Raw genomic sequence first — 576,716 nt, forward strand, 5'->3', positions numbered from 1 at the left:
TGTTGTTCAGGTTTCAAGGTTCCTTTTGAAATTATTGTAGAGAACAGTTACATGGGTTCTGCTTTATCAAAATTTTTCTGTTTAGCAATCCTCATCAGTGTTTTAAAACATGCTGACATAAAAGGTCGGGAATTTTTCATATAGGTTACAATAAGTATTTAGGTCAAAGACTAATTAATCATTCAGCATAGGTCTGCTTTTTTTTACCACACTGATTATGAAGACACACCAAAAGGTTAAAGACCTTTTGTACTGTTACAGTCCAGATAAGTGATCTTCCACACAGGTTTGGAGCAGCTGAACTATAAAAAGGAAGAAACACACAACAACCCAAGTTATTTCAGTCTTGCTTCGTCATTCTAAAATTCTGTTCTTGCTCTCCTAATCTGGAAGACCTTGTGAAGGACCTCGTATTGTTTGGTGTTGCAATGGTTTTTATCTCATTTTTTCAGCTAAAAATCCTACTAAACATCAAGAGTTTGACTAAAGGAACTTTGTCAAGTTTGATATGGTACAAAATGTTAAGATCTGGCAGGACGAGTAGCCTGCAATTTTAAAATGTCAGAAACCCAGCTATTTATTAGTTTTCATGGTAGGAAATACTGAGCAGTTCAAGGTAAGTGTTTTCAATGGAAAGATTTAGTTTAATAGTCTCAGTATTTTACAGCCACAGTCTGTAGTCCATGAGAGCTACAGAATAACTAAAAATTAGGTTCTGCTTCTACCTTGTAAATGCCAGTGAATCCTCTTACAGCCTTCTTCAAGTGAAAGCTAAGTCTGATTACAGTATCTGACTTTGCCATGGCTTTGTAGAAGCAGGTAAGTACAGCACAATAAGGGAGGGAACAGAAATTGGAGCTAGAACTTGGTCTAAAGATCTCATTGAGTTTTACCAAATTCAGTTCCAAACCACAGCCCAAACACAACCTAATTTTCATTTCATCATTGCTATTGGAGACATGATCTCACTGCCCCCCAGCATTCTCTTCAGGCCCTGTCTGTGTTACAGAGCACCATCTAATAACCCTGTTAGATGCTGCTGCAGGAGATGTGCCTATGCCCCATTAAAAGTTAATGCTATCCCATATATTGACTGGGGACTTTCTAAATGCAAACCACAGTTTAAAGAGGTAGCTTTACACCGTTACACTTGTGTTTATAGGACTCTGAAAACAGCCTGGAGATACTGGACATCTAAAAGTTTGCTGAATCACAAGTTGAACATCATGTAAGAAAATCATACTGTTGCAAAAACAAAAAGACTGACACCATTCTGAACTGTAAAGCAGGTAAAGCAATTTACTAATTAGTCTTGACATTGGCAAGGTATCACATGGAGCAAGGGAGTGAGGTAGCAGGGGTTTCTTAGCTGAAAGAAAACTGGGAGCAGAGGCATAACTCTTTAAAAACATAAAACAGTTTACTCCCTTATGTTTTGCAACTGTCTTCCATGTCCATTGCCAGCAGGAAAAGAAGTGATAGGTTTGTACCAGGGAATAGCTAAGTCAAGTTAGTGTAGGGAACACCTTTGAATTAAAGAACAGTGAGGCACTGAACAAGAGCATTAGAAGAAATGTTAGGAATGTGTCACTGAATATCTTTGAGAGCAGGTTAGACAAACATCTGTCAGGAATAACGTCGATACAGCAGACATGACTGACACTAAAGGAATTAGCCCATCCCTTGAACTCCATTCCTACTCTGTGTTTATTGGAACCTCTGAAAAAACAATCTGCTAAGACTTCTTGAAAGTTTTTTAAATTAGATGTGAGGACCATCTGTGTTTTGAATCAATCCAAGGGAATCACTGTTTGTTGGAATGTTACAAAAGGCAGCAGTGATGGCATTGGCTGCAATCTCTGTACCTATGGTCTCAAAAGGAATCCCATTTACAGTAGTGTATCTGCAAATCTCTTAAAAAATAAGTTTCATATTACCTCTGTGCTATGGGAACTACTTATGCATTGGAATTCTAAGGAAAAAAAAAAGTAAAACTACTCCATCAAGACAAATAGGACAATGGGGAATGGATGCCCTTCCAGTTCCAATAAAAAAGAAAAATCTTGTGTGGCATATTGTGATATGAAAGAATTTGTTTTATTTACCAGATGAATAGACAACATGAATAATGATCTGTTCATCAGTAAAACAGGAAAAAACAGCAAAAGAAAACCTTCTTTCAAAGTGTTTACTGACTTAGCAGTGTAACAGCCTTATCTCCCTTCCTCAGCCGTGCTTGTGAATCAGCAGCAGTGACATTTTCCAGCAATCCCACATGAAAGCCAGTGGAAAGGGTGATGAGGGATTTCCGCTCCGTGACCTCGCCCTGCAGTGGGACAGCCACCACGCTGCCTCTGCCATTCCTTCTATGAAGCACTGCAGTGACAGCTGGAGTTGCTTTCCAGAAGTCATCTCATCATCTGACAGCATCCAATACCTTAACTTTCCTTAGCACAGGAGACAAACTACCTTGAATTTCCTACTTTTCTGAGTTTTCCAAGCTGGTGGCAATGGCAAATTATCTTGGCGTTACCTCAGCAGTGTCTTTCATCTGGGTTATGACATTCCTGGCTCAAAATTACTTTGTAACAGGTAAGTAAAGTTCCACTTTTTAAAGTCTTGAAAAAAGTAGCTGGATTTACAAACAAAAATGTGGGGAAGGAGTGTGTGTAAATGTGTTTCTGGCAGAGGAAGCCACAGGGTTTTGAGAATACAGTGCAACAAAAACTGGGATATAGGGAAACTTTCATTGTTGATCTAATTCAATTGTTGAAAATGCTGAAGCCCCTTTGAATCTAAATGCCACAAAACTGCTTATTTTAAAGATCTGGTATGGTATTTAGGATTAAGCTCAGATCTATTGAAATGTAACTTTACTTTGTATCATTTTAAATACCAGAGAAAAACATGACACCAGTTCTCTTTCAAATTCCATTATTAACTTGACAGAATCCACCCTTACTGCAGTAGCTGCTGGGATATCTGCAGAAGCTCAATGCACACCAGAAGCCTCCAGATGCTTTGCTGTTTTTTTCAAGAATTTAATGCTTGTTCTATTTATGTTAAAAAACATATTCAGTAATTGCAGACAATTGATTTTCTCACCTACTGAAAGACTTCTGGTCTGAATGAATTAGATGCTCAACTCCTGTTGAAATTCCACAGGACTGGAGTACCTAACAACAGTGGTGTCCTCCAGCAAAACCAACACTGTACAATGGGGAAAATGAGAGCTTGAAGAAGTACCCTTCCTTGGGACACCTTCTCATGCACCCTCATGGCTCCAAGAGCTCCAGTTGAGCTCAGGGCTGATCTCCAGTTGTGCCTTGGAGCTGTTTTGTGGCATGTCCTATACCCTCCTGTTTTGTGGTATGTCCTATACCCTCCTCTAGTGATTTGCTGTCTGGGCTTCATATATGGGCTCTGGATTTAGGCTGTAGGTAACCTTGTCTCCAGGACAGACTTCAGGCATGTGTAGAACCATCTCTTGCTGTTCCCAAAGGGACTTTCTGGATGTCTGACTCGTTGTCTTGCTCTCTGGGTGGCAATGAAACCTGCCACCATCCCCACTGTGGTGCTGCTGTGGGGCTGTGCCTGTCACCCTCTGCTCCTGGCCCCCTTCCTTGTGGAGCAGCCTCATGCTTGCTGCTCCCTGACACCAGCAGCCAAAGGGAACTCTAATAAATCAGGCTGAAGGTTAGAGACAAGGCAAAGAGGAAAAACAACAGCTCCCCCCCCAAAAAAAAAAAAAGGGAACTAATGCACATCAAGGCCAACATCCACAGCTTAGAAAAATTGAACAATTTTCTTCCTGTTCTATGGCAGCTTTGTCTTGCTGTGGCATTCTTCTGTCTAGGTCTTCTCGCTTATTTCAGTAAACTAAATTTTTATCCCAAGACCAAAATACTGAGCAGAATGTGCCAGTACTAGGTTACCTAAATAGAGCAGAGCTTAAAGTACAGCTATGTTCAGCTCATGGACCAAAAAGGATAATGTACTTCTAAAGGATTAGTCTGCCTTCTGTACAAACTGTCATCTTTAGAACAGAGTACAGAGGTTATTTAATGAGCTATGAAGAGACTTGAGGAGGCTACTGTTCTCTTTTTGGATTCCTTCTTCACAGTGTGAAATTCATAACTTTTACAAAATGTATCAATAAATCACTGTTTTCTTTTAAAAGGCCTAGCGAATTTTAAGACACAACTTTGGTCCATAACCTAGAGTCACTTTTCTTATAATTTGCAACCTAAGTTTCTGGCAAGGAATTTCTGTATTATGCTGTGTATCTATCCCACAATACACATGTGACAATATTTGTACTGTAATTGAATGACTAATGAGTGTAGCAGGTCACAAGTATCTATGTAATTTTCTAAGATTTCATTAAATTCCTTTCAGTTAACTGCTCAGCTTTATTTGAAATTTGTGAAGTTGGTCATTTAGAAGCTTCCTTTCTCAACATTACATTTTTAAAAGTTGTGTTGGCTCAAATCTGAAGTAGTAGAAAAATAATAGACTGAAGAAGGTAGACTTGAAGTCCTTGCTAACAGCACAGACACCTTCATTGAGCACCAGGGCTTCTCTGCATCCCCCTGCAATGTGTCTGGGCTTGACTTATGTTCGGCTCAGGGCTGGATGCAGCCACAGTTTGTCTGAGGGGACTCCTCAAGGCTTCAGTGGCTTTCCTTCTCTGCTGAGATAAAGCCACCTGATTCAAAGATTGCTCTTCTAAGTATTTAAACTAAATGTAAGGACAGCAGAGAGGCATCATTTTCCAAAAGCCATTTCCAGCCCCACCACATCCAGAGGGAACAGGAGCTAAAAGACTGTCTGGTTTCTTAGCACTCCACACAAGCTTAGTGACCTTTATCCCCTTCTCATCACAAGAGTAGCTTAGCTGCCAGTTCTATGTTTTCATTCATAAAATTCAGTTTAATTTGTCTTGTTAAGAAGTCGTGGGGTGGATTTGCAAGCATCACTTCATCCTGCCTTGAGAGTTCATGGACTGCCTGTACTCAGAAGCACAGATTTTATGAAACACACAGTGTACACACCTAGTGAGTACAGTCTGACAAACATTGAGCAAGGAAGTAACACCTGTGGCCGGTGGTTATCTGGCATGTCTGTAATGAAATGCTGAAATGTTTCATTTGACAGGGCAATTGCTGCATGTGACTCCAAAAGAATCTTTTTTTTTCCCAGTAAATGCTCCCACTAAAATAAGAAAGCAAAATAGCAATACCCTTTATCCTTATTTGTGCCAAATCCTGAACTTTGTCCTATGCCCTTAACACAGATGAGAAAGAAGAGCAGGTGTAACCTGAGCTTGGCACTTGCTGGTGCAGGTGTCACAAAAAGTGTGCCAGCTGTGGCTAATTAAAAAGCTGGATGAACTGCCTGGAAAAGTGTTAAATTCACCTGGCCTGTCTCCTCTTTTCCTGCTCCCTGCCAAACACAGTAAATAGAACACTTGGCAGTGGCTGAGGGATGGAAGCATCATGCAAAGCTAGGAAAAAAAGAAAAAAGAGTTTAAGAGGAATAAGGAATATCAGAAATGATAAAATATTTTTTATTTTCTTATTGGTATATTAATTCCATGAGAAATTATGTGTATCTCCTTTTCTGTTATATACCTTACTATCTCAATAACAAGGGTGTAATAACAGTATGAATGCCTTGGTGTAACAGCTAGCTTTAATTTATTTTTAAAAAGAAAAGAAAGAAAAAGGGCTATATCTAGTCTAATGACTGTCAAACCACTTGAAATCTCAGACTACTGTGTTTAAAAAATATATTCTATTTTTAAAATGTCTTTTATGCTAGAGATTAGTTTTCTGCTATCCTCAAGCTAGAAACTTTAAAAAATGTTCAATTCAGTTGATCTTAAATTCTTTATGAGGAATAAATGTTAATATTCAAATACTAACCTTGACTATTTTATGGCTTAATTACAGGTTCCATTAATTCACCTTGCAGGATCAAGGGTATAGGACTTTATCTTGATCAGAAAGTGAATTTCTCAGAAGCAAGTCATGGATGTAATCAATTCAACCTAGAGTTGGCAAGTAAAATACAAGTGGAAGAGGCTTTGAAACATGGCTTTGAAACATGCAAGTATGTGCCATCAGTTAGTGGCCCACTACCTTTAGTGAGCACCTTCACACACAGCTGAGGCTGGTGACAAATCTCATACTAAAAGCACTGATCCTTTTTGTTGTAGCTTTGGATGGGTGAAAGAAGGATTTGCTGTTATTCCTCGGATAACATCCAACCAGAAATGTGGTCAGGGAAAAACTGGAATAGCACAATGGAATGCTGGCAAGGATCAAAAATTTCATCTCTACTGCTTCAATTCCTCAGGTATATAAGTATAACAACTGCATTGTCTGTGTTTTGGATTATATTAGATTTTTTAAATCTGCATAAAAAAAATCATAAAAGTGAGTAATTTCCTATAATTTGTTGACCCTTTCCCCCAGCCTTAAACATTGTCAAGCTCTCCTTAGCTCAGAAACTTCCAAGAAATGCAAAAGGTGAATTCAGTTAATCCCAATTAATAATGTGGTGCTGCCATTAAAGCTCTTGAGGAAGAGTTGTTTTTACCATTACTTAATGTTGACACAATGCTTTTAATATGTTTTGATTATTTGGGCATGATAATTTAAAAGAGAGTGATTGAATCTTTAACCAGGGTATCCGTGTGTGGTCTGTCTACTCTTGTAAAAATGCTGAGTGGGGTACTTCAGGAAAATTGGAAATTTTTTTTATAAAGGGAGGTCTGTCCATAAAGTCAAATTAAATTATAAGCCAGAGCTGCCAAGAGACCATAAAATTAATTAGATTCCTAATCAATAAAATCCAACATCTCTTTTTAATTTGCATCACCCTAGGTGTGAAAAGACCTGCCCTTCCCCTCACTGGCTATTTACAGACTGAAGTCCAACAGTAGAACTTGATCTAAGTTAGATCTCAGCACAAAAGATCAATATTGTTTCCTAATGGCTTCTGTGGTATTAACTAAAAATAAGTAACTAAAGATGTTGTGTTCCTACTTGTGTCTCATATCTGTGGTTATTACATAACAAATATCCCAAAGTGCCCAAATAAAGGATCATTTCATTACTTATAATCCGTTCCTAGACTTTGCCAGTGAGTTTTAGATAACAAGAGCAAGAGGATGTGTAAAAATCCTGAAAGCTTTCAGGAATACTGTGTGAACAAGGGTTGGAAAGCAGGAGAAAGATGGGAATGCAAAGATGTAAGGACCTGAGATCCTGTGAAAAGTGGAGGCTCCAAAGAGACTGAGGATAAAGGTGTAGAGAGAAGGCCTAAGGCACATGGTGATTCACTGCATGAAATGTGTTATCCTGCATTGAAAGTGTTGGGTAGGTTGGGTAATGTTACAGAGGCAGCAAGTAACTCCAAATTATTTGCTTTGTTTTGCTTTATTTAAAAGAAAATAAATACATATATACTGTAAGAGTGTGTGAAGAAAGTTAAGCTTGCTCAATGGTTAGAAAACCATTTAATGTATCTTTCACATTGGGATAATGCTGCAGTCCTTTATCTTAATTTCCAAACTTTTGCCTGTTCTAGGCATTTCTTTCTATTCCAAAATATTTGTCAGAAGTTCATTTTGTCAATTTTCTTGGGCCAAAAAAACTTGCCAAAAGCTCTTGAAAAACCATAGTGGAAAAAGTGTCAAGCCCCTGCCCTTTGGCATTTCATTCTGTAAAGGTGACTGCGTCATCAGGCTCCCCATGGGGATCCACTTGGCAAACAGCACATACCTCTTTTCCCTGTTATTTATGTTAATCTGGTTATTACTTTAGTGAAATTTTTATAGCTTTACATAATATAGAATTTCACTAGCAAAGTAGAATTTTCACATTTGGACAGGAGCCTGATTCAGAGCTCAGCTCTTCCAATTCCATATAAAACTTCACTTGCACCTACATTTTTATATAGACAACATCCACTTCTATTAATTTATTTAATTTCTAGAAATTACTTATTTTTCTTCAAACTTGAAGTTTTTTACTTCCCATCTTCTCCTCCCCACTTACAATCAAGTCTTTTTATTATCTCACATTGGTGCCTGATTTATTTGGAACTTTTCTGGGCTACATTTTTTTACAGGAAATCAAATAATTTTTCCAAGTATCAACAGTACATGCATATATTTTGAACATATATATAATATAATTGAAATATTTTTGCATATTGGATCTGCAGTTAAGCTGCTCCCTGCTCTGTGGGAAGTTATACCGTTGGGTTTTAAGTGCAGTATTACTCTGAGTAGTTTTCATGAGGGATAGAGTCACTGGTTTGGAATCATAAAATGAGTACCATGGTTGCTCAAAGGAGTGTGTAACTATGTGAGTAATGATAAAAGCTGTAAAATCTAGGTTGTAACCACATATTTGAAATAGGATATATTTGCCTGGTTTGGGTAAAGCTTTTATGAACAAAAAAATAAAAATTTCCAGAAGGGAAAGACTGATGAAAAATTTCAATAAATGTGTGTGCAGTTAGTACAAAATTGGCATCCAACACAACTTTTATGTATTTCTTTTCCCTGCTGCAGATGTCCAGATTAATTCCTGTCAACCAGACCCAACTACACCTCCTTTATCAACTGCATCAAGAGATTTAACTGCATATTCAGCCTCTGATTTGACTGAGAACATCACAGCAGTGTCTGCTGAGACAGTGACTGAGGCAGGACAATTCCTGAGAAAGAGATTTCGTGTGGTGTGCGTAACTGAAACGCTCTCACCAACAGAGGGGCCCACCACCACAGCAGTGCCCGAGGGGCACTCCCTCACCTACTCTCCCAAGCTCACTCCCCACCTGGCCTTTAAGAATGATGCTGTTGTTTTTGGAGGTAAAGGCCTTATGTGGTAGTTATTTGATGAAAAGAGCTATTTATGTAGAAGTCAGTAGTCAAACTGTTCACTGCTATTTTTGTTTGCTGCTCCACCATCCATTTTGATATAGCTGAACCTGGAGGCAGAATAGGAGTGTTTTGGTTTTGCAGAGCAAGGCTTATACAGCAGAGGATTTTAAAATAGTTTTTAAGAACAACTAATATCTGATTTTATACTTTATGATAAATTTAATGTGAAATTGTGTAAGTTCTTTCTGGTTAATATGATTTGAGGTAAAAAAAATTCAGAAAAAATCTTGGCAAACACTCTCAGTGTAATGGAAAACTCACCAGGCTCTTAAAAACAAAAGAAGCCAAGAAAGTTTGACGGAGAATTGCTCTTGAGATACGAGGTGTGAGTAAGCAATCCTAATACACAGCAGTGGAGAAACAGACCAAACCTGAGGAAAGGCATGCTAACTGTAAGGATAGTTAATAACAAGAATGTCTTCTCCAAGCAGGTTGTAAAAACCCTTCAATGAGCAGATTAGACAAATATCTGTCAGGGGTGGCCTAAACACCAGTTTTAGGCTATCCTGAAAGAAATGAGCAGGAGTAACTCACCTTTTGATGTTCCTAATATTCTATTATTCAGTTCATGTGTATGTACTCTTATAAGAGGCTGGGTTTAGAAGAATCCAGATTTTTGCTCTTAAGCCTTCAGGACATCAGCTTTAAGTACATAAATAAAAACCCTGTGCTTGTATCACTTTTATCTCCAGGTATCCCCACTGCACTTCTTGTACTGGCAATCATCTTCTTCATTATTTCTGTTGTTCTAGCAGTCTGTTATATCAAAAAGTAAGTTGCTTTTTTTTTTTTCTCTTGGAGTGAATTAACTCCTAGAGTGCAATCACTGAATATTTAAAATACATACTAAGGAACAGAGAAGTTGTGATGATGACATAATAGTGTTGCACAAATTTAAAAAATCTTAAACCCTGTTTTTATGCAGATAAGTTTGTTGTTGCCACTCCCTGCTTTAGAAAAGGAACACAAAAAAATATTGCCTGCTTTTAATTGGTCAATCATGCCTAGTGTGAAACATTTCCAAGTGTGTCAAAATAAAAACACTGAAATGTGCATCAGTTCATACATAAACCAGTTTTATAATTCTTTTTTTTCTGTGTCACACTCAAGGTCAAAGTTTTTATTATCGCACTATGATTTTGCTCAGAAAAAAAAATGTTGAACTCATTTGTCAAACTTAAAGACCTTCAACACAGTGTATTATTAAATGCTACTAAAAAGTGTGCAGTTCTCACACCCTGGCCCAGATAGCTTTATCATTGTGTACCACAAATCCTGGATATGCCCTGTGTTTTAAAAAAATAGCAAAATATTTCTTTAGAAAGCACACTGCTGGAAAAAGTACGATGATCTAGCATGCCACTATCCTCTGAGAGACTTCTGCTTGAGTATGGTAATTTAATTCTAGCTGTTTGAGTGATACTACCAAACTATGCCAGTATTTCTGCTTTACTATCTTTTTTTCTCTTTAAAGGTACAAGAAAACCTTACCATTTTTAAACAAGAAGCAGCAAAAAGAAACAGTTGTAACTACTGCTCTCAAAGAGACGAAATCAAATGACCAAACACCTGAGAAGGAAACACAGAATAATGGAAATAAGGTAGAAGAGTGTAAAACTAAGCCTGAGGCCACAGTAAAATGTCTAGAAGCAGAAGTTTAAAGGAAAGAATGTACAGTTCTTGATGGAAGTATAAAATAAAGCACACAGAACTTAGGAGTGCTTTTAGACATAAGTGATTGTAAATACTCCTATTTTCTCCATCTTTAACATATGAAACCTTGTTTTTTAATGATTACATCTTTGGCAACAAATATTCTTGCAGAAGAACATGGTATCCTATTTACTTGAAATAAATTCTACAAATTCATATTACAGTTCATTTTTCATCTTTAATAAAGAGGCAATTAGGAATATGCTAATTAACAACATGCACTACATTAACTATTTGCATGGAATTTAGATCAATATATAACAAAAAGGTTTTTATGTCTGGCTGGAGGATGTCTGCTAGCTTAATGCCTAAAATAAAAACTGGCACTGTAGTTCTTCCTCCTGTAGATTAGCTTATTTCCATTCAGTAGTTGCATGCTGCTTTAAAAAAATGTCTGTTTACAAGCAGAAGAAACAGTTCTGTTTACAAGGGAGTAAAAACTCAAAGGATTAACCTACTGTCATTCAAATGCCCAAAGAAGGGTACAAAGATGCTGATGTATGTATGTGTATATACACACAGCAATGAATAACTTGGATACCTTCATTGTATTATAAGTTACTGTTTATTTATTGAAACCATTATCATTCTTCTACATGAGACATTTGACAGAGGGAGACAAAAAAATCCTTGAACAAGACTTATACTGGAGATCTTTTTTGTGTATTTATGTGTGGCTTTCATAATAAAGGTCTCAGGTGATATGGGATGTCTACAGCACTCCCTAAAAAATAAACTATGGTGGACATGTTTGTCTGGACAATCTATTCTCATGAAAACTGTCTCATGGTAAAAAGGATTTATATAACCATAATGTTACAGAAGTAATTAGTTGTTATAACAATGCTAGCAGTTTATCAAATATTCTCCTGGATAAAGAATTTAGATAACTTATCTTTATGTTTGAAGGAAGTTGTTATGCCAAAGGAAGTTTTTTTCCTTCATCAGGCAGCTTGAGAAACATAGTCTTAGATAATAATAGTAATAATTTTTAAAATAGCAAACTAGCAATAGAACTGGTCACATATATTGTGTTTTCAACAGTGTAGGATACTGGGTTATGAACTTGGATATTTTTCATTTACATAAATTTTAAAATTTCCAGTTGTTTACATTCCACTAGTAATGACTTATAGTGTATTTCTAGCTTTATACTTAAGAGATTCCCTGGGTTGTTTTTTGTTTTCTCTTTTTGCCTTTTTTTTTTGATAGTTCAGAAATATTTTATGGCTCCAAGTGATTCAGTGCAGCTCTAAAAACTGCTCATTTCAGATGTCCATCAGCAGAATTTTAGCAGAAAAATGTGCAACAGAGGACAGCACTTAGACACAGCTTTCCCAGCCAGTTCAGTAATTCAGAGGAATTACTTGCCAAACATCACAGTAACACCTTGTGTCCTGAATGGATGTGTTCTGTGAGGAGTAGCCAGCACAAGTAAGGCCATCAGGAGGAGCCACGGCCACCAGTCATGAAGGTGCCAGAGTAGCAAATGGGCCTGAGGACATAGGCAAACGTAGTGGATTCCAGGTAGTTTGGGAAATTTTTAAAATCTTCCTTCTGCCTCTCTTTTCCATGTTTTAGAGATTAGAAATTACCTGTTTCTCTATTTTTTCCCCTACAGCCAAGAGATAATTACAATGTTGCTTCTGTTTTAGAGCTAAATAAGGACACTTTTTTTCCCTGAAGTGTTTACTTGCTAAAAAAACGTATCCTGTTTTAATAAGATATTGTCTTAATCTTTAAGTGTCTTATTTTATCATGTACCTTAAAAACTCAGCATTCATCCTGACCTTGCTACTGCTACCTGACCAATGCACATGGTTTGATCTGCCTTTCCATTTCACTACACAATTTATGCCAACACCATGAGGGCTAAAGGAGCTATTACACTGCTCTGTATGGAATTAAGGCAGCTCTAAGTACTAATCAACAAGTTCTCTATTTGATGTTGTCTCTGTGTAGTTAGCACAACTCAGACACATTGCCATTGGAAAGTACAAAACATTCCTGCTCATTGTTCAATGGAATTGCAAGGGATGCACCTACCACAAGGCAAACAGGAAACATTTATTCAAGTATATAGACCAAGAGTGTCAAACACCAAACCCTTAACTAGAGGTAGCAGAAACTTAAGAGAAATTCTTTGTTATGTTTCTGATTTTTCTCAAGTGTTGTGCTTTTTTTTTTTTGAATGAGACCTTCTCAACAGTTCTGAAGCTCCTTGATGTGCCAGAGCTGCTCAAGCACCTTGGACTAAGAACTCATCCCACTGAGCAGGAGAGCACAGTCTGTTCTTGTCACTTGATGGTAACACTACTCAGATTCCCACACTGAGGCTACAGATGTTTGCTGACCTTAGGCAGAAGGGGTGCTTGGCCTGCAGGAAACACAGCAAGGTTTCCAGTCCAGCCCAATCCCTGCCTGGAATATAGGGATGCCTTTGGCGTGGGAAGTACATATGTCCATGTGTGAACAGAAGCAGGCAGGAAAGGGAAGTACTACTCCTTTTCTCCTCTTAAAATTAAGAAAAAAAAAAAGTAGAATTAAATATTACAGCATCAGGATGTGCATGACCCATAGGATGTTCTAGGATGTCTGTTTCTCAATGGCTTGTTGTCGTTTATGGGTGTTGGGTTTTTTTGTGAAAAGGTCCGCGAGCATTGACCTTTGCCACTCACATCCACCGCCCACATCCTCCCTGCAGCCCGGGATTTGCACCAGCAGCTGTGGCCTGGGATGATCCCACTGAGCCAGGCACTCAGACTCCATTAAGCATCATTAAAATCACTATTTAATAGAGCTCACAGTTAAGAGTGAAGGCACTGTGAATCCAGGACAGTGCAGCACTGAGTGTGCATCTGCTGAGGGTGCAGCAAGGTGAAAAGTGATCCTGTTTTTGTCAGCCCAGCTATTACAGAGTTTTTCTTCCACAAACCAGCTCTATACAGCACTTCTGCTGTGTGTCAGAATGGATAATAGTGTTGCCAGCAGGGCAGGGATTGTTCCCCTTCACTGGGCACTGGTGAGGCCACACATTGAGTGCTTTGACCTGTTCTGGACCCATTAGGAAGGACAGTGAGAGACTGGAACGAGCCCAGAGAAGGGCAATGGAGCTGGAGAAGGGTCGGGAGCACAATTATTATGAGGGAGCTGGGTGTGTTTAACTTGGGGAACGGGAGGCTCAGGGCTGCCCTTATCACTCCCTACAACTGCCTGAAAGGAGGCTGTGACCAGGAGAGGGTTGATCTCTTCTCCCAGGAAAGAAGCGACAGGATGAGAGGACGTAGGCTGTGCCAGGGGAGGTTCAGGTTCGACAGTAGCAGGAATTTCTTCACAGAAGTGTTGATTAGACATTGAAACGGGCTGCCCAGGGCCGTGATGGAGTCACCGTCCCTGGAGGTGTTTAAGGAACGTGGCACTCAGTGCCATGGTCTAAGTGGCAGGGTCCTGGTCGGTGGGACTCGAAGATCCAACCTAATCGACCCTATCTATGGATGTTCTGGCGGGGCCCGCTCCCCTAGGCGACAACGCCACCGCCGGCTGCCCTGCGTGCAGTGGCCTTACAGCCGGGACCGGGACAGAGGGAAGGAGGCCGAGGGCTGTGAGCGGCGCAGGGGCCGCCGTGAGAGCGGCGGCGAGGGCAGAGCCGCCCGGGCCCCGCCGTGAGAGGGGCGGTGAGGGCAGAGCCGACCGGGCCCCGCCGTGAGAGGGGCGGTGAGGGCAGAGCCGCCCGGGCCCCGCTCCCGCCCTCGCGTCCACCGTGTCCCGGCAACAGCGGCGCGAGCCGCGCGCTTGCGTCACCCCCGCGCGCCGCCGCCGAGCGCGCGCCTGCGCGGCGCGGGGGAGCGGCCGCGGCGCTGCGGTGCCCGTGGGGCGGTGGCGGCTCCTCCGCGGGATGTGCCGGGGATGCGGTGAGCGGGGACCCGCCCCCCGCCGCCCCTCGGCGCCGAGCGCAAGGCCCGGCCCGGGGGAAGCCGGCGGGTGCGGTCAGGGCCGGGCGGGGGGAGCGGGCGGGGCGGCCGTGACGCAGCCGGGCTGAGCGCGGCCCGTCCCGCGCCCGGCGCTGAGGGCCGGCACCGGGGGAGGGCGGGCGGGGCGCGCCTGAGCCGTGAGGGGCCGTGCCCAGGCCCGTCCGCGCCGCTGGGGGCGCCTCGTGGGTCTGCGGGTGACGCGGAGTGTGTGAGGTCTTGGAAGGGTGACAATAGGGAACATTTCATGGAGTGCTTTGTTGGAAGGGACTCACGGGGGTCAAAGTCCAGCTCCTGGCCCTGCACAGGACACCCCAAGAGTCACTCCCATGTGCCTGAGAGTGTTCTTCAAACGCTTCTTGAACTCTCTCAGAGTCGCTGCTGTGACCACTTCCCTGGAGAGCCTGTTCAGTGCTCGACCACTCTCGGGGTGAAACTTTTCCCGATATCCAGATGTGCAAACGCCCTCGCAGGTGTTTCTCCCCAAACTTTTCGGTGCTGGGGTTTAGATGCTGAGCTCGGCAGGCCGCAGGAGGCACGGTGCTCCCTGAGAAGCTCGGGGGAGCGCAAGGGCGGCAGGTCCGGCAGGAGGTGTCCGCAGGGTGACCGGCTGTGCTGCTGACGTGTGGGCCTGGGCGTGTGCTCACCAAACACTCCCCGGAGAGCGGGGCAGGAGGCGGCTGGAGCCTTACCGGGAAGGAGAAAAGTGGCTGGAGGGAGAGCATGTGTGGGAACAGAATTTAGTCACAATTCCGGCCATAAATTGGGAGTTTACTGTGGTGAAATTGCATGGTACTTCAGTATGCTCGCTTGGTGTGCTGTGTTTTCTCGTACCGTGGTGAGATCTCAACAGCTGTAAATTTTGTTCTGGGCGGGGTTAAGCGCAAGTGCTGCTGCAGCTGCCCGCAGGACAAAGTGCTGCTTTCTCTGTGGTGTCTCCCTTCAGGAGTTTGTAACGCAGCTCATGTCAGACTGCTCCGTGTGTGAGTTTAGGTGGATGTTCTGCAGTTCCCTTGCCCTCACACACCTCCATCTGTAGAAGTCTTAAAAGGGCCTGACACAACTGGTTTGCTTGATGAACAATGAACTCTGCAAAGAGGCATTTTGGGGGAAGTCAAATGCAGGGGGATCAAGGGGAGTAAGTAGATAAATACTCAGAGGGCATGGCATTAATCCTTCGGCAGACTTTTGGGGAAAAAGATTTGGGTGTGAAGGAAAGATGAAGTAAATTGGAGTTGAAGACATTTGAGCAAGTCAGTTCTGTAATACAGCCTAAAGTTGGGTGTTTTGTGTGGATAAGGAGGTCTCTAAATTGGTTTATACTGGCATAGATTCCCTGGCTTACCAGTTTCAGAATGCTGTGGGAGTTCTTTTGATCTGCCAATGTAAGTTTGATGTAAGAAAGCTGATTCCTAATGTGATGTCTATGTATAAAGAGACATTGATGTGCTTACTTGCAAGCATTCTGATATTCACACGCACAAATATTTAGAATAAACAAAGATTGTCATAAATTACCATTGTCATCTTAAGATTTTTTTCCCATTCCATTGAATGTATTTATATATGTGTGTGTTGGAGCTGAATCAGTGTGGAAAGTTATCTCAATTTAATATAAGTATTGCTGTAAGCAAAATAGTACATTCTTAGTAAGATTATAATGCCACATTCCAGACTCTTTGAAGTGTTCTGCGCTGTTTCTGATCTAACTATTCAGTTACTTGAGTTACTTGTGGAATAATTACTGTAGGCTAAAAGAAAGTGAGGGAGTAGCCATTCACAAACACACAAATGTAACTCTCAAATATTTTTGGCAGAGACTCTACAAGTGAATGAGAACTTCTCTCTGCAAAACTGAGGTGAAGAGCTTCACCATGGGTCAACAGATTTCAAACCACACACAAACTGTAATTAACAAGTTGCCAGAAAAAGTAGCAAAGCATGCCTCTTTGGTTCAAGAAAGTGGTTTCCTAACCTATGAAGAGTTTCTGGGAAGAGTAGCTGAACTCAATGATATGTAAGCCTTACTTTGCTTCTTTTTCTTTTTTTTTTTTTTTTTGTGTTTTACAAAGACCTTGTGTGCAATATATTATTGTGTGCTGGTAAGCCAGAACTGGCCCAATGGTTTTCTCAAATTATCTTTCATTTCTTTCTGTTTTTATAATGGTTGTAATTACACTTCGAAACCAAAGCCTTTTCTCCTCCCTAAATTCACTTCTCTGCAGTACTCTTCTTCCAGCGAGTGTTGCTCTCTCTTAAAAGTTCACAAAAGGTGGTTTAGGGTCATCTTTTTGTTAGTGTCACCTGTGTCCCTTATTGTTCTCCCTTCTAGCTGAAGAGGCAATGCTGCTTCCTCTCTGCTTGTCAGTTTGGGTAGGAAGGAGAAGCAGGAGCCTGCTAGGGACAGCAGATCTACATGAGGAGGGTGGCACCTGAGACAGACTGTTGGTGGCCATCCCTGCCACCTCTGCAGACGTGCCAGGCTGCTCCTCATTAAGGATGAGATGTATCTTACTGTCCCAAACCAGTGACCTAGATAATCCCAAACAAAAGGCTGCTTTTTTGTCTGATTTTTCATTGCCTGCCTTTTGCTAGACCAGTACAATGACAGTAAAAGGAAATGAGCAAAAAAGCAGTGTTGTCATTTTTAGCCTGTATTTATGGTATACTGTGAGAGTGATAAAATGAAGTGGAAACACACACACACTGAATAAGGGCTTTGAAATGCTGGCTGTTTGACTAAAATGTGAATTTGTATTCAGTTTAGAAATTATCTGGGAGAGGGTCATACTTTCCTGAATGAGCTTGAAAAACACACAGCTGTCTTCTGGGTAGACACATAAATAGATTTTGAAGAACATAACCTGATGTTTTGCCTGAGACTCCAGGCATATATTAGTATAATTCACTCTAAATTACTGTTATTCAAGTAGTTTCTTTCTTTCCAGTGTTTACTTAAGCCTGAATATACTCTGATTCTTGTGGAATAGAATGTTGTGTCTGTGCTCCATTAAAGAAACAAGTCTTAGGTCACCTGACACGTTCACTGACTACCTCATTATTAATGTATACTAACAAAAAGTCACCTCATCAGCATATGCTGGTACTCACAGGCTTTTTTTTTTACATACCTGTTGAGGAAATAACTTTTCAGATTGGAGAAGAGATGGTGTGATTAGTGTAATAAACAGTGAGAGTATATGTGAATTTAAATGTCTGTAAAGTACACCTGCTTGCTGGTGTTGGATCAGAAGACTTGCACAACATTTTCTGAAGTTTGCTGTGCAGTTTAAAGCGAAATGGATTGTGTATTCAATGACATCCTAAGAAAGTCATATTCTATAATTTGCTGTCCCTGGGCAGTATTGCTGAAATCTCTTTTAGGGATAGAGAGGAGACAGGTGAACCATAAATAATTGCACTTGGCTGAGGCTGCTGATCTTTGCAGGTCCAGCGCATGGCTTTAAACTGATGTTGCTTTGTTTCAGTACTGCAAAATTGGCTTCTGGACAAGACAAACATCTGTTATTTGAAGTGCAGCCTGGGTCTGATTCTTCTGCTTTCTGGAAGGTGATCGTTAGGATAATATGTACCAAAGTAAGTGTGAACATTTTAATTTGATGGGCAGGTTGTATGCACAGATTTGAGGACTGTCAGTTTTACTTGTAAAATCCAACACCTGCTACATGTTTTTTGATACAGATGACGCATTCAAAGATGCTGTTGGAGATAAAGTAAGTCTAAATGCTAAGTTTCTGCAAAAAGCATGGCAACAAAAACATAACTAAGTTTAAAGGAGTGATGCCTTGCAGTGGAGCATTTACAGCCCTTTAGTTACAAATGCAGGTGATTTGTGAGGTCAAGTAATCGAATGGTACAACAAACTGCCAACTGTAGATTTTGAAATTAGTAGTAGAAATTAATCAGGTTTTCAGGCATTATCAGTTGAGCTAGTGTGCCTGTACATAGTCTGATCCCTTAGAAAACCAATCTAAAGATTAAATGTTTTAATTTATGACAAAAACTTATGAAATTTGCTCTGTCTAATGAGGAGATTTTCCCCTCTCTATCCTATCCTTAAAGGTAAAGTCCTTTAATGATCCTGAGTCCCCTGAGCAATCTTAATATGTGGTTAAACAAGGCAACCCTCAAACTCTGTTTGAAACCAACAGTTGTTACTTTTCTGTTTACTCCTAGTTTTTGTTAAGGCAGCCATCACTGTAGGCAATTTTAAGTTCAGATATTAAATGACTGATTTTCCTGTGCTTGGTTCTAAGTTCAGCCCATTTCTTTGGATGTTAGGTCCCTACTCACGCTTGAATCCATTTGAGTAGTGATGGCAATTGCCTCGCCCTAAAATTGTGGTGCTGCCTGTGGTGTTCCTCACGCTGCAGCTGTGGGCAGTCCTGACTCTTGCTGAGGCAGATTGCAGCTTGTTAATGTGGTGAAGGACACTTAGGAAGGAGATTGCTGCCTTACATGAGAACTGCAGTGCTGTACAAACATTCTGAGCAATGCCAAGTTAAAACCTGATAAGTAATTGTAAACAATTCTCATATCTTAAGATAAATAAAACAAGTGGCATCGTGGAAGCTTCCAGAATATTGAACTTATATCAGTTCACTCAACTTTATAAAGACATCACCAATCAAGCAGCAGGAGTTCTTGCACAGAGTGATACTTCTGAAGAAGCTGCTGAGAGTTGGAGGTCTCTGTCTTCGTGTCAGGCCAGCTTGTGGATGGGAAGGTATTTTGATACACAGTTACAGCATGAGCATTTTGGGAGTTGTGCTTCAAACCTGAACTGCAAACACCTGCTTGTTCTTAATAGCTGCAGAGCTTTCTACCATCACAAACAGGAACAGACACCTTCCCTTGCACCAAGGGAGCTGCAGTGCACTTGAGTTAAATCCTGAAATATGGTGCTACCATACCTTAGCTTCAGTTTAGAGATCAGGTCCAGCAGAAACATAGTATATGCTGAATGTCCTGAATAAGGGAACAGGAGGAAACGGAATCAGCTGCAGCTACAAATCCAGGGGGTTTGACAGTGTTTGTTTAAACAGATTTTGTTATTGTTCCACTTAAACTTTCTCTTCCTCTTACATTTGGCATGTGGAAGTTCCCATCTGTTGCCACTAGAAACCCATCCATTATGGTAATAATTTAACTTGCAAGACTGAAAAAATGTGAATTGTCTCACTCATGCTGACCTTCTGCTTTGTTAACCAGAGGAAAAACAAAAGACTGAGGTCAACACCTGCAATAACTTGAGTTCAAACTGAATGTAAAAGCAAGAAGCTTGTCACCCTTTCCCTGTGTGGAAGTGTTGCTGCTACCAGTAATTCCTTACTTTTCCTGAATAAGTTCATGGTCCTAAGTCAGTTTAAAGTGAGGTAGAGCTAGGTTTTACAGGAAAAGGTAGTAAATGGTAGAGTTCTCTGTGTTCACCAGTGAAGAGCTGGCAGCCAGGTATTTTCATGAAACAGCTTGAGTGTCACTCTTCAGCTGTTGAAAGGAAAAAGGGGTCACCTGTGTTGTCACTCCACAGAGCCCTCTGGTTTTTCTGTCATTGGATTGCAGAAGGTATTATTTTAATTTCATTTAATTTCCTGTAAATTGTGAACATGTTTGAGAAAGAACAGGAAAATTGCTTTCTCAAGGTTATACCAGAACACACATTTTTCTGGAGATGGTCTTTTGCTTCAAACAGACAAACAACATAGACCCCAGATACTTTGGCAAAACAACTTTATATATTGCTAAAGTCAATGAGGAAAATAAAAAATTTCCTATGTGAGTTTTTTTCAGTTTTTCAGACTTGGAGACAGAGGAGATGAGCATCCTTCTTGTTTGTAAATTTCATTACTGGAGGCAGTATCAGTCACAAATAAAAACAGAGTATACTTTGCTAATATGATGAAGTTTGGTGAGCTTGTGTCTCAGCCAAGTTTTTCAAGTTACTAAGGAAAATATAAGCTGAAGCACCTTCAAGTATTCTACACCAATGAAATCTTCTGTATATTTTTCTGTGATAACCACCCATTTGCCTAAGTTCTTCTCATCTTCAGATATTTTTCAGCTCTGCAAAGTTAGCCCTCACTATCTAAAAATAGCAAGTGTTATCTGTTCAATTCTTCTTAACTTTTTCCCCTAGAATAATGCCCCATATCTCTACAACATCCACTTCCTATTCAGAGCATTCAAAATATGCCTAAGTGGTTTATACATTCTGATAACAAAGAGATAAGCATTTCCTTTGTCTGTCACTCCTTTATTTTACTGTTTCTTCAGGAACTTAGTACTGTGACTAAAGCTGACTTTGCAGAAGCTTTATAAATAGGCCTTGTATAATTGCTTGTATAGACACCAGCAAATCTCAAAAATTCAAGTGCTATTAAAGGTTAGTACTGAGAATTGTATGGGGGAGAAAAATGAGAAGGGAACAGGTCTAAAGAACAGAGTTAAGCAGGCTTCGTGGAAATTGTTGTACTCACTGTATGCAAACTGCCATCCGTAAAAAAAAATCTGTCATTTTGAAGTATTTCTCCAAAAGCAAATTGAAAAGGAAGCCCCAAGGACTTACTGAAAGAGAAAACAAAGGCATGCTGACTGCTGTTTAGTAGCTGGCTATTCTGTACAGGTCAAAAATGAGTCTGTATTTGACAAGCTCCCTTAGATACCTAAGCAAAAATTGTCTGGTCAATAGTCATTAAGGCAGACTAACTCCTGAAATGACATTTTTTTCTAGAATGCTATCTCTGTCCCTCAGGTCAGAACAGGGATTCCCAAATTAGGTTTTTTGGAAAACCCAGGCATTTTAGAACACTTCCTTGGTTGTTTTGGAAGTGAGCTGTGACTATAAAATTGCAAACTTTACATGTCTGGTTAGGCCAGTGAAAGCTGAGGATGCTCTGCACCTTTTTGCCCTTGATGGTGCCAGTATTTGAGATACTCCTGATAAGAACATTAGATAAAGATATCTCATATTTGGGAAAAAGATATAAAATGTCAACATCTATCTTGGGTAGTGAGATAATTTTTAAGCTTCCCCACCAACAGAAACACCTGGGAGTTTAACTGGAAAAGCTGTGGTAACAGTCATCTTGAGAGTCCTAATTTGAGGAGCACTCATATGGAGCATATTGCAAGCTAAAATCAGCCTTTTCAATCTAGTGAGTAGTTCAGCTCCTGGCATTTTGATGCCATCTGAAATGAGTGAAGCTGCATTCTGGTAGTCATCCTCTTGACATGCATGTTTTTGTCTAGGATATAAACCAGCACACAGAAATTTGGCAAAGTTCGTTATGAATTAGTTCAGCCTAAGGTGCAGTGACGGGAAGGCAGGTTCTTCTCCTGCCTTTAATGTAAACAGTGTTTCTGTTCTTCTGGCCAGTCATGTGATATGAAACAGTTACAACTCTCACACTTCCTTGTTGATATGAAAAGGAATTTACAGAACCCTTGACAACACCAAAAGCACCTGACACAAATGCTAACATGAAAACCTGACACAAAAAATAAATGCACATTCTGGCTTAGTTTAGTTCACTGCTGACATAGGCTGGGATGACATAAGTAGCCCATTCACAAAAGCACGGGTGTTTCTTTCTGGCCATCACTAATTATTATGAAAAATGTAATAACTGGTGTAGTTACTGGGGCATAAATATCAAACATCTGGAAGAAAACAGTGTCTTCTCTTCTGCAGGGTTAAACAGCTGACAGATGAAGAGGAATGTTGCATCTGCATGGATGGGCGTGCTGATCTAATCCTGCCGTGTGCTCACAGTTTCTGCCAGAAATGCATTGATAAATGGTAATATAGATGAAAGGATATGAATTATTTTATAGTATGCATGTTTCAGTTTGATTTGACAGATTCTGTGGTTGCCAAATAATTTAAAATTGAGTAAAAGCAGACCGAAGCACAAAGAAGGCAGGAAATTTTGTAAAAAAGAGATGTGAAAATGCTGTTCAGCATTTGTTTTTGTAATTTCTTACATCTTTTTATTCTTCTAAAATTGAATTGTTACAGTCTTGCTCAGAAATTTGAGAAGATGGTATATGCAATGCTGGCATGTTATGCTTCACAAATCTCATTTAAGGCTTGTTAAGACTGTGCAAATATGAAGGCAAGTTGGACTGTCTGTCACTTACTTGGGAAATAACTATCAGGGAGGTTTTTTTCCATATGTTATGCTTTCACTTCAGATAAATGACATACAATTTACTCATTTAACTATATCAGACTCTTCCAGGAAGATATTTCTTCTCCATGGCAGCACCTTCAAATTTATAACAATGTATATCATGTGTAGCTTACAGTGTTCAGCTTCACAGTAAATTGAACACCTTTTCAGCTTCTGCATCTCTGATACACCAGTTCTTGGAAAAGTGGGAAAGAAGAATTTCTTTGTGGAGGAATACAGCTCTTGTCTGACCATACAGGCCTTCAGGGATTAGGGAAGTGTCCAGGCAGTCTGGCATTAGGGGACACAGACCTGCTCTGTTCAAAAAGGGTTTTTTTGGCTAGTTAATGCAAATGGGTTTACATGTAATTTGTGCATAAGAATTTGTTTTGTGGCTTTTTGAAAGACTTACCAGGGAAGTTACTCTTGTAACAAACACCAGGCTTCCACAAGGAAAAAAACATAGTAAAAATCACTGGATCTCAGAATACAGCAAGTCATTTCTCTCTTCTGGGAAAATGTCCTAACATCTATCAGCAGGACCGGGCTTAGTTTAGTGACTGTGCTGGAGAGTGGATTATACACTGCTTTGGCTGATGAATCAGCTGAACTCCTCACTAAGTTCCAGCTGCACCATGCTTTTTTTTTTGGTCTGCAATTGTTAAGGTTGATCTCCTCTTAATTAAGGCATAATGGAGGCTCCCAGCTCAAACATAAGTGTTGGAGACTCCTGAGATGGTGGAGGGAGTTGGGACTCCAAGGGACCAGTTCTAAACATCTGTGGGCTGCATGACCCTGGAAAAGGCTCCTTCTTCTCTTTATCTTGGAAGCCTATGGAGATTGGTTTCTAAGGACCTCAGCTGAATTCCTGAAGATAGGAAGAATTAATTTAGACAGTGAATTTCCTTTTAGGCTTTCTGGCCAGGTAGCCAGATGATCCTGTCTGACCTGAGCAAAGGATTAGGAGGAACATGATTCCAAATTTTCACTCAAAGAATGGAGCTGCATTCAGAAATCTTCCTCACAAAGAAAGAAGTTTTTAAACAAAAAAAGGTGGCTTAATAGGTGGCTTAATCCAGTTGATGTGATCATTCTTGAAGTTCTCACTGGGCTGGTTTTTGTTTGGGTTTTGTTTGTCCTTTTGGGGGCTCTTGTGGCTTTTTCTGGCCAGCAAAAGACCATCAGTGAAAAGCACTCATTTCTGTGCCTTCCTAACAGGAGTGACCGCCACAGAAACTGTCCCGTGTGCCGCCGGCAGGTGACTGGGGCAGGAGACTCCTGGGTGGTGTCAGAGGCCCCTACAGAAGATGACATTGCCACTTACATCCTTAACATGGTGGATGAGGCTGGGCAGCCCCACAGACCCTGACCCTGCCCACAGGCTGATCGTGGCAGAACCACTTGAAGCTTTTGTTTTCCCCAGCGTCTGGTTTCACCCCTCCTTGCCGTTCTTGCACAGTCTGTCCTTCCCTTCTCTTGGCTGCTGTGAGTCTTCGCTGCTCTCCTAAAGCACAGGGGATCTGAGCAAGTCTCTGTGTGTGCAGTCCTCGTTATTGAACTGTTCTTTCAGCAAACTCTTGTATCATTAACACAGTTTACTTTAACAACAACGTTTGATATTAATTAGCAGTTCAACTACTCAATGAAGCAACTTGTAACAGCACAACTACAACTGCAAACTGCTGTTTGAGCATCACAGTGTACTGCTACAGAGATGAACCGTGGCAGATGGCTTGACCTCACAGTTCCTACCCTTCAAAGCAGTCCCTTATTCACAACCAATGTGAATAAAGATGATGAGTTAGCACTAGTGGTTATTAATTTGAAATTTTACTGTTGAAACTTGAAGGAGTCCCACTGCCTGTTCTTCAGTAGGAAGTTATTGCTGCTCTTAGTGTTTACAGATACTTAATCTGATCTGTTATGACTTTTAGTATTAATTATTTTAAATCTGTTTTTGAGAGTGTAGGCAGGTCTGTAAATGTACTTGTGCACTTCCCCTTATTCTTCTAACAAGACTTATCTCAGAATATTTTTTTAAATACGATGTTTAGCATAGTCTTATTAGCTTGGAAACATTAAACAGTTTCGTACACAATCCTAAAAGCAGTAAATCAGCTTCAGTAGTTTTTGATAAAGAACAGCTAAAATTATTTCTAAACATTGGGCATATCTGAAGAGAATGCCTTTATTTGAATTAGCACTTAAGGTGTAGTTTAGTCTGATGCTGTGGCTTTATCTGCTCCTCTTGAGTTTTTGAAGTGATGAGATCAGAGTTAAAAGGTATATGAAGAGTTACAAGTGATAATCTAAGTAAGGGTGCTCTACTTAATATCTACAAGTGCAATATGCTTTTATGTAGCAGAGGGAAACTTCTTCAACAATAATGTGGCTTGGAGGAAGTTGCACATATGACAGCTTGGAAAAGGGGTATCTCAACTGGAGTGCATCAGTATTTTGTGTTTAGCAGAATAAAATCTTTAAGAGCTGAGTTTAGACAGTCTAAAATTATTCGTATTCAGGAAACCCATCTTAAGCCTCTTGTGCATAAATAGTATTATGGAAATAAATGGCTACTGTAGAGAATTAATTTTATATATATATATGTATATTAACAAATACTACTTTTTCTCACTCAGTAACCTCAAGTTAAAATATTCAAGTGTAGCATTTGAAGGAATAACAGCATAAATCTTGCTTACTGTGAGACTGCATTTTTCCTTACCATACCTGTTAAAATTCCATGATGCCATAAGGCTTAAGTCCTTTTGTCACAGGTTCTGAACTAAAAGGCATGTGCACATGTAGATATGCACATTTAGGTTATTTTTCTTAATTGGCTACAAAGTAACTTAATTACATCAATTTGTTAAAGAATGTGCACAGAGTATGGCACCTGTTTGAGCTTGGTTTGTGACACCATTGTCAGATTTATCATAGGTTTTAAGACAGAGAAGCAACGTACCCTTCATGTTTCTGTCACCTGAGATCCAGTATGGCTTAGTGTGTAAATCTGTATTTAGCTATGGAAAAATCCTTTTAGGAGTGTATATAGCTGAGAACTCTTTTTTTGGCCCCTTTCTTAAGCCATTGATAGCAATGAGATATTCTTCAGTAAATGTATGGAGTGTTTGGTTGCATAAAGGCGGTTGTTGTTTGGGCTGGAAATCGTTACTGGCCCAGGATTTCCCACTAAAACATGTGCAGATATTCCTAATAATGCACCAGTTTGGTTTCTTTTTGCTTTTTGAGGTTGCATTAGTCCATGTTCAGAACTTTCAGATAATCTTTGAATTTTTTAAACTTTTTATATCACTGGAACAGAAAGAGCATCTAAATGAAAGACTCAAGCTAACTTTATTTTTCAAGTACTTCAAGAATTATACTTCTGAACTGAGATTTTATAAGTTGACTTTCTGCTGAGAACTTACATGAACTTCTTAAAATGTAATTTTATAATGATGCAAACAAGTTGTTAATTGCAGCATAATGACAATTACAATATAAACTAATGCAAAAATAATTTAAATAGTGAAAAAGTAAACTTTGTATTCTGTACAGCTTTTTTAAATTAAGTTGCTGTAATTCACACTGCTGTGATGTAGATACTGTAATGTGTGCCTTGTAAAATATATGTACTGTATGTTATATGGAGAAATAGATACTTTAACACTGAAAACCTAATAATTTGGTACTGGTTGGCATTACTTAGTCTGAAGTGCAACATTTAGCAAACAGTTTTGGAAGAGGAATCAATCCATTGGTATGGACATGGCAATGAGTTCCAGAAGCTAGACCTTGAAAATGTGAATTACTACAAAGAGCTGTTGGTGGGGGGGCATTAGAATAAATTAACTTTCTTGTGTTAAGTGAACATTTCTTACAGGTTTAATGTGAAATTGTAACTTAAACATTAGAGATGGTATTAATAGCTAAGAACATTCCACTATATTAAACTTTGTGTATGAATTGTGCAATAAAGTTACTTTGGAAGAAATGTTAGAGTTCTTTTAAGCTTAAGGAATCTCTTGGCTTTAGTACCAGAGAATTGTGAAAAATGAGTTTTGATCCAAATACAATTGCATTGTACGGGTGGTGTGGTTAAAAGTGTGGCACTGTGAGTCAGAGCTCTCAAACTTTGAAGGGTTGTATCAACAAGGTGCCTCAATGCAGCTCTGCAAAAAAAGAAACTGGCTCTGATTTGACCTCTTCTAGGGACACAAATAAATTGGAACATTCTGAGATTATGGGAAAAATTAAACAACTCTAATTCTTACAGGACAATATTGAGGAGCATGTTTGTTTGGGGAAAGAACTTTTATTTTCAGAGAAGTGATACACTTTTACCCCAAGTAATTTCATGTTTCTGATGGTATTTTGAAGTTTAAGAATGCTAAGGTTTGGAGTAGTTTTTTCTTAATTTTTCCTTGTTTTATGTAAGAATTAAAATATGTAATTAATATAACTCTTTCCTCTGTCTAGTTACTTGGCTTATCTGTTTGGATCTTTCGAAGCCAAGGCAGAAATGGGAGCAGAATTCATTAACAGATCAGGAAATTAGAATGGATAAAATGACCAGTTGACAGGCACAGCAAGGAGGTAGGTGTACCAGAGCAATTAGCAAAGCTTTATATTTACTAGGTTTCAAGTTTAGGCACCATATCAGTGTGATGGGCATGGTTCTTTTTTTTCATGGGAAATGGTGTATTTACCTTCCTTATATTTCCTTTAAAGAAAATTCTATACATAATTAGAAAGGTTTTTAATCCATACTCTTTCCAGTTCTGGAAACCAGGCCAACCACTGAGATCTCTGTGTTACAGGTTTGAACTGAGCCATTCAGTCCCACCCCTGTAGAGCTGTATGTGCCAAATGCTTTATTTTTGGAAAGAACATACCGGCCATGGTTCTTTGTGCTTTGCATCCAGCTAGATCCTGGAAGAACAGCCCCCTCAGGGAGCCCTAAGGATGTTTGATGAAAGTAGGAGCTGTATGTTAACCTACCTGGCCTTAATCCTTACACTGCATATACACAATGCTTTGATTTTGTATTCACACACGCTCTGGAATGGAAGTAATATGACAGTAATTATTTTCTTTGGGCTTCTGTTGTTGAATCATCCCTGATGATAACTTGCCAGAGGTTTTATTCCCACCTGTTTTAAATGGGTGAACAGAATTTTGCTTTATGAGTATGTCTTAAACATCAGTCATTTCAATTTTTGTTCACTGTCATTTCTTCCAATGCTTGATTCCAAGGCATAGAATTTATCATATAGCAATATTCTTGAAGGACTGAAAACTTTTCCTGCTGGGATGTGTTACTGGAATTAGCCTGGATGGGGCTGTGTGCTTTCCAGTGACCGCAATGTGTGATCACCAGGTGATGTTTCGCTCTGTGCCAGCCAGTGTTACAGCCATGAGGGATAGGACAGCACATTCTGCTTTTGTGTCTGAGCTGCTAAGATGTTCATTAGCAGATCTGTACTTACCTCACTAACCCATCAAAATCCAAATAGTAAACACTGGGAATGGGATTTGTGGGTTTAATATTAGAAGGAATTACCAGTTTTGTGACCTGGGATAGAACCTTGTGCTGTGTGTCTGCTGGAATGAAGAATACAATCCAATAGGTGATTAAATGAGCACTCTTCTTTAGTTCAAAGTGCTACTTAAAAATGCTATGTGATTTCACAAAGTAAACCTAAAGTATTTGGAAACCTGCACCTCTGAAATTTGTATGTGTAAGAAGGTAGGAGTTTGATACAACAATCTCTGCTTCCATGCTGATGTGGTTCTGACCCATTTTAACAGACCTTCAAAAACGTTTTCTGTGAGACCTGTCAGTCATGGTGAATGACTAATGAAGCAGTGGTGTTGGTGTCTCAGTATTGTACAGACTGTGCTGTTTAACAGTGGTGGTCAGTGCTTTGAGAGGTGTGGGGGAGAAATGCACATGTTGTCATATAGTGCAAGAGTTCTATTGTCATTACATTGCAAGGGTTCCATATTGCTAGAGTTTCATACCTCCTTGATGTTTCTTGTAGACACCTCCTCTGGGCACTGACTCTTCCTTGTCCTTGCAGCAGCCAACTGACTCCAGTCCCCTCAACCAACCAATCCACTCTTTTATAACACTCTTCTGATTGGCTACAGGTGTGGCCTGTTAAAATCAGGCCTGCTCCTAATCCTTAATAATTGGTCAGCTGCAACACTTTAGGGGATAAGATTACTTTCTATACTACCTTTATTTACTTATGTTGTATCCCCCTACATGCACATTTCTCAGTTACAGATGAACCTGTACTCCTGTGCTTCACCAGTGCTGCTTGTGTAAAGAACTAAAGTTTATGTACAGAAAGGGATGATGTTCTAATCTTAATCTAAAAATTTTGACTCCCTTTCTTACTGAAGTGGTTTGTGTTATGCTTTTCCTCAAAAGTCACGGTGACTGTAGCAGGATATCTGTCTTGATACTATTTATTTAAATCTGTCACTTGTTGGCTTCTTAGTTGGGTTTTGTCAGATAAATCTGTTGTGTGCTCACAGAATCACAGAACCTTGAACTGCTCTGCCCTGAGGGTCAGGGCTGCTTTCCTGCTCCCAGGCTGGATGCCTTGACTCTCAGCTCAATATCCACATGAGGCTCGAGGATCAGCAAGAGCTGCCCTGCCCTGGGGCCCAGCTTGGATGGGCACGGAAGCAGGGGGGGCACCAATGCAATTTCACTTTCAGAACTTTATGCCAGGTCTCAGTGGTTGTTTTGCATTAATACTGAATTGTTTTAAGCCAGATAAACCTTTAGCCTCTTCTTCTAAATAGTGCTCGCTGTCTTCCCTATCTCCACTGTATGTTTTTTGGTTTTTTTTTCAGTTTTCATGCTTTATTTAGGTTTAGTCAATTTAATTGTGATGGTTTTAGTTCTCCTTAACTGCGGAGACTGGGAGGAGCTACATTTTTTTTGAGAGATATACATACAAAATCCATAACCATATTCTTTTACAATTCATTCATTAGTGTAATGTTTAATGCTTCCACAAGAGGCAAAAGACAAACATCATGTAACTCAGGCACAGAAAGAAAAAGCAGTTTTTACAGACACCTTTTCAGACTTGGATTTTAACTAGGCAAAGAGAACAGAAATGTTTAGCCACACATAAAGAACAATGATATGAGACAATAAGGTGGCTCTGGGCTGTGAAAAAAAAAGTATTCTCCAGTAGCAGAGCAAATGCTTTAAGTTTGCTAAAGTAACAGAACAGAAAGAATTGTTCAGGTTGTAAACATCAAATAACCACAATTAACCATTTCAGGTTGAAAGTATAAAATGCTTTTGAACCAACAGATTTAAGGAAGCCTTGAATAATGTTTGAGCCTCTCTCCTAATGAAGCAAGTAAGTAGGATGTTCTTCCATCCTGCAGCACTACTTACCCAGTTGCCACCTGCAGTGATGTTCTTCCAGCCCCTGAGTCAAACCAGCTGTGTTCTAACTGGGTTTGACCTCAGCACAGCTGGGGGGATCAGTCACTGCCCTGTCCTGCACTGGTGTCTGTGTGTACAGCAGTGACTTGTGCTACATCTGTCTTTTCATTGCAGCCACAGCCTGAGCCCTCAAGGTTACTCTGAACAGCCTCACATTAGTACAAAAGTGCAACCTTAAAAGAACAAACCAAGGCAAAGCTTACGAACTGAACTTGGCAATCAGTAATATTTGCCCAATTAAAGGATGACCAGGAGAAATGTAGTAGTGGAAGCTTGAAAGGATGTCTGTTTATATTTCCCAAATATAATGCTATAAGCCCAATTTCCCCTTAAAAGCAGCACACAAGAAAGCACAGAAAGCAAAATTTGTGGTCATGATCACTTATGTGTTACTGTGGTTATTGTCAGAATCACAGTTACTGTCCATTCACTGAATATGCAAATCCAGTTGTTTTTTTTTTTCAATAACAGCTACAGACCTATTAGAACCTGAGGTAAGGAAAGCTGAAAAAGTATTAAATATATACACAAATTTGGTGTAATTTTAAGGAAACTAAAAAAACATATAGTGACAACAAAAGCAGCACTAATAGGTGAAACTACCCAAGTAAAGCAATGTTTATCTGATGGAAATACATAAAATTGAAATTCTTCATACCAAGCATGTTGCTTATTTAGCCTGGATGCAGATATTTTTTCCAAATAATGTTATGTTGATAACAGTTTATTAGGAAGTTGTACTGTTTAAAAAACAAGACATTTGCATTTGATGCAGCTGAACAGCTTAAACCATTTTCTCAGACTTCATCCTAAACATATGACACCAATCCTGAGACTGCATTCTATGAGCTGCTAAAGTTCCCAACAGTGAGGCTGACAGGGGCTGCTGACTGAGAACTTGGGACAATTTTACTCTCATACAGCTGGACAGCATAGTGTGGTTTCACATGATTTTTAGGGGTACAAGGAATACAGAATGTGGCACATTGCAGACATGAGGCTGGGGCACTGAAGAGCAGAAGTCAAATTCCCACCACCTGTCTGCAGCCCTGGTTTTGGATGAAAAGCCTCTGCAATCACTGCAGCTCCCTCTGCATGACATTGGCTGTGATGGTAAGTGGGTGGCCAGAGGTCTCCCTCTTGTGCCTTGGACTCCCTCAGAGCAGCCTTAATTCCAGGCTGCTTCCTGACATCTTTAGGTTTATCTCTCTCTTGGGGCGTTCATGCAAGGCTGCACAGCTATAGGAGGTGATAAGGAATTCATCCTTCCCCTACTTTAGTGCCATTTCCTTGCACAGGAGAGGGGCCTGGCCTAGGAAATACAAGTGGCACAAGACATCTGGCTGAGCACAACATGCAGGGTTCAAAGGCAGGTGAACCTTGATGGGCCAGTATCAGTTACTGGATTTTATGCATTAATGCTGAATGCCTGTTTGAAGAAGCCCAGTGTCCCTGTGCAGGATATTAGACAGCCAGGGGTCTAACCCTGGGCTCAGATCCTGCCTCAGGGACTGCAGGCCTTTGAACTGAGTTGCTCCGCTGGACCCACAGGCATGCACACCCCCTGCTTCCCCAGCCTCGAGTCTTTTTTGGTGTGAAACTGTGTGCAGCTTCTACAATACATAGCTGCCATCATGTTATCACCTTTAATCCTTTCTGAAGTACTGTGTCATAAAGATGATGAAACCAAAAAAAGACTGAAAGTGATAAATACTCCAGTAGCTGTATTTTACTAACCACTTCCTCATAAACAGATAGTTTAACATAACATACCATGATTTGAAATGACAGATTTCAAGTGGGCTGGCTTCTGTATAAATAGACAGCTTGACTTCCCATTCAGCTGTAGTTGACTAAAATACAGACTAAAACAAATGTGTAAAAATATGTCAGAAGTAGGACCAGAACCAGGTCTGGCATTTCTACCACTGATTCATAAGAACACTTCCCTTTTTCAAGTAAAAAATTTCTCTTTACATGCAACCAGAATTATCTGCATAAATTTCTAAGTAATTTGAATGGGCATATCCACATATTCCCCTTACAAAGCAATAAAAAAGTGTTCTCAACTTTCAAGGCAAAATTTTCTTGATGTAATTGGATTCATTACAATCTATAATAGTGATTTGACACGATGTTTTCCATTTGCTAGATTAAAAAGCATTCATCTGCTGTTCTTCACTGACATCATACATAACAACAGCAATTAATTAGTCATTGAACAAGATTACCTGATGTTGCTTTTTCTTGTTTTCCAATGTAACTGCTGAAACATTGAATTAAAAACTGTATCAGAACACCTTCCTGAATGAAAGGGCAGCCTCAAAATTCTGCACCCCATAAAAACTGCTAATTAAAAAAAAGGTTAAACTTAAAAGTGTTAAAAGCCATGACTGGTATTGAGACTTGCAGAACCAACTCAGGTGGGTGCGTGCTGTCAGCACCTGTGGGATCCTCAGGTGCACAGCACAGCTGCTCTACAGATACTCTTTCTGGTTTCCCAGGCTACACAGCAGGGCACAGTTAAGACAGTATGAAACAAATAGTACATGATTCTGAGTTTGCATTTAATATTTACAGCAATCTTAAAAAGCCGAATGTTCGTAGAAACCGAAATCTTTGCAACAAGAATAACACGGTAACAGGTGGTGGCAAACGCTGTTTACCTTCCACGGATACTCCCTTTGTCTCTGTACTGTTCAGTTATGTCTCTGTAGCATCAAAGACAGGTGATTTGAGGTTAATTAGCATCTTATCCTGCTTAAGAGGAACATATTCTGCTTTCTCTGGGTTTGTAACTACTTGGACAGACTAGAGATATCTTCTGTTCTCATGGCATCAGCCAGGAAGCTGAGTTCATTGCACAGAGTCTCGTACCTGAAGGCCATCCGGATCTGGGCGACATTTGTCTTTCGAATGTCATTTCCCTCAGGCCCTTCCTTGCAATAATTCACCCCTAAGAATTTCTGCTTTTCCTGTGAACGGGATTAAAAGTCAAAAGGAAGAAGTCAGTTCAACTGCTTTGACTTATTGCAGAAATAAGTGTTAGCTGAATGAGTCCAGCACAAGTGAAAAGAGCAGTTTCAACCAGCTGGCCGTTGAACTCTTCCTCAGAGTCTTAACCAGTTTAGGAGATTTTAAGGCCAAAGTTTATCCATAAACTTAATCACTGAGAAGTACACTCAGTCTGGCTTGCTAAAACCCTCTGTGTTAGTGTTCAGCCTTCACTGCCACATCTTGCATGTGAGAGGTTGAAAAGAGGCTTAGGTCTCTTCTGTTGGTTAAATGTCACACAAGAGGAAAATGAGTAGTTGTCAGCAGGAAATATTGGAAGCAACAGAATATACTCATGAAGCCCCTTCAAATACCAGTTCCTTCAGAGAAATGTTCTAAAGTGACACAGAAGAAAGAATGCTCTAAAGTAAGTCCTAGAGAAAGCCTTGGCTGTATGGAATTTTAAAGCCAAAAGGGAATTTAATCTAATCTGACTGCCTATCTAAACCAGAATATTTTCTGTAGTACTCCCTTTTAAGTAAAAAACCATGTCTTACTTATGACAGGCAGTTTGTTTTTACTTAATGCTAAGACATTATGCAGAAAATCACTGGCAGAAGGATATCACCCAAATAATTAAAAGTTTGTAACTGGAAGGAGAACTGAGGATAAACAGACATCTGGTCTCTACGTATTTTAAGAATTCCAAAACAAAGCTAATGGGGAAAAGTAATATTAATACTTTACTTGTAATGTAAGACTGCATAGCAGATAGTTTGTGACTATTTATGGAAAAGAGGACAGAAATGAGCCCAAATACATCACTCAGCACCTGCTATTCAGTGCTCAGACTATTGACTTCTGGGTTCCTGCTTGCCTTAATATTCACAGGAGAGGTTTTCCAGCCATACTTACCTTATCTGACAATCCACTCTGTAGAACGCTGTTTCTTGCTATTTCACACAAGTCACACGTGCTTAGTTTCCACACCTGAGCTGCAATAGCATATTCTTCCATGAGAGCTTCCTGCAGCACCAAAATACATTTGAGATTAAATTATATGTAAATAAGATATAAATGGGGATACGTACTCATTACTAGTAGTAAGGATTTTATACATGCTCTTTAGACAGCTCTGAAAAGTTACAAGTTTGAAACTTTAAAATCACAACTACTATGAAAAGAATTGTTCATTTCAAATTTCCCAAGGACTACTGGTTAATAATTAATAGCCACTGGGTATCTAGGTTAGCTTAGTCTAAGAAATTGCAGCCTGCAGTCCAGATCCTTGGAGGCATTTCTTAGGCAATTCCAAAGGAGCCCCCAGGGTACACAAACCCCCTGGAGCACGCAGTTGTCAAGCCTGAGTGATTTTGCACATGGACAGGTAGCAGGGCAATTTCTCGCTCCGGCCCTGCCCCGCGGGGCGGGCGGGTGTGGCCCCGGCGGGCTGGCCCTGCCCAGGGCCGTGCAGGCTCCGTGTGACTGCAGCCGTGTCCCGGCCAGCAGCAGCTCCGTGTCCCGGGCCGGCAGCCAGCCCAGGCCAAGGCTAGCGGGGCGGGCTCGGCTTGTCCTGGGACACAGAGCTGAGCGACGGACACGGCCGGGCCCCTCTGGGCACAGCATGGCTCAAATCGGTGCCAGCCACAAACCAGGGCATCGCAGCCAGTGACCACGCACTCCTGTCCTGCCAGGCCACCCAAGGGCAGGAATCTGTTCCAGCTCACTGAGCAAGCAGCTCTTAGGTCATCTTGAGATTCCACATCGTGTTTTTGTAATGTACTTCCCCAGACTTATTAGAGTAAGGAAACTGGACTTTCCTGGCACTCTAGAGGATTGTTTATGAAGGCTCAAACCTCCCTTCAGCCTCATCCTTCATTTTATACTTCAACAGCCAACACTGGAGAGGCAAGAGTACAAAAGAAACATAATTAGGAAATCAGACATTTCCTTCTGAAGCCTAACAGTGAGTAGTAGACAGAGAATGAGGAGGGAGAATGAATGAAGTGACTGAAAGACATGACACTATGTCCTAAGCAATGAAATAAAACAGCTTTCAGGTCGTTCTGGACCCTTGTGGTGCTGTTGCCAAATTCAAAGCTGGTGCTTTTCACGATTCCTACCTTTGTGTAATGAAACTGCATAGGATCATCTGTGGAGAGGGAGACGTGCAGGCCCTTATGGAGAAATTCCCGTAGCGGATTTTTGGAGTACTCCAGGAATAGGCTGTTGTTACTAAGTGGGGACATAGCAATGGGTATTTGTGCAAGATAATACAGATACTGGAGGACAGGACTCTGAAAAACAAAACACAGTCAGCATTTAATGGTACTATGGGATAATGAAAAAGAGAAGGATTTCCCTTGGATAAAATGCAAACAGCAATACAGGGGGAAGACTAAGATCAAAAAAACTAGGTTGACCATGCTTTCTCCAGGAAATATTTAAAAGTCTGAATTTTATATCTTACTGATCTTTATAAAAATAATTTATGTTCTTAAATATAGTCTGTTTATAAATACAATGACTAATATTACTGTAGATTAGTAAGTATATATATGACCATTATGGACATTGCATTTGATATCAGTTGCATACATTCCCCCAAAACCTGAAAGTCACAGAAGATAAATGGGGAAGAACTGCTAAGCAATTTTTTACTTCCAAAGCTCCAGTCCAATAGATAAATTTTAGGAGCAAAAGAAGTTTTAAGTTACGAGAACTCATGTGTTGCTGTTGTACATAATATAAATAATCTGTGATCACGTCATCTTTATGACTGTTTTGCCTTAGCCAACCTATGAACCTCACAAGTGCCTTTATCAATGTTACTATTATTAGTACCTGCTATGCCATCTTATCACACCAGGATATGCAAGACAGAGGGAAGAGGAGAATGCTTTGGTCACACACTGCTTTAGTGCTATTCTGTCTGGGTCTAATTTTATGAATTATTATTCTTGAGCATAGTATCAGACATGATTTTAGGTATATTTTTTCTTTGTTCTTGGTTATGTTGAAGAATACAGAGAATTTTCCAGCGTTAACCAGAAAAAAACTCACTTACAAGGGAACTCCTGAAAAATTACAGTAAACTCAGTACAAGTCTGCCACCCACTGACCAATTATTTTAATTATGAAACAGTGCCCTGAGGATGGGTTGAGTGATGGTTTTCATTAACTAATGTGCCAGGAATTACAGCATTTGTTCTGTCAGAAAACATTTGTTCTATCTAGAATATTGTTGTGTCAAACAGCTATGATGAATTTCTTGATCAAAATAATCAAATCCTGAAAGAACTTCTGAAAGAACCCTGAAGTACAGAAATGCCAATCAGAGAAAATGACCTTTGTCGCCTTAGAGAAAAAAATGAGAGCTTTCCTTAACATCTTCTGGGACTAAACCAGGGAGCGGTAGCAAGTCTAAAGTTTTAAATTTTGTTCATTTAATTTTAACTCTGCTTGGAGTAACTAAAAATGGGTGCTGCCAAGTCTTTGACATATCTGAACAGTTGATCCTTCCCTGTGAAGACAAAGCTGTCTTTTTGTAGCTTAAGAACAGGAAGTTCAGTTGAGCTTATTTATTTCATTAAATCATGAAATAGTTTGGTTTGTAAGGAAGTCCAGATGAGCTTATTTATTTCACTGAATCTTGAAATTGTTTGGTTTGTAAAGGACCTTAGAGATCACCTGGTTCCAACCCTCAGCAATGGGAAGAGACACCTCCCACTAGACCAGGTGGCTCAAAGCCTCATCCAACCTGGCTTTGAACACTTCCAGGGATGGGGCATCCACAGCTTCTGGGCAACCTGTGCCAGGGCCTCATCATCCTCACAGTAAAGAATTTCTTCCTAATATCTCATCTAAACCTACTCTCTTTCAACTCCCCCTTGTCCTGTCACTACCTGCCCTTGCAAAAAATCCCTCTCCAGCTCTCTTGTAACCCCCATTTAGCTACTGGAAGGTCTCCCTGGAGCTTTCACTTTTCCAGGCTGCACAACCCCAATGCTCTCAGCCTTTCCTCACAGGAAAGGTGCTCCAGCCCTCTGAACATCTTCATGGCCTCCTCTGGACTCCCTCCAGCAGGTCCACGTGTTCTGGTGTTGGGGGGGGTCTGGGTGGAGTTTCTGACCAAACTGAAGAGTTACTTGTGCCTTGCTAAGAAAGTGAACTAATGAAAAATGTCCATTTGGTGCCCTCTGTTTGAACCAGTGATGGATGTCTGAGCACACAGTGATTAGTTTAGGAGCAATACCTTCTTCAGGAGCAATCCATGAGAGATGTTGTCTGCTGTCAGAAAGGCAGAAACAAGGTGTGTGATAGACCCAGCTTCTCCACAGTGAGGTCGAAACAGGAAGGTGCACATGCCTCTTTCCCTGAAGAGATTAAAAGCAAGTTTCCCTTAAAAGGAAGCACTGTTCTTTATCTATTTGGTATATAACTACCAGTAATATTGAGATTTAAAAAGAAGAAAATTAGGTTACATATTCTCGTACAGTTTGATGTGACATCTACCCAGGCCTACCTGTGGTGGGCTGCTCAAAAGGGCAGGTCCCTCTATCCAAGCTCCTTCTACTACCAGACATATTTGTGTCTTCTTGCCTTCCCCAGTTACATCTCATTTAGCAACTGTCTACCCACTGTACACAGTAGCTGAACAGCTACTGAATGGATTTCAGTGGAGTGAACTGACAGATGGAAAATTCAGTAAACCCATGCAACCTGTGGCTGCAGAATTCCTGGTTCAAAATGAGGGAAGAAGGGGAAGCACATTGCTAAGAGTTAGCTAACAGTATCTAGTGTGATCAGAGCCTGCCATCTCACCAGGTTTAGTGTAGCTTTCAGAAACAGAGGTAATCTAGGAATGTTAGTTATTACACCAGACATCCAATGTAATTTCTAGAATTACTGAATTATCACCTGCATTGAAAGTGATGCTGGGTTTGAGGTTATAATGGACCCTGTTACTCAGTGCAGACAAATGTCCCACAAGTATTTGGAGATGTTCAAAACACAATTTCAACAAGGAGTGTTAGAATATAAGGCAATTCTAGGGTGGAAGTTAGTAACATTGCTCCTGATGTGAGGATGTAATCCATCCTTGCTGATATTACCAAAGATATAGAACAGTCTTGTCAGGGCTGTGTTGACTCAAGCACTTAGATTAACAGGGTGAACAGTTAGTGACTCATTGGTGAGTTCTGTCAGTATCTCAGCTGTAAGGAATATTCAATGATTATCTGGGGGCATTTTAATTCAGTAAGTCAAAATGATCTTGAGGTAAAAAAGAAATGCATTAGTTCTGGCAGAATCTCTCTTTGGAACAGAAAAAGCATGTAGACTACAGAGAATGGAAAGGAAGTCAGGAGAAAGGGATGACTTTCCTGCAGCTACCTGCTGTGTGTCCTTTCCATTATAGAATTAAAACAGCTACACCTGATTGTTGCACATATGAGGTAGTTTGAGGTGGGTGTTTGCATTATGAGTTTTGATCAAATAGGATGATTAAAAAATGCTTGAAGTAGCAGTGGGAGAGAAGAAATAACATTTTGAATGCTAACTTGGATAAAACTGTAAAATGACATATCTGTGCACCTTCTATAAGAAAATCCAAAATGTTTTCTAAATAACTAAAATAATCTAAATAACGAAATGAAGTGAACCAAATCCTTTCAGGGTAAGTGATGACACTCTCACACTAGTGGATAACCTCACTGCCTTGGCTGGAGCTGTGCAGGTCAATCAGTCAGCTGCAAATATAGCAATATAACCTCACATTGAATTTCAGGCTTTCCTGAGCCTGATGCCAAAATCTGCTCTGACAGGCTGATGTCATGTAACTCCCTGCATTACTGTCCCAGACATTGGTCTCAAAAGTATTAAACTGAAGAAGCTCAAGAAGCCTGCTAAAGGAAGTTAGCTGGATGTGCAGTTTGTAATTGTGTCCTACTTGGTCTGTCTCTGAACGCAGCAGCCCCTAAGCCAGTGTGCCACAATATTACTTTGTGTCTCTTAAATTACCAGGAGATAGCCAGGCACCAAGAGGCAGGTGCATTGTATTTGGGACTCTGCTGCAAAGCCAAGAAAGGACAGTGAGTGGGTTTTGTGGGGTTTCTTTTGTTTCGTTTGGTATATGCAGCTTTAAGGAGTTAAAAACCCCAAAACACACAAAAATATCAAACCAAGATATTAATCTGATGCCTCTACACCTTCTGAATTCTTTGTTTGAATTAATTCTATCATTAGTATTTTCAAAATATCTCAAGTACTCAACTCTAAGTGATTCAAAATAACCCTTGCTTCAGAAGATCTGTAATCCAGACACTGAAAAATTCTGAGAGAAAGATACTGATTTTCTGGGAGCTTGTAAAATACAAAAATGTCTACTTACCTTCTAAGGTTGTTTAGCAACATGATGTTGACATACATATAATACAAATAATAGCTATATGGGGGATTCTTCTCACTGGTCCAGAGGTCAGGGTTAAGGCTCTTGTCAGAGAACATATGGCCACTGTGTTTGGATTCATCATCAACACTGTCAAAGCCAGTCACCTGGTGGGAGAAGGAATTCACAGAAATAGAGGGCTTCAAGAAGCAAACTTCAGTGCCACTTACTCTTGCTTCAGGACTTGTTTGAAAAAGCATCCGGTTCCTCCTCCTTCATTTCCATCCCTATCCTAGCAGTCCTGCTGCTCTGCATCCTACCATACCATGCAGACAGCAGGAATAACATGTTTTGTCAAAGTTTTACCCATTTTCTTTCTCCTGAAACAAACAGGAAGCCCGGGTGCACAAAAGCCTTCAGGCTTCTGTGGGGGTTTACAGAGCTGCAAAACTCCCTAAGATCCAGACTAGAATCCTTTGAACTCATCTGCTGTCTTTGATAAGCAGCTGAAAGCAAGAGGTTCCCAGCAAAGCTCAGAGCTGTGATCTGAAGCACACTCAGAAATGTCTGTGTTAACCTTGTCCCAGCAGCTACATCCCACTTCTCTCCTGAGATCCATTACAGTCTACACAAAGCTTCCTTCCAGCTGCCTCCTTCTTGGAGACCAGTTCAGAAACAGCTCAAAGTGCCCATCCTGGATGATGATGCATGTAAACATTTTTGGTCATTAATGAAAGGACAAATAAATAGCTGCTGAGCTCTTTCTGAGGAAATAAACAGGTTATCCGACAATAGGACCTCACACAGACTTGTACTAAATTACGTGTCAGGGCTTTGCATCAATAATAACACAAGCAATCTGTGGAGAAGGAAACTTTTTTAGTGTATGGGAACAGAAAAAGAGCAGTAGAGGATCCATTTCATATGAGAAAGAAAATCCAAACGTACTTACATATTTGAGGAATAGATGCAATTCTTTGTGATCTTTGGGATTGATTGTTGCTTCAAATAAAGGTACAAAGATGTTCTCCAACATCTTCCCAAAACTAGGCAGAATATTTTTGGACCTAAATATGTCACTGAAGGAGAAAAAATAGACACATTCTTTAATAAGCTTGTATTGTCCTTCACTTTCGTATTTTCTGTTATTTCTGTACATTCTAGAGCTTCAGTTCAACCAGGATTCAGAAATTCAAAGTTTATGTTAGGGCAGATTGTCTCTGTGCTCTGTTTCCTGCACTGCCTGGCACTCTGCTTCATCCAGGCTCTACTGAAGCTCTCAAGTGCTCCAAAAATAGAGACAGCATGCAGGGGCAGATGCTGCCTTAGAGCAGTGACCCTGTCCTTCACAGACATCCAGTTACTACCAGGGGAGGTAACGAGCTACCTCTCGTGGAGGATTCTGTTTCCTAAAGCTGTAACTACTCCAAGTGAAAGCAGAATGCTGTGCTCTAGTGAGCCTTTCAGATAAAAGGGATAGTACTTCCATGTGCCACTAGGTGCGTGGCTTATTCCAAGTGCCGACTGTGCCATGCATGTCAGAAATTGCTATGTAAGAAAAATTGAAGGAGAAAAACTTTCTCCCCAGTGAAAAGCACAGTCTGGGGGATATATGTGACTGTGACAGCTCCTTCTCTACTCATACCCCAACTGTGACATTTCAAAACAAGAAGCTCAGCTATTAAGTCTGACAAAATTATCAGGGGAGACTGTATTACAACACACATTATTGGAAACAAAGAAATAAAGTCCCAAAGGAAGCTTAAAAACTGAAAAGATCTGACAAGGATTTAAGTTTGGAAATCATCAGTCTGGGTTGTTTCCAAGTTCACTGTCATTTAGTCACTAAACTTGATGATAACAATTTGACAGGGCATTTTCTACTCCTTCATGGAATTCAAGAGTTGATTTATTCTTATAACTAAATTGTATTTTAATTGGCCTTTGAATGCAGCTTGATTTCACCCAGTTGTAATTTTTGGTTTCAATGTCTTCAGACCTACAAATAATTCACAGTAGTTTTGAATTGCTTCATAAAGAGTAGATTCAATCCCCATCTCCTGTCTTCCACCCCCAGACTGTCAGGAAAACTGCACCAATGGTCAAAAATAAATCTCCCAAGCTATTGCTTATAAATAGAACTACAGGACAGCTAATAAGCCATCTAAATATTATCAGAAATTAAGTCAGTGGTATGATTTCAAACTATTAAGATTACCAAGAGCTCCTGATTACTTACTAGATTCTGGGAACCTGAATTATCCAGCGCATATTAGGGGAATAAACTTTATGCTTAATGAACCATTTTGCCAAGTTCAGCCATTCATCTGGAGACCGTCCATAAATGGATAAGCGGGGTTCTGTGTACTGGTACTTACTTTCTTCTAGTTCACGGGCTACTTCCTAGTAAGTAATAAATATATTTGCTTTAATATGGACACTGAGATCATTTACAGCTAGAAATATATGTATCATTGCATTTTCCTCAGAGCAGACATAACTGTATTGGCATCCTTTAAAGATAAAGGGAATCTCTTGTCTTTCAATCTATTGTTTTATTTTAGGCATCTAAATACTCTACTGGCAAGCTAGCTCAAATATCATGTGAATATAACTTAACTGTACATATAACTGGGAATAACTCTAACACCTTTTTTTAAAGGACAATGTTCTTCTGCAGTCCTTACTAACACCTCTGTCAAACCTACTTTTAAGAGAGATAAATCAGAATTAGACTATTTAAACTAGAGCAATCATCTACATAAAATACACAGAACAATGGAGAATCTGACCCACAATCTATGGTAGCAAGCAGTTTTACAGCAATTAATTTTAGACAATACTTCTGTATATTCAAGAAGAGCTGACAACCTGCTACATCACAAAAATTACTAATTTTTTTTTCTAAGAAATTAATTTGAAGCCTCTTGCATGCATGTGCACATGCAGATTTATGCAGAGGCACTTTCCTACTCCTCCTTCCCTAGCAACTACCAGTAGCCAACTAAATCCTAAGAAAATACTAAACCAGTGAACTGACCCTCAGCTTCTCTCCATTAGTTTAAAACTACCCACAACTCAGCTTTGAACTCATACACAGCTTATGTGTACGTTTCTACCTCATAAAACTGTTCAGAAAGCAACAGGAGCTGGCTTAGCAGAGGTCTTCCTCTGAGGAATTGCTGGAGCAAGCCCAATACTTGGAATCACTTAACCATAGTGTTAGGTCTGTATGCAATTATGACAAATCTATTACAAACCTTCATTTCTCTACAGCTGGAAAAGCTTGAAACTTATTTACCTTGACCATACGAGCAAAATATTCACCACCAATATAGTTCTCAGTCTTCAGATACAAGTCCCTCAGCTCACTGGCACCAACTGGATTGTACTTGGAATTGAATTTGTCAAATCGATGGAATGTTTGACGTCCCTGGAGGAGGAAAAGAACCTAAATAACCATAGTTTTAAGAACACACAATAGTTCATAAATCAAATTGCCCGGCATTAGAAAAGGCACAGAAAAGAAAAATTCTGTGATAACTTCTTTCTAACATGCACTGTAATGCATGAAGTCAAATTCTGATTTAGTAAGTTATCATGCAAACATTGTAATAACTAGAATTTTACACTTGGAAAACTTAGCTTTTTCCCATTTGTTTTGTCATTTCACTAGACTTACTGCATGGACATCTAAAGAGTCTACAGTGAGGTCATAGGGGTCCATGTGAAGGCTTTCGAAGACTTGCTTTAAAGTCATCTTCTTGCCTTTTTTCTCTGCAACAATCCTGTCGGGCTCCGTTTGATAGGTGTGCTTAATAAACCTCAGTAAGTGCTTCTGGTTCATGCAGGCAGCAGCATGGATATGAGTGTCAACCTGAAATCAAAAGGTTATTTATGCTTATCATCCATCTACATAGACTTAATTAGCAAAGTATCTATGTCACTGACAACAGTAAAGCCTTCTAAAATATTACTTAAGCAACAAATGGTTTAGTGCCTAAGCAAATCAAAATGTTTCAGAGCCCTGAGATTTTGATTTTGGTTGAATTAGTCAGTAAGGAGAACTGTAAGTAAAGTAGCCCTCAATTAGTAGTTTCCTATTTAAATAGGAACATTTTCAACAAGATACATTCTAAGTGCTGATCACTGACCCTGGGTTCAGATTAAACTTGATAGTTCCTTAAAGGACACTCTGACCCCTTAGTATCCTTTTACTTCATTAATGAATCAATGACTGACTGAAGGTACTTGGAATTCTCAGCTGTTTCCAAAAGCAGAATTCATTTTTTCAATGATATTTCAACCATATGAAACATCTTAGGTCACTAGTACTGAAGAATATTCATCTGAGATTTTCATCACCATTTTTTCCAAGTTTAATTATAATAGAGCAACTCATAATGCTGACAGACTGTTCAGATCTTTTTTTCTTAGACATCTCTTCACACACTAAGGGAAGTGCAAATTCACAGAAGGGCTGAGAGTACTCCTTCAGGTTTTGTTGAAAAATAAGGTATTGACAAGAAACAAATGATTTCCACAGGTGGTCTTTGCTTTTGCTCAGAAGCTTGCACTGCTCCCTGAGCAGCCTCTATTGGAACACAAACCAAAGAAACAACTCACAAGATCTGGGGGTTGGTTGTCATGTAAGTTTTCCCTGTGTAAGTCCTTAGTAACACTAAAAGAACTTCTCAAATAAACCAAATACTCTGATAAGCCATCGATAAGGAGCCACTATACCTAAACGTCTGAAAGGACTCTCATGCAGGATTCCTCTGTCCAGGAAACTGCAAACATGGACAGTAAAAAAGTGAGCCCAACACATTCCCCTTTGTGCAGTGACTCTGCAGTTTCACATTCTGCCAACAGAACTAATCAACATCCTTATCTGCTTTTAAGGATCAGCAGGAAGCACATCACAGAGCACATGAATAAGCCACCCTCCCTGCAGTGTAAACCTGGGTTTATGCCACGACATCCAGGCCACAGGAATGCCACTGCTTCACTTGCCACCTGGAGTCATTTTATTTGCATGTTATATATACACAAGTTGTTGCAGCTTCATCCTGTCAATGTCAGCAGCATAAATAAAGACCAGGACATAAAACTGAATCCTAAACATTTAATTGTTAATCACTGTCTAATTCAAATATACCAGACACATTAAAGCTAAATGAAAAAGCAAGAAACATATTGCTGTCTCAAAGTACAGAACAAAAAGTACATTATTAATGCACAGGAAACAATGATGTGTATAAACAGTAAACACACCTCCACACAATGTATTCTCACTCTCCTCAGAGTACTTGTATAGATATTTGAGCCCAAGTGCATTTTATACATGTGCTTACTCAGGTTAATAAACCTTCTCTGGGATAGGCACTAATGTTGTTTACTGTAAACTCTACTCTTCCTGGAGCAGTGAAATACTACTAGGCTTGGTCAACTTCTACAGTGAACAGCAGTTACCAGCCTTTAAATGCTAATGAAAAGCAAATCATAAACAGAGAATACAGGTGCAGGGACCCTGAAAACTGTAGTTTACTGAATTTCAGAATGCAGTGGTTCCAGTAGTGGCTCAGCTACTGGAATTAATGAGTCTTGAAAAAAGTCAGAACAAACAAGACACAGCACTTCCTCCTTATGTAAATCAGCATGAATTCACTGCTGTTAGGAGGACAAAGATGGAAAGCAAGGAGGCTTTTTTTTTTCTTTTGTTTGCTTGTGTGCAAAGATCACATTGCTTTTAAAATCCTGCTTCCTGTTGAGAAATAATTCTCTGGAGTGTGCCTTTGCTGTTCAGTGAGCTCCTGTGACATCTTCTCCAGTCCCCACAAACACATCACACACAGCCCTAGAGCTGAGCTAACCACAGTAGGTTTATTCTGAGAACAAAGATCCGCCTTTATATATTTACTTTTTTTTTTTTACCTCTTCCTCCTCCTTCAACCTAAACATACATATCTGCCAAAAGTTAAGAGACCTTTCTGGAATCTCCTTCATGCTTTTTCCAGAGAATACTCACACTTTAGCTACCTTCTTTTACTACCCAGTATAATTTGACCTTTAAGAAAGCAGCAACTTCAGTAATAAAATGTCATAGAAGACTCAAGTCTAAAGTCATAAGCTTTTCTTCTCTATTGTATTTTTAGCATAAATGCAACTTTTTGGAAAGTTTTAAGGACTTGAGCTTTGAACTACCCTAGCACATAGTTAGTGTGTATGCTCTTGGACATTTTTACCATGCAGGGTGCAATCCTACCTAAGTGAAGTATCTGAATACAGAATCCTTAGGCAGAGCTTAAGTGGGCTGATTTGGTTAGGTAGGTTATTGTCATTATTGTTGTTATTATTATGTGAAATGTTATAATGCTAAAATATCGTTACTAATTTTATTGCTATTTATTATGAAAGGCTTCTACTAAAACAATTTGAACAGACTGAATTCATACAAGGCTGACAAATACCCCCTTTGCCTCCTTCCTCCCCCCCAAAAAAGACAAAGCCACTCCCAGTTTAAGACGTTACTACTTTGTTCCTCATACAATACATAAAATAAGCTGATGCTTTTCTGGACCACGAGTAACACAGCCCCACTACAAGGTTTATTTGTTTCTATTTGCAAACATTCTCCTTCCATTTTCAAATTCACTTTAGTGCCATTCCAGCCCAGTTTCTCCTTAGTGGAAAAAACCCCGGCTGCATTCCCTTAACCAGATTTCCTGTTGCACTGCTTATTGTCCCCTCCCCCAGCAGAAAACCTTTCTCTCAAGGTCACATTAATCTTCGATGGAAAGAAAAAGAGAATGACTGACAGAAGCCTGTCTTGGAACACAGTATTACACCTTCAGTGAATTCACCTTTGTAACAAATGGAAACAGTTGTTTACATAAAGGTTAAATTCTTGTAATTCCATCATTCAAGTGATGGTGGACATCAGCTTCCTTGCACTTAAAGGATGGTAGAATTCCCTTCACTCAGCAATCCTCCATGTAACAAAGCCAGGCTTTCTTTCTCTGCAGATTCCTACTGTGTACAACTTAGAGCTTGAGGGAGTTCTCCTTGCCCTCCACATCTAACCAGCACCTGCCTCCCTCAGCCACTCTGCCTCCTCCCTTTTCTCCTGCATTCCTTCTCTTTCCTTCCACTGTCACTCAGATCTCCACAAAACCTCCATCTCAGATCTGTTTTATGGATGCTTATCTGTGCATATCACAGACAGTGCTGCACTGAATTGGGCATATGAGCTAGATTCAGAGTGATAAGTGATAAATACAGCAAAAACAAATGCCAAGGCCAGCCCTTTCAATAACACTGAACTTCTCCAGGGCATGGATTAGTAGCATCCACAGCCTGTAAACTGCCACATTTTCTAAACACATACACTTTCATTTGTAAATATTTCTAACCCAACAGCTATGGGCTGCATGAACTGGACACTGAATCCTCTGCAGGCTTTACTTCAGTGGTGATTTGAAGGGAAATCATTCCTCATCCCACTGCTAAATTCCGTGCTCGTCAATACATTCATACTCCATCAGCTTTTCTGACAGGATGCAAAGCTTTATACAGTGGGATTGATTTTCTCCTTGCAGTTCTTTAACGGGCATGAGAGGCAGAGGCACAAAATACTCTGTCCTTGGGTAGTGCAGGAATGCTCCTGGCAGCAGAAATAGTCCCTAGAGCTGTGCAGAGCTCCTTGGGAGCTTGTCTAATTCATATTTATGCCATGCAGAGCAACCCAGAAACCAGGAGAGATGAGAAGAGGATCCCTGCATATCCAGCTTCTTGTCTGGCTGCAGAATCCAACCCAAGTGTTTGTATTCACATGAACACAGAAATACAGTGCTGTGAAGAGAAAATTTCTTGTTCTGTTCTTTTAATTACTAAAAGAAAGGAGAGAGGAAAAGCTTTCTCTATGGTCTCAACAGAATTTTTACATTGTAATCATTGATGCCTTTACACCTGATCATATTTTGTGCCCACTTGCAAGACTGAGGGTAGAGACAAGAATTTGCCTCAGCATCTCTGCAGGGCAGGAGGGGAGAAGCAGCACTCAGAGCTCTGAAAGCACAACAACCAGCTTTGCTGCCAGCTAACAGTGGCAAGGCACCATTCCATGTCATGCTGAAGGAACATTCCCTTTGGATCTGATGCTAACCCCTAAGTCTTCACATTCACTGTCATTTTGGTTTATATGATGAAACTATTTCATCACCTGATCAATTAAGTAGCTACTGGGGGAAACAAAAGAAATGAAAAAAAGCAAACTGAATGAATCAAAGCTCAGAGAAGTTGAGGTATAGGTTCATTGTTCACTCACAAGGCTTGTAATCAAATGGTTAAAAAGCAGACATCTGCTAATTTAATTCATTATTTTTTGAGCTCTATAGGATTCAGTAGCATTTAACCCCACTCTAACTTTCCTTCTTGCAAGTACAACTAGTGGTATTTCAACTCTGTGGTCATAAAAAGCAGCTAGAATTTACTTCCTCTTTGTCTAACCAATAATTAAAAAAATAAAAATTCAGTTGCAATGCCCTCATCCAATGGATGTCACAGGAGGTGTTGCAGTAGAGCATTCAGCAGGGCTGTGAATGCAGAAACTGCATTCTCCCATGCACAGCTCCCCACACAAGGTTGGGCACCTGCACTAGTGAGCCTGCAGGCAGGAATGTGATGTGTAAAAGTCACTGCTAGGACATATCCTCAGGTCTGGTTTGCTGACACACTGAAATAGTGGCTATAGAAAGAAAGAATATCCAAAGAGGCTTAGGCTGGGATTTTTTCATCTTTAGCAACTGTATCAAAGCTATTTGCAGTGAAGGACACCTGCCAATTCAGTACATGAATATCCATTACAAAGGCAGCAAATAATGTTAGGTAAAAAAATCTCTTGGCTTCACCAAAAAAAAAAAAAAAAAAAAAAAGTCTACTCTGAATTATCTGAGGCTGTTGGGCACAGAGGTATACAGGAAGCCCTTCTCAAACAAACCTCACATACAAAGACAGACCCAGTTCTGAGTTTGTACCATAGAGCTAAACTCTTGTTCCTTCATTTCATTCTTCATGCAGGCAGTGCTATGTGGGAAATGTGTGTTGCCTGCACTTTGCTGTGCATCAGCTGGAGGATGTGAGGAATCCTGCTGATGGCAGATTCAAGAGTCCCCTCTAAAGTTAGTGTTTTCCTCACAGACAGCTGTTCACCTCCTGTGGAGAGCCAAGGGCAGCCAGCCACACTGTCTCACCACCTGTGGGTTCTTGTCTGTCTACAGGAATACCTGTGTCCTTAGTAAAGGGCAATTTTCCAGGCCCAGCTTGCAAAACTATGCAAAACATATCTTGGGCTGCATTCCAGTTAATTTCAATATACAAGAAATAAACATGCATGTCCCTTATTTAAGATGAGCCTTATCTTGGGTTTTAAGAATAGATGATCTCACTGGAGGAAAACTCCTATTAAATCAGGAAAAAAGTGAGGAAGGGGGCAGGAGGCAGGGGAAAACCAGTAATGTTTGGTTGTCATGCTAGCAATTGATCCTGGCCAGCCTTCTACTGCACCTTTCTAAAGGCAGCAGTACATGTTCACTGACTGACCTTGCCACTCCATTCATATCTCTTCTAATTCTGGCATTTTCCATCCATTACTTTGGCTCTTTCATATAAGCAGATTGTACCAGGACCTCCACACTTGTGTCTGAGGGATGTGATACACAACTTCACCAACAGCCTTTGGGAAGGTGAGTCCTGTTCCTTTCTTTCCTTGTGAGCAGTAAGCACTTAGGATTGACTTAACAGAGAGACACCTTGAAAACATAAGCTGAGAAGTGTGGCTTTCAAATGTTTCACTGCTGATACTATTATTAACAAGGAAGCACTCCAAGGAAGTTACTGTTCCAAACATTACTGGGGTTAGCAAGACACAGGGAAAAAAGAAGGATCATCTGGGGGCTTACAAGAATTGTGTCTACAATGCAGTTTACTTTCCAGAAAAGTACTACTTGTGAGCTTGCTTCACAAAAATACTTTAGGCAAAATGAACTGTGTGCAGCAGGAATTTCTCAAGCAGTACCTGGCAGTAGGCATGGTCTCTGGCACAGCAGAGCAGGCTGGTTCCTGCTCTCTGGAATGTGCTCATTGCCAGAGGGAAAGCAACACACATTTTGGGCTTTTGAGCAATATGAATCCTTTTGTAGAGTGGCTTAGTCAACAGCAGGTAATTAAAAAATAATTAAGATATGCCCAGAGACATTGAACATTTGCTTCTAGATCAAAAGCTGAACTTAGCAAGTACAATCCTGTTAATTATAAGCTTCTCACTAATCAAACTGATTGTGGTAGTCACCTAATCCACACCTCAGCATGTCTCAGTCACCATGTATTTTATTATTAAAGTCTCTGTCAGCTACTGAAGTGTTTTCTCTCAATGTGGCACGTAGCAAATGTCTTTCCAGGGTTATGCAAGAAAACTGTCAGGCTGGGAGCTGAGTCTCTGCCACCTGAGTGTATTAGCTGACAGATCTCCCATCCATACATTTAACAGTCAGAAGGGTGAAATCCATTAGAACTTACCTGACAACTCATCTGCTTCCATACTTGTGATAGACTCTGGGAGAGTTTATTACCACAAACACATTGGGCATTTTAGGGAAAAGCCAAGAGGACTTTTTGATGAACTTTAGTGCCAACCAAAACATAACAAGAAGGATTAGTAAACCCTGAAGTTGCAAAATAGAGAATTAGCTCTTCCAGTTGTGTAGAGAAACAATGCAAAATGGACCCAAAGTGGTTAAAACCACCAGCAACAATTGTGAAGAAATCTCACCTATCAAAATGAAGCAGTAACTCCAGTTACTTCCTCCTCTCCACTTTAGGAAAGGGAAGCAGCCTAACACTGTTGCTTCCATGCTTTGAAGGGAATGCAGCTCCCTTGGGTGTCAGGAAATATGTCAGGAAATTAAATCAGCTCCTTGATTCCCCTACCTGTCTCCTAATTATAGCCCAGCATATCTCAGAGGGAGGCAAGACTACAACTCAGATAATCTTTTTACTTAATATATCAGAGACTTTTTTTACCAGATACTGATGGCAGCATGAACCCTCAGTTTAGTTTCTGTGGGAGGTCTTTTGACATGTATTTAAACATCTATTTTCAATATGAAATGAAATTATCATCTAAAATCTATACAGCTGTTCCTACTACAGTCTAGTAGGACGTACCTACATGAAAGCAGAAAAATGCACTTGAATGTTTTTGAGTTCATTAAAATTAATTAAACCTCCATAAGGATATTTTTATTCATAATCCAAGTGAGCTTCATTTGCTTAACTCTGTTTCACTCTTTTAAAGCAATCTACACATAATTAAGCCCCTTTGATTCTGAATAAGTAAACAAATTAGTTTAGCATAATCCAATTAACCCACGCACATTCAAGTTCATTTTCCTGGAGAGCTCCCATGTAGAGAAACATTAACATTCTTAAAATAACTTAATTCAGTTGAGTGGTATGCACACACTACTTCGTGCATGTCATCTACACCTCCCATAAGAAAAGCAAAACTGCTGGAACTCCTACTAAAACCAGTGTCATGCCTTTAATCCTTGTCACACTTACCTTTCTCACATTATAAAAGTCTCGATGGGGATTACTCTTCAGTTCTTTAAATTCCGACATCTCATTTAACATCTCGTGTAAGCTAAATTTAGATTCTAAAAAGTTAAGCCTCCGATGACAATATGTTTTTCTGTAAAAGAAAACACAAAAATGAACTGCAACTTAAAACTAGTTGTATTTCAAATTCAAAAAGAACAGCAGAGTTTCCACAGTAAAAACAAAGTTGGGGTGTTTTATGAGGTCCAAGACAGATCCATTCTTTTTATCCTACTGGTTAACAAAAATGTAAGCAAATTTCAGACCTAAGTTATTAGTGAAATCTCTAACAGAACTCTACATAACCATGTTATGTCCTTCAACTTGTCCAAGTACTCATCACTATACCTGTGCATACTCTGCAGTCCTTTTAGTAATAATGACCAAAACATGAAACCTATAATCAAATGGATGCCAATTGCAAATTCTCTAAAATGGTACCTCCAACAGAACAATCTTCTCATATATAACAGAAACAACTTGTCATCCAGCCTTACTCATTATGAATTTTTTTTAATCCTCCAAATTTATTTGCTTTTTCAATTTAATGTGAGAAGCCAAGATAAGATCCAATACGCTTTCATCTTTCATGCCTTGAGAACATATATGTTGTGTAGAAATACTTTTTTCCAAAATAATTTCTTGTGCCCTTTATAGAAAATATGCTTTTTTGTTCCTACTTGCCTACTCAGAGCTCCATCTCCACTTTCATCTTCTGTCATGTTTCTCCTTCTATTTTTAACCAATGACATGGGTTTTCTCGTTACCATCTGTCAATTCTTATTGACTCCACAATATTTTGGTAGCACTGTTAATGTAATAGCCTTCTTTTTCCTGCATTATTGTTGCCAATTTCTCTTCAATAGAACACAAATCCCATTATGGTTTTGTAAGCCTGTTTCAAACCCAGTCTCACAGAACCCAGTACTAATCAAAACCTGTTTGCCCATGCAGAAAGTCTGTTATGTCATACTGTTATCCAAAAGAGCACAAGCCTGAGGAGTAGGGGTGAGATTTCATCACTTTACCAGCAGCAAAGATTAAAGAACAGTGGTTCCTGATCTCTGAGCAGCCCCACATGTGATGGGCATAAATGACAGGAAAGGACTTGCTGCAAACAGCTAAACAATACCAAAAGAAGAGCTTCTGCAACAGGATTACGGGAAAGACCTTTTTCTTTTGGGGTGTGCACATTTATTAGAGAGCGTGGACAAGCCTGCAAAAGCTTACTCTGAATTAGTGAAAGGAGCAGGTGACTGACCTACATTCACCACAATGCTGAGTGTTCTAACTTGTCCTACTACAGCCCCTCTTACTTAGGGCTTGCTGTTAAAACTCTGAGGTCTAAGGCTTCAGTGCAAACTGTAGAAGGGCCTTCAGCATGACTCTTGTTTCTGGTTTTTCTCCTCATCCCTTTATCTTCATTGTCTGTCTGGGAATACAACACCCTGGAACTGGCATGTATTTGCCCATTGCTCTGTAACCAAAGCCTGGCATGGATTTGGAGCTGATAAGGCTGGCAGAAGCACAGGAGCTGGCTCCTGAGAAAAGGCTTAGGGAATGGGCCAGGCTTGTTCTGCCACTGTCACTGCACGAGGCAGACAGACTGACAGACAGGGGAAAGAATGCACCAGGCAGGGGCTAACTGGCCACAGTGTCAGTGATGATCTCTCCCAGGCAAAGGATCAGCAATGCAGTGCTGGCACACAGGGCAAATAGCTCAGAACAGTTCAGGTTCCTGCTTAGTTCCATCCTAGAGTGGATTCTTTTCCTTTCCTGGTGTTGAGGCCATGAGACATGGTGCCGTTTCCAATCCTCAGCTAGGAAGTAAACTTAAAACTGGATGCACATGCTTTCATCATACACTCATGACAAAGCAATGTCCTTGCCTAGTGCAACAACTATAGTACAGCTGTAGTCAGTGACATTTCTAGTTTTTAGAGACTTCACAGGAATTTGGCATTTCTGGGAAATTTTGGACATTTTGATTGTGCATACATAGGTCAGTTTTGCAGCATATGAGCAGTTAATTAACATCTGGAACAAATCAGACTGAATATTTATGTTGCTGATGTGTATGCTCTACATATGCAGGGTTTCTCTTCAAGCAGCCAGAGCAGAACAGACATGAAGGAATTTAGGACAACTGTTTAAAAACCTCAGGTTCAGCATAGGCCAAAACAAAATTAAATTTAAAAAAAAAATAATTCAAGTTTCAGTTCCCATGCTTCAAGAAGTTTGGGTCAGATTTGACTTGAATGGAAACACTTGACCAATTTCTTGATGTTTTTCTGTTAACCCCTTTTTTGCCACGGTTGATGCTAAGAAACCAAAGAAATGAAAGGTAGCCATAGGTGGCACTGTATTTTTTTTCGTTTTTAAGATTTTTCATTGTGCATTAATGCTTGAGAAAGGCAAAACAAAACATTACTATAGAATGGGTATGCTGAGGAATTAAATGTCACAGAAGTGAGAAGTACTAAGCCACAGGTAAGCAGCAGCCTGAAGGGGCAGAGTAACAAAAGAGGAACATACGTTGGGCCATCTGCAATTAGAGCAAGAACGTGGCTCAGGTCAAGGGTGTAGGTCTGCAGGTCAGGATATGGCAAACTCCGAGGCTCATTGAGCTCCATCATCTCTTTGCTGTCATAAACAAAGGGAATGCCACCTTTCAGCTTGATAACATAATCCAAATTGTCTGGAGCATCATCCAGATTATAAGGATCTTCATTTTCTTCTGGGGGTGAATGGAAATCTGAAAACAAATTTACATTCCAGTTAGAAGAAATAACTTAAACAAAAGGCAAAATAACTACAAAAAGAACTTCTGGGGGTGAATGGAAATCTGAAAACAAATTTACATTCCAGTTAGAAGAAATAACTTAAACAAAAGGCAAAATAACTACAAAAAGAACTTCTGCTTCTGTAAAGCTTAATTTCTAACAGATCTCAGTATTTTCATTAAAGTCACATTCAGTTACTATAAAAATCTGCTGTTACAAGAAAGCTTTTTTCTGATGGGCTTTAGTTGCAGCCCCTCTCTAAAGAGGCCTACATTAATTCAAATGTTATATGTTATTAGAGTTCTCTGAACCAACGCATACAGATTTAATACTATTCTTTATTAATGTGTGTTGGAATGAGTTTGAAAATGAGTTGGCAGAAGTATTTAAATTAGGATGGTTGAAGTACAGTTGAGATTTTTGAACAATAAAGTAGTTGTTGCCTTCAGACCACATTCCTTATTTTCTTTTCACATTCTGACTCACTGTAGCAATTTTGGAAGTTCGTATTTAAGCACAGAATCAGTTGGGTTTGTTGTGTTTTGATTGGAGTTTTTTAGTTTGTGGGGGTTGGTTTGCTTATATGTGGTTTTCTCGGGTGAGTGTTTTGTTTGAGGTTTTTTTAATAATTTTTTTAATAGAATCAAGAAGCATAGAAGCCAAAAATTGTACAATACAAACCCAGTTTATCTCTTGGCCTTCTGATCATAAATAAAATCACAAAGTACCAGAAGCACAGTTGGGATTTGTTCAGTACAGTTTTGTAAAGCCTTTAAAAAGTTCACACACACTTCTGGGAGATTTAGCTAGTGTGAACACTCAAACATTGTTCATAACAGGAGTGACAATCATCACTTCTTTTACAACATCTTATTAAAGCAACCAGCACAAAGTGTCCTGACTACATTTATATCAACTGAACTATATTCTTTGGCTCAGTCTTAAGGAGTTTCTACTTTTACCTGTTCAGTTAAGCCACTGCAGAAAAGTAATTACTGGTCCTTTTATTCATCTAGATCACCTGAATGTATGCTATAAACTGATACCATCCTTATCTCTAATATTCATAACTATCTAGCTCAAACTTCTGCTAATTAAGACATTGTGTAACAAGATTTCATTTTTTGTGTTGTAAGTTTAAAATCATAACTGTAAGAAAGTTATTAACCTAATAATAACTTGGAAATATCTCCCTGGCAGCTGTTCCAAAATATCTTCCCTGTCTTGAATATTCAGTATACTGTCCTCTTTACACTCTTTCTGGAAAACAAACACTTGAAAACATATTTAGTCACCCTCTTTCAACCACTAAGCCAGTAATTGATTTAAAATATCACTTCAACACTGAAAATAAGTTGTCAGCACCATGGACACATCTATAGTGGCCCATCTGTACAGACCAAAGGTTGCTCCTCACAGCCTAATGCAGAAATGAGCAGTGCAAACAGTTTAATGCACAAGCAAAGCTTTCAAGACACAACCCACCTAAGAGACAAAAATAATTTGTGACACACATAGTGGGGGAATATGTTCAACCTAATAAGCCTCGTTGAGAGATCAGTTTATTTACCCAGGCAGAATGCCAAACAAATATGACTCTACAGCTTCCAGTCTTCACCTGGCAAGTGTAGCCTGCCTGTGACATTCCTGACTCAGGGCTTGCTAACTGGCATGTCTGTATCATGCTTCAATTTATGATGTAGATGAGCTCATCAACCCTTTTAGTTCCATATGCCAAGATGAGGAGGAATGACTTCACTTTAAACCACAGCCACACAAGCTTTTTCCTGAGGGAGCATAAGTATGCTACTTAACATCCTATTTGCTTAGGAAATAAAGTAATCAATGAGAGTCTAGTCTTGGCTTTTAGGTTTGGACAGCTTCAAAGTTCCAAATTAGATACAGGATTTATAACTTAGGCCTGTTAGTGATTCTCTACTCAATAACACAATAAATTACAAAGACAGTCAGAAGAGATCATCACAAAAATACAACTTTCCTTTACTACAGTATTGCATGGGTTTAAATCTGTATTTTAAAATAATGTTTGAATTTTTTAGAATGTAATTAAATATTTTAAAAAGGGTATTCACCTGGGTACACCTCATCTTCAACCTTCCATTTTTGATCCCTCATGCTGCACAGGTACTGAGATGTTGTTCTCGGGAAGCGATGGTAGGCAAGGCGTGAGTACTTCTCTCGGATGAGCAGAGCTTTCACCAGGCTCTTGGCAGCTTGTTCATAGTCATCAACTGTAACCTGGAAGGAAAACCTGGATAAATACTGGAAAAAAATAGCACTTCTAGCATAGAAGTGTGGGGGGCTTGACCATAAGGATCTTGCCCAAGTAAGCCAGTGACAGGAGCAGAATCCAAACACAATATACAAAACACAGAAAAATGTTTTTATCCTACCATATATTACCTATTTATTGAACAGCTGATTATGTTTTGATCCAATTTATTATTAAAAAGAGTATCAAACAACCTGACCTTAACTTCTAACTGTCTAACAAATCCCTGTATTCATAAAGCAATTTAGATTTTATTGCAGAGAGCCATCATATTGGCATTTTACACTTGATGTACATATATGGGACCTTTTTTACACCCTCTAGATACAGAAAGTGGGAAAACAATAGTTTCTTACCCCTGCACAGTAGTCCCCACTAATTGAAACTCTCTGGAATTCTGGTACATCATATGGCACTTGGACTGGCACAAAAGCACTTGGAAGAACTGGCGTTGCAGGAGACAGGACAGGTTTGGCCGGTGGTGCTTTCCATTCCTGAGGTGGAATTTGTAATGACAAAGACTGGGATCTAATCATCTTGAAACTTTTCTTCCTAAGAATTCATGGTATAAAACATAAAATAAGCCATGGTATAAAACACTTAATACACTGGAAAACTAATTACAGCAAAGAAATCACCCCCTAGGAAATTTTACTAATGAAAAATACAACAGAAAAATGCTGTTTCTTTCATACCATAGAAAAAACACTGATCAGAAAGTACTTGTGCTTTTAGCTTCACTGTAATGACATTTCACATGATCGACATCACACACAAATGCACTTACCCTCTACGTGAGTCCCAATATGCCACCATTTATTTACAATCACTCTAAGATACCCTAAGGTTTTTGTTTCATTTCTCACAACTTCAGTTTCAGCAGAAGTCACTGTGCAGAAGGAAAAGGTGATCACTGTGCTCACTTTAATAAGGGTCAATTCTTTCAGACTGACAGCATCAGAATTCGTGAAGGATCAGACAGAACCAAGTAAATGTAACATATGGAAATCGTTGTAAGTTATCATGCTGTTACACACACTTCCCATTCTTCCCAAAACTTGCAAAACCTAAAAGTAGTTGTCAGACAAAACTAGGCAACAAAATTTCACACACAGTCATTCAGTTCAGGTTGTAAGGAAAAGGAGGAGCACCTAGTTATTCCTTTGATGAGATTTGAGAGAAGGCTGATGTGGTTATCAGAGTGATATCACAGCATGGCTTTGATACACAAGCCCATTCCTCCCTTCACATAAATTTAAAAATGCTGCCTTTTCTCATGAAAGCTGTGATAGATGTGCACTTCAGATAAACCAGCTAAAAACGAATGCTGTGTTTTCCAATGAAGTAATTGTAATACCTCAAGTGGAGCTTTGGAATACCTCTGAAGATGGAATTCATTTTCCTTACTCAGTTTAAATGTGCTCATATGTATTTTAAATAGTCATATAATATATAAATAGTATGTTATAAACTACCTGTGATAACAATTTCTTTTGCACTGAAATAGTCCCTACCTTTCCAAGTTAGATACCAAAACCTTAAAATGTTTGTAAGAATCAGTAACAAAGAAAAAGGAACACTGGAACATTCTCTGAAAGCTTCATATTACTTCTGTGGTATTCTTAAGAATAAGAACATGCAGTGCTAGTACAATTAACATCCAAATTTCATCCTCTAAAGTACTTGTAGCCACCTTGGAAATCAGCATCAGTTTTGAAAGGCAGTGTTTGATCAACTGAAACTGGAAACAGCACAAGCTGTACTTGTGTCACTGTCCCTTCAGTCCTGCAGGACAGGGATGAACACTTGTTCTGTTCCTACATGTAAACAAAATACCTATAATACCCCTTCCTACAGTTAAACCTGTACAAAACCTGAGTTTGTTCCTGTGAGACAAATTTTCCAAATTAAAAACTAAACACCCTACTTCAGGAGGAAATATATACCAAACATTTGTTTGACTGGAAACATCTGGTTTTCCCTTCTGTGCCTGTTTATGTCTATGAACATGCCAACTGGGAAATCCACTTGCACAATTCCAAACCCAAAGTCTCGGCTTGTATCATCAGTGAGTCATGCCTTAATTTAACTAAATTGACTCTTCTCCCTTCTGTTCCAGAAACATGATTCCAAGTGTTGCCCAACTGTCTTTCTGCAGCTAACCAGGTACATGTGTTTAGCTATCACTTTCAAATGCTTTCTTGCCTGCCTGCTTTTTGAAGAGTCTGTACACGTCCAGCCCATTTGGTGTCAGGCTGCTGCTGAGCTCATGTGACTCCAGAAACAGCCCAGCAGTCCTGTGAAGCAAGACACTGGAACAGGCTGACATCAGGGGAAGGCTGCCTCTCTTACAGAATAAAAAAAAAAAAAAAACCAAACTCACAAACTAAAGCAAGTTTGCCTTCATTACAGCCATGGGTAACTAAAGGTAGAATGCAATTTTTTTTTTGTTTAATGTGCACTTTTGTGGCTGACAGTGGTTAGATTTTATCTCTGTGAGTAAAACCTCAAATAACCTCATTATGCCAATACCACTTTTCACCTTACCCCTTGATCTTAAATATAAATTCTTTGCTTTCATCTATTTTTGCAGAGACTAAAGGAAGTATCATGATCGGTGTTAAAATTTGCTGTTTCTCTTAATGAAACTAGAAAAAGAGGAGGCAGTGTTTCTTTTTCTGACTCTTCTTACATTAAAGACTCTTAGGGTTTTGTTCATTTCTACCCAGCTATGCTGTTTATTAAATTTGCATGAGCAATATCTGTGCTATTGCTGGGAACAGAGCTGAGACAACCTGACCACTCCAAGCTCCCTGGGGCCCATCTGATACCTCCTTCACAGGACAGAAGGACACCCCAGGGGTGGTCCTGGTGCCTGCTGCTGACCTTTCTCCTGGAGTAGTAAGAGGCAGAATGCTGTTTGCCAGGTATTTCAATACTAACTCAAACTCATTTCAAAAACTATTTTCCACTAAGAAAGCAACTACAGAACAAACCTTTTAGCTGTTTCCACAGACTGCTGTTCTGCCAGCTCCTTCTGCAGCTCCCTCTCCTTGGCCTCCTTCTGCCCAATAGGGCAGTCTTCAGGCACGGTGAAGAGTGACAAGGCATCCTTGCTGTCCTCTTCTCGCAGGACTTTGGCAAACACCTTCTCTGCCAGGAGCCGCACCTGCTCGTCCACCTCGGAAATGTTCAGCTTGGGAAACTGCCGGGGCATCTCGCCTGAAGAGGAGCACAGGTGAGGAAGTTAGAGCTACAGCTTGAGTGATGAAGAAGATGTGCAAGAGATTGGGGGTTTTTCCATGGTATGCCTATCAAAATTCAGAGCTTGGAGCAAAATCAGAAGAAAGTAGAACAGCTCTGCAGAATTTAAACTAGCATGCAGTACACAAGAACCACAAAGCAGCTCTACTTTTGGAGCCATGCTAATTTGTGCATCAGGAACCTTGTGGTATACCCACAAAAATTCCTAAGCAGTTTATGTAGAGATTTACCAGGAGATTCCACTTACTTGCAGAGTCAGACAGACAATTTTTTGTGATACAATGGATACTCAGCTGTGTGTCTTTGCACCGAACCTGGAAATCACATTCACTCAGTTGCTTACCTTCTTCCTTGCTCAGTGACTTCAAGCCAACAGGCAAGGTAGAAAAGAAGGTTGTACATTTCCACCTCACCCCAGCCCTTGCACAAATCAGAAAGTCACAGAACTGCTGGGAAGTGGAATAGTTGCACAACAGGAACAAAGGTAGTATGGTTAACTCGGTGACTCCTTTTTCCATTTGTAGTAGGTCATATCACGTTTTTGAATGCATGTGGGAAGCAGATAGGTCATGGACCTCCATTTCTACTTGGCATTTAAATACTACTTTTCAAAAAGAATATGTTTTATGTTTTAAAATTTTAAGTAGCTAGGCTTCCATCATAAAATATTTCCGTTTTATACTAGCATCACTACTAAAATGCCATCTTTATTGTTTCTTCTGTAGTTTCCTGGCTTTACTTTTATTCCACTTTCATACAATCCAGAATGTGCATTTAGCACAAATGGAAGCATTCCAGAGAGGAAAAAACACAGTGCTACAGACCAGCATTATTTGTTGTGTACTATAAAGCTTTCTGAATGCCTTCAGTATGATGGAGTTTATAACAAATAAGATTAAATTCTTATTACATAAGTTAAAAATAGCTGCGAACATGTCACAGCAAATGGATCCAAGCACTGCCAGAATGTGAAGTCTGGGTCCAAAATTGGCATTTCAGAATTTCTAACCATTTTTTGGTTAGAAAAATGCAAATGTATTTTGTGAGATAGCATTCATTTAAATAATGACATACCCTGGAAGCATGGAGCGTGGCAGTTTTTTATCTCTCCAGGCACAACTTATCAGGGCCCCCATTGCAATTTTTCTGGAGGCATGCTGCAGGTTTCACATGTTGATATGTGATCCTTTTGATATGTGATCCTGTTGGTTTCAGCCTAAAAGACTCTAATTAATGTCCACCTGTTTTCACAGTTGCTTTGAGAACATTTTTGCTTTTATTCTAAAAGCAAATGTAGTATGAAAAGGTGGCAAGAATTAAATTGGACCACAACACAGCAATTTAGTGTTCCCCTACATTATTTTGCATTCTTATTTTATAAGAACCCATTCACATCCCCAAAGAAAAGCATCTCTGTTTTTAAAGAGCTGTGGATCTGACTGTGTTGTTTTCTGCACAGGAGAGTATTTGTTTTGCAATTAGTATTTGTCTTTGTAAAGTCTTTGTAAAATCAAGTATAACCACATAGGAAATTTAAAAATACATATATTTTTAGCTGAATAATTCAGTGACAATGCACTACCATATCTTAGTAGCATCCAAACTTAGGTTTGGTTTCTCAACATCAACCGCCAAGGAAGTCATGGGAGTTTGTCTCCTGACCTCACTGAACAGTTGTCAGCAGCAGAGCCTGCCACACATGCAGCTGCCAGCAGCAAGAGCCTTTTGGGCTGCTTCAGCCAGGGAAAAACTCCCTTTATGCTTACTCAACTACAGTAAGATAACAACACTAGCACAATGTGAAATAATTGTGCTAACAATACTAGTACAAGGTGAAATAATAATGTGTTTTCAACTGAGCAGAAAATGCTGAGCATTTTCCTAGTTTAAATGAACTTTTTCCTAGAGAATTGTGATCACAAACAGAAATGCAGTAAGAAACACGCTGCCTGAGAAACCACACTGTGTTTTAAGTCCTTACAATAAGGTAGTGAAGAGACAGAAAGTATAGATGTAAGTACAATGCTCTACTGACACAAAGTTTTTTTCTTTCTTACAGAACCCAAGCTCATGTTCACCACTCAAACATAAGATGCTAAGACACAGAATAGTTTGAAATGTACATTCACCCACATCACTGCTAGCTCATGGCACCGAAATGAGCCGAATAAACCTAAAATAGTCATGAGGCACCTCAAGCAATACTTGTGCGAGCTGTGCCATCCTGAACTGGAAGAAGCTTTTGTATTCAGTATCCTTCTATTGAACTGCTGTCCTTCGCCCAAGGTGAGCAACAACTAGACATTTTAATGGGATGGGGAATGGTATGAATGCCATGCAGTTAATGCTCTTTTCCTAAATATCTCGATCTAATAGAAAGGTTGGTTGCTCTTTAGGTCTGCACCTTTGCAGAAGAAAAGAAAGCTTGAAACATGCTGCAGTAAAAAAAAATATTAATAGATGGAATGATTACTTAAAAAGCAATTATCGATCAGGCATTTAACAGCCTTGAACCTATACCAAGCACATGCCAGAACCGCCTCCGAGCTCCGCGGATGCCCCGCGGGCAGCACCGCATCCCAGCGCCGCGAGCAGGTGGGGCCGGGCCCGCGGGCGCTGCCGCCGCAGGAGCCCCGCACGGCTCCGGCCCAAGGTCACCGCCAGCGCCCCGGGCCAGCCCGGCGCGGCACTTACCGAGCGCCCCGGGGAGAGCCATGCTGGGCAGGGCCGGGCCGGGCCGCCGCCGGCCGGAGAGACGCTGCCCGGAGCCACCGGCGGAGGAGGCGGCGGCGGGGGAGGAGCTGCTCCCGCCAGCTGCCGCCGCTCCCTGCTGCCGCATCCACCCGCGGGCCACCCGGTACCGCAGTGCCGCGCCGCCCGTGCCCGGCCCTTTATGGCCCGCGGGCGGAGGAGCCCGTTCGCCGCGCCCCCGGCCCCGCCGGGCCGCCCGGCTGCCCCCGGGGCGGCTGCATCGCGGCCGGGGCGGCTCCGCGGCGGGCGGGGGGCGCAGCCCAGGGGGCGGGGGGGCTGCGCCGGCCTGTCCTGCCCCGGGCCGGCCCCGCCCCGGCGCGGGGGGCGAGCGGCGGGCGGGGCGCCCTGTCCGTACCTCAGTGAGCGCCGGCGCTGTCGCTCCGGGTGCCGGCTGCACCTGTGGCGGGGCACGGGCGGTGCCTCTTCCGCGGGGCCGCGGCGGCCTCAGCGGCAGCCGGAGCAGCGGGAAAAGTGTGGCCCCTTCCCCTTCCCCTTCGGTGGCTTGAAGGCAGAAGTCGCGCTGTCACATGGCCCCCGGCCGGCGCGACAGGCAGGCAGGCAGGGAAGGAGGGGCAGGAGCTCAGCCCCACCTGGATTCGCCTCAGTGATGCCGCCTTCCCGAGCGCCTGTTTGAAAACTCCTCCAAAAGCGCTTTAATGTAGAAAACTTGGGTCCGAGACCAGAAAGTCGTGAGGCCAGTGCAGGATGACAGCCGGTGAGTGTGCTGGCGATGTATCCCAATCAGAAATGTTTTCAACAGCGTCTGCCCTTCAATGTCGCAACGCGGTGCAGGTGCTCGTCTATATTGAAAAATAAACAAACAAAACCCCAAGAAATTTTCCGGGTGCATAGGCCAAAGTAAATAACTGAAGCTCAAACCCAGCGTGACTCAGCAGGAATGAGGATATTAAAATGTAAAATAATTTGACCTTATTTTGAGAGATTCTGGGCCCTGAAGCTGAAAGTTCTAGGGACGTTTTTTGTGACTTTGGGTTACAATACTTGGAGACTAACCTGAAAACATTTAGATATAAAAGTATCTTTACGATGCAGGAAAGCACTGGGAATGCAGTGAGTGAAGTAGTTGGTGTAAAAAGACGAGCAGAGTTAAAGGTAGATGTCCCAAAACTGAGGATCAAGTAGTTCCGTGTCCCCCCAGCTTTATGGGCATAGAAATGCTCCATGCGTAAACCTCAGGGGATTTTGGCTTTGGAAATTCCTTTACTTCATGCAGCTAGTGAAGAAATGAAGTGAAAAGAAAGGAGTTTTCCATCCAAAAAATATGAGTTGCAAAGAAGAGCGGATATTTTGATTCTTAGACAAGTGGCAGCACCTTCACCCTGGTCTGGTCATAAAAAAGGCCAAGAATTATAGCCACAGCTGTTGTATGAGACATGTAGCAATCCAAAGCATTCAAAAATGAGTCAGCCATAGTAATAAAAGAAATATTTTAAAACAATATTAATACTACAAAAATAGGCATTGTTTCTCAGCATGGAAAAACGACTTATGCTGCGTGTATGTGCTTTTCCCACAGTAACTGTGGATGTCTTCATCAGCTGCTGCTGGCAACACCCTGACAAAATATCTGCCACCCAGGAAACCACATACTGTAAGTGTCTGTGACTCACGGCTGCCCTGCCCATTTGAGATGTGAGTAAAGCACACCTGTTGCTGCTGGCTATTCAATACACCCCTCAATTCCTGATCTGTTAGTTCTGCTTCCTTCCTTTCTCCCAGCCAGCTGTCTGAACTTGCTCAAACTTGCTCAAACTGCTATCAGGGCAGTTTGTCTGGAAGGTTAAGCTTGGTGTCCATCATATCATTATTGTGCCCTCCCTGCTGGATTCAAGTGTCCCACAGCCTTTTGGTTTTCTGTCCTCAGCTTGGCACATCAGTCTTGCCTCTGCACTTGATTTAATCTCTTCTGTGGGATGCAAGAGCTTGGCAGAGTTCCCTCTCGTGCTGACTTCGTGCCAACCGCAGTGAAAAAATAACGGTTTGGGAGATAACTGTTTCTCAGCTTTCTTACACACAAACGGGCAGCTCCACGTGCCCCCAGTGAAGAGAGAGAACGTTGCAGTGTGAGCTCACATGTTAGCAAAGCCAGAAAGGAGAACTTTAAATGCATTAGCAAAGAAAAGGCCTCTCTGAGCACTGAAGTACAAATCCCTAAGTTTATAGGACATGGGGTACTTTGTTGTAGGTGACCATGAGTGTTTAAATGAGCTTTCCTTTTCTAACAAATTGGAAAACTTCAAAAGCAAAACTGAGATCATAGCTGAGTAAATGCATCTACAATAATTGAGGCATTAAGAAAATACTATTGCAAAATCTGTAATAGGAGTAGGGTGGATTGTAAGGGTACGGTAATGGCAACAAATTAACAAGAAAGTACTTCAAGTCCTCTCACATTTTGCAGAAGCAATTACTATGGTCGGTTACCTAAGAGCATACATTTGACTGGTGGGTCCAGTTTCCTGTCGAGTCTCTGCTCTCCTAATGAACAGTTCACATGCATGCTTGGGGAATGGCAGTAACACTGAGCTGACAGTGAAATAGACACAGATGTTGCTGTTTGTACTCTTCCATTGGCACCTACAAAACCTCAACCACTAAACGCTAGAACACCTCGGTGATGCCACTCAGCACCTTGTCTGCCCCATGAGGAGCCTGTCTGCCAGCCCTGTTTGTAGGTAGGCTGTACTTTTACGCACCACATGCTGAAAGTAGTGCAAGTGTCTCCAGAGTTATTTTAAATGTTGGGATTCCCACTGTAAAATGTCAGTACTTTCTGAAGCCACCTGGGTGTTGTTTCACTTCTGTTGTGCAGCAAGCACTGGTTCTCTCAGGTAAATTTTGCACTTTGTAAAAATGTGTTTATTTTAGTCTTTTAAATCTTGCTATACAAGAAAAAGTTATCCACTTCTTTTTACCAAGTTACAGCTGATCACATTTATTTTTATTATTTTTTAAAATATGTATTTCTATTATGTCTTCAACTTACTTTTAGTCTTACTTTAGAAACTATTTTGGTGACAGTAATACACTCATGATTATTCCAGTGCTCATGGTATTTTCTCTTCTGCAGTCTGTCTATTTTAACAAGAGGAAATGCAGTAAAAGTTTTAAATGTCAACATTTACAGAGGAATGGAACAAAATAATAAACTTCCCCTAAATTTACATCTGTATTATTAACATTTATTTTTAGAAACAGACAAGTCTTGTCTGGGAGATGATTACTGCTGGAATGCATATTCATCAAAATGGTCTCTCATTTTCACTTGTAATTGTTTCAGCTGTTGTAAGAGACTGCTTTCATTTGAGCAGTGCCTTAAAAGCTAAAGGAGTTTGAATTCATTTTGTAAATAGATTCATACATGTGGTATTGATAACAACAAAACACTAATGGATCAAATGAAATATTTCACTCTATAAAGTACCCATTAGTGGCACCCAAGTGATATTAGATCTAGTACTTGCTTTTCTGATCTTCAATCAGTTCAGTTAATGATATGCTTGGCACACATGTATTTACTTACTGAAGACTTACTGATATTCCAACAGAAAAAAAACCCTCACAGTTAAATGAAGTTATCTCCAAAAGCTACAGGGGAGGTTTTTGCCAAATGTGAAATGCAGTTGAATCCTGCTGTCAAATACTCTTCACTGTAAAGGAAGAATGATTCCTTTTTTAAACCAAATAATATATAAAAATTGTAGTAATTCATAAGCTGAGAAAATTGCGCCACTGAATGATTGAATGATACAAAGCCAATCATATCTGTCAGTTTCATGAAGTCAATAAATAAAAAAACATCATATGTCTTATGCACTGCTTTTCAAAAAGCCTGCAGAAATGAATTGGGCATATGAGTATTCAGTCCTGTAATTGAATTAGAGCAGCTAAGAACACTTGGTACAGATGTTTTGGTCTTTCTCAGTATTGAGTTAAGGAAGAATTTGTAAATCTAGAAGTTTGTCTCCTACTCTAAATAAAAACAACAAATTTCTTGTGTTTTGGAGATTGTTCAAGGCCATCCCAGAAAGTGGGATGTGAGATGAGCACTAAGAGGAGAAATTTTGATTAGACCAAGCTTTTCCATAAACTCCATCTTCAGTAGTTGGAATATGTACATACAAGATACTACTAGGCTTATATAAAATGCAAAGTGTTTTTTAAATGATTTGTACTGACATTAGAACTGAGATTTCTAGGTGTGGAATCCACTTCCTGGGGGGTTTTCAGCCAAGTGACATTCTCCCTTCTGAAAGGATACCTGTGAGTATAATTGTCCTGTAGTATAATTATTATAAGGTAAAACACATGGAGTATGCAAACATAAACCAGTTTGTTTAAAACCAGAAATGGAAGTGAGAACCACAGAAATTGCAAAGGGATGTGACTGTTCAGCCATTGCTTTAAAAATAAACTGGGAAAGTACCTAAAAATTAGTACAGTCCTAATAATTAGAGTCTGAAGCAACATAAAAGAAGTTTTCTGTCAGTTTATAAATAGAATGCACTGTAATACTTTGTTGCACAAGAAAGGTTTACAAGCAAGATGGGACTCTGATATGTTTGGAATCGTAAGTCATCATGTGGATGTTTGGAAAGATTTCTTTCCAGCCACTTGGCAAATTCTTTGCTGGCATCTGCTAATTGCCTTTGGCACAACAAAATGCTGGTTTAAGACCAGTTTGTCTCAAACCTGCTTAGCTTGGACTTTGCAAGTAGTTACCCCAGATGGAAGTCTGCCTTTCTCTGACTTTATACATAATTTATTGAAATTCTGGAGCTGTTCAAAGAAGGAGAGATCTGAATGCAGCAGATAAAGCTGTACGTGTAGCTGAGTGACCTTAAATCTGATTTATAAAACAGAATTTTCTGAAAGTTGCATTTCAAATCTATCTCTACTACATTTCAATGTAGTAGAAATAGTTTTTAAGCACAACTCTGATGTACAATGCCCTTTTACTCAACTTTGTTTTAAGAGGAATTTTATTTGCTCGGAATGCACATAAAATAAAATATTCAGCAAGCAACACTCTAATAAATTAGACACTGCCAGTGCATGATAAATAATAAAACAATGTAATTACAGCTCACAGAGGAGAATGCTGTGGTCTATTTTGGGGACCCCTAAAATAAAAATATTCTGAATTGGGTGATTTCTGCAAAAATCAGTACAGAAATCTAACCTGTATGTTTAGAATTAGTTTACATATTATGTTTGTAGGGAAATGCAAATAGTTAAGTGCTACTCAGTTCTGCATTTGTATTATTGGCCATTAAGTTTTCTGTAATCATTTGTGATAAGGGTTTGCATCTGGGTTCTTTGGCCCTCACATTGGAAGTTTCCTTTCCAAAGAACAGGTATCTGTGGGATGCAGATGGAGCACATAACTGTCCAGGAACTGGGAAATGCAAGATAGGGTTTAAACATGACTTTACACAAAGGTCACATATCCTTAAATAAACTCTGGGTTAAGTGTTGTTGAACTTTTATCCTCACATAAACTCCAGGCAAGGTGCTGCTGAACTGTAGCTTTCCCTGTCCCCAAATTATTCCCCATCTTCTCTTTGTTTTACAGGTGTATTTTCCAAGTCTCTCCTCTCACAAGTGTCAGTGAAAGTCTGCAACCTCCAACCTGAGTTCATTTGTACATGGGGATTCCTAGTGGCCATTTACAGCCCAAATAAACTTTCCCTGTGTTCCTTGCCTAGTGCTAAGCAAGCAGAGTTGGCAAGAAGTCCAACAAAAAATTTTCTCATTCTCCTGTAGAAACTTAAACTTTCACTGGGAGTGGGAATTGTTTTATTATTTTTGTCCAATCTGCCTGTGTAAAATCGCTGTGGCCAGGCCTGTGTTGTATTTATGTTTTCACTGTTTGGATGGTCAGATGTTGGAATGGGTGGTCAGATGTTGGAATGGATGGTCAGATGTTAGAATGGGCTGCCCAGGGAGGTGGTGGACTCACCTGGAGGTGTTCAGCTGTGTCTGGGTCTGGGTGATGTGGCTGTGTGGCTTAGGGGTTACAGTGCTGGTGTCATGGGGGATTGGATGATCCTGAAGTCTCTTCCAAACTTGATGCTTCCATGATTCTATGTCAAAAACTACTTCAAAACCTCCTGTCCTCTTTCCATAAAGCCCACCTAAACTATCAGCTGTTGGAATCTGCAGTCTGTGGCATCTCCCATCTTTTTTATTTCTTTTCCTTTAGGCAGAAACAGCGCATGTCCTTTGCAGTGGGGCGGGTGGTGCCGGGCGCTCCGCTGCGCTCCGCGGGTGCCGCCGCCGCTCTCCCCGCTCGGGGGCCGGGGCCGGGGTTATGTAAAGAGCCGAGTTACGCAAGGAATGCAGATTTTCCCTTACGTAACCGCCCGCCCCTGTCGGAGCCTTCCCTGTTGGTGCCGGCGCTGCCTATACATTAAGGGAGGGGAAAGCGGTGCTGGCGGGCTTGGTGCATCTCTGGCTCCATCCGCACTGACTCTTCGCTGCGGTGGCTCTTTCCACTCGCGTTTCGTGGAAGTCCTGCCTCTTCTTTAACCTGCAGGACATTTCCTTCCATTAAAATAAACAGCACACATACCGAAGTCGTATTTGTCCCCTATTCTGAGTCTAGGAAAGACTTTGTTAATTCCCGGTTACTGCACGGACTGAAGTTAATCCAGTGTGGACAAAGAGAAGTTACAAAGTTCTGTGTACCTCCAGATCTATGTTTCAGCTGCAGCCACAATTGAAGGACCTGATTCCAATGCCTGTGTCCAAAGACAGATTTCCAAGTCACTTCAGTGCCAGCAGGGCTGGAAAAAAGAGCCCCAGAGCTCAGAACTCTGTCTTTAGCAGATATGAGGGAAGATTGCAGAGATGCTGGGACCTGTTGCTGTTTGCTTGTCCCCTCATGTGGAGGCAGAGCATCATCAGGTGGGATCATCACTTGGGATGCTTTCATGGAGCAGTAGATGCTATCAGGGCTTCTGTGCTTGATGCCTTACTCAACTCCCTCTATACTGATTTCTGATCCTGCAGCTTTGCACAACTTCCCTTTCAGATTTAGTCACCCTGATAAGTTGGGATAGGTGGTTTGCTCAGGGGTTTTTTGGTTGGTTGGGTTTATATTGGTTTCAGAGTTTTTCCCCCTTTTCCTTGCCCTTGTTTCTCCATGGAAAGGCCTTGAATTTCATGGACACCTTGAAGGATTGCTGTAAAGGAGTGCTCTGCTCAGGGCTTTGTTCTACTTGGACATTTTTGACACATTCATACCCCTTTCCTTTTTCGTGTGTTCCTAAAGCCCAGGATCTTTGGGGAGGGTCTCTGTAGGTAATAAACTCTTTGCTGAAATCATGTAGTGAAAAAGAAGGGATTTCCACAGGGAGCAGCTCCAGCATGGACAAATCTCTTGGAGTGTAGCAATAGAGGCTGGAGCAAATGGCAGAAGGTGTGGAATGGAAGGTGACCTGCAGGATTAGTCAGTGTTTGAGTGGCTTATTCCTATCATCCCCTGTACAATTAGCTGATGGTAGGCTTCTCAAATCTAGACTAAAGTGGAAGACAAGAAGAGGTGTTGAACTCCATGCCTTCCTTCCCTAATATTTAAATTCTGAGTTTTAACAACATTTTGTTTAAAAAACAGTAAGATCAGAGAAATTTAGAACTTAAATGAGTACATGATTAAAAAATAAACCATCATGTTGGCATTTCTTCAACTTTGCTTTTTTCAGATCAATTTAGGTTTTTTTGAAAACTCATATGAATGAAGTATAAATTTTAGTTATATGTGCTACCTCAAAACAATGGGAAAAGGTAAATTTGCTGCATGCAAACATTCATTTAGTAATCTGGTACTGAAACTGGATATTTGCTAAAAGAGCAAGAGTAAACTTTACCATCCCTCAAGATAACTTGTCAGCATTTTGCAGTGCAGCAGGAAGGAATGGGTGTTGCCATGACTTTTCCTAGTGCCAATGTGACACAGATAGGTGCAAAAGGTTGGAAGAGCATATCAACAGCTTAAAACCACTTTTGCCAACTTTCTCCGTGCAAGGGGCCAGAACCCTTTGTTTTCCATCCTTAGGCACCTGCAGGCATCCTGTGGACAAAATTAACTGTGAAAATTCAGTATAATACAGGGGAGAAACTGAAAGCCTTTTTGCCCCTTGTACTGGCTATCAGTTCCACATTGCTCAAAGGATGAAGACAAGTATTTTTTTCTTTTTTCTTTTTTTTTTTTTTTAGTGGTATCTGTGACTGTCAATGGAACAGACTCTGAATGGTATTTACTTTTCAAAACTCTGTGCAAGCTTGGGGAATGCTGCATTTAAAAAGCCAATGGAGCCATCTAGCGTTTGAAAATTACAACTCCATGGTGTTTAGACGTGTGTGGAAGACAACGGGTACAATCTTCATGGTCAGAGAGGGAAAATAACTCACAGTATTTCATATTAATCCCTGACAGCCCTTGATTCTTACAAAATGTACAGTTATGGGTTCCAGAATTGAGTGTTAAATTGCATGTGGTGTTTTCCATTACTTCACTAGAGACACCCAAGTCTAGACAAAAAGGTTTCCGTATATTTATGCTCAGCCACTTTCATATATCATCATTTTCAGTTACATGTTTTCATTTCTGCTTGGCATTTAGTACCTTCCAATACCTGTGCTGCTCCCTTGCCTGCTGTTTCAGGGCATGCACACAAGACACATTCACACAGCTCACAATTTACATAGATTTTTTTCCTCATAATTTCTCATGCTAAGCTCAGATATAATTGCTCAGCATTTGTCATCCACAGTCCTTTCCCCATTACATATCCACATGGTCATTTTCTGCATTTGTGGATAACTTCTAGAGACAAAGAACAATTTTTATAGTTACTGTTTAAATAATTGGGCTGGCTTTATTCTCCTAATGTATCGTAGGAAGGTGATTGCAGATCAACTACTCAACAAAAAGGCAAATGAGAATTTTGCTGCCCTGTGGAGAAAAAATTGGGGTCAAAGCAGAGACTGAGCCAACCTGTCAGCTTCTGCTGGCATGGCAGATGTAGGACAGAGGACAGGAGGTGTCACACCAGGGAGAGCCACCGACATTTCTGAGACAAACCACCTCTTCCTGGGTCCATGACAGAAGTCAGTGTCCCATAATATTTTTTCTTTTTTTCTTTCTTTTTCTTTTTTCCTTTTTATTCCTGTCTAAGTCTAGTCTAATCCTGCAGATTTGGTAGACATAATGCAGTGATTAATTTAAATCCTAATGTGCACTTAGCAATCTAAAATATGCATAATTCAAAGGTAGGGCAAACTTTGGGCATGGGAGCTGGTGTGACCTAGCTTTGGATGTTTGAAAGATAGTGGCTAAATTTAAGCTGATGTTCTAAGATTCTTTATAGTCCATAAGAGGAAACAACAAAAGGGTTTATTCAGACCTTCACATAGATGCCTAAGAATGCTGGAGCCAATCCCACATGGGCAGCAGTAACTACTGCAAATCAGCTGCTTACCAGGAATCTCAGAGTGAGTCAGAGTTATCGTACTTCGTTTGGAAGCTACTTCTGGATGGCCATCTTAGGCAGGAGAGCATGATTCTAAGAATCACTTAACAGATGGATTCCTTTCAGTGGTTTCCCAGTGTGGTCAGGGAAGGAAACTGAGTCTTGTGCTTTATAAACCTGTTTTGGTTATTAATGATGGTTCTTCTGCCCACTATACATTTTAAGTTTTTAAAAACAGAGTTTCTTCACTGATAATTTTGCCAAAAAGTCAAAATTGAGGCCCTGATAATACCACAGTACACTGCTGCTGTATTGTATTTACTGAATCCCTTCAAAGGGACTATCATATTATCACTGTGACCTCAAAAAAATGTTAGTCTTGTTTAATCATTAGAACAAAGAGCTGGAGGCCAGAAAGTTCATAATATCACAGTTAGGGACAGAGGAGAGCCAACAGTGTGGTTTAGAGAAAGGAGACCAGAAAAGACCTGTCTGAGTTAGTGGAGTGTTTCCATTTTCCCCAGCTGATGTGGTGCACAAACCCATGATATATCCAGTTTCTCCAGACTTTCAGTTTACATTAAAGCAGGTCCTGTGCCAAGCTGTCCTGTTTACAAAGCTTCTGTCTACACCGGGAAATCAACTGATAGAGCTCTCGTGGCATAAACTGAGCTTTTCTAAAATCTGTAACTAGTTATTTAAGAGCAACTATTGTGGAATAGCTTATGCTACAGTGGTTACACCCATCACCTTCCCTGGAGAGAAGAAAATCCATTTCAATATTCTAAACATTAACTCATTGTACACTTTTGCAGCATTTTCTTCAGAGCTCTACAAATAGGCAACTTAAAATAACATTCTGAATTACATTAGTTATCTTTGAACAGTTAACTCTAAAATCCAATTACATGACTTGGAATGCATAGCAAAACTTTGATTGGAGGCAATTAGAATTAAGAATGAAAAGAAAGAGGAGTTATCAAAGGGAGGAAAGCTCCAAAGGACAGGGAATGAATAGCAACAAAAGGAAAACTGTAAAGGAGAAAATCAAAGCCAGAATTAGCAGTCAAGATGGGAATGTTTCCTCAGCTGAGATAAGATGGTGGTTGTAAGCCTGAGTGAGCTACAGCAGCACAAAAGGATAGGATATCCTGTAGATCTTAATGCCTGTACCCCACTGATATCAGTGTGCACCTTGCTGGTTTAAGTGCATCACAGACTCCTCAATTCAGGCAAGCAGTCATTAACATGGAATCTGGCCTCTTCTGCAGAATGACTTTTCATATCCCCAGTGCCAAGGCAATATTTTTTCCCCAAATCATGCCCATGTTTGTTCTGCCGGCCTTTTCATTGCTTGCTTCACTAATTCCCACTCTGTCAGAGCCCAACTCTGACATTTCACTCTGAGGATCTTGTAAAAGAACTGGGTTTTGGATCTGGTTTGAACAGGACAGGACAACCTGCTGGTTGTTTTCCTCCCTGTGGCAGACACTTCTGTCCTCTAAGCAGACTTAAATACTGTGACAGATTAAAGGAAAAGTGAGTTATTTCCAGATGTGTGGCAGGAGCTGTGGAGCAGGGGAAATGGCAAGGACCCGAGCTGTGCAACAGGAGCCAAGAAGGACAGAACAGGGCAGCAGAGCCTCCTCTCTCAGACCTGCCCTGAGAGGCTGTCTGAGCTGGTGTGCACGAGTCTGTCAGTCTCCCACACAGTCCACAGGCAGGATTTTCAATCCTTGAAGGACCAGGAGCTAAAGTGATTTTACAGAAGTGTTGCTTCTTTTATTTTCTTAATTCAGGAGCAGATAAAAGGTTACCCTGATCAAAAAAATATAATTTTATTTGTGATATTTGAGGGAATGTTCTCTATGTAATGGAAATTTTTCTCCCTTTTTTTAATGTTCAGGTGTGTTTTTAATACCTGTGCATGAATGTGTATCCACATGTGCTAGGAAAGCCTTTCTGTCTGAGATTAGGAATGACAGGGAGTACTTTGTTTTAAATCTTAGTTTGACCAAGTTATACAAGGAAGTTAGATGAGTGTTTTACTCCAAATGTTTCTTCAGGGAAACAAAACTTCAAAAAAAATGGAAACATGGGACAGGAAGTCTGAATTAGCTGCAGAAAGTGAGACCAGAGCAAGTGGAGTGGACAGGAGAGACTCTGCCTGGAGCTTTTAGAGCCAGGTTCTAGGTAACTCCAGGCAATGTGAAATGTTAAATATATCTACTTGTAACAAGTGACTTAGGAGGTGTCAGGAAATTGCACAGTGAATTTCTTGGGTTATCCACATGAAGAGCAGTAAAGTGCTCCAAGTGACATGAAATCCAGCACAGCAGTTTGGGGGGCACACCTTGGTGCAGTTTGGACAGATCTGTGCACCAAGGGTGAGGAGATTGCTCCACAAAGAATTCCTTTGTGTGAAGTTATCACAACACAAGGACTCTTTAATGATGTGGAAAGAGGTAAAAATGAGAGCCAAGGGCAGTAGGGGGAAAGCAGCAAATTCAAAGTATGAGAAGCTGGTGTGCTATTTATCAGTGTGTGTGATTGATAGGTGTCAAGGAAGGTGCTGATTTTTCACCTCTTGATGTTGTCACTCCAAAGCAGCAGTGTGCCTTTCTGGAAGCAGGGCTTCAGCTGAACAGTGCTGTGGATCTCAGCATGGTAATGAATGGGTAAAACGGAATTGCCTTCACAAACAAGAGTCAAACTCAGAGAGCTGTCATTTCATCCTACCCTTAAATTCTCTCAGTCTGTGAAATTTCTTAGACAGTTTTGACTTCCTCACCCAAGATTTCATATTGCTTCTTTCTGCATGTAGTTTAATGTTCTAAATTTGTGCCTGAAGGCCAGAGGTGCCTTTTTTGTTCTTGTTCCTTAAACACTAACTTGAAGGCTGAAAACATTCCTGTTTTTCCAAATCTTGAAAAATGCAAAATGGTCATATTACCAAAGGGAGAGAGAGGAGGGGAAAAAAAAAGAAAAGGAATACTGTGTACCCAACAAAATAGAGGCAAGAATGCAAGAATGCAGGAATGTAAATGTGTTACAGGCTGTTATTAGGATTTTGGATGCAAAATAAAACTTAGAAAAGACCGAAGATTTGAAAAGGCATAATAGAATCCAATTTATGTAGACTAGGAATTGCCCTCCCTAGATTGCTAAGGTGACAGGAAAAATTATTAAAAGAAGATAATCATATTTGTTTAAAGTCTGGCAGTTTCCACTGAAATGCCTGTCTCTCTCTCTATAATAGTTTTTTTGAAGGAAGTGCCTTGGGGAATTACTAGAAAAATGATCTTTATTAAGTGTTCATGGCCATCTGAACTATCCACCCATCCAGTATAAATGTGTTCTGGCAAAACAAGTGTTTGTGTTGCCATGGCCTTTCCCATGATGTTATTTTCTTAAGCAAAAGCATTTTTCTAGCTGAGATCTTAACAAGGACACAGGCAGGGCGCCATGATTCAGTCCTTGAAGAGAAAAATAATGATTTGGAAGGAATGGTGAAGGAAAAAGATGGTCTCAGAGGGGGTAGAACACAAGACTTAGATATCTGGTGTCTCTTTTGCCCAACAGAAGCAGTGATTCCTTTCACTAATCACCCCAGTTGTGCAGAAGAGCAGTGCAGCCTCCACCAGCCCGGCAAAAATGCTGATGAGCCCAGTGCTGAGATTCTCCTGAGGCATCCTCAGGATAGGGAAAATCTTCCTTTAAAATAGCAGCTCAATTATTATTTGCTGAGCAAATCACATGCCTCAGATACAGGCTTCCAAAAATCAGGTCACAGGGGCCTGTGCTGTGCAAAGGTACAGAGATTCTGCACAAAAAATATTTTCCCAAGGTCTGTGTGGATCTGTGTGTTGTGTTTGCAAGGTTTTAACTGTTCTATGTGCTTGGGTTTGGGGTTTTTTCTGCCTTTGTTCTGCAAAATCTCTTTGGGAAGGTGCTGCCTAAAGGTTTCTAGGGTGCTGCCTAAGGATTTCATTTGCCAAGGTGCTGCCTTGGTTTCTGTTCTCTGATGAATATCTCTGCAAATGAAAGTGATTGAATTTTACTTTGTTTATGGATTTATGCTCTGGATTTAGATTAATATAAAAGTGTTTTAGCAAAAAAACAGGTGAACAGATCTCATAAGCATTGAACAATGTTATTATAAAGTCACAGTGATTAAAGCAAAACTAATGAGTGTTTACATAAAGTGAACAAGGAAAAGGCAGGTGTTGAGTCCCCTTTTCTCTGCATAGTTTCCCAAATTCCAGTAATCACCACTTTCTAAGGCAGAGGTCATCTCTGAATCCATCTGCTTCCCATTCCCCAAGGGGCCACAAATTCCTTTCGGAAGGAGTAAAATCCAAAAAATGAAGAACAGCAGGACCAAAGGCTGGGGCTTAGCTCTCATGGGGTTTTGATGAGATCTGGGCTTTTTCCTTCCTTCAGCTCCTGTGAGACACCTCTCTTAAACTGCTTTCATAGCCCTGTAGCTCCACAAATCACATCAGAATATTGATCTCAACAGAAAATATAAAGGGAATAAGGTCCATGAGTACTGAATATAGATACAAATCCAGTTATGTATCCATTTGTAGAAGAGAACAAATTACCAAAAAAACAAACCAAAACAAACAGAAAAAACCCCAACAAGTAACAAAAAATAGAGTTGGCCTGTAAAAATAGAATAAGCAGGGTCATCATGAGAGAGCGAGTTCACATCTCCCTAATACCTGAACACAGCACCATTTTAGAAAACAGATCAATTACAGAACTATGGCAAAACAAATAAAGCAACACAGATCATTTTATTTGCCATTAAATGAAATTTATTAGTGTGACACTAAGGCAGCAAATAGCATTTGATATAAAGAATAGAATATGTTAGAACTTTGCTCCAGTGTGTAATGTGTTTCCCTGACTACTGAGAGCCACTCACTCTCATGCTCCTGCACTGAAATTACTTTTAGAAATCCCAGGAGCAGAGCTCTGCTCCATCTTCCGGGAAGCAATTCCTCAGCCTACCACCTCACAATAAGTTCTTCCTGTTCAACTTAACACTTCCCTGCCATCTCACTGATATTGCTCAAGTACCTTCAATAATATGTGCTTGACATCTTTCATATTCATACTCACTGAAAAAAAATCACAAGATATCTAAAGCTAAACATCCACAGAAACAACATGAGGAGCATGAGCTAAATCCAGTTTGCTTTATGCAACTAATTCCAATGAAGTTAAAAGGCTATTATGGGGGGGAAATAAACTTACAGCATTACAAAACACCAGTCATATCTTTTTTTATACAACCTTTTGAAATTAGATTAGATAGAAAATTCCAAGTTAAAATTGATTCAATTAATTCTCCTGCTCTTGCAGTTCAAGAGGGACATGTCTGATGTATGAAGCAATAATGGAGCTGCGTGCTGTGGGATGGATCTGGCTCATGACTAAATCCTAACTGGATTTAGTTGTCACAGTGTGGTGCAGGGAGCTTGCAAGCTCCATTCAGCAAGAAAAGGGTTGACCTGGATAGTGATTCTGGAACAGAGGGAAATGACAAGGCTGCCAGGAGAGCAGCAAGGATCACCCAGAATGTATCACTTAAAGGGAGGCATTCCTAAGTTCATGCTGACAGGAATTCAGAGATGTGGGTGAATCAAAAAAAATGAACAGGCTTGAGATAGGGCTCTAAATTGAGTTTACTGGTGTTTGTCTGCTGCCACAAACATTGACAGTAATTTATAGGTGTGCCTATCATTTATAGTTATCAGGAAAAATGAGTTAAAATAACCTATGAAAAATGAAAGCTTGTGAAATAGTCCACCTTCAACAAAATGCTGGAGAACACAATTTAATTACAATTTACTTCCAAGTATGTACTTTATTTTAATGAAAATTAATAATACATTTATTTCATACAGAATCATTAGGAATGACATGTTTTACTGAGGAAATAATTATGAATTTCTAATATTAGATATAAGTTATGTGGTCCCTATGATAAAATATTTTAGCTGTTTATCTTATGGAAGTATTTAGAATTGTCCCAGTTTCTTTACTGGTAAATAATTTATTTCATCAAATACTTTAAAACTGTTCTTCCATAACTTGTGGAGAGCACACCAGTTCTCAACCCTCCTCCCTGTTCACTCATCCAATCCCCACTTCCTGAGTTTGCCTATGAGGATGTTGTGAGAGACAGTGTCCAAAGCCTTGCTGAAATGGGGGCAGACAAAATCCACTGCTCTCCCCTCACCTCTCCAGGCAGTTATTTTATCATAAAAGGCAATCAGGTTGGCCAAGCATGATTAACCCATAGTGAATCCATCTGATTCCACCTTCTTGTGTTCCCTGTGGACAGAGATGGCCTCCAGAATGAGGCTCTGTCTTCTTCCCAGGGATTGAGGTGAGGATGACTGGCTGGTAGTTCCCTGGGTTCTCCTTCTTGAAGACAGGGGTGACATTTCTTCCAGCCCTCAGACACTTGTCCTGATCAGTGGCACTTTTCAAAGATGATCACGGGCAGCCTCACTATGAGATCTGCCAGCTCTCAGCACTTGTGGATGCATCCCATCAGGGCCCATGGATTTGTGGATGTCAGGTTTGTGTAGATGTTCTCTAACCCAATCCTCTTGGAGAAAGGGAAGGTCTTCCTTCCAACATTCCTTTACCCTGGTCTCAATAGTCTATGAGCTTTGCAATTTAAACTAAAATTTAAAATTTAAATTATTCAAAATTCTCTTACTTTGCAATGTGTTAGCTTCTTCCCAGTATGCATGTGGCACTAATCAGACCCCCAGTTCTCTTCATATTTCCAAATAAGTTATGTGATTCAAAATTTAGAGTAAGATTTGACCCAGAACCTTGTTTATTATGTAAATGAACAGTAACATAACTCTTTTGCTTAGGACTTGAGGGTGGGCAGTGGGAGACGTGGATTCTAGTTTACAATCTGTTAATTATGAAAAAGCTGTTAAGAACCAACATTTATTTGATGTCTTGATGGTTTGTCTGTCAGTTAATTAGCTGTCCTTCATGATCTACTATCATGGCCCTTCTGATGCAAGCTGAATGGCAATAATCCAGTTGTATATCTCTTATGTTTTGGATAAGAATGATCTGGTAATGTATTTCACTTTTAATTAGCAATTGAACAGCACAAGTTCATTTTTCCACTGCTTTTTAAATGCCAGTGCCTGGTGTAAATAGCTTAAGAAGGCTGTCATCATTGGTCTGTTGCAGGGAGGTATTATTCATGTCCTGAGTCCTTGGAGGAATTAAATTCTCTGTTCAGATTCATGAACAATAAGTTGTTAATTTTTTCGTGGAAATTAAGACAGTTGTGAACACCTAATTGACACAGTGGGATTCAGCAGCAAGGAAAGGCCTTCCCAATGCCTATGGCTTGCTTCTTCCAAAGATTCTACACCTCTGTTGTAAGGACAGTTGAACTGCATGAAAAACTGGTCCCAAATCACCAAATTCTATAGCACAGAATATGTTTTTTTAGAGTTGAACAGCTTAGAAACCATAGAATCATAGAATGACTTAAGTTGAGAAGGTACCTTAAAGATCATCTGGTTCTAACACCTCACCATGGGCAGGGACACTTTTCACTAGACCAGGTCACTCAGAACTCCACCCAGTTGGCCTTGAACACTTGCAGGGATGGATGGATTATTCAATTTCCATTTCCCTGTTGTGGGATGGATTATTCCATTTCCCTGTTGTGTGAAAGGGCAAAGGACAATCACAGAGAGAGGCAGCTGAAGGCCACCATCAGTTAAATCTGCCAACTGCTACATGTACTGAATCCCTGCTTTCCAGAAGGTGGCTGGGCATGGCCTGCTGTTGGGAAGTAGAGAATTAATCTTTGGATTTTCCTTTGCACACAGCCTTTACTTTTGCTTTATTAAGTTGCCTTTACCTTGATCCACAAATTCTGTCCTGTCTTTACTTTCTCCTCCTCTGTCCTGATGAGGAGAGGAGTAATAGGGCAACTTGGTGGGCACCTGGGTGCCAGACAAGGTCAAACTGCTGCACTATCTGATAGATTTTTTGCAAATGATGGATTTTATTTTGGTTGGATGCATTTTTATACCTGTGGAGATTGTGATAAGACCAAGAAATCAAAATGCATTCTTGTCCAAATTCTGTGTTGGAAGGACTGAATGAGGTTTGCCCAGCTATTCAGTTGTTGGTCAAAAGTTGGAGGAGCTACCAGAACATGCTCCTCTAATAGTTATGAACAATATCATTTCAAGCATCTTGTTGCCAGGATTTGAAATAGTGCTAAGGTCTCGAAATCTCTGGTATAATCCAGAAATTAACTAATTGTGAATCTAATCAGTTCCAGAAGGAGATCAACTGCCTTAGAACACTGAGGCCCCTCATCGATGTTACTCAGAAAGATGTTTGTGGCAAGTGGTCTCTGATGTGAGACTCCTAGAAAGGATTTGAGAACAGGAGTCACAGATCTCTAGCACAGTGGTGAAATGTGTGAAGGGGGTGTTTCTTTGGGGGTTTCTTAAGTTATTTTTGCCCTAAGCCAAATTAGCTATCAAGGTGTTACCAGTTTTGTGAGACAATGAAACCTCTTGTTCTGGTCTCTGGGATTTCCTGTAATTGCATGAATGGAAAACAAAGAACGGGGGCTGTGTACATTGGAACCTTTAGAAAGGGGGACTGAGGCCAGTGGTGGTGTCTCCTCCTTTCAGGAGGTTGTGATGTGGTGATGAGACCTGGAGATTGGTTTGAGTTCCCCTACTATCTGAGAGACAGCCATTACAAAATTAAGCCAGGTTAGTGTTGGTAGGCGCTAGACAGCCAGGCTGCTTGGTGCTGGACCATTCTGCACAGCCTGCCCTGGGAGATATCCCAAGGATACCCACGGAGTATGAAAGGAGCAATCAGCCAAGAAAAGCAGGAAAAAGTGTTCTTCTGAAATGGGGGAAGGGATGCTGTTTGTTTTCTGACTTTAATCTGCAGAAGTCCAAGAAAGGGAACCAAAAAATTACAGAGTGGGAGGACTGAACTGGAGGGGAGGAGAGTAAAAGTATCTTTTTACATGAAGAATAGCCAGACCACTGTTTAAGCCTTGGAACTTCATTATTCTTCATCCAGCTGGCAGTGTCTTAGAAGAATCCTCCTGACTCCTGGGTATACAGATTTTTGAGAAATGCAGGTTTTCCCATTTCCACTGTTGCAAGAGTAACAATTTCCATGCCAGAAACACCAACATGGGGAAGGCTATGTATCTGGAACCCTAGAGTAAGGTCAGAGAGATCTCAGCTGCTGCTTCAGGAGCCCAGAGGGTACATCCAGGACAAAGCCAAAACCAGTCAGTGTTGGTGTTAAAGACAGGTAGCCAACAGCCCTGTGTCTCTGTGCACAGATTCCCTCAAAGTGCCATATTAGCCACTGCCTCTGCTGTGCTGTCCAAGACAGAATTCCAAAGGTTAACTGCTCTGTGACAGGAGAAGCTGGTTTCTGTCTCCTGGTTTCCTGCAGAGCTTTCAGAAGCAGAACATAAGCGTGTCACTGGAGCCGCAGGAAGCGTGTGGTTTGTCCTGCCTGGCAGCCCCTGCAAACCCACATCTTCCCTGATGCTTTTTGGCCTAAGTGGTTGAAAACATGTCACTGAAAGGTGCTTGCAGGCAATGGACATTTCTCTTTACTGCTTCACTAAAAATGTCCATCCTGGCAAAGTGCACTGAAACAAGCTGTGGTGCTGCCTGAAGAAGGAGCGCCTGCCATGGCTTTGTTCTGTGGTCAGTGACAAGGGGAGCAGAAATTACAGCTCTCAAGGTAAAGTGTCTGCATCTTGCTTGACAGCTGATCCAGGCTGAAGTGTGCCTTCATATTGCATCCTTTCTCTTTATTGTCTGTGTTCTTTCCAGTGCCTTGTAGTAACCAAAAAGACAGGCAAGAGATCCATCCAGTGACATATGATAGAGAGAAAGAGAAATGTGGGGCAGAAGAAGACACTTTTCTGGAGAAAAACTGGGGACTGGGGGAGATAAACTGAGCTTGATTTTGTTATTGTGTTGAGTTCAGCAACCTAAACCACAAGCCTGTAACTTTTAAATATAGTTCTCTCTATTGTAATATAAAATAATCTTTATGAACTCTCTTACCACTTTGTGTTTCAAGGCATTTTGAATTTTAAAGTCTTCAGCCCAAGCCAGAGCATGTCCACATGCACTATCTAACCTATTTAACCATGCATATATGCAACTTTTTAAAGAATTGTATATAGAGGGGAACTAACCAAAATAATGAAAACAGATAGTCCTGAAAACTTTACACAGTAGATTCAAAATTTATGCATTTCCCATTTTCTTACATTTCCAACCAGCTTTTTCCAAAGTAAAAGAGAAACATCTTGACACTGCCATGTGCATGTAGATTTCATTTGGAATTTTCAAAGGTCAATGCAGAGCAACAGTGTGCTTTGGAAATCCATTTGGGGGAACAGATTCTGTTCTTAGACAGTAAACAAATGAAGATGGACTTCTATGCCTCTAGCTGAACATTCCACAAACTTACAAAGAAGTCCATACCTAAATATATCTGATACTAAATATTGTGGTATTCTGGGATTCTATATATTTTATCACTTCTTAGATACATTTATTTAATTCTTGTTAGCAATAAAAGGTGTCCTTAGTCAGATATGTCATTTCCCAGCTACTCAGATCTTCTGGGTTAGACATTGTTGTCCATAGTGTGCCCTGTTACTTGCATGGGGTTTTTTTTTTGACAACTTTTATGGCACAAAGAACCTGAATTGTTGTTCTGTGAAGTGTACACAACACAGGAGTACAAGAAACAGGAAAGAATGTCACCAAGCCCAGTAAGGTTTTGGTAAAAAAAGTAACTTAATTCAGGGGCAGAGATGTCCCCACAAGCTCACAGACAGGAGGGCCCCCATACCAGCTCATCTTTCTGATTCTGTAGTTTGTGAAATTTTCATCAAATGTAGCTGTGTTGAAGATTGGTACCTCAATCCCAAGGTCATCGGTGTAGCCACATTCTTCATAGGTAGCAGTGAGGCAGGAAAGTTATTGTGATTTAGCATTTGGGAAGTTGGCACACACTTTTATGTCAGCTTTCCTTTTTAGCTAAATGCTGTTTCAAAACTCTACCAAGTTAGACATGGATAAAAATAAATCAAAGATTGGAGGAGCTTTTCAGACAGGAGTCAACAAAACAAAAAATCCTGCTCTATCTCTGCCCAGGACAAGCAATGTTTGAATATTCCAGGCATTTTCACAACAGTTGGAGTTGCAGAAAATCTGTACTGAACACAGACCATAATCCTTCTAATGGCACGTTAGATTTGTTGAGCACTCTGGCAGTGAGCCAATTGTCTGCTTATTTTAGGAAGGGGTTAGGTCAGAATGACCTAGACACATGCAGAGAAGCCATTACCTTCCCAAGGCATTCTGCTTGGGATAATCATTCTGAAACCTCCAGCAGGGAATGCCATAGCAGTGAGCTTAGGAAGGAACATCTGGGCTAATGAATGCTACAAAAGAGACAAAAGCCCTCTGCTCTGAGAGTTTCTGATATATTTACTTTTTTTCTCTTGTTTCTGTGGCACTAAATATTTGAGAGAAGTCCCAGGAAATCCAGAACAAAACACTAAATGTATCATGGCAAGCAAAAATATTTTTCTCCTCCTCTTGATTCCAAGGCTGTGAGCTAAATCAGGATATTTGCTTTCCTTTGCCATCCACTTCTAACACATAAATAAAGCAACCACTCTTCTGTTGCAATGTGGCTGAGGTAGCTGTAATCACCCTGTTGACTGACAGTAATTGGTATTTGCTCTGGTCATCTTTAAAGTCATGCTAATTAAAACGGATCATCCTACTCACATATTGAAAGAAACCAGTATCTGGAGGCAAGATCATGTGGGGGAAATGTTAATAAATCCTCAGGCACCAATGTGTGCCTCCCTCAGAGCTGGCAGCAGTGGTGTTCCTGTTCCCAAAGGATGCTTTGTCACGGTGCTGTGGTTTCACCCTAACCAGCCACCAAGCTCCAGGCAGCTGCTCGCTCACTGTCCCATGGGCTCAGGGAGAGAATCAGAAGGGGAAAGGCTGCAAAACTCGTGGGGTTGAAATAAAGACAGTTTAATGGAAAAGAAAAAGCCATGCAAAACACAAGCAAAGCGAACAAAGGAGTGAATCCCCTTCTTCCTGTGGACAGGCAGGTGTTCAGCCATCTCCAGGGGAGCAGTGTCCCCTCACGGTACCAGTGACTTGGGGAGGCAAAGGCCATCACTCCAAATGTCCTCCTGCTTCTTCTTATTCCCCTCTTTATATACTGAGCAGGATGCCTTACCAACATGGAACATCCTTTGGTCACTTGATGTCACACAGTCCTGGGCTCTGTCCCCTGCCAGTTTCTTGAGCACCTGCAGCTCCCTCACCAGAGAGGTGTACAGAAAGCAGAGAAGGCCTCAGCTCTGTGCAAGCCCTGCTCAACAATAACAAAAACATCTCTATATTATCAACTTTGTGTTGATAATCAGCACAAGTCCAAAGCACAGCTCCCTTCCAGCCACTGTGCAGACAATTCCCTCAGCCCCAAAGCAGCAACATCTTCTCTAGGCTCTTGTCTTCTCCATGTGCATCAGTGATTCTTCCACTAGGACCAGGAAAGCTGATTATGCTGTGTAGCAAACCAGCACATATTGATGGCCATGTGAAAGCCAAAGATGTTCACTTTTTTTCTGAAGTTTCCTTTCTCCAGTTCTTCACTGGAGCATTTCTTGACCATCCCCAGAGACCTGTAGAACAGGGAATAGAAAACACAGATAGAGGAGGAAGAGCTAGGGAATACAGTGTGCAATTCCTCAGGTGTGGGCCTTAGTCAGGACACTGGGATCAGTACCAAATGCCCAATAAACTCTTTAATTATGGCATGGTTTAGCACAGCCTTGAGGTACCTTCAGCAGTGTGTGGCAATCCTAGCTGAGCTGGTTTGTTATGGAGTCAGCAGGAAGCGCTCACCTTGGAGCCCAGCCCGTGGCCAGGTGTGCTGGTTCAGCTGGTGCTGGCCAGCTGGCCACTCACTGGCCACTCACACTGGTTCAGAGGAGACTGCACTCAGAGGTGCCCAGCAATAGCATGTCTTGTTCTCTAGCCTCTGTAAAGGCTTCAAGGTGGTTTGAAATCAAGCAACATAGTTTTCAGAGGATGCCTTGCAGTTTCATAAGATGTTATGTGCTTTCCCTTACAAAAACGTGAAATAGCTGCCAGGAAAACTGAAATAAAGAACTTGAAAACCAGATTAAATAGATACCAGTGAATTTTCCAGGACTCTTCTATCCTTTTTCTAACTTGTTAATACAAATGCATTGCAAGTAAGTCAGCACTAACAAGAAAATTGTAGTGTTTGCATTTTGTCCAGTTTTAGCTAATGCTATGTTATTTCATCAGTGTTTTTTTGTAAATCACTGATAAAACTAAAGATGTACTTGCTTTAACATCCTCCATAAGATGTTGCCAAACTCACATTAAGTATATACAAAGATTTTGTAACTAAAGATACATGTGCATCATTTTATGTATGTTATCATTTGACAGCATTGTCATAAAATGCTATTTTTAGTAACACTGTTGTCTCCTTTAGTAATTTTATTTTTTGTTATTCTGGCAAATGCAAAACTTGTCAGAAAATATACAAAGAACCACAAAAATTGTAGGTTCCAAATGACAATAAAAGCTACAAGTTGTCATGATTAATCCAGATTTACAGCATGAATGTTAGCTTTTCATTACTTTGTTGTAGAGGACCATACAAAGAAAATAAACTTATTATGTTAGTGTCAGACATTTTGACAGCTTAGTAGACATTGCATTCCTATTTTCTTTCCTGTCTCATGTGGCACTGCTGTCTTCCATACCATTTAGCAGTTGCATAATTGTTCCCTTTCAAGCATACAAACAATGAGGTCAACTTGAGTCATGTCAAATAACTGGAGCAAATACCACATATGAAACCATTTAAGATAACAAGTCATGTAATCACATATATTACCCCTTGCCTGGATTTTCTGGATCATGCTAGAAGTGTGCTAGAATGCACAAAAGCAACAGAGCTCACCAACTGGCTGTTTTGCCTAGGATAGGCAACTAAAGAGCAGTTTATTGCAAAGTATTTAATACAGACAAGCTAGAATTTAAAGTTACCTTCCTCTACATCACCATGCTGCTTCTTGCTCTGACCTTTTCAAGGCAAAACCTGTGTTTTCCTGCAGAAAAAAAATATGACCGGGATGAAGGTTTAATTTTATTTTAGTGGGTTTAATAACATTCAGCTATGTTACATTTTAAAGCTGCCTAATTATCAGATGTAACATCTGGGATACAGTATCTATCAGACTGTGTTTTATCCAGACTGGGCACAGATACAAGAAAGTGTTATTTGTGTTTATTAACTGGAACATGGAGAGAAAGGTCAACACTTTCCCTATTCATCCTTCATCAGCAGAGAGGCTGGTAAGAAAGCAGGGTAAAAGTAAAACCTTTAATCAACAAAAATTTGTGCCTTCAAAAATATGCAAGGCGCATGAAAGCAAAAAAGAAGCTTCTCTTCTCACCTGTGCATTTTTTTCTTTTATTGAATCATTCATTTAAGCTACAGAGCATGACACAGGTCTCTTCTGTTCTCAACTGAAGCCAAAAGAAGTGGTTTCTCTCTTGCTACAGTGGTTGACAAGAAGCACTGACACACTGTTCATAAACAAGCAGCAATTAAGAGATAGCAGAACATGGCTAGAATAGTTCCTATTCATATGTTTTATTCCACTCTGCAGCACTTTTGAAGTAGCTAAACAGTTGTTTCTATAATCCTCCCAAGTACTTGTGACAGTAGTAACAATTACTGACTCTTCAATGCCAGTTGTTCTGCTTCAGAGATTTTGAGTCTCCCTTTTTATCTGCACTGCAAGGCCTCACTGAGGGCAGGTAACTTTCTTCTAACCTTTCAGTCCTAGAGAGTTTCAGGCTGCTGCTGAAGGGTGTGTGGGCACACAGATTGAGCAGCCCTGTTGGTATCTGTTATGGTGTGTGTGTTTCTAACCCCACACACCCTGATTAGCCAGTTTCCAGTCATCTGCTGCAACCCAGCCAGCATTCACATTCTCAGTACAGCACTGCTGAGTGGCTTTTCCTGCATGGAGGGGATGCTCAACACAGAGGCTTTATTCACAACAGCACAGAAGTGTTGTTAGACACTTCTGACTGGGTTAGAACCCCAGCCTGGCTGGGCCAATGTGCTGGGCCAGTCTCCTGCAGTGGAAGGACGTACTGTTCAGGGACATCGTGTGAACCTGGCCACTTCCTGTGGTCTGTTCTCATACTCTCCCGGCATCACTGGATTAGGAGGCACTCCTCTGCCTATTGGCTGTAGCAGTTGCTTTGGTACTGTTACCTGTGATACCATTCCCCTGCTAGTTTCAGTGGCTGCCTTCCCCACCTGCCCAGCTCCATTGTAATATTGCAGGATTTGATGAGTGACACTTCACATTCATTCACCTCATCTACCACCTCAATAATTCTCAGTGCCTGTCCTGATGATGTCCAACATACTGACTTCTTGCTGCTGCTGGACACTGAGCTGGAAGGTCACTTTTCTCCCTCAGCATCTCTGTTGTGGCCTATCACACAACTCTGGTCCCTTTCTCCATTATAGATTTTTTTTTTCTCTCCACTCCCATTTACATTGAATACATGAGAGCTGTCAGAGTTAAAATCCAGTCTAGTTTAGCAACTGGTGGCTTCAAAGTGCTGTGGTTTTAGTCAGAAAATAAAATGGAATCTTAACTGGAAAACAAAACAAGACCTAGAACAGAATTTGAAATAGCATTTTGAAACCCTTTCTGGCCATACTTATATATAAAACTACTATTTCAAAATACTAATTTGACTGAAATTTGGAGTCCCCTAGCAACTAACTATCCTTGCAGTAGAAGGACTGCTTAGACTGGGCTTTGCACAGGCCTTTGTTTCAACACTGAAGGAAGGGTGCCCTGGCTGCTGAGTGCTGCTCTTTAGGTTCTCAGTGGGCCTTGGATTCTCACTTGGGGGCCTCCTCCAGTGACCTCCAGGCTTTGATGGAAGAGGGCTGACATATGTGTGGGTTGCATGGCTATTACTGATGCCATGCCCTGGAGGTGACAGCAGGCCTGTTTCTCAAGCCTGGCCAGGTGTGTTTACTTGTCTGTGTTTCTGTGTTTCCATGATCTATATGAAGTCCATGAAGTAATGTCCTGGCTGAAGGTCCATGGTGTGCCCTAACTAGTGACTCCCTGTGTGTCCAGGAGAGAGCAAAGGTAACCAGCATTGATTCCAAACCATTTCAGCTACTTATTGTAAACTCATTATGAATAAAGGGTTGAATCTTCTATATCAGCATCATACAGAATATAATTTTTGAAGAAACTCTACAGTCATAGAGATTAAAGGAATTATGTTGATGGAAAGTCCATTTTTCAATGCCTGGTTGAGTTACTTGGCAGGATTGAAAATAAAATCTAAAAATCCCTCATATCAGCCAAGAGATCTTTACAATCTTTTAAAAGCCATTTCTGCTGTCTCTAGCTCCCTCAGGTAGAATTCAAAGCAGCCTTTCTTACCAGATATGATACTTCCTTCTTGTGTGTTTTTGGATTATATGTTATAATGAAAACATTTTGCAACATGCCATTCATTAAAATAAGAGTACTTGTATTGTATAAAGTGTGTATAAGTTACATAATTAAGTAGAGTAAATACAACTGTGATTTCAATCCAGCATAATTTTTTTCTGAAATTAATCCCTTCTGTTTATAACAGTTAGATGTACAACTTGAGTTCTTTGTGGAAGCTGACAGCTCATACCTGACTACTGCTGAGATGGTGTTGTTTATGCCTGAGGCAGAGAAACAGGTCAGTCTGACTCAGCACACTGTCCTGACTCCTGCCTTTGAAAGAGCTCTGTGTGTAGAAAAGAAGAGCATGTGCACATCTCTCCGACCGTGAGTTCTCCTGAAAAGGCACTTCTGGTCTTTTCTAGCTTCAGCCTTCTTTACTCTTCAATAAATAGGTCTTTCTTGCAGCACAGGAGCCAGTGTTCTCCTTTTATCTCTTCATGTCACACCTTGAAAACAGTATTTTCTCAAAAAATGCTGCCACTGTTCTCTTGGTAGCCCAGGGTGGCAAAGGTGGTATCAGGACAGTTCCTTTTTCCGTCTCCTTGGAATATGTAAAGGTATTGTCCTGTTCCTGCTTTTTCTGAGTAAAGCTCAGGAGGAATGAAAAATCTGAGTCTCTGCCTTACTCAGCATATTGAGTAACCAGCCCAGGGCAGCTATAAAACACTTTTAAAGCCAGGCCTCCCTCCCCACTGGCAGCAGCTCCATGCCACTGGCATCCAGCTCTCATTTCAGAGTGATTTGTTTGTCTTCAGGAGGCAGCAGATGGCAGCAAAGTTGTACAGATGCACCAGGAGAAGGAAAATATCTTCGCGCACACACTCTATCAACATTCCATGGAAAAAACGTATCATTTGTTTCTGTCTGTCTTGCAGTGTGGTTAAGACAATAAATCAGGTTTATTGGCCCTCATGCACTTGTAACATAAGGGGTTGTTTTTCCCCCATTACCAGGAGTTAATTAAATCAGGTTGGGGTGAGAGGACATGAACTATTTCTCAGTAAATCATCTTCATCTCTGTAGGACTCACTTCTTTGTGCAAATCTCTTTATATCCTTCATTAAACTGATACTGATGGCCTTGTGCAAATATTATAACAAAGTGCTGATGTGTGCACTTTGATTGACTGCCAGTCTCTGCTGTGAGCTATGGAATTCCTCTCTCACTTGAGCAGTCCAGATACATCCTTTTCCAACACTTGAAAATAGGTAGGAAGATTTTTTTTTTCAAACATAAAGAGAAGAAAGAGGAGGAAGGAAATGCTACTGTATAAAGTCTTACTGTTTAAAACACTCCAAAGTCCTACTGCATTAAATAAATAATGAAGTCTGGGTTTTGGACAAGAGCACTGGCAGTTTCTGGGATTCCATCTCTGCTCACGAACACATTTAGTGACGCACTTGACACATGTATGTTTGCTGAAGTTGTCACTGCCAGCAGCACCACATCCACTCAGAGCAGCAGCAATAAGCATTCATTGCTGAACTCATTTCAGATTAAATGGAGAGTCTGGATTTGTTCCTTCTTTTTGACAGGGATCCCATTCCTTACTTGTATCTTTTAGTAGTTTCTTCAGTGTTCAAAACCAGAAATTGGGAATAAATGAAGTATAAAGCAAAATTTACAATACAGTTTTTTGGTATAAAAATAGACATGTTTTTGAAAGAAAGCTGGGGCTTAGATTTTCTTCCTGCTGAAGTCAGTAGAAGTTTTGTTTCAATTAGATGGGATCAGTCTCAGGCCTGGGATTTGTTGCTAAGATTCCTATCTGGCTCACCAGTTCATCACACCAGCATGTCTGATGTCTGTAGGCAGTAAGGGGACTAATGATACATGCCAGTTGCATATTTTTCATGTTGTTTATCAATAAAGGCCAGACTATGAATGTGTTCCTTATGCAGAATGAGATGCAAGGCTGCACAGCCTCAGGAAAAAAAATACTTAGGAAAAGGGACTTAAAATCCCTCAATTTTTCCTTGTCTCTAAAGAGAACAGACATATGTACAAGGTGCAGCTGTCCTCTTCCAGTGTGCAGCTCAGACCTGCTCCTGAGCCCTCATGGGCAGGCAGGGAAGTGTGGTGGCCTCTGAGAGTTTGGTGCTTTCCAGCAGAGAGACACCAGAGCTGGGTCACATCAGGGGAAAGGAGGAGCACACACACCCTCCTGTGCTGGGCTGGAACAGCAGGGGGATGAATTACACGGTGCCTTTCAGTCTTGGAGTGATTCAGCCTCATGGAACTCCTGTCACAGTGAGCACCTCTTAAAAGGACAATAAGCATGTTTGTTTGATGAACTGCTCAGTGTGCTCCTGAACTAACAGATAAGATCCGGTTTGTTTGTTCTCCCATTTCTGCCCATGCTGCTGGACATCAGAGATTAAGACCCAGACATCTGTTTGTTTGTTTTTTACACCCTGTTAGAAAAGTATGAAGAAAATAAAACCTTTTTATAACTGATGGAAAAGTTGCATGTAATTTTCAAAGACGTGTAAATTTACAGAAAGTATTGGAAGAATACTTATTTTGCAAACCTATTCTCAGAGTCATAATTTATTACAAAATATGTGCCTTCAGTGGGTAGAACAGATCTTTCTTGACTTTGGAAAACCCCAGGATTTTGTAAGTGGGTGAGAGACTCGAGGAGGTCTAGTTGAATGTTTTGTAAAAGTTATCACAGAATCAAAAAAAGTTTAAAAATTCATTTGGCATCCTCATTGCTGTTGTGTTTGCTGGGAATGTTGCATGCAAAACACTCCAGTCTTATCAAATCATTAACATTGATTCCAGTCTTAATGGGACCATTTGTTTTTCATTTGGAGACATTACCAAGCATTTTGACTAGTGTACATAGCTTGTAGTAAAAAGGCTTTTACATAGCAAAGTTTTTTACCTCATGAAGAAATTATGCTCCTTCTTCTCATGAAGGATACATGGCCTTGCTCCAAAGAATTAAGTATTTAAAGATTAAAACAATTTCAAAGCTGACACAAATTATTTAGTGAATAAAAGCCCTGTTCTTTAAAAAATATTTGGATGATAAAAGCAAACCCTTGTGAATGCAATAAATAGATTTTAATTAGGCATAATTGGATTTACTTATTGGTTGTAGTCAGTCATGCTGGAATTCTTTCTCCTGATGCCTGTGTGCTCCACACTACTTAAGTATGATGTGAGATAATATGAAACGGTGAATTGACGGCACAAGGAAACTATTTGGATGGCTGTCTGGAGTTGCCATTATTGGCTTTAATTATGACTTGCTGTCCTTTGGGTACTCAATGAGCCAGAAAAGGCTTCATATGTGCCAAAGTATTCATTAGTATTCCCCCTTCTGTCATTGTGCTTGCAGAAAGAGTTTCTCTCTGGCACCTGACTGCAGTTCTTCCTAGCACGGACCGAGATGCTTTGCAGATTTTGATAATCATCTGAAAGTACACCAGCGTCTCTACTTTTTGGATGCGGTAGAAATTGTTCCTAGGTAACAGTGGAAGAACTCTGACCACTTTCTGATGTAACTAGAGAACAAACAATTTTTGCGGTTGGTCATGTGATGTGGCTGCTTAAAGAAAATTTTGTGGTACCAGCTGGAGAAAGAAAAATAATTCCTTGTTTTCCTCGTCCAGGTTAGGGGACCTGCACTAGGGCTTCATGGGGAAGTCCTTGTATATATCAGCATTTTAGGCACTTTGCCATCATTCCATGTAGAACTAATAATGAAGCCCAAAAAAATTCCTGAAATAAAAATAGCCTTTGGAATCCATTTTGGTAATGAAAAATTGTCTATAGTGAAGAATTTTGGATAGAATAGAATGGATAAATTAAATAGAATAGAATTAAATAGAATAGATCTTTTGTCTGCCATAGGGTGTCCCTAGGGTAGGTACAAAGCATGGTAATCACTCCTAAAGAATACTCCATGAACTCTTCTGTGCTGAGAATAGTGACCACTCCTTTGGCATCTGCTCTTGAACAGACTGGTGGACAAGGATGAATTCCTGCTCCAATACATATTTACCATTGCAAAACTTAATTTTAATTTAGAACCTTGTTTGAACTTCGAGTCATGTTTTTAGCAGCCTTTGAAATCCTGTCCTGTGGGACAGCAGACTGTTCTTAGAAACGAATATTTTAACTAAGGTGGTGTGTAAACAGATACTCCTGATTTGGGAGGCATTTGATGACATCTTCCACTTCTCATCTGACACATTACAGCATAAGCTGGCTTTGAGTAAGTACAGAATTCTTCTTGAACCTCTACTATTATAGGAGGATGCTCCCTTTCATGTGCTGTTTCACAGTCTTGCTCCCCCTGAAACACCAAATCCTTACACTTGTCAGAGATTTTAATCTAGATCATGGATGAACTTCAGCCACTATTTAAGCATCCATGCCAAACATTTTGCTTTATGGGATGAAGTGAAAAGCTGCTGCACCAGGGTTTTTCAGTATCATCCCCTGCTTGGGCAGGAGGAAGAGCTTTCACCTGGGCAGGTTACACCTGGGACTGGTGCAGGAATGGATGAGAAGAAAGGATGTTGTCTTGATGTATTCTACCCTTTATAAACCCATTCCCTGAAACCTAGAACTGAGGCTGGGGTATGGGAAAGAGTCCCTGCCTGTCATTCTCCTGCTCTGCCCTTCTCCTCCAGCTTATCTAGCCTAGGTTAGCCAAAATCCACTGACATTGTGTTTCCAGGGTTTCCTTGTCTGCTCTTTCCACTCAAAGAGTGTGCCATCTTTGGGCTGCACATCCTTCTGGCATCTCTCCTTCAGCAGTGCTTTAAAACACATGGTTTCAAAGATTGGTGGGGAAATGGAAGGAACCAAAAAAAAAAAAAAAACAAACAAAAACCAAAACCAAAACCAATCTTTCTTTTCTTTGGTTGCTGTTTATTGCAGAGAGTTTTGCTTCTCCTTACAGGCGCAGCAGGTGGTGCTCTTGGTCCTTCCAAACACAAGCTGCACTTCCTAAACCCCTGCAGGTCAGAATTGTGCCATCCTGCACCAGCTGGCTGGTTTGAGCCCTGTCTGGTTCTGGGCAGGGTCTTTCAGCTTTGAGTGAAGTGTTTTCCACCAGTGAAGAGGAAAGGAGGGAAGAAAAGGTACTCTATGTGGGGTTTTGGCAGGAAATGAAGAAAAGATCAGTACAAACAAAAGGAACTAGTTGGCAAGTACATACTTAACCACACTGTAGCCCAATCCAGCCTTCTGTCCCAGATTTAGATGGTAAAAATATTACTTAACTGTGGAACATATAAGGAAAACATTGTAGCTATTAAATGGGATAGTTCTGCTGCCACTGTTTTCTTGTGCTCTGTACATTGAGGAGGATCACGCTTTCACTTACACATTGTAACTTCTCACTGCAAGCACCACAGAACTTGTAACAGCAACAATTCTAATTTCCGGGTTCCACTTGTTTGTTTCTCAGCTGGCAGCTATACCTTGTCCATGGATTTGTGTCATCCCTTACATCTTGCAAAATCTGGATCAGAAAGGCCAAGGGCAGGAGACATGTAAGTTCTCTTCCAGTTTTAACAAACAGGTAATTAAAACTGGCAAAGTGTCATTATCTTTGATTTTCTTTCTTTTTTAAATAATGTTTCAAGTGGAAAACCCACCTCTCAGGATTTCAAAAATCTTAGTTGAAAGTGCTTAGAAAGTAACTAAAAAATGGCAATTCTGAGCAAAACTTCAAAGTTTGGAACGAAAAATCATGAATACTAGCCAGCTATCTCATCAATAGATCTCTACCCAAGGTTTTTGCAGCAGTTTCCTAGAAAGGTGTCATTGCCAGTTCTTTTCAATTTTTCTTATAAACATATGTTCTTGAGGAATTCAATATTAGGTTAAAAAAAAAATAAATCCCCACTTCATTTATTCTAAAGGCATTGAGTTCTGCTGTTCCCTAGTCCTCTCCTGTATATGTTAACTATGTTCAGAGACATGGTAAAATGGAGGAAATGCTTCATTTCACTCGAGAAATTTTTCAAATACACTTGTTTAGGTTTTAGGTTTGTTTTCTTGGAGTGCAAGGAATAGGCACCAATAGATGGTGCTGGTGGTGCATTAATACGGTTCAGTTTCACATTTGTTTTCTGGTCTGTGCTTGGAATTTGTTAAAAAAAAAAAAAAAAGAGAGAGAGAGAACAAAACAAAACAACAAAAAAGAACAAGACAACAAAATCCCTCATGCTAAGCTTTTATCCAAAATGTTCTCCCTGCACTGAACCGGTCACCGTTTAACTTTAACCTGAACTGTGGCCCAGGAAATCCTTCAACATAAATAACCTTGGAAGCTGCCATGACCATTTTTGGAACGTGCTGCCTCAATAAATCTGTTACTTTGTTGTGCAATGTTGAAGTGTGCAGTTGTTTCTCTGATTAATTAGGGCAAAAAATAAACTTGCACGATCAATCCAAGCTGTGACACGTTTCAGCCCTGGCTTGAACGTGTGGGCAGAAAAAGAGCCTTAGAGCCTTCTCCACAGACCTGCCCTGGAATTTTAGGATGCATTGCTGGCTCGGAGTTTACTCCATTTGACGTGATAAGGTGGCTGCTAACAAAGTTTGCAAGGGAAGACTTTTGGTCTGTCCCAGGACTGCCATTCTAGCTTAGCATGAGTAGGACTGAACACAGTGAGAAATGATTCATCTTGACCACTGCCCCCACTAAAGACAACATAACTGAAGTGTTTTATGTAATTGTGTTTATTTTATTTCACATATTACCCATGGAGAACAGCTGATACATTCTCTATATCTTTCACCAGTCTGGAATGCAAGATAAAAAAAGGTATGGAAAAAGAGTTTAACATTTGACATTCACGATATGAAAAATAGACGGGATACAATGTTTTAAAATGCCCTTATGCAATATATATATATATATATATATATATAAACCGTATAAAAATAAAATATATTTTTTCAAAAAAAAAAAAAGACATGGCACAGAACAATCTTAAATACCGATGCATATCTCGTGATCCACACACACCGCACTTATAATTAACAAAAACCACGTACAATTGCACTTTTCCTCTCTGTGACGTTCAAGTATATCGCAGTCCCCGCAGGGACTAATGAGTGTCCGATTCCCTGCCGGGTGCACATAACGCAGAGGGTAGAGCAGATGTGGGCGGCTGTCCTTGCCCACGGCTGACGCGCACCCTCCAACCCTCGGGGGCGGAGGGCGAGGCCGGGGCCCGTCGCCCACCGGCGGGTCCCCCCCTGAGCATCCCCTCCTTGGGGCGGCGGGGCGCGGGAGGGCGGCCAGGGCCGCCCGGCCCCCCGGGAGCAGCGGCGGCGCCTTCGCGTCGCGGGCGGCGGCGGCTGCGGGAGCCGGCGGTGCCCGGCCCGGGCAGGGCCGGAGTCCGTGGCGGGCGGGGGGCGCAGCGTCCGCTGCCCTTCTCAGCTCCCCCCGGAGGGCGCGCCGGGGTCCCGCCCGGGCAGGCGCTCTCCGCGAATCCTGGCGGATCTCAGCCCGTGCCTCAGTCTCAGTCCATCCGTCGAGGCGGCCTCGGCCGGGTCCTGCGGCGCTTCAGACTCCGAGGAAGGCGGCGAGGGGCTGCGCCCGGCGCGTCCTTGGGCGCCGCCCGGAGCTGGGGGAGCGCGCTGGGCTGCGGGGCTCGGGCAGGGAACGCCGCCGGCGGCCGTAGCCCTGGGGGCTGATCTTGTTTGGGGGGGCGGCATCGTTCCTATCGTTGACGGCCGCCCTGTGGAGCTCGTCGACCAGCCAATGCACCGTGCACGTCCCGAAGCGGCACGCCTTTGTTTGGAAGTGGGGGAATCTGTTAATGCTCTGGCGGTAGCGCTTGACGCGGATGTGAGCATCCTCCCGGTTGCTGCAGGAAGAGAGAGAGCGGGCATGAGAAGAGCGCCGTGGGGGCCCGGAGGAGGGGACCCGGTGGGCGAGGGAAGGGGAGGGTCTGCAGGGCAGGGAGCCCCAGACTGGAGACGGGCTTGTCCCGACGGTGCCCGGCTGCCCCCCAGCAGTCCCGGCTGTGCCCTCCGCGGGAGCGCCGAGCAGAGCCGGCTGCCCATACGAGGAGAGGCCCCGCCGGTTTACGGCTGTTACTTTTTCCTAAGCATCCAGGGCTCAAGTTACTATTTATATCTGACTTTCGCAGCAAAGGCGCTACTATCTCCCGCCAGCTAAAGAGCGCGGGGAAAGGAAGGCGGGAGGCTGCTTTCAGCGCGATGGGCAGCCCGGGCAGGACCTGCCTCTGGGGCGGGGAGGATCGACAGCAAGAATAACCCTGAACACCCGGAAACCAGGGGACCCCGAAACTTTCCACTGCCTCGAGCAAGTGCCCGAGCCCAGGAAGGGCTGGAATTTACCTGGGAGGCGAGACTCGGGAATCCTCCTTCACGTCCTGGGTGCGTATGAGAGGCAGCACGTCGGCGGCTGCCCCCAGCCCTCGGAGCAAGCCCGCAGGCTTCACGTCCCGCTTGGCTCGGCTTAATGCCCATTTCGTCCATCTGAAAGAGCATAAGGGAAGAGGAGAGCCTGTTATCGCAAGTCTGCAGGGCGGGAGCCAAACCAAATAGATTCGAGGGGCGAAAATCTTTGCCAGCGCCGAGATTTTTTTTTCTTTTTTTTTTTCTTTTTTTTTTTTTTCTTCTCCTCCCCCCAGTGTTTTCTGAAAGGGCACGAGGCCTTTAAGGAGCTGAGCAATTCCTGCAGGGAATCCAGTGCCTCTGACCGCTGCCGGAGCCAGGCGCGGGGGCTCGGCAGCTCCACGCGCGGCGCGGGGCGCTGGCAGGAGGGCGCGCTCCGATACTCACTTTCTTTTGAACTCTGTCGCTACGTCCACCCTTGCAGCATCCACCCCGAAGAAGGTCACAGAGCCGAGATAGAGCAGGGCTACGTGAACTAGTTTCATTCTGGCTGGGCTCCTGCTGGAAGGAAAAGAGAAGAACTATAAGCACGCTTGCTAATAAAAGTCAAGTAAGGACTGTCCTTTATTCCTAGTGAATCCAGAGAGCTCCTTCCCTCGCAGAGCCCCCAGGCTACCGGGAACTTTGTGTCTGATATGAACCAGAAGCTAATATTTGCTCAACAACTTATCACAGAGTAAATAACAGAGCCTCCAAAGTTTACGTTTGTCGAGAGTTTAGTTGCAGAGGCGGCTGAAAACCAGCAGGATTTCCAGAATACCCCCAGCGGCTTGCACTAGGATTTAGCAAACCCATAAGATCAGAGACAGCTGGCTATCGGACGCATCGTTTTCAAACTCCAGCAAGTGTTTTGCTGCCGGGAAGTTTATTCCCTGATAGCTCCTCTTCCCACTTCACACGCAGAACCAGCTAGGTCTGGATCTTATGTTGTAAACTGCAGCTGATGCCAAGAGCCAGTGCAAGACTCCACAGCATAACTCCAAACTCTTCAAAACAGTCCAAATTTAGTAGAGTTTTACTTGCGTTCCACCTCCCCTGAATCTTTTGTTGTTGCCAAGGACGGAAAAAAAAAAATAGTTCTTACCTGACAGTGAGGATAATCCACTGAGACAAATGTTTTTGTAGTAGCGATCCGAGCTTGCAGGGTTTCCTGAGGAGCGAGAACTCCTCCTTTTTGTGTGTGTGTGTGTGTGTGTGTGAAGTAATCACTGCCGAGCTCTGCGCTCCTCTGCTCGCTTTTATAGAGAGCGCTGAGAAGTGGGTGGACCTTGGCGTGGCTGGGCGAGCTCTCTTTTGGCACCCCCCCACCCCCACATTTCAAGCACTCCTTGAGCATTCTGACCTGGATTGGGGGCAACATTGGGGGGGGAATAAGAGGATTATTGAAAATTATCTTAAACAACCCCCTTGGTATTTTGTTAATTATAACGGCAGCTTTTAGGATTCTGAGTCATGGCACAACTAGCAAAATCCGATGAGCCCCTCAGCCTGTTTTACTGGGGACAGAGGTTTTAACCGCCAAAATATAATTATATTTATGCTGTCTGTAGAATAATTTCTCATTCTAGATATCTTAACCTCAGGTGGGTGAAAGCAGGGGAGTGGAAACCAGATTCAATCCATTCCAAAATCCATGAAAATCCATCAAATATCAAAGTTCCAAAACTAAACCCATATTTGGACAACGTGAATTTATAATGAGTAACTGGAATGACAGCCTTCTTTACATAAGTAATGAGGTGGCAAATCGGGCATCATTAATATTTATGACTAAACTTTAGTGCATTTTTTATCTAACAAAATGAATTTGATTTACTGGATCGATTCAAGTAGATCACGATTCAAATGGTTTTGGCAGATGAAGGTCAGAGACCAGTTCTGTGCCTTGGAACAGAGCAAGTGGCATTGCTTTGGGGCAAACACGGGGTCACTGAAACGCCTGGGGTTACGGGGCTGGGAAGATCCGCCGTGCCTTGTGCCGTTCCCAATCCGCAAACCTCACGGATGTGAGTGCAGTTACTTCCCGGTCAGAAAGCTGAACCGGTGCAGGATCGGGATCTCTAACAGCATTCTCTCGGCTGGCCAGCAGCAAAACCTCAGTGTGACCACCTTGTTGTTGGGGTTTTTACAGTCTTTAACATCTTTGCTCCGTGACGCTTCAGAAATGCAGCGGTCCGGCTTCGCAGGGGGTGCTGGCAGCCAGCAGCGGATGGAGCGTGTCTCCGCTGACTTGTCGCAGTGCAAATTCGGCGGCACCGAGGGAAATGCCCCGGGAGATCTGCGCCCTGGGGCAACACGGTCCCCTGGCCAGCGAGGGACGCTCGGCAGGAAGGAATGAGTGGTGAGATGTTTCTCTCGCATCTTGCCCCAAGCAAAGTGTTTCAAAAGTCAGGTGAGTGAGTGTGTGCTCGTGACTCTGCCTTTCTAGATAACCGCGGCGTATAACAACACCCCGGAGAGGTATGTGCAGGGGGATGACAGAAACTTTCCTGTGCACGGCTCACTCGGTCTAAGGTGCTCTCTCCCTCCCTCCCCCGGCTCTCCAGCAGAGTCCAGATACCTGGAGCCTCCTGTCTCCGGCACCTACCTGTGCGGGACAGGCTGGCCGGGGAGCTGCCACCACCCGGCCGGCGGGGAGGGCCAGCGCTGCCTGTCGCTGCTCCCCATGGCATCAGCCGGCCGCCCCTCTGCCCCGAGCGCCCTGCGCGGCTCCGCGGGGCGAGGCCGTTCCCCCGGGCCGGAGCCGCTGCCCGCCGCACCTGCCCGGCCGAGCGCCGGCAGCCGGCGCGGCTGCCCCGGCTCATCCCGTCCCTGCCGCCCGCAGCTCTGCGGAGCCGCAGCCCCGCTGCCCGCGCCTCGGACCGTGCTCCGGAGCGCAGAGCGAGAGGCTTGGGGAGGAAACACAGGGAGGAAGAGATGGGAAAATAAAATGGTCTAGAACGGGACCGTATCATGCCCGGAGCTGCACGACTGGCTGGATTTTAGAGACCTCATGAGGCAGCTCAAGCTCGTGCGAGTTCAAGCATTTCCTTGATTAGCAGAAGTTGAAACTGAACCTAACTTTTTCCGAATGAGAAGGCAGGATTTTATGTGATAAGCATTGCTTTGACTCAAATTGAGTCTCCCATTCCAGTAAAAAAAAAAAAAAAAAAAATCTCACGTTTCCTCAAATGCTGGAAAATCCCTCATTAAAATCTTTGGCTTAAACGGGAAGTGTATTTTGTATACCCTGAGCCAAACAATGCAGAAAAAAAATCTATGTTGATTTAGGAATAATAATAACAGTAGTAACACAGCTCTCACGTTTCTTCCATACTGACTGTAACTATCCTCTCAGTGATACAAAATTACTTCATGCAAATTCATGAGGTGGCAAACTCTGACACATAAATGATCAGTTTGTTGATTATGTGATTTGTGAAAGGGTGTCAGCAGGTAAAGCTGTTTCAAGTCTACCACAAAACATCATGTTCTTTGTTCAGAGGCTCATTTTGTTCTTTCTATGAACTTGCATTCTCATGCAGTTTGGAAATGAGCAATAGTCACTGAATTGGTACTGTGCTATAACAATGACAAATTTTTAAAAAATTATGCCACAAACAGTTATTTCCTAAAAAAAAACCCAAAAAAAAAAAACAGTTCCACAGAATGTTCCATAGCAATATCATTCACAAGCTGTGAGTCAGGCAATGCCAAGCAGTTCAGCAAGAGCAGTGTGTGATGTGAAGTGCAGGGTCTCCTGGATGCTGCTCCATCCATGGTGGGAAGCTGGCCTGGAGGAGCAGCCAGCTCCTGTTTACTGCTTATCTGGGTGTACCATTCAACCTCTTGGTGTTCCCATACAGAAGACCTTACAACAAGTATCTGCTCTGGCAGGGATGTGGTGAAGATGAATTACTGTTTATAGAGCATTTTATTCAGGCTGAGATTTATTTGAAAAGAAAAGGTCTAAAATCTGTGGGTAGCAATGGGGAATCAGTGTGAGGCAAATATTCTGTGCTGGTTATGGAAGAAAACTGTTGTTTGAAGCCAGTGGAAGTGCCTTTGCATGTTTCACTTTGTTTAAACAAATTGTTCTGAATTCATATGCCATGAGCATGAATAGACTTAATTGTATTTCAGGCTCTGTGAAATCAGCAGAAAGATAATACTAATAGAAGAATGGCACCCCCTGAAGGATCTAAAACCTCAATCAAGCTCCACACAGAAAAACCTTACTGTTAGTGCCTGCACCCAGCCAGTTCTCTCTGTGCCAAGAGCACAGTGACATTTTGGTAGTCCTGCTGGAGGTGCTTTGGTGTACACCAAACAGAGTCTCCCAAGTGAGTGGGGGATGTCTATTAGTAGGGGAAATCTGGTCAGGGTCACGGCTACTGCCCTGTTCTGGCATGGGTTGGCAGAGTCTGAATTCCCTGTTTCCTGAAGGAGGTGTGAAGTGTAGGAGGTATTGTGAACGTTCACACCTTGTTGTTGGCAAGGGCACAAGGTGAGTGTGGCAACCTGGTCCCTTGAGCGCTTTCAGGCTCTTGGAGAGGCTGCAGCCTTGCAATTCTTCCCCTGGGGTAAGTACGTGACTAGGGGCTTGTGGAGACCCGTGCCTCGGTGTCCTCTATGAGCCCCTGCTTCTCCTGTGAGGAGCTTGGTTACCCTGCTGCAAGTGAGGGAATTCAGGTTGGGTGGTCTGGATGAGCATTCAGTTTCACTTTTCATTAGAATTTAGGTGAGCAAACACTGTGTCTGCTCCACTTCTTCATTTGTCCTATAAGAACATAAGATTGCTCTATACTTAAGGCAAGTTGCCCAGAGAAGCTGTGGATGCCACATCCCTGGAAGTGTTTGTGGTGTGGTTGGATGGGTCTGAGCGACCTGGTCTAGTGGCATGTGTCCCTGCCTGTAGCAAGGGGGTTGGAACAGGATGATCTTTAAGATCCCTCCTGACCCCAAACCTTCTGTGTTTCTGTGAAATAAATAAGCTCAACTACACTTCCTATTTCTTATTTAAGATGTGCCACTTCTTATAAACTTTTTAAACTTTGGCTGTACTGATCTAGAAGGCAAAAGGAGCAAGGCTGTAAAGTGAACACTAAATAAACATCTTGCTCTTGAACATTTATTTATTGCTCTTGAGCATTTATTAATGCTCTGGGAAAGGTGTGAGTGATTCTCTCCTACTAGAGGTGCTGTGATAAAAGAGCAGTGAGATTTTCCTATTGAGATTTGTTATTGCATATTGAATCTTTTTATGAGTGCAGATATGATAACTCTAAGGACCCATTTCAGCTCCAAATTAGGTAATTTCTTAGTGTCTTTCAACTTTCTCCCCAGATTTAGCTGTACAGAACATTATCCTTTGCTTCTGTGAACTGTTACTGTGTCCTGCAACCAAAATGCCTATGCATAACTTACCAAAGTCCTGCATGACTTAACCTAACTCCTACCTAGAAGTGACTGATCCCATAGAGTGCATCTCTTTCTCAAAAAGTATGGTCAATCTTTTTGATGTATATATGACACATTTTTCTTTACTCCTAAACAAGGAAATGTATTAGGATTGGATCCTTACACATGTCATTTGCTTCAAAACAGCTAAATCACGAAGCTGATGACTTCGAGGAGATGTCAACCTCTGCCCTCCACTGAGAAGGCACAACTGGGAACACTGCTTGAAGCTTCCTGACCAGTTTGCATCTGGCTTATCAGCAAGACACTGCATCACTATGTTCCAGCTAAGAGGTGTGAGAACGGCATGTTTGAAACAGAAATGTCTCTGAGACCACTTCTGACTGTCTGCTGGGTCCCTCGTCAAGGTGGATCGTCTGGAGCAAATCCAGTTTGCTGCACTTCCACACCCAGCCCGGCACCTACGACTGCTCCTCGCTGGAATGCCACCCACGTCCTCCGCGCTGGTTCTTCTCTCTGTGCTGTCAAACGGGACGTACATAGAAGCTTATCAGAGTGGTTTTTGCAGGCTCCGCCAGCTACCCAAGCGCTGTACTGTCTGCTCCTTTATCCTCAGCATCTCCGCGACTGCTGGCAAAGTCCACCGAGCTTTCGAGGGCCACGGTCCAGAAGGTGCCTACCTCATCTGCACGTTATAAACAGCACCACGGCAGCTCCCGGCGCGGCTCGCTGAGTGCCCCAGCGGCCACCGCCCGCGCCCGGGCCAGCACGTCCGGGGCCACGCGGGTCACGCCGAGGCACCGCCGGCCAGTGCCCTGCCAGGCTCGGCCCCGGCGCCGCCAGCCGCGGGGAGCAGCAGGGCCGGGCCGGGCCGGCAGCACAGCCCGCTCCGGGCCGTGGGTGCTGCTGTGAGGGGGCCGGGGCCGAGACCGCCGCGCCGACCCTCGGCACCGCCACAGAGCCCAGCGGGGCCGCGGCACGGCTCCCCCCGCGGCGGCACGTCCCGAAAACCCCGGACAAAACGTGACCGGGACACATTCGGGACGGGCAATCTCCGATTGCCCAGGCCGGGCTGGCGGGGCCGCCGTTATCTCGCCGCCGGCTTCCATTTCCGCGGAGCCTCGGTGAGGGCGATGCCCGGCCCCGGCAGCTCCAAGCGGGAGCGGCGAGGTGCAGCCCCGCTCAAACACTTGGGTCTCCCCGGGCACTCAGAACGCTCCGAGCCGCCGCGCGTGTCTTTTGTAAGGGGAACGGGCTCCGGACCCGCTGCCCCCCGGGCGGCCACCGCACTGGGGGAGGCTGCAGAGACAAAGCCCCGCTCGGGCGGGGCGCGGACCTCCCCCGCCGGACCCTCCCCGCCCGCGGGGGGCTGCGAAGGGAGGCCGCGGCGCTGGCAGCGGCGTCCCGGCACGGCGGCCGGCCCGGGGCAGCGGCACTGCGGGACAGCCGGGCCGCCCCAGCCCCAGCCCCCGCCCAGCCCCGGGGTCACGGCGAGCGGCCCGGGCGGCGCGCAGGCGCACGGCGTGCCCGCGCCTCCAACATGGCTGAGGTGGTGCCGTTCCTCCTGCGGCGGGCGCGGAGCGGAGGATGCTGAGCCTGCCCCGAGCCGCCGCCGCAGCCGCTGGGGTGGTGAGGCCGAGGCGCGCCCCGCGCAGCCATGGCCAGGCTGGCCGACTACTTCATCGTGGTGGGCTATGACCACGAGAAGACAGGTAGGTGTGGCTGCGCGCAGCGCTGCCCCGCCGTGCCTGGCCGCTCCCCGCGCTCCTGCCCGGCCCCGGCCCCGGCCCCCGCCCGCCTCCGGCCGGGCCGCGGGAGGAGGAGACTGCGGCGCACACGGGGCGCGCGTCCGGCCAGGGGAGGAGGGGGTGAGGGCAGCGGGGCGAGCCAAGGGTTAATCCCCCTTCCCCGAGGGGGGAAGCGGAGGGGCTCCCGCACCGCCCGGTCGGGTCAGCCCGGCCCGCCCCGCCCGCCGGGAGCGGCGGCGGCTCCTTCCCCGAAGCGCGGGCAGGTTCAAACGGGGCCCGCGGCCGTGCCGGGCCCGGCGGCCGGAGCCGCGGGGCAGGGCCGGAGCCGCCGGTCCCCACCTGTGTCCCGCCGGCTGGGGCGCGACAGCCGCGCCTCCCGGGAGAACAAAGGCTGCGTTCGGCCAGCGGCGGGGCTTGCCCGTCTCGCCGCTCATCCATCGCCTGTTGAGCGGCGCCGCGTGTCCCCCGGGCAGCGCCGTAGCGCCGAACGGGCATGGAATGGGTGCTCTTCCTAAAGCCTCGGGATACTGAGTGCTGTCTGCTGGGGGAAAGGGAAGTGGTGTTATCTGCTGTCGTTTTGTGGGCAGAGAGAGAGTGGTTTGTGTTACGTAACTCTCCGTTATGGTACCAGCTTTGTTGCTGCAGAGATCTCAAATCAGTGTTTGGGAAACGAAGTGATTGTCAACTGGAATGTGTTTGTGCTGCGTATTTCAGAGCGCTCCTTTGAATGTATGTTGTTAATAAACAATATTTTAAACAGTCGAATGTTCCCTAATTTATTTGGCTATGCATAAACCAAACAACACTCAAGTTTGTTACTCAGAGTAATTCTTTGAAGTAGCAATTGCGTGTAGTCTGTATCTGTTGATTCAAAAAATGCAGCTAATAAACTCGGATTATGGATTTTTTTAAAAAGAAATATAATTTTTAGAGAAACCGTTATATTTGCATGTTTAAAGATGCAGTGTCTTACAAAGTTCTGCTAGGGTCTCTTGGATTTTACTATTCTGCAATTGTTATTCCATTAATTACGTCCTGGTTACCCCTTCCATCCCATTTGATAGTAGGTTTGTCCTAATTGTACTGTCAAAATCAAGCCATGTGAAATGGGAAGTATTTTATTTTAAAAATAAAGACCTTTCCTTTTACCTCTCTCCTGTTTGGAACATTTTCCCTGACAAAGTAGAGAGAACCCAAATCAAAACAAAGAAGCAACCGAAAAACCCAGATGTGCTTTTAAAGAAGACAAATCAAATAGGCTGCTTACTTCATTGAAGTGAAGTTACAGATTGCATTGGAAAGCTTTATGTCTGTAAAATGTCCTCATCTGTAGCATTTAAGTATGTGTTTAACTTCCCATACATAAATTGTTTCATGAAGTTTGGTAGAATTGCTTGCCTGGTGAAATTGAGCAGATTCAGAAATAACTCCTGAATCTTAATTTAAAAAGGTCATGCCCAGAAAGTAATTGTTTAGACTTTATTATTTAAACTGCTTGTTGCTACTTTAATGCTTCATAAGAAAAATGCTTGAAGGAACAACATTCTGTTGAAGACTAGGCATGCATTGTTTTCCAAATTCCTTTACCCCCACATGCAATCCCATAATACATGGAGTACTGACCTTTATTTTTCTTATAAAACTGTAGTTTTTTGATGCATTTATTATGCTTCCTTCTATATGAAAAGCAGGGACAAGCATTTGTAGGATTATAGACTAGCTACCCTTGAAGCTTTTATATTTTTAAGTATGTTCTTTTTTTTTCCTTTCCTATTTGTTTTTTATCTGCAGGTACCTTCTGGCCTGGTTTTAATGTGCTTGATTTTAATGTTAAGTGTAATTATGTTTTGTAGAGTTTTTTTGGTTTTTTTTTTTTTTTCCCCAGGCATAATCTGTGGAATAGCTTTGTGTAAACAAGCAAAAAAAAAATGCTGTACCCTTCCCCCCCAACCTGTGTCAGAAGCATTTGGATGATAAACACTTGTGGTTTATAGGGAAAGGGTGTTTATAGGAGTGACTGCTCTCCCAGGAAAGCCCCACTGCGTCTGCTTGCTCTCCCCTCACTGCTTATATGGATTTATTTAGATGTGCCAATATCTTACCCCTGAAAATGTGATAAAGGTGCTGATTTTCTGGCTTTACTCAAAAAACGTTAGCTGTAAATATCTAAAATGCAGTGTTTATGCAGTTTAGGAGCAGATCTGTAGATTTTTGTTGTTTTGGAACAGCTTTGATGCTACAAGTTTTTGTCCAGCATAGTCTTCAGGGGGAGTGAAGGGTTTTATTGTCCTCAAATAAACCAGAGTGTGCCCTTTGGGAATCAACATGTGAAAGTCCATTCCTGTTCTGGTCTAGGCCTGTGTAAATTGATGTTACAGCAGTCCTGGTGCTGCCATTCCTATTGTGCTAAACCTTCCTTTGGATCCAGCTCACTTTAGGATGCTGACCCATCCAAAAGACCTTTCTTGCTGGGTGTGTAACCTGTGTTGCTGTATTGTCTTGGATTACTTGCCTGCTCATTTTTCAAACAGTGCTGGCTCATCAGGTTGTCAGATGAATGCCAGTACTGGCATAAAGGAGGATCAGGAGCATGCTGAAAGACAGATCAATGCACCCTGAGTTTCTATCAGCTGAAATGTTCCTAGAGCCTTGGGCAGAAAGATGTTAGTGAGGTGCCTTTGTGCCCTACATGCTCTAAGGAACCTGATGGGAGCCCTTGGATAATTTGCCTAACAGGCAGTTTATTCATGCTTGGCAAGTTGCACAGAGGCTCTGCCCGAGTGGAGAATGAGCTTTGCTGTTGACAGGTGTCAGAAGAGTTGCAGGCACTTAGGAGTTGAGAAGTCTTTGTGTTGCTGAAGATGACCTGATTCACCCAGCTTTTTCTGTCTTTCAGGTACACTGGTCTGTATTCCCACTTAGGTTGCTCGGTCTGTGTCTCACCATAAAACTAAGCTTCAGTGGATCATAGTTTTAATGGCTGCTGTGTATTTTAAGAACTCATTCTGAGCCACTGCTCAGAACTGCAGCAGCAGTAGCTGCTGTCAGAAGTGCGTGTTAAGTGTCCTGACAGAGTTATAGAAACCAGATTTATAAATCCCCCAGCTTTACTAAACCCTTTTCTTTTTTTTTTTTGTTCAAACAGTGATACTTTTTCAGAGTAAAGCAATCAGCCTTGGTGTATTTTGCCTTCAGCTGAACCTTGGCTGAGGTAGATAACCACTTTTTCCCCCAGCATATCAGCACAATATAAAGCTGTTACATAACTGGCTACAAAAGGCACTTACAGAAGTCTCTGAAAGGAGCAAAGGTGCTACCAGATTTAGGCATTCTAGGATAACAGCTAGGAGAAATCCCAGGAGCCCTTACTGTTCATGCATTTTATTGTTTCATGGATTTTGAAGTGTGTTTGATGTGCTTCACCAAAAAATTCTCATTTATTATGTCTAAATAATGGAATGTGGATGGGATTTAGGAAGAGCACAGATATTTGCAAAGATCACAGAAGGGCATGAGAAAATGCCTTTTTTGTTTTGTTTGTTTTTGGTTTTGCTGGTATAAGCCCTAATCATAAACCTATCCCTAGAATCTACATACAGTATTCCTTGGAAAAGGTAAAAGAGAGAACATTCTGTGTCTTCCTTAGCTCAGCAGCTGAAAGGTGACAGGATGAAGAAGAGAGGGTCTAAAGACTGAATTTGATTAATTTTCCCATACACCCGTGGCAGCTTTCCTGTAGGATGCTGTTTTGTACCCAGAAGTTAAAGGAGAAAACCTATGTGGTGGATCAGGATGTTTTCTGTGAGGTTTGGTTGCTCTAAGAGGACAGAGGAGTGATTTGTTCTTGAATCTGTGTGCAGTTGCAATGTGTAGGACAGAAGGCTTCCAACAGTATAGCAGTTTTATTTGGCTGTTGTCACAACTGATAAATGCTGGTATAACATGTGTAGGCTCTGTTGTGGTTGTTTCTGTTCTGATTTTTATCAACTCCTCTTCAGGGAAGCCTTTATTGTGTAACATAGCTTTGTATCTCAGAGGATTTTGAAACAAGACAAGTGATTGTTGATGGAGTGGGAGAAATTTCTAAATGGAGTTGTCTGATTCTTTTTTTTCCTGTGAGCAGATTTTCCCTGTGAAGAATATAGTATCATTAGGATTTTCTGGTGTATTTTCTGTATATTCACAGTTGGGCATTTCACTGAACTGGTGTGTGTATAAGGAGTGGATGATTGCTTGATACCATGGCATGCAATCTCTGTAAAAACAAAATGTAGAAAAATAAGGGAATAAAGCTGTTACTTCAGTGGCTTTCTTATCTGTGCTGCAGCTTAATTTGATTCAAATGCAATCCAGGGAAATCTCAAAGGGATTAAAAAAGCAACAAAAACCAAATCCTTCTTATTGTGGCAGGGGAATTCTTGCAGCTGCAGTGGAATGAAGCATCAAGTGCAGTGCTGGAAGTGGAGCAGAATGCAGGAGTGTGCCTGGGAGATGGTTCTAGGTGCCTGTGGCTGCTAGGGCATGGCACCCCAAATACTTGTATACAAATTAGTTGCTCCAGTCAATGAAATGATCTCTTCCTCCAAACCTTGTGCTTTACTTTTCAAATACAACAGGTTTCATAAAACTGTGCTGAAACAGAATGAGGAAAAAATATTTCCATTGCACGTGGTTTTGTTTGTTTCGATTGTGGTAGTGTTTATTTCTTTGTTTGTTTCTTTGTTTGTTTGGTGAGGTTTTTTGTTTTGTTTTTGTTGGTTTTTTTTTTTTTTTTGGGTGAGATAAAGCTCTGTTGAAAGCCTTCTTGGAAGACCCCCAGTATTTTTTGATAGCATGTATTCCTAAAAGATATCCAAGCAGTTTCTTCTAGTACATAATGTGGACTTAAAAAATTGATTTTGGTTTATGGATTTTTATCATTTTGGAGAAATCTTATAATCAACAGAGATCATAGATGTCTTCTTTCCCTCACATGTCTGTAATGAATATTTCTAAAGAACTTGGATTTCAGACTCTTTACTCACTCAGTCTTGCCATTATAATAACAACAACACTAAAAATACTTCTTTTTCAGCCTTTAATTGTAATCTAAAATATTCCTGGAGGCTTTTTTCTCTGCAAGCTATCTGCATTTGGTCTGAAATAGGACACAGATTATGTTGAGGGAAGTAGCATTTCCTATCTTTGTGACTTAACTGCAGTCAAGGAACTCTTTCTTCCCTGTTCTGTCCTGGATTAACTTTGTGGATTATCTGACAAAAAGACACTTTTCCTGCAGCCTGTTCATGGCAAACAGTTTGTTATGCAAGCCTGAATACTGTGTAAGCCCTGGCCTTCTATAACCACAATCATATTTTTCAGTGGAGGGACAATGAGACTGACATTTAACTTCTGCAATGTCCCAAACATAACAGTCCTGTCTTGTAACAGCAAGGAAGAGAATTACACTGCTGTGGTAGCTCTCTTACATCAATTTCAAGTACCAACTACCTCCCCAATTACTCGTGCTCACAAAGGAAAACCACAGTCACTGTGGAATCATTTGTAAAATGTGTAAAAGCAGATTCACAGTCCAGCCTTGATAACTGTCAGTGAAAGTTGTGGCCTGCAAATATCTACTGGTGAGTGGGAGGTTTTCCTTTGGTTCATCTCTCCTCTTACTCCTCTTTGCAGTAGCATGAGACTTTCATGCTCCTTGCTTCTATAGTGAAAAAAAAGATTTCTAACAATAGCATTATCAGTATTGATGAGATTCATTTTCTTCTGCTCGGCGTTTTGGGAATTGTGTTCCATTTCTATGTGTTTGTTGAAATAAATCACTCCGGTGGTGTCAGTGGTACGTTCTGAAGTCAAGGACAATCCAATTAGTGTTGATTGGGATTTGGCAGCTAAATCCCTGCTCATTGAGCCAAGAACATGCTGGTTATTGCTTATCTGCTAGTGACTAGATAGATCCTGATTTCACGTCTCTGATGTTTACAGTTCTCAGTTTTCAATCTTCTGCAGATTGAATACTATGAAAAAATGCAATCATTGAACAGAGCTTGAATTCTTTGTTTCCTTTCTGGGAGTGTTGTGTTCTAGGTGTCAAAGTAACCACAACATTTGCACTGAGCTGGATGTGGGTGATGGGCTGTCACTGCTGCAGCCAGGACCAGCACTTGGTGACAGGATGGTCTGGGGTTGTGTGAAGCTGTTGTGGAGGAAAGCTGAGAGGCAGAAAAAACAAACTCATCATAATTCTGGATACAAATTCAGGATAGTTGCATGCAAAACCCCATTGGACCATGGGAGACCTCAGTGGATACAAAGAGACAAAGGAATGTTACTGGGCATATAAAGTCAATCAATCAGAAAGAAATTCAAGAGGGGGAAAATAGAAGGTAGGAAAAATGTCCTTATCATGTCCTTTTACTGTGGTTCATGTGTCGTTTTCTAGGATTTAAAACCCCAGAAAATCCATTATCTGACACTTGGATTGATCTTCAGCGAGATAGAAAATGTCTTTTTTAAATGTTAGAGTGTTGGGTTGGGTTGCTGGAATAGCAGCTGGAAGGAAGATGAGACATTCTGGCAGAGGATTTCTCAGATGCTTCTGGGGGAAGAGGGATGACAGCTCTTCTTTCTGGAGCCTTGACTTCAGCTGTGGAAGGTTGTGGGTTTTGTTGGGCTCCTTTTGCCAGCTGCTGTGGACAGTGATGCCAGGAGTGTTGTCAGACTCTGTGGTGGGCTGCATGTCACTTCCTTGTGGCTCAGGCACCCTTCACAAGACATTGGCCACTCCTCCTGCTTACTCTATTTGACACATTCTGGTATTTTAGAATGCTTTCTGTCTTCTAGGTTTATTCCAGAAGAATCTCTGCCTTGTCATCTCTCCAACTTTCTCCTTCCTTCTCTTACTCTCAGTATCCATTTAACTCTCTTTATCTACTCTGTGATTTTCTGAGATGAAGTCTTCTTGGCCACTCAGTCTGATTTCTTATGGTTTTCATCTTTAAATAAACAAATTCCAATTCATCACACAAACACCAGGGCCAGGTTTTGTCCCTTCAGTAAATTTTGAGCCTAAAAGAGTGTTCGGTAGAATTTTAGTTTAGGCCAAAAAAAATCCTTTTCTCTCCAGTCTTATTTCTTGGAAGCAGAAAAAGTATTTGGTGTGAAATTTTACTGAAATAATTGGGCTGGAAACAGATGCCAACCATTGAGACTTTATATGGTGCATTAAGTTTAAGTAAAAAATAATTGAAAATAGTTAAAGAACAAGATCGAACACCATCAGAGATGCCTGTAGCTGTTAGTTATTTGTGTATGTAAAAAACATCACACTCTTGTTTCTTAGTTTGTTATAACTGCACTAGTTAAAGCCCAGTAAAGCTTTTAGCTTGACCACTGTGTTGTTGAAGTTTTCCACAGTTTAGATTTGTGCATTTAACATGTGTATTTTTGTTTTGGACGAAGAAATGCAGACGCTCGTCCTTTTTTGTGACTATTGTTCTCTGGGCTGTAAATCTAATTCCTAAATGGCAGTAAGAATAAGCTGTATGTGTGACTAACAAAATACTCAAGACTCAAAAGACAAAGTTGTGACCTTGTCATAAATTCAAATGTAATGGAATTTTAATTCTTGAAATATTGTTGAATTGGCATACTGTACTTCTTAAAAAATTAGAGAAGCTGTGTTTTTGAATTCTATTACACAGACTGCTTTTCATAAACATGCAAATTGCAATTGCATAAAAATAGAAGAAAGCCACATGCTTTGTTCCTGTGGAGCTGTTTCTTCATAATTAATCTATTTTCCCAGAAAAACACATAGTAGTTTTATGAAGCTCGTGTGATGACTGGGCTGTTACTGGTCTATATTGTTGGTGTGCTATTTTTAAACTAGGCTTAATACAAAACATTCCAGTAGAACTTACAAGAGGATTTCCATTTTCTTTCTTCTTGTTTTATAGTTTGTGAAGAGAGAATTAGTAGGTTTGATAATTTTTAAGAACATATAATTTTTTAAAGAAGGTTTCAAAGAAAAATTTATGATAAAACCAATTGTAAAAGCCTTCCTAAAACACGGATTTAAACCCACATTTCCCCCCATATTTTTGGGGGGTAATTTAATCTATTTAGAGTCTTCCTCTTTTGGGCTGCAAGTTCTTAGAATCTTCAGCCTGTGAGAGTTTTTGCCTTCAGTGTATTTTGTTCAGTGGGCTGCCAGGCAGAATTTGCTTTTTGTGAAGTGTCTTGGCCTGGGGCCTCTGCCTGAGCCATAGGTTGTGCCCAGCTGCAGCTGAGGAACAAGTTGGAATTTCCTGTAAAGGGAGGGAAGAGCTGCTGCCTTTGGGATTCACCCTACATTTCTTAGAAGTGCAATTATTGAATTATTCTTACTTTATGCCTTTCAGGAGCTGCTTGCTTTTGTAAAATAGGAAGCTAATTAGCATGTGTCTCTCATGATCAGTAAGTTTCAGCAGTGGTAGAAAGCCCAAGGTTTGGAATGGATGCTTTTAGTGGTATTTCCAAAACAAATAAGATAACGAGGCATGCACACAGAATAAAAGGATGTTTTCTGTCATAATAAATATTCAGTTTGTGTTCAGAAATCCACGCAAGTGTTCAAAATGTTGCAGAGGAATGTTTCTGCCCATGGTAATTTATAGTGACTAAAACTGAAATGCTAATTTTCAGTGATAAATTCTGGTCCACTTTGCTGAAGTGAGTTCAGAGAACACCTGTGAAGGTCTCAGGTTTGCCCTTTAGCTGGAGGCAGCGATTTTAGACCCTGGTGCCAGTTCTGTGCTACTCCCACTCACCAGCTGAAGTTTTGCCTCAAGCTCCCTGTAAGCATGCTTGAAGCCGAGGCACCTGGCTTTGGAGTAGTGACGCTGTGTTCCCTTCTCCAGCTCTGAGGGCTGGTTCTTTGCAGCAGGGAGGCAGCAGAGAGAGCTGGAGCATCCCCGAGCCCCTCACTCAGCAGGGTGTCCCCAGCCTGCAGCTGTGACTGCCCCGCGCTTCAGCAGCGCAGCCAAAGCAAGCGGCCCTGTTGTTTCAGCTACAGGCAACTGAAAAGAAAACAAAGCCATAGAGAGCCACATGTTTGTGATTTGGAATTCAAAACTCTTCTTTCAAAAGATTCTCTTTCCTGTTTGAGTAACGTGCATAAATAGTGATACCAGGTTTGCCCCTGAGTAAACGGCGTCCGCTCAAGTTGTGACACTCCTGTAAGGTTGTTGTTTCAGCACCCTGTTTTCCAAATATTTTGTTTATGCTGTTTATTATTAAAAGAGATGAGATCATACATGTTTAACAAAATAATCTCCTGGAGGCTATTTTTTATCATTTTGTTCTCTTTTGCCACATGGCATCGTTTTGGAAGAGGCAAGACTGTCACTCATTTTTTGTGAGAGAGAAAAGACCTCAGAAAACATGCTTTGTGCCTTTCTGACCTTGTAAGATGTTTTTGCATTCTTACAAAATTGTTTACGTGCTTGGTTATGGGTTTCTTTATGATTTTTGTTTTTAATTTACAAAGATGTGGCCAGATTTAGTAAATGGCCTTCTTTGGAAAACTGCAGTTCAAGAACATGGGGGTTCTCTGGTCAAGTCTCTAGACATAGTTATTGGTAACCAGAGCTGCTCTTCTTGCTGATAGCCTAGTAGAAGACAGAAGGTAGCAGTTTACATGCATACTTAATTCTGATTAAAAATGAGGATTGTTGCTCTTTCCAGAGAGGTAGGATTTGAGAGGCCTAACTCAGAAGACTGTTGTTTTCATAATCTGTTATTTTCTTGAGATTATGCTTACCATTATTTGAAGTTAGAAAACCTGGAGGTAAGCGTCAGATAAAAGTAATAATAACAATAATAATTTTTTTAAGAAAGGCCTTAACTGGTCTGCAACTCATTGTTTTTGTCTTGTGGAAAAGACCTTGGAGATGTTTCAATTCCCAAAGTTGTGATGGTTAAGGATAGGATGCTGAAAAGTAAAACCTATGGATCTCCTATCTTCCTTTGTAACTGAGATGTGTGTTCTGCTTATTCTCAGCCAGTGTTCTTAAAGTTATAATAAAGTCTGTGGGTTGAGTTGTTTCCTATCCCTAACTTCTTTTCTCCTTCTCCTCCCTGACTCCCCCAAAATCAGTAATTGTTTTAGGTTTTATATGAAAACAAGAAGAGTCATGGCTACTAATAAAATTCTGAAGCAGAAGACTTAGAATATAATTCTGTTTAAAAATCCCCATAAAAAGTCTAGAAATGAGCAGTAGAAAACCCTCATCACTTACTGTCTGTCTGGTATGTACTCCCTACCTAATCTTAACTGTTCTCTTAAAGCTTTGAAAATAGATTTGTAGAGACCAAAACATAAATTGTATGTTTTATTAGATTTGATTTATGGTCTTATGAAAACTCTGGATTTTTTTAATTCTTTTGCATTTGATGGTGAGCTGAGAGGAGCTTTGGACTTCAGTGATCTTCATGTAGTTGTATAAAGCACCATATGCTTTCTACAGTTTTCACAGCAGATGGACCAAGGTTTTGTCAACATGGTCTTGCCAAACTTAATTAGCAGCAAATTTTCATGTCTCAATCTAAGCTGTTCCTGATTTAATGGTAAGAGTCCCAAGAGTTATGTACAGATTAAAGGATCAGAGAATGGTTTTGGTTGGAAGGGACCTTAAAAATCCTCTGGTTCCATGGGCAGGGAACCTTCCACTGGATTGGGTTGTCCTTCCTCTGTTGGGGCCCCCAGAGGTGGTGGAGCACTCCAGGTGATTTCTCAGGAGAGCAGAGTAGGAGGAGAGAATCACCTCTCTTGACCTGCTGGTAAAGGATGGGTGCAGGTGGTCACTGTTCTTGGGCAAAATTGGTAGCATGGACGCCCAAAGTTAATTTTGCAGACCTTTTTTTTTTGTTCAACTTGTAAATATCAAGTAAAATAAAAGAAGTGGAATACTTAATGCTTGAGACTTTTAGATGATTAAAAGAAAGTAATAAAATAATTATTTTATTATAAATAAATATATTATAAATAAAATTATATAAATATAGATAAATATATTATAGTATAATTATATTAAATATATTATATTATAAATTATATAAATATATAAATAAATCAATTTATAATAAAATTATTTAAAGCTTGTGGTGAAGGGCTCCAGACAGAGCTCATGATATGAGTGACTAGAATGTCCAAATTTTGGATGAAATGCATTTTTATAAATACAAGCCAAAGTACATTTAGTGGTGAGAAAGAATTCATAGCATTGGTCTCTAATTTAGCTATTGTCACTTAGTTGAAAAGTTCTTGGAATTTGTTGGGACAGTTCTCTGTGAAACTTCAGCCTAAAGTCTGGTATGGCATCAGTAAACTCAGAAATAAACAGTGTGGAATTGTGAAAGAAACCCACCCAAAACCCCTGTGGTGTTGGGACTTGCAGCTTAGGGGCCAGGAATGGGTTAGGGGAACCCCAGAGGTCCTGCTCAGCCCTGGTCTCTGTGATCCAGACCCCTAAAGACTGGACAGGACCAGTGGGCATTGCCTGATCCCTTCTCCTCTCCCAAGGCACAAATGGCTGCAGCCTTTGCTGATCTGCCTGGGCAGATCCTGACTCATCCTCAGAGACCTCCACAACAGCCCTTCAAACCTCCTCCAGTGCTCCTCTGGCTGACTTTCAGGAGACTTTTCAGTGTTTGAGTCATGTGGCTTTGGGTACAGTTGTCAGCCTGTTACTGCTCTTCTCCTTGAAATGTGGGGACCAAACTGCATGTGGTCATTTACATGAAATCTTACCAAAATACAGAGTGAGACTGATACTTGCTGGTTTTGTGGGCAGGGCAGTTTTGTGACATCACTCTGAGCTTTTTATTTGGTTTGGTTGTTTTTTTGGTTTTTTTTTTAGCTCTCAGCATCACAACACTGAAGGTCACTTGAGGGTCACTTTGTGGTCTGCTTTAACTTCTACATCCTTTTTACTTAAACCACATTTGGGCCATCCCTTATATGTGCAGTCAGGTGTTCTGGCCTAACTCTGCAGCTTTGCAATTTTCCTTAGTCACACTCTTAACATTTTTTCATAACTTTTTTCCCAGTCTTTCAGGATCACTTTGAATTCTTAGCTTGTCCTCTACTCTGTTTATTGTCTTCATTTTCAGAAAATAAATAATCTATGTGTATATATATATATATATATATATATATATATATGTTTATATATTATAAGAACAGGTGCAGTTATGTTCTGTGTTTCAATCTGCAGCAACTTCAATCAAAACTAAACCAAAACCCACTTCAAATCAAAAACCAAGCCTTGGACTCCACAATGACTCACATATCATGTCTGAGAGATAGACTTAATGCTGCTGTAAATATGATTGAGTGTGTGTAGTGAATAAATTTGCAGAAAGCACATTCAGTTGATGCCCCTAGGCATACTAAATTTTGGGTTGTTTGGGGTGCATTAAGTAGGGTGATATTTTAAGAGTCAGGGACTTTAAGAAACAAGTTGGCCAATTATTTCCTAAACAGCAGAACTAGTGACGTATTTCTGCACATTTTTTGTCTTTTGTCTGGAATGGCCCTGGTAGTGCTGCTACAGACAAGGAACGGGGTGTCTTGAATACTAACTTTTCTTCAGATCAGGGTCACTGTGTGTTTATTTATTTGGGTTAAAGGCCATCGGTCACACAGACGTCGTTTCTGTAGGAAACCTCTCTGCAAGGAGCAGTTTTACTTGTGAGAACACCATTTACTGTCACTTAGGAGAATGTTTGCCTGCCTTTGTGGCAGACACATTATAATATGCTCCAGTTAAGATTCTGGGCCTGCCACAGCCTCAGAAGGGAGAGGTTATGTTCTATTAATTAATTACGGGCCCATAGTCAAGTGGCATTTAATTGTTTGCTAGGACATGGATGTGACTCTTTTCTTTCTTTGTGCTCTCGTTTCAGACAACCAGTTCCTTTGGTTTCTTGCAATTGCAAAATATGCACCGAGGAGTTAAAAAAATACTATTTTTACTGCTAATGGGGCATGCACTGGAAGTGCATTTGGATGTGCAAAATCTTGGCAGTGTAGCTTATTTATGGGGCAGGAGATGGCAGTAAGGAAACAGGTGATTTAGCACAAGCACAGAACCATACTTTATTCTTACATTATGGTTTTAAGAGAACTCTCAAAACCCCTGAAATACCCTAATAATTATTCAAATTTACACATTTATATTAATTTTGTGTCTTCCTGTTTGATTTTTTTGGGGTCTTTTTCCAATGAAGTATTTACCAGCATTTGCAGTGCTTGTTTAGAGATCAGGTGAAATATTATGTGCTACATGAGCCAAATACAATTCACATTATGCACAGTTCAGCTTTAGGGAAGACTGCTGGAGTTAGAAGTAATACAAATACACAGTAACACTTGTGATGTTTCAAAGCTTGTGTCTGTGCATTTCAAAGAAATTTGCATACAGCATTATTTTTAAGAATTCACATTCTTTGTGTCGGTCCCCACTTAATTTAAGGCACTCTGGCAGCTGGTTCTGTGGGCAAGGAGGGGATGAAATACTGTTAACCTCTGCGAGCCAGAACACAAACAAACAGTGTTTAACTTGGGGACAGCTGAGGGTGTTCCAGACAATGGTGTTAATTTTGATTGCCTGTTTGAAGTAGCCCTGTGCTTTTTGTTCTCATTTCGGAAGCCGAACATGTTGTTTGGACCTTGTCTGCAGCTGTGAAGAACAAAGTTTGTCATGCAGAGGCTGAGCAGGATGACATCAGGGGATGATGGTGGCTGCTGTGGCAGCGTGCTGCTCTTTGCCCCTGCTGTGGAAGCGTGATCACTGCCATGCATTCCTTTCATTTGGGGTCAGGCAGGCAGGCAGGGGTGAAATTGCATTCTCTGGGTATTTATGGGACCCCTTGTTAATGGGGGCTGCTGTTGTTTTGGGGCTCTGTTGCAGGGTGTTCCCCAGGTCAGTGCTCCTGCAGGGCTCTCAGTGGGCAGCTCAGGCTGTTTGCACGGTGACGCTCCAGCCCTTTGCAATTCAGCCATGACAGGAGGCCAGTAACTGTGGAGCCTTGCTCACATCCCCTGCACATCCCCAGCTTATGGAGTGCTGGAGAATGTGGAGCAAAATGTGCCTAAACCCTCAGGGCCCAATTCTCTTGAGGGAGAATGCTGCTGTGGAGTCCTGGCTTGCACAGGGCAGCGTGGGGTTAGCTGGCACCTGGGCTGAGCAGCCTGAATGTTGGCACTGGTGCCATTCAGGCAGGTGGGTAAGGAGCTGCTTTTTGCTAAATACATATGGGCCATAAGATATGCTCAGCTTACTGGAAGCTCTTTGTTTTTTTGCTCTGTTTTTAGTCTATAGTCAGTCCAGACAAAATATTTGGCCTACCAGGATATGTGAATCATTCTTTGTAAAGCATCATTTATCATCTGTGTTCTGAAAAGGTTTTGTATGAGGAAAACATTGAATACACTCAGAAATTTTTATTGTCAACGTGCGTTTTTACAGCTGTTGTATAAAAATCTTGCTTTGTTGAGATCAAAATATTATTTAATTGTTTTAGCCTATTGGAATCACAGGAAATATACAGGGTGGGAAACTCCCAAATGACTTGTCACTCTCCATCATCTGTAGGTGAGCAGTGGCACGCAGACTTAAATAAACAAATCTTAGCAGCTGGTTAGTTCTGGGAAAAAAGAGAAAACTTGCTTCCTCATCCTTTATGATTGCTTATATTTATGTGCTGAGTAGAAGAAAAGCTTTGAAACTTACTTAATCAATGCAAAAATATATGTACAGTACAAATCTGTTGTTAAGAATTGAGTGAACAGGTTGAAATCAACTTGTGTTGATTTTTTTTGTCCTTTTAGTCTTGTTTTAAATTAAACTAAGCCAGGTTTTGAAAGAAACTACTGCATGTGAGGAGGGTACTGTCTAAAATTCTGTGGGGACTTCCAGCGAGCATCTCAGTACCCAAAGATCTGTGGCAGCTGCTGTGAAGTTGAGGGCAAAATAATGTTGTAGTAGACAGTTGAGATGGCCTTCCAGTCACAGAATTCTGTTTGAACAGATTTTGTGGCAAGTATGATGCAAGGAAGTTTGCTGACATGTGATATAAATGAATGATACCTGCTGGGATACCTGCATGTACGGATCCATGTTCCAGTTCCTCTCATTAAAGGACTGTGGCTCTGCAAGTGCTTAGAGGCAGGAAGCATTATGGAAAAACAGTATTTTAAATAACTAAGGAATGGAAAAGGGCAGTGGAAGAGGAACTGTGAGATGACAAACATTGTCTATTAGAGATCAAGAGTGCAATGTACAGAGGAACAGTCCTGTGAAGGTGGTGGAGAGAGAACAGGGATTTGGAAGTTGAGGCAGATTCTTACTGCAGAGGATTGGAAAGTAGATCGGGAGGAAGTGAGTTGCAGAGCTAACATCTTGCATGTTGGGATCTGCTAAGTAATATTTACAGGTTGGGTTGAGATGTGGGTAGTTTGTGCAAGCTCCAGAACAGGAATTTGCAGTGATGTGAGGTATGGGACTACAAATAAAGACTGCATTTAAGGCTAAAGTGAGGGAGCTGGAGAAATGGGTTGCACGTTATCTCTGCAGCGCTGGCACTGCGTGGGATGTCAGAAGGGCTCTTATGAGGAGGATTCTTCTTTACACATTTCAGATTTGAGGAGGATTGTTTTGATCTGAGGCAGATGAAAGAGAGATGTGTGTGAATATACAGCTTTTGAAAGAAAGAAGTGAAGACAGAGGGGATTTATCTGTCTCTGCTGCCTGAATTGTGTTGTTCACAGGCCCCGAGTTGAAAATTTCAGATGAACTGGCTTAGTCATATATTGCAAGAATATCTTGACCTTATGGAGATGTTAACTTTTAACACAGTTGGCAAATAGTATCCAAAAGTAATTTTAAATTTTTGGAGGTCATGATAATTCCCTAGCTCTAGAGTGACTGTGTGTCCAGTGTAAAACAGCATTAAGTTACATTTATGTTGCAATTTAGCAGGAAACGTGCATCTCTCACGTAAGATCTTTCCTTTGATTCCAAGCAAGTGCTTTTTACTAAAAATGATGAGGTTTTTTTGATAATGTGGAAATATTATTTGTATTGATCAACTACCCAACCTTGAGATGCTTTCAGAAGTGATGATTGTTTTGCTTCAAAGTGTGTCAGACCAACTTTAACGAGTTACACTCAGCTGTTTATGTGGAGCGTCTTTCTGGTATTGAAAACATCAACCCACACCATGTCTAATCTCACAGTAGACTCAGAGCTTTGGAAACCTTCACCTTGAAAATTTCAGAAAGTTCATTGCCTTCTGTATAAAGAATGTTATTTACAAAGGATTTTTCCACATATTTCAGAGCAAGATGCGTGCTGTAATGCACGCTTACTTTGCTTTCTGGTTTCTTGGCTTCAAGGAGGAGCTGCTTTTTTGCTGCTGTATCTTTTACACAGATGTGTGTTTTGCTTAATTTTACTCTAATCCTTCATGTACACTTTGATCACAAAGAAGTAACAGATCCTCCTTTGCAAAGCATTTGGATACTTTACTGTGTACAAAAGCATCACTTTGAAATCTGAAAAAATTACTGTAATGAAAGAGCTGAGTTCCAAATGTGTCAGAGTTGAGCTTGAGAATAAATGTTCTGCATTTTTAGCTGCTCTGTGCAAAGACAGTCTTTTTGAACATGAAATATGTGATTACTATGTGTGAGAAGATGCAAAGCACTTTTTATTTGATGTAAACACTATCATAATGCTGCATGTTCTGCTTTACTCCAGTGTTTATGATTACACTTTGTATTATTTGGTAAGGAGGCATAAAGAGCTTCTAAAGAAACATCAAAAAATAGTCCAAATGATGTCAGGGATAAAATTGATTAAAAACCAGAAAAAAGCCTTTGCTTTTTCAGTCATTAAGCAGACATGAAGCCCAATTCCTCAAGCTGAGGGAAGAATATTGCTCTGGTGTAGGCACACAGTTTGTGGGAATTGGGAGTGGGGCTGTGGCCGAGCCCCATCCCCAATGGGCTGCAGCTGTGAGAAGCAGGTGAGCAGTGTTGGAGGTGATGAGCCATGGGGTGCTGAGGTGTTACTGACCAATCCCCAAAGGGAACAGAGGGCACACAGGTGCAGTGCATCAACACGAGGGGTATGAAAGGTTGGGCTAAAGAACAAGAAGGGCAGAGACTTGCAGCTTTCTGAGGTGATGTTACTCTGTATGGGTTGATGCTTGAAGCCTTCTGGTGTGGTAAGGTGTTAGTGTGTATGGGTTGCAGCTCTCTGAAATTGTTTGATGATTCTCTGTGTGTAGTGGCCCTCTCAAGTGTGACCTGTGTTGTGTCACTCTGTCACAACAGAACTTATCATTCTGGTATGGAGGGGTCTGTAGAGCTTGTGAGTGCAGTCCAGGGCAAATCCTGCCTGTCAGTGGGATGTTGCAGAGGGACAGCTGAAGGAATAGGTCCTGGAGGATATCCCTGCAGAAGGTCTCCACTGTGGGTGTTGCCATGGGGGGGATGCAGTTTGTATGTGGAAGGCTCTGCAGAAATACCTGGAAAATCTGGTGTAAAATTCTGATCTGTTCCTCTCTGCCTATAAAGATGTATGTGGCATTCCTGGGCAGTGCCCAAGAGAGGGTGTAGGAATCCCAGGTGTGTATTGCTGTAGGTGAGGATATTCTGCTACAGGGGAGGTTGTTGGGGCTGTTGAGAATTGCTCTGGTAGATTTGCTCTACATCTCATCTTATCCTGCAAGTAATGTGGGTTGAACTTGGGCATTCAGGCTGCTGAAATGCAGACTACATTCTAGGTCCTTTATTTTATTTCTGTAGGGCTGCCTTGTTAGGTCTTGTAGTCTTGCAGCACTGAACTGATGTTTTGTCCTTAGTGGGGAACATTAGAGGAGTGGCTTTGGCCTCTTCAGTCTAAACTGAAGGTCATAATTAAACTTTTTCAATAGTTGTTCTGTTTGGTTATGTTCTGGTTTGAGTCATGAAGGAGTTGCTGAGTTGCCTTTTTTTATTTATTCTGATGGACACAATAGAGTTGAGGTCCGGTAGGATTAGTAAGACAAGAAAAAATCTTGTTGGAGATATATCCAGAAATGGGAAGACTTTTCTTTTTTTTTCCCCTGGAGGTGAAAGATGCTCTTAAAAATAAATCAGGATCCAGACATTTAGCACAAGTTTTATTTTTTCTTCTTTTAAATTGAGGGTACTTTTCTTACTTCATGTACCCGCATCAGAAAAATTGGGATTTTGCCATTTTAGTTCCAAAGCAATGGCTAAGCAGTCTAAAGTTTCTCTTAGTGCAAACATTATGGAATTTTTTTTTCAGGTTTTGAAAGTCAGTTTTAAACTTTGAAAGTACTGAAATTTGAGTACTCAGTCTCCAGCAAGTTCTTTTCTCCTCTGCTTTTCCATTGACAATCAACTGAACAAGAAAGTCCATGAGACTGAGGCTAAATAAATAACCACAGGTACAAATCCAGGATAAGGGTAACAGGATGAAATGTGCAAACCTTGTAGCTCCTTTTTGGACATTTCTGTTAAAATAAGTTATTAAGTAATACAAGTCCTCAGAGGCCTCCTCTGTGTGAAATGTGTATTTAGCACTTGAAAGTCATGGTGATGCCAAAGAATATAGGAAGTTCTATTAAAAATTAACACCATTTACTGTATAATAGGGCACAAAATGTACTGTAAAGCCAGGGATACAGTTTCATGATTGCTGAGTTTTCAATGTATTATCATTTGTGATTTCTGAAAAGCAGCTTTTTACCAGCTGCTAATAAAATATTTCTGTATGACTGTGTTGCTAAAACAAAATGGCAACAAATTATGAATGTTAAGTAGTAGGTCTGTATCTTCTCTATCTTCAGGTGTTCTCAAGAATTGTCAAAATACTTTTATTCTTTAGAAAGCTTTAAGTAACTTTCCTATACTGCCAGTTGAATGAAAGTCAACCCCAAAAGCCAGCCCTGCTGAGCTGCATGAAACCAAGAGAGACCTTGAAGGCAAACAAGCACGCAAATACCACCTGAGAAAATCTATCAAGCTGCAAACAACCACCACCACCACAAAAAAACTGCTCAAAACAAACCAAGAAAACTCCCTAAACCGAAACCCCCAGGAAATAAGTTCTTTCATTTCCTGCATGTTTTCTATAGAAGTTTGGGGCTGTCAGACCCACAAGTGCGTTGTGTGTTTTCATTGCTGAAGTAATGGGTAGCAATAGGTTTGATAGTGTTTGTGTTCAGCCATTGGAGGGGGTAATGCATGGAAAGCACAAGGATGAAAAGGTATCACCTGCTTCTGCCACACAAGAGTGTTTTTACCTCTGGGCCAGGAAGAATTTTTAAATATTGTTCAGTGTTTGGGTAGTGACATGCATTGTCTCATGTTGAATTTCCCTTCTGCAAGCTGCATAAGAAAAGTTTGTGCCTCACTTGGTGGTCTGTACTCTGCATGTAAATTGAAATAGTTCATGAAATAAGTTCATTCAATAGTTCAATTGAAATTTTTATATATATATTTATATACAAATGTATAAATATATATATACACTAAATATAGTAAAAATAATTTTTTGTGTGTGTGTGCATATGAGCTGCCTTTTAGGGAGTGTTTCAGATATTTTCCTGTTTTATTTCATTGTACCTCTGAATTGAAATCTTTCTCACTTGTGTTAATTTCAAGTTAATGTGTTTTATGATTGTATTGTGCGTAAGTAAGGCACAGCCCAAAACCTGGCTGGAGTATGTGGAAATTTACTTCAGTTTAAAGACAAATGATTGCTTTCTAAGTTGCACCTTTGAATATTTGTGCTGCCATATTAATTGTGGTTTTGTCATAGTAATAGACTTGGTGTGGCCCAGTAAGTCTGTCAAGGGCCACCTTACCTGCTATCCACAGCACTTTCAGGGTTTAAAGAAAAAATTCTAAGTCATTGGTGGAGTTTTTTTTTCCTCTTTTACATTCTTTCACAGTGTATGAGAAAGTAACAAATGATGAAACTAATCTAGCAAGTTTTTTTTTCCTGATTAATTTATTAATTGGGAGTTAATAAAACTAATTAATTTTATTCAGTGCCATACCAGTTAGAGGATCAGAACTGAAAACCAGGTTTGAAATGGTAACTCAGACTTTGCTGTGGCAGGGTAATAATAGTTACTCTGTCATGGGGACTGCACAAAGGTAAGAGGATGAGTAATGAGATGGGTTGGGGAAGATTTCCTTGGGCAAAGTTGACACTGGGGTTAAGTGGGAAGCCAAGAGAAGTGGAAAATAGAGATGTGCAGGTAGTGTGTGCCTGGGGGAGCTGGGTGGGTAGGAGCTGTGCTGTTACCTTAATAACAACTGAAATTAAGTTGATTTTGTACTTTCAGGTAGCTCCTTCTGTTTTGTTAGTAATGATGCTCTTCAGACTCTTCTTTCGCTCTGACAGAGGTTCTGTTTTCCCCTCAAGTCTCCATGGAGACTTTTGGAGTTGAAGTTAGGAGAGGTTATGTACACACAGCGTTGTCTTGTCATCCATAACTTCTCAGTTCTCTAAACTAATCCCAGGCATTGAAGTGTGTGATGGCTCCACTGCAGCCCTGTACGTAAGACAAGACATGCTAGGGAGGAGAAGGCTGTTTGTCTTGGACACTGCTTTCCTGCCATGCTCTTTTTTTGGTGTCAGGCTTCTGACTGATGCCAAATGCCAGCTGGATCAGTAAAAAAGCTTGCAGTTTATAAATTCAGAGGGCAGCTCTCATACATATCTCAATTATTTGGCATTCTAAACCAGAAAATCAGATAAGGAAATTTCCAAGTGCTGGTACTTTGGCTAGTAACAGAGTGATAAAACTTTTTACTTGGGCAAACAGATTGTTTGCGAGATGGAGTTTTTGGTTTTGCTGACGATATTGATCACATACATGACCTGTTAATTCTTTGTTGTTGTGGCCAGGCTTACATGCTAAAATGTCTTTTATACAAAGGCCAGCAGAAACAATTTTCAGTGTATTATATGTTGTATTTCCTGAATTCTGAGTGGTAAGTTTAGTCATTTCTTATTTCAAAAATAAGATACTAAAATACATATTTCTATATGTAGTCTATATTTCTATATGCTGTGTATGGATGTATTTTTGGGTAACACCTGAAAATACTGTCATCCTGAACAAACTAATAGACTGTAGTAAGTTTTTTTTTTTCCTTTCATGGTGCCTGTATCAGGTATTACAGTAAAAGAGATGTAGTTTGAAAAATTTATCTGTGTTGCGAAGGGATTTTTTTTCTCCTCCCCCAATCCTCCCAGAGAGAAGGTTATGTAGAGAAGGAAAGGATCAACCTGAAAATGTAAGGCATTTTCCTTACATTGTAAAAAGAATTTCCTTAATGAATAAAGCAGTTAAACAAGATCTTGCAGGTCCAGTGAAGAGAAATTCAGGGTTGATGATGCTGACAGTATTACTATGGAATTATGAAGCCGGAAGCTTTCACATTACCTCAGAAATAAATGTGACATGAATACCCTGGTTGTCAGTGGATTCATGAACTTAAAAAGGAGAGATTTTACACTGGCTGCTCCTGCTGATGTGTTTGGTTGTAGTTCAGTGGTAGAAGAATTTTGTACTTAATTTGTCAGGTTAAGGAAGGCAGAGGGCTGGAATTGTGTTGATGCATGGTAATTTTATAGCTGATGGATCACTGCTGAAAGAAGCTCTTGTGCTGCAGTGCTGTCCTGGCAGTTCTCAGTGCTGTGAGAGCCTTTTGAAGGGCAAGCCTAGGAAAAGTCTAGGAACTGCCCTTGGGCTCTCTGAGCACAACGCTGAGGATTGGTCTTATTCCTACCAGGCTAAGGGTAAAGGAAGTGGGAAGGTGGCTCATAACCAACTTCCACTTGCCCTCTGGTCCTGTGCTGCTGCTCTGGGGCTCTTGGCCAAGCATACATAATGTGGAAGACGTGCTAGTAAACCACATCATTTGAAGATAGAGAATATATGCAATCTGCAATTTGCAACAATTTGTACAGATTGTGGAGGAGGTTGCGTTTAATATGTAGCTTAGAAACAAAGTTATGTTACAGACTTGTTTAACTGTGTCAGTATTTTGTAATAATGGGTACTTTGCACCTCAGTAGCCTTAAAAAAAAATAGTCCAAGTACTTCCAGACACGTTAGTCTCATGTGACAGACTCTTCATTCATCAGGAGCTGAAGTCTTGCCTGTCTTTCCCCCTTACTAGAAAGTAGTAGCTCCCTTGTACAATCCCAAAGGCATTGTGCTTTCTAAAGAATGTGGAAGGTATTTCTCAAAGTAAATTCTTTTGTGCTCAGAGAAAGTGTTTACCTCCTCTGCTGAAATGTTTAAGTTTGACTGAGGAACAAAATAATATTTTAGGATGATTTCTAGTTAACTTGGGTTGTATCATTTTGGTGGTTCTGTAACATCTGATGTGCAAGACTGAGTGGAGTATAATTTTCAGTGTATCAAGACCTAATTTTGCCATTATTCACTATATTAATTTGTGTCCTTTGAACCCAGTTTTTAAGTGTGTCCTGTCTTTGGCATGCTCAGCTACAGCATTAGCTGTTCTCCAGAATGTAATTAAATGATTGGAAGTTATTGCTACTAAGGGAAAGAAAACATCTACTGTTCAGCCAGAAATAAAACATTATAACAATTCAAGCCAAATAGGATAAATAGCCCCAGGCTATTCTTCTTAAAATGTCTAGGTCAAATGCCTAGGCTTTCATCATGAAACTTGTTGGTATGTATGGAGATATTTACAGATATTTCTGTGTTTTTTATCTTCAGACCTGATTTAGGTTTGAAGTTTTTTTGTACTGTTACTGAAAACAATAAAACTCTGTGTTGGTATGCATTGGTTTAAATGTATAGCATTTTTATGTAATAACCCAGCCTTTATGGGTTTGTTTTCTTGCTTTTGTGAAATGCAGTGTGATGTAAAGTATTCTGATGCTTTTACTCATGCGGAAGAACTCCAGAAGGGCTGCTGAAGTTGAATCTGTTGCAGTTACTGTGCAAATTGGAATTGAGCCAGTAGAGAAATCCTTGAGGTAGTCCATCAGAATCCTTGAAGTTGCTAAAAAAATTACTGTATTTAAGCTAATGAGTAATTGCATCACCTCTAAAACAAAGAGTAGTATGGTATAGGTGAGAATTAAAAAAAAAAAAATCAAAGCTTAAAATTTTTAGGAGTTAAGTCCATCTCTTTTTTTTTTGTGAACTGAAAAGAAATGGAAAGTTTCATTTCTTAAGGTAATGTTTACTTTTAAACCTATGGCAACCTTCCTCTAGAGTGTGCATTGTCTACTTCAAAGCAGCATTAGGTCATTCATTCTTTCATTAATGAATCACTAGAATTATTTGTTTGAAAATGAATCACAAAGCAGGTTTGAATGAAGCTTATTGAGGAGTGTATTATCAAATTTGCATCACAAATGCTGCAGCACGTATTTCATTTCTGCTCATTGACTTCCTGATCGTGTTTTTCCCTGCTGCTCCTTTCCCCCCACCCTGCCTCATTTTTATCTCATTCTCGGAAAGGACAGCTGAAATTCCAACTTACTGCCTTTGATAGCAGTTTCTTTTTCTTTTCTATTGCTTTTATGTGATAATTTTCCAGCTCATCATTTCTGTAGATAAGAATCTCTCTTGGCTATAAAATGCGTCATTTGCTAACAGTATTTCTTACAAGTCAGGTTAGAGGTAGGAATGATTAGACTGAAATTACCTGAGTGGATGTTCAGAAATTTATAAAATGCAGAATTTTACCGCATGAAATTAACCAAGAATGTAGATATTATTTATTTTCTGAGTCACATTAAAGAAAATATGAGGTGCTAGTGCCTGGAAGCAGTCTACACTCCAGTGTAGTTTGTCAAAGTGTATTATTCAAGTTCAATTATTGTTCAGGGTATTTTCTAATACTGCCTTTTTGGGGTTTTTTATATCATAAGTCAGTTTTCATGTGTGTCAGATTTGAGTTACAGATGTGTTTTGACTTTGAGTAAATTCTGTGTTATCTTCAGGAGCTTTATTCTGTTCTTCAGACTTGCAGTAGTGTCCCTGTTAAGCAATGTCTTGGGTGGCATTAACAGCACATCACATGTGTGAGAAATAACATTCTGAACATGTTGGGCCAGTCAGGAAACCCCCAAAATATATCTGTCCAGTCAGTTCAGCATCTCTGGCTGTTTCTGAATGCACTTGATTATTGAATGAAGAAAATTGGCTAAGTGGAGTAGTGATGGGGGGGTGACCTGGAAATTAATAATGTGTTGAGTTCCTCATTTGTCCTGCTTCATTTTGTATGGTTCATAGTGCTCTGGGTAGTTGGCTGGAGGATGTTCTTGGTGGAGTAATGGGGATTTAGTGCTAAGGACACATTAAGAAGAACTGCACAATCTTTATTTGGTTTGGTATTTGGTTGAGTTTGTTCTAGATTTTGTGTGGTTGTTTGGTGGCTTTTTTTCTTTCCAAGAGGAAAAGCTTTAAAAGTCAAAATAAAGAAAAGATTCAAAACAATATAGAATTTATGGGTGGACAAAAAACCAAGTGTATGTGTATTATATTGATAGCCATTCAGTTTTGATTTACTGTGTGGCAATATTTGAGTTTGTGTCTGAACAGGAGTTATTTTGCCTGAAAACCTGTGAGCTAAACAATGTGCAATCAGGCTGTGTTCCTTTTCCCCATGTTCATAGGCTCCCTTTTGTTTCTCCATGCACTTGTCAGGATGTAGAGGATGCAGCCCTGGAGATGTGGAGCTGTTTCTTAGCAGGTGTGAGGTTTGAGACTGAGCACAGCAGCAGCCTCTGCTGCCCTCTCCTGCTGTGCTTTCTGGCTTGTGTGCTTGTGGAACAGGCAGTGGCTCTCGGGGTGGAGCCAGGACAAAATGGGCTTTCAGCTCTGGAAACTGATAGGGTAGAGAGTTCCATGCATCCTGATGATCTTCTGTGAAACAGAAATATTTATAACTTCATAAAGGTTACCCAGTCTCCTCCTCAGTGTTAATTATGGGCTGGGGAGAAAGTCCCCAAACACATGACTTAAATTATCATGGAGGTGAATAAAATCAGTGTGAAATTCTCAGGGTAGTTGTCATGGTGATGTAGTTTCTGACACTTCAAGTAGACTAATCTTGCATGTTCAGGGACTTGTAATGTATTTTTTTGTACCTGTGGGTCACAGGTAGTAAAAAACACCTTTAATATATTAGTGGTACAGGAGAAAAACATACTGAGTATATAAGTTTGTAATTTGGGTGATCTAGGCAATGTTTGACCAGATGAAGGCTAGATTAACACTTTACTTTCTTTTAAAAAAAGCCATAATCTGTCATTTCATAAAATGTTTGCATAGCTGGGTATGCACTAATAAGGGAATAAAAATTTATTTATTGAAAGGTTTGAAAATGATAATTCTATGTAAAAGTATATAAGATATGAAAACCTCTCTGGTAATTCCTGTCTAGGAATTAATTTCTCTGTGGATAGTTGGTGGGAGCACTAAGGAAGGGATTACAAGTGTTGTGGAATAAGAGCCATGTGGGATTTTGTATGTATGCCATTAAATGGTTTGACAGTATTTTAAGGGCTCCTGTTTTGGATAACATAGAAACACAGTTTGGAGAGAGTGCTTGAAAACTCATTTAACTGAGCATTGTATATAATAATATATGGACTGAAAACGACTGGGACTTGGATGACATTGCACAGGACAAAGAGCACTTAAAGTGCAGAGCTCTGTGGTGAAGTAGTGTTTACTTCAAAAAGGATGGGCTGCTAGTTTGATAAATAAAGTTTAACTGGTGTAAATTGCTGGTATAGAAATCTCCTTATGTGAAGGTATTACTGGAGTCTAACTGTGTAGTGAAACCTTTCTGAGTATCTGAATCTGAGATGGTGAGTATCTGTTTGGTCCTTGTTATGCATTTATCCTAGCCAGCTAGATTACAAAATGTTTTATTTTTCCAGCATACTTTTGGCTTTCAAGTTCTGGTACGAGAGGCTGCCTCACACTGTGCTAATTCAGAAGGCATGTGTCCTATGTGGAAATTGGTCTGACAATCCTGAAAATAAAAATACCTTGTAAGTTGTTATCTCTCCTCTGGGGAACATTGGAGGTGCATTTATGATGTTATCAATGGCTGTTGGCAGGTGCTTGCCTGAGATCACAGGATCATGTTCTTCTCACAGCCAGACAAGTTTGTTTTCCTCTGTGCCACAGGCGATGAGGACTCCTCCAAAGGATTTGGGAAATCTGTACATTCTGCAGTAGGTGTTGAGTCATTAGCTGGGTGTCCAGTGCACACTGATTGACACTAATGTTCTGAGTCTAATTTGGGTCAAAACTCATTCTAGAAGAAAAGAGTTTCGCTGTTTGAAAAGTAAAGCTGGGCAAAGTCATGTTTAACCCAAGGTGCTTTGCTGAACAGTTTGGCTGTGCCTGTTGCTCGGTGTGCTGTGCCCAGTTGTGGGCTCCTCAGGACAAGAGGCACAGAGCTCCTGGAGCAGGAAAAGGGAAGGGTGACAGAGGTTATTAAAGGGCTGGAGCATCTCTGCAGTGAGGAAAGGCTGGGAGAGCTGGGCCTGTTCAGCCTGGAGGAGAGAGACTGAGAGGGCACCCATCAATGTCTGTCAGTGCCTGCAGGGAGGGCCAGAGCATGGACCAGGCTCTGCTCCGTGCTTCTGGGCAATGGGACCAGAGGCAAGGGCAGAAACTGATGCACAGGAAGTTCCATGTGAACACAAGGAAGAACTTCACTGTGGATTGGCCAAGCACTGGGACAGATTGCCCAAAGAGGTTTTGGAGTTTCCCCTCACTGGAGACCTTCCAGAACTGTCTGGACTCAATCTGCGCCATGTGCTCTGGGATTCCCCTGCTCATGCAGGGAGGTTGGACCAGGTGATCAGCTGTTCCCCATCCTGTGATTCTGTGACAGCATTTGGAAGGTTTAGGACAACCCTGAAACTGAAAAAAAATCCCCACTGAATTAAGGTTATAATGTGTGAGGAAGGATACCTTGGAACAGTTCAATGTGGCACTTGCAGCATGCACAGGAATTCTTGCCTCTTTATAGTTGTGTTGATCTGGAGGGATTCATTTAAGAGCAGTTGGAAATAATTTGGCAACTTGATGCTCAGACTGTACTAAATGTGCAAATCCCACAGGACTTCAAAGTTTGTAGGGCTTTTGCACTTGAATATCCTTTTGCATGTGATGGCAGGGCTGGATAATAGCACAGGTTGCATATTAAAACCAGTGGTGCCTGTAGCCCCTGGAGGTCTTCAGTGATAACCTTGTAGAGCAGCAATCTGTGAAACAATGCCATACTAGTTTGCTGATTTTGATTTTAGCCTTGTAAAAACAGAAGAGCAACTTCTGAGTGAGGATTTCTAGTGGAGTTTCAGTTTAGTGATAGAACTCTGAATAAAAGCAGTTGAATGCCCTCAAATGTATGTGGTTCTGGGTAATGATTTAACATTTCTATGGAGTGTTATGGTTGTTGTATGTGGTGAATCCAGTTAATTGCAATTATTGTTGACTTGTACATGTAGACACTCATGAATGGCCTAAAGATGAGCTAGAAGGTGTGCTAGAGCCACAGCCAGTAGTGGGATTGGATATGGTAGTTTGTCTGCAGACATGAATGCTATTTTTTTTATTTTTTTTCTTTTTTGTTTGTAGATAGCATAATTTTAATAGTAACAAATCTGGTGTGCCACAGCTCTTCACCATTTTGCAATATGTGCATATGGGTTAGATACAAAAGTGAAGCAATCCTTGCTTTTCCTAGTCATTAATCATTTATAGCACTTTTGTGGGGTTTTTTTCAGCGTGTTTGGATTAACAGCTTAGAGTTTAAGATTATTCTAGCCTAAGTCAATGCTCTTTATATAAAGGTGATTCCTGTTTCTGGAAGAGTTTTATCATAAGTTTTTCCACAGTTGAACTCCTGTCCAGTGATTTTTCCCTTGAAACAGTTGCAATTTTTATTTAGGGACATAAGAGTGGAGTCTTGGCTTTGGTTTCTTTCCTAGACTAGCTTTTTTTTCCCCTCAGTTTTCTTTTTTTTAAAATTTTTTTAAAGTGTTCTCTCTAGTGGCTGTGGCTTGTCACTGATAGATAGGCAGCTCTCCCAAATTAAATATTTAAACTTTAGTCATGTTTAGTCATGTAAAGCAGATACTGCTGGAGTGTGCCAGAAGGAAAGGACTTGCTCTGATACATCTGGTTCTGTTTCAGTATTGAAATTCTTGTAGGGTTCAAAAATAAGAACAAAAGGTAACAGAGAACACCAGTACAAGAACAGTTGTCCCTGGTTGTAACTCTTTGTCCTTTCTTCCAGAGGGGTAAAGATCCTTTTGGGCAGACTTGATAAAGTTTTTTTATAGAGTTAGTGTAGAAGTTAGTTCCTCAGACTTTCAATAATAATACATTTTTTTAATAATACATTTTTCATTTTAAGTTCCACAGAATTTGTAGTTCTGTATCTGAATGTGGCTCATATGAATTTGAACATGCCACTGACACTTGCAGACTTGAGACAGGGGAATGTTTTCCCTGTGCAGGCTCTGGAGATGGAACATTGATGCTCCATGTGTGGAGAATGAGAAAACACATGGACACGTTAGCTGGAATGCATCTGGCATGGCTCTTCCTTGGGGAGATGGAGTGTTCCATAGCTGTGAGTTGTTTTTGTTTCAGAGTGGCAGAAAATTGTTCCATATTTGTTCATTTTCCAAGATGTTCTGGCTTCCCAAATTCTTCTTTTGCGACTTGAGAACTGACTCCATCTTGTACTCCACATGTGTTGTATCCCTATTTCCACAGAGATGGGGATGTCAAGGTACTCCACCATTCATCTTTCATCAAAACAAAAGTGGGTAAGATCTTTACCTTGGAAGACTTTCTCCTTGAAAAGGCATTGAAGGGCCTATGGATGTGTCAAGTTGACATTGCCTGAAGCCAGAGCCTTTAGCAATGTCTTTAGAGGCAGGCAAGTTCTTGTCAGCCAGTCCTTGGGTGCTGCCATCCTAACAACTCCATTTTTGAGGATAGTCCCTCTCTGTCTACATGATAAATTTGACAACTGTTCAGCATTGGGGTATTCAGTAACACCCAAAAGACAAAGTTAATGTATGTTCAAAGTGCTCTGTTCTCGTGTCTTGGAGGGTATCTATGCTTGTGGCAGGGACATGGAACTAAGAAGCCAGAATTGTGGCAGTAGCAGTTGTCCTCATTCCCTGTGAGTTCTACATATGCCTCCACAAGACTGGTGTTCCTTTTCTGTGGGTACAGACCAGGCATTCAGCTAGGGCATGTTTGTAAAATACACTTTCACAAAGAAAAATAGTAAAAAATCTACTTTAAGCAGGTTTATCTTTACCTTTGCAATGAGAATTCCCCACCTTCATGGAATTAGTATCTCAGAGCCTTTCCAGTGGTCAGTGTCTGTCAGAACCATTATTTTATTCTTGGGAAAGGTGTACTGCAGTGATGAAACTTGCTTAAAAAACAGAGGATCCTACTGAGGAAGAGTCACTTGGTGTGGAAGTAGAAAACCATGCTTTGTGGTCAAGTTTTGTTGTCTGCCTGCAGCCTGGATGTCATTGTCTGCAAAGGAAATCTGACAAACCTCCTGAACCTTCTGTGGTGGGCTGACCCTGGCCAGTGGCTAAGCCCCCATCCAGGTGTTGGCTCACTCCTCTACAGCAATACCGGAGAGAGAATCAAAAGGGCAGAAGTGAGGAAAAGCTTTGTGAGAAACAAAGAAGGCCTTGATGCTGTGCAGGCACTGCTGAGTGAAGCTCAGAGTTAGTTTTGTTATCAGCACTGCTGCAGTCACGTGTCTGAAAGACAGCACCATTCAGGCTGCTTTGAAGGGAATTCACTTCACTGCAACTATACCCTGTACATTCTGTCCCTGAAAGTCTCCAAATTCTGTTACTTCACTGCTCACAGAGTAAGTGGGGAATACCTGTTTTTGAAGCAAGTGAGCACTTGCTTTAATCCTTCTTAGCTAAACCCCCCAGGTTCAGAAGCATTGCAGCACAAAGATGATTTCAGTAAAGGCATTTGTTCCTTTGCCTCAGTGCAGTTGGGCTGTCAGATTATTTCACACTGCTTTCCTGAAGTGACCAAGCTGTTCCTCTTTGACTTCCTGCCCACTGAAACCAAACAGAATTACTACTTCTTCCAAGTTGTCTCCAGGGCATTTCTTCAGGAGTTGTTAAGAGACCTAGATGATGCTGCTCTGTGGAGTTAGCTGTTGTGCAAAAGCTTAAACACTGTACCAGGGCAAGTTGTGGAGTAACTGGATGTATTCTTGATTCCTGAGTCAAGAGAGGTCTATTTCCTATAAAACTGATAGCAGTCTCTAAGTTTGGTTGTGTGATTGCATACTCAGCTAACCACTATGGTAAATCAGAATGTCCTCCTTCTAAAATAGATGACCCATTTATCCTTTGTGACTCATTGCACCAAATGTTACCTCAGATGACTTGAAGTATCTGGAATTGTTCTGAGTGTTTCTGGCAAGTATTCCTTTGGTGAATGGGTCAACATTGTTGAGATTTGTTGTAGTAATACTGTTCAGCACTTGAACTATCCTGAATCCTCTAAAAAAGTGACATCAGATTGTTTTGTGACGGTTGGGAAACTCATTTTCAGTGATGTTGTGCAAGGTCTGTGGTTGTGGTTGGAAGGGACATTTTGCATCAATGCTGTGGGGCTGTGCACTCTTGGAAATGGGTGGGCAGCCTCACTGCCTAATACCAGATTGACAGGTAACATAATGCAGTCATTTTATCTTTTAATAAGAAAATTGGGGTTTGAGATAGGTACCTGGAAATTGCCTTGCCAGCAATGCACCCAAGCGAAGCTTCAAACTCTCATATATGTAAATTTGAGATGTCTGGTTCCTCAGCCATGGAGGAATGGTCTTGCAGTAGTAATGGTCTAATTAAAATGTAGAAAGTGAGGTATCAATCTGTTTTTCTTCCTACAGCAGCTGGAGGCTCTTCTGCTCCTTGATGAGTTCCCAGCCAAATGTTCTTGGATATGCTCCCAATTACATCAGGGTGTCTGGCCATATTTATGTTCTGGTTCCCCTGTTGCAAATCTTTCTAGCCCAAGGAAAGACTGTGTATGGCACTGGTTATCCATTTCTTTTTATATAGGTGAGAAAATTTTGATGTTTAGACCCTCAGCTATTTTTGTTTTGTGTGAAAGGGTAGAGAAAACTCAAGGCCTTGCTTACCCTTGTGGTGTTTCACATGTATTTATGTGCGTTATTTTTTGAGACTGGTTGAATGCATTTCTTATTGTATGTTAGAATGTTCTCCAGACTCAGGTGACAAGGTATTCAGCACTGCATGAACACTGCTTAGGTTCTGGTTCTTGATCTGTAAACTTCCCGTAGAGTTATTCCATCTCTGTTGTTCCCTGATGTAATGTGTGCAGTGTAGAAGATTGCAACAGTCCCAGTAGTTTGCCTTATTCTGTGTCAAGTAACTGAATTATGAGGCTTTCTATGAGTTAGGATTCATATTAGGTTATTTAATTTATATCCTGGTAGGAATTCAGAGACATTTAAGAGTGTTCCTGGCTGATGTTTACTTTGCAACTACTGCATAACCAGGAGTGTTAGTGGAGAATCACCATGTAGTGCCTGTTGTAACACTGAAGTCCTCTGCATCTTCTATATGGGGCCTACATAAGAAAACCACAAAACTAAAGAGAATTATATGTTAAAGAAGCTCTGTTATTATGAGTAGCTTATGACAAGAATGGTTTTCTGTATAGTACTAATTAATAACAATGGTTTTTGTAAGAGTTTATCTGCGTGGGCACACGGAGACTTAAACCCTTAGTGGAAATATTGCATTTGGATGTAAGTAGCTGTAGTGCTGTCATTTTTGGTGTTCAGTAATTAATCTTTCACTGAGTATAAAATGGGGATGTCCCTGTTCTGACAGGTCATTTGTCTTTGGCTAGAAGTGTTGTGATACTATGATGGAAAGTATTTTATAAGTTTAAACATTAATTTTGTGTTCTGACATCTGGCACAAGAAAAAGTCATTTGAGAGCAGCTGTTAGGCTGAAGAAAAATTAGTAGTCAATAACTTGAAAATTAAAGTTTCTCTTTAAATATGATGGTCCAAGATAATGATGTATTTAGCAGGCCAAAAAAAAAGTGGGAGTGATGAGCTATTAGCTTCTGTCTGTGTGAGTCACCTGTGACAGAAGAGCCTCATGGACACTTTCTCTTACACCTTATGCTGTGGCCACTGCTGGATCACAGCCAGTTTTCTGCCCTGAGGTTCAGGGCTGCATCTGCAGTTAGTGTGGGGTAGGTATTTTACATCACACTAATGAAGCACCCCAGTCAACATGGCAGTCATTGTGAGATTTGGAAATAAAGCTTTGTTTTGTAGGAACTGTAGTAGATCATGCAGATGCTGCTCCTTTATATAAAGTTACCAGAAGTAAAATGTTTCAGACCTGAAGCTGATATGAATCTGTTCCTGTAATAAAAACCAAATTCAGTAACCACTGTTAGATCTGTGTGTGCATGTGCTGGTGCAGTTTAACTAAAGGGATCCCACCTACTAAAGTTTGTAAGGTCAAGCTCATCTGGGGAAAAGAGAGCTGAGGGATGTTATCTTATAGTTCCTTCCTACTTATGAGTACCTAAGCACTGGATATTAAATCTGAGCCTTAAATTTTTGTTTCTGATACTTTCTAGATTTAAAACAGTCTGTGTTTGTGCTTGGAATTGTGTATGTTCAGTTTAAAACAGGGTGAAAGATGTCTGCTTTGTAGCAAAGATTAGTCTTCAAAAATAGAGTCCAGATCTTCTGTTGCAAATATGTGAACTTGGCATAGCTAGAGCTGTCTTCTGCTGCTGTGCTTGCTTTTCCTCATGGGATGAAAAAATCTTTCCAGAATCATCCTTTTGTCTCTCAAAACTGTCCTCTCTGCTCACTTCTCATGGGTCTGTGTGTTGGTGAGCCCTAAGTTGAAGTGCAGTTATCAGCCAGCTCTGGGAAGTGCTTTGCTTACTCTTTTGCAACATTGCATTCCCTGTTAATTAGATAGATCCGACTCTCTGGTGCCTTTGAAACAAGTCAACGCTTGAGAAGGCACATTTGGTCTTGTACAGTGACAGTTTTTCTCATCAGCAGAGTTTTCAGGTGATAGTTCACACTGGTAGGCTTATTGTATCTTTTTTCAGATGTAGAATGTGGTAGGGATAGGATTGTTCTTGCAATCTGAGTGTTTACTTGAAGTCCTTCTGACAGGGTCTGAATGATGTTAGACAAACTGCTGAAATTTTTCAAGCAAAAAATATTTGTGTCTTATTTAGTGCTTGTTAACAGGGAAAGTGTAATTTCATGTAGCTTTTGAGAACCCATTTGCTTGTCAGTCCCTCTACTTTTTATTTTGAGATACAATTGGCATGAAGACCTTGTCTTTCCTTTTGGCATGATCTTTCCAATCGTTTTTATGAGATATTTCTTTTCAGTGCTCTTTACTTTTTGCCTAATTTGAACTCTGTGACATTCTCCCTCAAATACAACCACTTGTTCAGACCATTGGATGCAAATGTGAGCTTCAGGGGAAGTCTCATTGTTTGCCTTAGAAAACTGTCTTTATCCAAGAGTTTGCACATCTTTTACAACACAAGATCCAACCCCAAACTTGGTGTATGCTTATTCCACCCTATATACCCAGCTACTCCTAATTTACTCTCCCAGACAGACCAGATCTAGTATTTTTTCTGTTAGCATATCCATCAATTTTGGAAGAACTTGTTGAACTCGAGGCCCTGTCTCTGTAATATAATTTTTCCCTGCTCTAATCTTAGAATAAGTGTGATGATGGCTTGAACTGAATGGCAACTGAGTGATGTATTTCATGGTTTGTATTCCTGCTTTATTGTGAGTGTGTTAATGGCTGAGAGCTGAAGGGAGTGGGGAGAAGCTGTGGGCTGACCCAGTGTGCACTACAGAAAGCCCCTTTGCTTAGGAAAGCAGCTGGGGAGGGTGAAGAGATCCTGTTGGAGCAGAGAGCTCAGGGGCTCTCTGAGAGCACTGAGCTCTGATGGGTTTTTGGGAAGATGGAAGAGCCAGCAGCAGAACTGTGCAGCATTCAAAGCCTACAATGCAGTAACACTGGTGCTGCTGTGGAGCAGGTGCTGCAGGGACAGGAAAAATTGATCAGAGCATGGACTGAGGTTCTGGGAGGAGGGATCAAGACCTTTAGGAATTCAGGCATCAGTAGCTTGGCTCACAGTGTGACTTTTTCTTCCTCTCCTCATCCAGTTGTTTTTGATTTTTTTTTTTTTTCTTTTGGTAGTTTTTATTACTTTGGCTTTTGACTTTTTCCCCCTTTCCCCCCTTACTTTAAATTCTTATTGAGTGCTTTTTAAAATGCAAATAGAACCCCACAGTATTAGGAAGCTTCTTGAGGCTTTTTGTAGAGGATTTAGTCTGCAACTTTCCTATATTCTGTAGGCCCTGAAAAGGCTTATTAACATTTTAATTTCCTGATCAGATATATGGGTTTTCCAAATGAATAATTTATTATGGCACTGTAGATGGCACTTCAAATGAAATTACTTTGAGCATCATTTCATTTTTTACTTTGTCATGTCACTCTCATTTTCCCCCAGGATGCCATAAGAAGGAATCTCTTGTTTATCAGTGTTCACACAAGTGTGAGTGAGGAGGATTTCCAAAAACCCCTAAACCATATTATTAACGTTCTAGTAGAGCACAGTAGCATATTTCCATATTCAGTTGAATGTGCCAGAATTTTGTTTCATATTTTTATCCGTATTGTGCCTCACATAGATCTAATTATGACTTTTTCTGGCTAGCACCAACTGTGATTAGACACTTCCAGAAGTTATTTTGTGTATCTGAATAAATAGTGTAGAGTCAGTAAAATGATAAATGTGGGATTTCTACCCCATGGCCCCAGATTATCTCTGTATGCTCCTTGGAAAAAAATTACATAATAGGAAAAAAAACCCAAGCCATAGTAGAAGATAAAACATGAATGTACTTAAATAGTAAACCAAGTGTTTCAACATCTTTGTTTAAAGTATTGCATTGCAAACTTTTGTTTTACATAAGTTACATTGCAAACATTTCAGACTTGTTTAAAGTGTTGCATTTAGACCTGAATCTTCATATTCAGGAATTCTGTAAATAAATACTGACACAGAAGAACTGTTATACATAGACTCCTTTACCTATTATAGTCCTATAAAGTGATTTAGAAAAGTAAGTTTTAGCACATGAACAGACTTCTTTAAGAGAAAATGTAGAAAGCCTTTTTGTGAAGTTGTTTCTTTGCTGAATTTTAGAGTATGAATAACTTTTCTTTATACTCCACAAAATCAGATTACAGTAACAGCTACTTACATCTCTGGAGTGTAAATATCTGAAATCTGATTCTAACCTTGCCATCTGTGTTTGGTTAAAAAAAAAAACTATACAAAAAGTTAAAAAAAGGTATAAGAAGTATTTGCACAGGCTGTTTTTTTTAATGTATTCAAATTTTTGTATGCTGAAATGGGTGCTGATTAAAATGTTGAAATAACAATATTGAAAATGTAAAATTGTTTTGGTAAAATTAGAATCTTACAGTTATGTTCAGGAAATTTCAAAGTGGAGTTTTTTTAAATTCATTTGCTATATCAGTTAAAATAATTCCAAAGGATGGTTGCAGAAAGAAGATACTTATTGAAAAGAGTAATCATATTTAGTAAATAGGACAGGGTTATTTTTAAAGCTGGGCAAGTAAACATAATTTTTTTAAAACTGAGAAGCTGCCTAATTTTTTTAACATTTAAGACATTGATTCAGGGTACAAAGCTGAGTATGGTTTTGGCATCCTGATTTTTATACCTTCCTTGAAAAATAAATAATAAATATTTTCTCCAAGACAGTTGGGAAGTCTTTTTCAGTTCGGTGTGTTCAAAAGACTGTTTGTTTAATATAGATTGTTTATTTGAAGTCTGATCTTCTCTTCCTATGCAGAAGCTGGCAAAAGTCAATTGTTTGCAAACAAGAAGGGGAGTTGCTGATGAGCAGGAAACTTTCTCCCTGCCAGCTGCCCAAGCTTTTTTCAAATTTCTTGACTATTATGCCAACTGTTGAGTAGGGAGTTACTTGAACATTTTTTAACATTCATTGTTGTTTTCTTCTCTGTTATTTTTTTTAAAGGCTTTTGCAAAAGCACTATCCACCCAGCAAAAATACAATGTTTGTCCAGGACTGTGTTATGTCCCAAACTTCTGTCTGGAAGGAAGAGTCCTGAGGTGCAGCTGTTCCAGCCAAGCTGCATTCATTGTATCACTAACTTATCTAGAAAAAGTACTGTGGGAGTTGGAATCCTGCTGAAAGGTGGGGGATGATGGTATGGAAATGGTTCTTCAGGAGCAGCTGGCACTTCACAGGTGAAGGGCAGAAAAGCTTTTCAAAGGACAGCTCCTGCCTGGGCAGAAGTTCCCACTCAGGCTCTCAGAGATGAGAGATGCAAGGGCAGCAGAGTCACGTTGTAGCTTTGTACAGAGCTCTGCCAAGTGCCAGTGAGTTCATTGCCACTGGTCACTGAGGTTTTGTTCTCAGAAGTGGCCTTCAGCATGAGGCAGCACGTTGCAGGACAGTTTTCCAAGGATAACACTGAGTTTGTGGCATTTGGCACGTTTCTTCAGAAGGGTTGGATGCTGGGGGAGGCTTGGCTGACCAAATCCCTGGTTAGAGGATTAGGGGGACACTGCTGCTGCAGCTCAAGCTGTGGTGCTGATTGTAACATCCCTATTCATTCCTCATTCTGCTTCCCTTTTCTCCATTTCCTTCCTCTTCTGCTTTTAATGTATTTATCTGTTTTCATTTCACTTGGCACTGATACAACTTCAGTGGATGAAGTTCATCCCTAAATGTGAATTTTCCCTACAAGACCTATTTTAGAGTACCAGTGGCTAACCTCCCTTCAGAAAAAACACCAACTTCAGTGGATTTAGTGGAATGAGATATAGCATATTTTGCCATATTCCCACTTTACCTTAATTAAAATACAAGCTAGAATATTTTCCCTCCTTTATTTGCAAAGCACAGAAGTGATTTCTGGTAGCCAGGAGCAAGGAAGGTGTTGGCCTGCCTAGAAGAATATCTGTTGTAATAGTGGGAAGGATGAGCCTGCAAGTAAGATGCCAGTCTATGATTTGGGTGGTAATGATTGAGCCTGTTTCTTATACATCCCTTTCTTTTGCTCTGCAAATTACAAAAGTACAAAAATCAAATACCAAGACATTCAGGATTTTGGACTATCCCAAGTATTTCAGGTAGTCCTGACTGCAGTGCCAGTACATTTGGGGGAAGAATGAAATGCTACTTTTTTTTTTTCTCTGCTAAGTTCAACAAATTTTTCCTGTTTACAAAGAAAAGAGCCTGAGGGTTGCCTTATCCCATTATTTGCTGCATCCTTGATGAAACTGCCAGCCTCCAGAGTGGCTGCTGTTCAGATTGCCAGGATTGTTGGATTGTAGTGTGCATCTCGTTGACCTGGTTCAGGTGAACTGACTCTGAGCTGTGCCAATTGCACAAAGAGTGTCCTTGGTCACGGTGGGAAGCCAGTTTTCGTTCCCAAACATGCCAGCATTTTGTCTAACCTTTAGTGGCCATAGGCTGCAATAAAGTCTTTACTCTCTTGAATAAATCAGAATTAAATGCTCTTTATGTGAACTTCCATGTCCAGACTTTAAGATGCACGTGGACTGTGATCTGCTGGTGGGAGTTGGACAAATTTTTTTTTCAGAATTTCATGTATTTTAGGCCTATCAAAGAAACATTTTTCTTTCTAGGTGTTGAATATTAGCTCTCCTTTGGCTTCTTGTTCTCTTTTGTTTCAGCACTGACTTCTGTATAGGGACTGGGTTAACATGGAGATATCTTCTGTAGTATTTTCTGTCTTCTGGCATCAAGATTTCTGTAGTAATGTTTATAAAGGTACAGGGAGGCCTCAGGTACATTTCTGTTCCCAATATGGAACATGAGTTTTCTTCATGCTCCCATGAAAAACATTTCCAAAACACCTAAATGTGACAAGAATCCTGAATATTTTAAAACTGCTGCAAGGTTCTAGTTAAGAACCTTGCTATAAAAAGAATTTTACTTCAGAGCAGATTTTAGTGATGTCTTTAGCACTGGGTCCTGTTTTGAAAAGGTTCAGAGGTTCTGTGCTCTGCCACTTGCCTGTGCATCTTTCACACTGACAGTGTGTTCCTAACTCTGAACATGTAAAGTTGTATTTCTGAACACTTGAAATTATGTCTTACCTTTACATCATCTTTATATCACTTTTAGATTTACAGTGGTCATTTTAAGCAATTTTCCATGGCATAACTACTGATGTTCTTTGTGATCTGTTTTTCTTCTTCAGGCCTGGAAATGATACCTTTTGTAACAGATCACCAAAGTGCTTCCATTCAGAGCTTTGCATGTTAACAATACTTGGTGCTCAGATGATGCATTTTTACCAGGGGTTTGTGAGTGAAAAGACAGAGTGTATCACAGTCCTCATTAATTTGGAATGTAAGTTACATGAACAGCTTGCTTCTGGAATTTCAAGGGCGAGCAAGAGATGGCATGTGACCTTTCATGGGGAAAGATTTATATAAGAAGGGAGTTTAGGGTTCAGGAACCAGCAAATTATGCCAGAATTTTAATGTGTTGCATGTTTGTACTGTTTAAAGAAAAAGATGGGAAAAGGAGAAGGAGAAAGAGGGCAGATGAGAGGAAGTTAGCTGGGAAGAAAAGTTGCTTGTCCCTTAGTAGCTTAAGGTATAGACTGCTGTTCAGAATTCTTACAGGCTGAAATTTGGGGTTTGGTCTTGGCAATTCACTTGGTGTATGTACTATACATGGGCAAGAATGTAACGTCTGAAAATTTGAAGCCTAATTTATTTTGTGGTCAACTGTGATTCTTAATGGATTAAGGAATTAAGCCCTCTTAAAGGCAGCATGACTATTGGATGAGGATGATAATGATTATTTTAACCTGGCACCTTTAGTGAAAATGAAAATGCAATTCATTGCTGTAGGTGCCAAATTACAGTTTTGAAAAATGGCTGCAATGTTTTTACAACTTTTGTACTTCACTTTATGCAACAAAACTTTACAACAAAATGAAAGAAAAGAATTGCAATTCAGTTGAAATACAGGAATAGTTTTGCTTTTGTAGGAATGACTCTTGTATTTGTGGGGTTCCCTGTGGCAGGAAGGAATGATGCATCTGACTCCATGTTCTTAGAAGGCTAATTTATTATTTTATGATACTGTATTATATTAAAGAATACTATAGAAAAGCTATACCAAAGAATACAGAAAGGATACTTACAGAAGGCTAAAAGATACTAATGAAAACTCAGGACTCCTTCCAGAGTCCCAACACAGCTTGGCCCTGATTGGCCAGTGAGTGAAAGCACACCAGAAACCAACGAAACAATCTCCAAACACATTCCAAAGCAGCACAACACAGGAGAAGCAAATGAGACAATATTGTTTTCCTTTTTCTCTGAGGCTTCTCCTGGGAAGCTGAGAAAAATCCTGGGCAAGGGGATTTTTCCAGAGAATATGATGGTGATGAATGACCATTAAGATAACAATATGAGTGTTTAATAATAATAATGGCAATAGTTTTGTTGGAAATATGTCTCTTGTTACTGCCAGGTATGTTTTGTATATATAATTAATAATGAGAGCAATTCCTGTTTTACATGGACCATGCTGTTAATGTGCAGTTGTGCTCTGCTCACACACACAAATACTGCATTTAGTAGATTGTTAGCTGAGTGATGTCTGGAGTGCATCTGAGTTGAAGTGCTTTCAAAAACCTCCAGAAGCTTCTGTCTGACTGCTCTGAATTCAGTGAGCTGTGCTAGCCATGGGCTTTCCACCATGTGGTGGTGATGGTTTTGGTGACGATGGCTTTTCCACCCATGGTTTTGGGCAGCTTGCGCGTTATTTGGAAGGACACCAAAAGACAAACGTTCTTTCATTGCTGATAGAGAGGCTCTTCCTGGTGGCTGTGGCTCTCTGAAGCCATTGACACTGCAATGAACTATTTTTCCAGTTCAGAAACAAGGTGTCAGTGTTAATGAGTTAATCAGTTCACAGAATCATTTAGGTTGGACAAGACCTTTGAGATCATCAAGTCCAGCTGTGACCCAACACCACGGTGCCAAGCAGACCATGGCACTGAGTGCCACATCCAGGGATGGTGACCACACCACCTCCCTGGGCAGCCCATTCTGGTATCTAAGGACCCCTTCTATGAAGAAATATGTTATTATTATATCCTAATGTTCTTAAAACCTCTGAAATCTTGGTAGGTCTGTAGGGCATATACTATCAGGCACAAGCTGAGGAGGCTGCTACTGATGTTCACTGTGTGCATGTTTTTAATGTGGTGTCACATTTGTTTAATTGGCTTTAGTTAACAGGAATTTCACCAGAATACTGAGGCAATGTCCTTTGAGCGTTAAGAATTAATAAAAGGGGCTTGAAAGAAGACTAGCTACAGAGTGAAGGAAATGTGGTCAAAATGTGAAGTTATTAATGGAAAGATCTGAATCACCTTTATTTTTTTTTCCTCATGTGGTTTCAATATTTTTGCAAAGATTTCAGTAGTTATCAGTAGCATATATTGAAACAAACGATAGTTGTTGAAATCCCATGACCTGATATTTTTTTGTTTCTTCCTGTTGTGCTAAAGCAGTCAAGAATGCAAATTCACTTGGGTGTTGAGTTGCAGCCACCTCTTGAATAATCTGTTATCTTCAGACACACTGCTGTGCTGAAAGTTGAATGATTTAATAAAAGTCAGCTGAAGGCAGATAGTGTCCACACCCCCTCACCCCAAACCATGGGATTTAGGGACTTACTGTAATTCTGCTGTTATTTTGCTGATTGGATTGAAAAATGTCAACAGAGAATCAACAGTAATTGCAGTATGAAGTATTGGGAAAATGTGGTGAGCATATGGTACTGGACTGGGTTTGTTATTAAAGGAAGTGCAGCTGCTGCATCTTCTCTTGCACAGGAGATTCTTTCAAGTGCTCTGGGTCTAAACTTTTCCCAAAGAAGGCAACTTGCAGTTTGGGATCTTTGGTAATTGAAAAGAATAATTTTATTTATTTTTCAAATTTATCAAATTACAATGAATTCTACCTTGTGATTGCAAGCATAGAAAACTCAGATCATGAAGAATTGCCCTAATTTTGAAGGAGTGCAGATTCATTTAAAAAAGCAAACCCAACAATCCCTCCAAGCCAAACCAAATTTTAGTGAGATGGAAAGAGTGTTTCTTACCTATCTGTATTGTATTCAACTTAAGAAATCATGTGAAATATTTAGATTTTATGCATTATAAGTAGATTTGTAAATCTGTATCACAGGACCTTTTTGTTGAGGGATTAACAGTGCTCCTTCTGTTGGTGTTTTGGGTTTTTTTTTTTACTCATATCTGATGGATGTGAATACTTTTCTAATGCTTATATCTTGAACACAGAACTATTCACTTCCCTTTTTTTTCCCCTTTAAGATGTTGCATTTCTGTGATAGATCCTTCACGTACTGTTCCATGAACTTCTTAAAAATTTTAGTCTTTCTGTATTTAAGTCAATGGTTTCCTGAAGATTCAGCTTTACTGCTGTGGGCCTCAAGTTTGACTGTTTAACACCTGGAGTGTTTGCAAGGCTTCTGTGAGCTGTTCTGAACAGAATCCTTTTCTAAGTTTTTTGAGAACTCAGATACCAAATCAGTTGGGCCTGAGCTAGAGGTAGACACAAAGTATTTTTGGTTTCCCGGTATTTTCCCACCAGTGGGGACAGGCTGGGTCTGGGGACACAAGGAGGGACCTGGTGCTGCACCTCTTGGAGGGAGCTGCTCCCTGGCAGGTGTGGAGTGGTTTCTCCCTGGTCCCAGAGGTGACCTGAAGTGCAAGTTCAGGCAGCATGAGAAGTTTGTGTGGCTTTCAGAAAATGCTCAGCAGCACTTCATTTTCTTCAGGGAAATCCCTATGGAGGTTTAGAATCCTTCTTGAAAGCAAAATGGAATTAGATGCAGGAAACTCTAACACTGGTGGCCAGCATTAGTGGCCTTCTAAGGAAGGCAACCTAAAAAACCTGATGAGCTTTTGACATAAAGGAGAGAATATTAAAAACTTTAAAAACTTTACAACTCTCAATTCTAAATTAAGAGCTTCCTATACTGTAATGTAGGGAGAGTCTTTGTAGCAGTCAAGTAAAAGGAGAACTAGAAGGATTGATAGCTTCAGAACATGATGAAGTAGAAGAAATTTTGAGCTACTTTCTTGGATGTCATTATTTATAATTGTAGTTGGTAGTGTCAGAGGTCTCAGTCTCTTGTAAACTGAATTCAGAATTTAAACAAGTCACCTGTGCTTGCACAGAGAAACTTTGGGAGCAAATGCATAGCAGGGACTGTTTGCTGCTGTAACTCTCTGGTTCTTCCTTTTCCAGAAGTCTGGATGCCTCTGTTCAGCTCAGTCCTGCCCTTTCTTCAGGCTGAGCTCTGCCTGGAGGGTGTTTGTGCTCACCCCTGCCTGGGTGCATTTGTTTGCTGTCTCCTTGTGCCACCTGCCAGCTCTAGAACAACTGCAGGAAGAAGAGATTTGACAGAGATATGACTTGGGATAAGCAGATAATGTGAACTTGAACTCAGCAAGGGGAGAAGTTCTGACATGGAGTCAATGAAGGAGCAGCCCCTTTGTGCAGTCACCTACTCCACAGTCCCTGCTCCTGTCTGCATAAAGGAATGGAAATGCTTTGGTAGAGTACCTGAGGGGAACACTTAACAGTGGATCAGTGGCTGGTGACCCTGTTCAGTTGTTCAGTCTAACAGGGAGCTCCTTTCCCTTACACAAACTGCAGCTGGAGCCATGTCTGAATTTGTTCCTCAGGCGCTGGCACATCCTGGCTCTGCCTTCTGAGCATCTCTGCAGCTCCTCTAGAATGTGACACTTGCTTTGGCTTTGACTTGCTGGCCTGCTGCACAGAGCTCCCAGCTAACCCTGTGTGAGTGCAGTCTGTGAGCAGGCTGCCCTTGGCAGCTACACTGTGTGCTACCTTGGGGCTGAGATTGCTTTTGGGACTTGTACTCCTTGTAGTTTGTATGGCCATTGTACCAAGAACATCTGCTCTGAGATTATTCCCAAGGGACAGTCACAGAATGTTAGGTGTACATATGCACAAACTGGAGGAAATTCTTCCTACTGACCCATCAGATTGTTCTGCCCAAATGTCTTGTAAGGTGTTTTGTGGGTTTTAAGATAGCAGCAAACTCAAACTGTAAATTTGCAGGAAGCTTAGAGGAAGCCTATTTTTTTCTCACTGTAACACTGATTTATGCTAGCAGACTTGAGGTTTGTCAGACAGAAAATGGTTTTTTATGGTAAAGCCAGGAGAGTAATGTATTCACTGCTGCTGCCTGGGTGTCTGCAGAGGAGGCAGCACATATGGACTGCTACTACTAATGCATCAATTGGACTGCTTCATACTATCAGAGTACAGCTTTGAGAAGACGATCTTTCAGAAGATTGTCTTTAACAAGAAAATGTTTAACAATTTTAATGCTTAATCTCAACATTTTGTGATACAACTTTACAGAAAAGATGATTCAATTAGATTGCACAGGTCAGCTATTAAAAGGTGTTTTAAATGGTTGCAAATTTCAACTTTGCCATTGATGTATGGACAGACTGAAGAATGAGACACCCTGGAGAGGAGCCCTGTGGAAAGGGACCTGGGGCCATTGAAGTTACAGCTTCTTCATGATCTCCTCTCTGGTGACCAGCAGCAGGATCTTGATGCAATGGCCTCAAGCTGAGTCAGGGGAGGTTAGGTTGGATGTCAGGGAAAGGTATTTTCAGGATTTACTGCAGGATTTCAGAAGGTGAAGAACAAAATTGCTGTTTGTCCATGCATTCCTGAACCGTTCAGGGTGATGCAGCGCTACAATTGTGGGGTATTTGTGGTGTTTCCAAAATTGATCTATAGCACCGTTGCTTCCAAAAAAAGGAACATGTAAAAAAAGAAGGCAGTTGCATCAGAAAAGTTACCAGAAATTGCCAGCTTTACTTCACATCTTTCTGTGTGGAAAACCACTGCTGACTTGTCCAAGGAAATCAGTGAGAAATACTGGAAAGGGCTAATGTGTCCTGGATTAATCATATGGAGTTCTAATCTGCAGATTTATGTCCATCTATAGGCTTCTTTTGGAAGTCTGCTTCTTGAGAAACTATTGCTTTCTTTTTTAAATATCACATATCCATTATATTAAACTCACTGCTGTTTATAGAGAGAGACCAGAATTATCAATAATCACCTGTCATTTTGAAAACACGAGAGGTAGAGGCTGGATGCCACTTGTATCTTCATTTCATGTAGTGATTCCTGGTGTTACTGCTGGAAAATGTGAAGATTGTATTTATTACATGAGTTGCAAGACACATTTGAGGAGTGTGTTCTGCCTCTTGTGGTGAAAAACTTACTAATATATGGTATATTTTGAACATATTCTCAAATGTATGGTGATTTCAGTTCCACCAGTTTGCCTTTAAATAATTGAATTTTATCTTTCAGCAGGACCAACAGAAGGTTTGGGGAAAATAATACAAAGATTTCCCCAGAAGGACTGGGAAGACACTCCTTTTCCACAGGGAATAGAGTTGGTAAGTTTGCATTACATTTTGCAAGTCTTAAATTTCTTTCACGTGCATTTGGAAGATAAATCTGCCTTCATGTAATGATCTGTATTGTTTAACCCAACAGGGCATGGGTAGAAATTAGTGAGCACAGGGGATAGATTATAGGTTTAAGAATAACAATTTTGGCTAACAGAAGATAATTTATTCTGGTATGCACAGCTAAGTAAATATTCCTCAAATATAGAAACTGTCTGCTGCAAATTTATAAACTGTGTTTAAAATAAATGGTTATTTGTGCTCCTATGTTTTGTGAGCAGCCTTCAGATGGCAGATGACTTCTCATTGTCATGTTCAAATAATTACAAAACTATGCATATTTGCATAATGTAGATTTAAAAATAAATTAATATAATATTCCAATAAACTGGATTTATTAAAATGATCAGCAAGGCTGGTGTGCAAGGCATCTATTTTAAACAGGGAATTCCCAAGGTGCTGCTTTTTTCCCCCTTCCTTGGTCTCTTCTTGTGGGATGCAATGAAAGGGTGGATCAGGGATCACTCAACATCTTGTCTCTAAAAATCCCGAAGAGAAAGGAAGGACTGTGGTCATATTCTGAAATGAGGTTTCTGAGAAGTCAGAGTGAAACTTTTACTGGTGTGAACTGGGAAACTTCTGGGACAGGATGAGCTATGGGAGGACATGGGCTCTACGAAATGTTGCAATAGCAATCTTTACTGTGGGGCAAAATCAGCTGCAGAGGACAAAGACACCAACTGTTCACTGCATTTATTGCACAGCCAACAGAGCAGGCTTTTCCCAGTCTGGCATCTTTCAGGCAGTGCTCAGCTCCCTGCTCTGTGCTCTCATGAAGGACAGGAAGGGGACTGGGCTTGGCTGCTCCCTCCCCGAGAGGCGCATTTGCTCCCTGAGCTGGCGGCCGTGGGCTCCTTTTCTCCTCCTCTGGGGTCTCATTTCAGGGCTTGCCATGCCCTGCTGCTCTTTGGGGTGAGCAGGATTTCTCCCCCCTGTGATGGGGAATTGCAGCCTCTTGGTGCGCTTGCATAACCCCAGGTTTGGCAATGCTGAGCTCTGCTGAAATGGGGAAGCTCCAAGGTTCAGCCAGGAGGGTTCATCCTGCCTCAAACAACCCCAGAGGCTGAGTCATGGTGAGGTTTACTCTGTGCCACAGATCTAAATCTCAGATCTTCCTGACCTTGTTCAGAGAGAGCAATGGGTCTGACTAGCTGGGAAGATGTGAAAAATAAACAAATAAAACATATAGGGACACCTTCTCTTGAAGCAGTGAATCTTAATCTGTGCCCAGGTGTTATCTCCCATTTTAGTTTAATTGTAGGATTTTAGCACTACAAGAAACACATTTCTAAAGAAATTTTTTTTTAATGGGACAAAACATTATTTCTGTATTGATTCTCAAATGACTCATTAGGCCAAGCCATTAAAACTTTAAACTTTCCAAATGAAACAAAATCTTGACAATTTAACAACATCAATTCAGCCAGTTGGCAAAATCAGTCAAGTTTTGATCTGCTTTCCAAGCGTGGTAAATAAAATTTTAGTTAATGAAGATTGAGGAGGTAGAGATAGTGCAAAGATCAAGTACTGAAGTAAATCACTTATGAAAGTCAGATGTTGGCAGGAATTTTTTTCAAGGTTTTGGATGAATCTAACAAGAATCAACATTAATTCATGGAAAGGAAAGTAGAAAAGTGGTGTTACCATGTTCTGTCACCTTAAGATTTAATATCAATAAGGGGGTAATAGGCAATCCTTAAGGAAAAAGAAATGGGGGAAAAAGGTAAGAATAGATGAGTTGACAAATGTATATGAGACTGAAGAAAGACCTATTTATTAATAGCACTTAGCTCTATGACAAGTTTGAGTTAATATCCTCTTAAATACTTGCTCTTCTCTGAAAGATCTGTATGGTTTCTATTAAATGGAAAAAAAAGCCATGGTTTGTATCTGAAAAACATGTCAAGCTCTCTTTGCTGTGTTCTCATGAAGGAAAAAAGCCAAAGCTTTTCATGTTTAATGATAGGATTGAAGGGAGATTTTTTTTGAGCCCAGTTTTGCTAAACAGGCACCCATGGTACAAACTGGGTCTACTGGACTGGCCCTTGACTGAGTGAAGAGGGATCATTTTGAGAACATCTTCTCTAGGAATGATGACTCAATTTCACCTTTCACTTTGACTGTATTTTGTAGTTTTGATAGTTTGACACAAATACAGAGAATTGGGTCATTATAAAATGTGATTGCAGTCTGAATTTCACTGAAGGGTGTCGTCTTTGGTCTATGTGTGTTCTGGATTAAAGTATTAAGAGTTATTCCAACTGTGTCTGTTTTTATGTGAGCAGCATGATAGCTGTGTTCTGGTCACAAACACATGGGCTGGGAGTAAACACATTGTCCAGAATTCAACAGAAATGTACTCTATTCCATTTTATTCAAGTCAAGTACTTTAATTTGTCTTGTTCAATAAATTGTGTGTCTGCTGGTTGCCAGTGGTGAGGAAAGCCATGAGTCTCTGCTGAGGGAATGATGCTGTCAGGAGGTGTTTGGTCAGTGTTTTCTTACTCCTCTTGTCTGCATCCTCTGAAATTAGCTAAAGACATTAAGAAACATCTTTTTGCATTTGCTACTTCACTAAAGACTTCACAGCTTTAAACTTTGTTCTGTTTATAACTGAATGCAGAAACTTTGATAAGCCACCTGCAAATTGCTGTGAAACATACCTGAAGGTTTTTGCAATGGATTATTGATAATTACAGTAGCTGTTAAGGGCCTGAAGACTTTTTTACCATTTATTAAATTGTGCGATGTAACTGCAAATAAGATACAATATTTCTTAATGTCATATATATTGAGTGTTACTTCAGAAGCAATAAAATGCACTTCTTCCATTTGTTAGAACATTTTGTGGGCTATTCAAGAGAAATGTAAGGAACAATTTAGTTTAGAATCTGAGCATCTTCATTTTACTGACCAAGAGCAGTCCATCTGCAATTTATAGACAAATGCAAGTCAGAGTGAGTTTCTTCCAGTTCCATGGAAGTAAGATGACTTTGAGGGGTAAAGGGAGATTTATGCTCATTCTTAATAAAATATTTGGCCCAGAAAAGCATTTCAGTCACTGGTTTTTGAAAGAATGCAGTTAGAACACCCCAATCTGAGAGCTGCACCACCCCCCCCCCCCCCATCATATTTTGAATAAACACGTTTGGGTATCCTTCTCCATAGTCTGTTTCTGAGAAGTTTTTTCAGATGCAGCTTAAGTGTACAAATAACCCTGTAAAGTCAGCTGAGGCATACAGAGCAGTGTCAGGTTAGGACAATCAGACTTCTTGATCTTGCTTGTAGAAAGAATGCTGGAGAGTGTGTGTTGGTTGAATGAGTTAGCTTTACATTTCTGCATATTTTTCTTATTTCTAATGCAGTTTTAATTCCACTGTGTAACTTTCTAGACATCATAATTAGTTACACATCAGAGGAAGCTTTGGTATGTAATGTTAAATTGTAAAGTCATTTTTGTCCCAGGGCTAAATTAGCTAAACTAATTCACCTGCATTACTCAGTGTTGGGAGGCTGCTCTTAATGAGGCCAAGAGAAGTCATACCTAGAAACAGTTACCTTGTCTGGAGTTGGAACTGGATATGATGTGTTTCTGCAGTTTCTGACTAGCAGGGAAGGAAATTTCCCACTGTAACTGGTGCTGGTGTTAGCAGTAGTGTCATGATTCAGTAATTTGAATTTCAAATGTGGTCAAGTATAGAAATTAACATGTTTTTCTAGACAAGGTAATCACCTATCCAAATAATGACTTCAATTATAAAATGTATCTTTAATTGGTAAAAAGTGCTGTTTAATACAACCATTTGATGACCACTTACACAAGTTATGACACTGAGAGAAAGGCTGCAGGTATCCCTTTGGGATGTGTAAGTTTGCCTGCTTCCTTCTAAAGGAGGAGTTGGAGTTGGTGGAATCAGTTTATTCCTCCTTAGTGTACAGCCCTTGCTGTGGAGCTCAGCATTTCTGCACCCTGGTTTTGCTTCAGACATAAACTCTTAAGTGGATGTGGAATATGTCTTTTATGAAAACCTGGATTCAACTTTCAAATTCCAACTAACCTGAGATACAAAAAAACTCCGTGAGTTTTGTAAAATGAGAGGAAGGAATGGTATTTTCAAAGTGTATTTGTGTTCTGACTGATCTAGTTGGTCTTGTACAAATTTCCACTTCCTTTTTACATACATGATTTATGAGTTACAGCTCTACCTCTGAGATCTTAACTGAAATTTACTTCTCTTGGAGCTTTACACTTGGAATGGGGGGAAAAAAGCTATCACAAAAACCCCACCAAAACCCAGCTCATTTGTCTTCAAAGTTGCACTCTACTGAAGACATTTAAAAGAAGGCCAAATTTTGAAGTGGAAAAGTTTTTCAGAACTCCTAAACTTCTGAAAATTTCCACTGCAGAGTCTCTGGAAACCATTACACATTCAGTCAAAAGCAATACTTTTAAAATTCAAGTGCTGATCTCTTAGTTTTGTTTTGCCACCTTGGTATAAGGCATCTTTTCTAGAAAAAAATCTGCTGCTTGACCATTTCACTACTTATTTTAAATAAGACATAAGAGACAACTGGGGCTGCAGATTAGACAGTTAAGGCCTGAAGTGATTAAAGTTTTAAAGGAGTTAATCTTTAAATGCTTCAGTCTTAGCTAGCTGATCTGTAAGCCAATTTTTCTCAAACATTAATGCTTTTGAGGACCTGAATAAAGAGTTGTCTACAACATCCATTTAACCTTCAGTGCACCTGCTCAGCTGCAGAGAGTTTTGTTTGGTGGGGGATTTTTTGCCCCTCTTTCCCCTCAAATGTCTTTTACCTCTCAAAAATCATTACATATGTAATTCTTCACTGAACAACTGCACAGCAGAGCTCAGTGTAGCACTTGGAAATGCTTTGTGTTGTTTTTATTCCCATATTACAGAACAGGTGCTTTCAGCACTTAGCAGGAAACAGATGATAGCAAAACTACAGAGTTTTGTTTTGTTTTTTTTGGTCAGAGTGTTTTTGGACTCAGGTTATATTCTTATATTCATATTAGCCTCCACTAGAAGAATGCCCTTAATTTGGTGTCTTTTACAGTTGCATTTCTGCTGTGCTGTAAGCAGCTACATTCTGGTTTTAGAATCTGGTCTTACTGAATGGATGTTAGCTTCTGGATTTTGTAGACTAATGTGATAAAATAATTTGATATTGGTATCCAAGGACTTTCAAGTAGTCCTTGTGTAGTATAACTTTGTCTCACTTGACTAAGTGCTGTCAAAGGGTTCAATTAATTTGCTTTATCCACTCTTAGTTTTGTTTTGAGTTGGGAAAAATAACCACATCAGAGCACTACAGCCAACAGTTTTGGTAGAAATGGTAAAATATTGAAGTGACATCTGTTTGGAATTTAACTCTTTTTCAACTCTAATCTTTCAATGGAGTATATTGAAGTGTAACCTTTTTTGCATCTATCACAGTGTTTTAAGATCCACACACTTGCATTTTAAGTTAAATTCTTTTCAGATTTATGGAGGAGAAAGCCATTTCTACAAGCTTGCTTAAGAAGTGCAGATATTTTTAGACTCATAGAATGCTTTGGGTTGGTTTTCTTTGTTGTTCATTTGTCATCTCCACAGGTAATCCTTGACTGCATAAGATTGTCTTGTCCACCCAGGCTTTGTGTGTGATTCAGCATCTTTTACTACCTCTCTAAGTTTTTCTCATCTTGTTTAAAAATTGGAGGAAAGACTGCAACATGGAGTTCACTCTGAGCCTCTGCTTTGGGGTTTTTGTGTAACAGTCTGCAGAAGAGATTCTGAGACCCTCAGTTATGCCATGAGGTGTTGTAACATTCACAAAACTCTGGGAGTGTCTTGGTTTCCCCCTTATAACTTGCAGGCTTGTCTGTGGTAAGTCTCCTGGGAGACCCTGCTTTTCCTGAAGGTTCTGAATTTTAAATATTAAATATTTATATATAAATGTTCAATATTAAAAACTATTGTTATAGAACTATGACTATATTTATATAATTATTATATAAATACAATAGTTAAGTTTTGTTGTTCCTTGGTTGTTTTTTTTAAGCTCTTGAAAAACTCTTGACTAAAAAGGGAGAGCAGCGTACATCTCAAACACACGATGTGAAAATGGGCTCTATCTCCAGAAGCCAAAACTGAAGAGCAGAAATCCTATTGTTTTGTATTTGAGAGCAGAAATTATGGGGGAAAATTATGCTTTTAATTATTTTCAACTTTATGATTAGCCTGGTTACCGATGTGCTTTGTGTTTTTAAAGAACATTAGTTTAACTTGGATGAATGCAGCACGTGACTGTGGAGTGACACATGTTCTTTAAAAGCTGAGCATGTCCTTAACATCAGAGGAGATTCTTTAGCCTCAGTGACCTATTCCACTTTGGACTAATCATCACTGATTATTTCAGAATAATTCCATATGACCACAAATCCATGGAAATTTGGGATGCAAGCAACAAACGAGCAATTTATCTGGAGAGCCCCAAACCAATGTCCATTTCTAAAGCAGTTAAAACTCCTGTGAGTGCTGCACCCTCTGGGTTTACAGCACTGTTTTTATGTTGATCCAAGCACACAGAAATGAATTGAAATGAATTTGTGTGCACTATAACACCCAGTTCTGTTGCTATACAAAACTCCTGTTTCCAGTTTTTCCTTGTGCCATGTGCAGGTGACTGTACCCCTCTCTAAGTTATTTGTGTACAGTGTCTAACCTTCCCCATCTGTTGTCTCCACAAATTAAAAAGTGGAGCTCAGCATGAATCGAAGAAGTTTAGCTTTTGAATAAAGGTAAGCACTGTTATGAAATGGCCAGAGGTTGGACTTGAGAGGACTTGAGATAAATAAAGTGAAGAGGATAAACTGTTCTCCTTGTCCTTTGAGAATATGGTGAGTAAATGGATTCTCTAGCAAAGGAGATTTGGTGTAACCAGTAATAAATATTTAAATAGATGGAGCACATGCTATTTAGAATGAAACTTTTGAGCAGTCTTATTTGTTTCTGATGGAGAATGACATGTGTGAGGCTAACAGTGTGACATGGAAAGGGGAATTGCTTGGATAATCTCCTGAGGTTCTTCTTAGATCTGTTAATCTGAGAAGCAAAGGCCCTGGCTCTCTTGCACAAAGAGCCATGCCAGGGACCAGGCTGGGACATCAGAATGGAGATGAATGAAGAAATACTGTGGAAAATGAGAAATACCATGGGAGATGAGACCTGGTCCCTGGGGGGGGTTGTCAGGTGTTTCTCTCACTGTTAAGTCCAGCAAACTCTGTCACCACTGGATCATTTTTCTGTAACTGCCAGAGAGGAAGAGAGAGAATTGGAGAAATGTAACAATCCTGAAAACCACTGAATTACCTCAGAATTCAGTTTGTTGTTTGAAATCCTGTGTTTTGTTTCAGCTCCTTATTACGGATTATCTGTCAGCTTTCTGTAAGAAGCTGGAACTTCTTTTACTCTTGAAGTTCTGTAATTGAGACAATTATTGGACTGACGTTTCTGGGGTTTTTTGTTTGGTTGGTTTGGTTTTTCTGTGTGTTTGTGCAGGGAGCTGAGAATTGGTGTGGTTTTGGAGAAAGCCAGCCAAGAGTGTTGTGTGTTGAATTTATAACCATGTATCCAGTTGTCACAAAGGGATCCTCTCTGGGGTTGTGCAGAAAGGCAGATGATGTGCAGCTAATCAAACACAGCCTATTGGGCTGGAGACAAGATTGTGAAACTTGAACTGGGTTGTTGAATGTGTTCTGGGAATCCAGAAATAATTTATCTATGAAGTTGATTCCTATGACTGTAAATCACTTTGGAATGTTTTCTAATAGTTCAAGAAAACAGATTAATGCAAAATAAGGATATTTTATTTTTTTTTCTGAACAAATTTGTTAGTGGTTTGTTAAAGCTGATACTTTTCATGCTAAGAATTTCTAATCAGTAGTACTTGTAAATCATTATGTTCCCCCAACTCCCCAGTTTGACTGACCTTTTAGTTTGTACTCTACATAAATTTTGTTGTGTTTGGATGCAGGTTTCTTCTTCTAGCTTAAGTCATCTTAGTGGTTTTAAAGCTTGGCTTTTTAAACCATGAAAGAACTTTTCTGAAGCCTTTATACAGTGTAAATGCTTTTTAATAATAAATTGTAAAAGGGGTGTCCTAGTTGTGCTCACCAAAGAACAGAAAAGAACATTAACAAATCTTAACTGATGATACTTCACAGTTTTGTGCCTTCCATGGGCCACAGCTCATTTAGTCATTGCATTATCCAGTTTGAAGCCAAGCAGAAAGATCAGTGCAGAGGCCTTCTGCACTTCCCAGTTGGTGTAATTTCTGATTTCCAGATTCCATGAAGGTCAGAGTGGCTCCAGGCATGCACCTGACACAGCACCCATGCAGAAAGCAGCAGCTGATTCCAGTGCTCCAGTGCCTGACTGGGGCTGTGCCATGCAGAATTCCTGGGAAAAGACTTGGAGGCTTATTACCAATTTTTAAAATTTTTTCCCCAAAAAGTAGTCCATTAGCCTCCAGCACCACCACTAACTGAAGCCTCAAACAGAGCTCAGTTTATGAACTCTGAGGTAGGGATGTTGTTTTGTTTGTTTGTTTACAAAGCAAACACTAAATATTGTTTCAGTACAGCATGGTGGTGCTGGCTTTTGGGTGATTTGCAGGGAACTGGCAGAACCACTTTGAAATTTGCAGGTTTTGTTGTACAACCTTTCTGGACTCTTGTCTATATCCCAGTAACATGTAACAAATTGTTTTCTTTTATACCAAACCTGGCACTTGGAGGTGGAAAAAAAAAAGTAGTTTATGAATGAACTTCAGGGTTAGAAGATACAAAAAGCAGCTAGGCTGTTTAGATGGCCTTTTTCCTCCTGTATTCTTCTTTAGTAATAAAGTGGTATTTTATACTATCTGGTATGGTTCTGATCCTAATTTCAGTAAGGATTTGGTAAATAACTATGAGAATTTTACTGAAGAAGTCAATAAATGATAATTTTCTATATACTTGTTATAAGAGGAGTTTGGGCATGGTCATAATAAGGTAAAAGAATAAAGAAATAATGTACTTTTATATGAAAAATACAGCTTCTATTAAGAGGAAGAAGAGAAATAGAACTATATTCAGATGTGATTTGTAAGTGCTGATTTTAGGGCTAGTCACCAAGAAGAGTTTTTGTCTTTGAGCTTCTCCTGAGTGTGGATCTGCCACAAGCATGGCTTCTTGTAATGAATTCCAAGTGTGAATCCAGTAGTTTTGCCAGCAGTTTACCTGGACTGCTCCTAGCAAAGCCTTTCCTTTTTTCTCAGTCCTCATTGCTCTGTGGATGTCAGAATTAAACCAGTGCAGGCCAAAACCCTCAGAAGTGGCAGATTTTTCAGATGAGTGCTCATGGTGCAGCTGATCCATGGAGTGTTAGAACTTCATTAAATGTTGCTAAGAGAGACCTCTCTGGGCTTGCAGTGTCTGTGTTTTTCAAGGACACACTGTCAAAGCATCTCTTGAGCAGGTGCTTTTATTTAGCTGTCATGGATACCAGCACAAACTGAAAAGGAAAAAAAATCAAAAATGGAGTAATAAATGAGGCATTTCAACTGGCTGCTAATGTGAATCAATGAAGCTCCAGCTTGCAGATTTGGACATGAGGCACTTGAGGCTTTACTTGTGGCTAAGGCTGCTTGTGTGGTGATCCTTGCAGAGTTTGTAGCTATTGCTCAGCCTGCAATTAATTAAATCTGAGCTGTGGAGTGAACCTGGGCAAAGAGGGAGAACTCTAACACGCAAGTCTTTTCTTGGATGGTGTTTGGAGCTTGAGCTTCCCTGACTGGATATCACAAGTCTTGCAGGTTTGTGTCCTTTAAAATATCACCTGCTCTCTGCATGTTTCCCTAGAAAAGAGCAAATTCCCTGTGCTCCCTTCCCTGCCCATCTTGGATTTATATTTTTACCATAAAAGTTACTGCTGCTCTAAGATACTACTGATGCTGTTGAATAAACTTTTCTGTCTGGATTTTGTCATCATGGTGTCCCCAAACTGCTTGCACATCTTTCCTTTACACTGGCTTGTTCCTTCCCTTAGATGTGAAATGATCTTTTATTTATGTCAACAAAAGGAGATCAGAAAAGCAGATCATGCCCTCTTACTCACCAGTATTGGTTATACTCAAGTCCAAAATGTCTTTTTTCCTTTTTTTTTTTTTGAAAGTATATTTCTGATTTGAATCACTGCCAAGTTACTTGGACAAAAGCAACTAGTACCTATATAAAATTAGGACAAAAGCAATTTTAATATAATACATAATATGTAGTCACACTCTCAATAAAATGATCTGCTGTTTTACTGAGCTGCTAATATTTCTGTTGTCAGTCTACCATAAATTATGAGGAATTTAATATAAGAAATAGCTTTAACTTTCTGCTCATATCCCTCTCCCCCTTCTCCCCTGGTTTTTGTGTCTTCAGAGCTTAATTTAGCTGTTTATCTAAGTAAAGGCAGTTCAACAAAAATCCATTCTAGTGTGTGTGAAAGACTGGTAGGACAAGGCTGGGTTATGTAACTACTTTGTGTGGATTCATGCAGTATATTACACTGGGTTATGATCAACCCAAATATTCTTTTAATAATAAAATGCCCAGTGCAGTTATGATTTTGGTGTTTTTTGTTAGGCTTACCTGTGAGCTAGGAATGCAGGGAGCATTACTCTGAAAAAACGTAAATAAATTCAAAGTTTTAATCCAAGAGAGATGATCTGTTGTTTAGTGTACTGACAGATCTATGGTGTGATGCAGTGTTTTAAAAACAAGCAATACTCCTGTTATGTACATGGCATATGCAGAATCAACCTCACTTCATTTTTTAACTATATTGTTTCCTTTTTGACATGTGTTATAGCAGTGGACAAGAGAGATGTTCATTAAAATCACAGCTTATAAGCTTAGGATGAAGAATGAATTAGATTTAATGTCAAAATAGTGGGGTAAGAAGTGAGTACTAAAGTTACAGTGTGCATTCGTGACCTCGATGTTTTTAACATTCCTGGAATACCAGATTTGTCCACTTCTCGGCATCACCTCATGATTATTTGCTATAACTGCATACCAGAAAACCTTATTTCACAAGGATTTTCCTGCATTCTGGCCTGGTAATATACTCATAGAGACTTGTTGGCATTTGCAATTTTGAAGATTTGTTGTTGGACCATTTTCGTATCTGGTTCATGTCTCGTATATTGGATTTGAGCTGCTTCTCCCAAAAAGCAGAGGAACTGGCAAGACCTCTCAAAAAGTGGGTGGAGAGTGAATTCTCCCCCTCCCCCCAATTTAAATATTTTGCTCCTATGACCAATGTGTGTTCACAGCAGCCACTTCTGCATGAGCAGATTTTTCAGCATCCACAGCAAGTTATTGAATTGGCACTGAGGAGCAAAAATTACTCTGAAAAGTCACTTGCTGCTTTGCGTTATGGCTGAATCATTTATAAAAGAGTGGCTGAAGTCTCCTAGTTTGCAATTCAAGATTTGATTCTTGTTACACTTACATCCTTTTAAGTAACAATGTTGATGAGTTTTGGTCATTTCATGTCCGAGTGTCTTTCATCCAAAAGATTAGCAGCATTTCCAGCTGTGTAGTTAGAAAACTGTGGCTATTGTAATAAATGTATATCTACAACTTTCTCTGCGTTTGGGTAATACAATTATGAAAAATTCACATGATTTGGGAAACTTGTATAACCAAAGAGTTATGAAGTGAATGGAAATACATTAAATAACAATAACTTTGTGAAGTTTGATCAGGCCTGAAAGATTGTTGAGATCAGTTTTTTGTACCAGTGTGCTTTAGCTGGAGAAAGTAACTATTGGAGTTGCTATGCCTGAGAAAAGCATTTTGCAGTAATAACTTCTGTGGAATCATATGCAATTAATAAATATTTCAATATATTTTAGCTTGGTTTAAAATGAAGGCACACCAGTGTTAAATTTGGTTTATTTTGGCTGCCACAAACATAATATTATTTGTGTTTTGTGTGGCAAAGGCTAAGTAGATAGTGAAATGTTCAATAATGCATTTTCCAAAAGGTTTCAGTTTGATCCAAGGTGAACAATGATATAATTAAGGAAAATGTAATCAAATGTCAGATTTTTGTGCTGACTTTGGCTTTAGACTGCAAGAAGTATTGTGTGTAAGAGTTCAGCTAAAGCCACCCAACTCCAGCCCCTGAGTTCAGACTGAGAATTAACAGAGATAACCTAGGTGGGATGTTTTTATTGAACTATTTTTTTGGTTGTTGAAATGGAAAGACAGAAGCAATTTAATAAAAAAAAAAGTAAAAACTTTCTTTCCTTCAAAATTCCTCATTAAGCTTTCAAGAACACTTCAAAAATTACAGAAAATGAGATTTTAATTGGCTCTCCTTCCTTTTTTAACTTCTTTTCTTCTTGCAGGATCTGAATACATTTAATGATGCAAGTGTTTTTTTAACAGTCTGTATTTGTAGTTTGTTTATGAAAAGAAATGGTTGGAAAGCATTACCTGAAAAGGAGTATTTGGTGGCATGTTTTATGTATTGGCTGAGTTTTTTTAATGAAACATTTTGAGCTTATCAGCCACTAAATAAACATCTTTTCTAAGTATTCTAATTTCATTTGTTAAATACGTAGATGGAATCTATGCTGAAGCATTTCAGGGTGTGTAGTATGGGATAATAGTTGACATACTTCTTATATTATTAAGGTGTGTCATTATTACAGCATATGCACACCCTTTTATGTCTTATTGCTTAAATATGATAGTGCTTATAAGCTTTCCTTTTAAAGTATGAATTTACTACAGTGAGTTAGGTAACAGCATTTTTATGTGCACTCTTTCACCTATTATGGGTAATACCTTACGTCTCTGTTGCAAGAGCCTCACTAGAGTGGAAGCAGTATTTAAATGAGGGATTGAATTTAGTGGTGGTTTCTGAAGTTCAAAGAAGGAAATGTAATGACTCCTGTCTCTTCAGATGACTGGCTTTAAGTGTGGCAGAAAAGAATGTGCTGTTTCAGTTTCACAGTATGTGATGTGTTGCACTGAATGAGGCAAGAATGGGCTGCTCAGGAGTTGTCTATCATTTCTTTTTAGTTATAGGTACCCCTTCTTTGGGTTTTCCTGTTGGAGAGGCTGCACTGATCCAGAGGGAGAGGAGAAAGCCAATTCCCTAATTTGAGATGCAATCTAGAAATGTGTAAATGAGATTTGCCCAGTGCACCTACACGTTTCAGAGCCCTGTAGATGCACACGGGGCGGGGGGTGTGCTTTCTGCTGACACTGCAAAAAGCCCCGTGGGCAGCAGGGGAGGGAGGGAGGGAGGGGATTCTGCCCCTCTGCTCTGGTGAGATCCCACTGGAGCACTGCGTCCACCTCTGCTTCCCTAGCACAGCAAGGACATGGAGCTGTTGGAAGGAGTCCAGAGGAGGCCACCAAGGCCATCACAGGGTTGGAGCACCTCTCTTGTAAGGAAGGGCTGAGAGAACTGGGGTTGTGCAGCCCAGAGAAGGCCAAGAGAAACCTTCTGGCAGCCTTCCAGTGCCTGAAGCGGTGCTACAAGAGAGCTGGAGAGGGACTCTTTGCAAGGGCAGGTAAAGATAGGTCAAGGGGGAATGGCTTCAAACTGAAGGAAAATGGGTTTAGATGGGTGATAGGAAGATTCACTGTGGGAGTGGTGAGGCACTGGAACAGGTTGCCCAGAGCAGCTGGGGATGCTCCATTCCTGAAGTGTTTAAGGCAAGGTTGGATCGGGCTCTGAGCCCCAAGGGATAGTGAAAGGTGTTCCTGTGCAGGCACTTGGATTTAGAAGATCTTTAAGAGATGTTGTTACACTGTTGATAGTTGAGCTAATGTGGCTCAAGTGAGCCATGTTTCAGGTTCCCTTTCCTGAGTGGTAACAAGAAGTCTGGTATTGCATATGCATCTTCAGGATTCTTTTTTTGTGTGCTTTAGTTTATTTTTCTCACTTAGGGAACTGAGTGCTTACCCAATTGCTTGGTATTGTAAGACCCCCTCATGTACAATCACAGAAGATTTTAGTATTGACTGTTCCAGATTCTTTGACTGTCCCCAGAGTAAATGAATTTACTTTTGAATGTTTGTGATATGTTCAGAAATTATCTGTAGAAAACAAACAATAAACCCCCTAGGTCCATCAGCCCCTATGACACATGCACAGAGCCCAGCAGAGATCTAGTTTGCATCTCTTGGGGAAAACCACCCATTTATTTTTACTTTTAAAAATAGCTTATTACTTCAAAAAGAGAACTGTTCTCCTATACCATGACAATTTAATTGGATTGAGAGTTTTTTTGAATCTTCCTCCTAAAAGACTTTTTACTAAGTGACTCTATTGTGTTGAGTGCATCCATTTACTTTTGTTGAAGAGCTGTTAATAGATGGATGATTTATGATCTAGCTGTAGAGAAGCTTTTCTGATTCTTTTCCAGTGTAATTTGCTTTTCTGTAGGGTTTCTAGTTCTGTAATTTGATGTCTTCTGCACATTTGCTGCTTGAAAGCAAAGATTCTGGATAATGCTTTTATAAACAGATTAAACATTTGCCTACTTCCAATAATCCTATCTTGTCTTGTCTTCTCTTTAGGAACCCACAATTTAGAATTATCTATTTTTATATTTTGATTACACAGAACACTTGGAATCATGCTGTCTGATACTTTCATTTTAATTTTCCAAAATCTTTTCTATCTTCCCCTCCAAAAAACTCCCAGAGTTTTGTTCTGGGAACTTCCCCAGGAACCCCTCTGAGAAACTATAACATGGAAAGACTTCTTAGAGGAGTTTTTTCATTTCTCCTTGAGGGATTTTACCTTTGCTCTCATTTTAGCCATTGTCACATCAGTTTTTAGAAGCTTTCTCCTTCTGATGCATGAGGAAACATATCTTGGTAGTAATTGAGGGGATTGTCCCATTCTGCTCTGCACTGGGGTGACCTCACCTCGAGTCCTGTGTGCAGCTTTGGGATCCACAATATAGAAAAAATATGAAGTTATTAGAGAGTGACCAAAGGAGGGTGTGAAGATGAGGAGGTGGGAGGGGAGGCTCTTTGAGGAGTGGCTGAGGTCACTTGGTCTGTTCAGCCTGGAGAAAAGGCTCTGAGGAGAGACCTCAGTGCAGTTACAACTTCCTCAGGAGGGTATGAGGAGGGGGCAGGCACTGGTCTCTGTGGTGACAGTGACAGAAGTCAAGGTCCTGGCCTGAAGTTGTGTCAGGGAGGTTTGGGTTGGATATCAGGAAAAGGTTTCTCAGCCAGAGGGTGGTTGGGAACAGCTCCCCAGGGCAGTGCTCACAGCACCAGCCTGACAAGAGCTCAGGAGTGTTTGGGCAATGTCCTCAGGCTCATGATGGGACTCCTGGGCATGTCCTGTACAGGGCCAGGAGCTGGATTTTGATTATCCTCATGGGTCTCTTCCCACTCAGAATATTCTGTGATTTGATAATTCTAATCCTCATTCCTTAGCAGATTTCTCTGCCACATTTCTCAGTCATTTTCAAATGTAGTTTTATATGTAACTTGCTGGAGGTTTTGTGTACTTCCATTTTTCTTATCTTGGACAGGACTTTTCTCCCTCTGACAGTTAATTTATTGTTTTCAAAAGATACTTATGACTGCTGAGTGATGCACTCTGACAGCAACAGGCTTCAGACTCATCACCACTTCCTAGACTGAAACCAGTCAAGTCTACGTGAGGTTTATCACATTTTCCAACACACAAATTGCTACAGGTTCTTGCTGCTATGAGTTACAGTCCTACTCCCCTGCCTTTAGAACTTGCTTTTCCCTCCAAGCTGGGTTCATTCCTACTGTGAGAGTGTCCTCTGTGCAAAGAGGGTCAAGGCTACTGGTAGGGTTCTATCTTGAAATAATGCTCTCTTAATGTGAGACTTTGCTGTACTGAGGGAGAGCCAGGGCTTGCAGCTGGGCCTGTGCAGTGTGGCCTGGCTGGCCCAGCACGGTCTGAGCTCTGCTTTCCTGGCAGCAGCACATTCCCAGGAGCAGGGCCTGGGCACAGCTCCCCAAGGGAGCTATGTGGGCCACCACTGGGATGTGGCAGGAGGAGGAGGGAATGCTTATTGTGGATACTGATCTTTCAGTTTTTAGGTACTTGCTGTCAATTTTTTTTTTGACTTTTCAATTTCTGTCTGATACAGGAACGTGTAATTAAAAAATGTGGAAATGTTGAAAAGAACATAAGTATTTTAATGAAGTTTTCCAAGCAGGGGCTTTGTCTTTAAACTTTTTAATCAAGCTGGCAAGAGTGTGCTTTAAAAGCCTGTGGCCAGCTCACTTGTGTTCATTTGGAACAGAACTCTGGAGCTTGGGCTGCTTGTCACTGCCTGAATGTTCCTAAGTAGGAGCAGTATTGAAATTCCCATACTGAACCTCCTGTGGTTATCCTTCCTCTTTGAAATTAGTTTGTGGATGTCTTCACTGCATATTGTATATTTGTACTGTATTTACATTTTCTTCAGGTTTTACTTGAAGATAATGTATCTTTCCTGAAAATACCTGAGGTGATGTAAAGGATGTTAATTTTTTTTTGCTCTGGTAGGTATTTCAGGTATTTTAGTAAAGGAATATCACACATATTTTCATAGCAGAGTGGGAAGACTGTGTATGGTGCTGTTAAACTTGAGTGCTTGTCTGAACTTGTTTATACAGCCTCTTTGGGATGCAACTGTGCCACACTTGTGGGAAAACACAGAGGTCTTACTTAAAAGCTGTGGCAGTATTGGGGCACAAAAGTACTGGTTTGGGGGGCTTTGGGGCTTTAGGGGGGTTTGTTTCTTCTTTTAAGATTGCAGGCTCTAGTTTCACTGCCACATGCCATAAATTTTGCCCAAGACTGCAATTTATGTGCAATGTTTTCAACTACAGTAAACATTATTAATAACCTCATCTAGGAAAGAATTAAAATGCTCTGAGGTCATGAACCTAATCCTTGGAACGCCAAGGGTTGCAGTTAGAGTTGACTTTACTCAGTGTGACTGAATGAATGTGTATGAATAGATGTAAAATAAAAATCTGACAGTTTTTATCCCTTGCTTTTTAGAATTTCTGGGTTGTGAAAGAGGCAGTGACTTTGAAAGTTTTATTGTGTTTTTACCGTGGCTTTTAAAATGCATATAAATAAGTTATTGCATGCTTTACGTGGAAGCAACATCAATGCATAGAGTGCTCTTCGCTATTTTTGTCTTACATATCCTTTCTCAAGATGTTGTATTCAATGAACACAGTAATTTATTCACTCTTCAGAACAGTAGCCAATATTTTATGTTTAATTTGACTTTATTTTGTAGCAAATCAATCTTGGTCTTAAACACAGTTTAAGACAAAATTTTGTGTAATACTATGGAGCAGGGGGGAGAAGCTTGTTAAAGGTTGTTCTATGTTGATGTACATTTCCACAGGGCTTTGTGAATACTTTCATGTGGATTCTTTGGAAATGACCAGGCAGAGTATTTTCTTAGATTTTTTTTTTCTTTCAGTTGGCAGTATTTCCTTCTAACATTTTCTTAAGATTTTCCTTTACTGAGGAGACTATTTCTGTTACAAACCCACAAACCTGCTGGCTCTGAAAGCAATTATTTCAGATGAGGATTTAGAATTATAGATAAATAAGGACACTTCAATTTTTTCTCAACTATGAACACTTGATAATTTACTCCTTATGTGTTTTGAAACGTAAGTTTACTCATAACTCTTGATATTATAATTTGCTCTTTAAAACATCATTATTAGCATCAGTTTTGCAAATAGGTTAACAGGTATTATGGGAGTCAGTCATGAGTCCTGGGGGCACATTTTTTCCTAGCATGTAGTGCATTCGTGACTAAAATTTTCTCTTGTGCTTTTTCTGTTTCTGGTGTTGGCATTAAAGGCATGCATTTAGTCAGGTATTTACCATCTAAGTTTCACTGTTTTCACTGTCTCATTTCAAATATCTGAACAGTTGGTGCTCCAAGCCATGTCTTGCTTGAAGTGAATTGACATTTAAGAAGGTCCCTGCTGCAGGAGCCAGTAGAGGTTGGTTAGCACTGGTTACAAGAAGAAGCCACAAGACTCTGGCTGATACTGGAATCTGGTGCTAGAGGATGCTTGAGGGGCAGGGATCCCATACAGAGAGCTTGTGCAGGCTGCAGGAGTGAGCCAGGGAAAGCATTCTGAAATGAATCAGGAAAAAATGCAAAGCCCGTGTTTGGGAGGGAAGAACTATGTGTTGTGTTTCAGGCTGGAGACTGGCTGGCTGGGAAGGCTCTCTGCTGAAAATGACCTCGAGGTCCTGCTGGACAGCAAGCTAAATGTGAGCCAGAGTGTGCCCTGGCAGCAAAGATCTCCAGCAGCATCCCAAATGGCATTCACAGGATCACAGCCAGGAGCCTGAGGGGGCTGCAGTCCTTTACTCAGCGTTTTATTTACTATCTGAAAAGCTGCATCTGGTTTTGGGCTCCCCAATACAAGAAGGATGTCCATGAAATGGAGCTGTTCTGCAGGAGGGCAGCCAAGAGGGTCTGGTCAGGGCCCAGAAGACTTGTCCCATGAGGAGAGGCTGCAGGAGCTGGGAGAGTCTGCAAACTGGAGAAGGGGCATCTTTGGGATGACTGAACAGCAGCTTTCCAATGCCTGCATGGAGGCTGTTGAGATGGAGCCAGACTCTGCTCAGTGCCATGTGATGGCAGAACAAGAGGCAATGGGTATGAATTAAAATTATCAAGAGGGATTATTAGCCAAGCAAGGGAAAAGCTTGCATCGTAAGGAGAGTCAAGCATTGGGATAAGTTGTCCAAGAGACTTTATGGTCTCCATCATTGGAGGTTTTCAAGACTGAGGTTTTCAAGTTGTTCCATTTTGCGATCAGGACTTTATAAATCCATGAGCAATGTGGTCTGAATTTGGTCTTTATCATACTTAGAGCAGGAGGTTGGACTGTCCAGCTCCTGAAGAGCCTTCCCCAGGACCTCCAGTTGTCAGCAGCCTTACGGATCACAGCGTGCAGTGGCTGATGAGGAGAAGGAAGGTCTCAGAAGGAACATCTCAGTTCAGGCAGCTCCTGCTGCTGAGCAAGAAGGGCAGAGCTGCATCCCAGCACGCAGCTCCATTCAGTGAGCCAGGTCACACACATGCTGTGGTTTACTTTGCAGTTGATTTCTCACAGGTAGCTCTGAAGAGTGGTTTTCCACCTCTCTGCCCAACATCCTAAGGCTGCTTCATCTGGGAACTGGTTCTGGCTCTTGTTCATCAGTCTGGCCCTCAGTACCAGGAGATGTTCTTCAGCTGCTGCATTTGCTGCTAACAAAACCAAAGTGCATGTTCCACCTTTTAAAAGACCTTGTCTTTTAAAAGAAATAATTACTTTTTAAAAATGTAGGAGATAGACCTGTTTATTGCAAGATCTCCAATGTTTTGATCTAACTGGTTGCTTAACTGACAGCTCTGCATTTGAAAAAAGATGGGGAAGAAAGTGACTAATTTTAAAATACATTTTTTCATCTTAATATTTAAATTATTGATGGGCTGTGGTGTGGTTTTCATTACTCCATCCAGTCACTTGGTTTCTGTCACTTTCTCATGTGTAGAGCCAGATATGCAAGATGTTTTTGTTGTAATTTAGTGCCTTGATTCTGTGGTATTCGTCAGCAGCATCTGTTTTATAGCAATGTACATGTTCCTAGAAACCTGTAGAAGCAGAAAAGCCCCTTCTGACTTGCCAAATCTCTTGATCAAAAGTTATTCAAGGCCTGGAAGTTCTTCCCAGTAGACTGGCTATCAGCTCTATCTAGAAACAGTAAATATGCTTCATGAGCTCAAGGTAGCTGTTCTTATGATAAATCATTCTTATTAGTTGGTAGGTGGTGTTTGTTGGGTGAGCATGGCTGTCTACTGAGAAGGCAAAGGTGAAAATGAGCAGGTGAAAAAAGGTGGGAAAAGTTAATGAACAATTGGTCTAAATATGTTTTCACAATTTGCTCTAGAAGGAGTTACATGTTTTCCATGGAAGAGGTGAGAGAGATGGTAGTGTATAGTGTGGCCTTTCTGTGCATCACACGTGTATTCTTTTTAGTTATGGCATTTGGAATGTGAGAAACAGCAGCTGCAAAAAATGGAGAAATAAATTTGCTGCTTTATCACACAATCGTTTTATTTTTCAGGAAAATAAATCCTAAGCAGAAATTTGTTTCGTTGTCAGCGTGTCAACTTGCTCATTTCCTTTACCCCTTTTTTGACAGTATTTTTCTCTATAAAAATATTAATGATTGCTCTGTTCATCCTTCACAGCAGTATGTTTGGCTTTCATGAAATGCCTATGTAAAGTTCTGTGGGAATTGCTTTGAAAGATATCTAAATACCTTAGAGATGTAAATTGTGAAAAGGTGTTCTTACATCCTAGAGTGGAAATCTAATTAAACTGATGTTTTTTTCTAGTTGAAAATAAGTAGGTTTTTAATATGCTATCTTGAAAAAGTGTTATTAAAAGTGAAAGCATTTCAATGAAAATATCTCAATATTCCATTTGTTAGTACTAAAAGATTTCTTCTACTCTGGAAAGGAAGTGCTCAGCTTCAGGCAAGACTCTATTTCAGGCTTAATTTGTGTTTCAAGAATTTCGGGGAATTGGAAGTTCCATGAGGGAAATGAAAATGAAACTCAGACTTGCACCCCATTGCCTCAAACAAGACTGTGATTTTGATCAAGGCAACTTTACGGGTAATCTGCAGTTCATGTCAATATTTTTGTTTTAAACCCACGGTGTTTCTGTGTTGTTGTATTCCATGTGAGGTTTGCAGGGCAAACCTGGCTGGGGGCTCAGCAGATAGTTCTGTGTGGAGGTATTTATCTGACAGAGACTGCTTGACTTCTTAAACTCTGCTCATTGTTCCAGCTCAGTCCCAGCTGTAATGTGGAATGCAGCAGGAGCTTCCGGGAAGTGCTGGAACTCTGCTCCGGCCCAGCCTCAATGGGAGGCAGCAGCAGCAGCACTGGTGACTAAGGGCAGCTGAGCTCAGCTTAGCAATTCCTCAGTTCTTCTGGTTTCCTGTGGTCTTGGCAATGGCTGTGGTGATAAAGGAAAGGAAAGGTGAAGCAGCTCCTGGAGCAGGAACTGTGTGAGGCTGTGTTTGTTTCTCTTTCTTGTTTGGTAATGAAATCTGTTGTTGCAGTGAATAAGCACGGGGCAATGACATGCAGAATCGCACGTTCTAGGGAGACACTGACCTGCCAAGATTCCTTTCATTTATAACATATTCCAGAAAAAACTTTAGACCAGAAGCATCGTGTTACTGCTTAGAAAGCTCATCTCAGAACATGACAGCCCAGCATTTCTGAACCTGTGGTTTTACATCTTAGTGTAAGAGGTTGGTTTGATGGTTATAGTCAGAGGAGCTGGTTTATGTACTGTCATAAAATTCAGTATTTTACATGTTGTTTTAGTTACTGCACTATGTACTACTTATAGTTGTAATATTTGGTCACATTGTAGTAAACTTGTAAAAGTTCATTTTGATTTTTCCACTACTTTAGGATCCTTCACGTGAAAATGGTACCTTTTTCTTTGCACCTTGAAAGGGGTTATTTTGGTGCTGTTTCTATTGATGATTCATTGGCATTGGAATTCATTTTAGTTGATAGATGTATCTTGCAGATGGTGAATTAAGTCTTTTATTTATGTGAGTAGTGCTTTCATGACACAAAAGAATTTATGGTTATGTGTACTAGCTGCTTACTTTCTCCTAGTAATACACTTACTGCTTGCATATTTCTAGTAATTAAGAACACAAAATCATGCAGGAAGGACATCATTACTACATAAAATACACTGAATGATTTAATAAGTACTGTACATGTCAGGCCTTAATTGCACAGGTGATTAGAGCTCTAGATGGAGACTGAAATGGGCACTTTTCCTTAGAGACCATTTAGTGCATTCCTTTTGTCTTAATAAAAAACTTCAAATCTTTGAAGTGTGTGCACTGAAAAGATGGTAGAACTTAACCAGAACAACTAATGAAACTGATCAAACAGCAGATTATTTTTTTTTAATAAAGATAAAGAAGATATCAAAGAAGAAGTTAATTGTTTCAGAAAGGAAAACTCCCTGTGAGTCTTTTCCTGTTTGAGTGCACATTCAGAACTGGATCCAGCTGCACTGTGCATGGAGAGGCTGCTCAGTCCCTGCAGCTGATCCCTTTATCTTGTGACCTGGAGTGTGACATAGCGGATAAGGGATTCATTCCTCTGTCCTGCATTCCTTTGCAGTAAATCCTTCCATACCCAGCACCTCATCCAAAGCACTTTTTTTTCTCTCTTCTTTTTTTTTTTTTTCTTTTTTGTTGAAGTTATTTAGGGAAAGCCCAGAAACAACGTGTAGGATAAAGGAGGATGCATCCTGCTGACATCTTCTTCCTTTTCCAGGAACTGACGTTCTCCTCACGTTGAGTGACACACACACAAGGGATATTGAGTTTTTAATAATTGTGTGAAGTAAAATCAAAAGGAGGAGGGGGGATTGCAATATTTGGGAATTTGGAGAGGAACTTCAGTTCCAGTCTCAGAAGTTGTTCCATTTTGCAATCAAGGTGCTAATTAAAATATGCAGTTTCAGAAAACTGTATCTGAACAAAATTCTCTTGGTTTCACAAAGCAAAACTATGCCTTGCTAATCTATTAATATTCTCTGAGTGCATAAAGCAAACAGTGGATACAGCTGAATCACTGACATCGTTTATTTGAAGATTCCAAGTCCCTTGCCAAACCCCTTCAAAATAGGTCAAGGAAATTACAAGGCAAGGGACAGTCAGGAATCAGGTGGTGACCAGGAGAGCTGAAAAAAATTGAAAGGTGCAAACCAAAAGTGTTCATCACAGCAGAAGTGTTCCTTGCTAGAGATGAGAATGTTTAGATGCAATAAATATCAGTTACAGGATTAGCAAAATTGCAGATATTAGAACTATTTATCTAGCTGGGATCAGAGGAAACCCTTGGGAGAATTTTGTGAGTGCAAATCAGTTGGATGAGTGGCAAGATGGCAGATGAAATTCAGTGCTGATGAATGCAAACCCATGCATAGTGAAGGAAGTAATATGAACTGTGCATAAGCTTTGCTGTGTTAGAAATTAATTGGACAAATTTAGAATACATCTGAGCAATGTTTTGGACAGCAGAGTTGGAGATCTCTGGCTCAGAAAGCAACAGTTTGTGGAAAAAAAAGCGAAAGCTAAGATTTGTTAAGGGTAGAATTGTGAAAATAAAATGCATAAATAAATAGTTCCCGTGTTGTCTGGAACTGCACAAACAAGAAATTTGGGAATGATTACTTGAATGACAAGGTAGATGAAAAGCTTGTGGAGATGAATAAAGACATATCCAACATATTTGTTATACATCTTCTGGAACCTGGTATATTTTTCTCTCTTGTAGAACACAAAAATTGGAAGCAATGTTAAATGCTCAAAAAAACTTTTTTTGGATGAGATGTTTCTGGAAAAGAATAAGTTCCTTCTTTTCACCAATAGATTCTTGCATTTCCATTTTCATATACAAAGTATTCACAGTAGTTTAGGGATTTGCAGGTTAATGAACAAAACCTTTTTAGTTCAGCAGTTGTAAATTTTTCCAAATCCTTTAACTCTGATAAATTTATTTTTGGAGAGAAATTCCACATGTAGGAATTGTCACTCAGGCTGGAAATGAACTTTGTCTTCATACACTGCCTCCTCAATGTCTCATTTGAGGACAGTGTGGACAAGCTCATCCCTGTGCTTTAGACTGGTGATGGATTCTTAATGTATAAGTTGTAGTTTATTAGAGGAATTGTATCTGAGCATCTCATGCAAACATTAATAAATGTTTTTCCTGCTTGGAACAAGTAAAGCAGAAATCCTTTTAAAAAATTACACTGCTAATCAATGAGTGGGGTGCTTTTGACTTAAATAATGCCTATAAGTGAATTCTTTTTAATACTAATCAATCTTGGTAGATGGATGCAATTAAATTTGGGGTTCACAGTGAATTTTAGGAAATGGCAAGATGCAGTACAGACATTAAATTCATTTCTGAGCAGCAGAAGAACCAGTTTTAAAAGGCTTTCTGGCTCAAGTGAATTTCTGCCAACAGGTGTTTTCTGGTTGCCTTCTCAATGTTGAGAATGGTTGTTATTCAAAAATACACAGAGGGCCCTGGCTATTGCTTGTCCTTCTGATTCAAGGCTCTCACTTGGCATCAGTTCTGTCAGTGCTGCCTGGAGAACGAGACCAATCCCACCTGACTACAGCCACCTTTCAGGAGCTGTAGAGAGTGATAAGGTCAGCCCTGAGTCTCCTTTTCTCCAGGCTGAGCACCCCCAGCTCCCTCAGTGGTTCCTCACAGAGTTTGTGTTCCCAGCCCCTCTCCAGGCCTGTTGCCTCCTCTGGATGCGCTCCAGCGTCTCAATGTCCTTCCCAAACTGAGGGGCCAGAGCTGGACACAGCACTCGAGGTGTGGTACTCAAGGCCAAGTTCAGGGGCAGAATGACCTCCTTGCTCCTGCTGCCCACACCATTCCTCATCCAGGCCAGGTTCATTGCACTTCTTGGCCACCAGGACACTCTGCTGGCTCATGTTCAGCCTGCTGTCACCAGTGCCCCCAGGTCCCTTTCCTCCTGGGCACTGTCCAGCCACACTGGCCCCTGCCTCTCACATTGTAGGGGGGTATTGTGGCCAAAAGGCAGGACTTGGCACTTGGACTTGTTAAACTTCATCCCATTGGACTCTGCCCATCAATGCAACCATTCCAAGTCTCTCTGCAGAGTCCTCCTACCCTCCACCAGATTGACACATGCTCCCAGTGTCATCTGCAAATTTACCTAATGAGAGACTGAATACCCTCATCCATGTCATCAATAAAGATGTCAAACAGAACAGACCCCAGCACAGAGCCCTGAGGACACCCCTGGTGACTGGCCCCAGCTGGATGCAGCACCGCTCACCACCACTCTCTGGGCCGGGCCATGCAGCCAGTTCCTAACCCAGCACAGAGTGCTCCTGTCCAAGCCACGGGCTGCCAGCTTTCCCAGGAATGTGCTGTGGGAGACAGTGCCAAAGGCCTTGCTGGAGTCCAGGCACACAACATCCACAGCCTTTCCTGCATCCACCAGGAGGGTTACCTGGCCATAAAAGGAGACCAGGCTGGTCAAACACAACCTACCCCTGCTATAAACCCCTGCTAGCTGGGTCTGATACCCTGGCCATCCAGGGGGTAATGAATAAAACTGTTTGAGTTCTCAAGCTTAAGGAATCCCTCTACTTGGTGCTGTAAAATTGCTTTTGATATTCCCAAAGTCTCAGGCTACTTTTCAGTGTCTTTTCTGCATTTCACAGCAGAACATGGGTTTAATGTGTGGAATACTGACATGTCTGGAACGTGTTTTCGTGAAAAGCAAAGCCTGCTTATCCTGGATAAAAACCACAAATGCAGTAGCAAGTGCAGAGATTTGCAGTTAGTAATAAAGCTCCCAGTGGTTTTCCCAGCACTCAGCAGGTGCAGGGTGTCACCTTCCCTCTCCAAGGGCTGGGGACTGGGAGCTCTGTGAATGCCCCATCACTCAGCTCAGCTCTTCACTCTGCAGCTGAGCTCTGACACTTGTGTCTCTTCAAAGCAACTCCTCTGAGCAGCCTCCTGTGCTCCTCATTAGAGAGCTGCCCCTGCTTAGGTTGTCAGCAGTTTCCTGAAGAAGGTACTGGCTCTGCCTCTGTGCCTAAAGCTGGATGGCCCTAAAACATCAATCCCTTTTAATGTTGGTAATAACTGTAGGAAGGGAAGTTTTTCTGCAGGGAGGGAGGAGGTTATGTCAGCAGGTTACTGTCTCAGAGGCTACAAATTAAAAATGCAACAAACCAGAAAAGCCTGCCACCAGCAGCCAGAAAACCCTTGAAAGAGCTCAAGGCTTTTCCAAGCCTCATTAGGCATGGCTTCAGTAGGAGAACTTAAGGGTGTGTATGCAGTGCACGTGCCAGAACAGGAACTCATATGCACAGAAATGTGTGGAATATTTAATATCTCAGCTGGGCAGCACAAAAGCGTTGGTAAGCAATGGGTGTCAGGTTAGCTCAGGATTTTGGTGTTGGTTAAATGCATTTGGCTAAGAATGCACAGAGAGCCGTGTTTGTTTGTGTGATAAAGAAATTCTTTGGCTTATAAAGCTGAATTCAGTCTGTATATGCTTGTGTGTGTTTAAGTCATGCAGAAATGATCGGCTTTTGTGACTTGCCACCTGTTTTGAGTTAGAGAAAATCTAAGGTTGTCTGAAGGCACATATTTCAGGCCTCATTTTCTTTGGCAAAAATGCAGGCAGGACATGCATGTTCTTCTGTTGTAAGAATACTGGCTGGTTACATTTAGGCATTTTCTTAAATTCTTGTATACGCTGTATTTAACTACATAGCAAAACTTTTCAGTCTTTCTAGAAGACTAAATACTTTTCTCTGCAGAGCTGGACAATGTCTTTATGCTTTTGTGAATGTCTGAATTTCAGTTCTGTCACCTAGAATGTTTATTTGTGAATCATGTTCAAATGAGGCTATCACATTCTAGCCTCGACTCAGTTGACAAATTCAGGATATGAGAATACATCTGTATGTGTAATTTCACATATCTCTGTCTCTCTAATGCACACTGTTATCCACCTTTATTAATGCCAATATTTTAAAACATAATAATTTAAAAATCCAATTCTCCTTTCTGTCTTGTATCAGTTTCAGGCAAGAGTGACTGCTACTGAAAGCGCTCTGCTAATTAAAAATAACTTCTCTGTTTAAATGCTTACAGTGCTTTATCTTGTACAGACTGGTGATTTGCACTGAAGTGGTCATACCAACATTTTCATGCCAGTAGCATACTTTTAAACACCTACATTGCTTGGAGGATTAAGTGTTCCTTATATCATGAAGCTCTTCATAAAACAAACAAATAAACTTCAAGGTTTGGAATGTAGTCTCTAGTATCACATTGCCTATTTGTCTCTGTACTGCTTATGCAACTGCTTATGTATTGTGCTTTTTTAGTCAGAGGAATGTATGGTGGTTAATTTCAACTTTTGTTTTCAATTTATTTGTTTTATAAGTCTAACCCAATTATTTCTCCTTTTGAAAGAGGAGAAACTAAAGATACATATACAAAAATTAGAACTATGCTTTTAATGTCCTGTACATTAATGTACATGGCAGAACCTACTAAAAATTATAATTTACTGAATTATCCCATATGTCTCTGTTTTTCATGCTGAAACTTGTCCCTATTGCCTAGAAAAAGATACATGTTGTGTCCATCATCGAAAACTGTGAAAAGCAGTGTCTGGAGAAGGCAGACTGTAGCACAATCAGATTTTTAGATGATGCAAAACTGAGGGGTGCAGTTGAATGCAGAGATGTCATTTAGATCAACCTGGAGAGGCTGAAGGAATGTACTGACAGGAGCCTCAGGAAATTCAGCAAACATTTTTGTTTGGGTCATCTCTGTAAGTTTATAGAGCTAAATGAAGGCACCATTCATGTCCAAACCCTCTCAATGTTAGAGTCTGACACCTGGTTCAGTTACCAATTCCGTGATAAAGTTTTTGGGGCAGCTCATCTTGGTTTCTTTATTTTGGGGTATAGAAACCTGTAAAGGTGTCCTGCTGAGTTGCTGTCCTTTTTCAGAACAGCCCCACTTCACTGATCAGCAGCTCCCAGAGTGTGGGCAAACAGCTGAAGGTGCCAAACCCTTTGGCTTTCCTGGGAGTGTTAAGGGCCAGGCTGGATGGGGCTCTGAGCCACCTGGTCTAGAGGAAGGTGTCCCTGCCCATGGCAGGGGTTTTGACCTAGATGATCTTTAGGGTCCCTTCCACCCAAAGCTATTCTATTTTCCTATAAAATTTTATAAACTGTTGGCTGATAGGTGTCCTATGTCCTATGTCCCTGTAATTCTTCATAGAGAACCAGTTTCACCTTTTCCTCTCTTGGGTCTGAGTTTATTCTTTCACTTCAGCAGCTGGAGAACCAGTGACCAGCATGCCTGGTGTTGCATGCTTCATCACTGACAGAAGGCATTGGTAATGCTAGTAAGTAGAGATTTCTGTAGCTGTGAATGGTTCCCATTAAACAGAAGGACTTTTCTATCTGTTGAGTTTGACTGACTAAAAATAACTGTCTAATAAGCAGAATTTATAGTCATGGTGCAATTTTTGAATTTATAATGCATTTCTGTTGGTACTAAAAAAAGGAAGTTAATTTTTCATCTAGATATACTGACCTCGAAGGTTGCGGAATGTAGTAAAGATTACAGCAAGATTATGACATTCTTAGTCAGGATAAATATGCACCATGATGGTTTTATGCTTTTGTAAAGTCTGCTAAACCTTCAGCAGTGCATTGACAATCATCCAGAGTGAATTTTCATTACACTTATCCAAACAATTTTTATAATCTTAGCAAGCATACTCCATCTCGAGGTTTATTTAGATGAATAATGTTTCAGATTTAGCTGATCAAGATAAGTGCTTGGGAAAAAAAATAGGTCTTTATGTGGAAAGATTGTTGTCCTTTTCAGTGCATGTCTCTGGGTTTGCTGGTACTGGGCTCAATAAAAATAAAAATAACCTTCTTCCCCACACCTCACAGGGTAGGTGTATGTTTCAGAGACCTGCAAGCCCAGCACTCCACTGAGTGTGGAGCCAGTTGTAAGAATGCGTATTTTTCCAGCTCAGGGGAAATGTCCAGAGCAAACTGCATAATCTCTTTGTTGTCTCTTCACAGAATGACTAGGTTGGAAGAGATCATAGAGTCCAACCCATGCCCCAACCCCTCAACTATACCATGGCACTGAGTGCCACATCCAGTCTTTTTTTAAACACATCCAGGGGTGGTGACTCCACCATCTCCCTGGGCAGGCTATTCCAGTATTTTATTACCCTTTCTGTAAAAAACTTTTTCCTAATATCCAACCTATATTTCCCTTGGTGCAGCTTAAGACTGTGTCTTCTGGTTCTGCCAGTTGCTGCCTGGTGAAAGAGACCAACCCCACCTGACCACAGCCACCCTTCAGAGAATGTAAAGAGTGATAAGGTCACCCCTGAGTCTCCTTTTCCAGCTCCCTCAGTGGTTCCTCATAGGGCTTGTGTTCCAAGAACTCTTCAGCTCTTCTGGCTGTTCGGTGTTTTCTAAATTTTCACAGGAAACTTCCCCATTGCTGCCAGTTTTCCTGGATTCATCTGTGGGCTACCCCTTGTAGAGCACCGAAGGATATTTACTGGGGAACAGGAGATTATTTTTCTATAGGCATTTTCTCAGTTTTAAAAGAGAAGCATATTCTTTTGAAAGGCTGTTGTTTTCAGGACTTGTGCCCAGAGGACTTTGCTGTCTAGAATCACTTGGGAGGATGGGAGGTGGCTGAGCTGGATGATTTTGGGAAATTGGACCGTGTTGGAATGGTTCTTCTTTCAGACTGGCTTGCTGTCCTCTGTTGTCCAAGAGAGATTGGGGTTATGACAGGGAGAGTGTTTGTTCCTGAGGTCACTTCTGTTCAGGACTCCAGATATTAGAGTATTCCTGCTCTTCCTGCTGGTGTGGGGGCTTGGAGTGTTACCTGTGTGCCTGCTGGGCCACCAGGAACCCTGTTGTCAGCTTGGGTGCTGCACGGGGCTGTTTGCATTGCCAAAGATACATGGCTTTCCAAAATTGCAATTGGAATAATCAACAGGAGGCAGGCAGTGAAATGGTAGATTTCAACTGTGCTGGGGAACTGAAAAATAAGGCATGACAGTTTTATTCTGCATTCCATAAAAATGGAAAAAAATTCTGGTAAAGTGGCCTGATTTGCATCTCCAGAGATGTTGTCCTGTTGTAAACTTTATTTACAATAGAAGAGATTCTAATTCCTGTACAGTGAGTGAAGTTAAACCACCTTGCTGACATTCTTTTTCTTTGTGTTCTTATATCCATGTTTTATTTCTTAGAGTTTTATGCCACAGCTTTACTGCTTTGCAGAGCTTTGGTGATTGGTGGTCCATTTTCTGTAGGAAGAGAATTGTTCCATCTGCCAGAGAAATGCAATTTAGGACAAGTGCAAAAGGATTCGATGCAAATAATGTGGAAGGTTCCATACGATAAGCTTTTTGCAAAAGGGAAATCAGTAATTAAAAATACAGCTGTTAAAAGCAGATTTATGTTTAAGGAAATTTGATAATGCTACCTCAGATTATCAAAAAGATACATATCTCTCTATTTGCATACCAGTTTCTTATTATGGCAGGACCTTGGATGTGCTTCCTGGGAAAGCAGAGTAAAAATGCTTTTCAGAGCTGCACAAGGTGCTCTGACACTGGGCACTCATATCCTTGCACAGAGCTGTCCAGGCCTTGAGCATTTGAGTTACTCGTTACCTGTGCCCTTGCTGTTCCCATGAAGTGGTCACTGTCCAGCTGCCATGTTAGCCTGCTTTAGGAAGCAGTCCCAGCCCTTTCTGCCTGTGTGAAGGGGAAGTGATGCTGGCCTGGAGCTGGTTCTGCCTCCAGTCTCTTGGGAAGTCTGCGTGTTGTGTTTCTAAATCTGGAGCAGCAGCACGTGCAGCATGGAAAGGATTGCAGCGGTTTCTGCATTGTCAGCTGCAGCCTCTCTGGGGTTGTTAGGTTCAGATATGAGCTCAATCCCTGGGAGAATATTCCCACCAAATTCACTTTCCAATGCTCAGACTCAGGCAAGCTGTTTAGAATTGGGGTGGCTCTTGAGTGAAATTAGTAAGTTCCACCCTGGGGACAATGTGAAAGTTCTCCCCAAATGGCAATGGTGTTATGAGGCTTATTGATCTGTAAGAAATTTTGTCATCAGTTTGTAACCTAATGGGGTGAAAACCAGAAAACTTGAGTCTCTGAGTACAGCTGAAGGAGGGTTGTTGTTCTGTTGGTTTGTTTTTTTCTCTTTTGTTTCTGGGCTTAGGAAGGAACGTAGTCGATTGAATTCACATCTGGTTGGCTGATTTTCCTAGTGGAAAAACTCCAAATTCATTGTGAAGATTAGAGTAAGCGTTTATGGGTTTTCAGGATTTTGAATGGAATTTGAAGTATTGTGTTTTCAAGCAGTGGACAAATCAGTTTTCTCATAGGTATTTGTTCATGTTCTAATTTTGGCATTTCTTTGTCTATTTTCTAATTCTAAAAATTGCTTTATGCTTTGTGTTGTGTCTTGGGATTTCATAATGTGCTTGCTCTTTTTGCAAAAATGCACACAAATTCATTGAAGTTCCTCATGACAAAAAGTTCCTCATCTAAAAATTGTTGCCAAGTTAGTTGGAATCAACATATTTATCAAAAATAAGCTGCTTGTTAATGAGAGTGGAATTTGCAAATCATAAAAATTGATGAGTGTGTTAATATGGAAGATTTGCTTTGAAAGAGTACAAACACGCTCTCGTATTGTTGCCTTATTTTCTTTATAATAATGGTTAACAAATGTATCTCAAAGAGGTCTCGTGAGCAAGATAAAGAAAAATTGGTTAGCCTGTGAAAAGTGCTTGGCAGCTAAAAATGTCTTTTCTCTCAAGTTTTATCAATCCCCTCTTCTGCATTTAAATTCATAAATTGTAAATTATATCGGTTTGGGGTTTTTTTTGTGCAAATTCCTCTGGAATTTTAAATGTCCAGCATTGCAAAACTTCAGAGTTTTTTTGTAGTTTTGGGTGGATGTTATTGACTAGTTTCTGGCATATCTCTACATCTTTATTCATATTTATTTCCTATAAGTGTACTGTTTTCCAAGAAGTTCAGATTCTGGAATCTCCTGATAAACTCTTCTTGATCTTCTCTGTCTGAAAACTGAAATTTTTCCTTGATGACAATTATTTCAAAATATCACCTCACTTAGATTCTTGTGCTTTGCATTTTAGATATTTGTTGTTTTAAAGTGTAAGACTGTGTAGAAGTTGTTGTCTGGTCCATGCATCTCTCTGCTTATACTGTAGCCAAAAATTGTGTTTGAACCTTGCTGCTGTTTTATGCAGGCAGACCAGTTAGGCTACATTATTTCATTTCAAAAACCAACAATTTGAGCCATCAGACTGATGAAAAAATCATTAGTATCTTTATAAAACAAAACAGCTATTTAAGCTATGTTAAGGCTATAGAAGAATGGAATGCAGGTATTACTAATGTACTTAATTATTCATTTTAATAATTGTGGTGCAAACGGCAGCCACGTAAATGATTATGTGGTCTTATTTGAGATTTTAATTGGTTGGTTGAAGAGATGTTGTTTATTCTGGCTAAAGAATCACAGAATCACAGTATGGGGCAGGTTGGAAAGGACCACAGGGGTCATCTGGTGCAACCTCCCTGCTCAAGCAGGGTCATTCCAGAGTACATGGCACAGGATTGCAGCCAGATGGTTCTGGAATATCTCCATGAGGGACACCTCTCTTGGCAACCTGTTAAATGCCTGGTCACTGCACAGTAAAGAAGTTCTTCCTCATGTCCAGGTGGAACTTCCTCGTGGATAAGTTTCTGCCCATTGCCTCTTGTCCTGTTATAGAGAGTACCCCTTTGATTGGGAGTTAATTTCCTACAGAGCCCTGACAACTTTCTGGCTTTTTTCAAACTATATTGTCTTTGGTTTCAGCAGGAACCTTAATATTGTCAACAGCTTGTTGCAAAACATCTGTAGACCTGAGATGTAAAGACTTAACTGCAAGAAAAACTTTTTTTTTTTGCCAGTGCCAACTGTTTTTGTGAGGAAGACTTGAAGAGGTTTAATTACTGTAATATTTCTGGGGCTTTTCTCCCAAGTCCTCCATGCACATCATAAAGCCATTGTATTAATTTCTCTAAAACTCTTTGGTTAGTCTTGTCAAAAGAGAAGAACCCTCATGAGACTTTTGTTACAATATGGTAATCTAGAGACAGAGCTACCCCAAACAGTCACTCAGTGTTCTAATTTCATTTTCATTTCCACCCTAAGTTGGGAAAGAACATTTCCAGACTTGTTTAGAGCTTGAAGTGGTTCAAATGGGAGGATACCTACAGAATGATGCTGTGCTGGATCGATGACCAAGTCCACATTGTACAAATTCTCTGGTCTTGATCTGGTGTCCCTAAAATGTTGTCACCATCAAGCTATCATAGTTGATGAAATGAACTTAAAATATCATCTTCTAAAATTTTTATTTTCATTCTGATTAAAAACTCATGCAGACATCAACACAATCAATTCATTTTGGTGATGCTTCCATATATTTCCCTCTCAATTCTGTGGGGATGTAAAGTTTTTGTTCCAATAGAGGTAGAGAATCTATTTGGTTTATATTACCATACAAAGAGGGTATTGAGGTGTGAATAGGGCTGCAACCTTGTTCTAGAAATGGTTTTCACCACTTTGTTGTACAGTTCTGTCTTTTTTTATTGTGTGTGGATTTTCCCCCTGAAGATAAGTACTAGAAAGTCTTAACTTTCTATTGATTGGAATAAATTTTATTTCAATACTCATGCTGAAGTAGTGAATCCTTTAGAGATGATTAGGAATGGGTAAGATCACTAAAGGTCCTGGGTAAATCTAGATCATCATTTCCTATTGATTGCAGCCTCTGATGTGTTGAAGGCCATTGTGGAAGGGTCTAAAGTTACTTTCTTTCCTATAAATTGTTGTTCCTGATGCAGGAGCAGTTCCCTGGGGTTGTTGTACTCAAGGCTCATATCACATCATCTTTTTACTGAGATTTGACAATTTTAAGTCTGCAACAACTTTGCCAAATCTCAAATATCTATGACCCAATTTTTCAATGTTACTAATGTTGCAAATGAATGTCTGCTCAGCATTTCTGAGAATCTGGCCCTGAGTGTAGTGTCCAGCTGTAGCAATTAGGGAATGCTTGTAAGAAGTGTCTTCACAGCATCACACAGAAAATTGGTGGCAGGGGTACAGGGTTGTGTGCTGGTTCCCAAAGTAGGAGCTGGTCACCTGTGTGGCTGATCAAACACCATGCACTGTTTTACCATACAAACACTTCCCTTGATTTCTTTTCTGCTTATGATTGCCCACCCATACCTGTTTTCCTCCTTTCTTGGCAGCAATGAATCATCTTTGGAGTGCTTGCATGCTTAGCACTGGAATTAAGAAACCACCTTTAAGTTTCAGCACTGTCACCTCTCAGCAGGAACTTCAGTGATGCAGAGGAAACTCAGTGTCTATTAAATGTCAGTGTTTTCTATCCAAATCACTTCACCTCTTCTTTTATCAGATGACGTGCACAGCTTTTCACTTCTCTGAAGCTTCTTTTGCTCACTTACAAGTAACAAATTTAGAGGTGATGAATTTGCAAGTAAAATTGGTGTGTTGGGCAACAAGGAATTGTAAAGTCATCTTCATATTCCATCTGAATTCCCTCTTTTCTATAAAATGTTTCTAGTAAAATCATTAGCAAGTGGATGTAGTCATTTGTTCAGGGAGTTGAGTAATTTTCCACTCCCAGCTTTCTATTACCGGGAAGTAGTAGCAGTATCAGTTCATACCCTGCTTTCTGGAGTTTGGAAACGTTTCCAAATCAGTGTGGAAATATTGGATTTGAAATAGTTCCCTGGTATTGTATGGCTTTCTGATATGCTGAAAGATGCAAAGTATGTAGCTGAACATCATTTTGTCTCCATAAACTTGTTTTGAACTATAGTTATGAAATATTAAAAAAAAAAGAAAAGGGGAGAAGACATTTTATAATTCTGTAATGGTTTTAGAGTGGTGCAAGTCGTTAGAGCAATTGAAAACAGTTCTTGCTGCATTTAAGTAGTGCAGTAGGTTGATGACACTTTGCATGCAAATTGATTATTGAAAATGTTAAGTAAAGGGGAAGTATTATCATGCAACTTTTAAATATATACTGAAGATACATTTAATGTTACTTGAAGATTCATAGTTTTTTAATCCTGAGAATATTGGCATCAAATCACAAAGTGCATCATTAAATCTGCATTTCACTCGTGAAATGTGTCCGGTAATTATACAGCTGTTAGCAAGTCATGGGGTTTATAGAAACAAGGATATGATCCAGGCTTTCTGTTTAGCATTTTTATTCCTTCTAGTAACTTGTTTTGCAAAATGTTGAGTTGCAAGCTGTCATTAATACTGAACACTTTTTTAAGGCACGTACCTAACTCACAGTATCAAAAGATCTATCATTTTATACATCATTTTCTCCCTCAGCTATAAAGTTTCTACTTCACTGTGGACAGTTAACTGTTAGAACTTGGAAGAGTACCACTCAGTGTAATGTTCCCATTTTTTTTTTCATTCCTAATTTAAATCCTTTGTAAACCAGAGTAGCTACTTTTGCAGTTTTCTCCTTTTCTACTCTGTTATAAACAAGGCATTGTTCTTGATCTTTGTTTTCAGATGTACTTTTTACTTTACCCTTCAAGCACAGCTTTATCTGCTGTATAAGCTGTCTTGGTGGCTGGTGCTGAGAAGTTGGAAGCAAAAGGAGAAGAAGGGCAGTAGAATGGTAGTTTTGAGGAAAAAGTGGACTTAAAGAATATTGAGATCAGAAGAGAAACTCTAGTTTTAATTGTAACCACATTTCTTGGCTGTCATACTTTAAACATCACTGTGTCTGGGGATTTCAATTAAATCATGTAGAAATGGTTTCATTTGAGTTTAGAGAAAGAAACCTGGGGGTTTTTTCTGAGGTGCTGCCATTGCACTGGTAGCTGTGAATACACTATAGAATATGCCACATTCTCAGTGCTGGAGTGTTTTGCTACATTTTTACCACCCAGAAAATCAAATAATTAAGGAAAAACCTTTAACAATAGAAATTAAAGATGTTCGTGAAGATCTGACTTACTTCACCCAGGAATATTAAGCAAGTGTTCCTAAACTAGAAAAGCCTTGAAGCATTTAGCTGAGCACAAATGCACCTCACTGAAAGCAGAGTCACCAGGGCAGGGGAAGAACGCCCGGATTGTGGATCCCCTCCTGTCATTCCAGAGGTTGGAATCACTGCTGTTCCGGCTCCAGGGTGCGGTCAGTGCTTCAGGCACAAAGTCACGAGTCACACTGTGCTCTGCCAGCTTGATGGAGATGGGTTTGCAGATGTGGCCAGCATCAGTCAGTTTAAATTGTGCATAATTTTGTTATTAATGTCTGTTGGAAGAGCTTTGTCTTGTAATGCACAACTAAAGAAGTACAAAATGTGATGGCGTTTGTTGCTTGCTGTTAAGATTTTGTGTTTAGGAGTTTTCTGGTTTTCTTTCTGCAGCACACCAATTTCACTTTTACAAGATGAGAATTCTATTAAGGAATTGCTCATCTCTGAGACTCTTTGGGATAGGGTACTCAATATATGCAAAGAAAAATAAAATAAAATTTACAATAGTAGAAGGAAGAGATGACAATTCCCTCAGGACTGAGTTATGGCTACAGCATTGCTGTCTCTTTGTGCTTTTGGAGGAATGTTTTTTGGAATGACAGCTTTCAGTGAGACAAAAAATTGAGATATGCCCATTTTAGGCACCCAAGACCTGTCCATGCAAAAGTAGGAGTGTTATCCAATTTGTTTTACTTATATTTCTTTCTTGAGTAATGATGTTCTCCCTACATTTTTCCAGCAGCTTTTCTGTGAAGTGTGTTGTGTCCAGCTTTAAAACAGTTTTGAAATTCCTGAATTGAGGAAAAGGTTTCAACCAGGGCATATTAGTTGCTCTTCATAAATGGGACGCCTCCAAAGTCTCTGACCAAAGTGAGCACTGTTGAAACTCAAGCTGAATTGAACTGGAAAAGGTTTTGAAGAGAGTTCTTGAGGTTTCCAGATGACTACAAAAGAGGAAAATTAAGAAAATGAATACCTGCACAAAAAAAATGGGTTATTCTTAAGTGTGAACAAGTGTAAGGGTTTGTGGAAGGGGTAAGTAAATTCTTGGTCTAGGTTTTAAAATCTTAGCATGGCTGTCCAAAAGATAACACAAGAAAGGATTCTGCAGAGGAGCTGATGTAATTGAAGCAAAGAAAGTTGCTGAGCAGGATTTTTAAGAGAATCAGTTCAAAGTAAAATGCTTTAGTTCCTCAGTATAGTGAAGAACTTACGTAATTATAAATAGAATATAAAAGAAAGATATTTATTAGAGGTTATAAAGGAAATGGTACAAGGTAAAGAAATTTTGGTGTCAGAGGTAAGTGAAGAATGGGTCAAAAAGATGTGAGTCAGTGGTGACAGGAAGAGTAGGTGGTCAGCTATGGCAGAAAATTACATTTTCTTGATGCGGGTGGGAATACCAACTGACAGACTGTGCATAGTGACTCAGGTTCTGGTCTGCCACTCAGTCTATACACATGTTTGTATATCCAGTCTTACTCTGAAGTGTTGATAAATCGTTGTACATTGCTTTTGGGGTTTTTTGGATTAAAGGTAATGAAATATGTCATTATTGTATGAAATACAATAAATGTCATTAAAGGTAATGAAATATGTCATAATGAAAGATGTCATGCCTTTGACCTTTCCCTTTTTCCCCTAGCCTTGCTTTTTACCTCCCTGGTTTTGAAGGGTAAGATATCTGAATCAGTTGGTGCATGCAGAGCAGGGGATGTCAGTTCTGTGCCTGGCAGCCTGGAGGGGGCTGTTTCACAGCCTTGCTATTCCATGTGACACTTGCTGGCAACTTCTGTGACTCGGAGGTGCTGCTTAGGTGTGGTTTACCAATGAAGAGCACCAGTCTCTGGGCTCTCCCAGAACCTGCAGTTCCAGAAAATGTTGTCTGGATCCTGGGAGAACTGATCTCACTGTTCCCTCTGCCTCATTTTGTTCTGGTATTGTGGTATGTTTTTCTTTCCTGTATCCGGTGCTCATCCGCTTAAGTCACTTTTCTTGTGCTTCACTGTTTAATTTTAATTTTTTTTAGAAAAACGGATATATGGAGGCATGTTTTTAAAATGCGTCAGTTGTTCCATGGTAATACCAATGAAATATTTTCTGGTTTCATTATGAAGTGATGAGAGTTCAGAATTTTGATAATGTAGTCAGTTGCAGTAATTTCTTGGGGAAGGCTACAAATATTTTGAGTAGGCTCTTGTGTCAGCCAATCTTTTTTGCTGTAATGGATTCCTTTCCATATCTGCAGGGAACAGAAGGTAAAACTAGGTCTTTAAAAATCACTGCACAGTAACAAGTAAGTCCATGTACTTGTGTGGTTTTCTTTTGAAAAATCCCTCCCCAGGTGAAGGACTTTGCATTTCCTTTGTTGAAGTTGATGAGAACTTCTTTATATGTGAATTGATTCTGGTCACTTTTCAAACACCACCTCCTAAAGGGCAATTGAGCAGCAATTCCCAAATGTCACAAGTGGAGCAGATGAGGCAGAAGTCTGGCTTGGCTGAGCAGGATCGTCTCTTGGAAATAAGGCAGAAAAAGGGAGATGAGTGCAGAGTGGAAGCAAGGCCAGGTGACCTGGGAAGAATACAGTGGTGCTGCTTGCCACTGTAGGGGGAAAATTCTTGGGGCCAAAGCTCAGCTGGAGTTGAAGCTGGCCAGAACTGTGGGGGACAGTGAGAAGAGTTTTTTAAAATACATTAACAGCTATAGGCAAAATAACTGTCCCATTACAGGGTGAGGATGGTCACTGCAGACAGGGCCAGGGACAAGGCAAAAGTGTTTAATGCATTCTTTGCCTTTGTCTGCAACCAGGATGATGGACCAGGGGAGGATGGTGAAGGCTCTGAAGGGAAAGCTGCATGAGGAGTGGCTGAGGTTACCTGAGCTGTTCAGCCTGGAGAAGACTGAGGGGAGACCTCAAAATTCCTCCTTAGGGGAAGAGGAGGGGCAGACACTGATCTCTGCTCTTTGGTGACCAGTGACAGGACCTGAGGGAATGGCCTGAAGTTGATTCAGGAGAGGTTTAGGGTGGGTATCAGGAAAAGGTTCTCACCCAGAGGTTGGCTGGGCAGTGGAACAGTTCCCCAGGGCAGTGCTCACAGCACCAGCCTGACAGCTCAGGAGTGTTTGGAGAATGCCCTCAGGCACATGTGGGGATGTCCTGTGCAGGGCCAGGAGCTGGACTCCGTGATCCTTGTGGGTCCCTTCCGGCTCAGAATATTCTGGGATTCTGTGATGTATTCGAGAATTGAGCTCAATGAAAAATAAATTAACACATAGTTCTGGCTTTACATGAAGAATTCTTTTTGTTCTGGGCGAAATGTAGTTTGTGAAATAAAGTGCAGTGACTTTCTGACCATTGCAGAAATGTCTAGGCCTGTGTTTATGACTTGAGCTCTACACCAGTGTTTTCAAGCTGTAGCAGCTGAGATTTTTAAGGACATAGTATCCTAAATACCTGGGGGGTAGGAAATACTCTTTTGTGAAGTACAGTCTGTTGGTTTCTATTTTGATGCAAATCTGTGCATAATCAAAAAACCATTCTGGCAATCTACTCTGAGTTCATCTGTGTGGGCCAAAACCATTTGATAAAGTATCTACTGCCTGCTGCACCTTCTTGTAAGAAAATAAAGGAGTTTCTTAAGTCGCATGGTGTTGACTAGGAAAAATAGAAATAGCAGGAAATTTTTGAAATTTTTGTAATGTTTTACAGGGTCCTTGAATCCCTAATTACTCTGAAAGATTCCTTCTTTTCTGTGCTGCTGGAGGTTGCGCGTAGGACACTGTTGTTTGCTGTTCAAGTGTCGTAGGTCAACACATGTTTCCTGGTATGCAACTGTTGAAACGGGGGGGGTGTTTGCTTGGTTTTTGTTTTTTGTTTTTTTTTTTCTAATGTAACCCATACACACATTGTCAAAACTCATCTATTATTCTTTTAATGTTTGTCCAGTACTACACAGTTATTTTCAAATTTTCACTTAATTTGTTTGGAGTTTGCAGCGAATACTTTTCGTATTATTTTTCTTTTGTACGGTCTGTTTCATATTTGGGAGACTCAGGAATGTAGGAAACATTGATGCACCAGGAAGTGCTGCCTGCACTGGGGTATTTCTGCTCATCTTGTATCATTTCTCCTGAGACAAATGAATGACTGCTAATATTTGTAGGCAGCTCTGCATCCTTGCTGCTCAGACAGGACCATCATGTCTGAGATGTTGTCATCGTCGGCGCTTACGCCGTGCTCGCCGTCCTGTGTCTCGCACTTCCAGCCTTGCTCATAAACCAAATTTTAGTTTTACTAGCTTGAATTTTAGTGTTACTGTGAGTGTATTGCGAAGCTGTATGTTATGATTTCTCTATTGAAGTGTTAGCAGCCATTTTCTGTTGTTTAAAGCAAAGGCTTCAGACTTTTTGTGGCGTTGTAGGTGTCCATGTTGAACTCCTGATGCATTTTAGACCTCAGGTTTCAGTCTCCTTTCAAGCCAGACCATAGCAGCAGTGGTTTGCTTGGCTCTGGGTAACTTCAGACAGTTTCAGAGTCTTCTAAAGATGGCTTTTGCCAATATAGTAATACTTTATTTTAGATGAGGAGAACAATAGAAGAGCCAAAAGTAGTTCAGTGTTTCACTGAACCAGTGTAGAATTTATTTTTAGTAGTTAAGAAAAATCCCAAATATTTTCAGGTGATTTTTGTGTTGCCTGTATCATGAAGGAATAAGTAGTCATTCTTTTAAAAGAACATGCTGTCCTTTTGGATAGCTGTATTGCACAAGTGATGGCCAAGGCAAAAGAGTGGGGTTTTTTTCTTGTTTTACTTTTTATTTTTCCTGCAGATGGCTTCCTCTTGGGTATAATTTGGAATAAAATTCAGTACTGTTAAGTGTTTTGGCTCTTTATTTTATTCAAAGTATGTAAGACATTACAGATGCCTTGAAATATTTCTATTTCCTCTGTATGCTTGTGGGACAATAGAAGGGAACCCCCCATGGTTGACTGGTGTTTCTATTTTTATATATAAGAGTACCACTAACATTTGATTAATTTGGGGAAGGAAACATGTTAGTTATTTAATTTTTTTCAATGAGATTGTGATATTTACAATGTAATTTTCCATGTATTAATTCCTACTCTTCAATAGCCTCTTCTATTGTGTAGTAATTATTTGGTAATAATTTAACATGCATAATAATAATGTGTTTTCCCCACCTCTTGTGCAATTTAGATGATAAAGATGTGGTTTCTATTTCTGCTCCCTGTCTTTTATGAGAGGATCTGTAATTGTTGATGTTCAGTAATGTTTAGTTTCAAAGAACAATAAGGGCAGCCCAGGTCCCTTTGGATGTAAGGGACTGGAATTCTCCCACCAGTAAAGAAGTAAAGAGAAGGGCCTTTCTGGGCATCCTGTCCCTGCAGAGGGCACTTGGATGCAGCTGAAGTGCAGTGCTTATATTTTATCTGCACTTGTTAACCCACTTGGGACAGAGGAGGAAATGCATGGTTTTTCTGAGCAGTGAAGTTACCAGCTTACATTTTTCAATTCTCTTCACATGGCATTGTTTTAATTAATTACCAATAAGTGGCATTTATAAGCAGTAAACCCTTTTGCAAGTATAATTTGACCAATTATTTTGCATTAAATTATGAAGACAAGATAGAATTATCTAATCCCTACCAATCCACTTGAAAAATATTTACTCCTTCATATACAATCCTACTCAAATCTTTCCAAGAACTAAATTTTATGGTATGAAATGATATAATGTTTTGGATATGTTGTACACAAGCAGTGAAGTTTGCTTTCTTTTTAAAACATTTCAGTTTATTTTTAAAAACTTTACGCCCCCTCTTTTTGGCTTCACAGAAGAGACCATATGTGATACATCAGCTTATTTAGTCTGACCAGAGTCTATTAATTAGCACCACTGATTTGTGATACAATGTCCAACAATTCTAGTTATTCCAGCTAGTTTCAGTCCAGTCCAATTTGATAGTGTTCTTGAGATTAGGATGAAACCAGAGCATCTCCTGAGCTTAAGGGAATTGATTACACTGATGATGCTAACATGCCATATGCTACAAAGGAAAACAAACAAGCAAAACAAATCCCTGATTCCCTCTCAGCTTGATTTGGTAGAAAATTCCATCTCAGCCCTTGATTTGGCATGCAGTTTATAGTCACATAAGCGAGACAGGGCAGCCAGAGCTCTCTGGAAGTACCTGCCAGCCCCACGAAGTGCTGGATGGCTGCCACTGGCTCTCCTGCAAAAACTCCAATGTCCAATCAGGTATTCAGGTGGAAGTGCTGTCTAAATCTCTCTGCTTGAGTGGCTGAAGCTCTGAAGTATGAGATCTGATTATAGCTGTGTGATCATGGAAAGCTTCAAGTGTTAGGAGCACGTCCAGCCCCTGGAACTTTCAGAGGTTTCATGTACAGATTTCCAGGTCCCTCACGGGTCTGAGCTGACTTGTGCTGACACACATGGACAACATCATTTCTTCCAAAAGCTGTTCAGTTTTACTTGAAGGACTCCAGCTCCAGCTGAGGAGAGCATAACGCTTACCCTGATAACCTGACTCCAGTTTCCATTTCTTTGACTGACTAGAGTATGAGATCTTATTTTGAGATTTGAACTTTTATGATAATGAATTCTGAACACTTATCTGAAATCCTCTTACTAGCAAACACCTTATATGGCAATAACCACTCTATAACTTGTTTCTCAACACTCTGCACTGAACTCCAAAAGCTGAGGTCCTTTAAACTCATGCTATGACACTTGTTTTCCAGCACAAGTGTTGGGGCTTTTTTTTTGTCTTACTTGGAAAAATCTCTTTGTATTCTCTACACCATGTTCCAAAGTGATTTTTTTGGCAGGTCTGTGCCTGCCCAATTAGGACACATGGGACAGGATGAGACTTTTTAGCTGGGAGCAGGGCTGGGTATTAGATAATGCTTCTTCAGTAGAGGTGGCTTCACTGATGTGTATCACTGGTAACAAAGATGGATTTTCTTTTCCAGTCTCTCAGCAGGTTTGTCTTTAATCTATGGAATGTGTTTTTAAAACATAATTGCCACAAAGCATCAAATCACTTTTAAGAAAGAAAAAAATCCAGGTATACTTATGTGATTATGATTGTATTTGTTAGCTGCATTGTATTGGTATTACCCTACCCTGAAAAACCATTTTAATGCCTTGTTTTTACAAAAACATATCAGTCATCTTTCTGTTTGTATCTTGATTTTGCCTCTTATGCTGATTTTCTGCTCATTTACCTGAGTTGACTGTTGTGCTGAACTAGTCAGTAATTTCCTATGGACATTCTTTTTTACCCTCTTAAAGCATAAAAATTATGCCTTTGGTGTCTGGCCTCTGGGAATTCCTGGTTTTAGAATACTGAATTTAGTGGTGAAGAGCTCTCTTCAGTTCTTCTCTGCTACATGCAAGTTGCTTGAGCCAGTTTGCTTGACAATACTGACTTTTATCAGAGATGCTCACATTCTCTTTTCTCTTTTTTTTTTTTTTTTTTGTTCCAGTAACATCTTGCAACAGAAGTCTGCTCCTCATAAGAACTTGTGATGCTCTGTTTTAATTGCCCTGTAGTGGAGATCAGAGCACATGCATGTTTGGGTACCACTTGTTGGTTTCTCTGGGTCTGGATTGAAGGTGCTTGAGACAGTGGTTCATGTTTGGACTCAGGTGTTTGTTATTTCTTATCAGTAAAACAGTCTCACAACCATGAGTTCAGCAGCTTTTCATTAGCAGGCACAAAACGGCCAACAATCTCTTGTTACAAGGTCTTGTAAGACTGAACTCTCCAATTAAGAACTGACACCTGGATTATTTTCCCTTTCAACCCAATAACTGATCCCAAAGAACCCACAATGGGGGCTTTTCTGTCCAATTACAAAATGCCACCCAAACCCACGAAGAAGAAGGAAGAAGCATGAAGAAGAAACCCAGGATGACACCCTGTGCCCTCCATCTTGCTTCCATCTACAACATACTAAAAATCCCAAAAGCTAAATTTCTCATCTAAGTGATACACCTACACTGCTCTCTATAATCTATTGCACACTTTTGTGGATTCTAGTCTCTCTTGAAGTCTAGGAAACTTCCTCCATGAATGAGGGTTGAAGTCAGTGCTCCCTGGGGATCAGGACACCCCAGAGCAGACACAGAAATATTCCCAGTGCCCTGGGTTTCCACACATGCAAGCTGCAGTCCTGTGGTGATTGTGCAAAGCTCCAGTTTAACATGTTGTCCAGACGTGGAGTGCACTAGAGAGCTGCCAGAAGGGAGGAAAAGTGGCTGCCATGAATAGATAGGGACTTAGAAGCACAAACTTCCTCAGTGCCAAACCTCTCTCAAGCTTCAATCTGATGAGTTTTGGAATCTTGTACTGCAGAAACTGCTAAATTCAGCAAGCCTACCTGGAGGAAATAGTCTCTTGCTCCAAGTAGCTGTTTCCTGCCATGCCAGCTGTGCACATGGAAGCATCTGCAGTGGCACAAAGGCTTCTTGTTTACACTGGGGCTTTTGGCAGACACGCTCTCCTACCACAGTCCTGAGAGATATCCTGTAGTCAGGCCAGCACTAATGCCCACTCTTATGTGACAATAATAATTCAGGCCCCAGTGTTGTGGGAAGAGAGGACAAGTATGTCTCATGCTGTTGATCCCAGTTCTCTGCGCAGGAAACTGAAACTCAGTGGAAAGCACCAAACTTTTCAGCTGTCTTTTCATGCTATGTATTTGACTGTGTTCCTGCTGAGAATGCTGATAGGAAATACATTCCATATTTTTCTTAATTAGCACTGTGGAAATGAAGAATTCAGTAGTAGCAACCAGTGTACAGAACTTCATTGGTGGAATATGTTCGTATTGCAATCCATTTGTTTGGTATTTTTTATTTTAGCTCCCAGCCTAGTCTTTCACTTATTTAAGATGTTTCTTGGTGAGATTTTTAGTCACATTTAATTTTTCTATGTTTATGTATTTTCTGTTTCCTTGTAGAAACTCACACCTGCAAAAGGGGAAATCAATTGTGACCTCAAGTGGGAAACAATAATATGACTCATGTGAGAAGTATTGTTGAATTCCCAAAATTACCAGACCAGCAATGTACTGCCCTTTCTATAGTTTCCTTTGTTTATTTTTAATTTAACTTTTCCTGGCTGAGTCAAGCTTTTGGTGCAGGGAGCTGCTGTAGTTCTGTCTTGCCTTTGCACCTCTGTGGATGTGAGGCTGATGGAGCAGTGTCAGGTGTGGTGCTGCTGGGAATGGCTGCGTGTCACAAGGGGGAGGTTTTAGGAGTGCCCTCCCTTCAGACAGGGCTCCTGCTGGGCAAGGCCAGTGCCAAACCTTTTCAACTTCCCCAGTTGCATCATGAAGGGCTATATTTCTAAAAGAAATGGGTTATCACTTTGCACTGAGCACTTTTTTTAGGGAGTTTTAGGTATGTGTTACCCTTTTTGTGGTTTGTTCCACAAGTGTATGTTCCGGTTGAATTTCTGCTATTTTAAGAGCAAATTCTGACATCAAATTAATTTGCCTGTTTCAAGACTTCCTGTTCTGTATTCTGTCATCTTGAGGCTGTTGGCATCTCTTTTGAATCTCTTAAGTCTATTTTGCTGCAGCAGTCCCAGGCCTTTTGGTGATGGGTCTCTGTCAGGTCACATCAAGGTTCTTTCCAGTGTACACTGCAGTGCCATGTGCTTACACACACTGCCCCCAACTCCCACGTGCTTTTTCTGAGTGTGGAGACTTGAACCCATCTCTGGCATATTATTCTAAGGAGTTTTAAGATGATGGATACAAAAATCCTAACATCTATTAGCACAAAGCTGCTTTTTTACGATTGCTAGAGAGCAACAATCTCCAAACTGTAGCATGGTATTATCAGTGTGGTTTAATGTCTGATTGGGCAGGTGTGAGTGGTAAAAATGAGATAATGAGGACTTTGTGTATTATGGTAGTATTTTATAGAACATTGACCTGGAGTAGTATTAATCATTAGCATAAATAAACATTTATGTTCTTGTAAATTGCTTACTGGGTGCCAGTTGTAATTGTTGAGTGCTGTATGCTAATTACCCTGCTCTATTGCTATTTCTTCTTTTTTGGACATTCAACCAATGCAATAATTGCACATGCTGTATGTATTTTAAAGCTAGTTTATAGTTTATCTAGTAAATGAGTTGGGAAGTCACTGAAGACAGGGAAATGTTTATGGCTGCTGCTGTAACAGGACTACTGCTGCCAAAAGAGAAAAAGAAAGAAGGAAAGAGAGAGAGAAGAGGAGCAAAAGGAGTGCAATAGGCAAGGTTAATATTTCGTGCTTCACTGATAATTGTGCGTAAAATGCTCAATTATGTTTTTAAATAGAAACTGTATTTCTAGGCTTGTCTACTTCAGATGACTACTGATCTTTTAGAAGGTCAGGGGTCATTACAAGTAGGAATAAAACCAAGCCCCCAAACAAAAAAAAGCAAGCAAAAACCCCTTCCCAAATGAATTAACTATTAGTATAATCTCACAATGCATTTTCAAAACAATTCCTGAAAAATGGTTGTTGAAAAGGTTAAGAGGGACACAGACACTTCTTTATCTGCTTTGTGATGAAAATTAACACACGGGTATTGAATACAAGGAATTAGTTTCTTTGATAGTGTTATCCTTTTATAGTCCTTCTTTAAGTATTTTAAATATCAGAAATTCTCCTTCCACACTTTTTGTCTATAAAAAACACAATACATCACTAGAACTGTATTATTCTGTATTCACTAACCTGTGACTGAAGTATAAATTGCTAAAGTCATGTCTTACTTGGATTTATTGTTGTGTTGTAATTGTCTTTTCTGTTTTCATGTTGAACAATTAATTTCCAGAGTTCTCTTATTCCTTTGACCTGTGGTACCATGGGCAGCAGTTATTGGTGACCTGCAAGGATTGCTTTGTAAAAGGAATTCTGAAGGCAGGCCCTGTGTTCCTGAATTTCAGGTGCAAGACCCAAGTTTAAATTTATGACTTCTTAACTGTTTGATGATGTTTAAAATGTATGTTGTTTTTTTTTTTTTAAGTACCTAAATTTTTCTGGTGTAAAGTATGTGCTTCAGACACCAAATGTATGGATATTTGGGTTTCCATACTGATGTACATCTGAGAATTCCTGGTGGTTGTCCACAGCTATCTGAGGCAGCCCAGAGCAGTGTTGGGTTTTACTATGGGTGGGTGTGGTAAGAAAAGATTCTGGATTCAAGGGTCTCAGAATTTTTAAATTTCCATAAGATTATCTTGGTAACACTTGGCTGAAATCAACAGGATGGAATACTGTTTAAATAGGTTAAAAAAAAAAAATTTGCACAAGCCTGCCAATTCCACATTCTTACTAAACTTCATTAGAATGGAGATGTTGGAAGTTTGTTTTGTGACGAAAACCCCATTCAATGCCATTATTAATCCTGTACTATTTCTGGAATAAAGGCATTAGCTTGCAGTACTTACTCATAAATCACCATTTCTGTAGACTAGCCTGGTTTTGTTCAGAAATGGTCAGAAGAGTATTTGACAGCTTTTTGTTGTTGTTGTTTTAAATAAGCCACTGGAATGGCAATACTAAGTGTTCTGAAAACACAAGAAGGAACTGTTTTCCCAGTGGGTGTAGTTTTCTTTCTAAAAGCCAGTTCAGTTTGTTTTATTTTTTCAGAAGATAAACTAGGAGTACAGTTGCTGCACAAATGCTTTTCACCAATCTGAGTTTTCATTATAGCAGCTCATTAAGGAAAGGTGTTTAAAATTACACAATTTTATGAGGTTTTAAAAAGGCAAAGCAATGAACTTGAAACTGATGGGTTTTTTCCAAGTGCATGTGTAGATGTGCACCCAGGATTATCTATTTACTGGTGTGTGGGGAAGGTTAACCTTGATGAATTTCAGAAAAAGACTTCTCTGTCTTTGACTTTGGAAGATGAGTTGAGTGGTTTTAATTGAGATGTTCCTGCATATTTTAGGTTTTCTTGCTTTGTGGAACTTTGCTGCAGGGTCTGTGACAAGCTTGAGCATCTGGTTATTGAGCATCACTTCAATGTGCAGCTCCAAGGAGAGAATTCCTGGTCTGTCCTTTGTGCAGGATTAGTGCCACCAAGAGATCTTCCAGCAACTTTCAGCCTTAGGAAGATCAAGGATGTGGTTGTGGATCTTCCCTCTGAAGAGAAATGTTTCTTAGTGTCTGTTTTTATGTGGCTTTAAGGGTTTGAGTGAGGAGCTGAGGTGGAAATGTCCTCAGCATCTGGGCAGAGAGGGAAGGATTATTCACCTGTAATATGAATAATTCACAGGCAGCACAGTTCACAGGTGCCTCAAGATGATTATGTAAAGGTTCCTCTTAGAGAATGCTGCATTTCAGTTCATTCCAAGGTATAAATTTAAAAAAAGCCTTTATTTTTATTTCTTTAGAGTTTTAGGATTAAAAGCTGTTGTTTTGTTTGTGAGTTTAATTGTTTACAGTTGATCACCAGAATATTCTGCAACACTGCAAATGGGCTTTTACCTGGAAATAATTTGGATTGTATGTGAAGTGCTCTGGTTTTATTTTAGACCAGGATAAGGATAAATACATGATTTCTTGGATATGAGATACTGAAAGGCAGGAAGCTGTTACAAAATTCAGTCTATATTTTGTGTTCTGTTTACATCCAGAGATATCCAAAAGCTCCAGGCGTTTCTTCATATTTACAGCTTCATAACTTTGCTTTTTTTATCATGCCAATGAGCATTGTAATTGTTTTGTTTTAAATAGAGGTATGCATCTGAGAGAGAGAATTCCCTTTGCCAAAATTCCATACATAAGTGAATGGAGAAATGGTGAAATACTCAGCAGCTGGTGCTGGGTCATGCAAGTCCAGATGGAACAAACTTCCTTCACATAATGTCCAGAACATGGTTCTTTATTTTTAGGGAGGTTTGCAGGAAGGATGATGATGATACATGTTAAAAACAAAGCACAGTTACTTGAATGGTAAGAGCCTGCAGAAGCAGGCTTAATGAAATGAATCTTTGTGCAGAGAGTGATTCAAGGGAGAATTCAATGTTTGGTGAAAGACTTGAATTAGAAAGGAAAGTGGATATCTCTGTCAGATGTTTTAAATTTTAAAATCATTTTGGGATCTTTTAATTCAAGTTTGTCAATGGAGTTCAAGAGTTTTCTATTTTATGTGCATCCTAGATAGCTTTGGATTTTATTTGACAAGGAGCAAGTGCACAAATATATTTTGAAGAAATAAGTATGGTGTGAGAAAATGTCTTAAATATAATAATTCAAGTGCAGGATTCTGTCACAGAGCTTGCCGACTGCTCTGTGTAAACCCTTCCTAAAATGCTTTCAAAGGATGACTTGCAAAGAATGTTTCATGTTGTAAACTTTCTGAACAAGCTTTTTTCCCTTTCTCCCTTGGTCATGCCATCAGAGGTGGTGGATTTGTGATGGGAAGCTGAGCAGCTCATTGATGCAGCAAACAATGTAAAGTGCAGAGGGAGCAGTCTGTGGCTGCACAGACCCAGCTAGAATATTGGTTTGAGTTTTTGTTGTGGACTTGGTTGTGCTCGGGCTGCAAGGCCAGAAGAAAATGATGGATTTCTAAGGTACAGGTTCTTGCAGCTGGGTCATTTCTGATCAAATTTCTGAGATATGGATATTATAGTTTTGTCATGGTAAGGATACAAAGGACTGAAATTTTTCTTTAATGAAACTTGAACACTTTAGAATTACTGTTCATTATCATGATATTTAATCTTCATATTTACAGTAACCAAAAAGCCTTCTTCCTCTAGTGCTTTAATAGAAATTGTGACAATTTCAACATTTTCTTCAATTTTTCAACAGACTTTAAAGTGCTTCTTGGGGAAATTGTCATGGCCTCAAACACTGGGTGTCCAAGCCCATCTTTGGATAAAGTCCAGCATCTCAATGTCTTTTTTCAAGTGAGGATCTACTTCACAACCTGTCCCTTCCCAATCAGGATGTCCTAGGTTTCTGGACACCAAAGCTGTGTCCAGTATATCTAGGGGGTATGCTGATTTATGCAAATGATTTATTTCAATTGAGAGGGACAAGGCAACCAGTAGCAATACAGCTGTAGCTCTAGGTTAGAGAGAGGGAACAAATCTGTGAATCAAGCAAGGATGATGTGTTTAGCTTATAAAAATCAGAAGAAAGAAATGTCACTTTTAAACTGATTAATCATGTCTAGACTTTAGCAAGAAGGCTTGTGGTGATGACATACAAATTTTTTGAAGGTAACAAACCCAGTTACACTGGTTTAGAATGCCATGCATCATTTTTAAATCTGTCTGGTTTCTTGTTTAGTCTGAAGGCATTTGTGGGAATAATTGAGAGAAAGTTCTTTGCTTCAGTTGGCACCTGCAGTTTCAGACAATGCATAAAGTGTAATTTCAGTACCTGCAGTGTAAGATGTGTTGCATATTGTTCAGTGCAATTTCTGCATATCTGCAGCAAGTTTTAGAAGGCAATCAGTTCTAACATGGAGTCTTTTGGAAGCACTCGCCCAGCATTAGGGCCTCGTTCTTATGAATTGTGAGTTGGACATTCTGCTTCATTCTTATTTTCACTGCCTTTGATAGGAGTTGTAGTCTGTTTCCAAGAATTCTGGCAAATAAGTGAAACAATATGGAAGGGTGTTGGTTCTTAAACTGTTGGGGTTTTTCTTGTTTACTGGAGAAGCCACATGACCTTTGGCTTATATTCACAATGATGCTTTTGTCTGTTTTGGTGAAGCATCTGGTTTGGTATGGAAACATTTCCTTGTTCTTAGTAGCCAGAGAGTGCTGGTAATCATCCTGGAGGGTAACTTGTATTTATGCTGGTTTGGAAAGTTCTTCTCAATGTTGCTTGCATTTCAAGTATTGCGCTAATATTTATTACCTTATTTTAAGGAAACTGAGAAACAGTCATTGTTTAATCTCAGGGGGGAGCCTGTTGTCTTTATCCTCAATCTCTTTATTTATAAATTCCTTCTAGTTTATTTGAAAACAAAGACTCTCTGTGTAGCCAGTGGATGTACTCTACTTCAGCTGTTTTCCTCAGCGATCACCAATTGTTGTTTTCTAGTAAAACAGTTAAATCTAGGAAGTTTTGATGCCTGATGAAGGCTGACCTAGGACAGAGGCTAGATGGAGTTAAAGAATAAAGTAGGGATTTATTAGAAGGCCTCGATGGATCCACCTTGGGCAGCACAAGAGCACAGCCAGGGCTACACCCAAGATGAACCAAAATGGTCACAAAATGCACGGCCGTCATGGGATCTCTCACTTTTATAAGTTCTGGTCCATTTGCATATTGGAATTAATTGTCCAATTACAGCTTCAGCCCATGAAGTCCCATCCTTCTTGTTTTTCTCTCTTCAGTCCACTGTTGTTTATGCCCTTGGGCCTGAAATTTGGATCATTTGTCCTTGGTCCCAGCTAGAGGAGGAATTGTTTTGTCTCCCTACTCTGTGAAGAGCTCACCATCCCGTAATATGAACTGCCCACCAAAGTAGTACAGAACCTGAAAAATATAAAAGCTAAAGCCTGAGGCATCATTTTGTGCACAAGATCACTTTGAAATTGGGGAGAACTCTCACCTGTGGTGTGAGTAGGTTTTAGACATGCAGAGATTGAGAGGTTGCTATTGACAGCAGCCTGCTCAGATCCAAAGTCTCCTCTGGTAGTTCAAAGTTTAGCTGTAGGGTTTCCCTTTGCATTTCCCAGTTTACAGGGCAGATGTTGGAATAGATTTTATGCAGCAGACCTACTAATAATGCATTTTCCCAATAAAAAGGATTGTTTTCAAACAATACCAAAGTGCTTCTGTGCCTTTAGTAGGGCAGGGTTTGGAATGGGCAGAGTGGGATTTGTCCAGGAATTCCAGACTCTCAAAAATCTGAGATTGTGGTTTCCAGGTGTGAGATGGGCATCACCTGTAAAGCAGAAAGGCAGTGGCTCCAGCAAGGAGCTCCTGTCAGAGCTGGGAGACTGGGCAGATCTGAAGGGGTGTTAAGACTGTAAACTCGACTGTTTGGATCTTAAGAAGCCTGAGCTGCATGAACAGCCTTCATTTGACCTACCTTGTAGAAATAATTTGGTTTTAATGGCATATCATGGAAAGATTTTATTTATTATTAGGCTCTTGCTGCATTCTTTGCGTTTTGGCTCATATTTGTTGAGCAAAGAGCAATTCACAGTTTTGGGGGTTATCTTGTTGAACTGTGGATTCCAGGCTTCATTTATTACACAGACACCCCTCAAACTCTGCAATTCATAGAGAACTCTTAATGATTTTTTTATTGTCAAACTTTTTAATGATGTTTTTGTTATAATGTCTGTATATATTGGCCATATTGCATTATCTTTATAGCAGTCCTGCAAGATTAATAGCAGTATCTTCTTATTTTTAACTGACATGGGATGAAAAACAAAAGGAGATTAGGCCAGCATTATCAAAATCATAGACTAATACTGGATGCTTAACTTGGAATGACTAGGATGTCTTTTCACAAAGTACTTTTTGATGTTCAGAGCAGTTATTCTCAGATGTAGAAGGGAGTGCTTAGCACTTCTAAGGATGCAGACTCACAAGTGTTAAGCTGACTATCTAGAATTTGAAGAATGTAACATGAGAAAACTTTGGTTTTGAAGATTTTCCCAGGATCATAAAAGAAACTGCATATCAGAGGCAGAGTTTTAACTGGTACTCACCTAAGACTACCCAGCTTTTATGGTAGAGGTTCTAAAGATGAATCTGTAGAAAATGTTTGTTTACAACTTACTCTTCATGCTCTTTCAGTCTTTAACATCTGTCTAGAGGAATGAAGCAATTCTGGAAACTTGAGATTTTGACCTATTTGTTTGGTTCCTTTGGTATCTGCATCGTTTAACAATTCTAGGAATTTATTGTGGGTTTTTTTAATTGTTATTACTCCTAATACATACAGGGGTTATTGCTTTTTTGTCTAAATTCTAGGTTTATAATTTTGCTATTAGAAACGTATTTGTGATTTTTTCGTGGATGTGACTTTAGCCTTCAGTAAAAGAAAGGAATAAAGGCCATCCCAGATATCTTCAGCAATCTGATCCCTGAATTTCAGCACACTCTTGCATTAGAGAGTATTCCTTTAAAAAGGAAAAAAAAAAATCTCACAATTTCCACTTTGCTGTTGAGCTGTAGTTCTGTTTGTTCATGCTACTTGTGTGTGTAAAATTTCAAATGTTTACAATGAAGTTTACAGAAGTAATCAATAAATAGGTGAAAAATATTTTTCTATAGTATTCTTTTTAGGAATGAGTATTGAACTCACTTCCCATTTTGCAAGTAGGTGCAAGTGATATATATCTATGTTTGATTAGATAAATTATTAGTGAAATAAGTGAAGAAATGAAAAATGTAGAGTTGTTTTAAGACACAAGAATTTTAGCTTCAGATTCTAACCTTTTATCCAAATGAAATCTGCTTCATGTGTCAATTTATTCCTGTTATTTCCTGTTCAACACCACAAAGATGCTCTTAAATGCTGACTGTATTTAAAGGAATACATTTTCTTTTTATAGTGTTTATTCTCTCCCTTAATGTTTATAGAGCTAAATTTTTCTCAGTCTTACCAAGTTCAAGACATAGTGGGTTTTCCCCATTTTCTTCAAATTTTGCAACCCTGCATATGTTCACTTTAAACAAAATGATCCTTGATCATGCTGAAATATTTTTCATATTTCTGAAAACAACTGGTGTTACCTGTGTCTGTCTGTTTGCTCCCTTAGTTCTGCCAGCCTGGAGGATGGCAGCTCTCCAAGGAGAGGAAACAGCCAACGTTCTTCGTGGTGGTTTTGACTGACATCGACTCAGAGAGGCACTACTGCTCCTGCCTGACTTTCTATGAAGCAGAGATCAACCTGCAGGTAAGAGATTGACAGCAAGGAGCAGAAATGCAGGAAGAAGTGCCTATAAACTATGCATCCATGTCATAGAGAGCAACTTGAGGAAATATTTTGCTGTTCCTGCTAAGGGTTCATTTTTCTGTCCTACAGAAATTCATGTGTTTTTGCAAAAGGTGAGCTTGAGGCACTGTTTTGTGTGTTTGGAGTTTTTATCTGTTTGGAAACAAACAAACAAACAAACAAACAAAAAAACCCCAGCCAAAACCACGTCACAGAATTTCTTTTTCTCCACCACATTTTCCTTTTCAAATGGGATAAGCAATATGGTGTTCCTTTCATTTCCTTTCCTGTTTGCCATAGCATGGATGAGTCTGAGCCTTGTTCTAGGAGAAGGTTTATTAACTTCTGCTCCCTCTGCTGGCCTGCTCCGTCAGAGCAGATGTGCACTCCAAAAGGATGCTGGAGTGTGCATCCATATTTCTGTAAGTGCATTTATTGGCAAGATTTTAAAAACTGATGAAATAATTATTCAGTTTTTAGTTGGGTCAGATTGGAGGTGTCAGCTACTTGGCACTGTTTGATTTTAAACATGTATTTCATTTTTACTTGGCAACCTCAGTCTTTCAAAAATAGACATTTTGTTTCCCATTTGATGTAAAGTACTTCCTAGAATATCTGCTGTGACTTAATACTTGAAATCTTTAGAATCTAGAAACCTAGGGAAAACCTAATCCAATATGTAATTGCAGACTGCCATTGTTATGTTTTGAAATATCTTCTTTCCAACGTGAAAATTAAAAAAATAAGTAAAACCTTGGCACTAAGTATAATGGAATTAGCTGAGATTAAATAAATAGCTGAGTAAAGTAATTTCTTGTTCTCTTAGTGAAGAACTGCATCATTATTGATTATTTTAAGAAAATGTTTTTAATAATCCAAGAGCACTATGTTCATTTAATACCAGAGTTGAAAGATTACCCTGTTTGTAGAATAATTGAAAGATGTGTTGTAGTAATAATAATAATGGTGTGGTTTTTCTGGGCATAGTTGGAAGCCAGAGAATAATAGTTATTCTCATTTCATTAGTGCTACAGTTTAGTTGGATGTTTTTGTGGACTTTTAGAAGGATTTGAAAGCAGAAATGTACCCCAATATTAGATGTACTTTAGTCTTAAGCTTTAGTGTAGATTAGCTGACACATTCCTCTTAAAATTTCATGTCTGTCATATTTCCTTTATTTTATAAGTAGAGAGTGAAATATTCTATAGTAATTCTTTCCCAGCTGATAAAAATTTACAATGGCTGACTCTTCCTTCACTCTATGTATTTCATAACATAAACTAAATTTAGCAAACTTGTTATTTATCCTGTAGTTTCTAGCAGCTGCTTTTGATTCCCTATCCACATCTTTGAAGTAATGCTCATCACAAAACATCCAGTATTAACTAAAACTTTTTCTTTCCTTATATTGCCTAAGTATTAATATAAAATAACCCAAAGTAAAAAAAAACAATAAAAAACTGAGTGCAGCAGGATGTTGGTTCTCATAATGCCATTCCTGGCTGTGTTGTAAAGAATGCATATTTTTCAGATGAACTTGCTGTGGTGAAATTTATTCTATGACTGCATTGTTTATAGCAAAACTTCCTGTTTCTTTCTGAAACCCAAAGAGAATAATTGAATGTGCCCTGTTCCATGGTCATTAGACAAGAATCCAGCACGTGTACAATCTGTCATGAAACCTGAGCTCACACAGCATTGGGCTAGGGCAGTAATATTGATTTAACCATTCAGATGCATGCTTAATTAAATAATCTATGAAACATCGTGCTCAGGACTTGCAATGAAATCTAGACAGTGCTTTGCACAGATAAATACAGGTCAGTTTTTCCTTAACTGACCAATATAACTTACTGAGGCCAAAGGAAGATTAAATTTCAATAAAATCCCACAAAACCACTTCTTTCCCAGTAGCCTTCACCAGGTAGACCTTGCTGATACATGAGGCTGGTCAGAATTCAGCCAGAGCAGCAGATGAGATGTTTGGCTTGGCAGAATCATCTTCACAAAAAAGAAAAAAAAAAGGAATCAACCACTTGGAAGTTTCTGTGGGTAATTAAACTGGGAATTGAAAACAAACTCATTTCTCAGCCTGTGAATGCTCCAAGAGAACCATCAAACCTATTTGGAACCTTCTGCATAATAATACAAACCCTTTAGACACAGTTGAGTCTGAGAAGACTCAAGGGAGGGCTCAAGTCAGAAAGACTTCTGTTGTTTTGGCTCCCTTCATCCCTGCTTCAGTTGATTGTTACAGGATAATTTGTAAATAAATGCTACCAGAAGTGTAAGGAGTTTGTACTCAGATGGAATACATAAGTGATACCATGATAATCTAGGATGCAAGATTAATATAGCAGCTGTAAAAACTACACAGTCTGCAGGAAAAAGTATCCTCCCTGCTATCTCTGGAAGTCCTGGACTCAGTGTAATCTCTTGGCAGTTGCATGCCACAACAAGTTTTCCAGAGGAAAGCACAGGCTCTAGTGATCAATCAGCTGATGGCCTATTTTCAACTTCTTCCCTCTGGCCAGAAAATAGAATGCTGTTTTCTTTGGTGGCATCCATGAATCATCCTTTGCATTGTTGCAGTTCTGACTGACCCAGAATTTATTACCTGCATGGGTGCTGGTCAGTTTGATTAGCAATCAGCTCTCAGAAACCTGTGATCATATAAAAAAACATTGTTGTTAACTTCAGTCTGATTAATATTCCATATTTGTAGGCACAGCTGAGATGAACACACTCCATTAAACAGGGGAATGGAGCTCACTTGGTGCTGTGTGATTTCAGATGACACAGCTTTGCCATGGAGTCCTTCAGGAATTGTTCTGGTTTGGGGTGCTAGTCTCACTTATTTGTCCCAGTAACATTTGCCAAAGCTAAATAAGGATATGTTCTTCATCTGGGTTTAAAATGAAGCATTAGACAAACATTAGTTTGACCTTAAGAGCAGAAAAGGTTGGGTTGTGTGTAGACACTCCTAGAGGCAGTTCAATTAACAGTGATAAAGCTGCTGTCATTCAGAGGCATCCTGAGCATGTTGCAGGGCAGTTCCATGTGCAAGGCTTCTCTCCCACCTCAAGTTCCTACATGAGTGTAAACAAATCTGAGCTACTGCTCTGCCACTTGGTCCTTCCAGCTTCTTGTATTTCCAGCACGTGCTTGGCTGTATCCACATTTCTGTCTGGCTTAAGGTGCTATTTAGATACTCCAGCAAACAGAGCTGGGGGCCTCATTCACTGCCGTGTGCCTGCAGCAATTAGGAGGAGGAGAGTAAGTGAAAACATCTCTGTTTCCCTTCCTCTCACAGTGCCTTCAAAGTTGGTTGGTTTTTTTAGAGGGGCTGGGAGGATGTGGAGGTGTGTGATGTCCCATTGCTGTATTTTGATTGCTTTTGTGGTTTGAAATCCACTTGAAATGTCAGTGATTTGGAAAAACCTTGTTCTATCAACCAAAAAAAAAGTCTTCTCAGTTTATTTTTCTGGCAGCTGAAGCCAGAAACTGTTGAGCAGCCAAAGGATGTTCAGAAGAATCATAGCTTACATCTACAGAATTCACCCATAAAACTCAGTTTCTCTATGTTTGTAGCTTTATTAATCATAAAAAGTATATATTTGTATACATATATGTGCATACATTAACATGTTTAGTTCTGAGTGGTGTGCACAGTTTGCTAAAATGAGGTTCTCATTTCTAGCAGCAATTTCTGCATGTTACCACTTAGCAGACAAGGACTTGATTTAGTACTTTTGACTCAGCAGATACTTGTAGTGACCTCAGTTGTGCTTCTTACCAGTTACACAGAATTTATATTAACAATGTTTGGAAGAGCACCACAGATAGAATCTTTCTTAAAAAATGTTGACTCAGATAATTTAGAAACATAATGGTCAATTTGTACATTGCTTTGCACTTGGAAAGAAATTTGCCCTCTCTTCCCAACCCCACCATCAACAAATTAGAGAATGATTTATGCCAGCAATTGAGGCTGTGCAACTGCATTTCTTGCATTACAGAAAATCTGCTCAGTGAGATCAGCACAACACCCCAAACATTTGTTTATGACAATCTTATTACAAGATTGTCTCGTGCTTGTGTGTTGTCTCAAGTGTGTCTCTGTGTGTGTGTGTGTGTGTGTGTGTGTGTGTGTGTGTTAAAACATTGCAATGACAAATATAGGATTAAATCCATTGCTCTGGAAAATGGACATAACTAATAATTCACAGCTCTCCTGTTTCCTGCCATTCATGTTCTCTTCCTCTCTCTGCTCTTCCCTGCAAAAGGAGGAAAAAGGACTTGTAAAAATCCCAAACCATAAAATGGCAGATTCACAACATTCATAGATATTTCCTGAGTCAAGGGAAAAACTGCCAACAAAATGATTGTGCTTCAAAAAGTTATGATTTTTCAGCTTGGACTGGAGCTTTGGTGTTCCTGCTGTGCTCAGGCAGGAGCTGCTCAATGAGTCACTGATGTTTTACCAGAGGCTGAGAACACTCAGTTCAGCTGTACCTGTTTTGTGTAGGAAACCTGACCTCCCCTTTGGATATTAAATGAGCGTGTTCTTCCTAAAATGAAGTTTAACAATTTTATGTTAGTATCCCAAATGCTGAATTTATTCTGAAGGTTCCTTCATATAGTCAATGCCCCTAAGCACATTTTGTGCAAAAGGCCCCCCAATTTTAAGAGCAATGTTTAGTATGTTGCATCATCATCTTTCTGAATCTACTGAAAAATGGCTGTTGTGACATTGTATAGAGATTTAAGTAATGCCTTATTTCCTTTCTAGTCTAGTGTAAAGGCCAGATTGCAGATAATTTTCTATATAAGAAACAGACTTGTATTTTAATGTCCTTTTATACGTTTAAGATAACCATCAGAATTTAAAGTTAAGATGAGAATAGTTGTACAGAGGAAATCATATTTCCATCTTAATAACTCTGGCAATAATTTCTCCTGCCCTGTTCATCCCCTGGCTCGTGCATTTGCACACACATCCCCAAGCTGAACTCATGCTTTTGCAGGGTACAAAAACTTGTGTTGGGTAAAGGTCACCTTGTCCTCTTAACTCCTGTGTTGTTGAACAGAGGCCCCAAGTTCAGCTCACAGGACAAGGAGATGCTATCTTTTCAGCAGAGGCATTTCTTTGTCAGTAGAGATCAGATTCAGCTGACTTTCAAACAGTAGTGTAATACTAATTCAGCAATTCACTGCAAGTCTTTTCAATGCATTCCCCCATATGCAATTCAAAGGGATTAACTGTTTTAATTAACCAAAACAATCTGTGTGTGTAAAATGTTGCCTTGGTGTATATCTATATATGCTGTTCTATATTATTTATAAAAAACATTATAGTGAGTTAAAATAGGGCATGAATTACAGCATTCTTAAATTTGAGTTTTGCCTTTTGTTCTGCATGTGTATCATAGGTGTCTGCAGTTTTCTCAGTTTAGGTGTGTGTGATTTCATGGATCAGGTTAGCTGCCTTTGGGAAAATTCAGAAAGGTTTAGTAAACTTGAAGCTCTGGAATGATGTTTGCTTCTGCATAGTTCTTGCTAAGGACCTGGTGCTGCATTTCTTTCCCATTCCTCAGGGATAAGGTTAACACAGTAAAAGCAGTTATTAATGCTATTGATTATTGATATTCCAGTAGGGCAACTCAGTGGCATCATCCTGGACTTCCCAGATGCTCTGGAGCTTGCACCTCCTATTTCAGAGAGACACTTTGTCTGGAAAGCTGCACTGAAATGTGCAAAGTGTGGGTGTGAGGTTCCTTTGGTTCCAAAGTACTTTCAATGGTTTTATGTGCTAATCCATATCAACACCTTCTGGAGGTTTTCCAAGTGAAAGTGTTAAATGGTAAACGTCTAATAGATGGTGGTGGTGTCAATTTTGTGTAGTGCTGGAAGGTGCTTTGCAAACTCTTTCCTATCACATTTGTGCTCTGAAGTGTCAGTAGTACATAGAGAGTGAACCAGCTCTGTCATAAAACCTCAAGATTGATCTATTTGATAAGTTTATGATCTTCAGGTCATTTTCTGTCTTTGATCCTTATCTTTTTTTAGTTGATAGGCTCCTTACTGTGCATTACTACATTGTATTATCCCCATTTTGAGATAATTAAATCAAGATAATAGCTTTTATGCTGGTTTAATTTTTTCCAGTATAGGTTTAGCTGCAGTGGTATGGTTCTGTGCACACAGGCAAACCACAAAGCAGATCTTTCACCTGTGGTTTTAGCTCAGTACAGCAAATTGCAGGCAGGCTGCAGATTTGACTTCTGGCAGCAGGCAGCTTAGTTTATTTTAACTTTCCTACATGTGTTAGAATTTATTGGATACATGCATTTATATACTCTGACAAGTAAATAAAATTAATTGATGCTGAATGTTTTTTGGCCTTTGATTGTTAATAAAGCAGCTAAGCCTGTGTTTGGCTGCAAATAAGACAAACAGAGACTAAGTCACATAAGGAGAAAGGGATCTGTCCCAAATGACTAATTGGCATAAGATTACTAAAGTAAACTCCAAATAATTTTTCCTAAAATAAGAAATTGAGCATGGTCTCTAAATCTTTGCTGGGCAGTTAGTAGAAAAACAACAGGCTTGGTGAACTTGGCATAATTTCAATGCAAAATTTTGCATAGGGCAAACTGGTTCTGACATAGTGAAGTACTAGAGAGCAAGTTTTGGAATGAGAGAAGTTCATTCTCTTTCAAAGAGTGAACAAATTATTAAGGCACAACTCTAACTTCAGTTTCTGCTCACATTTGATTTCCTTTGAGTTTCAAATAATGCCTGCCAGCTTCCACCCTCAGAACAGCACAGCTACCTCTAAGTCCTCGTGTTTCTTCTAACTTTTCTATTAGTACCTCAGTTCAAATTGCTTTTCCTCCCTCTGACATGAGGATAAGCCTAAGTTTTCTCTGCTCAACAGGAATCAGAACCAGCATTCCAGGTTCTGAAGACTAGGGTGAAAAGACAGGAGAAGGGTGGCTGTGCTTCATGTGTGCTGTAACTCAGTTGCATGTTGATGGAGCAAATGATAATGCTGCACTCAGTTGTAGGGAGAATTGGTTTTGACCATATTGGTAGGTCCTTTTGATCTTTCCTGACTGACTTTGGTTCCTAATGTTGATTTTGGCTAGATGGTTATCTTTAAGTTAAATGTCAGTATCTAAAAGCAGAACTGACATCTTAAAATAATGTGATTGTTGTGGCAAAATCAGGTTTGTAAAAGTTCAAGAGGAAACCCTAAAGTTTGAAGGCTACATCATGGCAATTAAGATCTCTGTTTAATAAAAGAAGATAAGGTTAATATGAGTAAAGTTGTTTTTTAAAGCTCCATTTGTTTTTTGGCTGCCATATCTGTTGCCTTTAAATGAGGTTTTCACTGAAGTAGCACAAAATCAGTCACCTTTTTCTTCTAGAAGTTTTAACATAGTTTTTTAAGCAGAAATTGAGACTTGCATGAGAATGTCTGGTTTTGTCCTGATTTACCCCATGCAACATTGAATCCCATCCAGTGTCAGCCAGATGTGGCTGACAGGAAGTGTCATTTCATGGAAGTGAGTGGGAAGCAGAGAGATCTTTCATAGTCCATTGCCACTGGATGGAAAACTTGGATTTTAAGGTCAGCCTTGATCAGGTAACCCACGAATGTTTTAACTTACACATAAATGTACATGAAATAAAAATAATTCATGGCTGTGAGTACCTATTTTCTTATTATAATACAGGATGCAGTTATTTATTAATATTTATTATATTTCATTTATATCATATACATTTCACTGTTAAGCAAGTATTTTGCTCTTGATTGACTCCCATTTATTTGAGGGAAATATGCAATATTTTATTATAATAATTAACTTCTGTTTAATACTTTTTTTTCTAATACCAAGCTTTCAAACTCTTCTCTCGTTACTTGATAAAATGCTGCAAACTTTACAATTTTTCACTTTACACTTTACACTGCTCAGCTTTACAATTTTTATAGATGTTGAGGGATTTTTAGGGCAATAGGACACTGATTAAACAAAGCAATACCTTACTTAATATAAGGTGTATAAACCCCACAAGTATTCAATTTTAACTACAATGATTGAGAAGGTATTAAACCTTTTTCTGGGATCTGGGACATCATGCCTGATCTGCTGGTGACTGCAGTTGTCAGTTTACTTCCTCATTAAAAAATGTTTGAATAATAAGTCTGAATTTGTCTAGTTTGGGCTTGATGCCATGTACATCCCTTGGCTAACCTGAGGAACAAATTGTTTTCAGAAAATAAGGAAACAAACAAATAGCAGAGTGATGATGAACAGTGGTTATCACAGTTAATTTTTCTAAACTGTTGGTTATCAGTCAGGGATCAAAGCTGCTTTAATGCATTTATTAATTCAGCTGCTTTTATTGAACAAGTTCATGAACTATGGAGTGATGCTGTTAGTTCAACTGGTTGGTTATTGCATATTTTAATTTACCCCTTCACTTGAGGTCACAAATATGTTCAGTGGCTGCTTCTCCTCTAAAAGAAGAAAGGCCAACAGTTGCAATACATACCCTCTCTAGTTCTGAATCTCATCTTTGTAAGAACCTGTGAAACTGATTATTTGTCATTCTGGGAGTTGTATATATATGTATATATATATTTTAAAATATATATATATATATTTATATTTTTATATATATTTATATACATGCATATATTTTAGTGTAGATGTGGGTGTGAACATCTGTTAAAACAGATGAAAACATTGGAATTTAAATATGTGAATTGGTGTGCTTTAAGTGTACTGAACACATGCACACACACATATTATGGCCAGTCTTTTAAGAGACCACTTTATGGCTATAGCAGCCAAGGTAAGCAAAATGAAATTGCATCCTGTGACCTTTAAAAGAGGTTTCACCATTTTCTGAGTTTGTTTATCAAATATTATTAATGCAGAAAAAGAGATGGGAAGAAAAAACCCAGCAAGTAAATAAATCAAACATTTTGTTGTTAAACTAGGTAAGATTTTTCTGTTCAAACTTATGGTACATCTTCAACCATATTCTACCCTATAAGAAATAATTGCTTGTTTAATTGTATTTTATTTTTTTTCAGGGATTTAATATTGGTTTTAGTTTTAAAATTGGCTATCTTAATTTTTCCTATACATTTTTTTGATCTCATGGGACATAAATGTTAACATTCAGTACTGTCATGTTGCCTGTAAGTTTTTGTGATAGTTTGTAACATCCAGGAAATTTTTTGGGAAAACTTCTCTAAGGACATAAGTCAGCCATAGTTTAGAGATCTCTGCATTATATTCTTCTTCTAACTTTAGAAACCAAGTCAGGGTGCAGAAGAAAAGAGGATTCTGGGTGTGACAGGCAGGGAACAGGACCCTGATGGGCTTTGGTCATGTCTAAGTACAAAGGACTGAATATTTTAAGCATGGTGAAATTGTCTATAACCACAGCTTGTGCAGTTCTTTGATTCAGATAGATCTGTCTTAGTTATCTATTCTGTAGCCTATGGAAAAGTCTTTTTCAGGACTTTATTAATTGGGTGTTTAAAAAGAAAAATTATTCATTTGCCTTCTCAAAGCACAGGTATTTCTGGATTAGATTTCAGATGTTTATCACCTGTTAAATTAAATGGATTGTTAAGGATCTGGAACATTGGTTTGCTCTCTAGTGGTACATTTTTCTAAATTCAGCTGTTCTCAAAGTTTGCTTATTTCAAATAAATATAAAGAGAAAAATGGAAGGACAAAAAAAGGGAATCTTTTTCAGCATTAATTAACCAAGGCAAATTCAGGGAAGGGCAACAGAGCTGGGGAAGGGTCTGGAGCACAGGTCTGATGAGGAGCTGCAGGGGGAGCTGGGGGTGTTTAGCCTGGGGAAAAGGAGGCTCAGAGGGGACTTTACCACTCTACCACTCCATGGAAGGTGTTTGCAGCCAGGTGGGGATCAGTCTCTTCTCTCAGGCAATGAGTGACAGGATGAGGGGACACAGCCTCAAGGGGAGGTGCAGCTTGGACATCAGGAGGAATTTCTTCACAGGAAGGGTGATGAGACTCTGGAATGGGCTGCCCAGGGAGGTGCTGCTCTCGCCATCCCTGGAGATGCTCCAGAAGAAGCTGGACATGGCACTCAGTGCTGTGCAATTGGCAGGGTGCTGTTCACTCCGAGGCTGAACTCAGTGATCTCGGAGATCTTTTCCAACCCAAATGATTCTGTGGCCCTGTGATTCTGTAATTTAAATTCATCTTTCAATCTGTGTATCCTTAGCAAGCTTACCATACCATCCATTTATTCTTAGGTAAGTTGTAAACTCAATGCTGCACATATAAAATAAAAAGTTATTGTAAAAAGCCCCCAACATAACAAACTCTTTCATTTTGTTATTTTTTATTAGACAACATTTTTTCCTTAGATGGAAAAAGGGATAAAGAAAGCTGAAATGTGTGTGTTTGTCTGACCAGAAGTGTAAATACAATCACATTTGTGGCTTTAGTGCTCTGTAATTACTTTTGGTACAGAATGCTTATGCTGTTAATACTTTGCTTGAAAAGTAGGTTAAAAGTCATGTGTTTGAAATGATTATCTACTTAGTCTAGTGACTCCTAATAATGTGCCTGTGTGCCTGTCAGAATGTTGAGCTGGGGAAGAAACACAGCAGTCACATTGCATTTTCCTGTAAATCTTTTGTGAAGTAGGAGAGTGGTTGAGGAGTATAAATGCTTTATCAATCAATATTGTGCTGCTGTTGTGCCCCAAAAGCTCTAAATCTTAATTTTGATTTAATTCAAGACTTGGTCTGAAGTTGTGTGGATTTTATTAGAAAGGTCTTGCATAGGGAAAGCTCCTCCCTGCCTGAGCACTCTGAGGTTTCATTATCTCAGTACCATGGAATATGGAGGAGCTTCCATGTTCCCTGGCCTTGAGGAATGTGGAATGTGTTTTAATTTCATTTTTCCTAATGTAAGAGCCCGCAATTTGTCAGATATCCAGGAGCTGTTGTCTTTATGCCTAGAACTCATACTTGCTCTTTAGAATGGTTGATACAGCAAACTTCTGCTGATAATTAAAAAATCTGGGGATTTTAGGGGGCAGAGGGAGGCAACTGTAATTCCTGTGAAAGCTCTCCCTGTCAGCATTAAAATGGATGAAAATGAATGAACCTGAGTGGGACGTGTGATTGTTGAGTTATTGTGTTTCTCTTTTTGTGAAATTTGTGAATCACAATTTTATCTTAGAAATGAGGTGCAGACTCAACCGAGCACATACAATGCCAATGCATTGCTTGATATTTAGGTAAAATTCAATGTACAAAGCCAAGTGTTTGCCCATATGTGTATATGTCTTGTTGAAGCAGCTGGTTTTATTTTGGTATGGAAGTGTTATACTGTATTAACCAAGGTATTGTGATTAAAACCCAAGTACTCTCTTTTTATATCATTTTAACTTGAATTCTGAATTGTGGGTTAGCATTTGCCTAAAGAAACTGTACATTCTGAATTGAGGTTGTGAAATAAAGCTCGTGAGCTTGTAGCATTCCTGGCATTTAAGAGCATTTTTATCAGATTTCGTCCATTTAGGAGAAATGTTGGATTTTTTTTTTAAGGAACTGAAATGATGAGTAGTAATGTGACAGAAATAGAAGGCAAATATTTCATGTTGTCATATGAAAATGGACAAAATTTTTCTCGTGTTCCTAATTAAGATAATGGAGTGATTTTTGCTTGGAAGAATGCTTGGTCAGAGGAACAAATAAAAGAAATTTGGTGGGTGGTGTGGGGTTGGAGAGAATTACATCCAGAAATTGGAAAGCAAGGACATTCTGTCATCTGAAAACTTAAATTGTCAAAGAATGTATGGAATTTTAGAAATGAAAATATTTAGTGACATCTTCAGTTTTGGCTATGAATAATAATAAACTGTTTGTGATTGAATAAGTTCTGGCAAGAAGATTATAGCCGCTTGCAAAATATCATGAGCAACTGCAAGTTTATCTGCACTGTGCTGTTCTCTTTTTTTTTTTTTTTTGTAACCTTAGTGGTTCCTAAGTGTGAGCGATTTTTTTGAGAAATCTGAGCCAGTTTTCTGGTGAAGAAATATCTTTAAATTCCAAATTCACTAGGTCAGGCTGGAGATGACATTACAGATAATATCAGCTGTAATGTTAGTGGGAATTCTGTAAGAAATTGAATTATATTAATATGAGGAGGACAGCCATTCTTTTGTGAAATCCATGATCTCTGTATTTGGAGAGATTGTAGATCAGCCACACTTTGATGTGGAAGGATCTTGTTCTTTCATCCACTTTACTATCTAAAATGTGCCACAGGGAGTATTTGATGTGGAACTGTGTCCTGTTAAACTGTTTTAAGAGAACTTTATTTTAGGTCCATTGGTGCTTGACTTCCCAGGGTGAGTTTTAATAAACTGAATTACATCTAGAACCTTTAGGGAGTTGAGGCAACCATTGGAGTGTGCTCCTGTTACCTGATTTTGTTACCAGTTTCAAATAATGCAGTACTTTTCTGAAGCTCTGAGAAATGTTAACTTTTGGTAAAAATGCTAACATTTTGGTTTGAGTTTTCTTCCTCCTTATTAATTGAAGTGTTTCTGTTTTCAAGGGAACGAAAGAAATTGAAGGTGAAGAGGAGTCTGGTTTAATTCAGCCTGCAGAAGTATTTGCTCCTAAAAGTCTGGTGCTGGTGTCCAGATTAGATTATCCAGAAATTTTCAGGGTAAAGAACTTGCAATTGCTATTTACAATATATCAGCAGAAAAATCTGGTTTTAAATGAGTAGCAATGACTGTACTTTTGATTTAAAATAAAATATCTCACCCAGGATTGATTTGGGAATTTAAAAGCAAAAGTAGCTTTAGATTGAACTAGATAAAATTCAACATCTGGAACAGTAAATAGTCCCTGTAGGTTCAAGTAGTGCCTCTTTACCCTCCAAGCAGTTTTAAAGCTATACAGAAGGAGTGGTAGAGATTCTTCTGGGCTCAGTGTACTCTGTAATGAAAGGAGTTATTAGGACAAAAGCAGACAATATTTGACTAACTATATAGTGGTAAATTAACAGTGAAAATCTAGTTCTCCTCCATATATAAAGCAAAATGTTTGAGCCTCTTCCAGACCAAATTAAGATGCATGACCAAGATTTAGGACCTTGGATTACTTTCAGCTGGTGAAATATGACTTATCTGAGATAAATGAAAAGCTTAAATTTCTCCTAAGCTAATACATATGAACAGAACCAAATAAAGTTCAGTTTACAGATGAAGGGAGGAAATCATTCAGCAGTTGTCTGTAGACATAAAGGATGACTGCACCATGTGAGATTAAATGTCCTTGGAGCCCAGGATTTTGTCTCTCATAGTGGCCCTTGGCAAGTGCAAAGCAAAGTGGGTAAGAATAGGGCAGGCTGTAGAAATAATTCTGCAAAATGCTTTCCTCATTCAATGTGAATAATAGTTAAATGACATCCTGAACCAGACGTGCTGTTTCTGTGGATTTTTCTGTAATTAGTTCACTTTCTTAACATTCATATTTTACGACAACCATGGCACAGAATTTCACTGTCTAACTATGTGTGATATGAAAAGTTACTGTTGGAATTATTTCTGGGAAGAGAACTACTAAAATATTTGATGATTTATCAAAGTTGAAACAGTTAAAAGGCAAAAGATGCTGTGGAGGAGTTATTTCCTTTTGTCCAAAAGCTTCTTAGAATGTCACGTTGATCTGGATTGAATTATTAGTAAAAATGCTAAAGCTGTATCTGTGATTTCTCAATCAAAATTTGATCCATTAATAAAATATGTGGAAATAGTAATATACTATTAATATAAAATATATTTGCATTGATATAACAAAATTAAGGATGAAAGTTAGATAACATATGGAATTATTAGTGATTAATACTGCTCTTAAAATGAGCCTCAGAAGCTTGTTGATTAATCAGTGTTCTACCCTGGAAACCAGTCAGGTTTTAGTCCATTAGAGTTCAAAGCACAGATGAAGCTGTGTTGATTTTTATCATTTTTAACAGTAACTACTAATAAACTTATAACAAAAAAAGCAAAAACATTATACTTAGAATTTCTTTTAAAAAACCATACATCCCTTGCAAGTAGCCAAGCTAATTTTTTTTTTAATGAACTATTGCCTCTGTGGCATATTACATTGGTTGGAGGGTACTTCACTGCGCTAGTAACTATTAAGAACTTATTTTTTTCAAGATCATATACATAGATCTTTGAATAATTTGACCTATATTGCAGTCTGATATATTTTGTCAACCTTTCTAGGCTTGCCTTGGTTTGATCTACACCGTGTATGTGGACAGCCTGAATGTGTCACTGGAGACTCTCATTGCAAATCTCTGTTCATGCCTTGTCCCTGCTTCTGGAGGGTCTCAGGTAAATGGGGAGGGGGGCTAGGGGAGGAAAGGGTATTTTTCCAGTTAATTTAATTTATGAAGAAAACAAAAAATAAATTCTTGAGATATTTTTGAAGAAAAAAAGATCATAGTTCAGCTGAGTGCTTTCCCTGTGGCCTGTGAGTGCTTTCCCTGTGGCCTGTCTTCTAAAGACAGCAAAAATTCCATTCCAGGATAAGGTCAAAGGGTTAATTTTGTCACTGAGTTGGCTTTTACAGGGCACATTAACAAATTAAGCAGTTTGTATAAGTTTAGTTTTTAAATAATAAAGTGTTCAAGAATACTTTTGCTTGCTACAGAAATTTTTAAAGGCTTTTTTTTTTACCATTTTCTAACATAAGCTTCATATCTGTTCATTTATGCATGTTTGTTCCTTGATTGAATTTAGGATTCCACTGTCATTTCTTTGATAACTCATTTAAATTTCTAATTTCATTATTTGTTTTTTAAATGGTAAAAAGTAACTCAAATGGGGTTTCCTCAGAGGAATTCAATATTGCAAATTGCCCGTGCTTTCAAAAATTAATGTTTTCTAGCGAGCAGACTTCTTTCTGCTTTTCAGTTGTGCTTTCTGTGAGCAGAAAGCCAGGTTTGTTTCTTGATTTACTTTTTATAAAATATTCCTATATATTTGTGAGGCTTTGGTAAGCCAGTTGAGTCTTTCTGTGTTTGGTTTTTGCTTTATGCTGTGACCCTGATGGGAAATTATGGTCCTTACTATGAAACCCACCAGAAAACTACATGTGCAGATGGCAGCATTTTAAAGTCAATTACATACACAGCTTCCTACTCAACCTATGGGTTTTTCAACCCTCTTGAAATCCTACAACTTCCTAATTCTGTTCTAGTTTTGCCCTAGCCCTGGCTGCTGTGGGAATCTCTTATTGCAGAAAGTGTCAGTGTCCTGTCAGCTTGGTGAGGCTCTGCCCTGCTGCTCTCCTGGCTGCCACGTCTCTGTTTTTCTATCCTTATTTTTGGTTTTGAAGGGGAGTAATCAGATTTTATCTCCTCATCAGAAACCCTCTTTTCCAGTGGTATTTGAGTCTCTTATTTTTGGTTTTGGTGATCTACTTAAACTTCTGGCTGTGCTTCTGTCCTCTCTTTTTTCACCCTGTCCATGAATGCAGTTTTTCTCTGTGGCTTTGCTCTGTTAGAAGAGGAAGGAAAAGTCTTGCTGCTGTGGTTGTTCTTCCTTCTGCTTTCTCTCTTCAAATAAAATGCTCACTCATTTCCAGCTTAAATTTGCTACTGTCAAGCTGTCATTTAAATCAGAAATTAAGTGTTTCTCCTTTTTTAAGCTTTATGCTTGCAGGACTGAAGGTGAATTATAGTGAATTATATCTTTTAGGGTGGGAACACTCTTGTAGCATTTATTTCCAGAAACAATCATGTGTGAAATGGGTTGCTGACCTGCATCCAGGCCTGCTGCTGCAGTGCAGGGGCAGAGCATCTCTGCTACAGCTCAGGGACTTGTTTGGGTTTACTGGGGAGATTTTTAAATACCTGCTGTGCAGCAGGCAGAGCTTGCTGCCTTCCTGCATTCCCCACCTTTGCTGCCATACAGAGTGAAGATTTACACACAGAAATGCCCCCCAGCCCATGGGAGTCTGGTTAGAGGGAGCTGCTTGGCATCACTCACTGCCTGAGTGCCATGTGGATTTGCTCACAGGAAAGTGAGGGTGTTTTGCAATTGCAGAGCTGTTTGGGATGTGATACTCAAGTGCACTCCTTTCCCTCCCATTTCCTGCCTCCCTCCAGGGAGTGTTCTTGTGCTGGAAAGGTAACTGAGCTGTAATTGTACTTTAATGTGCAGACAGGAGCACAGGAATAGCACAAGTGCCCTCTTCAGTACCCACATGTCACAAGGATGTTCATACTCACTACACACCTGAGGATGGTAGAGAGCAAAGAAATTCAGTTAGTAGTACTGTACATTTTTCTGATTTAAATGGATTTTAAACCTTTTTATTCCCTGGGAGATTTTTTATTGTATTAATAGAAATGTTTTATTGTATTAATAGAAATGTACTGTTAACTGCCTTCAAAGCCTCAACTATTTGACTAAGTCAGTGTAAATGCAAGGGAGACTCTATGATGCTGGACATTCAAGGGGACATACCACTGTGCCCAAATTATATTTCAGATCTCTATTTGACTTTAAATTTCTGTATACAAAAGAAATAATTTTTGCAGTGTGAATCACTTGTCTGTATGATGACAGCTTGTTCAATCTATATAAATTAAATTTTAAAAAATTCTTTCTACAGAAATTGTTTTCTTTAGGAGCTGGAGACAGACAGCTGATACAGACTCCTCTACATGATAGCCTTCCTGTTACAGGCACCAGTGTGGCTCTTCTCTTTCAGCAACTGGGTATGTCTAGTCCTGCTTTGAAAAAAACCTATTTTTCTAAATTATAAAATGAGGTCTTTTCTGTTCTAATTCAATTCTAATCATGTGCCAAGAAAACTGCATGGTAAATATTAATTTCTTTTGAATGAAAGAATGACTGACTGTGCTTTTACCCTCTAATCAGACATTCAGAGAACCTTTTTGTGCAGCCTGCCTGTGGTAAGTTATCTCCAGTATCAGAGAACCATGGAATTGTTTGGGTTGGAAGGAACCTTTAAAGGTCATCTAGTCCAATCCCACCATGTAGTATCTGTAAGTTACTGGGGGCAGAAGTGAGCGTGGCCCCTATGCAATCACAAAAACATTCCTGTAAAAAGATTCCCTGCTCCACTCCCCTTGGATACTGTACAAACTCCAGAGAACACCAGGGAGCTTTGTAAAAAAGCTGATGAGACCAAAAAGTTCCTATAGTGCTGTTGTTATCTGTTACTCCCAATCTTTCAAGAAGATGCTCTAACACGACCCTCACCAAATGTTTTCTTGTTCATTACAATTACAATGCTGCATCACTTTCAGTACTGGTCTTGTCTGCCATTAAATCCTGGCACTTTTAGTCTTCATTCCATTGGTTTGTGAAGGGACTTTGAATCATAAACTTGTATCAGCACTGGATAAGGGCACAATTAATAATCTTTTCTGATCCTGTGAACCTCAGTTTTACTCTCAAGCAATCAAATGATATGTGTTGTCATCCATTCTTCACTCAAACAGGCAGTAAGAATGGATTGAAACCAGAAAAACATTAGTAAACAACACTAAGCTTATGTCACAGAAAGCAGTATCAGATCTGATGAGCTCAATGCCATCTCCTACTAGGATGATTTAATTGTATCCTTCCAAAAAGAATATTATTCCAAAAGGAAGATTTTCATTTTTTAAATAGTAGTTTAAATAAAAGAAAAATTGTGGCTAAAATGGTATATAGGTGCTACTTAACTGCTCACTGAGGTTTTACCTGCCTTATTATGTCAAGATTCATTAGGATTGCTCTGATCAGATTGCAGGCAATGTTTTGAATGTGGACAGACCTAACTAATTTTTCCCCTAATTTTTCTCCTTTTCTGAAGACATAAAATGTGGTGTGAGGTACCATAAATGCAGCAGGTTACACCATGTGGTGTGGTATGTTGTTCTGTAAGTATAGTGTACGTGGTAACTGATTTGAGGCAGCTTTTTAATCAGTTCCAGTGAAGGTTGCTATAAATGCACAATTCCTAAAATGTCAAAGAAATGGAGGCTTTCAGTTAGTTCTTAGGTAATTATCCTGTCTTCTGACACTTGGCTTTTGTGTGGCAAATTGGGATTGGCCTGTTTTGTCACAGGATCAGGCTGGGGAAACCAATGAGGACAAATCTGAAAAGTCATTGTATGCATCAGATTTATAGAGGGAAGCCATGAAGATGGAGTGGAAATTTAAATATATGGAAGAGAAAACTGAGGCCAATCTTTTTCTCTTGTCTTACTGAAAGCATATTTTGCAGGGCAAGTTTTTAAAATTCCTCTTGTTGTGTATAGAAAGGAATAATAAAGGAATAACATATGAGAATTTAGCATTTCTTTCCAACACATACGGTTTAATTTAATGTTGTTAACCACATGTTATTAGAGGGTTAATATATACAGATGGATGTCATGTAAATTCCTAAATCCACTGTAGCAGAGTAGTGAAGAGTTTGGAGTTTGACCAGGACTAGATTGTTGTGCTAGCAGTCAAAAATCTTTTACCTCTATATTTTGAATTTGTGTCATTTCTTATTAGCTCCCGTACACTTTTCAATAGCTATACCCCCAATTTACTCTTTGTCTGCCATCTCATCCTTCTTTTCCCATAGTCCATTAGTGTTTTTGCTGTCTGCTTTTTGTGGTTTTGCTGCTCTTCTGCCTTATTTTGTCCTCCTGACTTCCAGTAAATGTTTGGAGGTTTTGTCTTTCTGGCTTTTTGATGCCTTGTAAGAAGTATGAGTCAGTAAGCCTGTGTTCACCAGATGTCCTTTCCAGGGCACATAAGGATATGAAGATCAGCAGAAGGAGGGGAAGAGAAAGGGAGATAAGGAAGGAAAACTCAGTGCTCAGTTTTCTGGTTAGTGATGCTTCAACTGGCCTGAAGAAGGGAGAGACTGAAGAAAGTGCGTGGTTATAAAACTTGGCAAATCTTGTCACGAGAAGTTTATAGGCTTACATCCTGTTTCCCTGAAGGGGATCATGCAAGCTCCTGGACAAAAAGAAGAGTTGTCTCCCTTCTTTTCTGTTGCAGCAGAACTTTGTCTTTTACAAGACTGTAAGAGCAATCAGGAATAGTTTATATAATGGCCTTGTGTGGGCCCTCTTGTTGATTCTCCCTATTTTTTGGTGTGGCAAGAGTGGTACAGCTGCCTGGGAATGGGCCTGGTGTTAGTTAAGGAATGTGCAAATAAGTTGGCAGGTAGATTTTTTTAAAGCAAGTACTTGAACACTTTGTAAAAGGCTGATTTTCCCACCTCCTAGTTTTGACCACTGATTTTTTTTTGTTTCTTTGTGTTTTGGGGGGGTTGTTTGGGTTTTCTTCCCATATGTGCCTCGGTTGCCAGTTGATGTATCTAAGTATCTGGGGATACAGCACAATGGTAGAATTGTCTTGTGTCTCAAAGGACACAGATTAGAAAATATTTGTGTTTTCATAGTGTACCTCACTTTCCAGAACAGCAGAAAATTCCATTCCCATGTAGGTGGTGGGCTGTCATCATGTTCTTAGTGCCAAGGCTTGTTAATTCCAAGTTTCTGTCTGGATTTACTAAAAAAAGAGTTGTTAATACAGCTACATGTGCCTGTTTGCAATGGCTGTTAACTGTAAGAGGAGGACCAGAAAATATGAACAGACTGTTTTAAATAAATTCTCATTTATTCTCACCTTTCATGTACTCTTATGAAGAGGTAAAGGCAGTGGATCCAGAAGAGTGTGGTAGAACCCACTGGCTCATCCCTTTGAGAAAGTTTGTTTTCCTAAGATAAGGCCTAATTCTTTCTGCTGGAGATCACAGCTGAACTTGTCAGAGGTTTTTGTGCTTTTTGGAACAATATTCACACTTGCTCTGTTTCTCTTGCCTGGTTGGAACAGAAGCTTTTTGTGTATTTGTCTCTACAACCTGGGCTAAAGCTTTCTAGTACTTTTTTTTCAGTACTTCAGTGGCAGCTGTTGTCCCATCCAGTCTCGTGTTCAGGACACAAATATTGAGCAGAGCATTTGGCCAATAACGACACATTCAGTTATTCCTCTGCTGGCACAGGCACTTCATCCTATCTCAATTATTAATAGGAAATTGAAGAGTAGCTAGAAAAATATTTGTGAACTGCATAAATCACCTTTTTAAAAATAGCTCTTTCTTGGAGAAAGGTGGGCAGCAAGACAACGTGTATCACTATGAATAGATACAAAAGTAATTTCAACATTTATTTTGAGAAGCATTGTGCAATAGTAGCCTCATCATGCTTTTTCTGCTTGGCAGGATAACACCATGTCAGCAGATGACCCTCCCTGCATTACCAAGTGCACAGCATATCTGGAAACAGACCTTATTTGTGCTTAGGCGTTAAACTACAGTTGGGAAAAATATCCCCAAAGGTTTTAAGCTTAGTAATAAGGAACAGCAGTCTTTGACATTTTGAATCATACTTTCTTTTTTTTTTTTTTTCTTTTTTTAAAGCCTAATATATAGGAATAGTGTTACAAAAACCAGGCCTGTAGCTGGATCACTAGAAATTATTTAATCAATAAAGGATTAGGTAGAAAAACAGGACTCATAAAGTTACTTTTAAAAATAATATGTGGTAGCAAGAAGACTTTCAGTGCTCTTCTATTTCTTGCTGTCTGTTAGTAAGATGGTAGGTATCTATAGAAGCTTCAAAATGCAGTAGCTTTCTTCAGGCTCAAAGTAGATTTAGGTTATATTTAGGTCATATTTCTCTCCCATCTCACTGCATTAACTGTACATTCCTAAGTTTCTGCCTTAAGCTCTTTTCTCCAGACTCCAATTCTACTTGGCTTCTCCATGTTGGTATTCAGCAGGGATGTATGCAGTCCTTTGAGTCTGAGACATACACCTCCATCTCCCCAAGAGACAGCTTTTTTCCCAAAAGAAGCCAAAAGGACAAAAAAATTAGTGACCTAAGGAGCAAAACAAAAGCCTAAGGTTTAGCCAGCATATTTCATTTTTGCACATTTGACGGCCTGGTAGCATGAATCACACTGCTAAGCTGAGTAGAAATTACAAAAATTTATTCTCCTGAAGAATTTCTCTCTCCTTTCCAAGTAATTAATCAAAGACAAAGAGTTTTCCTTCCTTTCCTTCTTGTTTAGTCTCATATCAGGTCTGTTTTCCTATGTCCTTATTTCCCCTGTACTGCTTTGTTTGCTTGTGCTTGTTTTCCTCCTATCTTAATTCACCACTCAAGTACTTTCAGTAAAATCATATGGACTTTGTGTTAAAAAGAAAGTATTTTTTTTAAGTGGTGAAAATGGCTCTTTGAAGTAAATTCTGCTTTGAATCTTTTGGATGAAGACACAAGGTAAGGACGCTTTGGAATCCTGGGCTGTGTAGAATAGAGATTAAAACGTGGAATGACACAAACATGAATGGTCATGGTAGGTGGAGCCAGGTTGGATGCTTGGCAAACTTGTCTTTGATTTGTCCAAACTATGATGTAACTGGAAGTGTTAAACACCATTATCCTTCAGCCTTTTTATGTGTCTTAAAGTATTTTTAACTAGAAATGGTGTGTGTACCATTAGACAGTATATGGAGCCTCTAAAAAAAGAGTACTCAAAAATAATATAGTATAGTTGAAGACTGCAGTGCCATTAAATATCTGTAATTCCAGATCTCAAAAGTGATTGATTGATGAAACTTCTAAGGATTATTACAATTGCACAAAATATAAATACTAGGGCAGATGTTTGTGGTGATGGGGGAGTTGCTAAGCAGGGAAGTACTTCAGTACAAGCACTTTAAAATGCTCCACTCCAGCATTGATGTATTTTCTTAAAGTGACTGTTCAATTCCAAATTTCAACACTGTGACTTGGGACTCAGAAGTTCAGAGTGTTCTCTGTCCTTTTGCCCTGCTTGCATGTTCTTGCCTTTCTTTTGCATCAGAGCAGACACTTCTCTGACACCACAGAGAGCTGCTTAAAATTAAATAATTAAACAACAAGAAGCAAGCAGAAAGAAGTGAATTATTTTCCATGTGTCCATGGAGTGACACTGACAGAGATGACTTTTGTTGATTTGAACAGTCGTGGGGCCAAACCCTGTTACTGTTACATAGTGATAAACCCAGTCAAAACAAAATGATGGGATCATATATTAGTTGTCATACCCGTTTAGAATTTTTTGGAGTTGTGTATTCAAGTGTACAGAAGTGAAAGAAATGCTGTGTTTTCTAATTTTTCAGATTTGCTAAAAGTTAATGAAGAATGGTGGAGATGTGGGTTGTTTTTTTTTTAATATAATGAATATACTGTAATTATTTTATGTTCAAAAATTTGTTTGGATGAGATCTTAATTGCAGCAGCATTATTTTAATTATTTTTTAATTGAGATGTGCTGCTCCAACACTGTTTGGAAGTAGATATTTGTATGTGCCAAGGGATTTGGAACTGACACGCTTGCACTTTACAGCTTTGGCTAAGTCATGAAAACCACATTTTTAGGATGGTTCTGTAGTTGTGCCAGTATCACACAGCAGATGTTCTGCTCTCAGAAGAAATCTGTGCACAGGCTGGGAGCTGAGCAGGCTCTGTCCTTGGTTCTTACAAGCCCTGTTTCCTTTGGAAGCTCTCGTGGCACCGGGCAGCCCCAGGCCCTCCTGGCTGGGAGGGCACCACAGTTTGATTCTGGGGAAGAGAACAAGATTTTAAAATTGTATTGTTTTCTTCATCTTAAAATATGAGCACTGATCAGTTTCTGCATTCTGCACTGAAAATGGCTTCATCTGTTAACTGCAATGTTTTATTGCTTCCCATGCCTCAGAAATTATGATGTGAGCTACTGAGGCTATAAACAGTCCAGCCTATAGAGTAACATAAACAGTGTAACCTTACTGTGATAATTAGAAAATAACCTATCAAAGCAAAAAGAGAAAAACTGAATCATGGTGTGCCTCAAATGAGTTTATTTTTGTGGTAGCTAATTTTTAAGCTCACACTATTTGTAGGACATGCAATGCTTTACATTTTTATTTTGAATGAAAGTAAAAGTAGCCCTACTGCTTAAAAAGTGTAGCTTCCTTTAGAAAACATAAATCCCCAAATAAGGTAGAGTCTGAAATGAACATTTAAATTGTTGGTCATGTTACAGCTCATCCTGGCTTCTAGAGGCTGCTTTTTGAGCAGTGTTAGGGTTTTCTGCTGTACTCTCTCTTTTTAGTTTACTCTGTACCACAGACCATATGTATTTACCATTTGCTGATTTTTACATCAGTATTGTTCAGGGAGAAGTCACAAGTTAGAGAAACAGGTGAGCACCAAGAACAGGCTCATACAAAAAGATCATGAGTTATTTAAGGTTGGAAGTTTAAAGGTAATTTCTGACTGTTGGACAAGAAATATCCTGAAACACCTCCTGTTGGGAATAGTAAAGCAAAGCATTATCACTGCATTTAAGATGAAACTTGATCAGTTTGGGGTTGTCTGATAAAGCCATGATGGGAAAAGGCTGGAATCTTTCACTGTCTATAGGCCCTTCAGTCCCATATTTCTAAATCCAGGATATATTAAAATACCCAGAATTTTTGCTTTTGGCTTCGTTTGTTGACACTTTGAGTAATGTTTTCTGTAATAAAATAACTTCTCATTATTTTAATTCTGGTTTAGGAGAGATAAAATATTCAGCCTCTCATGTAATGTATTTTATGCCAACAGATGACAATACCAAATTACTGTATAAATGGGAAAAGACATTCCTGATGAATATATATGTGTATCTGTGTGGCTGGGAGACTTTATGAAAGGGTCACTGCACAGTCAGCACGTGAGCTGGCTTATACTTGTTGACTAAGAAAATCCTGGTGTCTTTGACATACAGCAAGAATATTTTAATATTTCATTATGTAGGGCAGCAAAGCAATGAGAGATGTATTCTGCAGAGCATGTGAAGAGTCCAAGTGCAGGCATTTTCAGTACATCAATACCTATAACAGGGAAATGCACTAAGGGTCAGTGTGGTGCCCTTTCCACATCTTATCTTTATGAGATTTCAGTGATATGAACCAGAACTTTTTTTACTGTCAGGTTGTTTACAAACTTCTCACCCAACTCACTCCGTTTTTTTCCTCTCCATGAAATATCATGTATCCCGTGATGGGAACAAATACAACTTTTGTTGGTTTTTAGCAGCATGTATAAAATGCTAAGAACATGTTAAATGTTTAACATACTAAAGCATGTTAAATGAGGACTGCTTTATTTAAGTGTATACACTTCTAATCAGTGTTTGATCTTAATAAATTGTATACTCTCCAGCCTATGGGACCTGGCATCACATGAGTGGATGCTGTTGGCTTATGTTCTAGTTTCAGTTTAAATCCCACTGCAATTAGCTCCATAACCCAACCAGAGGGAATTTACCATTCAAGCTTTCCAAGTAGATTTGTGTATTCCATCAAAGAACAAATAGATTATGAAGGGATTTGATGTGGCATTTATTGCTAATGGGGCCTTACTGCTGCAAGAGCAGAACAAAAGTGTTCTTTTAGGTGCTGTTGGAAACAAAGGGACATTGTCATAGTGAGTTTTATACAGGGACTCTTCTGCACTTCTCAGTGGACAGTCACTGAGGCTTCATTTCCCCAGCAGCCAAGCAGATGATCCTGTCTGGAATGTCCATTTCCAGTTGCACAGTGCTGCCCATCTCCTTTGCTGAAGTGGTGCTTGACTGAGCAGTTTCAGCTCACCAAGTTAACAGAAAATATTTGGAGGGTGGAAGGAGGGAGGGTCACATCTGTTTTGTGTCAGCAGTCTCAGGTTTGGTTTGATGCTGTGGTTAAACCCTGATGGCCAAGGGCTGCAGTGGGAACAGACCCATCCCTCTGCTGGCCTGAGCTGGCTCACTGCTCGGAGCTTTGCTGCAGGTGCAAGGGAAGCAGCAGCAGCAGCAGCATCCCCGCCAGGCAGAGCCAGAGATTCCAGTCAGGTAATGCCAGACCATTCCTCCAGTGCATCCTGCTCTGGTTCTGTTTGTCTGACACGTGGGGGTACCCTGGGAGCTTGGTCAGCACCTCCTGAGATGCTGCTGCTGTGGTGGTGGCAGGAGTCTGAAATGAGTTGGAGGCACTGTAGTTCTTATATCCAATATTTCTTGCAGTGTTCCATGTTTTTCAGCCCAGCAAAGCACATGACATAAGATGCTCACTTATATCCACTCTGAACTTGTATTACTCTTCTACTGAGACAAATCATGCAGTAGCTTATTTTAAGCAAATTATAAATCTAAGAAAGAAAAGTTACCTGGCATAAGTTAATCAGCTTAAAGCTGTGTATTTGATAAAGTGCTGTAGTTAATGAGCTTTTTTTTAAAAGAAAATATTTCAAATAAGAGAAAAAAATGTACAGAGCAGTTTGCTCTATAACAATTTAATGAAATTTATTTAAACTATTAGGTGAAAATTTGGGATAATTGAGAGGAGAGTTATTTTCTATTCACAGCAGGACTTCAGAAAACACATTTCCAAAGAGTGTAAACAAATTATTGTTTTTCAGAGATGAGCAAAATGTAAGCTCCAAAAAGCAAATGTCTAATAAATAGACAAAATTCAAAAAGACACAAAAGAAGCTTGTCTCTGCTTATAGAAAATACTGAAAGGGGGATCCTTGTGGGAACAGATGGCTTTTCTTTCTATTTTTGCTGGTATGAGTGCAGGCAGAACTTTTCTCACTATTCCAAAGCAGGCTTGGTAGCTGTCAAATCATAAGAACTTGCAAAACTGCAATTTCCAAACTTTGGTGTTAATACTTATAGTGAGAGGAAAAGAAAAACATTTCTATAGACTTTTACTTCCATATATTTGGTTTTGTAAATTCAATTTAAAGTTTTGCTCTTTAGTTGCATTTTGAGCTGAAGTATCACTGTCTCAGGAGGTCAGGAAAATCTCAGAGAATTTGATAAAGAATTTTTAAAATTTCATAGATGTTTTGAAGAGGATCCAAGCATGATCTTTAGAGAAAATAAAGAGATTTTTAAAATTTTTCATGGTTACACTGTTTCACAGTTTCTTCAGTTGAATATCTGTCCTTTATGCTCCCTGAATATCAACCAGCAGTGGCTGAAGATGGGTCTTATAGAATATCCTGATCAGCCACATCTGTTCTTGTTGGCTTTGCATTTATTTGGTTATGTTCACAGAATACTTCTGTAGTAAAGTTCCGTGGGGAAAGACTTTGTAGTCCTTAGACAGGAAACAGGTATGTTTGCAGTTCCTGGTGTATCCTTGACCATTCTTCCTGTGTACAGTTCAAGAAAGACAATACTCTTCTCATTCTTAGATATTTACTTTCTAAGGATCCTACTGGTATTGCCCTCACTCTGAATTGCTTTGTTGAAGAACACTTTTTCTGCTTTAAGTGAATCCAGACAAATTATAAAAACTTAGGGACACATCAGGTTGCTCAAAAAGTTTTAATGCTCCTTCTGGATTTTAAAATGTCTGTTGGTAGCTGAACAGAATCCTCCTTTACTTTCTACCATCTATGAATCAATTTGGAGGGATGGTAAACTGCTCTGGTTTTGATTACTTAAATACATCAGCAGTTGCAAATAATCTCAAATCTCAATTTTACATTTGCTATCAGGATGCAAAGAGATAATTTTGGCTAATCAAACTGCTATCAATAATTTTTATAGCATGTGCTTATTTTTATGACATATCTTTTGATGCAAATGGGAAAAAAGGTTTCACAAAACATTTGGTGCAAACAATAAAATCATCATTCTTGAAGGGGCAATTCTAAAGAATGAGTGAAAGAAATTCACCTGTAAAAATTTCTAGAAATATGGGAGTCTTTCAGTAGCACTCTCCCACCTCTACTCATGGAAATTGGGCAGCATTTATATTCATTAGTGTGTATCCATTATCCCAGTCCCCTCGAAATTCTTTTACAGAATCTCGTTGAGTTTCTGTTAGTGTGGACCTGTGAGGGTTACACAGAAATTCTGTATCCTGATATTAGAAATTATCCACGTAATTAACAATTAGTACACAGGTTACCAGCAATTATACGGGATTACTGTTTACCTTTATTTATGATTTTGGAATAATAGATATTTATGGAATTAATATCCAAAACAAATAGCATCCTATTTTAATTACCTTTCTAGATACCTAAATAACTAAGCAGATGAGATGTGAAATCAGACAAGAAATGAAACCATATTTCAGCAGAATAGACTATTACCTAAATCTTAACACCTGTGTGCATATAGGGACACACAGTAGGAGAACAAAACCTTCTGGTTTAATTTGATATTTAACAGTTCAATATTTAGAAATAGTAATACTGCTTGCTACCCTCCCTCTAGGAAAAATGTTAGTCTTATATCTGATTTCTGTGAAGATTCTTCCCCTTAAATGAATCTGGTTTTTGTAGCATCTCTCAAACATAGCTTGTTTATATGGGCCAGACATAAAATCATTAGCAAACTTTTAACTGGTAATGCAGGTTATGTTTGTAAATTTGTGTAATTCAGCTTGCTGCCTTCACATGAAATTGGCATTTACCTCCCTGCTACATGAATACTTTCTCTATGTGAAAGGGTTATTTGTCTGGTTTACCTTCCTATATCTTTTCTGCTTTGTCAAGAAAATTCACTTAACATAGTCACATTCATCTTGAGCTTATCAATCTCCCTTTGGGTATGTAAAGCTTTAAAATACGTATAAGAAATGGTATTGCACTTATCTTTTTCAGGGATGAAAACCTTATTATCTAAATCTTCTATTAAAAATTGTATTTAGTTTTATCATTGTCTCTGGAAAATAAAAAAATTAGTGATTTGTGTTCAGTGTATTGGCAGAGTTGTATTTGGAGGCTCAAAAAAGCCAAAGGGCTTTTGCTGCTTCTTTAAGTAGGTCTGCAGAGGGATTTAATGAAATTGGCAATAATGGAGTGATATCAACGTGCAAATGACAGACAGACTGACTGTTCTCTGAGCAGATCATATGCTGGGCTTAATCCCTGTTTCTTTGTGCCTGTGTGATTTAGGGTTTGGAGAACAACCATCTGCTTGGCTCAGTGTAGACAGCACAGAGTGGATACTGTTGAACTTTGGGGGAGTGATAGCTGGAGGAATATTTATCCATCAGCTGAAGACATCTTTTTTATATATATCTCCTCATTTTCACAGTCTTTTTGATAGCTTTTAATGATCAGTTGGCTTTTGTGGTGTTTATACCAGAATCTCTTTATATGGTCCCTCTGTTTCCTCTTCCCACCCTCCCCAGCTGCTGGTTTGTAGGGAAGCCTTCATTCCACCCTTCTTACAAAGAACATGCAGAATTCATGGTTCAGATTCTGAATTGCCTTCAGTTCAGTTCCCAAATCAGAAATGCATCCCTTAAAATGGAGGTTGGCTTCAGTAGTGCATGTGACACCCATGTTTCCTTCTGTGGGCTCAGAATTGGGGATGTATTCATGGAATGCTGGATTCTTTGAGTGAGTCTCAGCTGAAGGCTCCATGCTGTAGGGATTGCTTCTCTTCCTCCTGAGTCTGACAAAGCCCAAGTAAGTTAATCTCGTGGAGTTCTCATCTGACTCATGTCCTCTGTTTCCCAGCCAGAAGCAGGATAAATTACCCCTCCCAAAGCTCTCTGCTGGCACAGGCAGATTGCTCCCCACCTGTGAGCAAGCTTGGCTGGGATTCAGCCATGGAGTGTGCAGTCCTGCTCTAATAACAGAGCTGCATGCTTTCCTAAAGGCAGATTGATCCTCAGCTGAGTGACAGAGCAGTCATTTGGGTTTCACTCTGTGTAGTTGTTGGAGATATTGTGTGATTTTTGGGTGGACAAATCAATGCAATTTGGCACAGATTACCTATGTGAGTATTGAGTACAGTTGTTGCCTCTTATTTACTAGTTAAGCTTGTATTTTGGTCATTAGCAGAGTTATGCAGCCACATCTAAAAATAAATATGAAAAGCGCTTTGTTTTTCTCTACTCTTTTCCTAGTTATCTTTAGAGCTTGACACTGCCTGGCACAGAACTTGTACTATGCAGTCTCCAGTGGCCTTTCAGAAAAGCTTTTCAGACTTTGTTGACCCATTTCCTGGATTAGTCTGGCTAAGTTATGGATTATTTTGTCTATTAAGCTTTTTCTTGTGTCCAGTAATTCAAGAATGGCATATTGGCATAATAATGTATTCAATTAGTTGAGTTTCTGAATCCATGTTTATAACTCTTTACAAAAGTCTCAAGAAGTAAGTGGTAATAATTTGATTTCATGCAATATAAAAGACAGTAGCTTGTCAAGTAGACTTTGTGTTTGGTGGGTTTTTTTTAATCATGCTTAAATAAGTACTTTAATTCTAGAACAACAGGAAGCAGGCAGAATGATACATTTGTTGATGTAGGATGTCAGATAATTTAGTATAAATTACAGATTCTTTAAATACTTGAAAACAGTGAAGGTCAGGAAGCCTCCATTCAAAATTTTCCAGCGTATGTATAATATTTTACAGGATGTCTGTCTGTGGACTGCAAAGGAGTAATCTGTAAAAATCAACTTGTTTGTTGTTTTTCATATTGTCTATTTATGCCCTGACAAATGAGCATCGGATGTAGTGTGGAGTCTGCAGAGCAGCAGAGGGTTCAAGGTTACAGCCAGCCACGATTGTGTCCTGCAGCACGAGGAAACTGGGCTCAGGCTGTCATTTGGAATGGTTTGTTTTCAGTAAACAACTTGGAAGGCTTGGAACAACACCTTGGTGGCTTCCTCAAACAGATTCATCAATGGTTTAGAAAAGGAAAGTAATCAAAAGTCCTACTGTTTATAATTTGTTTGATTCTATCAAACAGAAATTTCCCTGGTTTTCCTGAAAAGATGCATTTCAAAGTACTTGTGGAGCAATAATTTTGTATTGAGTTAGTGGCTGTCATCTTGAAAATAAGAAAGTTCCAGATTAGCTGTCTATATTGCACACCTAATTTTATTTATATTATATATTTTATATTCTTCTGTATTGCATACAGAGCATTTAGAGAAAAAAGGAGGAAAGCAAGAGGGAAAGAGAAGGAAAACACTGGTACAAAGAAGCTGTGTGGGCTCTGCAAGCTTTTCAGTCAGTGGAAGTGGTTAGCCTGGGTTTTATTGCCCAAGTGTGTTGGATGCTCTCAAGTTTGGTCTCTTGCATAGGTTCTGCAAGTAAAGAAGTGTTTTTCTCTAGCTCAGCACAGCTGGGGCTGCATCGGGTGCATCAGGTACATATCCCAGTAGACATTTCAAATTCACCTTCCATGGCCAGTTGGAGTGTAGTGAACAGCTGGGAGACCAGCTCCCAGAATGCAGTGAAAACAAACATGTTTGCACTTTGTGTTCTGCTGTGGGACATCAAGTTAAGCTGTGGGAAACAGTTGCTGAAAGCAGTCATTTAAATATCAACTTAGAGTGGTGCTGGTTAAGATGCACTGACAAATGCCTTTGTGGAGTACAAGCTGAAGCTTTATCTGTGGCCACTAAAATGCAGCAAAACCAGATTTAATTTCCCTAGTGAAATGTTGAAAGCCTCACAAGCCATACCATCACTGCTAGTAATTTAAATAAATTTGTGTTCCATTGACTGACATCCAGAAACTTTCTGTAAAAGATGCTGACAAAATCCATTTCTTACAGTGGTAAAAGCAGATAATAATCAGACAGATACACACTTTAACACTATACAGGAACATGAAGATTACCTTTATTATTTATACAAAAGTGTATCATTTTACTTGACCCTAGGAGAGACACTGTCATCTACAACCACTGTGTTCAAATACTGTGAAGTACTTGCAGGTGTCCTCTTTATGCATAAGAAAAATTCTGATTTCCTCTTCATTTATGCTTTTTGCTAGTAAAATTTTTGAAGAAGTGTTCAGTTATTATGTACTCTGGAGAACTGAGTATTGTTTTGTGTCTGATGAGGAAGCCTGTATTCAGAAGAGATTTGAAATTAAAAATGCTGATACTGGATAAGTTTTATGACTTTCAAAGGTGTTAGAATTAAAATACTCTTTCTAGACTCTTGAATCATCATAATTCACAGCAAAATAATATCATATAGCTAAAAGGGCTGGGGTTTTTTCACAGCTTGGTTTCAACTGAGTCTTCTACATCAGTAAGTGAATGTTCTAATTCTTTCCAAAACAAAGTTTTAAGTCAGTGACATCCAGAAAGTATTTTAGAACTCTTACCCTTCAGAACTCAGGACTGAAAACCATCTCTTTCAAGAATTTTCAATTTTATTGGAAGTATTTTGATGACAGGAAGGGCTTTTTTAGAGCATTTCATTGTACTGAATATTTTGAATATTTGTGAGGGTTCTTGGTGTTATTTTCCTCAGTAATACCTGCCAAAATGTTGTAGGTTTTTAGAGCACTGTTTGAAAATCTTTCTATCTGATTGTAGGAAAAAATTGTCAGATGTTTAAAAAGTTGCTATTCCTAGATGTCTTAAGACATTTGGTGTGGATTGAAAGGGAGTGAGAAGCCCAATTGAAAACAAAAACTTAGTTTAAAACAGAAAGTGTACTCCAAAATATTTTTCAAATTTTTTCTGGGAAAGAAATGGGTGGTTCTGCATAAAAGGGGCAGTTTGACTTAAATTTTTTACTGAGATTTTTTTCAAGCAGGCAGCAGTTTCTAATCTTGTGTTCAAAGGACACTATTTCCAGTTCCCTTCTAACCATTCACTGCTGGGTGCTGTTTCATTCACCTGAGGAAACAAATTGGACTTTTTATCATCATCCTTACCTTGTGTGTTCCACAGCAGTTTGTTTTCTACTAGCACAATATTAATTATGCCACTGACAGTAATATCAAACATTTGGAGCAGTAATTCACTGAGCCTTGTAGCAAAGCCCTCTATCCTCAGTCCTCTCCAGCCTTTGGTTGTGTGAGTTCTGTGGGACTCTTGGAGAATGGAATTGGAAGCACAAGCTGTTATTTTGTGGTTTGACTTCTTTGTCCTTAGAATGAATTCTTCTTTTCCTAAACAACCCTCTCCCAATCTTTGTCCCACTGTGTTTATGAACTGAGCTTTACTCCAGCCAAGAAAATCTGCATACATTATGGAAGAAAAAAAAGATTTAAAATTACTTTAAAAACCCAAGTGTTAATTGTCATGTGAATATAGTGGCTCTCCACAGTCACACTTCTTTTAGGGGCCATTATTGCTGGATAAGCAGTAGCTTTGGGAAGGTAATGCAGGCTGTCTCACTGATAGCACAAGCCATGTCCTCAGGGAAACATCATACATTCCAGCATATTTCAGGAAATTTCATAAATTTCAGCATATCTCACATGTGTCAGGCATGTCTGCTTCTCAGGATGGGACTTTTTTTCTAAAGGAAATATATTTTTGGTTTTCCCTGAAAGCACATGGCTTTGTCTTTTAGGTAAATTACACTGTCTTAAAAAATCCCCAAAAGCATCCCATCATCTGATTCATGAGTCTTACTCCAAATCTAGTGGGACTTTTTAAAACATTCAGATCTCCCTTTAATTATCTTTCTAATGATGAATACCCTCTTACTGCCCTCTTTTAACCTCTTGACTCCTAGAATGGATAAGGTATGAATGTATTCACTAGGAATCTTTTCATTTTCTTTGGAACTTGGCAGTATGATTTTATTTTTTTTCCCCCTGCTTGGAGTCACTAAGAGGTTTAGAAGCTAAGCCTGGATCAGTGACCAGAATTGAGTGCTGGACACACAGAAGGCTGTGCAGAAGATGCACATAATGCTGTTTGAAGCCATTATTAAGCATTGCTGGGATTTGTGCTGAGAAGTGGAAATCCTTGCAAGTGGTATTGAAAGGGAGATGTAATACAGTATATCTAAAATGTAGAAATACATTCAGATGGTATTATAGCAAGCTGAAAAACAGAAGCTGCACGAGTCAAATAAAAGGTAGAAAAACTTGAAACTTGGCAATTTATGTGTTTATCATATGCCTTTTGAAAATCCCTCCAGGAAATGGTACATTTTAATGTAATTTTGAATTTTTTGGCATGTTGTTACAGGTCTTTCTTATTATTTTATTTTTTCAAGGAATCCAAAATGTACTCAGCTTATTCTGTGCCGTGCTTACTGAAAATAAGGTTCTCTTTCACTCAGCAAGTTTTCAAAGGCTCAGTGATGCCTGTAGGGCTCTGGAGTCTTTGATGTTTCCTCTCAAATACAGGTGAGTTAAGTTTGGTTTCTTTGAACTTGTTAAATAATTTTATTACTCATTTTATAACTTCTATTACAAACACAAATACAATTTATTACAAAAACAAATTACTTGGATTTTTTGTTTGTCCCAGACAAAAGGAGTTGTGCTATAGTTGGTAAAATAAGCAAAGCTATTAATGATGCTAATCCTGGTGTGTGCACATCATTAATAAAAATCTGGTTGCATTGTGGCAGTGGAAACAATTAAGGGAGAAATTCCACCTGCAAATGTAGGGTAGAAACACTCCTCACAATCCAGAACATTCTGTAGCTCAAAGATAGCAGCTACATTAGTGTGTGTCAGCTTTAAGTCACTGACAAATGTCCACCAGAGAATGAATTTAAGTCAACAAATCCTCTCTGAAGTCAACTGATCCTCTCTAAAAAGCCACAGGTGGATCCAGAATTTTGAAATGGAAAACTTAATGTCAATCAATTTGGGTTTTTTTAGGAAGAAAACATCTAATTCCGACTCACCTGTTTCAAACTATGCTTGTATTTTTGTATTTTTAATAGCTTGTTTTATTTAAAATACTTCAGAGATTAGTTTCATTATAATACAGAATAAGAAGGAAGAACTGGAAATTGAGTTTTGGAATATGTTTCTTAATGTTTCTTAATGTTTAACTAATAATGTAAACTTCTAATAACTGTAAATTAGGTGTAGAAATTCACTGATCAATTTAGATCCAGCTCTTGATGTTGTTTTGATAAACACACAGAGTTTTTTAAATTGTCTAACCAAGTAAACAGTGCCTGAAATAGTGTTGTTTAGTTGTCATTTCAAGATGAAAGCAAAATATTTCCTTTATAGACTTCTTATAAAATGATATTTTACAAAAGGCTGAAGTGCTGGTGTATGGCCACAAATGAATCATGTTTTTAAAATTAAGGTATTGTTTATAACTTAGTGTGCCTGACTACTAACAGGAAGATTTTTTTAAGAAAAAAAGTTGCCTTATGTGAAAGGATACTCAGAAGCTTTTATTCTGTTTAATTTCATCTTTTCACAGTTATCCCTACATCCCAATTCTCCCTGCCCAGCTGCTGGAGGTTCTCAGCTCCCCCACGCCTTTCATCATCGGGGTGCACTCTGTGTTTCGCAATGACATCCATGAGCTGGTGGGTATTGCTGCCCGCCCAGCCCAGAGCCTGCCCTGTGCTCAGCTCTGAGCCCTCCTGGGGGCTTGGGAGGTCCTTCTGGGAATAATTCACATCTCTTCAAAATATTACTCTAAGAAAGCAAGACAGTCAGGGGAAGAAAAAAGAGAAAAAAAGCATAATTTTTTTTTTTGTAAATACATTGAGACTGTAAAGTAGAGGGAAATGATTTTGATTCTGGTGCCAGAGGGGAAGGAATGGATCCATTTCTGGCTTTGTCATCTATTTGTCCTGAGTTTGAACAATTCACTTAGGATTTTCAAGTGTATTCTCAATTGTTTTATTTTACCCTTTTTAAGTATGTGTTTGGAGAAACTGAACCAGGGTTGCAAAAGGTGCTTAGAAACATGAAATTTTACTTCTAATTGCCCTCACTGTGTTCCTTTGCAAACAGCTTATTAGATATCTCATGTCTCTGAACACAGACCTGGAATATCCAGAAACAAAAGTCACTTTTGAAAGTTTAGCCTAATTTCATTTTCTTTGGTTTAATTTCATTTTTCAAGGCTAGATTCAGTAATAGAAAGTATTTGGAGTATTTCCTGTATCAAAAACATTCTGTACATTAAAGTTGGTACTGTTTTAATTTGTTTTAGTAAACTTGTGTGCAGATCATTGTTCAGAAATTTGAACTGTTGTGTTTTTTTTAAGCTATGCTCACTGTATGCACTTTTACAATTTGTCCCTTACAGTTAGATGTAATCATAGCAGACCTGGATGGAGGAACAATTAAAATTCCTGAATGTATTCATCTGTCCCAGCTGCCAGAGCCACTGCTACACCAGACTCAAATGGCACTTTCTCTGGTATGTTTAGATAAAATCCCCACATTTCACCCTCTCACCTATTTGTAAAGAATGAAAAATTTCAATAATAAGCTTTCAAGCACACTGGAAATGAGATTTAATAGAATGATTCATGCATCATTCCTGTTTTTAGAAGAGTTAATTCTCTGTAGTTCAAGTTGGTATCATCAGTAATGGAAATCTAAAATGTCTTTTCACTGTTCAAGAGGTAGAGATTTTTCCTTTGTAATGGTTTTTAATAAGAGTATTTGAGCAACATTATTACTACTCAGTTCTGCTCCCTTTCTATGTTTATAAATTCATTTCAACTGTACATTTTCTTGAAAACTAAAAAATTAATAACCCTTTAAATTTTATCTTTGTTATGCCTCTGTTTCAGAATTTAGGAATGATGGATTCTACATTAGTGAATTGCCATAAAAAGTACATCAGTTTGTCTTTTTGCTATCATTGTAATAAAATAGAAATCATCTTATTTGGAGGCTTCTGAGCAAATCTTATCTTAAATAGAAGAATTTTTATTCTCTTAATCTGTTTCAGCTGCATTGACTCTAAAATCCCTAATGGTATTGATCAGTTTCATGGACTGTGACAGGAGTTTTTGATAACTAACTCACATATAGAATCCTGAAGCTGAGAAGTTAATTCCATTTTTATTTCCACACAGTCTTCACAGTTTAACTCAATTTATTATTTGAGGTACTCAATGTCAGTGAATTTGAGAAAGGAAAAAAAAAAGTCTTTTTCTCAGCAAAATGAAGGAAAAAAGATTATGTTTTCAAAATTCTCTAGGTTTTGCATCCTGATTTGGAAACAGCAGATTATGCATTCCCTCCCCCACGAACAGCTTTATCACACTCAAAAATGCTGGTAAGATTTCTGTCTTAGTTTCTGTGTCTGACTTTCATAAGTGGAAAACTGTTGAAATTTTAGACTAGTAGCTTCCTTTTAAGAATGTATGTTTGCTTTCCCCTGTATTTATAGTATTACTGGTGGAGCTAGAGAAATGCATTTTTCCCTCTAATATCATTCTGATGGGTTAGAAGTTTTATAAAATCCAAAAGCCAGTGCAATTTAGGAACACACATTTGAGCTCTTTGGGTAGATATGTGGATTATGTGAATAGGTGAAACTCTTAGGTGCACAATATGTTTGTTGTACTTATTTCTGCCTTTAAGATTGAGATTTTTCATTGCTGAAGACAGGGAATGTCATCCAGACTTCATCTAAACTAATGGAAGAATTCAGCTAAGACCTCAGTTTGAATAGGAAGGTTTCAAATTAATATAATTTTGTATCAAAACAAGAATTTTGTGAAATTTGAAGAAATTACCATGTTTTCAAGTAGTCAAAGAAGTCAGGGTACAAATGTACCTGTTAAAATCCTAGAGAGCAGGAGAAAATGAGCATGTCTGTCAGTAAAGTGAGCCATACAAAATTTAAGTTAAAAATAGAACAACATGGATCATGTTCCAGTGCAGAATAAACAACCATCTAGTAAAATACTCCGATAATATATTCCAGCTTTATATCATTTTATATATTCCTTTTATCTTTAAAAATAAATTCCAGGCTGTAATTTACTTAATTTGGTTGTTACTTAACTGATGAGCTGGTTATCTGCTAGTAAATATTGTGTGTAATATTTAAAATTACGGTTTGTAACATAACACCATAAAACCTGAGGTAATAAAGGAATTTTTGGGATCTCAGGTTTTTTGAGATGGCTGCTGAGATAAAATAACAGGGTGGCCCAGGATTTGATGTCAGTCTTTAGTGGCACCAGGTGGAGATGTCACTGCCCCAGCTGTTCACATCATTTCCATTAATCTGGTGGTGTGTATTTAAACACTCTCTTAAATAAACAATCCAAGACTTTAAGGCCCTACTATTTTAAACTTTTTACAGTAACTGGTGGCAGCAGCAGCAGTGCCACCTCAGGCTCCTGCTATTCCCTGCTGCCCCTGCCTGTGTAGTGCTTCAAGCTACAGTTATTTTAGGGAATGAATCCAGGCTAAAGTAGCCTTTTTTCCTTTATTTCACATCAGGTTTCTCTCATGGCAGCACATCTGAGTGGTTCAGGACATGAGCACCCCTCAGCCCCCCTGGCTTTGCCCAGAGCCTGTGCTGCAGGCACAGCCAAGACCAGCAGGGGTGGAGGGTGGCTGTGTACAGGGTCTGCCATGGCCATCTGGGGACAGGGCAGGGCATCCTGGTGGCCATTAAGGTCCCTTCCAGTCCCAACCATTCTGTGACACAACCTCACCCCTGTGCAAATATCTCTGCTTCATGTGCTGCACTGCTACACTCATGGAGCTGTAGGCATTTCTCATACAGATTCCTACAAAGTTTGGAGAAATTTAGGATGTGAGGATGCTTTGACAATTCAATTCCTGCTTGCAGGACAAAGAAGTGCGAGCAATCTTCCTCAGGCTGTTTGCACAGCTCTTCCAAGGATACAGGTCGTGTCTTCAGTTGATCAGAATTCATGCTGAACCTGTCATTCACTTCCACAAGGTAAAGGAGGAGCAGTTCTGTGTATTTATGGTGTTCCTTTGTGCCATGTTATTCCCACAAGCCTGCCTTTTGAACAAGTGGTGAAGTTTAAAAATGTAAATAAAGTTATCTCCATGTGATAAGCACATCATTTTGGCATAGCACATCAGTCTGTTTTAGTGGGACTAATTGCAGGGACAGGACAGAAATGTACAACAAAGTTAACACTGAAATTTAATACAAATAAATATTTGAGGAATCACTGTGGAATTTTGAAAACCTCTGTATGTAATAACACATTATTTGAAGGTACTACTTTTCTCTTTTATTACCTGTGAGATTTAAAAAATGTGTGCATCAAATTGCAAATTTTTAGGTATAAAAAGGTACTATGTACAGTAGAAAATTGAATTAGAAAGTACCACTTACTAGTATAAGCTGATAGGCCGGTGAAAATGTTTAACTAATATATAACAGTTGTTTATAATTGCAAGTTTGATGCTGATTAAAAAAGGTGAATTTTTTTCTGTTTTTGTTGCAGGCAGCCTTCTTGGGCCAGCGAGGCTTAATTGAGAATGACTTTCTAACCAAAGTCCTCAATGGAATGGCATTTGCTGGCTTTGTGTCAGAGAGGGGTCCTCCCTTCAGAACCTGTGATCTTTTTGATGAGGTGAAAACTGTTTCTGTATTCCCAAGTAAATTGCAATTTACTGTGATATTTCAGCATGGGAAAAACTACTGGAATGCTTCTGAGTCCCCAATGTTTATTGGATCAAGTTTATACTAATCATCTCAACTCTTATTTTCTGCTAAGGAGATATTTCTAGCTTACTTCCATAAAATTACACCATTATATGTATGAAGTTAAATACTTGTATAAATTTTGGTAATGCTCTTCCTGTTGTCAGATCTGCAGCTTCATAATACATTGCATGTGCTAGTACAGAATTATTTTCAGTAATTTAATTATATTCTCTGAAATGCTAACAACCTCACAGAAAAATATTACATTAAATACATATCCAAGAATGTAAACTGAGACCAAAAAAATTCATTTTAAAAAGTAATGCTGCAGTTCTTTTACTGTGTTGGTTTTGAGTTCAAGGTAGAGTAAAAATAGAGTGTGATATTAATTCTGTGTTGTAGTAGTAGTACCTATGAGAAATTTGGATTGAGGTATAGAAATGTGACAGGACTGGTTTAGGTATGTAGGACTTTCTTTCTGTCTGGTAACAAATGCTGCACATGGAACTGAAAATGTCTCATGTTCCAGAGCAACATGGCCTCACACATTTTTCAGTGCTCAGCTTTCTTTCCTTGGTTTCAATTTAAGATTAACATTTCATAACTTAAATAGGAAATTTTTTTTTTTTAGTTGAATTATCAACATTTTTTATTCTTTCTTCTTTTAAAAAAAGTTGGTGGCCTTTGAAGTCGAAAGAATTAAAGCTGAAGAGGGCAATCCACCAAAAATGATAAAGCATGTCAGAGAACTTGCAGAACAGCTCTTCAAAAATGTAAGTTGTCTGTACCTGCTGCATCTGGAGAGTTGAGATGGTAACATTGAAAAGTCTGATTTCTCAGATTGAGCCAGAAAATGGAAGTGACTGCTTGTGGTAGTCATCATCTACATTATGGCAAAATTTAAAGATTATTACATTTGTACATGCAAAGGAAATTCAATGTAATACCAGTGGTTTATTAATGCTAATATTGATTTAGATATAGCTACAACTACTTATCTATTTTTAGTGTGTATTCACATAAGGTCTGTAAACTGCTATTTTTCTCTGCTGCAACCTGTCTATGCCAAATATATCTCTTTTCTTGCCTGTCAACAGTTTTCCATATGAAAATTATACATTTATAATGTGTATTATATAATATATCTAATACATATATATTATACAATGTGGCATAATGTGTACTTTCAGCAGTTCTCTCCTGACCCAGTCACCCTGGTTTGCATGCTCAGCAGGCATTATTTCATTTTTTACAGCCTGTTTCTTGAACAACTCCATTTCCAGTTTAATTTTTGCCTTCATATCATGTTTATTTTACAAAATGCTTTTATAAAATCTCTTACCATTCCTTTAGCTGGTTCTGGGATGGGGTTTTTTTGTTTGTGGGTTTTAGATTTTTTGTTTGCTTTGAGGCTTGTGGGCTTTTTTGGCATAGCATCTTGATCTCCCTCCCCCTCATGCTTCTTTGGTTATTCAGACTCCACAGAGCATTATCTGGTACACCATCAGCTGACACCTTTGTCACCCTTTCTTTTCTACATCCCACTTTCCCAAAACTGTGGTTTACATCTACAATTCTGAAAAACACCCCACAAGAACTACCAAATGCTACTAAGTTCTGGGGTTTCTTTTGTGTTCTGTATGTCTTTTCTGATGATGAGATTTATTTATACCATTGTGATTGACCTGCTCCTTCACTACCACTAAGTCAGTGACTTCACAGGAGCACACACTGGTATTCACTAAATCTATGACTTTGTGCATTGAGAAGTCAGATTTCTGGTAGTTTGTGCATGCACCTGTTTTGACTGAACATAGGTGAATGGTAACACTGCTCAAGCTGTGCCTAGAGCTGCCTGATTTTAAACAGATGGCTTGTTGTGTTTTGACATCTTGTTTCACTGTTTTAATAATCACAGTATTGTAGCTGTGACAGTTTAGATACAAGGGAGAGACAAGGTCTGTTGGTGAGAGATAATGTCTGCATGAGTCTTGCTGCTATAGGTGGACAATCCAAGGCATTAGACCTTTCATTAGCCCAATAGCATGGACATCTGACATGACATTTGTGATGTTCAAGATAAAAGTAACTTTCCCTGTGTGTTTCCTCTGAATCTCTCCTCTCACTGAAATGGATTTTGGAGCAGTTACTCTCCTTTTCTGGAGTTTTCTGCCCTCTGTCTTCTGTTACTCCCTCCTGAATCTGTGTTCCCTTTCTCTTTCTTGCCTCCTCTTGCATCTGCTGCTCTCATGCCCCCGGATTTTTGGCTTGTTCCATAAAATTTTCCTTTGCAGAGAATGCATGTGGCTAAGGAGCTGCTCTGTTTTGTCTGCTGTTTCTCAAGTTGATGCACTTGATCTCCTTGTTGCCTTTTGCTCCTGTAAACAACAGTATTAAGCTCCTGTTTACAAGTTTTCTTCCAAACTTACTGTGCATTTACAGAGAGCCCTCATTGATGGATAGCACTCTTTGGCAGTGGTATGTAGCCAGTAATGGGTAACAGCATAGAGTCAAATTGGACAGCAGCAATTTCAGATGTGATTAATAGTAACCCCAGAATAACTGAATGAAGAGACGAAAATACCCCATTTTTTTATTACTGCACCCCTGGAAATGTGAGCTGTCATCCTATGCATGGTGGTAGATAATCTCTCTAATGAAGAGCTTGACTGTCGCACCAGCTTATATTCAAGTCCTTAATATTCATAAATTTGCATAAAATCAGCATAAGTTAAGCAGGGATTTTCTTTTGCTCTTGTTTTGAATTTTTCACGATGGCAAAAGAAGTTTATAAAAGCCTTTAAGAAAGTTGGAAATATTAAAGTTAATGAGTCAAGGGCAATATGAATATGAAGCATTTTATCAATCATCTGCATTAGATATTTGACTTCTTAATCTTTCAAGTATGGGAGATTGTCCAAGCAGCAGCAAAGCTCGATGGGGCAGATGGTAGCACTGCAGGATTGCTTTGGTGTGTGACCCTTTGCTCTTGCCCTGCAGGAGAACCCCAACCCCCACATGGCGTTCCAGAAGGTGCCGCGGCCCACGGAGGGCTCACACCTGCGCGTGCACGTCCTGCCCTTCCCGCGCATCAACGAGGGCCGCGTGCAGGAGCTGCTGCAGGAGGGGCTGGCCAGGAGCCAGGGGGCACCCCCTGCCACCCGGGGGGACAAGAAGTGCGTGGTTCCAGCAGGTCCCCCTGTGGGTATGTTCATTTGTGCCCTGTCCTACCTGGTTCTCGTGGGTGATTAGCATTTCTGCAGCGTGTTGCTCCCAGTTTCGTGGTTCATATTGTGGTTTTAGTGATCGTGGCAAACTCTGGTGCCTAGACTCCAGTGTTTGCCTTTGCCATTCTGAAGGCCCTTTTTTATCTGCCTTTACTAAGACAGATACTATCTGCTGCCTTCTTTACTAAGAAGTCAAGCATCCAGAGAGTGATGGGTGTAACTGCTAACAACAACAGTGGATTTGATCTGAATTAGAGTTTGAGTTGAACAATTAAACTAGATACTGAGTTGAACAATTAAACTAGATGTTGAGCTGAACAATTAAACTAGATATTGTACTCGGCCAGGCCTGTTAAATATCAGCATAGGTCACTTGTAGCACTGGCTGAACCAAGCTTTGAACTGTTTGAGTTCCTCCTCTGATATCCAGTAAAAGGCATGTAAATTACTGGAAAAAGGCAAAGAGCAAATATAACATCTGTGTCAAAAGAAATATGCCTATATTTAAGCATAAAGAGCAGATGTGGACATTGTAAGCCTGTCATTTTCATTTTAATGCCAGAAAGTTCTATTACTCATAGTCACACTCATCGATGTGGATGGTGGCATAAACCAGTATGATTAGTCAACTTGCACGTGAAGAGCTTGCAAAACTTTTGAAGGATGGGCTAAGAATTCAAATCCATCTTTAAAAATTACATGTCTAACCACAAGACTCCAATGAATTCTTTCCTTCTCTACTGCTTTTCTTCAAATAGGGTATGGCACTTGCATAGGCAGACTCGCCTGACTAGGCAGCAGCTCTTCAGAAATTAATTTGGGAACTTTAATGACTGTAGGGCAAACATGACCCAGCTATATCAAGCTACGGCAAAAAAGCCAAACATCTTAGTAGGATGTATAAACAGGAGTGCAGTCAGTGAACCCCATGGAGAAATCTTTTCATTGTGCTCAGTAAGACCTCAGCTGGATGTTTGTGTCCATGTTTGGACACTGGAAGACCGTCTCCATTTTTGGTTCTGTTGGAGGGAGTCCATAAGAAAGCAACAGGAATGACCAGTGGTCCAGAGAATGTGACCTACAAGGAATGATGGGGAGTTGTTTAGACTGAAGACTAGGAGACTGAGGGGACACAGAATAGCAGGCTTCAATTATACAAGAGACAGTGAGAAAAAGAAGGGGAATAATCTGTAATGATAAGAAATAATGGGTTTAATTGCAGCACAAAAATAGAGTTATTTGTCAGCAAGGCATGGTAAAATGAGGATGGTGAGGCAGTTGAGTGGATTTCTTGTGCAGCCATGGAGTCTCTCTTATCACAGAACATTGGGAACATATTAGACAAACATGAGAAATAACATAAATAGAGTTGATCCTGTCTAGGGACAGCAGGGTGAACTAGATGGCCTCTTGAGGCCCTGCCCAGGCCTGTTTCTCTTTGGGTTTATGCAAGAAGAGGATGAACTCTCTTCACCTGCCTTTGCTGTTGACTGTATCATTGAATCTGATACTTACAGAAAATTTAAAGGATGTGTGGTTGTGTTCTGTTGTCTTTCTTCAAAAGGCTAGTTGCAGGAGAAGGGATTTTTTAAAATAAATTAATTTCTGTGTCAAAGTAGGGAGTTTGCTGGTTTTTTCCTGAGGAACAGCTTTCACTCTTACACTCCCTGCTGAGCTGTGTCTCAGAATCCTTGGATATAAGTAGCTCGTTATTACCTACTAGAGAGGCATATCCTGAATTTAGATACTATTTATTTGATATTATAAAGAAAAAGAGAATGTTAGTTCTTGCTTTCTGAATTTTGTTGAAAAATCAGGGCAAAACAGTGGATTAAGAAAATAAGATCTCAACAGTTTGGAATCAAGATAAGAGAACAGGTTTGTCAGGTTAAATTCCATGTTGCAGAATTCTTGTCATGGCCATCTAAAAATAGTTATCTACTGCTACAAAATGTGCAAGGCTACGTAACTCACTGCAGATCACACACATTTATTATTAATTTGTGTTTATTTATGTATTTCATCAGTATGTTGGAGGTTATAATCTCTTTGTGCCTGTATGAGACAACAAGAACAAACAGTGAAGAGAATCAACCAATGCAGTTACAATTCAGAGCACTCTCCTCTTCAGATGGAATAGGAAAACCAGAGATTTGGGATCTTGTGTTCCCATCTGCCTGCAAATGGCATTTGCCTAACAGAATAAAAGGGAGGACACAGTAATTATTTTCTTAAAGAAATTTGTGGTATTCTTTGTGGTTCTTGCAGGCATTTCACAGATGTATATTCTTCTTTTTCTTTGTTAGTTTCCATAATGGAAAAAGGAAGCACAGTTTTCAACAGTGCTCAAAGGCTGGAAGTTGTTAGAAACTGCATCGCGTTCATTTTTGAAAACAAATTTCTGGAGACTGAAAAGGTAATAAAATGAAATTTTAATTCTCCCAAATTACTCTCTGTTCTGTTAATGAGCAAATGGAGACTGGCCTAATCACAAAGTACATTTTGAAGTCTTGTTACAAATGCTAAGGATTATTTTGGCCATTTACATGAATGAAGTAAGCAATAAAAATCATCATCTAAATACAATATTGTGTGTAATATGAGGCTAATGGATTTGAAAACCTGTTTCTAATCCTACATGGGTGAGTTGAAAACCCTTTTTGCAAAATTCATTACTGTTGTAAGTAGCATTGTCCGCATAACTTTTTTTTAAGAGGTGGATGTATATTGGTCTAGCAGCATTAATTAGAAGGAATGCAAACAAAAGGCATACGTATGTGCTTTGGTGTTTAACAGCCAATGTTCCTTGGAAATTTTCAGTACAGTCAATTTTGCTGGTTTTAAAAGCCAGTAATTTGATAGAACTCAGAGATGAATATAAATATTTGGCATGTCTGCCTTCACTGAAATGTGCTAGTGAATTCTTATCCCTGACATTCTTATTTTCTCTTCACTGAGAAGTTGCCAGGTTTTGTAGATTCTGTCCATAGAGTTTTCTGTTATTCATTGTAGAACAATCACTCAAACTTACAATCAAATCTAATTCTACATTTGAAAATGACTGTAAAATTATTCTAAGAAATTTTTTGACTTCTCAGGGAAGTATCACCTGTATATCTGTGATGCTGTGCAGATCAAGATAGAAAATGAGCTTTGCTTGATTTACAAGTTATGGTGTCAAAATGCACATGGGAAAAGTCCTAATCCAGTGTGTAACACTTTTAAAGAGTTTTCATCCAAGCAGAGCACAGTAGTTTTGAACCTCATTTCAACTTCCAGACACATGGACAAGTTCAGTGGGTTTTTTGTCCTTCTATATGGTAAATTTTTCCTTAGCAAATAGGCTGCCTTTTCTTACTTACCTATTACCTTCAGCCTAAGGGGCCACAGCTGGTAATCACTGTTGTAGCATTTGCTGCATCTTTCAAACCTTGATATAAATACTCTGGTGGCCCTGGTTTAGGATAAACTGCATGACAATCTAGTGGCCTCACTGCTATGAGAGCTATGCCACTGCTAAACCCATGTGTCATTCATTGCTTATCCCAAAATCTGCTGCTCAGCCTTGACAGGCAAACTCCAGTCTTGGCCTGGCTGTACAGAACAGAGCACTTGCTTTCATCCACAATAATCCATTTCTGATTTCACATCCATCAATGCCTGTCCACATTAAAGGATTTCTATTTACACATATAGGTGAGAAATGCTGTTTAATGCATTTGGAAAAAAAAGGGAGAAATTTAGTACTTGGTAGCTCAGGCTAAATCAGCCATTATGTGAAAGTTTGATAGTCAAGCTAAAGGATAATTTCCAGAGTTGTTCTTTGCTGTCACTTGCAGTTTCTTAATAAAACATGAATGCTATTCAGTATGAGTAGTGCCACTGAATTCCATTTCCATCAGTGAGATGTTGCTCTCTGCAGACCCTGCCTGCAGCTCTGAGAGCCCTGAAGGGCAAAGCAGCTCGGCACTGCCTGACACAGGAGCTGGGCCAGCACGTCAAGGAGAACCGAGCCATCCTGGACCACCAGCAGTTCGACTACATTGTCAGAATGATGAACTGTGCTTTGCAGGTACAGCATGGCAGGGCTTTGGCCTTGATTGTCTTTCTCTTCTTTAGGATTAGGATAAGCAAAATTGCTTAGAGGAGCAAATTTGCTTCTTGTGGAGAAGCAAAATAATTAAATTACTCGAGCGCATCCTACAGTGATGTAGGAGATACTGCTTGATGGTGGATTGAAGATACTTTGTGGTTGAAAGAATTAAACACTCAGGTCTGTACAGATCTGCCTGATATGACAAGCAGAAAGAAAACTGTTCCCATTATTAATAATTTAGATACAATTTAGTTTTGATAGGTAGTCAAATGATTTAACTTAATGGCTTGAAGTGCTTTTTTTTAAATGAGTGGGTCTTGGCTTTTCCAGGTCAGTTTCAACCCAGAGTTCCTAAAATGTCTATCAACCACTGGTCACTTAAAAATCCCAGAAGTTTGCCTTCCTTGTTTAAACAGAGTTTAAGAAAGCATAGTTTCTGCTTCTGTGGCTCATGGTGGCAGTTCTGCTTGTCACAGTTCTGTTTGTCTGAACTGCATGGTGGCAGTTCTGTTTGTCAGAAACTCACTGCAAGTGCTTGCAGTTCATCTCCAAAGTTAATTCTACTGACAAATTATTATGTGCTGAATAAGCATCAACACATGGGGCAGCTACCTATGAAAGCAAAATATGTGGGTGACTTCTTTTGACTTTCATTTCAATATTTGGTCTTTTTTACCTTCACTTGTTCTCAATTCATCATCTGAAATATTTTATAGTCTTAAATGTTTTCTTACATGTCTCTTGTCTGAGAATGTAGAGGTATTTTTATTAGTTTGTAATGTGATCACATTTGGTTATAATTTTTCTTTTGTTGACCCTGTCTAAGATATTGTATCAAATTAGGGACTTGATGGAGGCCTTAGTATTTTAATCCCACTCTCCTCAAACCTAAAACCCACTGAAATTATTCTGCAACAATTTATAAGAGGTTGACCCACATTTTTTAAAAGATGAGTGCTAAATGCCACTTTCACTGAAGTGTAGAAATAAATTAACATTGACTGAGCAAATGCTACCTCAGGTCACCATCAAATGCAAGTTTTGCTGTGTGTTGCATTTCTTGTTTGTTCACAGTAAGGTATTTTTCTACTGTTGTGAAAGAAGTCCATCTTTGTCTGAGCAGTGTTCTTAAAAGTAAAACTACTGCAGTCAGCAGATGAAAACTGCAGTTGACTGGCTAAAATTACACAGCACCTAGAATCTGCTTTTTGACACAGTTCTTCACCTTTTCCAAGTCCTAAATTTAGCCTTAGAGTTGGAAGAAAAATTGAATTTATCTGTGAAACTCTATTTCTCTGTCCAAAATCATGACTAATGGAATATTGCACCTGCTGTGTATTCCAGAGTTAGAAATTTTCTTTCAAACCAGAAAGCAGGATTGTCTAGACATGTCACAGATTTTGCTCCTACTTTTTCGATCATTCCTTGGTTAAAAAAATATCCAGCTCTTTTTAGAAAATAGGAACAAAATACAAATCCCCTTCATTTCTGTATCTTAGAAAAATTATAGCAGAAGAAGATGAAATTTGCTTTTCTGAGGAGAGAAATAGTAAAGTAGTATTAAAAGGACATCACCTTTTAATAAAATAATTAAAGCCAATTTTGCTCTGGAAGAAAAGCTTTTTTTCCCATCTTGGTGATCTGAAGGCCCAAGAAAGAGCTCAAGTTCAAGGAAATGAATGTGTCTGAAGAGTTACTGAAATTAAAATAGGCTTGTTTTTCTTCAATAAAACTAGCAAATATAACTCAAATCATGCAAGAGAAAGAGATCAAATAATGAGGCACAGTTTTTATGCCTCCCTTCCCCCACCAACAGTATTTTCATATCTTTGAAAATATGAAATGAAAGTTTTCATTTCTCAGAAGTAAGCATGGCCAACATGAAAACATCTGAACTCCTGACACTGGGCAGTGAATTGGAAGCAAGTATTTTTAACATCTACTTTTATGACATATGAAGTTATTTATTAAGATAAAAACATGATTTATAATTTGTCTGTGCACTTTGCTCAAGTGTGGTATTTGAAACAATGTGTAAATTGTGACATTTTGGAGCTTCCCTGTATCAATTCAAGAAAAAAGCACTTTATTGAGAACTTAAATAAGTTTGCCCTTGCTGCAGTGGGATGCACCAAGTCAGCATTTTGCTGTAGACACAAGAATTCTGTTAGCTGCAGGTCATATGACCAAGCAATGTAAGCAGTGTCTGTTAAAAGACACAAAAATCTAATTTAAGAAATGTGGTCTTAACTAGAGATGTAGTGAAGCTTTAGGGAAATACCACATTAATTATGGATGGGGTTTTTGGGCAGAGTTAGGTTGCAGTAGGGCTTTCAGACCTCACTGAACTACTGGCATTGTAGAAACTGCCTCAGTTCTACCACCAGAATTTTCTGTTCATGATATTGCACATTCCCCTTGGCTTCTGCAAGATGGAAACTGGAATCCTGCTGAGGCTGGAGCATGGACAGGAGGGGAGGGGAATGCCCTGGCAGGGTGGCAGAGCCCTGGCTCCCTGCTGGACACACTGGGTGAGTGGGGACCTGTGTGCAGCCAGCTCCAGCCCCATGGCTTGCCCTGGGGCACTCCAGTCTCACCTGCTCATCCAGCTGGGAAATCTGATGCTCTCCAGCCACCAAACCTCTGCTCATGATAAGATGAATTGTTGCAAGCTCAGCAAGTCAACATTTTGCTGTAGACTCGTGAATTCTGTTAGCTGCAGGTCGCAGAACCAAGTAATTTAAGCAGTGTCTGTTAAAAGACACAAAAAATAAACAATTTCAAGAGATGCAGGTTGGCCATTTCTGGGAAGTCTTTTAGATTGAATTCTTTGTCTTACTGTGAAGTGCCAGGTGTTACAAAATGAGGAAGATTGCACTCTGCAAGTCTAATGCAGAGCCCTCCATTGATAGTCAAGATTTTTCTGATTGTCTAGTGGCAGGTTTTTTCATTTAATAGAATCTATTCTTTTTTTTTAGTGGAGTCCACAAAAATAAAGGTCAGATGCTTTTACAGAGCTCCTGTATACTCATTTTGTGCATGAAGAGCAGTATGTTAACAAAATGCTTGTGATAATCCCACCAGGTATATTTTTGCTGGTCTCATGTCTGTCTGGCTTGAGAAAAGATAAAGGAAATGGAATAAATTGCTCCTACTATTGCTTCAAGTGAATAGTTGTTTGATTTGAGTGAACAATTCCATAGGCTGTATTTCCCCAAGGATCTGATCTAGCCATTTTGCAGCTGGGAAGAAGTGAGGGTGGTATTTTACCAGTTTCTCTAGGGATGGCAAAACTTGGATTTGCCGCTTCTCTGGTGGTTGTCAGCTTGAGTTCTCTCAGTCCAAGAGGGGCATTGTTTTGTTTTAAAGTGTTGTTCTTTCAACTGATAACAGGTAGAACCTGCAGATTTTAATAGGCTTATGATTTGTGGAATAGTGCTTTAGAGTTTCATGTTAATCTGCCTTCTTTAGCACCTGTGGTAGACTATAGGAGGCTTTATAAATAAAATTAAAGTGAAGTATGATGCAGCAAGTCAGTATTCAAATGTTAAACATGCTCTTCTGTGTCTGAGAGGTATTGGCAATTACTGCTGCTGAAACAGAAATGAGAGAAGTATTTCTGATAGAGTTTAGTAGTAGGAAGACCAAAATTACATGGAGATTGTAATGGTCATGGATTAAAGCAAAGACCTTCTGATGAGGGCAGTTAAATCCCCAGTCACTTTATTTTATCTCTGCTAGGAGTTGTCCCTGACCACTTGCTGAAAACTTTGTTGTCATGCCCTGAGTAAGACTTTTTCCCCTGAAAAATCATGTACTGTGGCAAACATTTAAATCAGCCTGTCTTACCAGAGTGATTATTACCTTTGATAGAGGAGCCAGGAGCATTATGTTCTGTTCCATATGTTGTATGTCTAAACTACTGTTAAAAAACCTGAAGTGTTGTGAAAGCTTAATATTGATTGACAATTCAGTTTATTCCAACAGATACTACTGCAGATAAAAATGTGGAATTATAGCTCTAAACAGTCTTTCAGTCAAACTTGTTTTCCTCTGCTGTGGTTACCTCAGAAAAATTTGCAGTTCCACATAAATTGCTATTTCAAACATTTTTCTTTATGTTTTAATTTTCTATGATAACATTTGCTGACATCTCCGAAATAAATACTTAACTTTTTTTTTTGCAACTAAAAAGCCTTTTTTTTAGCAGGGAAGCACTTCTATACAACAACACATTGTATTTTTAATACTTGTTCAGAATTTGTGGCAGAAACCATCTCAAGGCTCTATTTGCATATTTCTCTATTCATTTATTGCAGTCATAACTTGTCCAGAATTTCAGTTGTCTCTCTAACTTCCCTCTGGCAGCAACAAGGGAACACTGTATTTTGAAATGTAGTTGCACTTAATTTGATAAATTAAATGGTAGTAACAGCAAGAAGAGGCCTGAATACACTGTGGGGACGGTATTTGATAACCTGAAATGATTTTGATATTAAAAAGACATTCAAAGCAATTTGCATAAAATATTTAACAGTAAGTCTTCCGAAGAAAATTTATTTCTGGGGAAAGATTCTCTTCAGATAATGCAGGACACCTTTGTTGGGTAGTTGGAACAGATAAAATTTTTTGTTTCAAAGGAAGAGCTCCAGGATGCTGCAGTACAGCACTGCCTCTCTAAGATGTTGGTCAGTAATATTGCCTTGCTGCATATTAATGCTTTTGTTTGGCAAATGTGAGTCAAATTGGAAAACACATCTGCCCCAGACATCTGGATTTTCAATCTAAATGTGGTTCAAGTGGAAAAATTGTGCATAAAACTGATAAATATGTAAATACTCAAAATTCTCATCTTAAGCTGCAGGGAAGGAGTGAGGTCTCCTTGTGATGTGATTTAATCTGACACTTACACAGTCACCAGCACTGGTTTGGGACCTGCTCCAGTGTCACATCTGTGTCAGTAAACACGTCTTGTGCCAGTGTAACTGAGAGAATATCTTTAATAGTCAACTAATTAGTCACTGCTTTAGTGCTTTAGGTAGTTTCTGATGGATCACTGTGGCTTTCCATAGTGGCAACAACCAGGTGTTTATCTTTCAAATGGATTATACTGAATGTTCTAGAAGTATACTTGGAGTGTACAGTGTGAAGCACAACTTAGTAGCAACCAGGACAAAATTAAAAATGTAACCTGCATAAGGCTACGGTAAAGGCACATCTGGGCCATCATCTGTTCTCCAACATTGGCCAGAAGCAGATGGAAGATAATACTGATTTATTTTGCCTCTAGAACTTTGCTTGTGATTCTTCTGTGTCACTTCAATGTAATAAGGGCCTCTCTTGTCACACTTACTATGCAGTCTGAAGGGAAGGAAACTTTGATAAGCAAGATTAAAACCAATGGTATTCTATAACTAATATTAAATTTATTTTTCTAAGGCAAGTGACTTTTGTATTGTATTTTGCCACCAGATAAAGTTTAAAAAACTATCAGTCAGTTCTCAGAATTCAGAGGTTTGCAAATACTATCCAATAACAAGAAAGATTTTATTATTCCTGAGAGAAAATCAGCTCGGTGTGTGTGTCATATGATTCAAATTCTTGGCAATATGAAGGTTACATGAGATAGCATTTCTCATATTTTATGTTGAAAACTATGTTGCTAAACATCTTTATTTTGGAGGGTTACAGTAGATTTCTCTCCTTTTGGATTTTTATTTTGTGACCTGTCTTTTGTTACTCAGTTTGACTTGCATTCCTGGAAGCAGAGTCTCAGAATTCATGTTTGAAAAACATCACTATTTAAAAATATTTAAAGGTATTTTAAAGCATAGAAGGTCAGACATGAAGAGAAATCAATGAGAATTCAACAGATCCACACTTAATTCTACTAATTCATCAGTTATTACCAGTTTGAACTTTCTCATCATGTTAGATGTAGTAATGGTATTATTTAAGTGGGGGAAAAAAGGAGATTTCAGTGTTTAAGGCTTGGGCTTCAAACTTCCAGATTTAATTCTGTGTTGTGCTGAACATGATTTTGGTAGAGTTTTTTGGTCACATCATATGATTTCTCTGATACATGATTCCAAAAAGTTGAAATAACAGCATTATCATACTGCTGACTTTTTAGGGGGTCCACCTGTAAAATTCTGGACTTAGTAAAAGAAGTTTCTATTCCTTAATCTTTCTGATAATGTCTTTTTCCCAAGAGATTGCACAGTATCAGAATATCATTGCACTGACATTGAACTGATAGTGCTCACATAATTTCTCTAGTCAGAAAGTGGAAGCACACTGTAAAAGATTGTATTGTTGATCAGTTTTCATTTTTCCTTCCTTTGTTCTGAGGAACATTCTGTTTGTTATACTCATCATAGGATGGCTGCAGAGTCCTGGGAGATTGCAGTCAAGGGTGTCTCTTTGTCAAACCCAGAGAAGAGAGTTGATTTCTTTGCAGGGCTGCCTGTGTCTGTATCATGGAGAGTGTGTGTGTGTGAGTGTGTGTGTGTGTCTGTGTCTTCCCTACCCCTGCTGGAAGGCCAGTCAGCATTCCCTACCCTACAGCTGCCAAGGGAGGTGACCCCTTTGGCATGGCAGCAACCATTTCTTGGGCCAGGACTCTCCCTGTGTCAGTGCCAGTGTCCAGGTAATCCAGGTAATTCTTGTGACATCCTTGGGGACCGTAGTGTGTGCAGTGGTGTCCCCAGCGAGGTGTCTGCCTGATGCTGCATGTGTGCTCATGCCCCAGGGGGTGTCTCCAGCTCTGTCAAACTGCCTCTGTGGTTTTAGCAAGGATGGGTTTTTGATGACCAGGCAGCAGAAAAGCATGGCTGCTTTTCACACAGGGGCTGTGCCAGCAGTGCTGTTCAGGAATGAGCTGGTGTGTGGCAGGGAAATTCCTGAATTGCTCTTTTCCTGCAGACTTCCGAGCCCCTGCTCCTGTTGATCTTGACTCCTGCATGGACCTGCCCTGCATGACTATTGCCCAAGACTGTTACTTGAGGAAAGGAAAAGAGAGGGATTAGCAGAAATGAGAGTCCCATGGTGTGCTGTCCATTCCTGCATCTGCCTTCAGCTTCCCTCCCTTCCCTCCTGGCTTCTGCCCACAACATGTGGTGTTCACACACTTCCTCCTGCCCTTAATGTGTGCACATCATGTGTACACACATGTGCACAGGCATGCCAGAGCAGGGCCAGCCTTGGTTTAAGGGTCTTTGCTTAATATTGTATAAAAATATCAAATGATAGGGGAGGGTTGGTTTTAGTACAAGAACAAGCAGAACTGCACATGAGCAGTGGCCCCAGCAGCTGCTCTGGCTGGTTGCAGCTTTGGGGCTGACAGGGGAATTTCCCTGAGCAGGGTGAAGAGGGTGGTACAAACCCATCCATCCCAGATGGGTCTCTGTGCTACTGGGCAGCTGGAGCAGGCTTTACTCAGGCTTTACTCAGGCTTTACTCTTCATAGATGTCTCCTTGTTGCTGGTCTTGTGTTCAAGCCTCTGACATTTGCTGCTGGTGCAGGATGTGCTCCCCTGTGTTTGCTCACACACAGGTACCTCACTGAAGCCATGGAGCTCCTTGGAGTGCTGGCATGGTAAGCTCTGACTGCTCTGGAGCAATCCTTGCTGTTAATTGTGGCCTTGTGGTTGCCAAGTGTTCCTAATAACTCCATGTTCTGAATATTTTTGGTCGTCGTGATGAAAAGCAGACATGTGTTTGTGCTCTGCTCACTGCTGTAAATAAAACAAGTCTGGCTTAGGCATTGTGTTGTGCTGCTGTGCAGTTGCTCACCAGCCTGGCTGGGAAAGAGGTGAACTCATGAAAGGTGGTAAAAAACAAACCAAACTAAAAAGTCTTTCATGTTGGAAAGAATAGGCACTTTGCTGATATAACAAGCTATGTGAAATCAGTGACTTCTGTTTTTACAGGTTTCACATTGCTAAAAATGAGGAAGTAACACATGGAATTTTGGTTTTATCTAAGATGTTAGGTATGTTTATAAAGTGTATTTCAGTTCAGGTCCATCATTCCCTATAGAAATGTGTATAAAACACTGTTAATTATGTGACATGCACTTCATCTGCTCTGGTGCCATTCACTGTGTACAAGTGGCAGAATATTGCATGGTATTGATTTGCTGTACCCATGCAGTGACTGTACCACATGTGCACAGTCTATAGGAAAGAATTCCTGTGGATTGTGGTGTCTGCTCTTCCTTCACTTGCACTTCACCCTCCGAGTACCTGGTAAGCCCAGGTAGAGAAGCTGCAGTGAGACATTTCTGCAAGGTGTGCTGCCCTGGCCACCACCTTGCAGAAACATGCCAGGTGGACAACTGCTTTGTTGTTTCTATAAGGAATTTTATGAAGCTTCTGTTTCTAAGTGTTTGATTTTACAGAAATTTGCATAAAAATTCCTAATGGGTGGCTGCAAGAGCCTCATTATTTTTCACATGCAGTCATTTCTGAAGCAGACAGAAGATGGAATATCCAAAGCCTTCTAATCATTTGGCTGCTGTCATGTTTGCATAACCTTTGGTTTAAACAATTGAGATCTCAGCAGCTTGCATTCAAAAACTGAAGTGTGGTGCTGAGATAAATATCATAAAACACAGGCCAGTTCTGGGGTTTGTCAGTATCTTGTGTAAGCTTTGACAAATGCATTAATATGACAAACAAACAGTAGTGAACTGTGTGACATTTTAGAATGATTTCTAAGGAAAAAAGCATAAGGATCAATTTCTTTACAGTAAAAGACCTACCTCTGCTGTTACATTAAAAGTGTGTGCCATTCTAGAACAAGAGCACAAAATAAAGGTGTAAACAAAAGAGCATTTGACAATCTGCGTATGTTGTAAAAAATTCTTGCAGCTGTTCACATTCTTTTTCAACATTACAGCCCAGAATTATGACTTAAATTAATTGGCTTTTAGGATTCATGGAAAATGCCATGTAAACATGCTTTAATGAGGATTATTTTTAGTAATTCCCTCCCTGTACTCAGTCACGGGGGCAGGCTTTGGTACCTAGTGATCCAACAAAGTATTTAAAAATTACTTTACCCAATGTCTATACATAAAACAAACAAACAAATCCCACAACCCCCTTTCCCCACCTCTCCCCTAGTTCTTGAACTCTGAAGTCCAAAACCCCACTTGGGAGCTAAGAATTGGAATTGGATGTTTAACGGTCTAAAGTCCCACAATGTTTGTAAATAAACAAATTGATTTGATTTTCTATACAGATTATTTGACTTTTGAGGACAAAACCAGCTTCTTTTGATTAAATTAAGTCCTTTAGTCAGTTGAACACCTTGTAAAATCTTTACTTGGAATGTTAATTGGTTAAACATCACTTTAGAGAATACAAATCCTTTGTTATACGTAAGGAAATTCCATACAATTGGCATGTAATAGTCTCTTTCAGGTATATGAAATGAAATATCTTTCTAGATCTTACTCTAACTGTAGTAATAATAATAATAACTGTATTATTAGTAATAATAATAACTGTAGTAATAATAATAATACACTTAAAATCAACTTGGATTATGAGGCTGCCATGATTTTCAGCACTTCTTCTTTAGAAACTTCATATTTTTCCTTGTCTGCATTATAATACACTGTTTGTAATATTCTAATTTCCAAATTCAAGATACAACCTGCACATGATAACAGTAGGCAACGGAATGGATTAATTTAAAATCAGTCCAGCAAATCACATTAAATTTATCAATTAATTATTCCAACCAGTTTAATGATAAGGTTTTTGGTAGAGATTTTCATCAAAATCAGGTATGTAGCACCTTTGTTGCTGTTAAAGCAGTGGTGAATTTTGGCTGCATCATCACAGTCACGTCTCGTTGCACAAATGGGCTCCAGCAGATGACACAGCAGCATCCTGCTGATGCACCCAGCTCTCACCCTGTGTGTTCATTTAGAAAATGCATTATTTTAGTTTCTGTGCATAAGAGAAGATTTGAAGAAGGAAGAAGGGTGGTAAGTAAGAGTATTTGAAATTTTTAGTAAGTTGTTCACTAGCAGGACATGAACCAAAAGCTACACTCCTAAATGTCCTTGAAAAACAGGAAAGAACAAGATCTAAAATTTTAGCAGCATAAGGAACTGTGGGATTAATGTGAGCTGTGGTAGTGAAGGTCTTCCTGAAAGCTTGAGGGTTTCTTTGCTACTTAGAACTGCAGGTAAGATAAAAGGAATGTGAAGATGGTCACATGCATCAGGATATCTACTCATATTTCTTGTTAGGAGGAGACAAAGATAACAAATACTTATCATTTGAGTCATCACATTTATTGTACATGGCTGCTATTCTTGCTGATACAGTGTGTTTCATTCAGTATGTGCACTAAATAATGCCACACTGTCCAGAAATTATCTGTTGATCTTCAGAATTGTACTCTGCACTCATTGGTGATTTGCTTGTGTGTTCTCTGGAGTTGGAGTCATGCTGGTTTTGGGATGCCAAGGCCATTGCTAATGCTTGAACTTCTCAGTTTTTGTTTTCACTACCCGTTCTTTTTTATCCAGCCATTGCAATCTGGCTCACCCTTCTGAAAGCTCTAAATATGAATTGTGAGGAAAGAATTTCAAACAGTATGATTATAGTTTGGACTTAGAACTTCACTGTATTTCACTGTACCCCAAGGTACAGAAGTTTTTATTAAACTTCTCCTTGCCATGTACTGTGATTACATAGCAGAACTACCCTTTCTGCATTTTTTCTTGAAATGTCAATGAAATAAGAACAAAACAGGTGTTTGGAACAAAACCTTCTGGAAGGAAGATCAGATAGCCTAGGAGAAGATTTGTCAGGGTTTTAAAATGGGTTAGCTGGCAATCCAAAATCTGGCAAAGAAGGCTTTCTCTGTGGCTCGTTAGCTGGATGTTGCTGCTAGCAGTGGTTTAGAAGGCTGTGGAACAGAAAGGAATTGTACCAAGATTTCCTAGAATTTGTACCAAAGAAATAATTTTGCTGGAAGGCAATCTAGTACACTTGTGCATCTTTGGTCCCACAGCAAGCTCAAGGATGTCTTCTTTCCTCAGGTTGTGTCTGCCCTGCCAGACAGGTTTTTCAGAGAACAGGAATTTTTTAAAGGACTTCCAAACATGCCTCTTCAGCTAGATGACCAACTAGTATGTTTTGGGAGTTTACTTTTTCACTTCTGTAACCAAAGTTAGAGGAATTACCTCCTGGAATTATATAACCTTCTTATTTCCTGAAGCCATTTAAAAATTCCAGAGAAAAATATCAATTCAGCAAGCTTTAAGACTGAAGGATTTTGAGGGTAGCTCTACAATTGCCAGTTCAAAATTGGTTTACTGTTTCTCCATTGTCTTTATCTCTTACAATATCTCTTCATGCTTGTTTTTACTTGGATTCTTAGAAAAGCAAACATTTTGTTAATTATCAAGAAATTAATTTTTAATAAATGTTTCATAAGAAACAGTTCCCACATCTTCTGTGCATTGAACCACCAAAAAGTGTAAGATATTAAATAAAATCTGTGTCTGTGTGCAAAAGGTGGCTGCTGTCAATGCACTGAAAAGTACAATCAGAAAGTTTAAAATACTTAACATTAAGTTAAATGAATATATTGTACTTTCTATGTTTTCCTTTTTCATAGTTTAAATATTTGTATTAGAATATATTTTCCATTGATGGATGCTGTCTTGGAGGGAGCACTTTACTAAATCAGGCAGGCTTGAAATCTCAGAATCTCTTGGGCTTTTCAGGCTTTGTAGCAACATTCTTCCTTGATCACACAGATTTGATGTGTTAATCAAGGTGGACACTGCTCTACAACATGCTACTTAGTCATGCACAACATATGTCTTTCAGTTCCCAAATTTGCTTCCAGTATTCTTTTCTATGAACTGTTTATCCTTGAAATTACTTTATCACTGGAATTTCTTTTCTCCAGAAAAATGGGATATTTCTGATGACTGCTCTAGTAACGTGATTTTTTCATGATGTGCAGTGTGCCTAATTCTGGTTGTTGTTTCAAGGTTGGTTTTGGATTAAGCAATTTCTACAACAGCTTCCATTAACGTTGTTAAAGCTGCACTGCTCTTTGAAACATAACTGGAGATTTATATTCCAGCCTATTAAGGAGCAGAGAGGTCTGGCAGTGGAGTTGGCAGGGGGGATTTTAGGTTCTGTCAAGTTCACCAGCACAGCTTACGCAGTGCATCATCTGTGTCCGAGCGTGGAAAAGCCCTCGCTGGCTGCATTCAAGATTCAGAACCTTTTAATCACAATTTCCTCTGAAAAACCCACAAAACTCCCCTTGTCATCCTTGAAATTCTGCAGCCATTGCAGGTCATCCCAGAAATATCCTCTTCCAGCAGCTGACACTTGTTTAATGGATCCAGAAATGGGGCTGCACCAACAGAGCTGATCCAAGAAAACTTCTTCCAGGAGCAGCTGCTCAGTGTCGGTCCTGTTGTCCTTTGGGGCAGCTGTGCACAGAACATCTGGTGCCCCTGCCAAACGTGGAGGAAAGCTTTTCAGTAATATCAAGGTTGGTGTAAAAGGCCCAAAGCTGTCCTGCAGCATGATGTCAAGTACGTACTGAAGAGACCCCATTGTGGGCAGTTGGTGGGAAATGCCTCTGCCAGGGGCAGTGCTACAGCCAGGCAAACATGGCCTTGGGTTCACCTCCCAGAACCCTGTGGATGCATTGGACATAGATAAAGATACATAAAATTGGCATCAGCTTTCTTGCCAATAATTTCTGTCTGTGCTGGTTGAGCACACTCTTTTCTCTTTATATATTTATTTGGGTTTTTTGAGATTCTTTCAGTTGTGCACTCTCCTGATAGTCTCTTGGTTAAGATCCATAAACTTCCTAATTATTTTGTTCTTTTGCCCCTGCTATAACTCTTTGTGAGACTAATGTTACAGGATTTCTGACTTGGTTTGACATATACAGCACAGCACATGGCTCCTGGTGCTGTCCCTATGTAGTTCGTGTTTCCAGATGCAGTTACCCTGTCCCTAGTACAGAACTTTCTCTTTGGGAGGCTCAGGAGGCTCTTTCAGTCTGTCTGCCAGGCTGTGATGCCAGTCAGCAGCAGTCCTGCCTTCCAGCAGATTTACCACTCTCCCAAATTTGATGTCAGTCAGAAATGTGATGAGGGTGCATTTCATGCCATTTTCCATGTTGTTAATGAAAACATTCACCACAGTATCAGGCCCTGAAAACAGGATTCAGAACCACCTGCCTGCTAAACCTCGAGCCTGACAGTGCAGTCAGCTTTCCACTCTTTCCTCCAGACTTTCTCTCCCAGCTTGTCCCCAAGGGTACCAAAGGAGCCTGCAAAACACAAAAGGCTGCTCTTTCCTTACATACAGAGCTCGGTATTTCATTGAGGAAAATGATCCTGTTTTCCTTGGTCCGTTGTTTTTTTGTTTTCTAAATCACTTTTGTGTTCTTCCTGTGTCTGGAAATGCTCTCTATGAGGACTTGCTCCCTACTGTCCAGCCTGTAGCTCCCCTAAGCCTGTTCCTTGCCTTCTTTGAATTTTTGTCAAAGGTTTTATTTCTGGTTCCCCAGAAAATCAATTGGCAAGAGACTGAGTCTCCCAAGGGAAGAACCTTGAGGATTAGAAGTTCTCTTTCCTATGATGTCTTTGAGGGTTCTTAGCATAAATAAAAAATTATTTTGCTATCACGTGCTATTCAGTGGAAAATTTTCAGTGAGCTCTACTTCCAAGTTACATTTCATCAGACACTGTTCAGTTTCTCCATGGTGAACTAGACCCAAAATCTTTTGGTAGCTGCTCTGAACTGAGCATCGGCTCATTGCATGACAGAAGATGGATGTAAAATTCCATTTCTATCCAAATGTTTTTCTTCTAAAGTGAGAAACTGATTTTTCAGTGAATCACTTTACCATATATACCCACGTAAATCTGATTAATTTTTTTTTAGGAGTTCATTCCTATTAAGCTGTAAAAATTGAATAGAATGTGCTCTGATGATGTGATGCATTTTTATTAAAGGTATGTGAAATTGGAAAATCACATGAAACTTAGAAAAGAACTGAGAAATTAAATTAAGCAAGGTGAATGTATTTGTACATATTTGAAATTTTATGAAAGTATATATATTTGAAAGTTTTTGCTTTAAAATTTAGGAGAGGAGATGCTGCTGGGAGTAAGGAGGTGTCCTGTGTACTTGTGAACTGATTTGGAAATGTGTAACTGGACTATACTGTAATATGGCATCTATTTTAATAGTTCTTTTAATGTCTTAAGCATTTCTCTGTTCCCTAGCTCAATTAAACAGGCTGTTTGTACAGCAGTTTACAGAGTATCCTATGTTAATGTTTTGCAGTGGCTGCAGAAGTGTTTTGGTCTACCAGGGCTCCAGGAGCACACTGCAGTTCCTAGAGATATTATCAATTAATCACCCCCTCCAACTGAGCAGTTAATGGATATTGATCACTTTTTTATCATGAATTGCAATGTATTCTATCATTTGAGTGTTGTTTGTCAAAACTTTTTACAAATTACTGTGCAGGACATTGTATCACAGCTGGTGTAGTTTAAGGTTTGGACAGAGTCACTGTGAATGAAGCCCTGCTGTGAAATAAAAGTCAAAAGGCATCTTGGCATCCCAACCATTTCCTTGGGAGAAGATTACAGCCTGAGTATGTTGAACTTTATTGCCATGGGCCTCATGACAGTATTCAGAAACATGCATGGCATTTCTGTTAAAGAAACTCAGATGTGCTGAGACGCGAGGGATGGCATTCTTGTTTTTATCAGTATCTTGCAAAAAAAGTTACATGTTTTTAGGCTTCTAGGGTACAGAAAAATACAGTGACAAATGTGTAATTTATGCACATAAAAATTGAGGTTCCTGATCTCCTAGATGTAATTTGTAATGAGGAGGAGGAAATGACTAACCTCAAGCCTAGACGGAAATGTGTTTATTGAGAAAGCGTGGGGGTTGGGGGGGCTTGACGGCTCTTCTTTGAGTGAAATGTTGTTTCTTGTTTTCACTTGCTGTGGGATCAGGAGTAGGATGGGGCTGCACAGAGAAAATCTGTTGCTAGCTTGTGAATGTGTGGAGTAAAGCAAAAGGAAACTTAAAAATCATTGAACACTCTGTGCTTGTGTAATTGCATCTGGTCTGCCTTGATTGAATCCTGTTCCTTATTACCACTGTGCTTCAAGGGCAGGCAAACTTAAGACGATTCAGACACAGGTGAAGACAAACATGAAGTTCCTCAGGAAGTAAAATAGCTCTAAAATAAAACTGGATCTCCTGCCTGGAATGACAGCTCTACAATATCTTGCATCCTGTTGCTGGCAGGATGGGTTCCTTAATTAAATGGCCATTGCAAAGGCTTCTGATCAGGCAGAAAGACCAAGAAGTCAAATCAGTGAGGATTCTCCTGGGTTGGGCACTGTTCCGTTGTCTTCTGCCCTGGCATTACTCTGTGATGGCCATAGATGGTGAAGAAATTGTTGCATGTGGCAGAATTCAGAGCATGGGTCAAGTCTGTGATCTGGACTTTGTGTTCAATTATTGCTGTGAGCCCAGGCAGCAGTATGAGAAGCTGCTCATCAAAAGCCCAGAGATCTGATCAGTGTTAAAGCTGGAAACCACAGACAATAAGAGTGTCCTTGTCTTGGTTTTATTAACTGTGAATCCCTGCACCAGTGTTTAGGCAGAACAAAAAATAAAATTAAAAGCTTGTGTTAATGAGTGACACATAAAACATATTAGAGTCATGTATGAAGGAAGAGTTGGTCTTTGCAGATTAATACTTTTGAAAAGCTCTTTACAATCTTATCAAGACAAGAAGTTTTTAAAATAATGAGAATTTTCTAGGGCAGTATCTCCCAAGTTTTGAGTTTGTTCTTACAGTTCTGTCAAAAGATAAGGTAGTCAGCTCTATGGACTTTCTCAGTGTGTCTACTTTTCATCCTATTTCTCAGGTCCCAGAAGAGTTCCACTTAATAAAATTGTAGCTGCTTCAATAATGTTTGATTTCACCTTTGTCAACAAAAAAAAAAGGAAAAGTTTGGTCCCACTGTAAAGCAAAGCAACAGCTGGCATTCATGGTGACTTCACTAAACAAAGCTATATATGAATATCAGCAAGAAAGCAAATGTGCATGAATTTTCACTGAAAAAAGCAATTTTGCTTATCATTCTAATAGTAAGATTTAAACTTTCTTGTGAAGTTAATTATGGGATGCTAGTAAAGGTAATATAAGTGATTATTGTCATATTGGCATTTATTTCAACGAACTCTGTAATTTTAACTATGGGTTTATCTGCGAAGTTAAAATTTGTAAGTAGTTTTTAAAGTTATTTTGGAAATTCCAAAATAACTTTTTGGTTTTTCAAGACAGCATATAATTATATTTGCTATAATCAGATATTGTTAAATTGTCAGTTTATTTACTTGCATTTTTGATTCTGCAAAGACTGAATATAAAAGACATTGATGGTAACATCAGTTTACATAGAAGAAGTTTTCTTTGATCAAAACTCATTTGTAATAGTTCAATTGCATTAGTTGAATGATGAAGATGAATGGGAAGATGAATTTGTAGGTGAATGAGTAAGATCTATGCAGCTTATCTAATAAAAATGAAAAATAACCTCATTAATATTAAGGTATGATTATGAATAACACTGCAGTTCCACCTGATGAATCTCTATTCCTTTTAGCAAACAAAACATTTTTCTAAGCTGTGCTATTGAATTATCTTACTGCTGTAGACAAAAGTAGTACCTTGTGCATTAGGATTGACAGTTCATATTTCCAAAATATAAACTGCATCAATAATAAAAATTCTGTGATTTAGTAAAACTCTGCCCACATAATACAGCTGTAAGAATTGGGATTAAAACCTGGCACCAGTGAAGTAATCTGTTGAATTTGTAACTAATGTTTCACCTGTAATTTGTAGCTGATGCTCTGCACATAGTTACACATGCTGATTTAACAGTTCTTGGGTTAGTGCTTTAAAAACACATCTGACCTTAAAGTTTCTGGCTTTTTTTTTTTTTTCTGGATTCATTTTGAACTTAGTCCTGCAGGGTGATAAATGCTCTTTGTAAGCCTGAAAATTGACTTCAGTTATTCTCAGGAGGGACAGTGCAGTGTTGAGCAGCATTTTTAACAGAGCATGCACGCATCCTCCTGTACTGCCAAAAAGGTATGGATCAAGTGCTGCCATGTTCAGCTTTTTAGTTTGGATGCATTCACTGCATGCTACAGTGATTTCATGTGATAGTCAGGCCTGTGGGGAATTCCATGTATTTGTGGTGTTCCTGAATGTAAGGCAAAATTGGATCCCAAGTTTTTGGCATACTCGGATTTCTGCAGATTATTAAAAATGTGGGGTCTGTTTAAAAAGCTTAGTGCCTAAAGCAGAATGGGTTTTAATGCTGGAATACTGTATCAGGTAGCAGTTAATGAGAGAGACTATCGAGATGAATTTAAGAAGAAAATTCCCCCTCAAATGTTATTTCAGTGTTCCATACATGTCTTCTAGATTTTTATCATGTGACTAAGAGAAAGCAGAAATCCCTGAGTATAAGTTGTTGTTTAATGCAGGAAGACACATCATTTTTCTGTACTGTCATGGTGTTTCACTGGCTTGGGCTTGCTCTTGTGGGATATCAGAGGGGGCTTAGCAGCCTTCTTGAACCTGCATGTCCAGGAGCACATCAGGGGAGATCTTCTCCTGGGGTGACTTTTCCCAGCTGATTATCACTAGGACCACACTGCAGAGGGCATCTCACCTTTGTGATGGTGTACAGTTCATGAGGAGGTACAGTTCATGATGGTGTACAGTTCATGAGGATGTACAGTTCATGAGGATGTACAGTTCCTGATGAGGTACAGTTCCTGATGAGGTACAGTTCATGAGGATGTACAGTTCCTGATGGTGTAACAGTTCCTCATGGTGTAACAGTACCTGAGGAGGTACAGTTCATGAGGAGGTACAGTTCATGAGGAGGTACAGTTCCTGATGGTGTGCAGTTCATGAGGAGGTGCAGTTCATGAGGATGTACAGTTCCTCATGGTGTAACAGTTCCTCATGGTGTAACAGTTCCTGATGAGGTACAGTTCCTGAGGAGGTACAGTTCCTGATGGTGTAACAGTTCCTCATGGTGTAACAGTTCCTGAGGAGGTACAGTTCATGAGGAGGTACAGTTCCTGATGGTGTACAGTTCACGATGGTGTACAGTTCCTGATGGTGTACAGTTCCTCATGGTGTAACAGTTCCTGATGAGGTACAGTTCCTGATGAGGTACAGTTCATGAGGAGGTACAGTTCCTGAGGAGGTACAGTTCATGAGGAGGTACAGTTCCTGAGGAGGTACAGTTCCTGATGGTGTACAGTTCCTCATGGTGTAACAGTTCCTGATGAGGTACAGTTCATGAGGAGGTACAGTTCATGAGGAGGTACAGTTCCTGATGGTGTACAGTTCACGATGGTGTACAGTTCCTGATGGTGTACAGTTCCTGATGGTGTACAGTTCACAATGGTGTATAGTTCCTGATGGTGTAACAGTTCCTGATGGTGTACAATACCTTGTTTTCCAAACAGGCATTCCAGGCAGTACCTGTTCTGAAGTCAAGAGTGAGGAGCAGAGTTGACTCTCTCCTCCAGCCCCAGAAGCCTAAGCCACCTACCAGATTCCAAAAGCTCCCCCATATCAGTCCCATGTGAGCAGCCAAGCAGCCAAAATCTGTAACTTCCAAGCTCTCAGCTCTGCAATCTAATGGCAATATGGAGCCACCAAAGTTTGCTGCATATTTAAACTGTCTGGAGTATAAAAGTAATTCACGTGCGTTGTCAAAATAAGTGATGTAAGGAAAAACGTTCTGCTTTTATTATTCACTTGTCAATTCAGTGTAGCAAAGCTATTTTGAGTGTACATGAATTTCTGTAATCCTTCCAATCTGCTACAGAGTTCAGCAACTGTCTGGATATAGGATCAGTATGGCCAGAACAATGTGCCAGGTTTTCACTCAATTAGGCATGGATTCAAAGCAGCGCTCTGCATATGTCATGGTGGAAGTCTGTATTTCACTGTCAAAGTACGTTGGTTTTTTGGTGATTAATTTGCTGAAAATAATTTTTGTTCCCCAGATGTGTTTCAGCTTCATTTTGTGCAAATTAGGTGGAAAAGCTTTGATTATTTTATGGTATTTGATTTTTGTCTACTTCTGTAGCAGCAGTAAGAGTATTTTTCACAATTGGTAAAGACATTATATATAAGGCAGCTGGATTGCATTGTTTCGGGGGTCTAAATTAATTGCCTACAACACATATATGACATTTCCAGTACTTTGGTTTGTCTGTAAAATTGAGAAGCTGAGATTTCAGTGCAACATCTCTTTTAACTATGGCATTCTGTCTTGCAGCTACAATGCATGTAAACAAGTAATTAGTTCCACTCATCCTAAAACAACAGTGTTGCAATTCATTCCTAACTGAGATAATTTTGTATTCCTTGTCATATACAGGAGAAGAAAAAAAAATATAGAGAGATAATACTTCCATACTACAAGTCCATGTACTGCTGACATGGAATATGTGGAGAATTTCATACTTGAAGGAAGGAATGGAAAAATAATCTAATGTGTTGTTTATATGGTGATGATATATATCTTTGAGACATATGTTAGCTCTTGGAGTATTGAATGCTCTCTAGGTGAAGATACATTGCTCAGTTTTTATAAAGATATTTTTATGTATATTTTGGATAAAAGCCCAAACTCTTTCAAATAATTTGAGCTAAGGGATTAAGTAGGTAACCTGAAATTGAGGATGGATTATTTTATACCTGGTTATAAATAATCATGTACAGAAATAAGATATGTATTTCTTTGAAAGCTGTTGCACATTTCCAAAGATTGGAAAGTCAAATTTTAAGTGGGAAGTGTTCTTGTTAAGCAAAAAAGTACTAAGAATATTTATCATATATTGAACTAAAAATATGTATGCTAACTTCCAAATGGGGATTAAGGCTGTGGATAACAATAGGGAATAATGTAGAAATGGAAAATTGAAAGCAGCTGAGGCTGTGTCCTTTAGCCTTATGCTCTGAGATCTTACAAACTAATTTGGGTTTACTACATACGTATTGCAATACCAAGAGGCATCATTGAAACATTTATTGAGTTTTTCAGTGTCCATTTTTGTTAGTTTTCCTCTACCCAGGTTGGAAGTGTGTTATGAAGTGTGAACACTTGCCAAACTCGTGTTGTTCATGCACAGTGAGCATTCATGCATTTGTGCAGAGTTAGACACATTGGAACCCTCAGTAACTCTGTGCAGAAATAAACCTTCACAACTGTGAACTTGTTGTGTCCCTTTCCAGAATTTATGTGTAAGCAGTTTTGTAAATGCTGCTGTATTTAACTATAATGGCCATTGCTATTCCATTTAGGTGAGCTTGATTAAAGCAATAGAAGATCAAGGATTTGTTATTGACAAATCACAAAGGTCGAAATAGACTTCAAAATGATGAGAAGCAAAATAGTCTTGTGAAGAGTTTTTTTGGTCTGTTGTTTTAAACCCGCAATCCATAGTCACTCTGCAGCCATTTAAGAATAAAGAATGAGATGGATACAAATAACATCCTAATAATCCATAACATTGTTGGTTTTGTAAAGCAGATTTCATATTTCTGCTATCACAATTGGCTGGTGCCGTGTTTTTGCTAGTTGCTCTGTTTTAGATAAGTCTGATATTTTGAAGTCATAAATGTAAAGTCTGGCAGAGGAACACTTGAGATATTTCAATTTTGGCATTTGGTCAGTTGTTAGAGTTAATAGGAGTGGTTTGAGTTGCAGGGTGCCCACTGTAACAGTGATGTTAAAAATTTTATAATTAGTTGTTCAACTGGAAATGTTGGTTGTCCATTGATCATCCAGGGGCACAATGGTGATACATTTGTCAACTGTACGAGTGTGTGCATGATTGTGTTCTTTAGTGGTGGCAAAAAGAGCTACTGAAAAAACACCTGATCACTTTTTTAAAAAGTATCATTTTTAACTCTTGTTGGGTCTTTTTTGTTCTTTTTTTTTTTATGGTCATAAAAATTCAAGTAGTTTGTTTTTTAAATATCAAGTTACATTCCAATTCTGCTTTCTTTTAAAAGACTTCCGTAATAAAATCACGACTTTCATCAGCACAATTACTAGTTGATTTACTTTGGCATACCCTTCTCTGCCTAGAGAGACATGAATGACACACTTGACTGTTGAATGAGGCATTCAGACACTTGAAGAGAATGGGTTTTCATCTTCTTTTAAAGTTAACCTTGTGCCAAACTTTTGTAGAGGCTGTGGAGGTGATTATTTCATGTTGCATAAATGTCACTTCCTTCACATAGACGTTTTGAAAGGGCATTCCTTGGTCATCACATCACTTCCATTTTAGTCAGGTTTGCTCTTGACCCAAATGCAAGCAAACTGCCTTTTTATTGTTTCCTAAATGAGGAAAACATTCCTTATTATGTATAAACTGTGTCAGTGGGTTTGTAGTTCAGACGTATGAATGAGAAATGGGCTAATGAATTTCTAAAGTGGGAAGAATCACAGTAATACCTGTCTATGAGAAATCATGAGATAGATAGATAGATAGATAGATAGATAGATAGATAGATAGATAGATAGATAGATGGATGGATGGATGGGTGGGTGGGTGGATGTGTGTGTGTGTGTATATATATATATATATACACACACATTCATAAATATGTGTTATTTTTACATGCTATCGAATGATTAAAGATTCCGTTTTGTGTCAGGAGGATGCCAGAGGGACTCCATAAGGCAGAAATGAATTTGCAGTGCATAAAATGGTTTTGCTTATTTTCTTCTTTGTTTTTTCCTGCAGGATTGCTCATCTTCAGAAGAATACAGCATTGCTGCAGCATTACTGCCCCTGACAACTGCCTTCTATAGGGTAAGTGTCTATTGCAACCACTGCAATCTTGTATTTTTTTTTACATCACATACATTGTTAAAAGGGAGAAAGAGATGACAGGAGATACATGACAGGCAGGAAGATTAATTCTAAAATTTATTAATGTCAATGGAAATCATCAAATGGACTGATATGGACATTACTCCAGAAGGACGCTTATTGATGTTGGGTCATTATGATTATGAGACATACCCCCAGAACTAAATGCAGGCTATATGATGGGTTAGAGAATTGTCATTGAATTATATTTAGTCACTAAAATAATAGAAAAGAATAATTTCTGATGTTACTGTGTAAAAACTATTTTTTGCAGTACTACTGTGTTTAATTTGGCATGTTAAACATGCACTGGCCAATATAATACAATGGTCACTGTAGTACAGTTGGCCAATAAAGTACCTGGCAAAAGTACAAGTGAAGTTTTCAGGCTGTGTAGTTGTTAATTTTGGAGGATATTGTGAATGGGTTGTTTTAACTATGTATTTGTTTTCAATGTCTTGTTTTGGTTTCTTTTTGGGGGGAAAGTACATAATGTTTGGTAGTGGCAAACTACAATATAATAGTAAATACAAAAATGTAAACAATGCAAATTTTGTAAGCAATTATTTTAGAAGCAGAACTCTTGTAGTATGACTGTACTTATTTCAATGTCCCAATACAATAGCATTTTCACCAGTTCTGGGTAGCTCCAGTCCTGCTTTTTAGGATGTACATACCTGAGGAGATAAGTTCAGAATGTGGACTGGCTTGCAGTATTAAATAAGCTTTGTTTAATGTGAATGTTGTTGTACAGCCCAGTTTGGGAAATAAGTGCTTGATCATTGGTACCTGGTACACTGGGATAATGCAAAACAGTAATTGCTTTGACAGCTTATCTACACATTAATAATATAGCAATTGAAAAATGCAACCTTCCACCTTCAGTCAGTCATTTTTGGTTTCAATTATATATTCTAATCAATTTCTGGGTTTTTTTGAACTAGAAAAAGATTCTGTCATGTTGTTTTTAGAATAAAAAATGTCAAACTTTACCAATCATAGAAACCAGAATCATCTGTTGAAAGCAAGAGCATATTGACAAACTTAGATGTGTAGATTTCTTGACATTTCTTATTTAGAATAGTACTTAACAACTTGTATGGAGCATGAAGTGGCAGGGTTTTTGCCTCTTCTAATTATTCAAACTGTAAAAAAGTTTTATTTAAGTGTGTTTTAGTTTACAGCTGTACATAATACCCCACAACTGCTTTTAGGGAAGAGTGTACAGAGTATTTTCACTCTCTTATGTAAAGTAGCATGGTGAGATGTTAAATTTTTCAGTCCCAGCAAATTGACTTTCTCCCATCTTTAGATCCAAGTTTATCTTTCTCTGTTCCCTCTGTTTTGAGTTCTTCAGTAGCAGAATTGTAGTTTCACATTTGCTGCTGCCACAAATACTTAATTTGAGGGAAGAGCTAAGGAGCTATAGAAATTTCCCTCTTCCCTATTTTACACTTACTTATTTACTGCATAAATTCTACATTTTTAAGAAGCTTCTTCTTTCTTTTATTTTCTGGTTTTTAGTTTTGCTTATAAGAATAGCCAAGAGAGTCCACATAGCTCTTTACCTTGAGAGCTACAGGGAGTATTTTGGGCTGTTGGTGCAGGTTGGTTAGATTCCTACCTCGATAAAGTTTGATCAAGTAAGCAAAAAAAAAAAAAAAAAGAAGGACAATAAAACCAGACTTTTTAATGTACTATCAGGAGTTTTGAAATAAGCTTAAACAAGTTTTGATTTCACCATCAAGCAGAGCAAAAATCTGGATTGAATATAAAATATATTTAAGTAATTTCATCTACACACTTGTATTTTTTGGTAGAGGTACCAAGATCTCACACCATTTCTCTCACAGAAAGTTCTCTGAAATCTTTTTTTAATAGCCTGGACTATTTAACTCTAAAAATATACTCAGGAAACTGTGAGTCCCTTGATGGAAGAAGCATGATGAGTTTTTTAATGTGCCTGACCTGAATTAAAAATTAAAATAACCTGACTATTAACTTGCAAAAGCCAGCTGTTAATGCATAATAGAAAAAGAATTTTGTTTTTCCCAGATCTAATCCTCAGGTTCAGTGATGGTCCCCTTTGGTATGTCCCATTAGATACAATTCTTTGGCAAAAGTACTTATTTTGGCATACAACTGTTCATACTAAACACAAACTGACATGCTGTTCGGAACATAAGATTATTGCACTGACTTTGCAGTGATTAGTTAAAAGTCAGGTTAACAGTTTAATGTTCAGTTTGAGTAGAACTTATATTTCTGAGTAAACTGAATATTTTTGAGTAAAAAATTATATTTTTGGAGGACCTTTCAGCTTCTCTAGAGCTTTTCAAAATTGTGTCATAGACTGGAGTGAATCTATTCTACCTGGCGTGAGGCTGTGCTTCAACATGAAGAATTCTCTTACCTCTGCCATACGATTGTGTTGATGATTCCAGGGATGAAGCAGTGCTTGGCAGGGTGCAGATGTTTTGTTGGTGTTTCTGTTCTCAGAATACCATGTTTAATGCCAGCAGCCTGTTAAATTTCATTTCACCCACCCCTTTTGAGACTGGGCAATGTTCTTAGCAGCCAGGAATAGACAGGAATTGTGCATCTGACAGTGGCACAGGGTTCCATTTGTGTGCACATCGGTGTCATTGCACAGGCACTGCTCCAAATCAAGTTATCAGTGACAAAATCTGTAGTAAATCTAAAAGTATAGTAGAGTTGTAAGAGTCTATGGAGTTCAGTCCAGTCTGATATTTTACCATTTATGTTTGCTGTAGCATTTTGATGGGGAATTGTAATGGGGTTTCATGTCACAGCATTTCATTGTTAGTGTAATTCCTCTTGCTTCCAATGAAGTAGTATAAAGAAGTTACATGACTTCACAGTTCCTTTATGGAAACACTGTTGTGTTCATGAAATGTTAGGTTTCATTTTATTTATCCAAGACAAAGCAGAGCACAAATGAAACAATTACCTGTTCTTCCTAAATAACTTCACTGTGTTTTATCTGAACACAGAGCAAGTCAACAAGTGTTTGAGGTGTATAAATAATGAGAAGGACATGGTTGAGTCCAACAGATAAACCAAGGAACTTAGCAGTAACACAACTTAAGACTTGGAGGTGATGTTGGTAAGATTTTGGAATGGTTGTGTCATGCATTAGCCTTGAGGGATTTTAAAATATTTTTGGTAAAACAGCAGAAAATTTAAAGGAGGGAGCAAGCTGGCATGATGTAACCCATCTTGTCTTAATGCCTTTGCTTATTTAAAAACTAGTCTAGGGTATTTCTACACAGATCCAATTAAAATTACAAGAAACATCACACTGTGTACAGCGTGCTAGGAGCTCTTGGGATGTCTGGTGAAATTTCAGAATTCTCCCTGAAGTCTGGTGAGTGATCTATTGTGAAACTTGATCAGGCAGGATTTGATCACACTCTAAGTCAGAGCTGATGGGATTAAAGTCATAGACAGGAAGTCAGCACTGGTTGCATATTTGTGGCCTGGAGTAATAATTGAATTTTTCTAGAAAAAATAGTCCCAATGCTTTTTAAAATTTTTAAATATTGGACACAAGCTGTTAGCAAAATGTGACTCATCAGTGACAGTGGACTTTGGTGTGTACTGTTAATGTCACAAAAACAAACAAATTTTTGCTTCTGGGTTAGAAAAAGGTTTTAGTTTACCATTAGTAATACCGTTGGAATTTTGTTTAAAATTGAAACAATATAAATAAAATGTATTTATACATGAAGATAAAAGAATTTTTCCATGTTTTCATGGTACTAGTGACCCATGCCTAATTGGTATGTGCTCACTTCTTCTGTGTCTAAAGTGGAAATGTAGTATTCCTTGGTGCTGTGGAAAAGAGGTCCTGTTCTGTGTGGGGGAAGAGAGGAGGAGAGGCAAGGGACCTGTTTTAATCCTGTTTTCCTTGCATTAACTCATGCAGGAACAGTTTGGTGCTTGCACAACCAGCGCTGTCCCATCCGCAGGGATGGCTCTGGGCTCCCTGTTGGTGCCTGGCTCCCTGCCAGGCTGGCAGGATGTGGTGAGCCCCACGCTGCCTTGCTGGCAGCCCCGGGGCAGGCGGGCAGGACCAGGGCAGGCTCCAGCTCCAGCCTGTCCTGACAATGACAGTGACAATGACACAGCAGCAGAGCTGCCACCCCAGTGCTGCCCCAGACAGGGGCCACCTCTCCATCTGCCCTCCCTGCAGCTCAGCTGATCCCTGGCACTCTGCTCAGTCCCTCTCGCATCCCTCACCCGCTGAATTTTAGACAAACAAATGTTAGACACAGTTGTGTTCCCCTCTCAACCTGATTGTGCAGATTATAGTAAAATTTTCCACCCCTCAGGGATCTTTTCCAAAATTTTATGACTAAAATGTCATGGTTAAACTGTGTATGATCATCTGTGTTCCCATGCCTTTCTACCACATTGCACAGTCCACAGTAGCACTTGCAAATTTCCCGTTGCTCAGCATTCAGAAGTGTTTGAATAAAGGAAATATCATCATAAAAATACACTATTCTGAGAGCAAAGTTTTCTCTGTGTAGATGTTATGAATGGGATTGCACATTTATAGACAAGCATTTCTTTAAATGGCAGTATTCAGAGCAGTAATATTTTTCAGAATCACAGGTTAATTAGAAAATGAGAAATTAATTAAAATTTCTGAGTCAGTTGTTTTTAATGGTTTGCTGTATGCTTGGAGAGTGCTGATCTAGTTTAGGCAAAAAATAACCCAAATGCAACAAAATTTCTCTCAGTTTGGATGTATTACATTCAAATTAACATTTGTCTTTTAGCAAGATGCACTGGAGACTGCTTTTGAATTTTTATGTGTCTAAATTATGTAATTCTTGGGAGGGAGAGAGGGAAAAACTGATTTTTTTTAATTGATTTTTTTTAATGCTTCTAAGCCACAAAATTTCAAATAAAATTTCAGTTGGATACTGATGTGAATTTTTTTGTAGAGCTTGAAATGGAATGAGAGAAATGAGTCTGCAGCTTTGGAAACTGGGGCTGTCCGAACTCCTTAGGAATGGCATCATTGGGCTGTTCCTCTCCATGGCTGCCCATTTTTCATTTGTACTCCATGTTCCTGTACTTTTGTTGAAAAGGAAAGAGAATTACATAAAATCAGAGACTTTTTTTCAGAGTTTTTAAAAGAACAACACTTGGTGTAAATAATTTAACTTAAAATCTTTCGATATAGTACAGAACATTTATTCAGGTCATCTTAAGAATTATTCTGGCAGCATTTTTGTAAAGAAAAGGATTTTAGTCCAAGGGCTTTTTTTATAATCTTCAAGGAGAATACAAAATTGTGAGTTAAGTAAGAAGCTGAATTAATAAAAAAATGTGAAACTGGAAGTGTTTTGTGTTAATGCACCAATAGATATCATTTGAATGTTTTCCATAGTGAATTATATGTGGTGTTTTGCATAGCACAGTAATAAAATGAAAGTAATTTGAGTGTGTACTTTCCTAGCTGAAATGGATTACCAAGTTTCAGTAACAGCTATGGCAGATACTCAGTGGAAGAAAGCCTTTACTCCTTGAAATGCCTGAGTAAATGACTGCTCAACTCCAGAGCCTGGAGCTGGGTGTAGGAGGGATTCCCAGTTTCATGGATGAAGGCTTGCTCTGAAGATTGGAGGCAGGACTAGTGAAATTTAGAACAGTTTATAATATTTTAATCATTATCATTAACCACCCCCCTTCCAAGAGAGACCCAATTCAAGGTTAATAAGGTTAATTGTGTAACAGAAGCTTCATAATTTGAATTGTGCTCCTTTTTGTGTAGCAGGAGCTGTGAAGTCACAGGGAAGATAGTCCATGAAAGGCTGATGGGGAAAATCTGTGATGATGGGTGAAGAGTTGATTGCATTTTTGTGTCTTTGTCAGGCAGATTTTACAGTTAGTGTCAGCTGGAATCAGGGGAATATTGGTCCACCTACTGTGGAAAACAGTGGCATAATTTGGTACTAACATTATCTCTGTTACTCAATGACAGTATTACATTAGTGTTTATTTTAGAATTTGTGTGAATACCAGAGAATTGCATAAAGCTATTGGATGATGTACGTAACTTAGAAAAGCAAAATTAGTGGAGTTTTTTTGCATTTAACATAAGTTTTGATTTTTAACTTTAATTTATGCCCAACTGTGATTGTTCCAAGTAATTCTCATCAGCAGCAGCATGCTTTTAGCCTCCTAGAAAGCTAGGAAGATTTTCTGTGATGTGTTAGCTTTCTAAACTGGAATATTTTCATTCTTGCACTTAGTTTTTGTGCTTCCTTCTAAAACTTTCTGTCCTACTCTGGTGTGCTTGGATTAAAATCACTTCTACTTTAAAATTCTTCACTCTTGAATTGCTGGCTTTAATTTAGGAAACTCCCATCGTGAAAGACTTCCTTTATTGTCTTGGCAAGGAGTTTTGTCTGCTTCCATTAATTTTCTTTTTGTATCTCTATCCTGCCAGTTCTGATACTATCTTAGTCTATGGAAATGTTTTTGTGACTGAAATAGTATTAAGTAACATTATTTTTAGTACTAAAATTATTTTATTTATCCATTCTCAGAATGCTAATCCCTCTAATATAAAAATACATTAGGTTACCTGCTTAAAATGAACATGGCTGTATCATATAATGGATAATAGAGAAGAAGCTGAACCACAAAGGAACATTTACAACCTTATCAAGTGTCTATATGAGCATTATTTACATTCCTGGAAAATCCAGGAGCCTTAATTGTGGACCAGAATTGGTGGTGTTGCTTTTGTACAAAAGAACAGAAAAATGAAGATACTTACCCTCAAGAGCTTATAACAAGTATTTGAAATAAGTGATGATACTTGAAGCCAGTTTGAAGTATTGGAAGGAAGCTGTGGAGGCATCATTATTGCTCATGATTCATGACAGTTATCATTATTCATAATAATAATCATTACTCTTGGTGATTCTGTGCACCAGTAGGTTAATTAGGGCTGGAGTTTCAATAGACATGACCTAAAAGCAGGGTTTTATTGACTTTTGAGAGAGAATAATGTGGTTTCTTGGTGGGTGCTTATGAATACGAGTGGGGTCATGGAAGAGCATTTTTAAGGCAATGGTCAAAGTTCTGTCAATATTTCCAAACACTCCTCCAGTCAAAAGTTTTTATTACATCCATTAAAAGTTCTTTTCATAGAAATATTATAGTTCAGTAAATTATTTTTGTAAAAGCAAACATACTTTTCCTGTTAAAACAGGAATCTGAGGATTCTTGTTAGTTATGATCGAGTGCTTTTGCAGTATCCCTTGCAAACAGGGCACCCAAATGTCATCTCTGGTCCTTAAGATTTTAACTTGTGCACTTTGCTTCTGATAGATACATAATACATGCCAGTAGAATACATTTTATGTCTTTGCAGTAGAGAATATCTCACTTCCAAAACTATTTTTAGGTGGGGGAAAAAGAAACAGGAAAGTATAATACAACAGGTTAGCATATTAATAGGAGAGAATAACTGGAGAATGTTTTTAACATGTGTCTTTACAAGGAATTTAGGAACTCAATTACTGTGGTAACATCGCTCTGTTCAAGAAGCTGGCTTTCCCAGAATGATAACATAATGGAAAACATCATTTAGCAATCTGTAGCTCCTTTCCTTAGTGGTTTGTGGGAGGAAGTACTTAGTCAGGAAGAAAAAAAAGGAAATTTCCCCCAATTTAAAATGAGACGTAATGTTAATTTTTGTAAATTTCGTGTTACTGAGGGACTGACCCACTATTGCCTGGAATAAGGAGAAATCTTTCTGTTGCATTTCCTCTATATTGGATCACATCATTTGTAACTGATTTCACTTGAGCTTGTTTTCTAGAAATGATACATAACTCTGGTTTAAGAATATTGAGTTCGTTGTTGCCCGTCTCTTTACGTTGTTACTTCTAAGGGGGATTACAGTGTTACAGAAATTCTGATTCACTTAGAATTTCCACGCTGAAAGAATTTCTGGTGGCTTAATTAAAATCTAGTAAAGCTTCTGAGGTTAATGTGAAGGAATGTAAATGAAGTAACAGAGTCCCCCATGCGTTTTCCATATGTGTAAGTTCAGCTTTGCCTCCTCATCACCACATCCTTATCCCAGTAGAATGGAACTTTCTGCATGAAAACACAATTTCCTTCATTGAGTTCCATTTCATTGTGGCATTATTATCTGTCATGACTTGAGCACCATTATTTTATGTTTCCATGAGAGAGCAGATGCTTACAGATGGTAAGGCAGAGAAATTGCTGATATATTTGCATGTATTGCCTGCTGCTCTGTGAATGTCTCAGTTGCCATCCTAGATAGCTCACCAGCAATTTAAACTGAGTGTGACCAAAGAATTGAGGTGTCATAAATGCTTTTCTTCCTTACACAGTCAAGTAATTTAAGCCCATAATTGGAGTTTTTATCTCCTACTCTTGCTTTCATCCATATCCCTGCATTTTTTTTCCATTTGCTGGTTCTGTACCCTTCATGATGGTACCTGCAGTTGGAATTCTTGGTAGGATGCTCTTCTTGACTTCCTCTGATTAATCACAGCCCTCTGAACTTGTGCATTCCCCATCAGCTCATTGTCATGAGTTCATAACACTGTGCCAGTAAGAATTCACAGGGCAGGTGTGTGGTGGCTCTCCTCTTCCTCGTGCACTGCACGTGCCCAAACTGCACCTTACCATTTGGCAGAACTCTTCCTGACAATATCCTGCTCTGTAAGGCACTTCCATTCAGCACCTCCACAGCCATTTTCTTTGTTGGTCAAACTGGACTTTGTTTGATCTCTCAAATGGCTTAGCTCAGAGTGCAATTTCAGTTTTCTCATCCTTACTTTCAGAATTCTTCATAATGCTGCTGTTCCTATTTTTGCCCATCCTCTTTCTTTCACCTGAACCATGTAGTATATATATATATATATATATATAATTTGTATTGCCAAGGTGAGATCTACTACTGTCAAATTTTTATGTATTTGCAATTTGTATTCTGTATTGTACCCTTACATGTTTCAAATTTGCTCATCCTGTTCTTGAGGGCTACTTGAGGACTATTGTTTTAATAGTTTCTTCAGATAAGGAAATGCTGCATATTGAGAGAAATTCAGAAATAATTTGATCGGTGAAGATAGAGAAAGCTCCCATAGAAGAAGGAAAATAGTAATTAAAGAACTGCTAGAATGAAGTAACAGAAGAACTTCAAGTAGTTACTTTACTACCCCCTTGGGGGATTACTTAGATGCTCTACTTAGCTGGGCTTTAAGTTATGTATCAGGTAATAATTCTAAGAACCATTATTTGAATATTGGTAAAACCCATAAACTTGTGAGATTTACAGGGTTTATTTATTTCTGAGCACAGACCTGGATAACAACTTTGTTGCTGTGGGTTGTTTTTGTGGGTAGAGCCAATGCCACCATTCCAGTGCACTCGCAGGTGCACACTCACTGCTAAACCACCTGATCCAAAGAGATTTAGTGACTTTTTAAGATATTTTCAAAATAACTGTATCAAAAACTCTTTCAAAATAAGTGTGTCAAAATAACTTGAAAAACTCTTCAGATGGATTCAACACTTAACTGAGAATTTGTGAAATCTGTATCTTAACTAATGGATTTAACACACCAAACCTTCATTGTGATGTATAGAGAGAGAAAAATCAAACTATTTCTCATCCACTTTGTGGAATTTAACCTTATTTAGAACTGTGAAGTTCTAGTATGAAAATGTCTTCTCTTTTTTGTGGGATCTGAACATACATCATTCTAGACTTACATCATTCTAGGTTTTAGTTCCCTTTCTTTCTTTGTATAACAGAACTATTTAAATCTCTTTTTATCTCTTTGGAGAAAGAAGTATGTTATTATGTGTATTATTTAATGTTACTGGGAACTTTGTATTAGCATCTATCCATCTTGAGAAATCCATGTAGAAATCTGAGGCATTCTGCGTGGCTTTAAGTAATGTCTAGTAAATGACACATGACCTTCAGGAATCTAGGATTAGAGGTCATGAGTAATTAGATGTTTAAGTGACTTTTGCCAGAAAATGTATACAGTAAATAAAGCTCCATCCAGAACTACATCCCATTTTTGCAAAATTCTAGAATTCTATTGCCCTCTGCTGGTTTAGTGTACCTGGCTGTGACTTGGTAGCGCTGAATTATGAATGAATTGACCTTCCTTTTATTTTTCATGGTGAAATAATAGCAGATAAACATTTTAGTGGACTACTTTACTACTATTTTATTTTAAAATAGAAGTCAATCCTGAGTCTGACTTGGTGACAGGAAAGGGGGCAAATGTTTTCTTTTTTTTGTTGCTGAGATTTTCAGGTTGGAGACGAAGCTCATTTTAGTATTTCACCATTTTTTTCTAAAGCAGTAAAATAGAAATTAATAGAGGCATTGCAGTTCTTCCTTCATGTTTTTATGACATTTCCTCACATTTGTGTGCATAATAAGTGTGGGTATAATTTTATAGTTTAGATCAAATAGGAAAGTCATCAACTGAATTGAATTTTTTGACTGATGTTATCCATGCAGCACAAAGTCAGAGTTGAAAGCATATTCATGTACAATTACACTTGTTGGAATATGTGTGTGTAATGGCTTTAAAGTGAGGGAGGGTAGATTTAGAATAGGTGATAAGAATAAATTGTTAAATGCAAGGGGGATGAGACATGAGGGAGGGCTGCCCAGAGAAGCTGTGGCTGCCCCATCCCTGGGAGTGTTGCAGGCCAGGTTGGATGGGGCTCTGAGCCACCTGGGAGAGTGGAGGTGTCCCTGCCTGTGGCAGGGGTGTTGGAGCTGGATGATCCTCAAGGCAGCCATCCTGTGGTTCTGTGCCACACACTCTGTGCTGCAGTGGGATCTGCAGGTGGGACGCAGATAAGGCTCTGTCCTGCTGGTCAGTCAGTCAGGGCTGATCCTGGGGACAACTTTGAAGTTTTTTGGGCTGAGCAGGATCTGTGTGGGCACAGCATGGATGTGCCTGCAGGGCTGGCTGGTAGAACATGTTAGCATGCAGAATTTGGTTTGCATCACTTGGGCAAGGGTGGCTGCAGTAACTGGTACCTGCTCCTGGCATGCTGGAGGTGCTGACTGGATGTTTATCTAAGCAAGGACAGGGACAGGGACAGGGAGCAGCTCTTTTAATTAGCAGTGCACTGTGTCCTGATGATCTCCAAGCCTGCAGATTGCAGGGATAAGTGTAACCAGTAGAGGAGAGAAGGAGCTTGGGCATGCAAAGGGGCTGCAGTAGCTTCCTCAGAGGGGTCAGATGATGACCACAGGCAGTGATTCCTCCAGGAGCTGAGGAGGAAGCTACTCTTTGCCTTCAGCAGCATCCTCCTTCTCACTTGTTCTGCTGCATCTTCTCAGCAAATATATCCTAACCAATAGCTCCGGCTGTCATTTGGAGACAGAAATACATTTTATTTCTGCAGTAAACTGGATTTCTCCAAAAAACAGTGCACTGTTGAGTTTGCCCCTTCATTTCCATAACTGAGAGACATGCAGCAAAATCCTGTGACAAAAGAGCAATTAGGTATATTCATATGTTATTCTTTTTGGTTTGAAAATCACTTTTTAACTTCACAATCAATAGCTGGATGCTCTGCTTTGCTATAATAAACTTCCTTCTTTAAACTTTTATGGTGTAAAGGGTAGTAACTGCTGAGTGACCAGCACAACAGATGCTTTTCTTTATCTGAAACAAGCAATCTAGATAATTCAATGTTACAGAGACATTCTTTGAGGGCCTGGACCCCACAGTAAGTTTGGGAGTCCTGGAACTGGTGCATATTAGTGAGCTGCAGATATCATTTTCACAATCAGAAATATCCAGTGTAGGGAAACAGGGAAAAAATTCTAGGCAGGTGTTACCCAGTACCTCTCAGTAAGGTGGAAATAATGGCAAGATAATTCCTGAATTCAGGAAGTTGCCTGTATAGTCTTACATAGCAAGTCCCAAACCTACCTTGTGTTCTCACAAACTGTAGTATGTAATTCATTATTTTGATTGGGGTAATGTCTGTTTCATACAGAATTTTGGGAAGGGAGCATTTGGGGGTTTTAAGTTTCATTAATTTGTTTAAAGGACTCAGTGTCCTTTGCAGAAGTTAACTGATTTTCTGCTGGTTGTTACAATTTACACCTCCATGCTCTTTCTGTCATACTGACAGTTTTAGAATAAGGACTTCATCAGTACAGAACTATTTTTATTTTCTTCTGGGGTCTCTTTTAAGCTCTCAGTCCCTAAATCTTCCCTTACAAGTAGGAAATTCTTTTGCTGCCTCCTGCATTCATTCTGTCTGGCAGGAGTGAGTTACTGGGACAGAGGGAAAGCACAAATATCATTGTAGTTTAGCTGCCCTGTGGAGAGCTAGGTGAAGATATGTTTTATATATGTAGTATTTCATGATGGAAAACACCAAACTACTGTTCTACTTAAACTGGAGAAATTCTGAGCAAATTCTTTGGAGTGCAGTAGTAAACATGGGGGCCCTTTTGATGTTTTAGGTGAGTTTCCATTCTAGGGAAATGGGCTGACTAAGAACTCTCAGCATAGAAAATATAGACACTGCAAACTTCATGGAATGCTTATGTTTGTACCAAGAGTATTTTTAGTCCATGGGTTTAGGCTGCATGGAAGAGCAGTGTGCTTCTCGAGGTTGGTATTGTTACTGCTTTTTTTACAAACAAACTAACCCAAACAAGCAGAGAATCCAAAGTGATTTTGCCCAAAATAACTGGCAGAGCCAGGAACTGCAAGTCCTGATTTTGATTCTGTGCTCTGGCCACTATCAGGTTTTACCATTTGTTTCAACACATGCAGGTGATGAGAAGGATAATATTTATGATCACTGAGCTTTTTTTGATGTTTTTGATGTGTTTTCTTTCATGCTTTTGTAAACAAACTTTTTTTTTTAATTTGGTCTAGGAGTTATTGTCAGTGTTGATTTATGTTGTTATATGTGAACATAAATCTCCGTTGTTTAAAAATTACATTTTGTACATGGCTGTTCATGATTTTAAATTATGAGCACAGGAAGAGCATCTAAAAGTCCCTCAGCTTTCCTGTCATGTTTGTCCCCATGTGAAAATAATTTATCTCATTTTTATTTCTTTAGACCCACTTTTAGGAGCTTAAACTTCCTTTTGAGTTTGTGTCAAAGATCACCCCTTTTCTACCCAGTTTCCACAATTACCTGATGTGGGTTGAGTCATCAAAGGCAACTGAGGATGTTGACAGCCAGCTCACTCCTTTGTGTGCATTTACTGCACAAATTGACATGAGTTAACTCTACCAGCTAGCTAGGCTTGAGCAGACTTTTTATTTTCTTTCTCCCTTAGTTTTCTTTCCCCTTTTTCTTTATTTTCCCCTTTTACCTTCCCCCTCTTCTTGACATTCATACGCCCTTTTTGTAGACCTGTTGTGACTGGGAATTCAGTCCCAGTGAAAAAACAAATAATAAATGAAAGTAAAAGTCATTACATGGCTTTAGCACTAACCTTTGCTTTCAAGCTATGTTGTCCATGTTTTTATTCCGTGATTTACCCATCATCCCTATTCCTCTGTAACACAGGTTTTGTGCATCTGTATTTCGAGGTAGGCCAATGATTGGGCCAGATCAGTTTGTGGCCCCTGTGGTGTGTCTTTTGTATGATTAGGTTTTTTCAAGGGAATGTCCAGCAGTCCCTACAAAGATGAGTAGGACCCTGTTTGTGCTGACCTGTTCTGGGATTTAGCAGCTGGATCAGGCGTGGGAGATCAGTTATCATTTCCTGTGATCTTCCATGAGCTGCACCATAACTGAAACTGAGGCATCTGGTAAACAAACCAGATATCTGCTCTCTCAGTCTGCATTAAATAAACAAAGTCACATTGAACACTATTTGAGTAGATATAGATTTCTTAACAGGTTACCAAGAAATTTTTATTAAATTCTTTATGATCGAATTAAAATTATTCTGCTCACTTTTAGATGGCTAAGCACAAGAAGGCACTTCAGTTGGGTAAATTTTATTAGCATGTCACATAGCCTTTCCTCAGCTATGGAATTTTCAAGAACCTTTGATAGGGAATAAGTACATGGCACATGATCAGGACTTTCAGTTCATGCTGTACTTGGAGGAGCCTAGAGAGGAAAACACAGTTTGAGGAATTGCAAAACCGGAAATCTGTAAACCAGACTGCAAAATTTTGGTTGTAATTTCCTACCCTTCCATTTGAATGCCCAACTGCCAGCCAGGGAAATGTTGAAAGTACTGACTGTTCTGTACAATTCTGCAATTACAAATATTAATTGGAGTAGTATTCATGCCCTCCAGGAAAGTGGTTCAGAACATAATCACTACAGTAAAATCTAAGTTCTAGATATTGTGTGTTTCAGGTAATAGGTGGTATTGTGAGTGAAAGCCATTAAATGAGGCACCCAGTAATGTACTTTATTACTTCATTCTTCAGGTCTACTGCAGAAATTATTGTAAGCACAAATTTAGATTACCTGCTTCTTTGCCACATGCAGTATACAAGACTTATTTTTTTAAATAAGTAGTAGCCTTATTTTTTTAAAAACTAAGAATATGATTAAAGATTTCATTATTTGGGTCATTGAAATAAATTTCCTTTCTTTGTATGTGGTTATCAAGAATATTAAACAACTCCCTGAGAGACTAGTGCAACCTAAATAAATAGATGTACTTGAAAAAAATGGTTCATTCATAATGACTAATGCTGTAACAATTCTGGGTTTGTTTGAGACTTTACAGTGATCCAGACCCTTGTGACTTCAAAGAACATACCCAAATTAGCAGTCTTTCAGGAATTGGATTTGGGTCATGCAGTTCAGTAAATAACACTGAAGATAACGATGTATCTCATCTTCTGCTGTTGCAACAAATGCAGATTATCGGAAGGACTCAGCTGACACTTACTTTAAATTTCATTACTACCGTTCTAAATAAAATGAAAAATCATTTTCATCTGTTTGAATACTGATTTCTGTGTTGTACAACAAGGTTATTAAAAATACTGTGGTTTGTTGGCAAGGAAGATGTTTTATATTACAAGTGTGTTCTGTACTGTTATCACAAAATTCTTACCTCAGTTCTCATTTTTCTACTCTGAATCAAGAAGACCATGCCTGGCACTGGCATTAGACTTGTATACAACCTTCCTGTGTGTTAATTTCTTGAATGGCACTAAACTGGAGATAATTTCTCTAGCCCATATTGCAGTACAAAAGTTGATATACTTCATATTTCAGTCTGTACTACTAATCATATATATATACACGTATGTGTGTGTCAGTTCTGAAGTCATAGCCTTTAAAAGAAATTGAATAATAGGACTGATTGGTCAACTTTGCACATTTTTTGCTTTCAGAAATTAGCACCTGGGGTTAGTCAGTTTGCTTACACCTGTGTACAAGATCATCCTATCTGGACTAACCAGCAGTTCTGGGAAACAACCTTCTATAGCAACGTGCAGAATCAAGTTCGCTCCCTCTACCTTACAGCCAAAGATGACAACCATGCAGTGCAGTTGAAACAAAAGGTAGGAGACTCTATTAAAATATTAAAGTAATATTTTTATTCACATATTAATTGTCTCCTAGGTTACACAGAGTTAAGTAATGGTTTTTCCAATTTTACATGTTTTTCTTTCATTTTCTCCTGCGTTACACAGTATGCAATAACATGAGAAATAATAGAAATTTACATTTATCTGCAAAGCATTATAATTTGATGTTAGCTCAGCTTAGTGTGCAAAAAACATTTGCAAGATACCTAGTCATTCATTAATTTAACATCAGGCTTTAGGTCACTAATATCAGCTGCCAGATTCCTTTATTCTACTTTGACTGTGTGCCATCTACCTAGTTGCTTTAAGCTAATGCTAGAATTGGACTCCAGCATATAAAAACACGAATGTTTCAGCTGGTCTGGAAGCTATTTATATAAAAGTTTCCCTCACCTGAACATCCTAGGAATTTGGAGAATATTGCCAGCATTGAGCCATGAGCTGCATGTTATTTCTCAATCTGATTTATGCTTGTTCTTATTTGAGCTAAGTGGATAAGCTGAGGAGAGCAGCTGTGTTAAAATCAGTTAAAATCACCACTCTGAAGAAACATGGAAGATTGGATGGCATTAAAAAAACCTTAAAAGCAATGATGTTATTTAGATCTGCCCACATTGTGCTACTGGTGCATTTCAGTAAACTGCTCTCAAACCTCAGTTCCCATAATCAGAACTCTCCTTAAACCCTGTTGAGGGTAGTTATTTGCTCTTTCTTTTTAAATGAATATATTATTTAAATAACTGAAGAAGTTTAATTAGCAATGTAATAAGTAAAGCTTTGGCCAAGTATTTTTTTTGTTGTTGTTGTTGTAGCTTTATCTTTTCTTCTATGTCTTTATATTTCTTTCTCTGTGTCTTCTAGGAGAAACCTCCTGCAGACCAGGAGAAGACAGCAATGGACCTGGCTGCTGAGCAGCTGAGGTTATGGCCAACCCTTAATAAACAGACACAGCAGGAGCTGGTCCAGAATGAGGAAAGCACAGTTTTCAGCCAGGCCATTCATTTTGCCAACCTCATGGTCTACCTGCTGGTACCCCTGGATACAAGTAAGAACAAGCTGCTGAGGACATCAGCCACTGGGGATTGGGAGAGTGGAAGCAACAGCATTGTCACAAACAGGTGGGTACCCAAGGCCACAGGATAGGCCACAGCTTGCACAATGGCTGTACTCTAAATACCAGATTGTTTCAGCATCTTCACCTCCTTTCAAGTTCAGTAGTTGAGTAGAAGTCTAACATGATTCCTCTCAAATAACAGAATTTTGTCTGGAGTGATTCCATTTAAAGGAACATTGTATTGTCCCAGTAAGAATTTTTAATCTAGTAATGAAGATGTTGAAGACAAACGTGGGGTTTGATGAGAAAGAAAACAGCAGCCCCAAACCCACTCTGTTAGTTTTTATATAACTTGAAAAACCACTGTATGAACCTAAAATCGAGACAGCATTTGTATAGCATCTATAAAATCATCATTTCTGTGCAACAGCTGCAAAGGAGGAAAGGCACTGAGGTCACAAAAAGCAAGAGGACTAAACCACAATGGCAAAGGTTAAATTACTAAGGAAGCAGTAGGAGTATAACACCAGTTCCATTCATTCCCTAGCATGCAAATCCAGGACATTTCATAACAAGCCTTCCTCCCTCTTTGTTTATTGTCTTCATTATCACCTCTCTGTACAAATTCTCACTTGATAAAATTATAGAACACTATGTGAGTACATTGGCATCAAGTAAAAGACTATCAGAATGAAGCTCCCCGTGGAGTTACTAATTTCTGCTGACTACACACCTCTAATCTCAGGCATTAGGATGTGCTCAGTAGACTGCTTGTGGTGTATGTTGCAATCTATTAATTTGACCCCAAATATTATTATGGGAGGCATTTTTAGCCATTCAAAGTACATCTCCCACTGACTTGCTTGCTTATCTAATGCACAAAAAATTTTTCTTAGAATCTTTTTAGCTTTTGATTGCTTTCCTCTGTAACCAAAATATACAATTAATGATTTTCTCTATATAACTGGGTATTTGCTTACCACGGGTTGCAAATACTTTACTTGACTTTATGAAGGGAAGACACAGAGCTTATTTCCAAAAACCTGGTTTTTTTCTTCTGGGCCTATCTGTGTTGAACTCATGGAGAGAAAATTGCCCAATATCATCATTCATGAAGTTTTGGCAATGAAAGTACAATGTAATTGTGGTACCACCATATGCTTTTAGCATGGTTTGTGAATTGTAACTAGGAAAAACCCACACAGCTTGTCAGTGTCTGTTCAAGTGTCACATGTGCATCACCAGCTGAATTGTTCACACTTGTTGCTGCTTTTATTTCTGCCCTTAGCATTGCAGGCAGTGTTGCAGAGAGTTATGACACTGAGAGTGGGTTTGAGGACTCAGAGAACAATGATGTTGCGAACGCTGTCGTGCGCTTCATCACCAGATTTATTGACAAGGTCTGCACAGAAAGTGGCGTCACACAGGATCACATCAAGGGTCTGCACTGCATGATACCAGGTAGGAATTGTCACAAAGAGGTGCTTTATAGTCTTCTTTCTTTTCCTAGTGCACTTGTTAATTTGAGTTACCTTCAAATAAGTTAGAGCGTTAGATTTCTTTTCCAGACTGTAATTGCTGTTGAATGTCAGATAATTATTTTCTTGATGTCAAAATTTGAGAATTTCAGAATTATCAGAGTTTTGATTTCAGGGCAGCTTTCTCTTTCCCATTGTGTGAGACTTCATTTATGGTGTTCCTACTTCTCAGGCATTGTAGCAATGCACATAGAGACTCTGGAGGCTGTCCATCGTGAGAGTAGGAGGCTTCCACCAATACAGAAGGCAAGTGTTATGAAACGTATTTGTATTCTTTACAAGTAGTTGAATCATTAAACCTTGTCATCTTTTTTTTTTCCTCACATAATGTTATGAGGAAATATCAAAACATTAAAAGAAAATTTCCACTAGTGATAAATAAAGTGCTTGGCTTTGGTCTCATGAAATATGAAACTAGTAGAGCCAGACCTCTGATCATAAACAAGCTGTTGCATGCCCACTGCTTTTTGTGACCCATTTCTCTTTCTTGAGTCCAAACTCCATCTCCCTTCTTTGGACTAAGTGTCATAACAATTTTGTTTTTAAACTTTTAAAGCCAAATGTTATTGCTAGCCTGAGGTATAACACTGATTTACACTTGCACTTCCATTTATTTGCATCAGCCCAAAATTCTACGGCCAACTTTACTGCCAGGAGAAGAATTTGTTTGTGAAGGTCTCCGTGTGCTGCTGGATCCTGATGGCAGAGAAGAAGCCACAGGAGGACTGCTTGGAGGGCCTCATATCCTCCCTGCTGAAGGAGCTTTGTTCCTTACCACTTACAGAATTATATTTAAAGGCACTCCTCATGATCAACTGGGTAAGAAAATCCAAACAGTGGTAATTGCGGTCTTTCAGATCGGCAGGATTTTGAGCTGGCCTGTCTGCCTATTCAAGCATCAACATCATTAAGCAGTTTTTTTCAGACACTGGAAGCAAGTGAAAGGAAAAATATTCATGAGTTGGTATTCTACCTAAAATTATTGCTTGGAAATAACAGTATTTTCTTAATATGTCAGCTCTTCTGAATGATATTTTTTCATAGTTTAACAATTGCTATTTCTAATCAGATTGTCAGTCAGAAGTATTAAAGTGGAAAGTTCATGGTCATATGTAAAGATATCAAGTATATAATTTCTGTTTATAAGTTATGTATTGCATTCTGAAATCTGAATAAACTTGAAATTGTTTCTTTACCCCCTAGCAGCCTAGGTTTTGGGGGTGCATTTCCATTATGTAGAAAGACTCAGAAGGAAGGAGAATATTTTTCTAATAATCACAGCTGAAATAGAGTAGAAATTCAGATTACAAATGACGCTTTAGGAATTTGCCAACTTTTTGGGTATTTTGCCTGAAATTAATCCTGTACCATCATGTTCATGTTGCTTGGTACTTATTCACTGTTGTTTATTCCAGTGAGAGTGTGAGCAGAGGTTGTGTGGTCTGACAGGTGTCTGTGTTGTATCCTCAGTTGGGGAGCAGACCGTGATCCGGAGCTTTCCCATCGCCTCCATGACCAAGGAGAAGAAGATCAGTATCCAGAACCAGCTGCAGCAGAGCATGCAGGAAGGGCTGCAGATCAGTTCAGCCACTTTTCAGGTAAAAGGAAGTTTTGTGAAAATTTATGTGGCTACAGGCAGCTCAGAATATTTACGAGCAGCACTTTGCCCTGGTATTTGTGAGGAGTCTGGTTCTCTGCCCTGTAAGGTCAATAGACAAGGCAGAACTCATAGAAACCCTGGCATTTCTTGGCCCTCTTGGTATTTACAGAGGGTTGCTATCTTCACATTGGATTTCTTTCACTGCTTTCCTCACCTATTTTGGAACCAGAAAAGGGCTGGTTTTGGTCCAGAATCCCTGCATGTAAGTAGAGGCCTAGGGAGAACCTGCTTCCTCTCTCCTCCAGCTACATGGAATCAATATGGAAAAGCTCTGAGTGCTGCTTTCTTCTCAAGGTTTATCACTTCACCAGCTTTCTGTTAAAATCCATGGCAGAAAGTCCTGGAATGTTGCACATGGAAGCTGCACTCCAGGAATCTTCAGGATAGAACCAATGAGCCTCTATATGACAGTCACAGATCCTGGAATTTTCTGTAGGGTCCCATCAGTGTGTTCAGCAGAAGTGTGTATTGCAGGGCAATTGATAGAGATGTGCTGGTAAAAATTAGGAATCCTGCAATCTTTCCTGAATTTTCCTTCTTGGTTTTGATCTTAACTGTGGTCAAACCCTAAGAGATCAGAAGCTGCAAGCAAAGAATTCTGTATCATGGACTGAAAGTAGACTGCAGTGCTTAAGATATGAAATACTTTGCTGGGTTGACTGACTGCAGAAGCGTATTTTCATTGAGAACAATAACTCCAACATTTGAAACCATAACAAAACAGCATTTTACTAATTCCTTACAGTAATGAACATGATTTAGCTGTTCATCCTTCAGTATCCTCTTCAAAAGCACAAAATTAGGAATGTCAATGAGTAAAACTAGCAAAAAAAAAGTTGTTCTTGTGGACTTTTGAGGGGACTTTTATTTTCCAGAAATCTTTTTACCAGAATACTTAGCATGCTTCAATGATGTGATAAATACAGACACAGCTCAGTGTTTTCAGAGCTGGATTCTGGTCAAACATCATCTTTGCTTTTGTTTAGCATAGTTTTGTATTAGGTTATGAGAACAAAAACAAGCCACAAACAGTTTATTCCCTGTCCCCTATGTAACAGCCAGGGTTCAACACAGGGGATGAAATAGCCCCTCCCCTTTCTTTATTAATTATGATTTTCAGATGGGTTTGTGTGCAGCTATGCTGTTTGGTATCTTTAAAACTTCAGATCTGTGTAACCCTGAAAGGCTGAAGGGCTCCTTTCAAGGAGGTCCTAGAACAACAGAGCCATTAGTCATTTGGAAAGTATTTACAAAACAAGTGAAATTGGAAAAGCAAGGATGAAATCCACCTCCTAGATCGCAAGCAAAGGAATTTAAAAGGTGTCTAGGTATGTGCTCAGAAACAGAGCTCTAGGATATTTCTTTGTTTGTTTTCTCCACATTCTTAGAGTTCTTCTGGGCCTTTTTATGGATTCCATATTTTCTGTCTCTTATTTGTTTTCCCCGAATTGTTGACTTGCTTTCAGCAGAGGATGATTGGATGGGATTTTTTCCCCCCCACAGAACCTTTCAAAAAAGCATTTTTAATCAAGTGGATGGATCAGTGTTGAATAGCACAAGGTTATTTCCTTTTTAAGGAGCAGATTTCACTATCACCTTTTTTACTAGCAATTTTCTATACTTTGCAAGGTGAGGCCAAAATTGGAACATCTTAGTAATAGAAATATAATGGTTGTGACACATGAATGCTGAAATTGCTGGTTTGCTGAGTCTTTGAAGTGCATTACCAACCTCAGCTCCCAGTGTAGGGGCAGAGCTGGCACACTATTTCCCAGCTAAGCTGTCCCATGTGACCAGAATTTGAACTGCTGCAGATGTCTTAGTGCCAGCGCTACAACTTGGATTTACCAAAATATTTTGTATTTGATCTTATGAGAATTCCAGATGCTGCCTAGTGAAGATACCTTAGTATTAGGACATGAATTTAAAAAAGGAAAAAAAAAATTCTTAAAATGTGTAATAGCTGTCAAAATAAATGAGACATATGTACATGTACTTGTATTTTCTGAAGGTCATAATACTGTGAAAGTATGGGAATTTTGCTACTATATATTAGAATCTTTCAATTTCTGAAATTCTCAGACTGTTTTCCAGTTTCTAACATGTCATGTCTTTAATACACAGTTAATTAAAGTAGCATTTGATGAAGAAGTCAGTCCTGAAGTGGTGGAAATATTTAAGAAACAATTGATGAAGTTCCGCTACCCTCAGTCCATCTTCAGCACTTTTGCCTTTGCAGCTGGGCAAACAGCACCACAGATAATTCTCCCCAAACAGAAAGAAAAGAACACTTCATTCCGGTACAGCCTTTCTTCCTTTCTTATCTTTTCCTACTGATATTCTTGTCTTGTGTTATCCAAATGCACTGAACAACCTGAAAGCTCTGCACAAGTGGAGATCATGTCAAAATAAGTGATTGCTAGTTTGCATCTCTTTGTCTTTCCTGAGTAAGAAATAGATTAGTAGGGTACAGATATTTATTTGGGATAGGAATTATATTATTGATCTAAACTTCTGGCTGCAGTAGATTTGAATTACTGCATTTTGAAACAGACAAAATAGAAGTAGCAACTTGAGCTATGCAACCTCAACATGGAAAGAAGAATGTGTATTACTTTATAATTAGTAGACTAGCCACTTAAAGCCTGATGAGAATTAGGATTAATTTTACCCTGTGCATTTGCCCGACTGGTTTTTAATTTAGAGTTTGAGCTTTGGGTCCTCTTTTAAATTTTATGTTCCATGTTAATTTTTATTGGACCAGCTGCACCATTAGTCTGTTCCAGAGTGGTGGCTCCTGTGATTCTTTGTTGATTAGTGCATTGTTGACACAGGAAATAGAATCCCAAGCTAGTCATGAAATCCTAAAACTTAAATATAATTTCTATCTTTCCTGCCTTTACTTTGGCAACTTTCTAGTTTTATCACAGTACTAGCAAAATAAAAAAAACTAAAGAATGAAAAAAACCTAAAGAATTTTTCTACTGGTAATGAACCTCTTTAATGATGATATTCATTACCAGTAGAAAAAAAAGACACAAATTTATCTTAAAGTAATACAATTTTCGTTTAAAAATTAACATAGGAAGCAATTTTTCTGAAGTTTACGGTTGTTGTATTAAGTGAAGAACGATTCAATCCATTTTATTTGCATTCTCTCTAGAAATCTGTAAATGCTATCAGGCAGAATCAGATGAATGTTTCCAAATGCTTTTGTTGTTCTGGATTTACAGTACCTTCTCCAAAAGCATTGTGAAGGGAGCAAAACGTGCTGGGAAGATGACAATAGGGCGCCAGTACTTACTGAAGAAGAAAACAGGAACCATAGTGGAGGAGAGAGGGAATCGGCCTGGCTGGAATGAAGAGGATGATATCTCTGGTAAGAGTGTGACTTCTCTGTCCATGTTGGTTAATAAACCTGTCCTGTTATGCTTCCATTCTCATACTGAATGAAAAATGCCTTCAAGAAGAAATTGAATCGTTTTCCTAGACAGGAAAGAGAAGGGCTTCAAGAGAAGCGTTTAGTGAGTGTTTTCTTTTGCAATGAGAAGAGGAAGTTGGCTTAATTCAGTGGTACAGCAAAGTACTAGATTGCTTTTTAATTATCAAACTATTTAGATATGATATCTTCTAGATCATTTTTACATCATGCTAGTGGAGATGAAACAGCACAGAAGCATGCTGCAGCTTCCATTTATCTCTAGACATCTGACACCTGCAGCTAGTCTGTGATCAGGAAGCAGTAACTGGTGAGGTGCAAGAGGGAGTAAATTGGAGACTTTAGTGGATGTGGAACTGAGAAATGATTTCTGAAAGCAGCAGAACTCGTTACTACTGAAAACACTACTTCCCGTATTTTTGGTTGAAATTATTTTGGGGTAGAAGGTAGAAAGAGGTTTGGGCTCTTTGTGCAGTTTGTGTGATGGTGTGGCATTTGACTTTTCCCAAAAAGCCTCTTTTCCTTCTCCCAAATGCTGCTTGGATATTCTTCTCTGGACCACTGCTAATTTATAATAAACCACTAGAGGGAACCAGATTCTCCTGTACATAAACAGGTGTTGTTTTGTCAAAGCATTCTTTCTTTAAAAAAAAAAACATCGCCATCTCAGATAATGAAGTGTTCTTCAAACACTGATAATTTCTTCCAAACATCAAACAAGCCGAATTTTGCTGTTGAATATTTGGTCACTGAGCAAGGCAATTCATGTGACTTAAGAACAGATGTATGAGAGTTGTCTAAAGCAGGAATGAAGCCTCTGTTCTCTCTGAAATGGAAGAAAGCCATTCCAGGCAAGCTTCAAAATACTGTTTCTCTTCTTTCATTCCAGATAAAGTGAGGAGAAGTAAGCAAAAAGAAAGCTTTGGAAAACAGAGTGTCTTTAGAGTGCTAAAAAATTACCTTCTTAATTGAATTTCCAGCATCTTCCTGAAGTGCTGAGTTAGCATGTGCTCTGATGTTATGTGTTCTTTGGGTCAGAAGCAATTCTGCAGGCTGGAACTGGGTGATTTTGGGATGATTTTGTGTCCTTCACCCAGAGACACCAAGCACAGTGTACACCTGTGTACTCACAGTCTCTTGATGATGAAGAAGTTTGCAGAATTTTTGCACTGCTGATACAAAAAACAGCAGTATTCTTCCATGAACACAGGTGCTGTATAAGATTAGTGACAGTCACTTTTTTCCTTCCCTAAAAAAAATCTAAAATTACAACTTGTGAGTCTCTAGACCTGGTTTCCAGGTGTCTTGGCTGGGAATGTGTTAAGGTGACCAGAGGCTGAGTTTGCTGCTCTCTCCATGCAGCACTGGCACATCAGGGAAGGGAGCTGTCAGCAGCAGTGCCTCTGCTCCAGACAGAGTGCAGAGAGCACAGGCAGCAATCACTGCAATTCCTTTTGTATTGACTGCTGTGGCTTTGGCTTTGGTTTTGACTTGTTTGCAAGTCTCAAAAACTGCAGTATAGGAAACTATGCAGCTCTGCCAACAATGAACTATCTACAGCAGGTGATGCACTTGAAAAAGAATTGTTAAAGATAGGGCTGGAAGGAACTTGATGAGATCAAGTAGTTCAACTCTCTGCCCCAAGGCAAGATCAACATACTTCATCTGTTCCTCATAGGTGTTGCCAGACTTCTTCTTAAAAGCTTTCAAAGGTGGAGGTTCCACAGTTCTAGGCAGCTCATACCAATACTGAAACCATCCTTAATGCTGGAGAAAACAAGCAATTCTCTGAGATTCAGGACTAAACATCCTCTTGCTGCAATTTAAACCCTTTCTTACTCTGCCACTGTATACAGATAGATGAGATGATTCCCCTTGTTCTGATTGCAATGCATGATGTATTTATGATCTATTGTAGTATTTTTCTGTTATCTTCTCAATGTTAAATCTATTCTTTCAGTTCTTTGTTTATTAGTCTTGATGGACTTCTGATCCTCTTCATTGCTCTCTTCTCAGGCTTCTTTAGGTAGTCCACATCTAACTTGCAATGTGATTTTGAAAACTGGGTACAGTACTGTAGTTATGAGTTGTTGCCAATGAACATCTGATTTCCCTCAAATTCCTCCTCATCTCTTTGTTTTCAGAGTTTAGAATATCTCAATCATTAGTAAATTCTTTTTCTTATAGTAGTCATATGGGTGTGTTCAATTAAACAAGAGACTGAAACCTTCTTTTCTAAATAGTCATATCTCAAGAACAGTAAAATAGAGGGATTATTCCTTAGTTTTTCAAAATCAAATAAATCGTGTTAAACTTGAGGCAGCAAAATGTCTTCATCTCTCTCTTCAGCTTAAGGACATGGATAGGAGCTCTTATGTTTAGCTTTTTATGCACAGGAGAGTATTTTGCCAAGTCTAATCACCAATGTACCTGCTTTCATGAGAGAAAAATCCATTTAGGAAAAAATACTTCACAAAATGCACCCTCATCTTGAGTCAGTTATAGCTTTTCATTCAAAACCTTTGAATACCAAGATTTTGTATGACCCAAAAGAATTATTTCTAAAGCTCATTTAAATTTGTTTCTCATTAGTGCACTTCCTACTTCAGATGTTCTGTGACTTCTTCTTACCATGACATATATGAAAAAAGAGGAAAAAGAGGGGAGATCCAGAGTGTTCAACTTTATTATTTAGATAAAATAAAGATTTTTTTTTCTTTAGCTGAAAGGGCAAAGAAAATTTTTCATTTAGCTTTTATGCTTAAGATGTACAGAAAAAAAATCAGAGGTACTACTTCTGTAAATTCTGAATGTTGTCTACTGCCAGTGAAATATTAATCATAGCATAATTTTTATTTTCTAAATAAATTCCACTTTTATGAAGTCCTGTTTTAAGTTTAAATCCTCATATACTTTTCAGTGCCTCATCCATGAAGAAATAGGTCTCATATGCACATATTTCAATGCTTGAGGTGGTAGCAAGTAACTGATACGTGCTGTGAGCAGTAAATCTGCTCTCAGAAGTATTTGGAAATGCTTGAAAGTGTCACTAATAGGCAGGTGGCAGGTTTTGTACAAAGATCTTGCTTGACTTGAATTTCAGAGTAGTTTGAACTTGTGACATAGTTTTTTATCTCTCATGGTTGAAGTTTTTTCTGCTTTGGAAAGGGCAGCTGATATGCATGGCTGAAGAAAGCTGCTGGCTGACACTGAAACTGAGACATTCAGAACCCAACAGTCATCTCTTGTGAAATTACAACACTGAAACATTTAAAGCCTTAAAAAGATTGTTACCTCTTCTGAAGATAGTTTAAAAAAATTGTGTTGTTCACTTTTATATTGAATGTGTAATGACTCTGTAAAGAAATTGTAAATTGGTAAAGAAAGATTATCTGTCTTCAGTTCAAATGAATATGTGAATAACTTTCTCTAGGATTTTAGCTAGAGAGATATCAGCCATGCCAGTAGGTAACTTGGTGCTATAGTCAGATTTGCTGACAAAATACTATTTTAGTGTTTATAAATTTAGTGGGGTTTGTGGTTTGCATGTCCTGGACCTTGCCATTCATCACTGAGAGCAGCACAAACTTGTTTGGAAGAAAGTAGCATTGTTTGCTGTGCAACTGCTGGCCTCCCCAGTAAGATTATTCCCTTCAGTTTCAGATGACAGTGAGCTGCACACCAGTGGTACCCTGAAAGCATCAGAAAAATCAACCATGGAGCAGTTAGTGGAAAGAGCCTGCTTCAGAGACTATCAGCGCTTGGGGCTGGGCACCATCAGCACCAATTCCTCTCGCTCCAAAACAGAATACTTGAGAATAACTGCACTGAACAGGATGTATTCCCTTTGCAGGAGGTGAGTTTGTCAATTCTCTGAAGTAGCTGAAACTAGAGACACTTGTATGTATAGCTGCATTAATGTATTTGCATTTAGCATGTCTTCTGTTCCAAAATAAAAAAGCAAGCTTCAGAAGCAATTATAAATAACTATTTTCTTCAAATTAAAAAATGTGTGTTAGAGTTCACTTCATGAAAGTATTTACTTTCAAAGTTTGTCATGTGCTGAAAGTCACATGCTGTGTTTTAGCACATCAGTGTTACTAAGTCCTTTCTTTTTGTTGTGAAAGCTGATGTAGTTTGCTGACACTGCCCACAAAAATTACTTTTAATACAAAAGCCTATCTGCATGAGTCATATCAGAAGACATTTGCATTCTCTAGAGCCAGTTTAGGCTGGTCATTGCTTTCATTATGGACAATGGAATTGCCAGGAAGAAGGGCACAGAAGAAAAATACTAGATCCTTTCTTGTTTTCTGACTTGTCTAGAGTACAGGTTTTGTTTAGTCACCATGGAGTACAACGCAGATGAAGGCATGAAATCTGTCCATTTTCATTATGCTTTGAACATTATGTGGACAACCCTTTCCTCCCCTAAAACCACAAGTTTTTATTACTCTCTAGGCTTTTTTTTAACTACAATTAGTATCTGAAAGAATTACAGATCTCAGTATATAAATGCTTACCTACTGCTATATTACTGTGGTTGCTGTGTAGACTGTAAATAGCATGTACATTTATTTTGTCTGAGGGCAGTTGAATAAATGTCCAAGAATTGAATTTGCAGAAATAGTGTATATTGTAGAGGGAATAAAAGTTATCTACTAAGCAGTTATCTAGTAACAGCTGTTTCTTGTTCCTCATCTTAGTTTCTTCTTAACACATGAAATTGGCACTTAAGTTGATTTTTTTTTTTTTTTGGAGGCAATAGAAAATTATATTTCATATTGTTTGAAGCCTTCTTTCACTAACATGAACAAAACTACCATCTTGCTTTGTTTTCTATCTTTAAAGTATTATATCAGTGAATGTTCTAATCTCTTAGTGCATTGCAATGTTTTAACAGAACACAAAAATGCAGTGTCAAGCACTCTGTTCCAAGGACTCCAACTGTAAAATTTAAATATATTTTTCCATAAACGAAAGACTATTGTTTTCATTGTGATACTTCAGGCAATCTAACATTCTTTCCTTTCAATTCTCATATTTCATATACAATTGTCAAAATGGAACTACTGCATCATCTGTGTACCTCAAAATTGTGTTTTCTGTCATGCTTAAAAATATGGCTTTATTATAGTGATAGATAAGAGATGTGCTAAGAAGAAAAATACTACCAAATAAAATGGAACCTTAAATGGAAAGTGATTAGTAATGAGAGTCTTACAAATTTTTCATAATTTAATTTCTATTTAAAATGCAGTTTGCTTAATGTATTTGCTAGGCTTGGACTAAAAATTACTTTAAAAATAAAAGTCATTCTAACAGTTAAAGTGTATTTCATTAAGGCTTAAAGTGCTATTCATTAAGTTCATTAAGACAGTTCAAGTGTATTTCATTAAGACGTGTTTTCAGCTTGTAATTTTAGAAATGTTCTTTTTATTGCTGAGCATTTTGAAAGCAATTTTAATTGTTTATTTTTTTTTTATTTTTTTTCCCTTTGCTGTCCATGCAGCTATCCTGGGCTGCTGGTGGTCCCTCAGTCTGTGCAGGACAGCAGCCTGCAGAGGGTGGCTCGCTGCTACCGCCACAACCGCCTGCCCGTGGTGTGCTGGAAGAACACCAAAAACAGCACTCTGCTCCTCAGGTCTGGGGGCTTCCATGGGAAAAGTGTGGTGGGCCTCTTCAAATCCCAGAACACACATCCCACGGGTGAGTGGGTGCAGCCAGGCTCTCTGTAGAAGGAGTTTCACGTGGAAATGCTGATTTTGCCAGAGGAAAATCAGTGATTTGGTTGAACCAGAAGTCTCAGGGTGTAAGCGGTTATCTGATGTTATTAGTTACCATGTGTCAAAATCCTGAATGGTATGAAAGCAGTTCAAAAAAATGTGAATGAATAATTTAGAGATTGGACCAACACAAGATTTATCAGAATAGTTTGTTTTAGTTTTTCAGAGGAGTATAATATTAGGGTAACATTAATTTTGGAAATAACATTCATCGACTTCCATCATTCACAGGCAGTGTTTAGGATACTTCTGACTGCCTGGATTTCCATCTCATGCTAATGGCTTTTTCAGAGTTAATTTCATGCCAAGAATGAGTCAGTATTTTCTTTAATCAAACTGATAGTTGTTTAGAAATTATTCCAGAATTAGGCCATAATTTTGCTTTTTGGAGGAAAAGGAAATGTGAGGTCGAATTGGAGTACCAAAAACTCATTAAAGTATCAGAGAGGTTCTTATGTCCTGTTTATGTTTGCATTTTTCCCCAGTAATGGCTAAAAGGTGAGTAAAAGTTTTCACTCTATTCAAGTGTGTTCTGTAGAATTTTTCAAAACCTATAAGAAGCATACTGTACACTTATAACAAGTGCCATAAAAGTCATTTGAAGATTATGATTTAAATATTTTTACATAGCCCTCCATAATTTTTCCTTCACAGAATGCCTTTATGTAACCCATGTTCTTCTTACTTTTAAGAGCAATTTTATCAGACATATTGAGGTTTTGTGTGTGTCAAATGCACCTTTAAAATCTCATTATTTCAAAGATATTAGAAAAATGTTTTTAATGTTAGACGGTATCTGGACTGACTGTTAAGGCTAATTCGCGAATCACTAATTATCTGCTGAATATTCATTGCTATAACACTGATTGAATGTATCTCTTCGGTGTTTTGTGGGAACATTTTTTAGTTGGAGTGATGAGCAATGAGGGCAATGAACTGAAATTTATATAATGTGTTTTTGTTGAAAGGATTAATAGAATGAATCAGTGAAGTACCAGCAGTAGTTGACACAGCAGCTGCCAAAGCTAATGGCTACACCAGTTCTCCCACATCCTTATGGTGTGAATCCCAGGCAATTCAAATGTTAGTCTTCAGCTGATTTAATATTGGTTGTCCTGGATGAAATACAGATGAGGCATCTTTAACCTGGTACAACTAGAATAAATAGAAAAAATAGGTTTTTTGAGACTATTGCAGGAATTGTCTCAAAATTATGTAAAGACAAACACTTTGATGTTTTCTGAAGTACTTTTCTGATGGCTTCTTTTCTTAAATTTATATAAAGTTTATATAATTCTAACTTAATGTCATGGTTTGACACTGTCAAACCAATACACTTAATTTTATATAAGTCTATATTTTATATAGACTTTTATATTGCCATTGCCATATTCTCCACCAGAATATTATGGAGTAGATAAACGGATTGACAATAGCTGTGTCTGACAGATACTTGCTTTTGGAGTTACTGCTCCTTTTAAAGTGTGAAGAAGATGGAGACTTCCCTCAGGAAGGCACAGCAAGGAATTTGGAGAATATTTCTAGGGTGTTTATGTTACTTTTAATGGAGTTGAAGCTTGTTGAAACAAAAGTGATCAGCAAAGGTAGTTGTACACAGCTGTCTCAGCAGGAGTTGTGTGCAGTGAAGGGAAGTCTATAATGGAAAACGCGTTGTGAATCAAACTGAGAGGACAAAGAGAATCTGAAGTTAAATTCAAGTTGACAAATTCATTCTTTCCTAAATAGGAGTAGGTTTTTATTGGTCAGTTCTGGGTTGATACAGAGAAACAAGGGGGGCCTGCTGGAACTTGGTGAACATTTTTGTGATTTCCTGTTACGTGGTGTGTTACGCAAGCTTTCAAAGCATAGTTGGAGGTCACTGTGTTATATAAGAAGCACAGAACATATTTTTTGAGAAATTATGCACAGTACTTAATTTCTGTGTGGAACCAAACTTCATGTGCCACAGAATTGTCTTTTCTAACATCTATCAAAAAAAAAAAGATTATTAACAGATGTTCAGATATGAAATGGAGAGTATATATCTTTTGAAATGTTTCTGCAAGTTGGTTTCTGAATTTGACCTCTCTGGGAATTCTGTTCCAGAACACTGTACTTCTAAATATGACATTCTACACCTAAATTAGCATTTATTGGTCAGCTACCCTATGGAAAGAACATTTATGTATCTTGGATGTAGTAACACTACCCAAGAACAGTTATCTTGCTTCAGGCTGAGTTATTGATTGTAACAGGACTTGTAAGATAAAGATGGAGCAACCTGTGACCAGGCATATGAAGTACATATTAGCAATGCAGGACTAAGCAATGCATTTCTTTCCTGAGACAAAAACAAAATTAAATGGGATAAAATTGCTACCAGGATCTCCATCCCCCATCTTTTGTTAAATCCATGTTTCTGTGGTGACCTTCCCATGGGATACAGCATGTGAAAGGTGGTGATTTCATGGAAATCCCAGTTCATTGCTGGTAGGGGCAATGCTTTGAGTCACCTCTGTATGCTGCTGTGATGGGATGAGTTGTGCTGAGGATGACGGGACAGATTTTCCATCTCTAAACCATCACAAGGACATTTTTGCCCTCAGTCTTTAATTCTGGTATCTGAATGGTCCAATGACAGACTTTGATGTAAGTTGAGCTGTTTTCTAAAATACACACAATATTCTTCACAAAATAAACCTTTGTAAGTGCAAGTGGTATAGACATTATCCTTTCATTTAGACAGCTCATTTCTTTTAATTTAACTAAATTGTTAAGACCTAAATTGACTTTTTGTAGTATTATTTCAAGGGCTAGGGGACCCAGAGATCATCTCAGTAGATTTCAGGATGTGTGTAAATCCTGCTTAGGAGTAGAAGAGAAAATAATGTTCCTGCTCAGGCTTTTTCCACTTGCTCAGAAAGAAACAGCATGATGTATCCTGCAGGAAACATCATCACTTCCTAATTGGACTTTCAATTTAGATACTAATTTCTATCTTGAAATTTCTTTTGCCACCTCCAGCTAATTAGCTTACTGTCTATTAGTCTCCAGCATAGAATCTGATTGGATCATCATTGGAGAAAACTATTTACAAATTACCATTGTATTTTGTCAAAATGTGCTCAATCGAGTTCTTTGACTCCGTCTCTTATTCCAAATGTTGGCTCTTGTGAGCAAGATACCAAGTCATGGTTTAAGCAGCTATGAAACTTTTGCCCTACAGTAAGTCCAAAGATGGCTGCAATAAACTGGAATTCCAAAAATTTTGTTTGGTATTTGAAAAAAAACCCAAACTGACTCATTGATACTGAACACTATTTTGTCATCATGCAATGGCCCAGGACCTGAGCTTCATCTCCTTTCCTTAGGTCCTTGCACCTGGACACAATGGGTGGAGTTTATGGTTGGGATCCCACAATGGTTGGCATTATTTGTTTTTCTCTTTTTTGAGGGTTTTTGGGATACCACAATGGTTGGCATTATTTGTTTTTCTTATTTTTGAGGGTTCTGTGTTTTGTTAATGGTTACTTAACTTTTGTAATGGGCACTGTATCCCAAGGAATCTCCAAGTACAGGTATGTAACCCTTTTCTAGAATGAGGAAGAACTGATTGAGTATGGTTTTGACTTACTTTTGTTAAAGAAATAATTCTATCTGTTCTCTGCACATTTTGCTGACAAGCACCACAACCTTAGAAATGTTACTTTTTGTTTGGAGACTGAAGGAAAAGCTGCATGATCTTTGCTCAGTTTGTGCTGATGTTATGGCTAGTGATGAATGTTTTAAGTAGTGACCATGAGGTGAAAGTTTCAGAAGTTCAGCTTTGTGTGGAATGCAAGAGAACACTTCTGGATCCTGCTGTGCAGCCAAGTGATAAACAGCTTGTCATCAGAGGAGAGGCTTTTTGAACCTTTGATAGACAAACCAGGACATTTTCAATGCTCTGCTTTACACAGTAAGCCTTTTATTCTGTGTATTTACAAATTGTATTTTTCTTTTTTAATGCATTCCATTCTTCTTGTGACTCTAGCCCCCACTTCTCTAGAATCTTCAAGCAGTATAGAACAGGAGAAATACCTGCAAGCCTTGCTGAATGTGATATCCGTCCACTGCAAAAGGAATGGCAGTAACACCCTCACTGTCAGCCCAACCATTGCTCTGTCTCCAGGTAAAACTCCTCTGTACAGGGCTTTGCTCTGGCTCAGCTGAGACTTTTCTCTGATTTAGTGATAGTTCAGTGTTCCATAGGAATTCTGTTGTTTCTTTATTGTTAGGCTTTCCAGGTAGCCTGTTCACTCTTAGTTTCAGTGAATATGTTTCTCTGTGTAAAGGATATTTGTAATCTTTCCTGAAATACTTTTCAATATTAATCTGGCAGTAAATTCTTTTATAACTAATGAAGCATAAACTGCATATTGAATAAAAGACTACCAGATTTAAAAGGATGCAAAATCTGCTCTATTTTATATAATGAGGCAAAATCTGCTCTATTTTGTATAGTGAGGAAGTATGAGGTTGCAAGATCAGAACAGATAACATTGTTTAGCTGCAGCAGCAATGGAAGGCATAGAGGCCTCTTCATGCTTTACATACTCAAAATGGGTTTCTACTTAATGTAATTCCCAAATAGAGCTTTTTTTGCAGTGAAAATAAGTTCAAAAGACACTATTTGATTTATGCCTAGGTGGAGCCATGAAGAAGATAACCCATGTTTTATTTCAGTTATTTTATGAAGAAACCTAGTGAGGTTTAGGTGAGGGTAACCCCAACGTGTCAGGAAGGACTGTGTGACTTGAAATTGTGTCTGTTTTGTCTTACTCAGTTGTAATTGCCCTAATACTGCCAAACAGTGGCTTTTCTTGTAAAGTAACACCATCCCAAAGTGTGTGTGCTTTGCTTCATTTATTGTAAAATATGTTGATTGCTTAGCTGTATCTAACACCTCCATACTGTTGCCAATGTACGCATTTGTGTTAAAAACTAAATCCAAAGTACAAAATTGGCAAGAATTCGCTGTATTGGGTGAAAAAGGGCATTTAATCAGTCATATTAAGTATTAGTCTGGTTAACACTGTAGCTTTTTTTAATCTTCTATTCTTTTTTTGGCTGACTTTAGGCACTGAAACGAGGGCTTCAAGAATGTCCACTGTGTTTAAGCAGGTAGTGCCAGGACATTTGGATGTAAATCTATCCAATAGCTTTGCTCGAGGAGGTTAGTAAGACTAGCTCAAAGTCTATTCTTTGAAGTAATAAATGATGAAAACTGTTAGTGAAATAAAAATAATTATACTCTTTATTGATTTGTTGCTCTGTGAAACAACAAAACAGAAATTAGATTGGCCTCAGTCCACAATATTATCTAATTTCTGTTCAAATTCTTTACTTTCCATTGAAATAAAGTTAGTTTCATTTGGAATTAGTGAAAAATTAAGCAGTCAGATAGGGATTATGTTTCTAAATAATTTGGGATTCATTCATGTTTTTAATTTGTCTATGTATGGCCTGAAAATGCATATTTTTATATAAGAATTCTATAGACTTTAGAATCTGCAATTACAAATCACTCCAATATGTGTCTGAAGCTTTGCTGATGCTTTATAACATTACAAATAATCTGTGAATAATTTTACTCCAAGTAGTAAGGACTTATGTGGCCAGGTGTAGTAGGTAGGGCAATACAGTGCATTTTTTGGTAATACTTATTCCTAGATACAGGGGCTCATCAGTGCCATTTCTACAAGAACATTTCTTTCTATTATGGGGATTCCATCTACTTCTACACCTTTAGTCTGATGAAGCTGTGATTTTTTTTTTATGTGCAACATGTACATAAATTAGTGCATCAAATTTCTTAAATGTAGGTTTGTTAAAATAGGGATGAATCTATTCCATAAAAGAGAGCATTTTATATTTGATTTATTACCTTTCAGCCATGAAGGCTCCTTCAACAGTTATTTCTAAGAATCTAAATGCTGGTTTTTTTCTCTTTTGATACTTTTAGCATCTGAAATTAGTTAGGTTTACATTGATCTGCTGAGGTTCATTGCAACCTAAATTTTCTTGTGGGATGCAAGACCTACAGCTCATATGGGGAAGGATGAAAATATTTTGTAGGGAAAAAAAATCTAGAAGAGGTGGGATGGGATTATGGAAATGAAGGAAGGAATAACAGAGAGGGAGGGAGAAAGGAAAATGCTCAGGGATGTGTAGGGAAGTGATGTGAGAATTGTAGCAGAAGGGAAGAGAGGAGGGGCAGGAGAGGACATGGGGATCACCAAAGACTGGGGAATTTTCATGAATCACAGGAATTCTGTGCATTTTCATTAATCATAGTCAATGCATATTTTCTATGTGAGAGTTTTGTTTATGTTCTGTGCTCTCTGTGTCGTTCCTGTGCTGTAGCTGAGGTGAATAAAGCAGGTGATGTGGGTGAGGAAGCTGGGGCTGAGCAGGGCAGGAGGCAGTGGGGGCTGCCACCCTGGGGTGAATGAATGGGGCTGAGCCCTGCAGCCCTGGCAGTGCTGCCAGCAGAGCTTTGCTTCTGCTCCATCCCCTGGTGCAGCCCAGGGGTGCTGAGGGCCAGGGAAGGGGCTGCAGATAAGGCAGGGAAAGCTCTCCTGGTGCTGGGTGGAAATTGTCCTTTGAAGATAAAGGGGTTACTGAAATAACTGCTGCTGGTTTCTAGGATTAGAGTTCGTGCTAAGTGTGATGGGATGAGTTTGTTGCTACTCAAAGAAGAAAAAAGGAGCCTGAAGACAGTATGAGGTTACAGCCATGGTGTTTTATTGGACAGTGGAGTCCCTTGGCTGAATTTCAGCAGTAATCAGGAGGAGGGCAGGGAAGTTATCTTGTGTCTTGCTGGATCTCTGCCACACCTGCCCTGTGTGTCTGAAAGGTGTCTGCTCACAGTTCAGCAGGACACAGGAGGACTCTGCTGAAACATGAGAATGTTTGACAAGTACAGTGGGAGCCCTGGGGAAGGTGAGAAGTTGACAGGGGAAGAGGGAACAGAGAAAGGGAATATCTCCCTGGAGAGATGTAAACACTAGGGGGTTTTAGATTAGCTGACACAATTCTTTTAAAAGAAATTTAAAAATACACAGAGTATATAAAATCACTAAAATTGTTCTCAAATCCATTATCACAAAGTTCCTCATACTTGTTCTCAGCTAGATATATTTCACATGTGAAGCAGCAAGCAGCTATGGATTATACACCGTGCAAAATACAATAGCAGTGGTTTTGTGGTTTGGATTCTGGACCACTCCTTTCTTTCCTTGTGTTTATTATCACACATACCAAGGCTCAAAAGCCAGGTTCAGCTATGACACACCAGTAGAAAATTACATTTTCTATTTTTTTGTGCCAGACAATGTATTTGTAATACATATAATTTTGAAACATAAGTTAGAATATATGTTCCAGTGCGTGAACAGTACTTCTAATTTTTTTAAACCATCATTGTTCTGAACACTCATCAGTTGTTCTGAATATTTGTGTCTGTGTCAAGTATGATTTTTTTACTTTATCTGGAACATTGTCACAAAGCATCTGCCCAAAGCTCAGTCAAGTTGGTTTTGATCTGGAATATTTGGTCAAATACTTATTTTTCATAATATATTTTCATTCTTTGACCTTTTCTTGGTTGATACTTTCATGAGAGCTGTAAGTTCACTCAAAACTTAGAGCTTTTCCTCTTCCTTCCTTTGTAAGCATAAATTGGTTCTTCAGAGCAGCACTTCTTACCTGGCATTGCTGTGTCATTTAGCAGAATAAAAAGTTTCCTCAGTATATTTTACCACTATTGGAGAAATAGTAGGATATTTATGATTAAAAACTTTTTAGAGAATTATTTCCAAATTTTAGAGAATTATTTCCAAAGGAGGAAACATTAACATTTTAAGTATGGTTTAATAGAATATTTGTATTAAAAGGACTCAATTATGTTGATGTGGGTTTTGGGCCAAAGATAAATGCACTGATAAACACATAGGGCTCCCACAGAAAATGATGATTTTTGCAAGAGGAGAGAAGATCTCTTTCTGTGGTAGTTATTACATGTTTTCTAAATTCTATACTTGTACACAAGCTTTTAAAAATGTTTGCAGGTGTACAGAACTAATATCTTGCATTCTGCTTTAATTTTGAGGTCCATCAAATTCTACACTTAATGTCCCTGGACTAAACCAGCTCTTTATAACAGGCATTAATGTTGGGATTTTGAATTAAACTAACTTTCAGCTGGATAGAAACTTTCAATAAATTATTCAACAGAATGATTTAATCATTACATTTCCTTTGGTATTATAATTATGGAAAAACACATGGTGGCTTTGCAACATGTCTGAAGCTATTGCAATGACAATGGAAATTATTCCTGTTTGATAAATGGATACCTCCTTCCCATTTTATATTGGTTTTGTGGCTTGATTGATGTTTTGTCTTGTGATGCCTGAGATTTGTGCTGTCTGATAAATCATGTACTATAAAGAAATGCAATATATCCCAGATCTTTGGAAATTAATAAGTAACCCTTTTCTTCTCTCCTGCAATGTATTTCGCTGCAATGTGCATTCCATTCCTCCTCCTTCTGTCTTTACTGTTATCTGCCAGTGCTTGGGCACAGAGATAAATGTTTCACTCATTCCAATTCCAAATCAGCAACTAAGGAAAGAGTCCACCAAGGTACTGTATTCTGTGTCCTGAAAGCCCATTCTTTTCTACCATCTGCTGCTACTATGTCTTAATTCATTCTAAAGTGATACTGACAGAAAGCTTTGTTTCTGCACTAACAAAATTTTGAGGGTTTTAGCTCAGTGTCGTGGATTTGTTATGTTTTGGAGGTTTTTTGCCCACTGAATGTATGCACAGTGACTGTGATGTAACACAGAGTGATATACAGAAAAATTTCTGTGTGAAAATTTTAAACAACTAGAAATCAGTTCTGGAAAAGAGTTTAGTATTCCTACTGATTTAGGAAAATAGCTAAGAAACACTTACCTAGTCAATGAATTTCTTTCCATAGTTATTATTAATTTTAATGAACAGGGGAAAATGGATTACTGTCAAATCAGAAAGTCATAATAATACAGTAATACACAAGCTACTGCTAACAAAAATAAAGTACTAGGCAAAAGTACAGTAGAAACATAATTGTGCCTTTTAATCACTGCTGTCCATGCTGGCAAGCATTTTCATCTGCATGTTTTTGTAGCCAGTTTTGTTGCTTTTGGTGTGCCACAAGTGCTGATGATGAGTGCATTTGTGAAATGCTCCAAAGTGTCACTGTGTATTTTTGTACTCTTCATCTTTGGGGACAGCAGTTTGTGTTGGAAATTTTTCATACCAAATGAATAAGAACTTCTTTCTCTTATTAAGTATTTGCTGTGATTTCTGCTTGCTAAAGTCTCTATTATTTCACATGTAGTAGCTGAGACATGGAATAAAAGTTTGTACTAAACACCCTCCTTTACTGCTTGAGGTGTTTATAAAAGTGGCTGGCTGTGAAGTGGGAGCTTTTGAGAGGTGTTACTGCCCAGAACTCCTTGCCAGCCACTCTCAGTTGCTGCAGTTCATCTCCTCACATCTCAGACTAGCAGCCAGACAGGCAGACAAGCTAAGCTGTACAGACAAGTCCCTGTTAAGAGTTACTGTACAGAATTATTTTTTAATAGAAACACAATCCTGCTTCTAAAAAATAGAATAAAATTATTTTGCTGGTTGAGCTATCTCAATGGAATTTACTGTTATCTGCATCTTTTTTCTTGTGTGCAAGAAATGTTAACTATGCACATTGTTGGATTTTCCTGAAGAGGGGTGGGTGTTGGTCCTACAGTATCTAAATTTCTAGTACTATGAGGTATTTCTGGTGCCTCTTTTGGATATCTTGCTTCACAGATTTATGGACAAGAGTCTCTTCTGATAATCTGATTTACTGCATATTAGGATAAAGAATTTCACACTGCCATTTGGATGCCAAATTTAGTGTACTTTAAGGGATTTGATTTTCAAGTAGTGCTATTCATACTCTGAGAATCCAATACCTTTCCCATGCCTCACATTGCACACACAAAAACAATCTCACAAAATCCTGGTTATCAACTGAGGTACAAGAAACAGAGAAATATTTACTGCTTGTCTTTTCTTCTAGCACTAAACAGGCCTTGGCAATCTGATTTTAAAAATCAGATTAAAAATCCCTACTTTCTTATGTTAAAGTCCCTAAAGCTTGCTCAAGCATGATGAAATGAGAGCATGGCTGTGTGCTGCAGAATTTCCCCCCTGGCAGTGCCAATGGAGCTGCAGCAGCCAGGTGTACACTGTGCAGAGTCAGAGTGCTGCTGGGGTGTTGGGATGATGCTGTTCTGTAGTAAAATGCAATGATTGGCATCTGACTCCATTGATCCAGAATGCTGAACAATTGCTTTGGTAAAATAGATTATATTACATTATACTATATTCAAGAGATACATATACTATACTATACTATACTATACTATACTATACTATACTATACTAAATTACACACTAAAGAAAAACCCATGACTGTCTTGAGACAGCCAGGACACAGCTTTGACCCAATAGGCCAATGAATATAAACAACCATCACCAGAACCCAATTAAGAACTCCCTTCAGGTAAACAATCTTCCTAACACATTCTGCATGAGCAAAAGCAACAGGAGCAGCAAGTAGAGATAAGAATTGTTTTCTCTTCTTCTCTCTGTGCTTTTCCAGGAAAGAACCCTGAGAGAGAGAATTATGTCTCTCTGTTCAGAGAATGTGAATGCCACACCATTCAAGGATTGCTGCTTCCACATCCCACTGCACTTCACGTTGTTGCCAGCTTTGGGATTTCTGCACTTTCCTGATTTCTGTCCCTCTAGAAATTTCATTTCCCTGAACTTACATGGACATTGCTATTTGCAAATTGTGGTTTTTCACTGTGTCACTGATATCATAGCAACTCTTTTCTCTACAGTAGAAAGCAGAGTTAGATGAGAGTCTGAGGTTAAACTATGCAGTAGGATGGTTTTGACAATTTCTGTTACAAATCGATTTCTTTCCAGTACATGCTCTTAATTATGTCCTTAAATGTGCATGTGACACGTTTAAGCATCTATGTAAGTAAATATGATCTCCAGTGCCTCGCACAAAATGTTTTTTAAATATTCTTCATCCTTATGAAGGTGTATGGGCGAGTCTTCGTTCAAGCAACCGATTTATCAACACTCAGACTCCATTCATTGATGTTGGTGCAAGGCTTGCAGGGAAGGATAATCCCCCTCCCTACAGCAGCAGCTCCTTTCTGCAAAGTCAGCTGCTGAGAAGACAAGCAGCCCTCTACATATTTGGAGAAAAATCTCAGTTACGGGTAATGACAATTTAATTTTTTTTCATGTTTAATGTAGTTTTTATTTGGTTGAGTTTAATTATTCTCATGTTGTTACAAACAGTAACTGGTATTCAAAATAACATGGAAATCTGTTATGAAGGAAACAAAATGTTGTTAGCTGGGGAAGCAATTAAAAGAGAAGGAAACCTTCATTACTGTGGGCAGCACTAAACTCACACAAAGCCAAATTGATGAGAATAAAGCCAGCCCAGAACTCCTGATTTGATTGCATGGAGAGGACCATGGTGTCTACAGTTTTGTACTTATTATTTGATAGATTTTAATGGTTTAGATGAAAATCTATCAAATAGATTTTAATCTAAACCAATTCGAAATTGTTCGAAAAACAGGTATCCTCTAATTCTTAGTAGTTTTACTTGTTTTCTGAAAGTGTTTTCAGATTTTTTTTTAATCTCTGCATTCAAAGATTTAAAAACCTGGTTTCTTCTACTTTCTTACTCAAGATATGAACATACATAAAATATTAAAGTATTTTTTGAAATACAAAAAGTCCAAACCCCATTAATGGTAGTAGGAAAACACATCACTATTCATTTTTTTTCTGAAATTATTTTCTATCAAGAGGTGGAGGAGACATGCTGTACCAGAATAATGCATCAATTACATAGAATTAAATTACTATATTCCACTAATAATGACTGTTTCTATTTGTTTGATTTATTAATGAATGATAAGTGAAGGGTTCAGTCATGCATCTACAGCTGTGTAGCAGAAACTACTGCTTTATTCTGCTAAATATCACATGAAAGAAATTGATGAGGCAAACAGAAATACACAACATTTTAAAGAAATGGTGCTACATTCCTCAATTGCTTTTGTCATGCATTATTACCACTTGCCATTGTTGAGTTATTGAATTTGTTTTTGAACCATGCAAAGTATAAACAGAATTAAAACCAGGCTTTCACTTTCCTGCATTTTCGATTGGCATTCTATGAAGGAGCTTAATGAAGATTATTTGCAGGCCAAGTTTAATTCAATGAAAGCAATATTGAAGAAAACTCCAAAAGTTTGGCATGCACATCTTCAGTGATGCTTCATACATGAGAATTGTTTTTCCTAGTAATGTTCTCCATATTATCCTTTTCATCATAATCCATTGGGGTTTGGTGGGGTTTTTTTTCAGTCAACTAACTTGGTCTCTTAATTCAGTCCTCCTCTCTTATTGCTGAATGCAGTAAGTTAAATAAAACATGAGGAATTCTGCTAGGAAAATCATCCAGCTGCTGCTCTGTGCTGAACAAGGTACTCAGCCAAACAACTCCCTCAAAGCCCAGTGATGGTTTAGATGACTCAGCTGCTTTGCACCTATGGGGCTGCTTTTTAGGTGTGGAGGTTACTTTTTTCTGCTTTATTGAACTCCCAAAATGTGCCCTGCATTCTTCATATGTCATCCACACAGATATTTTAATTTGTTTATTGTTGATTAGCTTTAAAAATGTTAAAGGAAGTATACTATGTTGTATATAAGGAACTGAACAGAACTGGACTTTGGTTTTTCACCACTATTACTGTTGAATAATTCTATTATTGAAAATATGGCTGCTGTGCAGTACATTCTGCTGTTATGGTTATAGTTGGGTGCTTTATTGTGGTACATTTTGCAAGGATTTTTATTCTATTTTTTATTATCCTGGGCAGGTGTTTAACTACACTGATTTTTCATGAGGAATTAATTACTTAGCAATAAAGCAGGCAAGGCTTTAGGATTTAAGGAGACTGTCAGTGAAAAATATGCTTCCCTTTTAAATTACATCTGCTGTTGTCCTTTTCATACAGGGGTTCAAACTAGATTTTGCTTTGAATTGTGAATTTGTTCCTGTTGAATTCAGTGACATCCGGCAGACAAAGGCGAGCTTTAAAAAGCTGATGAGAGCTTGTGTTCCCAGCACTATTCCCACTGACTCTGAGGCAACATTCCTCAAAGCTCTTGGGGAGTCAGAGTGGTTCCCACAGGTAATTCATCTGACAGGTACTTCTGATAATCTATATGCAGTGCTGCTCACACAAAATAAATTCCAAGCTGTTGTGACAGAGGACTATTGTGTTCTAACCAGCTGCTCTTTGCTCACTGTAGGCTCTTTGCATGCTCTCTATTCTGGCATTACACAGGCATTACTATTATTTTAATGCCATCATAATATTTACAAATAGGGGAGGCATTTTTGTAACAAAATTTATGTTTTATAGCATGGAACACACAAGGAGAGGTGACTGGGTTTTCTATCTGTATACATTCATGGTCTTGATTTTAAATTATTTTTCTTATTTTATATATTTTAAATATCAGAAAAAGAAAGTGTGGGATAAAAATCAGAAAAAGAAAGTGTGGGATAATTAATGAGCTTTTTGATTTTAAAACTAATATTTGAGTCTTCCTATGTGTTCCCACCCTGGATTTTGATATGCACAAGTTAAAAAACAAGCAAATATCTGTTGTGGGATATGGGGAAGAGAGGATTCTATGTATGTCGCTCTCTTCTCTCTGAATCTGTACCTTTATTTCCCTATCTCATATTCTTTTACATAAATATTCACCAAACAAAGGCAAGACTGGAGCAAACTTTGCAAGATTCAAATTAAGAAGGATGTGGGAAAGCCAGCTCTTTGTAAATCTAAAAGCACTTTAATTACAGTGAATGGTTTTTAACAGCTGCTTGTTATGTTTGGAAACCCCTGCAGAATATACTTTTCTCAAATGCAATTAATCACAGAAAGCAGAATAGAATTATGCTGATTTCTTAAGGAGGAAATACTTGTGAGGAGCTTGTCACTTATCACAGATCAGGAAATGCACTCCTGGTTGAAATGTGCTGCAAGGAGGGGCTCAGCTTCTTCCCTGGGCTGAGAGCAGGAGCTGCTCATGGCTGGGGCTGCCCACCAAGGTTTGCAGGAAGGGGAGAAGTTGGGAGAGCATGAAAAAGACCTGACTTCCTCAGCATGTGAATATTTTCCATTACAGAGTGGTTGAGCAAGTTCATAAGTGTAGATAAATTAATCTACTGTAATTTCATTATTGAATTAATGAAATAAACTTGTTCCCTGCAGCAGCCCAGGGATGGAGGGCAGATAACACTGGGGTTCTCTCTTTTGGCATATTTCAGAGGATCATTCCTTGCTTTGGGTGCATCACTCTGCTGAGGGCTAGGACATCATGTCACACACTGGCTTTGTTATATTTAAACCACATTTCTGTGGTTTAAATCATGTCATATCTGACTTATGTGATAAAGCTAATTTATGACTGATAAAGTTAATTTATGACTGATTTGGCACATTTTCTACTATTCCCATGGAAGAACATAGATCTGTCATCTCAGAAATGTTTTCATTGTGTTAAGCTTTCCTCTTCTGGGCAATAGAAGTTTAAAATTACAGATTTTAACACTGTATGGACTATTTCTTTATAAGAATGTGAATGCATAGAGGAAAATTGAACACTGCCCTGAACACAAATTTAAAAAATAGTGGTTTGCATTGTTAACAATGAATCTGTAAAACCAGATTGCAAATCAGTTTCCTCGTTAAAGATGGGAAGAAACAGCCTCTCTTCTGTTTTACTGCCTAAGAAAGCATAAAAGAATAAACAAGCTTGGTTTTAAAAGTGGTTCTCTTTTCAGTCTTTTCTTATAAAAATTGCAGGAAAATTAATCTGTTTGGGTTGAGGTTTTTGCCTAAATAATGGCTATGTGAATGCTCAGAGGAGTCAAGGTTTTTCTATCACAATTTCCATAGCAATATTAATCAGATTTTTAAGAGGAAGAAAGCAGACTGCCATGAAAAAGGATAAATTTTCTAAGGTTTAACTGTTGTTTGGTTGCACAACCAAACAACTTGCTCTTGTTTTCTTCAATTTAATTTTCTTCTCACTTTCCTGTGCCTTGTGTACTTCTTGAACTTACTTATTTCCTTTCATAAATGATCTTATATGTTTCTTACCATTTTTTGTTTGTTTTCCTGTACTGTTTTCTTCCTTCTTTCAGACTTTCATCTTTCCCATTGCTTCTGTTGGTTGGATTATATTCAGTGCTGCACAAAGAACAATTTCACTCTGCTGTAAAAAACTGAATTGTTTATGTATTACCTATTATGTTGTTTACCAAGAGTGCTGTCATAGTATACAAAAATGGTAAAATCATCATACAGATTTTTCTTTTTAGTAATAATGATGTGAAGTCTCATGGTAAGATAAAATTACCCAGATTGACCTGAACTTCTTTAACCTGCTTATTTTAGCATCACTGTGTCATGAATATTAAAGTGTCCACTTTCATATATTTTAGCCTGTCTGCCCAACTATCTAAACTGTTTCTCTGTTGTTGTTATTATTGTTCAGTTCATTAATTTCCAACTTCCATGGTACTGGGTATTAGTTATATTGTAAATATCCTGCATGGGTTCTCCCATCAAAGTACTTAGTGACTTTATGGAATCTTAATATTTCACAGGAAATTATTTTAGTGTTAAGCCCAGGATGGAATTTCTCTCCAGTAAATCTGTCAGCTGTGTTGTTCCCATTCTCCTTTTTATGACAGCTAGTTTATTACAGTACTCATTGGCTTTAATGCTTTAAGCTCCTATCTTCAAAACTTTCCTTAGTTTTATTGTAGTTCAGATGGAAATCCTTAGACTGTTGCATTTTATTGTTGCCTAATCAGCTGCATCAATGTATTTCTCTGTATGTGGATCCAGGAATGCATTTTTAAATATGAAAATATTCTATTTATTGATATTATCTGAAGATTTATCTAGAGTGTGTTACTCATTCATAATATTTTATAGCTTCACAGGATAATGCAACTGGGTGTGATCATCTCTGAGCTCCTGGAAAATGGTTCTTCTGTTATGGTTTGTTTGGAAGATGGCTGGGATATTACTGCTCAAGTAAGCTGCTATTAAAACCTTGAAATAGTTCAATATTAAGAAAAAACACCAGGCAACACTTTTTTACACAAGTGACACATAATTAGGTGTGACATGAATAAATTTGTGTTGTGGCAGCAGAGAAGAGACCAGAATGCATGAATCCTTGCATTCATTTGCAATTTATTTCATGACATGATTCCTTAAAATGAATTCATTCCAAAGGTCCTGATGGTCTTAACAGTTCTAAGGCTTGGATGTAAGATCTGCATTCCTGCACCTGACCACGTGTAAGAATGAATGCCAGAAGTTACCACAACTGTTCATTTATCATTTTAAACACTGTATATTTTAAACACAGGAGAAATTTATTGTCTTCCATTCAATTTCCATAAGTAATGTTAAGAGACCACACAGGGAGAAAACTGAATTTGTGCCAAAGTGCCTGTAACACCTGCTGCAAGGGCAGATCACCTCAAACTGTAAATTAGGTGAATCAAGATCTGCTGCCTGATTTAATCGATGCATTGTGTCCATGCTGCTGCTTCATCGTTCAGAAGAGAAACACAGATATCCATAATTCTAGTAAATGAAACCTTCATGTGCACCCAGCATCATAGTACCAGGTAAACAAGCACACAAAAGAGTGTGACCATAATTATTGGAATCATTGCCAAGAAATGAAGAGTAGAGAGGAGAAATACATGCCTGGAAGTGCAAGAAGGCTGTGCTGCATTTTAAAATCTCCTGAGATGCTGTGTATAAAAACAGACTGCAGTTGGCTGGGGCAAAACCTTTAAAGTCAACCTCAGGACCAATGCTTTTAGGCTTATTTTGCTGAGGTAGTAGATACTATCTTTTAAATGTTTATTGTAAAAGGGGTTTTATTTCAAACATAATTTCAATGTAGCAAACATTGTAACCACCTCCCAAGTGTGTAGGTGCTTAGGTTTTACTTCTACAGATACCATAAAGTCTCAATACAATTGAAACTTTTTCATGTGGAATATTTGGCTTGTTTCATAAAAATGGGTGTGATAAACTACTTGTCATTGAGTTTATACGAAAGCCTTTGTCTTCTTGAACAATGAACAGATTACTGAATGCTTGCATTCATTTGCTAAAGGTTTCCCCTGACTTCTGTCAGTGGTAACCCAGAATATGCTGTCCTGTGATGCAGGTGGTGTCTCTGGTGCAGTTGCTCAGTGACCCCTTCTACAGGACCCTGGAAGGATTCCGAATGCTGGTGGAGAAGGAGTGGCTCTCCTTTGGCCATAAATTCAGCCAGCGCAGCAATCTCACCCTCAACTGCCAGGGCAGTGGATTTGCTCCTGTTTTCTTACAGTTCTTAGACTGTGTGCATCAGGTGAGCCAATCTCTAACTTCCATTTACAAGAAGGTTTCATGAAGAAATGTGTCTATTCCAGTATTTCAGGTGTTACGGGTACAGGTTTGGGAGAAGATTAGTAACATCATTCCCTAGGTGTTAATAAAGTGGATGGATTTCACCCCAAGAAGAGCTGGAATGGTTGTCTAGAGGGCAGATAACACTGAAGTTACTCTCTTTTGGCATGCACAGAGGAGACTGACCCAAAGCAGACTCAGAGGGATGGTTGGTGGTACTTCTCTATTAAGGTTATTTATGTAGAGGTTTCAATTAAAAGGTTTTTAAGCTATGAGTGGCTTTTAGAGCCCTTTATTCCTGGTTTCTAGGACCTGGACTAGACAGTTTTTAATTCCTTGTGCCTGATGATGAGCCTTGAAGAGGCCTTGTATTGCACCAGTTCTGGGAACAATGACAGCTATAAACCAGGGATTCTGAGGTGTTCTGATTTTTATGTCTAGTACATGTTCAGAAGAAGATGGACACCAACAGTTGTGTTGTGTAGGAAGAAATTAGGTTAAGAAGATTATATTCATTTTGGATTAATTCTGAAGTCTGTCCCTTTCTCCATCTCAAACCACTAAATGTAAATTGTTTGCAGAAATTCTGTGTATGCAAATATAAAGGGTTCTTGCACAGTTCCTCTTGTACATGTGTCCTTCTTTTCCCACTTCTCTGATTTTTCTCACTGAAAAAGCTGAAAGTTTCCTTGACATTATTAACCTGTGTTAAATTGTATGGATGACTGTGTATCACAGAAAATTAACTGTTAAGGCACCAGCCTTTTTACTGGGAATGCACATTCGTAGTGAATACTTGCATGAAAGAGCAGTCTGTGAGTAGGTCCTACTCTGCTACCCAAAGAAAACTCCACAGATTAAATAATTTGCTAAACCAATGGAAAGCAATCTTCAGATATATCTATGTGAGATTGATAATGAATGAGCTTAGAGGAAGAGGAGTGAAAAACATGTTATGGAAAATATCCCCAGCTTTGCTTGTGTCCCAGTGGTAAACACAAACAGCCATCATTATTGCTGTCTCAGGAGTTAATAAATCCTATTCTTGGAATAAGCATTGATTGCTACAGCACTGCCCTTATGAAAACCTTAGAAATATTTGTCACATCTTCTGTTTCATCCATTTCCCAGTGGTTGTAGTCAAAAGATTGTTTTTTATTTGAAATTGGGAGATTTCTCTAAAGAGAATCAGTAATGCATTTTTTGTTCAAATAAGTTGCCCAAATGTCACGCTTTTTCTTACAATAGGCTTAGGGTTATTGCTCCTTTTCTGCAGTAGGACAAAACCCATATTCTTGGTTGCAATGACTACAGCAGGACAAAATTGCCATGTGCTCTAATTCTGAAACCCATCTGCCTGGTAGTTCACTCAATTCTGTAAATCAATAATTTGTCTTGGTCATGGTGCTGTGTTCTCTCTGCTCTCAGGTGTCTTCTCTAAGCTTAAATTGGCTGATTGGATAATACCATCCATTGGTACAATGGAGGAAACCTACCTCTCATTTTAAGCAGTAGTGTAAATTTGGAGTTGGAATCCTTCCAGCATCTCCCCTTACCATGTTTTGATGCTGTTCTGGTGCCTGTGCACTACATTTTTTGGGAAGAATTTGAAATTGCACCAATGATTTGTCACTTAGCTTAAAACCATTGGGGTCATCAATGTAAAGTGGAGTCATCCACCCAACTGGACTAAATCCAGTCCAGGTAAAGCCACAGCTGTGTGGAATGGCTGCAGGGACCTCAGCAGCAGCTACTTCAGTCTGTCTACTATGGGCTCCTTCTGATTTCTTGCTAATGTAGACATAACCTACATCCTGTTTCTGCCCCTGGAAACACTTTGCTTCAGTTTTACTGTAATAAATCTTGGAAAGTTGTCATTACAAGACAGTTATCCTCACATGCCCGTGCAGTATTTCCTTCTCAAGATTCAGAGATGACACAGGTTTTGGAAACAAATGGGTTATCCAGAAGAAAGTTAAAAATTAAATGCAAGGATTTGGGTTTATTGCCATGAAATAGAATGGACCATGTTCTCTTCATGGTTTTTCTTTAAGTTATGTTTAACAAAATCTGCAGTTCTAAGGACATAGAATAATGGATTATAGTCATTCCATCTTTAAAAGTTGGAATGAAATGCAAAGTGGGACAAATCCCTGCTGTTGAGAACTGTCAGGTGCAGTTTTGCCCCAGGCTGCACACATGTGAATGTGTCAGGAAAATTCAGGAACATCACCTTTGCAATTCACCTTAGGGAGCAGCTTCAGTGCCTGTCACTTGTTGGAATCCAAATGCAAGGAACTCTCAGAACTTTGAGCCTGGAAGCCAAAGCTTAGAATTAAACACAGGATTTGATCTGAGACCTTGGAAGGGGCTTCCAAACTTAGGTGCTAGGAGCAAGAATGTGGATTTATAGTGTAAAGCAGAGACACATTCAGCTAAGTAAAGGGAAGTTTAGAGTTTTAGAGTTTAAGAGATAGAAAGAATAAAAGTAGTTACAGAGGTAAAGAAGGAGTTTAGAATGCAGTATTGTAGGTTTGTGTGTCATAACATGATTGGCTAAGAAAGCTTACACTGCAGCATGGGTCCATAAGACAGAATATTTAAGGATTGGGTCAAAAACATAAATATCCTTGTTGGCAGTGTTTTATTGGTCAATAAGAAGACCTTAAAAGGTCTTCTAACTAAGGGTCCTGTGACCTTCTGAACGATCCTGTAATGATTTGAGCCAAATTCACTCTTCCTGCCTATGTAGAAGATAAAAAAAAATAAACTGCATCATCAAAAATGACTCAGAGGTCTCGTCTCTAATTCCTTCCAAAATTCCCCCCAAGTGAATTACCACAGTCACTCAGCAGGTATCTGCCTCTGTTTTAGGAAATACACAGGTTATGAGCAGGTTCATTTTCTAGAGAGAAGAGCATTTTGTGTTTGTGGGTTTGAGCTGCCCTGGGTGCAGCTGTGCCAGCAGGACCGGTACCTCCTGCTGCCCATCAGGAGCTGTTCACTGCTGCTCTCGTGGAGAGCTCAGGGCTTCTTGGCAGCTCCCAGCCAAAATGCTGGGGGAAATTTGGTAGAAAAGACCATTAGAAGCACTTCAGCTTGTCCATCTGAAGGAGAGAGTAACTTCTTCTGAGGAAAGATAAGGGTGTGAAGGGGTTATAATTATTTTGCCCAGTGTTATCTTCATCCAAGACAGGGCATGGGAAGCACAATCAGTCTAATATTGATAATATAGACTTGACTGTAAGCTGAATGACCTACAGTCCCATGGAGAAGGAAATTCTGAGTAACTTTTCTAGAACTAGAGTTAGATTATCCTTCTAATGATAACTCTTCTAACTCATAGTATTGAGTTACCAAATTCTAGCAGTGTGGCTGTAATTTCTAGGAAAATCGATTTTGAAGTCAAATTATTGCTTGAAATTTCATATGAATTTATCATAAAAAATAAGTTTTCTCAACATCTGTACTGGAAAATTTTTGTGAATTTTCATTGGTTTCTGTGCAAATTGTTACACAACTACAGAATCCAATTGCAACTTAACCCTGAAGTGTAATATATTATGTATGATCAGTTTTCAAAAAAAATTACCCATTAACTGGAAGCAAACATTTGGTCCTTTCCAAGTACTTTTAACCTTTAGAATCCATGTACTAGGTGCAGTAAGAAAATTACCACAGAGCCAGTACATGCATTAAATATCAGGGTTAAACTAAAGATCCAGAGAAAACAAATGAAGCAGTGATTCCTAAATTAGAACTGCATCATCTTATAAAAAGTCATTGTTTATGCCAATATCTCCAGGTGTCAGCTGAATTATTAATGCAAAATCAGTCTTTCACAATAGCAGCATCTGGCAGATGCTTTCCCTGCTTCTAGGGAGACAGAGTTTATGCAAGTGATGTCAGTGAGGAAGCTTCTCTTATTTTTCTTCTGAATCTGTTTGGTAATTTATTAACTATAATTAAAATAGGATGATTTTCTAGAGTTGACATCTTTTAAGCCCAGTGAGGAGCTGTGTCCCAGCACCCTGTGTAAGAGGAGGTGAGTGCTGCTCCCATGGGAGGTGTGCTCAGGCATTCCAGGGTTTGCAGGAAAACCTCGTAGCCATCACCAGCACAGCACCTTTGGAGTGTTGTATTCCTCACTCAGGATAAGTAAAAATTGATTTAAAAAAACAAAAATGTATTAGGAAACTAAGGAAAGCTGATAGATCTGTAAGATTATTAAATACATTTTGGAGTTACTTCAGTGGGACCATGGTAATTTTAAAAACAGCTCCAGAATGCTGAGTTTCTCTAATCATAACATTAGAAACATGTACAGCTTTAATCAGGTTTCAAATGTTCGTGTACTATGGAGATTAAGACAACAATAATTACTACATTGTTTACCTCTATCAGAGAAATGTTTTATAGATGTTTTCTCTTTAAAAGTAAATTATAATTATAATAACTTACTGTTATTACAATATTTCTGCATCCAGAAATCTCAGAAGTGGAATCACCCACAACATTTAGAGCCATGACAGAATTTTATCAGCAGCTTGTTCTTGTAACTCTTACATGTATTAAAATAATTGTTGGACCATAAGTAGAAGTTAAGACCCTGTATATATTTCATGTCAAATAGCAGAATGTTGCCTCTCCTTCTTACAGTATATTAAAAAAACCTTCTCCTAACACAAGGAGAAAATATGTTCTAAAGAAGATATGGAAAAAAACCCTCTTTTTTATAAATAGAGCTAAATACTTAATTTGTCTATAAAATTGAAGTCCTGAATGTATCATAGAAAAAAAATTGCTTATTCTTACATCTTTTATTCTTACAAATCAGTGCAGGAATGTAGTATTTGTATCAGGGGGAAAACAGGGATTAAATAAGAGTGGGTTTTATTGAACTGACATGTCTTAAAGTATCTGAGCATTTAAAATGCCCAGCCCCAAGATAATATTGAGATACAATAACATCAAATTCTCTGACTTAAACGCTGTGTGGGTGTTTGTAGATCATTTCAAGGGATTTTCCTGTCAGTGTTGTATGTTCAGTAGAAAACTTCTCCTTGCTAAACACATATTTCCCCCTTTATTTAGCTGGTCTGTGTGGAAATATAAATGTAAGGAGCTTCAAGTAATCTTAGTAACAATTCCCATCATTACTGAAAAAACCCCATGGAGTAACTGAGAGGTTGAGAGAAAACTGATAAGAGATTAGAGAGAAAATATGGAACAGACAGAGAAATGAGTGCAGAAGACAAGGCAGGGGCAGAATGCAGAACTAAAGGTGTATTACAGGTTTGATGGGGAGCTAGACAAAGAACAGTGGTACTTACTTCAAATGTGAAATTCAGTCAGCAGTTTCTTTTTCAATTGCAAGCTGTACTTATTTCCACTGCAATTAGAAATTTTCAGTTAATTGCTGTGTTTATTCTGAAAATAAAGAACCTGAGTCATAACCTTATTTGAAGAGTAAATTTTAAATTAACACATGAAATTTCTCCAAGCACTCTCTCATCAAGATTTTTAGAATCTTTCATTTTCTATGGATATCAAGTATAAATATCTGTAACTAATGCTAAATTTTTTGCCATGAATATTAAACTTTGTGCTTAAAATCTTACATGAGGCTCTTTATGATTATGTTAAAGAGAAGCTGCTGTGAAGAACCAGCAATTTCACAGTGCTGTACTCTGATAATCTTGTATAGTTTTCTTAAATAAAGTCTCCTGACTCACGTTGGAGACATTCACTGAATCAGACAGACCCACAGCCTAATGAGGGTAACAATTTAAGCAATGACATGGTTTTTACTGTTTCAAAAGAATAATGGCAAGACACCTCCTCACTGTGTGGTTTTTTTCATACTCTAATATTTTTGGTCATATTTTGAAAAGGAAGAAATATGTGTAGACTAGTAAGTACTTGAGAAATTGGCTGTTTCAGGAGTGGTAGGTGGAATCTCATTTGCAGCATTGTCTCTGTACTCGTCTGCTTCGTGGGGTTCTCAGCAATAGACAGAAATCCAGTGTGAAACCTTTCAGTTAAAGGTTTCATTCCAGCCACATCCAGGAGTAGCATCTTTACCTGTGAAGTTATGTGGTGACTCAAGAATTATCATAGAAGGTTTATATCCAGGTGGATTTCCTGGAAGAATCATGGGGATTGTACAGAGTATGATACTGCTTGTTACACAGTTCACTCTATCTGCTCTGAAATGTTCTTGCAGCATAGACAATACATGAATTTATTTAGCCAAAAAGTATTCTAGGACAAAATGTTAGAAGGATTTTTGTGACACTTGCAATTTGTTTTCAGCATTCATGGGGGAATTGTTTTGCTGTCATTTCACTTTATTATTTCTTACATATCTATTTGTATTATCCTCAATATCCACTTTTTTTCCTTTTTTTTTTCTTAATTTTATTTTTTAGATTCATAACCAATACCCGACAGAGTTTGAGTTCAATCAATATTATCTGAAGTTTCTGGCTTTTCATCACATATCAAATCGATTTAAAACATTTCTTCTGGATTCAGATTATGAGAGACTAGAACATGGTATGTGTGATCTTTGTGTCTTGCATACTGCTTGTGTAGTTGTTGATATTTTTCTCCTCAATATTTGGACTACAAAATCTTTGCCTGGGTTAAGATGGTCCAGTAGCTGAGTGGTGACCCCAAAAGGAATTTCCATGTCATGAAATTACATTTCAGGTGTAGAAGGGAAAATGGAGGTGAAGAACATGTAGCATTTCCTGCATCAGTGATTCCTGAGCTGTGCCTCTGATGGCCCTAAGAGAAAGTAGAAGCAATTAGTGCCATGCCTAATTGGCATAAATTGCTACATTTTTAGCAATTTTTCCAGGTAGTTCCATTTTCCCTACTAAATACCTTCTTTTAACAGAAACAAAGTCTCTGTGAGTCCATCAGAGAGTGCACAAAGTTTCAAGAAAGAAAAGCCTTTCCATCGATTTCCTCCCACTTCTTCCTCCCGCATTATCTTCAGTGTTTCTCCTTTTATATTTTCTGTTTTACTCCATCTGTCATGTGCAACCTGACTGGTTCCAAGGCCTTAGCTGCCCTCAGAGCCATTTTACTGAGGCTACATCACCCAGCTGAGGCTGTTCTTGGGACTTGTCCACTCAAACACGCTCCAAATTTCTCTGCTTTGAGGGCTGCTTCTCATGGCATATGATCAATTGTAATGCTTAAAAAGTGTTGTAGCTGTGGGAGAGATTAGACTTGAGCAACCATTTTATTCCAAAAAAATATTAATATCTATTATTTATCTTCTTTCTTTATTTCCTTTTGCAGTGGCATTTGATAGTAAAGTTTGCTATACCTTCAGTCTGTGAAATTCCATTGGGCTGTGCTTTAGCATTTGTTGAGCATCATCCCAAAGCCATCTTTTTGCTGCTCTTCTTTTCCCCAGGGACATTGTTTGAAGATAAAGGAGATAAACATGCCAAGAAAGGAATTTGCATTTGGGAATGTATTGAAAAGATGCACAAAAGGAGCCCTATTTTCTTCAATTACCTCTATGCCCCTGCTGAAATTGAGGTATGATTTTTCTTAAAATACAGGTGGTTCTGAGTGATTCTGAGTGATTTCTTCAGTACTTTTTGGTATCTTAATTGTTCTGAACTGAGTTAAGTATTTGGTGGACAAAAATGACCCTACCTGATTGACTGGAGCAGTATCTGAAAGGCATGGAAATGTAATTTAAAGGGCCAAGTTCTGGAACAGGTATTCATGCATCTTGGTAAACTAAATGAGGTTCCCAGTTTGATTTCATTAAATTTTATGAATTATTATTAAAACTGTCTTTAAAGGGGAACTGAGTTGAGAGTCATAATGGGATACATTTCACATTATCTACATTTCTGTCTTATATGACAATGTCTGTCCCCTAGACTGGGCTGTGTCTTGAATAATTCTAGAAAATTCACAGTGCACTCACCATTGTAGAATTCAATTTAGAATAATCTGGAAAATACAGGTATTGTGTTGTAAATCTGAAATTCAAAGGCTTCCTTTATGTCATTTTACTAACACTTTGTTTCAAATAGGCACTGAAGCCAAATGTAAATATGTCCAGCCTCAAAAAGTGGGATTATTATGTAGAAGAGATTCTGGCTACAGGTCCTTCCTATGATTGGACCATGGTACCTGCAAAATGCAGTGTTTCAGAAGAAAATGACCAAGCAGATGGTTCAGTCTCTCAGACTAAGAGGAAAATAGTGTGGCCATGTTATGATGATGTAAAAAAAATACAGCCTGATGCCATCACCAGCCTTTTAAATGTGAGTACTTGTGTTGCACAGAACAGTGAGTTCTCTTATGCTCATGAAATTCATATTTGCTTTTTACTGAAATTATTGCCTTACAGATGTACTGTTCTTAAAGGATCATGATAGATGTCAAAACAGGTTTAATAAGACTGATCTGGAGATGTGGTGGAGGTTCTGGGAATCAATCAGATTTCCTGCAAAGCTGATGTTGTTCTGGATGCACGCTTCCCTGGGAGCATGCTTTAATTGTAGTCAACAACTACTCATGGATTCATTTCTTCACTGTCTGTTTTAAAGAATAAATAAAATTTTAGGTTGTGTTTTGTAGGAAATGCAGGAGCAGCTATTTTCATTTGGGCAAATGGTGAATCTTCCTTTCTTGACTTCTTTCTCCTCGTTTTGAAGTAGGTGTGTGGTAAAATAACAACCCAGCTTCTTGGACAGATCAGAAAATAGAATCTGACACTTGTTGATTGTAACAATTGGGAAGCAGATACACAAACATAAACTGAACATCTTGGCCCACATTTCACAAAAAAGCTTGCCATGATTGCTTTTAGTTTATTCATGTTTACTAAAAGCAAACTGATAAATTTAGATATCTTCAAAATATTTTGGTACTTGAAATAGATGCTTGATTTTGGCTTTTTCTTGTTTGGGCTCACTTAGGCTGCTTAGTTTCTGTCCTCATTAGAAGATGAAAAATGATCCCATTATCATCATTGTTAGTAGTGATTTAGAGTGATTTAACATCTGTTATTTAGAGTGATTTAACATCTGTCTTCTCTTAAAGATGAAGGTGTTTGTTGATTACAATTAATTAACAGCCTAACATTTAGTTATCATCATAATTGATAGTGCAGGAAAATGACAAGGGCACTCCTCAATTCCATTGTTTTCAGCCACTTGCATGTCCAGATACACATCCCTGTGTGCAGTGTTTTATTTTGAACACTCTTTGCAAACTTTACCTTAAATTAAAACTGGGATTATGGAGCCCACTACTGCAATGCTTGGAAAATCAGGATATGCTCTAGGCCCCTAGTTCTCCTGATTCAAAGGTGTTTTTTAGCAAGTCTTAAAGCAGGAAGCTTCTGAATGGATGTGAGTCCTTGAAGATTTTGATAGGGAGTTAGCTTTATTCTGGCTTTATTCTGGCACATTCCTCAAATTCCTTTTGCTCTGCTCCTTCCAATCCTGATTGATCGAACGCAGGACAATGCTCAGTAAAAAAAAATAATAAATCAAGAGAATCTCATGTAAACCCCCCCCTGTAAGAGAGTCAAAACTTCCCAGAGGCAAAGGGAGAGCAGTCTCTCAGCAGGGAACATTTTGGGGATTGTTCAGCAAAGCACAGAGAGGTTTGTATCAGGTAACCAGAGGCCAGGAGCACATCAGGAACGCAACGATGTTCTCCTGCATTTCTTCCCAGGGTAGGTGCCAGACTATCCATGTCCACAACTGTGAGAAACTGCCATGTAACAGGGAAATTAGCCATATTACAGGCTGAAGAAATGTGGGTCAGCTTTTATGGAGTTTAAATGTTATTTGTGAATTAGATTATAGTAATAAAAGATAGCAATGGAAAGAACAGTTGGAAAACTTTGGAGAGGTTGTATGAAGGTTACAAAAATATTCTTCTAAGTTTAAAAAGCAAAGTGAACACAAGTGTTCTTTTAAAACAAGTTGTTAATTTAGGGCTATTGCTGATATAGGAGAAAGACCTCCTTTAATCATAAATCCACTGAGAATGTGTTGGTATCCAAAAAATGTTTCAATTGAGACCATATTTAGCATCATAAATTACTGGGGAAGATTGAGTCTTGCTTAGTTTATAATGATAAGCCCAAATTTGTTTGTTCTAAAGATATTTTTCAACTGAAAACTAGATAGTGCACTTCAGGATGTAAAGCTGAGACAGAGAAGTTATTGAGTGCCTTAATTCAGAATTTTCAGGGTAGAATGTGATGCTCTTCTTTTAAGAGTGGATCATATCCTGGTATTTGTAAGAATTGTGAGAAATGAACCCGTGTGCATTCACAGACATATTGTGGGTGCAAAAGATGAGATATCCAGAGTTCTGGAGCTGCTGCAGATGTAACTCCTGTCTCTACCATTCAAATTTTAAGGTTATTTAGCAGATCTTCTGGAAGGCACAGTAATACTAATTGCTGATTATTAATTGCAGGAAATGAATAATCTCATAATTGAATTTGTCATAAACATTCTTATATATATATTTCTTTCTTATATATATATTTCTGCTCCTGTAAGCCTGGACAACAGCAGATCAACCAGAGTGTTCAATTTAAAGGTTTTTTTTTCTTTCAAGGAAATGCATATACTCAGAATCCATTCCACACATGGAAAGGAAAAAAAAAAATCTGCTGCTTTCCGTAAAATTTAAAACTGAAGAGGCAAGAGTAAATCTTAGTGATTTATTGCCATGTATGTTTTTTTACATGGGGTCTATTAAAGGAGAATTTAGTCCTGACTTTTCAAGTTATATACAGGAGATGGTTGAAAGTTTTTCGTGAAAGTTTTTCATTTTAAGTTTTCATTTTAAGTTCTGGAAGCACTACTCACTATGGAGCCAAAAAAGAAGGAATGTGACCCAGTTGCTAAGTAACAAGTTTCAGTTACTTCCAGATTCTGCAGAGAAGGACTTGTACTCAGAAGTCAAGACTAGGGCAGAAAGAGAATGATCAGATTAAACTGCCTAACTTAGGGCAATAAAGAGCTTATATCCTTTTGCAGCAGTTTGGAAAGGATGTTACTTTTAAAAGCATCTGGTAAACTGACTCAGTTTTATGCCCCCAGAAGTGTTTTCCATTCAGCATTTCAAAGACAAACAAGTCATCTAGAGAAGGCATTAGTCTGGCTTGTGTTCATCATTCCTTAATTTTTTATCTACCTGAAGATACTCCAAACAAAAGTATTCTGGTTTCATTTCTCAGCAGAAGGAGAGCATATATGACTTTCAGCTACCTTCAGTATTTCAAGCTTCTTGTTTGATTCTTGCTGTTAAGCCACATTTCTTATATTTAGTTTCTCTTTGGAGTTTTCTAATTTATCTTCAGCAAGGAAAAGTTTGTAGAAATATTTTGTTCCTGTTACATTGTCAAATGTTGGCTTTTTATTTTCACCCGAGTTCAAAATTTAGTTCAGAAGTTAATTTCCTTATCAAAAAGTTTTCTTACTTTAAAACTATAATAATTTTCTGTCTTTCAATTAATAACAATTTCCTGGAAAAAATTAAAATCCAAAGATCAATAGGATTTGGACAATATTATGAAATCTACTTTAATTATTAAGTATGGCAGAAGTAAGTAGAGACTTTCTCTACTTCGAAAATAAATGTCTTAGATGTTTAGTTAGCTTCTATATAGCATGAGAAACCTATGTCCTGTGGCAATTTTTTATTCCATCATTAATTCTTAATTGAATTTGCAAAATTGAGGTTTTAATTTTATTTAATTAACAAGAAGATTCAATGTAGCTGTTGAAAGTAAAAATGGAGAAAGGAAGCATGGCAAGGAATATGGACCACACTTCAAAGTCTTGACAAATGTATCAATGAGTGTCCACAAGTAAACACAAACTCATAAAATTGCCTCTTCTTACTTAACTTTGCACTGTCTTATTAACAGGAAATAACCCTAACTGGAGGTTATCAACATAGGTCATATTCCCAAGTTCCACAACAAGAACATGTTGTTACAGTTTGGCATCCAGATTGAATAAATCTTTCTGTTTCATTTCCTTCTTTTATTACAGCTTTGTATCACATTTTATAAACCAGGGTAAATGTTAATATTGGCAGTGTCCAATGTTGGTGTCGCAGCACAGAATTTGTTCTTTGTAAATATTTTCATAAAATACAGCCTGTCCTTATCAGTGTTGTGTTTCTGTTATGGCAGAATTTTCTGTTATGGGTGTTGAATTTTGTGTGTACTGGGGGAGAATTGGAAGCCTGGTGGCTCCTCCAACCTGGGACATGCAGGACAAACAAAATGTGGCTGATGCTGTCCTGGGGTGCCTTTGAGTCCTGATTCTGATGGCTCTCAGTTTATAGCTCATGTGACAGAGGGGTTTGAACTTCACTGGGTGAAAACACTAGCTAGAGAATTGTTGTTTAAAAATGACTGCCAGGGAGTGATCAGTTAGAAATGTTTATTCTTAAGGAAACCCTTGTTACTCGTTTCAGGAAATCGAGAGGTTGGAAAGTAAATTAAATCAGAGCCCAGAGAGGTGGCAGCTTTTGTGGGAAAGGGTCAAAATGAATCTCAAGGATGACAGCAGACAAGACAATGTAAGTAGAAAAGAGCTTGTCCAATGGAATAATTCCATTCCTGCTATATAGGCTACCTGAGGCACTGACAAAATCACTGTATTTCTTGGAGTAAAATCCTGCTTTTGAAAAACTGAATATGTTGTTCTAACCCATGATATTGGCTTTTTATTTCTTCATGTTGAAAAATGTATTTTTACTTGTGCTGTTTATCTAGTTGATTTTCCAATGTAGTTGAAGGCGTACAGATAAAATGAGCATTTTACTAATGTAGAAATGTGTGATTTTATACATTTGAAAGATTGTTGAAGTACTAAAAAAGTACTTCAAGCTCAGTTTCTGAAAGTAGCCAAAAGGATTCTCAGAGATACATAAAGACATTTCCACAGCTAAAGGGATTTATAATTTTTAAGTAGAGATAAGAAGTATTCATGCTTGTGTTGCCAATTCCTCAGTGTGGCAACAAGAGGAGCTGACAGTATAGATACTTTTTAAGTCAAAGGCTACCTCTTTGCTCTCTGTGTGCTCTCTAGAGCACCTAGATGCTGCTTTTTGGGTGCTTGGCCTCTGAACTCTGCACACTGAGTTACCAGTTCAAGACTGTATCAGTAGTGTTGTCATTTAGATTAAGACCAAATACAGAATCCCTCTTGTTCCAGGTTATTGATATTCTACTAAAATGACATGGATCTATAAAGTAGCTCTTGGAAGCCATAGTTTTTCCTTTCCCCCCTTCCTTCCTTTTGAAATCAGGGAAATTTATTGTAACAAAATGTCTGTTTGGTTTCCCAGTTTCTTCTGAGAAAGCAAGGCAAACACTGTTCAGGACTATGTCACTGGAATATGTGAAGCTTTTCTGAAATACTGATTTCTCATACCTTGTGAACCCTTCTGCCTAAGAAATGCAGGGAATTGCCATCCCTCTGCCTTCTTCTCTGAGGCTGCCCTGAGTTGTATTAGGAAGATTTTTTGGCCTGACAGTAGTTCCCACCTCACATGCTGTACCATGTATTTCTTATGAGTACAGCACTGAGACCATCTCACAATGCAAGACACATTGCATTACCTTTTCTCTTCTATTTCCCTCTTTTTCAGCTCCGGAGACATCCTTCTGGCTCCTCAGGGATGATGTCACCTAATCTGCATTCCTATCAGAAGAGGTCTTTGTTGGAAATACCTGACAGTGGGCTGGGTGAGGAGCAGAGTTCAAGCATCTCTCCCTCCAATGGAATAGACAGAAGAACAACCACACTGTACAATCATTTCACATCAAAGACTGATGAAAATAGGTAAACTGAATAATCAGACAGTAGTTAGCAATAACAATCAGATAGTAGATCTGAATATCATTGAATAATCAGACAGCAGTTAGTCATATTTTATTAGATTGGTTAAAATCTCTGCCTTAGGAAGCAATGAAGCTTTCATGTGCACGGAATGTTTTTTGGCTACCTTATTCCTTCTTTTTGGATTTGATTACTTTTAGTTATCTCAGTGGGTGTGCCTCTCTCTCCTACCAGCATCCTTCACCCTTCCCTTTCATTAGATGCACAAGCAAATTGTAGTTGTACATTTAATGCATCCAAGGTACTAAAAGGGTGTTTTATCTGTGTATCCCAGTTACCAATAGCTAAACTATTGGTTTGAATCTTGCTGGTTTTCCTGCAGGAAAATAAGTGTTTCATATGTATGTTTTAAGGGTTTAATATGTGTCATTTTGAGACTTTTATTTCTCAGCAGTATCCATAAAATGGGGTCAATGCCACTGTATTTTCTGTCCCTCTCAGATCTTTTGAAGGTACGCTGTACAAAAGAGGAGCTTTGCTAAAGGGTTGGAAACCTCGCTGGTTTGTGCTGGATGTGACAAAACACCAGGTAAAACTTTTTAGATAATAGACTTCTTTTATTATTTTTATTGCCTGAGTTTGTATAGATTGGTCTTACAAAGAATATTAGTAATGATGATTTTCAGATGTGATGTGTGCTACATCATTCGTGACCTATCAATGTTTGTCTTGTGTGTTTTGTAGCTCATACAGAATTCTGAGTGGACAGAGGAGTTTTAGTATTTTGCCTTTTATTTTATAGAAAGAAACATATAGGAGTATTTTATAAAAATATATGATTGTATTTTAAAAATATATAGGAGTATTTTAAATTAGTCAGAGTCATGAAGTTAGTAGCAAAATTATTCATAAGTGTCTACCTAATCATTGTACAAAAAGGAGCACCAAAAATAGACATCTGTTGGTCTAAACTTTTTATCCAATTTACAATATATGCCAGAATTCTGCAGTAGAAATTTATGGTCTTGTTACTTCAAATAATGTTGGGTCATCAGGCAGTAAAATATTTTGAGCCAAATATTCCACAAAGTGGGGGTTATAACTTCTCAGACTCATGTATGCTTTTGTTTAAAAACAATTTAATTTATTGTAGTCCATACACTTTAAAATATGTAATATAGATAAAGACAGGCATCTCTTGAAATGCTAACTGACTACTTTGAGATCAGTGTGGTAAATACCAACAAATGTGCTGTTTATAATTATTCTCCCTAATATATCCTATATATCTTATATATAGGAGAAAAGGTTCATTTTGCAGGAGAAAAAAAAACTTTTTCATTTTTTGTATAACCAAATAACCTTCTGAGTATGATAGATGTAGGAGTAAAACAGGTCAATCCTAGCTGGAATTCTGTTGTTTGACTTCTGCTGTGAAAGTTTCTCTTGCTATTTTGCATTGGCTTATGGGAATTTGTTGGGGTTTTGTTGTGGGGGCTTTTTTGGAACTTGTTTGCATGTTGGAACTCACTTTACAGAGTGATTAATATCCATATCAAAGTATCTTTGCAAGGACAAAAAAAAAGCACAGACTTTGTTCAACCTCTATGTGCAGTATAGGAAAATGTGAGCTTTCTGTGTGGTTTATAATTACCTAAAATTATACTTAAATTTCTGCTGATCACTTTAAATTCTTGAAATAGAGAGGATAATTGTTCTCTCAATGCCTCAGTGAAGTAAAGCTTTTGTGTTGATTTTATGAATTGACCAGTGAAGAAATGGTTCTGCTTTCCTGCCTCCCGTGCCCTCTGCCCAGAGCAATCGGTGACTATTTGCTTCTCTGCTCTGCAGCTCTGGGGACAAAATACTCTTCCCCCACCTCCTCAGCTCCTAGTAATCTTTGTGCTTCCCACCCTTAGCAGTCAGTGCCCCCAGGCTGTATCCAGGAAAAGGGAATTCATCTGAAAGGTCCATCTAAAAGCATGTCTGGGTTTTCTTTTCTCTCGTGTTCCAGCTGCGATACTACGACTCCGGTGAGGATACAAGCTGCAAGGGACACATAGACCTTGCAGAAGTGGAATCTGTGATTCCTGCTTCTCCAACCATTGGAGCTCCAAAACATGCCAGTGAAAAGGCATTTTTTGATGTAAGTATATCTGGTCTTTACTTGATCTTTATGTGAAACTTCCTTCCTGTGATGTGTTTAAGCTCCTGGTTCCAGACCTGCTGGAAGGTGTGAGCTTGGAAAGAGCTGTTGTGCCATCTCAAGACAAAAAAAAAAATTACGTAGCTGGCATCACTCTCAACAGCAATAGTTCAAAAATGTTACATTCAGACCCAGTTGAGTATTGCAGTTTGAAGTCTGCAGGTTTTCTTTTCCATGTGCTGACATCTTTGTGTCCTTGTTTTTCCCTTGCAGCTGAAGACAAATAAACGTGTGTATAACTTCTGTGCCCAAGATGCACAGAGTGCTCAGCAATGGATGGACAGGATCCAGAGCTGCATTTCAGATGCATAGAAAGGAGAAAAATGTTCCATGATAAAGTCCCATTTAAAGCACCTCATCCTGGAAGAAACTGAGTTCTGGAATGTTACTGACACACAACCAGCCTTCCTTACATTTCAGCCATTAAAGTTCATAATAAGTTCTTTTCTGTTTAATAATTATAACCACTGTAACTGCTATTTTTTTTTCTGCAGGGAGGACTTGAAAAAATAATAATCCATTTATCCTGATTTTCATCCTTCTTCAGTACAATTCCTAGCTAGAAAAGTGGGTTGTATTTGCACTAGCATCTGATCCCAGTTTTCTCATTTCAGAGCTACTCTGTTAGGAAATATGTCCAAAGGAAAGTGTAGAATTTTTCCCTTCAACCAGAAGTGTATTTCCACTTTATTTAGATTTTTAAGCAGAATGTTCTTATTTCCAAGCTAGTCATGAATAAGAGGGAACATGTCTGCAATTCCTAAAAACAGATAATAAATGAAGCTTGTGAGTCCAGTGACATACACACCAGGTTGCCAATGTTTATAGACAGTAGATATTTTTAAAGACCAAAAAAGTGAAATTGCCTGATGCCAGACTTTCAGGTGTCTTCTCAGTGTGCAGGTCATTCTCTATCTTGTGCTCTGCTGAGTGCTTCTGCAATGTTGTTACGGAATTTCAGAATCTAGGGATTACCTGAAGACCATAGATAGCACTTTTATTTTCGATTCTGTTTGCATTTCCCATGGGATAAATGAAAGAAAACTGGCTGACACTACCCTGGAGCAATGGAAAACAACAAACTAGGAATTCAGTAGATGAAGGATCTCTTGTGTGTGAGTTGTATGTGTTAATTTATATGCTGTTCTGCTCACTGTAAAATAAAAAATAACGAACATGATAATGCACTAAACAATGAAGCAAGCACTTGCACTGAAATCTTTACAATGCAGACATTTTGCAGGACAGAGGTAAGTTATTTGTAGCAGAACAAAACAAAACTAGCTAGTTAACAGCATTTACAGATATTAGATATGTACATAATGAAAAAAAAAAAGTTTGAGGTGTCGTGATTTGATACTTTTTAAACATTTTTTTGCACATTAATTGGAAGACTGTTTATAGATTTTTACTTTTGATGAACTTGTGTTTGTTCTGCTTAAAATCCTGGTGAAACATTTTTAATAGCCCCAAATTAGTTGAAATTTTACAATCTACAAACAATGAGGACTTTGAGTAGAATATGTAGGTAATTAAGCCATTGTTTTTACTTTGAAATGTTAATATGTTAAATAGCACACTAATATTACAAAAGGTCTGTAAATATGATTCACTATTTTCTCATTTTTCCAGACGTTCTGCTTGTAATTTAATGTCAGCCTAACCAAACTGACTATACTTACAAGACTTTTCAGTTATTAAACTTTGTGGGTTTTTTTATAACTAATGTATTTTGTCAGAAAGGAACATAGATTTCTCACCACACACAATAGGAAATGCAGCTGTTTTTAATGCAATTGCAATTTCAAAACAAAAATATGAAGGATTTTTCTAGCATTTTTCAATTGACAAATTTCCACCTGTGACAATGGTGTTTGCACATTTGTATTTTTCTTTGTATATGAAGTACTTTTATATGTACTTTGTAAAATACTGATCCTGTTCTTAGGTTATATGAGGATATACATACCACTGCTTATTTTGTAACTGGTCAATTTTAACGCTTGTATGTTATGTGATATATGTATGCTAACCATCTTGTAATAAATACACTCCTTAAGGAAAAGCAAAAACTTTCCTTTTACTGTAAGAGAGAAAAAAAAGCAAGACCCACCTGTTGAAATATTCCACCAGGGCACAAGACAAATCCTTATTTACTCTGTATTAAGAATAGTGGGTGTATTCAAAGCTACGTGGTCTTTTGTATACTTGTAAATATTCTGACCTAAAAGTTGCACTTGGGCATCCCTAACTCAAACACTTGTCAACAGTAACACTAAAGAAATCAGAATTTAAAGCAAAATTATCATTCTAACAAGTCTCAATGTATAGCCTTTACCAAAAGGCTAAATACATATAATGTTCATACTGAAGTCATAGAATACTAATGTTAAATATATTTTTTAAAAAAAGAGATTCTGTAGGGTATCACCAACATGAGTCAACTGCATAATTTCACCCTGAGACGTATCACACTCATATCACCTTATGCAAAAATGATCTAGTTCCTAAAAAGGAAACTATAAAATAAACAATGGCAAGGTCTGACTCGAGACTGTGCATGTGAATGGAATTCCTGGGCGTGGTGTGGGACAGCAGAGTCCAAAGGGAAAGGGAACGTGTGACAGAGGTGGGGACCCGTGGCAGTTCTGGGTGCTGTGGTGCTTAGAGGACCTGGTTTGCATATTGAGCTTGGCATGGATGCTAATGTTGCCTTAAATGTTGATCTCAGTTTTTAGTGTCTGTATTGATGGAAAATGGACTTGAGCAAGTTAACTTAAAAATACCCAAATAAAAGCTGAACTGAGAGACGTGGTGTTTGTGGTGTCTGTGTAGGGAATGGTAGAAAAAGGCTCCTGGTGTGAGGACACAGAGTTTGCAGTGTCACCCTGGAGGTGTCTCCTCTGCAAAATGAAGATTCCAACAGAGACTTGGAGAAAAGTGGACAAGTCAGCATAGCTTAAGTTACAGGGTTTGCCACCGTGCTTGAGTTGTAGCAGCAGCAGCAGAGAATTAGGGACCGAGAATTTGTCTGGGAAAAATGCTGTGTACAAAGGGATTCAACTTCCTACTGGAACATTTTCTAGAAAAATCCACCCAGGAGTTGGGGACGAGCGGACGTGCTCCCCCTGCTGTGTCACATCCCTATTCCACTCTGTGCATCAGAACATTCCTGCTGTAGAAAAGAGAATTACAACATCCCAGGGCTTACAGGAGGGGAGAGCATTGTTTGTCCTTCTCTGTGTTCAGTAACAAAACATCCCTGGTGTAGGTGGAGGAATGAGGCAAGTTGAGGCTTTGAAGAATTGTTACTGAGGTATTTTATCAGTGATTTCTCTTCCCTGTCTAACAAGTGTTTTCTATAAAACCCCTTTCTTTTCATGGAGCCTTAGAATTACTACACTGAAAAATAAAATACTTAGCATGCCACACGTGTGGGTCACTGGTTATGTAATGGTACACAAACAGCTAACAGACCCAAGAACAAATGTTCAAAATTTTGTGTCACATCCCACACACATTATTTGTATCTGATATTTTGTGAATTTCAGACATAACAAAAATGCAGTGATCTTGTCCAAATACTGTCATTTTGCCTTTTCATCCTGTAATATTCTTGGAGAATATTGAAGTGGCTGCACCACATTTCTCATTTTTCATATTTGTGATCATCCAAATATTTTGTCTGTTCATGATTATCCTGTGGTTGCTTTGGAGAGTCAGAAAACTGGGATTAATCTACCCATTCCCCAGTTTTGCTGAAGTTCATGCTGAGTATCACTGTTGCACCTACTTTTTGGGGTTTGTCTGTATTTGATCAGTTTCTTCCCCACTTCTGGCTACTGTGCAAGCCAAGGGCAGTGGTAGCATCCCCATTCTCATTTAGGGAATTTTCTTCTTTGAGTTTTTCCACATCCAGTTTTTCATTAATTGACTGTCAGTAAGGATGCTGCAAGTTCAGTATTGTTTCTTCTCTTCACTTACCAGTCAATATCCAGTGGGAAATTACATTTTGTCCAGTTTCAGCTTGCATTGTATAGTTCAGGATTCCTCCTTCCTCTTCAAATTTTGCTTAGAAGTCAGAATTTGCCCACTTAGAATAGGAAATGTTGCTTAATTTTGGCACATTTTCAGTTTTTCCATTGCCTACTCTTTGGTGAAGATGTGTTTAAGTGTCTTTTGGGAGATTCACAGGTTCAGATTTCACAGATTCAGATTTTATCTGCAACAGGCAGTAGTAGGAGATGTTAATAGTTAAACTAAAAGCACCACAGTACTGTCCTGGAAGGAGATACAAAGGTGGCAGTTCCTTCAGGTATTAAATAGTGCTTCTTTCAGGTATTGAATAGTGCTCCTTCTTGCCCCTTTACTCACCTAGAAAAACCTGAGGCATAGCCTTAATTTATTTTATTTATGGATGCCTTGTTTATCAGTGTACATTCAGCAAATATCAATGAACACTTTGTTGTTTAATGAATTTCTCTCACTGTTCAACTCAAGAATTCTTGGAATTCAAGCCTGTCACCAAACAGGAACTCCAAAGCTTGGTAGTGTCCATCTGAATTCTATTATCTGTCCAAGAGTTATGCCAGGTGCAACATCCCTGGTCATGTCAAGACCTCCAGTAAGTTCAAATTGATAATATCATAAAATTGTGTGTAATTATCAGAGAAGCTCAATATAGTGAACAATGGTGCAGGTAGAACATTCTCAAATTTAATTAATTGCATGCCCAGGCTTTGCTTGTGTTGCATTGCTTTTGTGCCATCCCAGTAGTTAAAACTTCATTTTGCTTCTGCTGTGCTCACATTATCCCTCACATTAAATATTTTGATGCCGTAGTTGAAGCAAGTACTTGCACTAAGTTTTCAGTCAAAAATACTTTGACTATTTAGTATAAAGCACTCAAATCTTTGTAGGATTTCATGCAGTCAAATGATTTGGAATTGAAATTCCCATTCCCTACTTTAAACAAAATACTGTTGAAGAGTTGGTACTGGAATTGCCATTGATTTTTGATGAAGTTGGGCAGCCTGTTTCTCCAGGATGCTGGTAAGATTCTTTTTATAATCTTTTTTAATTTTCAAAGAGCTCTCATTTTCAGTGCTTCCTCAATTAGGATAAATCATGTATTTGCTTCAAAGCAAAATTAAGTTTAAAAATCTCTTCTATTTTTGTACTTAAAACAACTAGTTTTCTTCATCTTTAAAACTGTTTTCTGACCAAAGAACAGTCAAAACTTAAGTCAAAATTAACTTGATTTCTTCTGCTTCAGGCCCCTGACTGAAAGGAAAGCTTGCAGAAAGTCTTTATCTGGTATGAGTACAAAAAGCTGGAAAATATCCCATCAAGTGCTAATAACCAGAGCCAGGCATTAACTGGGGAGCTGCTTTTGGTGTGTGGGATGGTGTCAGTGACCAGTGAGTGTGTGATGTATGTTAGCAGTGTCAGGGCAGGCTCTAGGTCTCCTGACAGCCTCAGAAAGTGTCAGTCTGTTGCTACAGCAATCAGACCTCTGGTTTGAACCAGAAATCTACATTTTGCCTGCCCTTCTTCACGCATGGGCTTTGAGGCTTTGCTTCTTCAGTGACACAAATTTCTGGAGAGAAAAATAATTTTTCAGATAAGCTGGTTTTATCAGTTATTATTTCAGTCATTAAAACCACACAGCTGACCACACAGTGGCAGGTGTGACAAGTTTCTCAGCCTAGCAACACAACCCAAACACGTAGGTATTTCCTGTGATGCTGAATGTGCTTTACTTCAAAGGCTGCTGCACACAGGTTTTTGTCATGCAAGCAGATTTTCTATTTTTGCTACCAGAACTAAATGTTGCTGTCAATAAAGTCATGCATACCCCAGCAAGCTGCTATGGACTGCCACTAAATTCTTTTAGCTGTTGTCTGAAAGGCCTCAATTGAAAACTATTTCTCCCCTGGCCTAGGTCACTGCATGCCTGTAGCCTTTTGGTGTTCAGGTATTTCCTGGAAAAAGGGTTCTGTGCAATTTCCCACTTTATCTTTCCTCAGACCTGGTCCCCATTTCACAGCGAAACATTATGCATATTTAATTCTTTTAAATTAAATTCATACAATACTTGAGATAAGGAGAGCTTTCTTTATTTCATGATAGCATCTCAAGAAAACTGATAACTTTATTTGAAAAATATATATGTGCAAGCCAGACAGACAGAGTTCCTTCAGTTTATATTGGGATTGCAGCCCAGCAATTTCTGTTCATTTTCATTATCAGTTTGAGTTACATGAGAGTGTGATGAGGCCTCCAGTGACACTCCAAATTATAAATTACTGTATCACTGCTCTCACTGGAGTATATTAGAAGCTGGGATTTTAGATAAAACTCTTCTCACCTAGCCATGATGAGCTGAGATTATGAAAACTCTGCATGTCAGGAGTGGAGAGGGGCACAGGAGAAGCAAACCCTGGCTGGCTGCTGGTCTGACAAGGGAAGGAGTTGATGCCAGGGTACAGCAGAGAGGAAACCAGCCATGGGAGCAGCTCAGTGCAGGTGCAGCTGGCAGACAGGGCCAGAGCAGGGACAGGGAAAGGCACTGCCAGGACACAGTGGGGTGGGCACAGCTCACAGTGCACGTGGGAAGAGCAGCCCTGGAAGGGGATCCCATTCAGCCACACCTTCAGCAGCACAGGAAGGTTTCCCATCTCCTTTGCTTCCCCCAGGGCAGTTGCTTTATCTGTTCCCCAAAGCCCCTCTCCAAACTTGTCTCACTCTCTGTTTTGGTTTTGACCTTTTCTTGCCTGACCAGGGTCTAAATTTAGCTGAGAAATTTTTGAGAAGCAAAGGTGATCCCTGTTAGCTCGTGGCCCAGGGGTGCCTTGAATACTTGCAGGTGCTCTGAATGCTGCAAGCCAAAAGGAAAAAGCTCTTTGTTTCTCTAAGTGCTCTGAACCAGTGGCTAGTTCAAGCTGTGCATGTATATTTTGGAATTTTGGGGAGCTGAGTGTGGTCTGCTGGGCTGCCATGAGGAATAACACTGGATCTGAGCCTGGACTTCAAACACCCTCAGCATTTGACAAGTGATTATCACTCTTTGGAATTAGATTTAACAGCACTGAGGAAAGAGGTCAATGTGAAGCCAGCACCAAGTGTGCTGAACTCTGCTCCTTGGAAATACCATGGCTAATGTTGCTATCAGTGTCTCTCCAGGAGAACATCACAGCTTTGTTTATCAAGAGCCCGCTGGGCCAAATTATTATCAGCTGCTGGAGATGGGTACAAAGGATGCACTCTCAAGTCTCTTCTTGAATTTCCAAATTCTTTCCATGATGTAACATACTTATCTGCTGTGTGGGTATTCTCAAATGTGGGATAACTTATAATACAGGATTTTGTCATACAGTAAAATATGGGTGCCTTTGCCTTCTATTTATTGCTTTAACCAAAACAATTTGTTTATAAATTTTCTTGCCTTTCTTCAGTGTAGCTGAGCTGCCCAAAAATTGCTACGGCATTGCTGTATCCTATTACTAATTAGTTCTAATGTTATTTTGAGATATTATGTAATTAATATTGTTATTTTCTGTAGGACAGCATTCCTAGCAGTTTGAAACACCAACACCACACCTAAAACAAAGTCTCCCTTGGTACATCCAGTGGATGTTTTTTCAACCAGAACCCATATAGCAAACATACCTGTTCCATTTCATCTGCATAGGGAAAAAGAAAAATACATGATATGGCAGTAAGGTGGGCTCAAATATCAGTATATTGTATATATATAATATGCTAATAAATACTTGAGGAAAGAAATGCTACTTAGAACTCCTACCTTTGCTGCTCTTAAAGGAACTTGGTAGGTAACACAAGCACTGACTTTTTGGACTGCTAATATGTGGTTAAAACAAATCTAAAGCTGCTCCTTTTAAAGATAAAGCAGTGACACTGTGCACTTCAACAAGAAATAGTCATGAGCCCTTGAAAAAGAGGACAGTTAATATACAGGATTTCTTGCCAAATCAGAAATTACTGTTATCAAACTCTGCAAAGCTAGAAGAGAATGGGAGAGGAGAGAGAAACCTATGGTCATTTTTGAGAACAAACACGAATAGCAGTTACAAAGAGAGGTGAGAAACCCTCATAGCAGCCAGCATCTGAATTCTTCACTGCTGGATTAATACCAACATGGTGCAAAATACTTTTAAATTATGGGTGTTACCCTACATTTCTCTATAAAATGCAAAGTCCAGGCCTTTATGAGAAGGCATTTGCAGACACAACCCGTGCAAAATAAGAAAAGTCTAAAGCAAATCCTAAAACTCTTTGCCCTTGCCCTGTTACACGAGGTGGCTTTGAATGAGGAGAGTGGGCAGGGCAGCAGCCAGGCAAATGGAGAAAATGGGAAAATTGTTCTTTATTACAGAACTTGAAAAAGGTTCCCACTCTGCTTGGAATTGCACAGGCTGGCAGAGACCCTGGGAGAACAGAAGACTAAAACCTCAAACCCAGGAAGGATAGAAATGACAAACTGTGTTTTATCTGTTGTCAGTGCCTTTGAATTATGTTTCAGGAGCATGGCAGCATTTTCTTCTGAAGAGAAGGACTGAGAATGAAATTGGGGTAAAAAAATACACCATTTCCATTAATGTTATAATTTTAGTGTTTGTTATTTAAGTTGATATTTTGTTATTCTGAAGGGGAGAAGAGGATGGCCATGAGACCCACAGGTGATTAATGCCCTTGCCAGAGGCACATTCTGGATGGATGAAATGGCAGGAAGGAAATGGCTGGAGCCACCAGGGATCTAAATGGGATTCAGGTGCTCCAAAAGGTAACTGTGGAGTTTGGGGGGAAGTGCTGCAAGTTTGGATCGATGGTGCAATTCCAGGAATTGTTGTCCTCTAGAAACTGCTAAAATATGGAAGGCTTTTGAACAGTAACAGCTCAGTTTGCAGCAGTGTTTTAGCATGATATTTTGGGAATATGAGATTGCTGTGCCTGAGGCTGTGTTCTGCTCTGGATGGTTTGTGGCAGCCTGCCTTGGGAAGGTGCTCACAGATGTCTCTACTGCTAAAGGATTCCTGTGTGTGGAATGAGAGAGTCCCTGGTGGGGTTTTTGTGTGCCACTAACATGTCACCTTCAGCCAGCTTCACAGGGAGCTCTGAAGTGTGTGGGGCAAGACTGAAATGCCATGGTCCAGGTGCTGAATTCTGCCCTGAGAGGAGAAGCTTCTGTGAATTATTCAAACAACTGTCCCAAGAGCAGCTGCAGGACTCAGTGGAGTGTTTGGGATGGTTGCCCTGGTCTCTCACAGCACATTTTATGCAGAGTTTGTGGACAGTGCATCCTGCTGGAGCTGATTTCTGTCAGCTCTGAGGTAAATTCAGAGGTGCTTTCCCTTCCCTCTGAGTGGTAACACCTGGAGTGTTACCAAGTCCTAGCAAAAGCTGTTAATATGCTATAGAAATAGAAACAAGCCAAAAGGTGGCTGCAGCTGTTGTTTACTACATGATTGCACAGTTTAGTTCCATATGTGCCTCTGTGGAAAAGAAGTGCTTCAGAATCAGCAAATAAAAATTAAACAAACTGGAGGAGATAAGTGAAGCTAACCCACCTTCAGCATCTCATTTGTACATTACACCAGAGCCTTTCTGTATCCAATCCCAGCCTCCCAAAGGATTTGGGGTAGATCAGGAATACCTCTGAGCCTAATCATGGCAGTGGAATTCTTCCACATTAAAATAAAACACCAGATCTGCACATATGCTGAACGTGTTGAAGTTGTGTGGAATAAAAGACAGTTTGGACATTCTGTTAATGTGATGGAGAATATTTTGATGTTGTAATTTGCTCTAAGAGCATGTGTAAGTAATTGCTGCATGAGGCACTGAAGTCAGATTGACTCTTCACAGATGCAAACACTTCCATCTCCCAACCAAGAGTCTTGACTCATTTTGCAGTGCAGTGTGTTAGAAAGCATTGATAGGTTTTCCTCTTGTTAACTAGGTTTTATATTTTATCTGAAGAAAATCATACTTCTGCTATGTCATAAAATATTTTATTTCTTTAAATTCTGTTGCAATTATGAGCAACAAGAAATCTGCTGTGCTCAGAAGATTCCTCTGTTCTGACCCAGGGAGGGTATATTTGCACACTTTGCATTTTGTGCATTACACAAGTCAGTGACATGTGTGTGACATGCCAATAGAGGCAGAATCTTTTTTTACATGGTGTTAAACAGCTCTTGCTAGAAACCATGATAAGTGTGTGGCAAACTGGAGAATTTACCTGTAAGCTGCAGGTGAATTGCATTTAGATGGAATTCTGGGAGGTGTGGAACAGGATGGAGCCTGCAGTCAGCTCTTTCTCTGTGCAATAGGATGGATACACCATCCTAAAGCACTTTTTAAAGATCCCTCAGCTACTGTGGCCTAATGGATGTAGCAGCCACTTCAGACAAGCCAAGCACCTTCCACGAGCTGGATCTTTCCTTGCTCTGCTGCAGCACTTCTGGATTTAGCTGACTCTCAGAAGGGATCAATTCCTCTGCTCTTGAGTGATACCATGGCCAGCTAGAGCATTTCTCTGTGATTACATGAATATAAACAGCATATATTGCACACTGCAGCACTTAGTTTGACTTATAACTAACTTCCTGAATAGCATTGTCAATGATAAAAATACTTGGAGCTCTCCATTGTCTTGGCACGTTGTTTGACAGGCCCATTTCTCTGCTGTCATAGGTAGCAAAATTCAGGAAAACGTGCAGCTGAACATGTGGGACCAGAAAAAGGGCTATTCTTAGTTCCTTTGTTTCTTTACTGCTATTCCTGAAGTCTTTTTCAGGGGCTGAAATTATGGCCTGCTTGGCCATTAGGGCCAAACTATTTGGCAAAGCTCACCCTGAGTTCAGCAAAGCAGAGATTCCATCCCTCATGAAGGTTATCATATCTGCTAAATTGAGTTTGAGCTCTGGTCATATGGAAACCAGTATTTGCTGTTATTATTAAAGCTGCTTTTCTTTCAGCAGAGTACTTTGGAACCATGTTTCTGTCCTCTCTGGATTTACCATCATCATTTCCAAAATGCTGTGTTCTGGAAAAAGAACAAAAATAATACATGTTAACAACCATGGGATGCTGGGAAACTTCACATGGGTTTGGAAGTGGCACCATAAATTTCTTTTAATTCAGTGGATTTATGAATTCACAAAAGAAATGGTGAGATTGTGTTTGTTACAAGCAGTATCAAGATGAATATATGATGCAGGAACTATTTTATTGCAGAGTCAGCTGGCTGGACTGTAGCTCTTCAGTAATACAGCAGCTATAGAAACTGGTCAGTGCTTCCTGCAAAATAATGCAAAATACTCCAAAATAATGGAAAACTTTCATGTCATAGTGTTCAGCAGCCTGAGAGCCCAGCCCAAGGAGAGATCTCCCTTGGGCTGGTTATGTTTGCTGTGTTAAACGGGGCTCAGTCCTTCAACGTTCACCATTTAAGACACAGCTCAGAATAAACTGGTGCAGAGCCATAATTTATAGCATTGGCTGCAGAATTTTTCCCAATTATCTCTGGAATTATTTAGAAGTAAAGCACATATTCCTAGCTGCCAGGTGTGCTATGAGGTGTATGAGATTCATTGCTATGTGTGATGAGCAGCTGCCCCTGGGGTCAGCTGAGCCCTGAAACTGCCTGCAGACCTCCAATCCTTTCCTTTCCTTTCCTTTCCTTTCCTTTCCTTTCCTTTCCTTTCCTTTCCTTTCCTTTCCTTTCCTTTCCTTTCCTTTCCTTTCCTTTCCTTTCCTTTCCTTTCCTTTCCTTTCCTTTCCTTTCCTTTCCTTTCCTTTCCTTTCCTTTCCTTTCCTTTCCTTTCCTTTCCTTTCCTTTCCTTCCCCTTCCCTTCCCTTCCCTTCCCTTCCCTTCCCTTCCCTTCCCTTCCCTTCCCTTCCCTTCCCTTCCCTTCCCTTCCCTTCCCTTCCCTTCCCTTCCCTTTCCCTTTCCCTTTCCTTTTCCCTTTCCTTTCCTTTCCTTCTTTCCCAAGCTAGAGGCACATAAAGGAATGTCCAGTGGTGCTGGCTTCCTGCAAAAAGCACCAGGGTGTGTTGGTGCCTCTCTCAGTGTCACTGCACACTTTAGGATGGACGGCTCCAGCACTGGGAAATGGGAGTAGGACAGGGAGCTGCTCCTGAAGGGCAGGGCAGGGCAGCTCTTTGCTCCTGTGCAGCCTCTTGGAGTGAGCACAGTTACTCACAGCCAAAGAGGAACTTTAGCAGGGCTGTTTGCTCTCCGTGCTGTGAGACATCCCCCTGGAGAAGAAGCTCAGAGCCATTTCCTCGTGTCACAATCCAAGGCCAAGCTTGATGGCTCCCTGCTGCCAAGCTGAGGGCCAAGGAATTCTTTAAAAGTGCAGGAAATGGAGATCTGTTATTCTGGTTCAAACCAAACTGCAGTGAAACTGCTGTGAAGTCACCTGATGTTGGAACCCTGGATGCTGAGAATTTCAGACTTTCTGTGCTGACAGGCACAGACCCACAGGAGAACACTGCAGCTGACCTGAGGCTGAGGAGAAGGGCTCCAAAATGGATTGATAGCACTGGGATTACGGGTGTGGAGTTGGTTAGAAGTGTGTAATATCACAGGGTGGAAAACTTAGAGTTTGGGGTTGTAGAATATAGTAATAAATATGATGGAGGTTTTAGGCCAGAGACAGGTTCTTCTTCTTTACCTTCTTCTTCACCTTCTTCTTCCTTCTTCTTCATGGGTCTGGGTGGTATTTTGTAATTGGACAGAAAACTGCATTGCAGGCTTCGAGTGATCAGTTATTGGGTTAAAAGGGAAAAGAATTTAGGTGTCAGTTCATAATTGGATAGTTTAGCCTTAAAAGACCTTGTAACAAGAGATAGCCATTTTGTGCCTTGCTAAGGGAAGAGTGCATTGGTAAGAAACAATAAACACCCGAGGCTGAACGCGAACGATCGCCTCAGGTGCCTTCAATCCCAACCCCGACAGAGGCAGGAAAAGGAGGCAGAGAACCCACAATGTGATGTAACTCACAGTGTTTCATGGCACAGAAAATCAGCATTCCAGACATTCAGTGGGGCTGGTTGGTGTTTCCATGAGCTGGAGAGGCTCTGCCCTGAGACCCAGGCCCCGTTCCAATGCGGTTTGCCAGCGACGTTTTCACTGTGGGAGAGGAACATGCAAGACTTCCAGACTCAGTGCTGCCACTGCTTCTCTGCCTCAGAGCTTCAGATGGAGGCTTTGCATAGGGTTTGCACTGGAAAATCATTTGCATTGCATTTTGTATGGTTTGCAATGCACATCCTGCTTTGCTCTCTACTTAGACGTGGATTTGTATTGGTCGATGCCAGGGTTCCAGTCAAGTTTTCTGGACTATTGTTACAGTGTGTCACAGATAAAATTGCTTTGTCAAAACACCACAAAAATGCTTCTGTGTCTTTGGCATCTGTGCTCAGCATTCTGGAACCATTTATTTAATTTACATTTTTTTTCCTTTTTCCTACTATCCACTCTTTAGAATGTAGAAACAGTAGCACATCTTCCTTTTAATTCTGGTTTTGGTGAAGTTATAGGCATTCCTTCTGAAGGGTCTGTGGCTCTGTTCATTGGAAAGAGTCCTAGAATGGGTCGGGAGGGACCTTACAGATCATCCAGTTCCATCCTCTCTGCCATAGACAGGGACACCTTCTCTGTCCCAGGCTGCTCAGAGCCCCATCCAAGCTGGATTTGAGCACTTCCAGGGATGGGGCATCCACAGCTTCTCTGGGCAAGCTGTGCCAGGGCCTCACCACCTTCAGAGTAAAAGAATTTCCTCCCAATATCTAATTTAACCCTGCCCTCCTTCAGTTTGAAGCCATTTCCCCTTGTCCTGTCACTACCTGCACTTGGAAAAGTCCCTTTCCAGCTCTCCTGTAGCCCCTTTAGGCACTAGAAGGTGCTCTGAGGTCTCCCCAGAGTGTTCTTTTCTCCAAGGCTGGACAACCCCAACTCTCAGGTTTGATATTTCTTTCATTTTATCAAAGACACAAATTCAGAGACATCATGAGGTCAACTTCATGATTTAAAACAAAACCAAACCAAGGCATGGACACATAGCAAAATAAAAGTATTATCTTCTTTTGTTATTCTACAGTGTTATTCTGTAAAGAATTTGCTCTACAGCCTACACAACCTTGAGGTGAATATGAATTATTTGTGTTTTTAACCCATGTTAAAAGTTAACACCAGTTATTTCTGGAAGTGCTAACTGAAACCACTGCTTTGTAGCGGGACAGATGGAAGATCTGGTGAATTGAGAGGCAGAAACAGCAGAGAATTGTACTTTATATTTTTTTTTCTGTCCTCTTTATCTGCTTTTTATCTTAGCAGTCAATTATCTGAGGAACCAAGCACATCTGTGTCCCACCATGAGATGTGAGGAGCTGGAGCAGCGAGGGATTCTGTGAGGATCACGACGTGAAGGGCTGCAACTGTTCATGGACACAGAGCAATCTCAGGAGGGAGCATCCCACGCCTGTGCTCAGCAACAGGGACAAATACTCTGTCCTTCTGCCTTTTCCATAACAAAATACTCTTGTCCATAACACCAGAGAGCATTTGCAGTCTCTAAAGTCCTACAAAATTATGCACCAGGGTCAGGCTTTCACTCTTGCAATGTGATAGTTTACTCCTACATTTTTTTCGTAGTTATCCAGATGTTCTACTTATTCTGATTATCCTGAGTTTCTCATCTTGTTGTCATTATCTGGGGAAGTTCTTGGCTTGACTAAAGCAAAAATTTACACTCTGTGTAGTTTTTCTGGGTGGGCATTTCCAAAGCTGTGGCATATTTCAAAATAATTTATGTCTCCTTGTTCTAGATCTTCTGGTCCTTTGTGTAGTAAGACCAAGAGGACAAAGAGTTTAGGATATTTTTTCACTCTGTGCACAGTTATCTTTTTGCCTGCTCTAGTTTAAAATACAGAGGAGGTCACCTAATTTACAGTGAACTTGGCTGCCACTTTGGGGTTGTGATTCTTTTTCTTCTTGAGACTTCTTTGCCCTTCTTAATGCAGAACAACTTATGGACTGCAAATATGACCTTATAGGATCTGAGTGCTTGGATGAGAAGGCTTTGGGAGTAAATTTTGCTTGTTATCATTGATGTGGGGGTTTTTGTCTTTATGAATCTTATTAGAGAGATACTCTTGACCTAAAAATTCCTCTCGCTGTTAATAATATCTCTGCTGTAATAAAATCTCTGCTATTAGAGCATTTATGACAGTGCTGCAATGTTTGCTTTGCAACCAAACTCCTGCTCTTTGGAAGATGAACATTCTATTGAAATACTGCTGGAAGTTTTTGTTTTACTATGCTGTCCTTGGGTGTAACAAATACTGTTTAGATGGGAAGTTAAAAGCAAAAGGTTTGAGAGGTTAGTTTTATGAATGTCTTCCTAAATGAATCCTAGGACTACAGAGTATGTTTCTTAATATAATAAGAATTATTATTATTAATAAGAATTAAGAATTTCTTAATAATGCTTTCAAGAGAATTCCTAGAAATTGTTTCAGATTGTTAGACAATGTCCTTCAGAAAGTATTCAAATACAATATAACTTTCTACTAGTGAGGGAAATTCACTGCATGCTGTTCAATAGAAACAACTAATCCTAAATTCTACCTTTGTAATTCCTGAAAAAAAAACAGATTTTCTGAAGACTCAAACCAATTCCTATTTAACTCGATGCCTTATTCCAGATGACAACTACTTGTTTATATGCCAAACCCTGAGGCATCTCTAAGACAAGATTCCAAAATGCCAATGCCATTGTAGTGTATACATTTAATTTGGGCAGGGGGGAGGGAGGGAAAGAGGGAAAGAGGAAACAAACATGAACCTAGTTTGTTTCTGAAGGACTTCACACACTCCCGTGGCCTTTGGCAATAAATTGAGTTTAGCTTTCACTGATAATATTAAATAAGGCTGATCTAACCTTGTCTAGACCTGTGAGGGGTTTTTTCCTCCCCACTCCATGCCCCACCCCCAAAGATAAGTGTATTTTTACACTGGGTATGGATATTGATGTGTCAGCAGTACCCTGTGGTATCTTCCACAACAAAGTTTATTCAGGAGAAGACCATCTGAACCCAGTTCAGTTTCTTGTTTTCAATTTGCTTGGGAGCTATTATTCTGAACTCTGCAATGCAGAAATAGTCACTGGCTTTTGCAGTGTTCTAACCTCGTCCTCTTTTTGCCTCTCTCAGTAACCTCATTTAATGAAATGTGTTTCTTGCTGGATGCGTGATCGGCTGTAGCTCCCTCCTTCTCCAGTGACCATCCATTCCAATTCCCTTAATGTTCATGGCAGAAACAATCTTCTTTCAAAGCCTCTACCTGCAGCCCAGATTCCTCTCTCAGTTCTGGGAGCAGCTGGCATCCACCCTGCTCCAGAGCAGGAGGGACAGGAGCACAGCCATGCTCCACTTCCTTCCCCCTCTTTTTGGGACCCAATGACTTTTGTGGGTCCCTTCCAACTCAGCATATTCTGAGTGAGGCAGCCTTTACATTTCAGTCACCCTGCATATATTCCTATTTTAATTTAGCTCTGTATGGCTCCTTCCTATGATGGTCAGCCAGAACAAGCAAACCCTTAAGGTCTCCCAGCAGAGTTCTCCAGAACAATCCAGGGTATTACAAAGCTGTTCCTGCACCATTCTCTGGTGATTGCTATCAAACCCAACTTTAACTGGGCCTCCCCAGGTGTTACTTTTCCTTGAAAGCTGCTAAGCAAGAAAACAGCTTTCAAGGAAAAAAGCTGCTTGAAAAAAACCAGCAAAAAACAAATTATCAATTACACGAAAATCTTTTTGCATCACTTCCCTAAACTCCTCCCATGTCAAGCTATGACATTAGTAAAACAGGATGTCAAATCAATCATATTGGTGCAGGACTGCCTGGGCATGGGGAAAGCCTTCAAGTGGTGTTTTGGGTGGTTTGGATCAGTGCACAGATCTGTGCTGACCTCCTGAGCCATCTGTGCTCCTGTCCTCAGCTCTGCCCTCCTTTGGGGCTCACTCGTGCCTTGGTGTCTGAATGGGGCTGGTCCTGTGAGCTGGTGCCAGTGGATGGAACACCTCCCAAAAAAACTTACCCAATATAGCCTGGTGGTTTCCAAGAACATTTTCTGCTACAATCTGAAATGCATCTGCAGTACAGAGTTTGCTTCTAGTTTTATTCTGGTATCCTTTTTTGTAGGGTAAACTTCACATATCTTGTGCTTTATTGAGCATAAATGCCTTGGCCATATCATCACAGGGAAGTACTGCTCTGATTTATTTATACTTTGATAATGAATTTGGAATTGTTTTTAGCTCTCCACAGGGCCCTAATTGTAAGAATAGATGAAAATGCAAATGTTCTCATTCAAACCAGCAGTAAATATGTTTTTAACTTGTTAACTCAAGTGGAACTTAATTAGGGTAGACATGTATTTACTGCTGTCCTGGACTGAGGTCAGTGAGACCTGGCACTGTCAAGTTTAGTTTTTGATTTGGTTGCTACAGAATGATTTATAGAAGTGAAAGAAAAACTTGTTTTTGTCTGGAGTCCTAGGCCTCTCGATGCTCAGTGATTAGTATCCTGGGAGCATGGTTTTCAGCACATTCTGCAGGATTTGGTTATAAATCTCTGTCCTTTACACTTCTTCAGACTGCCCCGATAGGTACAAACCTCTGCTTGTGCACACCTCCTCTGCTCTTAATTTACTGCAGTCAAGTGAATGCTGGAAATGTGCCCCAGGTGCATCCAAGCTTTTTTCAGAGTGCAGGAATACTCCTGAACACATCTAGGGCTTGAGAAGCTCAGGTTCAGACCCAAATGCTTGGGAAGAGCAGCCAGCAGCTGAGAGCCCTGTAACAAACACTGGGACAGAGAGATTCCCAGCTGGAGCCGTGTGGAGCTCACCAGTTAAGGCTGTAGCTCCTCACCAGGCTGCTTCAATACATGGGAATCCCACCCTGATCCATGGAACAGAACCTTTGCTTTCAGGAAAGCAATCCTGTGAGGGGACAGCAGAGTCTGGCTGTGCCCTGGGTGAGGGAGCTGATCTTGTTAGGCTGTGGCTTGTCCGGAGGAGCTCAAGCCTTGTTCTCCCAGGGTGGCATTTCCCTCATTTATTTGTTCTTTGTTTAGCCCTGCATTTTTATGTGCTGGCTGCAGGTCAGTCCCTGCTCAGCCAGCAGCTGCATTGGCCAATTCAGAGTCACCAAGCTCAACTCAAATGTTAGCTTCTCTGTTCGTCCCTAGGTTTCCCAGGATTTTCAGCAGTAAATCTGGAAAACACATCTAATCCTGCTGAAGCATTCTCCAGCCTTCCTGACATGAAGGATTGTGTGGTGGCCATGGTGGTTTGTGTGCAGCAGTGGAGTCCCTGGGACACAAACCAGTGATTAGGAGCTGTGTGGTTTGGGGGGAAAGAGGAGAGGTTGTTTGCTATTTCTGGGTTAGGGAAGGAAGGCAGTTAAACTTTGCATTCATGAACTGACTAGAGGAAACAGACCCAAATCCAAAAATCCTGCCAAATATTAACTTTTTGTTGACGGTAGAATTTGTTCAGTTTATACACCTGCTATAGAAGTGCTTTTTATCAGCAGCTGGCTCATTTCCAGAAATGAATATAAGCCTCTGGCCAATAATAGACAGAATAATACAGAAACACAAACAAAATCACAAGCAAGTCTGTCCCGAATGATTTATTCGCATTTTCACCCACATGGAAAGCAAATGTTTTGATTAATTTGCTGAAAGTTTACTTCTCTTGCTTTCCTTAACATTTTTCTTTATTATTGGATTTACATCTTAATACAAATAGTCTGCTATATATTTAGATATGTTGTTTAGTTTATAACAGTATAATTGGAAAGAAAGATGAAATTGAAGATAGCTACTGAGATACAATAAATTAAAGTTTATCAGATTTGTTTTCAGATCTCTGCTGCCTCTTAACTCTGAAATGTGGAAAACCAAAATTTCATCATCTTATTTGTTTCTTTGTTGTAGAGATGGAGGTGCTGACAGAAAGGTTGATGATGGCTGAGTAAACTTATAAAAAGAAAAAAGAGAAAGAAAGAAATAGTGGTGATTCCTTAAGATGGAAGGAAAGGGGATCTGTCCTGGTGTTGAACAGTACCTTTCTATCCACAGATATGGTACAGGATGGAAGAATCTGGCTCCAGAATGGTCTTGCCAAATAAACCCAAAAGGCATTTGAGGTGTTTGCCGTGACTCCTCGTGAAATTGGACTCCCTTGCAGAGCTGGTGCAGAAAACTGGGAAGGTTCTGTGCAGAAGCAACTGGATAGGCATTCCTTGCTGGGCTTTGTTAATTTATGTGTTCTGAGCTGCTGGATCCACTTTGGAACAGAGGAAGGTCTTAGAGTGGTACTACCCAGGACCTTAAGAGCAGTTCCCACAGAATCAGTGCAGTTGTGTGTTTCCCATTCTGCAACGAGCGCGGTGCCTGTTGGGTGCTCGCCTTTGGGAAGAGGCACAGGGCATCCAGGCTTTCCTCTGCTGCCTGGGACAAGCTGGGCCATCCCCACCACCTGCTCCCATCCCTGGAGGCAGCGCTAATTTCAGTAAATGAGGCACATCTGACTCTGCTGTTTGCTGCTGGAAAAGCTGGATCCCATTTTCCATGGCCTGGCTCCTCCTCCCACTCCCAGTCCTCCTCCTTCCCCCAGAGGAGGACAGCACTGCCATACGGCACAGCAATCACTGGAAGTGGCCAGTTCAGGACAACTGGAAAGGAATTTGAGCCATTACTGGAATTCTAATCTCAGACTCTTCTAGAAAAGAGCTTAACAGCTTTTTGCTTGTCCTCTTGGGTCTGATGTTTGACAGGAAATGAGTTTGAAGGGTTCAGGAGCAGGTCACAGAACTCGCCTTGCTGCCAGCTGCTCTGCCGACCTTAACAGTGTGTTTGCAGAAATCTGATACACTTGCTTATTATTAAAGCCTTTTCTCTGAGAAAAGTTACTTCCAAAGCCAGGTCCTACCAGACGTATTTCTAGAATATTGCATCCTCGCCTCTCTGAATTCTTCTCCACTGACACTTGCTATGACCTAAGACTCCAGCCATGTAAAAAATGCTGTTTTGTAATTCAAGGCAGAGTGAACAATTGTGTTTGCAGGCATGTTTATGTTTGTCTTTTGCAGCACTTACTTTGTTTGTCCTTTACGTGCCCATCTGTGGGATCTCAAAGAAACTCAGTTCCCCAATCTTGCATAATTAATCAAATATACCTCATAGACTTCATAAAATACCTCGAATCTAGTCTCACGAAAGCAATTGTAATGGATGGGCTGACTGTTTCCTGTGCAGCAGCTGAGAAGTATATTCCCAAGCAAATTTAAAAATAAGGCAGCCTCCATGCATTCTTGGAATCCTGTTGGCAAGTCAGAGTTGTTCAGAGTAGCACGAAGTTCAAACAGGCCATGGAGACCAATGGCATGTCCCTCTTTCTTCACTATGTTTCTGATTTAGAAATCACTTTCCAAATTAAAAATTCAGAGCAGACAGAGCAGATCAGGACAGCAGGGAAGCTCAATAACGGGGCTGTGCTGGCAGGAATATTGCAAATAAAAAGCTGTGGCAGAAGTACTCTTGATCACCTGTTTTGAGAGTGCTGCATCTTCCCAAGGGAATAGCTCTGCAGCTTTGTGTGTTTCCTTATAGGAGGGCATGTCTAGGGAATAATCCTTGCTCAGAGCCTCCACTTCCAGCCCAGCAGCCTTGCTATTCCCCTCCTCTTCCTCCTGCCCAAGGAGCTTCTTGCAAAAGTACTTAAGGAGATGCAACTAAAACAACCCAAACTAGGTAAGACTAACTGGCTATATCACTGCATTTTTTATTCTCTTTATTTCTCTCCTATGTCTTCACTTCTGTAGGAACTTGGCTCCTCTGCAGCTTCTGCTGCTTTAATATATTGGTCAGTTTGCACTTCAGTTCAGCCTTCTCAAATGTCTGCTGTCTCTCCAGAATCAGCATGTCCTGGAAAACAAAACGTGTGCAAATACACTGACAAAAAACAGACACATGGAATACACAAATGTACCATTATTTGACTTAGTTCAACCGGTGAAAAGTCTTCCAGAAATCTTGAACAACAACTGAAAATGGACTTGGAAGCTCCAAAGACCCATCATTCATGGCTAACAACTACTTCAGTCCTAATCATTTGTGGTTTCTGCCCGTTTGAAAATTAATGTGCAGGTCAGCCCACTATTAATGCAGAGCTGAATAGTAAACCTCTGATTCAATGGTGTGATTGCCAGACCTGGTAGCACTAAGCTAAAAGAAGATAAACTGTTTGCTCCAGTGCTACATATGTGCAGCACTCTCCAGAATGGAAAAGCCAAGGATTAATAACAAGATTCTGACTCAAAATGTTTCTGGTCTCCTTGTCTTCCTTAGGGGTTCCTAAGAGTCCTGCTGCCTGTCCTTAGCTGCACTATTTGAGAGGAGCTGCTTCTGTCTTAACAGGAGTTCTCACTTAAAGAAAGAGTGGGAACACAGCAAAACTTTTCTACCACTTGTAGTGCAGTGGCTGCTGTGAGAATGGCCAAGGAGAATGGGTCATGAATGCACAAATAATGCCAGCTGAAGGAGCTGAAACTCATTGCTCAGCACCTCCTCCTCACAGGATACAGTCAGGGTTTGCTGGGCAAGAGCTGGAAAGGGGCAGAGGAGAAGAAACCCATTGTGTTAAAGCAGCAGCAAAGTCCCTCAAAGTGCAGTGCTCTGGTCCTTGTGCAAGTTCATCCTCCCCTAAAACCAGAGCCAGTTCCCTTGCTGTCCATGGAGGGCCTGGAACTGCATAGCTTTCCAAAACAGCACTTGGATTTACAGACAAGGAAGAGACACCTGAGCAGGAGCACCCTGGATTTACAGACAGGGGAGAGGCACCTGAGCAGGAGCACCCTGAGTCCTCCCTGCTCCTGGCTGCACCCCATGGCTGCATCACCCCCCAGTCAAAGCCCCATGCTCCCAGCAGGGTCAGGTGGAGCTCAGACTCCCCTGGGATCCAAGCACTCCCTTCCATGGCACAGATGAGCTTTTGGAGCACAGGACATGTGGGCACAAAGAACCACTTGTCTTTTAGATATTTATGAGCTGCTGTCCTTTGCTGTGGTGTAACAATAGTGTGGGGTGCTGTCAGTGCACCAGGAGAGGTGTGTTTAGAATGTGCAAGATAAGAAGATTTTGGGCAGGGTGGGCAGGGATGAGGCACCCTGATAGTGGAGTAAGTGTACACATGACATGCCTCAAGAAACCAGCTCTGTTAATTGTTTTTCTGGATGAGGTGGAACCTGAGACCAACCTTAGCAGCAGGAGTCAGTACTAACTTTAGAGTTAGAACAGAACATGGAATTATTTTTTTTCCCCTTTTATAATTGCTGAAAGAGACCTTGTTGAGATAGGCCTAATTAAATTATTTCCTTCTATAAGCATCACTATTTCTAAGACCTGTTTTGAGTGCAGATATGGGAGGCAGTTTGTGCTCCACATTCATTATGAATATTTCAGATTTGAAAAAATTAACACATCTGTTAGTACAGCAATGATGGAGTTGTACAATATCTCTGTTGTAGGGCTGGTTATATCTGGAAGAGAACCTGCTCCAAAGAAGAGAAATGTTTATTTTCCAAAATAACAAAATCATCAAAATCATCTTAATTAATTTTAATGACAACAAGAAGTTAGTTCAGTCCTGGAAAGGTTAAAGCCAGGAATGTTTGTCAAGGAGCTTCAGAGCACAGGCAGCTGCTGACCCAGTGAAGTCACCTGTATGAACTGCTGAACATTTCTTCACTGCACACACTGTGGCTCTGGGGGATTCTTTTGCTTAGGATTTTGTATCTTTGTTTTCTTAAAGAAGAACATTCCATTTTACCATCATGGAAGCTGAGAATCCAGTATTTTTCTTGACTCGGCCTTTGTTTCAAAAAGTTCCTATCAAGAAAAAAAAAAAAAAAGCAAACAACAAAGCAAACCAAAAACGTGATCCAGAAGATTACAACTGCAAGAACCATTAATTTCCCCCTTCTGGACAGAGGCCTGTATAAAAACTTGCTTATAAAATCAGAATTTCAGGGGAAACTCCAACTTAAAGATTCATCATTGACTCACAAGCCAAACAACTGTAAATGATTAATTAAGAGCAGTTTAATTCAAATCTGCACGTGGAGTCTCCTTTTTTTGTCATGTGCTATCAGCTTTTCTCATTTGCAGGTTTTCCTCACTGTTGTACAAGAAATAACACAAAAATTCGAGGAAAGAATGAGCCTGACTGCACACAGCGAAGGTTCAAATGTGCAGGTTCAAATGTGCAGGTTCACTGGGCTGGAGAGAAGGAGCAGAGAGCAACACTATTTTCTTTTATCACTCCTAGTGATCCTGGGCATGCTAGCAGTAAATGGGCGGAAAAAATGTTGAAAACAAACGTTGTTTTCTTAAATTGATGCTATTCACAGCAATCACCTTTGTGTGCTTTGTGATGCATTGAGTTTTAACTGCCTCGTGGCCTCTGTGATTCCTTAAAGGAAAGTGCTGATTAAATATATTTTTCTGAAATAAATTTGATCCTCCATGCTCAGCCACTTTAGGAATCATCTCATGTGGCCTGATTGAAAAAATCCAGTGGACTTGGAGTAGGATTCATTTAGGTGATTACAATAAGCTTTGGATCAAACTCATGGGGAAAGAAGAGTGACTTTCCCCTAATCTCTTAAATTCTTCTCCTCTCCTGTTCCAAAGCAATTACAAAACTGGTGAAATGGAAGGAATGGTTTCTCTTGGTCTTGTGTTCTTCATCAGTCTTCAGATTTATTTTAGGCTATAAATTGCCCTAATCATGGATGTTTTCTTGTTTTTGTCTTACAATGTTTAGCTGCAGAAGTCCATGTTTACTGCCTTTGTGCAGCTGCTGCTGTGCTGAGATTGTTTATCTGCATAGTGCCTGTCTGCTGTGGCTTCTTAGGTATTTCACAATCTGAAAACCTCCAAACTCTTTAGTAGTTGATAAGAGAACTGAAGCATAATGTTCTCAGAAACAAAATCTATCAGACTGAAAAAGCTGAGGGTTTTTTTCCCTCCTTTTGTGAAAGCATCTCTGAGGACCAGCATAATAAAAGCCATTTTTTGTGGCTGTGCTCTCTTGTGGTGCTGCATGTCCCACTTCACTGCTGCCAGAGCACAGCTGTGAAGCCAACATTCTGCTGAAGGGTTTGCATGAGGCTGGCAGCAAGACACAGTGGTTTTGTGGAGCTGACTTGTACATCCCCAGCCATGGTGCAGGGAATGCTGCTGCTCTGCAGCCAAAGTAGATTCAGCTGCAGATCACCGCACCTGTCCAGCGTTGCAGTGTAACCAAAGAAGTGCTGGGCTCTTGAGCCAGGCTTCCCCAGACATACTGCCACTGCTGTGTAAAGTCCTGGGACTTTACATACTGTGTGTGGTGGCATCCAACTGGAAGAAGACGGAATTTTGAGGCTTGGAGTGAAATTTAAATTCCCATGATTCTTCTTGTCCTCACATCCATCTTGTTTTTTTGCAACTGAGCCAGCACCAGTTTGAAAACATTGGCAAGCACCGAGATGTTCGTGGGGATGAATATAAACAGGCTGTTGCAAGCTTGTCTGAAGACATGCAAAGCTGTCAGGACCAGGGCAGCAAGGGCAGCCAAGGAGGAGTCTGGCACCAGGCACACAGGATGTCACCCCTGCCCCTAGCAGACAGCCTTGCTCCGTGGAGTGGGGTCTGTCTGGACAGTCAGTGATGGCTGGCAGCAGGTTAGCTTTGTACATCTGGGACTGAAAATGGGCAAAATCCCTGGTGACCAAAGCCCTCTGCAGGGCTGAACAAGCCACAGTAGGTACTTGTGAGTCTGTGCATTTGGGAGCCCTCAGGTTTTTTGATTTAGGTGATTCTCCTGCTTACACTTGCAGCCCCTGGAGCAATCCATAAAGAAGAGCCCACAAAGCCTGCCCAGCTGCAGGGTCACCTGTATTAAAGCATGAGGGTTCTGCAAAGCCCCTTGTGCCAGACTTGCCCCAGCCACTCTTGTGACTCTTGCAGGCTCTGGCCATGTCCCTCAGTGCCCTGCAGAGGAGAGACTCGATTGTGAGCCGGCTGTCCCCATGTCAGGCACGTCACCTCCAAGCTCTGCTGTGGCTGCAGGAGCTCTTCTGCACAGCTTGGCATGAAAGGAAGGGCTCCAGCCCTATGGGACATGTGGGAGGAGAGGCTGATAACCTTGAAGGCAGACTTGCCCTTAGTCCAACCACTAAACAAATGCTGCCACATCTGGGCTGTAGTCATTCGCGCCCCTGCTTTGAGGATTAGGACTGCTGATGGAAAAATGTGTGCTGTGCTTTGTTTGGAAGGCACCCTGCATGTTGAGGTTGTGATGTATAGCCCCCATCCTCCCCTGAAGTGTGTGGCTGGAGTGGTGAACATGCAGAAATGCTCTGGATGGGGGAGAGCTCAGGCTCTGTACGGAAAGAGGAGATTTCTAACAATAAACACATTTTGTGTGGGAGTGTGGTGAGTTGTTTGTTTGCTTGATTGTTCACGGGTTTTTAAAACAATTTTTGGTGAAAGATCCTAAGTATGCGTCCTCAGTGCACACTGGTCATTGAATGCTTGAGATAAGCTGCCCTGTGGGTAGGACTCAGGAAAAGGGGCTCTCCCAGTGCTCAGAACTGTCCTTGCCACCACTCCATGCAGAAATGAATGCTGATGGCTGCAGTGTGCCCCAGAAAAGTGCAGTTGCAGAAATAGGGGCATGACAACAGCCTGGCATCTGCGGTGACTCTTGGAGCCCAAGTCCCTGTCTGGGTCATGCAGGCTGATCCTTCAACCTCTGCAGCAGCTGCATCCTCAAGGCCACTTCTCCATCCCCTGTTTTCACTTCAGGAACCCTTTCCTCCACTGCTCTGTCTCTTTATTTGCCTCCTGGGATGCCCTTGAGAGCATTTTGAGCATTTTGAACATGTCGTCATCTCTGGAGCTCTGCTTTTCCCGACGTAGATTGGACAAGAATTTGTTTAACGACAATAGCAGCCCTGTCCTTAGCTGCCATGAGTTGTCAGCTGTTGGGGGGAAGGAGAAAATGAGCTATTGTAAGAATGATTCTTTCATGCCAACTGGAACAAAGAGCTTGGGTTGCTCCCCCTTCCCCCTTTGTTTTAGCTTTCTGGTTCTTCCCAGTCTTGGAGACAGCAAGACATTTTCCAAATGTTTTTTGCCTTTAAAGAACGAGGGGCATCAGTCTACCTTGAGGAGAGGAGTTTAGTAAAATTCAGCACAAATCAGACTGGTGTCTGCATCTGTTCTTACAGAGTTTGTTGTGGCAAAGGGAAACAGTTTTTCCTGCAGAGGCATGGTGGTGTTTGTTTGCACTTTGGTACTGGCTGTCCTCACTTCAGCAGGTATCTCTTTTCCAAAAGGCAGGGGACAAACAGAGCTTTGCACTGGAGTGGAAGGACACCACTGGCTCTGAATGGTACTGCCTGTTATGAGTCACTTTGAGAACTGCACTGCTGTGCAATTCTCTCCCCTAAATTAGATTTCCTTAAGGTTGCTTTTATTGTTTGGTTCTCTTACCTTTCCCAACCACTGCAGTCAGCACCAATTGCACAACAGTTAAGTGACCCAACAGCCCAGGGAGAGGTATGTGAAACCCTCCTGGTGCCTTGAATCATTTGTATTTTTGCAGTCTCTGGCCGTTTTTTTCTAATCCTCAGCTGCTGCTTTGCCACTGCAGTGAGAGCTTGTCCTCCTGCCCAGCTACTGCAGTGCCACAGCCTTCAGTCAGGTGGCTGTGGAGGGTGGGGGCAGAGGAAGGGTTAAAAGGAAGGTGGTGTGAGCAGCTGGATTGTGCTGGATGTGAGCAAGTGAAGTGGTCATTGCCATCATTAGGAGGAATCCAGAGAGCCTGAACTTCTTCCAGTCTGGCCTCCACTTGGAACAAGTTAGAGATGCCACCTTTAGTTAAAGCAGAGGGTGGGGGATAGTGTAGATGAGCACCTGCACCAAAGCTGCTTTAAAGACACAGCTGGTAAGGCAAGAGGAGCTCTGACACAGCTGAAATATTCCCATTTTCAGCTCTGTGTGCATCCTGTTCCACTGCTCAGCACCTCTGCTCTGGCTGAACGTGCTGAGGCTGAGGCTTTCACTGCTGCATGGGTCCTGTTTGGCTCCCTAATCCCCTGCAGCAGGGACAGGGGTGCTGAAAAGGGCTTTTACTGGAGGTGTATCCCAGTTCAGGAAGCAGGAGGGTTTGGGTTTCTGTGAGCACTGGAGTCACCTGGGGCTCTGTTCATCCTGCTGGCACTGGCATCAGGGTGTCTGCTTTTGGGCATTTGTTCCTCACAGTGGTTGGTGCCTAGCAAAAATCACACAGGTTTTTGGGGTGGGAATCAGCCTCCAGCTTCACTGCAAGAAAACTGAGCTACCATCTCCTTGTGCACAACTGTGAGAAAGCTCCTCAGTAGCAGTAACAGAATTTGAATTCACAAACAGCTTTTGGGTGTTTGAGGTATTTGTTGTACTTCTTTGGGGTTTGTTTCTATGGTAAATTACAGCTCCAGGTAAGTCCTAACACAGGATACAGTGTAGGTCACACAGTCTGCTGATCGAATCCTGGCATGGGGTTATGCTGAGGATTTGTCAGAGACTCTTCACAGTTTAGACTTTATCCACTATAGGTTTAGGTTTGACTCCTAAAACTGTAACTTGTACATGTCATGTACTAACATGTACATCCTCTCCCTCCCTGAAGCCTCATTAAATGTACACTCTGGTAAATTGCTTTATGTTTCTGATACAGTTGACCGACCCCTAGTGCTTAATGGAATTTACCAGGAGAGCTGGAGCTGCATAGGGGTGATGGATATCATCAAACTCTAGGGCAGCTTGAGGGATGCATCAAATGTGAGCTCAAAAAGTGAGTTCAAAATGTGTGCACGTACAGGGGGCAAATGGACTCCAGCAACAGAAATAGTTCCCTAATGCCATATGAGTTACTATGTCACAGGAGCATTAATCAATAATCTTACTCCAGGAATTATTCTGAGGCTGAAGGGCAATCCAATCAACAGCAGAAGGATATTGGTGCTGCCAGAAACAAAGCTGCAAACAGCATAGGAATTTGAGAAAATGCATTCAATGCTGTATTTGTAATGGATTTACATATTTGAATAACTGCAGAGTGAATTAATTTTATTCCCACTGCTTATGATACAAGGAAATCTGGGAAGATAATATTTTCCACTGATGGTGATAATAAATGTGATCTGTATTAAGTAGTTAAAATTTATTTGAGCCAAAATTCCATAAAAATTGGCAAGTCATGTATGGGCAGTTTTTCCTGAAAACTGGCAAGAAAGTGAGCTCAAGGAGTGTTGATGGAAATCTGCATGTTTATCTATGCTCCTAATGCTGTTGGAAAAAGCCAAGAGGTTTTATACTGGCTTTTGTAAAAGTATGTAAAATGATGAAACCCTCCAGGAAACTGAAATTATTTCCCCACCACCTTTACATTGCTCAATGCAGCTGCTGTGCCACCCACCTCGTTACTGGGGCCAGGGGGCACGGCCACTTTGTCACTTTGTCACCCCTGGGTTCCTCTGTGCCAGGGCTGGGCAGGGGGCTCTGGTTGCCTCTGCTCTGCCCTGCCAGCCCCTGGCACGTGGGAATAGCTCCTCAAGGACTCTCTGGATGCTTTGGAGTTGGGAGGCAGGGACATTTCTTCCAAACTCCTGGGAGAATTTTTGTATGTCCAAAACAAGTTGTTTTTCCTTCACTGTTTGAGAGGGGAAGCTTTCAAAACCTTGCGTGTATTTATGTGGATATATAATCAAAAGTATCTCTTAATATATATATATATATATTTACAGCAATATAAGGATATCTCTGACCATACATATTTAAAGATGAAACTGAAGCCAAATCTACCTTTTAAGCCCCAGACTGGCCCTGTCCCTTTGCAGTCAGCAGACAGGCAGCAGAGCCAGCTGCAGAGATAAGAGGCAGGGTGATTAAACCCTCCAGACCTGGACTCCCACCGACTCCCAGCACTTCTGCTCCAGATCTGAGCCTGGTGGCACAGGCAGTCTGCAGCACCAGGGCAGATAGCTGAGCCACTCCAGCAATCACAGCTGAGCCCTGGAAAATGGAAGGGGTGAGTCACATGAGGGAGATGAAAGCCAGCACTAAGTGCTGTGATTATTCTATCAAAACCAGTGCTACAAACATGCAGTTAAAAAAAAAAAAAATATATATACACATATCCCTAGCTAAACAATGCCATCAGGTGACATTAACTGGTGACACTTTCTAATCTGGGATTCTGAACTGGCTGGCTTTGGGTAAGCTTTGCTTTGCAGCAAATGGGAGCAGAGGGGTAGCTGTGCTCGCCAGGCTGGGCCCACTGAGCCCAAAATGGGGCAGTTTTGGGACCTTGATGGGCTTGTTTTTGTATTGCTTGTAGTTAGAAACCTGTTGGTGGATTTGTGCACACACTGCACTGCCATGGCTGGAGCTGTGCTGTCACTGTCACAGGCAAATCCAGGGTCCTGCTGTGGTTTGGGTCAGCAGCTGTGGCTCTCACAGTTACAGCCACTGCAAAGGCAAAAATTCAAATTGCTGCAGTGTTTGAAGGGTGGAGGAAACCCGCTCTCCTTCACAGTGGTGGCTGCACTTGCAGCTGCTGTGCAGCTCTCCCGGAGCCCTCTGTGCCGTGCAGGAAAGGTCTGTCTGTAACCAGACACTGGCTGTGCCCTTCAAAGAGCTCCAGAAGAGGAAAGGAGAGGTTTTGCTCACACCACTGACTCTCTTCAGGAGACCAGGAGAGTTAAACCATAAAAAGTCCTTTTAAATGTCAGGATGATGTAAGGTACCTGTGTCCCACCCTTCTTGGGTGTTCTTGGCTCCACTGTCCTTGACCCCAGTAATTTCAGTACTATTTGTTTTGAGTAATTTTGGTTTTGCTGCTGCATGTCCCTGTGAATAAGAAACAATGTTTCTATTGGCAGCAGTCAGTCCTCCATCCACCCATGTCTCCTCCTCGAGCACAATAAAAGTGCAGCACAGGCTCTCCGTCTCTGACCTTCCCAGTGAGGGTGCACTCTGTCACCCAAGTGCACTGAGAGCAGCATTCCCTCCTTTGGGTGTTTATCCATGCCACTGGCAGAAGGTGCAAGGTTTGTGTCTAGGCTTTGAAGGCACCTCAGGACCTGGGTTTGGAGGTTTGCTTGATGCCACTTGTAAATCCAGCTCCAGCTTCTGTAACTTGAGAACTGGCTGTGTGAAGTCACTGGGAGCTCTGCCATGCTTATTTGGGCATGACAGCTTCACACTCATAATTTCCTGGGTTTGGGAGTCAGTGTTTCTATCCCAACCAACTTTAAGCAGGGAGAAGAGGATTATTAATAAGGTTAGCTCTCCAGGGCTTGGTGTTTTTTTTTCTTTGCACGTTGCCATTTCTGGGAACTCCACACTGCAAAGCTTTGGACCAAAGGTCTTCTCAGGTTTTAAAAAGCTAGAAGGTTCCTGCAAGTCTGTGGGAGGCATCTTTCTGGCATCCTCCTGTGCTTGGCTGCAGCCTTCAAGCCTCCTGGGAAATGAGTGAGAGCCCAGCCTTCTGCAGGCAGTGTCAGCATGCCTGCTGGCTTTAATGATAAGGGGCTTTTAAATGGCTAAAATGTTTTCTCCTTAAGAAGAATGAATCTCCCAAGAAGGATGTCTGCTGCAAATGAGAGGACTGCACTTCCTATAACTCCTCCAAAGCCTGATGGAAGTTCCCTGCTAGATCTGTAAGCCCACCCTATAAAGTTCTAAGAAAATATCTCTGAGTTCAGATTTCAGGACCATTTGTTCACCATAATTTGTTTACGCTTCACTGAAATGTTGGATTGCTAAATTCATAACATCTGCTGATGCCACTGGCTGCAAAAGGTAGAAGCTGTCACTTACTAGAGTGTGAATAGACATGTTGGATGACTTTGTGGGATGCCTAGTTTATTTTTCTTTGGTACTGCTCAGCAGGCATGGTTTTGCAATGCTCCTAGAACCAAAGCAGGACCAGCCCTTGCATCTCCCTCACTCCTCCTTCCTGGCCTGGAAAGGGAAGTGTGGTGCTGCTGCTCACAGAGAAGCACAGCTCTGTGGTAACAAGGGTGCAGGGGGACTAAAAGTCCTCCTGGACTGGGTGTCTGCCCCATGGCATCTTCAATCCCAAGCTCTGGCTTCCTTCTCCTAGATGGGATACTCCCACAGTCCATCGATCCATGCTAGAGTAGCTTCTTCTTGGTGCACAACTGTAGCAAGATAATTATCTTCTAATGTGAGATTTTTGCTTGGGCTGTGCCCTGAACAGAGATTATTATTCCAGAACAGAGATGTATGAAGTATATACCTCTGCAGTGTATATAAAACACACAAATACCCAAACAGAAAAGTACTGATGCTGTTTGCAAGTGAAATGAAGTGAGGCTGGAGGAATTGCTTTGTTGTTGTATGCTTACCTGGGTCTTATTTCATTTTTTTTTTTCCTCCCCTTAAGAAAGGCAGTAAGAGCCTACATTAGAGAAAAGAACCCTCTGAACTTCTTGTCAGGGTCACACAGTGGTTACATGATAAAAATGGAATGTATATCCTTGAGCAGACCATGACTTGACCTGGTGAAATGTTAGGGCCTGTGATCCCATGAGAATCAGACAAATTTTGGAGTTTGGACTTTTTCCTATGCATCAACATTGTTTTGGTCAGATGTTCCCTTCACAGTGCTGTTGCTTCCATGTGGTCCTGCACAAATCCCTAAATTTCTCTAGTTCTTCACGCTTCTGCTCAGTGAAATAGAGCAAAGGTTCATTTATTGCTGCCGTAGAGGGTTGAGAGTGGCTGCTCTGCAGTGTGTGCTGTGATGCCCTGATGAAAGCTACCATGTAAACCCTGATAGTGCAGCATGCCCACACTGAAAAGCATGCAGCCTGCAGAGTTAGACAAACTTTCTTCTCACTTGCAGAGAAGACAAGTCTTTCAACATGTTTTGGTTTTGGATTTTGATCTTTAACCTCGATACTTATGATGGTTGGAAGAAGGAGAGAGTTGGCAAGTGTCTTTCTGTAGAGATTAACCAGAGCAGGAGCAGTGGAGCAGCTGGGGGGGATCCCAGCTCCTTCCTGCACAGCACACCTAGCCCAAGAGTAAAGCCTGTGTCATGTCAACAAGAAAAGATCTGCCTCCACTTGGCAACACAGCCTGTAACACTAAACTTGCTTTCTTGCTGTTCTTTTTCTCAGCACTGCTGGTATTTCCCTCACCTTCCTATGACAGCTCTCTTCTCCAGGCACAGGGGGGTCACCACTGTGTTCTCTTAAGAAACTGGAAATGAGGAAGTGATGCTAAAGGTCATCCTTTAAAAGCACTTTAAAATCTTCTTTACCACCTTGTGAGAGGGGAGAAAATGATGTGGAGACATTTTGGGGTTTTGTTTTGACCTTGATTTGCCAAGGTGTAGAAACTACATGAAGCAGCCCAGGGTTTTAGTTTCATTTGTTCTGTCCTCTGGTTTCATCATTTTGGAAATGTAAACAATGCACAGAGGATCTTGTTGCAACATCTTCCAATAAGAGCAGCATAAAATCACCCTGGCTACGTGACTCTCTCAGGTCCCTGCTGCCTGTAATATTCCTTCTGATGAAGTAATTCAGAAGTGTATGGGCAAATCAGGATGTTCTTGATCTCTGCTGATGCCATAGTGGCATCTACTGTAGGAAAGACCAAGCCTTGGCCCCTTTCTGCAGTGGTCACCTGCAGAATGTCCATGCAGAGTTCTGAGAGCAGCTGACACCTTTGTAACCCTGGGGAAAGGCTGCTCCTCTCCTTGGCTTGTCCCAGGGCAGGGACAGGGTGCACAGGCAGGGTCCATCCCTCCCAGGCTGGCTCCTGGATGTGCAGAGGAATGCTCCCCAGGCATGCTGTGAATGATTCACACCTACATCCCCCCAAGGCTCTTTATGGGTGAGGTTTTGCCTGAGTCTGAGCAATTTCCTGGGCAAAGCCCTTCCACTGTAAATCTGGTACGTGGTCTTTACACCAGCAGTGCTGCAGTCATAAAGCAGTGACAGCTCTCACAATTAATGCCAGCACATGACTGGCCTCCTTCAGTCTAAAATAAGTCATTCCATGGTCTTGTGAGGGCCAATATGAGGAAAGAGATTCCAAAATACTGAATACTTGAGGGGATTAGCAAAAAATGCAAACGTTTGTCTTTCAGGTTAATAGCCTGCGTGGATGTTGTCATTCTGCCCCTGGGAACCTGTGGGTTGGCATCAAGGCTCTCTCTGAGCGTGTTGAGAGTAGTTAAAGTATTATTAATACAGGCCACATTCCATGGATGTGCAGTTCTGAGGTGCTGAGGACACCCTTGTTAAAACCTTGGCAGATCATCACAAGCATCTTCCCTGCTTTTGGCCTGAGGGAGGTGTTCCTTTATGAGCTGCATTAGTCAGGAGAAAAAGGGGAAGGTTTCAAAACAAAACCAAAGTTCAAACTCAAAAAAAAAAAAAAAAAAAAGCCACACCAAAACCTTTTTAAACTAGGATATTGTTCTGGGGCATGTAGTTGCAGGCATGTGCAAAGGCACAGTGAGTGCTGAGGAAGGTGTAAGCTTTGCTGAGAAGGGAGCTCTAGAGCTTCCAGCATGGCTGACAAGTACTGACTCCTCTGTTAAAGACCTGCACTCTGCCAGGAAGCTTTCCAGCTGAAGTGGACATGTTCCTACCACTGAGATAAAACAGCTTACTGAACTTCAATGAACTTGCAGAAAGGATCTGAATTTTTTTGCTCTAAAAGCCTTTTCCCCATGCAAGTGAATGGAATGCGTGGGACTTATGACTAATGGCAAGAAACTTCAGAGCAAAATGAGGCCATCACACAGTCAGGAGTCACAAGTCTGTTCCTCAGCACCTGGCCTGCCCAGAAGGCTGCTCAGGGGCTCTCCTCTGGTTGCAGCTGCATGAGGAACCAGCTGAGAAGTGTTCATGTAACAGGTTCTGCCCTCAGGGGCTGCAGGAACACACCAGGAGCAGTGTCCTGGGCAGTCTTACTCTCCCTGTTCCCTCCTGCCAGCACAGGTTAAACAGGTGGATGTTAATCCTCTGGAAAAGGAACAGACAGGACAGCAATTGAGAAAGCATTGTCCAGTTACACTAAAGCTTTATCTCTGTTGTGTATTTATTTTGAGCAAGAGTGATGGAGGCTGGTTTAAATAAGAGCCTGCTTTAAGTTTCTCTGTACTTTCTAATTAGTGCTTTCAACCCCAGCTCTTGTGTATGGAAAAAGAAGTCTAAATAAAATGTAATTATAGTATAAAGTTAGCTTTTCTCCTCACTCCAAAGCTTGGAACATGGTTGTTTTTTTACAGTTTGTAAAAATTCATAATGTTGTCAGGCTTGGTGAAGCAGTACCTACTTCTGTGTAGCTGAGGACCTTCATTCCACACTGTTTTTTTCAGAGGAGGGAATTCCTGACCACTGTCAGGACTGTAAAGACTCAAGTGGTCCTTGGAGTGCTCACCAGTTCAGGCAGGGCTGAAGTTTGAATACTGGTGTGAGTTTTATGCCAGACCTTCCTGGTGGTGACTGGGAGAGCAGCAGAGTCTGGGCAGGAGGCTGGGCTCAGTGACACCCACTGGAGCTGAGCCTTGTGGCAGCCCATGGAGGGCACCCTGAGGCTCAGCAAAATGCAGAGCCAAGCAGGCAGGGTGCAGAAACAGAAGGAATAATTACAGCAGCATCAGGCCACCAAGGGGTGTTGAGGGTGCCGCTTGGGCTCACGTGCCTGTGCAGATGCTGGGGTTTGCCTGCTTCCACCATGCTAAGCTGGAAGTGAGAAGATGTGATGCTCCATCTCAGGAGACATCCAGCCTCCTGGAAATATTTATAGCTGTTAAAGTTTCTCTGTTCAGAACAAGCCAAAAATATTGGTGTGCTTTGCATGAGTGTGTTTCTATTCATATTTCCAAAAATGCCTACCTCTTCACTGACCTTCTGCAGGCTGCTAGAAATTGCCAGGGAAGGGCCTTTAAATATTTGTATAAATTACATATTATATATGTACTAGAAATACATCTAAATACAACATTGTTGATGTTGTATCTGCCATCTGATTTTGAAAAAACCAGCACAAACAGAGGAGAAAATGTTTCCTATTTTAAATCTCTTTGATTACTTGCCTGTGAGCAGTTGATGAATCCAGTTGGCCTGCTGTAAATCTGGGAGGGATTCTTTGGACAAAGTACCAAGTGTATTTTGAACTGTTTTAGCTGAAAACAACTCATCTTTTTAATTACCTCTTTGAAAAGAGGTCCACTGGTTAAATTCAGCACAATTTTACACGCGTGTTGGGAGGTGTTAAGAGCAGCCTGAAAACAGCGCTGTTTGCTCTGAAGAGAAAACTTTCATCAGGGTAAAGGGAAATTATTTGGGATTGATATTGACCTGTTAGTTATTTCTGGAGGGCAAATAAAGTGGGGAAAAATCACTTTTGCCCCACAGCCTGTGCTGGTGAGTAGGGGATGGTCATGCTCAGAAAAAATACAAAACATGGGCTCCCTTGTTCTCTCTGATGCATTTGCAGGAGAACTTAGTGGGTCACCACATGAAGTCTAAAAGGCTTGGTCATCACCCCCATTCTCTTCCCTGGCCCTCAGGTGGGTGTAATGCTGTCTCCCAAGCATTGTCCAGCACCCCATGACCATCCTGGGCCTGGGGGAAGGTAAGAGCTGCCCTGCATGGCAAGCAGGGCCACATTTGCAGCTTTCAGCCTGCCAGAGCAGCCAGTGGCAGCACAAGGGTGTCCCCAGCAGCTGTGCTGGCTGAGGGCCACCACTTTGGCAGGGCAGGAAGCCACAGCTCAGCCAAGCCTGGCTGAAGGAGCCCAGCCCAGGGGAGGAGGGTGCCGGGCTGGCAGGAAGGGATGTGCAAGGAGCAGTTGTCTGACCAAGGCAGTGTCCCACAGGAAGTCTAGGGCACTCTCAGAGGATTTGTTCAGCCTCTGCCTGAGCAGGCCCAGGGACCTTGCTGTGTCCCCTGGGGTTTTGCTCAGACACTGCAGTGGATACTCAGGGCTCTGCTGGAGCAGAGCTGAGCCCAACAGCTCACAGCTGTTTGACCATCGTGGAAAGCCTAACTATGGAGAGGAATTTTTCCTTGTTGATTTGTATGATTTTCTTTGGAGAGCAATGGTCCTTTGGGCTCTCTGCTTTTTCACTCATCTGTTTAAAAAGCCCCATTTTGGGACATCCCAATTCCTCCAGCCAAGAAAAGCTGGATTCTGCTCCTGGCTTGCTCAGAAATGGTTGCTCAAGAGCAAAATGAAGCATTCCTGTCAGGAGTTGGATGCACAACATCCAATGTGCTCCTGGGGTCAGAGGAATGGGTCCTAGGCTCGTGGAGAAATCCTCCTCATGGCAATGCATGACGTCAGTGCAGGAAGGGCCCATCCAGCCCTGCATTCCAATAGGAAACACAGCAGCCAGGTGAAACGTCCAGCAAAAGGCCAGCTTAATAAACTTCCTGCTCAGCTTGAGGACAGGATAAATAGCTCCACGATGTCTGCTTCACAAAGCCAAATTGCACACCTCTCTGTATTGCAGAGCTGCTCTGGTCAAGGGACTGTCAACATTTCCCATCTGGATGGATGATTTAGCTGCTTCCCTTCTCATCAGGGCGTTTGACTTACCCAGTGCTGCTAAAAGACTGTTTTTATGGAATATAATTTTCATCCACTGGCTATGTCATCCTTGGGCTTGAAAAAAGGAGTTTTAAGCAGTATTAGAGTGGAAGGATAATGAATATTTAAACACATAATTTTGCAAACCTCTGGAGAATAAGAGGAAACTTAGAGGCAGACACACACACAGTCTGGAGATGGCAAACACTCTCCCCTCCTTGCCTTTAGTTTTAGAAGGATCCATGGATTGAACTATTACTCATTGGGGTCTGCACCCCCAGCTTTGTGCTCCACGCCAGATGCTCAGTGTTTGTAAAGAAAGCAAACTTATTGCACTGTGTAATGAGATTTGAATGCAAACATTTAATTAACATTATCTGTTCAGAAGCATTGTTTAAACACCAGTTAACCTTTCTGTGCCAAAGCTGAATGAAACTTTGAAACTGGAGGTTGGGTTTTCTGTCCTGCTGACCAGTGCCATGGATTGATGTGCTGTTGATACAACCGCTTTCTCAGGTTTCACCTATGGAAGTCTGTGATGAAGCAGCAACTTCATTAATTTGGCCCATACGGATTCAGTTGAATGCTAATATTTTGACCTTATTCCCTAGGAAATATTCTTCCTGCTGCACAGATTTGGAAAGCATAGCCATCCCTGCGTTCTGAGCTACATTTATGACAAACTTTCAGAAAGATAATATTTCACACATAAATACGTGAGTGTAGGTTGTTAACACTTTTTGTATTACCAGAAAAAGGTGAGTCCTCATTGCTCTGTAGTTTTGAGTGCTCCTTTGCATTTTTCAGCACCCTGAGGTGTACAGGTCTGCCTGCCCTCTAACCCAGGAAGGACAAGAACGTGAGTCCTGTGTGCAGCTGACCTCACCTGGGCTTGACACAGTCGTGAGCCTCACACCCCAGCAGAGAGGATAAAGATGCAGAGGTACTTACAAAAAAACCCTTAAATACAAAGGTGTTTAAGCAAAGAGCTCATTTTATGGCTTTGTGCAGCCAAAGCCCCGTGGTGGATCCAGTAGGCTCTGTTAAGGAGGAGTATGGAGAAGCTGGACATTGGTTACTCATTGACTGACCCACACAGTCTAACTCAGTGATCACTGAGGTGGAATCTGCCTGGTTATCTCAAGGAGGAGGAAGAAACTGGGCTAGGAATTATGTTTTGTGAAAATACAATACAAATTCCTAACCCAGTTTTCAGCTGGGAGAACATGTTATTGTTGAACAATTGATACCACTTCATGGAAGCTTATTTTCTGTGCCTTAGGGGAAATTCAATTAAGTGAACTGCTATTTTAGAACACTGCTCTTTCCTGTCACTGATGAAGCAATAACAGTTGCAGAACATGGGATTTTCTGGGAGTATTGGTTGTTACTCTCATTTATATTAATTTTTCAGCCTCTATTTGAATCTTATCTATAATACCCTCCAAGAGAGCCCACTAGAGACCTAACTGATTTCACTGGTGCCTCCAGGCTGCTGTGTGCTTGCTGCCACAAGGCAAGGAGAAAGGCATGTCCCACAGCTGCAGGAGGCAGTGCTGTGGCCCCAGTGAATGTGGGTGTGCATGACAGCAGCTGAGGTTTGTGGCATACTCTACCCATAGGCACTTGCTGACATCCAGAGGAGCCTGTTCCTCCACATAGTGAACTGCTTTTGTCACTATCCAGCCCAGAAACCAAAATGTTCGGAGTGGTGCAAGTCCATTGTCTAGTCTTTGCATTTGCTGAGCTGTAATGAGCATGGAAAGGCAGAGATTTGAATCTCACATGACATGAAGTGTCAGGGTTGGGGATTAACTCTCTGTGAAATAATTTTGGTGATGGGATGCTGCCAGGACGCCTGACTCTGCATTCCTCAGACACCCCAGATTCCCAAACTGCAAGGAGAGGACTGTCTAGGCAAGAAATGCAGCATGAACTTGTAAACTTTTCAGAGATATCTTAGCACCTTAGTGGGATGGTCTCAAGAGCCTGCTGTGCCAAAAAGATGCCCCTTCTAGGACTGGGGCCATTTCTAGAATGCTGGACTTTAGTGAAGGGCGCATTTTTATAACTGTCTCCTATAAAAGGCTAAATACCAGGTTAATTAGGCTTGACCGTGCTGACAGACTCCTAATTAAATCACTGTGAACAATATCAGTGTTGCATAACTCTATTTCCATCAAAATCGCCAGAAATGAGGATATTTTCGTTGTTCCTTGTAAGAGATGTCTGACAGCTTGTTGCCATTTCCAGTACTGCTGGTTCATTAATTTGTCCATAATTCTGATCTTTCTACTCCATTCCCAATCTCTCTTTGGTTCTCTGTTCTGCTTGTTTAGCACTGCCATTTTGGCTCATTCAGTATCATGCTGTATTGTGCCTCTCCTGTACCCTTCTGTCCCTCCATCCAGCCGCACAGGTACAAATGTGCAGTCCCTCAGCAGGGATGGGTCCTGCAAAACACCACCTACCACGAGCTTGTATCTGGTGTATCTGGTGTCCAGCACCTGTTTTGTGGTGGGTTTTTTTTGTTTGTTTGTTTGGGTTTTTTTGTTTTGTTTTGGGGTTTTTTTGGGGGTTTTTTTGGGTTTTTTTTTGGAGACTGAGTCCCTGGGCAGAAGTCATTTAAGCAGAGTGGAAATCCAGCCGGAGCCAGGGCTGCTCCGGGATGTTGGTTATCCATGTGACTCCTGGGTGCTCATTAATTGCTGTAAGGGTTAAAGGGAATGCAATGCCTGGTCTTGCTGCCAGTCTCCTGCCTGTCTGTCTGTCTGTAAAAGGGGGGCCACTCCATGCCAGCCTTTGAGTCATGCCAGGAGCACAAGCCAGGGCAAAGCCCTCTGCTTGCTGCACAAAGCCTGGGAGCAGCTCACTGCTCTCTCCTTTTCAGTTCCTGTGCTTCAAACCACACTGCAGCAGCTCTTAGCAGAGCTGAAGGCAAGAAATGCTCATGTGAATTTTGGAACTTCAGCCTGCTGAGCCCCTAGCCAGGGGACAGCAGCAGTGGATGCCTGTTGTCCCCTCCTGTCACCACGTACCTGGGGAGCCCCTGCTTTCCCAGCGGGGAGCAGGCAGCACAAGTCTGGCTTTGTCTGGCCTTATGCCCACCTGTGGGTCACCTCAGCTTCAGGAAATTCCCAGCTGCTCCCCAAGACTGGAAATGGTGCAAGGGGAACATAACCTGGACGTGGGATCTGGCCTGAAATCTCCTCTCCAACTCCAGAAACAGTTTGCTGTCTCTGTCTAAATGTTTTTGTCTATCTCTGCTTAAAAGCTTTAAATAATGTCACGAAACTACTCACACATCCCACACTGCAAAATATATAAACACTGAGAGGAGCTGAGCGTGTTTAACAAGCTGGAGCACAACCAAAAAAGACTTAAAGCCTGTGATCAGCTTGGTAGCACACAGGAGCCACCAGAGGATGACCACAAGGGTTGACTCAAGTTCTGCTCCCTCTTATACTTTCCTATCCCATTGTACATCCATGATCTCAAAGTTATTCATTCTCCCGTGACTTGGTCTCAATCAAGCCTTTAGCTCTTGTTGCTGCTCATGTTCCATTTCAGGGAACATGTGCATCGAGTTCTCAGGACCTTGAAAGAGCGATCATGTCTTGAAATCCCATTTCTTAGGCTGCAGTTCATCTTGCCTGTTCTCTCCCTCTTGCCCCTTGCTTTGTGCTCATACTCAGCCCTTGTGATGTAGAATGCAAATAAAAAGGGTTTGTGGGAGACTACCAGAAGATTGCAATCTTCTTATCTCTCATTCCAGACTTATCCTGAAATGACTCGTTCTTTCTTCTCTTTTTATTTCACAATATAACCATTTCACAGAGGAGGTGACATCTTTCAGTGCTTTAGCATTTCATCTCCCTATGTCTTCACATTTTTTTCCACTTTCTCATCTGCATGTTACCAACTTAATTATGCTGCACAATGACTTTAAAAAGGCAAATTCTAACAAAGGCTAAGGAGGATGTTTCTTGGCAGCTGGTCATGGTTTTGCCTTGGGCCCATAACTTTGCTTGCCACTCTCCACTGGGCACTGAAGCTGCTCTTGTGTTTAAAGATAATTGCTCCGAGCAAGATTATATCATATTTTCTGTCTATGCTTTTAGGAGGGTTTAATGCTGTATAATCTGCTCATTATAACCACATCTCCAGACAATAGCAGGCTGCAGAATACAGTGTGATAAAGTGTTAGCAAATCTTGTTGTGTTCACTCCCTGTTGTTATATTTAGGTTCTAATGGTTCAAGAGCACACAGAAATTTTATTAAAATGGGGCTCAAATAAATGGCTGCAGATGTACCCAGTTTTCTTCACCCATAGCTAAAGATGACAGGGACTCCAGAAGAGGTGCATGATATTTTTCCGAATCAGTCTGTCAAAGAAGCTTAAGAGCTTGAGTAAGATCTTGCTATCTAATGATGCATATTGACTAATCATGTTGATATGACTGAACCAGCCTTCAGTAAAGGCACTGGAGAATAACTGCAGCAGCTACCATCTTCTCCAGGGAATTCCAGGTAAATTTCTGAAGCTCAGCATGCCCTTTCTTTTTATGGCCCATTTTCCACAAGCAGTACCATGATGCTCATTCCTTTTGCAGCAGAGCAATTTCTTGTGAGCATGGCTGGTAGATGAAGTAGCCAAATTCCATTCAAGACTGAGGAGAAGTGACTTTGCCTCAGTTTCCTGTCTTGTTAAAGATATATCCAATGTTTAAAGACTTGGGAAGTTGTGTTTCTTGAAAGACCAGTTCCTTTAAATTCCTGCATACATATTTAATTTCTGAGTGCCACGTGTCAGTTAAGTCCTGAAAACATGGTGAAGACACATTATTTCCACACGGGTCAGAACCATCTTTTGCAAGACTAGAAAGGATCTGATCTTGTCTCAAATTGTACTCCTGGTTCCTAGAAATACTCTTGCTGGGAGATAAGGAATATGATGTAACCATGGATGTCCCCTGAGTATTCTGGATTGAATGAAATCCTCCTCTACCATGAGAGTGGTCGTAGAATAAAAATTCCAGATGGGCTAATCATAACACAAACATTTACTGAGGTTTCAAGCTGGGACATCTGGGAGAACAACTATGGAGCAAAATGCTAAAAAGAAAAGGTGCAATTATCCTAACTGGGACAGCTTTTACCCCGGAGTGAGCAGGGGAAGTGCTTCATTTGGCCAGCAATAATTAATGGCAGGAATTCCCAGCCAGTGCCCCCTTGGACTTGAAGGTGAGCCCATGAAGATACTTACTGGGGGTGAGGAGGGGTTTCTTGGGGAGCCTTGTCCCTGGAGAAGGGCACTGTGGAAATATCTGGTGCTTGGGTGAGGCTTTATAGTGACATTCCCTGTTTGTCTTCATTAATGTTTAAATTTATCATGTGGGGAATAGAGCCGACCTTGAGTTTGCTCTATGTGCCATCTACAGGTAGGGGGGTGAGAGAGGCTTCTCCTCCTGCTGAAACCATCCTCATGCTTTGTGTTTAATGTAAACAGTGTGTTTAGAAATGTATTGTCTGTGGCAGACCTGACATCACAACCAAATTCTTTAAAATAAAGTGTTCAGGGGGAATCGTGTGTCAGCTGCCTAGCGCTGAAATGTATGGAATGGAATTAAGCAAACCTTTTCTTAATTAAAAAAATGAAAACGGATTCTGAACTTTAACTAAGGGTCACTTTGGGATGATTTTTAGATAGAAAAAATCTTGGCTTTCTGGCAGGACAGCTGTGAGGGAGTGCTCTATTCATTAGAACACAATTTGTCCAAGAAAATACGTTCCAAGTCCTAATCAATTTAGATGAAAACTTGCTGGACAGGGTTCAAGCAGGCCAGTTATGAGCCTTATAAAGCCAAACCCACATGTCTCAGTGGGCAGGAGGCAAGATAATCTTAGCTTACAATGGAATGTTTAAATGTATACAGCTAAGACACTGACATAGGCACAAGGGCTGGTTCTTTTGTGATGGGGTTTTTTTTCTCCCATCATGAAGATGGGTTAGAATTTTTAAGAAGAATTGGAATTTTTAAAGAGAGGGAATATCCCTTTAAGATATAATCACTCATGCTGAATGGACTGTGGCCATATCCATCCTTTCTTGAGCATCTATAGAAAGATTTTTGGAAAAGGCCAGCTTCCAAAGCACTGGGAACGGAGGTGTGCCTCCAAATAAAGGTCCTGGCATCACAGGCTCTTGCGGAGTTTTATAATTCCCAGCTGTATGAGGATTTTTTTTTAATGAGCTGCTTCAGCAGTGGAAATGGAGCAGTTTGGAGAAGCTGTTGCACAGTGAGCCCCTGGGAAGGTGACAGCATGCACAGCATTGTTCTGCTGTTAAATGCAGGCTCTTTAAGATGACACATCGCTACCGAGCACAGAAAACCACAGCTCAACACACCCCCAGCCCTCCTGGGGTTAATGGTGACTATTTTAGGGTTTGCTTTTCTGTCATTCAGTTAATTTCTCCATTCTTGCAGCTGGTAGCTTTAAAACAATGTGTTTGCAGATCCTTGCAAATTCCCATAGGGATGAGATATATAGCCTGAGCAGTCTTTAGCCTGGGGAATATTTCATTTCTTAATCTGAAATGGTTTTCTTACTTGCAGAGTCTTAGCTAAGGTTAATCTCCATCAAAAAACATGAATCAATGGTGCCTTTCACAGTAACTTTCAATGCCTGGTAGAAAGCCACAGCAACAAGTTGGTCCCTGAAGCACCAGTTCACATTCACCTCTTGGCTAGTGGATCCTCTGCTCTCCTGCATCCGTCACTGGGAAGGGACAAACACAACATTTCTCTTCTCTCCTGACTCTCTTCTGGCACTGGAAGGCCTTCACTGACTTCAGGGGGGAAAAAAATTCTTTCTAGCTGTACGTGGCCCTGTCTACACCACAGGGCAGCCCCTCAATCCCAAACTTGTTACTCACCAGCCTCCTCCTATCCAGGACTGAGACCTGAGCCAGGAGCTGTCTTTCCTCATCACGACTCCTGTAATTTCAGGGGGCAGTGAAACACCCCTTCTGCCAGTCCTCTTCCTGCTCCTTTGTCCAACACCACCACCCTGCACCTGCATCCCCCCTCTTGACTCAGAGAGGGATTTACCAGCGTGGCTGGGGCTGGATGTGAAGGAGAAGGATCATACAGTATTGTTAAGCAACTTGTGGTTAAAGTCACAAACTCTGGAGACTTCTTGACTACTGTAAACGCCAGCGGCTCCTTGTCCCACAGCCTCTTCCTTCCTTCACGCCCCACTCTGCCAAGTCAGCCACCTGAGACTCTGCTCATTGCTCTTGTTTTCCCTGGCTCTTCTCACTTGTTTACTTTAAAATCTCTTTCCCTCCCCTTCCCTTCGTTTGAATTTCTTGCAGGAGGGTCTTGTAAGGACACCTACTTCAATCAGAATTTCCTGTGAATTAATAGGCAGCTTTTTTTTTTGAGTTTTACATGTTTTGAAATAAAAATGTGATCATTTTTTCATTGCCCCTTCCCCGAACTCTGCTTTCAACAAACCCTCTTCTTACGGAAAGCCGTGGTTTTAGAGGCCCAGTGTGAAAGGCAGACTCTGTCCCACAGAGGAGGAGGAGGAGGAGGAGGAGGAGGAGGAGGGGTACTTTGGATGCAGCAGGACAGCCTGTCACCCAAGGGAAAACAGCCGACATGCTGCTGAGGCTGGCTGCATATTTTTGTTTCAGAAAGCACTCCAGACTCAAACCACCTGTGAGTGAGTCTGGCTGGCTGATTTAGCAGGGCCTAGTGCAGGGTGTCCTGTCAAAAGCCACGCTTATTTTCACAAAGGCAAATGAATCAGGTTTTACATAGCAGGGCGACAGCTCGCTGGGACAGGCTCATTAAAGCTTTGTAAAATAAACTGTGAGCGAGAGGTGCAACATTTCCCTCTCCAAACCCGGAGAATAGACAGGCGTCCTATGGAAAAGTGAGTCATCATCTCTGTGGTACATTCTGTTCATTCTGTTATAATAAACATGAGTGTTTGTTTGCTGAGTCCATCAGCATGCAGACCCAAACTTGATCAGGAGGACGAGCTCCTCGGCCGCTGCCGGGCTCGCGTGTGCGCCGCTGTTTGCTCCTCGCTTGGTTGTATAACAGCACCAGTCATGTCAGCCTGCCATTCCAAGAGGAAATAACAGCACTTCCCTCATTTCTTTCAAATCCATCCCAAATTTCTATAAAAGACATCAAAGCAATTACTCTGATGCTTCCCGTGCTTTCCAAATGACTCATCTTCTAAAGAAACTGCTGGAAAATAAGGCACAAGCAAGGTTCCTTAATTCCAGGGCTTGAGACTTTTAAGAATCTCATGGAAATAGGTCAAAATAAGAAGCCACCAACCCACCTTCTCATAAAACCCTTCTCCATGTTTTATATATTTCTCTGCTACCAGTTGGAGCTGGTTTTACGAGCTACACTGCCAGGAGATAAAGCAGGTTGTGAGTCCAGATCTGTGACTGCAGAAGGTGAATTAGCTGGCCAAATGTGTTCATTGCTGCTGCTGTTGGAAGATGACTTTTAAATAGGATGATGCTTGGCTGCATCTAGAGCTAGCAGTGAAACAAGGGATTGTCTGCTGGAAACAAGGGGACTTCTGGGAAGGAAGTTTCCATGCAGCATGAGTAGCATTTTGGAAATCTGACTCCTGCCCTGTTATAAGAACGGGCAAGATGTCCACAATTTTAAATGCTCACTGCATTTCTAAGAACTGTACATGGGCAGGAAGGATTGCTTCTGACTTCAGTGGGAAGAGTTGGAGATTGGACATGGGTTAGAAATTTGTTGGGCTATAACTTAGAGTACTTCAGCTATTTCCATGGAATCACTTGCTAATTACAATTGCTTGTCTAATGCTGTGCTCCAGGAAATGAGGTTACTGTCCTGCAAAATCTGAAAGGAAGGGCTGGGGACAATGAGCATCCTCTGCCTGGCTCTGACAGGTAGGCATTCCCAACTTCTGGGGTGCATGGAGTACCCTTTAGAATGCTCATTTTGCTGACTTTTTTCTTCCACCTTTACCCACATGTGGAAGGAACAGTGGCATTGCCATTGCAGACTCTCTCATGCAACAGGACCACACACCAAAAGGCTTTGGGGAACCAAACAGCATAAGACTGCAGGTAAAATGTCTACTTCACTCCTCAGCCTGAACCTACCAGGGGCATTCATGTTGGAAATAAAAACTCTTGCCTTTTTGCTCTGGCAAATATCTGGTGTGGGGTGAATCTTTTTGGGTGTTTTCTGCCTCGATAATATTTCGGTTTTTAATTTCTCTGCAAGTTATCCAATAACTGGAGTCCATTCATCCTTTCCAGTCCTGTACTACAGGTATTTTAGCAGCTGAGGAAAACCCTGCATTTGTCCCTCCTCAAAGTCTCCTCGTGCCGCTGGTGAGGTGAGGAAGTGCTTCAGAGGCATGTGAGATGCTCTCAGCATGCACAAGCCAGCTCCAGGAGCCAGTCCAACTCCAGGTTTCCAGAAAGAACCCAGAGAGGTCTCCCATCCCACAGGGAAGCAGCATCCAAAGGCTCTCCTCACCCTCTGCAGTGTCCCAGCTTCTCTCCGTGAGTCAGGCATCACAGGAGAGCTTCTCCTGACCATAAGTGGGATGTTTAATGAACCTGAGGTTTTTAATCGTTAGATGTTCACAGCTGTTCACAAAAATATGAAATACATAGTCCAGCATGAGCAGCTGCATGCTGGGAGAAAAAATACATGGCATTGTACTTGATCAGGGGTCAGGATGTCTCTGTGGGTTCTCTGGCAGGAATGAGTGGTTGGCATTGTATTTTTCTAGGTAAAATACAAGAGGTTTTACCCAGTAATAGAGCCTGTTGAGTCCAGAGCAGCCTGGCTTCTTGTAACACCCCCTGCATGTCCATGCCTGTGTTGCAGGTGGAAACACCATGTTTAAGAAGTGAGGAATGACTTAGAGGTCTTCACTACCTAAACTATTCTATGATTGAGATCACTGAGTTGAACTGACTTGATTTCTGCTTTTTATCCCTATCAGTGACTGTCTTCTTTCCACTGTGGAAATTGTCATTCTGTGACCACACCATTGAAGGGATTATTTTTATTTTTTTAACCTGCTGGCTATGGTTTTTAAACAGTATTTTTTAATATTTCATGTGTGTGTGTGCTAATACAAAAGCAGGGGCTGTAGGAAGCTGCAGGTCTTTGCTGTGCTGGCTCCTGGTGAGCCATGGATGCATAAAGCTGTTTGGTATGTGCTGCTGCAAGAAATACATGTGCAAGCAGGATGAGGTATCTGTGGGTGCAGGAGCATCTCCCTGGGAGCTCTAATGTTTGCTTTGCTGACAGTATCATTCCACTGAAGCAGCTCTCAGTTGCTTTCTACCTCAGCTTGTTTATCTGTAAAATGGAAATGGGGAACTTCCTAGAGAACCCAGAGCCATATTTTTAATTATTCATAGCCTTTGCATACCCTTGAGGCGAGTATAAGCTGTAAATCTCTGAAGCTGCATACCAACATTTCTGTGGTTTGAGCATCAGGGGAGCCCCTTTTGCACAGACACTGCTGTATTCTCCTGACTGTGTGCTTCATGGCTAGCCTGTGCTCAGCCCTTGGCATGCAGACCAAGCACTGGGACCCCTGACCCCTTGCTGTGTGCAGAGCCAGGTGTTTTCCTGCAGAGCCTGTCCTGCTGGGGGCTGAGGGCTGGAGCTGGGAAGGTGCCTGTGGTGTGTGCTGTGCGTTTGAGGTCCTGAGAGCAGCGTGTGGCAGACCTGGGCTCCACGATCTGTGGGGGCACAGGGCAGCACCAGCACGGCCCTTCCACAAGCTCCAGCCACACTCTGGGCCAGGCCCAAGCCCTGCCAGGGCTGTGGGCACACACAGTGCATCCCAAACAGGATGGAAGGTTGCTCAGGTCACCTTGTGCCTCTTGGTAAGCAGCCCCGTGCTTCACCATGAGCTCCCTGGAGGCTGTGACATTTGAGCTTGCACTGGCTGCCCCAGCAAGGGGAGGTCAAACAAATTGAATTTCTCTTCTAATTAGCTGTCTATGGCTTTGATCCATTGGAGGCCTTGTGTGTTTCAGCTGGAAGAAGGCACGCCACGTTCCAGCCCCCTCCCGCAGTGGGGAAGCGGCGATGCCCCGGCAAACGCGCGCGCTCAGCTGAGAGCCACCGCTGCAGCCTGGCCTCTGTGGAGAAGGATCCCAGCTTCCCTGGGCCTCCCTCTCACAGAAGTCAATTCCTTCCTATTGTCTTTGCAAGTTCTAACAGAACAGTAAGCTGCAGTAAGGAGAGGGGATATGTTCAATTTGAGCGGCGAGATTAGGATGTTCCGAATAAAGCCGTATTTATTAATAATTACTCTCTGCCATGACTTTAAATTCAAGCAGCTGGACAGCCTCTGCTCTTTATTAATTTCCTTGGATCCTTGGCACGAAGCCCTCAATTCCTGTGATGTAATGGTATAAAAAGTTGGCTCCTGACCGAGCTCCCACCCACAAGTTCTAAATTTGGAGCATGGCAAATTTCTGCAGATTCCAGAGACAGGCTATGCTCAAGACGTGCTGATGCCTTCAGTCCCATCCTATTGCACCAAACAACAAGGTTGTGTGCTTTTTATAACGGGGATCATAAATATGACTCAGATGCACATGTTGTCTATGTAAGCACTTGGGGTTGGCTATCACTTTATGGTACTGGGAAGAAGCCAAGCCAAATAAAAATTGTTTTGAGTAAATATTACATTTCTAGAGCATGAATAAGTTTTCTCTGCAGCCAACGTGTCACTAATGGGAATAAAGAAGAAGACGGGGTGGGGGGAAAGCAGTAACTAAATCACCCCTCTGAACACAGACAGTCTGCAGCAAGACCTGTTGTTTGGACTCGTCTGGGGTGTGATATCCCAGATAATTCATAGCAGGTCTCAGCAAGGCCACGAGAGATGGAAATAAAAATAGCTGTATAGCTCAGCGCCGTCCTGCTGCGCCGCTCTCGTTTGGGTGGGATCTCCAGGAGTGGTATGTAAAACAGGCAAGCAGAGAACCCAGTGTCCTCCTCTCCCCTGCTCCCAAATGTGCAGAGGCTCAAGCATGTGGATTGCTCCATGTGGAGATCGGTGTTGCTACTCACATGCTCAGCACTAAGCGTGTGCACATGTCTGCCCAGGATCCAGGCCAGGAGGAAGGATGAGTTTTTCATCCTGCAGTTTTTGGACCCCAGGGGATGTCTGCACTGCAGGGGGGAGGCAGAAAATGAGCCCACGTGCAGCTCTCATCCAGAAGGAAACAGCTCCCTGGCAGCTCTGTGGGGCAGGGATGTGCCATCCCACCACGGGCACAGGGCTGGTTCCTCACAGCTGCTGGCTCTGCTCCAGCTCCTCCAGCAAGCTGATAAGTCTCAGCATCCCCCAAAATCCCAATTGCTCCTGCCCCTGAGCAGTACTCAGGGAACAGCTTATGAAGTACTTCATGTACCTGAAATGCAAAGGGATTAAAAAAAAACCAAAACTCTTTCTGAAAGAACTTTTCAGGAAACATTCCCTGATAAAAGGAATCCTCATGTCTTTAAAAAATGATAGCCAGAGAGAAATAACAAGTGAGAGTCTAGCTTTGAAAATCATTAATGTCTTTTCCATTTTCCTGATGGGCATGTGCAATCCTTCCTGTTGCACCTGTGAGCTTCTACATGTCAGATAAGAGCTTTCCTGAGCTTTGCTGTCTTCTCCTTTTTTATAGGCTTCTTTCAGAGAGCAGGCAGAAAACCTGGTTTTGAAAGAGGAGCTCAGACAGGAAGCAGCAATCTTCCAGGAGGATTTCTGAGTCAAGCAGGAGAGCAACTGGCTTCTTGAAGTGTGAATTTCAAAGATCCCTACAACCCTTGGCTGCACAGTTGGAGCAGGTGAGCGGGGAGAGCCCTCGACATTCCCATGTCCTGGCCGTGTCCCTGTCAGAAGCTTTTGAAGAGCTTCTGTGTGCAGTGGACTGGGGCTTGCAGCTAGAGTGTTTGAAGGGCTGTGAGCCCTGCAATAACCACTGCAGCCCTGACGTCAGCAGACCTGTACCTCCAGGGATTAGTGCTGAGAAATCAGGGCCGGTTTGCCCAGCTAAGGCGGTTTTGACTGTTTGAAGGATCTGGGTGATAAGTCCTTTTTCCATGCCTTGAATGCTGCCAGTGGTCATTTTCTGCCAGAAGAGCAGCCCAAACAGTGTACATGGGGCTGGCTCCCTCCCCTTTGTAATGCATTTTACAATTTGGAGAAACTTTTGTAACACAAGAAAGTGTTTTTACATATTAGAGCTTCTAAATTGTTAGAACAGTTGGAAAATCCTAATTGCCTCTAAAAGTCAAGGGAAAAAAAAACAGGAAAGAAAACATTTTGAATTGCAGAATTAGCAAAACTGGGATCTGAAGTTCAGTTTCCTGGACAAAAATTTATTCAGGGAGTCCTGTCGTACTTGTGACTTTAAAACAAACACTTGAACCTTCAACAAGGGATTTGCATCTACCCCCAAACTTGCTCTGAGATGCAGAGCTTAAGCTTTGAAAACTCTCCAGAGATGCATTGTTGAGGTTGGCCGTGTTTAGATTTACCCCAGCATGTTGTCAGGGCTCCACATGCACAGGGGAGGGGAAAACCTACCTGGAATTGATTCAGCAGCTTGAATGAGAGATGACAAAAGAGGGCTTGGCGGGAGAGCTGGCCTAATTTCCATGAAACTTTGGGGGTAGCTGAATGGTGATTTGAGTCCAGTTAATTAGAGGCTAAAGGCTGCTTCAATTTGTGGTTGATACCCAAGAGGTTTTCTGGCTGCCAGGGATCAGGAATAAAGGTGGAGGAGCTGGAGGTGACACTGCAAGGGGCTGGTGCCACAGAGCTCTGGCCGTGCCCTGGTATAAGTGGTGTTTTCCAGGCCTCACTCAGCAGTCTCTGATTTGCACCTGGTGAACACAGGTTCAGAGTATCACTTAAAGAGCCCTCCTTTCAGGGACAGTTAACTGTTTTGCAGATGTCTGTGTGCTTTTTTAATAGGTAAAGATCACCCATCTTTCATCAGTGCCCAGCAGAGGCACAAGGAGGTTAAGGGACCTGACGAAGGTGATAGCAAGTCAAATTGTTTGGAATTTTGTAGCTCTGAAAGATCATCTTTCTAAAACAGGAAACCCTCTCAGGAGTAGTAGGTTTTCATTAAAACAACAGTTCAAACCTGTCGATCTTGATCTATCAGGAAAAAGAGGAATGTAGAAAATGTGAGAGTTAGCTTAGCCTCCCTTAAACTAAACCACCAGGTTCACGTTCCTATGGAGAAACAAATACCCTGCAGGCATCGTGGTGTCTTTGATTTATTTTTGGAAGCTGAAAACTCCCCCTCTTGGTGTCTGAGCTAAGAAAAAAAACAAGGATTTTTTGAGGCAACAAAAGGTTTCTGGAGGAAAAAACCCTCCAGTCCCCCTTCTCAAGGGCTTATGACACGAGCAGTTGAGCTAAGGTAATCCAACTTAGCCTCCCCTACATTTCAAAATTGGGTTAAAGTTCCTAAGTCATTGAGGGAAAATGTTACTCAACAGAGTAATGACTCCCTAATTGGCGTGTCAGGCCTTGGCAGCGGCGGGTGCAGACCCTGCTGTGGGTCCCCCGAGCAGCTCGGGGTGCCCAGCGTGTCCCCAGGAGCGAGGGGGCACCGCGGCCGCCCGGCTTTGGGTGACTCCCGGGGCTGCGGTGCCCAGCTGCGCTGACAGGCCCGTCAGCATCTGCCCGCTCCTCTCCCTCCTTCCCCCGGAGGCCGGCGCAGCCCCGGGCAGAGCTTTTGGCCGCTGTCGGGTGTGGGTTTGCGGCGAGGCAGCAGCGCTGTGGTGCTGCACGTACACGGGTGACGCGGCCCGGAGCGTGGGGCCGGCCCGCGGTGAAACCCCGGCGGTGCCGCATCCCCGGCTCTGCCTCCCCGGGCGGGATCCGCACATGTGATTCATTAGGAGCCTGCCGGGCAGGGCCCTGCTCCCCGGGCTCTGCGGGGCCGTGCGGCGGTGTCCGGCTGCCATCTGCTGTCCGGCGCCCGGGGGGGTGCCGCATCCCCCGAGAATCCCCCGCGCATCCCCCGAGAATCCCCCAAGAATCCCCCGAGCATCCCCCGCGTATCCCCCGAGAATCCCCCGAGCATCCCCCGCGTATTCCCCGAGCATCCCCCGAGAATCCCCCGCGTATGCCCCGCGTATCCCCCGAGAATCCCCCGAGCATCCCCCGAGAATCCCCTGAGCATCCCCCGCATATCCCCCGAGCATCCCCCGAGCATCCCCTGAGAATCCCCCAAGCATCCCCCGCGTATCCCCCGCGCATCCCCCGCCACCGCGGCCGGCGACAGCGCGGCCTGAGTGCCATCCCCTGGGCTGCGGCCAAGCCGTGAGCAAGCTCTGCCCAGACTCCCAGGGCCCCCCGCCACGGTATCTCCCGCATTCCTGCGGCAGATCTGGTATTCCTTATTGTTCTCCCCGTCTCTGGGGGAGCAGCTGCCGCTGCCTGGCCGGCCTGCCGGGGCAGGAGCTGGCGGAGCCCTGGGCTGCGGGTCCCACGGCTCGCCGGGGGCTTTGGAAAAATCGTGTCAGTCTTCTCACCCTGCTTCGGCACGTAGGGACTTGGGGCTCCATGAAAATGAGAAAAGAATGGAAAACTGGAAGAGCAGCGAGTGGCTGTGCAGCTCCGCTCCCCTGGAGGTGCTGTGGGCTCAGCAGGCCCGGCCCGGGTTGGCCCGGCTCGGCCTCAGCCGGGAGCTCTCAGCGCCATCCCGAGTGCAGCACACAGCACCTGGGCTTTGCTGGCAGCCCCAGGGACACCAGGGGCAGGGACTGGTCCGAGCAGGGCGAGGGGCAGAGACAGAGCTGCCCTGGAGCTGGGCAGGGCTGGTCCCTGCTCTGCACCCAGGGCACAGCAGCCTGGCCCAGCATGGGTACCCAGCACATGGTGGAGTTTCCTGGTCCCTTCCCCTCTGACTGGTTCTTGTACCCCATGCCTGCTCCATTCCTTGAAGTATGATTTCAAGGAATGCACCCTCTGGATTTTCTGCTGCTGGCAGGAAGGATTTGCTGGCTGGAGGTGGCTGAGGGCCACTGCAGGCTGGGCACTTGCCATCTGTAATGGTGGCAGCGAGGAGCCTGTGCTGGAGCACGGGCAGGCGGCTCTCCTTCACCACAGGGGCCATGCCCAGCTGTCCTGTGCTGGTTATTTTGGGCAAGCCATCTCCTGGACATCGTGCAGCCCTCACAGGCAGGCAGTGGCCATGCTAAAGCAAACCAGCAAACACAGAAGGTGCCACCTCCATCCCCCCAGGGAGCAGTGCCACAACACTCAGCTTTTGGGGGTGTGAGCAGGCTGTACCCTGCTCCCATCATTTCCCACCTCCTGTCTGGGAATAAGCATGGCCACACACATCTTTCTGGCAGGGAGGAAAGCCTGGCTGGAAATGGGGCATGTTTCACCCTCACAGAGAGATGTGGTGGCTGTCTTCATGGTTTGGGGAGAGTAAATGGCCCAAAGCATCACTGGCAAAGGAAGTGGTTTAGAGAGCACAACCTTGCACTGCTCCAAATGGAAAAAATCAGCCCCAGCGTGAGAGGCACTTTCTGAAAACGTCTAAGCAATGTGTGACCATAAATAAGTTTTTTTAAGTGTGGTTTGTTTTGCTTTTTTTCTTTTTTCACTCAGGGCTGAAGAACCACCACCCCAGAGGACCTGCATGTCCCCAGCACTTGTACCTTGAGTCACGGTTGAGAAATCTCCATGCTGGGGCAGGCTAATTTGAAACAGCTAATTTGTGTCAACACCAAGTCCAGGCTGCTTTTGAAACTGTCTCATGTCTATGCCTGATCTCTCAATCCCATCTGAGATATCGAGGTGTGCTCAGAAATAGTGTAACAACAGGAGTGACAGCAGGTGAGTGTTTGCATGAGGACATTGTTGTACCTGGATCCTGTTAAAGGCCTTGGTGTGCTGCAGCCACAGCAAGCACCTCTATTAATTAGCAATTACTTTAACAACTGTGTGCAAAGCTGGTGCCAGATCAAGGCCCTTTGGTGGGCAGAAGAGTGATGTGAGCTGTGAGCACGCTGAGTAGCGTAGAAAGGGGTTTTTTTGTGGTTTTATTCACTAAGGGATTGATAGCCTACTCAGTAAAGGCCTATGGAGGAAAGTGAGTGCATTTGTGCTGGAGATTGTGATTTCTTTTTTCCTTGGTATCAATATTCTGTCCAGTCTGCCATGGACTTTCCTCTGACCCTGCTGCTCATATCCTTTTACATTTCCTCTGGCAATTAGGTTAAAATATGAGAAAAAAAGCAAGAGAAGGGCTCTTGTCAAGTGGTTCTTCCAGGGTTGTGCACACAGGTGTTAAAAACTACCTCATTAAATCTCCCTCTCAAGGCCTTTCAGAACGTTTAACTGTTTTGCATCATACCCTTCCAATTTTAATTTCTGCTGGAGGTGAGATGCAGCTACATTTCCCAAACATCATTTCATCTTATGTGTTAAAACAACCACTGGCCTTTCCCTTTTTTTGAAGGATGGTACTTTTGGCACACCCAGTGTTAAAAACGCCAATCACTTGTTTTCAAAATTTTAAAAGTTTAATAGTAATAAAATGGTTATAAAAATAGTAATACAATTAGAGTAATAATAATTTGGACAAGTTGAATTAGGACAATATGAGACAATAGAGACAAAGAGTTACAGACATCTGGGTACCTTTTTCTGGGCAGCACAAGCCCAAAGGATTAACCCTTAAAAACAATAGCCTGTTGCATATTCATACACTTGATACATGATGCATAAATTCCATTCAAACAGAGGATTCTGTCTAGTAATCATCAACTTCTTCCTCCAAATCCTAACAGCACCTTCGAGGCGGGAAGAAATTGGTTTCTTCTGATAAGAGGGCCATAAATTCTTCTTCTCTGAAAGATTTAGGTGTCCTGTGGCTGCTATCTCGCTGCGAGTCTTTTCTAGAAAAGTATCCTACATAGCATTGTTTCTATTTTAACAATTTTTATAACCTAAAACTCTATTTAACACAGTACTTAAGAGAATTAATACAGCATTACTTTCTAACACAACACATATAATATTCATTTTAATATTTGCGAAAAGCCAATCATAAAATACATGCATTTTCACACCCAGGAAGCCAGTCCATAAGGCAGTGCTTTTCTGCACTTTTGAATCCTGCCATTTTCCAGGTAGCTGGAGTTCACAGCGAGAGTAAATGTGTGGAAGCCACAGTAGTGTCTAAATTGTGTCACAAAGTTTCTGTTTGCATTTTATTTTATAATCATATATATGTATATATAATTTATTTAATTTTTAATATATCTATATTTATAATGTGTTTATATTATATATGTATATCATTTATTTATTTTACATGTATCTATATATATATATACATACATAATATAATTTATTTTGCATTTATTATTATATTTTATTTTATTTTATTTTGGCCCTCACGGCCACATGAGCTGATGTCCTCTCCTCACACACGCCCACCCCGTTCGTGGCTGGAAGGGGCGAGCCCGAGTCCTGCTCCCAAAAAGAGGAGTACGTGATGCTGAGCACGTCCTCGGCTCGGCCCCGCTCCTGCAGCCTCGGGGCGCGCACACAGCACCTGGGCAAAGGCTGTGTGCAGGGAAGGAGCCTCCCTCTCACGTGTTTCCTTGTTCCGCTTTTAGGGAAGCCGCACGGCAGCCCGAGCTGCGCCTGCAGATGCGAGATTGCGGGATGCTGTATCCCACTGCGCACATTGTCCTCCTGCGGTGCGCCGCGGTTTGTTCGGAAAATATGTCTGAATTAGCTCACAGCCCCGTGGTAACAACAAAAACAACAAAAATCCATTTTTCCCAGGCTGACGGGACGTCTGTGGGCACACTGAGCTAGGAACAGCCCGGGCTCCTGGAGCAGGGGCAGGGCTGCGGTGGCCAGGGCGGGGAGGCGGTGGCGGTGCCGCAGCCGCGGCGCTTTTCCCGGGCAGGGCAGGAGCGGCAGGGGGGCTGTCCCGGGACACCGCCACGGCCGGCAACACCGCGGGATCACGGTCGAGGGACGCTGGGCTGGTTCACCACGAGGTGGCAGCCGCAGCCCAGCGATGAGGCAGCCCCGGGGCCGGCCCGGAGCGCTCCCGCTGTCCCCAGCTCGGTGTCCCGGCGCGGGCAGCCGGGCGCGGGGCGCGGAGGCTGCCACGGTGACCCCAAAAGATTTGTTAAACAAACAAAAAAACCCAAAAACCAACCAAACAAAGAACCCCCAGACAACAAAAATACAAAAAAACCAAAACAAAGGCAGAGAGAGACACAATTCTCAAGTCACGAGACTAGGAAAGCCCCTAAAAATCTTGTTAAGTGTGAAAGGAATTTGCCATTCTCAGAGGACAAGTGTACAGTACACCTGCCGCCCTTCAGCACCCCTTCCTTTCGGAACAAATCATGGCCTCTCACCCCAAAACAGCTGAAAGGCCTTGTGGATATCCCCTTCCTGGCCCTGCACCGGTTTGCTCAGAAATTGTTTACAAACTGCTTCACATATTTGAGATAAAAATCAGAGCAGTTCTTCTCCGTTCGCTTTCACTGAGAGGGATGGTGGAGCTCCCATTCCAGGTGTCCTGCATGACTGAGACACAGCATCACAGGATAGCTAGGGCTGGAAGGGACCTCAATGATCACCTGCTTCCAATCTCTCTGCCATTAACAGGGCCAAACAGGTGCTTCTTTTGACTCTAATGATCACCTGCTTCCAATTCCCCACCTTCCCAGGGTACAGATTCTGTCCCAAGACACTGTTCCTTGCCCCGCAGAGGCTTTGCTTTTGTGGCTGCTCATGCAGGACAGTGAAACAGGAGTAACATGAGCTGCTGGAAGCCAGCCTGTTACAGTTTGGGAATGTGTGATCCAGTGAGCACGGCTCATAAATCAGCTCCATAAAATGGTCACAGGGAAAAGAAAACAAAAACAAAAACCCTAAACCAAACCCCATCCTGTTTGTAGAGGGAAACAGCACGGTACTGGGGTTGTGGTTTGCAGGACTGCTCCAGCAGCAGCAGGTAAATGAAACCTCAGTCTGGCAGACAGAAACAAGTGGGCTGAGCCCTGCAGTGCACAGCTTTCCCCTGGCCTCTGTGTAAGCCTGAGGCGTAGTTAGGGCTGCTTGGGCAGAGCAGTGGCATCCCTAATCCCAGAGTTCAGCGGGATATCCTGACCAGGAGCAGGCTCGTGGCTTTGTGGGAACAGCAGGGCAGTTCCGCGGCCCCACCGGGATGCCGGCACAGCGGGATGCAGATTTCCATGCCCGGCGGTGACTCACGGCTCTGTGCTCCCTTGGGATGCTGCTCAGTGCCGCTCTAAGGGGCTCATTCTCAAGTGGTATTTTTGCTCGGCATGCAAATAGTTTAATTTTTAAACCAACCACACCCCCCAGCTTTACTGAGCAAGGCTTCACACAAAGCTTTTTTAATTTGCCAGAGCAAGCAGAAACGACTAAACTAAAAGGAACGTTATCTCATTTCCTCTTCTGCCAGACAGACAGACAGACAGACAAACAGATAGGGCTGACACATTGTGAGGGGCTGCTGTGTGTCTGCCCCAACAGCTCCCTGCTGAGCCTGCTCTGCCCTTGCCCCATCCTGCAGCAAGGAGTACTGAATATGAACATTTGAGAGCAGGAGTGCTGCTAAAACAAAGGCTGTTTGTGTTATCCTGTGACCACTGCCTTTATTATGCCTTTAACATCCCATTGATCCGACCACTAAACTTCCTCCACACAACAGTCACTGGATTTTGAATTCCAACAGGCCAAAAGAAACCCAGGCAATAAGACATCCATTAATTCCAAAATGTAAATGACTTTATATTACTTTATTAAACAGCCATTTCTAAAGAACAGTAAAAAATACGAAAACATGCAGCATTTGTTGTTCTTAAAAAAACATTGTCCAAAATAAAGGCTGTTAGAAAAATTAAACAAGTTTAGCCCCAATACCCCTTCTGCTCTCCACATAAGATGTTTGGTAGTTACAAATACTGTTCCAGCTCCCTTAGTAAAGTTTAACCTTGTGTACATTAGTAACTCTATTACAGGTGGGTGGGTTTTTTATTCACATTGCTTCTGTAAATGTGATCAATTTAAAAAATGCACTGTTATCAAGTTTAAGGAACTACTGTTTTCCTGTACAGTGAGTATAAATAGGAAGATCCTGGATTTTCCTGCCATTCTAATCAGCACTCCATTTACTGAAACATTAAAGATTTCAATTAGTACAAAAATACAACCAGAGAATAAATGTCTGAAAGATTCAGTATTTGAGTGAGTCTTAGTTAATAGGCAAATAAAATACTATTTATGACTTCCAAATCTGGACACCACTTCTGTACAGCTTCTGCTCTTCCAAGACCCAAGTATCACAGTGCTGCACAGCAAGGCACTGCTTATCCTCCTGAAAAATTCACTTCTTATTTACTACAAATAATTTAACATGTAGCTGAACTAACAAGCAGGTGAGGGATGGATGGCCAGGCTACAGTCAAAGCTGCTCACAAGCCACACCAGTGGGCACCTGCTTCTCGAGGGGGCATCTCAAAATGTCTGTACAACTTGGCAGGAATCCTGCTTTACTGAGCAATGCTGGTGTGGGAGATCTGCAAAGCAAAGTCACAGCCTTGTTCCTTTTCCCTACAGAAACAGAAATAACTGGCTTTGTCCCAGGAGAGAACAGTAAGGCACAACAGCAGCCTCTTTGGGAAGCCTTGGTACTAGAAAGACTGAAGTTATTTTATTGACAGGAATTACTTTTTTTTTTTCCTAAAGCAGTATCACTACACATTTATCACTTTTATTTAAAAAAACATTTCTTCTTACATTTTTTTTAATCTGGCCTCCAATTAAAAGTAAGACAGTGCTCCATCTAAAAATGGTGGGATGCTATAATCAGATTGCTTGCACAAACACAGCCTTGACATGGAGGCTATTTGCCCTGTGTGTGCTACCACCTTCCACTGATCTGTTTCAGAAATCTGTGAGCCAAAGCTTCATCTTTTATACTATGAAGAGAATTCTCAAGGCTTTATTTAGCACTTCTCAAGTATGAGACAGTACAGAAACAGTCTTGCGCGACTACTTTTTCCAAATGTCTTGCAGCAGTGTTTTCTACATGCCTATCTCCAGTTCTTTTGTTTGGATTCCTGCAAAGATAGGGAAATAGGACACCAAATCCAAGCAGGCAGCAGGCACCCACTGATGGCAGCCCCCCCTTGCCAAGGGAATGTGTCTGAGCACCAAGCACTGTGCAGAGAGCAACAGAGGGACAGCAAAAGTAAAAGGAGGAAGGAAAGGTAATGCTCCATCTCAGAGTTGGACACAACCTCCAGGACTGATTTACCCTGGGTTGAAATGACACTAAACTGAACCAGCAGAACAACTGCTTCCCTGACCTTCTGGAATGAAAGTGATGCTGCCTGACTGGTTAGCTGCTGTCAGATTGTTACAGGCTACTATAGGAACAACTCTGTCACAAGCTACATTTCAATACAAACTTTCAGTTGCAAAGTCTTGGAAACGGGAGGGAAAACAGCGTGTCCTGTCAGACTCCACCCACTGGAATGGCTGAGCTCTGAGCAGACCCTCCAGCCTGGCAAACAGCATTTCATGAGCAGAGAGGCCCAACCTGCTGAGCAAACTAAACTTTGTAAGCAAGAGGCTGCTCTGTGCAAAGCAGGACGAGGGAGGTGGGCTCCTGTTCTGGGCCACGTGTCAGCTGCCACTGTCACTCTGAAGTGGCTTTCTTCCCTTTCCAGCTCCTTTGTCTCTGCTCCAGTTCAGCTTCAGTGAAGGCAGCCGGGCCCCAGTTTGTGATTAAGTGAGGATTCTTGGAGCCTGGAAGATGGAGAACAAGACCTGAGACAGGCAGTTCTGACAGGGACATCACACTCCCACAATGCAGTGTTCAGGCTGATCCTTGCTTTGTTTTAAACATAAAAGAAACAAACAATATTGATAATAAAATCATTATAGTAGGGCAAATAGAGGGAAAGACTTGGAAGCCCCCATCAGCAGTTCTCACCAAGGGTGATATTTATAGGCTGCTGTGAACCAGTAAACTATAGGAAAAGGCAGACTTCAGTAAGCCACCAAGTGATGTAAGGGCATGAGACAGAATAAATACATATTTTTGTAACTCTTCTGTTGATAACTCACCTGGCTCTATTAGTCGAATCAATCCCTCATGATGAGCTACTTTATCTTTCCAACTCTTGGTGTTGTTAGCTGCTGTTTCCAACTTCTTCTTAACCTCCTGAAATAAGACAGAGCCCACTTGAAAACAACAGCTTTACTCTGCTTTTATATAAAGATACAACACCTTTTAAACCAAAAGCCAGAACCATGCTTATTCCCCCAGCTCTCTGTTTAATGTGGAAGCATCCTAAGTAATCTAGTCACTACCAAACTCCAAAAAAAAAAAAAAAAAAAAAGTTGACAAACCAGAATCCTAAAATAACAAGGTTTTACAATATTGTGCAGCTGTGTAATGAAGCTAGTCTTCATTCTTCAGCCTAGACTGGTTTTTTGGACAATTCCAAATGGAAGGCTAGAATTTACATTTAATTATTTCTAAAATAATTGTTTTGTGGATTTTTTTTGTGGTTTTATATGTCTACTCTACTCAGCAATTCCTTTGGAGTAGTAAATGATGCTTCCCATACAAAAAGCCTGAGATGTCACCTAAAAAAGAGCCAAGTACTGGCCAGAAGCAATCTTGTGATGATGTGAGATGTAACACCACCCTGGGAAGTTGTAAAGTGGCCACAGCTACCCCAGCTGGGCCCTTGCTTGCAGTGAGTGCAGCATTCATGCCCTGTGCCAGGCGAGACAGGCTTGTCCTTCAGAGCTCACCCCATAAACACCCTCCCCTGCTAAACACAAACCCAGCCAGGCTTTCTTTCCTGACCTAAATAAATGCAGGATCAACACCTCTCTAGCCCTGGAAAGTCTGCAGCGCTTCAGCCTCTGTACTTGCTGGATTCTGGCTCTTATTTCTTCCATGAACAGTTACTGACCTTCCCCAAAAGCACTCAGCAGAGCAGAGAGCAGGCCTGGCTTTTGGGACACGAGGCTCTGCTGCACACTGAGAATCTGAGCTAATGTATCTGACTATCTCCTACCTATCCTTAACTTCCATTCAGTGCTGAAATACATTGTTGAGGAGTAGGTGCCTACAGTAACACATTGACTTTTCCTCTGTAGAAGACAATACAGTGCCATAACATCATCAGAACACTGCAAGAATTACTACATCAGAAGCAAAATGCACCCAGTTATGGCAGCAGTGGGACTGCACATGAAGTGAGACTGCAGTACAAGACAAATGTACACAGAGTATTTCAGGATGTGACTGAGCTGGCCTGCATGCAAATTGTGACAAAAATAAATAAAAGAGGTTCAGAGGTGTGTCTGAAACAGATCCTCTTCTTCAAATGTAGATACTGGTCTAGAAACTGAGTAAAAACTAGAAAAAAAACCAACAAAAACAAAAACACAACCAACCCAACTGTCCTACCTCTTACAACTTTTGTGCCATAACCGTTAAAGAAGCATAATATTCAAGAACTTCAAATTCAATCTGTTGCTAAGGATGAGAGGTTGATGACCACAGCAGCTCACCTCATACTGCTCAAGAGCCTCCTTCCTTTCCAACTCAAGTTGTTTCAGTTGCTCCATGGCCACTTGAAGAGCCTGTTCCTTCATCATTCTCTGGTTTTCCAGCTCTTGCTTCTCTGCTTCTGTCATCTGAATGGTCTGTTGCTGCTGCAAATGCCATTTTTCCAGTTCAGCTCTCTTTGCTGTCTCCTCTTCCAGCAACCTGCAATGGGGATTGTGATGTTAACTGCACTTTTCACATAAGTCGTATCCATGCAGGGAACCCAAATTAATTAATTTTTTCTTTCCTCTTTTTTTTTTTTTTCAAGAAGGAAAGAAAATATTGTTTTTAAAAAAAGCTTGGGAAGCAGGGGAAAAGTTATTGTTTGTTGGCTTGCCTTCAGTGTCATGCCAGCAGTGCAAGCAGTCTGACTGTTACAAAGGGCTATTCAGAAAATGTAGTCAATAATGCAAATACACAACACAGAGCCCCAGAAGAAACAGGCATGCATAAGTTATCTTCATTGTCTTAGGAGGACTGAGTATATGAAGAAAAAAACCACACTCCACAAAGCCACTGTAAGAGGAAATTTAACCCTTTATCCTTACAGTTTAAACCTGTGATAAAATACAGCAGAAAATTCTTTTTACAGATACTCCTTTATAAAATAAACAGCTGAAAAACCTGTACAGAGTGATCTCAGTTTTTCACATGCTGACATGCACAACACCTGATGGAAAAATAACTGCACCTGCTTTTCCAAAACTGCTGAGCTTGCCCTCTGCTAAAGGCTAATCAGACATATTTTAAAAATCATGAACAGCAGCTTCAGCCTTCATATCTTAAGGAAAAATAAAATCTGTGCTGTGTTTAGACTTGAAGATAGTTGCCCATTCCAAGAGGCAAGCAGTCATTAGTAGCAGGGCACAGGTACCCACTGTTGGCAGGGGGGACTGAAACACTTTTCCACCTAGTCAAAGCCATACCTGGCCTGAAGTTTCCTCACAGTCTCTTCATCCTGACGTGCCTGTTTCTCATCCTCCAGTGCCTCCTGGAGCTGTTTGTACATTTCTTCCAGTTCACGTACTCTTTGTAAATACTGTTCCAGTTCAGATGATTTCTGAGCAACCTGCTCTTCCATTTTTTGTCTTACCTAGCAGCACAAATTTGGGACACATAAGCTACCATTCAACTCAGGTTTCCAATTTTTAAAGGAATTGCCAGCTTTCCCTCAGGCCATGTTTCCAGAGACAAACCTCTTCCTGCTGACTGCAGAGCAGAACTGATAAAATTGAGGCTAGATCTGCAGATGTGGAACTAAGAGCATTTAAAAAAATAAATAATAACACGGGCTACTTATATTGACCTACTTCCTGCAGCACAGGATTTCTACAGGAGTTCAAACCTAATTTCAGTCATCTTGATCTTGTTGCTTAGTTTACACATACACAACTGAAGGAAGAGAAAGGTTGTAGTGAGGCCAGACATGAAGGTCAGGCTGCTTTAAGGGCACTGTTTTCATTCTCCCCTTGGCAGCAGTGTATCTCACACTTCTGTCTCTGGATGATGGCACAGTATGGATAAAGGGGGGTGGAATGTCCTGCCCCATTGGCCTGCAGGCTGCTCCCCTCAGCTGACCCAAATCCCAGTGACCCAGAAAGGGATTGTATTCAGGAATTCATGCTCAGCCCATAAAGCAGCACTGTGTGCATTAATGTCCTGAGATGTCCCATCACATCACTTTTTCTACTTCTTTTCTCCAATTAACAGAACAACCTATCACAGCCCCTGAAGACTGAAAATCAGCTCTTTGGGGAGTCTTCAGTGTAGCTGAATAGTAACAGTATTGTAAAGCAGCAATACTTATTTATTTTTTATGTTTGCGTGTGTGTATAATTGTAAAAGAACACACAGCATAAAAAAGCTGTTCTAGGAACACATAAAATGCATTTTGCTTATTCATACAGCAAGTACTGGCCTCAGGTTCTCCATCTCTGAAAACTGCAAGGGGAACTTCAGTCTGCATTTGTCCTTCAAACAGTCTATTTTTTTTCCCAATTTTCCAGTCATATTTAAACCTTGAATGCTGCACAAATTGTAACCAAGCTGTTCCACTATTTGAATTCACCAGTAAAAATATTTTAATCCTCCATCTCAAATAAACGCAACATAGATTCCATTCTCCAGGCTCCTGCAAAACCTGTGGAATCCTTTCAGTGGCTGCCTGTGAGGGAAGCCCTTGCTGAACACATGCTCCCTATGTGGAATAGCAGCAGAACCCCTCGTTGCACTTCTCACCATTTTTTCTCTCTCCAGCTCCAGACTGAAGCGATCTTGTAACTCAACTTGAGTCTGAAGCCTTTTCTTCTCCTCCTCAGCAGCACGAGCAGCTGCTGCTTCCAGTTGCTGAAAGAGAAGGGTGGGGGGTAGGGGGAAGAAAAGAAGGAAGAAAACAATTTGTCAAAACTAAATTATTTTGAGGGAATGGAACTTTATTTAACAACTTTTGGTTTTTAAAAAAACTGAAGAAGCCTTCAAAAGCATCAAGGCACCAGTTTGGGTTTTTTAATGTCTGAGACTACTCACAGACTTTAAATATAATTTACTATCTTGATTGTTTGCAAGACAATTTTAAATTTACCAATGAAAAGGCAATTACCTGACTATCTCCAAGTTTCCTCTGAGTCTTGCTTTGCTCAAATGATAGAAATCACTGTATTTCCTCCTCTACCTCAATAGGATAGAAAACTTATCATGAAAAAACACATTTCAAGCAGGAGTGCATAGGACTTCCAATAGGGAAAACATGCCAGCAAGCACAGAGTTCACACAGAAACAGAAATGAGAAGCACTGAATTGCCATGGGAAAGCAGAAGTGTCAGGAACTTTGACTAGAATAAGTGATTGTGCTATTGTGAATCATCCCTCTAACATCCCCTAAACTGCCAAGTAAGGTAAATAAAATCCTGGTCCATAATCATCACTTGAAATTAGGAGGAACATTAGCTAGGGCCTGGGAAACAGCTGCTGAAACCTTTCCACCTCCTGCATCTTATTTTACTTTTGTTGAATCTTGATTTCACAAATAAGGACAATGGTCACAGTTGTTCCTTTTGCCAGGATTTCAATCCCTGCAAGGTTAGAAATCTTCAAGTACCAGCCTAAACTTTACCAGTAGTGAAAACAAAACCGTTCTTTCACAAAATTTTCCTAAGAAAGTTATCTGATGCTTTTTTTAAAATATGCTGGGTTATGGGAATTGCTTCCACAGACCTTTAGCAAGTGCAGCGCACAACATAAAGATGACAGAGACCTGTTGGAGCAAGCCCAGAGGAGGTGACATAGGGACAGGCTGTGCAGAGAAGCTGTGGATGCTTCATCCCTGGAAGTGTTCAAGGCCAAGTTTGATGGGCCCTGGAGCAACCTGGTGTAGTGGAAGGTGCCTCTGCCCACAGCAGGGGGACTGGGACTGGATGGTCTTTAAGGTCCTTTCCAAACCAAACCTTTCTGTGATTCTGTCATGCTCCTGAAGGTACCACATTTAAACCATGCTCCCTCACCAACCTAGATGAACTAAAGAGATGACCCAATGATTAAAACTGCCAAGCTCCAACTTTCACTCTTTTACATGCTTGTACCGCTCTGGTCTCAAATAGATGGGAAGAAGTGAAGGAGAAGGTTCAGGTTTCTGGGTTTATGTTGCAGAACACAGCACAGAACTGCTCTCCTTTGCAAGGCCTAAATGATGCCAGTGTTTGAGAAGCAGCACTCTTCCTCTGCCAGGACATTCAAAAGCATGTCATTGTAGTCAAATCCAAGATGCCTATTTAAGTGAAATCTCCTCTAGATTTCCTTCCCCACTCTGAAATTAAACAAACATTGCCAATTCTGAGCTGAGAGAGTGAACATGCAGAGTCAGAGGCAAGGGTGGGTGCCAGGCCATGGCCAGAAAGCTCAACAAGAAAATTATCTTTGTCCACTCAGTATCAGCAACTTCCGGCTTCATCCACCAAAGCTGTTCCTAGCAGGTAAGGTTACTGGGAACTGTGCACTTCAGGGAAAAGCCACAAGTGTTGGAGGGAGGAATAGAACAGGAACACGCCATTCCAGCAGGCAAAGACAGCACAGAGTCCCCAAAGCCCATGCAAGACCTCAAATTGAAACAAAAAGGGTGCACGTGTCCTGTGCATGCTCTCACACAAGGAAGAACTTACCTTCCTGTCTGTTCAATGTGCACATGTCAAAATTTCAGTAAAAAATATGAAAAAAATCTATTTTAGACAATAGCATTTATTCTTTTGGAATACTCTACTGCAGGAGCTACCAAAATACAAACCAGTCCCAGAGTGCACTTTGGCAGATGCTGCATAAATGGTGGCTCACTGCCATCAGCAGCAAATCAACCTCTGAGCTTCCCAGAACAATCCAGTTTCCTGAAGCATTTACAAAGCCCTTTCCTTGAAGAACAGTTTTCTAACTAATCAAACCCTTTCAGTTCCTCCAACAATGTGCCTCCTCCCTAGTTCCACCCAGGCAAAGTGCAATAGCTCATGTCACAGCCTAAGACACCTTCCTTGAAAAATCTTTTTGATCCAACCCACTCCAAAAGATGCTTCTGGCCACAACTCTCTGTGATTTTTATGAAACTGTGATTTTTATGAAACTCCCTGGAGCCTGCCAACATCCCACTGCTCATTTGAGGTTGCTCCCATGTTGCCTTCCCCCCTAAGTGTTTTTCCATAAAGTAAACAATGCAGAAATCCTACCTTATTATTTCTGTTAATGGGTACATTACTTAGCAGTAGAAGGTAACATAGGCTATCCTTCATTGTCTATGTTGCATTCTGAATCTTAAACACAAGGTAGACTACAGGTGCCAAAATTAAATTTAAAAATGGTTTTCCACTGTCAGACTCCATTTAAGGCAAACAGAGTAATACTTACCTACATCAGGACTATCAGTGCAAGACTAATTTCAAAAAAGACAAATTTCTCCTTGCCACAAATTGTGACAATGGCAAGACTTTAAAAAATGTGGGTTTTAAAAATTTTGTTTACTTTCTAGACTTAAAGCCCTAAATGTCCTCACAATATTTATAGCTGCAAAGACCACTGAATTTTTTTCTAAGGGCTGAAACTGGTGGGTTTTATTTATGAAAAGCCCAAACAATGATGCAGATTTGTCCTAAATGGGAATGAAAAAAACCTACATTAATTTAGGGAGGTAGTGGAGACATGTAGAGTAAACAAAGGAAGACCTGTACTGCTCTAGCACCAGGGACTCAGCAGCCAAAATGTAAGGCAGCAAGTGGGGAGGGTTTTGAATTAGAATATTGGGTTCTAAGCTATTCTCAAGGCACACTCCACACTAAAAGTAAGAAAAGCCACATATTTTGTTTTTAAACATAAAAATTATAAAAATTCATCTGTGAGAAGAAAAGAGTTCCCATAAACATACAAATAATATAACAAAACTTGGGTAAACTATAGAAGAAAATCTTCATGCAAAGCCCCATGTTTGACATATGTGTCTGACAGAAAAGGAAAACAAAAAGCCCAAAAGCAACTGAAAATATTGGTTTCTCCTGTCTGCAGACACCATCAACAGAGCTGGCAGGCTCTTCTTCACCAGACTGCTCAGTACAGGAGCATGACACAAGCACAGCTGCTCTGGAGGAGTCTGCTCCATGTGCCTGAACAGCGCAGAGACACCAGTCCAGCCACAGGCACGGAACTCCGGGCTGGAATGCCGGCAGCTCCGCTCCCACCTTGCGCACGGTCTCCAGCTCCTTCTGCTTGTTCTCGTTGGCCGCCTGCAGCTCCCTCATCTGCCGCTCCAGCTCCTCCTGCTCCGCCTGCAGCTTCTGGCGCAGCTCCTTGCGCTTCTGCCGCGCCTCCTTGTGCGGAGGAGCGCTGCCCGCCCGCAGCAGGCTCACCGTGCTCTGGATGGCTGCGGGGGACAGAGGGGAGCACCGTGAAGGGCAGCGCTCAACTTTCTGGGTAGGCCTGGTGAAGAGACTCGCAGTGCTGTGCTGTGCCGTGCTGGCTGCGGGGTTGGGGATTTTTGAATGTATTTTTAACTCAGAGAGCACTGTTGTCAGTTGTCCTAATTCTCATCAGGCTGGCTGTCAACACAAAGTTGTGTTGACAGAAGTGAAAGGCACTTAGCTCTCAGTGCTGGCTGCGTGCCACAAGGATAAGGTCTAATGCAATTGACACAATGCAATTCCACTGCACTATGTCAATCCCAATATTGATTTGTAACAGACTATGGACATAGGAGTCACTCATACACCCGGCTGCAAGAAAAAACCCCAACCCTTGAGGATTTCTTACTACCTAGACTCAGTGACTTAGCAAGGAGTAAGGTGTTACCTGCCTTCCCTAGAGCCAACTTAAACCCTGAATTCTTAGATACTCCAAGGGAAAACTTTCTCCCAGTAAGACAGTAGCTCTCATTCACTTACATGCGGTGACAAAATATTTAAGACAGCAAAGCTGAGGAGTGGCAGATGATTTTGGTATTTTATTTACATACCACAACCATGAAAAAAAAAGTCTTCTTTTGAATCATTCATCATACACCTGACTTTGGTGCAATGAACACATGCTGCAGGTAAAGAGGGAAGTGCAAATGAAAGCCCACAGCTCCAAATATTTAACTGCTGCACATTCTTCAATGGCATCGGCAACAACAGCTTTGCAAGGGCTTCTACCTCACTCTGCAGATGGATGTACCCATCACATATCTGGGAAGGTCTCACAGCAGGGGAGACCTATTCCCTTTACTGTGGGACTAGAAAAGCAAGCCCTAATTCCCAGCTTTATACTCAGCTCACCAAACCATACTACTTCAAGCAGAGCTGTACAACCAAAGCCAGTATTTTACAGTGCCAAAACAAACAAGCTTTCCCTTTCTCCCCAAAAGCAACAATTTACAATGTTGCTTCCCTTCCCCATCCCTAGAAGTACAGTGAATATAAAAAACAACAATAACAACCATTTCATTTTGGTTATGGCTGCCTGAATTGAGGCACCTACATGACAAAAACTGATTTCCCTTATGTGGATCTTTAGTTCTTCCTAAGTCTCAGACCCCTTAAAGTTCCATGTGCCCAAAAGAGAGATATCAAAAAATCACAAGACAAGAATTTCAAATTTGAATAAAGCACTGCTGTAAGAATTCCACTAAACTTTCACATAACTAGCATTTTTGAAACCTCACCTTGAATCCATTCCTGCTTCTTCTTTTTATCAGAGGCACTGATCTCAAAGGTTTTATCAAGACATTTGATGAGAAAAAGGCATTTCTTTCCATCTTTGTCAGGCAAGGCCTAGAATGGGTAACAATAAAGATTAGCTTTGCAAACAGTGAAATCTAATTTATAAAGTCAAACATCATTTATGCACTTATGTGTCACAGAGCTACAAATACCAGTACTAAGAGCCTTTATTAAAAGGGTGTTTATGAACTGGTGTCATATGAAGTAAAAAAATCTCTGTTAAAAGATACCAGGAGTCAATCCCACACACAAAAAATGATTAATTCTGATCTTTATAGACATACATTGTTTTTGGACTGGTTTTACCTCTACACAACAGTTGCCATCCAGTATGATGTCTCCCTTCTTTTCCTTTAAATCTTCACTTACATAGTAGGAAATAATATTGGGTTTTAGCACAAACCATCGTTCCATCCAATTTTTCCGTTTGTGACCTTTTTTCAGCATGTAGCCCTGTTAAAAGCAACAGAGTAGCTGAAATGCCTCTGCTGAACCATCTGGTTTTTTGGTTATGTAAAGATGTAAAGACCCAACAAAGCACACAGAAAAGTTACCTCATAGCCCCAAACAATCTCAAAGTTAGCCAGTATTTCAGTTGTACCTTCCATTTCTGTAATCATATTCCCCAAATACTTACATACTTTTGTCTGACAGTTAACTTCCAAAAAAAGTCAAACCACACATGAAACTGAAACACCAACATCAATATAAGCTATGAACAAGTCATATAGAAAGTATACTCTGTATCCAGAGTATTCCAGATTAAGAAGATAAAGAAGTTGGAAGGAAGACCATGGAACATTTTTCTGTAATGGCTTTCATCTATAACTGAAACACCTATTAACGTTTTTAATACATACAAATGTCCTTGTACTAAATATATATATATATAGCAATGTGCTGTGGCATACTTAAGCCAAAGATTTCTTTCTCTACAGGTCTGAGGGGTAAGAAAACATTCAGAACAGTTGAAGAAGCTTTTTTGTTTAAAAAACAAACCAAACCAAACAAAAACCCAAGCCACCCCTACACATACAGCTTATCTGTGCTCAGCTTTTCTAGCCACTGAAACGTGTCCAGAGCCAAGGCCGTGCCTATTCCCAGGTGGCATCCCACTCCCCTGCTCCACACCAGGAATGCACAGCTTTGTCTGCCACCCCCACACTTGGGGCTGAGCTCTGGGTGGTTGCAAGGTCATGTGAAGGACTCCTGCAGCTTCAATCTTTCATGCTTTGCACAGTCTAAGTCATAGCCAGGGTTTTTTTTTTTCCTTTCCTGAATTACCAAATTTGCTTTCAAAGCCAAGTCAGACTAATATTTTCCCCTCAAATTTCTGCAACATATTTACCTATTATTTCAGTATCAGCTGCCTCTCACGTTCCAAGAACCCACTGAGAGCTCTTGAAAAGCAGGAGCTTTTTCACACCAACCATCACACAAAGACACATCTTTCAGAACACTAAATACCACAAATTTAACTATTGCTGCTACCCTCTGTAAGAATTAGAGATCCAGGATATGTTCAACAAAAAGGGTAGCACAATGCTTGGTTATGAGACCATGTGTCATTAATTAATACCTTGAAGCAATTACGTGATTACTGCAATAAACAGGACAATTCTGAGAATCAACAAGGTACCAGGATACTGAAATCACACAGAACTCCGCCCTCCACCAGGTCAATAAGTGTCCAAAGTGCCCAGGAGGCACAGGGCCAAATCTTGACACAAACTATTTTTAAGTGTCAAAGAACCATTCAAAGGCACTCAGACATCCTTGAGAAAGAAGCCCAGGCACCAAGAGAGGAAAGAAAGGAGACACAAAACAAAACAAACAAACAAAAAAAGGTGTGGGGGAAGACACACAATGCACTATCAAAACCAAAAAGAAATCAGATTTTCTCACAAGTTTCAAGTAGGATTGAACTGACACTGGTTAATTTATTTTCATGGTACCAAACAGCAAAATGACTTCATTTTGCCCTCAACTGACTTTATGTGTGGGTGTGTCCCCAGCCCTCACCTCCAACAGGCAACCAGCAGTTAACAAAAATAGACTTTTGCATTGTTCTGTGGGTATTCTGAAAGCATTTCCTGTGCCAAGACCTTCTGATGGTTTCTTCAGAACAGCTTAGGAAAGCCTGCCAAGAAATCCTTAGTTTCTCTCCTCACCAAGAAATCAAAGATGAAAAAAATTCTCTTGTCAGGTAAAAGCCAATTTTAAAGAGCTGTCTAGGTAAACTCTGCTGTGACCCCTCAGGTCCCTGTGGTACTTCAAATTCCCACGAAAGAAATGCAGTTTTTAAAGGCATTCCTAAACTGATAATCCAGCCACTGGAAACCTGAAGAAAGAAGTTTGCTAAGAATACAAAGGCCAGCATGATTTCTGGAGTCTGAGTGCAGGTAAATAAGCTGTCAGTCATGTAGCCTGCTAAGCAGAACAAGAAGGGACAGCCCTCTGGAGCTCTTCCACACCTTTCTGCCCTGTTGAAGTGGGGCACTTGAGAAGCCAAAATACCCTGGTCCAGACCCCCTTGTTTAAATATAGAGGTTGTGCCCAGCACAGCTGCCTTTCCTACAGCATAACTGAAACTACAGAATAGCATTTCCAAGACTGAAGAGCTGTAAACAGAACTGAGAGCATGATGCAGTTATTTTGTGGACTAACAAGCAGCTGGTACTAGTGTAAAAAAGGTAATATTTCAAGTCAGAGCCCACTTTTTTCACTTTCTAAGAGCAAGCTCTCCCAAGAAGCAACTCATTCATAATACTGCTACAATTACAACAATCTGAATAGCAGCACAATTTCTTTTATAAAAATAAGCTCATACTAAAGAACCCTTACAGATAATTTACCTAATTTCCTCCTGCTCATCATTCAATAGGGTGAAAAAATTTGAGCACAAATTGAACACTTTCTAATTAAAGCAATAAACAAGTCTACTTTAAAACATTAGTTCTCTGTGGCTCTTACCTGCTTGAGTACATCTAGGATGAGCTCATTGAAGACCTCACTGATTGCCATGGACACTGTCTGCCTGTCCATTCCTTTACTGAACTGCCCGCTCCCGATGAGGTCGATCAGCTCCCACGCAGAGAGTCCCTCTCGACTGGTGTTGAGAGCAATCTTGTAATGGTCAAACTGCTCCTGCTGCCAGCCTGCTCCCATGGCTTCCGTGATCTTTTTCAGCAAATATTCAATCTGTGCAGAAACACAAGCAGAAATCCATCATTTGCAGAAAAACACATTTGCAAGTGTTTGAGAGCTATAAAGGAAGTTTCTCCAGAGACTCCCATTACAGTGAGTTTCCTATGCTCACATGTAGGCCCCCACACGTAGGTGGTTCAATTAACAAAGGTTTTAAGCTCCTGTCTCAGCTGAACTCTTCACTGCCAAGCCCATCCCTCAGCTACTCTCTTCACATGAAAAAAAGAATTGAACCTGACAGCCTCATTTAATATTTCAGATTCCTACAGAACACAAGGGACCTTCCCTGCAATGGCTTCCAAACTGTGAATGACTGAAGCGTGAGAAAGCAAGAAGTTTCAGAAAGTATTTTGCAAGCAGAAAGCAAACAAATAACAAAAAAATAAGAACTAGAAGTGAAATGAAAAATGACCAAGGTATGATCTACACCTGACCCCTCTTCTCTAGCTCTCAAGCACTCCATCCCTGGACACAATCCTGACAGTTGTATCAAAAGAAATAAAAGAAAAAATATTTCGCATCTGCTTTTGTTTCCTAAATAAATTCTCCTTGTCCTTTAATCTTTCATCACTCTGTAAGCATTACCATGCACAGGACAGTAACACCAGTCAAAACAAACAGAAGAATGAAAAAGAAGCAAAGAAGGCTGGGGCTCTTTAATCTGGTTTTTTATGTTGGTTTTAAACTCATCAATGTTCATTCGCAGTATTTTAAAGTAAATCCATCTACAGTATCTGCAGTATTTTAAAGTAAACCCAGCTCTGAGGACATGCAAATGCTTTTAATGACTCTCTAACTGAAATAATAGGTGAGGGCCTTCCTGCTGCAGCTCAGAGTCACCTTTTAGCTGGTCTAATAGGCTTTTGAGTCTCTATGCAAGAGATTTGGGAGTACAAAGAAATTAAGGAGTGTTTCTGTCCCCCACACATTTCACCACAAGGACTGCCAGGCCTCAATATATGATGGCTGCTGTTTCTCTCTCCTCCAACAGGCACAGCCAAGTCCCTTCCTTTCCCCCATGTCTATGGTCAGGAAACACAAGTGTGCAGTAGCACAGTAAATCCCAAATCCACCCTGCAGAGGGATGTGCTTTTCCCACTATTTCATCTCTTGGTGTCACAGCCCCTGCTCCAGGGCATGTGGGTAAAAGCTGCAGAAAAAGGAGAAGCTGCAAAGCTGCTGCAGCACCAGGAGGAAAGTTCCTGCTCCTCTGAATGAGCTGGAGTACACACACCTCCAAGTTGTGCCTGTCACATCCTCCTCAAGTCTCTCTTAGGAGAAGACAGCCCAGCCAGGCACAGAATATGCTTCCAGAAATTGTAGAGAGCATTGTTTTTCAGGCCAGCCTTACCAAGTAAGACACTTCAGTAAGTTTTAGCTCCTCGTGCAGTTCTTAGTAGCAAAGATAGGGTCTAACAGAGGCCTCTGCAAAAGTGGCATTCAAATTCACAGCCTTTAAAATAAGCTTTGCTGATTTTCACTCTCCAAAATCCTTAAGTTAAAAGACAATTCAAGGCTTTCAAGCATTGACTACCATAAATCCTCAGTATTCAGTTACTGGCAGGAAGCAGCTTACTTCCTACTCCAAACATGTTTTATAGAAAAAAAAAAACCAACCCAAAAAAAGCCTTCACAGAGTGCAAAAAGAGGAGCACTGAAAAGCTGTTTCAAACCTCCTAAAACCTTGATTTTTTCACCCACGTTCAAAACACATTCTGCCAGTCTGCTCATTCCCTTTGAGCATCAGTTCTGAACTATGATCCTGAACTGGAAAGAAAGCTAAAATAACTCAGACTTAATTAGGTAGATGACGTATCTGCCAAAATGCTACAAAGTAATAGTAATTAAAAAAAAAAAATGAACTCCAACTATAAAATTCATTGTTCCAGAATTTCACCACCTCTTACACTGCTTGAGGCATGGCAACTTAAGGCCTCAAGTTCTCAAAGTCCTTTGGTTAATTATCTAAAAGTACCAGGTCTCACCTGCAGACAATGGAACACACACACAAAGAGCACACCTGAATGAATTTTTTCCCATTTTTGCTCAAGCCATATAAATAAAATGTGGATCAAACTAATGGTCTGGAAATGATGCAATGCAGAACTCTTGGCTAGTACATGTTATCACAGAATACACTAAAAATAAGTCAACACATTGTTTCCTTTAGTGTCATTTGTACACTTTTAATCTTTTTTTTGGTTCATAGATTAGATTTAACCATTTAAGTCTGTCAACCCCCATCTACAAGTCACTTACATGACTACAAATAGCCTACAACCTCACTAAAGTACATTAAATACTCATTATTTTAAACTACATTAACTCTTCTTAACTGAAAAATGACTTGTGCATGTTACAATACAATTTCTAAAATTTAAAAAAATTAAAGGTTTATCTTGAATTCAGTCACATACATGGCTAACCAAAGTTCCCAGAAAAGGTTTATCTGATCAATCTGCTCAACAGCAACAGTAACCTTTGCACAGCATGAATATGGAAGTATGAGGTAAATACAAAGAAATAAGTTGCAGTAAGTGTGAAAGCAAATAGCAACCACCCATTAGGTGCTCAAATGAGGAAGCCCTGAGAGCAAATGACATTTCCCCTCCTCCACAGAGACATGTCAACCCAGCAAATAACTGACAAATTAAGTCTCCTGTCTCAAATATAAACTACTCTTGTGGCTAAAAAGCAAAAGTGAAGTGATGTTTGCTGCTATTTTAACAGGGCCTTGCTTTCAGGTCAAAAATATGCAAAACACAGGTGCAAAAATACCAGGGAGTTGTTAACACTACATAAACCAGTAGGGACCTAGTGGCTCCACACTACCAAAACCAGCTTCCATCTCAAAATTTTCAGCCAGAATTTTGCCAAGACAAATCAAAAATAATAACAAAGAACACAGCTCTAACATGAGTCTGTTTGGGAGCTTCTTTCAGAGGGCACTTTTCCCCCCCACGTTCCAATGTCTATTTGTTTTCCTCTTCCAGGTATTCCTGCTTCCATGGGGAATGAAGCATCATAGATTTTTCACAAATATTTCTGATACACGAGTAGGTCTCTTAGAATGAGAAAAATAATGCCAGGAGGCCTTCATGCCCAGCAGAGCACAGCAGACAAGGCTATTCTGGTTCACACTATTCAAATAATGTTTGTGATATTAACAGAGCAGATGTTAAAAGTCTACTCACATTGCCTAAAATTCTGTGGGAGTATATGTTACTGGGCCACAGCCATGAAAGCAGTCAGAACCCCTCTCACAGTCACCAACTCCTTTTCTTCCTCCCATCAGAACATCACTTACTTTTATGTAAAATATTTGTTTCTTCCTTTCCACCAGCAAAACTGTGTTCATTATCCAGCATAAGCCACTACCTTGTTTCTTTTTTTTAATATTGAATCAGTGTTAAGTGAAGTATAGTAAAGGTCAACTCAAGAAACAACCTGCTGTGTGAGCTGAAAACTATTTCATATTTCAGCAGCCAAGGAAGAAGGCAGTGAAATGGGAAGAATGCCAAGTCTTCCTAACCAAGTGACTAAAAATCTTCCTAGCTACTGTCATCAACTTTTAGAGATCATGAGTCAATTAAAACCCCACACAAGCAGCTTTCATCCTCTTTATATCAGTTTCAATGTAATTTCTGAAGGGCCAAGGGTCAATTCCCAGTATTTCATTCACTCTTTCAGTTTCTGGTACTAGAATGCAGAACAAGGAAGCAAACATGGCCATAAAAACACACTCCAGAAGAATCACTACTGGATCAGATTCTCACCTCCCCAAGCTAAGAAAACATCACCTCATTTTGACATGCACAAAAAGCCACACAAGGCTTATTCCTCTCAGGAGGATTAGAAATGCCATCTGTTAATAAATTTGAAGACTTTTGGTTAATTATCTAGAAGTACCAGGTCTCACCTGACCTCTTTAAATTGGAGGACAAGTGAAAAATGACTGTACAAATCTTTCCTTGTGAAGCCAAAAGCAGCAAATATGTTTGGCTTACTTGAAACTGACTGTGAACACTGGATTACAACACTGAGTATGCAGCTTGCAGCACGTGTATCTCTGAGTTTCACCATGAAGAATGGCCCAGAAACACAACTAACCACACACCACAGCTCTCAGGCGATAAAGCATTCCCAAGGCTGCAGTCACATGTCCAGAAATAAGAAAGGGGAAGTGCTTGAAAACCTTTTTATAAAACAGAAAATGTCTGGTTAAAAATTACCAAGACACACAAATAAGTCTGTAACAACTAAGAGGTGACTTGTAAGGAAAGCTCATGACAAATAGAAATATTTCTCCTCTTATGAATTCAGTTCTCTCCACCTTTTTTCCTTCATTTTATCCCTCTCATGGAAGAGGTAATACCTGCAAGAGCTGAAGGAAACACACACTTGGATGTGTGCATCTCAGATGATCTAATGGAAAATCTGGCTGTGGGGAGGGGAAGGAGGTCCCAGCCAGTCCCTGCTTTCTGCCTTGGCACATGAGCACCTTTGCAAAATAGACATTGATGGATCTCTGCTCCTTCCCAGCTCTTCTGAGTGCTCTCAGCTGCCCACCAGTAGGCAGCAGAAGGAACACTGGAGTGCAAGGCCATTCCCAGCTGTGCCCAGTGCTCCCTGTAGCCACCAGCTCCTGTCCCTGTGTCACCTGAGTTCTCCCCGTAACACAGAGGGAGCTCTCAAGCTTGAAGTCACATTCCAGAACTGCACATCCCAACCCAATCCCTTCCCCACACTGGTTTTACAAGCCTTATCTCTCTCAAGTGCAGGGCTGGCATCCCTCCTTCCAGGGCAGGTGAGGAGCACAGGCCAGTCACTGCCTCTGGCTTTCAGCCTGGCCTCTGCTGAACAAGCAGCATCTGGCCCTTGCATCACCTCTCCACTGCTTTCAGATTCTCTCCTCCTAACTCCTTTCCTCACCTTGCTCAGCCTAAAGCTCTTCTCAGCCTGCATCTCTGAATCCTTTCCAAAGCAGCTTCTTTTCCCTTCTCTGGATGAGCTGCAGCCATTTGCTGCCCATTGAACCCTTGGGCAGGGAATCAAGACTTACACTTGTAGCTGGGGGTAACACCCTGCCACATTCAGCTGCCTAAAAGGAAAGGGCCAGCACAGCAGCACCAGTGCAAAAGTACATGACATGGGCAAGAAGGAAAGACAGTGACTTCAACAGTTAGTCAGCACAGTGCAAATAAAGTGAAACTGCACTCAAGCAGTAGGCTTTTCCAGATATGAGATCTATGAAGTGACAGCAGAAACCACTTATCTCATTTTAAAAATTGCAAAAAGAAAAAAAAAAAAAAAGAAAAAAGAGGAAACTCAGACTCCCAAGCTCCCAAGCACGTCTCAAAGAGCAGCTGCTCCACATGAAGTTGTGTTAATACATTAAATGGAGACCAAAGTCTTGTAATTTTCAACAGAGGATGCAAAAGTCTTCAAGGGATCACCCTTCCAAACTGAAAGCATGTGGCAAGTATCTCAGTTACTTATAAAGTGGAAAAGAAACAAACAAACAAAAAAACAAACAAAACAAAAAAAACCCAAAAACCAAAAAAACAAACCAAAAAAACAAAAAACAACAACAACAAAAAAAAAACCATACAAAAAAACCAAAACAAAAGCCAACAAGTGGAAGGGAGGGAGGAGGGGGAACAGCTGGATCCCACACAAACTGCTGGATCTCTGAACCAGAACTGCAGTAGATGGTCTGTTGCAATATTCTCAGCCAAGGATCAGAGCAGGGCAGGGCAGGAGAGCCTGCTCCCTGGGTGGGAAGTGTAGTCACACATGAGAGGTTTACACTGCTCTCAGAAAAACATCAACAGCACAAACAGCAGGGCTTCCATCTCCCTCCTCCTCTCCTTCACTTTGTAAAAATCCCCTCACTGTACACATGACCTGCAAGGCATTTTGTAAAAAAGGCAGATACAAAACATCTGAGAAAAAGCAAAACTGGCTGAAACTGAGACTTTGCATTTTTACTTTGGGAATTTTGTGCAGAGAGTAGATGAGCAAATGGGAAATTTTCCAGAAGTACAGAGAACCTGATGCAGGACCAGTGCAAAGCAGAAAGGAGTGTGTTCAACAGGCAGCATTCCTCCAGTGGATGATTACATTACCTGTGTGGTCTGAGGGAAGGTGGAGTGAATACAGGCATTGTATAGGATAAGAACAGAGCAGCCTTTCTTTGTCAGTCAGGCTCTGTAAGCTTTCTTTAAACAAATTGCACAATTTAAATCTTGCTGTCATCAAGGAGATGCAGACACAGATCCACAATCAGAATTTTTTTAACAATCCAAGTAGAAGAGCAGTACAGGTTAACCTGGACATTAAGGATGGGAAGGAAAGCAAACAACAGCACATAGAAAATCTGGAAATCAGGAAATTCTCAGCTCAGTGCTGACTCTGCAGCACATCTGCCAAAGCTCAGACATGTTGCCATTACCTGGCAGCAGCCACAGAAGGCAGCACCAATCTGAGGCTTCCTTGGTGGAGAAGGAGTGGAGAGCAACACCCCAGAGCTGGCAGGGCTGAAGCTTTTAACCATGCCAGCAATTCAGGAGATGTGAAATGTCTGCCCACAGGTAAGCCAGGCTGCACAGCAGGACACACTGACAAACCAGAGATGTGGATTTCAGTCCCAGTTTTGGCATTTTTAGTAGCTCTGACCTACCAAGCCAAATATAGCACCACTAAGAAAGGAGCTGTCTTAGCTTTTATAACCATGATTCCTGTTTCCCAGAACCAACAGAAACAAATGGGACAGCAAGCAAGAAGACTGTCTCATTTCTCATGGGAATACAGCATGCCAGGCATGGGCCAGTCTGGCAAAATCAGAAATGTGCAGAGTGAAAGTGTTCTGCTAAAAAGTGAGTGAGAAAGCAAAACTGAAGAGTTTATTTTGATAGGAGAGCTATCTGTACTTGAGGGTTTGGCACAACACCTTGGAGTCCAACAGTTATGTTGTGAGTGGCATGTTAACCAGACTGTTTTGGTCCCTGGCTGTTCAACAACTTGGAAATATTTATTATTCCATCCTCCAGTGCTGAACTGCAAACCACTGGGATTTGCATACACAGTTTTGCAAGGGATTATTTATGCCAACAGTTCTGATCTTTCTGCTTCTTTCCCCACCCATCCCAAAGGGGAGAATAGTGGAGATACCAAAATCTTGCTTGAGGGTTAAAATACCTATTTGAGTGCTGCCAATACTTGTTCATGAACTGCAAGAAAAAAGAGATCTCTCTGGTGTTATTCCTTCAGACATTTCAAGCAAGAGCGTTCAGGGGCTGGCTGGTTTTATCAGAAAACAGACACCACCATAAAATTTTGTATTGTCCTTTCCATCAGGAGGGTGACATAAGACTGAAGACACACCTTACAAGTCACAATAACACAGAACATGAGGACATTTTTTTTCAGAATCACATGGACCTTGTAAAATTGTAACCACCTATAAGTAAGTGCAGTGATTAAAGATCACATCCATGCATGTCCTGTTTATCCTGTTTAGTCCAGGCTGCTTAAATGACAGACACACAGAGCTATCAATATCTCAAGTATCCTGTGGAAATCCCCATATATCCACCCTGGAAGACAGAGAAATGCATCCAAGGCCTTACAATACTAAAAGAGGGGAATGAAAATTTTAAATTAAACAATATTTCCTCTTAAATCTCTAGAGAATACCACACTTAACACAGTTCAACTGAGATATTAGGCAAACTGGAGTTAAAGAGTTAAAGTTTTTGTTTCTTACCTCCTCAGGTACAATGATTAAAGGGTATTTGTCCTCTGACAAGAAGTTAAAAATAACCCACACTTTAAATGCATCTTCATCACTAATCAGCAAAGGACTTTTAGAGAGGTTCTTTTTAGCACAGAGAGTCCAGCACATCCTGTTGAATTCAACTTTGTCAAAGTTCCCTTGAACCTAAAGAGAAGAAATTGAAGAACAACAAAGAAATTGATATGCATGAATGGCACAGAATAGCAGATAGACAATGTTTGTCAGGTTTCATCATACAAAAAGCAGCAAGAAAATTGCAGTTTGCACAAAACACCAAGGCCCAAAAAGAGCACTGTAACAACCTAGTCTGACTTCCTGCATGGGGTAAAATAAGGATTTCCTCCTAGCAAAACTGACATCCAGCCTCCAATTTCTGGTTGAGTTAATTACACTCTGACTCCATGGAAAAGAGGCTACAGTGCACTCTGTTTCCTCTAGCACATCAGCTTCCAAACCATCTCCAGAACCCAGTTCCAGCTGCCATCCTATTGCACTGACTTACTGAGATGATTTTATATAGCAAATTTGGAAACCAGCATAGCCAAATCCATATGTGGATATGCTAAAAGCAATATTGGAGCAACAACTGGGAAGGACCCTTAGTATGTTTTTTACTTCACATTACTCAAACTAACTCTTGAAGAGTATTCATAAACACAAAATAATTTTTTCCTCAAATGTTAATGCACTTAAAATCTCTGTTTTTTCTCAACCTTCACCTCATTGATACAAAAATCCCTCTTGTTTTCATTATCCTTTATCATATCTAGCAGCTGCATCTACAGATCTGTGAATTATTTATACAGGCAAGAGCTCTAATTTACTGTTTTGTTTTCAAACCCTTGTTTAAGTTATACATTAAATCTATTTATTATCTCCCCATAACTTAGCAACGCTATTTCTTTACCAATGTGTTACTGAGTAAGGCATGTTTGGCACAGTAATGGAAGCCCCTTTGAGATTTTAGAAAACACATCTAAGGAACAGGTTCTTGTACCTCTTGTGGTAGTGAGACCAGTAATGGTCAGTGGTTTTTTTAAAGATAAGCCAAACCACAGATCTCAGGTGCTTGAAGAGCACCAATGCAAACTGTCTGATTTCCTGCCCAGTCTGGCAAGCAGTCAAATACAGTGACCACAGCACACTGGCTCAGTCAGTGGCAGACATGGGAAGTTGATGAACTGATGTGGGTGCAGGGGAAAAAGAGGGGAAAAACTATAAAAAAAAAAAAAAAAAACAAAAGCAAACAAGAAACCAACCTGATGACAAGAACAGTCTCCAGGCATAAGAGTGAGGCTATCAAAAAAAATCATAGAGTTTGCATGCTTGCAGAGACCACCAACCTGAGTGGAGATGCAAGAGGCTACAGCTGTCCTTTGAACGAGGTGGCAGCTGTAGGAGCCAGAGCTGCTCCAGCCACAAGCCCAGCATCTGTCTTGCTTGCACAAGAAACACAGATCTTGAATGAAACATCAACTGAATGAACAAACACCCTCTGGATGAAGGGCCCAAAGTCAGGATTCCTTCACCTCTGTTCTATTCACCAGCACTTCCCTCCTTGGCTACTCTTGCCTGTGCTTTTTCTGTGTCCTCTCCACCCTGCCCAATGAACCAGGACTTCTCTTCTGGAAGTGCTTTTCCCACCCTGACAGTGAGCAGTTCCACCTTGGAAATGTCCTGGTGGTGCACAGGTTCTGCTACCACAGCAAAGCAGGAGTGCAGCCCCTCAGACACTCCTGTCACAGCCCAGGTCACCTACAGCATGTCCCTGCCACCAGGACTGTGCACCAGTTGAGCAGGAGGTTTCAGAACCACAGGGGAAGAGGTCCCACAGTGCCAGCAATCCCACTTTAGACATGAAAGCCCTTTTTTCAGAATCCAGATTTGGTTCTGAAACGGACTTTGTGGGGCCCACGTGTCATCAAGAACATAGACACTGTTTAGGAATTATCCAGGACAATAATTACATCAGCACACAAGCCCTGGCTCTCCAAAATAACAAAAATATAGCAAGCATTGGTAGTCTAACTTGCATTCATGAAGTTGCCTGGAAGATGAGATAACCTAAGGTTTGAACAATGCCTCCCCTCACCAGGACTCTTCCCTGCTCTGAATAAGGCCTGCTGTAAAATGGCACCACTGCCATCACTGAAAGGGAAACATTTCCAATTGGTATTTAAAGACAGACATTGTAAATAACAGAACATGCTAAAATATGGTTAAGGAACCAAGTAAAACAAATTATGAAGACACTACACTGGCAAATCACAGCTCCCTCCTGAAAGAGACATTTACAGAACAAGACAAGTTTTGTTTCTGATGCAAGAAAATTCTAGATAGATGTATCTGCTGAGTAACAAGATGCATAACACTGGAAATCTTCAATCAGACAATACTAATTACTCCAATAATTTACTGAAATTACCTATGTGAATAAAGGAAATTAGTTGTAGCAAATGTACCTCACTTAACTACCTTGTCTTTCTTCACAATTGTCCCTTTCTTGATGATTCCTTGGTTCTATATAATAAAGCTTTATTGCAGGATAAGTTAGCACCAAAAAAAATAGAAAAAGTTACAACTGCATTTAAGAGTACAACACAAGTTATTTCCAAAGGTTACAAAGTCCTCTCAATAAAATTCTAAGTCACAGCTATATAACTATTTTAAAAGAAATTTAAGAAATCATCCATAAAATATTTATGAATGTCTTAAAGCAAAATATCTTAAGATCAAAAAACCTTTCTTGAGCCACTGGCTCTTGCTTGAATCAATTAACTCACTGTAAGATGCATGACTGGAAATTGAGAACTTCCCGTGTATCTGGGGTATAAAGCATCACTCCTTTTTTAGTAGCTTTGCTTACTAGAATATACTAACAGCAATTTTTCTACAATCACCCCATCTAAAATAACAGATTACGCCTTGGAAAAATAAAGAAGGAGTTTCTTGTTTGCTTTTTTGTTTGTTTGTTTTAAACAAAGGAGACACGCAATGAATCAGTGACTTCATCCCACTGCATGTTGTCTTTTGGCACTGATGTAAACTCATCTCTAAAAGAAGTCACAGACAAGATTTTTCCTGTCCAAAAAGACAGCCTTCTGTCCAAACAACTTCACTGATTTTCTTATTTACAAGCACTCAGTCAAGATCAAATAACATCAAGTTATAGATAATTTAATCCTTTTCCTTAACACTTCAATCTTTTAAGATTAACTGATGATATGGATATATCAGGCAATCACTGGAAGCCAGATCAGTATATGAATAAAACAAAACAAAAAATTATACACAGTCATGTTCTTCCCTTTCATACCTACTTACTTACATAGCCAGGTCTGTAATTTTAATATAAAAGTGTCACTTAAATGCCATTTTGCTCTTCATTTCCATAACTATTCTCCCTAGAAACACTCTTTAACAATAAAGCATTTTTATATTTGAAAAAGCCATACACATCTCTTTTGGGTTTTCTTTACTTAATGGCTTGCTACTGTCTACAAAGAGTATTAACCCACTGTGGTTCAGCCTCTCCCACTGTAATCCTGTGGTCACATAAATTAAGGCCTTTTATCCCAGAATTTGATGAAAAAGACTGCTTGGTCTCCACAGGATCTCCGACAGCCAAGATGAAGCAGAAAGGCTATCACAACTTCTTAGGGACAAAGCAGGATTCTTCAGCATCAAACAACCAAGACATTAAAGAGTAACCTCCACCTGTATTAGAGGCCAACAACTCCCACACATCAAACAGGACCCTCTTGGCCTGTCTCTCACACTCTTTAGGTAGGAGAGAACACAGACTAGAGAGGCAGAGAAGCTGATAAACTAGATAGAAGCTGATAAGCCAGACATAAGCTGCCAGACTGCATTATATATATCACATTCTCCACCACTATTAAATGGAGGAGCAGAAATCAGCAAATGGGGCTGAGGAATTTGCATCATCTGCAATTGCTGCACTGGACTTCTCGGCAGTATGTCAGCTCAGGACTTCTTCACATAACGAAAGAGAGCAAACAGCTCTGTATCTCTGCAGCCACAACATCAAAGTTTGAGGGTTTCTGGGGCTGGCCCTCAAGTGTACAAGAAATCAGTAGTGTTGAAGCTGATGTTTCCACCATCACGTGAGCTGCTTTTGCTACCCAGCCCAGTACGTGAACAGAAGACAGAAAAAAAGCAGGAAGATCATTGTTTGGGGCTTCCTAACTTTCCATCCCAGTGACCACCTATTTTACAACATGATGGAGAGGAGAGGGAGAGCCCTGCTGGCTTTCCAGAGTTTCTCCTGAAACAAGGCACAACAGAAGACTGACTAATGCTCAGACATGAAAGGAAAAGAACTTGCAAGACATTCACAACACGCCCTAATGTCACCCACTGTAACCTTCTGAAGGGATCTACTTATTAAAGTACTTGGTGACAAACAGTGAAGATATTTTGATATTTTTACCCTTTCTGTTTGCAAAGGAGTGTGTGACAATATTCTGTTGTAGCTGCAGTATAAAGTGGGACAACCTCCAGCTCCCAGACACTTTCAGATAAATTCAGGTTGAGGTGCTTTATTGTCACAGCATATGTCACAGTAGAGACAGCCACAATACACAGAGTATCACTGCACAATTTCAGAGGGCTGCAAGCCTCTGCCCTTCTTGTTCTTTAGCCCAACCTTTCATACCCCTCATGTTGATGCACTGCACCTGTGTGCCCTCTGTTCCCTTTGGGGATTGGTCAGTAACACCTCAGCACCCCATGGCTCATCACCTCCAACACTGCTCACCTGCTTCTCACAGCTGCAGCCCATTGGGGATGGGGCTCGGCCACAGCCCCACTCCCAATTCCCACAAACTGTGTGCCTACTCTTTATTAATATTAGCACAGTTCTGCATGACCACAGCTTAGGCAAGGGCCAGATGTAACAGGAAATACAAGATGTGGAGAGCAGTGCACTCTTCTATTTTTAGGCACAGGCTCCCCAGAGTAGCCACGCCATGAGGACCCACAGACACCCTCCCAGCCAGTGTTTCCATGCCAGCAGCAGCCTCCTGCAGGCACCAGTCACCACAAAGACACTCTAACAACAAAAGCTGATACAGGGAGCACAGAATATGAGAATTCAAAACTTACCTTTTCCAAGATGAATTTGTTTAGATAAGGCATATAACCCTGATTGGAAACTGGTCCTTCGTCATCGTCCCTAAAGTGCTCTTCCAAGGCCACTGGATCATGGGGAACGTTTAACACTGTGCACAAGTTGTGAGAAAGGACCTAAGGACAAAAGATAAACCAGTGACACTGCTGTCAGCCTTAACCATGGTGTGCTCCCTCCAGAGCAGACCTGTGACTCTGAAACCATGTGCAAAGTGATACTTTGATGTCACCACAAGTTCTGCCCCACAAAGTTTTGCAAAACGTAACTAAAAAATCCTCACTTGATGGTTTCAGAGTTGATTGTACAGAAGCAATGTGAGCACAGAGAGGTCCAGCCCTAGAGAGCTACAAATGCAGCTACACAAGCTCCCCTTTGTACATATATCCCCATGAGCTGAAAACCAGGAGAGGCATGCAGGAACACCAGAATAATATTTGTCGAGTGAAGTCAGATAGCTATCAAAACAACCACAATCACCTAGCCTTTGAAACTATAAATATTTATATCTAGTGAAAATGAGTAACAAAGAAAACAATTTAATATGTAGCTTTAGTTTACAAAGAAAAGACTATTCAGATTAAAGCATTAACTATGGATTTCTCTCATCTGCTTGCTTTTGGGCTGCTTCTCAACATTGACCCCATGGTTCAGCTGCAAAGGAAAGTAATGTTACAGAAAGAGGAAGGGTTTAGGTGTGCTTCTCAAATTTTTATTTTAAAAAGCTATTTGCATGAAGTATGTCACGAACCTGACACCCACTAACACTCATGTCTGTTCTTGAGAAATGACCTTCAAGAAGAGACTACACACTTGACTAATTTTAAGGAAGTACTGAATTACTAAAAACAAACTAGCCAGCACATCTCAAGTTCTTCAGCCCAAGCTGAGCTTTGCAAGCACAGACCAACACCTCAGTACCAACAGGAAGGCAGAGCCTGGGCAGGAGCAACTCCTGTGCCACCAGCACTTCCCAAAAAACAGCAAAGCACCATCCCTCCCCCTGGCTGTTCACACTGTCTGGGGTCAGGTCAGACCTGTAACAGGCTGCCCACATCACCCCTTGGCATGATGTAGAGCTGAGCCTCTGAAGATGATGTACCACCAACATGAGCTGGGTTAAGGATTTAGTATTACATGCCACGGTTTGCATGGGAAAAAATGTAAAAAAGGCAAAAAGTACAGCTAAAAAAAAGTTATACAAAGGTAAAACAGATCACATCTTTTCAAAAGGTATGCTGCCAGTGCTATTATTTTTTTTTTTAATCGACAACTACATGGGACAAAGTGCAACTGAATTTTGTGGATTTTATATAGAATTTTTTAAAACAGACCAAAATGATGCAAAGAGAAAACAGGAAAAAAAAAAACCAAAACCAAATGTGCAGAAAACTTATAAGCATGCCTACTATGCTTATTTAGGTGAGTAGACACAAAAGATGGTCAAAGATGAAGTAGTTGTAAAAGAAGAAGTGAAAGTCTGAAGTCGTCAAAGCCTAGGAAATCAAACCAAAGCTACACACTTAAAATGTCTGGGCTTTCCCCCACCCACCTACCACCAAGAAAGAAGAAAATGTACATTTACTATTCTGATGCATGATAAGGAGACAGCAGAATCTCTGTGTTAGTTAGCAGAAAATATTACAAAGATAGCCCAAAATGTATATTGACTTCAGAGGAGAATTCCTCTCTACATACCTCCAAAGTTAAACTTGCTTTCAGAAAAGAAGACATTTCCATGAGAAATACATATTTTCACAGATGTATGCTAACACTAAGGCATTAGAGCTAACAAGGCCTAGAAATTTTTTAAGAGTTAAACAACAGCATCAGCCATAGCACAACAAAAGCTGCACTTCCCAAAGCAGCAAAAGAGCATTTAGAAGTTATCACATTTCACAGCACTCTCCATCAATAGTATATTTCACTTCAATCCATCCTTGTCTCCAACCAGATCAAGAATTTGAGTCCATGTGATTTACATATGGGGTTGGGGGAATGTACTATCACTGTGCTTCCCCTTCTATTTAAGGCTTCTGCTGTTATTTATAGAAGCTTGAGGGATTCTTGAATTTCTGAGAGAGAGAGAGATGATTACTGTTTTTCAACCACACTGGAGTTGCTAATACTATAACTAAAAAAATACTCAGCTAATAAAAATATTCTGAAAGCATGACTGATTTCAGCCTACTACCAAAGTAAATTAAAAAGTCTTGATAAAATACTTTCTTATCATGTGCTTTCTACATATTTGTCTTCCTTTTTTTGGTGTTCTTGCTGTGCTTGGGCTGTCAGAAACCTAGGTGCTTTCCACATCAAGTGACCAACTTACCAGGAAAGAATTCCACTTTCAATGATTTTCTAAGATCTGCTTTATCTGTGATCTCTCTGGTGCCCAGGGCCCTTTTCATAACTCAGGAAATTCCTCGGCGCCTGCCAAAGCTGCCGTTCTCAAACGCGGCCAAGCGCCAGCTGAATTCTTCACGTGCAGGGTAAGCCAGAAAAGTTCTGCCCTGAGGTCTCCTTTGGTTTGGTTTTGTTCTCTCAAATCACATTATCTGGACCTGAAGATACTCTATGTTAATTAAAAATTTCTAAAAACCCCAACAAGTAGCTGAGCACTAGACTAATTGGGGCACAAAAGAATCATCTTGCCTTGCAGAAGCTACATCAACCATGAGGAAGTTTTGCAGCAGTCAGGATTATTCCCCCAGTGCCCACAGGGTTGCTAGGCAGCTTTCTCCTTCCTCAATTATCATGCTCTGGATGCCACATTTAACAATTTACCTTCGTGCCAAAGCCAGCTCCTGCCCCAGCCCACACACTCATCTCTGCTGCAGCACATGGGCACAGTGGGGTCCCCAAACTGGGGTCTGAGACAGCACAGGCAGCCTGCAGGGGGTTCATGACACCAGTGCACTCCAGGTATAACAACTCCTTCACTTTCCCTTGAAAGTTTTTAAGAAGGATGCCTGGTGGCATCCCATCTTTCCCTGGGAACACTGAAGGTGTTCTGTTCCAAATACAAATACAAGCAAGCTGTCATCACAGACTTTGGATTTACTTTATTATGTCATGTTTTATGCTGCTTTACCTTCAGGTCTACTCTGCCAGAGCTGCTCCTCTCTTGAGTTCCCATTTTCCAAAACTTTCAGCACATGTTGAATTGTTACCATCTGAGTAGTTTCATTTAACCATATCCCATACAAGTGATCTGCATTTCTACAGGGAGAGGGAGGATCTGACTACTTACTGCTCAGTGACAAAAATTTGGCCCAGATGACAGTGGGAGCCTTACCAGGGCAGACTAATCCTGCAGCAGCCATTGTCAGCTTCTTGGTAGTTTTCTCTTTTTCTTTTCCATCTTTCAGGGGGGTCTGCCCATTCCCCGTCTCTTTTTCAGATTTTAAAATGTTGGCATCCCAGATCCCAACAGCTCCATTCGGTGGCTTTGTGTGAATTCATTCCAAGACATTCTTGGCTCATCTCTCCCTAACATCCATGTCAGCAGCCAGCCAGCCAGCCAAAATAAGGCTACTCACAAGTACTTTCCCTTTTTCTTTCATGACCAGTGTTAAAAGTAGCATCATGTAAGCCCCTCGTCACAAGCACCAGGTCTTTTCATCCAGGGTACACCATACACACACCACATCCTGCATCACCACGCCCCCAAGGTCCAGCTTCCTTATCCACTCAGGTAGCACATACCCCATCTGGAGCCTCATTATTCACCATCAGGGTTTCTGCAGCAGCCTCTTTCCCAGCTGGATGAGTGTATTCCAGCCCAGGTTCCTGACATTTGTGTCCTTCACCCACACAGCTCCTTTCACCACTGGGCGCTTGGACATCCCTCATCACCATTTTCAGCAACCTCACCCCTCCTTCTGCCTTCATTATCTGCACAATCCCCCTTGGCCTCCAATCACATCCTGGGGTCAGCCTGAATCTGCCTAAGGAGTCACAGCCTTTCTGTCCTGGGGCTCCCAGCCCTTAGGAAGAGCTCCTTGTAAACATACTCCAGGTACTGCAACTTCCTTCTACATCTTCCCTGACAAAAGAGAATCACAGAATCCATTAGGCTGAAAAAGACCTTTGAGATCATCAAGCCCACCCTATGACAGAACACCACCATGTCAACCATGGCACTGAGTGCCACATCCAGTCTTTCTTTAGACACCTCCAGAGACTCCATCACCTCCCTGGGCAGCCCATTCCAATATCTAATCAGCCCCTCTGTGAGAAGATTCTTCCTAATGCCCAACCTGAACCTCCTGTGGTGCAGCTTAAGTTTTTGTTCTCTTGCTGGCTGCCTGGAAGAAAAGACCAATCCCCACCTGGCTACAAGCTCTCTTCAGGCAGATGTAGAGTTGTAAGGTCACTGCTGAGCCTCCTTTTCTCCAGGCTAACATGCCCAGCTCCCTCAGCTGCTTCTCACAGGACTTGTGCTCCAGACACTTCACCACCTTTGCTGTCCCTCTCTGCACTTGCTCCAGCACCTCAATGTCCTTCCTAAACTGAGGGGCCCAGAACTGGACACAGCACTCGAGGTGTGGCCTCACCATGCCCAGTACAGGGGACAATCCCTGCCCTGCTCTTGCCGGCCACACCATTGCTGATCCAGGCCAGGATGCCACTGCTGCCTCAGCCACCTGGGCACAGGCTGGCTCAAGGTTAAACAGGCTGCTGATCCACCGGGAGCTGCTCCTCTCAAGCACAGCCTCATGGCCCTGTCATTTCCTCGTGCTCCCCGTTTTAGTCTACAGGCTGCCTGGGCTTTCCTGGCACAACATCATGCCTCCCTCACACCTCACCAACAGCACGGCTCACGGTTACCCTAACTCACACACTGTGAGCCCTGCTGACAGCCCCAGAGCAGGACCCTGTCCCTGAGTCACTGTGAGTAATTTCCTACTGCCCTGCACCACTGCACAACGCCGATTGTCCAACGGGGTCCTGCCCACTCAGCCAGGCTCCCACCCTGCCCCTGCCTCACTGCATTGTTCAAGGTCTTCCTCTGTGCTCAGACCACCCCTCTCACCCCTGATTACACCATTCTTCCTCTTCCCACAGGCCAACTTCTCATCTAGGGGAAAAGCAAAGGCAAGGGGTACAACAAGCCTGTAACACTCCAGAAATGAGAACAGACCGGTATGGATTTTCTAAGCCTGACAAGTAGTTTTGGTCACCCAAAGTTATAATACAGGCCTGAGTGAGACAGTATTTGCTCATGTGGCTCACCATCCACATTCTGCAGATAGCACCCAGGAGTCCAAGACCCCAAGACTTAGAAAATAAACCCCAATGCAGCATGGAAAACAAGAACACCAAAATAAACCCACTGCCTAAGCAGAGACAAGTCACAAAGCAACAAGTGGAAGAGCTGCCAGAGAGGGTGTAAAAACTAATTGGTGGATTTTTCCAAGATCCCATCATACACACACACACTACAAGCAATTTTGATGGCTGTGAAGTGGAACTGTATTTGAAAGTACAGTGTTTCAAGATCCAGATGAAATGTGGATTTAACGCTGATACTTAAGAGAAACTTCTAAAACAAGTTAATTTTAAAATTGTAGGTTGTAAGAAAGATGAAATCGAATCTAAGTGTAGAAAAGGAAGTAATTTGGATGTAGCTTGTGCTGGAATCACAGGAGCAGCTGTAACTGTGTACACAGAACTTACACCTGAGCCTTGCTGTATCAGTGTTTGAACATGCCAAAAAACACACTGGCAAAACAATGACTGTGTCCAGCTTTAAAGCTGTAATTTAAGAACAGAATACACAAATGTTTCTGCTGATGTAGAAAAAAAAGACTTAAACGCTGCAGCCAACATAACAGTATAACTTCTGAAGACTACCAGTTGAAAAAAAAAAAAAAGTAGAAAAACCCAAACAAACAAACAAAAAAAATCAGTGCATACTGGAAGAAGACAATATTCAAAATTACACTAAGAACTGATTTGACTGTCTCCTCTCTCAGCAGCTCAGAACATATACAGAAGATACAAATGGATAAAAGACATCTCATGACATCCTTACTATTCCAAGCAAGTCTCATTTTTGCCCTCAAGCATTTGCTGTTTCTCCAGACTCCAAAACAGACCAAACTGACTCACCTCTATCCATCTGCTCTAGATCTACTGAAAACAAATGTGTGACGCAAACCCTTTGCAGTAGGGCCTCAACTACAGAACACACACACACACACATATATATTTATTTTTCTCATAGTATTTAATTATTTATTTTTATGGAAGGTTCAAAGGTCATTTCTAGGCAGAATAACTAAAAATCACTTCCTTTAACAACCAAATGTATTATCCTTAGGAATTTCTCTGAAATGTGATGGCACCACCTTATACTGGATTACAGAAACCCATGGCCAGTAGGTTTTCTTACTGAGAAGGGAATAGTTCAGCAGGTTACAACACTGCCATTCTCACAAAGCAAAAAGGTTTTTATCATTTTTTAAAAACAGCCATTCCACTCAATTATTAAGCATATTTTTCTAATGTCATAGATCTCTACTGTTGGTCATAGATCTCTAACCTGTTGGTCTCCAAGCATCATCAGTGCTCCATTTCACAGGAGTGCTGTATCTTCCTCATGCTGATGAGAAACACTTCATTGGGAAATACCTTCTAAGGACAACACAATCCTATCTCTATCATACAGGAACTTCTCTTTTGCTGTCCTGCCTGCCCTTTTTAATTATGTGGGGCTACTGCCACCCTGCACACCTTTTCTCCCCAGCAGGACCATCAGTTCAACACCTCAGCATTTGCCACAAAAAGTCTGTGTAAGAACACCCTCTACTCCCTCCTGAAAACTAATTCTTGGTGGCCACAGGAGAAGGTGGCAACCTCGTTTCAGACTTGTTTCTGCACTCACAGATCCTCCACCTCACACTTCCCACAGGAATAATTATGGGTATTGATTGAATATTAATTATTCCCACAGGAATAATTAATAATTATGTCACAGACAGAACTGCACAAACACACAAAGCCCTGCTTTTTTTAATGACACTGTACCAGCCCACCAGCACAGTGGCACCTCCTGTAGCCATTTCCTTCAGGCCAGCACCTGAGTGTAGGAATGTGCCCTTCACTGACGGAGCGACAAAATTATCTTTTGTCTCCTTAAAAAGGAAAAAAGCCCAGAAGTCTCTCTCCTCAATTAGCTAAAGAGACACCTCACAGGACCTTAGGGACTTCACCTCAAACTTAAGGATAACCAATTAGACAGATGCCAAGAAGTCCTGCCTAAGCAATTTACAAGAAAAAGAAGACAACAAGGGAACTAATCGCTTTTGTCAGGTGTTTTACTAGGAGCAAGAGCCTCTTACACTTAGCTCGGTTTTTCTCTGTAACGAGCTTTGTTATTTTGCCTTTTATTAAAACTTTTCTGTTTCCAATACTGCCAGAGAAGCCATACTGCTGATTTTATACCATCTGAAGTAGCTGAGCTATCTCAGGTGTGATAATAGATGTCCAAGAGCTTATAAGACCTAGCTCAAAGAGACCATTCTATCGCCTGAGGTTTTGCAGTGGCCTGCACCACGACATCTGCAGACACTCTCAGGTGAGTGCATGGAGCACACCAGCTGTGGTGGGCAGCATGACAGGAAAATAGAATTCCTATAAAAAGCAGGACGATAAAAACAAAAAAAAAAGGCTTCTCTGCTACTTGCTTCAGTTCATCCTGCAAGGCTGGAACACAAAGACTCACTTTCATCGACACCCAGGACCTGCACACATTTTCAGCTGGAGTTCACAGCCAGGTCTGGCGTCTGGCCCGAATCCTGCCCCGCAGTCACTTCTGGCCGATTCCGGCTCTATCTCACAGCCCCATCACCCCAGCAGAAGAAAAGGAGAAGAGGAACAGGCTGCTTGCAGCACGCTGCCAGCTCCGGACCCTCATTACATAATGCTAAAAATAAAGTCCGTCCGTGAGCGACCAACCACGCTTGGGAACAGCACCCAGAGCGCGGCCACTGTCGCTGGTGGAGTTAATCCCACAAAAGGCACAAACCTCGGCTGACTGCTGCTGCCCACGCAGCCCCAGCGCCGAACACAAGGACCCACAGTCTCGAATGTCAACAGGTGTTGCGTTCTTATTCAAAATATTTATTTAGCCAGATTCCTGCTATTATTCCCAGGCCAAGACGGTCCCATAAAGCAGGGCCAAGATGGGACTGGATTCAGCGAGCTGCCTGAGAGCTCTTTTAAGAGCACAAACACTACTTCAGCATATAAGCTAAGGAAAGAATGGCACAGTTGGAGCCTCTTGACTAATTCTCCTGTTTATATCCAAATAAGAGGGCACTGTGGAACCTCTCTCTCCCCTTGGCAAGCTGTGAATTTCACTTGGACGCAGCCAACCCCTATAGATAGGACCTTGTGGCTACCCCACAAAAGATTTTGGCCAGAAAGGGTAGCAAGGACATGTGGTTGAAAGCGGACCAGAAGCACAACAAGGGTTTGTGCGCTGACATCCCGGGGAGGACGGAGCGGAATGAAAATCAGCCTGCCCGGGCTCCAGGACGGCTCCGCGCCAGCCGCCCGCGGGACGGAGGTGGCCGGGGCCCGCAGGGACAGCGAAGCCGTGGGACGAACGGCGGGGAGAACGCGATTTTCAGCGCCCAGAGAGCCCCAAAGCGAGCGCCGTGTGCCCCCAGAGGCAGCAGGCGGGTCCCAGCCCGCGCCCCGTGCCCGCGGCGTCAGCGCTCGGCGGGGACCGACCCCTCGCACCCCACCGGGCTGGCCGCCCCCCGCTTGCCTTCAGCTGGGACTTGGAGACCTTCCCGCTGCGGTCGAGGTCGAGGGCGGTGAAGGCGTGCCAGATGGACTTGAGCAGCTCCTCCTTGAGCCCCACCATGGCCGGCCCGCTCCCGGCCCGCGCCCGCCGCCGCCGCTGTGGCCCGGCCTGCGCCGGCCCCGGGGGCGCGGCCCGGCCCGGCCTGGCCCGGCCCGGCCCCGCTGGCGCCGCCCCGGCAGCCGCGTCCCGCCCCGGCGGCTGCGGAGCGCGGGGGGGGCGGCCCGCGCCCCTCAGCGCCGCCCGGCCCTGCGGCTCACGGCCTCCTTCTCCGGCCCGCCAGGCTTCCTCTGCTGCCCCAGGTCTGCCTTTTATTCTTACTCGGAAATGCACACGGTTAAATGGACAAGTGCTGGATCCTGTCCCTTTCAGTTTATTCCTGATGGCTCGGTGTAACATGGGTGCATAAATTAACATTGGTCGCTTTCGTGTTCTTCAGCACAGTTAAAACGCTGTTCAGGGTTTTCACGTCAGGTGAGATAGTAAATAAAACAATAAAAAATTGTCATTGTGACATGCTACTGGAAAGATTAAATAAGCATTACGTGGTAATGCAGGCTGTCATGGATATATCAGTGAGCCTGATACTTTTCTGTCTTTCCAAATAATTCCCCGCTTGAAAACTGTGGGTTTTTGAAGAACAGGAATACAGTTGAGTCTGGGAATGGAATTTATGAAAGTCTCAGGTCCAATGTTCCCAGCAGGGTGTACCTCACAGCAAGGAGAGCAGCTTTCCTCTTGGAATTTTTCTGCCCCACAAACAGCTCGGAAGGAAGGCTGTGCACAGCGGGAGAGAGTGCAGTGCAATCCCAGCGCAGGGGGACAGCTAAAAACTCCTCCTGCTCCACTGCCTCCAGAGCTGAAGCCAGGCAAAATGTGACCAAGAGGAAGGAGTTGTGTTGTTGGAAGTTTTTTTGAGAGTTGTTGGGTGTTTGGGGTAGGTTTTTTGTGTTAAGTCTTCTTTAATGCTGTGGGATGGGAATAAGCTCTAGTGAGGGCAACAGCTGTGCAAGGACTTCAACAGAGATTATTAAAATAAATTTATGCATAATTTCTTCTGCATATTGTAGGAAAAGCAAATTATTATTTATGATGTATTTGCTGTGACCTCGATGGTCTTCTTTCCATATATGGAGTCCCTATAGTTTTGGCTAAGTGTTGGTGTTGGTTGGTCTACTTAGCCAAAAAAAATCTCTTTCTCTCCCCAAAGACTGGCTTTGGAGAGAGAAATGGAGGCCCTTTTTGTACCTCTTGATGGATGTCTTCAGCATTTCATTCTGAAGAGCAAATACCATAAATCATGTCAGCAGCACAGCCAGGATCCAAACCCCAAATGCACTGGAGACGTAGGCCCGAACAGGAGCCACACACTGAGAGCATCTCTGTGAGCTCACTTTGCAGAAGAGGACAGTGGGGGAGAAGTGAGGGATGGTGGGCATGGTCTTAGAAGGTGCAAAACTCTCTAACGTTTATTGACTGACAGAGGATGAGAAATAGGACTCCTGCATGCACTATTTCCTGCAATTGATAGAAAAGTTCACACTTTTCTGTCTCTCTGTAACCCACAGACATTGCTCCAAACACTGAGACTGTCATTCACAGAACACAGCTCATGATCACTTGAAGGTTTTATTTTCACAGATTTCACACAGAACCATTTAGATCCCAAACTCAAGACACATAATAAACAGCACGGGGAAAAAATTAGGTTTTGCCCAATTTTAGTCTTCAGCCAATTGCATCATCGGAACAAAAATAGCACTCCAAGTGAAATAGTTCTGGCAGGTACAGTTTGACAACTGTTTTTGTACAAGGTGGTGCTGGTTTATTGTGATTCCAGTAAGAAAGGCACTCAGATTCTAAAGTGTCACTTAAAATACCATTTATTGTAGCCAACATTATAGTGGAGAGAACAGTGCAGATAACCTTACATTCCTTCAGGAACCCTGGGCTGTCCAGCATCAACCAGGTGCAGCACGTCACACACATCCTGCCTATGGAGAATTTACACCATTTTGGTCATTCAAGATATTACAGGAGTTTTGTCCAAAGGGACAACTCTACACATTTTTTCCTATGGCCAAATATAAAACATGTTCACACCAGAACCCTTTGCTGCCATTTTCAAATGAACTGCAGGGCATGCAGGGGTTGTCATTGCAGGTACCATGTAGGACCTGCCCAAAAAATCCTGTGGGACAATCAGCCAGGGAAATTGTCCTCCATGGGTCTGGAGGCCAGGCTGGACAGACAGCACAGCTCAGCACAAGCTGGGCAGTCACAGACCTAACTTGCATGGATCACTGATCCTCCAGGGACAGCAGGCCAGGAGCAGGGCAGGTGAGCAGGCAGCAAAGCCCACTGTAGGAAGTAATTCTAATTCTCACAGGTGATAAATTAAAAGATTGGTTTCCTCTATGTGATGGAGACTATAATCATCCACAGATTTTATTCTTTAGAGATATCTTTAGAGATCTTATAGCCTCCCAGTAGCACAGTCAGTTGCCAGACACAATCTGCCTTATTCACTGAGCATACCCTAACAGCCTCTTCCCCCTCCTTTTTCCCAACCTTTTGCTTCATAATTTATTCAGGACTCTGGAATCCACAAATAATTTTTTATGGTCTTTCCTCAAGATGGATACTCTGAACTAAATTATTAACATAAAAAATTATTTTGATAAAATTTCCTAATGAATCTGATTTGCTAACATTATAGCTGTTACTATTACCAGAAACATCTGCCATCTTAAAATACATTATCATTTCCCCAATTAGAAGACAGCTATTCCACTTAAGAACGAAAGAGACAACTTTTATATATGCAGATAAGTTAGTAGCTGAGCACCCACAAGGTCACCAGTAATCACAGAAGACCCTTCCTAAAGTGCATTAAAATACAGTTAGATTCAGTGAAAAGTCACTAAAGAAAAGCAATTAATGTTAGTTCACACATGAATCTTCTCATGGCAGGGACTTAATCTCTGCTTTGAACAGAGTTCAGTGATTTTTTTGGCAGTTTGGATTTTTGGTAAAAACAATAGAGTGGAAAAACAAAATCCAAACTAAATGCTCCACAAATTGTAAAAAAGAATGAAACCCCACCACACCCACAAATTTAAAAACCAACCAACCAACAACAAAAAACCAAACAACCAATCAAACAAACAAAAAACTTCCAGGGAGAAAAAAAACTCAAAACACTAAAACCCTGTGTGCTGCTTTTCATTTTCTCTTCCTTCTTTTTCTGGCTTCTGTTACTCCTGATTTAAATGACATGCTAAAATCCTTTGGCAGAACAGGATTTGTTTTCCACTCAGAATATAAATAGTCCCATTCAGGTCACTAGGTTAGCGGTCCATGCTTAAATGTTTCACTAAAATGAGTGGTTTATACAAGTCTCAGCTGCTCCAGCACTTGGTAGGTTAATCAAGAGATGCTTACAAGTTGTGCATAAACCTAGTACATGATTTTATATAGCCATACTCATATTTAAATCCTCAGTGTTTTATAGGATTGAACTAACTGAGAAAAACCAGTTAAAGTGAAGATCGTATTTAGACAAACTTGCTGTGGAAAGAAACCTTTGTTTTTTATGCTTACCCAAAATAGCTTTAACAAAGTTACAGGACTGACTGTATCCACACCCAAAGTGTGAGTTATTTTAAGGAACCCTTCTATTTTGATATGCTAATCTGGATCTTTGCTTATCAAAGACTTTACATTCTGAACCTTTGAAGATAAGATTGACATGTAATGCATTAACCATTAATTAACAGCAATCACACTTAACCAAGAACCCTTGATAGCACTACATAAACTCAAAATTGCTTGCCTGGTACAAAAGCAAGTTCTGATGCAACTTCACATACTTCTGCTTTTCCTGAAAGTTGTCTGAGAGCTCAGCAACTTCATTTAAAATCCGTGCTTATTCTAATTTTGTTTCCTCAGCACAGTAAAAAACATGACTGAGGGGAGGGAAGACTGGCTCTGTCTCACAGAGTGACTCACAGTTTCAGGAAGGAGCTTTAGTCAGACCCTGCTGAGGCTCAGCCTTGAGGGGTCAATCACTTTTCTCTTGGTCCTCTTTGCAGAAGCTTAATTACTCCTTGTTAGCCAAATAATAAGTATTTGTCAGGGAAGTTCTAACCAGAGGAAAGATTACGCACTTGAACCGTTACTAATTTTGTTTTATGCCACTGAGTCAGTTAAACTGACATCAAGGAAAGAATTCCAGCACTTCAGTTCTCTGCTCATTGTTAGCCCAGGGAAAATCTTCCCAGCCTTGGCTAGAACAGTCATTTTCATTCTCCACAGGAAAACTAAATGGAAGCAAACAGAAATTGAAGACTGTTAAGGCAACTTTACAGCAAACTGTGTTTCCAATATCTGCCACTTGACAGCAATGTTTCAGGAGAAAATAAAACTGAAGCAAATGCTGGGGTTTATTATCAATGTGTTAGTTTCTGAATAGACTTCTCCTGCCATAAAAACATCTCCAGGAAACAGTGGGGGAGACTGTAAAAAGCAGTAAGTATATTTGACATAATAGCATGACCCAATCCTCAAGCCATCTGAGGAATTTGTCTTTTCTTTATTTTAAAATACTTCAGTAGTTTTAGATGAAACAAGAAGCAGCATTAGATGCTGAATCAGAATGGCAGTTTAGTCTCTCCTAGGAAAAAAAAAGAAAAAAGAAAAAAAGGTGATTTTTCCATTCAATTCTAAGACTTTCAGAGCCATCTTTAAAGGGATTACAGCAAGGCACAACTATTTCACTATAGTTTTCTACTATTTTTACACATGTGCACAATACATGCATTTTTATTTAAACTTCAGAAAACAAACATAATGTAGGGGTAAAACATCAGGTTACTTTTCAGTTCCTCCCTGGTAACACACTTCGTACTCTATACTTTCAGCTGATAAGGTATTTCTCACCAACTTACAGGATTCACTATAGAGAACACCTTACCACAGACACCTTACATGCAGAGAGGAAGAGGAAATTCAGTCCCATGTGTGCTGCAATATCCCATCTCTTGGAGTGGAAACTGGAAAGACAAATAGCCAATGGAAAAAGGCATTTAAGCAAGGTTAATGTAGAAGAAATTCAGTCAGAATCAAGGAATCTTCAGTGTTGGAAAAGAGGATCATTGGGCACTCCTGTTAACCCAGCACTGCCATGATCACCACTAAACCATTTCCCTCAGTGCCACATCCACATGTTTTTTGACTTCCAGGGATGGTGCTTCCACCACTTCTGTGGACAGCCTGTTCCAATGCCTAACAACCTTTTCAGTGAAGAAGTTTTTCCTGATGTCCCATCTAAACCTCTCCTGGAGCAGCTTGAGGCCATTCCCTGTTGTCCTGTTGCTGTTACCTGGAGGAAGAGCCTGATCCCCACCTGGCTACAGCCTCCTTTTAAGCAGTTGCAGAGAGCAACCAGGTTTCCCCTGAGCCTCTTTTTCTGCAGGCTAAACACCCCCAGCTCCCTCAGCTGCTCCTCACAGGACTGGACACAGCACAGGGGGACAATCCCTGCCCTGGCTCTGCTCCCCACCTATTTATGACACAAGCCAGGATGCCCTTGGCATTCTTGGCCACCTGGGCCCACTCTGGCTCATGTCCAGCCCCTGTGGACCAGCACCCCAAGTCCTGTTCCATGAGGAGCTTTCCAGGCACTCTGCCCACAGCCTGCAGGACTGCCTGGGGTGGTTGTGACCCAAGGGCAGGACCTGTCACTTCACCTTGTGGAACCTCATACAATGGCCTTGGCCCATCAATCCAGCCTTGACCCAATGTCTACAGGATCAAAAGGAGTTTAAAATCCCATGTGCTAAGGCATGGATCAAATATATGGGGAGATTCTGCCCTGAATCTAAGTAGATAAGAATGGAAAGAGGCAAGAGGAAAGAGCTGCAGAGGCAGAAACATCTCCTAAGGTTGGTGACACTGCTAAAGGTTGGGAATAGCAAGTGTTTCTCCAGTCTCCCCATCCCTATCCTCTGAGACACCTTGCCTAAAATACTTTCATTAGGGGTGCCTTGTGCTGTCTGTAAATCAACAGATGAACAAGATCTCCTCCATCAGGATGCAGGCTGAACACGTAAGAATCTTCCTGTGTATAAATTCAGCAACAGCAGCAGGTTTTATGTCCATCAACTCCCTTGTCTGGCAGCAATCTGAGGGATACACAGGAGATCATTAATCAGAGTCAGGCCACTTAGTCTGCTTTCATCTTGACTCAAAGAGAAATCAGTTTAGACCAGCATGATAATTCAGATGTCATGCTAAATGCTCATATTGTGTATTGTAAGGGAGTCAAATGATGGGCAAAAGGAAGCTCTTTGAAGCCAATGCTTCAGCTTTTTCAAGACTATCCAGAATCTCAAGTTCATTTTTAGGCGTGTACAGCTTCAGATCTCTGAGCAACATGTTAAACAATAATAAATTGCTTCCTGTTTAATTAGGCCCAGCAATATTCTCTCCTCGGGGCACCTCCCTTTCCCCTAGCCCAATCCCATTATACTTTGGGAAGACAGAATCTCCATCCAGTTCCAGCTCTCAGCCAGAAGCAGTTTCCTGAGTGCTGTCCTGCCCGGTTTCCTCCTGCTTTCTCTGTGCCGTGTTTCTGGAGCTGAGAACCTTCCCTGGGCTCAGCAGCTCCCTCCGAGGGTTCCAGGCTTCCCTGGAGGAGGGGAGGGCTCAGCAGGGCTCAACCTGATTTCACTCTGCTGGCCATGTTTAGACACGGGTCCTCAAGCCCAGTTACAGCAGGGATATTTGGAGGTAGCACACACAGGGGTTTATTAAACACATGCACACATTACACACCATATATTCAAACACAGGGACTAGGGTGCCCTTTCCAAGTCTACACAGCCAAAGGGGTGACTGGGGATGGGCAAATGAAAACGCTCTTACCTGAGCTACTGCTGCCAAGAATGCTCAGTCACTGCTGCAGAACAAGACAATGCCTTCTAACAATCAGGATCGAGTGTCACACCAGCACACAAACACTTCAAAGACAAAACTCAGTGCACAGTTAACAATTCTGTCCAGCAGGTGTTGCTGGAGACTACAAAACACATTCAGGCAAGGTCCAGCTGGCCAGCTTTTGGGAAGGTGTCAAACACATGGTGCTCCACTGCCCCAGATCAGCAAGGACAGGGTGCCTAAGTACACTTCTATTCATGAAACCTTTCAGTGTTATAAAGTAATGCAAGCTGTGACACTGAAATCAAACTTTGGAATATACAAGCTGTGCCTAACTCCATTTCTAAGTGGACTTAAAACTTCCAAAATAAGCCAACTTGACAGGAAGATTTCAGGTTCTACATTTTAGTGATTTAGATCCATTCCAGCTAAGAGGGTAACAGGATACTTGGAAACTGAAAAATGAACCCAACAAAAACTATTAAAAAACCCTAGACAACTGCTGTGTGGGGATGCCTTCCCAAAAACAAAACAAAACAAGATACAAAAATGACCTCCAATTGTATTCTGACAGTAATGGCATAAACAGAATTTCATGTAGTATTTGAACACCAGATGTGATTCAATATTTTTTAAAGTATACAATTTATGATTCAATTAAATTATTTAGCCTGTAAACCCATCAGTATTTCTACAGACAATGGAAAGGTTTGAATTGAAAGATGAATTATCCAAACAGTGAATCAGTCCTTGATACTTGAAATTAATTTTTCTGTGTTAAATAGTGTTGTGTCTTTACAGGAAACTGGGTCTGTAGGAGCTTTAGTCCATCACACCACCCACTTTTTGGTCAGAAGAGGCAGAAAGACTGAGCAAGACCATGCAGGTGGTGTTGTCCAGTAATGCATCATTAGAAGATGGAGAAGACAGAGCAGACAAATGTCTAGAGGAGGTGGGGGTATGAAATACCTGCTTTCAAGTATTTTTACATTCACTTTGAGTTCTTCATGAAGTCATGTCATCTGATCAAAAAAGTTAAGCTTGGGAAATTTAAGCTAGATGAATTCTGGAGAAATATGGTTAAACATTAAATGTAGCTATTTTGAAACACGTTTGCCACCCAACTCTAATGCTTGCTTCTTAGATTCAGCTAAAGCTTTCCTCTCCAAGTGCTGAAGCTCATCCTGTTACACTGTGCTTGGTTGAATCTCAGCTAATACCCAGCTACATTTTTGTGACAGGTGAGAAGCTCCTCCTTCCACCTGCTCAACTACAGATAAGTTTGGCCCAAGCCTTCTTTCTGCAATAGTTTGTAAGCTGCCAAAATTACTGTAAGATTGTTCCTATTAAAAAAAGAACCCCCCTTCAATGTCAGTAAAAATAGATACCACTTCTTACTCAGTAAACATCTGAATCATGAATCACTGGATGCTGGGAATATTCATGGGAAGCATTAACACACACTTCCCAAATTCTCTGCTCCTTCCCACCAGCCACTGTTGCAGCCAGGATTCACTGCCTCACCACCTGCATCAGAAAGGCTTATGAAAACTTGAGATAAAATTTCACGATTCATACTGCTCCCATAAATTACTTTAGAACTCTGAGATGCCTTTTTAAATACTGTCCTTGGCAGACAGGAAAAAATGAAAACATCTAAAGTCACTTCAGTCCTATGGTTTAAGCAGGGCACCCCTTCAATGGCACACAAAACCTGTGACCAGCACTAGAATAGACCCACAGAATTTTTTAGGTGGAAAATACCTTTAAGATCATGGAATCCAGCTGTCAACCCAGCACTGCTGAGTCCACCACTCAACCACGTCCCTAAGTGCCACATCCACACAGCTTTTAAATAACCCCAGGGATGGTGACACCACCACTTCCCCTGGGAAGCCTGTTCCAATGCTTGACAACTGTTTCAGCGAAGAAATGGTTCCTAATATCCCATCTAAGCCCTCCCTGGCACAACTTGAGACTGTTTCCTCTTGTCCTATGTCTTGTTACTTGGGAAAAGAAGCTGACCCCCACCTGGCTATTATCTCTCTTCAGGCAGTTATAGAGAGTCATAAGGTCTCTCCTGATCCTCCTTTTCTCCAGGCTAAACACCCCTAGTTCTCTCAGCTGCTCCCCACAGGACTCTCCAGACCCCTCCCCAGCTCTGTTGCCCTTCTCTGGACTCTCTCCAGCCCCTCAATGTCTGTCTTGCAGTGAGGGGCCCAGAACTGGACACAGCACTCAAGGTGTGGCCTCACCAGTGCCCAGCACAGGGGACAATCCCTGCCCTGGTCCTGCCAGACTCACTATTGCTGATCCAAGCCAGGATGCCATTGGCCACCTTGGCCACTTGGCTCGTGTTCAGCCTGTGTTGCAGCACCCCCAGGTCCTTTTCCACGGGGCAGTTTTCCAGCCACTCCTCCCCCACCTGTAGCCCTGCCTGGGGTTGTTGTGGCCCAGGGAAAGGATCTGGCACTTGGCCTTGCTGAACCTCCTGCAGCTGTCCTCAGCCCATTGAGCCAGCCTGTCCAGATCCCTGTGCAGAGCCTTCCTGCCCATTGAGCCAGCCTGTCCAGATCCCTGTGCAGAGCCTTCCTGCCCTCCATCAGATCATCACTCCTGCACAACTTGGTGTCAAACTGAGGGAGCTTTCAGTCCTCTCACCCAGATCATTGATAAGGACATTAAACAGGACTGGGCCCCACACTGACCCTGAGGATTCACCACTGGTGGCTGGCTTCCAGCAGGATAGAGCTCCATCCACCACCTCCCTGGGCCCAGCAATCCAGGCCATTCTTTACCCAGCCACAAGCACAGCTTGTTTGCACAACAATGCCTCTACCGCTGGTGCAGCCCTCTGAAAATCGGTGATGAGGAGCACAGAACTGTAATAGATATAACAGAGTTTTTACACTGTAGAGATAGAAAGGCTTAAGTTCACTGATAACCCACCAACTGGAATTTCTGACTGTTCAGAAGTATGCTTAAAGGTCTCACTTAATGTAGATGAACATTAAAACACTGCAACAAACCCATATATTTTAAATTCTCTCACAAACAAGACAAGGCTATCTTATAAAGTAAAAACCTAAAGGTACTTCAATGTATCAATTTTTTAGTTATCAGTAAAATATCAGTATTCAAATACCTTAGACCAATACTCTGAATTACACTGTCGTATGACTAAAACTGAGAACTCTTAGTTATTTTCTGCTAATTACAAAGCTGAATTTTATGAGTCCATATACTTTCACAATAGACAGATCTACTAACCCTTTATTTACTGTGTCTCTCTTCTTTACATGTACCTCCATGCCACAGAACATGCCATCAACTGTGTTCCTGAAATATTCCAACTCCTCCCACTGTTGTCTTCCCAACTTCTAAATCAGCAGCTCTCTTCCTATTCTCAACAGTTCCTGCATTTTCCCTTACCTCAGACCCAGCTATTCCTTCACATAGTTTCTATTCCTCCACCATCAGTCATGGGTTCCACTTCTTCCAGGGGTTTCATCTTTGCCAGTGCAATACCACTCCTGAGGCTAGAGACAGACTGCTATGGACACTAACACATGGAGTAGGATCCTTCTCTCCTAACTATCAGCAAGTCTCTTATCTCACTCAGTCCCACCCTCAGGAGAGGGAATCACAAGCATCAGGCATGAGTGGGAAGCAGATCTCATCAGGACTTGCCATAGTAAATTCCCAACTCAGTATTTTATTTCTGTAACTACTGAAGTTAAATAAGTGTTACACAATATTAAACAAACAGAACTTTTAACTTTAATATTCAAATTCAACACTAGTAAGAACAAATAGAGCACAAAAGGGAAACATTGTTTTAAGTAAAATGAATGAAGAGACAAGCCAGTAATCAGAACAGTTCTTCTGTCAGCCTAGGTTCAACATCAGCATTGGTTCCATGGCCACATTCTGTTCCACATATTGGAACTTCAGACTGAATAGTTAAGCTGTGTCTGCTGGCATCCCAGACTGCAGTTTCTGTATAGTACACTATAAGCATGATCAAACTTATGTACATAAACAATGAAAAACAACCTGAACACACTAAACAACTATTTACAAGTATTCCAACATAAAAAAAACCAAACATACAATAGCCTCAAGAATAGGCAACTGAAGAAAATATGAACATTCAGAGAACCTTATTAGAAAGTAGAACAAAACATCAATAGCCAAGACATTAACAATTGCACTACACTAATATAGAGTCCAAATATTAAATTGGTGCATTTTTTCACAATGCACTAGCTTTGAGAGAAAAATGCTGCCTTCACTAAAATGCAGCTTACATTTGTTTCACGTAATTGCTTTAACAAGAAGCCTATTAACACAAGAATGATTGTTTTAATGCTACAGTTTACAGCAAGGACATTGAACTAAAAATAGCAGCAGTTCCACATGGCACTTAATTCCACAGGTTCCTAAGCTGTGGTTTATGCAATGCCTACAAAGTGCTCCCAGTTGAATACACAAATAAAATTCACAACAAAAGTCTACCTGACATCAGGTACATTGACTGTAGGTGGCCTTAAAGCCTGTCTTTTAAAATTTATTCCCCTCTGCTCCAAAAAAAAAAAATTAACTATCAAAGTAAGGCCCCCTCCCTCCTTCTTAAAAGATTAGGGATATTGCTTCTTATTACAATGCTGTAACACTACAAAGCAGCACACCACTATAGTGGTTAACCCTGGGACAACGTAACATCTAACAGTGTAACCGAAGGCGTATGGAGTAACATCCAGGATCCTCTACAGACAGGAGAGTAACCGAGTCCATCAACCCCAATGGTGAATGCAGAACCAGCCATAGGGTACAAGTGAAAACCAGAAGCAATGGCTGTCAAACTGGTGGTGCTGACTACGGGACAAGGAACAGGAGCTGAAGGCTCCCTCAGTTCCCTAGCTGTGGCGGGGCAGAGGAGCTGCCTGCCCCGTGCTCAGTAGATGGTGAGGCTCAGGGAGCGGTTCATCTTCTTGCCGATGAGGCGCGACGGGCGGCTCTGCGTCGTGGAGCGCGTGGCCATCCTGTCCGTGAACAGCGCGCGCTCCTCGGCCGCCGCCTTGGCCAGCTGCGCCTTCTTCAGCTCCCTGCAACACAGGGACACGGCTCAGCACAGCAACAGGCAGCAAACCAGATACAGCAGGTCAACACCCATAACTTTAGGCCACTTTTAGGTCATACTGAGAGCGTTCTGATTCACATCCCCCTGTTTACAACCAGAGGGCAGAGGTGGCATGCTCATTACTTGTGCAGATGTTCTTTCTTTTGAAAAGCAAAGGAAGGAAATGAAAAATTCACACAACTCAGATTCTGAAATCTAGCCTGCTGCAAGCAGCTCAGCACTTCAATTACCAGGACACAGGAGGGTGCTTTTACCTCCTAGCACAAGGCACGTGTTAAGTCAGAGTTCATTACTGAGGCTTGCCCAAAGGAAGCATATTCAGCCACACCTGAACTTCTGTGGGAGACTCAAACACTTAGATGAACACAGGTGTGGGTAACTGGCAACAGACAGCTCAGGAAGCATCCTTTCCCTTTTGCATACCCACATCAAAAGCTGATCACCACCTCCACATTTTTTGCCTAACAAAAATGGGAGCCTGCGAGGCAGAGTCACTGAAGGCAGCACAGGCATTGCCCCTGTGCAACATTCTGCCAACTGCTCTGTTTCAGAGAATTACCAATACCCAGCCTGAGGACAAAGTTAAATCTAACTCAGGATAAAATTATAAAGTAGTCCAACTAAAGAGCACAGTTATCTTTATAAAGATTCCCCCCATACACTGCTTTTCTTCTTTCTTCAAATACTGACATATGGCTAAAGCTCAGCCTCCCCCCATACTCTCTTCCTTCCACAATCTCAAAACTATCCACTAAAGAACTTTCTCTACTATAAAAGTATTTGTAATCTCACTTCACACCTGGCTGCAAAGCAAAATCAAATTTTACAAAGCTTGCTGCACACTGGTGTAGGTGTATTCAGTTTTAAGCTACATGTTTTAGTTTAATAAGCAATTCCCATTATTGTAAGACAAAGTATTATTCATTGACACCCATGCCCCATCTAATCACCCCCATATTATCATTGTGCCAGTTCACTGGAAGAGAATGCAACCAATTTTCAGTCCTCTTCCTTGTGAGCATCAGTCACAAATACACACTCATGTGCTCGCCCAACCACCACACCACATTACCAGGAAATTTAGTTTTACAATATCCTTCCACTCTTCCCTAGAAGTCTTGAGTTCTTGCCTAGAAATCTTGAATTCTTCCTTCCTCTGAAGAGGACAACACAGTAGAAAAGCTGAGTTGCCTTAAAAGGATTTTTTTCACTGAAGATGACTTACACACAAAAGTGGTATTTTAAATGGTTCAAATGCACAAGTTTAAGAAAACAAATCCAACACAAAATATGCTGTCCCCCCCAAACTACCTGAAGTATTTTATGAAGCATTTTAGGTAGCCACACAACGTTAAAAATTACTGTGGCTAAGTGTTGTTTTTAAATTATTCTTGGATTTACAAGGATGTATCCTTGTTGCCAGGCCAGAAGGAATCTTCACAAAACACTAGCTTTGCCATTTTTCTTTTTCAAACAAAAAGATGTTGTCTTCATATAAGCAAGCAACTTACCTCAGCAAATCTGCCCTTTAGCAACCTGCACAAATTATCTGATTATTCTTTCAGTGTAATTCATAATATTATAAAGATAACGAGCTAATCTAGTACATCTGGCCGTGGTCAGACTAGCAATGGCAAGATAACCAGGTAACACTGGAGTGAACCTGAACATGAAATTAACATTTCATTCAAGACATACCACTCAAAAAGAAATCAGTGATCTATATATTCCCTATAAAAGCCTGCCCATTATGCATAACACGTGCAAAGATAACTGTAGTGAAAGAGTCAGATGGCTCCTTATTAAATTACTAACTCTTTCCCTGAAATTCAAGCAGAAATCAGACTTTCCTAAAGGGAATCTCTTTTTCCATGCTTTAATTCAGAATGAGTGTTTGAGCAAGGGGTAGGTAGGACAAGATGACCTCTGGACACAAATGATTCTCTGGTGACCCAGTAACACTGCTGTATAGAGGTCAAATTAGTCCAATAACATTCCTGATGTGCCATTCCATTTAGGTTAAAAATAGGTCCTTTAAGTCATTTTCCAACATTTCAACAGCCAAATGACCTAGGAAAGCACAGACTCAAATCATACAGATGTAAGCTAGGCTATACCTGTCACAAATGTGTGCACTGTCCTGAAACAGCTGTTTAAAACCATAATGTTTGGTATGCCTTGAATACTAATAGTGCTCTTCAGATTCCCTTAGAGTGTTCAAGAGTTCTTTCTGTGGAGAAAGTTCCTTTTAGAGTTCCATGACCCACTTTGCACTCTCAGGTACGCACGTGCATACAGATTTGTGGATCTCACCCACAAACAAGGACACTCCTGTTTTATCATCACTTCACTCTCAGGTAAGAACCTGTTAGAAGTAAAGGACCCCAAGGACCTACTTACTTTTGCAAGAGGGAGTTCTTGAATTTTTCAGCGTTCAGCTCTATCCGGAGCTGCTCCGCGCTCTTTTTTGCGGCAGAGAGAAGCACTGAATGCTTCACTAGTGCCACAGCCGAAGGCCTTTTCTCTGGATCAGGATTAATCATAACCTTGGGAAAAAAGAAAACAAGGCATCCTTGTTAAGGCCAGCAAGACAATAAATGACACTTATCAGTGAGCCACTAGTACAGGAGTTCTTACTTTTAGTAAGTCTAGTAATTCTTGAGAAAGCACTTGTGGCAGTCTGGGCAGCTTTCCTTGCCGGATTTCATGCCACTGGTCCCCATTGGTTGGAAGAGGTTCAGCACCAGCAGCACAGACAACAGTCAGAGCGAGAGCAAAAATATCCGCTTTTGGCAGGTGAGTGTAGTTCTTCAAAAGAAAAAAGGAAAAATAAATTCACAATTTTTCCCCCAAAGGAAACAGCATGCAGGCCTAACATCACTGCTTCCCACAAACAGAACAGTTACCTCTTGTAGGACTTCATTTGCAAGGAAACGGCTGTCACCTTCTTCCACTTGAGGACTAGAGACTCGAGTTACGTGGCCCAGGTCACCTGCAAGGAGAAAAGAAAGTTACTTTTCAGATGACAACGAGATGATGCAATTCTTTTGCACATAAGTGTGTTGCTTCTCACCTATTTTAAATATGACTCTATCAGATGACCAGTCATCATCATCACCTTCCTCTAGAGTTATACTTGGGACTGATGTTCTAGATATGAAAATGTTACCTGAAAAAGAGCAGAATTGTTAAAACAAACATTTCCGTATTACTTCTACTTGACCTAGTTTCACTACAGTTTGCTTTAGCCACGCAGAAGTTTTATTTGTATATAAACCCTGTTCAAAGAGTGAGAAGCTATAACTGATTCATTGTGGCCCCTCTGCTGGGAAGGCAGCCAAGTGTTATGCAAGTAGAGTCAATTACACAAAAAGGACCCAAGATAAACTCAACAGTTTAGGTCTGCTCGCCAATTTTATAACTGACATCTTTGTGCTCCTATTCAGAGCTTCAGGGAAGAATTTACAGTTAGTAAGGTGTGGCTAACTGTTCATTTTTCTACAGCAGATTAAATGAACTGAGCAAGTTGTCAATAGAGAGTAAAGTAGTTACAAACTTACTAGGTTTGATATCCATGTGTACCAGGGACATGGAATGAATGTACTTTAAACCTCGAGCCACTTGAAGCAGCAAGTCCTTCAGTTCTGGTTCAGTAAAGTAACGCATATTCCTGTAATTTTCACTTATGGCATCTGCTAAACTGCCACCTGGAAAACCATTAAAAAAAACAAGTTATACTTTTGCATCAAACAGCTGACAAAGTAATGACAACTAGCTCCCAAAACCAAGTGAATATATCACAGAGAACTTGCTGGCAATATATAGTAAGTGTAAAATATGGTGTATCCTCTTTTTAGCCATATAACGATATCATAAAATTCTTCTGCAGTTATCACACTAACAGGATATCAACACAAGGGAAAGGGCTCTCTCTTCCAAATCTCTGTCAGGGCATCAACAATAGCAAAATGCTTCAGAATCAAATTTAATCTCCTTTTTGATGGAAACTCTAGCAATTTTCTCTATTCCAGCTTGTACTACTGTACAGAAGAAAGAATAGCTCTTCTGCTCACAAACACCCCACAGCACTTCCAGTATGCTTGAACATGCATGACTTGGTCTGCAACTTTGTACAGTTTTTGCTTCATCCATCTGATATGCCTTTTCCAGAAAGGAATATCAGTCACTTGAGAGAAAGACAGCATGAGCTATGAGTAGGGTTATCAGTTCCTAACTAGTGTGAAGAGCTTGTAGATACCTGTACATCTTCTTTACTTACCATTGCAATATTCATTCTGTATAAGCATGTGATCATCTTCTGCCCATGCAGAGTAGTACCTCACTACATGGGAATGCTGTCCCAGAACTGCATGTGCATAGACCTCTCTTAAAGCATTCTGCCTGTTAGTCACACAAAACAACAGCACATGTGAGTATTGTGAGGTGAAATTAGTACCATTTCTTATTACAGTAAGTATTTCTAATTAAAATCTTCCTATTCAATTCTGTGGCACCCTAAGCTGGATTTGTACTTATGTCCAAACAGCTAAAATTATTTACATTATATTAAAAGACTTAATCTATGGAACATCAGAAAAAGTAGAGTTTGGTGTGGGAGCCACACTTCCATTACATACTTGGCAACCAGTAGCAATAGCAAACTTTAAGATGCATGACTGAAGTTCTAGGCAAAAAATATAAGTGCTCATAAGCCAAGGGTTTGACTGAACTCAACATTCCCTAGACTGCAAGTCTGGTATGCAATTTTGTGCAACTCAGACTTCTGGTGTTTATATTATAACTATCTGAACACACTATTGTGTGTTCAAATACTTATAAACTATTCGAACAACTATTCCCCACACTATTGAAGTGTGGGGAAAAGTCCTGAATCACAGGCTCATTCACAAATGCCAAAAAATACCCCCAAACTGACTTAAATCATCTACATGCCACTCAAGGTGACAAGGATAGGACTCAGTTGGAAATAGTGCCCTCCTTCCATCTCTCAAAGATGACCTTTGCAAGGAAGTGTTATTGTCACTTTGAGAGCAATCTGTTTCCACACAGAATACCGGGACAGACATCTGACAGGAGTGAGGCTAATCAGCCTTTCCTTCCCAGTACTGCACAGTACCTGAGGAGTGGGTGGGGAAGAAAAAAATCAAGTGGCTTCAAAATTGTATCTATTTTACATTTAATTCATGTTTGTTTTGTACTTTCCTCTTAAATGCCTTCTCTAGACACCAACACAAAGAGCCAAGAAGAAACACCAAGAGAAGACTTTTAAGTTTTAAGAGCAGGAAGTACTCACTCGTCCACTGAGCCAGCCAGGGGTTTCTTGGATCGTTTTATTGCATAGATGCAGCCATCCAGCCTCTTCACACACTTAAACACAGAGCCAAATTCACCAGACCCAATCTTCTCCAATTCATGAAATTCGGTTGCATACCGTGACTTCATGTTACTTTCTGTTATTGTTATCCTCTGCAAAGATTACCAAGGAAAACATTTAGATCTGCAGACATGCAAACTGCTGAAATTAGTATCAAGGTTTAAAGATGGAGTACCTTAGCAGGTCTCATGGTTTCCTCTTCAGGCTCTCCATCACTTGGTTCCATGTCCTCCCCACAAGAGCTGAAATTCACACCAGAAATAACATGGTTTAAGTAAACTTTAAACTGAAGCCCAGAAGCTGTTGAATTTTTCTGAGAGCTAGTTCTTTTATTCTATCTAATTTTAGTAAACTAATTGAACACTAGACATCTATAAACACAAACTCATAAAATTGCCATGCTAATATCTTTGTCAATTCTTTCGTCATGTTTCACACTTGTATTTAATGCATTTTTTTCCTCCTGAAGAAAAGACTGTGCATGGCCCATTCCATGAGAGGAAAAAGACCAGCAGACAGCCTAGCCTATCCTCTCCGTACAGTAATCAGAAGATCTAGTGCTAAATGATTATTTCATAATATCATGCCTCTTGAAGCACATCCTTTAAGAGCTGTATTATACAATACTAACAACCTGCAAGCAAAAACACATTCTTAGAAGCAATTTGTAACAAAACTTTTGCAGCCAAAAGTAGCTCTAAATACAAGTTTACAAAGGAAGCTACAAGTCACTCACTCATTCCAGTGTATCCTCTTCCTCCTCCGACATTTGCCATCAGAGTTGTGAAGGAACATGGAGTCAGGAGTGAAGGGATTGATGTTCACATGAGGTGTTTGTCTAAAATCTTCTTCTTGCTTCTCTGATTTCCCAACATTCATAAACAGTGAGCCCCCTCGAAGTTTGACTGAGCTGGAGCCTAAACCTTGTGCTTTAGAAAGCAAACTCTGTATTTAAAAAAAAAGAAACAAAACAAAAATATTTATAGTCATTTATAGCCTTGACATTGCCTCAGACATTCAACAGTCAGGTCGTGCCTGAAGCCATCATTACAGTATTGTCTAATTAAAGTTAGCCTCAGTTGTTTAAATAGCTGCATTTCCATCAAAAAGCCTTTCTAAGAAACCATAATGCTTTGTACTCTACACAGAAACAGTTCAAGCAAACAAATACTAAAATTATTTTTTAAATATAGCAAAGCTGATGATGAGAGTAACCTTTTTCTGTCTTTAATCATTTCATCACCTAAACTTCTTGGACAAATCTTTGTCCATTAAATGAACACAGATGAAACTCAAGGAAAATCCTGTATTGTATCACTATGATTCGCACATGTGTGATGTGAAAGCTAGATCAGACATGAAATGATCTTTGGTTTCTACAAATTTAAGTGACAATCTTAAACAGCAAATGCAACATTTAATATTGATGCACTGGTGCATTTTCTGAGCCTACAAAAAACGGTTCAAGAATTGGCAGCATGGCTGCACTATCAGTTAAAGATCCAAAACTGATCTTCTGGGTGGCAACTTGCCAGACCAGGCATCTTCCAGGCACATAACAAAACCTCTCCCAGTTACACTGGGAGATTACACTGGGAGTTACACTGAAAAGTCTGCACCTGAGTCTCCTTCAGGTGAGGATGCAAGGATGACTGGATCACAAGCAGGAGCATCACCTTATCCTAACAACAAAATAAAGACTTGACAGGACTAAAGCCTAAACCACCACAGGGAAGAACACTCAGTACATGGGAATCTCAACTGCAATCCCGAGTCTGCCCTAGATGAAAACCTGTTCTTCTCAGGACACATTTCTGTACTTCCACTGGGTACCTGAACCAACTGATTCTTCCAAAGATAACCTATGCAGAATTTGGCCACCTAATTTAAGAATCCCACTGAAGTGCTGTGTTAAGAACTTGTTTCTAGTATCACATTCCACAAAACTTCTGCAGCCCTGAAGCGTCTGCCTCTGACAAGGTGTAAAATCACCACCAATTTTACCTTTTACAAACTTGTACCACTGATTTTCACCAGTGAACCCTCACTGGAGATTGAAGCTGTAGAAAACCAATTAAGAAGGAAGCCTTCCTCACACCTTAAGTCAGTTGTTTTCCATCTATAGCCTATAGACCCCTGGGAGATTATCCCCGGGGATTATCCCAGGATTACTTCTAAAGGGCTATATGAAAAGTAATGAAGAAAGGAAGCCAATTATCACTAGATTTAAATTCACTATACGGGATTTTACACAGCGTCGAGTTCAAAAGTTGAAATGCCTTCCAAAAGTCTGCTATTGACAGAGTTAAGAGCTACTATCCATCTCTCCCTCTACACTTTGGACTCCCCCAGTTTCCCAGCACCGAAGCGATTCACGTTCGATGCAGGAGGAGTGCAGAGGCTGAAGCAGCGCTGGCACACGGCAGCAGCGCTCCAACGCGACGGGATGGCAGCAGAGCCCGTCAGAATGGAGCAGCCTCTGAGATCATCGAGCCCAGCCCATGACCCAACACCGCCGTGTCACCTAGCCCACGGCGCTAAAAGCCACCAGTCCATCTTTCCTTAAACACCTCCAGGAACGGTGACCTCACCACCTCCCAGGGCACTCCATACCGATGTCCAGTCACCCTTCCGGTGAAGAAATTCCTCCCAGGACACGCCAGCTCACCGCTCAGGATCACACCCCAAGCAGAGCTTTAACTTTCCGGCGACACCCCTACCAACCAACGCCCACTCCGCACTCCAGCACGCACTTCGGGACCTTTAACACTCCACGCTCGCACTTTTCAAACACGCCTTCCACAAAACACTACCAAACTCGGGAAACTTTTTTGTTTCTCTATGACTAACACCTAAGTAAGCGGCTCGCCCCGTGCCCGTGTCCCGTCGGGAGGCGGCGCCGCCCGGCCCCGCCCCGCCCCGGCCGGAGCCCCCGGCGCGGTCCCGAGCGGCGCCCCCGCCGTTACATAACGGACCGGCCGGCCCGACCCGCCGGGCTCACCTTGGGCGTGTGCGGCGTGTCGAACAGGCGCAGCTTCCGCAGGGTCTTGTGCGGCGGCGTGCCCGGGTAGTCGGGCAGCGGCGAGCCGGGCTCCTCGCCCCGCGCCCCCCGGTACCCCCCGGCCGCCGAGTGCGGCGGGGAGCGCTCGCAGCAGCGCCGGCCCTTGTGCGGGGCCAGCGGCGAGGGCGAGTCGAGCAGGAAATAGGCTCCGGGCGACTTGACCGGCGAGGAGCCGAAGCCTTCCTCCTCCCACGAGTCCCCCTCGTCCGGCAGCGGCGCCGCCGCCGGCTCCATCTCCTCCTCCTCCTCCAGCAGGGGCGGGTCGCTCCGCGCCGGGGTGCGCGCGGCCGAGAGCGGCGAGTCCGCCTCCTGGAACGCCGAGTCCTCGCCGGTGCTGTTGGCGCTGCTGCTGCCGCAGCCTTCCTCCTCCTCCTCTTCCTCCTCCTCCTCGCAGTCGCTGTGGCCGCTCAGGAACAGCAGCTTCTGCCGGATCGGGGCCGCCGCCCGCCGGGCCGAGACGCGCCGCGGCGGCGCCGCCCGCTGCAGGCTGAGGAAGCTCATGGCGGCCGCTCCGCCCGTGCCGGTCCCGCTGCGCTGCCCGCGCTCCGCCGCGTGCGGTGCCGGTTCGGCTCGCGCTGCCCACGAACGGCCCCGCCGCGCGCCGTTCGGACTCCGCGGCTTTCCCGCGACCGTTGGTCACGTGCCGCGCACGCCGGCCAATCGCGCCCGCCCACCGGGTTTGAAAACACGGCGCGCGGGGGCGGGGCCGCGCGCGGCCGCGTCACGGGCCGCTTTGGCGCGAGCGGGGGGCGGGGCCGGGCCGGGCCGGGGCCCCGCCTCGAGGCGGCCGCGCGGACGTGTCCGCCCGTGAGGCGCGCGCCCGGCGCCATTTTAGCCGCGGGGCGGCCCCGCCCGGGCAGCGGGAACCGCCTGGAGACGGCGTCCGGGAGCGCCGGGAGCACCGCGGGGACAGCGCCCGCCCCGCCCGGGCAACTCCCGGGACACCGCGGGGACAGCGCGCCGCCCTGCGGGACTGCCGCTCCCCGCTTCTCTGCAACGTGGTCTGGCTCCCGTAGAGTTGCTGGAACTGAGCGCGCCAAAATGTCCATAACAATTATAATACAGTATTTAATTAATTATTAATAATAATAACAACACCTTCTGCGCCAGTGAAGGGCACGTTTTTCCTTTCCAAGCGCAGCCAGGCCCATTGCTGTACTTGCAGGAGCGGCACGCACGTGGTTTAAAGGGCCGGGGCGCAGCAGCCGCAGCGCGGCCCGCGCCGTTCGCTCCCGTAGGACGCTTCCAGACGGACACTAGGACACTTCCAGATGGACTCGGCCCCAGCACAGCGAAGGCCGTGGATGCTGGATGCTGTCATCATCCCTACGCGTGCCACCACTTTGCCTCTTGGCTTCGTTTTCTGTCAGGTTACACCCACCAGATAAACCTGGCCCTCTCTTCTGAAGCACATCGCCTTAAAACGAGCCCCTTGGGTAACAAAGCGCATAAAAAAATAGGGGTTTTTTCCAGCCCCGGGAGCCCAAAGCGCAGCTGGGTACGCCTGTGGAGCTGCTCTCCGGACTCGCAGAGCGTTCCCGGACACGCAGGCAGTGCCGGGATTCACTCAGCGCTCGGAGCTGAGCGGGATGCCGGACGCTGCAGCACAGCCCCTCTCCGGCCTCCGCCAGAGCTGCCCCTGCTCACCCCGCAGACAGTCCTCATGTGCTGCCCCGACACACTCCCGGAGGGCAGAACCTCGCACCCACAGGGATGGCAGTGTCCTCTATTCCACTTCCAGCAATTCCAAATTTTTTGTCCTCTTCTGCCTGAAAATACCCATTTCTTTGCAGAGAGCTGTCCTGGTTTTAGGACAAGCAGTGATGAGCCACAGGAACACAAGTTTTGAGATTTGCATTTTGGAGAAAACTGAAAACAAGTTTCAGAAAACTGAAAGTAGCCAGCATAACCTATGAAAATGGGACAGAGACAGGGTTACATCAAGTAAAGTATAAACACATTTGGTGTGCAATAATTTAGAACCACACTAACATCTCATTAAAAATACTCATTTTTTAAAATGGGGTACAGCAAGTACTAACTGAAGCATTCAAGTTTTAGAACAGATGATGTGAGAGAAGGTTATGTAAAAATAGAATCTCCACCACCTCTTTCTCCAATCAGAGCTCAGAGGGAGATAGAAGAATTGCTTTGTAACTGACTCAAAACTTCCCAGCCACTATCTGTGGCTTGCTTCAGTCATAAATGAAGTTTCCTTTTCTTTGAAAAAGTTTAAAGACTGTAAGCTTTCAATAAATCCCTCCCCCTGTAATGCCAAAGTCTGCAGTTTCCTTCCCAAACTCAACCTAATATAACTCATGTTTTCTGGAGTCTACACACACAGGTATTTGGTGACAGCAAGTGACAAACTGAAGTTCAGAAGCCCTGTTGTAATTGAATGAATTACTAATGAATTCAATGAATTACTAATCACTGGAACAGTTTAGTGGGACAAAATCAAGTGGTACAATTCAGAATTGTACAGAGAAGAAAGTATTTCTGAAGAGAAGACATAGGAGAGGAAATGAAAAAAGGAATAGAGAAATAAGGAGACGACAGTAACATAGTGATTTTAAAAGAAAGTTTATTTGCAATCTGAAAGCAATTAAGAAAGGGAAGTAGTGAATAAATATGTAGCTAACAAAATGCACAGCTGCTGTGTAAGAGTTCACAGGCTCTGTGTATGTGCTGCTCTGAATTCACACCCATTGTTTTGCTGTAGTCTGTCAGGACCATGAGCAGTTGTGTTGAAGAGGTGACTTTGGCCCAGACTGAGGGGAACTCTGCTCCCCTGTGACACCTGTGATGAGCATGAGGAGCCCCACAGAGCCAATTCCCTCCCAGAGAGCACCTGAGCAATGGACATTACCAGAGGAGGAAGCAGCTCAGTGAGGAGGAGCTCTGCAGGTTTCCACACTGTGCCAAATCATCCCAAATTCTCTGAAGCTGATTAAATTGCACCTCTGAACTGCTACAGATCTTGCAGACTCAAGCCCTGATTCTTCCAACAGATGTAACAGCACACAGAGTGATGGCTAGGCAGTGCCTGGCTGATATTCCTACAAATTTGACTGGTTTAATGGTTTTCAGAATATATATTTACAAAATTGGTTCTTTTCCTTCTTATAATACTTGTTTGTAAGGTGCACTGAAGATTTTGCTACTAGAAATATTTATCTGGAGCTGTACACACTTACAGGCAAACAGCTGCTTTTAACTAGGAGTTCTCAAGCTCAAGGAAACCATTGTTTCCAACTTTTGTGGGTAGCAGGGGAAGTCAAAAATGAGGAAGAAATAGAACAATGGCCAATTTGTCTGGCTGTCAGAACTGCCAGAGAAGTGGCATTGCCATCTTGTCAGGATTACTGCACTTGCAAGCTCATCTGGAATCCTCCAAAACCACTTCCATCAAATAAGAAGAGTTCTGCCAAAATCTGGCTGAAACCCATTCTACATCAACCAGCATAATTCACCTTATCAGGGGAGGTGTAAATGGCAGAAGAGGAAGAAGGTAAAGCTGCTTCTATGAAAAACAGAAACACTACAGGCAGCTGTGCCAAGGCTGCTGGTGGAGAACTGAGAGCAGAGAGAGATCTTTGCTGTTTTCCCAGCTTTTATCTTGGTTTTCACCAGGTACCCAGGGACCAGTGTGCTTATCACCAGTGCCAGCAATGGCATTCCAGTGCTCACACGGGACTTGGCATATTCAGGGACAACAGTCCCAGTGGGAGTGTGCCAAATGGGAGATGTTGTGTCTGGGCCACTGACAGCCTAAAGGTGAGCAGTTTAAAGATTATTTTATCTGGGGTTGTGCTGCTAACAGCTGCTGTTAGCTGGCAACCTCTTTCTCTTCAATTACAGGGTCCAGAGTTAAATGTGTTTCCCATCAAAAATGGACTTTGTATATCCAAAGACATGCCAAGAGCTGGTGCTGCCAGTCCTTGTTCTCTTTTTAGTCTATAGTCTGTAGGCAGAGAGAACATTGCTCAGGGATTTATTCACCCAGGAACTCTAAATAATAACAGCAAGAGAACAAAGTAGAGAATAGAACAGTCATTTTGACAGCACCAAGGTTTCCACAAAGTAAAGAACAGCTTCTGGATCCAAAATCTAGGAATTTCAGGGAAAATCCAAAGGTACTCAGAAGTTAAAATGTACAAAGTACATTAAAAAAGTACAGGTTGTGCCAAGCAGTCACATACAATTCAGTAATTCTCTATGACTATAAGAGCACACACTCATGACAGTTTTTAGTGACTTCCTTTTTTGCTTTTAAGTTTACCTCTTAACACTTGAAATCTGCTTAACCAGAAAATGGCAAAACAGTCTGTTCCTGAGAGTTGTTTCTTTCCTGAATCCTGAGATTCAGGAAAGAAATTTCCTCCAAAACATCTGAAGAGTGGAAGATTGCCATGACTGAAACCTGTACAATTAGAATGTCCCAATCCTCTGTTGAGGCCAAGTTAAAATTATCAAAATAGAAAGATTTTGTACCAGCAATTAAAAACCTCACAATGTCTAATGCACAGAAACTAAGTAGTCACTACACTACTAATTCACCTCTATCACTAACCTACCTGCTTCCTTTTTCTCCTTCAGGGAACATGCAAAACCATAAGAGAGGTACTGTGCCTTTTTCCAAATCTACTACTCTTCTAATAATCTCTTATGTGCATCATTTAAGGTAAGACATTTTACAAACATTTTTAGGGGTGCAGATAAAAATATTTTTTAAAAATCTGTCTCTTGAATGTATGTGTTTAAAAACAAAAAGCAGCTAATCCCATCTGTCCCACAAACCATTCTTGCACTTTCTGATTTTTCAGTCATTACAACCGATATTAAAATCTGAATTAGCCCTACACCAGGGAAAAAAATCCACTGGAGATGTAGCTTTGGACCATTGTTGTATCTCCAGGAGCTTTTTACATCCTTGTGGGTGGTTTTTGTTATTCCAGCAGACCTGCCAGGTGTTGGAAAGTCAGCCTCTTTCCCTTGTCTTGCCTCACTAAGATGCCTGTTCAGGAACCTCTCAGCAAATCCTACAGAACCAAGCAGCAACACGATGGAGAGTCCAAAAGTCTCTTGAAAAATAAGTAAAAAGCAGTAGCCAATCAACCTAAAGGGTGATGATGGATTTAAACAAAAGAAAGGGTAAAACACCGGGAGGGTTTTGACTACCACATAAGATACTTTTTACTTACAGGAAAAGTTCCACACAGTTACTTGTGCCCTGAAAGTGTAAATGGTTTGTCATTCCTTTGAGCAAAGTGCTGCAAATAATTAAAGAGAACAGTAATACCCCAAAGAAAATCCCTTATTGTTTCAGAACCTGAGATGGATTGGATTTAATTCACATTTCCAGCAGAGATCAATACACAGACTGTGTAGGACCAAGTGCTCACTTGTTGATATAGGCTTCTATGTTTATTAGGATAATTGTATAAGCTTTTATGTTTATTGGGATAATTAAAGTCTGCCTTGAATATAACCCTCGGTTAGAAAGTCTGGTATCACCCCTTCCTGATAGGGTGAGGTGTCAACAACTTAGTGCTAATGGTGATGGCCTAATGAGATTGTTACATTTTCCTCTGGCCAAGCGAACTCCACCAGCAGAATGAAAAACAGAATCAAAGGAATGCCAAACTGATGGGACATTTTACAATACACATAACACAACAAGGAAAAATGCTTGCTTCTCTGCCTCAGTTTGAGTGCAGTTTACTACCTCCAACAAAGGAACTGAAAATGGCTCTTAATTTTTCTTTTGTTGTCATGGGTGTCTATGCTTTAGAAGGGTTTTATCCATAGAACACAGGATACTTTTGGGAAAATGGTGTTCAAACACATACTGTGCAAATAAAAAAGTAGGAGTACATTATTATAAACAAGGGTCTGGGGTTTGATTTTTTGCATCTGCAAAGACAAGGCGATTTCCATTTTTTCAAGACAAAAATGATGCATGCTGAATAAATAAAATTTTTAAAGCTTCCAACAACTCTAAGTTAATAGCTGAACAGGACACAAGTTATCTGTCATTTCCAGTCTCTCAAAATCTTACTGCTTAAGAAAATCAGTTTGCATGTCACCCACACAGATATTAATGAATAATGTTTTAAAATTACACAGAAAATTTGTTTTCATTCAATGACAAACTCAGAGTGAACAGAACCAGTTTGTTATGGGGCACTTCTTCATCTTAGTCAGCTTAAGGTGTTGAGTCTGACAAATCTCAACAGCTGTAGAACTGGAGTTGCCAGATTGAGCAAAACATTTTCTATCAGATCCTTACTCCACACCATGCTTCCCTGGGGAAGGCTCCCTGAGTGCACTGGAAGAGCACAGCAGGGCACAGGGATTTCCCTGCTACAGCAGAATGCTCGCAGAACCCAGAGCAGGCAGTGGGACGAACTGGGGCAGTATTCCAGGGGTGAGGAGGGTCGGAAGCAGAGCCAGGCTCAGGAGGAGCGGCTGCCCAGCCCAGGCGGTGTTAGTTTATCGCACCGTGAGCCGTCCTGCCCCTGTGCTGAGCAGACACCACGTGCCTGTCTCACACCAGACCTGCGGTATCGGTCGGCTGAGCTGGGCTTAATCACAGCAGCAGGATGAGGGCTGTTTACAGCAGGATTTACTCCTATGAAAACCATTAGCCCTTCAGGGTAAAAGCCGTCCTGTTGTTATGTAGAGTGTGTCTGGCACAATAGGTCATCAGCCTGCAGCACCAAAAATAATCACCTCCTTTACTATCAGGAGAGACACTAAAATACAGTAAAACAAAGGCCACCAGAGGGAAAATCTGGCGAAATACTTAAAAGGGAAAAGTTGACTGCGAGGTCTGGAAAGACTTTGGGCTCATTCCTTCATGGGCAGAATTGGTATAGACCCGGAATTGACATACAAGAGAAAAATCACGACTGGAAATGTGGGAGTCAGTCTGCAAGAGGCAGTGATACACTGAGCTGATCTGCTTTACATCTTTTACAAGCTACTTCCTTCTAGTGTGCTACAGCATTCCCTCTGAGACAGTTTTCAAACGAGGGGTAGAATCTGTGGGTAAAGTATAGAGATTTCCACTGCCAAACACCCAGTCCTGTCATATTCTCTGCTTCCTCCTCCTGAAATCCTTTTTGCAAATTTTCCTATCTATCTAACCCAATCTTGTCCTGTCTAGACTCCACTACAGCTCCTTCCACTGCTGGCTCCATGGAAGCAGCAGGTGAGCATCACCAAGGTCTGTTATGAAGGCAGGCCTTGCAGCTAAGGCACACACAATCACCTCAGCTCTTCTTTAAACACAAAGCACTCCACCTTATTGATGTCGAGGGAGCTAGCAAAACATGGAAGCACCACCTTTGACTTGGGAGTTTTGCAAGAGTAACTGATAAGGTAACAGTCACAGAAATAATTTTTAAAATACCACAGCTTTCCTGACTGAGCTGGTTGTGAATGAACACCTTGCAGCAAACCAACTTGTATGAAAGAGAAAGAATACTCACATTTGTACAGTGGTCAGGAAATGTCCTGGGAAATGAAAAGAAATAAGAACTGAAGTTATTGCTTTGCTAAGTCAAAGTCACCGTTCCAGCCACCATTTTCAGAAACTATTAGCAATGAAATTTAAGGAAAAAAAAACCCTTCAACATTCACATCAAATGATACAACTTTAATTTCTAAAAGGTGATAAGTACTAAGAAACTGATCTAGTTGACAGGCAATTAATCCTCCTTGCATAGTACATTTATCTCCATGGGATATCAAGATTTACAACATTTCAGGAAAACTGGCACCTAAGTGAGCAAGCAACCTCAATCCTATACAAAAGTTACAGACAACCTATATGTTTCCAAGTTTTGCTTTGTAATTTATGCAGAGAATGGCCTTTCCTTTGTCCCCTTCTATCCCACAGTACTGTATTCTCTCACTGCTTCTGTGTAGAAAACATAAAAGGCTGCAACCCACACTGATAGAGCAATTCACAATAAATTGGCTCATTCTATTCAAACTTGGCCTTTCTGAGGTCAAATACCTCAAGGTACTTAGTTATGGACTTTATTTTTTCATGTAGGATGTGTACCTCACAATACTTGGGATTCCTTAATAAAGACTTTGTCCAGAGGATGTTCAATCCTTCCCTTGAAAGGGAAGAAAGCTAAAGGTGAGGTTTCAGTGTCAGAAGTGCTCTTAACACTAATCTAAAATAAGCACTGAATCTTACAGGAAGCCAAAAATGTTTAACTTGCTTAACCAGCTTGCTAACAAGACAAAAGTAAAAACACTTCTTCATATAAAAAAAATTGAAAGTTACATTTTGCTGTATATTTTAGACATATCTACAATGGATTTTTTCCTTTACAGAATGATAGTTGGAGAGCAGCATTGTACTTACATCATCATTAATCCCTTTTTCCTAGTAACTTGTGTCCTGATTTTCAAAAGCACTGATTATCAAGCACATCCTAGGTACTGAATGGTAGCAGCAGGCACTCAGAACTGTTGAAAACAACTATTAGTACTTGTACTTTTGCTGCAAATGCACCATTTGAAAATAGTTCACTTGAAAATGGGTAACTTCACCTTTTAGTAAAAATCACTCTTGTAGTGTTTTAGAATGTTTGAAATAACTATTACCAGTATTTGCTTAATACACTATAATGGATTACAATCAAAATTAATGCCAAAAAATTAAGTTTATGATAAATAAACTTTGGAAAAATTTATACAAGGCCGTAAATAAATAATTTGAACTTCAGTCTCAGTAAAAAGTAAAACAGTAAGTCACATGACAATATCATCCTATCTAAACAATACAATCTTGCTATATTTTATTGCATAATAATTCAAGAGTAACATCTTAAGTAAAATATGTAAAGAAACAAAATCATTAGATTTACTTTCTTTAATATTCAACAACCAGTTCTTTGTACATAATCCAATTTAAAGATAATATAATTAGCACTTCCAGCATTAACAGTCTGTATTTACAATGAATGAGATGGGGTAGATAATCTAAAGAGTATTCAAATCTGTATGAAACAAATCAAAATACGAAGATTTACAGTAGTAGGCTCAAAATCCAAGACTTTTCCATTAATGGAATGCAATTTTAAAAGGCTTTGTTGCCTTTATTACTTGTAAGGGTTCCTGAAATGGTTATTCAAACAGCTGAAATCTTCAGTAATGCCTTCATTATTTGTACATGACATTAAAAATTAATTTCAATACTTCTAATTTTTTACTTGCTTGTAGACCAGTCTGAAATCTGATGAAAGAATAACAAGGAAGTTTACTATATAATCCTAATTCCATATTCCTGAATGCAACGGTTGGAAGTAGATGATGTCAGTCCATTCCAAGGGTTATGTACACAAAACTTAGAAAATGTTCTTCACTCTTGCATAAAATGTGTACACAGTATCAGTGAGTGGGGGACTTCAAAGTTTTTACGGGCTGTTGCTGGCATGGACCTTTGTTGGTTGAAAATAAAATACCTTTCACTCTATTGTTCTGGTAGCAGTTTTACAAGTTAATCATCAATCCCTGGTGTTTCCCCCTGTTGTATTCTGGAGGCTATTCTAATGGCTTCTTCCAGAGACTGTTGTTCTCCAAGCTGAAACAAACACATTTAAACAGAAAAAAATCCAAAACGTTATGCTTAGATAATAAATGCATCAAAAAAGTTCTGAAAGCAAAGATCAGGATACCAAACAATACTTCAGGCCAAATAAGTGTGATCATTATTGTCACACCTCTCCTGGATGATAATATATAACAGCAGCTATCTAATCAGCTTGACAATTAAGATAGCTGCTGCTAGGAGATCACACCAAGTTTATATGTAACCACCAAATACATGTGCTTCAAAGAACTGCTGCATGATAAACACACTTCGTGACCCACAAAGTAGGTGATATTTTACTTGGCAGATATTACAAAGTTCAGACCAGGCACAGAAGTCACAGTGGCTGTTGCATTTCATTTTATCACTGGTAAAGCAAACAAACATCTTAATTTTTCTTAACTCTCTTAATAGAAAGTCAGCTCTTTGGAACACCACATGACATGAATTTATAGAAAAAGTGTTCATTTATTGCAGAATCCCAACTGCATAAAAAAGCTGTTGTGATGACACTGTTTGATTCTACAGTTAATTTCCTCTCTAAACTATCTGGTACTACCAGAAGTAAGATAAGCAACCCCGAATAAATACAACTTGACACAATTTTGGGAAGGAATCCATGGAGTTTGGGAAGGAATCCATGAATCTATGTTCATGGGAACACTGAAGACAACCTCAACCTCACAAAAAAATGTAAAGCTGGCCATTACCTATTGGCTCAGAAAAAAACACATATGAGTGTGAAAGGTAAAACCAAATTGCTGGACCTAATGGGACAATTCTAAGTATCACTTGTTATTTTTACAGTCACTGCACATTACATTCGGGATCCACTCAAATCCCCTCTGTTTGCACCTCGTTAGGATTTCAACAGGACTATCAGGCTACTGGCTTTACCAGGACTTAGAAACCAAATGGATTAATTTGTTAGTATTGAAGTACAAGAGAAAAGCCAATCAATCTCTCAGGAATAATCAATAGTATTTTAATTCTAAAATATCTCCCTTCTATTTGTGTATTTTAAGTTTAATTAATGTAAAGCAACTTAAGTTAATGCCCCATTGCTGGTAACAGAAGAGGGGCTTGTGCAGAGTGCCTGTTTTCCTTTCATTCAAAGGACCTTTTTAGCTACTTTTTTCTTTCTCTCATGCAAAAATTGCCTTCTGACATGGTTTCTCTTACAGGCAGTTTTGATTAGTGCCAACTTAGCTCAAAAGAGAGGAGTTCAGAATTCAGGGCTTCTCAACTTTCAACAGCACCTGACTTACTACTTTCCATTTAACAAAGGGTAAAATAACAATCTCTTGTTTCTGCTTGAGGATATTAATACAATTCCTTTCAATCTGAGCTCTTAAGAGCTCTTTCATACCTAGAAATTACCTTTTCCTGACAGTGTTTGAACAATGTGAGGAACTATTTACAGAGACTGTTTGTACTGTGCTGGTTTGGCACATTACAGAAGGTCACTATTTCCAGAGATTTCTGATTATTAATCTTTCTATATAACTGTTTGCACTATTTTGCTATTAGCATTTCAAGGTTCAAATAACAAACTTGCTAATTTTATAAGTTCATAGCAATTTATCCTTGAGAGTTTGGCTTTGTATGTGTCAATCCTATATGTAAAGCTGAAGGATGAACAAAAGCACTGCTGAAAACCTGTGAGTCCATGAACTACTTGGTTGACTTGAAGTTTGGACCTCTCCCAGCCTTCCCCTTTTTTCAGAGTTCTACGAGTAGGTTTGGAAAAATCAGATGCTGTGTATTCCTCTTTCTAACCCTATATATTATTTAAAATATGAGATCATATAGTTGTGGGCTATTTTTTTTCAGGGAAACCAAGCTTATTCAAATAATTTTGTTTCCTGACTAGGTAGCTTCTAGCTCTAGAAGTAAGAAACACTCCAAAAAAACCATTTCTCCCCATCTTACCTGTACTGCAATTTGTGTCCCATTGGATGTAGCCAACAATGTGACAGGTCTGGTTTCTGTAGTCACTAGGTGGTGTCCGTGCTGCTGGTGTCCCATTTCTGAGGAGGCACTGTGAAACGCTGCTAGGTCTTGGGCCACAATTGCAACCTTCAGGACAAAGAGACACAATCACCTGCCTGGCACATCTGTTCCTGCCCCTCACCTCCTACCACCCCTGCATTCACATTTACAGTCAAAACTGGGATCACTCATCAGCATAATTGTATTGTGCAAAAGAAAAGTTGCCATAATTGTGTTCTCCAAATTATTACTAGCTCTTAAAATAGAAATATCCTCAGGACTGCAGCAATTTGAGAAATGCACCTACAGACCTGTGCTTATCTACACAGAGATTAATAATTATCTTCATTTTCATGTGGTGCAATTTTAGAACAGTAGAATGAATTTTAACTTAAAGATAACATCATATTTGTACTAAAAAGTTAGCTGTTTTATCTGTACGTTAAAAACCAACCCACAGATATAGACTTACACAAATGTTTCCCATCTGCCAAATAAATTACAGTCCCATAATATTAACCAATGAAATTATAGTTCATACTGGATTCTATACTTAGTTCTGTCACACATTTACTGTGTGACTTTGGGTAAAAAGCTTGGCATTTCTAGGTGTTATTTTACAGACACCTAAATGAATCATTGGACCGGTACCTCAGATATTTTTCTTGGTGCCCCCTTGTTTTTAAAGCATTTTAAAACATTAAAACCTGCAGATGTACAGCCCTGGGTAGAACACATCAGGCACTGAGGAGGGGAATGTGTGGGCCAGGTGCTGGAAACTGCTGAGCTGAATCTGCACCAATGCCAGCAGTGTGGCGGCTCAGGGTCCCTTTGCCACCAGCTCCTGAGGGGACAGGAGCAGGTGTGCAGGGCAGTGTCCCTCACCTGCTGTCCCTCGGTGCCCTCTGCAGTGACCATGGCCACCGAGTGCGTGCCGGCCGAGGAGATGACGGCGTCGTGGGCAGGGACGGTGATGGTGGTGCCATCTTGTGTCACCATGGTGATGGTGTTGCCGATGGCCTGCATGTCTGCCTGGGAAATGTTCACCTGCAACACACAGCAGCTCCTGAGGCAGGGAAGGGGCTCAGAGCTGCTCAAGCCTCATTCCCTCTGCCCCACTGGCTGGGATCCAACAGCTCTGACCTTTCAGACACACTTACCTGCTCACAGAAAAGAATATGGCTCTCAGTGGTAGGAGGGGATGCAAGCCTAATGCCAGAGCCTACAACTCCACGTTATCCCAAATAACAGCATAACAGATTATCTATGCATGTGTCTTGCACAGAGGTCAGTGGGATTTGGGTCAGTGTACCACCTGACATACTTTGATCTTGATGTAAATACTAAAGAGCCCTATGAGGGCTTAGAATTGAAGCCACAAATAAACAATCCATAACTAATTAATGATATAAATTACTGATGTCTCCAGTAATGCATTAAGGCATCAGATATATAATTTGATGCCTGATTTACAAGGTAATAAATCCCAGAACTGAAGTCAAGCTGAAAGATAATTTAAATGTAAGAATTCTGTGTCAAGGCTTCTGCAGGACTTCATTTTAGAGGGTAAAAATTACCAGTTACTTAGTATTGCTGCAATTTCCAATGTCCTGGCAATGTAACAGGCCCCTTGGATATTTTATTTCAGTCTGAATTCAGAATATATCTTACATACGTTACTGGTATTTCAGTTGCCCTGCCAGCTGATATAGATTTTTTTTTCCCAAAAGCCTTCAATATACTGCCACAGTGAATCAAGAGAGTTGTGTTGAAATCCCCTTCCAAAGAAATCTAACATGAAATCCTTAAAAATATGTACCCATGAAAAACCTTAAAAAAAAAGACAGCCATAGGAGCATTCAAGTGGAAAATAGTATCAAAGGATTCCTTATCCTTTAGTTTATGTTAGAAACTGCACACTACCAACCAAACTGCTTGTGAAGGAAGCACCTGGACTGAAAAGACTTCCCACTCCTCAACCCCCCAAAGTGTGTGCAGAGAAGACAGTGAAGATGCCCATCAGATATTAACAGTGTAATCTGGGAATTATGAGAAACCTCAGAAGCAGGCTGTATATATAGCAGTTGTTTAAACAGCCCTTTTCAGAGTGACAAAAGATAACAAGGAGAGACCAATCCCCTAACTTTGGAAAACTTTACAGTTTCACATGGCAGAATATGTGGTTTCACTTAGATATTCCACAGGAGTACAACCCTAAAGATATCCTGACACAGCTCCAGAGAATCTTCTTTCCACCAACATTTACCCAGAATCCTGTGTGATTTCAGAGAGCCCATGGAGAAGCTACAACCTGTGCCTCAATTCTCAGCATGGTTTTGTCAGCAGGTGACACTGAGTTACTTACATGTTGGGTTCCATCCTGGGATATTAGTGCTACTTGTTGGCCTAATCCTGACTGAGTAACTGTAGCAACCTGTGCAGAAATGACATCATCTCCCTCTACACCTGTCACATAGGTGATCTGGGAGCCTTTGAGCACATCTTCACCTTGACCTATTGGATACAAAAATGCAAGAGGTTACTTTCCATACTCTAAATGCTACCAGGACAGCCAATGACAAGTCCCAGTCTTGTCTGAAGGTTTTAAACACTGCAAGAGAAAAAATTAGTGTAAAGATGAGAAAAATAAAAGGAGGAAAGATACCAGAAGCAAGTCAGAAGGTCTTATTTTGGGAACAGGGGGTATAATCTTCTAGCAATCAGTTTAAAGACACATAAATACTACACATACATTCAGTTTGTAAGCACATACTAAAATGTGATAAACATTTCTAATTTATTCATTTAATGTTAACCTCTCCATTCAAGGGACTCCATGCAAACAGAACTGGATTTTTTTTTTTAAGTTATTAATTAACACACATACAGAAGAATCTAGTGATGTGCCTTTGTGTGAAGATTTAAGTAAATTCATTATCTTGATAAATGTTTAACCTCAGCAAATACATGTTATCATTCCTTTAAAAGAAGGAATTAAGCTATAGTAAGTCTGCTTGAGGTGTTCAGCGCAGTTTCCCACGAACGTGGTGCAAAACAACTTTGCTAACCAAAACAGTTTGTGGGGATATTTCTGACCTTCAGCCACATCAAAAAAATCACAATTTGACAAGTGGTGTTTGTCCTTTCACAGTATTTCCTTCAGTCTGATCCTTTATAGGCATAGGATTCAGTACTCATGATACCATGAGCAGCAAACTCTGAGGAGTACTGCAGCACAGCAGCTCCTTTTCATCTCTGCCTCTAGGACAGTTTACAGAAACTGCTCTAAACCACAGCTAAGCCAGCACATATCACTGTACTGCAAAAACAGATTTTTTTTTTTTTCTCAAGGCAGAACCTTTACTCCCACACAAAAGACTGTCACCAGCCATGGTGTTATATATATACACACTCTTTGAAAAATCCCTAACAAAAGTCCAGTAAGTTGTAATCAGCTTAGAGTCTCTCTGGTCCCTTAGCCACATTCATGTTTTTAGCAGGTTTGCTGAGATTTCAACTCAAATTTCTCTCTTAACCCTATGACTGCTATAAATGAGTTTATTTTCTGGCCAATTCCCATGCAATTTCTGTTTACAAGTTGCCCAGCACCCTAAAAAGTCTTACAGAGAAATTAAGATATCTTTATTAAGTACTTTAACTTCTTATCTACGTTTTCCTTGGCTATCAAAATCCCCCACCAAAATACCATCCAACCCTTTTTTTTTCCCTACTAGAGATTCAAAGGCTGCAATTCTAACCTGGAGGTGGCTCAAAGAAAGCCTCTTGTTCTTCCTCAATGGGCTCTGTGTCATTGTGTGCTGTTCGTTTGTGCATAGCAAGGGTAGAGATCTGCTTGTAGGTCTTCCCACAGTGATTGCAGTTGTAGGGTTTGGAATGAGTATGTACAACATGATGTTTATATAAACTGGAATACTCTGTGAAACGTTTGTCACAGCCAGGAACTGTACACACATAGGGCTTCTCCCCTGCACGGGAAAACAAAAGGGATAAAGAGAACTTTATTAAGGATGCATAGGAAAAATTGCCAGCAAATGATATTTGGGGACAAACCTTCATTGCCAACCATACTTTAATTTCAAAGGCAACAGAGAAGTTCAGCCTCACAAAGTTTATCAATACAACATCTTACTGTCTTTAAGAATTACTGCCAGTAAATTTGGCCCATTTTTCTCCCTATCATTCCATCTAAAACATCCTTCTGATGAAGGCAGAATGATACAGGCTGAAAGTTGCCATTTCAGTTTGTCATTGTACTGAGAATTTTGTTACTTTATTACTGGAAGCCCATAGTTTTCCTCAATGATCAGATATATTCCTCAATGATCTATATATATATTGATTGACTAATACCACTTTTGAGTATTGAAAGCTCTGAGGAAATCCACACGAAGCATGTGTATAAACAATTACGATTTCATATTAAAAAACCTTCAATTTAAAAATCAATGGAACGGGTACAATGTCCAAATTACATTGTAAACTAAAAATATAAACTAAGCTATAAAACGTTGCTCTATGAAGCTTGTCTGTGTTTCTATAACATACATAATGCTGCCAAGCTGATATGGCTATCACTGCTTTTACATTTTAGAATCTTCAAATTTGTGCTTATTATTTCTGCTCACCAAATAAGTATTCTGCTCACTAGATAAGTATTTTCACGTCTAGTCTATAAAAAAGGAAGTTTTGACCACAGTTCCAGCAGCAAGGAAAATACAGCTGGGATGAAAGGGTGACTCGTAACAGTGAGCCAAAGTTAAGCTCAGACTTGTCCTTTACTGGTATTTATTTAAGAAAACAGCTCACAAGCCCCAGAATCATATTAAGGATTCAGCCCAATGCCCAGTTTAAAAAACTTTGTATCCAAACCAAAATGATTCTGCCTTGCTAGCAAGGTGGGAAATCTAAATGCTTAAATATCCTCAGCTGAAGGGAGAGGAGGCCCAAACAGAATGACCAAGCCAAGTCACAGAAACATGACTATACCCAATGACAACACACCAAAACACTCATATACCTGTGTGTATTCTCACATGATTCTTATAATTAGTTGCACTGGCAAAAGCTCTCCCACATCCTGGCTCTGTACAGTAATAAGGCCTTTCGCCTGTGTGTGTCCTGATGTGAACCTTTCTAATATTAGATGTTGTGAATGACCTGCCACATCCTTCAAAGGGACACTTAAAAGGCCTTTCACCTGAAAAAGAAGACAAGAAAAGGTGCACAAGCAAAGGTTACAAAAGAAATGAAAATCCCAAGTTACACTTCGACTTGAATGTAGGAACCTAAAGCTACCTAATTTTATCTGTGAGATCCCTCAATCAGAAACTCCACCAACATGCCACTAGAGTGTTCTAGTTTAGCCAAAATGAACAAAATTCAGGAAAATCATACAATCTGTAAGCTAAATTATGAAGCATTGAGATTAATACTTCAACATATGTAGAACAGACTCAATTGCTTGGATTAGCTTGCACACTGCCCATAATCTAGCAACTGTTTAACAGCCTCCCCAATTCATACATATATTACCCATACCAAGTGTAACATACCACTGACATTTGACAATTGTTAATTCTTCAAATGAAAAAAAAGTACCTTCATGATTTAACATATAACCAGGATAAACATGGATTAATAAAACTTGCTATAGAAAGCATTAACCTTAAAAAAGAACAAACTTTCTAAAGAGAAACAGCCATGAAACTCAAGTTTTAAACCCCCAGACCAAAGCAAATCACTTTTTTGTTCTTTTAAAGTCTTTTTGTGTAATATAAGTTTAAGCACAGTAACTTACATCACTGCACCACAGCATTTCAGTGAATAGCAGACAAGGCCAACCAATAATACTGCAATAACCCTGACCTTTCAGATATATCAAAGCACACAGAGAAGGAGAGCAAGGGGGGTTAAACTTGGAGATGTTGGAGCCACTGACAGGATGTCCTGGGGTAATTTCCCACTTCTAGAGGCAAGTACATTCCACACACTGAGCTGCTTACCAAAGAGCAGAATCTGAGAGCAAGAGCTGAACACCACTACAGATACAACTGTAGGTAATTAGAAATAAAAGAACAAGTCCTGATAGACACTAATACCACAAAACTCCACAGCAGTTCACTCCTTGGCGGAGGAAACTACTATTCACTCCTTCGGGCAGCTGTTTTGGGAAGGTTTTCCAGCTTCCTGCCAAGGCAGTGTGTATTCCCCGAACACCTCAGTGTTGTGTTACCATGGCTCCCCTAATCCTCGCTGCAGCCAGGACCCCAAACAGTCCCAAAGCAGCAGGGCTGCAGAGCCGGCCCCACCCAGCAACAGACGCTGCGCTAAAAACCAGGACAGATCGCTCGGAAACAATGCCCGCAGGAATGTCACCAGACCGGTCCCTGGAGGGGCCTTTTCAAATTCTAATGTACTTCCTAGCTAAGCGACCTGTTTCCAGGTGACGGCGAATTCCAGCTCTAGAAATGCAAAGCCTTGAGGCTGTACCCCTCGGCAGCACGAGGCACCATCCACAGCAGCTCTCCTGATGCCAGAGCTGCGTGGCTGGGGAGGTCATGGAGGAAGCCAAGGCAAGCGTTTGATGGCACTGAAAGCAAGACTTGACTCTACTCAAAGACGGGGACAAGTCGCTTCTGGTTAAAACAGGCAGAAAGTGAAGCAAGTGCTGACCCTGATGTGCCTCCTCAAGAAGGGAAAGGTTTCTGAGCCCAGAGCTGCCCCCTGCCCTGCTGCAGCTTGCACAAGGCATGAGCACACGCTGCTCCATCCACCTGCACAAAGCTGGTGCTGCACTTTTCCTCTCCTTCTTTAGCTTCCTGGAAACCCATAAATCTAAAATGAGACACCTCTGGCCCCTCACCTGCTGGGAGATTATGATTCTATTACTCATATTGTTCAGATGGGTAGGTTACATAGGGCTGGCTCAAATCTTTTGTCTCAACTGCAAAACAGATTAAATTACCATACACCTTCTGTGGTGGTTTAAAAGGAAAGAAAACAGTCCACAGATAGAAAACCTTTCAGTACTTGATGCAGTGCATATCAACAGTCCTCTTCTAGAGCTGAGATGATATGTGCTCACACTGATGTTGAAAGATCAAGATAGCACTAATCCCAATAGAATATTTTTGTGTATGGAAGTCCAAAAAAACAGAAATATCTTAATGTAATCCTGAGTTTTTTACAATTTTTATTGCCTACATGTACATCCTACCCTGCAAAATTTTAAGTATTTTTAATTTAAAAAAAAATCCACACCCCTACTTATTTTATTTTTTCTTCTTGACTTACAAAGATTCAGGCAGTTGAGTGGAAAAGCTTGTCAGTGTTCTAGCAGGGACATAAATATATTTAATGGAATAGGTTAGCCAGTGATAGATTGTCCTTGCTACATTTAGGGGTTGTTTTTCTTGAAGATCACAGGCACAAAGGAGACATTGTGCAATCTTGTTGACACGTGTGTGCAGCCACAGAGTTTTGCAGTGTAGTGTGCTGTCTAGAATTTGTGGTTTGGCTTTCAATTTAATGTTTTTAGACAAAACGTAAGATTTCATTTTATTGTGCCTTTGCAACTTTTAGTAGCTGTTGGTTTTCTATGACATTTTGGTTTTTCTGCTGGAAGAAGAGATGGGAAATGAGGATAACAAGCTCAGAATATCAGCTTTCATGGAGCTGGCATGCAAGTTACATTAAAGCACCAAAACTGAGGAACACTGAAGACATTTCTAAGAGGCAAGACCGATTACTGAGGGAAAGTTCCTTGTTCTGTTACAGCTGCAGATGAAACTGTAAAGGCAATGAGTGGCCCAGTGACAATGTAAGTGAGGCACTGCTAGAAGTTAGTGCATTTGCCATGGCAGTGTGAATGCTTTAGCACTTTTTCCAAGAAAAGCATGCTGGATTTAATGCTTACCATGCTGAAATGCTGCTGAGCTCACTGGGCTTCAGGAAGAGAATATACACAGGCTGATTTTGTCAGTATAAAGTCACAGAATGAGGAAAGAGAAAGAACTAAAAATCCACCGAGGTGAACGAACAAAGACGTGTGCTGACAGTACCTGTGTGTGTCCGAATGTGCTTCTGCAGGTCTCCAGAAGTCTTGAAGGACTTGGTGCAGTTCTCCTCGGTGCAGCGATAGGGCTTCTCCCCGGTGTGCGTGCGCACGTGGCTCTTCAGCCCGTACCCTGGGGACACAAAGGGTGTCACAGGGCACCAGCACACAACCAGGACACTCAGCAACCAACACACAACCACAGCACTCAGCAACCAACACCAGCAAAAGCTGGGATTGCTATTCCACTCAGCAATGTTGATGAGTAAAATTTACTCTTTCATTCTTTGCAAGCTCTTCATTCTACCCAACAGAGCAGCAGAACTCTAGATAACAGTTTAGAAATTCTTAGATTCTTTATTTTTTCTTATTTTGTTTATTTCCATGATTCTTCTCCTTCCCTTCAGAAGGATAAACTGCAATTGTGTGGACAATATTTATTCTGCCTTCTGAAGAAGCCATATGCTGTGCATTCCATCGAGCTTTTACCTCTTCCCACTACTGTCATCAAAATGACATCTAATTATTTGCTCACAGGAAAAGCAATAACCACAAAAGAAGTCAGCAGTAAAATCACATATACAGGTGCTAACCAAGAGCAGTCATAGACACTCATTCTCTTTAAGATTACTTTTAGGAACTCATCATCATCAAAAGCTCTACCAGTCTGAAGTGAACTTTGGATCAGACCCTCTATAAATTATTTTGCAATGAGCATTTGAGCAAAATTTTCCTTTCAGCACTTCACTGAAAAGATAATGACCAAAGAAGCCTGAAACAGCCATTTTAGAAAATGAACCTGAATGTCACTTGTATCCACAAGTGATGTATAAATTTGTACAAAATAAAGTCTGTAAGAAAATGACATCTACTTTCATTTCAGTGAGTTCTCCCCAAAACAGCTGAAATTCCTGTTCTTGGTGTTTTTAAAAGCATGAAGCATGTCAACCAAGCTGAGCATTAATTTACATTTATATCTAAAATAAACTCAATTTCAGGACCCAGCCCAGGAGAGTTCTTAACATTTAAACCAAAGACTACTCAGTACTTAAAGTGAACTTTGTCCAAGGCAAGGATGTACAATAGTATACAATGCCTCTGATCAAAAATAGTGTTCATAAACAAAGAGCTGTTTATAGCCATACACCAGTGTGTTGCAAAGGAAGAGAGTATTTAATGACATAGTTTTGAAATCCCTTTACAAACTCTATGCAATTAAACTTAGGTGCAGCCCTTTAAAAGTATGGTTGCTTCCCTTTTGCCTCTTTGCATCAGTATTTATTTTGCTTGTTTCTATTCAAAGCAATTGTAGCAAATGTATTAGAACAGATTAAGTTATTTCAAAAATACCTTATTAAAAAAACAGAGCCTGACTTTTCTAAGCATGATACTAATTTACATTCCAAGTAAAAGAATAAAATTTGAAACAAGTTTTGCTCTTCCACTTCGTTCCATGTTTCATTCCTCATAATTGCATTTTGCACAATCAAATTCCATCTCAGGGAGAGCATCATTTATGAGCAGAGTAATCTGTACAAATGGAGAGTTCCCTTCATGACAGATGTCACTCTGATACAAATTCAATAAAGAACACTTAAACCAGCATCTTCTCTTAAAGTTCCTTTCAAATTTAGACCAGAAGATCAGGAATCTGCCCCTAGCCTACAGGTTCAGCTTTCTATTATCATCTCATTTAACTTTTGCTATTAGTTTAATGGTAAGAAAAGCCTATTTTTAACATTATTTGACTGTAGATGAGAGGAGAAGAGTGAGCGAAGTGTTGAGTGCTTCACCTCCTTCCCCCTTCAGTAAGAGTTAAATCCTCTGTCCTTTCTATTGCTACACTAGATAAAAATGTAACTTTCTTTTTCCAGTTGTCCCAACCAACTCAGCAGTTAAAAAAGGCAATATTAAAAACTTACTTTATTCACAGACAAACACAAACACTAACAAGCAGGAGGAGCTAGTCTGCTCAAGATTACCTGTTGCAAAGGCTTTGCCACATCCGGGATGCTCACACTGGTATGGTCTGTCTCCTGTGTGAGACCTTTCATGCACCTGTTGACATCCAATACAGTGACTAATGAAATGCTGTATCTGGTTACTTCAGCACAGAAACAGCTCATTCTCAAAGCCAACATATTTTATTTATCTTACTAAGATTTACGTTGAAGTGTGTGTTTATGTCAGTGATGAAAAAATCATGAAATATGGTAACAACATTTTCCCTAAAACTAAAGATGCCTCTTTGCAAGGTGTAACCTGATCCTGCCAGTCAAGTTTGGCACAAAACACTTCTGTAAATACATGCTCAGTTGCCATCATGCACTACACTAAAGACAGGAGGTAAATATGCCTCAGAGCCCACTCTCTATCTGATTTTTGACTCCACTGAATGCTTCCAATAATGCTCTAATATTGCATGAAACCTCTACAGCAAGGACATCATTTTAGCAATGACTCCTAATGCCAGCCACTCATTGACTCACTCCTGTGGTCAGAGACAAAGCAGCACTGTGAGCAGGTTACCTCATCAGCAAGGGATTGTGCCAGCCTCAGCTGGAATGTCAGCAGCCCTAGACCATTCACCATTTCAGTAATTCCTTAATTTAAAATAAGGAAGAGAATTAAGAAGTCACCATCTGTGAAAAGATGTACCGTCTTTTCACTCTGAATATTAATTTTGAAGAGTCTCACTTTGTACTATGATGGTGAAATATTTCAAAACCTGGAATTTTTGCATGATCATGCATACATGTAAAGTTGATAAAACAAATGCTGGATTCCAGAATTCCTGTCACACTGCTGGTAGGAACAACCTCGCTATGCTGGCAATAGAGCAGCTGAACATGATCCCAGAACACAAATAAACTCAGCTGAGCACCACCAATTACTGTAAAATCAATCCAATAAACATCTGACAAAACAGCCTCATTGCAACTGGCTCCCTCTCAATTTCTATTACTTTTAACCACATAATTTTTCCAAAAAAACATCACATTTACAAAGTAGCAATGCACATTTTACATCTCCTCACCTTAAGATGGTGAGCTGTTGTGTACAGTTTTCCACAGCCATCATAATCACAGCGAAAGGCTTTCTCTCCAGTCTGCTGAGATTTTGCTGTCACTCTTGTTCCATGTCCTTGCAAGACAATCTTAAGTGAGAGAAAAAAAAATTTAAAAACTCCCAACCACATACTAAAAAAAAAAACAACCAAAAGGGATCAAAGAAGTTACACATTTATTTTGCTATCAAGCCAGAGCTGATTTTGACAGGTTTCTTTTGTTTCTCTTCGCTCTGCTAGGCCATGTATTTCTGAGCAAATTTAAAAGCTTGCATTAATTAGTCCAATAACAAAGACAAATTATTTTAAATATAAGCACAGTGGTAAAATGACCAAATTAGTAGACAGACAAGTCATAGGTGCTAGCTCTGTTCCTAAGGGAAATTAAGTTATAAATCAGACCACCTTCAAACATACGTTCATGGAAAGGCCAAACAATAATTAAATATCCTTAGAATAAGCATTTTTTGAAAATGAAGTAAAGCATTTTGTACTTGGTCTGCCATGCATGTACTTTAATCAAACTAATTGGAGCACTGTGAGCTAGGTTCTACTCTCCCTTGTGGCATGACAACAGGAAAATAAACAGCACAGCTTCAGGAGGCACCTGAAACCCCTTGCACAGGCTCCTTTCTACACTGACATGCAAGAAACATGAGCAAAACCTGACATTCATACAGACAGAACACAGAGGCAGCAGCCCAAACATCAGCACTTCCACACGACTCTGTGCAAAGCAATCAAGACTGTTTTATACAGTCTGTCCTTTCAAATCACCTCCCTTTTGGTACAAATCCAATTCTATTCCAAAATGTCAAAAGAAGATTGCACAGGGTGGATGAGGAGACAATACTCTCAGCAGAAAACACTGTCAGCTGCAGCAGGTTGCTCACAGCCATATCCAAATGGGTTCTGAGTATCTCTAAGGATGGGCACTCCTGAAGTCTGCTCCCAACATTCACATTCCCAACTAATTCTTTTGGCAACTGAGGCTCTGCAAAGTGGCTCCCTTTGCTCAGTAGCCTGCTCAGATTGCCCCTTGCCACCCCTGAGCTCCAGACTGCTCCTCCTGGGCCCTGCTGTGATGTCCTTCTGCAGATACCGAGGAGGTTAAAATTCCCCATGAGGCCGTGGGCCTGTGCACACCAGGCTTGCTCCACTTGTCTGAAGAAGGCTTCATCTTCCTCCTGATCATGGCCTTGTGGCACAGTCACCAGCTCAGCCGCCACACTGGGCTGAGCCACCTCCCACCCCACAGCTCTGTGCAGTCCTGCTGTTCCCAGTGGAAGGGCAGCTCCTGCTACCCTCTTTCCCCAGCTGGCCCTTTTAAAGAGCCTGGATCCATCACCACAGCACTTCAGGCACCTGAGCCCTCCCAGCACAGCTCCCTGCACCAGGGAGACTGCAGCAGCACACACCTTTATTTCCTCTTCCAGAGGAATCACACATTTCACTGCTAACACCTTTCCTACAGATTTTCCAGAGAGGATGGAATAACCTGTTACCTTCAGACTCTTTGTAAGACTAAAGGAGCAAAGTTTAATACAAAACTTTTAATCAGCTGAAATGTGCAACTCCATCACTTCAGAAAGTCTCCTCTGGAACCACAGAGAAAAATAATCTGGATTGAGAACCCATTATTGATACTATTGTTTAACCTGTGACAGCATGAATCACAGAAATCACTTCAATACATTAAGGATCATAAAGAACACACTTGGTTGAGCACCTTCACTGAAGCACTAATTATTTTTTTCCTATCTATATCTCTACTACAACTTCTTTGTTGTTCCAGCATACAAAAATATTAATATAAAATATTTACATAAAAATATGTGTAGTTGCTAAGTTCTACCATAAAGCTCAAGTATACCAAAGTTGAAAAGAAAATGAAAACAATTCTGTAATGTGCTGATATCTGCAAGGAAATAACCAGCCATAATCCTACCAATATTAAGATGGATACAAAAACTGGGGAGGAAGCACCTTTCTAATAATGTGGAACTTACTGAGAGGAACTGTGTACTTCAAATATTTTTAAACAGAATGAATAAATAAATAGAATTTTAAACCCCCTATTTTTAAGAGATCACAAATGCATCCTGATCTCAGAGACGTAACACAGGAGAAAAACAAAGATCTTGGATCAGATTTTTCCTTGGATCAGATTTTTTTACTGCACGCATAAAAGCAGAATCATATAACCAAAGTGTGTATTATGAACAGATGGGTATGACAGGTTTGAAAGGAAATAGTGAGATATCCATTTGGGCACAGAGAGTCTTTTGTTTTCCCATGTAGAAATCACAAAGAGGTTTTATGCTTTTTTTTTCTTAGCTGAAACACCTAACTAACCACATGCAAGTCTGAGTGACTGCTTAGCAGTGTGACATCTGTTCTATTCCCTGTGGAGTTAAAAAGTTTATAAATATACACCTATTTAATTCTACATCTAAATATGAGACTCTTTCAAATATTATAGATTAATACATATGAATACAGAATGAGTTCCAAGCAGGTATCTACTTAAATCAAGATATAAAAATGATTTCTATTTTTATACAGAACCGATAGCTGTGGGCCCCTTCAACTGAGGGCCAACTGTAGTCACCTTATAAGGGTCAGAATTTGAGACTAAGCCTCATTACCTTTTTCAAATATCAGATCTTGTTTTGTTTGGAACATGCAGTGCTCCATAGATTGGCACATTTCCATACTGCACATATGTTGCCATATATGTATAAGATAAAACCACATCCACATTCAGTTTGCTTTGGGGCTGAAGCCAAAATCAATATTTACGTGGATACTGATTACAAGTAATTCTGCTTAACTGGCTCTTCCTTAAGGAAAAACCAACAAAGCTTTTATCTTACTCCTCCTTGAATTTTGCCTTTCATTGCAGTTGTATCCCTATTCCAATCTACAAGTGCAAACCCTCTAAATTTCTTGATTTCATTTTCTGGAACATGGTCCAATACAGTAAATAATGCAAGTATTAGTTATTCTCTCCTTCCACAGTCATGCCACACAGCCAAAAGTTACGTGTCTGCAGCTTTAAATATTGTGGGATCTAACTTGTAAAAGATAAAAATAGAAAATTTGAGCTGTGAGAGGTGAGCCTATAATTATTCCTTTCACACATGATGTATTTTGAACTTGGAAGAAGACATTTTTCCTCCTTGTCTACTTCATTATTTCTTAAATTAAGCAAAAAGAAGAAAAGGTTTGCCCAGAGAAGCTCCATTCTCAATGCAATGACTTTTCCATTTTTGATTTTGTCACCTGAACATGTGAGGATATGGAGTTTTTAGTGTTATTTTAGTTGTATATTTGAAGCCCAGGATACATTTTTCTTTGTCTTTTCCTTTAATGAAATACATTATAATGCCAAATACCATTCTCCTTAATCCATAATTTTATGGATCCTAGGGAAAAAAGCTTGAGACTCAGTAAGTTGCACCTATATTTTCCATTACCCTTTGAACTTTTACATTAATCTATTAACATTTAAAGGTTTTTACATTGCTGTGTACAAACAATATGGATCCAGAAGAAGTTGTTGAAATCTTTTTCTGTTCTTTAAGCATTCTCTAGGAGCAACACTCTTAACTACTGATTCTTTATAAAACCTGCTGTAAAGGTCAGGGACCCTAACAGGGCAAGTGGAATCAAAAAAAGTCATTCAAGAGAGAACAGTTCCAGACCTATGCCTGGAATGGTCTCTCCTAGATGAAATCTAAGAACTGAGACAGCATTTTTCTGCTTTAAATACTATCAAAAGTCAGCTCCTTCTCTGGAAAGAATTTCTGAAATACTTACACTCTTACTGAAGAAATACTCAGGTCAGCTTGAAAAATCTTAGAAAGTCAACCTAATTTTTAATTACCTTTTAACAGGAAAACCCCCGAGACAGTAGTAAGTATTAGAAGATCTTTTACACTCTTGTGACATGATCTTGTACAGAGTGAGATATTATAATCTATCTGTCTAGTTTGAAATCTACAACTTCTGAAGGGTAGAAGCAAACCAGAGTTCATGGTTACAGGACTCCCTGTCATGCACCTTGTTGGGCAGAAAAGACAAAAGAAATAAATATATTTAATTATTATGTATTAAGCACATACCTGCATTTTTTTATCTTGTTCATTTTCCCCTATAATTCCTGTGCTACTAACACTGTCATTTCCATCAATAGACACCTGAAAAACAAAGTTGAAATGGGATAAACATTTACAGCAGTTACTTTTATTCATCTCAGAAACAGAGGGTTACAGACAGTTCCTGGGTTTATTATTTCATAGCTCTCTAGCTCCCTCTTGGAACATGGATATCCCATAGTACCTGAACTTACACAAAAATCACCTCTTGCAGCATCTGCATTACACAACAGACCAAGTGAGCACAGCAAAGTTGTTTTGTAACAGGCTAGGAAAGACTGCAAGAACTAAGGATGTTAAATTAATAGACAAAAGTATTACAATATAGCAATGAATTTAACAATACCGAGTTCTGACAAAAACCAAAAACCCCAAACATTTACTTATTTTATAATCAAGATATCTCTCTCACTCCATTAAGCAGAATGTACTTGTTCAAACAGCACAACTGCTTTTTGAATCAACATACCTAAGACAATGTGTTACATCTCAATTTGAAAAAGTCAAATTACAGCTAAGCAAGGACTTGGGTATTGCTACATAGGTTTGTTTTTAAAGACAGTCTCCAGGAGGAGAAAGGTATTGCTGTTTCCAAGGAGCTCATAAAAATATTTGAAAGACTGTTGGTGTTAATGTGAAATTTTTATTTAAATAAAAATGTAATTACCCAGTTTAAAAAAACACCCCAAACTCTCTCACAAGCATCAGCTCAAAGAACAGCATGTTACTGGTCACCATATAAAAAAATTAAAGTATACTTTGCATAGTTTTCCATCCCTAAATTGTCTCTGTACTAACCACAGGCATTCACAATAATCTCTGCCTCCATTATATTCAAGGCTGAGACTGATGCACCTAAGCCTAGTCTAAGTGATTTTATTCTTCTCTAAAGGAGTTTGGCAGGACCCCTCCCTCCCAGGAGCCACAGCAGGCCCCAGAGATCACTGGGGTTGTGTGAAGCACCTTGCCCACAGCACCAGCCCCCAGCAGCTTGCTTGGAGACTGGCAGAACTCATCCCATGAGAGCTTTTCACACTCCCGCTCTAAATTAGACAATTTACTTTTGGGAACTTTGAGCTACAACAGTAATAAGGAAAGTGCCCAAACAGAGGTAAATTTACATTACAAAAAGATTTAAGAGAGTGTCAGAAAGCAGGTAATTTTGGGGTGTTTTTTTCAGACGGAAACAATAGCTATTGTGGGACCTTCCCCCTCAGAATTTTTAAAGGAAGAGGGGAGAACCTGCACAGAAAGGAGACTTAAATTATTTCATCCTGAACTTCCTGCTGTTGGTAGAGAGAAGAACTGCTGACATGAAATTAGAACTTGATCAACTATTGGAAATGAATGATGCCAAGAGAACGTGTGTGCACGTGTTGAGGCATGCACAAATCCCAGTTACTGCACTCTGCCAGCAGCTGGGATGGCACAGGAGAGCAGCTTTTGGGAGGCAAGGATGTGTTGTAACCTCTTCACCATTCCATCACCTATTCTCACTTCCCTGAGAGCAATGACCTTTTCTCCTGGCTTGCTTTGGGAGGATGGTGGCACTGACTCAGCCCAAAATTACAGGACTCAAGTCTGCATGTGCTTTGCATGTTGGAAAGTGGTACTTTCCTGCCTCAAGGAGAAGTGAGGGACAATGAAAAATGTTCACATTCCACCACTTCCAGTGAGCTTCTGGGGAGTCTGCTTGGGCCTCTCTGTATGAACTCTCTTATATTCTACACTGATCTTGGGCACCCCACTGATCTTTCTGTTTCTGCCTGTTGCATAGGACAGGGAAACAAATAAGAACCACCACTCTCCAAATTCACCTTTTTTTTCTTTGCCCTTTAAATTTCAAAAAGAAAGCCTTAAAAGAACCAAACAAAAAAAGACACCCAACTTTAAACTTCTCTTTTGCAGTATTGTAAGATCTTTGAGCTCCTCCTAAAATAATCTCCTTTATGCTAAAGAAAGATTTAGTCTGCCTTCAAATAAAAACACAAGGGCACCTACACTGAGTCAAAGTAAAGGCCATACCACTGCACCATTTCAGTTCCACCAGCAGCCAGCAGCAGATGCTGAAGAACACTAAACAAACAGGCCAAGCATGAAGTGATGCATTCCCCATAATCTTCTGCCAACCTCCAAGCAATTTGTGGTTTATGAACTTCCTGAACCAGAAGTCACGTGTTTCTACCAAATAGCCATGGATACATTTTTCTTCCATTAATTTATCTAATTACCCCTTGAATCAAAAGGACATATTAGTGTCCACAATATCCTACAAGCAGGGCAGTGCTTAACTTTGAGCTGTCTGAAACAGCACCTTTCTTCTTCTTGAACCCATCATATGTGAGTTTCACCTGATGTTTCCCAGTTCTGAAACTGGTGCAGCCAATGACAAATCACTACTCTTTTTTGGGCTACCTAAAATTTTATAAAAACCTATCATATACTTACCATGTCTATTTCATTTCTTCCTGTCCCTTTCTCAAGGTGTCTGAAACACCAGCTATGAAAACTGTACCTTGCCTCCCTATGAAGAGTGCATGGACATGGAGAAGAATCACAAAACTACATTTCTTCTTTTAAGAGAAGATTCAGGGTTCTGACCATTGAGCTGATATTTGCTTTTGTACCCAAAAAACCCCATAAACCAAATGTAGTGCTTGGAAACTCACTTCTACTGAGTGTCCCCTTAAGGGTCCAGCAGTACCATTCAGAATAAGGTTCTGAGATGAAAGCTTAAAGAAAACAATTTTTCCTAAACAAACACTCAAGTGCACTACAGGAAACAAATTCACATTACAGAACTAAAAAACCCATATTGAGTTAAATAGGATGAAAATGCAAATTTATTTGCATTTCTTCTGTTTCTTTTTCACCTGCTCAAAACAGATATGTATCAGAAATTATGATTAATACAGGTGCCAGTTAAGAAGGGAAAAGTTGTGATTGATTTAATCTAAATGAAATAGTACCTGTGGAATGTATAAAAGCTTGTGATTACAGCTCAACTAACATTGAATTACCTTTTATTTTATGAAATGTTAAATCACAACACAATTTGACTGCCTGCCTTAGGATCTCTCAATTCTAACAGACAGAAGCATAATGAAAAGAATAGTGAATAAGCTATTTAATTATCCTAACTGGCCTCCCAAATTTTGACAACTCTGTGACATTAAAAGGACAGACTTTAAAATATATTCTGCTCTTTTTCCAGAGCAATACAAGCACTGCTGGCAATTACCTAGCTGCTGGGACACAGCTTAACTACAGAGTCATGGAAGTTGCATCACCCATTACCATACTTACATCATGCTTTACAGAGCCCAGGAAAGTGAACAAGATGAATTTTGTGCATCCTACTGCATTTGTACTATTGAAAATAGAGATGAAAGAAGTTTTTTTCTGAACTGTCTGACTGTCTTTTCTACACTTCACACCATGTGCTGCCCTTGCTTAGTACACCAGGCCATACTCTTCCCATTCAGGAAAAAAATTAATCCAGCAATAGTGCCTGAACAAGAATAATTCAACTTTGTCCTTCTTTGCAAACAGTGTCCTTCCAAGAGACTCCTTTGCAATGCTATAGGATAGAGGAGATTTTAATTTGGCTGTCTAAAGGGCTTTCTAAATCCTACTCCAGTTCAGTGGTCAATCTTTTCTCCTTTTTATGCAACACTAGGCACCAGAGCTGCTCATGACAGGGAAGCACTGTCATGACAATTTGGTGAGCTCTCTTCTAGGAGTCTGAGACTCTCCCAGCTACAATTTAATTTCTTAAACAACAATTGGCATGTGCTGCCAGGCATGTTGTGCTGTACATTTTTTTAAGACATGGTGGCTAGAGAAATGCCTTGCAGAGTACCTTGGCTGCATATTGCTCCAAAGCACTGATGGTGTCAGGGTCGATGGCAGCATCTCCTGTGTGCAGTCCTGCCACTGTGCCATCGGCCTGGATGGCCAGAATGGTGTCTGACTGTGGCATCTGCACCGTGTGGTGGATGTAGGCTGTGGTTCCATCCTCCAGCTGCACAGCCTGCAGGGCACTCTGGTCATAACTGTCTGAGGAATGATATTGCACAGTGTTAGGATTCTGAAAGGAGCAGCAGTGTGTTACATGAGAAACTACTGCTCTCCAGGAGGTGTCTCCTGAAGTCATAGACACATACGAAATATATAGGAAATAGAACCACTAGTTTATAAGAAATATAAACACTTAAAATAATACTATGAATAACATAGGAATTTGTTTTCAAGACAATACCTCCTACAGTTTTATTTGTACACTTCAAAAAGTTCAAAAATATTTATATTGATCTAGTTTTATTTATAAAGGAAATCAGGAACACAAATATGCTTTCCATTTCAAATCTACCTATAATAAAATGAAAATAATATAACAGATCTACTGATATCATTACTTCAGATTTTAGAACTCCCAGATGTCACATTTTAAGAAGAGAATCATGCAAATATGTAAAAGAACCACAAAACATAAGACAACTTTTAACAAAAAAATTCTATATTACATTCTTTCCTCTTACTACTGTTGTTTGTAAAATGTAATTGTCACACTGGTTTAAGCGGTCTTAAAATATATGCTTGATCACTTTTTCTAGAGAAGTGGTACTGTTTCCAAGACTAGTGTAATCATCTTCATTTCAGAAACATATGTTATCTGGAATAACTACATTTGCATTCTTGACTGTCAGCTGTCACATTTTCTGCCCTATTACCTAAAGGTATAAACTCACTTTAATGTGATCCTGGGCTAAATAAACAGTGAAACACACTGGGTTTGATTTCATTTAAAACTGTTATAGGAGGCCCAAGTCGAGAACTGAAACGGTCATTTCAACAATTTTCGAATGTCAAAGAAACAAGTAATTCACACTGTGAATCCCATTAAGATAATTTTTAGAGAGTATCCTGTTAAACACTGCTGAAGTTCTGTGGGACACTGAGGTGACAAATGCCACTTGCCAGAGCAGTTACCTTTTGAGGTGTGATGAATAAATGCTGTGGTTCCATCTTCCAGCTGAACCGCCTGCCCATCTTCCAGACGCAGGCTCTCCCCTGCACAGGAGAACAATTACAGCAAGACTTCAGAGAATGCTTAGGTGGAAAGATCAAACACTGAATAGCCAGGATTACAAAATACCTAAGATCCCTTCATGATTATTTCCATTAAAATAAGAAATCAAGCTATTTATCATGACTGTTAATTACTTAGGAGCAATATTTATCAGGAATACATTATTTTAGAACATATTTCTTGTATTATTGCACTCACTGCTTTTAGGCATAGGTACATGTTGAACATAGGCAGCAGAACCATCTTCTAATTGAATCACTTGGCCATCCATTAATTTACCATCTGAAATACACAGAATATTTTTAAGAATTCTAATTGTGTAACACATCACAGTTTTAATACACAGTTGATACTTTCTAGAGTAACATATAAATAAAGTATTAACAAGAAATAATGCTTGGTAAATAGAAAGCACAGTGTTACTGTAGAGAGCTTTTAAAATTCTGGGATTAAAAAAACAGAAAAGGTCTGCTGTCCTATCTGTTAGGCAGAATGTTGATATCTGGGTTTGAACCATAAAGATGTCTTCACTTTTGTTTGACTCATGTTCTGAATTTCATTTTTGCATCTTATTAGTGGCAAAACAAAAACATTTATTTTATAGTATTACCATGATTTCCCACTGGAATTGGAACTTCAGAAACACTGTACAGATTTTGAATGATTTTACAATGCAAAGAGAAAGTTAGAAAGGGGAATACCACTTCAGTAGCCATCAGTTGGCAGTGCTCTGCCTACCTTTAGAATTGTGCTGGATGTAAGCAGTGGAGCCATCAGCCAGGGTAACTGCTTGCAAACTTACACCTTCCATGTTTTCCAAGTTGTCACCATCTAGCAGAGAAAAAAGTTCACCTTCACTACAAGCAGCATGGAACCCTAGAAATCTCAGCTGAAAGACCTCCATAAATTATGACATCCCCTCAAAGCACACTGGTTTGACAAATAAGAAGAGTAAGTAATTCTTACTTGCTTTCTGGTTTCTAAGCCTGGGACATGTACTAGGGTCATATATTCTAGATTTTGCTCTGTAAACATGACAGCTAAATATTATTTTCCTTAACTAAAAAAAAATACAATGTCACTGAATAAATAACTACACAGCTGAGGTTTTAGGAGAACTATGAATTAAATCATCAGAGCCAAGAGTGAAATAATGACACACATACTGTATTGAAAATTTTGTTTTGTACAAACTAGTTGTCATTAATACACACCAAGCTATTTAGATTAAAATGCACATCTAGGAGAGAGTTTGTAATCATGTAAAATCATAACAAAGCTGTCAGGAAACATCAAGTTTAAGCCAATTTCAAGTCAATCTATTTTAAAACTCAACTTGCTTAATGCATACTTAGATATCAACTGAATTAACAAAGTATAAAACAGTAAGACTACACAGAGAAAAAAGTCAGATTGTATATTTAATATATTTTTGGCACATTTGGACTTCTATTATCTTAATTAAAAAGTAATTTCCATCTAGAATTAAATTAGTGAATTTAATCAATCTCAGTTAACTGTTTTCTGTTGGACTTTTAATTCAGAATAAACAACATGAATGTTAGTGTTTTATCTGAGTTTCAAAGAGAAAAGACATAATAATGTAGAGCTATTTTAACCTGAAGGGTCACCTTGCACAGCTACAGCTTCTGTTAGACACAGAGTCACGTGCTGGGCCTCCATTCCTCCTCCAGAAAATTCCGTCATTCCCTGAGAGTCTCGATTGATCTGAGCTAATAACATTGTCTACCTAGAAAGAAAGGATTCAAAAACCAGAACACTGAAATACAGAACCATCAGCCCAGTCTAATGGGATTTTTATGCAGCTGCTACAAATATTTTATGTTATGTTTTGCATAAAATAGATGCAAAAAATTATTGATTTATTGAAAATACTTTGAAGGAATAAGAGTTATCTGAAATAGATAAGTATTTTACTTTATTTAACAATTAACCTAGATATTAAGGACTTCAGGCAGGACTTTATATAAGTAAGTGCATCAACCACATTTAAATTTCAGTTAATTATAAATGATTTAACCAATTTACAAAGACCAATGGTGGTAATGACAGTACAGATAATGACACCTATTTGTCCCCAGAATTGAAATAAAGCTGACAATTCACCCACAGTCACCCATGACAACAGCAGGGCTTTATCTGTATAAATCAAAGATCTCTCCAGTGCCAGTAAGAGGTTTAAAAACACCAACACACTGCAAAAGTCTAACTGAACAATTCAACTATTTCCCTCGATTTTTCCAGAAAGGTTTCTGTTTAAACAAAAACAAAACAATCTGTCCTTTAAAATAATGAAGTATCCCATGATAAAATTTGTTAATTAGACAAAAGGCCAGTGATCAGGGAGTGACTGCTGTACCTCACAGAACCAGACAGAGCCATCCCTTTGCATACTCACATTTTTACCAGGCATGTTTTACTATGGGAGATCACATCACAGCTTTTAATCCTAGTGTGGTTCCATGACCTGCTGGTTTATAATTCAAGGCTGAGAAGAATAATCTAGGGGGTTTAATTTATTTATTATTATCTTTATAAATATATTTACCTATTTTTACCTCTACAGTCCAGAAATCTGCTCTTGAATAAGCAATTAATCAACAGTCTCAAAAACCACTGGGAAAATTGTACTTTTCTCAAAACTAAGGAATAAGGAGCACAAAATTAGTCCATGTAGATACTCCAGTATGCCTACAGTATTTAAAGTTGCCACACTAATTTAGTAGTTGACAATTACACAAGCAGTATTTTCCAAGTACATCCAAGTGTATACACAATACTTTGTATACACTTGGATGTATACATCAAATACTTGTTCCTAGAGTTGCAGGCTCAGTTTCTTATTTCCAGTTAAAGGAACAGATACAGCTGAACAAAGGAAGTGGAAAGCAAGGGTACCTTTGGGAAAGTTTTAAACCTTCTGCCTTTTTCATATGTTACATTGAAAATCATACCAAAAAACCCAAAACATTACTAATGATCAGTACATAATTCTGTAAGAAATATGCCTTCCAAGATTAATGGCCTCATAATTTCTCTCTGGAACATTAAGGAAATTAAAATACTGGCTTGCAATAAGGAATTTGAACCTCGAACAACTGGCATCAAAAAGATATAATTAAGAGAGAAACCAAAATATAATTCAAAATGGGTGTGAGGGTATTTTTTTAGAATCCAAGAGAAGATGGGTAATTCTTCCCAACATCCTTTTCAGGAAAAGAAGCTTTTACAGAAAATGAGGCCTCTAAAAGAGATGCAATACACACAAAAAGGAGAAGCCACCCAGACTAAATTGCATTTATATAGATGTCTCTGAAGAAAATGAAATAGGAAAATTTTTTGGATACTATAATCTAAGAGACAAGGAACTGTATGAGGATATAGGAGAGCCTGAGTTCAACCTCTTGCTCTGCCAGGTCCATGACTGTGAATTTGGAAAATAACTTCTTTTCCTACCACTCATTTATAATCTCCCCACCTCAAAATAGGCAGTAAACTTTCACTTAGGAAGCAGTTTGCTCACAAACCAAAAATCAATCATGATGTAGCTACAGAGTCAGCCTAAGCAGGCACAGAAGCAAAGCAGCCCAGCATTCATGTACTATGCAGAAAACTGTTAAGTTTAAAAAACCCCAACAAATAAGATCAGAAAACTGTTGCAGTTAAAAAAAAAAACACAAAAAACACAACAAAACAAAATAAAACAAAGCCAAACAAACCACCACCACCAAATCTAGCAACAAAAGGACTTTTATCCAGCCAGTCTGCAAGGGCTGCTATTCTGGAGGTCCTACTAGCTTGTAGCAAGTTAAATGAACTATTTCTGGTACTATATGCTAGTGGTACCCAGAGGCTGGCTGTCCTCTGACTGCTAACAGAGGTCTGTATTGGCAGCATTTTCCATGCACTGTTTTCAGGACACCTCATGGAAGCAGGCTGCAAAACAGCTACACATTGCACCCAGCAGAGGAGAAAGGCTTCACAACCACAGGTGCTCACTGGAACTAGAGTGAAACAATTCCAGCAGATTGCACCTCAAAGGCCTTTCAACTCAAGGGTCTACTGGAGGAGAACTCCCTCTCTTAGACCCCCAGCACCTTTAGTATCACCTCCCTTCCTTCAGGACTCATGGCTCTGCTCCCACCCTTGGGCAGCAGCGAGGGAGCCAGTCCATGCAGACAGCTGCAGAATTCTGAGTCTAAGCAGAACTAATGGCTTAAGGGGTGAGTAGCTGCTTTGGAAGGAAAACAAATCTAATGCCAGATATATTCAAGCGCTGCAGGAGCAATAGTTTTTGTTTAAATTGTTTCACAGTGTTTGTTACTGTAGCGTAGCTATCAACTCACACACACTGAAAACAGCTGAAGGGAACTGCTGCACACACAATGGCTACAACTTTCCTCTGTTCCACAGGATCTGGACTATCATACAACCTCACACAAGAACTCAGCAGCAATGCAGCCTGTTCCTCCCAATTCCGGCTCCTTTCAATGGTCCAACACATCCTTTTCTCAATCCTCTGTCCTTCCACTAAGTTCCTTATCCCCAGCTCCATTCCTTCTCCTATCATGATACCATATTTCCAGAACATGACTCTTCCCAGCTATGATCCCATCCTTCTTGTCAGAATAATATCAAATACTTTCATGCCCACACCGACTCCTTCTGCAACCAGTCTCCAATCTTCTCTTGCTGCTGCTCTGTTCTATGACCCCCTCACACCACTGAATATGCCCTTCCTTCCTCTCTGTGTCACCAGCTCATGTTCAGACCCACCTTGGAACTACATTCCCAAGAGGCTGGAGTATTGGGGTCCCCCCAAACACCAGCCCCAGCTTTGACTCCCTCTGCAGGGACACAGCAGCTTTGTTCTGACACTGCTGTGCAGGGAAGAGAGCCCTCTGCCACAAGTGGCTGAGATGTGCTGCTCCCTTCCAGGCTCTCCTCTTCCTCCCCACTGGAGAACACTGACTAGCCAGACAGGGCAGGACAGATGCAGGAAGGACAGATGCAGGAAGGACAGATGCAGAGCTGCCTGTGCTGCAGAGAAAAGGGTCAATCTGTCAGAGGTAATGATGCCACAGTACCACTTGCTGAGGGTAGTCAAATACAGGAAGAAATTGCCAAGCCAGTTATGGACTCTCCATCCTTGTAAAGGTTCAAAGCACCTTGACACAGCCCTGAGCAACCTGGGCAAATGAGACTTGCTTTGATCAAGCCTGAGCCAGATAAATTTCTGAAAGTCCTTCTAACTTCACCTGCTCTCTGGTAATCATTTCAATCATGCACACATCTACAACAGCATCACCTTGCTGTTCATGTATCATCCACCCTGCAAAATCTACTCTCCTAACATTTTATAATTTGCTTTGCTTTTTCAAAACCAGTTGGTTTTCATCAAACTCAAATCTCTTCCTTGCCTCCACTTCAGTCACTCTCTTGAGTTTCCATCAAATTTGTCTCCATCATTTTTTCAATCTGAATCTTACCAGCTTCTTTCCCTGATTCATCATTGCTTTTATTCCTCTGCCTTTGCATCAGTTAGCTTTTTTCTTTAAATCTCCTGTCTGCCAGGAGTTCTGTCAATAAAAATCTAGCAGAGATTTCCTTTACCCACTTCAAATATTGCTCATTAGTTAAAGGCAGCTGAAAGTAACCATTTTTAGGAAAAGCCAGGAACCCTGGGGCGGAGCCTACATAGCAGCTCGGCAAAGATTGACACACATGGAGTCTGCTTCATCTCAGGAGCTGTCTTGCAGAAAAGACAAGTCCAAGCTCAGTCACCAAGTACTCACTGAAGTGAAAACTTGAGAGTTGACTTTGTGAACTCTTGCAAATCTTCACAGATCACAGGCAAGCTGCAACTGTCAATTTCCAAAGGCACATCAGTGACGATATCTGGGCAGACTTGCACAAGGACACGAACGTATCCTGCATTCCTGAAATGATTAGTCACCAAAACATATCTATGGTATCCATGCAGAGAAAACTTACCATTCTTTTAGATGGTTCAAACACTTCTCACAAAAAAAATCAGCCTGAGGCAAAAAAATTTGGCAGAAAATCTCAGAACTGAAGAGTGTGTCCAACCACAGGCAGCCACCCCCTCTCTAGCACTGATCCATCCCTTCAACAGCATCCAGCAGGACACAGAGGTGCAAGCTCTTATTTAAAAAAAAAAAAAAAAACAAACCAAAAACAAGCCACCACCCCCTGCAAATTATCTGAACAGAAAAAAAAAAATAGGCACACATTAAATTCTCAACTTGGAAACCAAAGGAATGTGAGGGAGGGAAAGGATGGTTAAAAACAAAAATTTTTTTTCATGAAGTTGCCTATCTACAGAGCACCTCCTGTAATTTTTCCTCCACCAACACTCAAACAAATAGAATTTTCTGAGTGCTATCACTTGTTTTGGAGAAAAGATGCAATGTTAGAAGAAAGGTTTTTATGTAAACTCAATGTAGCAACTGGAAACAGGGATCTCCACTAAAAAATAGGAATCAGCAACAAAAAAACAGCAGGTGGGATTCAGGCAACTGTAAAGCAAGGGGAGAGCTGGCAGAGGGCATGGCTGCTCTGCAGCAGAAAGGGGGTTTGGGGCACTTGGGAACTCCAGAAGCTGAGAGGAGAGCCCAGTGTGGCTGGAAAAAAGCAGAAATTCGCAATTTAAAGAATAACTATACCACTGTATTGCTAGACAAAGGAAAAATCCTGCAGACACAGTAGCAGAAACTCCTTAGAGAGACAAAGATGATGCTTAATGGGAAGAGGATGATCAATGGGAAATAGAATAAAGTTTGTAATAGCAGGCATGGAAGAAAATTTACTGTTACTAAATACAAACTTAAAATGTGCAAACAAACTGGGAAAGAATGACAGGAAAAAAGCAACCTTATGCTTGTTCACTCCCCTCATGCAGACAGCACTGAGAAGTTTGAAATAATATACATTTATTTCAGTTGAAAAGAAACATCACTTTTATTTTAATACACTTCTAAATAATGTACAAAACCATTGTAACTTTATAAAATATAAAAACAGCAAATAAAAACCAATCAAGAAGGGTAATATGGCAAATAATACATAGCCTCACAATAGTGAAACTTTTATTAAAGAATTTTAGAAACTGTATTCCCGTGTTTGACACAGCTGGATCCCAAAAATCAATTCAAGTATGTCCACAGTGAAACATTATGAAGATTTTTCTGAATTAATACTGCCTACCTTAGGGTCCTTCTCAACTGATATGATTGCAAATATCAGTCATTTCACAAAACTAGTCTGAGCAACCAATGTGTGTTAATTATAGGTACTGTTTTTCAGTTTTCAATCTGGTTAAATACATTTCAATTGATAATTCATATGAGTCTCAGTGCAAAAAATAAGTCTGACAGACTGGAAAACTGACTATTCCACACAAAGTTTTTCCAGGCAACCCAAGAAGACTTTTAGCATTTCTTCCCCCACTAATTACATAAAGTCATTTGTCATCTTTAAGCTCAGAAATAGACACAGGAGAACTAAGACTCTTTTGACAACCTTACCTCTGCTCCCCTACGTAGCTGCATGGTAATATTTTCCAGTATTAAGCAGAAATCTGTAACAGGGTCAGAAATTTAATCTAGATCCTGTGGGTGCTTTGATCAAACACTTCAGGAGACATGGATTTCCTTCTTCATCAACAGCCCTTACCTTTTCCAGGATTTTACTGCACTGAAAAATTGGGGTTTATGCTGTTGTCAATCAGATTGACTTTCAGTAAAGGTAACAACTTCTTAATTGCTATGTGCTTTCTCACATAATCTCAATTTCTTTCACTGTATTTTCTCCAATCTTTTATAAAGGCAAAACATATTTAAACAGCAATTTCCACAGTATAAAATGAAAACAAGGCTGAAATACAGAACATAAACCTCTCCTACAGAATCTGTTAACATCAGCTGGATTCAGATAATTTCATAGCAAATCACACAATCAATTTCGTACATGGTAAAGAAGTGTTGTGAATAATAAATAACAGTCCCTAAGTCTGGTCCTGCAGAAAAACCCGACCAAGAGTGAGAGCACTGTCAACTGCACAAGCACAACATACACACCCTGAAGCAGTCAAACTCAAGGCTCCTTTTTATTCTTTTTACAGTATTTCAATGTTTCTGTTCCACAAGAGATACACCCTAATAATAATACAGTTCAAGACTAATTCACTGCCAGAGTGTTTGGTATTTCTTCAGAAATGAAAAATAAATGCAGGACCAAATTTATCATTACCTTAACCACACATCAGTCTGACTTAAGAGTGAGCTGTGGGAACTACATTTAGCATGACAAAATTACTTCATGTTCCAGCAGTCTTTTTCCCCCAAAAATCATTTCCATACAGTTTATAGAGCAAATGCTATCTACAAATTGTGACCGTTAAAAGTATTGTCTGATCTTAGTGCTTGCATTTTATAGAAATTAAAAAAAAAAATTGGATTAACCGGTGCAAATAAAGAATATTTACAAATCCTTACTCTAACTAATGAGATTATGTGTGTGTATTTTCACTCTGTGGGAATGTGAAGGTTGCTATTATTTTTGAAGGTATGGCATTTAAACACAGGAAGATTTAGAAAGTCACCCACCAACAAGTCCTACACATGTGAGAACACTCAGGCTGATCCCAAATATGACTTCAACCTTCACACATTTCTTGAATATATTAGAGAAGAAATTACTGGTTAATGAAAGGAGGCCAGAGTAGTTCCATCAGCACTGAGCTGTCAGCAGTGCTGACAGAAGCTAAACTCCTGCAACTCTGGCACAAGCAGCTCACAGCAAACACCCAATTCCACGACCACATCTGCCCGGGGTGCACCATTCCAGCAGCATGGCTTCCTGAGCCAGAGGTTTGAAACAGATCTGGGAGTTTCCAACAGAGCCAATTCCAAAAATCCTGCATGGAAGCTGACAAGCAATTGAGACCTATGCAGCACACTGTTTGCAGAGGTACAGACACCAGGGTTCCCAACCTTTTGTATTAATTAAGTACAAAAAACCATAATAATGCAGCTGGTCAATGAGCAACATGCTAATGACTCGGTTGTTAGTATTATTATTATTATTAGCTGTAGTAGTACACAGCAGCAGCAGTTTGGCTTGAGGAAAAGCCACCCATATAATCTGTCCCAAACACCAGATTCCAGCAGGCCTGAAACACGCGTGTATCATTAGGAATGCTGGGCTGTGTGCATGGAATGCCTTGCAGACCTACTGCAAATGCAACTGCAGAACTCACCTACCCAAACTGCCCATCAAGTTTCTCTCGATGCAGGTGGTGTTTCTTGTTCATTTCTTCTCTCCTGACCAAACTTGTATTATCAGTGCTCAGACACACCTTCCTTTCTAAAGAACCTCAAACCCATTTCTTTATTGCAGACTGACTGGTAATAAATTACTTGTGTTTTAATAGTCAAAAACGGTTTGGGTAACTAATTATAACATGCACGCTCAGAAAAAAAGCTGAATGGCAGGTGAGCTGATTTTCTGAAAAAACTTAGAACATGATCAACAAAGATGAAAAACCCCCAAACCTAAAGTAATTTTACAGCACATGTTAATGAGAGAAAGCATTTAATTCCAAATTGATTTTCACCCCGGAAGTATAAAGGGAAACGGATTTAACACACCTAATAGATAAATGAGTGTGTTTTTAAAACTACAGGTTCTTGTTTGGTTTGTTTTTACCATCAAATGTATATATAGCTAAAACACATATGCAGAAGGTATCCAGCCGATGCATGTCACAACTGCACCTCAGTCACTCCTAGAAATGAGCAGTGATGCCCATTTACACTAAAATATATATACAGTTAACTCCTGAAACACTTCATGGGGCTACTTATCCTTTAAATCATAAAACCTCCAGTTATATCGGTGTCTTAAACAAAACTGGGAACATCTGGTGTGTAGATGTACAGTTAAGGGCTAAAAATCTGAAAGAAACTTACTATTTCTATTGTTGTTTTATTTCCATGCCAAACAGACTAACTTTTTAACTGTCAAGCAACCACAAAAGTCTCTTATTTACACCACCAAAACAAATGAATCCTGGCCATGCCCTTTCAAACCCTACAAATCCACTGAGACTGCCAACAAAGAGAGGAATTTTGAGTGGGTAGTTTTGTGTGGCTATGAGTTAATTAGCAATCTGGTAAGTGCATTACAGATGTATCAGCATTAGCCATGACAGTTAATGGCAGTGCTTTAGCACAGGCTTGTATTTCAGGAGCTAAAGGGACAGCCTGCTGGATTGCCAAAGGCAGATTACAAACAGAACTTGAAAGACAGTACATTGAAATACATCCTACAAAACTCTGTGCAGCACCACGTTAGCTATGTATGAATACACTTAAAATATGAGCAAACCAACTAACTTGCAAATAAAGACCCATCTTCCAATTCTAATCTGTCATCAGAAATCACGTCCAAGAGTATTAAGCATGTAACACAATTTTCTGCTCAAGTGTGTACAGAGGGAAACATTCTGCAGACAGTAAAATACAGACTGAGGTAAGCCTTACATAGTTTTAAGGGTAACTCTGATGTCAACCTTGAAAATTGCAAAACCTGCCAGAACTGTAAATTCCCTTTGAAACTGAAAATTTCATTTATTTAACAAGTGTTATCTTGGTGGAGCAAAGTACAATCCCACTATACAATTAATTAAAAACCAGCCACGTAGGCCAGAACATTTTAGCAGACTAAGTCACGGGAAGCATCTGCTAATTTAGTCCAATTTGGTTTGGAGTAACTGATCAGTGAGCCCTGGGGCACAGAGGGGGAGAAGCAAAATCATATTCCCTTCAGTAAATACAACTAAGATGAAGTTACACTGAGGTACAAGCAAAATCCCATAAACCCCAGAGTGCCGAGATGGGTCCCCAGGCTTCCTTTTCCTCCTGCCTAGCAATGGTGCCCATGGGGAGACACCAGGCGCAGATCGCTCTCTCCAGGCTCAGAACAAGAGCCGTGCACACCTCAAGTTACAGGGATTTGCACTTCACAGCTGAACTCCTGGGTTCAAGAAGAGGATCCATCGGTTCGGATCGTTGTGTATCTTAGGGATCCCTAAGCTAAGCAGAAACTTTCCTCCCATCTTTTGGGATCTTTTTTGTTACAAGCCACAGGAACTGACTACCCAATTCACTCTGTCCTTACCAGGTGCGCTGATCTCCTCGCATAGAGGAGATAAAAACCCAAGCTGTCCCCAGTTAATGCTGAGCGAAAAGCACTGCTGGTGAGCTGCAGAGATGTGGCAGCAACACAGGGAAAAAGTCAGCGAGCAGCAAGGCAAGGCTGGCCTGGGTGCTGTGCTAGGAACACACATGGCAGAGGAGTAACAGGACCCGTCACGGGATGGCCAAGGAAGCAGGCACAAGCCACAATGCAGACAGGAAAAGAGTAACTACGAGAGCACCAAGATGGGCCCCACCCTCCTCATGAATATTTGCATTCTGGCCATTGTAAGACCTGGAACTGGAAGAATTGCCCTGATTATCTGCGTTTGGAGAAACCGATCCAAATTATTCCAAGCCTTTTGGAAGACAATTCGCCTCACAGGTGCCTGCTAACGACTCCCCCAAACGCAATAGTGCTTCTCAAGGACTCCACCTACGCTGAGCATGTGTTAACGCCAAACTCTTCAGGTGAAGATCACATGCAACAGCAAGGGAAGACCAACATCCCGTAGGGCAAATGAAGCCATCCTGACCACACTAAAGCCGAGGAGCCCTCGTCCTTATTATCCCTGTACCCATCCCACAGAGCTGCAGGGAAACAGCCAGCGCTTGGAGCCACTGCTCAAACTCCTGGCAAGTCCCTTCTCCTGGACGGCACAGATCAGCACAACGTCTACCGAGCTGAAGCAGCACACAACTGGAGATACTCTAAAGAAAAAACTAATTTACAGCCTAATTTTGGCACCTATTACCAGGGATTATTCATCACTTGACTATCTGTGCCTGTCTCCTGAGAAAAGCATTAAAAGCTACACAAGAATGAAGACAGAGGGAAGTCAGTGTGACTTCCTACCTCAAGTTCTTTTACACTAATATAAAACAAAATTACTCTTCCTCAGATAGGGTAATACAAATGAAATATTAATTACAACGAGAATAGTTTAAATAAATTATTAAATCAATTTGAAATACACTTCTCAAAACTCTTTCAAAATGTTTATTTTTACATCTCATTTAAGCTGCAATCCATCACCAAAGCAATCATCTATTATTTGACCACATATTCCTGAGGTTCCTTTTCTGCAGTGATACAGACAAATCGCTTTTGACACAAACACAGCTTGAAAGCTCAAGGCATTAATGCAAAATACAAAGAAAAGAGCCATGAAAACAGGGCTACACCGTATTCTGCCATTCTAAAGCCGTATGGCAAACGCACAAAGCTAACTATCTATCATGTGTATGTTAAAAACCTGATAGTTAAGCATAACCTAATTTCATTTTTGAGGTACCTATAAGTTACAACAGAAATATCTGGTATATAGTCTGCAAAGACAGCTGATGGACAATATTTGATGCACACTCTCAATAAAACAAGAAGAAATGTTTGAATGACTGGAAGGTTGGAGTTCCTATGTCACTGGACTAGAAATAAAATTCCTTACAAATACTGATTATCACTCTGCATATGATAGCAAATGCAATTCTCTAATAGTTCAAAAAGAAACCTTAAAAAATTTAAAACTTTAACAGAGCTGCTCAACCTAGCCTTGTTTTAAGAGAAAACTTAAACTTGCACGGGAGTCACGTTATTTTTTCTGGGTGAAAAAGCACCAAAAATAAAGTCTTATCAGAAAACAAAATAAAAATCTTGGCGTTATTGCAGGCCATTATTATAGAGGAGCAGCTTCTCTTTATCCCGTTTTATTATAAGTTCTAGAGAAAAAAAAAAAAAAAAGATGACGGGAGCAAGAGCAATAGGAAAAAAAAAAAAAGAAAAAAAAAAGGTTAAGATGCTTTTGCATTCTGGCGAGGTGATGCGGTAGAGCAGCAGGGTTAGAGGAGGCCGGCGGTGCCAGGAGCTTTCCCGTGAGAGCGCGGCCAGGCCGCGCCGCAGCCCCGCGGCTCGGGCGGGCACAGCGGATTCGCCGCCGGAGCCTGCGCGGGCCCGGCCAGGGCTGCTAATGCCGCTCGGCGGCCGACAGCATGGAAATACCACCTTCGGAAAATAATAGCAACAAAAAAACCTGTATCTAAAAATAGGGGGAAAAAAAAAAAACCCAAAAAACCAAACAACGGGGAAAAGGCAAAAATTGATGAGCCCCCCCGATTTAGGGACGGGAAGCGGGGGGCCTGGAGCGCCCCGGCCCGCGCACCCCTGGCCCCCCGCCCGTGACGCAGCGCCGAGCGGGCCCGAGGGGGCGGCCCGGGGGACCCCCGCGGCCCGGCGGGCGGGGAGGGGCCGGGCGGGCCCCGCGGAGCGGAGCGGCTTTATCGCCGCGGCACTGCCGCTCGGCTCGGTGCAGCCCGCGCCCCACTGCCCCTGCCCGCCTTCCCGAGCACCGCCGGCGGGCGCGGCGGGCGCGGCGCGGCGGCCCCGTCCGGAGATGGCGGAGGGAGCATAAGGCACACTGGGTAAAAGCACATTTATATACGAACCTCGCCGAGAAATTTTCCAACAATTCCTCCGTCCGACCACCATGCACCAGGACAGGAAACGGCCGCTCGGCGCCGCCCGCCCGCCCGGCACCGCCCCGCGCCCCGCGGGCGGGGCCCGGCAGCTCGGGCTCCGCCGCTCCCATTGGCCGCACCGCGCGCGCCGCCGCCGCCGCCACCCGCCATTGGCCGCCTGCGGGCCGCGCGCTGGTGCCCATTGGCCGCGCGCCCGCGGCCCCGCCCCGCGGCTTCATGGCGACGCGGCTGTGCCGGGCGCGGGGCCGCCGCCATTTTGTGCAGAGGGCAGCGAGGCGCCCGCGCGCCAGCGGGGAGCGGCGCCATTTCCTGCCCTCCCCCGGCGCGCGCCGGCAGCGCCTGAGGCGGCGGGGACGGGCAGGGCACGGTGAGGGCACCGACAGCGGCCCCCGGGCCTCCGGGGAGCGGACCTGGCACCACCGGGGCCATCCCTCTCCCCTGGGCCGTGCGCGGGCCCCGCGGGGCCGCAAGGCCGGGCCGGGACCAGCGAGCGCTCTGCCCTTCCCCTCCCGGCCTCCTGCCGCGGTTTCTCCGGCTGCCATTCCAGCCCCGCTCTGAGGGAGAAGGACGCTGTCCTTAAAGCTGTGCTTGGGAGTGTTATCCTTACGAGATTTTTAGGTATGGAAACGTGCAATAAATAGCCCAAGAGCTCCCAGTGTAAGGCAAGCAAAGGGTGTTACGGGTAATTCCGCAGGTGATTTCTCATAAAACCCCTGTTGTGAAGTTGACGTGATTTGTTCTCATTGATGGGACAGTAAGCCCAGCTCTGATTGATTTAATGCATCTTCCTGAACATGAAAGATGTAAAAAAAAAATTACACTTTGCTCCAGAATCATCGCTCGAAATTCTTGCAGTTCAAAATTGTTGCAGTTGTACAAAAAGCCAAAAAATACTTATTCCTTAACAGGCCTAATGGCCAACAATTTTTCTTCTTTAATTTACTATTTCCTAATTGTAAATGTAAAGCCAAATACAAGCTGCAGGCATCAATTTGTTTCGAGGTACAGCAGCAGTGAAATACCCAAGATACAATCCTGTTTCTCATTTGCCAACTCCTCTTAATAGATTATAATAATCTCTGTAAAATACTACAATCTCCGTTTCCCATTCTGAAGTGCTTCATGTTTACACCATCAACAGTTTGCTATGAAAAGCAGAAATACACAAACCAGTGACACACCATTTAAGATAAAACTATATATAGACTGAAAAGTAACTGATAATCAGCAGCAGACAAAGCTTTTCCACCTGGCTCATTCTGGCTATATAGAAGGTTCCACAGAAAAAATAATCAACCCTTAAAACTTACCAGGTATCCATTACTAGGCATCATTAAAATCACCTGCATGTTTATTGGCAGGTAGTCAGTAATTATTCCACTGCAGACTTGACAAATCTTACAGTAACAGTCCTAGGCTATAGGAGATTGGAATAGAGCTTTGTGTTACTATGCCGATACATACTAATAATTCTTTGAAGACAGTGATTTATAGAAAAAATATTAACCCAGTATGTCAGCATTTTAAAAAACTACCTGTTTTTTATATTTAACACAGTTGAAGAGAATTCTGGTTATGCCTAACATTTGGAGGAATATTTTGGAAAGGGAAATACAAACCTGACAGCTGTACAACTTGAGCAGGTCTGTATTGTAAGGATACAGCTACATTCAAAACACCACACTGAAATAAGTGAAGATAAGGATTTGCTTTAGATGTTTATTAATCCAAGGAGATCTTCCATAATAGAAAAAAACAGAGGCTTTAAATTTCCCAGCTCTTCCTTCAGAGTTGCATTATCCTTGAAAATGGAATGGATAAGTGCAAGTTCTAGGAGGAAGATCAGTTTTTAATTTGACATAAGTGTATCACTGAAATTGATATATTGCATCACAAAATGCGCTATCACCACCAACAACAATGCAAAATTGCTTTGCAATTTATATAAATACATTTCTTGGAGCAAAGGAAAGCAAAGTTCTAGATCCATTCTTAAAAAAGATGCTCCTTGCTAGCCAGTCTAGTGACACATAAAAGCACCCTTGAAGTAAGACTATTCCTCACACCAAGGTAAAATTCTTCCCTTGACTTGTAAAATATAATTGTTCCAGAACTGACAACAGCACTAAAATTGGTGATTTCCCCGTTTTTTTGTCATCTGCTTTATACATGAAGCCTTCTCACTGCTGCTGTCACATCTTCTGCCACAAGGCCCAAAATGGCTCATCTGTCCTCAAAGCTTCTCATGCATTTTTAGGATGCATGTGAAGGTAAGCAGATGCCCAAGCAGCAGATGTTCAGAAATGATTTGTCAAACCAGGTGTTCCCAAGCAATGCAAGGAGAAGGCATGCTGGAAGCACATCTGTCAGCTTCTTCTACAAAAATAAAACCCTGTCTAGAGCTTCCCTGGGGGCCCGAGCACACCTGGACGTGCCCGTGAGTTACAGTCACAAACCCCCAGTGAGTTCTGCTCTGTGCAGCCCCTAAAGCTGCACAGCAACCATCCCAGGTCTCACACCACCACGAGGATGGATATTCCCATCCCATCCAAGGCTTCTGTAGTCAGGCTTTTCCACCTCAGGGGCTTTGCTTTCCAAGTGTCCCTTTGGTGCTGGGCCAGGGCTCCATGTCCCACCTTATCCCCCAGGTGCAGGGAAGCGTTTGCTGGAGCCAAGCAGAGCCTGGGGCTGGGCAGCTCAGCAGGGAAAACCCAAAGCACCACCAAATCCTGCTACTCTGCTGATGCAAAAAACCACACCACACAGACCAATTTTCTGAAGACTGCATTTTGAGTATCATAATATATATATATGTGCATTTCATTTTTACAGATAAAAACTCAGTTTATTTTTAACCTGTATTTAAATTTTGGAGGCTTACATTAAATTAAGGTAGCTTGTTTAATATCAATTGTAACAGCAGGTGACATTTTTATATAAAAACAGCCTAAAGAAAAAAAAAAAAACAAAACAACCCAAACATTTGATTTAAAAGACCTGACACCAATGATCTCAAGGCAAGATCAAACGCCAATGGATTTGCTTTTAGAAAAGAAAAAGGGGGCATTTAAGCCAACCCATTCACAGCCTCTCCCTGCTGGCTTCTTCATACAGTGGTTTTGATAGTGGTCCCAGAGGGAACTGTATTTTGCCTCTCTAGCTAAAATACTAGTTACTATAGCAACGTTGAAGGAAGAAAATTGTGGCTTCAAAACTGAAAGATTGGCAAAACTTCAAATACACTGTCTGGATCAGGCAGACAACAGCACACACTAATGCTGCAAGTGCAAAAAGAGGGGGAATGAAATGCAGGAGTAGTGCACCTGCCCTACCATGATCTGGAAAAAGAATATTCTGCACACCTGGGGAAAAAAATTGCATTTATATACCATAGCCCAGATCAGCCAATGACACTGGTTTTTAATAGATTGCATATGTAGGTGTTTCACCCATACACTTCAATTGACCTTAAGAACTTCACGTCTCATTTACCTGCCTTAGAGAGGGTAACTTTTCTTTGTGCTTACAGTACATATTTGTTCAATTTTCTAGCTTGTACAGTGAGATCTTTAAAAAAAACAAAGGACACGGAGGGTGTTGCTATTTTTTCTTTAGCAGCAATGAAATATCACTAACCCCTTTTTACATATCCGAATTCAAGTCACAACCAGAGGTGACTGCACCACAAAGTCACCAGGTACAAAACTGCTAGTTCATTTTAAATTAATAACTTGAAATTATTTTCCCCAATACATCCCTTTTTTTTTTATTTTTATAAACAGCAAACATTTTGCTATTTTTGTACATAGGCTAGCAGGCTTGTTTCAATATGAAAGTGCTAATTCATTTACAGATTTATCAGTTATGTAGTGCTACATTAAGTGTCCAATATTCTACATATGAACAATCTTGATAAATGGAAATGATGAAGATTAAGTAAGGCTATCTGATTACCTTATCTTATTTACATTAAAAGAATAGACACCCAGTGGTAGGGATAAAAGGGAAAGAAACTGGGCAAATACTCATACTGCCACAGGTGTAAAAATTAAGTCTGCCTTCTAGCTTGTACTGTAAATGAGACATTTTAAATAGTCCTGCAGCCCATGTCTAGTTTTTTTTCCTCAGAAAAAGAAAAGCTGCCTTCACGACATCCCCTCTTGATTTCCGATCTCCAACGTGTGTCATTTGAAGCTTTAAATTCAGATTCTTCCTATCTTCAAAAAAACCTCTGGTTTGCTTTCCAGTATCAGGTTGAATGATCAGGTCCCACTTCTGGGGCTTTGTCCAATCTATTTATAAATTAGTTTAGAGTGAGTTGTAGATAACATGAACCAGTTCTGGAACCACTATTGGGAGGAACACAAGCTCTTCACTACAATCACACAGTAGCAGGAAAAGTGATAATTCAATTCATTCCTGGGGCAGGGCCTCCAAAATTAAATGAAGTTGGCACAACTGGAGCATTGAATTTGTATCCTCCATGCTTTTCGATCATTTTGGATTCTAAAACAAAACAAAAAAACAGAAGGAAGAAGTTTTAGTGTGTGTAGGGGGGAAGACAGACCAAGATTCTATGACTGACCACTTTGAGACTCTCAGAGATACAGGTTTAACCTGGGGTTACCCAACCAAGGAATCAGCACCCACAAGTGGACATGTGCCAGGCCCCACAGAACAGAAGGGCCGACTATTTACTTATTTTAACTTCTCGGTATTGTTACCACCATGCTTTCATGAATTTGTACTTTAAAAAGCCCACACTTTAGCTTCTGGACATGACTGTACTTTAGAAACAGAAAGAATACTGCACTTTTAAACTTGGTAACAGGCACACAATTCTTTCTGCTTAACATCAACAGACTTTGCAGTCTAATCAGTAACAGAGCACATGTGCAAAAAAGCAGTACACAGATATTGGGTACATTTTTGGTGTTCCTATCTCAATTCAACAATATAAGCAGAAACCACCACTGAAGCACCAGAAAAAGCCTTTTTCCACATGCTGCTACCCAAGCAGGTAATTTGGACTGTAGGTTACTAGACCACAAAACATAATTCTGAGAGAAAACTACCAAGTTGATCACTTTTCATTTTCAACCAGAACTTAGATCTTTAGACACCTGAGGTGCACATATCCATCACTGTAACTACCAGTGATTGTTAAGGTGTCTGGTTTTACCATCCTTCAAACACTGCTGTAGGACAGGGATTACTGTAAACCGCTTTTTACAAGCTCTAATACACGGACAACTGAAAATCAGGTTGGTAATTTAGGTTCTACCTTTACTACAATCTAGATAATGCAAAAGGTGGCTTGTATTATTCCCAGGCCAAGATAACAACAACTTATTAATGTCTTATATTGGTCTCAGAGCTTTTTCCTAAATTGAACCAGTTGCAATCTCTCTGGGAATGCAGGTCAGCTCATATTATCTGGCAAATGTGCATTTTGGCTCTGTTTCTTTGAAAACAAGCCACAAAGATGTTGCCATGGCTAATGGAGCATGGGGGGAGAATCCCTCACAGCTCCACAGAAGACAAATCTCTCAGCATATGGAAATTCTTCTAAGCTATATTAATATAAGGGAGAACTGTATTTCAAATCCTTTTAACAGGATGTCCTCATGTGTGGTAAGTAGCCTAAATGTAGTATCAGTGTTCTGTGATAGTAGGGAAGAATTTCTCGTAGGGATCTGGTTGCTTAAGTTAAACTTTACAACTTCTCTGAAAAAACAGTACAAAACCCACAAACAAACAAACACACACCTCAAACTCTTTTGTCTCCATAAAATGCAGTAGTATAAAATTACATCAAAAAATGTCTACTGCTTGATAGGAGTCACAGTGAAACTGTATTTTATAATCATTAAAACTGGATCATTCTGGACCCAAACAAGCTTTGTGAGGCGATTTAGGCTGTTCTCTCATAAAAAGCACTTATTAAATGTGTATTCTTACTACCAATATTTTCACTGAAAAATTTATGAATTTCTATTTTGAAACATCTCTAGCAACTGCTCACTAAGACAGATGATATGAGGCTGGTATATTCTTACTACCAATATTTTTATTGAAAATTTTATAAATTTCTGTTTTGAAACATCTGTAGCAACTGCTGCTCACTAAGACACAGGATATGAGGCTGGACTGATCCCTCAACATGCAGTCTTAAGAGTGTTATATATATTGGCTTATGCTCCAAAGTGAAAACCTAGGAAAAAAGAAAAAAAATATAAACTGAATAAAGACTTAAAAATCTGTACTATATGTAATATTTAATAGGTTTAATGATGTGGCTTTACAGATGGTACTACTTCCATAATTTAGTATTCTCCTACCCACAGAATCCTTGTCTATCCCAGCTGGACTATGTGACATCTCAGGAAATCATTCATCAGCCACTTGATGTGTTTGTTAACATACCTGGAGTTCAACTATCTTCAGGTAATCAAATAAATTATTTTCAAATATAAGAAATTAGGAAAAATATGCTTTTATTTCCTTGACTACCTCCCCAGGTGTTTCTAGCACTCCTCTCACCTGTGGTATTGCCACCCAGTTTGTGCATGGAGGCTGGCAATTCTAAGAGCTTTCTAACAACCCTGTTCTGATGGAGCCATTGTCAGGCTTGAATGAAAGGCCTGTTCTGTGCCGTGCTCCTTGAGCACATCATCATCATCCTCACTGTGTTTGCATGCTCCTTGAGCCCCCCGGCAGGGCAGGGCCCAGGAGGCAGTGCTGTATGAAGGTGTGAGTACCGTGTGCTGCCCGCCGCTGGTCCGCCAGGGTGGCGATGTCCTGCAGCTGCTTCCTCTGCTCCTCGCTCAGGCCCTGTGTCAAAGCCTGGTACCACACAGGGTTACGGTTCTGAATTGCTGCAGCAGAGACAAAACATAAGCAAAAGGAAAGTGCTGATCAAAATGTTCTAGAACTCAAACCTTACTCACTCACTGCCATTTTAATCAGAGTAATATTCTGTTATGTTACATAATTCAAGACACTTAAACACTAGGACAGCTTCTGACCTCTTCCCTACCACTATAAATTCATTCAAGCAACTCCCTCTGCTAGAGAAGTTTAGCAATGGCATCTCCTTTCCAAAGAAATAAATGGTTCAAGCCCATATTGGAAAGCCTGTTTGGAAGTTTTGAACAGGTTCTAGTTAACAACAGTGTACACTAAAGCTGAAATGTAACTTGTTGGCCAGGAAAAAAAATACAGTTACTTACTCTGAAAAATTGTTTTAAATATTTGATATTCATCAACAGGGTTATCTTCATCATCAATAATTGTGGAATAACCTTCCAAAGCAGTCTCTTCAGCATCATCTTCTTCCCAGTCTTCATCATCTCCATCTTCACCTGCCTGTTTTGCTAGAATTTCAAGATATTCTTGACCATCTTCATCAATGTCATCTTCATCACTCCCCAGTTCATCTGAGTTAATTATAAACAAAAAAAAGTTTATCTTGAAAATGTCAAGAACAAATTCTTTACAAAGTGGCTAATTAGGTAAAACAGGCAGTGGAAGTGGTAACAATACTGTGCAGGCTGGAAAGGGGGGAGCTCTTCTAACTCTGCCCTGGAAGAAGTCAGTTTTTAAGAGAGTGGAAAGTAATATATACTTTGCACTACATATACCATACAGATTTACTTAAAAGTTGTCAAGAGATGTCCAGTGTTCTACTGCAGTGCTTCATTTTTGGAATTAGGATACTCAGAATAATTTCACAAAGGAACTCATTATCTCCATCAGAAAAAAATGAAACATACAAAATAACATCAAAGGTTTCATCTCCATACCTGTTTCCTCATCTTCTTCAGCTTCATCATCATCATCACTGTCATTTTCATGCTCTGCATGACAGGCATATGCTCTTTTCAATCCATTAAATAAAAGGATAAAAGCTGGCAGGATCTGCCCAGCAACTTGATTTAAAACCTGTGGTATTTGCTCCAGATTAATAAGAGCACACAAGCCAAGGACACACATCTTTCTGTCATGGAGTCTACAAAACAGAAGAGTAGCAGAGTTGGAAGTTTTGTCATGATTTCCAAGCAGGTCATACATAGGTGTATCACAGAGAATCATCTCCAGAAGTACAAACACTTACCCCAGGAAACAGTCCACATCATTAAGCCACTGAGTTATGAAGTGATTGGTGACAGGCTCCACGTTATTGGGGAAACGAAGATTTTCCAATGTGTTTAATAGTAAATGAGGATTGTAATACAAAGCAGCTATGGCAACCTGGAGGCACATGGTTCGCAGCTCACTGGTTTTCACTTCTCTGGTCAGTCTCTCCAAGGCAGCTTCCACAAACGAGGGTATGCACTGGACAGTGAGAACATTCACACTCAGTGATCAAAAATAAAACTTGTCGTTCTGTACTTCAACAGTGTGGCACATAAACACAGATGGCATAAAATTAAGTCATTTTTTAATTGCCAGCAGAAGCCAGATACAAAGATGAAATGAAAATGTGAAAATATTTAATCACATGGATTTTGTGACATCCTGCACAGCAAATGTAACTTCTGGTTCTATAATATTGTGTATTAAAATTGGAAAATATAGAAAGTCCAGAAAAATCAACTTATTAATCTCTCAAATTCCAATTGCCATATGTACATAAAGAAGTCCCTGGTCCCTCTATTATATTGATTTGGATTCTAGGAACTTCATTTCCATTCTTCATTATTTCAAAGCTATGAGGTTGACAGAATAATTTTCATTAAATATTCACTAGAATTAACTTAGAATGCAATTAATTGACTTTTTAGAACCAAGATTCCTCGGGTGGCACTCTTCCAGACTCATAAAAAGGCCAGTTTTGCAGTGTCCTAAATTCTGAGACAAAGCATGCAGGAACTCTCTGCAGTGCTGTCAGTGAGTAACACTGACAGGATTATCAGCTGCACCACATGAAGTGCTCATAACAAAAACTCATCTTAATACATAATCAATTCACACTACACAATAAATATTTTAAAAGTATTAGTTTTAGCAATCAAAGTCATTACCAACCTGATCAATGCCACGCCCTTTACACTGAAGAATAATTACTTCTAACAGCTTTGCTGCATGACATTCTGCATCCTCTCCAGCAACTCCTGTAAGGACCTGAAACACAGCCATTACTGGTGGTGTATCCCCTCAAGGAGTATTCTCTATACATTCCTTTGCTTTGAAAAGCTGGTATGAATTTACCCCCTCTAACAATGCCAGCATTAACAGCCATCAGTGAAGCAGCCAGATCTACAGCAATGGCTCAGTGTGACAACCAGGGACTGGAAACTGCTGGAACTGGGCAAAACCAACCAAATGTACAAATATTCAAGAACTCTATGGATGCTGAGCCCACCACAGTTACAGTAAAAGCATCAGCTGCCATTTTGCCAAGGATTATTTCCATAAATGAAAGAAAAACTTTACTGATCTATCAACATACTGAATTTTGTAGAAGTTTTATTTACAAAAATGGGCTATCTAGTGGAAGACCATGCAACACCTAAAACCTGTGTTAAAAATTCACTGTGCTCAGCTAACACCAATCACTAAGTAGTCATGACAGGCTAATTTTATATGTAAGATTCCAAGAAATTACAAACATCCTAATTGGCCTGGTTGCAACTTGTTTTCAAACAAAGGCTGGCAAGAGTTATTCACTAGTATTTATAAAATACTAAAATAGTTATTCACTGTAATATTTAAACATCTTCAAAAGAATTACTCAGGAAATACCATGGGCAACACAGCTGACAGTTCACCAAAGCTCTTAAATAGACATTACACCCCATATCCAGGAGTGGAAATCTGAAATCCCCACATATTACTATTAGAGATGGTAAAGCATTAACACTGATCTTATAAAAAAGTATTCCTATCCTCACATGGTGCTAACACTCTGGAAAGCTGTATATTCTAGAATTTGACTGCACAAAGAAAGCCCAGTAATACAAATTAAAATACAGAAACCCTGCCCATAAGTGCCTGGACTGAGTCAGACCAACTGCATTCTACTCCCAGCTTTCACCACTGATGCAGCACGAACTTGGGAAAACAACTTCCTATTCCTGTCCCTTTACCTTTTATCCCTACACACTTCTTCAGCTAATAGGTGTCAGACCTTCAGCACACATGCAGCACGTGTATCCTGGCCATGGTGAGGCTACAAAACCCAGATGGAAGAATCCACCTACCTTTTGCAATCTGTCTTGCATGCCCATATGCACTAAGTGTATTGTACCAAACCTGCTTTGTTTATTCTGCTTTCCTTGTGTAGGATTTCTTTTTCCCTTCTGCCAAAAGCATGAAATTTTGATGCAATCTCTTTAAATTTCTCAGCAATAACTTAGTAACTTCAGGAATCTTAGAGGATGTTAGATAGCAAAATGCTTTAAAGAGCAGAAGTCAAAAGCTGCTGTGGGAAAAACTACCCAGTTTAACATGGTTATTTCTTCAGAGATGGCAGGTTTTGTTACCACACAGGAATCTACTCACCTTCTTGCACATACTGTAGATCATTTCAAGATATTTTGTGTCTGACAGAAGTGTATCTGTATCAACAGTCACGTAATTATGCAAGAGAGGCATCATATCTGTATTAAAAAGGATGATCACAGTTAGGTATTATCTGTGTGCTTATTAAAATCAGGTTGAAATCTGTGTATTAATAATGACAGTTCTTGCTTAATGCTTGCCTGCAAATCATAGGTGCCTTAGCAAAACAAGTCTGGTAGCAGCAACAGCAAAAGAAAAATATTTCAAGTGTAACCTCACTTGGGTGTTTTCCTAAGATTTCAGTCATGATGCAATTCATTGTATGGCTGAAATGGCATCCATGAAACCCTCTGGCTCCCTGATTTATTTATATTACTTACCAGTAAAATAATCAAAACCATCCTGCTGGAAGACTTCAAACACAAGAGGAAGCAGCTGCCACATTTGTGCAGAAACCTGTTGGCAGGTCAGACTATGAGCCAAGGAAAAGATCTCCTCGTAGAACTCTAAAACAAACAGAATCTAGGTAAATAGCATGCCAATGCCATGCACTTCTAAAAGTAAGCCAGCAGAAGTACAGATACCTAATACATGCTGCTGCAAAACTGTTCCAATTACTTGCAAACAGATCCCTTCCAGCTGCTGGGTAATCTGAAAAATAAAATAAAATCAAAAAGAACAGGTAATGATTATTTTCAATACTTTGTAGTTGAAATGAAACACATTTTAAAATTTGTCAAAGCAGCTTCTATATATACAATATAGTTTTTAAGAACTATTAGAAATGCCTCACATTTTAGAGCACTAAATGTGTAACAGCACAGCTCAGCTGTGTTCAGCACTTAGCTAAGGATTTGCAAGATAGCTTTCAATATAAGGTGGTTTTTGAGTACTGGAACAATCTCATTATAGAGAATCCTTTAAAAAGGAAAGCCTGACTAACCCTCTGCACCAGCTCAGTCCCATTAAAACACTGTAAGCAAATATATATATATATATGGAGTAAAAAATTGAAATCACAGGAGGTATTTCCTATCTCAGAAAAGAAATTAAACAAACAAAAAAAAAAAACAAAAAAAAACCAAAAACAACCCTCCAAAAAAATCCTAAATACCAAACCACTTCCCAAACCTAGTTTAGGATGTTCATGGTATGGAGACCACCAGTGTAAATGCTGGTCCTACAGATTCAGTCATTGTTCCCAATTAGTATATATATTAGTCCATGAAATAGCTAACAACACAGTCATTAACCTGTTGAGGGCACTCACCTTGCACAGGGACAAGTAAAGGCTGAGTTTCTGGTTTAAGCTATGCAGAACAGGATTTGAACCTAACCTGCTAAATACCTTATCTCTTGGAACACTGGTCATCCTCTGGGAGATGTCTCTAAATACAAATGTTTACTAGTCAACATTTTCAAACTGAGCTACTCAGGACTAGCATATCATTACACAGACTGTTAATTTAGAAGGCAAGGATTTGATGACAAAAACAAGTACAAGCAGCTCTAGCAACTGAGCTGGTCCTTGGTGTGGCAGCACTGAATTCTTGGGAATTCCCTTGGGAATTTGATGCTGCTTCTTTAGTGAAGCCTTCAGAGCTGTACAGCTTATTACTGAACTTTTTAGTCATTAAAAAACTATAATGTATTTATTAAAAGCCTGTAGCTGACTTTGTCAAGAAAGATTTTAATCAGAAGTAGCATCTTTTGAACTGGCTGTACTCTGGACAGAAGTGATTCCATTCAGTACACCAAAACCAAATGACAGAAGTTTTAATCCCAGAGGGAAATTCTCCAGGGCAGATGAGGCAGGTAAAATCCCTATATCCGAGCACAGCCACAAGAGCTGTATTTACCCACATTGATTCTGTCCCAGAGAGCAAACCCAGTCAGCAGAGTCAATGTTTGCAGCTATGTGAAGCTTTATGTGTTTTGTTTGAAGGGCAGACCTCATCAAATCCGACGTGTGTTCCCAGCTGAGCTGACAGAGCTCCACCTGCTTCTACTGGTTGAACAAGAAGCTGGATTCTTATGGCAAATACTGTGGCAACATTTATGCTCTATTACTGCATGCGTTGCATTAGAAAAGTGACCCACTCTGTTACAACTTGGCTGCATGGTAAGTACTTCACTATTTTCTGTTTTAATATCTTTTTGGCCAAAAGGACAGCTTTTCATGTAACAATGCTAGGTCTATAAAGGACTTACAGTGTTCTTACACCATACATATCAGCTGTAAAGTAATTTTTACTTACTTCCTTGTGATCTTCAACTACACTGAGAAGTGTATCGATAGTATTCAAGATTCCCATTGCTGTCACTGCTTTGTCATCACTGCCCTCTTCATCTGGACCAGTCTGGATTACCTGGTTAAATGTCATTGCCTGCACGTAATAGCAGAACAACCCATAAATATGTCATTAAATTTGAAAGTCTGGCACTCTACACAATTTCAGAAGGACTTCTGCTGAGAAAATGTGTACAAATAATAGAAGGTGACTGCTCTGCTCCAGAATTTCTTCTCAGGATAATAAAATTTGGATGTTAAACCATTGGAGCTGTCTTTACCCTTATCTACTCGTGAATAAAAATATGTAAATGACATTATGTCCCATGCAAAAGAATACATTTTCCCTTGGTAAGTTCTTCTAACACAAGGTTTCCTCAGTAGCTGATCTAGACTGGAACACTTGGCAGGCATTCCCAGAGAGGACACACTAACAATTCCATTTTAACTCCAAGGCCTTTAATAGGGAAGCACTGAACTGACCTCTGCTTTTGCAACCACTAATACAATTTGCTAGATATGGCCATTCAAGCTCTGAATTTCTCCAGCAGATTCAACTCTATTTTCACACCAAACTTTTAATTTAAAATTTACTCTTTAATTTAATATTTTAAAACAGACAACTTAAGTGACATGTTAGAGACTACTACCTAAAATGTGCTACCAATTCCATTATTACCACTATCAGAAGAAAATATGCAAAGATTTCACAAACATTTCTAGAATTGTTCTTAGAGAAATTTCTACTCAGTCTAAGTTATGAAGCCACTTCTGATGAAACACTGTCTAAATGTAGAAGAAAATTACTTGTATCAATGCACTTAAGACTGGAGTAACAACAGCTATTAATTGATGGTCATACTCAACTATCAATTTTAAATATCAATCTTGCCCATATTAAAGATCTTCCCAAGCCACTGTAAAGTCTCACCAAATGCTGTGTCATTTCTACTGCAATTGGGGTAACTTCTTCACTATATTCACAGATCATCTTCTGAATCACATTAGTAAGATCATCATTTTCAGTCTCTCTTATAATATGAAGCAAAGCTTGCATTACAGGTCTAATGAAGGGAGTAATATATTCTTTAGCTGTAAAACAGGTGGAATGTTTGAATTAACATTCTTAGAAAACCACAGATCAGTTTAAGAACCTACATCTCAAATAACTTTATTTACTGCTTCAGCATTAACACACCAAAACCATAAGTAGAATAAATCATTATAGCAATACTACCATTCAGAACAAATTTTAATAATATGTAACAAGAAGATTGAAATTTAAGTATGAGAACCAGAGCACTGTGGTCTGAATTAATAAAATGCAAGATTACTGATCAATGCAAATGTTAATTGAATGGGAATGGGTACATATACACCTTTGTCAAATTACCTTAAGTATTAAATATATAGTTTATGTTTGCTTTGTGGCTTTTATGCCAGCTTCAGGAATACTAAGCCAAGTAAAACCTGCCTGGACCAGGATAGTTTTTCTTTTTCTTTAAATTTTAACATGAATGAATATATGCCAAGACAGATATTGCCACTGTATTTCTGATTCAATTATTAGGTGCTATAAAACTGGATTTACTGTACCATGAAGCTCTTGTTTACCACGTCTTAATAATCATAATGTCTTATAATGTTAAAATGCAATTTATTTAAAAAAACTTAACTTTTCTAGCTGAAAAATTAGAGTAAATAATTCTAAGTTACAATTGCAAGAGGGAAATTAACATCAGGGCAGAAGAGAACAAGTCTGCCTGAACATCACAAAGTTAACAGCTATTCCATTAAAGCTTGCTGTAGCTGTAAGAAAAGGCTCCTACCTTTCTCTTGATTACTGATGAGAACTTGAAGAGCTATTGCAGCTTCCACTTTCACAGGCATTTCCCTATCATCTATCAGACACCTTCTCGTGAGTTCTAAGGCTGTCTGGAGATTCTGGTCACTTTTAAATTTGACTTCACAGAAATAATGAAGAACCCAGCAAGCCTGAAAAAAAAAAAAAGACATGGAAAAAATTTGTGGCTGCAAAAGCCACAAAGAGGATTACCAACTGTTTGCATACCCATAACCAACACAAATCATTGAATCTGAGGTGCAACTCCTGATGAATAAAGATACTCTAAGACTTGTCAGTGATGAAGATGTCTGAGAGTGTGGAGGCTGGTCAGTGGGAGGCTGTCTTGCAGACATCACTAAACCAGTACTATGATCTCAGGTTCATCTTTGGCCACAGGTTTTGTGTGAGCAGTACAGTCTATGTGCAAAACACACACAGACCCTACCACCAGACACAGATGGGAAACTGTGCACACAGCGCTGCAGCCATTCCAAAACTACACAGGGGCTATCTGTAATCACATGTAGCAACTAGCACCCATCCCTGGAAAAGGTGTACAATTTATTAGGGAAAAGGTGCAGAAAGGAGAACATCTCTGAGAGGGAAGAAGTTGCAGATTTCTGAATTCTTCAGTTGGAACAGTGTATCTCACAGTAAATGCCACACTTTCTTACCCGAGCTCTCATGTAACCCAGCTCACTGCTGAAGAGAGGGAACACATGATTCTGCAACATATATTCCATCTGATCCTTATAGATCTTTTTCTGTCAAAATATGAAGGGAAGCACATCAGTTTAAAACTTCATATAAAAATGTATTTCTATCCCAGTAAAAAAGTCACACATGATAAAGTGTGAAGAGTGTAACAAACCCTCAGACTTTTCACTTATCCCTTTTTTAAAGTCAATTATGCAACCATGATCTCCTATATTAGTAATTAAACTTGGATCCTACATGGATTTTTAAAATTTTCAGTCATAATAGTGACACCTTTCTCCCCAGCCATTTTTTGACCCCAAAAGACACCTTTCTGTTGGCAGCACATTGGCACCAAAAGTAAAAGTGGTCAGGGAAACTGCTTAGATCTGTGGTCCAAAAACAAGTCTATGCCATGCATCTATTTTCCTACTATTTTAACTGAGCAACATCTCAAATTTCATTTTATTTCCTCTCTTCTAGATACAAAAACCAGTCCATTAAATAAACAGCCTCTCACTGGATGCACTTTTTTCCTTTCTTCCACAAAAAAGGGAATGTAATTAAGTGAAGCACAGAAATGGTGTAGTAATTCTCACCAGAAGCACAGAACTTAAAGGAACTTAATAACTGAACTTGAACATGACCTATAAAACTTTGGTAATTAAGTAATTAAGCTGACATTAAACCCAAAACAATTAAGTTGAACAGTTTAAAAAAAAATGGCAGCAATTCAGAAACTTGCGAACACAGAGCTATTTGCATTTCTTCTAAGGCACTATAAGTTAGAGACAGCATAGGAGGGGCAAAAAAAAAAAAAGGATGAAAAGAACCACTGGATTTGTTCTGCTTACTTTTAGGAGAATTTCAGCCAAAGAACCAATCATATGTAAAGCACCATCCTTCTTGCGAGGATCAGCATTTGGCTCCGTAAGGATTTGATAACAAAAGCCCATTGTCTTCTGCAGGACCTAGATTACATGTAAGGTCAGTCAAAGGATTCCAGTCAATCACCCCAGGTACCATTCTCTGTGCTCTGAAATGCTACAATATGAAATAAATAGCCTGCTCCAAGTCTGGAATGTGGGCAATGTTTTAGGTCTTTGTTATAAACACACAATATTCTGTCAAGAATGGGTCCTAGGGGAATTTGCAAATACAAAAAACCATAAATAGACCAGTGTAAAATAAATTTGGAATTTCAAGTATAAGAGCAGAAAAGTAAAAATTTTATTAATAGCCCTTTCAGCAAATAAACTGAACTTAGCTGGTGATATTTCAGTATAATCCTTGAACAACTTACCTCTTTTCTTTTACTACACGATGTAAACAATAATGTCTGAGCAGCAGTTGTTGGAGAAATGAAGTCTTCAAATACATCTGTTAAATAACATTGTAATAGTTTTAAATACCAGTCCTTTACTACAGTTCATGATCCTAATGTATTTAATATGAAAAAAAAAGAGCAGCCTTCAGGTGTGGTTAATCATGCTTTCTTGCTAGAGATATTCCAAGACTAAAGAGTAGCAGGTGGTTGGATACATATGTTTTATGTTTTCATGATGACTGCCTCTACATGTCTAATTTGAAGTTCTATGTCTCTTATTTTTAAGATAAATCTTTTTCAACAGTAGAAGCAGACAAAACAGTCAAGTTTTGACATGGATGTTATTTGCTCTACAGGTCAGCACACAGAATTAATTGGGTTAAAAAATGCTCTGTTTCTCATTTCTCTGCAGAAGAGGATTATCAGAGCCTTGTGCAATACCTGTACTGTTTACAGGTATGCTCTGACCTGAGGGATAAAAACTCCCAAACCCCTCAAGATTCCTCGTTCTAAACATAAATATAAACATTCCTAGTGAAGGGAAGAATTTGTTCAGGGAGTCTGAAGTATTTTTGTTTGTTCCCAGCCTCAGAGGACTGCACAGACTAAGAGTAAACCCCAACATAAAGTAGCAGAGCACAGGAGATGAAATGGGACAAGTCTGGAATGCCAGGCTTACTCCATAATGTGTCATTTACTACTGGGGCAAATCTGCTCTGAACTGTGCCATGGGTGAAATTCCATAAGAAATCCAGGGCCTGAAATATTAGCTGTTTATGGCATAACCTTTAAATGACATTAAATTTATGTAGTTGTTGCTAGCAAGACCAGGACTGTTTGACTTGCAAAAACTTTGTAACTGCAAATGAAATACTTTCACAAATGCACAAACTCCTGTGCCACTGCTGACTGCTGTATCCTCTCTCCTTTCCACCAATATGTCCAACTTCTATTTGGTTAATATACTGTGTTTCTCTCATTTTTCTTTTTTTTTTTTTTAAGATTAAATCCACCTGTTTTCACAAAAACACTCCATAAAATCCCATCCTTTGCATGAAATAATTTTTTAACCTGAGTAGATTTCAAAGGCTCACCAAATTTCATGCGGATATATTCATATGGATCTTCTTGCCAAAGCTCTTCATCAGCATCTGTATAGCACATCAATGGGAAAATAACATCTTGGATGATTCCCTGGGATAGAAAGAGATTGAAAGCAGGTTAGCACTACTAAATCAATCTCTGTATTCTGTCCTGTATTTTATAGATTTTCTCCATGCTGTCGGGTAACATTCTAAAACTATTTGGATTTAGAGTGGATTTATGTGGCACTTTACAAAGAAGCACATCTTTTGTGTTTAGGCAGAGTTACAATACCACACAAGATACTAGACTGGCTTTGGATAATGGAATCTGGAAATGATTTAATGCCATAAATTCAGCAGCTAACACCATCTCCAAATATGCTGTGTTAGACTGTAATCTTCAATAAATTAAAGCACAAAGGAGAGACAGCAATAAATTAGTGGCTGTGCTCATGTTTCAAGGTAACCTTCATTAAACTGGCTTAAACTCTTTCCACCAGCAATTTATAAGAGAAGTGCCTAAAATGTGAATTGTAGCAAGGCTGGAAACACTCTACAGTAGACTGACTAATGTACTCCTGAGTCATCTAAGTATTAAACCCCAAAAATGGCTTACTTGAATATGAGGTTTCAGATTCCTCCAGGTGACTGCATGAGACACTCCTTGATTGATGTAATTTAGTGTTTGCTGCAGAACTCTAGGAGCCATGTACTGCTTTTCCTTGTATTGATACAGCACCTTCAGCAACACCTAGAGAAATCAGATCTCATCAGTGTCTTATACTGAGCACAGCCCATTTTCACCACAGTTCTACCCTCCCTCACAAGCCTACATAAGAACCCCTCAAAACTGAACAAAACCCCCATTTATTCATTAGGCTAAAATGGGTACTGACTAAGCCTTCTACCAAATGTCATTGTTAACTTTATAAGACAATTTGCAGCTCATACTGGTTGCTTGCACATCTTTTAAAAATACCATCCTTTAATAACACAAACCATACGTGCTAATTCACCACCAACACACCCCAGGGGGCTTTGCCCTCTGCCTCTGAGGTTTATTTTTCCATCTTCACTCTTTGGGGGTAGAAATTCCCACCCAGCAACTGGATCAGAACACTCTACACTCACAGTCTGATCTGTGCCTCTGCTGCCCCACAGAGCTGTGAGCAATATGTGTGTGTGGAGTGATCCAGGAGCCAGTCACTCCCTTGGTTTGGCTTTTTGGCCTAAACTCTTCTGCAGTGGCATCCAGAACTCCTTCACAGGGATCCACCTGTGTTCAAGTCCATGGCTCTCCACAAATAAGGTCATGAAAAGGACATGGGACCATGACTAGTAATTAAATTCCAGCTCACAGGAGAGGTTTGCACGGGTAATGCAAAGGGAATTCCCTGTAGCCCAATCCAGGTCAGTAGAAACACTGCATCTTCAGAAGCAGCATGACTAACTGGAGAGAAATGGCAAATTCCATTGCCAGGATTTCATTTCAGTCTTCACACAAAAGAAGCATTTTTTAAAAAATCCCAACCCAAAGGAGCTGGAAAGATATTGATCAATCTGTAATACTACCAAAATAAAAATCTAGGGAAAACAAGATTCATTATTTTGAAAATGAATGCTATTGATACCATTGATTACACAAAGACTGAAGAAGCGTTTTTCCCAAAGGAATTGCTTTGTACTTCAGTTTAAGGAGGATACACTCATTCATCAAAATATTCACAAACAGTTTTATGCTCTAGATTCTTTATCACTTCCCAAAGTTTGAACTGCTCGTGTTTAAAAACCTTCAGGATTTACAGAGAAATTACTTGGTACCAACACCCGAGTACAAGGTTTTGTGGCATTAGGCATTGAGTTAGGATGGAAAAGAAGAGAGCAAAAGATCAAACTTGCAGGGTTTTTTAGGACTATCCAAGAAGATGCATGTATTTTCACTATTGAGATGTAGTAGGTAAAGATATTAAAAAATTAAGAACATTTTTAAGAACTGCAGTGAGGAAAAACATCATGGACAGTCTGGGGCAAATAAAGTAAAATTCTGTAACAGTGCCAAGGAACTACAAGGCAGCAGTGTCCAACCAGGGCTTAGTTCTGGCTCCTGAGAAGTGTCTTGAGCAAAACAGCTGCTAACAGAAGGGATAAATTCAGGGTATTCCAGTTAGGCAGCTCAGCCTGGTTTGGACAAACTAAGAAAGTTTAGCTAAAGTGAATGCTGAATGTACAGGATTTTTTTTTTTTTGAGGGGGCTAATCAATGAGAAGTAATTATGACAATAATATTAGCAATATATTTCAAGTTTATACTTGAACCACCTGTAGTTTTATGGCTTATATTTATTTATTACTCCTTTATTAAAAGGGTGCAAACACTTGGGAGAATAAAGAGAACTCCATGAAACATTATCCAAATTTATATTGTTCAGTAATTCAAAGATTTACAATTTCTGTGAAGAAATATATCCTGCTCAAAAATCTTCCACAACATTTGTTTGGCAGATTCCATGTCCTGAGCAGAGGCCCAAGAGCTATCTCCTGCAGAAAAATGGAGGGCAGGACCTTAACATAGTCTGTCTTCATAAACAAGTTACATTATTGTTTAGGAACAAACTAAGCCTGCCAAATATTGATTTTTAGCAGTTTTCTTCAAATATCTGAATTCTTAGGAGCTTTCTAGCTGCAATAACAATAAGGATCAAAATTGATTCAAAGGGAATGTAAACAAAAACGAGCATTTTGTCAAACTTTTAAAATTATCTTTTCAAAGACTACTGGCCATAGCCCTTTGTCAGAACTTGATTTTATCTTGGAAGTGCAAAGCAACCAGTAAGGCCTTAAAGAACATGCAATAATTATCTGTGTAATGTCACCTAGAGGTGACAGGTGAGCACCTCAGGAAGCAAAGCTGACACCACTTCCCTGAGCAGAAGGTTGGGATATATTGCCTCACACTCCATGTGAAAAATGCTTTCCATACTTTGGCCAACCTTCAAAATGCATGGATTTATGAGACACTTTCTCTACATTTCCTCTTTAAAAGTCCTGTAATTCATTATAATTTCATTAGAAATTAAGAGAACTGAAACTGAACCAAGAACTGACTCAAAGGCTTTGAAGAAAACATTCTGCACTGTGAGATTTTCATAAATCAATAGCCTATTCTATATTTTATATATATTTATATTTTAATCACCTTAAAATAAAGGTATTTATGAAACAAATAGGAGATAATTTTATAAACACATACCTGAAGTTTTTAATTAATCCAAATATTATTTGCATACAGCAGATTGTAAAACACAGCACAAGTGGCACCCCCAAAACAGGGAGATGTGTGGAAAGGGAACATCAGAATTACCTGTCTATAAGAGAGCCTCTGCTTGATCAGGCTTTTGCAGAAGGCTGAAAATTTAGCATTTACAGACTTTAAGTAAAAATAACCTGTATCAGAGATAAAAGATAGTTCTGAAGGTCAACTAAACCACCATATACCCATCTCTTTCAGAAAGGAAAAAAATTGGTAGCATTTGTCTGAAGCTCATCTAAGGGCTTGTAAGTGCAAAGTGGATTGTGATATGTGGCAAATTTTTTTTAGCCCACAGACACCACTGGTTTCCACACCAATGTGCTTGAAAAAAAACCTGTGAATAGGAGCAAGAAGCCTTTTCAGCAAATAATGAAATAAGCAATCAGTACTAACTCTAAACTTATCCTAGCACTCCCCCCACACTCAGTGTTTCTTACTTGCTGAACACCAACAGCGAAGGCCTTCAAAAAAACTTCAGCAAACTCATTGTACTCCTTGGAAACATTCCCAGGGCTTCCATACCTAGAATTAGAAGCAAGTATGTAAACTAAAGGCTGCAGCAATATTACTGACTTGAATGTTTGCTTAGAGGTTTTTTAAAAATAATAATGGAAGAGAAAATACCTCTCAAAGAGCCTAGCTAAGATATGCAAAGCCCACTTCTTGCATTTCCACCAAGGCAACTCAGGTCTATCATCTTCATCAACCTGAAGGGTTTCCTTTAGGAAAAAAAAAAAGACATTATTTACGAATTATTCACAAAGAGGTCAAATTATATGTAATTAGAACAACTACACAGTATATCTTGCTTTTAACCTGACATTTGAACTTCTAGTTTAATAGAAGTATGAAGCAGAGCATATCTAAAAATAAATCCCATGAAAATATGCCTAAATGATCAATAAATTTTTGAAACAAGAAGCCAAAATAAGTTTCGCTATAATTTAAGAATAGAACTTGCATACAAGCTACATATTTTTAAAATTTGTTTAGTCTGTTTGAAACTCCCCATATAGCCTAATCTTTTTTATTTATTCTTTTCTTGGCATCTGTAGAGAAAAAAGAATGCAGAAATAACAGTCTAGTGAATGAAAAATACTTAAACTTAAAGACATAAATAGCCAAAAGCCACTTACAGCTGGTACATCCCTATCAACAACAGTCTTCAGGATTTCTATCCACTCAGCCAGGTTTTGCTGATTTATCAACTCCAAAGGTAATGTGTACTGGTTAAAAAAAAAAAACACAAAGAAGAAATTATTTTTTAACTGCTTTATAATAAATTTATGTTACTTTTACAGTTTAAATTTTAGCTTTTAAATCTTTCCCTACACCACAAAAATAGAAATTTACCTGAAAAACCAGGCTAAAGAACTCAACATCATCTAACCTATATCCTAAATATCCTCAAAGGTGCTAGAGGTCTTTGCTCTAATTCACTTATGCAATGCTAAAATGCCACTTAAATGGATGTTACTCTACTTTCTGAAGCATTTAACAGCAATTCCATTCCAAACTGCTATATTTACACTGGTAGTTCTCTGTAGGCTGGCCTCCACAATCTGTCCTTAGAAAACTCATTTTCTAACTGGTTTTCAGCAAACACCCTACCTTAGAGGATGGCAAGTGTAACTTTTATCTAATGCCAACAAGAATAGCACTGCTCAAAAGTAAAAGCACAAGACAATCAGAAACTTGTGATTCATGGAGCTGAGTAGTAGGGAAAATGATTCAGATGTAATCTAATACTGCAATATTTCTGTCATTCACTATTTTAAGGAAAAGCATAATGCTTTAAATTATTGTTCAAGTATATACAATGTTTTTTTTACCTGGACAAGGGCATAAAATATTTTGAAGATCTGTTTCTGGATGAGGACAGATTGGTCTGAAGGATCATTCAGGAGCTGAATGAAGCTGTCCTTCAGGACTGGCAGAAAATGTTGCATTGCAGCTATCAAGGGACTCCGCTCCTCTGGTTTCTTGTACCTTTAGAGAAGAACAAAACCAGTTTTGTAGTTGTTTCAGGTGGCTTTGAATTGGAACAGCTCACCTTGCCCCAGTGTAGGCACAAGGAGGTTATATGACAGCTCATAACAACCTGTCACTTAAAAAGAACCCCCAGCCAGTTCCTGTGACAGAATTGGAAATAAAGCCATAGCCAGATGGCGTTACAGATAAGAAATACATTAATCAGAGTGCACAGTTTCTCAAAATATTTGCAGAAGCTACATTGCTTCACTGACACTGGATAAAGCAAACTGAGGAGCCTCTCACAGCCTGGCACTGATGGCTCTCACATCTCACCATTTAATTTGCCCAAAGGCAATAATCTGATAGAGAGGGTGGGATTCTAGGCTGTGGGGCAGACTCTGAGCAGGCAACCACCCTTCAAGTAAAACCTCAGACCTTCTATGCTAGGGACAGCCCACCAAGCTTGCCCATGCTGAAAACAAGGCTCCACTTCCTTTCTCCAACACTTCTACATTCCTGAAAGGAAACAAAGCCACATTTTGAAATCTCTGCCCCAGATTTTAATTTATACACAAGAAACTCCCAACTGATTCAAGATTTATCACAGCAGAGCAGGATCTTTTCTATACTGGTGATGACAATAACAAGGTAAAATATCATTTTGTGATTACACATTTGTTTCTTGATTCAGCAATCAACACTTGTCAGATTCTTGGAGTCCCGTGGGAGATTTCTGGGTTACAGGATTGAGCTTTGGTTTGGTTTGTTTTTCAAACACATTTTTGTGGACTTTTCACTAATATTAAATATCAATACTCAGCTTCCTGAACAGTGGAAATTTTCAAAATATAACCAAAAAATAACTACTCAGTCTGCTGCCAGATGGCATGTTCTGTAAGAATTACTACAAAATACTGAGCTCTAAAGTCCTGTTCAATAATACAGTCTTCATGCATTTTCTGAACCAGAAACCCAAACATTAAAATAAAATGTTGCTCAGAAAAATCCTGCTTCTAATTTTCACAAGAAAAATGAAAAATACTAGAAAAAAATTACTATGCAAAAAGCAGCCATTTGATCTTGCTGGTTGAATTGAAAGGGAAAAAAGTGAAAAACTCCAAGATATTTATGTCCTACGTTAAGGGAAAAAAAATCAAAACTTAAATATTCCTACATCTCAGGCAGTAAAAATTTGATCAAAGTAATAACATCACACAGATTTGCATCCCACTAAACTGACTGAAACACTGAAATGTGCACATTCCTACATGATTGGTGACATGAAACTCACCCTTGCTGACTCCACCAGAAAGCTGAGCTAGCAGGAGCAGCTCCTGGCCTCAGCTGAAGTGTTTGATCAGCTGAGACTACAGACACACTTATCACATAGAGAGACTGCACTCAGATCCCTAAACATGCATTTATTTCTATCATCAGAATTCATTTCTTCATTTACAGCTCCCAGATCTGCTGGGATATTTGGTTAAAGATCTTTAAGCTGAAAATCAAGTGAGAAATTTTTTGTTTTCCTTTCCTAGCAGGACTTAGGATTTCCAGCCACTAAGAAAACTCCCACTTGGGATTACAAAGATTTTTATGGCATTCCTGTAAAAGTATTTTTGAGAAACTGGCATTCACTGTTTTACACTGACTGATGTAAAAATCATTAAATTAGATGGAAATTTTTCCATGCAACATTTTAAACCAAGAACCTGAAACAGAAATGTTATGCATTCCAATGCTTTGAAAGAGTAAGTTGTGGATTCCATCAGTTCCTGCTACAATTCCCCAACTCCAGGATTGTCCTTTTCTCTGATCACCCAAGTGACCATACCAAAGTCAGTTAACCAATTCTGAGCTCCCAACATTCCAGATTTCACACTTTGAAACCTTTCTATGGTTACTGTCACCAAGTACTAGAGTACCAATTGTTTAAAAGTTTAAACCTGATTTAAATAATAAATTCCTGCAAAAGTCGTGATTTTGAGCAGACTTCCTTACTGCTATCAATCCATAAAAACAACTACCACACTAAGGTTTTAAAACATCCTTTTTTTCTGAATTCAAACTTTTAATGAAGGCAGTTTTTGTCATTTTTAGTTGAGAAGATACATGAGCCAGCACTTGCACAGCAAGTAGCCAAGAATACTTTCTAATATTACATTTCCATACCTTTGTGCAGTCCCATAAACAATTCTACATGGTTACAATATACATAGAGTACAAAAAATAGACACCAATGCATTGATTTTGCTGGTTTACATGGAGAAAGAACTTACTCATAGTTTTTCACAAGTTGATAAAGACAGAGAAGAATTCCAAGCCAACAAGCACTATTGTCAGACTGAAGATAAAATCCAATTTTCTCCACAACTGCAGTCCAGCGACTTGGATAATCATACTTGATAATGTGGTGAATGCAAGTAGTAAGCTGCACTCTGGAAATCAAAGGCACAACAATCAAAAAAGGTACTACTAGTATTTTAATAACATTCTTGTAGTGTTGAAGCAGCAAATACTGTCCATACTTAGACTTCCTTTTTGTTTACAAGGTTTAGGTTTAGTTTCTGCTTAATATTCTACAAATTTCTACAATGTTACACAAGCTGAAAATTGTTTTTCCATCTAGATTAATTCTATGTTTAGGATACACAGTGTGTGACAATGATGCTTCGCACGTGGGTGATCTTGGCTGGGGGAAAAATATAAAAAGAAAGAAACCCAAGAGTCAGAATCCACAGGCAATTGACACAGAGGCTGAAAGTGTGCACCTGATCAGCTCAGGAGAGTGGATGATGGCTTCTACAATGTTCTCACGGATGCAGTGTCTGTCCTCTTCTGGGATGGAGTAAGGTGGGATCTCCCCAGGAGCACTTTCACGGTCCGGCCAATACTGGGTTATCATATTTTTCAAGTAGATAACCCCTGTGACACAAGAGTGCCAAATCAGCTGGCAGCCATTCCAAGCACAAAACAAACACACATCTTGCAAGCAAATATTTTTTAGAACAAAACTGACCAAAATTACAAAATCATTGTCCCTTCCTAAGTAGGAGAATCAAAATACATAAACCATGCAAGTTATTAACCCAATAATTTACTAAACTGATACTCTTTCACCCACTTAATATAAAAATACTACAGGTATTTCTTTTAGCTGTGATTCAGGTAAGTAGCTGTGGAACTATTTAGCAACACACTTCTGAAAAATCCATTATAAGGATTTTCTCAATATTTCCATTAAAACTGAAAAAGAAAAGCTGATCAATACTAATGACAACCTAAAACAGCCCTTGTAAGCTAAAAAAAAATCTAAGTTAGTGATACAGGAATGATTGCAAGAGAAACAGAGCTCCTTTATACCCAGGTTATGGGCTACAGCAATTTGTAGCAATCAGGCTCCTGGAACAAACCCTGCATTTTACCATTTGACAACCAAATCCAAACTGCTTGTGTGGCAGAATATAAAAACACAGCACTTGGAAAAGTACCTTCAATATGCAACAGGAAATCTAAAATGGCAAACTGGTAACAAAGTTACTGTTAATCTAATTCTACATAAAAGTCCATAAAGCTACTTCTCTTCCTAAATACCATATGCACCTTTTGAAGATTCAGAAACCAGAGGGTTTTCGAAAGTGTCTGCAGAGGTCAAGAAACACTCAGCAGATTATTACAAGACTGAAGTGATGAGACTTCTGCTAGCCCTTGGAAAGATTTTTTAATAATTGCTTTGCAAACACACCCTGTTTGTAAGCTGGGCCTTGAATGAGCCATCCCCACTCTCCACAGGATGCTTTGGGTTTAATTGGTTTGGTGGAGGAGGGTGAAACTTCAGACGTTTTCTTCAAACTTCTTTCTGCATGTGACACTTGTAGAGCAGTAAGCTTTTTGAGTCATCATTTGAATGGTACCCACAAGCAGTAAGATAAAAATGCAAGCTAAGTTTAGGCTACAGCTTAGAGTAGTTTACTACACAGAAGGTCCAAATAAACAGTCCAGATCACACCCTCCTGACCAGTCAGAAAACTCACTGAAGTATTGTACTAAAAACCTCTATCAAGTACTTAGAGCAACTTTAAGGTGATGTTTGGAGCTGTCAATAATCAACATCCAATTTTAATGATGGCTCATGTGCAAATAAGCAGGGTTCCAAAAGACATAATCTGTTTTCTTCCACTTAGTACCTTTAGAAACATTAGTGCTCCCAGTACAAGTTTAAATGACCTCCTTGGACCAAGTGCACCAGCATCATAAACCATTCTGCTTCCCCCAGGAATGTTCACTAGGGATAAAGGGGAAGAATCCTTCAAGAGCCAGACACAGCTTTTCTTTCTGTCTTCCTTATTCAGTGAATAGTGCCAGATAAAAGCTTATGATGATGTAATGTGAGCAACTCCCAACTTCTGAGTGCTTGACATTAAAACCACTAGAATTCTTTAACAGTATCTGCATGTGTACTTGTGTGTATGCACCATTTGAGTAGATACAATGACAAAAATATTTGAAAACTTGCCTGCCTGTCTCACTGGTAAATCCAGTTGCTCGGACATAGTGATCTGAAGCAGAGTTGAAACAAAGTTCACTGACTTATGAGCCTATGGAGAGAGAAAAAAATAAAAAAAGTTAAGTTTTAGAATACTTCCATTACGTTTTACAATATCTTTATAATGATGTAATGCAATCAATACCAGCAATTCAGCCAGTTGCACAGGAGTCAGCTAATCAGCCAAAGCATTCCAAAGTTTTGTGCTCACTGTATTCTGAAGACAGCAAGGGTGAGGAAAAACCCTACTGTTTAAGGTAACAGCTGAAGAAATCACTGAACAGGAATCAGCCTTCCAGAATCACCAAACATGTTCCCCATTCAGCACAAACACTTGAAGCAAGAGCCCCTGAACAGCCCGAAAAACCAAAGCACAGCAAGTTTACAGTGACCTCTAGCAAGGTATGAGTTCATGAGATAATAAGCTAAGAAACAGATGGGAACTATGTTTTAAAACTAAGTCCAAGCCCTACTTCATCCTTCTGAAAAATCAGTTTCAAGGGACCATTGATGCACTACTGCAGCAGCTGTCCAGAGAGCCACACCACAGCAAACAGCAGGGAGATCCAAATGGAGACGCATCCACACAGTAACAACTTCCCAAGAATGTGCAGGAGTTTCACTTAGAAAGAAAACAAAAAATGCTTTTTCTTACCATAATGAGAACTGTCACTGACACCTTAGGGACTGGATTGTATTTTCAATGAGGAAACAAACCTTAACATTACTATAACACCCTTTACCCATCTTTCCCAAGCATCAAGAACTCCAGACAATAAATTAATTTTGCTGGGAAAAGTGAGTTACAATCCTTAAAAACTACCTCTGCTTTTCCTAACTGAAACCCAACATAATTTTCCTTGAGGTCAAGAGTCCATGGACATGAGTTACAGTGGGAAATCCCTCTTTTATGCATGGGAAAAAACCTCACAAGGGAGGCCAAGGCCTGGGACACTTATCTACAAAGGCAGTGGGACCTCATCCTTAGAGACATTCTGTTGGACAAGTCCTGATCTGCCTCATCCAACTTCCAAACAGCTTTGCTTTTCTGCTTTATCTTCACTTACGTGTCAGTGTTGTTTCCTATGTTCTCTGCAGTTCCCCTATCAAAGACAACTGCACAGATCCATATATTTTAACCTGCTGAACTCTTAGGAAAGCACCTCTTACCCACTTGTTACTTTCAAAACCATTGACACACACTATTTATGAAAACGAAATGGCTGCCTCAGATACTACAGCAACTTCATCTCCTTCCATTCCTCTAGTATGACCAAAAACTCTTCTGACAGTATGAAATGATGACAAGATTCCTCCTAAGTGTGTCATGCTGCTCAGCTCACTCCTACAGTACTAGAATGTTCTCTTCAACTTCCATTTTCCTGAGCAAGTATCTCCAATAGGTCCCAGTATAAACAAGTGTGAGTGAAAGGGACAGCCTGGGACATGACATTGGTACTCAGATTTGGTTAGTGCAGCTTGCTGTCTACATCCTGTTCTTTAAAACATATTTTAAATGAAGGACAAACTTCACTTAAGAATCTGCCCAAAATATTAAAACACTGTTGTACACATTCATCCTGTGCACTAAAACTCTACAGGCTCCAGAGCACCCAGAAGCACCTGGTCCCACTGAAATGTTTATTTACAGAGTGTGGTTTGATGAACTGAGAGTAACTGACACTGCAATATGAGCACACGTCCTGCTGACCCATGTCCCTCTGATATTCCCCAAGTCCTCAAGAAGTAAAAACACTTTCAAATGGAAAAAAAAATAAAAAAAAGCAATTGTCTTCAACTGCCAAGTAATGGCTGAATAAGTAAATTTAAAATAAAATTTACTAGTTGGGTTTGATTTCCCCACAGCTCCAGGCCCGTTAAGTTGCTCCTTTCCTTAAGGAACATTAATAGACACACAGAGTCCTGCAGCACATTGCCCATGACATCAGACCCTAATTCAGCACAGCACTCAATTATACGCTCAACATTCATGGCAGCGGAAGTGCTCCTGTCTTTAACGTGTCCTGAACCTGAAGAAAGCTTTCAGTTTCAATAACCTTTAACTCACCTGCAATAAGGTCATATTAGTCTGCATAAAATGGACTTAAAAGTGCATACTGATGTCTTTCCACAAGGGCTATAAGCTTAACAGATACCTTTTTTATAGTGAAAATTTGCAATGTTTGCAAAGGCAGAAGCATTTAATCCTATAATTTAAAAAATGAAGGATTACTTTCCCTTTTCCATGATAAATGACCACTACTGGAGTAAAACCCATCCATTTCAGTAACAAATATGGAAATAGTGCTTAAGAGCTACTAAAGAACTAATGGGAAAACCAAAAGAAATTAAATTTCAAAAATCTTATGTCATAAAAGAAACAAAAAATAGGCCGCAGTGTACAAAACTGCCACACACTGAAATTTAATAAAACACCAAAGAATGTTTTCTTCATTTACAAAGATAGGACTGAGCCTGTGCCTATAGCAGGCTACAGAAGCTCCCTAGAAATATCAATTCTATTAGTATGTGGGATTAATATATTCTCATTGGGTTCTTTGAACTACAGCAAACTTTAGGGGACAAAACTGAAACATCTACACCATTATCTGTTTGTTTTTTTAAAAATCTTACAAGTATCATCCTTATTAGCATCTGAAGCATCAGACTCCGACCAAGCAGGAGGATGAGCTGCTTTATCACCTTTAGTGGTTCAAAGCAGATTCAGCCAAGATATAATCTGTGCTTTTAATACAAGTAAAATACCTTGTACTTGCCAATCAAAGCCTGCTCTTAATCCCCTCCGTTAAGACCTACAGTCACACAGAGCTACATTCACATCTCCTTGCATTCTCTCTGGAATGTAAAGGACTCCCAAACTCCTTCCCAAGGCACTGAAAGGAAGGTGATTGCAGAGAAACTGAGCTGCAGGGATGAGCAGGGACAGTTCCATGAAGATGAGGGTGTACTGAATGCTCAGATAAAACACCAGGTACTACAATCACCTCTCATTGCTCTGCTTCACTCTTAAAAAGAGCATCCGGTGCTTTACTGGCACTTGGAGAAAAACAACTGAACCTAAAACAAGACGCCATCATAGGTGCCTTTTTGTATCCACAGCATTAAAAAATACTGAATCCACATCTCTTTCAGCTATTTTCATCTTTAATAATTTTATTGCCCCAAGAGGGCTGCCTCTCCGGACAACATGCTCCTCTTCACTGACTGCACTGCTAAAATAACAACCAGACTAAAAACCACACCTATTTTAGGTTCAGTTTTTAACTAAAATCAGGATTTCACAATGGTCACTCACTATCACATACACTAAACTGCATGAAGAACAGAAAATTTAAGACTTTAAAGCTCTGACATTGATAAATTTTTTACTTTTATTCTCTTGCTCCTTGTTAACATGTACCATTTAGAAGTAAACATTACATTTAGAGAACTACAGTATTATTTCAAAAATAGTTCTGTCACAGAAGTCCGTTTTCTAGCACTTAACTCAGCATTTAAAGAAAAGCAAAACCAAAACTCGTCTCAAATCCTTCCCCCTTACAAAAGGTCCAACATGCCATGTCACTGGTATGACTTTGCTGTCTAAGAGCCAAAGAATTCGGGGACTTTTCCCAAGAGCAATCTTTGCTATGCAGCCTGGCTAGCTGAGGAATGTGTTCTATCAGACCACAAACCTTGCACCACTGTCTGTTAATACCAATCACTGCCCCAGAACACACAATCTTTTTGCACACTGCAGCTTTTCCTAGCAGGCTTGCTTTGTTAGACATGTGCTAAAAGAGACTTTTGAGAAAAGTATCACACCAGAGCTGCAGAGTCCAAAAGAGGAAAGAAGTTCAAAGTTAACACTGAAGAGACCAGTTCATGGCATGTGAACTATGAACAGTTAATTACAACGTGGAAAAGCACTTTTCCTCCAGTAATGATACTCACTGCAGTAACTTAAACTAATCTTTAATGCTGGAATAATAATCTCTCACACAAAGCCTGCATGCCTCTAAATCTTAAAACCAAGTTTCATCTTGGGTAAAAAGACCTCCATGCATTCTTTTCAGACATCAGGAAGCTAACATACCATAACAAACACACTACAATAGGCACCTCCTTTACTGCTGCCCAAAAAAGCAGAACAGATGAGCAACACTTACTAAATGCTGCTGAACTGGAACCCCAGGTTATTTATATAGCTATTCAAAGTAGCACAAATGTGAATAAAGACTAACATTTTGAAAATAAAGTAGATTAAAAAAAAAAAAATTGAATGCTTCTCCTCCATTCAAGTTTTGGGGAAAAAAACCTGCATGCAATTTTTGATCTGGGCCATAGCAGGACAGGGTGCATGTAACTATTACACTGAGATGAAACTGTTTTCTTACAGAAAGGTAAGGTCAGGAGCTGTAAGGCCACGCTGAATCAGCAAACTGCCCTGTAGCACTCTTTTAATTCTTTTTTAAGAACTCAGCAGGTGTGGAAGTCGTTCTGACCTCAGGTTTTTTGCAAGCCAGTTTTGCCCCCTCTTACGCAGCTACAATGTATATGCAAACCTAGTTTAACAAAAGATAGACACACACTTAGCAGTTCCTGCCAACATCCCTGCCTGCTCCTTTCATGGCTGTCTGCAAGTTTGCAGGACTATTTGCTCTCCTGGCTGAGGAAAAAGCAATGTGCTCCTAGCAGAGGCTGGCTAGGCACACACAGGAACTATTTGCTAAGTCATGAGAAAGTGACAAGTGGCCCTTTCTGCTCGGATTTTACCTCGTGCTGGGCAACTTGCACCCAGAAGGAAACCTCTTCCCAGTGGAGCCAAGGCTCCCTCGGTTCCTTACTGCCCCCAAGGGGATTCCTGGTGTTGGACCAGCCCTGGCGAATGCAGCTTTAAACACCCAAAGCAGCCCTCATCTAGCAGCACCAGAATGTACAGATGGAACAGGAGGGAAGTGAAAGTAACGAAATACTTCGGGTAAAATGTCACACCAACAACTTCAAAAGAGACCCCATGATCTGATAATCAAAGCCAAGAAACTCATGCTCTGTTCTTTTTCTTACACTACAATACAGAGTGTAGATGTTAGACATGCAGACCATGTTAGAAAAGGTTAAAAAAAAATTCAGGCTGGAGGTAACACTATAAAAACCTCGCCCAAAGTATCCATAGCATTCAGCATTAGAAAAGTCCTGTCTGAAAGACTCCATGTAAGAAGAAGCTTGCCTCTTCCCCTTTGACAACCTTCCACTCCTAAACCCTCAGCAGCTAAGAATCCAATCATTTAATGTAACCATTCCATCCTTGTGACATTTGTAGCTATTAAGGAGGCAGAGAAAGGCACCGAACCAGGCCCTACCGCACTGTGAAATCAATGGTGATGGTGGCCAGCCAACAGGAATCCCTCTTTATCCTTTCCCTGTCACTCACATTAGGACACAAAAAACCTTAAATGTAACTTCTGAAAGTCACTTCCCAGTAGAGCATCAGGATCTCTTCCTAAACAAACTCTGTTGAGCTGACTTACAAAAAATGATGAGTTATAGGGGGTTGCACTTTTCCCCCCCCCCAAACATTATCAGACACAAAAATTCTAAATTTATTTTAATGACATCTAAAGAGATGTCTTACTTGCTCACACACTGAGGTGAATCTCAGAAACTTACAAGACATCGCACAATGAAGTTATAAATTCCCTGGAATTACAAAGAAAAAACCTGCAAGGAAAGTATTATCTAGCAACTGCACCTTTATAAATATGTTGATATTAGAAGATGAAACAACACTCTGTATTGCTTTCAGAGTGCCATTCCATAGTTCCATAGTTAAAAATGTCTATTTTCATCACAATTTCTGAGAAACTCTTTATACATGAAGCACAAAGCCTATTTCAAAAGGCAGCAATGTCTTCCTGCTGCTCTCCAGTAGCTTAATTGAAGAGTCTGGTTCTAAGTCCTGGTAAAACACAGGAGACAGGGACAGAGATGGGTGAACACCCCAGGGTACCCCATCAGCTGAAAATGCTGAGACACAAGAGTCAGTGATCTCATTCCCTGAAACTCCTTTTCACAGTGAGAAAAGTAAGGACAAGGAGACCGAAATACTTGCTTTTTAACATTATCTCAACTCTGAAAGTTCTCGCAGCCTTTTATGTGCAGGCAACATAACCTGATAAAACTTAGTGAAAGGAGAAATAAAGCATAGAATAATTCATGACTTAGCCAAGGTCAAAGGAAAAATAACAAGAGCCTGAACAAATCAAGAATCATACTCTCCAGTCTCCTTCTCCAGTCAGGAGAACTTTGTTGACTGATAGGATATGGTGAAGACAGATACAAATACTTGGTTAACTCTCACCTAATTTGATATCTCTTGCACTAATCAGGAATATCAATTACAGACTGATGCACAGTCTTTTCTGCGAGGGTAAAATGACCATTCTGCTGAAAGCCAGTCTCATCAGTTCAGAGGCACTTCTGACAAATTAAAGTAAACTGAAAGGCCAACCAAGGACAACTATTAAGATATAAAAACACCTGTGCAGCCTGGCCATGTGCAAGAACAGTGTATACTGCTGCTGTGATCTCACCTTTACAGAGAAAGAAACCCCCATACCTGTAGTTAGGTATTAACTGGTAACAGAATCGCTCTAACATTCAACAAATTCAGACCAGCATCCTGCAAGAAAATGCATAGCTGACTTCAATAAACCGAAGTAAAACCAAGACCACACATGTGAATAAAGCTGAATGTGTAAGTGCTTGCAGACTTCTGGTTTAGCACGTATTTTTATCATAAAATATCTGTGAGAGATTAGTGATGCTCAATTTCCCACAACTAAGAATTCTTACACACTGGTTCAGTAATAGCTGGTGCTTTTAAAGGGGCACAACTATTCAGATTTTATGCCAATTTAGCACTTGTGTAGTACACGATGGACCATGGGGTTTTGATTCCAAAGTGAGAACAAAAGCCAGTGGCCAGTGAGCACAATCCTTCCTGCAAGAGTTTGCCATTTGCTGAAGACCCCAGCCGGCAGTGAATGGTAATTTCCTGCACCTTCAGCAACTCAATACCTGCAGAAAAGAACTAGAATAGATTTCAAGCAAGTTACTATATATAAATATTGACATCCATTGAATATGAAAAAAAATGCATTTTGGGGCCAGCTTAAGATTTCATAGATATTACTGTCTTTATAGGCCATCATATTTTTTGCATTTTTGATTTAAATAACAAACACTAACATACTCTTTAACAGAGTACATGAAAAGACAAGCAATTACTTCATACAAGTCTCAATTAGTCACTGAATAGTTTTATAGAGCTATCTATTTCAAAGGTACCTAATATTTATTTGCCAGTCACTTATTTAATAACATGCAAGAATCACTTTTTAATTTTCTGAGAAGCTCTACCTTTAGTTTTTTCAATTTTCTCCACTGCCAGCAGAACATTTGGCCCACCTTTATCTAAGCTCTGCTGAACATCTGTTGCATTACATGAGTATTGTCAGGCCTGAAGTCTGCTCAAGAGCAACAGGGAACATGTTTGTGGAAAAAGCCAACTAAAGGCACCACAAGAGCTGCCATGCAGGCTTATCCTTCACCTCCTCCACCAAGACATCCTCTTTTTAAACCCTAAAACACTTTTGTTCTCCAAATGTCTACAAGCCCCGTGGCTGTCTCTCATCAATAAAGTTTTCATCTACCAGGTGAGGTTAAGTAGAACAAAAATATAATCTTCTTCCAAATCCGAGGTCGCTGGAACTGGGAGCTGCTGGGATGTTACATGCGAGTCTGGCAGGTGAGCGCAGTGCAAGGATGACACACCTGGGCTGGGAACCCTGTCTGCCCCCGTCCCTGGGACACGTGTCCGCATCCACCCAGGAGCACACCTACCCCGGCAGCCCTGCTGAACCCGGGGCCCACGGCATCTGGAACACCAAACACCGCCAGCCTGCCAGATCTGATTCTCAGCTCAGCCCAGGCCATCAGATTCGCTTCTGAACTCAGTCCAGGCCACTCTTACAGGCGGCACTGCTTGCGAAGCGATGGGGCTCTCGCTGCCTCCTTCCCCGCTGCCCAGTTAGTGCTTTCAACACCCAAAGGCTGATGTCGCTTCAGCGGTCCCGGGCAGGGCTGTGTCCAGCGGAGCCACCGAGGGCCTGCACAAGGGCGGTTTTAAACCTCCCTCCGCGATCACCCTTTTCCCGGCTGAGCACGGAGACAATGGAGGCAATTTGTTCCCGCCGAGAGAGGCCGGGGGGCCTCGGCCCTTTTCTGCCGCTGCCCCCCGCCCGAGCAGCCCCGCCCGGCCCCGCTGCCATGTGCGGGGACAATGCACGCCGGGCCCGGCCTGCGGCCGGCGGGACGCGCCCGGCGGGAAGGGGCTGCGGCGGCGGGCGAGCGGGCCCAGGGGCCGGTGGGACCCTCTCCGCCCCCGCCCCGCTCCCCCTCCCACAGGCCGGCCTCGTCCCCGCTCCCCAGCGCCGCGGCCCCGGCCCAGGCCCGGCGGCGCCCTCACCTCGTTGAGCTGTCGCTCGGCGGCTTCGCGCAGCGCCGGGTCCATGGTGCCCCGCAGGGCCTCGATGATGCCGCTGGGGTCCATGGCGGGAGCAGCGCGGAGGGCAGGGGCCGGGGCCGCGCCGAGCGCACATGGACCCGCCGCCTCCAGCGGCCGCCGGCGCGAAAGGAAGAGAGAGCGCCAAGAGCCCGGATAGAGCTGCCCCCGCCGCCGACGGGAGCGACGCCCCTTCCGCCGCCGACGGGAGCGACGCCCTTTCCGCCGCATGGCCCGCCCCACCCCGCCGCGGGGCGCCCCGGGAAATGCAGTCCGGCGGCCGCACCGGCGCTGAGGCATGGCTGGGCACCGGCACCGAGGAGACCGGGACAGGCGGTCTCGGCTCGCACCAGCCCCCTCAGGAGCCGCGGCCCGGCTCGAACCGCCCCGTCACAGGAGCCGCGGTCCCGCACCGGCCGCTCCGAACCGAACCGAGTGAAGTCCTCGGCCCCGCCAACGTTGTAAGGGATCCGTTGTTTTAGCGAAAATCCCTCCCGCATCCGCGTCCCGTTCTCGGAGAGGCTCGTGTGGCTCAGCGAAGAAGGAGGGGTGCGTGGGAATATGGGTTTGCTTTGTCATGGGCATGGGGTGCTGCCGTGCTGGCTTTAGGGTGGTGGGGGAAAAGAGGAGAACAAAAATCCTGAAGATGTGTCAAAAATCAATATAAACGGAGCTGCCGCTCGTGAAAGGTCTAGGAAATGTCTTGTGAGGAGCGGCTGAGGGAGCTGGCGGTGTTTAGCCTGGAGAAATGGAGCCTCAGGCGGGGCCTGACTCCCTGCCCAGCCAGGGCAGGCCCGTCTGTGCTGCTCTGCCGGCAGAGGATCCCAAGAAACATGAGACAGGGGAAATTCAGATTAGATGTTAGAAAAAAATTGCACCGACAGGGTGGGCAGTCAATGGAATAGCTTCTTGCCCAGATTCAAAAGGCATCTGAAAGTGGTGCTGGGTGATGTGGGTTACTGGGTTAGGGGTTACAGGGACAGTGCTGGGTTGGTGGTTGGACGGGCTGATCCTGAAGGTCTCTTCCAACCATGACAATTGCATGATTCAGTGATTCTGGAGGCCTTGGCTCAGTCACAGAGTCATGACTGAACTGCTTAACTTGGTCCTCTGTAAGTCACTTCTGTAAGTCACTTCATCCTACAAGCATTTGAGCACTGAAGTAATTTCACTTCCATGAGTAGTCACGATGAAATGAGCAATGCTATATTTAAGTTAGTGAGTTGTAGAACTTCATTGGCACTATACAGTCATTCACTGTCATGCCTTCATTTGGGGGATGGCATGCAGTGATGTACTTGAAATTTTGGGAGTTATTTTTATGAGAGGAATTTTTTGAACAGTGTGATAAAATCATCAAGAAAAAATTTTCACAAACACCTCATCCTGAAATGACTCTGAAATGTAGGCACATATCAAAGAGAAAAGCAGAAATGCGAATGCAGAAAATAAGAAAATTTAAAAGTGATACAATTTAGAAAGTGCACTATCTCTTTACAGTTAAGTTAGACCATTTCAGGAAATCTAGGCTTATCTAGACTGTCTTTGCAAGTCTACAGACTTGCTTTAGTATATAATTTTCCCAATTTAGTGATTTTTCTATGATCATCACTGGACTAAAACCTGGGTTTCTCAGTTTCTCATGCTGCTGTTTGTTGTTTGGGTTTTTTTTAACATAATGCTAAAAATTATTATTTACACTATGTAGCTTTTTCTTATTACAAGTGTGAAAATGAGCAACTAATTTATGAAACTAAACTGTGAAGCAGCAATGAATGTCTGCTTTCCTGTGTAAGCACAGGAGACATATGGGCCCAGATGACCCAAGTAGCAATGTGGAATAATTTTGGGACATGATGTCATATGCTGTTCTTTTATGAGTTGCTCAGATCTGCAGTCATACTCCAATTCTAGATGTTGCACAAAATGTTTAAAAAAAAAAAAAAGTGAAATACTGTAGGTCCAATACCATTACAAAATGCTGCAACAAAGTCTTTTCCCTGCTTTCCTGTCACGGCACAGATAACAAGATCAAAACTCTTTGTAGCAAAGGAGCAAAGCAATCATGCCCCCAGCCAGGGTGCTAAGCTGATCCAACAACTTATGAAACAGAATGTGTCTTCTCTAAAAATAAAAGTAAGTGCTTCAAAGGGCAGAGGGCTCGTGAGGTGCTGGTTGTGCATAATGCTCTGTGTCAGAGGTACAGATGTGAAATGCTGCAAAGACAAGAATGGGGTGGGAGCCATCATCAGCAAAGCTGCTGTGCCTCTGGAAGCTGTGCCAGAGCTGTTCCTGTTCGGATACAAAAGTGAGGAGGACAAAAAAAAAGTTGTGCAAAAGAATGTGGAAGCATTTGCCCACCCTGAGTAGTCAGAAAAAGAAAACCTTGTATGTCCAGGAATGTTGGCATTGTCCAGGACATTTGTACTTGCACTTTGCTTGCCCAGAAGTAATAACAACAGCTAACTTCACAGCAGGATTAATTGCATAAATGACTCACAGAAAAAAATAAATGCAGGATTCAGTCAAGATGGACATTTCATGTCCACAGGAAGCCAAATTTAGGGGGAAACAACTCTGAGGTTAAAATAGGATTTCTCACACATCTGAACAATTTATCGGTGGGTCACATTTGCTGTGGGTAGTTTAGTTGGAGAGAGATGAAATAGTAAAGCTGAACAAAAACTGACACACCAGCAGTTTGAGTGGAGCAGCCTAAGAGGTGGCAAATGACCTCAAATTACAAGGGACTGGTGAGCTGTGGCATCCTTAACAGTGAAGTTTTGGTTAAATAAATTTACCACTTCCATCAGATACTTTCTTTGAGCAGCATTAGCAGGACAAAAGAGACCTTAAGCCCACCCATCACAGCACAGCAATTGGTGAGGACTTTGGCCAAACCTCTTTAGCAAACAAAGGAGATATGAATCAATATCTTGCAAGATTCAACAAGATGAGTTGATAGAAAAATTTAATTTTGAAGTCAAATTTCAAATCACAAGAGTTAACATTGGAAAGAAGTATGTCCTTTAGCCAGATAAGCCACATCAAATTCTTGGTCTCAGAAGAGAACAAAAAGAAGTGTACGTGCTGCAGCAGGGATTAGCTGCCCAGAGCTGTTCTCTGTTGTGTAGGAATGCTCACAGGCTACCTCAGGCTGCTGTGGGAGAGCAGAGCCTCTCAAATTCTCTCAGAAAGGGCAATGTGGTATTGCACAGGCCTCAAATATTGGATGGAAATCGGTCTCAATTACTCCTGAAGATAAACATGCTCTCCTAGCCTGTCTGTCTTGGGGTTTGCAGTCATGTGTACTTTCCCTGGGAAGCTGGAGCAAAAACAAAGACAATGTTTGTCAGCTTTAATAAAGTAATGTGCTCCTTGGAGCTGGCTGTGGAGCACTGCTTGGCCTGTGTGCCTTTCTGGGGTACCATTCTCTCTACTGTCACTGAAAAGCCAGAAATCAGATATAAAGACAGCACAGCTACCAAAGATCACCACATTTGGGTGCATTTACCAGATGTTGCTAAAGAATCGTGCATACATTTTTTATGCCATCTACATATTCCAAAAAAAGAAAAAACCAAACCAAAACCCAAAGACAGTAACTGATAAATGCTGCTATCAGCTGTTCTGTGCTGGAACAGATTTGACAGCAACCAAATTAACTCCAGCTATGCAGAGCATATTCCTGCATCAACAGCATTCCAAATGTCAACCTAGGATTTAGGAAAAAAAAAAATACTTGCACATGAAGATAATTAACCAGTCCTACAGATCCAAAGGGAGTTTGGACAGGAATGAGTGGATGAATCACCAACACCGAAAGTTATTGTGAAACTGCTTTTGATAAATCAAAGATGGCAACAGGAAGAAAAAGGTATGCACAGAAATATTGTGCTGATATGCAAAGTATGGAAAGAACTATTTCTATTAATCTTTTTTTAAAAGCTGAAATGGGATTAAAATATGAAACTACAAAATGAAACATGCTAGTCAACATATTTTGGTGTAAAATCATCAAACAAATGTGATTGTTTGAGAAGTTCTCTGGTTTGGCTGGAGTATGAAATAAATACCTTTCTTTGCTTTAAAATATGATAGTAGGCTATGACCCTGAGCACACACTGAAGGGACTGAGAACTGGCTAAATTGCAATTCTCAGTTAAAAGGGACTAAGTGAAGAGTGATTATTTAAAGGGCCAATTTTCTACTGATACCACTAGCAGACTCTATTTGGTACTTTAGGCAGTTTTGAAATAAATACAAAAATCACTGCAGATCTTTGTGAGAATGATGTAAGATTAGCAAAGCAATCCTGTGTGAATGGGACAGGAGTGTAACTTGAAAAAGAAACAGAAATGCACTTTAACACAGCCAAATGTGAAGTTACACATAAAAAACCAGAAAATGAAAGATTGGAAGGATCAGGGATACAATGGGCATGCAGGTTGGCATGAGCTCCCAGCAGGATGTTGTGGCAAAACCACAATTTTTGAGTTGAAAACAGCTGTCTGAAGAGGGGGAGTGGGAAGTGGTTTGTCCCTCCCTCTGGTGGGGAGAGATGGATGTTCATTGCCAGAGAAAAACACCAGCATTTATGGTTTTTAAGCATTTACAAATTGGAATGCATGAAATACCCCCAAAAGTTGTTTGAGATGAAGAGTCTATTCTCCTCGTCTGTCTGAGACCTACTTGAAATGTCCAGTTAGGTTTAAAACAAAGATGTGAGGGGTCTTGGTTGCAGTTTGTCACTACAATTGTGCTGAGGTGAAACAGAGATTTAGCAGGCAGAGGAAGGGAGGTTCCTTGCAGAGTCCCTGATCTGGGGCTGGCTCCAGCCAAAGGAGCAGGATGCCATTGCATGCCCAGCTCATGGTTTCACAGCTCCCTTTAATCTCCTTTAGTCAGCTGGGAGTTGGCTTTACCCTTGAGGAGAACTTTGCTGAAATTTCTTCAGCATTTTTTTTTCATGAGGAAGGCACTACTCTCCTTGCTTCACCCCACCAAAAACCCCAGGAGCCATCCCCACCCCCCAGCCAGATGGCAAGGCTGGAGCAGATGCTAAACCCTGTATCCAAACAGGTTTCCCAGGGGACAGATGCTGAAAACAAGATTCAGCCATTAGCTGGTGGAAGTGTCTGCAAGTGGAACAGCAGGAGTAGCAAGGCTGAGATGGAGCAGCAAAGAAACAGTTGCTGTAATTCAGCCAGGGTTATTAAGGTCCTGAGGAAATGTCAAAGAGATAGAGCTTTCTTAGAGCTTTAGATCAATAGTTTATAAAAAAAAATAAAAACACCTCAACAAACTACCAAAACCAGGAAATAGAAAAATCTCTGATGTGTGATTCTTCTGAGATCAGAAAAACTGGACATCTTGTTAAACATCTCTCAAAGATGCAGGAGTCCCTCATCAATTCTTATTTTTATCAGTTAACTCTGGACAGCAAGTTGAGGAAAAAGAGAAAGATCAGGAAGACAGTAGTGGGTACTGAACATCTCTTTAGTGAATAAAGTTGTAAGAGGAGCAAATGTCTAACAGGTGAAACTAGAGAGTCACTGAAGAAAATTCCCAGTGGCACTAATTGGTACTTTCTTTTCTCCAAGTGAGCCTGGGTGCAGTTCTGGAAGATATGTTTTAGTGAAAACACAAGCTGTGCTTCAGTCAAACCAACAAGCTTAGGGCTTTAATAAAAAACATGTGCATAAACCTTGAACAGGATGCTGGACTAGATGATGTGATGATGAAGTGCACAGTACTTTGGGTTTTGCTGTTTACTGTCAGGTTGGATCTGTCTGCTCCGAAGGCTGGGTTTGCACTGTGTGGAAGTGCAGCTAGTCCAGCCCACAGCCTGCTTCAGGCCCTGTGTGACAGACAGAGGAGCAGGAGTGTCTGTAACCTACGGCAGTTCCTCCTCCCCCTCCTCCCTCTTGCTCTGTTTTTCACCCTGTATGTTTATATTTCACAGCCCTGAGGGAAAATGCCACTTAGAGAGCTGCAGCATGGTGGATTTGTGACACCCTGGAGAGATAAGCAGCAGACAGCAACTGGTATCTGTGGCATTAAGATGACACTCACACTTCATGCTTTTTTTCACACTTTTGATACAGTTGCACAGGCACAGAAGTTACAAAGGCATCAGTGGAATTGGTTATACTGTTTTGAAATGAAAACTCAATGAAAACTCTGTGCTGAGGATCACAGGATTACAGTGTGACCTCAGAATAATGCCTGTGATCATGGTGTTCTCCAAGAATATCTCTTTAAATGCATGATGGGACTTGGTTTATTTTGTTTTTGCAAGGAAACAAGTATGTCCTTTCTTTACTGTTCCTTAAATAGGACTGCAAACTTATTTATTTTTTTTATGATTGCTCAAATGGACAGCTGTGAATCCAATGTAACATTGACTTTACATTTTGAGGAAGCAAATGGAAAGAAAATTTAAGTATAAGGGGTGTATATCTATGAATTAGGGTTCAAGCAGATATTGATTTTTAAAACACAAGCTTTCTAATGCAGTTTTTACAGCCAAGATGCAACAATAAACTGGAATTGTTCAGAAAGAATTGTGAAAATAATCAAGCTGTGGAACAGGCAAAAATTTCCAGAACTTCTGAAGAGTAAAAAAGGATATTTAAGCTATAACTTTAATTGTATAATTAAATATGTGTGCGAGGCTTATGCAGGCTATATGTAATTTATCAAGCTATAATATTTCATTCAATTTAATAAGACAGAGAGTTCTGTTTAGAATAATTTTAGTCTTTATAATCCCATCCTTTTTCCATTTAGATTGATTCAATAATGAGTACAGTAGAACAGGATTTTATTCTATTAAAAATTCACTCAGAATAAATTCCCAGCACCTAGGGAGAGCTTTTCATATGCAAGGAGCTACAAACACACATTAAGAATTTCAGTAATCTAGCAGCACAGCGCTCGGTGTGTGACCTCATGCAGTCACACAACTGCAGGCAGTGCCTCCAGGACACACCTGTGTTTGGGAAGTGTGCCAGCCTGGCTCCTCAGGAGCCTGTGAGGCATTTCACATCTGTTAAAATGATTGACTTCTGGTGATGGCCACTGCCTTAACTGTACACTTGGGATTTATTATAAAAATGAAAGCACATTTTGGTTGTGCTGGCATGGTACATTATTCTTTTTTCTTACTTTTTCATCTTTTCTCATCTGTCTTTCCCTCTGTCCTTTCTAAACTTGAGGAGACAAAGCAAAGTACTCAGAGTAAAGTTTCTGGATTTCTGCATAGCACAGGGGGAACAGGGAGATAGAAAAGGAGTAATTTATGCAGGAAAGGTGTAAAACCACTTTGGTGGCTCTGCAGAATATACAGCTGAGGTGATCCTAGCTGTGTTAGCAGCAGAGGTGAAGAACTGGAGCTGCAGAGCCAAGTGTGTTTCTTGGGTCTGGCTGCAAAGGGAGGAGACTGACTGAGGCAGGGTGAATTCTCTGTCTGCTCAAGAGGAAGCTCAGTGAAGGCAGACATCACAGAAAGACCCAGAGGCACACAAGGAAGTGCTCACAGCTCTCTGGGAGAAAAACTGAGATGAGATACAGAGTTTGTGAGCAGCAAGTAAGCCAGCAAGTTTATGTAAAAGTACTAAAATAAATATGCTTTGCTGTTTGAGTCCTGATTCATTAAGTGAATCATAGCTTTTGATACACTTTTAAAATAAATAACATTTCATAAAACTTACTTTTTCATGAAACTACTTTGCTATTAGAAATATTTCTATAAATCATAAGTCTTAGATAGCTGCTTATGTTAAAGGAGTCAAAAATAACAAAATTAGGATTGACAAACATGGAGATACCCTAGATAAAACAAAGATAAATAACAGAATTTGAGTGTATTAAAAATACATTTTTATAAAACAAAATTATCTTAATTTTCTTTTACTTGTATTTAAGAGGTTATCAAATTAGCACTTTTATTGGGACACTCATAGTTTTTATTCTTTGCAAAGCTATACATATTGCTGTCCAAAAGGGTTTTCTATTTGGTTATATTGTTTTAAATACCAGTGTTTTCTGATGTGACAAAAGCAGTCATAGCTGGAATGTGCAAACATAGGACTTATGCTGACCTTTGTGTAAATTGCTAAAGAAATACAGATATGAAAAGGAGTGATGAAATTGCTAATACTCCAGCTGTGCAGAGGTCTGTGTTTCCTGGTGACTGTGGGTGCACCACTAATTGTTTATGTAGAGCAACAGGTGGAACAGCAGGAGCAGCTGCTCACAGATCCCCACTCCTGTGCCTTCCAGGCCACGGGCAGCCAACAGCTGGATTGAAATTCCAGTACCTGCAGCAGCAAGGCAGGGCAGGAAACACGAGAAATGTATTGCCAGTGCCCATGTCTTTGTCTGAACAAGCCTCTGTGTCTTTTCCAGGTGTTTTGTGAAGTGACAAGGTGGAAAATGCCTGCCCCTCATTTCACCTTTGGCAGGCACATGACTGATGCGTGCAGGACAACATCATGTTCTGAGGAGAGCTGGGAGCTGTGTCAGCTTCTCTGGGCGCTCCTCGTAATCTTTGACCCCTGCTTGGCAGCATCCATCCCTCTGTCCCACTCCTGGCCTTTCCTGAGCTCAAGGGATTCCTCACTTCAGAATGTGAAATGGATTTGCATTCATGTTTCTGTCGGGTTGACAAGGTAAAATCATGAATTGCTATAACTAAATCAAGGTTAGAGTTTATTAAAGCATTTGGATGCTATTGTATTGCCAGTACAACGAGTAATTCCACACAAAAATCAAAGACGCTGGTTCAGCTGCAGTAAGGATTTCTACAGAATAGTGCCACACCAGCTTCTTGTGGTTATTATAACCCCACTTATCAGTCTTCCTGATAAGTGTCCTTTTATTTTCTCCATGTTAGTCTTGCTCATTCAGCAATGATTACATCATATTAGTTCATAATGTCTTACTGAAGCACCTGACACTTCTTTTCTGCAGTCACTGGTTTTAGCCAATTTTGTTGCAGGGAACAGGCCAAAAAGCTGATCCTGTAGTTTATCCATAGGAAAAAGGGAACTGCTATTTCATGCAGTAGAAAACATGCAAATCTCTTTATTGGTATTTGTAGATCTGGATTTCTTCATTCAGCCCAGGTATCTGACAGGAAACTTGTCTAGGACTGGGTGGATAATGTTCAAAATTGAAATGGTTTCCCTCACAGAACTGCCTTAGGTGAAAAGAGTCAATTCTTATCAGACCATCCCCATTTAATCTCTTATCCTGATTAACAACTGATTTTGTGATGCTCATTTAGTATGATAGTAAGTGCTACCAGTGATATTATAGCTTTTTCAATTAATTTGATAATTTCCCTTAGGAATACACATACAGCAAATAGTTTCTGTGAATGTTGGCAGCTTTTCTAAAATATTTCAATTAAATCACATTTTCACCCTTCTGATATTGCTCTGAATTTTAATTTTTTTCCATTGCAGACTACTGGTTTAATGATGACGTGAATCTATTTCTTAAAAACTAACTGTGGGTGTGGCTGCATACAGCAAGGGTTTGTTCCTTGTGAACTGGTTATTGCCCACTCTTTATGGCTGTTTTCTGCAAGCACTTAGACCTTGGAGGTCAGATCAGGACAACACTGAGCACTCTCACTGCAGACATTTTGTACCTCACAGAAAAAGCAGCCTCGATGAAAATACGGCGTGACATTTGTACACATTATGATTAGACCATGCATTCTTAAATTGTCAATTGTGAAATGCATTGTTACAGGAAAAAAAATTTCTTCCCTTCTAATTTCAAATACAATTCATGCAATTTATCTGAAGTTGCAAGAAATCCTTACAATATGGGAAATATTTAGAAGTTCTAAACTTTTTCTCTGGAAGTTTTGCTTTTTTTTAAAGTAAAGCTGAATATTCTTACTTTTCTTTTATTCTGCTTTCTTCTACAAAGAAAGTGTTTCACACTCCCATTTTACCTAAACACACTTTCCCATCTTTCTTTCCCTATCAGACTCGTTCTGCATTTTTTTTCCCAAATCAAGTGTCTATCATATCACTTTTTCCCCAGATATTTGCTGGTCTGCACTTCCAAAGGTCCAAAATTTTTCTTCTATCTTAAAGGAGTCAGAAAAGAATTTTTCTATCAAAAGCAAGGATCCTCTTCAGCAACAAAAGCAACTGTGCTTGTGAGCACAAGCAGGGAACAGCTTGGATTGGCCAGCTGCTATAATTTGGGGTTCATTGGTGAAAAGGAGAGATTCAGAAGCAGCACGAAAAACAGCAGCACTTCAAACTGTCAGTGTGGGATGAAGGTTGATTAAACCATGTCCCTGATGTTTCCTCATCTAGCTTATTTCTTAAAATTAGAGGACAGAGTTAGAACCTTAAATCAGGGCAAATTGAAATAAAAGGAAGCTTTCTTTAGCACAGTGCAGCCAACTGACAGTCAACAACAAAATGCAGAAAGGAAATGTCAATAGACAGTTGCAATGATATTTTTAAGAACCTAGCAGCAAGAGGAGATCATTCAGGTCCTGATGAGTTCCAGCAGGAGATTCCACTTGGGCCTTTTGAGGACAGTAGAAAAAGCAGCTTAAAACCCACTTGATTGCACTCTGCAGCATTAATTTCTGTCATTACTCCAGCAGATCAGACATGGTCAAAGCTACACACCCCAGCATGTGTTCAACACTGGGAGGTGGCCTGAAGCTGATTCTCCAGACCAACAATCTTTGGTTTAACTGAGCTGAAACTTCAATTCCACATTTGTAAGAGCAGAATCTGTAATGGCATCTAAAGAAAAATTAAAATGGGTCTTTGTTCAGATTAAGGGTGGTGTTTTTATCAGCATGGAATAACCTATATTTGGAAACTTTTGCCCTCCAGATAGATATGTCCAGCTACATCGCTGCTGTAGATTAGGAGTCCTTGAAGGAACATACTCCTCTTAGCAAGAATATTTGAATTTTCAGCTATGTTAGTATAAACTCAGCTTCAGACAGGGTATAAATCTGATCATTACGTTTAATCCCACCCTAGCATTAAATATGAATCATGACTAATGGGTGTATGTCAGGATAAGGGCCTGTGCCTTCCCTGCACAGAAATTTACAACTGTGATCGTTATCACAAGCAATAAACACCAGCTTATAAATACCTCAGCTGCAGAGCAGAGCTGCGTGGCTGAAGCCTTGTGCAGCTGCCTTTGGGTCAAGCAAGGACTCTCCCTGCAGCTCCACATCCCACTCTCCTCTCCTGCTCCCTCCCTTTTGGCCTCCCCTGACCGTGCTCTGTTCTCTTGTGCTCTGTGTGGGCTCTGCTCTGCTCCACAGGTACCCCCAAGAGCTTTGAAGGAGACTCTCAGCTGGAATAAGGTGCCAGGAATATTTTATTGCTTTGCAAATATTTTTGCTTCCCTTCCTACCTATCTTAAAGAGTTGACATTGTCTGAGTTCTTCGACATATTTGCTGCTTGAACCCATTCCCAGAACTCAGATGCTGTAAATTGGTTACAAAGACTAAGTTGGTTATTACTGCCAGGAGGACACCTGAGATTCCTTGTACTGTGATGAAAAGTCCCTCTTTTATTGGTATTTTTAGTAAGAGATTTGACTTTTTAGAGAAAGTGCTTTCCAAGGCTGGGAAAAAAAATAAAATTAGAAGTAAGGTCTCTGAAAGTTGGAACTACATTTAAGGAACCTGACAGAGCTTTCATGTTCCTCATTTGGGGTGGCATAAGATTATTACAGGGTATGTTTCACTCTTAAATTGCAGGAAGACAAAATAACCTTTAATTCCTGGTTTTTGCATTCAAATAGAGGATATGAGCAGACTGACCAGAAAAGTTTCTTTCCCTGTTTCATGTACTCCACTGACACATGCAATAGGGAAAAAAAAAAAAGAAGCTGGCTGTTAAAGAGGATCTATTAACTGTTAATTAGGAACAAGAGGTGCATCAGAATTGAGAATCTGGCTCTTATTTTTACTACTTGGAATAGAAACATCATAGTTATCTGTTTTACTGTGTTCCTAAGTAATTAAGCAATAGTGAAAACAGGTGCACACTATTAAAAAACTGCACTTTGTACATTTGTACATTAATCTGTGTACAGTGTATTGTCTGTACATATGTGCAGTATGTAGCCAAAATGTACATAAAATGGACAATAGGACTCAAGAAACATACTTTCTATAAAAAAATACCAGGAGAGAAACAAATCTGAATACTTATGATCCCTGAGCTCAGATTCAACTCATTTTAATGCATACAAGATCTGCTCTCACTTGCTGTTTAGTAATTTTTTCAGCTTCTGTCCTTGAGCACTGACTTTTATAAATAAAAGCTTTCATTAACTCTCCTTTGGTCTCCAAGAAACTTTTAATCCTTCATTCACACAAACAGCTACAAATAAGTGCTCATTTCTATTTATCTCACTTGTTGGTGACATTTTTTATTAATTTTGATCAATACATTTGCATTCTACCCCGAGTTGTCTCCTGTGCAGCTGGTTATTCTCCAGTTACATCCCCAGACCCCTCACTGCCCTCACTGTACGTGATCAAAGTATGAGCTCAGTAAAACACACCAGCCCCCCCCCCCCTCCAAGCACACAGGTTTATTTGGTTTAAATGGGAATTTAGATAGAATGACAATAAATGTTTGAGGTTTAATTTCTTGCCATATTTATACAAAATAAAAATGCCAAAACAATGCAGTTTGCTTTGTGGTGGTCAAAAATAAGACAGTAATATGGGGGGAATGGGTTCTGAATCTGTACTTCTCACGAAATTATACATAAGATTTTGTTGTTGATTAATGTTTCTGGTTGTTATCATTTCCAGCTAGAAGCTCTCAGGAGCAGGATCACTCTCAGTCTCTCATCCTCCTTCTCTTGCTGACAATTAGCATGACAGTCCACAAAGCATCAGCAGTGTCAGTGCCTCAGCCGTGTGACATGGGCTCTATCAGTCCACCTAGGAGTGATTTAGAAAAGAGGCAAACACAAATTTCTGTGCTGAGGGAAGACAACTCTTTCAGTCTGACAGAAATAAAGCATTTCATCCAGCCACCCCCAGAAGGAAGTGACTTCATGGAGCTGACCACTTAGCTGCTGCCCTGACAGATGTCGATCTATTTCTATTTCGTTACTTTCCACCAGGTCAGAAAAACTTTTTTCTTTTTGGTTCACAGATATTTTGAAAGAACTCATACTCTGAGTTTAAGGTGTATATTCCAAAATCCATTTCATATAAAGCTTTTGGCCCATTCATTCTCTAGCCTCTAAGTACAGAGAGAGAGTGCTGCTCCCACTGATAAAATCTCTGAGCAAACTCCAGCTGGAGACTGGAGTCCTCCTCTCATTTCTCTGCTGGACAAAGCATTCTGCAGTGTGTGTTCCCTGCTAGCTGGGGATGCTCCAGAGACAGGGCAGGTTTTGAGCTGTTAAGTTATACATTATATACAGGGGATGCTTTATACACAATGAGAGTAAATCTGTTTTCAGTCCCTAGCTATGGTTCCCAGTGTGCTGTGGAGTGAAGCTGTTCCTGGCAGTCCTGATCTCAACCATGAGTCAAAAGTTTCCTTGATACTCACTGAGTTCCAGCTACCAAAACTCTTTATCCTCTGAACACATACAGGGTGTAGCCTACGGCAGTATTTTTCATTCTTTGCCTTCTTTCCAGTAAGTAAATCTAACTTATTCTTTTAAATAGAGTTCCTGAATTATTTCACTTACAGAATGAGCCCCAAAGAACATTCCCCAGACATGTCCTTTTTTTCTTCCTGAGTGAGTGCAGAGGTTCTGCTGACATTTGTTAGGTGTGGACATCTTTGTAGGGGACTATTCAAATTATCAGCAGATACTAAGCACTGCTGACAATTTCAAAGTTTAGTGAAATAGACAACACATTCACACCAGCAGCACCCCCTAGCAAGGGGACCAAGAACAGTGAAGAACAGTTTAAGAGTCTGCTGCTAGTTCAGTCCAACAAATATAATTTGTGCAGTACATATCAACTGCAATGTGAGCTAGCTAATGAATCCTTAAATTTCACTCTGGCAGCAATTCAGAGAGCTGGGGCTCCCTAAAAGTGAGGGGATTAGAGTTATCTTCTCTATTTTTAATGAGACATATACTAACACTGTGAGCTTCCTGCAGAATCAGCATCCTGGGAATCATCTGCAGGCCATGTGCTTTCTACTAAATGGAAGGGGAAACACAGAGCAAATCTATATTGTTGAAATTGCTTGTTGGGCATTTCACAGTGGTGTCTTGGACAGGGGAACTGCAGAGAGTTCAGCAAGAATCAGAAGTTGCTTGGCCTGTGTGTCAGTTCCCCTGCAGCTGGGTTACACACAGGGGCTACACAATACAGAGCAGGTTAATTAGAAATGAGACATCCCCTGGAGCAGGCTCTGCCCAGCTCCATGGCTCTGAGTGCCTACTGAACAACAACCACACCAAACTGGGATTGATACCCCACTGAATGAACAATCCACCTCACCAAAATGAGGCATGGCCCTTGCAGCATTTAGCATCTACAGTTTTAAATTGTGGTACTTATTTTATTTATGTTTTTCAGTCTGCCTCTTTCCTCTTCTGTTTCAGGATGACTTGGTAAAGATTCCTCTGCATAATAATCTGGTTTCTGATTTTGCTTCCAACATTCTTCAGTTTAGTATCTATTTGATGCTTTGTCAGAAGTTAGAGAGGAAAGAAGTCCCAGTGTTTGAATAATTTTACCTGGAGTTTCAGAAGTAATAACCAAAAAGAGATGACAAACATGATGTGCATTTACAATAGGGGGAAAAGTGCCATTTTCTACAGTGTCAGCAACTCCCATCTTGCTAGTATGTACAATTTTCTAGTGAAAGGGTTTGAAAAAACAAAGGACTCCCTCATCTGGCATCAATGCCCAGAGCAGCAAGTTCACAGACCTAACTGGCTTCTCAGGGCATTGAATTCCTGATTTATCGATTGCAAATATTAAGAGCTAATGACATGATTTAATGAAATAACTTTAAATAATTTAATTCTAAAAGAAATAAATTCTGAGTAAATTATAGCTTCCCATGGAATTTGCTCATGATTTGAAGCTTTATGTGGAATCTGACCACAATTTATAGCTTGGATTATTTCCTGCCACTGGATTTGGCAGGGACTGTACTTGTGTAATAGCATATTAGACTATTTAGATCTTAAATGAATCATCAACTTCCTGTAACACCAGCGAGTTTTGTACACATAGCAATAAAGCCATGCTTTGGAGAGCTCTGCTGTGTGCTGGTCTGCATCTACCTCACGGCTTTGGGAACATCTGTGATCTTGGGAAACTCGACCTGTAAATACCATTGCTGTGAAACAACTGATCTGCTGGGTCCTGTATCAGCAATTTAACAGCTCTTGAGTCATGGTGTAAAGGTGGAGGAATCAGACAAACGAGGCTGAAGTAAAATCTCAGTGTCCAGCTCTCCCAGGAGAGCTTCCTTTTCACAAGACCCTGAGGAAAGGTTTGACATTTATAAGCAGACACAGCTGGAAAAGAGACGAGGGGGAGCCACAGTGGCTCCATCAGCCAACCCGAAGGTTGTGCAATGTGCTGTCCGCAGGGTTCAGGGCTCTCCCTGGAGAACTCTCCCTGTAACACTCTGTGCTGCCCGGGCGCTTGGAAGGCTCCGGGATCTGCTGCTGCCAGAAGGTCGCAGAGGAAAAGGTGCTTCGAGGTCGCATTCGGCTTGAAGGCCACGGAATCTGGGAACGCTGGGACGTGCCCTTCTGGCTCTTCTGCGGGATTTCAAGCGTTCTTACTGACAGGAACGGACGTGAGGAAAATTGCGGGGCTGATAGAGGAATTTTCCTTCTTCCCGGCAAATAGGCTTTCTTTTCGAACGAGAGGAACAAACGCAACAAGGTTCCCCCTTTCCTGGAAGCCCGGCACTGCTCCAGCGCCAGAGGCACCGAGGGGCTCCCGCCTCCCGCTCCCTGAGGGGAGATGCCGCTCCCTTCGCTGGTGTAAAGCCATTACCGAGGGGAAAGGGGCTCGCAGACGGGATAAAGCAGCTTTATCCCGCTGCTCTGTGGCACGATCGACGCTGCAGTGTGGCCAGGGAAGGGAAACGAAGCTGGGGAAGGGTCAGGAGCGCAAGTCCTGTGGGGAGCGGCTGAGGGAGCTGGGGGCCTGGAAAAAGGAGTCTCCGGCGGGACCTATGGCTCTGCAAATGCCGGAAAGGAGGGTGTGGCCGGGCAGGGTCGGGTTCTTCTCCCAGGAAAGCAGCGACAGGACAAGAGAACACAGCCTATAGAACTTCTCCTCGTGTGCCAGGGGAGGTTCAGGTTGGACATCAGGAGGAATTTCTTCACAGAAGAGGTGATTAGACACTGGAATGACTGCCCACGAACGTGGTGGAGTCACTGTCCCTGCAGGTGTTCAAGGAACCACTGGACGTGGCACTAAGTGCCATGGTCTAGTCGACACGGCGGTGTTCGGTCACAGGTCGGACTCAATGATCTCAGAGGCCTTCCCCAACCAAATTCCTGGGATTTATGTGATTTCTCCGCAGCCGGGAGAAATCTCCCGCCGCCCGCACTGTATTTTCCACTACTGAGCGCACCCCCGTTACCGTACATACCCACACGGGTACGCCCAAATGTCGCGTTACCGTATTTACCGCCACTAACGCGCCACCTCATTTCAAGGACGTGGAGCCCAACACGTGCTCCCGCACACCACAGCAAAGCCGTAATGCCCCGAGAAAAGCGCATGCGCCGTGCGGCGGCGGGGGCGGGAGCGCGGCCGCGACCCGGTGGGGTGAGGAGAGGAGGAGCGGCCGGTCCCGCCTCCTCCTTCTCCTCCTCCTGCCCGCGGCTCCCGGTGCTGTCGGTCCCGCCTCCTGCTCCCCGCGGCTCCCGGTGCCGCCGAGGCCTGCCCCGGCCCTGACTCGCCGGGCCCCGGGGCGCCGCAGAGCCATGGCGCAGCGAAGGGTGGCGGAGCGCGGGCCTTGCCAGGCGACGGCGACGGCGGAGAGCGCCAGGCACCAGCGGCAGCTTCTGGAAGGTGCCGGGGGCTCGGGGCGGCGGGAGCGGGGCTGACCTCGCCCTGGCATCGGACGGTGCCCGGGACGGGTGTCGGTGCTCGGGACGGAGCCCGGTGCGGCTGTCGGTGCCTCTCGGCGCCTCGGGCACCGGCCCCGTCCCGCGCGGGCACTGGGGCGGCCGGGCCGGGCCGGGCCTCTCATGGTGCGTGTGGGGTGAGGCGGCTCCCGCCCCTCGGCGGCCGAAACGGGGCAGCGACCCCTTTTCCTTTTCCTTTGCGTGAGGGAAGACGCGTGGTTCCATGTCTGTATGTGTGTGTGTGTGTGTGTGTGTGTGTGTGTGTGTGTGTGTGTGTGTTGGTGTTATTCCACTACCGGCACGCCTGAAGTATTTGAAAGTGGCAGAAAGCACAGTGGGCTGAGTTTTCCTTTTTTGCCCTATGAGTTGCTTATTTGTTTATTTATGTATAATTAATTTTGCTCCTTGGAGAAGGTGTTGTCAGAATAACCCCGGTTACAGTGCAGTGGAACAGGTTGCCCAGAGAGGGTGTGGAGTCTCCCTCAGTGGCGATGCTCAAGAGCCATGTGGATGCCTCTTGTTCCTGGGATGACCCTGAGCTGGGAGGTTGGACCCAGTGACCACTGTGGTCCCTTCCAGCCTGACAGCCCTGTGATTCCGTGCTTGGAATTGCTTTATGGATGCTGCCTTTGGCCTCGGCTGACCCGGTGCACACCTGTGGGGTCGCACTGACCTTAAACCTAAAAAACCTCACAGCCGATAAAATTGCCAGCTCGCCCAGCGGGCTCCGTGGGTTTCGTCATCCAGTCGCTGCATTTCACAACAGTGAGGAGTCAGCGTGACCCACTTGAGTGCTGTGTGTTGGCATTGTAGCTGTGCCAGCGGCATCTGCGAGGGAAAACACAGCCTCGGCTCTTGGAGTGTTCCCCAGGTGACCCTGGCTGTGAAGCTGGCTGAGCCTCCAAGTGCCTGAGGAGAGAGTGGTTTAGTACATAACACACCCCAGTGTGGATGCAGAGAGTACTGTGCGTGGTGTTCATTTCAGTTCTAATTCTTTATGTATATAGTTGCATTTGTGTTAATGAATGTATTGCACTTATGTGGTCATTTTGATAAAAATCTAAACCACAGAAGAGGCCTAAAATGTCATTGTGTCACTTACTGTACTCCCATTGCTTCCACTACACAAGGACTTAAAGGCTAATAAACACTTATGTATATATATCCACATGAGTGTAAAATATGTGTAATTCCCAAGACTAGCACTTTATATCATAGGCTAGCATGTGTGTGTGTTTATGTAGATTTCCTCCTAATGAGTGTGTCTCACCTAACTGGCTGTATCTGGTAGTCTTTCATTGGGGGGGAGAACCCCCAAAATCTGTTAATGAGCAGGTTCTTAAGTTACATTGTACATCCTGGAAATTTAACTTCAAGTTGAATCTCTAGTTAATTAGACTGTCAGAAGATTCCTGGCAAAAAGGAAAACATTTGTATGGCTTACATTGTTCAACTCTGTTTTTTCTCTTTACAAATGTATTTATTTATTGAGGCTTAAATTGCTATGGATCATAAAAGGTGACTTCTGTGGAATGTTTGCCAGCATAGAAACTTCCAAGTTGTTTGAAAGTTTTCAGGGAATGTGAGCAATGTGTGTTATTGAAAGCATTGGTTGGGAGATGTCTACAGAGAGTTTACTTTAATATTTCCTTAAAGGATAAGTTTGAAATCTGTTGTAAGTTGAGGGATTGCTTTTTCTTGTTTTGTTTTGCTGTTGCTGGGGTTCTTTCTAACTTTGTTTCATGTTTAATTTCAGGGAAAGCTCTTGCAGAAGGTGGATCAGCTCGGACATCACTTCTTATTTTAGTGTCCATCTTCTTATCAGCTGCTTTCCTCATGTTCCTAGTATATAAAAATTTCCCACAACTTAGTGAGTAAGTATGTTATGAAAGTTTAATTCATCAATTTATTTGATTTTCAGTATCAGACTGTAGAGGAGCCTGCATGGGGAATTGACATAAACTCAGAGAATTGTTCTTGATTTGAGGTTTCTGTTGCACAGTGGAAATCCTGTGCTCTGAGGTGTTACCCCCTGGTACATTATTAGTGGTAACTGACTCTTCTTAACCACCTTCAGCTGAGAGCAGAGTGTGTTTGGTTCAGGCTGAGTTCACTTGAAACTTCCTTGTGCCTTGGTGAAACTGGAGGCTCTCACCAAAAGGGGAATTCCTTCCTTCCTAGCTAAACTTTGCCTTCTCTTTTTCTGCGTGTTGCACCCAGTGCTTGTGTTGGGATGGCAGGTGGGAGCCTGCTTGTCTGACAGCATTCCTTTTCACTTTTAGTAGTTGAATTTCTGTCTGATTAACTTGCTCAACAAGGTCAGTTGGCAATGGCCCATCCCAAAGCCTGATACAGAGGGAGCAAAGACACTCAAGTGTGCTGCCCAGGGCTGCACCAGAATAAGGTGTGACATGAGATTTTGCCCTTAGAATTTTATTTGTTTGTGAGGTGAAGTTCTGCCACTCCTGCTGCACTTCAGCTGTTCTGACCCCAGCACTGAGGCAGCTGCAGTTGGTTTTGGCTGAAATGTTGGCCGCTTTCACTTGCCAAGGTTTGCCTTGCGCAATTTTTACATTTTCATCAGTACTTGGTAGGGAAAAAAAACCCTGGGAAAGAAGCACATCGTTGTACTGAATAAAAAAACCAGCTTGCAAATATCTAAAATTGGGGATTTTCTAATATAAACCACACTGTAAATATTAGGTGTTCATCTGAGAACATTATTACAACAATAATCATGGTTTGTTTGCTGAAGCTTTAATTTGGTGTTGTAGTGTATCTAATTATCTCTGTATTCAGTAAGTAATTATACTACACTGTTTGATTATATTTCCATCATTCCTGCTTTTTTTTTTCCTCTTCAGAGAAGAAAGAGAATGTATAAAGGTTCCTAGAGATATGGATGATGCAAAGGCCTTGGGAAAAGTCTTGTCCAAATACAAGGACACATTTTACGTTCAAGTGTTAGTGGCTTATTTTGCCACATACGTTTTGTATCCTTTTGCTGGTATAAAGGACAGTTTTGATGTAGTCATGCTGCTCTGAAAATGAAAAATACAATTTGATAAATTCTTGGTCATGGGTGAAGTTTAACATACCTAGGAGTGTCTACAAAGAGACACAAATATTTTAAACTCTTGGAAATTTATAAACTTTTCTCTGTGTATTAGGCTTAGTCTTACTTTACTGTTATGATAACTTTTAAAATAAAGTGAACTTTGAGGTAGAAATTACTGTTTGCTCTAAAAGAAAACTGAGACTACTGCTTTACTCTTCCTTAAGACATTCAAAGATACTTCCACATAAGGGTAATGTATAGAATATTTAGCAGTATTTCTGAAGGAAAGTATTTTGAGCCATCTTTCATCCCTACACTGCCCAAATTCACAAAACCAAATCTGTTTTCTTTTGGAGAGACAAATTTCTGAAGTACTTTCTGTCCAAGGAGACACAATTGTGTTGACTTCTTTTTCCTGAGTGCTGAATATATTAATTAATCATTAAGCACACTCCTAACTGGAACACTTAACTAAAGGTTAATAACTTTAAAGCTGTAGAAGAGGTTTGTGTCACAGTTTTAATGCAGGAGGCTTTTGTAACTCAGGAGAGTCAGGACTGAACGTGCCATCGAAAGAATGAGCTGAAGGATAATTACTCAAGTATTCCACAAAAAGTATTTAATATTTCCCAAATTATAGATCTAGGAAGAAAATTAAAATGTTAGCTTACATATTAACAAGGAGTAGAATATATTGGCTCTTTATTGAGCTGCTCTAGCAGTTCTAGATGTGATAACCTTTATTGTCTCTGACTGTGGTCAGTTTCCAGGCATGGTACAGTTACCTCTGAACCTTGACATGGCTTAGCAAAAGCTGTACTGGCTGTAGTGCACTCAGGAAAATTACTGGGCTTTTTAATATTTCAGTCAGTTCAACTTGAGTAAAATAGTGTACAGGGTTGTTTTGCTTTATAACTTTTCTATCCAAAGTGGGCAATGCATCATAGTCTCAAGTATAGCTAGCAAGCCGTAAGTCCAACAACCTGCTTGCTTATGCTGCAGAAACCTAATTTTTGCCTTTTAAAAAATTTCTGACTGAGATTAGTGTGTTGTAGTTAGTGACTACACCAAGCCTCTTTGTAAGGAAGGAGTAGCTGCCTTCATACATTTCAGTCTTCCATGAAACTTGTGCTTATGGGCTTGGACAGGCCTGTGAGCTTTCCAGAGAGAATGTCTGAAACTGCACATCTCTAGTCAACAGGGTCAAATCAGAAGCCAATGTTTCCTGGAAGTCACAGTAAATCCTCTGTGGCAGTTGTAGCACAGATAAAGAGAAAAATGTAGTCAGCTTTTGTTACTTTGTGACTTATTCTTTGTATGTGTAGTGATGGATCTGTATCTTGTTGCTCTGTGCTTGAGCTTCTTGTGCTACTCCACAAAAGGTTTTTTGAAGTAAGGATCTTGAGAGGCCCTGCCTATTTATGCTTTTTCTAATTGTAAAATGTATCATGACTGCTTACAAAACTAAGAAGCATGTAGCTTTTTAGAAATGTGTTTTTCCTTAACTAAGATACACCCAGCTTGCAAACATTTGCTATTCCTGGGTCTATATTCCTCAGTATCCTGTCAGGGTTTCTTTATCCCTTTCCACTGGCCTTATTTCTTGTTTGTTTGGTAAGTATGGAAAGTAGTTTGTGAGGGCATATATTCTATCCATTTGGAATACAACCAAGCATCTGAGCAGCTTCCTGTTGGAAATGATCAGTCTGAGACTGGCATACACTTCAGTTTCTGATAACTATTGAGTTCTTACTCAGCTCTGCTGCAGGGGTGGAATTACACACAAAATTCATTGTAGCATTGGGTGATGATCCAAAACACTGAGCTGTTCCTCCAGGTTTTCTTAATAATGAAGACATTGGAGTATGAATCAGGCAGAGTTTCCCATACTCTAAATTTGTTTAGCATCTGTCAGAACCCAGCTGTAATTTCACTACACAATTACTGTGGTTTTATTATCACACTGTAAAATACATCTGTTTTTTAACTGGCTTGAATATGCAAGAAGCTTAGTTTAAGATTTGAAATGTATGTTATCAACAAGCTTTAAAATATGTCATGGGCAAAAAATGCAATCATAATAAGCCTTAGTATTGAGAAGGTAGGGAGGACCCTGATCAGTTTTCATGTTTGAATGTCTTTAATGGCATTGTGCTTATTTGCAAAGGTTTCACTGTTCAAAGTCTTAAAACTGCAGAAGCACTCAATATTAACTGATAAGTAATCAATGTTTTCTATTGTGAGTGTTGAGATTGGTCGAAATGCCTTGGAAATAAACTGTCTTGGGTCAACAACATTCTCAGGGAGTGTGTCCATAGTGCTGGAGGAGAGCCCTAATGGAGGGCTGCATGGAAACCTGCTCTAGCCAGGCAGTGTAATGAATACAGACACAAGGCTGACATTAAGTAGAGTTTCTGCTCATTTGTTTTCTGGTTTTTTTTAGTGCTCAGGACTTGGAGCTTCATTCTGCTACATGCTGTCATACCTAGTGGGACGTCCCGTTGTGTACAGATATTTAACAGAAAAAGCAGTAAAATGGTCGGAACAGGTAAGGTTTCTAGAGGTGCTGGAACTTACTGTACAAAATGTGCCATGGAATAGTGTGGAAAACTGGGAGGTCTTATGCTCAGGTATCCAGTTACACAGAAGGGATTCTGGAAGCATTCCTGATTTTATGGTATTTCCCATGAGAAAGTTGTTCTAACCTAGGTAGTGTTTGCAACTGATCACCCCCCTGGTTTATCTAGTGTCAATAGGAAACCTCTGCAGTTTCAGGTCACTTCAAGTAATTGCTCTCTAAGCATTTGCAGTAATGAAAGCTGGGTTTGTATCTTTGTGCTGGAGGAACCTGTAGCTGTATGTCTGATTGAAAAACCTTAATTTGAACATGTTATTGTAGTTGGAGCATTTAGAAAATTTTCTTAAAGTATCTGGTAACATTAGTTTCAGCAGGTCTTGATGTGAGGTGAACCTAAAGGTTTTGCAGTACAGAAATACAGTGGGAGTTGTACTTGACCTTATGTGTCTTTAATTGATACTCTGAAACATTTGAACAAATTTTTATTTTTTGCAAGTATGAAGAACATGTACTCTGTTCAAGACTTGTTTGAATCACATAAAAGTGCTTTAAACTTGTTCCTCATTAAATAAGATATGGATGTGTGTCTGGCACAATTGACCTTGTTAGATTTTACAGTACCACTTTGACTCTTGACCCAAGTAAATCTTAATTGCACTGTAATCTTGAGGCTATTCTGAGTAGCAAATGGTTACTGTTGCCATTAGTAGAATTGAATATGTGATTTAAAATTGCATGTGCAGCTCATATCTCAGTGTTTCCAGGTTAATGGGACTGTGTCATGCTTATCATGCTTGCATATTGAGGTTAAGGCATTTTATATACAGCATTAATCAACATTTAAATATTGTCCTTCGTTAAGGTTTAAAAAAACCCATGGTGCTCCTGATTTTAATGTTACAGTAAAATCTAAATTTGGCTAAAGCTGAAAAACAGGGTTGTGACTGGGATGAGCTGCCACGTGAGATTTCAGGTGGAATTGCAATCAGACCAGGTTTGTTTTCAACTGGCTGAAGCTTAAGCTTAGTGCAGGTGTGCCAGGCTAGGCCAGAATTGTGGATGCTCAGCTATCCTTGCAGCTTGGCTCGAGTTGCACTTGCTGTGTGAAAGGGCTGAGATGGGCTTTGAGAAGGAGGAGTTTGTTGTAGCATTGGTGTGAGGAGCTGGGCTAGACCTGAGCACATCATTAAGACTGTAAATGAAGTTGGGGGTGTTGTTGCTCCTGGGTAAAAGTAACCTGGGCACTGTGACCTCTGGGGAGACAGGCTTTGGAGCTGTGCTGGAGCAGCCACCTCATGCAGTGCAGAGCTGTGACCTGGCTGAGTTTGCAGGTGAGGAATGTAGCTGTGTTTCAGGCTTGATCACAAGTTAGGACGGAATGGCTTGAGGAACAAACTTGATTGCTGGTTCTTGGAAAAGCTTTAGGAGTGGGATGACAGGCTGGCTGTGGTGGCTGGGCTGTGGCTCTGCCTATGACTCCTTTGCTGCTTGAGCTGGCTGAGTCAGTCAGACACATCACCACTGCTCTGCCACACACAGCTATTTCCAGACTGATCTCAGTGTGTATAACAGGTGACTCACTGGGCTCTCTTCCCCACATCACACATTTTTAAACTGATTTTTATGTTTGCAACATGTGAATGTCTATAAAATATAGGGGTAAAAACTCTTGAAACCTCTATGGTTGTGTATTTTTAAGGCAGAGATGTTTTAACCAAAGTTTTGTTTCTTTGCTTTTGTTTTGGCAGGTTGAACGACATAGAGAACATCTCATTAACTACATAATATTTTTGAGAATAACACCTTTCCTCCCCAACTGGTTTATCAATATCACATCTCCTGTAATCAACGTGCCATTGAAAGTGTTTTTCATTGGCACTTTCCTAGGTAAGAATTGTGGCTAGTGAGCCACAGTTTGGGGTGGCCAGAAGAAGAGCCATACACTATAGCTATTTTAATTTTTAATTTTAATGTGCTTTTTGGCACATTTTTGCACATACTTTTTAATCTGATTAGGAAACAATCCAGTATTTTTCCTTTATGAACTTTATTAAAAAGTTCATTATTTTTCCTTTATGATAAGTCAGTTTGTAAAGAGATAACTTGAAATCTGGAGAGTCTGAAGAGCAGAGATTATTTGCTTAGTCTCCTGTATTTGAGTTTGCATTAAAAATACTAAGAATGGCTTAAAACCGTTTTTTTTGGATAAAGGTTTTTTATCTTTGAATTCTGCATTTACTGCACTCTTTAACAAAAAAAAGTACAAGACAACAAAATCTCAACATTCTGGTGTTAAAATTGGGATGAGTAATAACCTAACAAGCTGTTTTTTCATCCTTTCCTTGCTCCAGGTGTAGCACCACCATCTTTTGTAGCCATTAAGGCAGGAACAACGCTGTACCAGCTTACAACAGCAGGGGAAGCTGTTTCCTGGAACTCTGTTTTTGTCCTTATGATTCTAGCCATCCTCTCCATCCTACCAGCTCTGTTCCAGAAGAAGCTGAAACAGAAGTTTGAATAAGGATCAAACTGGACCAGAATTTCCCATATTTCATCTCAGGATCAGCACTTCTGATATTTGTATATTTGCTTTTCTATTGGATCTTAAGCAATTATAGGGGAGGCTTGTGATTGATAAGAATGTCTTTAATTGAACACATGGCCTTAGACTGAAGGAAATGTGTTCAGAAATGTACTGCATATAGTTTTGTAACCAAACACCAGTGTTTTACTTTGGGATGGTGTGTGTGTGTGGCCCTCAGGATGAGGGAAGTGAGAACATAGGTGTAACATTTTGCTCTAGTTACATGCAGAGCAAAAACTGTGATGTAGACATAAACTACAGGTGATGCTCTCTAACACTTGCAGGAAAACCCCCTGAACAATTCAGTCCAACTTTGTTACATTCTCTGTAGGCTTGCATGTCATCTGCTCTGAGAGCATTTCTCACTAACAATATTTCCCTTCTTTTTTGCCTTGGGGAGTTTCCAAATAATGTAACGGTGCTCACTCAGAAACAAGGGTTCTTTGCAGTACTTTAACTACAATGTTATTCTCATCCTGGTTGTTTACTTCTATTTATTAGTGCTGTATGGAATTAAATACTTGAACCTACATCTGCTTTACTTACTGGATTAACAAAGGCAAAGTGTCACTTCATTCCCTCTTGTCCCTGTAAAGTTTTATTCTGGGAGCAGATATAGAAAGGGAGGGAGCAGCTTAGAATTCTTATCTTGGCTAGCTGATGATTTTTAAGTTCTAATTTTCATTTTTTAATATTGATTGTTTTGCCAATATTTCACTTGCATAGATTTATCCTGCCAACTTAAGGAGGTGATGGTATGATTATATAAAACTTGCAGTTTTCAAGTGATTTAAAAACACTTAAGCAATGTAATGTTACCATTTCTCAAGCAATATGTAAAGAGTATAAAATTTCTCATTGCAGCTTGATTAGCTAAAAGAAATGTCAGGTACACAAACTGGTGCAGTTCCTATCAAACAGCTGATCCCAAATAATGTTCAGAGCACCATGGAACAGGCTCTTGTGTCAGTGTATATAAAATGGGGGTCCATTGTCTGCCAAGGCAGTGACCAGCCATGCCTCACCTTCAGTAGCAGTGTGTGTGTGCTCTCAGTAAGGTACAAGGTACCTTCCCCTGTGCTTCCAGCTGTGCTTGTTTGTTGTGTTGTCAGTGGAGCCCCATCAAACAAGGCCCTGGGCAGTGAGGAGTTGGGCAGCACATGGGTGTTTTATCCAACTGAAACCTGTGCTGCTCACGTGGTTTGAGCTGATTCCCCAGCAGTGTCTTGCTGGAAAGGGATTCAACACATCAGCATGTGCTCCAGTTCCAGGCTTTGTTTGTCTGTGTCCTCTGTTAACTCGTGATCATATCATAGATCTTTGAGATGTAAGAGAACAGTTCATGAATGTGATCATGTAAAAGGTACTGACTGGTACCTTTAAAGGGTTTATTCGTTTTTGTAACATAATGTTAATTGACTGCTTCGTCTCATCACAGTATTACTTGTAAATATATAGTAAATATTATTGATACACCATTTGTCTTTTATTTAAATCCAGGCTGCACAGTAAATGCTATTTTTTACATAACTATATAAAGGAATTTATATCAGTTCTGTTTGCAAGTTTATTGTAAGATCATTCAGCTCCAGCAATTCTTTTGTTATTTAGAATTTACTCTAAAAGTGTACTTTGGCATTTAAAACTGATCAATGGTTACTTTTATTGCTGCCATTCTAATCTCCAGAGCTCCTCTACCCAGGGGATTTATTCCATAGTAAACCTGGATGTGAATTGAGCCATGTGAGCAAGTGTCCCCTGGATTACTGAGTGTGAAGCTGCAGTGGATTTACAGCCTCCTTTTCTGCAGAGGTAACATCTCATGCAGATGAACTCTCAGAATAAATTACCTACCACTTATTTTACAGTGGCTTTTCTCAAAATCTGTCTCAATTCCTGGTCAGTTACAGAAGCTGCTGTAACATCCCTTCCATGCCAATGTTTTGGTGGAACCTTGTTGCTAAAGAAGGAGCTGAACTCTCTTTTTAATCTAATGTGACTTGTGCTATCACTTGACATTTTCACTGGTTTCTGTGTCACTATGGAGATGGGATCAGGCTTTGCTCCTGAAGACTCTGTTACTGTTGTATTTCAGCCACAAGACTGGCCTCCCATCACAATAACTAAAAGCCTTAAGACCTTCAAAAGGTTCAAAATAGGGTTCTTTACTTTTTCAAAACCTTAACATTTTTTAACCCATCCCTTCTGTGTTTGTCTTCAGCTGCCAGCAGCCTGAGGTGCTTCCCTATCCCATGAGGACTTGTGAGCATTGTGCAGAGTAAGGCAGGCCTTGTGGAAAGCAAAAAAAGCACTGTGCTGTGGGTACTGTACTAGCCTACTCTTTCCTTTAGGGAATCCAGCAAGTGATCCAAGAGATAGCCATAACATTTGGACAGAAAAACAGTGGCTACCATGAAACAAACCAGGACATCAGAAAGATGTAGCTTTGTTTTTTAATTGCAAGGGATTTTTCAGCTGTTAGGTGACCTGGTTATCTTTTGGAAGCTTTTTTGTGATACCTGCATGACATCATTACTAAGTGTCTCTTGCCATTTGATAATAAAGCTGTTATATAAAATCTGAAATGCTGTATTTTTTGATTATAATGAAGCATTCTGAACTTCCCACTAAGCTGAATTTTTTATTAACCTGTTTTAAAGGGCTGAGTTCTTCTTAAATGGGATTTTTAATTATTGATTAAAAGTTAAACTGAGCTGATTACTTCTGTAGACGAGATTAATTCTGTTTCTACCTTTATTTCAAAGTAAATAGGTAAATTCAACTTATCCCTGGAATTAATTTCTCACAGCAGTAATTTTGAAAAGATTTTCTGGTTTGCACTGAGAGGCAACTGGTCTAACTTTTATCTCTTCAAATACATCTATTTTCACAAAGTGCCTTTTTTTTTTTTTTCTTTTCATTAATCCCTTGTGGAAAACTCCTGTGCCAAAGTTATTGCAGCTTCATTCACCTTCCCTTAATATTCTGTCAAGGCCAGTTTATGAAATGTTTTTCCTTCCTTGTATTTTAAACTTGCTGAAAGGGTAAGACAGAAGAAGTAAAAGTCAAAAATAAGCAGCTTTTGTTAGTGAATGATGCTGTTATGCAAAGTCAAAACATATCTTTTGTTTTTAGGCAGCTGAAGATTTTTGTGTGTTTCTGAGAATTTTCATCATGTGTGGTTTCTTTCTGTTGTAGTGTGGAATTTGGGAACCCTATGGTTGAGTATGGCAGTGCTAAGGGGGAAATGGAAAAGGGTTTTGACGGGAAAGCAGGATCCAGAGCACCTTTTTCAAATTTCCAACAAAGAGAAGTAAATACTCTTGACTATTTTATGACCAGTTGATGTCTTGCAATGACAGACATTTATAACTCTCAGCTGGTGGCTTTATAGCTCCAGGTCACCCAAACTGAAAGGAGTTACAGCCTTTTAGTACTGGCAATTAATATAAATAATGGCATAATACATTTACTAACATACCATAACTCCCCTTCCAGTTCTTAAAAATGCTCCACCTAGTGTGATAATTCCCATTTCCTTGTTTTATAGTGCACAAGGAAGAATCTGGGGCTGGATTATGAGAGCTCAGTTAGTGACTGGTGTATATGTGAGAAGCTCATAAAAGCTTCTTTCTGTAGATGGTCTTCCAAACACAGAGGGTTCTGCTCCTGTGCAGCTGTGGGAATTTAGAGGTTCCTAGGCCCTCAAGAGGGCTGGGAATGCTTCAGTGGGAAACAGCTTTTAAAATTCTGCCTCAGAATTGAGATCTAATGTTACACTCATAACTCCTGATTTTTCTTTTACAACCTAGCCCTGAGGAGTTGTATCTAAAATCTGGAATTTGCAGTGTTTACTGTACTTGGAAGAATTCTATGTCATGGTGAAGTATTCTGAGCAGATCACTAAATCATTCTATGTTTGACTCTTTGTTCTGTGTTAAACTGATTCCTCATGCCTGTGAGAAAGATAAACTCCCAGTCAACCCTGAACTTGTGCAGGATTTGCTTCTTCAGCTGGATCTCTCTAAGTCTATGGGGCCTGATGGGATTCATCCAAGAGTAGCCAGAGAGCTGGATGGTGTCACCACAAGACCTCTCTCAATGATTTCAGAATCTTGGCAATCTGGAGAGGTCCAAGTCTACTGGAAGCTGGCAAATACTGTCCCAGTTTTCAAGAAGGGCAAGAAGGATGAGCATGCAAACAACAGGCCTGTCAGTCTCACTTCAATGCCCAATAAAATCATGGAGAAGAGTCAGTAAAGCTTCTGATACCATTTCTGACAGTATCCCTCTGGAGAAAATGCCCAGCACTCAGCTGGGTAAGCACATTGTGTGCCAGGTGAGTGACTGGCTCACGGGTCAGGCACCAAGGGCTGTAGTAAATGGGGGGACATCACCTGTGGGCCCTGTCACTAATGGGGTTCTGCTGGCTTCTGTCCTCAGCCCCATTCTCTTCAACACCTTCATCCTGCTCTTGTGCAGCTGTGGGACTTCACTGCTTCAACACTCTCTTCAACATCTTCATTAATGACCTGGACACAGGACTGGAAGGAGCAGCAAGTAAGCCTGCTATACTGACTATACTATGATGGGAGGAGCTGTAGACTCCCTCGAGGGAGGGAGGGCCCTGCAGGGACCATGGCAAGGGCTGGGCAATCACCAACCAGATGAAGTTTAATAAAGCCAAGTGCTGGATTCTGCCCCTCGGTATGGAGCAACCCTGGATGTATGGACAGACTGGGCAATGAGATGCTGCAGAGCAGCACCGTGGAATGGGAGCTGCAGGTTGTAGTTTTTGGTAAATTGAGCTTCAGTCCATGGTGTGGGCCCCTGGAGCTGGGGAGAAGAGGGACAGTGCTTCATGGGACATTTAGGAAATGTTCTACACCCTGAAGTGCCAGTTCTGCTCTGAGCTGTGCCCTGATGTGTGAGGATCTGTGTCTTAGGTAATCTGCTGTGCAGGCTCTATTCCACAAGTCTGCCATGTAGATGTCACACCAAATACCTGGTCAATAAGTTGCAGCCAGATTCAAGTGCCTGGTTTTGCAGACTGGAGAGGATTGCTTTAATGGCAAGAGTCACTGATTGGATTTTTGTTTTCTTAAAGAATCCAGGGTAAATATCTTAATCAGAGTCATTAGAAGACACCACATATGATCAGCACTCTGACAACTGGAGCAATTTGTTTGTGCCCTGAGCTCTGTTACTTTTCAAAGCTTAGCTTATCTTGGGAAACAGCTGCCCAGAAAAAAGAGAAATAGCCCATTTCAGACTTCTTCAATTCTCTAAGCAATATTGAATGGAACTGTAATTTGCTGTTGTGTTTTCCTATTGCTTAGTAAATAAACTCTTCCAAAAATCATGACTGGGATTTCTGGCAAAGTAAATCTGAATTAGGTAGTATGAAGAATACTCAAGATATCTTTGTATCAAGTTCTGTTCTTCGCTATTTCAAAGACTATTTTAAAGGTCTGAGCTTGAAAATACAAGTCTGCCATAGAAAACATCAGCTGAATCAACATTGATGGTCTTGCCAAAGACAATTAATCTTTTAAATCTCTTCCTATTTACTAATATGTGTTTCTGATTCTCTGGCTAAAGAATCCTAGTTTCCACAGAATTCACAATTCCACAGATTTTTCTCAACATCATAAAGAATGCTCTCCAGAATTCATCATGTTGTCTAGAGTGTTGTTGTTTTACTCAAGGACATGTGAGCCATTTGCAAAGTTTCCTGACAGAATTGCCATATTTTGGGTGTTTCCTGTGATGGGAACATTGGTCAGGATGACTGACAGATTAAAGCTACTGGCCTTTGAAGTAGATGTCACAGGTGTTCTTTGTGGTGACTAGGCAAGAGTATTTGAGAAATGAAATAACTGGGGAGGAAAAAGATACAATGGAAAAGAGAATCATTGACAAAATGGGAGAAAAAAGCTCTAACTTTTCAGGCACATCTGCTGGAGGCACAGATTTGAGAGGGACTACCCTGCAAGTTGTCTTGGAATGCAGAGAATTTATCTGACGAATTAGGAAAGAGCTTTCCACAGCAAAAATTTGGGTTAACATTGTGTTGGTTCTGGTTCACACAGTTCTACCCATCTTGTCAATTTCTCATAGCAGTTCAAAGCAAATCTGAGTTTCTTAGTCTAAGACTCTCCTTAAGAAAAATATTTCCTGTTCCTTACCCTGTTGCATAGCAAGGTATGTGTGCATTTAAATACTGCAGCTCAACAGTATCTCTGGTATACTTCTGTTTACTTTGTGGCCCATCTAACTTTGTTTACTGATTATTTACAAAATTCATGGTTATTTCTGGAACAGTTGAGGTGCAAGAACAACTTTTTATGTCCCCCTTTTACTCTTTATTTGACAAAAAGCCCCTGCCAATATTTGTGCTGTTTCCCCAGAATCTCCTACTAGTGTCAGAAGAGACCCTCAGGCTATGGATTTTGTCTTAATGGTTAAACTACAGTTCAGGCTTACTTAAAAGAGGTTCACCACGTGCTGAATACATTGTCCTTTGTCACACTGAAAGCAGATTGAGAAGACAAATGTGCAAAAAGTGGCTAGAGAACACAGCAGAGTAAGAGCAACCAGATTTAGCTATTTCTGTTCTCTGTTGTGCCTTCCACACACCACCAGGCAGGCTCAACACAATCTAACTGTGCTTTTTGTAGAGTAAACTCGAGCCCTTCGCTCTAATATTGCTCCTACCCTGCCATCTCTATTGAAATCTTTCCCCCAAGTTAAACAGTGCTTTAAAACTGACCTCTCAGTCAAACCTAAGCAATGCTTTGCTTCACTGGTAACCCATTCTCTAAGGCCATACAGTCTTAATCAAGTGAACACTGATAGCACCAATGCTATCCTAAGAGTTTTTCCTGGTTCCCAGAAGGATGTCCAGCTGTCCACAACTCACTGGGCACAGTGGCCTAAGAGTTTAGTTGTTGTACTGCAAAAGGTTGTAAACCATTGGCAGTGAAGTCTTGTTACATGTGCTGCTGCTTCTACTCCCTACAGACAACTTGGTCTGTCCTGGCAATGGAAACTCAAATAGGTGAGGTTTCCTATGCTTGGCAGTGTTTTAAATTAGATTGGTGTCTGATCAATTCAGCATTATGGATGAACCGTAACTACTTGGTTAGTCATGGAAAATAATCATTAAAGACTGCAAAGTTTTAATTTCTCCTCTTCTAAGCCCTACAAGATATGGAAGGACTCTGATGTAAATGCCACAAATAGAGAACTGAGAGAGGAGAGGAAGGGGAACTGCTTATAGGTCTAATTTTAGGCTGGCAAGTGTCGGGTTCGGCTGTCTGTCTCTGCCCCGACACGAGTAGTGTGGTTCTTGGGTGGCACGCGTTTTAAAGGATGAGTCTGGACTCTTCAGCTTTTCGGTCTTCAGGTTGTTTATTATTTCTTATCTACAAAATTTTCTGTCTGCTCAACAGAGGTCTGATCTGCAAGCAGTCACAGGCACTCTCTGACCACCCACGGGGCGGTCATGTCTTTTTATACTAATATCTACGTACACAATATTTACCTTTATTTCCCAATGCTTTTCACCCATGTTGGCAAGTGCACCTTCACCATAAACCAATCCCCAAATGCCAACATCACCACAGGAGATGGAGGACAAGAAGAAGGAAGAAGAAGGGCAAGACACGCCCTGATCCCTCCATCTTGTCTCCATAACCCCCCTGTACCTAAAAACCTTAAAATCTATATTTCACTTTCTAAATGTGTCTATTTTACACCTTATACTCTAAAGTGATTCTCTTGTCCTCAAACTCTTGTTATTTCTGTGGATGGATCAAAATCAAGCCACCAGACACTCTTGGCAACATTCCAGGATTTTCGAGACCCCCAAGGGTTCTCCTGGCATCTCTGAACATCAGAAATGATGTGCTGAGATCCCACAGGCAAGGCCATCCCAGGTGCCTCTATATCCACAGGAAAAAAGCACTCTCAAGGCAGAGCATGGGTTTGTGTCACTTGTCCCTCTGCAGCTCTGCTGGGGTCATCCTTCCCCAGGGCTTGTTCTCCTTCCCACGCTGAGCCAGAGGGGAGAGTGGATTTCACTCTGTGCAAGCCCAGCTGTTAACAGAGATGTGTGTGATGTTAATCCAAATAGGAAAAAGAAAACAACCTTAGAGCCAAACAATCCCTAAAGCATTTCCCTGCACAGGCAGCTGCTTCTCCAAGCTGTGGAGTCAGGCCAGCCACCGGGGCTGTGGGGACAGGAAGGTGGAGGGGACCGGACAGGAGCCCAGAGGTGCTCCCAGAGCACCACCACTGATCCTGTCCTGGATGAGCAGGCTTGGCAGTGCCCTCCTGGCTCTGGCTGTGTCTGGTTCTGGACTCCTCAGTGCCAGAGACAGGGAGCATCTGCAGTGGGGCCAGCAGAGCTACAGAACTGACCAAGGGGCTGCAGCATCTCTCCTCTGAGGAGAACGTGAGGAAAATGGGCCTGGACACAGCAGGTTGGACTCGACCTCAGAGGTCTTTTCCAGCCTAATTGATTCTGTGATTCTGTTCAGCAATGAGAAGAAAGAACTGGGAAGGGACCTCATCAATGTGGAGGTGACAAAGGATGGATCAGGCTCTGCTCGGTGGCGCCAGGCAAAGTGACAAAAAGCAACGGGAAGAAACAGAAGTTCCACCTGAATGTGAGGAAGAACCTCTTTACTGCGCAGTGACCGAGCACAGAAAAGGCTGCCCAGAGAGCATGTGGGGTCTCCCTCACCGGAGATACCCAAGAACGGTCACTGTGCCATGTGACCCTGCTTGAGCAGGCAGTTCAAGGCTGTGGTTCCTTCCAGGCCGCCCCATTCCCTGATTCTGTGCCTGCGGAGGGAGGAGAGCCCTTCCCGCAGCTCCGCGGGGGCACGGCCGTGACCGCCCGCCATGGCGGCCCCCTCAGGCGGCCCCGGCAGCCGCGAGCGGCAGCGCCGCCAGCAGCAGCATGACGTCACCCCCGCGCGCAGGGCGCAGGCGCGGGGTTGCGGCGCGCGGCCGGGCCGCCCCCCCCGCGAGCGGCGGGGGCCGTTCCCAGAATGCCGCGCGGCGCCGCCCGCCCCGCGCCGCCATGGAGGCGGCGGGCGCAGCCGGAGATCCCGGCCCCGCCGCCCGGCCCCGCTCCCGCTGAGCCCCGCGCGCCCCTCGCCCTGCAGCATGAGCGGCGGCGGCGGCGGCTCCTCGGCACCCGGCCGCTTCGCCGACTACTTCGTCATCTGCGGGCTGGACACCGAGACCGGGCTGGAGCCGGACGAGCTCTCCGGTGAGTGGCCGGCGGCGCTGGGCGCGAGGGGGCGGCGGGGTCCGGCCGCGCTACCTGCCCGCGCCGCTACCTGCCCTGCCCGCGCCGCTACCTGCCCTGCCCGCGCCGCCGCCTCCCCGCTCCGCAGCCCCGGCCGCTGCCGTGGCTGCCCGTGCCCTGCCGGGAGCCCCGGGCGCTGCGGCTCCCCGGGCATGCGGAGCGCCCGGCCGGGCACGGACCGGGGTCGGTACAAGTGGCCGAGCAGCGCTGTGGGACGGGCTGGGCAGAGCGCGCCCTGTGCGGTGCCGTGGCTTTAGGCGGTCCGAGCCCCAGCGGCGATGTTCTGCGCTCCCTCCGGAGCCCGGTGCGAGTACCAACTTTAGCCTGGCGTTTGAGACACACGGGCACTCTGAAGGAGTCGGGTTTGGGAGAGAAAGGGAAAACCATTTGCGTGTTCACTGTTACCTTTTTTTCGTAGCCCGGGATAAGAATTCTCTTGCAGAAGTATCCGAAAAGAAATCGGATTAGGAAGTGATTACTCTGCTGTTAGGTGAGAATGTCCACATCGCAACTAAACCATATCCATCTAAACCATACCACTGTGTCAAAGCAGTGTTTTTAAGGTTAAAAATCATTAAATTTTAGCAGCACCTCTCTTCAGCTTTAGTCTCATTTTACTGGCCTCAGTTAAATCGGAGTGTGGCTTAGCATCTCTAACAGTTCAGAAAGGTGAAGGAATGTGGTGGTGAAAATCTGACCTAACATCAGCACTGGTTTTGTGTATCTGGGCTCTGAACTTGACCCGTAGTACAGTCTCTCACCCCCAGCCTCGTTTTTTTTTTTCTATTAGTTAGGTTTTATAAGATGTCATGGGGTTTTTTTACATTGATGCATTTAAACTGTCCCTCACTAAATAAATGCTTGTTCCTCGTAGAGTGGAATTCGTGTTATTAGAACTGACTTCTTGCATTGAGTGAGCTCCTCTAAACTTTTGCTATTATGGAAACTCTTTTTTTGTTTAATGACTTCAAACAAAATTTCTCACCTGTCCCTCATGCTGAGCAGTACCTTTCCCTAAGAGAATTCATGTTTGTCTAATGTTAAAGTGACTGTAGGCTACAGTTTGAGGCTTGAGGAGTGAGTACAGCATAACAGTCTGCTCTGCAATGGCACTGCAAATTACAGTATCAGTTTGATTGAAGAAATCTAAGAGAATAAAATGCAATGCAATTTCATTGAGAGATATGTGAGGGTTTCTTTTAATTAAATGGAGAACGAACAACGTTTATAGATCAAAAACAATTAGAAAGATGTTAATTTTGTGATTAATTTACTACAAATCTATTTGTGTAATGTGGTGCGAGGCACACTCAATAATGCTCCCTGTTCTTGATAGGCTTATGAATAATTCTCTGAATATAATTCAATTTAAAACCAACAGTGCATTACTTTGGGCTAGCTATCTAATAGTAAACTGGAAGATATAAGTGCCTTTTTTAAAATAGCCTGTCAGAGTGTGCAGGTCTGAAAGCTGGAGCATGCTGTTCTTTCTGTGCTTTCCTGGTCAAGGACTGCATCTATAGTATGTAGAACTGTAGCGTGTGATGTATCCTGGTCTCTGCTGTTCCACCATGGTGTTACCTGTGACAAGCTGTGGGGCTGGGGGGAGAAGAGGTTGTTGTGTTTATGGGGGAGACGGATTTTTGCATGATTTGAGAAAAAATTTTAAAAGAAGGTGGGGGAAAATTTCCGATAATGTCACAGCATAAGGGCTAGGTGGAATTCGAGTGTATTTCTTGAGTTTGTTGTGTTATTAATAATGCATGATAGTGTGACTGATAATGCTTTCAAACTGTGTCTTGGGCTATAGCCTCCTCCAGTGTCCACTGATAAATATGGAGAGGCCTCTGTTATATTTCAGCGGCTTTCGGATAAGGCTTGGAAACACTCTGTACTTCCTGCGAGCCTTTCTTGTTTGATTGAAAGGGTCATTGTGCGCTGGTGTTTTTCCCCCCCTCCCTCTGATTTCTGCGCTGCAAAACAGCTTCTGAATCCTCGTCCTGTTGAGACAATTGGCTCCGTGAGTGCCCATTGTTGGGCCGGGGCCGGGCACGGCGGGTCCCCCTGGGTCCCTCATGCGGGTCTGGACACGGCGGGTCCCCCTGGGTCCCTCATGCGGGGCCGGGCACGGCGGGTCCCCCTGGGTCCCGCTGCGGGTCTGGGCACGGCGGGTCCCTGCTGCGGGGCCGGGCACGGCGGGTCCTTGCTGCGGGTCCCTCATGCGGGGCCGGGCACGGCGGGTCCTTGCTGCGGGTCCCTCATGCGGGGCCGGGCACGGCGGGTCCTTGCTGCGGGTCCCTCATGCGGGGCCGGGCCCGGCGGGTCTCTGCTGCGGGTCTGGGCATGGTGGGTCCCTGCTGCGGGTCCCTGCTGCGGGGCCGGGCACGGCGGGTCCCTGCGGGCCCCCCGGGGCTCTCCTGCGGCAGGGCTCCGGAGCGGCCCCGCATGATGTCATCCCTCCCTCCCTCCCTCCCCGCACGGAGCCCGCCGCGCTGCGCGGCCCCGGGGATGCTGCCCGCACACTTTGTTCTCGGCAGGCTCACCCAGCCGCGCAGTTCAGGTGTTCGGCCTTAATGTGGGTGCTACAGGGTTAGCTTCAAGCTTGGAAATGAGGGATAAGCTCAGGAATTGGTGCTTGCTCGAGTTACTTTGTTTGAAGAGACACCTCTGATGGCGTTTTCCCTTTGTATGTTGGAAGCTTACTGAATAGCACAGCTGTAAGGCTTTTTCCTGAAAAAGTTGGCTGGCTGGTAGAAGAGGCACAGGATATAAACAAACATATATATATATGTTTGTTTTCTTTTAATGCAATGAGAAATCCTGTATTTAGGACTTGTAGTTAGCACGGGTTCAAGAGTCTCTATTGCTAGGGCATTTTTATCCCTATTCTGTGCGTCCTTTCAATTCACTTCTGTGCGTCCTTTCTTATTTTGATGGTTGTGTTCCTACTGGGTGACTTCTTAAAGGACACGAAAAATATTTGATAGGTGATAACAAAACAAAACCCCCAGCACTGGATGAAGCTTAAGCTCCAATGTCAGCTGCTAAGCTGGGTGAGAGAGGAACTGCCGCGTGTTTCTGTGTTTCCAGATGGTGTTGATACACCAGAAGTGATGACAGAAATTTTCATTACACGCTGAGGTCTGTCACAGGTGAATTTCCTTCACAGAGCAAACCACAGAAGGGTTGAGGGTGGAAGGAACCTTTGGCAGTTGTCAGGTCTAGGGCCAGTTGCCCAGGACAATGTCCAGGTGATTTTGGGTATCAGCAAAAATGGAGACTCCCCAACCTCCCTGTGCAGCCTGTGCCAGGGCTCAGTTACCCTCACAGTGAAAAGCTGTGTCCTGATGTTTGGATGGAACCTCTTGATTTTGGTTTGTGCCCATTACCTCAGGCCCTGGAATGGGATACAGCCTGTCTCCATCACCTTTGCACTTTCTGTTAGATGTTTATATACATTGCTAAGATTGTGCCCTGAGCTTTTCTGTTCTGCAGGCTAAACAGTCCCAGCTGTGTCAGCCTTTCCTCCTGCCCCTTATTCATGTTTGTGGCCCCTTTCTGCACTCTCTGCACCGTGTCCATGTGCTAAGGAGCACAGAGTTGGCACAGCACTCCAGCTGTGGCCCCTCCAGGGCAGGATCACCTCCTCAGCCTGCTGGCAATGTTTTTGACTAATGCACCTGGTACCATTGGCCTTCTTTGGAGCAAGGGCACATTGCTGGCCCTTGGTCATCTGGAGATGATGAAATGCATCACCGAAAATCTACTGTACATAATGTCATGTATTGTAATGCTGCAACATTATGGTAGGATTTCTTCATTCAGATTGTATGACTGTGCCCTGGAAAGGTAATGAGAATGGAGTTGAGGCTCATCTTTCAGCTGAAGTCTTTTGTCTGTTGAGTTAATCAGATGTGATCTGAATGATGGTGAGAAACCTTGCACTATATGGAACTAGTGGGGTTTTAGTGGAAAAGAACATGGAACAAAAGGATTTTTACAAGCAATCACTTGTCAACAGAGTTTGTTTACTATGGAGTGGCAAAGCAAAACATTAGCTTGCCATCGCCTTACATTTATGTGAAATTGTGGTCTTGGGGTTTCTTTTACAAAATACAGAACTCAGATCTAAATATCTGGAACCCATGTTCTAATGAAAAGCATCTGTTGAACATACCTTGGTAGTCTTGAATGTTGTATAAAGATGATATCAGTTATTTCAGAAATAGCAATGTTACAAAGGAGAAATAGTGTAAAGAAAAAAAAAAGCCTATGATCTCTGAAGAAAAGATTGATGATTCAATAATAGGACTGTTTTTTTTTAAAAAAAAAAGAGTAAACCCAATGACTACTCTGCCACCTGTACTTTTTTCCCTGCCTTTCTTCCCAGTTTGAACTGTTTTTATAAGGTTTGGTCTAAAAATTACTTTATTTAGTAGGTGGACTTGTGTTCCTTTGCTCAAGTCCTTACCATGGTGCTTTGAGTTTTTCCACTTGATCATGAACTTCATCCTTACAGGAGAATGAAAATAGAGTTAGGTGAAGCCCAATTGTCCAGGAAGTATCTTTCCTGTAGAGACCCCTCATGAGCCTTTTCAGAGTTCATATTAGGTCTGCTTTCACTCTTTATGTGATGATCAGATACAATTTTAATGGTTCTTCCTCTGTCATACCCTTTTTTTTTTGCATTTTCCTTTTCATGGTGTTGAGGCAAGATCTGCATGTAGAATAAGTAGCATAACATGACTGGTTATGAGTGAGGCATCTCTGTGTTGCCACAGGCGCCACTTGATTACTGCTGGTTTGTGAAAAGAAGATGATACCTGGTGTATAATATTCACCTAGCTCCACTCAAAATTACTCTGACAATCTCAGAGTAAGCGTTTCTCCTCACCAGGAAAACAGAAACATTGTCTCACCTAATTTCTCTGTCTGTAATTGAAGTGTCATTATTTTTCTATTTTGTTGGCCTCAAATTTAAAACGACAGCTTATCTTCATGCATTGTTAGGGGTTGTTTTAATGGAATTCTGTATTGATATGAACTTTAAAAAAAAAAAAGTGTGTGATGACATGATTGAAGGCATTGGCCACATATGTAAGCCAATAAATTGCTTAGTGGAATTAGTGTAGTAATTCCATTCTGGAAGTCCATGAAGTAAGGCTGTTATCAGCACCTGTGTTCATTTCCAAGTTAAACACACTTAAATACTTCCAGGCTTTTATTTTGCTGCAAAGGTATTTGTAAGGGGTGGCTAAAGGGAAAAGAGGAGGAAGAACAAATGCAAACTTAGTTTAAAATCAGCAGATATAATTTTCTGATTGACATTTGACTGTTTTGTAGTTTGTTCTGTTAGGAATTTTAATCTCAGAATTAAGACATTTGGGGTTGGAGCCAGGTGGTTTTTGTGCCCTTCTGCAATACTGTTAAATAGCATGTGAGTAAGTTCCTCTATCTTTGCTGTGGTGGTAGCACCAGCACTTGCTGCAGAAGTGAATTCCATTGCTGGGAACTATTGCTTGATTTTACCAAAGGCTGAATTGTTCTGTGATTGTGGGGTTTTGTTTTTGGTAGATTCTTTTTCCCCCTCTTCCTCTCTTTGTGCATGTGGATGGTATCCATGCAAGCTTCCCACAGTTGCCACTGGTGCCTCTTCCCGTGGGGATTCATTCTGAGGCTGAAGGGGAGGTTTGCAGCTCCTTTGCTTCTCTGGGATTGCTGACAAGGTGTTCAGCCTGTGGGAGGCCCCTGCAGTGGCCCCAAGGCTCACAGCTCACCTGGTTTCACTCAGGCCACTGTGGACAGGCAGCAGAAAGCAGCAGCAGCTTTTGGCTGGGCTTACACGGGCACATGTGAAATGTTTTAACCCAGATAATAGCTTATTCCACTCTTCCCTACCCCCTCTATCTTTTCCCAAGAAGCTGGAGCTGTTTGCCATGTTTGAGTGCCAAAAAGGTCTTTTGTCTCTTTGGGAACTGAGGCAGACGTGCTAGGGTAGCTGATAAGTGGAATAAAGAACGGCAGAGCTGATGTAAGGGGGAAGCAGCTGGACTCTGCTGAACTGCATTTGAAGCCACAGGCTGTTGGTGATGTTTCTGTAATGCCAATCTTGTTCTATCATATTTGTATTTTAGGTCAATTAGGATGGGTCCTTTCTGGAATAATCCCCTCAAAACCCTTCTGTATTCAGTTATAAATTTGGTTTACTTGGAAGACTCTTTGGCAATGTGTGGGGGAGGAGAAAGGTTACAAGTTCTTGATTTGAGAATAAATTTAAGGTGTTAAAACATTGTCTAAAGAACCAAGGTTTACAACTCTGTTTTTTAAGCCTTTTAAAAGGCTTAATTCCTATGGCTTTTAAAAAAGCCATAGGAATTTTAGCTTACTAAGGCAGGGCTTACAAATATGGGCTCATTTGGCTTTCTGTCCATTAGGGTTTTTTTGTTGCTAGTTTGTTTTTTCCTGTTGTATTTGGGGATTTTTGCAGTTTATTTTGCAAGAGAGAGGCTACACAAAGAGCTCTTGAGTGAATTGGTGGGAAACACTGCCATTTTGAGAATAATAACTCTTTTCCCAATTCTTCAAATTACAGATTCTGAAGTTACAAAACACCACAACTGTTTTTTATCCACCTTTTGACTTAAGGAAATCCTACTTGAGTGTTCTGGTAATGACTTCTCATAGTTATCTTTTGAATTCCCACTAACCTGCAGGGCTCATGTAGCAGAACTGATGCCCATGAAGTGACAGTGTCAGAAGCAATTACTTACTGATGCACATTGTGCAATAATTACTCTCTCAATTTCTTGACAACCATTTCAGATTTGTGGTTTGCAGTCAAGTTTGCAGCGAACTGGAATGCTATCCCTGTGAGGCTTAAAACATTATTGCGCTGAGAAATTATCAAGCATTCCAGCACAAACTGGTGAATGATGTAGAATTTACTTGGAGTGTTTCTGCTCAAGGCACGTTTCCTAGTCTTTTCAGGAAAATGCTGCTCCACTTATGGTTTGATAGGCAGGAGCCCATTGGTTGCAAACTTTGCTGTAGAAGTGTAGAATATTGGCTTTTTTATTTCGTTTTTTTGGTTTTTTTCCTGGCTGTTTTATCAGTCGCAGTCAGGTACAATGTGTACACATGTACTGAGTCATTTGTATATGGATACTGAAGCATTTTGAGAAAGAAACTTTATCTCATTTCATGGGTAAGTGATCTAGAGACAAATAACATAAAAGCAGGCTAAAGGAACCTGTTCAGAGAAAGCAGCGTTTCAGTATCTGAGTGAGGAAAAAAAGGTTGGTTTTACAGAAACAGATACTCTTTCACATAGCTTCAGGTGAGTTTGGAAAAGTTTCTTTTTTGCAGTACAAGCATAAACTTTTAGGAGCTTTTCTTGCTTGTTATTCCTCCTTAACTTGCTACTTTCAGCAAGCTGCCTTGCCAATTGTTGTTTCCTAATTTTGGCCCCCAAGCCCAGCCATGTCCTTCTGAGCTGCCATTAGAGTTACATTGGGGAAAAGATGAAGTCCCTTAAGTCAACAAGGTTGGTGCCAGCATAAGGCTGTCGGGTCCTTTCTGTCTCTTTTATGTGTGGGTTCTGGGAAATGTCAAGTAAGCTCCTTTTTAAATTGAAATGTGAAGTAACTCCTTCAAAAGTTTTGCTCAAGACTGGTAAAATTTCTGTTTACCAGTATCTCAGTCGTTTCTCAGAATTCTTTTGGCAGAGATTTTATGGCAGTGCAGACCAATCCAAGTGTAAGGTGTTGTGATCTCTCTTTCCTGTCCTTACTGAGGTCTTTGTTTATGAGCTGGACCACAGTGGTGATACACAGTTGTAGGTGATTAACTTGGACCTGAGACTTCTGTTCTCAGCTCTTTGTTCTTCTTGTTCTAAACAGATTTTCATGTTGAAAACATGAGGGTTTTTTTTTTTTTTAACCAAACATGAATTTTGCCTTCTGGACAAGAAAGGTGAGCTTGATAGGCTTATGTGTAACAGGGAGAGAGCTCAGGAGGCATGGATGGAGAGATGACAAGGAAGGATCCAGCCAGAGCAGAGATAAGCTTTGGGGTTTGTCATATCCATTGATCAAACTGTCAGCACATCTGATTAGTTTTCTGTGATTAGAAATCACTCCTCTCAAGCAACTTGACTTTCTTACAGGACACATTTTGTTTTATATAGAAGGGGAGCAGTCCTTATTATGGCAGGTTACTTTCAAAAGTTAGATAGAACCACACTGGCCAGGACTGGTATACTGAAATGACTGCATAGCTGATCTTTCTGTATTTTTCTGACCTCTGTATGTTTTTGAAACCTGCTGAAAGAATTCATGTGTTTTTTAAGATATGTTTTTCCTTTTTAATGCAAAACCTCAGTGATATCCTTGAAGGACTGGAAAAGTGCTTCAGTAAGATTTGATCCTTATTTTTTTACATAGATGTGTTTCCATCAGTCCTCAGAGCCAGAGGGCTGTGGGAGCACAAAAAGTAGGGACATTTAAGTGGATGGGATGTGTCACTGTGAAAGGAGACCATGGTTGTTGGGAAGAGTTGTTTGGAACGATCTGAGCTCAGGCTTTCCTGAAGAGTCCCACTGGATCTGCCAGTCTTAGGGGGGCATGAGAAGAACAGCTGGTTTCTATATTAAATATGCTTAAAATATGCTTGTCTCCACTTCTGTTACATATTTTTAGTTCATGTAAAAGAATTTGGTTCTATTCTGAAGGTAAGCCACCCTTTTCCTTTCTTAGTGTCTTCTGTTGCACAAATTGCAGATCTATTGTGTAATGGAAATAGTGTGTCCCTCCTGACCCCTGTGGCTGTGAACACGCCTTTCATTGAAATTCTGAGGCCTGCCTCTGTTGTTTAGTTGGAAACAGACCTAAATATCTTTCTGTAAGTCTTTTTGCTTGGGCTAGAACAGAAAAGTGGTTTAGTAAAACAATTCTGGTTTTAAGACCATTCCATTGAAAATTTCTGCAAAACAGTCTTGATTAAAATACATTTTATTTTATATTGTCCATCTGTCTTCCTGTATTACATACAAAAGAGCACAAAAAGAAAAGCTATAGGAAAAATAATCTTTAGGTTGTTTTTAAAAATAGAAGCTGAGGACTATTTAAAAGCTGCTTTAGATTCTTGGTTTCTTCTGCCACTACCCTGTCCTGCCACTTCCTTGTCCCACCTCTTCCCGCCTTCCTTGCAGCAGGAGCAGAACAATAAAAACAAAAGCTTTTGGTTTCCTGACCTTACAATCTCAGAATGCAGATGGCCTCAGCTGTTTTTCTGTGGTGCTTTAAATTCATTGTTGCAGCATTTGAAACGATTCCCGGCTGTGTGTGGCAGCATGTTTTGTTATCAACTGGATCAATGCTGGGACTTAAATGATGAATGGGTATCTATTAACTCCTAGATTTTCATTTGCCACGAAGGGCTTGGAAGAATTTACCTATCAAAGGAATAAACGATTATTTGTTTCAGGCAGAGTTTACACTGAATTTCCAGTTAGCAAAATGACCTATTTTTAAAATTTATTTCATTTCACAGTGAGTTTATTTGTGTTATGATTTTTGAAACATTACTTTTCCTGAATTTTGGAAAGCAAAAGAAAATGGGAAAACAACAGGACCTTTAACGGTCAACAGGTTAGGGTTAACTCTCTTTTTTTGTCTTTCTCACCTTTTTAAAGTCTGCAGGAGGAGGAATTTTATTGCCAGTTGAATGTTCAAAGGAGTATGTTCTGCTTGGATTGGGATAAGGGGTTGTTACAAACAAGTGTGGGTTCCCTAGATGACAAACAGGAATAAAACAATCAGAGTCGTTTATGACTGGTTATGTTCTTTGTCTTTTCCCTCCTCCCTCTAAAGCAAGTCCTTCAGCTTTCCCAGAGGAAGGATGGCACTCCATCCACAATTTCACTTGCCCTGGGATCCACACCTGTGTGTTTGTAGCTCATATTCTCACCTTTGTTTCAGAAAGGCAGGCAGTGAAGTTGCTTTGCCTTCAAGGTTTTCTGTCAGGGAAAGTGGAACAGTAACTTTTATAATGAAAGTTTTAGAGGAAGTCCCAGCTGTGAAAATCAGATGTGTCACAAATCCAGTGGGATGGAGGCTGCTACAGACAGTGGCTGAAACACCTGATTCCAGTTGCTCCAACAGCAGTGCTGCAGTGAAGTGAAAGTGACCCTGAAGGTTTTTCTCACGGATAATTTAACCTGCTTTAAAAAGTGTTCAAGTCCCAGTTCCAGTATCAAATTAAGTGGTCTAATTCAGCTTGTGCTTTGCCAGGTGGTCTTGCCAATGGGGGCAGGGGGATAGGGAGTGTGGGACAGAGGGTTTGTGTGTTTCAGGATAAAAGGGAAGAATTCTTCTTTGTGTATATCTGAGCAAGAGGTTTGCTGGAGAAGGGAGTCCTCTCTAATGAGAAATACGTGCAGCTCTGTTTAAGGAGGAGGAACTGGAAGGAAGGAAGCAAGTCATAATCTGAAAGCATTTGTCTATTGATGGAGTGGCTCTTTGCTTACAGACTTGGCAGCTGCAGCTTTTCTTGAATCATGGTTTTTATTCCAAGAATTCTTGTATAATGAATTTCTTACCTTAGTCTGCCAGACTTTGAATGTTTATTTCCTGCATTTTAGAGAGGTGATTTTTTTTTCCTCTAGTTACATATGGTTTAATATTTGTTGAAGAAGGAATCAGAGAATTTTTCTGTTTTAAAAGTAAACCTTGGCTAATTCTTACTGTGTTAATAGCTCTCTGTGTATTATTGAAAGGATTTTTCTTTAGTATTATATTAGGGTGTCCTGAAAATTCAGAATGGTGGTGTTCTCCAGAAGGCTTGGCCTAGGGTTTTTTCTTTTCTTTTTTTTTTTGTTTCTTGTATGTTTTTGAAAGGCTAGATTGAATCAGCAGATTTCCATCTCATTTCACATCTATTATGGTATTATGGTTCAGGCCATATAATTGAATTACTTGTTTGATGATCCCAGTTTTCTCTTAAGACTTGAAAATAGAATATTTCACCATTTTTGTTGGCAAGTTCGAATAGGGCAAGTCTTATTTTTAACCAAACTCTTTTGCCTTCAGTTTTAAGAGACTGATTCTTGGCTTGACGGTCTTTGCATCCCTTCCTGCATCTCAAGCACCTGTATTTGCTTTCTCAGTGTAGCCAGGCCAGGTGCTGGTCATGTGTCAGTCTGAGAATCAAGAAGTCCTCAGATCTCTGTGTATGTACCATCTCTTTCCCCCAGTGCCTCCCTCTCCCCAGGTTGCCTTTATTTACTCCATACTTTCTTCTTTTCTAGATTGTGGATTCCAGAAGTGTGTGCACTCTGTTTTGCCAGTCAGCTATTTTTATTTAGACTTGGACCATGAATTTTGGAGCTGAAGTAATTTTATGTTTGATAAACATAATTATTTACTGAAGTATCTGTAGCCTTATTTTGTGTACTGAGGATGTTTGCTGGCAGAACTGGGAATCCTATTGCTGTTTATGCTGCTGGTTTTGGATTCACCTCATTCTAAGTGTTACTTTTATCTTTGGATCTAAGGCAAATTGTATCTTTGGAAACCTTTTTCTTTTCATTAGGTGCTTTGACAGGTATGGTTTTGCTCTTAAAAAATTCTCACCCAAAACGCAAGAATGAGAAAAGACATTTTGAAAATAATCTATAATGGCCTTTTCACTGAAGTATGGCTTTGTGCTTTATAGCATTTTTAAATTTGAAGCAGGGTAGAATTAGGCTGTTCTGTGAATGGTGTTTGTAGCTTAGTTGCTGTTCAAATCCCCTTGTTGTGTGACTTTTGCCTTGCAGCCCTCAGTTGTTGAAACCTCTGCTCTTTGTCTGTCAGCTGGGTCTCCAGTCTCCAGTCCCCCACCCTGCAGAGCTGGGAGGGTTCCCACCGTTACCAGATCCTTTGAGCTGTGGTGCAGAAAGTGCAGAGCTAGAGGGTGTGGCTGTAGGGTCTGTAGGGTCCTGTCAAAGCTAAATCCATTTTCTCTGGATTCTCTGTGATGAGTAGTACAGGAAAGCTGCCCTAAGTGTATGGCTCATAGTTTCTGTTGCTGGTACAAATTCTCATTGTTCTTATTCATTTGTTAATTACAGCAATATGACTGTTTCATGTTGAAGCTGTTTTATATTTAGTTCAAGACATTCATTTTAGTGACAGCAGAAATTGATAGAGTCTCTGTATGCTAAAAGATTCCAGTAAGTGTCTTTATGTGGAAAATATAAAGTTAATGTTTTAATTGCATGCTATCTAAGAATTTTTTATT

General features: G+C 40.6%; 11 protein-coding genes, 1 long non-coding RNA gene and 1 other non-coding gene across 21 annotated transcripts in view; 6 read left to right on the forward strand and 7 right to left on the reverse strand.

Annotated features, from left to right (window-relative positions):
- Positions 1-2,510: 2,510 nt before the first annotated feature.
- Positions 2,511-10,750, forward strand: LYVE1 (lymphatic vessel endothelial hyaluronan receptor 1). The gene is made up of 6 exons (XM_066551709.1): positions 2,511-2,592; positions 5,955-6,114; positions 6,221-6,360; positions 8,588-8,887; positions 9,652-9,730; positions 10,434-10,750. The coding sequence occupies exons 1-6, from the start codon at positions 2,511-2,513 to the stop codon at positions 10,618-10,620; spliced, it is 948 nt and encodes a 315-aa protein (XP_066407806.1). The 3' UTR covers positions 10,621-10,750.
- Positions 10,751-14,481: 3,731 nt separating this feature from the next.
- RNF141 (ring finger protein 141) lies at positions 14,482-27,297 on the forward strand. Of its 2 annotated transcripts, XM_066552805.1 has the most exons (6): positions 14,482-14,583; positions 16,458-16,657; positions 18,129-18,237; positions 19,206-19,387; positions 22,352-22,459; positions 24,051-27,297. In XM_066552805.1, the coding sequence occupies exons 2-6, from the start codon at positions 16,473-16,475 to the stop codon at positions 24,199-24,201; spliced, it is 735 nt and encodes a 244-aa protein (XP_066408902.1). In that variant the 5' UTR covers positions 14,482-14,583; positions 16,458-16,472; the 3' UTR covers positions 24,202-27,297. The 2 variants fall into 2 exon arrangements, with proteins under 2 accessions (XP_066408902.1, XP_066408903.1); XM_066552806.1 differs by lacking the exon at positions 14,482-14,583 and having other exon boundaries at positions 14,802-16,657.
- Positions 27,298-29,826: 2,529 nt separating this feature from the next.
- AMPD3 (adenosine monophosphate deaminase 3) lies at positions 29,827-62,963 on the reverse strand. 2 transcript variants are annotated; one of them, XM_066552803.1, is made up of 15 exons: positions 62,799-62,958; positions 59,425-59,650; positions 56,785-56,980; positions 56,229-56,394; positions 53,888-54,107; positions 51,317-51,446; positions 43,380-43,574; positions 42,999-43,130; positions 41,937-42,100; positions 40,650-40,776; positions 39,701-39,864; positions 37,565-37,685; positions 35,433-35,606; positions 34,225-34,335; positions 29,827-33,290 (listed from the first exon to the last, which is right to left on the reverse strand). In XM_066552803.1, the coding sequence occupies exons 2-15, from the start codon at positions 59,643-59,645 to the stop codon at positions 33,114-33,116; spliced, it is 2,298 nt and encodes a 765-aa protein (XP_066408900.1). In that variant the 5' UTR covers positions 59,646-59,650; positions 62,799-62,958; the 3' UTR covers positions 29,827-33,113. The 2 variants fall into 2 exon arrangements, with proteins under 2 accessions (XP_066408900.1, XP_066408901.1); XM_066552804.1 differs by lacking the exons at positions 29,827-33,290; positions 34,225-34,335 and adding an exon at positions 34,342-35,209 and having other exon boundaries at positions 62,799-62,963.
- Positions 62,964-96,038: 33,075 nt separating this feature from the next.
- ADM (adrenomedullin) lies at positions 96,039-98,241 on the reverse strand. Of its 2 annotated transcripts, none has more exons than XM_066552599.1 (4): positions 98,133-98,241; positions 97,436-97,546; positions 96,989-97,129; positions 96,039-96,492 (listed from the first exon to the last, which is right to left on the reverse strand). In XM_066552599.1, the coding sequence occupies exons 2-4, from the start codon at positions 97,531-97,533 to the stop codon at positions 96,189-96,191; spliced, it is 543 nt and encodes a 180-aa protein (XP_066408696.1). In that variant the 5' UTR covers positions 97,534-97,546; positions 98,133-98,241; the 3' UTR covers positions 96,039-96,188. The 2 variants fall into 2 exon arrangements, with proteins under 2 accessions (XP_066408696.1, XP_066408695.1); XM_066552598.1 differs by having other exon boundaries at positions 97,436-97,549.
- A 5,746-nt stretch (positions 98,242-103,987) lies between these two features.
- Positions 103,988-336,496, forward strand: SBF2 (SET binding factor 2). The gene is made up of 42 exons (XM_066551479.1): positions 103,988-104,160; positions 148,916-149,004; positions 202,796-202,933; positions 215,608-215,721; positions 217,295-217,405; positions 219,693-219,798; positions 236,105-236,237; positions 237,283-237,391; positions 238,123-238,236; positions 239,029-239,106; positions 240,640-240,753; positions 241,274-241,402; positions 242,151-242,249; positions 244,477-244,681; positions 247,010-247,119; positions 248,626-248,775; positions 270,708-270,776; positions 286,256-286,426; positions 287,315-287,571; positions 288,796-288,968; positions 289,218-289,291; positions 289,669-289,864; positions 290,516-290,643; positions 292,830-293,005; positions 293,939-294,084; positions 297,802-298,000; positions 299,657-299,853; positions 303,964-304,101; positions 305,050-305,145; positions 308,547-308,618; positions 311,121-311,305; positions 313,127-313,303; positions 316,130-316,231; positions 317,391-317,576; positions 324,046-324,172; positions 325,047-325,174; positions 325,684-325,917; positions 330,113-330,217; positions 331,292-331,485; positions 331,984-332,071; positions 333,497-333,628; positions 333,902-336,496. Exons 1-42 carry the CDS (start codon positions 104,106-104,108, stop codon positions 333,998-334,000), a joined length of 5,703 nt encoding a protein of 1,900 aa, XP_066407576.1. The 5' UTR covers positions 103,988-104,105; the 3' UTR covers positions 334,001-336,496.
- A 54,840-nt stretch (positions 336,497-391,336) lies between these two features.
- On the reverse strand, positions 391,337-427,510 carry SWAP70 (switching B cell complex subunit SWAP70). The gene is made up of 12 exons (XM_066551836.1): positions 427,351-427,510; positions 418,547-418,687; positions 413,390-413,563; positions 405,388-405,615; positions 402,721-402,867; positions 402,357-402,465; positions 400,900-401,081; positions 397,430-397,537; positions 396,118-396,284; positions 395,155-395,353; positions 393,691-393,787; positions 391,337-393,369 (listed from the first exon to the last, which is right to left on the reverse strand). The coding sequence occupies exons 1-12, from the start codon at positions 427,447-427,449 to the stop codon at positions 393,260-393,262; spliced, it is 1,761 nt and encodes a 586-aa protein (XP_066407933.1). The 5' UTR covers positions 427,450-427,510; the 3' UTR covers positions 391,337-393,259.
- Positions 427,511-438,082: 10,572 nt separating this feature from the next.
- On the reverse strand, positions 438,083-448,425 carry WEE1 (WEE1 G2 checkpoint kinase). Its single transcript, XM_066551921.1, has 11 exons — positions 447,865-448,425; positions 445,600-445,808; positions 445,039-445,105; positions 444,783-444,955; positions 443,748-443,869; positions 443,029-443,175; positions 442,542-442,637; positions 442,375-442,460; positions 442,106-442,276; positions 441,869-442,014; positions 438,083-439,433 (listed from the first exon to the last, which is right to left on the reverse strand). Exons 1-11 carry the CDS (start codon positions 448,423-448,425, stop codon positions 439,283-439,285), a joined length of 1,929 nt encoding a protein of 642 aa, XP_066408018.1. The 3' UTR covers positions 438,083-439,282.
- A 7,141-nt stretch (positions 448,426-455,566) lies between these two features.
- Positions 455,567-493,662, reverse strand: ZNF143 (zinc finger protein 143). Of its 3 annotated transcripts, XM_066551566.1 has the most exons (17): positions 493,608-493,638; positions 485,742-485,885; positions 481,545-481,675; positions 480,664-480,756; positions 480,124-480,207; positions 479,826-479,906; positions 478,696-478,892; positions 474,801-474,875; positions 470,644-470,763; positions 469,589-469,664; positions 467,614-467,739; positions 464,571-464,750; positions 463,291-463,518; positions 461,898-462,046; positions 460,418-460,579; positions 459,473-459,619; positions 455,567-457,531 (listed from the first exon to the last, which is right to left on the reverse strand). In XM_066551566.1, exons 3-17 carry the CDS (start codon positions 481,666-481,668, stop codon positions 457,448-457,450), a joined length of 1,926 nt encoding a protein of 641 aa, XP_066407663.1. In that variant the 5' UTR covers positions 481,669-481,675; positions 485,742-485,885; positions 493,608-493,638; the 3' UTR covers positions 455,567-457,447. The 3 variants fall into 3 exon arrangements, with proteins under 3 accessions (XP_066407663.1, XP_066407665.1, XP_066407662.1); XM_066551568.1 differs by lacking the exon at positions 485,742-485,885 and having other exon boundaries at positions 481,557-481,675; positions 493,608-493,662; XM_066551565.1 differs by lacking the exon at positions 485,742-485,885 and having other exon boundaries at positions 493,608-493,662.
- A 1,671-nt stretch (positions 493,663-495,333) lies between these two features.
- IPO7 (importin 7) lies at positions 495,334-529,898 on the reverse strand. Its single transcript, XM_066551621.1, has 25 exons — positions 529,750-529,898; positions 521,190-521,271; positions 519,445-519,598; positions 518,953-519,111; positions 516,532-516,688; positions 515,836-515,925; positions 515,324-515,418; positions 515,137-515,221; positions 512,007-512,141; positions 511,400-511,499; positions 510,282-510,358; positions 509,833-509,949; positions 508,957-509,046; positions 508,266-508,431; positions 507,368-507,528; positions 506,405-506,533; positions 504,731-504,797; positions 504,527-504,652; positions 504,147-504,244; positions 502,671-502,766; positions 501,757-501,977; positions 501,446-501,651; positions 500,873-501,079; positions 500,402-500,518; positions 495,334-498,146 (listed from the first exon to the last, which is right to left on the reverse strand). Exons 1-25 carry the CDS (start codon positions 529,831-529,833, stop codon positions 498,049-498,051), a joined length of 3,117 nt encoding a protein of 1,038 aa, XP_066407718.1. The 5' UTR covers positions 529,834-529,898; the 3' UTR covers positions 495,334-498,048.
- LOC136558538 (small nucleolar RNA SNORA23) lies at positions 508,585-508,765 on the reverse strand. The gene has a single exon (XR_010783908.1). It is a non-coding gene; the product is annotated as a small nucleolar RNA SNORA23 (small nucleolar RNA).
- A 178-nt stretch (positions 529,899-530,076) lies between the features above and the next one.
- On the forward strand, positions 530,077-545,055 carry LOC136558346 (uncharacterized). The gene is made up of 3 exons (XR_010783861.1): positions 530,077-530,334; positions 538,198-538,460; positions 540,431-545,055. It is a non-coding gene; the product is annotated as an uncharacterized lncRNA (long non-coding RNA).
- A 1,529-nt stretch (positions 545,056-546,584) lies between these two features.
- Positions 546,585-557,700, forward strand: TMEM41B (transmembrane protein 41B). Its single transcript, XM_066551569.1, has 7 exons — positions 546,585-546,839; positions 548,652-548,769; positions 549,760-549,888; positions 551,474-551,567; positions 552,397-552,501; positions 554,280-554,418; positions 554,883-557,700. Exons 1-7 carry the CDS (start codon positions 546,752-546,754, stop codon positions 555,050-555,052), a joined length of 843 nt encoding a protein of 280 aa, XP_066407666.1. The 5' UTR covers positions 546,585-546,751; the 3' UTR covers positions 555,053-557,700.
- Positions 557,701-564,289: 6,589 nt separating this feature from the next.
- The window catches only part of DENND5A (DENN domain containing 5A), a 62,577-nt gene continuing 50,150 nt past the window's right edge, over positions 564,290-576,716 (forward strand). For all 4 annotated transcript variants that reach the window (XM_066553010.1, XM_066553012.1, XM_066553011.1 and 1 more), the window contains exon 1: positions 564,290-564,398. In XM_066553010.1, the coding sequence (XP_066409107.1) occupies positions 564,293-564,398 (106 nt within the window). In that variant the 5' untranslated portion in view covers positions 564,290-564,292. The remainder of the gene's footprint in view (positions 564,399-576,716) is intronic.

This window comes from Molothrus aeneus, chromosome 6, assembly GCF_037042795.1.
Source record: "Molothrus aeneus isolate 106 chromosome 6, BPBGC_Maene_1.0, whole genome shotgun sequence".
Taxonomy (NCBI): domain Eukaryota; kingdom Metazoa; phylum Chordata; class Aves; order Passeriformes; family Icteridae; genus Molothrus; species Molothrus aeneus.

Coding starts and splice junctions, on each gene's coding strand:
- ZNF143 (XM_066551565.1), bottom strand. CDS start 481,668: ATGTTATTAGCTCAGATCAATCGAGACTCTCAGGGAATGACGGAATTT. Junction 469,665..470,643: donor CAACAGCTCACCATCTTAAG/GTGAGGAGATGT, acceptor GGATGTCAACAG/GTGCATGAAAGGTCTCACAC. Junction 463,519..464,570: donor TCATGTGAGAATACACACAG/GTATATGAGTGT, acceptor TTTCCCGTGCAG/GGGAGAAGCCCTATGTGTGT.
- TMEM41B (XM_066551569.1), top strand. CDS start 546,752: ATGGCGCAGCGAAGGGTGGCGGAGCGCGGGCCTTGCCAGGCGACGGCG. Junction 552,502..554,279: donor CAGTAAAATGGTCGGAACAG/GTAAGGTTTCTA, acceptor TTGTTTTGGCAG/GTTGAACGACATAGAGAACA. Junction 554,419..554,882: donor TTTCATTGGCACTTTCCTAG/GTAAGAATTGTG, acceptor TCCTTGCTCCAG/GTGTAGCACCACCATCTTTT.
- IPO7 (XM_066551621.1), bottom strand. CDS start 529,833: ATGGACCCCAGCGGCATCATCGAGGCCCTGCGGGGCACCATGGACCCG. Junction 521,272..529,749: donor CCGAGCGACAGCTCAACGAG/GTGAGGGCGCCG, acceptor CTCTCTCCATAG/GCTCATAAGTCAGTGAACTT. Junction 504,245..504,526: donor TGGTTTTGATTATTTTACTG/GTAAGTAATATA, acceptor TTTTTAATACAG/ATATGATGCCTCTCTTGCAT.
- ADM (XM_066552599.1), bottom strand. CDS start 97,533: ATGAAACTAGTTCACGTAGCCCTGCTCTATCTCGGCTCTGTGACCTTC. Junction 97,130..97,435: donor GCGACAGAGTTCAAAAGAAA/GTGAGTATCGGA, acceptor ATGCTCTTTCAG/ATGGACGAAATGGGCATTAA. Junction 96,493..96,988: donor TCCCGAGTCTCGCCTCCCAG/GTAAATTCCAGC, acceptor CTCTTCCTGCAG/CAACCGGGAGGATGCTCACA.
- SBF2 (XM_066551479.1), top strand. CDS start 104,106: ATGGCCAGGCTGGCCGACTACTTCATCGTGGTGGGCTATGACCACGAG. Junction 215,722..217,294: donor ATTATCCAGAAATTTTCAGG/GTAAAGAACTTG, acceptor CAACCTTTCTAG/GCTTGCCTTGGTTTGATCTA. Junction 238,237..239,028: donor CTCAAATGGCACTTTCTCTG/GTATGTTTAGAT, acceptor AAAATTCTCTAG/GTTTTGCATCCTGATTTGGA.
- AMPD3 (XM_066552803.1), bottom strand. CDS start 59,645: ATGCCCCGGCAGTTTCCCAAGCTGAACATTTCCGAGGTGGACGAGCAG. Junction 43,131..43,379: donor ACTCTTTAGATGTCCATGCA/GTAAGTCTAGTG, acceptor TTCCTCCTCCAG/GGACGTCAAACATTCCATCG. Junction 39,865..40,649: donor TGCATCTATTCCTCAAATAT/GTAAGTACGTTT, acceptor TTCTCCCACCAG/GTGACTGGCTTTGACAGTGT.
- LYVE1 (XM_066551709.1), top strand. CDS start 2,511: ATGGCAAATTATCTTGGCGTTACCTCAGCAGTGTCTTTCATCTGGGTT. Junction 6,115..6,220: donor CATGGCTTTGAAACATGCAA/GTATGTGCCATC, acceptor TTTTTGTTGTAG/CTTTGGATGGGTGAAAGAAG. Junction 8,888..9,651: donor TGATGCTGTTGTTTTTGGAG/GTAAAGGCCTTA, acceptor TTTTATCTCCAG/GTATCCCCACTGCACTTCTT.
- SWAP70 (XM_066551836.1), bottom strand. CDS start 427,449: ATGGTGGGGCTCAAGGAGGAGCTGCTCAAGTCCATCTGGCACGCCTTC. Junction 401,082..402,356: donor GAAGCAGGAATGGATTCAAG/GTGAGGTTTCAA, acceptor TGTCCCCCGCAG/CCATCCAGAGCACGGTGAGC. Junction 393,788..395,154: donor AGGCTCTTGAGCAGTATGAG/GTGAGCTGCTGT, acceptor GTCTTATTTCAG/GAGGTTAAGAAGAAGTTGGA.
- RNF141 (XM_066552805.1), top strand. CDS start 16,473: ATGAGAACTTCTCTCTGCAAAACTGAGGTGAAGAGCTTCACCATGGGT. Junction 16,658..18,128: donor GTAGCTGAACTCAATGATAT/GTAAGCCTTACT, acceptor GCTTTGTTTCAG/TACTGCAAAATTGGCTTCTG. Junction 22,460..24,050: donor CAGAAATGCATTGATAAATG/GTAATATAGATG, acceptor CCTTCCTAACAG/GAGTGACCGCCACAGAAACT.
- WEE1 (XM_066551921.1), bottom strand. CDS start 448,425: ATGAGCTTCCTCAGCCTGCAGCGGGCGGCGCCGCCGCGGCGCGTCTCG. Junction 444,956..445,038: donor AAACCATGAGACCTGCTAAG/GTACTCCATCTT, acceptor TAATCTTTGCAG/AGGATAACAATAACAGAAAG. Junction 439,434..441,868: donor AAGAACTCCCTCTTGCAAAA/GTAAGTAGGTCC, acceptor CCTGTGTTGCAG/GGAGCTGAAGAAGGCGCAGC.